Here is a 576,716-nt window from a genome sequence, read left to right as displayed (position 1 = left end):
TAGCAGGTACTCAAAAATATTTGTTGAATGAATGAGTGGATGAATGCAAAAATGAAATGAAAGAAAAATCACAGGGTTGCAGCTTTAGAAAGGAGGACGGGAGTATCTCATTACTTAGGCTTTAATAGTAGGGAGAGTTTTATGCACTGGTTTTATGATTGGGGTTATGAAAACCTCCTTCTTGAGTTGTTGACCAGTTACTCTGTAAAGTTTCAAGGATGGAGCTTGGGAGATTCACCTCAGCCCAGGAATATCCCCATCAATTAGACTTCTCTTTCTTCTCAATATATTCCAGCACCAGACCTAATGGAGAAACCATTCAACTGTAAATTGATTTGCAGTGGGTGAATGATTGGAAAACACGCAAAGCCTACAGAGGCAAGAGGCCTTATATTTTGGACTTTTTGAAGCATTCTACTGCTTTTTCAATATCCTGCACTTGTACCTATTAAAAGGGAAAATACTGAAAGTATTCTTTTAGTATTTTACTAAAAGCTCTACTCCCCAAAGTATACAAGTCATTTTTAATATTTTTCTGGAATAACCTATTGATTTTTAGGCAAGGAAACACAAGTAGGTTTTATTCTTTTACTTCAATTTCCCTAAGGCCTAGATGGTCTGAAACCTATAACATGATCAGAATGTGAACCCTTTCGTTCAAACTCTACTTGTCTCAACCTGTACATGGCTTGCATACCCACGGTCTTATATTAGAAGGAGCAGATATTAGAATATGGAGGAAAGCCCTGGGAAAGCTCACCCAAATGTGCCAGAAACCTCTGAACAGATATGTATTCATGTGGGAACATTTACTTCCTGTCTTGTTGCAAAAAGATTTAAAGCAGTTGATACTATAAGACACAAATAAACCCTCATCTTCCATCAAACTGACAAAATAAAGGATGGCAGGAACACAGAAACACTGTTAGGAAATAGGATTTCTCTGTGTCTGAATGATTTATTCATTTATCCATCCATTTGTTGAGCATCTGTTCTTTAAAGAAATGTTATAAGTATTGGAAATGCAGTTTTTCATCCAAATGCTACTGTGAGAGGAGGAACTGAGACTCGAACATAAGTAATCTGACAACATCATAGTAGACTCCGTGGCAAACGTATTTCTTTAAAATTATAACCAGGTCAGCCCTGTTCCACAGCAGGAAGAGTAGCCAAAAGAGACCCAAAACTCTGAGCCCAAAGTCAGTACTTTTCCAACTCTAATGTGCATAAAGAAGGCTGAGCGCCAAAGAATCCATGCTTTTGAACTGTGGTGTTGGAGAAGACTCTTGAGAGTCCCTTGAACTGCCAAGAGATCAAACAAGGCAATTTTAAAGGAAATCAACCCTGAATATTCTTTGGAAGGACTGATGTCGAAGCTGAAGCTCCAATACGTTGGCCACTTGATGCGAAGAGCTGACTCATTGGAAAAGACTCTGATGCTGGGAAAGACTGAAGGCAGAAGAGGGGGATGACAGAGGAAGAGATGGTTGAATGGCATCACCAATTCGATGGACATGAATTTGAACAAGTTCCAGGAGTTGGTGATGGACAGGGAAGTCTGGCATGCTGCAGCCCATGGGGTTGCAGAGTTGGACACAACAGAGCAACTGAACTGAACTGAATGTGCATAAGAATTAAGTAGGAATCTCATTAGAATGCATATCTGATTCAGTACCCCAGGGATGAGGCCAGAGACACTACCTTTCCAATAAGCTCTCAGGTGATGTTTATGCTGCTGGTCTGTGGACCACACTTTTGAGGAACAAGGGCTTGGGTAAGGAAGACACACTTGACCAAACTGGCTTTACAGCCACTGATCCACTGCCCTCTTGTGGCTCCTGAAGTAATTACCCTGTGTGCTAGCAATTTCTTTAGTCTTGAATTTAAATTATTCTTGCAATCGTTCTCTAGTTACTCCAGGGAAGTGCTTTTCAAGCTTTAGTTTTCTCAAAACACTTTCATATTTTTTCCTTATTCATATACCACTACATATTGCCTCAAAATTTTTAACATCCATGCATAACCCTTTCTCAAAACTAAATACTCTTTGGCTTGATTTTGTTTTCCTTAACTAGATTTGCTTTCAAAGGAAATTTCATATTATTTCCTAATTATCATTATCTCAAATGGAAAGACCAATTTTTAAAAAATCAATTAGTTCATTTTTGGCTGTGCTGGGTCTCCATTGCTGCACAGCCTTTTCTTTAGTTTTTGAAAGCAGGGGTTACTCTCCAGTTTCAGTGAATGGGCTTTTCATTGCAGAGGCTTCTCTTGTTGCAGAGCATAGGCTTTAGGACTTCAGCGATTGCAGCACGTGGGCTCAGTAGTTGCGACTCCCAGACTCGAGAGCACAAGTTCAATAGTTGTGGCGCATGGGTTTAGTCGCTTCATGGCATGGGGGATCTTGAACAAACCCCAGATCAGGAACGAACCCCTGTCTCCTGAATTGACAGGTGGTTTCTTTACCGCTGAGCCACCAGGGAAGCCCCAGGACCAATACTGTTTATCACAAATACAAAGTAACTGAAAAGCTACTTGAAAGGAAGACAAAACAATGTTTAAAAGTCCAGGTGATATCCTTCAAAGCTCTAAGCCTGTCTTTGTTAAAGGGAGATTTACACCTGTTAGAAAGTGTTGCAGACTCAGAGCATTAAACTGGCTTTTGCTCTGATAGTATCAGAAGGATTCAGTTCTCTGTAATTCAATGTTATTTAAGGTGGGAAATGTGTACCACCTAAATCATCTTGTGGGGAACCAGCTATAGATAATGTGTTAAGGATATTGTTTTTCTTCTGTGTGTCTGTGTCATCTGTCCTTGAGAAGTATATTTAGAGATCTAAGTTAATCAGTGTCACAACAGAATTGATCTAAAGCAAAAATGTGTTAAAGGGCTTACTCTTACCACTCCTTTCTGCATAACCAATGGCACGGAGGCATTTTGGGCTCTGAAATCAAATAGACAGTTTATTTCTGTGAAAATTCACCATCTCTTTTCTGGATATTACTAGAGTTTCCACCTGTACTCATAAATAAGCTTGTTCTTTCAATCATTGAGATTTACAGTATAAAACTTTGGGGAGGGTAGTGGACAAATTCTACTTCCCTTCAGATGATGAATCAAATCAATCCTGAAAATTCACCTCCCTTTACCAGTGAATGGTTCTGCAAGGAAAGATTAGCTGATTGACGGCTGTAGAACCATAGTGAGATAGCCTTTCTTTCCTCTCAGATATAAATGAAATGTGATTACTTCTGGGTACTATAGACAACCAGAGGCCTTTTCACCAGGGAGGGTAACAAACCTTAGGGTGAAGCAGATTCTGTCCATCATGGAGCTGAAAGATTCTAGCTCCTAATGACACTGTCAACTGTTGAATCAGCCACCCCTCAAGCCTGCCCTGACCATCCTCCTATGTGAGGTAATTTATTTCCTTCCTGTTTAACTCAGCATAAATTTAGTTTCCAGAACATGTAATCAATAGCATGCTGACACAAGGAGGTTATAAAGGAATATGAGCCATAGATTTTTTTTTCCCCCCCCGTGGGGGAACTAGAACACATATAAAGAATTTTAATACTGGAGAATTTTAGTATAAGTAAAGGATGGTATGGCCATATTCTGATACTTATTAAGCAACTAGTATGAGCCAGACACTGGCCCATGTTTTAAATATATTATCTCATTTAATGGTTTTAACATTAGGGAGGCATTGTCATCCATATTTAAGACCTGAGGAAATTAAAGCCTGGACAGCTGTGTACCATTACCAGTTATACAGTGAATGATTAAAGAATACAGCTCCAAACTTTACACCTTTTCCATAGAATGACTGCAGGTAGGAAGTTAGATAGAAATCAGCATAGCAGATTAGCCAGCCAAACAGTGGAAATAGAGTGGCTTTGAGTTCAACCAGGCCAGACATCCGTTTCTACTGTCTCATAATTTTAGACAAATTACCTAACTTTTATGAGCCTCGGTTTTCTTATTGGAAATATGGGATAATTATACCTACCTCATATGTTTCTAACCAGCATGGGTAAGATAATATTTTTATAATGAGACCATGCTACTCAAATGGTAGCTGTGTGATGATTTGGATATGGGAAGGGTTTGAAAAGGAGGCTGTGGAAATATAACACACATTACTGTATGGGAAGCCACCCTGAGTTTGGGTAGGGCTAATAATCATTTTTAAACTGTTTTTATTTTGCGATACTTTTGATTCACAAGAACTTGCCACGAGTCTCCATTTTAAAAGCTTATAGTGTTAGAATCTTCCTGTATATCCTGCCCACTTCATTATCTTAAAAAGTTTAATTCAGTAGTCTTTGAGAAATACAAAATAAAAAGTTCAAAAAAAGACTGATTTTGAAGCACTGGATATTTGAAGATCAACAGTCAAATCCAGGTGTCCAAAAACTCAGAACTCCCACACACTCATTCTGTTGGTACCCTCCTCTTGCGGTAGGAGCAGAGGTCATCTTCCCATTGAACTGGTGAAAAACTGAAAGAAATGGGCCAGAAAGAAAGGCTAAGAACTCAAGAGAACTCTCTTCAATCCCAGCCCAGGGCTGATGCACTGCCCCCCTGCTGCAGAATAAAGGAATTTTCCACTCATACCTTTTTCATTTATGAAAGATGATCTTCCACAGACTATGTGAAAAGGACTTTGTACCTTTCACCCTGAACGGACTTCTTGCCCACTTTTTGAATTTGCTCACTCTTAAAAGTACCCTTTTAAGTCCTGGGAAACGATTCTGTTTTCTCAGTTGACTACTGCTGCCCACAGAATGTCTCTTCCTCCCTTCAGTGACTCAGCACTTTAGAGGGAAAAATTGTTCTGGAGAGAATGTTAAGACAGGCCACACTGCTGTTTACAGGAAAGAAAGAGATCAAGTGCTGCCTCCAGGGGAAGGTGAAACACCTTACTTAAAGACTGAGTGGAAAAAAACAACAGATGGTGGAAGTCCTGCAAGGACAAGGTGGTGGGGAAAGCAACTGCAGAAGCTCTGTCACATGTGAGCAGGTAAATTTATTGGTACCAGGAGCAAGAGGGCTCTGCTCAAGTGATCAGACTGTTGTTGTGGGGAAGGCAGAGCCTGCATGCCTTTGTTCTCATTTGGGGCTTTGTGTTCACTTTTCTGAAGTTGAAAGTTTGTAAGTTCAGGAGCTTGTGAAACAACTGGATGGAATGTAGAATTTGAGCTTGTAAAATTACAGAGAAACAAGTCACTCCTACCTGCCTTTCTGATTTGTCCGCTTGAGATCAAAGCACTTGGCCTGTTTCCTGAGAAAACAGTTCATGTTAGGGTGTTCCCAGTGTTACAGTGGATCTTGTCAGAGCAGTACATGAACCCGGGACTTGAACTCTGTCATTTTTCTTTAAAACAAATAGCGGTGGGGAAAATCTTCCATTTGCCTTGTCATCATCATGTCACCAACTCTTAAATCTCTGTAAATTGTTCTAGAAAAACAGATCAAGGAAGAACACTCTCATGCTCATTGTGTTGATTTGAAATCATAGCCATAAGTTCCCAACACAAATTTGCTTTTATTCATTTATCTATCCATTTATTTCTTCTCTCCCCTTCCTCATATGCTTTGAAGGAGCACATTAAAATGAAAAAAAAAAAAAAAAAAAAAAAGAGAGAGAGAAAGTCAATGCCAGAAAATCAGAGATCGGTTCAACAAACCTGGACATTTGCTGGAGGACCACCATGTATCTGGCCCAGGGCTTTACAGCAGCTAAGACAGAGGGTTATTTGTGGTCTGTAATTTTTAAGTTGATGATACAAATTCTAGTGTCCATAAGATTAAAACAAATCTATTGCTTAGAAAGATCATGATGACTTTTGACTTGGGAAAAATTCCCTTTTCTAGTCTAATGATATGGTGAACAACTGTTTCAACAGTTCTTCTACATTTAATGTAATAGGGCTCTTACTTATAAGATTCTTCACTGCCAAGCTCATGGTTTTGGGGCTAAACTCAGCTCAGCAAACGTAATTTTGTGAGGAGCTCGGCAAGGTGGTTGTAGGATACAGATGTAAAGATCAATGATAAAATGTTAAGTCCCAGAGAAATAGACAATATGGGCATCTGGGAGTTTTATCTGAATATATAATATATATTCAGATATAATAATACACATGAATATAATATATAAACATATTTAAAGTAATCAAGCTCTCTGTTTGGGACAGCAGAGTTCAAGGTTATCCTCTGTGGAGAGATGCTGGAGTATAGATAATCTATGAGGACAATGAAGGACACATCTGTCAGTGTCAGCTGAGCTGGTGGTAGAATTGACATTTTCTTATGAAAATTAAGGAGTCTAATCCAGACAGAGGTCTGGATAAGAGGCCACATACCTCTGGGTAGAGGTGGACATCACTGTCTCAGACAAAACAGAAACAGACTCCTTTTTCTTCAACGCTAGAAATTAGCAGAAGCAAATTTCAGACATTTTTATGCTTCACTATACCTTAATTTTTGGAATTTAAGGTAATATATGGCCACTTGCACAGGGTTGGGAAGATCCCTCAGAGAAGGGAGCGGCTACCCACTCCAGTTTCTGGTATGGAGAATTCCATGGACTATATAGTCCATGGGGTTGCAAAGAGTCAGACATGACTGAGCTCACTTTCCTGATGATGGCCACTTCCAAAATTTAGAAGATACAGAGAAGCATAAAGAAAAAACTAAAATCACCTTTCATCCAGTTTTTAGAGATAATCAACATTGGCATTCTATTATCTATTTTTCTTAAGTACAAAATTGAGATTTTACTGTGCAGCACTTTTTCATTTAATATTACATTTTAACATTTTCTCATACCATTACATATTCATAAAACTATTATTTTGTTTTATTATTACCTGATATTTCATTGCATGGGTAAACCATAATTTATTCAGTCATCCTACTACTTGGAGCATTTAATTTTTTTCCCAGACATTGTGGTCAGGGGATTATACCTTACTTGACTTTTACAGAGATACAGTTTCTGCAGTTACACTGCTTGGGTTCAAGTCTCAGTTCAACCACTGTGTGACCTTGGGATAGTAACTTAATCTCTCTGATTCTGTTTAATCATCTGTATATAGGGCTAATATTAGTGCCTATCTCCCAGAATTTCTGTGACAGATGATGTCTGTAAAAGAGCTACCACATAGGAAGAGTTCAGCAAATGCTAGTTATTATCATGATCATCTTCCAGAGGAGTCTACCAAGAGTTGCGACATCAAAAATCAAAGTTCAGGTTGCAATGTAACTAATGGAACTACAAATTAAACTGGCTGATCTATTCTGAAAACAGATCGCGTTAAGGATTCAAATGTTTCAGGAATATAAAGAGCTGAGGGTTGAGGGCCATGGAAGTCCAATGGATCAGCAATAACTGACAAATATCCTTGGGAGACTCAACTTTACTGAGTCTATCCTATTCGTAGTCATTCTTCTTAACTACCAAGTAAGAGAGTCATGATTCAGGTTAAATCATCCATGGATTTACAGAACTGCAGAATCTAAAGGGGTGTTCATTAATTGTGGAAAGAGCAAGCAAAGAACTACTGAAAATGCACTAACTCAGAGTTGAGTTCTCGCATCTTTAAAGATGGTTCGAAGTTTCTGATAGGAGTTAGGCACTCAGCCTCTAGTGTTCTTGCTTTAATTCCCAGTCTCAAAGCTCACGGACTCTGGGACAATGACAGACCTAGAAGCTGCTCCTGCGGATCAGATTCCTGACTTCACTTGCAGCCGTTGTGTGCAGGCTAGTGTCTAGGCTCTCCCTGGTCTGGGCAAGAATTCAGCATGGAGCAACAGTCATGGAAGCATTTTCCCTGAAACAGTGGCCAGCAGTCTCCAGGAGCAGACTGAAAAACTGAAGTACTTGCAGAAAGCACAGGAAACTGGAAGCAGGACAGCACTTGAGAGCATGTTTGTCTCAGCGGCTTTTGGTGTGTTGTCAGATGTTGTGGAAATTTCCAGTTTGAGCAGTTTTAATGTTTTCTAGCCTCTTTAGTTGAAATATAGTTTCCTCCTTTTTTAAACATCAAAGGATGAGGTCACCAGCCTTCTAAGCCATTTAGGATCAAGGCTGAGAAGTAGGTTTTCAGTAATGTTTCACCCAGAGTTTGATAGAAATGGATGGCAGCAAATTGTAGTTCTTCCTGAGAAATGTTTGCTTTTGTATTTGGCTTCCAAACTGCCATCAATTCTGATGTATGCAAACATGGAGGCTGTTGGAGAATCATATTACTTCTAAAACAAACTTCTTCTTGGTTTAGTATAAGTCAAGTACACAGATATCATCTCCTAGCCTTTGAAATGATATTTATATACACCTCATGATTTATCTCAAATGAAAAAAAAATTAGTAGATGGGCAATTTAAATTTCCTCTCCAGAAGACTCAAATGCAGAGGGATCTACTCGAATTTTAGTTTCACGTCTGTGACAGAAACACACACAGAAGGCTATATAAACAAATGGGCATGAGTAATTCCATGCCATAAATATTTTATTCTCACACTTATATTTCTCTCTCCATCACATATACTTGTGGTATATGGCTGAAATATGTTCAGATGCATGGACACGACTTAGCAACCGAATAGCAACAAACGCATCTGAACAAACCCTTCTAGCAGGTGCTTGATCTGAGTAGTGAAAATAGCTTGCTGAGTTAGTTTAGTTTTTTTTTTTTTGGTAAGGTATCAAAAAAAACTAATTAAAATAATTAGTTTGAACACAAAAAGATTCAGACTTTGATTACTGAAAAATCGGTCACTGCATTCTTAGTATATTTAAGAAAAAGAATAAGTTAGCTATTGCCTCTTGCTTGAAAATCAACTTTACAATGTCTTTCCCCTAGTAATTTGTATCATCCTATGATGATGTATCATCCTAAATAGTATTTTCTAATAATATTAACAAAGAACTGACCTACTTCCTCTTTTTAACCAAGAGATAAAAGGTAACTGACTTTCCAATTACTGAGTACTGCTCTTGCTATCAGCTTGTCTTGTTTCATAAATATGTAGAAAGAATTTACATTCTAAATCTAGGGGGAAGAACAGGTAGAATTAAAATTCCCTGGCTTTCTTATCAGGATGAGCAGGAAAGTATGCCTACTACTATAACTGGCTCCTTGGCATTATAGCGCCAGAGGAAATATGTGATGTTTTCAATTAAAACCTAACAAAAAATAAATTGTAGCATGAATGACAGAGAAAATCAAATACCAGTTTTATTAGAAGGATCCTATTACAGAGATCCATCAAAACTAGGAACTTCTGGCAACTTATGGTTCTAGGGAGACAGGAAGTATGTCTATTGTCACTCAGAAAATATTTCACAGCCATATAAAATTAATTTGACAAGTACAGATAATGCAATTAGACATCTCAGTTCTTTGGGTTGCTAGTGAAACAAGCTGTATCGATCAGTTTTATCACACTGGGGTTCATACCTTCGTTCTGTGCACTGTGAGCTCCCCAAGGTCAAGAGGCAGATTTCTGAAGTTCCAGAGGAAAGAAATATATCCTTTTTTTGTGAAAATTTAAGAACAGGACAGAAAGCCTAGAAGTAAACCCATACACTCACCATCAATTAATCTATGACAAAGGAGGTGAGACTATACAATGGAAAAAAACAGTCTCTGGTTCAGATGGTAAAGAATCTGCCTGCAATGAACGAGGCCTGGGTTTGATACCTGGGTCAGGAAGACCTTTGGAGAAGGGAATGGCTACCCACTCCAGTATTCTTGCCTGGAGAATTCCATGGACAGAGGAGCCTGGCAGGCAATACAGTCCATAGGGTCAAAAAGAGTCGGATGTGACTGAGCGACTAACACTAATTTTGAATAAGTGGTGCTGGAAAAGCTGGATAACCACATGTAACAGAATGAAGTCTGAACATTCTCTGACACCATACACAAAAATAAACTCAAAATGGATTAAAGGCCTAAATGTAAAACCTGATACTATAAAGCCATTAGAGAAAAACATGGGCAGCATCCTCTTTGACATTAATTGCAGCGATATTTTTTGAATCCGCCTCCTAGAGTAACGAAAATAAAAGCAAAAATAAACAAATGGGACCTAATTAAACTTAGAAGCTTTTACAGGGCAAAGGAAATCATAAACAAAACAAAAGTATAACCCACAGAATGGGAAAAAATATTTGCAAATGAGGCAATTGACAAGGGATTAATCTCTAATATACACAAACAGCTCATGCTGCTCAATATCAAAAAAGCAAACAACTCAATCAACAAATGGATATAAGAGCTAAATAAACATTTCTCCAGAGAAGACATATAGATGCCCAAAAATCACATGAAAAGATGCCTAAGACCTTAATCAATGACTGAGTTGAAAGGTGAACCCTTAAAGTGATTGGCCAAGATGTGATACACAGAGAATAGGGAAGAACTGCTCTGTGTGAGACAAGGAGAGGAGTTCTTTTTTCATTTAAACATTGGCAGAGGGAAGTGTGGAGAAGAAATAATCAGGGGGAAATACAGGGGTGGGGGAGGAGAAAGGAGACTGTGAGAATGTACGAGGAGGAGTTAAGAGAATCCACGGTGCTGAGGTACCAAGAAGCACAGAGACCAGGGTCTCTCTTGGGGGCTTCATGTCATCTGTATGCAGTGGTGATGCCACCTCTTCCATGACCCCCAGTGGTGTAGTAAAGATTGTTAGATCCACAGAATGCTTGGTATGAATCAGCTTTCCTTGTGAGAATAGGTCCTGGGGCTGAGTGTCAAAGCCATGTTGAGGCTGGGTAGAGGGAGTCCAGTGGCAAGCCACTCCAGCATTCTTGCCTAGAAAATCTCATGGATGGAGGAGCCTGGTGGGCTGCAGTCCATGGGGTTGCGAAGAGTCAGACACGATTGAACGACTTCACTCTCACTTTTCACTTTCACGCATTGGAGAAGGACATGGCAACCCACTCCAGTGTTCTTGCCCAGAGAATCCCAGGGACAGGGGAGCCTGGTGGGCTGCCGTCTATGGGGTCGCAGAGTCGGACACGACTGAAGCGACTTAGCAGCAGCAGCAGAGGGAGTCCACACTAGACGGAGCCATGAGTTGTAAGTCCCTTCTTTCCTGCCTTATCCCCTTGAATTCACAGAACCCCTGGGAAAGTTTTGAAATCTACTGGACTTGACATCGAAGCTGGGTGTTGAACCATCTTTAAAGGTCAGAAAGACCCAAGATAATATCTGGATTAAAATTATTCTAATCCAAACCATGATGGTGGGACCTCTCCCCAAGCTTCTCAATGATGAAGAAGAATCCCCTGCAAAGACTGTTTCTCATATGTTTCTAATGGTTTTCGGTACCTGACATCTGCTACGGAACATGTCCCCTTCCCTTCTGGTCCTCTCTTCCTGTTAAACTGCCCCTCTTTGCTCTGGAGATGAAACTCACCATCTTTGCTCCACAGGACATGGGAGCTCTTTGGCAGTTACCACTGTCCACTAGCATGGACACAGCCTCTCCAGTAAGTTTTCTTCAGCCTGCTGACCTTACAGAAGGACAGGGACAAATGGAAGGGAAGTCCGATATGAAAAATAAATTGCTACTACAGCTCTTGTCCAGCCTACTTTGGGTCCTCTATGGGTTGAACCACCTTCCTAAGTGAAGTGAAGTGAAGTTGCTCAGCTGTGTCTGACTCTTTGTGATTCCATGGACAGTATCCTACCAGGCTTCTCTGTCCATGGGATTTTCCAGGCAAGAGTACCGGAGTGGGTTGCCATTTCCTTCTCCAGGGGATCTTCCCGACCCAGGGATCAAACCCGGGTCTCCCACATTGCAGGCAGACGCTTTACCCTCTGAGGCACCAGAGAAGACACCTTCCTAACTTGTCATTAGATTGTCTCCATATGAAAGAGCACAGGGCAGGGCTCCTAGTGTGACAATTCTCAAGCCCAGAGAAAGGAGGAAAATCTTTTCCTTATTTCAGTCTAATTAATTCTTGCTCACTATGTCCCCATTTTCTGTCCCTGGATGAATCAAGATCTTCCTACTATGATTGACAGCAGAGAATATTCATTGCTTACAGGAAACCCAACTCGTAGGTACAAAAGTGAGATCCGACTCTGTATTTCCAAGAAGACAACCACAAAGGTGATTTTTCTATCATATAGGTTAGATAGACGTACCCTTGGTTAACTGGATGTAACATTATTTTTATAAAACAAATATATAAAACAACTATAATGCAATTTCTGCTTCCATTTCTTAATTTCACTTCACAATGCATTTTGTACATCATTCCAAGTATCAACACTCTATGCAGTCAGAAATCCATGTGTAACTTATATTTGGCCCTCCATGTCCAAGTTTCCTCCATATTGTCATTTGACATCCACCGACCACAGATTTAACCAACCGCAGATCATGCAGTACTGCACTATTAACGACTGAAAAAAAATTCATGTATGAATGGACCCAGGCAATTCAAATCTGTGTTGTTCAGGGTCAAACTGTAATATATTTTATTTACCCATTCACAGATGGACACTTGGATTGTTTTTACCTTTGGCAATTGAGAATAATGCTTGAACATGGGTGTACAAGTATCTGAGTCCCTGCTTTCATGTTTTTTTTGGGTATATGCCCAGAAGTGGAATTGCTAGATCATGTGAAGTTACCACGTTATATTAAGTTACTATGTTTATTTATATATTTATCTTTAGGAGGGCATGCCATACTTTCTTCCACAGTGGTATTTGGGTCATTTTTAATAATATAAAGACAGCTTTATACATATATCTCTGAATATTCATGTGAAGTATTTCTGTAGAATAAAGTCCTAAAATTGTAGAAGTGAAATAACTGAGTTAGAAACATTTTAATAAATATTGCCAACTTTACCCCCCAAATATTAATTTACATTCCTACCTACAGTGCTGAAATTCACTACATTAAATTCTGTATTACCAACTCTTTTCATCTTTTCCAAGTTGATCAGATGAGATTTTTAAGCTTATTTAGATTTGTGTTTCTGTATTCATTAGTGAGGTGGTACAAGATTTTTCATTGTTTTCTGTTCATTTATATTTGTTCATCTGTGGTTTTCTGATTTACATACTTTGCCAATTTTTCTATTGGGTTTTCTTTCTCTTAGTGACAAAAGAGAGCTCTCTGTAAATTAGAAAATTAGCACTTTGTCTTCACAAACATGAATGTTTCTCCAGTTTTGGACTTCTGACCATAATTATGAAATATTTTTATGAATAATTCCAACATTTAAAATATATGCAGTCGTATATTTACAGATATTTTTCTTTGTGGTCTCTGGTTTCACATGCTCATAAATGCCTTCCTAACTCCAAGACTTACTAAAATACTAATTCTTATTTATTTCTTGTATTTTGTCTTTCAAAATTTAACTCATAGATCTAACAGGAATATATTTTGATGTGAAAAGGAGGAAGATATTGTAGTTTTTCTCCAAATAGTTGTTTTAATCCTTCTTTGTTCACCAATTCAAAATGTCAGTATTAGCATTTACTAAAATATCACTGTTTGTTTTCCTATTCCACTGATACACGTCTCTTTTAGCAGGCTCATAACATGCTGTTTTTTTATTACAGCTTCATATCATATTCAAACACATTAAATCTAGTCCTTCCTTCTAGTATCCTTATTTTAATTTTGCTCTTCTTGGCTATTTTCATTTGCATATTCTTTCAGATAAACTTTAGAAACATACATAAATACGTTGGTCAAAATATACTTTGATCGAAGTATATTAACCTTCTACTGGGGTTGTCAATGAATATGTGAATTAATCTAGGAAAATTGATATCTCAAAATACTGAGTCTTTTTTATCTGGAAACAAGACATTTTTATCTGTTTATTAAAGTCATTTTAATTTATGGTTATCTCTTGATTACTCTCAGTTGCAGACAACTCTTAATTTCAAGTTTTTGTTGAGAACCACCTGTTCTGCTTGATTGTCTCCTTTATTTTTCTTAACTGTCTTTATTCTGATCATCTATATACAAACTGTAACTGATTAGGAATTTGAAAGCAAGAAGTTTAGAAGAAAATACCTAATTAAATTTTTACCTGAGAAGAATGTAGACAGAGACATAGCAACAATCTTGGCAGATGTTCTTTCAAAATGTGTATTTCTCCTCAATTTAAAAAATGTTCCCTTGTCCTTCTTGGGGTGGAGAAAGCAGAGTGAAAAAGGAAGGAGTGACAAATTCCTATTTCCTGTAGAATCAGAAGTTCCATGGGTGGCTTCCTTATTTTATTTCAAATGTTGTGAATTCTTAGAAAATGAGATGTACTCATGACTAAGTATGAGTAAAGAAGGACTCTAAACCAAAATATAATGACATTTTGGGATATGTAGAAGTCTATGTATACTTCCTCCAGTGGTGTGAATAACTGCTTACTGACAGTATTCCAAATGGAAGAGAAGAAGACATATTTTTAAAACAAATAAAATTGGAGTATATGAAATGTGAGGAAAATGGATCAATCTATAAACCTGTTTTTGATGTATTTATAAACACTAAGTGTAATGCAAATGATTTACATTTTTTGTATTTTGACGAGGGAGCCTGGTGGGCTGCTGTCTATGGGGTTGCACAGAACCGGACACGACTGAAGTGACTTAGCAACAGCAGCAGCATAGACTGATAAATTTCTTTTATACTGTACAATTTACAGTGTAAAGTCAAAGAATGATATACATATATTTTAAAGTAAATGTATAGTAAGTTTGTAGGAAAAGGCCAAAGAATGCAATAAAGATATTGTTAAGATTGTCACAATCACCACTAGAGGGTATAATAAGCAACTTTTCTTCCACATAGAGAGGCAGAAGACTATTACCGAGAAATAAAAGGCAATTTAGAATCTCAGTACTGGAAGCAACCTCCATAGGTCATTTGAAAGAGAAATGGCTTTTAGAAATGTTCATCAGATTTGACATCTAACCAAGGGCAAAAGGTATCAAGTGATTTTCAAGGGCAGTGTTTATCTTAGGTAAAAGTGAAGTCAGTTTATCAAGGCATACAGAACTATTTCTAAGGTAATTAAACAGGAAAAAAAAAAGGCCTTTTATATTTACATGTAATTGAGCATCCATCTCACTTGGCAAGCCTGTTGATTAAAGCTTCTTCTAGAATGATATTACCTTGAAAAAATAGTCTATGAGGACTTAGAAAACAAAACAATTACACAGACTTTCAGAACCTCAGCAAGATCCACGTTGTCAATAAATGAAAGGAGAGGCAGCATTTTCAAACTAGATAGTGATGACTGGCATGAGCCAGATGTAGAGCATGAATTCCTTACTTCAAATAGTTCACCAGGCTAGTGGAGCCTGTGTTGTGAAAGATAATCACATTCCTCCTTGGAACTCCAAGTGCAGTTTTTTAAGTTGGACCATCTCATCCAGTAAGCCACCTAATCTGCTGTAATGGGTCTTTGAAAAAACAATCTCTTCTTTAATATAAGATTTCCCTATCTCCCATTGTAAACATGTCCCCAACCTTAAATGTTTTACAAATTTATTTTTAATTGGAGAATAATTCTTTTACAATATTGTGTTGGCTTCTTGCATACAACAACGAGAATCAGCCATAATACATATATTTCCTCTCTCTTGAACCTCCCCCCACCCCTCACCACAACCCACTCCATCAGGCTGTTACAAACTTCCCACTAGCTATCTATTTTGTTGTTGTTGTTGAGTTGCTAAGTCATGTACAACTCTTTGCAACCCTGTGGACTGCAGCATGCCAGGCTTCTTTGCCCTTCAATATCTCCTGGGGTTTGCTCAAATTCATGTCCATTGAATCGGTGATGCCATCCAACCATCTTATCCTCTGTTGTCCCCTTCTCCTCATGCCCTCAGTCATTCCCAGCAACAGGGTCTTTTCTAATGAGTCAGCTTTTCCCATCAGGTGGCCAAAGTTTTGGAGCTTCAGCATCAGTCATTCCAATAAGTATTCAGGATTGATTTCCTTTAGGACTGACTGTTTTGATTTCCTTGCAGTCCAAGGGACTCTCAAGTCTTTTACAGTAACACAATTCAAAATCATCAATTCCTCAGTGCTTAGCCTTCTTTATGGTCCAACTCTCACATCTATACATGACTACTAGAAAAACCATAGCTTTGACTACATGGACCTTTGTCAGTAAAGTGATGTCTTTGCTTTTCAACGTGTTGTCTAGGTTTGTCATAGTTGTCTTTTCAAGGAGCAACCATCTTTTAATTTCATGGCTGCAGTCACCGCAGTGGTGATTTTGGAAACCAAGTAACTAAAATCTCTGTTTCTACTTTTCCCCCTTCTGCTTTTCCATGACATGATGTCATGGACCAGATGCCATGATCTTAGTTTTTCAAATGCTGAGTTTTAAACCAGCTTTTTCACTCTCCTCTTTCACCCTCATCAAGAGGCTCTTTAGTTCCTCTTTGCTTTCTGCCTCTAGAGTGGTATCATCTGCATATTTGAGGTTGTTGGTATTTTTCCTGGCAATCTTGATTCCAGCCTGTAATTCATCCAGTCTGGCCTTTCATATGATGTACTCTGCATATAAGTTAAATCAACAGGGTGACAATATACAGCCTTGTCTTACTCCTTTCCCAATTTTGAACCAGTCTTCTGTTCCATGTCTGGTTCTGTTGCTTTTTGACCAGCATACAGGTTTCTCAGTTCAGTTCAGTCACTCATTCGTGTCCTACTCTTTGTGACCCCATGGACTGCAGCATGCCAGACTTCCCTGTCTATCACCAACTTCCGGAGCTTACTCAAACTCATGTCCACTGAGTTGGTGATGCCATCCAGCCGTCTCACCCTCTATTGTCCCTTTCTCCTCCTGCGCTCAATCTTTCCCAGCATCAGGGTCTTTTCCAGTGAGTCAGTTCTTCACATCAGGTGGCCAAAGTATTGGAGTTTCAGCTTCAGCACCAGTTCTTCCAATGAATATTCAGGACTAACTTCCTTTAGGATGGACTGGTTGGATTTCCTTGCAGTCCAAGGGACTGTCAAGAGTCTTCTCCATCACCACAGTTCAAAAGCATCAATTCTTTGGCGCTCGGTTTTAGGAGACATGTAAGATGGTGTGGTATTCCCATCACTTTAACAATGTTTCACAGTTTGTTATGATCTACACAGTCAAAAGCTTTTGCTTACTTTACATATGGTAATGTATAAGTTTCAATGCTACTCTCTCCCAACTTTCAAATTTTGAATGCTATCCTGTGTTCCAGAATAATTGCCCTTCTTAAAAGAAATACACCAATAGGAGAAAGTAAGGCAAGTAAAGCTCATTATAAGGAAGAAAATGTAAGCCTTCTTTTAAACTATTTTTCTAAGCATAATGTTGCTTAGCAGGTAGCACATCACAATGTAAAATGGACCTTAACAATAATCTTTTGACCTAAGCATGTAGATATTTTTATTCACGGCTTCTGATACAATGAAATGGAGACTTCGGATGATGAAAGCCTTACCCAAAGACTCTCAAAAGAGGGTGGAACTGGGAGAATAGAACCAGGACTGCTTCTTAATCAGGTCCTATGCCACCATACTCTGGCCCCCATGCATCTCTAAGGATTCAGTGTCAGAAATTCCCTTAATGGCACATTTCAGTCCGAAGGATATTCAGACTTAATATGAGAAGGATATTCTATTTGGCTGAGAATGTTCCTGTGGTTTGTGTTCAGAGTGTTCGGTAACTAACCATTTTGATTTCTTGGTCATTTCAGTTTCCCAGATCCATTTCATCATTTGAGTATGACACACCAGGCATATCACTGAAGGATTATTATATTTCTTTAGAAGTTGAAGTCCCTTACCTTCATTATAACATTACCCTGTCTTATCATTTACCTGGAAACCATTCTCAAAATGTTCAGTTGTTGAGTGTATGTTTAAGTCTTTTTAATATCTGCTAAAACTTTAGAACAGTTTATAGTGTTTGTTTATATTATTACTCAAAAATTTGGATGCACATGTATTTGATGCAGAGAAATATTGTATTTTTATATTTTAATATCTTCAATAGCAATGACACTAGTGAAATTTAGAAAAAAATGCAACAATGCTTTCTATACATGAACCATTTCAACATAATATGGAGACAGACTTCTTTCCTAACATATTTAGTTTACATCCAAATCTGAATTTAATATGGCCACTGGATCACTTTTGAACAGATTTTCAAGATGTTTATAATTTCACAGGAACTTGATATGAACTTGATGAAAGTTTGAAATTTCAATCATCTCTTTGATTTTTGTCATATCTACATGCCATCTGTACTATTATTTACTATATACATGTATATACATATATTCACTAAGATCTGATTCTAATTATTTTTCTAATATATTAAAATAAATGTGTAATTTTATAAACTATTTCTTCATATTTAAAATAATCTTGGATAACATATATTTAATCAACATACTGTATTTTGTGAGTCACTTGTCTAGTTGAAAAAGTTTTGAACTAAGAAATAGAGACATAGATTACATGTAAACATGAACATTTTCTAACGTGGATCATTGCACAAGCCAATGGACCTCCCTGAGTCTGAACCTCACAAAGTCGTGAGGACTAAAGAACTAATGATGCAAAGATCTTTGCGCATGCAATTGTACTTAAATGTTAGTTTCCATTCCTTAAAGGGAGTTCAACTGATTAAAGACAATATTTGCTCAAGTTAAAACAGTGTGATTTGAGTTCAAACACCTTCTTCTCTGTGTAATTCTTATCCACAAGAAAAGCAACAAAATGTGGGTATGTACCCCAATGTTCATTGCAGCACTGTTTATAATAGCCAGGACATGGAAACAACCTAGATGTCCATCAGCAGATGAATGGATAAGAAAGCGGTGGTACATATACACAATGGAGTATTACTCAGCCATTAAAAAGAATACATTTGAATCAGTTCTAATGAGATAGATGAAACTGGAGCTGACTATACAGAGTGAAGTAAGCCAGAAAGAAAAACACCAATACAGTATACTAACACATATATATGGAATTTAGAAAGATGGTAATGATGACACTGTATGCGAGACAGCAAAAGAGACACAGATGTATAGAACGGACTTTTGGACCCTGAGGGGGAGGGAGAGGGTGGAATGATTTGGGAGAATGGCATTGAAACATGTATGCTATCATGTAAGAAACGAAGCGCCAGTGTATGTTCAATACAAGATACAGGATGCTTGGGGCTGGTGCACGGGAATGATCCAGAGAGATGATATGGGGTGGGAGATGGGAGGGGGATTCAGGATTGGGAGCTCGTATACACCTGTGGCAGATTCATGTCAATGTATGGCAAAACCAATACAGTATTGTAAAGTAAAATAAAGTAAAAAAAAAAAAAAAAGGCCCAGGAGATAGGTCAGAGAGGCCAGGCTATTCATGAAACAGAATAAAGTGGCAGATTCCCATTGTAAATAGTTTATAACACAATTATTCACCATATTCTGTAAGGGACCCTAGTTTTCTTTTCCAGGTTGTAAGAACAGAGGCCCAATAAATAGCTCACATCAAAGGAACAAAAGGGGAATGGGGCTCTCAGAGGTCTCATGGAATACAAGAACACCTACCAGCGTTCAGCTGGGCCTCACGTCAACTAGTGCTAGAAAAGCAACCTAAGTTTTCCAGAGGCTTTGCGGCCTCTACTCTGTCTCCATCCCATGTCTGCTCTCTTGGGGCTTTTTCTCATTGCAGTTTCCTCCGCTCACTCATTTTTCTTGTGACCCCAAATTGGCAGTATGTACAATCAAGCTTATGTATATCCATGAAGCCAGAGATTTTTGGCTAACCAATGGATCAACACTTCTGGGAATCCACTTCAGTTTGGGAGGGAAGAGAAATCTACTTCGTTTATTCAGTCATGAATATATAAATTCCTTTCACTACGCACCCCTGCTGCCCAAGGAATTAATAACATCTTGCTAGGAGTCATGGGGCGTGATGAAAGACCTATAGGGGAGCATGACTTTTAAGATTGGTGTTTTTATATGATACCTCACATGTCTGGAAAAATATCCTGTCAGTATATCATACTTTACTCTTTTTATGATGTTACCCCAGGTTGTTTTGGATAAGTTAAATCAAGAGTCCTTTCCTGGGTTAGGATACATTCCTACTTTAAAAGGAAAAAAAATGTTTTCCAGAGGAACCATATTTGTGAATCAGATTTCTCTGTCTAGAGAAACACACCCCCGCCAAACTCTTCTAAAGGGAACTGAGGAAATAGTATTAAAACCCACCATGATGGCTCCTGGCTTTGCCAAATGTTACAATTAAATATTTTATTTCTTAAAGCAAAGAGTCAGTAGTTGTTTCCCTCTGCCAAATGTTGATGTTCCATCATGTAAACGTAGCTAATAACACTCAATACTGTTACCAAACCGAGGTCTGGCTGCTTGTTGCTCGAAAATCAATATCTGAGGGGCAAGCGCTAGTGAAAATGGAAAACACTGCTCTTAATCATAAAGGCTGCTGCTCCTGCTGCTAAGTCGCTTCAGTCGTGTCCGACTCTGTGCGACCCCATAGACGGCAGCCCACCACGCTCCCCCGTCTCTGGGATTCTCCAGGCAAGAATACTGGAGTGGGTTGCCATTTCCTTCTCCAGTGCATGAAAGTGAAAAGTCAAAGTGAAGTCGCTCAGTCATGTCCAACTCTTCGTGACCCCATGGACTACAGCCCACCAGGATCTTCCATCCATAGGATTTTCCAGGCAAGAGTACTGGAGTGGGGTGCCATTGCGTTCTCCAATCATAAAGGCAGAAATCATAAAGGCAGCAGTCTGGAAAGAAGGTGTTTCAGAGAAGGAAGAACTCTGTGTTCCTCAAAACGAACTCCAGATAATCTGTTCAGTCATGAAAATTTTTAAAGAGAAAAGAGAAGCAATCTGCCATCCTTTACCGCATGCAAGCTTGTCAGTCTCTTATGATGTTTCTTTAGCTGCCATCTTCACACAATTTGTGAGGTAACTGAAGGGGAAGATAGGGAAGAGATCCGATTATCTGTTCATTACTTATTCTTCATTTCCACCTCTTTGATCAATGAAAAGTCAGGCAAGGTATTGTATGATCGAAAGATTTGGAAGATGTACTTGGGTCTTGCCTGGAAAATCCCATGGACAGAGGAGCCTGGTAGGCTGCAGTCTATGGTATCGCGAAGAACAAAGGACTGAGCGACTTCACTTTCACTTTTCACTTTCCTGCATTGGAGAAGGAAATGGCAACCCACTCCAGTGTTCTTGCCTGGAGAATCCCGGGACGGGGGAGCCTGGTGGGCTGCTGTCTATGGGGTCGCACAGAGTCGGACATGACTGAAGCGACTTAGCAGCAGCAGCAGCAGCTTGGGTCAGAGATGGGTGAAACATGGGGGTGCTTGTAACGAAGCTGAAGGTTAGTTACAATACAGCATTGCTAAAGTCACAAAACAAATGGTTCTCCTGCAGAGAACTCTTTCCCATAAAGAGCTCTTTCCTGCTAAATGCTGCTTACAAGGGGCTTCCCAGGTGGCGTTAGTGGGTGAAGAATCTGCAAGAGACCTAAGAGACTCAGGTTTGATCTGTGGGTTGAGAAGACCCCTTGGAGTAGGAAATGGAAATCCACTCCTCCAGCATTCTTGCCTGGAAAATCCCATGGACAGAGCAGTCTGTCAGGCTACAGTCCATGGGGTTGCAAACACGACTGAGCATGCACACACACACTGCTTACAAATCCCCACCTGTCAGCACCATTCCATTACTATGGGGCTACAGACAAAGATTCATCTTCCATGATTTCTTCATGCTGACATATGGCGCCATACTCTTAGACTGGAAGATGCTGTGATATGGGTCTGTAGGATCTCTTTGCTGGCAGTTTTAGTTGCCCGTTTACATATACAGGCAGAACAACTTAGAGTTATTTTGATGCTCAACAAAGACAGAAATTATTATGGGCAGTAGTGTTAATCTCATTCTGTAAAACCCAGTTCTTGCAACTGTTCTAGCTGTAGATTCAGTAACGCTCAAGATGGAGCAGCTGATGTCGTGGCTGCAGGCTGGTCATCACGCAGTTATTTTTCTCCCTCTGGTGGCAGTTATAATATCTGTAAAACAACTCAGGAATGTGCATCAGACAGTGAGTCTGTGACTCTATTGTCCTAATTATTAATTGCTTGAGTCTACTCTTTTGTGACTCAGGAGGCCTGGGAGACTTCAGCTTTTCTACAAACAAGAGGCAGGGGACACAAAGGGCCTTCGTACAAGGTGGGGGTTGAGGGGGTGGGAGCAGTGTGCTGCAGGGTTCTAATGCCATTAGTTAAAGAAGCAAATATTCATTTCTTTCAGTATTATTTTATATATATTGAGTAAATTCAATGGAAAATAAGTAACTTTCTTATGCAACTTTTTGCTGGACTTTTGACATTAAGATATGGGTCTTAAACTCCAGCATGCCTAAGAGTCAACTTAAAGATATCTATCCTGAGACAGCACAAAAGAAACTTTTAATAAAGTCTTGCACCCAGATTTTATGGGTGCAAGTGGTCTGAGAACCACACTTTGAGAAACATTTTTGAGGAATCTAGATGAACTCTTTGGCGCATGATCTGGTTTCTGCTTCCTGCAGAGATCATCACATCATGTACTTTGTATTTGGGACACTCATGTACTAGTTTTATTTGTATAAGTCCCACTTACCTACTTTGAAATCATTATATAACAACTGATTTATCAAAAACAGGGTTTCTTGGTGCCTAGGGAGAGATCCTGGATCCTACTAGTTAAGCATAACCAGGCCAACTTCGTGCAGTGGGTTTCTGGTGATGGTTTTGTGTTAGTCCACAATCCTTTATCATATACCACTTCAGTGATATTCCATGCTTTCAGAATATGCTGTGAAGAAAGACGCTTTGTTCCACTTTGAAACAGGTATTTTGCCAAGGGAAATGTGTCTTTTGAAATCAAATACATTTTCTTGGGTGTTAGAATACATCATTGCAGCAAATGATTATAAAAATGTGATGATAGTCTTTGGGCCTATTTAAAAATGTCATACCATATGATTTTTGAATCATAAAAACGTACTAGTGATAGCACTTCAAATTGAATATTGTATGACTAAAGTCCTTAAGATATTCTGAAGTCCACAGGGTTTTTTTGTGTCTCTAAAGGGAAAATGTGAGAAAATTGAAGGCATGTGATAGCATAAGAGATTTTAGGTTGTTTATCATAAAGATCCCCTGGGTTCTAAGTGGAATTTTAAAAATAATTGTTCCAACCTGAAAAAGAATTTAACAACAAAGGCAAACTTATTTTCCAGAGTTAAACCTGTGCTTTTACATCTAATGTTTCCTACATGCTGATTGCAATGCTCTTTTATTCTTCACCCTTACATTTAATGCTGGTTTGGGGTCCTTAAAAAGATTTAAAGCTTTTTAATGTAATGCTTTAAATCTCTTCTTAGCCATATCCAAAATTGTTTTCATGCTTTTTATTTCTCTAGACCATGAAGAAAGTTCGATTCTGAACTTCTTTTCCTTGATTTTCTCCTTGGAGATATATACTGTCAGCCATACTTTTCCCAAACAAAATTTCAGAAGCCTGTAATGACTTTAGATATAAGTCCTAATTGTTCCATATACTATTAAAGGATATCACAGTTTATTTTCCAAAACTAATTAATTTGTACACCAACTATGCTTTCTCATAGTTGCCCCTGCTATGAAGTCTGTTACTCTCCAGCATCCAGTCTCAAATATTTCTACTTAGCCATACAGTTTCATCCCGGAGCTCTTCTCTTTTAAATTCTCTCCTGTGACTGAATTTTAAATTCTTTGCTGACTTTGGTGTTCCTTGTCCTGTTTTCAAGTATCTAGTCCTACAATTATCCTATGGTAATGTGACTGTTGACCAGTTGATCTCCAAGTTAGATAGTAGCTCGGAGAAGGCAGTGAACTTACTCTGAAATCCCTAGTGCCGAAGGCATTGCCTATTGCATATAAAATGCCAAATAAATACATGAAAAAAATGTATCTTAATGAATCAGACTCAAATCCACCCGTTCCAATCGACATAAACGTTTAAACTTTTATTTTGGACAAGAAACATTTCTCTTCAAAGGTCAGTTCAGTAGCTCAGTCATGTCCGACTCTTTGCGACCCCATGAATTGCAGCACGCCAGGCCTCCCTGTCCATCACCATCTCCTGGAGTTCACTCAGACTCACGTCCATCGAGTCCGTGTAAGAAGTTATATTTGCTTGAGAAACGTGTTGCCAACCACTTTTTCAATTGTAATCTCCTGTGGTATCTTAGAACACAGTTCTTGAGCTCTGGGACTATTGACAATTTGGGCTCAAAAATTCTGTTACAGGGGACTGGTTCTGTGCATTTAAGATGTTTAGTACCATCCCTAGCCTCTACCCACTAGAAGCCAATAGCACCCCTAAGCCCAGTTGTGACAATTAAACCTATCTCTAGACATGGCCAAATGTCCTCTGGAGGGCAAAATTGCCCTTAGTTGAGATGTACCACCCTAGAATGATGAGTTTACCAACTTCAGAGACTTCAAATATTATTGGAAATGTAACCCTATAATCCTATTAACTTTGAAAAAGATTCATTTTTAAGTTTTAATTGCCCCTTTAAACTTCCAACTCACAATGTAAACAATGGTTCCTTAGCTTGTATACCTGGTGTATGGGCTGGTATGGAGAAGAAAATGGCAACCCACTCCAGTATTCTTGTCTGGAGAATCCCATGGACAGAAGAGCCTGGCAAGCCCTAATCTATGGGGTTGCAAAGAGTCAGACACAACTGAGCAACTAACACTTCATGGGCTGGTATGGCTGGACATCTGTCTCTACATGAGGCCAGTTTGTGCTTCCTTACAGCATGAGAATCTTGGTGTAGCCAGACTTTTTACATTTTCCCCAGAGCAGGTATTTCAAGAGACCTGAACAGAAGCTGTAACACTTATTATGACCTAGTCTTAGAAGTACTGCAATGGCACTTTTGTGGCATTTTTCTTTTTTTATATTTTTTTAAAACTTCTTATTTTGTATTGGGGTGTAGCTGATTCACAATGTTGTAAAACTTCAAGTGAATAGCAAAGGGACTCAGCCATACATACACAATTATTTATTTATTTGGCTGTGTCAGGTCTTAGGTGAAGCATTTGGGATCTAGTTCCCTGACCTGGGATTAAACTTCATCCCCCTGCTTTGGGAGTCCTGAGTCTTAGCCACTGGAAACCAGGGAGATCCCTGTTGCATTTTTCTATAAAAGAATTCAGTAAGTTCAGCTCAGATTCAAGGGGGAGGGTAGAAAAAAAGGAATAGATACTACTTCTCTTGAGAGCAGTGAAATACATCTACAGGGAGGGAAGAAATTGATGGCAGCCATCTTAGAAACAAGTTTACAAAATCTGCCCAGGTTAAGGCAAAATGCTCTCTCTTCCTTTTCCATCCTTCCAGGATAGGTTTTTCTACTCTTCACAGGTTTGTGGCACTTTGATTTTGTGAAAAGACAAATGCTCCATTTGGATTCCTAGGATATTCCTCCACTTTGGACAACGGTTCATTCTTTTCCCTCTGCCTTTTGATGACACGTAAAATTTGGGGTCCTACTGTAAAGACATCTCACTTAGGGAAGCCATGCTAAATTCATTTATAAAGTTTTGGTTTAGTTCTCCTGAGGTATCTTTCAGGAAATAATGTTTGTCATCTGGGGAACATGGTAAGCTGATAGAAATTTTCCTCTGGAAGAATTCAATCATGATTTTTGGCTTGTCATAAACATTGACAATAAACAGGCATGGGTCCTGGGAGTGGTTTGATGGGGAGAAGGCATGGAAGGAGTCAGGTTTAGGTATAAATTCCAACTGTACCACTGTGGGGCCTCATGTGAATTCCTTCGCTTCTTTGACCCTGATTTTAATTCTCTGGTAAGTGAATGAAATGTGCCCATCTTGAAGGTGTGTTTTTTAGTCGAGTACTGATTATCGGTCCACAGTCTGCTATGGGTTCCATGTTTTATACATCTTTGTACATCTGGGATAGTAAGACAATGTTTATCTCCTGTCCATTATAAAGGATTCAGGTTTCCTAAGCTTGGAAGTGCAGTCAACTACATTGCTGGAGTGAGGTGGCCATTCCTGTCACACTGTGAGCATTCAGGCTTGAGGTGTTTATGCAAATACTGACATTTTGGTTAATGCTATTGCTGTGATTAATACAGCCCTTTTCTTCTAACCTAGGAGTCTGTGAGGCAGGGACCGTGTCAGGCTTGATGCTTCTCTTGCTCCCTCTACTTCTTCCTACTGTCTTCAGTACTTCTGATGAGCCAGGCCTAGAATGGGTTTGTTTTCTCCGTCTTCCTCTCCTTGTGTTGATGGCAACTCCATTATACAAAACACCATGACTAGGATTATCAATCTCGGCTTTCTAAAGGAGATAAAGCAGTGTCAAGACTGTTTGTGCTAAAAAAAAACTTGCTGAATTTTGGTGTCAAAAACTGAATAGTAACACTATTTTTTCCTCTTTCCATTTCTGTTTTAACAATTCTAAATCTCCCCTAGGTGAATTTTTGGCAGAATGGAAGCAAGATTAGGACAAGAAAATGCAAAACAGAAAATCTCATGAATATTTTTTGTAAGTTCCCATTATTACTAGCTCTCAAGAATTGCAATGGAGTGAATCCCATTTCCTAGTAACAGAGTCATTCAGTACATCGTGGTTAAATTTGGTAGCACCCCATATACTTTTTTTTTTTGGCAGTTGGCTATTTCAAATCTTACGTTTCCACCCTTTAAAAAATCTCAGTGTCTTCCATGCCATATAAAGGAACTCAACTTGTAGAAACTTATTGAGCATTACAAAGGCATTCCACATAGGTGCTCTCTCCTGCTATATCTGAGAGCTGGAAGATAAATCTTACCTAAATTCTCAATGCCATGGTAAGTTTCCTTAAGCACAGCTTAGACTGGTTGAAAAGCAGTTGAAAGAGAAAGGAAACTCTCTGGCAAAGTGATAAAGTACATTTTATTTCTATTTTCAGAAAGGTATCACCTCAGATTTTCACCAGGATGAAGTTAGATTCATTCTCCCCATTTAATGTGTATCATTCAAGCTAGAAGTCACATCAATGGGGACTGAAATGTTTTTTATGGGCTCCACACTGCATCCTTTTCCTAGACCTAAAGCAAATAAATTCATTTTTTCACAAGGTGAAAATAAGGGAGGTCAGTCAGTATGTCTACCAATAACATTGAATCACCTTCTCCCTTTTTCTCTCAGGTGCTTACTGAAAGTCATTTGAGTAGTTATTATTGTTCTCAATTTATCTCAGTTCAAAATATTGATCATTTACTAGCCAATTAGCATGGGTCTGAGCATGGTGTAGAATATTAAATAAATACCTGGAGCTTATAACCTTGTTGTGTCAACTTGACACTTGAATGGAACACAATACAAATTAACAATTGTGGTGAAATATATAGTAAACCAAAAGAATGAAATATATATATGTATATCTGGAGGAGGAAAATGGCAACTTACTTCAGTATTCTTGCCCAGATAATCCCGTGGACAGAGGAGCCAGGAGGGCTATAGTTTATGGAGTCACAAAGAGTCACACACGACAGCACAAGCACACATATGTATGTATATACGCACACAAATGCTTCTATACAAATATTCATAGCAGCTTTACTTGCAATAGCCCCAAGGCTGAAACAACTTATATTGGTTTCCTGTTGCTATGTAACAGAGTACCCGTAATTTTAGTGACTTCAAACAACAACCATTCATGGTCTCACAGTTTCTGTGGATCAGGAATTTGGGAGCAGCTTCACCAGGTAGTTCTGGTTCTGGGTCACCTGTGAGGTTGCAGTCAAAGTATCAAGGGGGTTACAGTCATCTGAAGTCTGGGCTGAAATTCAATTAGCTTCCAACATGGCTTACTTATGGCGGTTGTCAGGAGACTACAGCTTCTTATTACATAGGTTTCTCTATAGGGCTGCTTGAGTTGCTTCACAGCATGGCAGCTGGCTTCCCCCAGAGCAGGTGATCCAAGAGAGAGGAAGGTGGAAGTCCAAAATTCTTATAAAACCCAGTTTCAAAAGCTATAGGCCATCACTTCTGCTTTGTTCTAGTAAATAGAAATGAGTCACTAAATTCAGTTCACGTTGGAAAGGAGAGTGAAATTAGGCTCTATGTCTTGAAGACAGCAGTGTCAAAGAATTTGTGGACATATTATAAAACCATCACACAACCTATGTCCATCAAGAGAATCTATAAGTTGTGTGTATATCACACAATGAAATACTGCACAGCAATAAAAATAAGTGGTTTTGATACATGCAACATGGGAAAATGTCAAAGAAGTAAGACACGAAAGAAGACATACTGTAGGATTTCATTTACATAAAATTCTAAAAGCTGCACTGAATTCTAAAAGTTGCTATATATAGAGAAAGTCAGTGGTTGCCTGGGGACTGGGTTTAGGGGGATGGAGTGATGAAGTGGGTGAGGGAGGGATTTCAAAGGAACCAAAGAAACTTTTGGAGGAAATGGGTATATTCATCTTATTTGTGGTGACAATTTTACAGATGTATAAATATCTCTAAACACATCAAATTGTAGATTTTAAAGTTGTGCAATTTATTGTATGCCAATTAGACCTTAATAAAGCTGAAAAAAATCTATTGTAAAGATAAGAAAAAATTTTCATTCATATGCCAGCTATATTTTCCATTACTTTTCAGTTCTGACTCTTTAGTAACCAAATATAATGAATAAGTCTAGAACTTTTATCTACTGTAAGATAGTTCTCAGCAAGGAAGGAACTTTTTAACTTCTTTTAACATACAGTAATACTTTTGGGACTCTGGGTTCTTATTTGGCTAATCAACACACTTCAGGTTATTTTCATTTTAAAAATACTCCTTGAAGAATTTTTATAAAGCCAACAGTAACTATTTTGCTTTGTGCGTTTGTCCAAAATCAAACTAATTTCTTCCTCCAAAAATATGCTCCTTTAGCTCAGTTTATTAAATCACCATTTACCCAACACCATGACCTAGAAGTATCTGCTTCTCCTTCATTGAAATCCTCCCCAACCCATTTCTCACAATTTGTTTATTCACTCAAGTAACATTCATTGAGGAACTACCACATGTCAGATATTGTACTAGTATACAGTGGTGGGTAGTTACACCCGACTCCTTGCCTTATGCATCCTCCATATTTTAGTGGAGGATACAGTCTCTGAGTCTGGTCGTTCTATACTGGACACGTATCTTGTGTCCCTTATGTCTTCCATTCTCATTGCTACTGATTCAGTTTACGCAGTCATCATTTCTTGCTTAAACTGATGTTCTAATTGGTCTCTGTCCTTTTCTTTCCTCAGACTAGTTTGTTCTCCATATGGCTGCCGAAATTTCCCTTTTGAAATTCAGATCTGATTATGGTATTCTCTGACTCAAATAATTTTTGATGGATCCATAGTACCAGCTGGATCAAGTCCAGGTTTCTTCATGACTTGACTGCTACCATCTGACCACCTCAATTCCACCAACTCAGTTCATTCTAGCATACTGCAGTACTCAAAGTTCCCTATCATGTTGTGTGTGCCCACATCTGCCTGCACATTTTGCTTCTGCTTGGAAATGACCTTTGACCTCTCTTTTACCAAGTAAATTCCTCTGCATCCTTCAAGACACTGTTCACATTAACCACTTTTCTCAAGAACATCCATTTGCAAGCAGAATTTGTCAGTCTCTTAAACTCCCACATCTGTATATTCTTCTCAAGTTTAGCACTTATTGAGGCATAGTGTAAGTTAGTAATGAGAAAGAAAAAAGCAGCCTTATCCCCCAGCAGGCCATGGTGTTTTCCTGCTGAACATAACTTTTGCACAGAACACCAAGATCATTTGAGGTTATTTTGTGGCGAATCCACTTAATGGGTTGAAACAAAAACAAGAACCCTCCATAAGCACATCTAAGCACAAACAAAACCACCACCACCATGTTAACCACAAAAATGGCCACATCTCTCTCTTGCCCAGCTACTGTGACTTGCTGCTGCTTCTTAACTAATGATGGGCTTAACCTCATTCCATTCCTCTCTGCTCTTAAAGAGTATTAAGATAACCAACCATAGAATTGGTCCCTATTTTGGCAGCATGCAATCCAGAACAATCACCTGATTCCTTGAGTCTTCCCCGCAATGAACATGGGCAACATCCTATATCGAGTCTCCCTAACATCCTCTAAGACTCCCCTTTGTTACACATGGTATGAGGTTGAGATCTCCCTTGCTGCAGTAAATAATACACCCCATTTTGTTTAAATGTAGGTATATTCCTGGTAGTGTTTTGCATGTAGAGTTGTGATTATGAAATGAAGTAACATATAAAAATCTTTCTAGGCACATAAAATTTTAGCTCAAAAAGTATAGTTGTAAATGTAAAGATCTTTGATTTTTATACTAGACTCTAAAGACTTAAAGATCTGAGACTTTTATCTATGTCTTTCTAGGCATCCTTGTACAAAGTATAGTACCTATCTAGATACTAAGTGGAGAAGGCAATGGCACCCGACTCCAGTACTCTTGCCTGGAAAATCTCATGGATGGAGGAGCCTGGTGGGCTGCAGTCCATGGGGTCGTGAAGAGTCGGACATGACTGAGTGACTTCACTTCACTTTCACTTTCATGCATTGGAGAAGGAAATGGTAACCCATTCCAGTGTTCTTGCCTGGAGAATCCTAGGGATGGGGGATCCTGGTGGGCTGCCGTCTATGGGGTCGAACAGAGTCGGACACGACTGAAGCGACTTAGCAGCAGCAGCAGTAGATACTAAGTACATGTTTATAGGCTAAACAAATGAATGTGTATTTTATGGTTGAAGGCATATATTTTAACAAAAGAAGAAGCTGCTTTAATAAAACATACTATTTCTCATCAAAGTACACTGCTAGTCACTGCTACTGACTGAGTTTGCTTTTACATGTGAAGGCGCTCCTGTGGTTTTGATGTTATTGCCTTTGGTTAGTTCCCACCATCAGCAGACCTGATGTCCTCGTTTTGAAGTGATGATGGCTTGTGTTCTACCTCCAGAGTTTCTCATGATCCTTACTATTCCCAGCATGCACAGCTACACAGCCAACTGGGTGCGAGGATGCTGTTATTCCAACTGTACATTACCAGAAATAAGTCACAGTAGGAAAGCAGATTAGGATACTTTAAAGTATGGGGAAAGAGAAACTATGAAAAACTAGAAAGAAAATTGATTTCTAACTACAGTTAGCCCTCATACTTGTTTTGACTTCATGGATGATTCAAGGTACAGTTTAGTTGTCCTCTCTCTCCAGGATATATTTCTATCTATAGATTTCTAGAACTCTCTCAACCTTAATCTTACAGGTCTTTCTATTTTGTGCTTTGGTAACATATTTTTCAAAATGGAATAAAAAGTACTAGTGCTCGTCAAGGTATTTACCTCATTTTTGTCCCATATAGCACAGTGTTTAAGAACTCAGGTTTTTGCATCAGAAAAATACAGATTGGAATCCAGGGTCACCAGCTTCCTGAATATGTGAACTTCATGTCACTTACCCTTTCTCAACCTTAATTTTCTCATCTATAAAATAGAGATATCAACAGTAAGTAACATACAGTGTTGTGGTGATTATGAAATGAGATAGCATATAAACATCTTTCTGGGAACATAAAATTTTAGCTCAAAAAGTATAGCTGTAAGTATACAGCTTATGACTAAGTAATAATGAGTAAGTAACTCATTATTCTTCATTAGCAGAGTTTGCATTTATAAATTCAAGGTAGAAGTTGGATACTTAACACCATGCAAAGTTAAATTATATAATACACTAGTCTTTTACATATTATTGATATGTAATATATTATGAATATTAAATAACAAACTAAAATAGAGCAGTTTATATTTCAGGGTTTAGTCAAACACATTAATCAGTAAAAAAGAAAACCACCACAAAACTGACCTGTGTATATATCTTGCCGGAAATAAACTTATAAATTTAGAAAAATAAAATAAGCTCTTTATAATACCTATCACAATGGGAATTTTAGTGATTGAACTGGATGACTTTTAAGGTTCCCTGTTGTCAGAGAGAGAACAGTGAATTTGATAAACAGCAGGACAGACTAAACCAAGTAGGAAAAAAAGCAGAAACTAGACTGGCCTTTGGGAAGGATAAGCATTATTATCATATCTAGCTGCAAATGACAAAAGGAAGTTCAATCAAGCTGGAGGTGTTGGTGAGAATGAAGATAGGTAATTGGTTGGTCTAAGTAGGCAGATAGTAGCTAAGAAATCAAGAGAGTTGGAACACAGCAAAGCAACTGGGTGAAATATATAAATAAGATATATTATGTTGTCAGGGAGGAAGAAATTTTCCTCTACCTTTCTAGGTTCTTATAGATGGATGAAGAATTAAATTGACCTGAGACAGATTAACAGGGAAAAAACAGGTTTAATAATATGTATACATGGGAAAGACCCAGGAAAACGGAGAAACTTGCCCTTGCCAACATGGCCAAAGGCCTCACCTTAAAGACCATCTTCAGCTAAATACAAAAAACGCTGGGGTAGTGGTTTACAACTTTAAAGGTGAGGAAGGTAATTCACATGCAGGTGGAAGAGCGAATGTTTGGTAAACAAATGTTCACTATCCCATGTAGAGACAATGGGACACAGAGTGGACCTTGCCAAGTTTTTCTCCCAACCACATCTAGTACTTATCTTTCATAGCTCTCTCTGATGATAGCTCTATTCCTAGAAGAGACTCCTTAAATTCTTTTAGGCAGTTAAGGGGGAGGTAACAAGAAAAACTTCCTGAGTCTTCTGTTTTTAAAAACAATCAGTCTAAATGAATCCTCATGCCAGAGAGAAACACTTTGAGGTGGCAAATTTTGCTCCCCTACACTATTAGTAGCTAATATTAATGAGTTATTTTTAGATGGGAAGGGTTGCTTTGAGTTACATTTATTAGCTCACTTAATTGTTAAAACTCTCAATATAGTGGATACTACTAATGGGCATATTATGAGGAAATGAAGTTAATGTGGATAATGATGGAGGCCAATTCCATATAAAGGTATTATTTGTCACATTACTTTGGGTTGCAATTGCTTTCAGGTATGTTTAATCTCTGACGCTGTACTGTTTATATCTAAAACATCAGTTTGGCTCATTGTAATATCTTTCATGTTTTTCCCTAACATAAAATATGGAAAAATCATATGGATGGTTGTGAGGTTGCAAGAGTTGGACTATAAAGAAAGCTGAGCGCCTAAGAATTGATGCTTTTGAACTGTTGCATTGGAGTCCCTTAGACTGCAAGATCCAACCAGTCCATATGGACTGGACGTTCACTGGAAGGACTGATGTTGAAGCTGAAACTCCAATACTTTGCCACCTGATGCGAAAAGCTGATTCATTTGAAAAGACCCTGATGCTGGGAAAGATTGAGGGCAGGAGGAGAAGGGAATGACAGAGGATGAGATGGTTAGATGGCATCACTAACTCAATGGACACGGGTTTGGGTGGACTCCGGGAGCTGGTGATAGACAGGGAGCCTGGAGTGCTGCAGTTCATGGGGTCGCAAAGAGTCGGAGACAATTGAGCGACTGAACTGAACTACATTTGTGAACAAATGGAATATAGCTGTGATGTGCTCTGCTTAGTCAACAGTTCTGTCTGACTCTATGTGACCCTTTGGACTGTAGCCCACAAGACTCCTCTGTCCGTGGGATTTTCCAGGCAAGAATACTGGTGTGGAAATACTGGCCATTCTCTTCTCCAGGGTGTCTTCCCAACCCAGGAATTGAACCTGTGTCTCTTGTCTCCTGCATTGCAGATGGATTCTTTACCCACTGAGCCATCAGGGAAGCTCAGAGATGTGATAGGCATTTTCATGTTCATGTTTACTAATTCTATCAACTGTGACATTTCTGTTTCCATTTTATTTCTTGATTTTCTATTTATTAAAGCTCCTATTCTTGCTTCCCTGAATAAAATTTTACTTTGCTGGACGCTGAATATTCATATATGTAGTTAAAAATATTCTTGATTTTACTGGGTCAGATAAATTTTTAATAGATGAACTTTGTAACAGTGTCATCTTCAGAGGCTTGCTTTTAAACTCTATTCAGTTTTGTTCAGTGCAGTCGCTCAGTCGTGTCTGACTCTGCGACTCCATGAATTGCAGCACGCCAGGCCTCCCTGTCCATCACCAACTCCCGGAGTTCACTCAGACTCACATCCATTGAGTCAGTGATGCCATCCAGCCATCTCATCCTCTGTCGTCCCCTTCTCCTCCTGTCCACAATCCCTCCCAGGAAAAGAGTCTTTTCCAATGAGTCAGCTCTTCCAATGAGGTGGCCAAAGTACTGGAGTTTCAGCCATCATTCCTTCCAAAGAAATCCCAGGGCTGATATCCTTCAGAATGGATTGGTTGGATCTCCTTGCAGTCCAAGGGACTCTCAAGAGTCTTCTCCAACACCACAGTTCAAAAGCATCAATTCATCAGCACTCAGCTTTCTTCACAGTCCAACTCTCACATCCATACATGATCACAGGAAAAACCATAGCCTTGACTAGACGGACTTTTGTTGGCAAAGTAATGTCTCTGCTTTTAAATACGCTATCTAGATTGGTCATAACTTTTCTTCCAAGGAGAAAGCATCTTTTCATTTCATGGCTGCTGCAGTCACCATCTGCAGTGATTTTGGAGCCCCCCAAAATAAAGTCTGACACTGTTTCCACTGTTTCCCCATCTATTTCCCATGAAGGTCTGGGACCAGATGCCATGATCTTCATTTTCTGATTGTTCAGCTTTAAGCCAACTTTTTCACTCTCCACATTCACTTTCATCAAGAGGCTCTTTAGTTCCTCTTCACTTTCTGCCATAAGGGTGGTGTCATCTGCATATCTGAGGTTATTGATATTTCTCCCGGCAATCTTGATTCCAGCTAGTGCTTCTTCCAATACAGCGTTTCTCAGGATGTACTCTGCATATAAGTTAAATAGGCAGGGTGACAATATACAGACTTGATGTACTCCTTTTCCTATTTGGAACCAGTCTTTTCTTCTATGTCCAGTTCTAACTGTTGCTTCCTGACCTGCATATAGGTTTCTCAAGAGGCAGGTCAGGTATTCCCATCTCTTGAAGAATTTTGCACAGTTTCCTGTGATCCACACAGTCAAAGGCTTTGGCATCGTCAATAAAGCAGAAATAGATGTTTTTCTGGAACTCTCTTGCTTTTTCCATGATCCAGCGGATGTTGCCAATTTGATCTCTGCTTCCTCTGCCTTTTCTAAAACCAGCTTGAACATCAGGAAGTTCACGGTTCACATATTGCTGAAGCCTGGCTTGGAGAATTTTGAGCATTACTTTACTAGCATGTGAGATGAGTGCAATTGTGTCGTAGTTTGAGCATTCTTTGGCATTGCCTTTCTTTGAGATTGGAATGAAAACTGACCTTTTCCAGCCCTGTGGCCACTGCTGAGTTTTCCAAATTCACTGGCACATTGAGTGCAGCACTTTCACAGCATCATCTTCCAGGATTTGAAAGAGCTCAGCTGGAATGCCATCACCTCCACTAGCTTTGTTCGTAGTGATGCTTTCTAAGGCCCACTTGACTTCACATTCCAGGATGTCTGGCTCTAGGTGAGTGATCACACCATCATGATTATCTGGGTCATGAAGATCTTTTTTGTACAGTTCTTCTGTGTATTCTTGCCACCTCTTCTTAATATCTTCTGCTTCTGTTAGGTCCATACCATTTCTGTCCTTTATCGAGCCCATGTTTGCATGAAATGTTCCCTTGGTATCTCTGATTTTCTTGAAGAGATCTCTAGTCTTTCTCATTCTGTTGTTTTCCTCTATTTCTTTGCATTGATAGCTGAGGAAGGCTTTCTTTTCTCTTCTTGCTCTTCTCTGGAACTCTATTCAGATGCTTATATCTTTCCTTTTCTCCTTTGCTTTTCACTTCTCTTCATTTCACAGCTATTTGTAAGGCCTCCTCAGACAGCCATTTTGCTTTTTTGCATTCCTTTTCCATGGGAATGGTCTTGATCCCTGTCTCCTGTACAGTGTCATGAACCTCCGTCCATAGTTCATCAGGCACTCTATCAGATCTAGGCCCTGAAATCTATTTGTCACTTCTACTGTATAATCATAAGGGATTTGATTTAGGTCATACCTGAATGGTCTAGTGGTTTTCCCTATTTTTTTCAATTTAAGTCTGAATTTGGCAATAAGGAGTTCATGATCTGAGCCACAGTCAGCTCCTGGGCTTGTTTTTGTTGACTGTATAGAGCTTCTCCATTTGGCTGCAAAGAATATAATCAATCTGATTTCTGTGTTGACCATCTGGTGATGTCCATGTGTAGAGTCTTCTCTTGTGTTGTTGGAAGAGGGTGTTTGCTATGACCAGCGCATTTTCTTGGCAAAACTCTATTAGTCTTCACCCTGCTTCATTCCACATTCCAGGGCCAAATTTGCCTGTTACTCCAGGTGTTTCTTGACTTCCTACTTTTGCATTCCAGTCCCCTATAATGAAAAGGACATCTTTTTTGGGTGTTAGGTCTAAAAGGTCTTGTAGGTCTTCATAGAACTGTTCAACTTCAGCTTCTTCAGTGTTACTGGTTGGGGCATACACTTGGATTACTGTGATATTGAATGGTTTGCCTTGGAAACGAACAGAGATCATTCTGTCGTTTTTGAGATTGCATCCAAGTACTGCATTTCAGACTCTTCTGTTGACCATGATGGCTACTCCATTTCTTTTAAGGGATTCCTGCCTGCAGTAGTAGACATAATAGTCATGTGAGTTAAATTCACCCATCCCAGTCCATTTTAGTTCGCTGATTCCTACAATGTTGACATTCACTCTTGCCATCTCCTGTTGGACCACTTCCAATTTGCCTTGATTCATGGACCTGACATTCCAGGTTCCTATGCAATATTGCTCTTTACAGCATCTGACCTTGCTTCTATCACCAGTCACATCAACAACTGGGTATTGTTTTCGCTTTGGCTCCATCCCTTCAATTCTTTCTGGAGTTATTTCTCCACTGATCTCCAGTAGCATATTGGGCACCTACTGACCTGGGGAGTTCCTCTTTCAGTATCCTATCGTTTTGCCTTTTCATACTGTTGATGTGGTTCTCAAGGCAAGAATACTGAAGCGGTTTGCCATTCTCATCTCCAGTGGACCACATTCTGTCAGAATGTTAAACTCTATTAGGTAGAAACAAATTAGCATTTAATTTAGGGCTAATTTTTTCCCACTAGTGGGTCAGTGTTTTTTTTGAGTATTATGTCTGATGCCGCATGCATTTTGCCATTTGTCTACTCTGACTGGAGGAGACACCAACTATTCTTGGTGCAAGGTCCTATGACTGGGTCTACTTGCTCCCTTCAGGTATTTTTTTTTTTGTTTCAGGACATTAGGGAATTTCCTCATATACATACAATGATCAGGACCCAGGTGAAGTTTTTGTATCAGGGGGGAGCACTTTTTAAATTGCAGTTCTCTTAATCTCCAATGCTCTGCCAAAACTCTAGCTTCCTTGGCCTCTGTGAACCCTGTTTTGTGCTTCTTACTCAGGAGAATGCTGGGTTCTTCTCCCTCTCCACAGTGCATCCTAGAAACTCTCTCTAGGCAGTATGCCACAGCAGTCTTACATTTTACTTTGTTGAGTTTTTTTTCTTTTGGAATTACTATCCTGTGTTGCCTGGTGTTCCATGTATGAAAAGTATTGCTTCTTTTCTTTTTGTTCTTATTTTTCAGTTATATGAGGCAAGAGGACAATTCTAGTCTATGGTATTTCATTGTGGCCAGAAGCAGAAGTCCCAGGTATCTTTTTCACAAAGGTCCCAGAAGCTACAGCCTGGGTAAGCACATGATTTATATCCCTAAACAAAATGCACACAAGTTTAATCAACTGTTTCACGACCACATATCATTCCACCTGGACTCAGTCAACTCCTCAATTTAAGGCCTATTGCCTGCCACATTCCATTTTCATGTACCAATTTATGTATTAGCCATGGCTGTTTCAGTGAAAGTAAAAGAGATTTCACTCAAACCATAGAAGGAAAAAATTCTTACAGGTTATTTAGCTAAAAGTCCACAGAATAGGAATAACTTTAGGCATGATAAGATAGGAAATTTCAATGATATTATAAAGGTTCTATATTTTTAGTTCTTGGAAATTTTCTCTCAAACTTATATCCTAGCTGTTAAATACTTCACAACACATATCTTATGAGTTTAAAACTTCTCAAAGAAAGACAGTATCTTTTTTTTGGTAGCACTTTTATTAATAGAAAAGCCTTCATGTTGGGTTAGATTAACCAGTCTTGGGTCACTTGATCATTGTTGATCCAATCACTTTTTCCTGGGGCAAGAGTTTTTTTCATTGGCCAGGACAAGTCATGTAGCCTCTGGTTATCATATAAAATGGGTTATCCATAGGAAAGTAGGTTCTATTTTCAGAAGAAAGAGATGAGAACACGTGTAAGACAAGGATGCTGATGAGTTGGGGGATAAAACAGGAGTTTCATTTTGGGAATGATGTAGAAACCCAATACTACATCTAATACACAACATAGAGATTTCCCTCAAGGTGAATGTATCAACCGAACTATTGAATTAAAGCCTAAATCTCTTGGAAAAGATGGAGAAACTCTAGAGAGTCAACAAAAACAAGACCAGGAGCTGACTGTGGCTCAGATCATGAACTCCTTATTACCAAATTCAGACTTAAATTGAAGAAAGTAGGGAAAACCACTAGATCATTCAGGTATGACCTAAATCAAATCCCTTATGATTATACAGTGGAAGTGACAAATAGATTTAAGGGACTAGATCTGATAGATACAGTGCCTGATGTACTATGGACAGAGGTTCATGACACTGTACAGGAGACAGGGATCAAGACCATTCCCATGGAAAAGAAATGCAAAAAAGCAAAATGGCTGTCTGAGGAGGCCTTACAATTAGCTGTGAAACGAAGAGAGGCAAAAAACAAAGGGGAAAAGGAAATATATAAGCATCTGAATGCAGAGTTCCAGAGAAGAGCAAGAAGAGAAAAGAAAGCCTTCCTCAGCTATCAATGCAAAGAAATAGAGGAAAACAACAGAATGAGAAAGACTAGAGATCTCTTCAAGAAAATTAGAGATACCAAGGGAACATTTCATGCAAAGATGGGCTCAATAAAGGACAGAAATGGTATGGACCTAACAGAAGCAGAAGATATTAAGAAGAGGTGGCAAGAAAAGAACTGTACAAAAAAAGATCTTCATGACCCAGATAATCACGATGGTGTGATCATTCATCTAGAGCCAGACATCCTGGAATGTGAAGTCAAGTGGGCCTCAGAAAGCATCACTACGAACAAAGCTAGTGGAGGTGATGGCATTCCAGTTGAGCTATTTCAAATCCTGAAAGATGATGCTGTGAAAGTGCTGCACTCAATATGCCAGTGAATTTGGAAAACTCAGCAGTGGCCACAGGACTGGAAAAGGTCAGTTTTCATTCCAATCCCAAAGAAATGCAATACCAAAGAATGCTCAAAGGTGAAGATGAAGTTGCTCAGTCGTGTCTGACTCTTTGCAACCCCATGGACTGTAGCCTACCAGGCTCCTCTGTCCAGGGCGTTCTCCAGGCAGGAATACTGGAGTGGGTTGCCACTTCCTTCTCCAGGGGATCTTCCTGACCCAGGGATCGAACCCAGGTCTCCCGCATTGGAGGCAGACGCTATGCTCAAAGTACCACACAATTTCACTCATCTCACACGCTAGTAAAGTAACACTCAAAATTCTCCAAGCCAGGCTACAGCAATATGTGAACCGTGAACTTCCTGATGTTCAAGCTGGTTTTAGAAAAGGCAGAAGAACCAGAGATCAAATTGCCAACATCTGCTGGATCATCAAAAAAGCAAGAGAGTTCCAGAAAAACATCTATTTCGGCTTTATTGACTATGCCAAAGCCTTTCACTGTGTGGATCACAAGAAACTGTGGAAAATTCTTCAAGAGATGGGAATACCAGACCACCTGACCTGCCTCTTGAGAAACCTATATGCAGGTCAGGAAGCAACAGTTAGAACTGGACATGGAACAACAGAGTGGTTTCAAATAGGGAAAGGAGTACGTCAAGGCTGTATATTGTCACCCTGCTTATTTAATTTCTATGCAGAGTACATCATGAGAAATGCTGGACTTGAATAAACACAAGCTGGAATCAAGATTGCCAGGAGAAATATCAATAACCTCAGATATGCAGATGACACCACCCTTATGGCAGAAAGTGAAGAGGAACTAAAAAGCCTCTTGATGAAAGTGAAAGTGGAGAGTGAATAATTGGTCTAAAGCTCAACATTCAGAAAACAAAGATCATGGCATCTAGTCCCAGAACTTCATGGGAAATAGACGGGGAAACAGTGGAAACAGTGTCAGACTTTATTTTTTAGGGCTCCAAAATCACTGCAGATGATGATTGCAGCCATGAAATTAAAAGACACTTACTCCTTAGAAGAAAAGTTATGACCAACCTAGATAGCATATTCAAAAGCAGAGACATTACTTTGCCAACAAAAGTCCATCTAGTCAAAGCTATAGTTTTTCCTGTGATCATGTATGGATGTGAAAGTTGGACTGTGAAGAAAGTTGAGTGCTAATGAATTGATGCTTTTGAACTGTGGTGTTGGAGAAGACTCTTGAGAGTCCCTTGGACTGCAAGGAGATCCAACCAATCCATTCTGAAGGAGATCAGCCCTGGGATTTCTTTGGAAGGAACGATGCTAAAGCTGAAACTCCAGTACTTTGGCCACCTCATGCGAACAGCTGATCATTGGAAAAGACTGTGATGCTGGGAGGGATTGGGGGCAGGAGGAGAAGGGGACGACAGAGGATGAGATGGCTGGATGGCATCACTGATTCGATGGACGTGAGTCTGAGTGAACTCTGGGAGATGTGATGGACAGGGAGGCCTGGCATGCTGTGATTCATGGGGTCGCAAAGAGTCGGACACGACTGAGCAACTTAACTGAAGTGAACTCTTGGAATAAGAATAGATCGGTCAAAGAATCTTGGGTGTGGTGAAGTCTACTAATTGAAGTCAGGAAATCTCATCTATGAAAAGAAGATATTATCAGAGCAGGAATAGCATATTTTCACTTTTAATATTGAGACTCTAATTCTGTTACAACAAAATACAGAAATACTACTTTCATTAGCAAACTATGGTATATAAATTCTCATAGGTGAAATGCTATTACTGATTTTCAAATGAAAGAAAGACATCACTCTCATCTTGCAATGAGTTGATTTACATCAAATAAATAGGTTATTAAAAATAATTTTAAATATTAAATTGAGTTAGAAATCTCACTCTTAGGAATGGGGTTAATAATTGTATTCCTTATTATTCAACAGAACTTTCTGATCAAATATTGCTATTTCTTTAAAAACTCTAAGAAATTAATAGTGAACACCTGATGTATTGAGTAAAAGGATTCTGAGGTTGCATTTGGACTAAGCTGGAAAGAATGACTCTTCCACTGTGACTTTTTGTCGCAGTACTAGCTTTTGTGAGTATTAACATGCCATGTTCTGAATTGAATTTCTCTGGTAGCTCAGTGCTAAAGAATCTGCCTGCAATGCAGGAGACACAGGAAACACAGCTTTGATCCCTGGGTCAGGAAGATCCTCTGGAGGAGGGCATGACAAGTCATTCCAATATTCTTGCCTGGAGAATCCCCTATACAGAGGAGCCTGAGGGACTATGGTCCATAGGGTGGCAAAGAGCTGGACATGATTGAAGCGACTGAGCACATGTGTACACATGTTCTGAGTCAAGAAATAGTAACTATATTTGGCTCTGGTTTCAGTTGGTTTTCTTGGCCTTGGGTAAATCATACAGTCATCTAAGTTGCTATTTCTACAAAGGAAAATGGCTTATAACAATCCCACATCCCACAGATATCAACTAAAGATTAAATAATATGTTTAGGGATATATATGTATATTATAAAACTAGTTTTTTAATCAAGGGAAAAATTAAATTTGAGATAGTAATCATCAGTAGGGAAAGGACGAGTCAGGATAATGACAGAGGGGGGATCTCATAGTTATTATAGATGCAAAAATATTAATAACCATATAGTTCTTAAACTGGGTGGAGGACACATGAGTATTTACTTTCTTCATAAATTATAACATATAAATAATACAATTACATATACCTTTTGATTGAATTAAGTATTGAATAAAAACAAAATAATAATGAAATAAATTTGGAAAAAACACTCCAGCACTTTGAATAAAGGACACTCATAAGAGAAACACAATTCCATTCAATTTCCAAATCCTATATATTTGAACTCTAAACAAGACTCTTTTCCATTTTAATATCTACTAAAGAGGTTGCACAAGGTATCATTCCAGATGGCTGGCATAAGCTGACTCTGACTTTCTTGTGGACACAGTTTATTTAAAACACAAAATGTACATATGTCTGTATCTTCAAGTAAAAGGATATGAAAGCCAGAGAAAACATAGAATTTCTATACTTACTGTTTCTGCTTACTGTTCCATTCTAACTTCTTAGACTGAATTCCCTACCACTCCACTGAGTAACTCATATCAAGATCACAATTTCCATCTTGCCAAGTTCAATGGTTGTTTCTCTGAGTTCATGGTATTTGATCTCTCAGTGGCTCTTACCACAGATGAATACCACTTCTTTCTGGAAATACTTTGTTCTTGGAGTTTTTCTTCCACCTTAATTGTTGCTATTTCTGAATGTCTTTTGCTGGCCCAGCTTCTTCTCTTGATTTCTTTTTGTGTGTGTGTTTTTTTAATTTATTTAATTGGAGGCTAATTACTTAACAATATTGTATTGGTTTTGCCATACATCAACATGAATCCACCATGGGTGTACATGTGTTCCCCATCCTGAACCCCCTCCCACCTCCCTCCCTGTACCATCCTTCTGGGTCATCCCAGTGCACCAGCCCCAAGCATCCTGTATCCTGCACTGAACCTGGACTGGTGATTTGTTTCATATATGATATTATACATGTTTCAGTGACATTCTCCCAAATCATCCCACCCTCTCGCTCTCCCACAGAATCCAAAACACTGTTCTATACATCTGTGTCTCTTTTGCTGTCTCGCATACAGGGTTATCATAACCATCTTTCTAAATTCCGTATATATGCATTAGTATACTGTATTGGTATTTTTCTTTCTTGCTTACTTCACTCTGTATAATAGGCTTCAGTTTCATCCACCTCATTAGAACTGATTCAACTGTATTCTTTTTAACGGCTGAGTAATACTCCATTGTGTATATGTACCATTCATCTGCTGATGGGCATCTAGGTTGCTTCCATGTCCTGGCTATTATAAACAGTGCTGCGATGAACACTGGGCTACACATCTCTTTCAATTCTGGTTTCCTTGGTGTGTATGCCCAGCAGTGGGATTGCTGGGTCATATGGCAGTTTTATTTCCAGTTTTTAAAGGAATCTCCACACTGTTCTCCAAAGTGGTTGTACTAGTTTGCATTCCCACCAACAGTGTAAGAGGGTTCCCTTTTCTCCACACCCTCTCCAGCATTTATTACTTTTAGACTTTTGGATAGCAGCCATTCTGACTGGCATGAAATGGTACCTCATTGTGGTTTTGATTTGCATTTCTTTGATAATGAGTGATGTTGAGCATCTTTTCATGTGTTTGTTAGCCATCTGTATGTCTTCCTTGGAGAAATGTCTGTTTAGTTCTTTGGCCCATTTTTTGATTGGGTCATTTATTTTTCTGGAATTGAGCTGCAGGAGTTGCTTGTATATTTTTGAGATTAGTTCTTTGTCAGTTGCCTCATTTGGTATTATTTTCTCCCATTCTGAAGGCTATCTTTTCACCTTGTTATAGTTTCCTTTGTTGTTCAGAAGCTTTTAATTTTACTTAGGTCCCATTTGTTTATTTTTGCTTTTATTTCCAATATTCTGGGAGGTAGGTCATAGAGGATCCTGCTGAGAAAGAAGAAGTAAAACTCTCCCTGTTTGCAGATGACATAATCCTATACATAGAAAACCATAAAGACTCCACCACAAAATTACTAGAGCTAATCAATGAATATAGTAAAGTTGCAGGATATAAAATCAACACACAAAAATCCCTTGCATTCCTATACACTAACAATGAGAAAACAGAAAGAGAAATTAAGGAAACAATTCCATTCACCATTGTAATGAAAAGAATAAAATACTTAGGAATATATCTACCTAAAGAAACTAAAGAAAGATTTAACTTTAAATCTCTAATGCTAAGTGATGGGTCTGGCTTTCTGGAGAAAGACTATAAAGTAATTAGGCTGATTTTAAGAACCCAAGCAAAGCAACCTCTAGAACTGATAGTTTCGGATGACTACCCTTCCTACATAAACAAACACTTCTATATATAAAAGAAAGTATATATTAGAAAATATCTATTTGGAATGATCAATTCATGGGCTACTAAACTCATATCTTCCCTTGACCAAAAGTATAACCCAGTTTCATCATCTAAATTATATTACTTGCCTCAGAATGATACCTGCTTGTGTTTCTCAAAATGAATCTACTTGAGAAGGTAAAGAGATTATTTTAAAAAGTTAGTTAAAGGATAAGAAAACAATTTCAAAAGCAGACACTTTTAACTTTGACAGCCTTGCATATAGTGAACTTTCTGAAGTCACTGCCTTGAGGATTGTTTTTGGATGTATAAACTGGTTTGTGTTTCAGACATGTAGGGTTTTGGAATTGGATCTGGATTTGAATATTAGTTTAGTTGTTTAACAACTAAATAATCTTGAGCAAGTTGTCAAACCTTTTGGAACTTTGGTTTCCTTTTCTGTAAAATTGGGATAATAATGTTCACCTCTTAGAATCTTTGGTGGTAAATTGTCTTACAAAGTAAGTATCCAGGGAGGTTATTTAGGGGAAGTCATATTTTAATCACTGATGCTAGCAGATAACAGAGAAAGCAATGGCATCCCACTCCAGTACTCTTGCCTGGAAAATCCCATGGATGGAGGAGCCTGTAGGCTGCAGTCCATGGGGTCGTGAAGAGTCGGACATGACTAAGCAACTTCACTTTCACTTTTCACTTTCATGCACTGGAGAAGGAAATGGCAACCCACTCCAGTGTTCTTGCCTGGAGAATCCCAGGGACAGGGGAGCATGTTGGGCTGTGGTCTATGGGGTTGCACAGACTCAGACACGACTGAAGTGACCTAGCAGCAAAGAAACTAAAGATCTATATATAGAAAACTATAAAACACTGGTGAAAGAAATCAAAGAGGACACTAATAGATGGAGAAATATACCATGTTCATGGATCAGAAGAATCAATATAGTGAAAATGAGTACATTACCCAAAGCAATCTATAGATTCAGTGCAATCCCTATCAAGCTACCAATGGTATTTTTCACAGAGTTAGAACAAATAATTTCACAATTTGTATGGAAATACAAAAAACTTCAAATAGCCAAAGCAGTCTTGAGAAAGAAGAATGGAACTGGAGGAATCAACCAGCCTGACTTCAGGCTCTACTACAAAGCTACAATCATCATGGTACTGGCACAAAGACAGAAATATAGATCAATGGAACAAAATAGAAAGCCCAGAGATAAATCCACACACCTATGGACACCTTATCTTTGACAAAGGAGGCAAGAATATACAATGGAGAAAAGACAATCTATGGAGAAAAGACAATCTCTTTAACAAGTGGTGTTGGGAAAATTGGTCAACCACTTGTAAAAGAATGAAACTAGAACACTTTCCAACATCATACACAAAAATAAACTCAAAATGAATTAAAGATCTAAACCTAAGACTAGAAACTATAAAACTCCTAGAGGAGAACATAGGCAAAACACTCTCCTCTTGATTTCTAAAAGTGGAGTGACTTAAGCCTTATCCTCAGTTCTCTTCTTTTTATATAGTTTTTCAGCAGGCAATCTCCAAATGTGCTGGTTATCCTAAATCTCTCTCTCTCTAACTGGGGTCTCTCTCATCAGCTCCAAACTTGTGTATCCAACTACTAAACTGATATACTCATTTGGGCATTGGGCAACCTCTAAAAGGATGCTCATCCACCAGATTTTCCCCACTCAGAAAATGCTACCTCCATCATGCCAGTATGTCAGGCCACAAACATTTTTGAATCCTGGTTTTCTTTCATGTCTCACAACCCATCTTTTACCAAGTACTATAAGCTCTATCTGTAGAATATATTCTAAACATGATCACTTCTCATCTATTCAAATGATACAATTGTGGTCTACGCTTCCATCATATCTCACTTTGACCGTGCCGGTCCCATACAGCAGCCAGAGTTGACTTTTAAAAGCATAAATCTGATTATACCACATCTTTCTACTGGCTTCCTGTTGGAATGACAGTAATTTTCAAGTGCCTTGCCATGGCCAAAGAGGCCTCCTTTCTAGCTCTTAGACCTCATCTCATACCACTCTTCCTCTCTTCCCCTGCCACCTACCACACTGGCCTTTTCTATACCCCACAAATGCACATGGCTCTATCCCCTCCTGGGGTTTCTGCATTTGCTCTTCTCTTTGTTTGGAATATCTCCCTTATCTCTAACCCATTCCACACTGTCACATGGTTTTTCCTTTGGCATTTCAAGTCTAAACTCAAATGCCAACTCTTCAGAGGGAACTTCCCCGAGGCGCCAGCCAAAAAAGAACTTCCTCTTGTCCCTACCACCAGTCACTTTGTCTCACTGCACTATTTCATCTTCTTCATGGCACTTAACACTATCTGCAGTGATCTTATTTATTTGTTTCCCTATGTGAGTATTTTCTGCGTATCTCCTCATTATTATGTCAACTACATGAACAGAAAGAATCTGACAGCCTGTTTTCTTCTGCCTTATTCCCAGGACCTTGAGTAGAGCCCAGCATATGTTAGGTGATCAATAAATACTTATTGATTGGATTTTTGGTTGTTGAATGAATACATGAGTAAATAGCTTCAAGTCACATAGGCCTTGACTGTCACCCAGACCCAGATTAGATTATGTATTATATAATCTGATAAAATAAGTCTCAGAGTATGATTATTTTAAATAAACACTGACTGAAAGTTTCTCAGCTGTATCTGACTTTTTGTGACCCCATAGACTATACAGTCCATGGAATTTTCCAGGCCAGAATACTGGAGTGGGTAGCCTTTCCTTTCTCCAAGGGATCTTCCCAACCCAGGGATCAAACCCAGTTTTCCACACTGCGGGCAGATTCTTTACCAGCTGAGCCACCAGGGAAGCCCTGAGTACATGCATAATTTTTATTTCATGTAGAACGGGTAGGTTTCACCAGAAATTTACCAGTCTTTGTCCTTCACTTTTCCATGCTATTTAGTCTTCACTTTGTTGAGATTTCCTACAAGCTATTTAGTGAAGTGAAAGTCACTCAGTCATGTCTGACTCTTTGGACTGCATGGACTGTAGCCTGCCAGGCTCCTCTGTCCATGGGGATTTTCCAGGCAAGAATACTGGAGTGGGTTGCTATGCCCTCTTCCAGGAGCTCTTCCCAACCCAGGGATTGAACCCAGGTCTCTCGCATTGCAGGCAGATTCTTTACCATCTGAGCCACCAGGGAAGCTCAAGAATATTTGAGTGGGTAGCTTATCCCTTCTCCAGGGGATCTTCCTGACCCAGGGATCAAACCAGAGTATCCTGCATTGCAGGTGGATTCTTTACCAGCTGAGCTACCAGGGAAGCCTCAACCAAAAGAAGGAATTCTGCTTCCAGCCAGATTTATTCTCTGTTTGAAACAACTGAAAAAAAAAAGGGGGGGGGGATAAAGAAGGAAGAAAAAACAAATCAAAGAAAAATAGACAATCAATATATAAAAAACAGATTTCAGTTTTCAAGATGTTAGAGATGAGGCACTGAAACTCAGTGATCCCTGAGACAGAAAATAAAAGTTGTCCAGCCCTTTGACCACCCAGTTTCTGCCCTGAGAATTCTAGGCTAGGGCACAGAGAGGCAGAATCTGGTAGATTCCCTGAGTAATGCCAGATTACTCCTTAGAAATATTTTGGTTTATCTGTATAACAACTGGGTTATGCTGAAGATTTAATGGGAATAATCTACTGATTAGATAAAGTGTGTCTTTTTTTTTTTTTTAAGAAGAAGATCCCTTTTTTTGACCTTGGGCAGGGAGGATGAGTACATGGAAGGGTAGGAATGATTTACCCATGAGGAATGTAAAGTGTACCCCATCACTAACACTAGTTAAGCAGGGGTTTATACTTTTAAACTTCGGGCTCTTCCTGAGAGCTGCTGGGTAGGAACAGTTAGAAAGAGCCAAAGAGTTGAAGGTAAAAAGATAACAAGTTTCAATCTCATAACCTTTTTGGCTAAATCTTTTTGGTCTGGTTTTTCTACCCAAGGCAACTGGATATTTCTGCAGAGGCTTTGGAGGAGCCTTGAAAGGGGCCGGGGTAATAGAAAGGAATCAGCAATTTTGTGTTTTCCCAGAGATATAATGTATCATAGATGGACTTGCTCTCCCCAGGAGGGTAGCATCATGGCAGGAATTTGCCAAGCTAATATACTTTTGCCATGTAATTCTCAGATTTAAATACATCACCTCTCTTCAGACCCTCCAAGGAAACCTAAAAGATTTACAGCTTTTTCTGTCTGAGGGATTTGGAGTATTTTCTGACCTAAATTCCTGGTCTATGGGAGATTACTTTGACAATTTCTTAAATTTAGGATTTGTGAGTCTAAAAACCCATAAGACTTCTAGGAGCTAACAAATTCTCAGGGCTTTGTAACTGCGGGGTACCAAGTGCTTTGCTAACAGAGCCAGCAGCTGTACAAATCTTATATTACAATCCTGTCATAGAAACTCAGTAAAGGACCAGAGGAAATTAAGTGAGACATAAAGAGAGTACACTGATGGAATCAACAGAAGCATCTTTGAAAGTGAAAGTGAAAATGAAGTCGCTTAGTTGTGTCCAACTCTTTGCCACCCCATAGACTGTAGCTTACCAGGTTCCTCTGTCCATGGGATTTTCCAGGCAATAGTACTGGAGTGGATTGCCATTTCCTTCTCCAGGGGATCTTCCCAACCCAGGGCTCAAACCCAGGTCTCCCGCATTGTAGACAGACACTTTACTGTCTGAGCCACTGGTTAGCCATAAACCAAAGGAGTCCAACAACATGGCTCATCTTCAGAGCACTAGTAAACAAATGAAGCTCAGGTTAGCAAGATAGGTATCAAAAGATCTGGGCATCATTTTGCTTTAAAACCTTGTTATTTTAAAAATATTTACTGAGAAAGTCAAAATCAATAATATATACAGTCAGTGGAAAAATAAAAAAGCACCATTAAACTTAAAATGAAAAATAAGACCCAGACCAACATTCATTATTTGCTACTTAAATACAATCTTGTGACTTTTTAAGCTGTTTCTTCTATTCTTAAGTCCATATTTCTATATGACACACTTATGCTACTGTTTCTTCAAGTCATTAATTTTAGGCATCCTGTTGTGACAGATGTTATACTACCTTCCTCCTACCCATCTTCTCTTACAAGCTACTATTTTAAATTAAATCAATATTTAGTGTAAAATCATTATAACCTTATAAATACCATTTACTGTAGAGCTAAAACATATGCTGTGATTCATTTTTCCATTTTGCAGCAGTTTTATACCCTGTCAAATTTTTTCACTTGTAGCACTTGCTGCCTATGTATCTGCCCCAAACCAAAATGCTCCATCGTAAAAACTAAGCTATTGAATAGTTTTTTTCCAGAAGACACCTGATTGAAGTCTCTGTTCTCTCACTCCAGTATGTGCTGCAGGGTCAGTTACCTGGGAGTCCTCTTTGATGCTTTATTGATTGTTTCCATTTCCCTGCATATTTCATATATTTTTCTTTTTCATTTTGTCCCCCAACCTCTTTTTTTTTTGGCTGGATGTCGTTCTTCAGTGACTCATTTTTGAGAGAGAGCATGGAAGGTAAAATGCCTTGTCCTCTGTATATCTGAATTTGTCTTTATTCTTATTCTGATCTTTGAATGATAATTTGAGACTGAAAATTATTTTGCTTCATCACTGAAGGTGTTGCTCCATTGTCTTTTAATTTAGGATGCTGTTTATTGAGAAGTCAATGCCACTCTCAGCCCCAGTCTTTTATATGTGACTCAAAGTTTGTACACTGAAAACTTTTACTATCTTCTCTATTCCTGGTGCATTGTTGTGAGTCATTTTCCATTTAATGTGCCATGCATTTGGTGACCTCTTTAAAATGAAGACTCATATCCTTTCACTGCAGGAAATGTTCTTATATTGTTTCTTAGAGTATTTCTTTCACAATTTCCTCTGGTCTCTCAGGAATTCATCTCAGTTGGATATAGGCATTTTTAGCTTGAACCACTATATTTACTTTTTTTTTGACATTTTTAATATAAATTTATTTATTTTAATTGGAGGTTAATTACTTGATAGGGAACACTTATATACCTGTGGCAGATTCATGTTGATGTATGGCAAAACCAATACAATATTTACTTCTTTTTTAAATGTTTTCAATGTTTTTGCTTCTTTAAGGTTCTGAAAGTTTTCAATTACTTGATCTTTCTCTTCCTCAAATTTTGATAATAATATCTATAATTTCCAGTATTTTTGTCTTTGTTCTTATGATTCTTTGTTGTTTTATGTGCATCTTGATTTATTTTTGGAAGATTCTAATTACAGGTTTGTTGTTGTTGTTATTGTTCTCTGCACACTGTTTTCTTAATACAATTTAAAAAAATGTTTTAATTTTTTTTTTTTTTACTTTGGAGATGTCTTAACCATCTTTCAGTTTACATTTCTATTTAAGAGTGAAGCATTACAAAATCTGACTAAAAGATTCTAAAATTGTGGGCATTATCTTTTGGCAGGTTTTTATCAAACAGTCCAATCAAAAATGGGCCAAACACCTACACAGACATGGATCCAAAGAAGGCATATAGAAGAACAAAAGCACATGAAAAGATACTCAACATCACTAATTACTAGAGAAATGCAAGCCAAAACTACAATGATGGTTGCCACACACCAGTGAGAATGGCCATCATCAAAAATTGTACAAGCAGTAAATGCTAGAGAGGGTGTGGAGAAAAGTGAACCCTCTTATGCGGTTGATGGTAATGTAAACTGGTACAATCATAGTAGAGAATATCATGGAGTTTCCTTACAAAACTAAAAATAGAACTACCCTATGATCCAGCAGTCCTACTCTCAGGCATATATTCAGAGAAAACTATAATTCAAAAATATACATGTACCCCAATGTTTATTGCAGCATTATTTACAATAGCCAAGACATGGATGCAACTTAAATATCCATTGACAGAGGAATGGGTAAGGAAGATGTGGTACATATATACAATGGAATATTACCCAGCCATAAAAAGAATGACATAATGTCATTTTCAGCACCATGCCTGGACCTAGAGATATCATACTAAGTGAAACAAGTCATATGGAGAAAGACAAAGATCATGTGATTGGTGGAATCTAAAGAAAATGATATAAATGAACTTATTTACAAAACAGAAAAAGACTGACAGACTTAGGAAACAAATTTATGTTTACCAAAGGGGAGAAGTGAGGAGGAGGGGTAATTTAGGAATTTGGGTTAACACAGACACACTACTATATATAAAATAGATAATTACCAAGGACCTACCATATAGAAGAGTGAACTCCATTCAGTACTCTGTATTAACCTACAAGGGAAAAGACTGAAAAAGAATGTGTGTGTGTGTGTGTGTGGGTGTGTGTGGGTGTGTGTGTGTGTAACTGAGTTACTTTGCTGTACACTTGAAACTAACACAGCACTGTAAATCAACTATGCATGGGTGCCTGCTTAGTCGCTCAGTCGAGTCCAACTCTCCGTGACCCCATGGACTATAGTCCACCAGGCTTCTCTGTCCATGGGATTCTCCAGGCAACGACACTGGACTGGGTTGCCATGCCTTCCTCCCAGGGATCTTCCCAACCCAGGGATCGAAACTGCATCTCCTGTGGCTCCTGCATTGGCAGTTGGATTCTTTTTACCCCTGAGTCACCTTGGAAGCCCTACTTCAATACAAAATAAAAATTAAGCAACAGCAAAAAAGAAAGTGTTGATAAAGTAGTAGAAAGAAAAAAGCAATGGCAAAAAGTAGAAATGCTGGGCCAATGGAACTTTTATGCTGAAAGAAAATGAATTTTGAGTAGAGAATAAAGATAGATCCATTCTTTCTTGGACTTGTGTCTAGGCCATATTTTGAATGTAGACAATGCTTTGTTTAAGGTTAATTTCTTTTATAAGATGCTTCTCTTACCTGCTAAGAAATGAATAGTGAAGGGAATTTTTATTTGCTGGTCTATCCAAGGGGCATACACAAGAATGATGGCTACCCAGGGAATTGAGATCTAAACCACACTTTATTTGTAATAGAGAAAGGAAATATATTCTTTGAAAGAAAAGGGTGAATATTTTCAGTGCTCTGGAAATAGAGTTCTAATAAATTTATAGATTTAAAAGGCCACTCTGACTTAGCCTCATAATTTGAGCAATAAAACTCTTCTAATGGCTTTACAACAGATTTATAAAATAAAAGAGCAAATTTAATCAAGCCACAGTGCTTGCCCAATACAAATGTTTCTGTTGTCAGCAACTTACTCTATCAATAGAGATTTAGCCATGAATTTGGGTGGCTACATGCCTTATATTCCATGAACATGCTTGCTAGATCTTTATAAATGCATTCTCTATAGTAAGTTAAAAGGCATACACTTAGTAATCAGCTGAAGTTTAAAAAATTATTTTTCTATAATATTAAATAATTCATTTGAAATCCATTATATATATATATATATATATATATATATATATAATTATTTAAAAAAGAAACTCTAAGAGGACTTCCCTGGTGGTCCAGTGGTTAAGACTCTATACTCCAATGCAGGGGTTTGATCCCTGGTCATTTTACATGCCACAGTGAAGATCCCATATGCAGCAATGACGATCCCACATGCCACAACTAAGACCTGGGGCAGCAAAACAATAAATTAACTTAAAAAGTCTTTAAAAAAAATCTCCAGAATATTATATTTAAAGGAGTTAATGTTTCACCATTTATAATCATGTCAATTGACTCGAGGAAGCATACAGAAGTGTCCATTTATTAGATACTTTATGTATTTGTGGTTTTTACCAGAAAACTGAAAAAGGCAGACAAGGTTATTGATATATAATTTACATTTAAAATTATAGAGCAGAAATATGTTTCATTTATGTCCTATAGTTGTTCTATAGTGTTTCCTTGAATAAATAGATGCAGACTATGCAAGGGGGCTCTACTGTGAGGGAGAGGTATTAAGGAACCTCTCCAGCCCATCTAGCTCCACTGGAGCTGACCTAATCCATATGCACCTAACATTTATCCCATAAGCAAAAGTTGGTTATACGATTATTAAAGGGTCATGGACTTCTCTGAGAATCTAATGGACATCACAGACAGTCCATCTAGTATAATACACATATGCATAAACACACATCAAGTCAGTTCAGTAGCTCAGTCATGTCTGACTCTTTGCAACCCCATGGACTGCAGCATGCCAGGCTACCCTGTCCATCACAAACTCCCAAAGCTTGCTCAAACTCATGTCTATTGAGTCAGTGATGCCATCATATATACACACATGGCATATATAATTTCCAAAATTCAGCTATGAGGCCCAGAATTTTTGGATTAGACTAAATTTTTTCATGTACAGAACCCAAAAATAGATATTTCCTTTAGAATATGTGTTGAAATGAACATGTAAAATAGACCAAAGAGGACACATAGATTAAGATACCTGTTTTATTTGGGAAGTCACTTATATAAAAATTGAAATAATTTTATTCACAAGAGAATTCCCTTTAATAAAAAGAGCTAGAAAGGAGGGGTGGGGGAAGCCACATTTATTTGGTGGTTGTGACATTTTCCACCACTGAGTCAAGGGAAAATTGGAGGGAGCAGAGCTGACCAAGTACCCCTCCTATGCTAGACGGTTCCAGCCTGGAGAAGTAGAAGACTTAGAGGATGGTGACAAGGCTGTGTGGAGATTTAGGGGTTGGGGGCTTGAGAGTAGGAGAGATTATTTGGGGAAAGTCTGCAGCCCATGTGGAAACTACTGAGAGGGAAGCAAAGGATAGAAAGAAGTGGTGTTTATTGCAAATAAAGGATGCACTATGGGTAAATTTTATATAACTTTGAAAATTTTTTTCAATGTTTAATAATTCTAAAAATGTAAGGATTCTAAGGATTCCTTGGTGGTTCAGCAGTAAAGAATCACTTGCCAATGCAGGAGACACAGGAGACATGGGTTAAGTCCCTGGGTCAGGGAGATCCCCTGGAGAGTCCAATATTCTTGCCTGGAAAATCCCATGGACAGGGGAGCTTGGTGGGCTACAGTCCATGGGGTCACAGAGAGTCCGACAAGACTGAGCGATTGAACAACAAAGGCTCTATAGCTTAGCACAGCTACTCCTATGGAAAGTCTTGTGAACATACACAGAAAATGTTTAGAGCAATATTGTCGATAGCGGCAAAAAAGTGGAAAGATAAATATCCATCAATATCAGTAAGCATAAATCAAATTGTGATGGTCACAGAAAGGAACACTACATACCAGTAAAAATTAATTAAATTGAAATATATATATATATATATATATATAAAAACATGACACAATCTGAAAACAAAGAATTGAGCAAAACAAAGCAACTTAATATACATATACACATATATTAAGTTTAAAATTCACACAACTATGTCATTAGGGATACTTAAGTATGTAGTAAAGGAAAAAACAATGGGAAACAATGGAAACAGTGAGAGACTTTATTTTTCGGGGCTCTAAAATCACTTCATATTCTGAGTGATGCCATGAAATTAAAAGACACTTTCTCCTTGGAAGAAAAGCTATGACCAATCTAGACAGCATATTAAAAAGCAGAGACACTACTTTGCCAACAACTGTCCATCTAGTCAAAGCTATCGTTTTTCCAGTAGTCATGTATGGAGTTGGAACATAAAGAAAGCCAAGCGCCGAAGAATTGATGGTTTTGAACTGTGGTGTTGGAGAAGACTCTTGAGAGTCCCTTGGACATCAAGGAGATCCAACCAGTTCATCCCAAAGGAAATCAGTCCTGAGTGTTCATTGGAAGGACTGATGTTGAAGCTGAAACTCCAATACTTTGGCCACCTGATGCGAAGAACTGACTCACTGGAAAAGACCTCGATGCTAGGAAAGATTGAGGGCAGGAGGAGAAGGGGACGACAGAGGATGAAATGGTTGGATGGCCTCACCGACTTGATGCACATGAGTTTGAGTAAACTCTGGGAGTTGATGATGGACAGGGAAGCCTGGTTTGCTGCAGTCCATGACGTCACAAAGAGTTGGACATGACTGAGCGACTGAACTGAATTTAAGCAAAAAGAGAAAAGCATGTGAACAGTCAGCATAAATTCATGAAAGGGGTTACTTCTGGGAGGGAGGAAGGGTATTCCATCAGTGATAAGTGCTCAGGTAGCTTCAGCTTTATTAGTAGTTTTTTCTTAAGATGAGGAGTGGGTACATTTGGGTTTGTTGTATCAGTCTTTGTCCCTTTATGTACTCATTACTTATTTTGTAAGGAAAACTGAAGATAAAGTAGTAGCACCATAAGATTGAATGAGAATTAAAAAGGAAATAAAGAAAAAAAAAAGGAATTCTTTGGTGATACTTTTAACAACTTTGTGAACTAAGTCAACATAGACAAGTCACCATAATAAAACTCATAAAAAGGTACATTTTAAGAATCAAGCTCAACAAAAAGACAAGGAAGTCTTCAGGGGTGAGACATGAAGGAAAAAAAATAAAATTTAAAGCAGTGAGCAAAGGCTGAAGTGAAACTGGAGCTGTCAGCTGGGCTTCTACTAACTTGTTGGAACACAAGCGGCCTCAGTTCTGAGCACATACAGAAAATGCAACTGACACTACTGGGTAAAGTTTGGATCTTGGATAAACAGATCCACTTGCTAAAAGAAGATCAAACTGCTGCCCACTGATTGAGGTGAAATAGTAAAGATGTTTCTATTTGTCCAGTACCTCAAGTGGAAAAGAAAAGGCATACATGAGAAATTATAATTCTAAGCTTGTACCACATCCAGACATGGAATATAAATTTATAATACTTCATGGTTCAGGAACTCAAAAACAGAAATGCCATAAAATTGTACCTAGGATCTTTGAAACCCATTGTATTTCAGGAGAAACACATACAAAACTATTTTGTAAGATACTTTCATGACAAAAGAAACTCCAAAATAACAATAACAATTTCTCTGGAAATTAATTCACAATAAGAAATGCACATCACACAGAAAATAAGCTGAATAAACATCAACAGATGAGAACTGCAGACAACATAGAACAATCTAAAAAATTAAAATAGAATTATTCAAATTGTATAAAGAGATTTTATAAAAAGGAATTGGAAGTATCATGAATAAGGATATCATGAAAAAGAAAAGAGGTTGTAATTTAAAAAAAGAACCAATTAGGACATCTAGAAATTAAAAATATAGCCATGTAAATGGAAAACTCAAAACATGGAATAAAATATCAGGTTAGACACAAGTGAAGTGATAATGGTAATCTGGAGATGAAACATAAGGAAAATTTTCAAATAGAAGCAGAAAGGGGGAAAAATGTCAAATGGAAAGTAAGGTAAGTAGAGAATAGAATAAAGTACAACTATATTGAATTTTGGGCTTTCTTGTGGCTCAGCTGGTAAAGAATCCGCCTGCAATGTGGGAGACCTGGGTTCGATCCTTGGGTTGGGAAAATCCCCTGGAGAAGGGAAAGGCTACCCACTCCAGTATTCTGGCCATGGGGTTGCAAAGAGTCAGACATGACTGAGCAACTTTCACTTCACTTTCATATTGAATATTAAAAATTATTCTGAAGTGATAAAAAACATGATATCCCAAGATTAAATATACCCAGGTTGTGAGCAGAATAGAACAAATTCATTTAAACACATCTTGAAACTATAGAATATAAAGAGAAAATTCACCTGAGAGAAAACAGATTATTCATAAAGACATAAAAAGTTGACAGCAGGTTCTCATCAACAATAAAAAGTGATAGAAGGTGAAACAATACTTTCAAAGTTCTGAGGAGAACCGTCAGCCTAGAATTCCACACTCAGCTAAACTACCATTCAAGAGAAATAAATACATAGAAAATGTATTTCAAGAGAAAGAAATTAAACTCAAAAAGGAGTGGAATGAAGAAGCAATGGTTAGCAAATACAGTAGTAATTCTAAAACATCTTCAACTAGAAATCAACAATAAAAAGAATAATTTAGACTAAAATACTAGATAACAAAATGGAGGGGCAGTTATCAGTGTGACAGTATTTCTTTTCTTTGCAAGAAAGAAATTTTGAGAGCAAGAAGAAACAAACAAACAAAAATAAACACCAAAAACCAAAAAACATGAGTAACAGAAAAAATAAGATGGCAGAAGTAAATTCAAATGTATCTGTTAATGCAACAACTGTATAGCATAACCTTTAAGAAGCTAGAGCTCTTTATTTAGTTTTAAAATGTATGTTCTTATGAGAGACATATCTGAGGCAAAATAAAACAGGGAAGTTGAAAGTAAACGGATGGAAAAAAATACACCAAATAAATTCAGAAGGAAAGGACACTAGTGATATCAGTATCACACTCTGTTGTCGTCCAGTTGCTAAATCATGGCCGACTCTGTGCCACCCCATGGACTGCAGCACGTCAGGCTTCCCTGTCCTTCACTGTCTCCCAGAGTTTACCCAGACTCATGTCCATTGATTCGGTGATGCCATCCAACCATCTCATCCTCTGTCGTCCCCTTCTCCTCCTGCCCTCAATCTTTCCCAGCATCAGGGTGTTTTCCAATGAGTCAGTTCTTTACATCAGGTGGCCAAAGGATGGGAGTTTCAGCACCAGTCCTTGCAGTGACTATTCAGGGTTGATTTTCTTTAGGATTGCCTGGTTTGATCTCCTTGCAGTGCAAGGGACTCCAAGAGTCTTCTCCAGCACCACAGTTCAAAAGTATCAATTCTTCGGTGCTCAGTCTTCTTTATGGTCCAACTGTCACATCCGTACACGACTACTGGAAAAACCATAGCTTTGACTAGATAGACCTTTATTGGCAAAGTGATGTCTCTGCTTTTTGATTTGCTCTCTAGGTTTGTCATAGCTTTTCATCCAAGGAGCAAGTGTCTTTTAATTTCATATCTGCAGTCACTGTCCACAGTGATTTTGGAGCCTAATAAAATAAAATCTGCCACTGTTTCCACTTTTTTTCCCGTCTCTTTGCTGTGAAGTAATGGGGTCACACTAAATAAACCAAGACCAAAACATTTTTTTAGGGCCAATAGGGTTACTGGTTTTTTAAAAAATAATTTAATCTATGCATTTGGTGTACAATATGATTTTTAAAGGTATAAAATGTGATGATTTAATATGCATATACAATGTGAAGTGATTACCATGAATTAGCACACTTATCACCTCACAGAGTGTCATTTTGTATGTGTGTTTAAGATTCGTAAAGAAAGTTACTCTTTTAAAATAAAAGGAACATTTTCCCAAGAAGTTATAAGATACCTACGAAGACTGTGTGGACCTAGGAATACCACTGCACTTTGGTATACTTTTCACAGATTTAATGATTTAGTATGCTAACTATTACTTGAATGAAACATTGCATCTTGACTGCTTTTCCTTGGGCTCCTTGATTTATTTGTACTACATTTTAAAAGCTCTCATCTGAGACTTTGGACTTAGGCTGTCCTTTGGATTAAAATCACTACTGAATCCCAAACCAAGAATAAAATTTCACTGTGTCTATCTTAATTACCTTTCACATTCAAGTCTTTAATTCATTTTAATGGATTTTTTTGTGCACTGTGAGGCAGAGATAAAATTTCTTTTATTTTAAAGTGGATATCCAGTCATCCCAGTACTATTTACTGAATGGTTTATTCTTTCCCCAGTCATCTGCAGGACTGACTCTGTCACATCGCTTTCAAATATATGTTAGAGGTCTCTTTCTGGGCTCTTCTCTGTTACATTGTCAATCTGCCAATCATTCTTTGGCTTCCTAACAAATTTTGAAATGGCAAGTCTTCTACCACCTCCCTTTCTCCTCCTTTCCTTAGAACATCTAGGTGATCCCTGGCTTTTGACTTATCCTAGAAATTTTAATATTTGAAAATTTTCTAGAAAAATCCTTAGGGAAATTTGATAGTAATTCATGGAATCTATACATTAGTTAGATATTGTTGGGACTCTAGGATTTGAGTTTTCCTATCTACTAAGGTATCTTCTTTACTTAATGTTCTTTAATGATTTGTAATAAAGTTTTATAATTTTCTCCATAAAGTTTTAAACATACTTTATTAGATTAATTACTAGGTACTTAATTGTTTAAAGGTCTAATATGTTTGAAAGACTAATTGCTACAAAAATTAGTCTCTTCTAAAAATGCATGCTTTCTATAATTTTCGTTTTGTTGGCATACAGAAAAACAATTGATTCTATATCCAGTCATTTTGCTATATTCTCATTAATTTGAATGATTTAAGAACTTCTTATATTTTAATATCACCTGTGAATAAATAGGTTTCTTCTTTTGCAGTCCTTATCTTTTAATTTTTATTTTTACCTTTACGTGCTAACTGGGATAAACAAAATACATGTGGGCTAGGATAGGGTATGCCAATGTACAAGAACAGAAGTACCACGTTGAACGTAAGCAGCTATAGTTGTCTTTTTCCCAATGCTGATTTTTCAAGTAAAATCTCTAAAATTTCTCCATTAAGAATGACATTATTGTAGTTTTGGGTAGATACCCTGTATCAGATAGGGGAGAACAATGTTTTAATTAAGAATTTTCTAGTATCTGGTTTATTCTAGTGGTGTAGAGGGTGGGTTTTAGTCAAAACACTTGGATATTCATTTTTTTATTGCCCAAACACCGCCATCTAGTTCTCAAGGGAGTCACTCCCGTAAGGGTTAAGGAGGTCAGCGTCCGCACTGCCCTTGTGACTTGAAGTCTCTGACCAGCCTCACTGCTGGGGACCGGACCCTCTAGACCCTCAGTGGTTGCTGTTGTCCCCAGTAATTGCTGCTCAGAAATTTTGCAAGTAGCTTGCCAGGGACTAGAGAATTGGACTTTCTGTGGGCAATAGAAACATCAATAAAAAACATGGTGGTGGAAAACCCTGATGACTAAGATATATTGACAGCTAAGTGAGAGTCTAAACTGCCCAATTTACAGCAAAATACTTTACTGCTCTAGAGAGAGTATATATGTCAGGGTGGTCATTTACTGGGATTCATGTATCAAATGAATATCCAAGCTCAGAGAAATACTCCACCTAGGTGTTAGCAAGGAGAAACTGTTACATCGTCATCCACCAGGGGGCAATAGTGTGATGTTTGGCGTTCTGAAGTTTCTGAATGCCTATGAGGGAAACTGGAATTGGGATCCAAGCAACAGTGGCACTCTGGAGCACAAATAAGGCTGGTTTTCCTTCCCTCCACTTGACATGACAAGGAAGCCTGGCGTGCTGCGGTGCATGGGGTCGCAAAGAGTCGAACACGATGAGCGACCGAAAAACAACAACACTTGACAAGGGGCTCCCAGAAAATAGTGTCAGCCTTCATCAGGCTGACAGCGGGGCAAGATGGGTCACTGGGGGATCGTAAATTTCCTCACCTCTTCTTACCAGGCATCTTTCAAACCCTCCTAAGGGTGGAACTGATTCATTAATCACTCAGGCTGCCCGAAACTTCGGAGATGGGAAAACAGTTCCACGCTGGTTTAACTGTGAAGAGAAACATGACCTACAACTACAAGTGAAAGTGTTAGTTGCTCAGTCGTGTCCTACTCTTTGTAACCCCATGAACTGTAGCCCGCCAGGCTCCTCTGTCCATGGGGTTCTCCAGGCAAGAATACTGGACTGGGTAGCCATTCCCTTCTCTAGGGGATCTTCCTGACCCAGGGATTGAACCTGGGTCTGCCACATTGCAGGCAGATTCTCCACAGTCTGAGCCACCAGGGAAGCACAACAACTATAAGGAAACAACCAAATAACTTTCTAGACAGGGCTTGTAGGGCACCAGGACTGTCCTGGGAAGTTCCTTTTCTCCCAGATCCAAAGTTTGTGAGTTGGTGGGGTGTACTGGAGAACCCTAAAAGAATTCAAGAAACCTGAGGAAGAAAAAAAGAGAGGAACACAAACATATAGGTTGAATGTCCCTTTCTGAAAAGAACCACAATTTAACTGGGACACAGTATTTAATTCACCAGATGTTAGTTTTAGACTGAGAGTTCTGAAGGTTGTTTCTCTATTAGTCCCCGCACTAGGTGTGAGGCAGGACACACCTGCAGGTGGGATGGAGCACCCCAAAGGGCAGAAACAGAAGCATCCCAAGTATTTTATCTTTCAAGTGTACTATGAGTATGAGATCAAAGGGTCTGTTCATATTCTTCTTAGAATAATCCTAAAATGTAAATGTGAAGTCATTTAACAAACTCATTCTTTAAAACATGTCAATTACTTTACCATTTTGACATTAATTTTGTGTTATAATGTCTACTCCAGTATTCTGGCCTGGAGAATTCCATGGACTGTATAGTCCATGGGGTCGCAAAGAGTGGTACACAACTGAGTGACTTTCACTGTCACTTGGTTGTGAATATTCCTTCCATCTTTTTCAGTTCCTCAGTAACAAGTTGAATCTAGATGATTGTGGAAGGATAAAAAACAGTGGATTAGTAAATAAATAAAGAAAAAAGGTTAGTGCAACATGAAAATCTAGATCCTGTTGTTCATAAAGGAAGAAAAAAGTGTTGTAAGAAAGTACTGATAGAAAAGCTTTCCCTTTTAAAAAGTATTTTATTACTTATTTGACATAATACGGATAATCATTCTAAAAATAGAAATTTTTATTAGCATGAATTTTATCATTCATCATTATATTGTACAGTGCCAATTTTTATGCTTTAAACTCATATGTGGAATCAATATTTTACAGTTCATACTTACATATGTATTTTGTTCTTTCCTGAACAATTGAAATCACAAACTGCTTTATTCATTTCTTATTACCCACACATTATACCAATACTCACTGTCTTTCGTTCACTAATTAGTAAGGAAGAATTGAAAGGAAAAGGGACTCTGGGTTGTCTTAGACTTTCTTTTCTTGTCTGTTGTAGCTTTTAGTTAAGTGGCATGAATAAGAAAGAATGTAATAGGTCTTTAAAAATATATATATATATATATATATATATATATATATATATATATTTGTGTCTCCTAGAATCCCATTACTTTCTTTCTCTGAACCAAGTTCTGGTTCAAATGAAAAGCATGAACTCTTGGGGCTGTCAAGGTACCCACTTATTCAGTCTTGGATGTATGAAGATAAAACAAGCATACAGTTCTGGTGGACTTAGGATGCATGGGAGTTGAGTGAGACCCAAAGTCAGTGCATGTTAAATCTGTTGTGAAAGGTTAATAACAGTTACTAATACTATATGGAAACGGTTGGCAAAGTTCTGTGGACCCATTTGTGTCTATCTCCTTTGCTCCAGTGTCTCTTTGAACTTCACTCGCAAAGTCCAAGTTCAAAGATAAAATTGCTAAAAATTCAGAGCTTTTCAGCAAGTGCAGGACACTTCTGAGAGTGGGGCTTTGTGTAACTGCATTTGTTGCATGTCTGTGAACTGGCCCTGGAAGCTACAGATCCAGGCCCTATGTCATCCTTTCCTTATCTGATGCCTATAGATTCCATCCTGGCTGTTACTACGTATGCATGCCAAGTCATTTCAGTTGAGTCTAACTATTTGCAACTCTATGGACTGTAGCCCTCCAGGCTCCTCTATCCATGAAATTCTCCAGGCTAGAATACTGGAGTGGGTTGCCGTTTCCTGCTCCAGGGCCTCTTCCCAGGTTTCAAACCCACGTCTCTTTGTCTCCTGCATTGGCAGGTGGTTCTTTACCAGTTGCACCACCTGGGAAGTTCCTATGTATATGGGCTACTAAAAGTTAAGCTGCTTTCAGACCTGGCTCTTGGCATTGGTGTCCTTAGGGTGAGCACAGATGAAGAAAGTCAGTAGACCAGATTCTGCCTGGAATTTGGGGGATGCTCCACTTAGGGGTGTCTTGCTTCTCTCAGCCCAGAAAAAGGTCTGAAACATCGAAGAGGTCTTGTAGACGACCCATTGTCCCCTGTGCACAACTGATGTCCTCCTGATAAAGGAACTGCCTGCCAATGAGACAGAGCTGAACTTTTCTGGAATATCATACAAATCTCACCAAAGATTTGGAACTTTCATGACCCTGACTATCATTTTTATGACGACTCCTAATTTTGTATCTCAAGCCCAGGGACTTTCTGTTTGAACTTCAAACCCACAATTCTAACCACATACGTGACTCTCCATTGGCATGCTTCACTGACACCTCAGACTCAAAATATCCACCTCAGTTTGTTGTGTGTGTGTGTGCGTGTTCAGTCACTAAGTCGTGTCTGACTCTTTGTGACCCCATGGACTGTAGCCTGCCAGGCTTCTCTGTCCATGGGATTTCCCAGGCAAGAATATTGGAGTGGTTGTCATTTCCTTCTCTTGAACCAGGAGGGGATCTTTCTGAACCAGGGATCCAACCCACATCTCCTGCACTGGTAGGCAGATTCTTTACCACTGAGCCGCTAGGGAAGTCCCAATTTATTGCACTATTCCCCAAATGTTCTCCTGCTCCTTCTTCAGAAATTCCCATTTTGGTAGCAGCTACACAATCCCAAGCTATGGTGGAGGTAATGAAAATAATGGTGATCTCCCTCAAAAGATCCCATGCATGTACTGCTACAGACCATGCCCCCAACCCTGCAGCAGGCCACCACTAACCCCCACTTTCACCACAGACTCCCAGACACCCACAGGCAAGTCTCCTGTGGGGTCACTGTCCTTGGTCCTAGTGCACGAGGTTCTGTTGTGCCCTCCAAGAGTCTATTTCCCAGGCCTATGTAAGTTCTGGCAGCTCTATGGTGGGGTTAATGGTGACCTCCTCCAAGAGGACTTATGCCATACCCACACTCAGAGCCCCTGTCCCTGCGGCAGACCACTGCCGACCCATACCAGATGGAGAAACAGTGGAAACAGTGGCTGACTTTATTTTTTTTGGCTCCAAAATCACTGCAGATGGTGACTAAAGCCATGAAATTAAAAGATGCTTACTCCTTGGAAGGAAAGTTATGACCAACATAGACAGCATATTAAAAAGCACAGACATTACTTTGCCAACAGTCTAGTCAAGGCTATGGTTTTTCCAGTGGTCATGTATGGATGTGAGAGTTGGACTATAAAGAAAGCCGAGCACTGAAGAACTGATACTTTTGAACTGTGGTGTTGCAGAAGACTGCTGAGAGTCCCTTGGACTGAAAGGAGATCCAACCAGTCCATCCTAAAGGCGATCAGTTCTGAATGTTCACTGGAAGGCCTGATGCTGAAGCTGAAACTCCAATACTTAGGCCACCTGATGTGAAGAGCTAACTCATTTGAAAAGATCCTGATGCTAGGAAAGATTGAGGGCAGGAGGAGAAGGGGATGACAGAGGATGAGATGGCTGGATGGCGTTACTGACTCAATGGACAGGAGTTTGAGTAAACTCTGGGAGTTGGTGATGGTTAGGGAAGCCTGGCATGCTGCAGTCCATGGGGTTACAAAGAGTCAGACACAACTGAGCAACTGAACACAATCCCAGTATCCCCTCTGTCTTTACAATTCTCATATTCAGTTGGTCACCAAGTATATTGTAACCAGCTTAAAAACTTTTTCTTAATTGAAGGATAATTGCTTTACAAAATTTTGTTTTTTGTCAAACCTCAACATGAATCATCCATATATATATATATATATATATATATATATATATATATATATATCCCCTCCCTTTTGAACCTCCCTCCCATTTCCCTCCCCATTCCACCCTTCTAGGTTGATACAAAGCCCCTGTTTGAGTTTCCTGAGCCATATAACAAGTTGCTGTTGGCTATTTTAAATATGATAATATAAGTTTCCATGTTACTCTTTCCATACATCTCACTGTCTCCTCCCCTCTCCCTAGGTCCATAAGTCTATTCTTAATGTCTTTTTCTCCATTGTTGCCCTGTAAATAAATTTTTTAGTACCATTTTTCTAAACTCCATACATACACATTAGAATATGATATTTACCTTTCTCTTTCTGACTTACTTCACTCTGTATAATAGGTTCTAGGTTCATCCACCTCATTAGAACTGACTTGAATGAGTTCCTTTTTATGGCTGAATAATATTCCATTATGTATATGTACCACGAGTTCTTTATCCATTCATCTGTTGATGGTCATCTAGGTTGCTTCTATGTTCTAGCTATTGTAAATAGGGCTGCAATGGACAATTTTGGCGAGACCAGCTTTTAATCGTCTCTTGCATCCAGGATCTGCTCTCCATTTTCAATGCCGTAGCATAATTCAGTTCTTCCTTAGCTTTCTCCCTGCCTCCAGACTCATCCCTTCCCAAATATCCCCTAGACTGCCAGAAGAATTTATCTTAGAAAAATATAAAGTTTATGATTCAGTTCAAACATTGAAGAATTCTAAAGTAGTTTATAGTATGACCTATATACCCATCAAGCTCTGCTAAATCTTGACTTGTCAAATTTGCTATTTTTTAAAAAGAAATAAAGCTTTGCAAATACGGTAGTAGTCACTTGTGTACTTCCTTCTACCCTAGTCCTGTCCATTCCACCCGCTCCCCCCACCCCCGCCAATGATCACTACATTTGGTGCTTATCCTTCCTGTTTCGCTTTTCATATGTTTATTGTAAATGGATTTTATCTATAACACATTATTGTTGTTCAGTTAGTCAGTCGTGTCCACAGTCCATGTGGCCCCATGGACTACATCATGCCAGGCTTCCCTGACCTTCACTATCTCTTGGAGCTTGCTCAAACTTATGTCCGTGGAGTCGATGACCCTAGCCAACCATCTCATCCTGTCACCTCCTTCTCCTGATGCCCTCATTCTTTCCAAGAATCAAGGTCTTTTCCAATGAGTCAACTCTTTGCATCAAGTGGTCAAAACATAAGTTTAAAAAATTATACATAGATGTTACCATACTGTACATATTCAACTTTCATATTTCATTGACTATTGTATTTTTAATTTAATCATGTCAAAGCTTCCCTTTCAGTCATTTATTTCAGCATTTCAATTTCAATTTTTGTCACTTAGTATTTCATTATCTGAATGTACCAAAATTTGGTTATCCAGAATTTATGGTCATATTCAGGTTATTTTTCACTTTTACTAGTGATATGACAGGTCTTATATTCTGACCCATATTTTCTTGTGCAAATTTAAGAATTTTTCTAAAGCATAGTCCTAAAAATGGAACTAAATGTTTCACTTTACCCCATGTTGCCAAATTGCTCTCTAAAGTAATTGCACTCCAAAGTAATTGCACTGATACACATTTTTCTCTAGCTCTTTTCACTCCTTTCCTCAACATTTCTGTTTATAAGCAGAACTGTCGAGTTACATTTCTTTTTGTCAAAGTGTACACTACTGTCATTTTAATTATTTTCTCTGATTATTAAGAAATATCTTTTCTTATGCTTATGGATCATTCAAGTGTTATTTTCTCTAAACTACCTGTTCGGTGGCATTGCTTTTTTTAAACTTATTGGTTTGTAGAAATTTATGAGGTATTTTGGTTAGGTGTATGCAGTGCAAGTATCTTTTTTGTCTTTTCATTTTGTTTGAGGCTTTGAGTTACTCCACATCCTTGTCAATATTTGATATTGTCAGTCTTTTCAATTTTAGCCATTCTAAGGACTGCAATCAAGTGGGTTTTATATTTACTTTGTCTTACTCAGAGCTTGCTGGGCTTTTTCAATCTGAAGACAAACTTTTCATCAATTCTGCAAATTCTGTCCTTGGTTCTTCAAATATTGTTTCTTTCCTATCTCCCACAGCTTTCCTTTGGAACCCTTCTTAGATGTATGTTGACATTTTTCATCCTATTCCACAAGTATAAATGTTTTTTCACATTTTCAAATTCTTTATATCTCTATACTATGTTCTAGGAAATGCCCTGAAGTCTATCTTCTAGTTAACTAGTTTTTCATTCATCTATGTCTAATTTGTTATGTAACTTCTCCATTCAGTTTTCTCCTATTTTCACTCCTTTTCTTCTGTTTTCTGTATTCAAAAAGTCTATCTTTCTAGGGGTGTCTATTTTTAAGTCTCTACCTATCCTTACATTTGTTTACTGAATCTCACTCAGGGTCTGTTGTTACTCCGTTTATAAATTTGGATCGTGATCTATACCACAAAACCTTAACTGCAAGAATTCTATACAACTTGGTTTATTTACTTTTCCTTTTATAGAGGTTTTATAACTTTTAATGCCAGATTCCTCAGGATGTTACTGGGTAGGGACCACTTTTTTTTTCAAACTCCTTTTCTGGGTGTCTGAACATTACAGAGAATATGTGTTTAACCCCAAATTCATATCAGGGCTGGGCTGAAGTTAAAAACTCTTGGGAGAGATTTTACTCCTTGGAGATACTAGGAAGAGACAATAAACCCACTTTGCCATCCTCTTGGATGGGTATCTTCCAGTCTATCCTGAGAGTGAAGCCCTTCAGGAATCACAGCTTTCTGTGGGATCTCACTTGCAACTCCCTACACCTTGATGAAACTCAAACATTATCTCCTATGTTCATGTTGTTGTCAGATCCAAGCTCCATGTTGCTGGGACTAATTATTCCTTTCCCCTACGGCACTAGAATCATTACAGTACTTTTCAGTACCTTCCTTATTTTTGGCCTCTAGGGTTTCAATACTTTGTAGAGAGCTCAGATCATTATTTAATAGATGTTTCTTATATATTACTATGTATTTCTAGGTATTTATAGTAATTAAGAGAGTTTTAAAAATGTTATTGTGGCACACAGCCTCCAAATACAGCAGGCTACAATCCCTCCCATTCTTGTATGCTCATGCTGCCTCTTACATCAAGAAGCTGAGTTTATTTTCCCTCTCTTGAATCTTACCAGTAGGATGTTGTAGGAAGAATATTCTGGGACTTCTGAGCCAAGGTCTTAAGTGTTTGGCAACTTTTACTTTCTTTTTCTTGGAGTCCGGCCACCATGTCACAAGGACATCCAGGCTAGACTAATGAATGACTAGTGACCACAGTCAGAGAAGCCCTGGGGAAGGAGAGCGCATCTCTGGATGTTCCAACTCTGGCCCAGTTTCCAGCTAAATGCAGGTACATTAGTAACCCTAACTGACATCATGTGAAGCAGAACAAAACAGCTAAGCCATGCCAAATTTTTGACTCACAGGATTGTGAAAAATAAATTCTTGCTTTAAGCCATTAAATTTTAAGGTCATTTGTTCCACAACAATGGATAACGAGACAGAGCTACTTACCAGAAAATATGAAGGATCATTCTAACATTTAAATCTAACATATTATGTTTTGATGCATTTCATACCCATAGTATAGTGGAAAAGACAGACATGAGCACATGTAATTTAAATATGAGTCAATAAATACTATAATAAAAGCATGCACAATAATACTATGAGGCTCACCTAAGCCAGCCCTGGCAGAGGGGGAAAAGGGGTCATTTATATATAGAGTTATTAACAATCTCATGTTAGACTAATTTTCCTGTTCTTTTTGGACAAGTTACTATGTTGCATCATTTTTGAATGTCTATAGCCTATTATAGTTTTGGTCACATAGTTGGCATGTAATTGGTGAGTGAACTAAATGTGGTGTAATTTGGAAAAGCATGTAAATCACATTGTTCCTAATCTCAATTTACTAAGGGTATACAATTGATACAGCATTAAAAGAAATTTTCCATGACTCAGAGCCTGACCAGCCATAACTGAATAGTGACATGGTGTGATGTCAAGTGTCTTATGAAATTAAACCCCTTGCACTCATTCTCATCCTCTGGCTGGAGGCTCAGATTACAATATAAGTATGCTATTCCTTTAGCTAAATTCTTTCAGGCTAGCTGAAATCTACCCCTCTATTGCCAGGGGGAGAGTGTCACTCACATTAAGCTATGGTGAGTGATTTTCCCCTACTATGAATGGGTTTTATATCTTTCCAGAGAGGTTCTTTGAATGGAAAAAAGAGGCAAAGGAAATTTTAGGATCTAAAGGGAACTACTAAAATGATCATTGCCCACTTACCATTAAGCTGAGAAAATGGTCTGGTCCTCTTTTTAAAAATAAAACAGAAAAATAATAGAAAGGCAATGTATATTATCACACTGTGTATATACCCACACATTTGTCCAAACAAAGGACAGAATACTCATTTCTCCTAGATGTTAAAATCTACTATTTTGTTAAAAAGTACTCCCTGTACTCTTTCATAGTTCATGGTAGGCTAATTTTTCAAAAAATTATTTAAAATGAATTAATGTTTTAAAGAAATTGTGATAAAATATATAACATAAAATTTACCATTTTAAGTGTACAGTTTGGTGGCATTAAGTGCATTCACGTTACTGTGCAACCATCAACACTGTTCATTTCCAGAACATTTTTCATCTTGCAGAACTGAGACTCTGCACCGTTTATATAATGATTCCTGGTTTTCCCTCTCCTAGCCCCTTCCAACCACCATTCCAATTTCTGTCCCTGAAATTTACTACTCTAAATACCTTATGAGTAGCATCATACAGTATTTGTCCTTTTATGACATATGACAGGTCTGAAAAAGCAGGAAGTCAAGAGACACCTGGAGTTAACAGGCCAAGTTTGGCCTTCGAGTAAAAAATAAAGCAGGGCAAAGGCTAACAGAGTTGTGCCAAGAGAACGCAAGGGTCATAGCAAACATTCTCTTCCAATAACACAAGAGATGACTCTACACATGGACATCACCAGATGGTCAATACTGAAATCAGTATGATTATATATTTTTTGCAGCTGAAGATGGAGAAGCTCTATAGAGTCAGCAAAAACAAGACGGGGAGATGACTGGCTCAGATCATGAACTCGTTATTGCTAAATTCAGACTTAAACTGAAGAAAGTAGGTAAATCCACTAGACAATTAGTTCAGTTCAGTTAGTCGTGTAGTCCGACTCTTTGGGACCCCATGAACTGCAGCACACCAGGCCTCCCTGTCCATCATCTACTCCCAGAGTTTACCCAAACTCATGTCCATTGAGTTGGTGATGTCATCCAACCATCTCATCCTCTGTCATCCCCTTCTCCTCCTGCTCTCAATCTTTCCCAGCATCAGGGTCTTTTCCAATGAGTCAGCTCTTCGCATCAGGTGGCCAAAGTATTGGAGTTTCAGCTTCAACATCAGTCCTTCCCATGAACACCCAGGACTGATCTCCTTTAGGATGGACTGGTTAGATCTCCTTGCAGTCCAAGGGACTCTCAAGAGTCTTCTCCAACACCACAGTTCAAAAGCTTCAATTCTTTGGCGCTCAGCTTTTTTATAGTCCAACTCTCACATCCATACATGACCAGGAAAAACCATAGCCTTGACTAGATGGACCTTTGTTGGCAAAGTAATGTCTCTGCTTTTTAATATGCAGTGTAGGTTGGTCATAACTTTGCTTCCAAGGAGTAAGCGTCTTTTAATTTCATGGCTGCAGTCACCATCTGCAGTGATTTTGGAACCCTCCAAAATAAAGTCAGCCACAGTTTCCACTGTTTCCCCATCTATTTGTCATGAAGTGATGGGACCAGATGCCATAATCTTAGTTTTCTGGATGTTGAGCTTTAAGCCAACTTTTTCACTCTCCTCTTTCACTTTCATCAAGAGGCTCTTTAGTTCTTCTTCACTTTCTGCCATAAGGGTGGGGTCATCTGCATATCTGAGGTTACTGATATTTCTCCTGGCAATCCTGATTCCAGCTTGTGCTTCATCCAGTCCAGCGTTTCTCAAGATGTACTCTGCATAGAAGTTAAATAAGCAGGGTGACAATATACAGCCTTGACGTACTCCTTTTCCTATTTGGAACCAGTCTGTTGTTCCATGTCCAGTTCTAACTGTTCCTTTCTGACCTGCATATAGGTTTCTCAAGAGGTAGGTCAGGTGGTCTGGTATTCCCATCTCTTTCAGAATTTTCCACAGTTTATTGTGATCCACCCAGTCAAATGCTTTGGCATAGTCAATAAAGCAGAAATAGATTTTTTTTTTGAAACTCTCTTGGTTTTTTGATGATCCAGCAGATGTTGGCAATTTGATCTGTGGTTCCTCTGCCTTTTCTAAAACCAGCTTGAACATCTGGAAGTTCATGGTTCACGTATTGCTGAAGTCTGCTTTGGAGAATTTTGAGCATTACTTTACTAGCGTGTGAGAGCATTACTTTACTACTGTGCAATTGTGCGGTAGTTTGAGTATTCTTTGGCATTGCCTTTCTTTGGGATTGGAATGAAAACTGACCTTTACCAGTTCTGTGGCCACTGCTGAGTTTTCCAAATTCACTGGCATATTGAGTGCAGCACTTTTACAGCATCATCTTTCAGGATTTGAAATAGCTCAGCTGGAATTTCATCACCTCCACTAGCTTTGTTTGTAGTGATGCTTCCTAAGGCCCACTTGACTTCAGGTATGAACCTATTCAGGTATGACCTAAATCAAATCCCTTACAATTATACAGTGGAAGTGACAAATAGATTCAAGGGATTAAATCTAATAGACAGAGTGCCTGAAGAACTATGGACAGAGCTTCATGACATTATATAGGAGGCAGTGATCAAGACCATCCCCAAGATAAAGAAATGCAAAAAAGGCAAAATGGTTGTCTGAGGGTGCTAAGTCACTTCAGTCGTGTCCGACTCTGTGCGACCCCATAGACAGTAGCCCACCAGGTGCCCCCGTCCCTGGGATTCTCCAGGCAAGAACACTGGAGTGGGTTGCCATTTCCTTTTCCAATGCATGAAAATGAAAAGTGAAAGTGAAGTCGCTCAGTCGTGTCCTGCTCTTCACGACCTCATGGACTGCAGCCTACCAGGCTCCTCCGCCCATGTGATTTCCCAGGCAGGAGTACTGGAGTGGGGTGCCATTGCCTTCTCTGGGTTGTCTGAGGAGGCTTTGCAAATAGCTGAGAAAAGAAGAGAAGCTAAAGGCAAAGGAGAAAAGAAAAGATGTATCCATCTGAAAGCAGAATTCCAAAGAACAGCAAGGAGACTTAAAGCCTTCCTCAGTGATCAATGCAAGGAAATAGAGGAAAACAATAGAATGGGAAAGACTAGAGATCTCTTCAAGAAACATAGTGATACCAAGGGAACATTTCATGCAGAGATGGGCACAATAAAGGACAGAAAACATACGGATCTAACAGAAGCAGAAGATACTAAGAAGAGGTGACAAGAATACACAGAAAAGAAGAAAGAAAGAAAGTTAAGTCACTTAGTCGTGTCCAACTCTTCGCGACCCCACAGACTTTAGCCTGCCAGGCTCCTCAGTCCATGGAATTTTCCAGGCAAGGATACTGGAGTGGGTTGCCATTTCTTTCTCCAGGGGATCTTCCCAACCCAGGGATCAAACCCAGGTCTCCCACACTGCAAGCTGACTCTTTACCATCAGGGAATACACAGAAGAACTATACAAAAAAGATCATGAGCCAGATAACCAAGATGGTGTGATCACTCACCTAGAGCCAGACAACCTGGAATGTGAAGTCAAGTGGGCCTAAGGAAGCATCACTCTGAACAAAGCTAGTGGAGGTGATGAAATTCCAGTTGAGCTATTGCAAATCCTAAAAGATGATACTGTGAAAGTGCTGCACTCAATATGCCAGTGAATTTGGAAAACTCAGCAGTGACCACAGGACTGGAAAAGGTCAGTTTTCATTCCAATCCCAAAGAAAGGCAATGTCAAAGAATGTTCAAACTACAGCACAATGGCACTCATTTCACATGCTAGCAAAGTAATGCTCAAAATTCTCCAAGCCAGACTTCAACAATCTGTGAACCAAGAACATCAGGATGTGCAAGCTGGATTTAGAAAAGGCAGAGGAATCAGAGATCAAATTTCCAACATCCATGGATTATAGAAAAAGCAAGAGAATTCCAGAAAAATATCTACTTCTACTTTATTAACTACACCAGATTCCCTGACTGTGTGGATCATAACCAACTGTGGAAAATTCTTGAAGAGATGAGAATACCAGACCATCTTACCTGCCTCCTGAGAAATCTGTATGCTGGTCAAGAAAAAACAGAACTAGACATGCAACAACAGACTAGTTCCAAATTGAGAAAGGAGTACGTTAAGTCTGTATAGTGTCAATCTGCTTTTTTAACTTATATGCAGAGTACATCACACAAAATGCCCAGCTGGATGAAGCACAAGCTGGAATCAAGATTGCTGGGAGAATTATCAGTAGCCTCAGATACACAGGTGACACCACCCTTAAGGTAGAAAGTGAAGAAGAACTAAAGAGCCTCTTGATGAAAGTGAAAAAAGAGAATGAAAAAGCTGGCTTAAAATTAAACATTCAAAAAATGAAGGTCATGTCATCCGGTCCTATCACTTCATCGCAAATAGATGGGCAAACAGAAACAGTGACAGACTTTATTTTGGGGGGCTCCAAAATCACTGCAGATGGTGATTGCAGCCATGAAATTAAAAGACGCTTGATACTTGGAAGAAAAGCTATGACCAATCTAGACAGCATATTAAAAAGCAGAGACATTACTTTGCCAACAAAGGTCCGTTAGTCAAAGCCGTTGTTTTTCCAGTAGTCATGTATGGATGTGAGTTGGACTATAAAGAAAGCTGAGTGCTGAAGAATTGGTACTTTTGAACTGTGGAGTTGGAGAAGACTCTTGAGAGTCCCTTGGACAGCAAGGAGATCCAACCAGTCAATCCTAAAGGAAGTTAGTCCTGAATATCCATTGGAAGGACTGATGCTGAAGCTGAAACTCCAATACTTTGGCCACCTGATGCAAAGAGCTAACTCACTGGAAAAGACTGTGATGCTGGGAAAGATTGAAGGCAGGAGGAGAAGGGGACACCAGAGGATGAGATGGCTGGATGGTATCACCAACTTAATGGACATGATTTTGAACAAGCTCCTGGATTTGGTGATGGACAGGGAAGCCTGGCGTGCTGCAGTCCATGGGGTCACAAAGAGTCAGACACGACTGTGACTGAACTGAATGACTGGTTTATTTCACACTTTGCATGTCTCTAAGTTTCTCCATGCTGTAGCATGTGTCAGAATTGCCTATATTTTGGGGGAGAGAACAAGATGGTGAAGGAGCAGGTGGACGTCGAGTACATCTTTCTCCATGGATACGTCAGGAATACACCTTCAGACAAAGAAGTGCATGCAGAACACCAGCTAAGAGTAGACAGGAGTACCTGACCAGTAGAAAAGCATATATAGAATCACTCAAAACTTGTAGGATGAAGGAACTAGGGGGAAAAACAGGAGTGTTAGGACTGGACCTGCCCTCGGAGGGTGGGGGAACTGAATCAGGGGGTACGATCCCCACATCAGGGCAGTTGTCTGAGTCAGAGGAGAAACATTTAAGGCTGCAAGTGAAACAGCTGATCTGTGGCAGTCTAAATGTAATGAGAATCAGGCAGTCCTTGCCACAGCCATACATACCTGGGACAGGAGTGCTGGTCCCCTGGAAGGCACAGTGTCTGGTAGCTGGGGTTTAGGGATAGTGGAGCAATCCCAGAGCGAGGGCTGCTGTTCACTGCAGAGAGGGATCGAGGGGATGTGGGGAGGAGATTCTGGGGGGAAATGCCTGTGGAGGAACACCAGGCAGCCATGGAAGCAAGGCAATACTGCTGAGTCATGCATAGGGGTGGAAGCATCACCATAGCCTCTCTCCCCACATGTCAGCATAGGCAGCTGAACAATAGAGAGGCTGGCCCATCAAATGCCTGACGCACTGAACTACAGAGGAGGACCCCACCCAGGGTTCTCCTTTAAGTGACCGACGCACTGAACTACAGAATAGGGTCCCACCCAGGGTGCCCCTTTAAATGTCTGATGTGCCCCTCTGTGTGCCTGATGCACTGAACAATAGAGAAGGACCCCAGGCAAGAGAACCCTCTAAGTGCCTGAATGGGTGGAGCTAAAGAGAAAGACTGGCCCAAGAGGCCTTCTGCTTGCCAGGCACAAGAGGCTGGAAAAAAGACTCTGATAGGGCCATAATTCCTGCAGCGGAGGCAGTCCATGTCCCTGCACACTTGGTGCTGCCAGGGTCCCCACATGCCAAGCAGCTGTGCTACCTTCATGCTCAATTTTCACTGGGGCAGAGCTGCCACAGGCAAAAAATGTCTTGTGTCCATGTGTACAGGGTCACTTTGGTCGTGTCCAACTCTCTGCGACCCTGTAGACTGTGGCCTGCCAGGCTTCTCTGTTGGGGAAGGGGTTCTCCAGGCAGATATTGGAGCGTATTGGCCAATACTGGTTGCCATACCCTTATAGAGCACTATATTTCCTGCTTCCCCAGCTGCCAACTCCCCTGAGTACCTGGTGCTGTCAGAACCCCTGTGACCCAAGCAGCTGCACCACCTCCACACCTGGCCCTCACACAGGCAAACCCAAGTCCTCCAGGGCAGCCTCAGGGGCAAACCCCAGTGGATGACCCATATGTAGAGATGGAAATAAAACCACAATTGAAACCCAGGGGCAGTGTGGCTAAGAAATAAGACCCAAAACCTTTCCACCAGCTGTATAAGTTGCAGATTAGATCCACAAAATCAACTAGGCAGACTCTGTGTCTGTGGAATATATAAAAAGGTCATTGAGAACTCTCACAAAAGAAAATGCACTAGTTCTGATAGCTGTGGACATTGGGGGTGAGAACATACACGAGTAGGACCAGATTAGAATCTGAGCTGCCTCCACAGCAGGTCCAGAGATCAGCATATTGGAGGGCATCCTAGAGAAGTGAGGTGGACTGTGACTCCCAGCAAGGGAAAGGACTCTGACAGCAGTGACTCCAGAAAAACATTTACTATTCCTATTTTTTGACTTGTCCTGTAGAATCTTTTGGATTTTTCTTTTCTTTCTCCCTTTTCCCCTCCTCTAGTTGTTGATTTTGTTGGCACTATGAAATCCAATTAAGCTTTTGAGCTTTTTTTTTCCCTCAGTCACATTTTTGATTTTTGTTATAAACCTATCTCTACATTGGGCTTTTGCAATTATGTGGAGTTTTCCTTTTTTTCTCTCTTTTAATTTTTAAAACCTATTATTTTTTTCTAGATTTATTCCTTTGTTTGCTTTTCATTTTGTTCTTTCCCCTTGCAGTTAATCTTTAATGTATATAAATCTTTTGTATCTACCTCAAATATTTGACTTTGCATACCTATTTGTTCTTTCTTGTCTTTCTCTCCTTTCCTCTCAACATATTTGTTAGTTTTATTTTCATTGCTTTATTTCCCAATTGACACTTTGCTTTAGTTTTGTTTTCCAGTTTGTGCTTTAGTTTTGTTCTGGTAGATATTAATTTTTGGTTTCCTTTGTTTGCCAGGTCAATCCATTGTACTTTATTTTTGTTGGACTGTTTTGATTTTGCTTATGGGTGTATATGTATATGTGTATATTCCATTATTTTAATTATTTGCCTGATTTTGTAACTGCCACTTGTCTGGGATTCATCGTTGGTTTCTCATTTTTGGATATTTGTTTAAATCTCACTTAATGCCATAACAAACCACTTGTGGAATCTTCGTTCCTGACCAGAGATCAAGCCCCAAGCCTTTGGAGTGGGAGCACTGACTCCAAGACCCTAGAATACCAGAGAACTAACCCTAGGGAGTATCAAATAGTGAGAACTCACACAAACAAAACCATCTGAATATAAGACCAAGCCACATCCAACTACCAGTAGCACCCTGGTGCAACCAAAAAACAAAAATACAAACTCAATCATCAGCAGACAGGTTTACTACCTCATTCAGCCTTGTCCATCAGAGGAAAAACAAACAAACAAAAACTCAGCACAAATCTCACCCTATATGATGCTTAAACAGAACACTTGACCAACCTTAGGAGGACAGAAACCAGAAGGAAGAAATAGTTCAACCTTCTTCACAGAAAGAATTCAATCTTTCCTTGAAGGCCGGGAAAAGGAGAACTCAATCACAATAAGTTAAAAAAAATAATGAAAAGGCAGAGAAATACTACACAAATGAAGGAACAAACTAGAAACACAGAAGTCCAAATAAATGAAGAGGAAATATGCAAACTACCTGAAAAAGAGTTCAGAATAATGATAGTAAAGATGATAAAAAAAAAAAACTTGAAAACATAATGGAGAAAATGTAAGAATCAATTTAAAAAGACCTAAAAAAATTAAAGAATAAACATACAAAGACAGACAACACAATTACTGAAGTTAAAAATACTCTAGAAGGAATCAATAGCTGAATATCTGAAGCAGAGGAATAAATCAGTGAACTGGAAGATAAAATTGTGGAAATAACTTCTGAAGAACAGAATAAAATAAAAAGAATGAAAAGAACTCAGGACAGTCTCAGAGACCTCTGGGACCATATCAAATGTACCAACATTCAAATTATAGGGGTCCCAAAAGAAGAGAAAAAGAAAGGGTATGAAAAAAATTTAAGAGATTGTATGTGAAAATTTTTCCAACATGGAAAAGGAAATAGTCAATCAAGTCCAAGAAGCACAAAGAGTCCCATACAAAATGCAAGACACATACCAATCAAATTGACAAAGACTAAACAGAAAGAATATTAAAAGCAGCAAGGGAGAAGCAACAAGTAACATACAAGGGAAACCCCATATGCTTAACAGCTGATCTTTCAGCAGAAACTCTGCAGGCCAGAAGGGAAGGGCAGGATATATTTAAAGTACTGAAAAGGAAAAATCTACAACCAAGATTACTGTACCTGGCAGGGATCTCATTCAAAATTGATAGAGAAATAAAAAGCTTTTCAGACAAGCAAAAGTTAAGAGAATTCAGTACTACTAAATCAGCTTTACAACAAATGTTAAAGGGACTTATATAGTCAAGAAATACAACAGAAAAAAAAAAAAGATCTACAAAGTCAACCCCAAACAGTTACAAAAATGGCAATAGGAACATATATATCAATAATTACTTTAAATGTAAATAGATTGAATGCTCCAACCAAAAGACAGAGACTGGCTGAATGGATACAAAAACAAGACCCATATATATGCTGTCTACAAGAAACCCACTTCAGACCTCAAGACATATATAGACTGAAAGTGAGAGGATCAAAAAACATATTCCATGCAAATGGGAAGCAAAAGAAAGCTGGAGTAACAATCCTCATTTCAGACAAAAGAGACCTTAAAATAAAGAAAATTACAAGAGATAAGGAAGGACACTACATAATGATCAAGGGATGAATCCAAGAGGAAGACATAACAATTGTAAATACCTATGCACCCAACATAGGAGCACCTCAATACGTAAGACAAACACTAACATACATGAAAGGAGAAACTGACAGTAACACAATAATAGTAGGAAACTTTAACACCCCACTCACACCAATGGACAGATCATCAAAACAGAAAATTAATAAGGAAACACAAGTCTTAAATGATACATTAGATGAGGTAGATCTCATTGATATCTTCAAGAAATTTCATCCAAATGCAGAAGAGTACACTTTCTTCTCAAGTGCACATGCAACATTCTCCTGGAGAGACCCCATTTTGGGTCACAAATCAAACCTCAGTAAATTTAAGAAAACTGAAATTGTATCAAGCATCTTCTTTGACCACAATGCTATGAGACTAGATATCAATTGAAAGGAAAAAACTTTAAGAAACACAAACACATGGAGATTAAATAACACATTTCTAAATAACCAACAGGTTCCTGAAGAAATCAAAAAATTTCTAGAAACAAATGACAATCAAAACCTATGGGATGCAGAAAAAGCAGTTCTAAGAGGGAAGTTTATAGCAATACAATCCTACCTCATGAAACAAGAAAAACATCAAATAGACAACCCAACTTTACACCTAAAATAGCTGGAAAAAGGACAAAAAACCCCCAAAATTAGTAGAAGGAAAGAAAGCATAATGATCCAAGCAGAAATAACTGAAAAAGAAAGAAATAATATAAAGATTAATAAAACTAAAAGCTGGTTCTTTGAGAAGATAAACAAAGTTGACAAACCTTTAGCCAGACTCATCAAGAAAAAAAGAAAGAAGAATCAAATCAACAAAATTAGAAATGAAAAAGGAGATGTTACAACAGTCATGCAGAAATACAAAGGGTTGTAAGAGATTATTATGAACAACTATATGGCAATAAAATAGATAACCTGGAAGAAATGGCCAGATTCTTAGAAAAGTTCAATCTTCCAAGACTGAAACAGGAATAAATAGAAATTATGACCAACCCAATTACAAGCACTGAATGTGAAGCTATGATAAAAATATCTCCCAAAAAACAAAAGCCTGGGACCAGACGGCTTCACAGGAGAATTCTATCAAACATTTAAAGAAGAGCTAATGTCTATCCTTCTAAAATACTTTCAAAAAATTTCAGAGGAGGAACAATCCAAACTCATTCTACGAGGCCACCATCACCCTGATACCAAAACCAGACAAAGACAACACACAAAAAGAAAACTACAGGTCAATATTACTGATGAGTATAGATGCACAAATCCTCAACAAAATTTTAGCAAACAGAATTCAGCAACACATCAAAAAGCTCATACACCATGATCAAGTTGGGTTTATTCCAGTGATGCAAGGATTCTTCAATATATGCAAATCAATCAATGTGATACTCCATATTAACAAATTGATAGATAAAAACCATATGATAATCTTATTAGATGCAGAAAAAGACTGACAAAATTCAGCACCCATTTATGATGAAAACACTTCAAAAAATGGGCATATAAGGAATCTACCTCAACATAGTAAAGGCCAGGTATGATAAGCCTACAGCAAACATTATTCTCAATGGTGAAAAACTGAAAGCATTCCCTCTAAGATCAGGAGCAAGACAAGGGTGTCCATTTTCACCACTATTATGCAACATAGTTCTGGAAATCCTAGCTATAGCAATCAGAGAAGAAAAAGAAATAAAAGGAATCCAGATCAGAAAAGAACTAAAGCTGTTACTGTTTGCAGACAACATGATACTTTACATATAAAACCCTAAAGACAGTATCAAAAAATTACTAGAGCTAATTAGCAAATTTAGCAAAGCTGCAGGATATAAAATCAATACACAGAAATCACTTGCATTTCTATATACTAACAATGAAAAATCAGAAAGAGAAATTAAGGAATCAATCCCATTCACCACTGCAACAAAAAGAATTAGACATCTAGGAATAAACCTACCTAAGGAGACAAAAGAACTGTACACAGAAAACTGTAAGACACTAATGAAAGAACTGATGCTTTTGAACTGTGGTGTTGAAGACTCTTGAGAGTCCTATGGACTGCAAGGAGATCCAACCAGTCCATCCTAAAGGAAATCAGTCCTGGGTGTTCTTTGGAAGGACTGATGTTGAAGCTGAAACTCCAATACTTTGGCCACCTGATGCGAAGAGCTGACTCATTTGAAATGACCCTGATGCTGGGAAAGATTGAAGGCAAGAGGAGAAGAGGATGAGATAGTTAGATGGCATCACCGACTGAATGGACATGAGTTTGAGAAAACTCTGGGAGTTGGTGATGGACAGGGAGGCCTGGAGTGCTGTGGTCCATGGGGTCACAAAGAGTTGGACATGATTGAGCAACTGAACTGAATTGAATCAAAGAAATCAAAGACAACATAAACAGATGGAGAGATATTCCATGTTCCTGGGTAGGAAGAATCAATATTGTAAAAATGACTATACTACCAAAGGCAATCTACAGATTCAATGTGATCCCTATCAAATTACCAATGGCATTTTCCACAGAACTAGATAAAAAATTTAACAATTCATATGGAAACACAGAAGACTCCGAATAGCTAAAGGAGTCTTGAGAAAGAAGAATGGAGCTAGAGGAATCAACCTTCCCGACTTCAGATTATACTACAAAGCTACAGTCATTAAGACCAGATGTAACTGGCAAAAAAACAGAAATATAGACCAATGGAACAAGATAGAAAGCCCAGAAATAAACCCATGCACCTTATTTTTGACAAACGAGGCAAGAATATACAATGAGGCAAAGACAGCCTCTTCAATAAATGGTGCTGTGAAAACTGGACAGTTATATGTAAAAGAATGAAATTAGAACACTAACACCAAACACAAAGATAAACTCAACATGGATTAAAGACCTAAATGTAAGACCAGAAACTATAAAACTTAGAGGAAAACATAGGCAGAACACTCAATGACATAAATCAAAGCAAGATCCACTATGACCCATCTCCTAGAGTAATGGAAATAAAAACAAAAGTAAACAAGTGGGACCTGATTAAACTTAAGAGTTTATGCACAGCAAAGGAAAGTATAAGCAAGTTGAAAAGACAACCCTCAGAACGGGAGAAAATAACAGCAAATGAAACAACTGACAAAGCATTAATTTCCAAAATATACAAGCAGCTCATACAACTCAATACCAGAGAACCAAACAACTTAATCAAAAAGTGGGAGAAAGACCTAAACAGACATTTCTCCAAAGAAGACATACAGATGGCTAACAAACACATGAAAATATGCTCAACACTGCTCATTATTAGAGAAATGCAAATTAAAACTACAATGAGATATCACCTCACACCAGTCAGAACAGGCATCATCGAAAAGTCTACAAACAATAAATGCTGGAAAGGGTGTGGAGAAGAGGGAACATTCTAGCATTGTTGGTGGTAATGTAAATTGATACAGTCATTATGGAAGACGGTATGGAGATTCTTTGAAAAACTAGAAATAAAACCACATCATGACCCAGGAATCCCACTCCTAGGCATATACCCTGAGAAAACCAAAACTGAAAGACACGTGTATCCCATTGTTCATTGCAGCCCTATTTACCATAGCTAGAACATGGAAGCAACCTAGATGACCAACAATGGATGAATGGATAAAGAACTTGTGGTATGTATACATAATGGAATATTACTCAGCCATAAAAAGGAACTCATTCAATTCAGTTCTAATGAGGTGGATGAACCTAGAACCTATTATACAGAGTGAAGTAAGTGAGAAAGATAAAGATAAATATTGTATTCTAACACCTATATACGGAATCTAGAAAAATGGTACTGAAGAATTTATTTACAGGGCAACAGTGGAGAAACAGACATAGAGAATAGACTTATGGACATGGGGTGAGGGGAGGAGAGGGTGAGATGTATGGAAAGAGTAACAAGGAAACCTATATTACCATATGTAAAATAGATAGCCAACGAGAATTTGCTGTATGGCTCAGGAAACTCAAAAAGGGCTCTATATCAAACTAGAGGGCTGGGATGGGGAGGGAGATGGGAGGGAGGTTCAAAAGGAAGGGGTTATATGTATACCTATGGCTGATTCATGTTGAGGATTATATTATATTCTACATTTACTGATTTACTCATTGATGGACACTTGGGTTGTTTCAACCTTTTGGCTATTGTTAATAATGCTGCTATATAAGCATGGGTGTACAGATATTTTTTCAAGTTCCTGCTTTCAGTTCTTTGGGTATATACCCAGAAGTATAATTGCCAGATCACATGATAATGCTACATGCAATTGTTTGAAGAAAAACCATTTTAGATAGTGGCTGCACCCTTTTACATTCTTACCAGCAATGCACTAGGGTTCTAATTTCTCCATATCCTTACCAACACTAGTTATTCTGTGTTTATTTTTTTAAAATATAGTAGCCTGGAAAATGCCATGGACGGAGGAGCCTGGTGGGCTGTAGTCCATGGGGTCACTGGGGGTAGGACACGACTGAGTGACTTTACTTTCACTTTTCACTTTCATGCATTGGAGAAGGAAATGGCAACCCACTCCAGTGTTCTTGCCTCGAGAATCCCAGGGATCGGGGAGCCTGATGGGCTGCCATCTGTGGGGTCGCACAGAGTCAGACACGACTAAAGTGACTTAGCAGCAGCAGTAGCCATCCTAAAGGGCTTCCCTGGTAGCTCAGCTGGTAAAGAATCTGCCTGCAACGCAGGAGACCCCAGTTCAATTCCTGGGTCAGCAAGATCCCTGGAGAAGGGGTAGACTACCCAATTCAGAATTCTTGGGCTTCCCTGGTAGATCAGATGGTAAAGAATCTGCCTGCAATGTGGGAGACCTGGGTTAGATCCCTAGGTTGAGAGGATCCCCTGGAGGAGGGTATGGCAGCCCACTCCCATATTCCTGCCTGGCTAATTTCATGGACAGAGGAGCCTGGTGGGCTACAGTCCACAGAGTTGCAAAGACTTGGACATGCCTGAGTGACTAAGTATGCATATATGCCATCCTAAAAATCTGAAGTGTTAACTTGTGATTCTGATTTGCATTTCCCTGGTAGTTGGTTTTTATGATCTTGTTTCTAATATTTACCATTATTCTTTTAAAGGAGTCAGACATCTCAAGACAGAGAAAGTTAATGAGCATAGGAAGATAATGCCTCTATATAAGAAAAGCAAAATGGATATTGGTGTCTGATGGCGAACACTTGACACACACATATATATATATATATCTAACACAAGTAAGAGCGAGGCTCTGAGTGTCCCTTTAGAGCCCTTCAGAAATTAAAGATCCTTGCATGAAGACGTATGCTACTGGCAGCCTCCAGGGAACACCAGAAGGCTGTGTGTTTGCTTGGCTCAGGCCCTGGTCTGCAATCCTTAGCAGTGGGTTCAGGAATAGTAGGCTATCTGGGTTCTGCTTTTGGTCCCATTGATTCTCATTCCTACATAAAATTCTAAGCTGGGGAATTTGAGTTAAAAAACAGTTTCAGAGAATCCTGTTAATTCTGCTAGGATGTTTGGGGGCGGCAACCAAAATTATAACTCTCATATTATGTGAACTCAGTTTAACCCTCAAGAAAATGACGTGAAAAACTGAGGACTCTTGGATCACATCAAAGTTACTTGATTTTTCACCACAGGGCCATAGGAGAAGAAATATTTAATATGTGCTAGGCATTGGGTGGAGAAGGCAATGGCAACCCACTCCAGTGCTCTTGCCTGGAAAATCTCATGGATGAAGGAGCCTGGTACGCTGCAGTCCATGGAGTCACTAAGAGTCGGGTACAACTGAGCATCTTCACTTTCATGCACTGGAGAAGGAAATAGCAACCCACTCCAGTGTTCTTGCCTGGAGAATCCCAGGGACGGGAGAGCCTCGTGGGCTGCCATCCATGGGGTCATGCAGAGTCGGACATGACTGAAGTGACTTAGCAGCAGCAGCAGCAGCAGCAGCAGGCATTGGGTTAGATTCTTTTCACATAGTAGCTTATAAATTGTATATTACTATATTTTACAAGCAAACAAACAAAAACCAAAAAACAGGTTAGTGATTTGCCAAGGTCACATGCTTAATAAGTGCTAGAAACTAGAACTAAAATCCAGGTGTATTCTAAACCATGCTACCTCTGGAAATATCTATTACAAATTGGGCATAATATGGTTATTTTTATATTTCCTTTAGTGACTAAAAGTAGGTTATCTTTGCAATTCACAGATTAGGTTTGGTATCCTTGGAAGTATTATGGAATTTTGGAAAGTGAAAGTAAAAGTGTTAGTTGCTCAGTCGTGTCTGAGTCTTTGAGACCCCATGGACTTTAGCCCGCCAGGCTCATTTGTCCATGGGATTTTCTAGGCAAGAATACTAGAGTGACTAGCCACTCCTTTCTCTAAAGGACCATCACAACCCAGGGACTGAACTCAGGTCTCCTGTATTGCAGGCAGTTTCTTTACTGTCTGAGCCACCAGGGAAACCCATGGAATTCTGAAATACTCTAAAAATGGCTCAGTTGAGAAAAGATGCTGATTCTAGCTTGATGCTTATTAAAAAGTGAACAGCTGTGAATAGATATTCTATGATTTACTTACAAATGGTTGAGCTTATCCAAGTCACAGAAAAGACTTGGCATGGCCTTGTTTATCAGAGTCAGATTCCAGAAAATGTAAACCCCAGAAAAATTAGGTTTTTTATCTTTCAGACTCTTTGGACAGTGAATTGCATATAAAGAGGTAATGCAAGCCAAGAGGTGATTATACCACTGTTTCTGAGTTTCTGTTCTAACACCACTTTGTTTACCTCACTCCTGTTGACCAAAAAACCATTTAAAATATATTAAAAAGATAAAATCTGCCCTATAATAACACTCAATTGCCTGCCATGTGATAGCAATGCTCAGGGGTACCTTTTATCTAAGGACTTCACAGGGCTTTATAGACTCATCAACTCACAACCCATCTGTTTTACTTCATTTTATAGCAGAGAAACAGAGGCATCATGGAAATCACACAATATGTTGTAAAGCAGCTTAAAAAGGAATTCTTCAGATTCTGCGTCTTTGGCCTGTTCATTCCTGACTTAAGAATTCCCCAGAGATGGAGAGCAAGAAACATCATAGCTAGTATTATTGAGAGTTTATTAAGTTCTCAACTCTGTACTAAATGCTTTGTACGTATCAGTTTGAATGTAAGTTTCACCTTACAAATTCTATGAGGTGGAAGCTGTTATTATCAGGGAGAACAACTGAGGACCAGAGAGGTTGTTATTGCCGTCAATTTATAGTAAATGATGGAAACAGGATTTAAACCAGCCAGAGCCCATGTGCTAGGTCCTTGCATGACATTGCCTCTCAACATAAGAGAAGGTCTTGTGTTTTAAACATATTAAAGCTTAGTGGTTTCAGAGAAAGCAGCCATTTTGCTCTGAAACATACAAAGGTGTGTATCAGTGTATTAATTGATATTCTGCAGAGAAACAGAACCAACAGGATGTGCATGACTATAAATCTATAAATATTAATAACAATTAAAAAATATATAGAGAGATTGGTTTTAAGGAAATTGGCTTACATGACTGTGGAGGCTTTTGGTCTTTGGTAAGTTCCATATCTTTAATCTGGCAGGCTGGAGACCAGGAAAAAGCTGCAATCTGAGTCCAAAGGCAGTGTTTTGGCAGAATTCCTTGGTGAGGGAGGTCAGTCTTTGATCTATTAAAGCCTTCAACTCACCAGATGAGGTTGACCTACTTTAGGGAGAGTAATCTGCTTTAACAAAATCCACCGATTTAAATGTTGCTGTTGTCCAAAAAACACATTCACTGAAACATCCAGAGGTTTGATCAAGTATCTGGGTACCGTGATCTAGCCAAGTCAACATGCAAGACTAATCATGACAACCAGACAGTATCAGGGAAGTTTTTCTGATGATTAATAAGCCATTATCTGATCCTCTAGTCAGAAGGGGACAGAGATTTCAGTTTCAGTATAAATCAGTACCTAGAACCTGCTTTTATAACGTCATGGGCTGTGTGAGATACAGGGCAGGTGCCAGGACACACTGTCTGCTGTTGGCTTTGCTATCTTGAGTGCACTGGGGATCTGACCCTGAAGTCAGGGTCCACCCTCCCTCAACTCCTCTTCTGTCATAGCTCTGGGTTACTGAAGACCTTCATTGTGGACTCTCTTCGTCATCAGAATCATGTATTGATACCCTCCTTCATCTGAACTCCCCTCTGAAACTCACCTGGGTTTGGTTTCCTGATCTCCATAGTTGGTTCTCTGTTCAAGGTAACTAACGCAACACATCTTGAAATTCTAAATGCAATTCCTAACTTCCAAGGAAGCAAAGCTAAACTGTTAGCTCTTTTAAATTTAGGTCTTCTATTTTAAGTCCCTCTGGAGATCATACTGGGTACTTATAGGTTGCTCAGCAAATTGATGGCAAACTTTTTTAGCTTCTCTCTCTGTTTCCACCTTTGTAACATTGTGATAATACTACCATGTTCTTCAAGCTTATTGGGAGATACACATGAAAACATTTATATTAAAATGCCTTGAAAAGTAAACTTACAGTGTGTGTGAGATATTTGTAACTTCCAGAAGCAGTTCTTTTCTTATAGTTCCAAAGAGTGACTTATACCTTGTTCATCAAAACAGCCACAATAGGTATTTCAGACCATGCAGAAGGAAACACTGACTCTGGCAAGAGGATGAGGTGGTTAGAGGTTATAGGTGGTTAGTTATTTTTAGGTAGGACTCTTAGTACCTCTTAAACGTCACTTTATAAGTGCTCAGCAATTTCATTTTCACGGAAGAGTGACTTTGTTCTATGTATATGCTGATCTATTGGCTGGATTCTATTTCTGAGCAAAATAAACTACTTAAGATATTATGGACATTTGAGTGGTACAAATGGGACAAAAGAACAGTTGCAAATGATATCACAGTAAGTATCAGCTTCAAATTATCTCTCAGCCCTTAGTTAAAGATGCAATTAAGCTGGCTATTACAAACTCAAATTTATTAGCCATATTAAATAATTACACAAATGATAAAATAGAGCCCTCAAGAGATGGATAATAAAACAGTAAAGAAATAAAACGAAAAATTAAAAGGAGGCACTTACCTAGTTATGGATTAAATTTAAAAATAAATACAATTAACACTATATTCACTGAGCAGTTATGCTATACCAAACAAATATGGTTTTAAGCTTATTATATGTGACAAGTCATTTAATCATCATAGCCATCATATGAAGAATTATCATTTCCATTTTACAGATGAGGAAAGATGCACAGAGAGGTTACTACTTTGCCCTAGGTCACACAGCTGGTAAAAGGTACAGCGAAAAGTGGAACCCAAGGAGGCAGTCTGATTCCAGAGCCTGTGTTCTTATTGAGCAGGCTAGATTAAATGAAAGTGATTATCAAAGATCTGTACAAAGTGACTATCAAAGATCCATATAAAATTCAAAGTATTATAGTCATGACTATGGTTAGAAGGTTCATTTAAGATAATCTATCAGAGCCCCTCCTCTTGCATCTGAGGGAACAGGACTGGTTAACTACTCTGTTCAAGTTCACAGGTGAACTCAAGCAGAAGCTAAATTTGCTCTATTTCAGACATCAATACTGTCAGCACCCTGCATCACCCTCCCCCAATTATATTGAGAGTGTGGATTCTAGTAATTGGGTTGCAATTCTGGCTTTTGCCAATGCTATCTTAAGACAGTTCAGTGCACTGAAAGAAAAAAAAATGATGGCAAACTGGAGAAGAGAGTTAAATAAATTAAAATAGTAGCAAAAAGACAATAACATCTTAATTACTGAGACTCTTTTTAGGGGCAGATTTATTCTTAAGATTCAGCAAGTCCCCATGACTTCCTGACACTTGAATGAATATCTGCATATTAAGTGATTGCCTCTCCAACGTTCCCCACTTACTCACCTATGTGTTCAGCCCCACACAGAATTCTGGAGTTGAAAACATTCATCTATCTCACCACAGATCTCCTTCCTGAGAGTTGTGTTCAAAGATGTCTCCTTCAAAGACTGCCTTCAATACTTATTTTAATCATTTGGACAGTATTAAATATACAAGTGCTAAAAATAAATTAGTTCAATAAAGTGGAGTTTTGAAAGCTTCCCTTTACTCCAGAAATGTTCCTGTCTTTTAGACTCACATTTTCCAGTAACAAACCCCAAATAATAATTTAAGGAATGTAATTATTAGGTATAACTTGATGGTTCCCAGCCTCACCAGCCTGTGGGAACAAATGAGATCACTGAAGTGTTTATACCCACTTTTCACTGGTGTGGTGCTTGAGTCCCAGCTCCTAAGGCTTTTGGCACCAGAAAAGCCTACTAACAATATTCAAGGAATAAAGATAAAGTCTACCTTTTTTTCCTTTATGCTTAGTCTAGTTTCACTTGCTCCTAGGGTGCTGCGTGCAGAGGCCATGCACACAGCACCACTTCAGACCAGAGTTCTTAGTGGGAAATGATTGTGCCTGACACTTCAGCTTAGTGGACCATGTGGAGAAGGGCTGCACCAACTCAAGATGGCGGTGGCATACTGTGTGTATTCAGCTTAGGGGTTCCCTGGGGATGGCCGGGTTTCTCTGCATCTGGATCTGTAGCTGTGATCTAATAGTTAGGCCTCTATATGAAAAGTTGAAAGGAAAAATGATGATCCTTTTGAATAGAACTCAGAATGCAGAGGAGTCTTTTAAGATTTGAAAAAGCAATTACTTCAGGTCCCTGCCCTGGCTTTCCCAGATTTAGCTAAACCCTTTGACCTTTATATTCAAGAGAGAAGGGTAATCGCCGTTGAGGTATTAGCTCAAAAACTGGGGCTGCTTACTTGAGTGGTGCTTATTTCTTTAAACACTTAGGTCAAACTGCTAAAGGATGGCCTCCTTGCCTATGACAAGTAGCTGCTACTATAGCCCTGATAAAAGAGGCTGAAAAGTTAACATCTGGTTAGCCAGTCACTATATGGACTCCCCACCAGGTTCAGGCTTTAGTGAGTTCTAAGGGAGCAGGATGGCTATTTTCCATAAGGTTGACTCAAGTTCAGGTTATGCTTTTAGACAACCTAGAGGTTACTATAAACACCTGTCACAAGATAAATCTTGCCACCCCACTGCCCACAGAAATGGGGGCCCCAAGAGTGTGACTGTATAGAAACCACTGGCGTGATCTATTCCAATTGCCCCAGCCTAAGAAATGAGCCTCTCCTAAATGCTGAAGAGGAATGATTCACAGATGGGACCAATTTTGTGAGAGCTAAAAAGGCTGGCAGGATATACAGTCACCTCCCAGGCCCAAGTCACTGAAGCACGCAACCTAATCCCAGGGACTTCTGTTCAAAAGGCCAAGCTTCTAGCCCTCAACCAAGCCTTGTCGCTGATTGCAGGGAAGATCCTAAATGTTTATAAAGACTCCTGGTATGCCATTCTACATACACACAGGGCTATTTGAAAGGACAGAGGTATGCTTACTGTGAAAATAAACACATGAAACATGGTTGAGCATACTGAAGTTCTTAGAAGCAGCACAGCTTCCCAAAAAGGTGGCAGTGGTTAATGGTAGGGATTACCAAAAAGGGGATGGCAGAGTTAATAAAGGGAAACAAGGCAGAAGCAACTGCCAAAAAGGACAGCCCTAGAATGACTAACCTGGCAACTACCCCTCATACCCTGAAGGCTAGATCCATCCAGTTGTTCAAAGTCCCCAAAGGGGCTTCAGTAGAGATCTAGGAGGCCACGTGTACTAGTTAGTGAACATGAGCCATGCTTCTTTCCCCAAACTGTGGCTTATCAAGCCATCAGGAAAACTCATCAAGGAACTCACTAAGGGAGTGAAGCCCTACATAATTGGTTAGTTGATGTCATGGTAACTCCTGGCATGAAAAGTATCATCAGTCAGAGAGTTGAGACAGTCCCATCTACACAATGAATAACCCTAACACCAGGCCCCCAGAAGCCCCCAGATAAGGCCCAATGGTACCAGGGGACATATGTTGGGGAAGATAGGCTGATTTCATTGTCACGCCTGGATCATCAGGCAGCTTCAGGTAGAAAGATGCTGCCTTGGCATATGTTTCAGGTTGAAAACATTGGGAGGGAGGCTCAAGAGAGAGGGGATATATGTATACCTATGGCTCATCCATGTTGATATATGGCAGAAACCAACACAATATTGTAATTATCCTTCAATTAAAAATAAATTAAGAAAAAACTATAAAAGCTAAAAGTGTAGGGGGTAACACAGAAGCATTAGGCCTCTAAAAATCACATAAAATACTGCCTTGCTCAATGTGGGATGCAGGTAATAATTCGCATAAAGTTTTGATTCCTAAAAAAAAATATCAAAAGTCAAGTGTATATGAACTTATGTATGGTAGACTCATGCTGCAAGCAGAAAACCAATAAAAGTGTGACCAGGGATATTTAAGGATGGAACTTCACTGATTATTGGATCTATCACTTCCAAGCTGAAACAGGAAAGGACCATTAGAAGAATAGTATTTAAGAGGAACCTCAAAAACTGAAAATAAAGCACTAAATACCACTCTCCTCCTAACAGGCAATCCCAATATAAACCCAACCACGGCAGTGAGCCTCAGCATCAGGGCACTCTTTTGCCTATTAGGCAAAAGACCTAGATACCTTCATTTTTAGGAAAAATTTGGAGGTCTTTAAAGCCACTCAATAATTGTTGCATACCCTGGTGTCAATCCTACCTGATAGGCAACATTTCCCTTACAAACTGGACAGTAAAACTTGCAACCTGCAATGGAAAACCATGTCCGAGTTCCAAATTGTAAATAGACTGATGTCAAAACTGGCCCCAGTTATGACACTTAGACAGTCCAAAAGAGAAAAACACAGCTAAGTAGGATATCTAAATGTCCCAGTAAGACCCCAGATATACCTATGTAGTTAGAATGCCAGGGTACCAGTCCTTCAAGAACTCAAGTTAATGGCACAGGGTTGGTGGGTTTATAAGGTGGGTTCTTAGGTAAGCACCCAAACTCAACAGGAAGCTGGGTATCCCAATGCTTGGACAATATCAAGGAAAGAAGCTATATCACCATTGGAACAGTGGGGCCAGATCCGAGGCTGATTCAAGTTTACAATCAGACCATTAACAAAAAGGGGAAGCCACAATGTTCCAAAGGAGCAGCAGTACTACTACTTTCAGGAAACATTGTACTCATAGGCATGCCAGTGACCCTGGCCCAGGAAAACAAAGAAAACACTTGTCACCATAAAAAGGTAACAGCCCCCATGGAGACAATGGCCAATTAGTCTTGATTTTAATCCGTTATAAAAATCTGTTGACTCACTGTTCAGAATTGTCATGGAAAACAAAATTGCTCTAGATTAGCTGACCAGATAAGGGTCTATACATTAGCCAATACGAAGTGCTGTTTGTACTTCAATGAAACTGGCCTGTCTTGCTGTATCTCACTGTTGGCAGAACCCAGGATAGGCAAGGCAAGAGTGTGGAAGTTGGAGGAAGATGCAAGGAAACATAGAAACTGCAGATACTCTTTATTCACAGCAGCAAGGCAGACATGCCTTACTCTCTAATGGCTGACAAAGAAACAACACTTAAGCAACTGGACTCAAGGCGACTTGCCTAAACTTGATTACAAGAACTTTTCAGGTGGTGCTTATATAGGTTATGCGCAGTGCTACAAATGATCTCAGCTGTTATATAATCATTATTTACAAAACATGGGTCAAGAGCTGAGCGGACAGGGACCCAGAGAGCCTGACCACTGCCATCTTGGCTAATTTGCTATTTCCTTACATGGCCTAATTAAATAAAGTGCAGACAGACTACTGGAAAAAGCCACTTGTCTAACAGAAATCCAGCAGCCTAATCTGGCTGGATAAATCTAGAGCGGGGCAAAACAGGCCCTCCCTAACATCACTTTGTTTCTACTCTTCCTGGGCCCCTTAATGACCATTATTCTCTTGCTAATATTTGGGCCATGCATGCTAAATGGTCTCCAAAAGCTTAGAATCCATAAAACTCCAAATGGTGGTTGCTCAGGGATGTGAACACTTAGGGCTGAGGCCTGATGACAATCAAACACATCTAATGGAAGCTGGGGAGAAGTTCTGCTCCTCTACCAGGGGTTATTCCCCCCAAATCAGCAAGCAGTAGTTACTTAAGAAGGACCTGTGCCCCTCAGCGCCCCTCAAAACTCAGGAGCAGGACAAGATAACCAGTAAAGCAGCATTAACAATTCCCAGGGAACAAAAATAGAATCTGGATAATAAGAGTCCAATCTTTTTTCCCTTTGTGGTTGATTTAGTTTCAGTTGCTCAAGAGGTGCTGCATGCAGAGGCCTTGCCCCAAGAACTTTGTTAAGTTCCCAGTGAGAAAAAGACACCCACTATACCTCAATTCACGATGTCGGTGACAGGCCCTCTGCCGAGACCTGGACTCAGCCGCACAGCCGTGCCTGTCCTTTGAGAACTCTGCTAGCCCCGCGAGAACTCTGCTAGCCCCGCGAGAACTCTGCTAGCCCCCGCGAGAACTCTGCTAGCCCCCGCGAGAACTCTGCTAGCTCTGCGAGAACTCTTCCCACTGCCAGCCCAGATCTCTATAAAGCCGCGTTATCCGTGTCCTGTCAGAAAAACCTGTGCTCTTACCTTTCGATTCTTTGATTAATGAGTAAATCTGTCCTTTGCTTCGGAACCAAACTGCATCTCGTTCTATTGATGCAAGTGACACTGAGGGGGAGGACCCCTTTTAGGCGTGGACTCGGGAGGGCCAATAACCCTTTGGTAGGCACTCTCATGGGTGGCCTGTCTGTGGCATCTATGCTCTGCTGGGCACAGAGTCCAGTGCTTGTGGCTGTCCTTTAAGTGCCTAGGGTGGAGTGGGTGAAACATTTCCCCTTGGAGTGAAATACAGACACAGGAAGTCAAAGCAGGGTCACTTGGTGGCCAGCATGTTACAGAATTGAGGATGGTTAGCCTCCTCTGCCCAAGAGGAGGCCTGCCTCCGGTGTATAGGGTGTTGGGTGCAGTGCCATTCTTGGTCAATTCTCAAGAAGTAGGAATTTTAAGGGATGCCTCCCTGAGTCCATGAAATCATAGATAGGTTTTCAGGACTCTGAGAATGCCTCTGGAATGTTGTAAGAAATTGAGTGTTGTGGGGGCAAATGGAAATTTTTCTATGGAGAGGTTCTAGTACTTTCAGCAGATCCTCAAAGGGGTCCAGAAGCTGAAAGACTGTCTCCCTCGTCCAAACTTTGTTATGAGGTTATATTCCTTATCCCATTGCTCTGTCCTCTTTCCCAGAAGATGTTTTTCTTTTCCTTTATTTTTTTTTATTGAAGGATAATTGCTTTACAGAATTTTGTGGTTTTTTTTCGTCATACATCAGCAAGAATCAGCCATAGGTACACCAATGTCCCCTCCCTTCCGAACCTTCCTCCCATCTCCCTCCCCATCTCACCCTTCTAGATTGTCGTAGAGCCTCCCAGGGAACTCTTTAGGCCCCTCCACTTGAGGCAGGCTTCAGGGAGAGAAGTCTGTTTGCTCTGCTCTGCAAATAGACTTTTCTCATGCCTCACCCCCTGCAAAACTCTCTAAACATGCTCAAATATGAGATATGACTATGTTCAAGACTATGGTTCTGAAAGACATCCTTGCTACATGAGTTTAATTAAATTTAGAAAAGGTAAGTTTGCACATCTTATTGCCAGTCCTCCTGCATTTGTAGTAGAGGTTGTATTAACATTTTAAAACAGCCTTGGGGGTGAAAAAACCTCTTAGAGAGAGTGACAACTTATTCTGGGGAAATAGTAGGAGTGGTAACGGAGAGTGTTGATTTAATTAATTTTACTGCCTATCTGCATTGTTCAGGAAGAGGTAAAATAACCAAATAAAATGGCAACATTTCATTTTCATGATCCCTGCAGTGAAGTTCAGGGGGAACTTACTAAACTGCAGAAGCTGCTGTGGAAGGCACAATTCAAAGAATACGAATGAGATGGGGAGGTCCCAGCGTTCAGAGGCAACTTGAGTCTCCTAAAACTGAGCTCAAGTGGGATTGTGGGCACTGGCTTAAAGCAAGGGTATGGCCCTCACCTAGGAGAGGGTACTCTCAGGTTAAGCATGGTGGCGGGAGGGGACCAGGTAGCCAGTAGGGCATTTGGGAGGAGGTTTTATCTCCAGGGGAGCCTCATACTTCTTTAACTTGTGTTGATTCATACTTTATTCCATACTTTTCCTTTTTTTTTTTTTTTTTTGCTCCAAAATGGTTCAATTAATTAACAAGTGGCCTGTATATCTTTCCTAGAACATTCCATTTTCTTCTAAGCATCTTTGGGGATAGCAGGAAGCTGCTCCGCTTTCTTCTTCCTTTGCATCAGTTTGTTGTCATGGTTCCCCTCTGCTCCCCAGAGAAGGAAACGAAAAACTGCGCTGCACTGGGCACACGGTGGGTCAGAGTTTCCCACTGCACTTGTGAATGGAGCTGAGCATGTCTGCAGTCACTCCAGACTGCTCCCTTTCTTGACAGAACTGTCCTGAAGATGGGGCTGTGTGGACTGGGCAGGCTTCCCAGCCTTGGAGCCCTTGCAGCTGAAGCAGCATTTGCTCCTCAGACTTCACATCTGGCCCCCCTAAATGCCAGATTACTCCTGTCCTTAAGGGTTCTGACTCACTCTAAACTATCAAGTTTCCACATTGCCTAAAATCTTGACTCCACTCGCTCTGTTTGCTTGTAACAAGCAGCATTTTACCTACTTTCTGAGATGCTGAGAATGGGTAAGCAGGCCATGAGAATCGAACTCCAAGTGCGGAGGGCTGTGGGCCACTACTTCAGGCCTCAGAAAGTCAGTCCCAGAGCTGCAGCTCCACCCAGCTGGTCACACCCACTGACCTTATTGTGCAAACCTGGTTCACCTCCTCCACACTCACAGATGGCAGGGCTTAGCTTCCAGGTGTGCAGCAATGAAAACATGTGCAGGAGGCCTTCCATTACCTGCTGGTTTCTCTCTTCAATGGCTAATTGTGACAGAGCTACGCAATGGGAAATTTGGTGAACACGATTGCTTTTCTGCCTGTAATGGAAGTTTTCCAGCTTTGCTCTGTTAAGTGTTGTAAAAGATGCAGAAAAGGGAGCTACGCTTTTCTTCTCTGAGATGTTCATGGTTGGAACACATGCTAGTATTCATCAATGGCAGCCCTAAATAAGAAAGCCACACCACTTGCACTTGGCTAGCAAAGTAGGGCAAAATTCAAAAGGAGGAAAGAGAAATTAGGGAGCGCCTCCCTTCTTTTCTCTCTGTCATGGAATATGATTCTGGTTCTGTTGCCGTCTTCAGCTGTAGCAGGAGCATTTGATTCTTTGAGGATCCCCCTCTGGCTCAGTTTACAGATTCTGATCATAATGGCATATGAGATCTCAGAGGGGAAATTAGATGACAGTACACAGAAGAGCCTGGTGGGCTGCCCTTTATGGGGTCGCACAGAGTCAAATGCTCAAATGCTCCGTAGGTCCATACCTAAGTGGGTTAGATGATGGTTTGATTGAGAAAAAAAAAAAACACATCGCTTAACCAAATATTCTTCCGTTTCCCACTTAGAAAGCTGTTTTTTTGTTTGTTGTTCCTCAGACTTACAAAATACATTTGCCTTCAGTAGTGATCAGGACACTAAATTCCTCTCACAGTCATAGGTGTGGTCCCTCTTTAGCTTTAAATAATTAGTAATCAATTAATGTATCTAATAATAACAAGTAATTAATAATAATGTAGCTCCATCTGGCTTCTCATTCAGGTCACCTAGAGAGTTTGTTTTCCTGTCAATGCCCAGGGCTCATCACCTACATTTTGCTTCAGTTGATGTAATGTTGAAGTCATGGCTTTGCTATTTTTTGAAAGCTCCTCAGGTGATCCTCGGAGAAGGCAATGGCACCCCACTCCAGTACTCGTGCCTGGAAAATCCCATGGATGGAGGAGCCTGGAAGGCTGCAGTCCATGGGGTCACTGAGCGTCGGACACGACTGAGTGACTTCACTTTCACTTTTCACTTTCATGCATTGGAGAAGGAAATGGCAACCAACTCCAGTGTTCTTGCCTGGAGAATCCCAGGGATGGGGGAGCCTGGTGGGCTGCTGTCTATGGGGTCGCACAGAATCGGACACGACTGAAGTGACTTAGCAGCAGCAGCAGGTGATCCTTAGCCTGATTCATTTCAGTATTATCAGAAACAAAACAAATCAAGTTAAAACAAATAGACACACGTGGAAAGGAATCTACTGCCCAATTTTTACTTTCCTTGAAGGTCTTAATAAGCTCCTTTAGGGCCCAGTGAGAGTCTCTTTATTTTAGTATTCTTAGCACTAGTGTCTGGCACCTCATAGCTTGTAGAATGAAGATGATTATTTATTCCTATTGTGCAATAGTGGTTTATATGTTTCAGAAGTCATTTCTTGACAACCTCAACTCATAAACACTATGGAACATCTGAAAGTAAAAAGAAAAAAGAAAAAAATGCCACAGTTGAGCAGCTAAAATATATGTCAAAAAACTAAAAATGGTTCTAATACACTTTATTCCTGGGAGCATCCTTCAGGCTGCTCGGTGAGCTCTGTTCTTATTTTACACACAGTTCTACTGGTCTTGCTTCTCTGGTTTTTCATTCACAGAAACTTAGAGTGACTAAGGAAAATGACACATCACAAAAGTAAACAATGGAATTCAGAGAATGTGATAGTTGGGGGACTATTTAGGATGAAGGCAAATAGCTTTACATATCCAGCAGCCCGTCATTCATGTATTTATTGGGATTCACGAGTACAAGGAACCATGCTGGATGTATGGGGATGACAAAGGTGAGCCCTTTCATTGAGTAGGAGTGAGTGAGTACCTTGGCTGCAGCTTCATTATTCTTGCTCTCGAGTTGCTTAAAACACAGTAGTGTCAAGCTGCCGCTGCTTAGTTTTCACATAGCATTTTTTGCTGTCCAGAGCATTTCATAATTTTTTATTACTGAGGCCCTAGTTCAGGTCATCCTGTGGCTGCATAACTGTCTCTCTGGTCTACATAGCCTTCTCTAACCCGTACTTTATATTTCTACCAAAAAGCTCTCTCTAAATACAAATCTGATCATATGACTCCCAGTTAAAATCCTGTAATGATACCACAGGCCACACGACTTCACTCAGACTTCTGCATGAGGTTCTTCATGACTGATCCACAACTGTTTCCCAGCTGACTACTACCCTGTTTTTAGTATTAGTAGTAGTAGTATTATTACCATGTTTCCCATGTTCAGGTTCTATGACCTGCTCACGATTCCCTCCATACACTGTATTTCCTACTTCTGTGCCTTTGCTCACACCCTTCCTTCTTTTCAGAAAGCTTTTTCTTTCCCCCACTTTAACTCTCCTGTTCTCCAGAAAGTCTTCCTTGACATGTACTCACTGTGCATATGTGCCACCCCCACCCACTGGGCTCATTGTCTTTCATTTGCTTTTATCATACACTGAAATAAGGTTCACGAGTGTTGTCTTCAAAACCAACTCCTCCCTTTACCGTCTCCTGGCTTCCCAGCATTTTAAGTAACCTGAAGTCAGGAACTGTTCTTATAATTTCACTGTCTTTCCAGAGTCTTACATCAACAATAAATGACTGCTACAGGAGAGTAAACTGAAAGCTCTTTCCCATCCATTTTCCCATTTTTATTACTCGGCTATCATGTCTCAGCAGGAACTTCTGTAAGTAGTTCACAAGCCCTGCATTGCTACAAATGATTCCCAGGATTTAGATGAGAAGTCTAAAGCTCTGAAAGTAGTGAGCAATCTTAGAGGCTGTCTGGGATGAATGTGTGAGTTACTTCATCTCTGGAGCTTTGTTTCCTCATCTGTTTCCTGGGTGTGTGCAGTGCTTATCATGCCAACAATATATTAGCTAAAAATTTATTATTTATTGTTTTTATCAGATCTTCACAATATATTTTGATATTTGCAGGGCAAGTAGTATCATCCTCATTGTATAGATGAAGTTATTGAGTCTCACAGTTGCTTAAGATAAAGTGCCAGTAAGGGTAGGCTCTGGGGACTGGAATTTGGAGATTCTGATTTTTGTCCATTTTTCTTTCCATAACTATATGACATCTTCTGCCTATGTGCCACAAATGATGGCTTTAATGATGAGCTTGAATCATCAAGGAAATATTACAGACAATATATCATGTTTAAGAAGGCAGGACAATAGATTATAACTTTTAGAAAAGGTTCTCAGTGCACTAGCCCCAAGCATCCAGTATCATGCATCGAACCTGGACTGATGATTCATTTCATATATGATATTATACATGTTTCAATGCCATTCTCCCAAATCATCCCACCCTCTCCCTCTCCCACAGAGTCCAAAAGACTGTTCTATACATCTGTGTCTCTTTTGCTGTCTCGCATACAGGGTTATCGTTACCATCTTTCTAAATTCCATATATATGTGTTAGTATACTGTATTGGTGTTTTTCTTTCTGGCTTACTTCACTCTGTATAATACGTTCTAGTTTCATCCACCTCATTAGAACTGATTCAAATGTATTCTTTTTAATGGCTGAGTAATACTCCATTGTGTATATGTACCACAGCTTTCTTATCCATTCATCTGCTGATGGACGTTTAGGTTGCTTCCATGTCCTGGCTATTATAAACAGTGCTGCAATGAACATTGGGGTACACGTGTCTCTTTCAATTCTGGTTTCTTCCATGTGTATGCTCAGCAGTGGGATTGCTGGGTCACAGGGGAGTTCTATTTCCAGTTTTTTAAGGAATCTCCACACTGTTCTCCATAGTGGCTGTACTAGTTTGCATTCCCACCAACAGTGTAAGAGATTTCCCTTTTCTCCACACCCTCTCCAGCATTTATTGCTTGTAGACTTTTGGATAGCAGCCATTCTGACTGGCATGAAATGGTACCTCATTGTGGTTTTGATTTGCATTTCTCTGATAATGAGTAATGTTGAGCATCTTTTCATGTGTTTGTTAGCCATCTGTATGTCTTCTTTGGAGAAATGTCTATTTAGTTCTTTGGCCCATTTGTTGATTGGGTCATTTATTTTTCTGGAATTGAGCTGCAGGAGTTGCTTGTATATTTTTGAGATTAGTTCTTTGTCAGTTGCTTCATTTGCTATTATTTTCTCCCATTCTGAAGGCTGTCTTTTCACCTTGCTTATAGTTTCCTTTGTTGTGCAGAAGCTTTTAAGTTTAATTAGGTCCCATTTGTTTATTTTTGCTTTTCTTTCCAATATTCTCGGAGGTGGGTCACAGAGGATCCTGCTGTGATTTATGCCAGAGAGTGTTTTGCCTATGTTCTCTCCTAGGAGTTTTATAGTTTCTGGTCTTACATTTAGATCTTTAATCCATTTTGAGTTTATTTTTGTGTATGGTGTTAGAAAATGTTCTAGTTTCATTCTTTTACAAGTGGTTGACCAGTTTTTCCAGCAACACTTGTTAAAGAGATTGTCTTTTCTCCATTGTATATTCTTGCCTCCTTTGTCAAAGATAAGGTGTCCATAGGTGTGTGGATTTATCTCTGGGCTTTCTATTTTGTTCCATTGATCTATATTACTGTCTTTGTGCCAGTACCATGATGATTGTGGCTTTGTAGTAGAGCCTGAAGTCAGGCAGGTTGATTCTCCAGTTCCATTCTTCTTTCTCAAGATTGCTTTGGCTATTCGAGGTTTTTTGTATTTCCATACAAATTGTGAAATTATTTGTTCTAGCTCTGTGAAAAATACCATTGGTAGGTTGATAGGGATTGCATTGAATCTATAGATTGCTTTGGGTAGTGTACTCATTTTCACTATATTGATTCTTCTGATCCATGAACATGGTATATTTCTCCATTAGTGTCCTCTTTGATTTCTTTCATCAGTGTTTTATAGTTTTCTATATATAGGTCTTTAGTTTCTTTAGGTAGATATATTCCTAAGTATTTTATTCTTTTTGTTGCAACGGTGAATGGAATTGTTTCCTTAATTTCTCTTTCTGTTTTCTCATTGTTATTATACAGGAATGCAAGGGATTTCTGTGTGTTGATTTTATATCCTGCAACTTTACTGTATTCATTGATTAGCTCTAATAATTTTCTGGTGGAGTCTTTAGGGTTTTCTATGTAGAGGATCATGTCATCTGCAAACAGTGAGAGTTTTACTTCTTCTTTTCCAATTTGGATTCCTTTTATTTCTTTTTCTGCTCTGATTGCTGTGGTGCAAATGAATCACCAGTTCAGGTTCGATGCATGATACTGGATGCTTGGGGCTGGTGCACTGAGACGACCTAGAGGATGGTATGGGGAGGGAGAAGGGAAGGGGGTTCAGGATGGGGAACACGTGCATACCTGTGGCAGATACATGTTGATGTATGGCAAAACCAATACAATATTGTAAAGTAATTAACCTCCAATTAAAATAAATAAATTTATATTAAAAATCACTTAAAATTTAGTGAAAATAAGTTTGCAATTTTCTTGCAAAATGTGGTCTATAAAAGATGTTATAGGAAAGAGAATATAAGCCTGATCATGAAGTACTTTAGACTGAAAGAAATTTGAACTTTTGGGTGGGCAATGGGTATCATGCAGGTTTTGACTCAATATTTAAAGTCTGTGTTATTTGTTGTGTTTTTCTCCTAAATTAATAAAGTGTGAGACTGAAAAAAAAAAAAGGTTATATGCAAAAGTTCAAATAAAACCAAGAAAATGTGGTTCTGAAGGGACTAAGATTTGCATGTGTGAAAAATAAACTTATTTGGACATCATATCCCCTGGTTTATAAGTCAAGCATTATATTAGCTAAATTTTAATATCGAGGGATAGAGTTTCCTTGAGATGTATCCTAGAGTATTCCCCTATGTTTGCTTAAAGCCATGCTTTTCCTAGTCCATGACAATAATGGGTAAAATTTAGAGATATTGCTTTAAAAGCCACCTTAAAATATCCTCTTACTTTTCTAGAATTGCCACTGAAGAACTAGGAACAATCTTCCATAAACACCTAAAACCTCTTTTCTCTTATTTCTTTTCTTAAATCAGAAGTAACTTGGTTCCTTTATTTGTCTTGAATCACTAGGTCCTCTTCCATATTACAGATGACTTCTGTTTTGTTTTGCTTTTTTGTTTGCAAGGAGAAAGACAAGTGAATTGATTCCTAGGGCATTTAAAATACTTGTTTCACTAAAAGTATTTGATTGTTTGAAGATGGATCTCTTGGAGTCTTAATCTGAAGTCTGGTCTGAAAAGAAGTGGAAGTGTTAGTCACTCAGTCATGTTCAACTCTTTGTAACCCTATGGGCTGCAGCCCACCAGACTCCTCTGGTCCATGGGATTCTCCAGACAATACTGGAGTGGGTAGCCATTCCCTTCTCTAGGGTATCTACCCAACCTAAGGATCAAATCCAGGTCTCCTGTATTGCAGACAGATTCTTTACCATCCGAGCCACAAGGGAAGCCACAGGTCTGGTCTACTTGGTGTAATCTTTGGAAATATTTATTGCTTTAATCTGGCTCAGATGGTAAAGAATCACCTGTGATGCAGGAGACCCAGGTTCAAACTCTGGGTTGGGAAGATCCCCTGGAGAAGGAAATAGCAACCCACTCCAGTATTCCTTCCATGGACAGAGGAGGCTGGCGAGCTGAAGTCCAAGGAGTTGCAAAGAGCTGGACAGGACCGAGTGACTAACACTCACTTTTCTGGACTTGATATGCAACACTGCCTAGAACCATGAGTCATATACATATCCTGAGGCCAATAATGCTTTTTTCAGTGTTATGAACCTGTCTGTCTTCTATCTTCTCCATGTTACTCGGGAGGGGGGTGGCAGGAGTGCGTACCTGTTAAGATGTAGATTACTGGGCATCACTCCTGCCCTCTGGAATAATAATCTCTAGAGAGAGGGGTGTGGTGCCCAGGAATATGCATTTTAACAAACTTTCCAGGTGATTCTTCTAATATTACCCTTTGAGGATCCATGATCCAGGTTGTCCTTTGCACCTCAGTGAAGACTCAGCAGTCAGTTCAAATTTTTCTCCTACAGACAAAGCAAAATGGCCATGAAATTAAAAGACACTTGCTTTTTGGAAGAAAGGTTTGACAAACCTAGACAGTGTATTAAAAAGTGGAGACATCACTTTGCCAGCAAAGGTCCATCTAGTCAAAGCTATGGTCTTTCCAGTAGTCATGTACAGATGTGACAGCTGGACCATAAAGCTTAGTACTAAAGAATTGATGCTTTTGAATTTTGGTGTTGGCAAAGACTCTTGAGAGTCCCTTGGACTGCAAGGAGATCAAACAAGTCAATCCTAAAGGAAGTCAACCCTGAATAGTCATTGGAAGAACTGATGCTGAAGCTCCAATACTTTGGTCACCTGATGCAAAGAGCTGACTCACTGGAAAAGACCCTGATGCTGGGAAAGATTGAAGGCAGGAGGAGAAGGGGATGACAAAGAATGAGACGGTTGGATGACATCACCGACTCAATGGACATGGGTGTGAGCAAACGCCGGGAGATGGTGAAGAACAGGGAAGCCTGGCGTTCGTGGGGTTGCAAAGAGTCGGACACGACTGAGTGATTGAACAACAAAAGCAAAACAACCACCCTATTACAAAAGCATTGCTTTCTGGCTTGAGACCAGTGCTACTTTCCTACTCTTGCTTGGTGTTCTGTCTTCAAGCCAATTTCAGTGTTTAACTGCTCAATATATTGATTTAAAATGGGCTCAGCCATGTTGTGAATTGTGAGTGAGAATTAAAGCCAGCCTTTTGTTTTAAAGAAGGTGTGAACTTGACTGCGAGCTATCTGTAATGACAATGCACCTCAGGAGAGCCTCCTATTACCTGCAGCTACACAGAGAAGCCTACTGATCTTTATTTTAGAAAGACAGAAATCAAAGTGCAACATGTTTCTTCACTACATGGTCTTCCTATTTATCATGCAAGCTTTGATTTTAATGTTTAGTCCCATACGTTTCATGAGTTTATATGCAGTGGAAAGTGAAATGGTTTTGGCATCCAAATAATGAATTCTCTTAAGGGAAGTACCTGCATGGGATTCCCACTGCCTGACAGGAAGGAGAGTTTGTGTTTTACATTATCCTTTTATCATTTGAAACTTCTGGGTTCTGTAGGTTAAATGCTGTCAGCTGCTCTTCAAAGAAATTTTGCTAGCTCTTTGCTCTTAGTTCTTACATAGTTTGCACATTTCATGCATTTGATTCTTCCCCTCTGCCTAAATTATAGAGGATGCAACATCAGATGATATGCCTAAAATGGCTGTCATCTCAGAGAAGGAAAAAGGGGACTGCCTTTTTTCAGTTGGTGGCCTATTGATTAGATTATGTATTTGATAATAAAAATGCACTTCCAGTCAACAGTGAAAGGTGAATTCATTTTGATCTTATAATAATGTCATGGAGTTGTATGAATCTAGGCATTGGTTATGCAATTGCCATAGAATTGGTGTTTAGTAATAAAAGACAGAATTGGTTGAACAACAGAACTTAGAACATGAGATAGATGAAAAGAATCTATATGAGAGGCATTGAGAATCATAGATCTGAAGAGGCTATTTACATTATTTAAATTATTGAGTGTTTCCTTTTTTAAGTAATCTTATTACAATTTCTCAATATGTCAGCAAAATCGTCTTTCTCAAGGCAGAAAAGAAATCTGAAGTAACGGTAAAACTCCTTTTTTGGTTTTTATCATTATTTTTATTTGACATTTATTATGCATTTATTCTCCAGTTATAATTTCTTGGGGTCTTTTAAAATTGTCCCTCTGTCATTATATAGTGGAGGTCATCTATTTTGGTTGTAACAGGGTAACTGATTATATTGACATGATCCTGAAATAGCACCATGTGTTCCTTGTAAAAAAAAATGCAAAAATTTACCAAAAATTATGAATAAAATATAAATTCACATGAAAATCTACAACTCAGGGGTAACATCTATCAGTCTGGATAACTCTTTTATCAGACATTTCTCCAAGTATATATACAAATGAACAGATAGTTTTAAACTTTAATGCAGATGTGATCAAACTCAACATGTTGTTCTAACCTTTTATTTCCCCCATTAGGACACATATCATCAACATCTTTCCATAATTACAGAATTATGTCATTATGCGGTTTCCCACTCTGTAAGTTCCATAATTTATTTACTCGTCTCTATAAATGAACCTTTTTCCGCTATTTTGAAACATACTTCCAGACTCATAGCACCACTCTCTATATATCAGGTAGCTGAAAAAAGAATTTCAATGCTGTTAAGAACTCTGCATCAGATTTAGATGTAAGCCTTAACCAACAGTTACAATAGCAGTAAGCACTATGACACATGCTATCTCTTCAGCTACTTTTAATAGTCTTCTATTTTCAGCCTTGGTAAATAAGGTTGTAAATTTGTGTTGAACCAGACTTAAACTATCATTATCCCATTATTTTTCATCTGAGTGAAATTATTGAGGCAGATATTTTGAGGAGATGAAGAAGGTTGGTATCTTTCAGAGCTCAAAGTGATTTTGGAATGTAAAGAATTTCCTTGAGTTGAGTTTCACTGAAGTTTGTAACTTACCCATGTTCCTGAACTATGAAACTATGAATATCTGGGCTAAGGAATAGTTTCTCTTGATAAACAAACAATTAAGAAACACTGTAGACACAAATCTTCTTAAATTTACAGGGTTAATGTCCTAAAATAAAGCCTTGGACATGGAATTCCTGGGCCCAAGATTATGGGTAATTGACATAATGATACATATAATTCCAGAAAAGTCAAAGCAATTTTCAGTAACACAAACAGTGCATGAATGTATCTGTTTCCCCACTCTCACTGACATATGGTTTAGAGAATTTATAATTTGTCAATATGCTAGATCAAAAAAATATTGATTTAATTTGTATTTTTTAATGATGATAAACATCTCTTCATATTTAATAAGCATTGGTATATATTTTGCCTTTTCTGGGTTGCCTTGTTGCCTGTTTTGCTATTGAACTTCTTATCTTCCTTCTCTGAAAGAGTTTCCTCACTTCACTTTATGACTTCTCTGTATAATAAATATATGAAATTATATGTCACATTTATTATAAATATTTTCTTAATTTGTCTTGCATGTTTAAATCTTCCTTATAGGGTCTTTTAATTTTCTATATCAGAAAGAAGCTTATTTTTGTAACAGTAGTAATTTTTTAATAACACAAAGAAGATTTTGATTTTCTACAACCTGAAATTCTGTTTTTGTTATACAGAATACAAGATTTATAAACTTCAAACAACTCTGTGATATATAAACACTTTGCATTTATTTTGGCTCTATTATTTTAGTACTATTTCTATTTGCATTATACTCTTGTGAATAAAAGCATCAACTTACAATGAATGGATTTGCTATTCTCCATTACAGACGTATTTTCCTCTGAGTCTAGGTTAACACTAAAATCTCAAAAATTGGCTAATCTGAGAAAATCTTAATTACAATTTAGAAATTTAAAATAAAAAAATTAATTTCATTTATCTACTTACTATGAAACCTTGTTTAGCAAACTGTAATTTACAGAAACATTTTTACATGTTTAATTTTATTTGCTTCTCAGAATTACCCTATGAGTTGGGTATCATTATGTCTGTTTTATATATGTGAAATACTGAGGTGTTGGGAAATTACATAAGATCATTTTCTGACATAAGGTCATAGAACTAACGAGTGTATGAAATGACCAGAGCTTCAGTTCAGGTCTTTTGAGTGCAGAATATGTATTATTCTTTTTAATTCTCCTCTAGTCTAACTTTATTTTTCTACTATAATAAAAATGAAAAACAGGTGCTTAATGACAAACTTGTCCAATCATCTGTAGATAAGTGACTTCTTTAAAATGAATAATGCGACATAAAGATATTTTCATTGCATCCACAGAAGGGATTGATCTGACAACCTGAGGTTTGATATAGTCTGAGCATTTAGTGAAGAGTAGAAGAACACATTATATTGTCATTCTGGCTTTGGAAATTTTAGCCAAAGAAATCAGGGCAGTTCCTGACAGTCCCTTTTCATAGTTGCTGAAAACCTGCATATCCCTGATGAATTCTCCTGGGGAGATAATTACCTGGAGGAAGGAAGGAGGCAAAGATGAGCATCCCCTGTGGACTTTTCTCTTGCAATACTCATTTTCTCCTCAACCCACCAAGGTATCAGAAACTGGCATTTTCTCAGAGAGGTCATGTCACCTGTAATATTAATTGAGGGCCGACAGATTAACGAAACGAATATCTGGTAGAAAGAAAACTATCAGCAGAGACCAGAATCCACACAGCAGACCTAGAGAGGTGAAATAAAGTTCTTCTGCCTGTTACCTGAGGATGCTTGTGCTTATCAAGGGTGTATATCTTTATGTGAGTGTTTTTAGTTGTTGTTTGTTTTTGGGGGCCACGCCATGCACCATGCAGGATCCTAGTTCCCCAACCAGGGATCGAATCCACGTCCCTGCTTTGGAAGCTCAGAAAGTCTCAACTACTGGACGACCAGGAAGTCCCAAACGTGTATGTCTTGATGCTGACTTATCTATCAAGGAGTTCCTGCTCATCTTCCCCCTCTTGCCATGATCCCTGTCTCTGATGGCAGCTCAGGCAGTGGGCACCCATTCCTCAAAACACTCCCAAACTCATTCTCCTCAGTTAATCTCTTTAGACTCCCAAAAGGAGATAGCACAACAGGATGTTCTATCAGTTCTTTCTCCTTTTTTTTCCCCACAACGAGAATCCCTTGGTTCTCTGTCTCAGCTACATTAACTGTAGTGTAATTTGCCTTAAAGCACTTTCTGAGAGACAAATTTACACAACCACAACCGTTTCTGCTCCAGAAAATAGGAATTCTCTTAGGGCAGAGAAGGAACAACTCAAGGGTGATAATATTTTGTGCATAATATAAAAGGATTTTTTTTTTTTTGCTTTCATAATACTTTAATTTTGTTAAACAGGTATCGAAACAGCTTTAAGTTAGAGGCATCTGCAGCTACATATTTCCCTGTCCTGGTCCTATCAATGTCAATCTATCATTGACATTTACTTATCGCAAATTCCTTCCTCTATTTGTGACTGCATTTCAGTGTGCCTTTAAAAATCTCACCATTTAGCTTTTAACACCCAGGAGGTCACTTCTCTCCTGAACAATTACGGTACTTGAGAAGAAGAGGAATACTCCTGAGACAAGTGTTGCCAGATTTAGCAAATAAAAATACAAGCTGTCCACTTAAATATGAATTTCAGATAGACAACAAATATTGTTTGGTATACATATGTTCCAGATACTTATTTATGGAACATACTAATCTATGTGTAATGTTATAATAAAAATAAAAATTTTATGCTAAAAATTATTCATTACCTATCTGAAAATTTAATGAGGTATTTTTATATTTTATCTGGCAATCTATGTGAGACCAGTTTTTAGATTCTATAGAGACCAGAGGTGGACTATGTCAGCGTAAGCAGCACATTTTTTAACTTTCTGAATAAGTAGGGGGTAGAATAGTAGTCTTTTCCCACTAGAACTGGCATAGGAAGGGGTACTAGTTCCAATTAATATGCCCCTCAGGATTGATCCATTCTGCCACCTCAGAATCAGGGTGGATGATAAGATATATCTGCTTGATAGTGTTTTATAAATCATTGCTTGAAGCTATTCTTGGCTTCTTTTGCATTTTAATTAATTATTATTCTTTCATACTTCCTCCCTGAGGTGATTTTTAAAAACTTAGACTCTATAATAATCAGTAAATTCCTAGGTCTATTTGTATGTAGATATTTAAAATTTTTTGAGGATTGGTAAAATTTAATGAGATTTAGAATGATACAAGAGAAATGAAATGTAATTGTCAATGGTGTCTATTAAAAAAAAAGCTTCTCTAGAGTTGAACTAAAACACAGTTCCTTCAAAATATGTCTGAAGGTCCAACAAAGGTTCAATGTAACTACCAGTGGTGAGAATTCGAAAGAGTCATATTGAAAATCCCCCTCAAATTCTGAGGGCTTCCCTTGTGGCTCAGCGGGTAAAGAATCTGCCTGCAATGTGGGAGACCTGGGTTCGATCCCTGGGTTGGATACATTGCCTGGAGAAGGGAAAGGCTACCCACTCCAGTATTCTGAACTGGAGAATTCCAGGGACTGTATAGTCCATGTGATAGAAAAGAGTCCGACATGACTGAGCGACTTTCACTTTCACTTTCAAATTCTGAATATAAAACTGAAATCTTAATAGACACTAACACTGACCTGATTATAAGTCTAGAATATTGGGGTCAACAATGTTCAAACAGTTGGAGTAACTCTTTGATAGAGGAAGTCTGTTGCCACATTTCACAGCTGCACAGACATCCACTGGCCTTAATATTTTAGAAATGAGAATTTAGCTCCTGCTTCAACCCCTATTTTGAAGGGGTTGTGAAAAAAACTGACATAGTCTGGACTTAAGATGGAGGAAAACAGAATCTATAATAGCCACAAGGAGGCATTAGTGGTAAAGAATCCGCCAATGCAGAAGGCACAAGAGATGTGGTTTCAATCCCTGGGTTGGGAAGACCCCTTGGTAGGAAGTGGCAACCCACTCCAGTATTCTTGCCTGGAAAATTTCATGGACAGAGGAGCCTGGTGGGTTACAGTCCATGGGGCCGCAGAGAGTCGGACATGACTGAGCACAATAGCTATAAAGCTACTACCAGTTCAGTTCAGTCGCTCAGTTGTGTCCGACTCTTTGTGACCCCATGAACCTCAGCAGCCAGGCCTCCCTGTCCATCACCAACTCCCGGAGTTTACCCAAACTCATGTCCATTGAGTCAGTGATGCCATCTAACCATTGCATCCTCTGTCGTCCCCTTCTCCTCCTGCCTTCAATCTTTCCCAACATCAGGGTCTTTTCAAATGAGTCAGCTCTTCGCATCAGGTGGCCAAATTATTGGAGTTTCAGCTTCAACATCAGTCCTTCCAATGAACATCCAGGACTGATTTCCTTTAGGATGGACTGGTTGGATCACCATGCTACTACCACTTCCCTCAAAATTCTGTAACAGAATAGTAGATTAAAGATGGCCAAAAATTCTTTTCTCAAAGTGAATAATCTACTTCCCTTTGAATCTAGATTGATCTCAGGGACTTGCTTGATCAATAGAATGCAGCATAAGTGACATGCTGGGAGTTTTGAGACAATTTTATAGGAAGCCTTTTGACTTCCACCTAGAACTTCTTCAAATGCTCTCTCTGGGAGCCCTGAATTACTAGATAACTACCTGAGACCACTTAGCTAGGAAGACCACCCAAAGGCCCTTGAACTGTTCCAGTAGAGTCTAGCTTCCCAGTCCCTCCATCTAGGCAGGCATACGAGCAAAGCTATTTTGGCCTCCATACAGCCCATCTACCAGCCAAATACTACCCAGGGATCTTTTATGGAGGACTCAGGAACAGAACAGCCCAGCCGAGCCTTGATAGAATTACTGACCCCTGAGATTGTGATATGATAAAATGGTTTTATCTTAAGCCACTATGTATTAGAGCAGCTCATTAAGCAGATAACCAGAAAAAAACAAGGATGTATTTCTCTTTACACTTAAAAACAGAATGAAGTGGAAGAAAAGAAGGGTTGGCTGATTAGAGAAGGTCAAAGGGGAGAGTGGAATCAGTTTCTCTAAAAGGAGATCATTATTGTGTTGGACTTGAATAAAAGATGAGTTCGGGATTTAGAAGACTCAGGGAATGTTTAAAAACTATGTCAAAATTTTTGGCAGACTGCTACTGTGATTTTGGGTCACACTTACAACTCTGGTCCAACTTCTTAGAGATTCAGAGGGAAAACAGCGGTAAAGTCTCACTTCATGCAGATGCTGTGAACAGTAATGAATAAACATGACAAATAAATATGCTGAAAATAAGAAGTGAAAATGCTAAATACGTTAGAAGCAATCTTTACACCTACTGAAAATCCTTCATCAGATGAGTTCAAATTGGAGGTGTCTCAGGAGAAAATAACTTTGAAAATACAAACAGATTTTATTTTTTGTACTTTTATTGAAAAGGTACATTTAAAAAAATACACAGACATTTTACCATTTACAGATTGCAGATACAGATGCTCTAAAAGAGTTCATTTTATTTTGCTGTCTTATACCTCTTGCCCCTGATATCACAAACATTCCAGTCTTGTTGATATCAGCTTAGAAACGGGGGCATGGAAGCATGACCTGCAACAGATTCAGTGAACAGAAACACAGATTGTTCAATTATAAATTTTTTTTATCTTCTGTACATTATTGCATTGGGGAGCCACAAAATTATGTAGCATCATTACAAATGAAAACAGGTTAAAAACGAAGATAATGACATAGAAATACATAGATTCATTGTCTTCTTGCAGAGTGCACGAGAGGTGCAAAAATGTGCAATTTAGGAAGCTCTTTTTCTGTTTGTATACATTTGCTTAGCAACTCAAAACTGGTGAGGAAGCTCCAAAATAAGTTAAACAAAAATAGCAGACAGGTAGTAATCAGAGCTATGTTATATGGCTTTCTATTTTGTTTAAATATCACCAAATAAAATGTAAAACAAAGAAAATACATTACTTAATCTTTTGTTCTCTCAAAGAGAAAATTCAAAGCTACTTTGCTTCCTAACATTTACACAGCAACTAAAAGTGTTAATTCAGACAAGAAATACAGATCTAGTACTACACAGGATACACAGCACTTGGGTCTAAAACAGTACACGATCCCTGTCAACAAGAGTACACCAGAAAGAAAACGCGGTGATCCGTTGGTAAGATGGTATCCACAAGCAAGCACTTGTGTTCATCTATTTTTGTTCCACACTAAAATGTGCCCAGTTGGATTCCAGGATTATTTACAGACGTGTGAGGAAGACCCTAGTTTTTCAAGTCTGTCAGGAAAATATTCCATATTGTTTCTAAGCCAGATCACACCCATGGAAAAATTGTCAGAGAATGATATATATGCACATATATATATTTTTTTCTGACAAACACATTTGCAAGAAACGCAGTATTTCAGATACACAAATTGAATGGGTTCGGGCAGGGGGAGGAAAGAGGGAGACAAAGCTTGTGCTGCTCAGATTCCGAAATTACAGGAGCGCCCCCCGAAAAACACTCTTGAATCTCAGTGACTTTCTCTTTGGAGTCAGGGCTCAGGGTGGTATGCTGCATTCTGCAGCTGGGTGCGGCACTGCAACTCAAAATGCTCGAATTGCTGAATCCTTTTTTGGCTTTCCTGCTCTACTTCCCTATCGCCTCAACCGTCTGGGGGCTTGCGGAACATCAGTATGGGGCGAAGAGGATGGAGGCAGGGGTCGCGCGGATGGGGCCGTGGCCCGGCCTCAGCAGAGCGGGAGGGATGGCTGCAGCCTGGAAGAGCGAGGCCGAAGGCCGGGGCGGCAGAGACAGCGCAGAGGACACGGCCGCCGCCGCCGCCAGAGGCGAGGACAGGAAGGCCGGTGCCAGAGGCTTCATCATATCCTTCTGGAATGCAAGTTTTGCCTACGAGAGGGAGAAAACCAGGAGTGGGGTGGGGAGAGAGTTTTAAATGATGGCAGCACTGATATATTTTCGTAAGTAAAAGCCAACATTCAGAAGTCAAAATTTAAAAATCTTGACCCGTCTAGATTATTTTCACAAAGCTGGTTTCAGTCTCTTGGCATATCTTAACTATAATTTGTTTCCATTTCAACTCTTGTCTGGTGGTCCTTGCCCCTGGGCTCTAGGTTCAGGAGAAAGCCTCTATGAATAGATACTGAAGCTATTTTATGCTGCTGCTCACAAGGAAAAACCAAACATGCCCAGAAGGTTTCTGTGTAGATTGTGGAGGAGTTCCATTCAAAATTCTGGCTTGTCTTAACCCACAATGAGGCTTTTAAGAGAATGTGCCTTACCCTTCAGCTCACATTAAAAAAGCTGCACTGGGTTAGGTAACTGGAGTTCAGGACACTGGGGACCCATGAGGAGTCAAGAAGATACAGTCAGATACAGTCAGTTTATACCTCTCTGGCCACTTAAAAACTATTCCCTGAAAATCTGCAGCTAACTCAGAGTTGTCATTGGTAATGATTGTAAGTGGGCTAGAAACTATCTATTTAAAAGGAATCCCAGGTGGAATCTTCCTGTGAAGTAAGAAATCAATCCTTAATCCCTCTCTTTTGCAATCAGGAGGAGCTTTGCAAGCTGGATTTGCTTAATGCTCGTAACACCTGCTTGCAGCATCCATGGAGCTTTGGAAAAGCTGGGGGTAATGTCAGTATCACCTCCAGCTGGCCAATCCCAGCTTTCAGCCTCAGACAGAACACCACATTGGGCTAAGTCCCAGGGAGATTAGGAAATCCTTCCATCTGGGTATTTATATGACATCTATTGGTGGAACCCATTGATATTTTTGCCAAGAAACTGAAAATAGCACATATTGAGAGCAGGTAAGAGGCTGACTCTCAACATGCCTGCTAGACAGGGAAAGAGAGAGGAATATGCACAACCCATGTGCTTTCTGGAAAAAGAGAAAAACATCCCAGAAAGGAGGAGGATATTAAATAGATGCACTTTGTTTTTGGAAAGCAGTCCTTTTCCCCAAGTGTAACATGCTCCAAGATTCCTCAGGCATCACTGCCCTTCTTCCCAAGACTTGACTTTTCTTTATATGCTAAAGAAGGGAATCTTCAGAAAATGTCCTGTGAACAGTAAGGTATTGGCCCTTAAAGAGGTTCAGTTTCTTTCTTGTAAGCAACCTATCTTCAAGGTGTCCTACAGAAGGGACTGAGTTCTTTCTAAATTTCCTCTCTATGAGGGCTATTTAAAGTCAAAACCCTTTCAGGACTAATTAGTGCTTAGACCCTCCTTACCCACAGTCTCTGCCCCAGCCAGCAAGGCTGCCCCACAAGACAGGTGAGCAGGCAAGGTGAACTTACTGCTAAAATGCTTGGGCTCCGCTGCAGTTTGTTGTAAGGGCTGTATTTCGGCTTTAATGGCTTCCCAGCAACTCGATCCTTATGCCTTCGGCTAGAAATGTGCTGAAAAAAGTTTGATGCATTAGCTGAATCGGTGTGTGAGTTTTATGCTATGTAAAATGTATTTCCTAGACAGAAAAATATGTCTGGTTCCTGAAAATAGGACATGCTGAGATCAGGTGAAGAGCTGGTTTCTCCATTCCCAGTTCCAGGTCCCTGGTTCTGTGGTGGTGCGGGTAAGATCACCACACTCTCTGAATTAAGATTTGCTCCCCATTATATTGTAACGCCTCTCTCCCCTTCCTTTCTCTGTGGCACTCCTTGAACTTTGCCTGGTTTTACCACTGTGACTAGGGGTTTCCCAGGTGGCACTAGTGGTAAAGAATACGCCTGCCAATGTAGGAGATGTAAGAGACACAGGTTTGATCCCTGGGTTGGGAAGATCCCCTGGAGGAGGGCATGGCAACCCACTCCAGTGTTCTTGCCTGGAGAATCCCATGGACAGAGGAGCCTGAGGGGCTACAGTCCATGGGGCACAGAGTCGGATGGGACTGAACAGGCATGCGTGCACCACAGTGACTGATGAATCTGTCTCCCTAAGCAGATTTTGGGTCCTTGGAAGACAGACTGAAGCTCTACTATCTTAGAAGTCCCTGTTCAGCTGTAAGCTCCAAGTGACCGCGGTGCTCCTTGGTCTCTAACACCAAGCCTGGAATCTGATATGTAGTAATAGTAAGTGAAAAGTAAAAGCATTAGTTGCTCAGTCGTGTCCGACTCTTTGCGATCCCATGGACTGGAATGGGTTGCCATGCCCTCCTCCAGGGGATCTTCCCAACAGAGAGATCAAACTCGAGTCTCCCTCATTGCAGGCAGATTCTTTAGCATCTGAGCCACCAGGGAAGCCTGTAGTAATAGTAGGTGCACAGATATTTAGTACCAACTTTTTCTTTCACATAGCACTTGCATGTTGTATATCGTAGGCATCCTATAAGGTCAGGAAATTTAACTATGAGCACAGTGAGAACCATTAACGTAGACTAGGGATACGGTCAAAAGGATACCCAAGCAACAGTGACTACTAATTCAGGGTACATTACCTGTTTGAGTTGAATTTCTGAATTAACGTGAACATCACAGATTTCACAATGAAATGTCTTGTTTTGTAGTCCTGACCCCTTACTGCCATTCTGCATCTTTAATCTTGATCCAGGTCTTGGATAGGACTTAATTGGACCAGCCCCATTACGAGCTTCAACCATAGTCTTGTGTTTAGATCCTAAGACAGAAAGAAACATATAGTAAATAGCTATTTAAGAACTATATGAAGCTCTTGAAAAGTTTATCTTTAGGTTGAATTTCCCAAAACTTTTTGAAATGACCTTTTTAATGCTAATCTGGTGCTTCCCAGGTGGTGCTAGTGGTAAAGAAACTGTCTGCCAATGCAGGAGATGCAGGAGACTCAGGTTCCATCCCTGGGTCGGGAAGATCCCCTGGAGGAGGACATGGCAACCCATTCCAGTATTCTTGCCTGGAGAATCCCATGGACAGAGGAGCCTCATGGGCTAGGTCCCCACGGTCGCAAAGAGTTGGACACGACTGAAGAGACTTAGCATGCACATAGATTTAACATATTTTCATTGAGAAAAAAAGAGGAAACCATGAGTATATAATAAAGAAAATATGAAAATATAGAGAAGCATAAGAAAATAAACATTATGTCTATTTTTACCACCCAGAGATAACCACTGGTATCATTTTAGTGCATTTCTTTTCAGTTTCTTTTTTTAGTATACTAAAAAAATATATTTTAAAAATTGGGATCATGCAAATTAAATATCCTGAAAATTTCACACATCAAATCATATTTTCTTGTAATTTTACTGTAATGGCTGATAATATATTCTATCATCCTGGGTTACTATAATTCGTTCAACATTTCCCTGCTGAGGGACTTTTAGGTTGCTTCCATTTTTTTTTTTTCTCTTAGGAGTGTGTGGCAGTGAACGTTGTGTATAGAGAGATATTTGTCTTCATTTCTGTCATTTCATCATAATGAGTTTGGGGAAGTGCTAGATGCTTTTGAGAAAATAAAGAACAGAACAAATTTTATCTCCAAGCTGCTTCTGCCTTGCTGTTTCTAAAGTTGTTATACCATACTTTCTTAAAATCACTCCTTTGAATCAAAAAAGTAGAGAAGACTGAACAAACCTAATGTCTGAACAACAAAGGATAAGATATTCTGATGGGAAAACTCGATCTTGTTATAAACATTATTTAAATTCAAACAGTAGCTGCTAACCTGTGTTGTGTGCCTCTAGCTGTGACAGGGAGTTCACAGCCACTTTGCATAGTGAACAATAAAGCAGTTTTTTGGCTTTTTCTTCTTCTGATTCAGAAACAGTACCAGGCGCTCCATTCATGCTCTTGGAGGGAGAAGTGGCTGCTGCAGGTGGCCGGGCTGTTGTGCCAGGTTTGGGAAGAAATGAACCACCTTCAGAACTTGATACTTGATTGGAAACGCTGCCTTTTACCTTCCCTTTTTCTTCTAAGAGAGACACACAGAGACAATGTTAAGGCCTCATACCATAAAGACAGACAAATTGACATAAAGGAATTAAAAATAGAAATCTGATTTCTACATGTAGTTTTTGAAAAAATTTTATTTTATATCGGAGTATAGTTGATTTACAATGTTGTTTTAGTTTCAAGTATACAGCAAGTGGCACCCCACTCCAGTACTCTTGCCTGGAAAATCCCATGGACGGAGGAGCCTGGTAGGCTGCAGTCCATGGGGTCATGAAGAGCGGATACAACTGAGTGACTTCACTTTCACTTTTCGCTTTCATGCATTGGAGAAGGAAATGGCAACCCACTCCATGTTCTTGCCTGGAGAATCCCAGGGATGGGGGAGCCTGGTGGGCTGCCATTTATGGGGTCGCACAGAGTCGGACACGCCTGAAGTGACTTAGCAGCAGCAGCAGCAGCATACAGCAAAGTGATTCAGTTATACATATACATAAATCCATTCTTTTTCAGGTTCTTATCATATAGGCTATTACAGAATACTGAGTAGAGTTTCCTGTGCTATACAGTAGATCCTTGTATAAAAGAGATATATATGGTATATACATATGGTAGTTTGTGGTTATGTTAATCTCAAACTCCTAAGTTATTCTTCCCTACCCCCTACCTTTCCCTTTGGCAGGCAGAAGTTTGTTTTCTATATGTAGTTTGTGTGTGTGTGTGTGTGGTGCGGATTTTAATTGAGATTGATTGAAGAAAGAACTCCATGGCTTCAGTTCCCAGATCAGATCACTGCAAGGTCATGATGACTCCTGAAACATGACTTTGTTCTCCCACTTGCAGCAGGTAACTTTCTGTCTGATAGCCCTGAGTTATAAATTTTGTCCCTTTAATATATAGGGAAACCAGCTACCTTCCAATCTGATTAAATGCTATGATGGTAACATGAAATAAGGCATGCAATGGCAGTTTCATTTGACTACTCATGTTTTAATTATGACATGGAGAACATAAAGTTAAAATTCAGTTTTTATACCAAGTTAAAATTTTAACCTTGGGGAATAGGGCAGAGGGGAGGGAAGAAACATAGTTAATTTTGGTTATGATTGGTTTAAGTTTTTGCTGCTCTTTGAATAGCCATGCAGTTTACCCAAAATAAAAGACTCAAAGATTCTACTCATGATACTTATTAATTACTGCCAGTCTGAATCATAAGTTTTAAATAATGACATTAACCACAAGCACAGTATGAGGATTAGCCAAATCATTTACAGATGTCTTGGCATTTTGATCATGTAGCTACTAAATGTTTATAATCCTCAAGGCCCATGTGCAGGCTATAAGAGGGGTCAAAGTGACTTTAACAGAGTCTAACACTTTGGAGTTCATTTGCTATTCAAGACAGACTCTGTTCAGTGGCTCCTTTGAGAAAGAAGCTGGAGCTTCTAAGGCAAATACAAAATTCATCACAAGTTTAATCCTAGTAGAGCCTTGTTCTTAGAAAATGTCTGTAGATATGCTGATAAACTCTCATTAAGAGAGAAAGGGAATTAAAACTGAAAATTTATTTAACTGCCCTAACCATGTACCATGGACTTGGATGACCAAGAAGGAAGGAAGGATGAAGGAATGATAAGGTTCTGGGTGTCTCTTCTGTATTTGGGGCAAACCAACACTTCCACACACATCAAAAATGAGGGGAGATGGTATTTCTGCTTAATTGATTTAGGGATCAGCAGTTGATTTCCATCCCTTTTCCTGAGTTGGATTCATCAAGGTCAAGACTAGACACAGCAGGGATACTGTAGATAAATTTCCACACCTGGGTGGTGTTGGAATAAAGGAAAGCTCAGATCCCTTTTGATCCTTGGTTTCCACAATCTCTAGTCCTTTTTAGAACATTTATTAAAACTTCAGGATACCATGAAGTATGATGGAAAACATCTCAGGCTTTTACTACACTGACCTCAAATAGTATGAGTGAAGGAAGTAAATCAGTCTTCCTGAATGGTAATAGTAAGTAAGTTAGATTGAAGATTACTTCAGGCCTGGTATTCTCTTGTCTATAAGGATCCCTCAGATTGAATTTGCAATTTTCTAGAACTCACAAAGCAGTTATGCAGATGATAATGGCAGAAAGTGAAGAGGAACTAAAAAGCCTCTTGATGAAAGTAAAAGAGGAGAATCAAAAAGCTGCCTTAAAATGTAACATTTGAAAAACTAAGATCATGGCATCCAGTCCCATCACTTCATGGCAAATGGATGGGGAAACAGTGACAGACTTTATTTTCCTTTATTTTCCAAAATCACTGTGGATGGTTACTGTAGCCATGAAATGAAAAGATGCTTGCTCTTTGGAAGAAAAGCTATGACAAACCTTGACAGCATATGAAAAAGCAGAGACATTACTTTGCCAACAAAGGTCCATAGCATCCAAGCTATCCTTTTTCCAGTAGTCATGTATTGATGTGAGAGTTGGGGCATAAAGAAGGCTGAGTGCCAAAGAATCAATGCTTTTGAACTGTGGTATTGGAGAAGATTCTTGAGAGTCCCTTGGACAACAAGGAGATCAACCAGTCAATCCTAAAGGAAATCAACACTAAATATTCACTGGAAGGACTGATGCTGAAGCTCCAATACTTTGGTCATCTGATGTGAAGAGCAAAGTCACTGGAAAAAGACACTGATGCTGGGAAAGACTGAAGGCAGAAGGAGAAGGGGACAACAAAGTATGAGATGGTTGGCTGGCTTCATCAACTCAATGGACATGAGCTGGAGCAAACTCCAGGAGATAGTGAAGGACAGGGAAGCCTGGTGTGCTGCAGTCCATGGGGCTGCACAGAGTTAGACATGACTTAGTGACTGAATGATACAAAGCAGTGAAATAATTCAGTAATCTTTTAAGATTTGTTTCTATGGTATTACTCAGTTTCTTGAGATGGGAGCTTAAGTTATTGTGTAGCAAAATCCTTCTTGGCTTCAAGCAATCCATAAAATATTTTATATAAATTCCTAAGGAATCTGACATGTTTTAGTCATTTAGTCATCACTCATTCTGTCTTTTATTTATATTATTTTAATTTCCCTTATGTTGACCTCCCTCCTATACTCTTACATAGAACTTTATAATTTACTAAGTGCTATCACTTACATTATCTTTTAATCTCTTACAACAAACTTGTGAAAAACATAAGGCTGAAGATTATTTCTACCTTAAAAATGTGGAAATGGGGGCTCATTAATATTCAAAAACGCCCCACAGATTAGTAGGTAGCATCAATGAGCATGATCTTTTCTGTAACTATTCACCATGTAATGTATTAATCTTCCTGCACAGAGAGGACTTCACGTGGCATTAACATTATAAGAGGCATACATTAGTCACCTGGAGATGTGAAAAAGCTATTTCTTTGTTTTACAATTATAGCTTAGTTTTAAAGCATATTTACCTTAAAAATATTTATGGTATTCAATAATCATCTGATTCAGGGTACATTGAGAAGATGGACCAAATTATATCTTTTTCCTCTGTGTCCCTATTTCTTTAAGAAAAAGTACACAGATTTCCTTTTTACATCTCATTTTCAAAAGAGGTCATTTACTCATTAACAAGTGCATATTAATAATATGCTAACTGCTGACAATGTGCTAGATACTGAAGAGAATAGTTCTGATAAATAAAGTAGGTATAGAGTTTTAAAAGGGCTTCCCTGGTAGCTCAGCTGGTAAAGAATCTGCCTGCAATTCAGGAGACCCTGGTTTGATTCCTGGGTCAGAAAGATCCACTGGAGAAGGGATAGGCTATCCACTCTAGTATTCTTGGGCTTTCCTGGTGGCTCAGATGGTAAAGAATCTGCCTGCAATGCAGGAGACCTGGGTTCGATCCCTGGGTTGGGAAGATCCCCTGGAGGAGGTCATGGCAACCCACTCTGGTATTCTTGCCTGGAGAATCCCCATGGACAGTGGAGCCTGATGGGCTACAGTCCATGCGGTCACAAAGAGTCAGACCTGACTCAGCCACTGAACTTCAAGCATAGCACGGACTTTAAAAAAGTAATAGCTTAGCAGAAGATATAAGAAATTCACTCAGAGATCTCTAACTTATGACAGAAACTGGCAAGAGGCATGAGAATCTAGAATTGAAAGTAATTATGTTTGGTTAGGAAGGAATTTTTCATTAAGGAAGTGGCATCTGTCTAGGTTTTGAAGATGAGTTTCGAAGGTCAGATTTAGAAAAGCATGGAATGGAGTGGAAAGGAGCAGGAAGTGAATGGTTAGAAGTGGAAATGTGAGGGAATGTTAGGTGTTGGAAAGCCTGGGGTTTCCTGGTGAGTACCTGGTAGGTCAGCACAGAAAAGGGCAACAGGTGTAATCGGAGATGTGAGGGTGGATTGAGTCAGAAGGCAGAGAATAGTTTAAAACTATTAAAGTAGATTCTGCTGCTAAGTTGCTTCAGTCGTGCCTGACTCTGTGCGACCCCACAGACGGCAGCCCCCCAGGCTTCCCTGTCCCTGGGATTCTCCAGGCAAGAACACTGGAGTGGGTTGCCATTTCCTTCTCCAATGCATGAGTGAAAGTGAAGTCGCTCAGTCGTGTCCGACTCTTTGTGACCCCATGGACTGCAGCCCACCAGGCTCCTCCCTCCATGGGATTCTTCAGGCAAGAGTACTGGAGTGGGATGCCATCACCTTCTCTGAAAGTAGATACTAAGGACAGCTGTTTCCCTTTTAAAAAGTTATGGAGTATTTAAGATTTACATGGTTTCACATTTAGATAATTTATGTTTAGTTTGCATGCCCTAGATAGATCAGAGTCTTAAACTTTGAGAATATTAGGAATATATTGACTTTGGAAATGTGTAAATGGTTTCATCATATTCAGGGGATTATGCTGCTGGATTGATACTAGCTAGTCAATAAGACAGATCCTAAAATCGGGAAAGTCTCTGATGCAATAGTTTGTTTAAATTCTGACTTTCTTTCTGGATATGTATACTTATAAGCATCAAAGCCTAATTTTAATTGTTAGATATTTTTATCAAAGTCTGTTATTTCTCTTCCCTTACTGACATTTTTACAGCCTTCTTATTTTGTGTATTTGAAAGTTTAATTAATGAACTGTTTACTTCTGTTTCTTTTAATAAAGATGCATGTCATCTGGAACTTCTGGTTAATATGAATTCCAGTTTCAAGTATTCCCTCACCTAATGTTAATTAGCAGGTTTTCTGACTGTCTTAATTATTTCCTGATTACTCAGACTCCTTTCTTAAGGTTTTATCCTGCAGGATTTTGAAGCAAAATTTGCTAAGCTACATCAGAATTGCCCTTTATAACAAATATCCATAATTTATGCATCCAAATGAATTTAGTTTTTCAAAGTAGCTTTCTTGAAAGGTCCCACTCTGGTTCACTTATTTTCCAAAGCTCAAAACATTTTGAAAACCTCTCTTTTTGGAACATTTTCATTTCCAGTTGATAAACCAGGTGAAAGAAATCAGTTTTCAATATTTGTGTATCACTTTTTTTTTTAACTCCAAAAATTTTACTTGAATTGACCCAGCTTAACACTATTTTACTTATATATAGCCTCAGAGCACAAATACTCTGACATGGAATATGAAAAGAACATGTAAGAAATCTGAAATCAGTTTTTAGAAACTAATACTGTTGGTAATTAGAAGAGTCATGTCCATTTACAGGTCTTGATTTTAAAAACAAAATAATATTCTAACTATATCGTAGATCTTATTTTGAAGTAGAACTTTGGAAGCTATAATCAACTTTTGATTTCACACGAGGTTTACTCTTGAGTTTACTGTTATAAATAGAAGTTTTTTTCTAATCAGGTGTCAATGGCTTCAATAACAGATAACATATCAATAACAGATACATGCAGTATTTTATATGATAAATGGTTGATATAGAAAATAAAGTTAGACAAACATTAAAAAAAAATTAAAATCGCCCATGATTCTATCATCTAAAATAAAAGTCAACAAACTTTTTTCTGTAAAGCACCGGATAATAAACATAGTGGGCTTTTAGGGCACACAGTCTCTGTTTCAACTTGTGCTAAACTTGCTGTAATAGCAGGAGAGTAGCCATCTGTACATGTGATTATGGCAACCCACTCCAGTGTTCTTGCCTGGAGAATCCCAGGGACGGGGGAGCCTGGTGGGCTGCCGTCTATGGGGTCACACAGAGTCAGACACGACTGAAGTGACTTAGCAGCGGCAGCAGCAGCACATGTGATTGAAAAAACTCAGAAAAAGAGGCAGATTTAGCCTGCAGGTATCAGTTTTCTGATCCTTGATTTGGATGGTTATGCTTTGATATGTATTACTCCACATTATTGTATATAATAGTATATATGAATAGACAGAAACATAATGTTCTATTATTAACATTTGTTGCTTAGCAATGTATCAAGAATATCTTTCCGTTTCAATAAATATAGACAGAATTGGATCATGATTTATAACACCAAATGATGTATACTTACATGGGTATACTATATTTAACAAATCTTTTGATATTTAGGTTATTTCTGGTTTGCACTTTTACTATTGTTAAAAAGATACTGAGCAGGAATTCTTTTACCTGGGAATGAAGCTCACAACCCCAAACTGAAAGCAGTTGGTATCAAGTAATTCAGTAGCTTAGAGACAGTCCTCAAAGAACCCCCAGACACATACTGGTAGCATTTAGAAATACGGCAGTAGACTTCTCCTGTTGCCTACACCCTACCACCTACCACTTGGACTGTACAGGGATTGGAGGACTTGCGGGCACTGTACGTTTCTTGTCTGGTTGGAGGCTTCTGAATCCAGACAAATAAGTAAAGCTAGATAAGCATGTAACAAGGGGACAATGGTATTTCATTCCCCCATCATACGACTTTAGGCCTTGGTGGTCTGTCCCTCATGCCAGGTGAGGTAGAGGAAAGGAAGGCTGGACAGAGATGAGGCTGAGAAAAGGTGGCCAGGCTTGAGCCTTGCCACTGCTACAGACACAAGAGGGCTGATCATCAGGACCCCGGCAGTAGGAGCCTGCAGAGTGGACCTTTGGTGGCCAGGACTGAGGAAGAATTGAACCATGTGGAGCCCTTACACATGGTCTTTGAGAAGCATCTGGATACCTGCCATGCAGAAGGCATCAATTATTGTCCTTAAGTACCAAAGCATTTGCCCTCCCTTCCATTCCTTCTCCCATCCCTAAAGATTGGAAAGGGCAAGAATCAGAAATGATATGATGGGGAAGAAGGAAAGGGCAAGCTATGCCTCTTCCCGTGGTCCAATCTGAGCCAGGATGAAGGCAGTGTTCAGCTGGATAAGAGCCTAAAGTTGCAGATAAGACCAGACTTTCTTCTGATATCTGACAATGCCTTTGAGGAATGAGAAAGGAAGATTCAACAGAGTATATAGGCAATCATGTTTGTATGCCACTGAACTCACATATACTCAATAAACAGCACTGTGTACAGACAGCTCTGTATACCTGTATTATAGTTTCCTCAGGAACTAAACTTTGAAGAGAAATTTTGAGACAAAAAGCTTGTGATGCACATTGCCAAATTGCCCTCCAGATGGTTATACAAATTAATACTCTTAGAGCTTTGTAAGAGATTGCTGGCTTCCCTGTACCTTTACCAGCCTAAGCATCCATTGTTTTTTGCCAATATGACAGATGTAATACAGTACCTCATTGTCAATTTGATTCTCATTTCTTTTTATACTAAACAGGTTGAATACGTTTTAATAAAACTAATGATTTGCATTTCAAAGTAATTTTTTAAAAAATTCTTAATTCTAAAAGGGAACAAAACTCTTGAGCTAAATGCATTTTTAGGAGTTAAAGTTTTTACACTAAATATGTAAACTTTACCATAATAACAAGCCTCCTCTTATATACAAGCAATATATATATACATATCTCTGTGCTCAGTTGCTGATTCATGTCCAACTCTTTGCAACGCTATGGACTATAGCCTGCCAGGCTCCACTGTCCTGGAATTTTCCAGGCAAGAATACTGAAGTGGGTTGTCATTTCCTACTCCAGGGGATCTTCCTGACCCAGGGATCAAACCCAGGTCTCCTAGGTCTCCTGCACTGGCAGGTGGATTCTTTTACCTCTGTGCCACCTGGGTAGCCTATATATATATATTAATTTTTTAAATTGAAGCTTGTTGATTTACAAGGTTGTGTTAGTTTCAGGTGTATAGCAAAGTGATTTAGTTATACTTACATATATATCTATTCTTTTTCAGATTCTTTTCCCTTATAGGATATTATAAAATATTGAGCATAGTCCCCTGTGTTAGACAGTAGGTCCTTGTTGGTTGCCTATTTTACATGTAGTAGTGTGTATATGTCAATCTCAAACTCCTCATTTATCCCCCCACCTTTCTTTCCACTTTGGTAACCATTAGTTTGTTTCCTATGTCTGTATACGTAACTAATATTGTTAAGTTGGTTGAAGCAGTGTTCTTAGAAGCTGAGTTCAGAGGCTCAATCCTTATTTCAAGAAGTTTACTTTCATGTAAAACAAACAAAAAATGACCTAGTAGATGTTCCTGGCAGTTATAGCTTAGAGTGATAGCAAAAGCAGCCGTAATAATCACAAATTAAAAGCCAGTCCTAGTTGAATACTCTCTATAGACCAAGCAGTATGGTAAGAACTTATGGTCATTATCTCATTTATTTTTCGTATCCTCTAATGAGGTACTGTTAACTATCTGTACCTTTTTCTTTCTTTTTTATTGAGGTATAACTTATATACTGTAAAGTACACACAGTTTAATGAATTTATACCTATGTATATATTTGTGTCCCCTTCATGGATCACAGCCATGTCATGGTGAAGGGGCTTGCATAACTCAATGAAGCTATGAGCCATGCTGTGCACGGCCACCTAAGACAGATGGGTCATAGTGGAGAGTTCTGAAAAAACGTGGTCCACTGGGGGAGGGAATGGCAAATCACTCCAGTTTTCTTGCCATGAGAACCCCATCAACTGTATAAAAAAGCAAAAAGATATGACACAGAAAGATGAGCCCCTGGGTTGGCAGGTGTCCAATATACTACTGGGGAAGAGCAGAGGACAGCTACTAATCGCTCCAGAAAGAGTAAAAGAAGAGGGTGGCAGAGGATGAGATGGTTGGATAGCACCACCGACTCAGTGGACATGAATCTGGGCAAACTTTGGGAGTTAGTGAAGGACAGGGAGGTCTGGTGTGCTGCAGTCCATGGGGTCACATATTCGGACATGACTTAGTGACTGGCCAACAACAAATACATTTATGTTAACCTCAGGTATACAGAAGATATACGATATTAATATATAAGATATAGAGATACAGAATGTTTCCACCACCCTGGAAAGGTCCACTGGATCCCCAATCAGTTGATACTGCCCTTCCCTCCAAAGATAACCACCATTCTCATCTCTATCAACTTAGATCTGTTTTGCCTAGTTTTGAACTTCATATAAATGGATTTGCCCAATATATATTATTTTATACTTGTCTTCTTTCATACAACATTATGTCTGAGATTCATCCATATTGTTGCACATATTATAGAAGTTTGTACTTTTCCTGATGGTTGGATAGTATTCATTGTATGACTGTGCCATAGTTTATTTATCTACATTAGTATTAATGAGCATTTGAAATGTTTCAATTTTTGGCTATTTTGAGTAATGCTACTATAAACATTATTAGACATGTTTTTGGTAGACAGAAATAATCATTTATGTTTCCTATCTATCTCTACACATATATATTTATCTTTAGTAGATTCTGAAGAGTTTTCCCAAATGGCAGTACTGATTTATATTTCTACCAGCAATGTATGAGAATTCCAATTGTTCTACAGTCTCTCTAATAAACAGTATCACTGTTTTCAGTCCTTTTGACTTTAGCTGTTCTGGTGAGTGACTAATAATATGGAACATCTTTGCATATTATAGGCTAATTGTATATCTTCTTTTGTGAAATAGATATTTCCCTCATTAAAAAAAATAGATTGTAAGCTTCTTTCTTAATGATTTATAGGACCAGGAGTCCTTTTTCAGATACATGTATTATAGATTATCTCCTCAGAGAGTGGTATGCTTTCCTCTCTCTAATGTTGTGTTATAATTACAATTGTTCATAAATAAAAAATAACCAAGTCTTAGACAGACTAAATAACTTCCCACATTCATTCAGTTACTAAAATGGTAGAGCATGGATTCAACTACAGGCTTCTGAATCCTAAGCCAGTGCTTCTTATTGCTCTTCTGTTTTGAGGGAGTAGGGATTAAGAATGTTCAGTCTCAGTAATACTTTTCTGAAGGCCTGACATTGTTGAATAAAGGTAAGTGAGTGGATGGAAATGTCTTTATATATCTTAGTTACATGATGCCATATAAACATAGCACATTATAGGCAAAATTTGCTGAGAACCAGACAAATAAGTCTGTTTTAATAAAGTTTCTTTAAGGTTGCAAATTTGTGTGAAACCTAGGAAACCTTCTTAAAGGCATATCTTTTGCTTCTGTGTTTTCTTCTCTGAGTTCTCACTTCTTGACTAATTTCCTAGAAGGGTTAATGGACTTCCACAAGAAAGTTAACGATGCTCTATGTGAAGTAAAAATGTCCTTGCATTTTTGTTTTTGATAACACATGTGTTGGTTTATCAAGTTATACAAATAACAACTAAAAATATTTTCTGCCACTGAGAAATGGCAAAGATTTAAAGATTATCAGAGAGGGAAAGATAAGATATAGTATCTGCTTGATTGAAATGTGAAGCAGCAGAACCATTCTGAGACATATGTGAAGTTCACACCACTCTACCAAGTAAGTCCCACCTAAGAATACATCATAAGGAAATAACCATCTACCTATCCAACTAATTTAATAATTATTGAGTACCTGTGACATTATCCTAGGCACTAAAGTTAGAGGTGAAAAGACCAGATCTTTGAATCAATGAAATTAATTATCTAGTGGTGGAGCCAGAAAAGTATGTGTGTGTGTGTGTGTGTACATATATATATATATATTTATACAAATACACATATACTTTTATTACATGTGTATACATTTATAAAATGTATGTTAAATACATAGAAGCAGGTATAAAACATGTTTATATTATATATAAGCATATATAAAATGTACATAATATATACATATATGTATATACATGCATATATATGTATAATGTATGTGTGTGTATATATAGTGTATATATATATATATAGTCTCATAGTATTAAGGGCACTAGGAAAAATAAAGCATGGCATGGTAATAGAGTCATTTCAAGCCTGTCTAAAGAGGTAATATTGAAAGACCCTTGAATAAAATAGCAGGAATTCTGGGAAGAAGAGCATTCCAGGAAGAAAGAGTAGCAAGTACAAAAACCTTAAAATGAAATGAGCAAGATCAAGGTGAGTGAGAAGAGCAAATGCAGGCTGTGAGGCAAAGGAGCTGATCAGAGGCCATATAGTCTGACAGAACATGAGAGAAATTTGGATGTGATCAAAGTGTGATATCTGAGTCTCCCGAGGGGTGATCTGAGCCATGTTTTCCTAAGATCATTCTCACTGGTATGTGGAGAACTTGTGAAAGGATAACACAGGGAGGAGTTAGGAGACTACTGTAGTTGTCCAAAAGAGAGCTGATGGTTGCTTGGATCAGGGTGGTAATGGTTGCTTGGATCAGGGTGGTAGTAGAGAATCGAGCAGTATGTTTAGGATATATTTATGGGTAGAAACAACCAGACTTACTGGCTGATTAGATGTAGGGTATCAGAGAAAGGAATCAAGGATTACTACCAAGATTTCAGCATGAACATTTGGTGAATGGTGGGTGGTATCATTCACTGAGATTAGAGATAATGGTATTTAGGAGAATGACCAAACTTCCTGGTCTCTCAGCCAGGAAAACTTCGGTATTCTTAGTTCTGTTTACTGATGAATAAACCTAAAGCAAGTGACTTAAGTGATTGGTGCCTTAATCTGAACATGTGCAAAATACCATCATTTTCTCCTTGGGCTCTAAGAAACAATAAGATTGTAAAGGTAAGGCAAGGACTTCAGGCAGAAGACACAATGAAAAGTTAATAGTTTTGGGGCCTATGCTCAAGTGATTCACAGTTAATGAGATCAAGGTCATGCTCTGTTTCACATTTAAGGGCTGTGGATATCTAAATCTGTGTCTTGTGTTGAGTACCGAAAAAATATGTGAACCAGTCTTTAGAAGTAAATCACCACAAGTGGACGATGCCAGCTCACACCCCAGGCCCCAAAGCAATGAGTTTTTAGGGAGCAATAGTATTCATTCAGTTACATATTATTTTTATCATTATGCCTTCAAAATACTTAAATTTTGGATAGAATTTTAATATATGAATTTTGCTTTCAGTGAAAATGCAATAGGTCCTCTGTTTATTGTGCAGTCATTTACCATTTGTCAGTTTTTGAAAAACTATGAGCCTTGCTCACTCACACCTATCAATGTCTTTCCAAGCCAAGCTTTCCAGAATAGCAAAGGAGTTCCAAATTCAGAAAGGTGCTCAGGAAACAAGACTACAATTTCAATAGAATCGTACTTTGTGCTTTCTGAGGTCACTGAAGGATACTGCTTGTCAGTTTTTGCAATAATTTCCCTTTTTACACTTGATACTGCACAAAAAAGATTAGGCACCAGAAGCATGCAGTGTAAGGATGGCTGGTCATACTCTTTCCTGTTTTCACAAGTGCATTGTCCAACAACTCATTTTTATTTCAAAAAAACAAAAGAAATGCCCGGATTATAGCTTAACACTCATGGAAGCAAATTAGTTCACTTTGAAACAGAATTCTGAAATCATTCTCTTCATTTTATCCATTTCTCAATGATGAGAAATGAATGGGTGTCAGTCAGAGGACCTACTTTCTTCGTGTGGTCTTGTGAGGAATGAAACTGAAAAGCCCAAGGGACTCTGCACCGGACAAAGAAACATGGCGGACCGGTATGTATATCAACTTGTGTGCTGCAGAAGACTTCTTAAGCCTCTGCCTCACTTGTCTACTTCTTATCTATGCTCTGACACAGTACAGATGATAGAAACCACCAACTGATGACACGTTTTAAAGTTTAAGATAGAATTCCATTAAGACAGTTAATGGATGTGTGAGGGAGGTGAGGAAGCAGTAGCATACGAACTGCAAGATGAAGCCAATTTGGTACCTTGGAGTTCTTTGCAAAACAAAATGTAATTAGAGATGTACAGATGCTGGAGCATCATCACTGTATCAGTAGATGCACAAAGAAATGAGGATTCATTTGTAGTCTAACAGGACTGCAGCTGTTAAAAGAGCAGGAAGAGAAGACCTACATTGCAGATAATGTTTGGATATAACAGTTTGCCTCTCTTTATTTATTAGATGTTTTCTTAGAAGGTGATATGCAAAAAGTTCTTGGAAAATCTAGTAATAATTTGAATGCACTATTTAAAAGAATTTTTTTTTTTGGAAAGTAGAGCTCTTTTGGTAATGGAATAACAACATACACATTTTTAAATTCTGTAAATTTACAGATTAGATTTGCTTAATTAGAAATATATATAGTAGCAAAGTTATATACCTGGAGAAAATGTCAATAAATCAGACAAATGGGAAAACAAGTGATTCTATAAAGGAAATATACACAACCAGTCAGCTTGCCCAAGGCAGGTTTACCCTTTTTCTTAAGTCCTCTATTATAAACACTGCAAATCTCTCATGAGCAAATGTCTGGCCTTCCATTCCTGAGAAAAATGGCCCAGCTGGATGAATTTCCCACTGATGTTACAGTTTCTCTTCTCTGCACCTATTTTGTTTGCATCTCTGAGGAAAGGTAAGTGCTTCCACCTGGACTATCTATCTTTTAAATCTCTTCTCTCTTTCCTGTAGCTCTATTTTGTTTCTATTAGGTTCTTTCTGTTTACAAAATGCTAACATTTTCATGTTCCAAAGCCTCTGACTTGGTTCTCTCATGGAGCTTTCCATTTATCTTTTTTTGGCACTGAACTTGCAGTGGTCCTGTGCAGTGGCCCTTTCCCGTTCCTCTCTCCCTGTCTATCCTTACCCATCTGCAGAAGCCAGTGGTCTCTCTTTAGTATTCTCTTGCACTGGGCATACAAGTTCCTTTCTGAAATGCTCTACCCACTTGATGTCCACTACCCTGCCCTTGCCTGGTTCTCCTTCAGCCTCAATAAAAGCTCATCCAGGACTTGTTCATCAGTTCCTATTCTTCTGCCTGCCTCTAGGTGTTGGCATCCCTCAAGGTCATTTGTTGTCCTCTTTGTGCATTATGTGATCTAATTCACTCCAGTGACTTCCTCTACCACACTGACAGAGACTCCTAAAATCACAGGTCAAAGTTCTACAGGTTCATAAACCACCCCCCTCCGTTTCCCTAACAGTCTGTGGACATATATTTCTGGGTATTTCCAACTCAACATGCCAGATACTGAATGAATGAGCTGCTTCACATAGGAACGCTTCCAAGAAGTGCCCGTCAATTGATGACCTTCCAGTTGTATTAGAATTGTCAGCAAACACTCCTGAATTCTTTCCTCTTTTATCCTCTACATTTAATGAATGACCAAAATTTATTGATACTACCTCCTAAATACCTCTTCTGTAGCCTTATTCACCTTTTCATCCCATAGACATTTATTCAGCATCTACCATCTGCCCCTGCCTCATTTCAGGCCCCCATTTTATCCTCCTTGGATCATCATAAAACTTCTTTAGAGATATTGTTACTTCCAGTCTACTCTCCAAGTCTTTCCCTCTCAACTCCTGCTCTACGTTCTCATAATCCTCTTCATATAATTATATTTTGATCTCACACTAACTACAATGTTTCACACTTAAATTTATTACCGGGATAGAGATATTCTTATGCTCTAGAACAATGTTTTAATTCATTTTTGTGTCCAACATTCAGAAAACCATAGGTGGACAATAAGTTTTTTGAAGTAAGGAATATTTAACTCATTGCAGTGTTTTCTAGCCTCACAAGTAAAAATACTAGAAAAATCCACTGTTAACAGCCAAATCATAACTAGTGAAATGAATATAGATAGAATGGATAAATACATTTCAGCCATTGATTATGTACAGTACTTGAATAATTATTTCCAAAGGTTTTATATATATGTTTATATATGCATATCAAATATCAATGCATATATATCTTTAGGAATCCTACACAAACTTACATATAAATAATAAGCGTGTACCTTAGCCAGAAAATTTAAAGTACATGTGAAAACACAAATATCACAAAAATATAGCCAGACCTCTTTGCAATTTAACTGGTGTCTGGGTCTCAGGAAGATTTCTCATGGGCTCTTTGTGTTTGGAAACTCATCAGAGGTTTGTAGCCCAACAACCCACCTGACCAATCAGTAACCATAAGCAGTCGGTAACAAATTACATCATACTATACTCATCTGAGTCTAACTCAATAGAGGAACTAAAAAGCCTTCTGATGAAAGTGAAAGAGGAGAGTGAAAAAGCTGGCCTATAGCTCAACATTCAGAAAATGAAGATCATGGCATCCAGTCCCATCACTTCATGGCAAATATATGGGGAAACAGCGGAAACAGTGTCAGACTTTATTTTTTTGGGTTCCAAAATCACTGCAGATGGTGATTGCATCCATGAAATTAAAAGACGCTTACTCCTTGGAAGCAAAGTTATGACCAACCTAGATAGCATATTGAAAAGCAGAGACATTACTTTGCCAACAAAGGTCTGTCTAGTCAAGGTTATGGTTTTTCCAGTGGTCATGTATGGATATGAGAGTTGGACTGTGAAGAGAGCTGAGCGCTAAAGAATTGATGCTTTTGAACTGTGCTGTTGGAGAAGACTCTTGAGAGTCCCTTGGACTGCAAGCAGATCCAACCAGTCCATCCTGAAGGAATCAGTCCTGGGTGTTCATTGGAAGGACTGATATTGAAGCTGAAACTCCAATACTTCGGCCACCTGATGCGAAGAGCTAACCCACTTGAAAAGACCCTGATGCTGGGAAAGATTGAGGGCAGGAGAAGAAGGGGATGACAAAGGATGAGAGGGCATCACTGACTTGATGGACATGAGTTTGGGTGGACTCCAGGAGTTGGTGATGGACAGGGAGGCCTGGCGTGCTGCGGTTCATGGGGTTGCAAAGAGTCGGACATGACTGAGCGACTGAACTGACCTGATACTCATCTGAGTTATCAACAATTACATGATTGATAAACTTACGCAACAATGCTCTTTAAGAAATTCCAAGTACTATGTCTTGTGGTATTATTTAACTTTCCTCACCCTTTTAGATAACAGATGCAGGTTTTGTATCCTAGTGATGATACCACTCATGACCAACCCAAATCCCTAAGACACATAATCGTTAGCAGGTGGCCTGAGACTGACCCAGTATACTCTGAGTCCTATAGTCACCCATTTAGGCCTCCTCCACCTAGGAGCCTCATTTGGACTTGATCTAATTCCAAATGTCCACAAGGGTTACCCATGTAGTATAGTATTGTTTGACTTATTTCACAACACCTGCTAGTTAGCTCACCTGCTTTGATAGTCACAAGACTTCTCATTGGAAAATGTTGATCTCAGTGCCCCACTTGAGGGTGAATTGTTGGACCAGTTTGAAAGTGGAAAGAATGAGCCATATAGAATTCTCCGTATGGCTTATGATATGTAAAACGAAGCAAAGGACTTGCATGACAAGCTCAAAAACACCAAAAAGCTAAGTACTGACATGGAAATGAAAGCTAGTTTATGAAATTCTCATAGCACTAAAATATTATACATTGGGTCAATATGATGCTTGCGGGCCCTTTTCATCTCATGCCACGTTACCATGGCTCTAGCTAAATTCCAGAAATCCTGTCTCTTCAAGCATGGTTTATCACTGTGAAGCTTGCTAATTCCTAATTAACTATGTTTATGTCTAATTTTCATATCTTGGCCTTTAGACTAATCCTGGAAGCACGGGAAATTATCTATAAATAAAAGTGACTCTACTGAATCGGAATGTGCATGCACTTACGATTTAAAAAAAAAGCGTATTTAAGTAACTTAGGATCCATCAGTCAGGTGGCTAATTTTATAAGTTCAAAACAGGTCCTGTGCTGTAATTTTCTGCCAGGCTCAGTAGTGACTGAGGACATCCCTGCCCTTTCCATTTGAAAGCCTGTGTCAATCAGGTTCTGGCCAATGGGCTACACCCTCCTCAGTGATTTTGTGACCCAATGAAATGATTATCACTGCCCTCCTTGTCTGAGCACCACATGACACCTGCTCCATTGTCCCTTGTGCCACTTTATCGGAGAGTAGAAGCTGCCAGTCTTGCACTCAGATAAAACAGTGGCATCTCCAAATATCTCCATGCTGGAAGTTGGCAGCTTATACTCTGTATCAGTGAGCTGGCACTGATATAGTGAACTTGTCACTTCTAAGTGAGCACAAAAGAGGGCTTATTTGCTAGACCTTGAATCTAATGAACAGCTTTTTCCTATTTTGTATAGTTTTCCAGTCATTTGACTTATACAATAGAGAAATCATATTTCGACTTCTTCAGGTTAAAAAATTGCCCCTTTTCTGATTTGTCATCAAGAGGTGTGACACAGTTATTTCTGAGGCAGCTTTATTATGGAAAACAGAATAAGTAACTCATGTCACTCAAATCAAATCCCCCGGGGAGTAGGTCCAGTAGCGATTCAAAAGCCAGGAAAAAGATTAAAAACCAATTTTCTAGGTGGAATGAGGAACAGGTTCTTTTTCTTCTAAACTAATGGCCCTTCACAGAGGAAACATTCACAAGGTACAAGGGGGACATTTGAATTCTCTTCCTCCCACCTTCTTCCTTTCTTTAGGAATGCAGACTTTAGGCTTAGCTTTGAGGCTCCAGGCAGGGTGAGGAGCACACTGATGATGGAAAGGTCAGCCTGAGAGATACTGAGGAAACTGAGTCCTCACCTACAATGTCTATCTTTACCTAATAATGTATAAAACATTGTCAGCCAACAAGTTTAGTGCCTTAGGCTGTTCCAAGGAGACAGGTACAGGCTTTTATTCTGCATGGACTTAGCTGGGTACTGCCTGCCCTAAGGAGACTGTGTAGACTTTCAGGGGCTGGACTGCCCAGGTTTAAGGAAACTACCAACCCCTCAAAAATATATCACTAAAAGGCAATCATACTTCTCCATTTCAAAACTAGCATTTGTATCTAAATTCAATCTGCTGCTTTATTGCAAAGTTGTCATAACCAGCTTTATATTTAAGACATACAGGTTGCAGGAAAAAGTCTGTCGACCAGAGAAAGTCTCCTTTAAAAAGGTGAGATTGATTTAAGAAGCCTGATCTCTAAAGGGGTTTGTCTAGGGTGTCTCATCATGGTTAGGGGTACTGCAACATGGGGGCTTATGACTGTGACCACGATGAAATTGAGGAGGAAAGAGATATGACATTGTACTGCAGACTGTGAGCTTCCCAACTATAATACAAAACAAATGGCTAAGAGTTTCTTTCCTGCCCACCTGTGCCCCAAGGTATATAAACCTCATTAAGTCATTGGTTGTGGTGGTGGTTTAGCTCTAAGTTGCATCCTACTCTTGCGACCCCATGGACTATAGTCCACCAGGCTCCTCTCTCCATGGGATTTCCCAAGCAAGAATAGTGGAATGGGTTGCCATTTCCTTCTCCAGGGCATCTTCCCCATCCAGGGTTTGAACCAGCATCTTAAACCCACGTCTCCTGCACTGCAGGCAGATTCTTTACTACTGAGCCACCAGTAGGATGCTAGAAAAGACGTCATAGAAAGGACGCTCCATCAACCCATTAGAAGAAGCTCTTTTGCAAGTAATATGGTATGTGGAGAATAGAGAGAAAAAAAACAACAACAACAAACCCACAATCTTCTTAAACACTAAGCAGGAGTTTTTAAAGTGGGGTCTGTGGACTTCCAAGGGGTCCATGAGTTCTCAGGATCCATGAACTTGGATGACAAAAAGATATATTTTCATTTATGTCTAACTGAAATTCACCATATCCTTCAATTATAAATGAAGGCAACAAACTACAGCAGTCTGGGTAATACATTTGCCTTTGTCACTCATACATGTCAGATATTTTTAAATGAGATATCACAGTTGTCATAGAAAGGTTAAATACTGTTTAGCAACACTTCAAAATTATGGCAGATATTAGACCAGCTGTTAGATCTTATTTAATGCATTATTGGTATAATACTGTATCATAACAAACATTGACAATGGTATTTTAATACAATTGGTTTCCTTTGTAAAACTATAAATTTCATTTTATGGGTTTAAAAACACCATTCAGAGAACAGGCTTCACTAGTCAGCCACAGGAATACAGTGGCTAAGACTCCGCACTCCCAGAGCAGGGAGCCCGGGTTCAGTCCCTGATAAGGGAACTAGATCCCACATGCTACAACTAAGAGTCTGCATACTGCAACTAAAGATCCCTCATGCCACAACTGAAAGCAGCCAAATAAATAAGTTAATAACAGAATAAAAAATTAAAAGATTAGAAAAAGAACCATTGTGTTTAGGCCCATCACTTCACTGTGCTCATACTACCTTCATTTCTGTCCCTCGCCATCATTTCAACTACTTTCTCACCAACATCCTGAATTCCTTCTCTTGTCCCCAAGTGTTCTTTCATTGTCTCAGATGTTTAAATAGGGCAGTCTTTCACATCTTCCGTTGTATGCAGTACTGGTCCTTTTTCGGAGAATCCTCTTCCCTCCACCCCTAACCAGAGCCTCTGTGTCTCTCCCAACAGACAGAGATAGCTTCAGTCTCCTGCCTAAGCTCTTCCTTCGTTCTCAGACTAGGTCAGCATCCCTTTCTTTCTGTCAACCTTATCATCATCTGTTCAGTAGTACCCTTCCAGCTGGATGCTCTAATGAGGGCAAAGCCCACACTGGCCCAGTTCACTATCATGTATCCAGTGTGTAGTGTCAGGCTGGATACCTATGGGAACTCAATACATATGTGTAAATACATGCACCAAAAAACCATTCTCTAACTTATGCTTTAATATATTTTGTAACTTTTTGATTTAATGTATTGTTCTCTTGTTTCATGTTGTTACTTTTATTTGCTTTAAAGCAGCATAATATTCTATGGGGTATAAGTACTTTTAAAAAATAATTTCCCTAGCTGATCATCTTGTTTTCAGTTTTTACTAATGCTGTGATGAATGTCTTCATGTATATCATTTTATTTTTCTTGCTTTGTATTTAGGATTATTTCCTTAGTATAAATTACAGGAAGGGGAGTTAATTCATCTATGGGAATGAACATTTTTATGGTTCTTGATTTATTCTATGACATTGCTTTCCAAAAGGAGTCTCTCAATTTAAAATGCCATAAATAACATAAATAGAACATTTGCTAACGATTTTTCAAAGTACTTAAAATGACATTTGCTAGACAGTCATCATTGGATTGGTCAATAATGGGGTAACATTTTTGTTGAAAAGGATAACATAAAAAACTTCTCTTTAACTCAAAATGTAGTACACTAATTTCCACATGGAGGAAAATATTTTATTTGTTAACAGAGAACTAAGGACAAAGATATTGTGCTAGGGAAGACAAATTGTTTTACCTTAGATATAGTCATTTTGTTAGTTAAATGGGCAAAATTCATTGAAGACTCTATCTGAAGTTCAAATATTTGAAAGCAAGGAATAAAATAATCTCTATTATGACATGAATTATGTCATTTCATATTGAAAGGACAAAGAACATACTTTCTAGAGCCTAAGTAATTAATATATTAATAGCATACAAGAAACAAAAATTTAAATACTAAGAATTTTTTGCAAGATGTTAGAAATAAAATGTATGGGGCTGACAGATTTCTCCTTATTTACAGGCATACATGCCAGCAGGGACTTGTCAGGCAGGGCTGTGTTTCTCCTTCTGATTCCACGTTCCCTCCTACTCCTTTCATCTCAGTAGCCAACCTGGGCTTCAGGCTAGGCTGCTTCTTCATGAGTAGTACTCAATTTTCTCCCTCAATACATGAAGTTGTTTTGGGTTGTCCCTTGTTTTAATACCCTAGCTACACATAGAACAGATTATTGACTTAGTTGACTTAGTTCAAATATTTGAACTTCAGATAGAGGCTTCAATGTGTTTTGCCCATTTAACTAACAAAATGACTATATCTAAGGTAAAACAATTTGTCTTCCCTAGCACAATATCTTTGTCCTTAGTTCTCTGTTAACAAATAAAATATTTTCCTCCATGTGGAAATTACTACATTTTGAGTTAAAGAGAAGTTTTTTATGTTATCCTTTTCAACAAAAATGTTACCCTATTATTGACCAATCCAGTGATGACTGTTGGTCATCATTTGGGGCTTCCGTCTTATTGAATATGAAGAAAAAGAGCTAACCAGCTAACCAGTGTTTTGTTGGAGAAGACAATGGCACCCCACTCCAGTACTCTTGCCTGGAAAATCCCATGGATGGAGGAGCCTGGAAGGCTGCAGTCCATGGGGTCGCTGAGTGTCGGACACGACTGAGCGACTTCACTTTCACTTTTCACTTTCACGCACTGGAGAAGGAAATGGCAACCCACTCCAGTGTTCTTGCCTGGAGAATCCCAGGGATGGGGGAGCCTGATGGGCTGCCATCTATGGGGTCGCACAGTCGGACACGACTGAAGCGACTTAGCAGCAGCAGCAGCGTCTTGCTGCCCTGTTCATATTCTGGGGGGGGGGGGGGGGGGGGGGGCGGGTACCAGAGCTTACCCCATTAAATTCTTCTTAATGATAATAGTCTAATATATGCTGACTATGTGACTGCTGTGTGCAGGATGCAATACCAGCATCTGCAGGGGACATAATGGATGATATGTTAACCAGTGGGAGACAGGTAGAAAGACATTTCCTGCATTACACAAATATGCACAGAAGAGCAAGAAGGGTCCTTCCACATCTTTAAATGTCCCACTGGGAGAGTTCAGGTTCATCAGACCCTAATGTCCTGGAATGAAGACAAAAATGCAAATAATTGAACTGAGCTAATAAATCAAGTGCTTCGCTATGGCTTAGTGGTAAAGAATCTGCCTGCAGTGAGACTCGGGTTTGATCCCTGGGTTGGGAAGATACCCTGGAGAAGGAAATGGCAACCCACTCCAGTATTCTTGCTTGGGAAATCCCATGGACAGAGGAGCCTGGTGGGCTATAGTACATGGGGTTGCAAAAGAGTCAGACTAAACAATAACAACAATAAAACAAGCACATAAAGGGATGCAAGTGTAGGTCACTGTTGCATGGCATGAAATGGTCATAAACTCAAAAGGACAGTGTCTTCAGTGAGCCAGGCACATTTATTGACTCATTATTCCTGACAACAATCGTGGGAAGTAGATATCAGCTCCCCCATTTTATGGATGGGGAAAGAGAAGGTCAATGAACATTACTTAGTCAGAGTAAAACATTCAGTGAGAGGTGGAAATAAACAAGCTTATGCTCTTTCTACTACATGCTAGGTAGGTAAAGGTATTCAAGAATCATGCCTTGGTTACTATATCTTTATCCAGAGCTACTCAAAAATTGATTTTTAAAAAACAGTTGTAAAGTAGAATGGGGAAAGAAATAACCCACATTTCTGAGATGTCAGACCCAGTGAAAAAGATCTCAAACAGTCTTCAAAAAGCATGTACAGTAAAGTTCATGAATCTTCATCTAAAGGCAGTGTATCATGGTAGTGAATTTGAGAGATCACCTGGGTGAGACCTTGAAAGTACTTTTCATCTGAATGACTCTGAGCCATTTTCCCCTCTCTGGGTCTCATGTTCTAATATCCCTCAAAGGATTTTTATAATTAAATAAGATAATCTATATAAAATGTTTAGACGTTGGTACTTTGTGCAGATTACAACAAACTGTGGAAAATTCTTAAAGCGATGAAAAAGTTGGCTTAAAACTCAACATTCAGAAAACTGAGATCATGGCATCTGGTCCCATCACTTCATGGCAAATAGATGGGGAAGCAATGGAAACAGTGAGAGACTATTTTTTTTGGCTCCAAAATTACTGCAGATGGTGACTGCAGCCATGAAATTAAAATACACTTGCTCCTTGGAAGAAAAGCTATGACCAACCTAGACAGCATATTAAAAAGCAGAGACACTACTTTGCTGAGCAAGGCCCATCTAGTCAAAGCTATGCTTTTTCCAGTAGTCTTATGTGGATGTGAGAGTTCGACTATAAAGAAGGCTGAGCGCCAAAGAAATGATGCTTTTGAACTGTGGAGTTGGAGAAGACTCTTGAGAGTCCCTTGGACAGCAAGGAGATCCAACCAGTCAATCCTAAAGGAAGTTAGTCCTGAATATTCATTGGAAGGACTGATGCTAAAGCTGAAACTCCAATACTTTGGCCACCTGATGTGAAGAACTGACTCATTGGAAAAAACCCTGATGCTGGGAAAGATTGAGAGTGGGAGAAGTGGACGACAGAGGATGAGATGGTTGAATGGCATCACTGACTCAATGGACATGAGTTTAGCAGGCTCTGGGAGTTGGTGATGGACAGAGAAGCCTGGTGTGCTGTAGTCCATGGGGTTGCAAAGAGTCAGACATGACTGAGTGGCTGAACTGAATTGAACCAGGCATATAATGATACACATTAATTATCAGTTGTACTGCTGTTAAAGTAATTTTTTTGCATATAAGTCTAATAAGCTTGGATCTGTTTTATCTGTTTTCTAGAATATACTATATTAGGTGCAGCATAATAAAAGATAATGATAGCTGACTACCACAAGGGGCAGCTGTCACCTCTCATTGAAAGTAGCTGAAATAAGACCCCACAGGAGGACCAAAAACAACCTCCCTCTCCATAACTGTAAGAACATCAATAATAGTTGTTTTAATTATGCTTTACACTTTGCAAAGTCCTTTTGCAATCATTTCATTTGATTCAAACAACATTACTGTTTTGTAGGGAGGGCATTACTCCCACTTTACCAATGAGAAAAGAGAGTCTCAGAGAAGGGAATGCCTTCTCTAGAATCATAGCTAGTCAAAAGAGCAAAAAGTACCACAGTCTATACACGTGCTGTGCAGTATGGTAGCCATATGTGGCTACCTAAATAAAATTAAACATGCAGCTCCCCAGGAGCACAAACCACATTTCAAGAGCCGAATAGTTCATGGCACTCGTGTTGGACAACCCAGATTACAGATCACTTTCTTCACCATAGAAGGTTTTATTGTTATGCTGGTCTATAGAAATGAGAGCACCAAACCATTACTGCATAAAACTATGCCCAGTGTCCACGACAGTGAGCCTGATTCTCAGAGAGAGATGTCAGGGAAAAGGAAAATACTTTAGAAATGTTTTTATGAAAAACACTAAACTTTTAGATCTAATTATAGAGTTAAATTTGTGTGGCACTAGGCTATAAGCATCATCAGAACTGCCCAGAATCCCCCAAAGTACCTAGAACCAGTGCTCTGCAAACAGAATCTACAAATATTTATTTAGTTGTTCTATTTCATGATTGACTCATTTCAGGAAAATATGTCAGTATAAGAGAATTCTTCCCGAAGCAAATAAATTGAATGTCATAAAAATGTAATAATCTTTGTTAAAATCTCAAGGGAATTTATGTTTGTACATTTATAAAATTTAGTGTACATACAAAGTCTTTTTATATTTCAATATCTATTTGATGCAGAAAAATTGTAAATAAATGTAATCAAAAAGAGATGAATGCCAGTTAAAATAAATATGTTTGAAGATGAGAAATATTTTTAATAATGATATAAGCCTTAAAATAATGGTTTATAGCATATCCCCAGTAAGTCGTAAGTTAACAGATCCTCAGTAAATCATACGTTGGTCTTAACTTTTGGTTCATTTTCTTAGAGCAACACTAGGAAATAACTTTTAGAAGTGGAGAGCCTGACAATAAGTGCTCGGTATTACTTTAAAGCAATACAGAATGCTCAGAAGTTTCAGAAGTTAGTTTCCAGAGGATGACAAATACTTGACTACATAAGAGTCATCAGCCTTGCCTGGCAGGATGGTGCTGTCAAACTCAAGGTGCACGGACATAGATGGAGGCAGTTTCATTTTTTAAATTGACTTTGAAAGTCTTAATGATATATGTACATTTCATGGAAATATGAGCTTTAGTATAATGGTCTGTTCTCTTTAGACAGATGGGACTCAATTTATGTTCTACATGATTGTATCCCAGAATTTCAGCCTTAAGATGTTTGTCATAATATAGTTAATCTATTATTTTATGAGGGCTACTAAATCTTGGCCTCCTGAATTTGGGTAGATGCATGCCGAACTTATGATGGCGCTTGTCTAAAAATGACAGATGCTGCCAAAGCAGAAAACTATCATTTTCTTCTACTCAACAGCACAAGGTCTTGGTGCGAGAGACAGAAATGGGGGAAACAGGCATTTACAAAGGCCTTGCTGGCTAATCAATGGAGTCCTGCAGCAGTCTGTGGAAATGAGAAGCTGTCAGATGGGAAACTTAGCCCCATTTGTAACAACACATAAAAACTGTGAAACACACAGGGGAACCCATAAAAATGACGAGGCGAGGGTTTCCATTTGTATCTTTGGCAGAAAAACTCTTCGACAAAATTGAAAAATGCAGTTTCATAAAGTAATGGGATGACCATAAAAAGCTGAACTGTAGCCTTTCCAGGCAAATCGTACTGATGTACTAGTTGATAACTGCTCTGGGTTCACACCTGAGGAATTCCCACCATGCAAAAGCACATTATGCTGAAAACTAAAACAGGTTTTGAGATGTCCTCACTTCTTTCCTTCCTTCTTAGGTATTTTCTGGGGCTGTCATCTCTATCTCCATGTTATCGTCATGGGTATAGGATAAACAGGGCTTCCCAGGTGGCGCTGGTGGTAAGGAATCTGTCTGCTAATGCAGGAGACACAAGAGACGTGGGTTCAGTCCCTGAGTCGGGAAGATCCCATGGAGGAGGGCATGGCAACCCACTCCAGTATTCTTGCCTGGAGAATCCCATGGACAGAGGAGGCTGGTGGGCTATAGTCCATAGGATCACAAAGAGTCAGACAGGATTGAAGTGACTTGCACACACACATACACATAAGGGATAAACAAAACAGTGTTTCTGAGCCCAGTGGAAATCTTTTAGAGGGGTGGTCCAAATGCTACTGCAATTGTGGACAATATTCAGGAAAATCCACTGGACCCCTGAGGAGGCAGCCAAGGCTCTGCCATATTGGTGATGCTCTTGCCCTCTGCTGACCTCTATCTCAAGGAGTGTGTCTGCCTCCAGTTACATAAAGTCAACAGCTGTCAAGCAGGAGCTTTGAGAACACTTGCCATGTACCTAAAATGAGTGTTTTCATTCAGACTTGTCCTTGAAAAAAATCTCTAACTCCTAAAGCTTTGGTCTCTTGCAGTTAAATGAAACAGACAACATATTGCACAGAAACGAAGGATTATCAATAAAACAAAGGCTTAATGGCCCTTTCACTGCCACCTCTCCTGCCGAAAAATACCAAGAGACAGCAAACAATTTAAAAGTAATACATAGTCCTACTCAATAGTCCTTAAAAAAGTGGGTTAGTGGTTTCTGACTTTGCCCATTGGGACACTTGTATTAATTTTTCCAAGTCAGGAAAGTTTAGAAGTAATGGGAACAGTGGAATCTGCATGGGACAAGAAGCCCCAAGTTCCTACTCTGACTCTACTGGGATATGAGTGGTGCAAGCTCACAAAGCCATTTCATTTTTCTAAGACCCAGGTCCTTCAATGTTGCCATATTTTGGGGAGCAGCTTGAAGATGGCTACTGTATGTTATTTTTCTTTGTAGCCCTAGGAGACAATACGGTAAAATGAACAAAACCCCACTACTTCGGAAGCTCCTTGGGAGCAAGAAAGTGTCTTTCTGTTGATTGTTGTACCCTAGAAATGGCAAATGTTATAGATGCACTACACTACTTATCTGGGAGGGATTGGGGGCAGGAGGAGAAGGGGACGACAGAGGATGAGATGGCTGGATGGCATCACTGACTCGATGGACGTGAGTCTGAGTGAACTCCGGGAGTTGGTGATGTACAGGGAGGCCTGGTGTGCTGGGATTCATGGGGTTGCAAAGAGTCGGACATGACTGAGAGACTGAACTGAACTGAGCTTAGCATAGATAATAAATACTTGCTGAGTGAATAAATGGATATAGAGTTTATTGTGTGCATGTATGAAAGAGGGATACTAGTCTCAGCCTGACCAGTCACCGGGTTGTTGAGAGGGTCATACGAAATAGTTACACGACGGGATTTTATAAACAGAACAAACCCAAGGTATTCCTATTGTTACATTTTAAGCAGAACATGTTGGTTCCATCATCTTTTGCTCTTAATTGCATTTATAAATATATTTATAGCATTTTGAATCATTCCATCTGCTTTCATCTTTTTAGACAGCAACTGATTAAAAGCTGTTTAGTTTTAAATAGCTTTATATACTTTGAGCTAGACGTGTATTTTCCCCATCTTGATACCTAATTAATTAAAAAAATCTTGTGCCAAAGACTAGACATATGGACCATTAGGTTGAATTGTCACAATATTTTATCTCTAGGTTGACTATCAAAATATTTCATTATTTTCACAAAAAAAGGTTTTCCAAAGGCTCTGTTTTTTGAGTCTGCTATGAGTGGTTAAATGCTGTCACAAAGAGCATTCAACTTGATATATGGGGCATATTATCACAGGGAAGTGTACTGTCATATGGCATTATGACACTTGAACTCCAGGAAGAAATTCGGGTAGAGTGTCTGGCCAATATGTTCTAGCCATCTTCCTGAAGCTCCCTAATGCTTGCTGTGTCTTGACCCCAATTTTCTCAAAGCACATTTATCCTCCCTCCTACAAAGTTTTGAACTCCCACTGATACATCGTGAAAAGTGGGGATAAATCCTAGAAGACTAGAAAGCTATTTCTTTGGATTTTATGTTTAATTCTATTCTAACTTCTAAAAAGTGAATAGGACAGCTATCCTTGCCTGAAATAAAACATATTTAGCTTTTCTCAATCATGTGGTCAGAGTTTCTTATAGTAAATGAAATTCCTGTTACTGTAGTTTAAACTCATTTTCTTTACAGATTTGAAAGAAAAAAAGAGAGAAAGCTTCCGATAATACCCTGAACTTTTTTTATCTGATAGTTTCATTATAACAAATCTCAGATCCAGACACAACATGATCAAATTATGTCTCCAAATGCATCATAAAAAATGTTGCCCCAGTTGGTAAAATAGCAGGTAATAAGGCTTTTCTAGCTCTTAGAAGATTGTTAGGTCACTTCTTAGAATAAATAATCTGTGTTCTCAGGGAGTAAAGTGATATCATCTGTCAGTCCCATACTTCTTGTCAGATTCTTTGAGATGATATTTTTTTCTTGACTGATTTTCAGTAAATCCCCAGATGCTGTACTCCCAGAAGCTCCCTCTCTTAAAAGCTGGCTATTTCCTCTTCCTCAGGATTTGCCCTCATTGAACAATACTCTATTACTAAGTTACTGATGCTAAAATGTGAGAAAGGAAATTGAATCACTAAATCCTTTGGATGCTTTGAATGCCTGGATTTTGAAATCTGGTAGCTGAGACATCATGTTACTAGCATATTCCCTTTCTACTCAGATATCTCAGAATCACATAGACACTGCTTAAACTCACTTGACAGGAACTCTTCATTCAAAAGAAAAAAATCAATGCTAGTGAATTTCAGTCTTGTAAGAATTATCAGTCAACCACGACTTCTCACTGTGACTGTTACTCTACTTTTTGGCTGACTCCTTACAGGCAGAGTTGTCTGAAATAAAACACTTCAGTCAATTAAGTACCACACTCCTTCCTATTCCCTCCCCCTTCCCTCTGTGACCCACCTAGACTGTTTATGAAGGTGTGGTCCCTGGGTCTCCTATTCTCCTAAAGTGGGGTTTTAAACAAAATCAAAACCAGTTACCAAAATGTCATGACTGTCTCTCATAATAATGTTATGACAAAGGGAACTTTTTAAGGATTTAGAAATAGGTGGTCAACAATAGGTTTTGTATTACATTATTTAGACCAGATTTCCCATCTGGGCAAACTTTATAATTTTCTAACTTGAAAATTGTACAAGACACATGTGTAAATTCTTGCTTAGAAGCCAACATTTAGTTCAAGGTAAAAAAAAAAACAAAAACCATGTATCTAGCAAATATAACCCACTTTATTTTTAAATAGTGGCATTTTTCAACAGCTTTGGTATTGCTTTTATAGATATAATAGGACAAATTAAATGTTTCACTAGTATTAATATTTAAAACATGGAGAAACAAAAAAGTAATTTGAATGACCTAACCAATGACTTGACTAATAATTTATCAAGATTTTGAGTATGAAAAACATGGAAAAGTGAGGTAACCCTCAAATACATATAGCTTCCATGACTTTTAATCCAAGTCTGGACAATGACATGGTGAGTGAGGTCAATACTGTTGGACAACAGGTATTTTGGGGGATACATAGGGGAGTGGCAGAAGAAGCAGAGGATGTGGGATTAAAGCCCACCACATAGCTACTGGAGAAGAGACTCTGGGCTTAAGATGTTTTTCTCTCCCCACTGTCATCTCCTAGGGTTCTTCTAGATCTCAGTTCTCTTTCCTTGTTTATACCACTACTGTGCTTGATCTTGGTGTATTCCTATTACCTTCTAGGCAAACATGATTATTTGTAAAGTCTTAAATAAGCTGAAGGAATAGAGTGACAATAACCTCCACTGTTTTTATCAGTTTGCTTATAAGGACTACTGTGGATAAATAGCACAATTCAGGTAAGAAAACCTTTCTCAGAATATTATTTCATAGAGGCAACAATATCCTGTAGAAAATGAAATCAGGCAGGAAGTCAGAGATGATGGATCCTGGTCTTCCAAACACTGGGTAGTGGACCTCACCGTGGCTTGCTGTTTTATAAACTGGAGATAATATTTGACTCTAATAACTGATAAGTCTGGGTTAAAGATTAATTTGCTAATATGCAAAAAAAGGTTTTGTTCTTTAGAAGGGGAGAAGTGTGATGTAATAATTTAGTATTTATTATCTGTTCATCAGGTATCATGATTTAGTGATCCTATCACACAGAGAATAAAAGTCTTTTATCACCAAGTTTGAATCAGCTCATTCATTCCAGGCTTCAGAGCTTTGGGCACCAGCATCTATGGGACCTCACCAATAATGGTCCCTTTTTACATAGTCTCTTTGTCCGACGAGGGTTTTCTGAATCCTCCTCTTACAAATGGATTTGTTTTTCTCTCAAGCCCCTAGGAAACCACAGGAAAGCATTCTTAAGTCTCCTCCTGAAATTCTATAATGATTTGGAGAGCAGAAGGAAATCAGAAGGGCAGTGTGCGTCTGAGTGCTTCCAACAACAGAGACGTGCCTAAAGAGAGAGTCAAACATAGGAGAAAAGGACCATTCTCTCAGTTTTCCTTCATAGGCAGTCACTGCAACGACTCCTCCATCTTAGGTGCTGACAGGTGGCTGTTGAAAGGTCAGGGCGAGGTCAGGATGAAGGGTCAGGGCGAGGTCAGGATGACAGGTCAGGGCGAGGTCAGGATGAAAGGTCAGGCATGCTGAGGCATGCCTGGGCATGTTGGGACATGTCCCAGCAGAGGGCGCTGCAGACAAGCCCCGGAGATGGGCCGGCAACCAAGCCGACCAATCAGGAGCCGACACGAAGCCCTCGCCGTCCAATCAGGAGCTGACACGGAGCCCTTGGACACCAATCACCGCTGAGCCCGTGTTTTCTTCCTTATATGGGAGCCCCAGCCCGGGCTATAAAACCCCTTCCCCACCCCTTACACCTCGCAGACTCCGCAGACTCCTTTTCCCCCGCAGACTCCCTTTACTCTGCTGACTCCCTTTGCTTCGCAGACCCCCCTCGCTCCCTTGCTTACCCGCCCCCAGGAGTTCTGCCCAATAAAAGGCCCTGTTCAACGGTCCATAGGGGTGGTTCCTTCTTCCTGTGGCGTTTCTTACAGCTGTGAACGTGTGAAAGCCTATTAAACATCCAATTTCATGGCATACCCACTAGAAATACAATTTTTTTCTCTTCTTCCTGAGTCATTCAGTTTGAACCTACTCAGAAAAACTGCTGATTCACTGGGACTATGAAATAGAGACTCTTCTTAAGTAGGCCATGAGTAGCCCATTTCCGATTATATAAAGTTGTTTTAGTCAGTTCATAACTGTGAAAAGTTCCTTTAAAATCTTTGAGTTCATTTGTAACTCTGAGGGGAAGTCTACAAAGACCTTAAAAAATCAATATCTTTTATTATTGGACACATTTCTAGATTCACTTAATAGTGTTACTCTCTCAAAAAAACTTTACTCTGTTGCCCTTCAACTCCCCTTTACTGGGGTAAGAAAATATAAAAAATGTCTGTTAATAAACAAGTTTAAGAATTTCTTGACTGAAAAAGTCCATTGCAAAAACCAAACATAAAATGAATAGAGGGGAATAATAAACTCAGTATTTTAGACCCATTTCTTGATTTTTGTCTAAACACAATGTGACCAAGAAGCTTCCACTTATTTTCATGCATATATATATTTACACACACACATATATACTTAAAGGTATATATTTAACAACATGGAATGGTAACATATCAAATGCTCAGATTCCGTGCAAACACACAACCTTTCCTGTGAAGGAAATATATTCATATTATAAAAACAAATCATGGAGAGTAACATGCAACAGTGGAGGGGAAGAGAACGGGGTAGGGACAGAGGACCAGGAGGAACACAAAGAATGTAAAGAACAAAAAGTGTCATTGACCTGATTTGTCAGAGTTGTTGCCTGTGATGGGAGTGATGGAGCAGCTGGGATTAGCCTTTGCGCTGTCCTTGGAAGAAACCATTTTGGGTTTATTTTTCGTTGCCTCTAGTGCTTTGACCTTCTTGGCATGTTTACTTCCTTTGTAGTGGGCCTCGGCCTGGCTCTACAAAGGAGAACAAATCAGGCTCATTGTTTTGCTACTTACAAACACCACAATGGATGATCATGCAGGAAAAAATACATTCAGTCATAGGCACCACAGACATTTATAGCTCAGCACTCAACTACGTTTTTGGCATTTAATGAGTAGCAGACCAGTATCTAAGAGATTTGTGCATACTGAGACCTTCTATACAACACAGAGGATCTGTGTCTTTCAAAACCAGACATTATACAAGTGGACAAAAGGGTTAGGGCAAAACCGGGATGAAGGTGAACTTTGTCATTAATGTCTTCCCACCACTGCCCATCGGGGTTGCTTGTCAAATGTTTGGCTGACAACAAGCACCTTGAGTGTCCTACCCGGGTAAGACCTTAAACGACCACTCCATTTAGTTTCCCTTTAGCTACAAATCTGTCTTCCCTGCACCTATATTCCTCTTGGCTCTGCTCTGAGAGCAAGTGATGTAACAAAGCAACCAGCTAGTGAGTGGAAATGGCACTACATTGTGGAGTCATCTCTGCGTGCTTAACGTGTCATTCTGATGACTCCAGTTCTAAGAACAGACAATATAAACCACAAAGGAAATAGGGACAATGCTTGTTTATGACCTCAGATGTGATTCGGAAGTCAAAGCAGTTAGTATTACATTCATGTATACACAAAGCATAGGTGAAACTGTGACTTCAATACTAAATAAAAGAAAAGAAGAAGAGTGATCAAGGCAGGTGAATATTAAAAATTTTCAAAAGACAAAAACAAGTTATGGGAAAACAAGAAAACATTTAGTCAATTTGCTGATTTCTGGAAAATTTTCCTCTACCTAAAGAACAAGGATTTTACCTTTTTGGCATCTAGTATAATGCACATATTAACTGAAGAATTAAGTATATTTGCTCCAATTTCAGAGAAGGCAATGGCACCCCAAATCCAGTACTCTTGCCTGGAAAATCCCATGGATGGAGGAGCCTGGTAGGCTGCAGTCCATGGGGTCCCTAGGAGTTGGACACGACTGAGTGACTTCACTTTCCCTTTTCACTTTCATGCATTGGAGAAGGAAATGGCAACCTACTCTAGTGTTCTTGCCTGGAGAATCCCAGGGACAGGGGAGCCTGGTGGGCTGCTGTATATGGGGTCGCACAGAGTCGAACACGACTGAAGCGACTTAGCAGCAGCAGCAGCAGCTCCAATTTCATTTAAAACAGACCCCAAACATATAAACAAACTAAAACATATATTATATGTAAAAAAACAAACATATATTATATGGTAGATTAGCTTGGTTAGAAAGGTAAAGATGCTGATAAGCCTGTTATATAAAATAAGAAGCAAAAGTGAAAGTTTCTGTTTGAAGATTCCTAAAATAATAACTTTTTAAACTTCAGTTTTCCTTATATACACCTGTGTGTGTTTGAAGACGGTAATATTCATGTTTTCATCCATTTTCCTCAGCAAGCAGAATACAGGTAGTGTGTGTGTGTGTGTGTGTGTGTGTGTGTGTGTGTGTGGCACGTGTGTGTAGGTAGATGTGGCAATGGACAGAAGGAGCAGGTTTTACTTCTACATTTCAATTAAATATGTGATTTTCCTAGCACATAACCTGGATCCCCCAAGGTCAACAGATTTGAATTGACTATACTTAGTCCCTAACTTTCTTAATATGTTTTCATAAATATCATTGTAGACTGTCACTGACTTATCATTGTTCTTAGTTGGTTTGCTCAAGGACTTCTCATGCTGTTCTCTGTCAAGGAAAAAAAAAATCCAATCCTAAGGGAGGAAAAAGTGTAATATTAAGTTTTATTAACATCTGAGAATGGTTAAATCCAGCAAATACTGTTGGGTAGGCATAAATTAAGAAAATACACAAATAAAAATTAAAAATTGATAACATGAAGAAATAACAACAATGACCAATATTATTGAGCCTCTGCCAAGAATGGTTTTAAGTGTATTATATGTGTTCGCTCATATAATTATCATAATACCCTGTAAGGTAGGTACAATTATTGGTAAACACTTTACAAATAGAACAGTGGGCATGAGAAGTTACATACTTTATCAAAAGTCACACAGGTAGGTGTAGAAGCCACTTTGCGGATCTGAAATGCTTCCACGTGTAACCCTATTTAACTACATGTTATTGTTGTTGCTTCAGTCACTAAGTCTTGTAGAACTCCTTTGCACACCAGGCGCCTCTGCCATGGGATTTGCCAGGCAAGAATATTGGAATGGGTTGCCATTTTCTTCTCCAGGGGATCTTCCTGACCCAGGGATCGAACCCACATCTCCTGGTTGGCAGGTAGATTCTTTAACGGTGAGCCACTAAAGGAGCCCATTTAACTATGTATCCTCTCTTTAAACATATACATAGACTAAATTCATAATATAATTTTATTAGAAGTAAAAAATTACATGCAAAGCACACTGTTTTTAATGACTAAGTGAAGGATTATACTTCAGTAGAAGTTTCTGTGAGTAGGGAATATCTTCTTAATTCATGGAAATAAATTTATTGGATTGAAAAAGTTCATTTGGACTTTTATGTATGATGTTATGGAAAAACTCAAACGAACTTTTTGGCCAAACCAACACTAACATAGTACGTTAGGCCTGAACCTTCTGTTGAGTAGCCAAGAAAGGCCCGCTTCTTTGGTATATAACAACTTCTACAAGACATCAGGAGACCGCCTAGTAATTCATCTTACCAAGTACACTAAATAGTGAGATGTTACTTTAGTGTTCTTGGGCTAAAGAAACAAGTTCTCTAAAAAAAAACCCTCCTAGCACAAGATAAGTGGAATGTCACTTCCTCATTATTATTTCCTGGCATCCTTGCAGAAAGCTAACAGCATCAATTAGCCCTTGGGATAAAGAGCCAGATAAGTGACACCTCACTGGATGCCAAGATGGAAAGAGCTCTCTTGAGCCATGATTCACTTTCCTTTTGAGTTCTGGGGCCTTGAGAAAAGCGAAACAAGCCTTCTTCACCTCTGCTTGCTGCTGTTTGTGAAAGATCCCGAGTTAAGACAGTGGCAGACACCACTCACTCATGCTTGGCATCTTCCCAGTTCCCTGTGGTATTCTCGGTAGCAGCACTTTGCTATCCTCAGTACTGTATCTGAGGTGTCAACAGCTTCTAAATCCTGGGCAGATCTTCAAGTGAAACTGAGACATTGTTAAATAGCAACATGATTAACCTGACTTCATTATCTGGGAATCTCCTTAATTGAGGAATGAAAGCAACAAGGACAAGAGCCAGAGAACCTATGAATGAGGCAAGACGATGAAGCCTGATCAGCGATGGTTCTTGTATCATTTCTGAGTGACTTGGCTAACCAAATGGACTTATTTTATACCTCAGCGACTAATCAGCAGACACCTATTTGTCTAGCACTAATGGTTTGTTTTCTGATTCCCTTCCCAAAGTACTTCTATACACCCTAAACTGGCAGTAATCAAATATACCCCTTGCCAAGAACTGTCAAAATCAGAGAGTTACCCAAAGCATCATACTGACTTTCACACAGGAATTCATTCTTACAGAGGTCACTCCAGTAGCTACCTGACCACCCAATGGTAGAGGAATAGCTTGGACAGGAGATGACATCCTGGGATTTTTTTCCTTCCATTCATCTCTATTACTAAGGCCCCTTACTTTCTGAAGTCCTCCACTTCTCTTAGGACCCTACTGGTCCAAAGAAAAAAGATAAATAATGAGATAATGCATTACTTTACAAATAAAAATGCAATAATGAGAAATTCGATAATTCACTGAGCTCCCATATCTGTTTTTTACCTTATTTCTATTTTGGACTGCAGAGAGGTAGATAGGATCTTGAAAGAAGACACTGAACTAAGTTTTCTTTGTGCAGAAAGAACAGCCCAAACATACACTGGCAAGTGGCTGGAGTAGAGTAAAGTCACTGGAGGAAGTCCTCAACTATTTATTTACTAAGAGACCCAATTGTTTTGCATCTTAAAATGTCACTGGAACTGTTCCCTTAATTACAGAAAGTATATCATTAAAACTGTTGGCATCTGATTTTTCTGAGACCTTAGATTTCAACGTGTTAAGCAGTGTTAGATGGGAAGTAGCAGAGTCCAGTTACTTTTCAGAAAAAAAAAAATGTATATACTCTATATACTAAAATGCCAAATCAAACAGATGTCAAACAAACTACCATAAAACAGCCTAAACTAACAAGGGGAAAAAAACCCTGATTATTTCACAGGGAGTTACTTAGCACCTGCCATATGCTAGACATAGTGAAAGATTAAAAACAAAGGCCCCTTGCTCACAAGAATGGTAGTTGGAAGAAAAGATGAACGTATAAATAACTATAACCCAACAGAGAGTGAAACTATAAAATGGAAGATAAACTGGAACAAAGAAGTATGGGAGTCTGAGAAGAGGTAAACCTCTTTGGATTGGAGGAGGACCGCGGAAGCTTCATGGAAAAGGAATATCAGAGCTGTGCCCCACTTCTAGGGTGGAGTTCTGAAGAGGCAGTGTGGAGGCAGAGGCATTTCAGGGAGAGGGACCAGCATGTGCTGGGGGAGTGAAGTCCTGTGAACTGTGCAGCATTTCCTGGGCATAGCTGCTTTTCAGTATCACTACAACACAGACATATAAAAGAAACAATGGGGAAAGGCTGCCGCATCCAGCATTATTATCCAGTGTAAAACAGAAAATATAGCATAGTGCTCCACAAGTAAAAACAATGTTCTACTTGTAGGCATCTTTAATATAGATGGCTATAAGAACGTTGTTGCTTTTACATCACAGATTTTATCCTCTGCTGCACACTATAATCTTATCCTCATAGCACAACTAAATTATTTATATAGAAGATTTAATAATTTGAAATAAAAGCATGACACTTAAAATACCATAGTTAGATATACTAGAGTTTACTTCAGTAGTAGCTAAATAATTCGGAGAAGGCAATGGCACCCCACTCCAGTACTCTTGCCTGGAAAATCCCATGGATGGAGGAGCCTGGTAGGCTGCAGTCCATGGGGTCGCTAAGAGTCGGACATGCTGAGCGACTTCACTTTGACTTTTCACTTTCATGCATTGGAGCAGGAAATGGCAACTCACTCCTGTTCTTGCCTGGAGAATCCCAGGGACAGGGGAGCCTTGTGGGCTTCTGTCTATGGGCTTGCATAGAGTTGGACACAACTGAAGAGACTTAGCAGCAGCAGCTAAATAATTACTTGAATCTTTGCTTTAACATATAGGCTACATTCAACTCTAAAAATACTTTTTTTGGCACATATGTTGCATTGATAAGATCACATACTCTCAGAGACAATGCTACAACATAAGAAACATAAAATACACCCAAGAGAGAGGCTTACTTAATCCAAAGGTAAGTCTTTCTGCTGATAGTTGCAATTTTAAGGCCTGCAATATCAGTAATGACATACTACTGGCTTTGATATTCACTTTGTTTAGTCCTCATCTACTGGGATCTGTTGAAAACAAAGTCCAAACAAAATTATAACCGTTAGGAGATTTTCAGCTTAAAAAGATGCAGTGACTTTGCTAATTCACAATTTACAGCTAAGCGAAACACTCCAGGTGGCTATAGCCTGTCCAGGGTTGCCACGCTATACACTGTGTGTGCTGGTAGGGTGAGGGGGGCTACCAGTCACACAGACTTTAATGTGAATAGGGTCCTCTGGATTCCTTCAAGGCCAGAACTCTGGCTATGGTGTTTCATATTTACTGGCTTTGTAGTATATATGTATAAAGGCCATCAACTCCAAATATTTCCATATTATTAAAGAGAAAAGTGGTTACTCCAGGAAGAAAATAATGTACACTCTAGATTGCTGATTCCCTTTGGGTCTAATTCAGATTTTATCAAAATATCATGAAACAGAAGTAGAGTTGTTGGATTATAGCTGCTTTAAAATGCCACTATGTGAATATATGAGCATTACACATGTATGTGTTTATGTTTTCCAAACTTTTCCATATAGGCAAACTAAGCCATTTCTTGAAATGCTAAGATTTTTGGTGGGCTTCAAGGTAGTTTTTAAAATGCACTCTTAGTCAGCTAAGAGTATTGATGTTCAGGCTTCTGGTGCATAATTCACTGGTGGAATTACTTTACACATTGAAATATGGAGAAGCTATGCGGCAGCTGGCGCACTAAGCACAGGCGGCGGCGGTAGCCGAGAGCTACCCCACGTCCGAGGTCAGGGACAGTGGCCTAGAATGCCAGGCTGCGACGGTGCAGGAACTGCCGAGAGGAGCTACCCTGCATCTGAGGTCAGGGGCGACGGCAGAGAGGAGCCACCCTGCGTCCAAGGAGTGGTGGTTGCCCAGGTGCAGGAGGGCCTAGAGGAGCCATCCCACGCTGAAGGTAAGGAAGGGCGGCGGGAGGAGATACCCCTCATCCAAGGTAAGGAGCAGCAGCTGTGCTCTGCTGGAGCAGCCGTGAAGAGATACCCCACACCCAAGGTAAGAGAAACCCAAGTAAAATGGTAGGTGTTGCAAGAGGGCATCAAATACTCACAGAAATCTAGTCAGTCTAATGACACTAGGACAACAGCCTTTTCTAACTCAATGAAACTAAGCCATGCCCGTGGGGCAACCCAAGACGGGTGGGTCATGGTGGAGAGGTCTGACAGAATGTGGTCCACTGGAGAAGGGAATGGCAAACCACTTCAGTATTCTTGCCTTGAGAACCCCATGAACAGTATGAAAAGGCAAAATGATAGGATACTGAAAGAGGTACTCCCCAGGTCAGTAGGTGCCCAATATGCTACTGGAGATCAGTGGAGAAATAACTCCAGAAAGAATGAAGGGATGGAGCCAAAGCAAACAATACCCAGCTGTGGATGTGACTGGTGATAGAAGCAAGGTCCGATGCTGTAAAGAGCAATATTGCATAGGAACCTAGAATGTCAGGTCTATGAATCAAGGCAAATTGGAAGTGGTCAGACAGGAGATGGCAAGAGTGAACGTCGACATTCTAGGAATCAGAGAACTAAAATGGACTGAATGGGTGAATTTAACTCAGATGACCATTATATCTACTACTGCGGGCAGGAATCCCTCAGATGAAATAGAGTAGCCATCATGGTCAACAAAAGAGTCTGAAATGCAGTACTTGGATGCAGTCTCAAAAATGACAGAATGATCTCTGTTTGTCTCCAAGGCAAACCATTCAATATCACAGTAATCCAAGCCTATGCCCCAACCAGTAATGCTGAAGAAGCTGAAGTTGAATGGTTCTATGAAGACCTACAAGACCTTTTAGAATTAACACCCCCAAAAAGATGTCCTTTTCATTATAGGGGACTGGAATGCAAAAGTAGGAAGTCAAGAAACACCTGGAGTAACAGGCAAATTTGGCCTTGGAATGCGGAATGAAGCAGGGCAAAGACTAATAGAGTTTTGCCAAGAAAATGCACTGGTCATAGCAAACACCCTCTTCCAACAACACAAGAGGAGACTCTACACATGGACATCACCAGTTGGTCAACACTGAAATCAGATTGATTATATTCTCTGCAGCCAAAGATGGAGAAGCTCTATACAGTCAACAAAAACAAGACCAGCAGCTGACTGTGGCTCAGATCATGAACTCCTTATTACCAAATTGAGACTTAAATTGAAGAAAGCAGGGAAAACCACTAGACCATTCAGGTATGACCTCAATCAAATCCCTTATGATTATACAGCGGAAGTGAGAAATAGATTTAAGGGCCTAGATCGGATAGATAGAGCACCTGATGAACTATGGACTGAGGTTCGTGACATTGTACAGGAGACAGGGATCAAGACCATCCCCATGGAAAAGAAATGCAAAAAAGCAAAATGGCTGTCTGGGGAGGCCTTACAAATAGCTGTGAAAAGAAGAGAAGTGAAAAGCCAAGGAGAAAAGGAAAGATATAAGCATCTGAATGCAGAGTTCCAAAGAATAGCAAGAAGAGATAAGAAAGCCTTCCTCAGCAATCAATGCAAAGAAATAGAGGCAAATAACAGAATGGGAAAGACTAGAGATTTCTTCAAGAAAATTAGAGATACCAAGGGAACATTTCATGCAAAGATGGGCTTGATAAAGGACAGAAATGGTATGGACCTAACAGAAGCAGAAGATATTAAGAAGAGATGGCAAGCATACACAGAAGAACTGTACAAAAAGGATCTTCACGACCCAGATAATCACGATGGTGTGATCACTCACCATCAAGGCATCTTGGAATGTAAAGTCAAGTGGGCCTTAGAAAGCATCACTATGAACAAAGCCAGTGGAGGTGATGGAATTCCAGTAGAGCTATTTCAAATCCTGAAAGATGATGCTGTGAAAGTGCTGCACTCAATATGCCAGCAAATTTGGAAAACTCAGCAGTGGCCACAGGACTGGAAAAGGTCAGTTTTCATTCCAATCCCAAAGAAAGGCAATGCCAAAGAATGCTCAAACTACCGCACAATTGCACTCATCTCACATGCTAGTAAAGTAATGCTCAAAATTCTCCAAGCTAGGCTTCAGCAATAAGTGAACTGTGAACTTCCTGATGTTCAAGCTGGTTTTAGAAAAGGCAGAGGAACCAGAGATCAAATTGCCAACATCCGCTGGATCATGGAAAAAGCAAGAGAGTTTCAGAAAAACATCTATTTCTGCTTTATTGACTATGCCAAAGCCTTTGACAGTGTGCATCACAAGAAACTGTGGAAAATTCTTCAAGAGATTGGAATACCAGACCACCTGACCTGCCTCTTGAGAAATCTGTATGCCGGTCAGGAAGCAACAGTTAGAACTGGACATGGAACAGCAGACTGGTTCCAAATAGGAAAAGGAGTATGTCAAGGCTGTATATTGTCACCCAGCTTATTTAACTGCTATGCAGAGTACATCATGAGAAACGCTGGACTGGAAGAAACACAAGCTGGAATCAAGATTACTGGGAGAAAATCAATAACCTCAGATATGCAGATGACACCACCCTTATGGCAGAAAGTGAAGAGGAACTAAAAAGCCTCTTGATGAAAGTGAAAGAGGAGAGTGAAAAAGTTGGCTTAAAGCTCAACATTCAGAACACGAAGATCATGGCATCCAGTCCCATCACTCCATGGGAAATAGATGGGGAAACAGTGGAAACAGTGTCAGACTTTATTTTTCGGGGCTCCAAAATCACTGCAGATGGTGACTGCAGCCATGAAATTAAAAGACGCTTACTCCTTGGAAGAAAAGTTAAGACCAACCTAGAGAGCATATTCAAAAGCAGAGACATTACTTTGCCAACTAAGGTCCGTCTAGTCAAGGCTATGGTTTTTCCAGAAGTCATGTATGGATGTGAGAGTTGGACTGTGAAGAAGGCTGAGTGCCAAAGAATTGATGCTTTTGAACTGTGGTGTTGGAGAAGATTTTTGAGAGTCCCTTGGACTGCAAGTTGATCCAACCAGTCCATTCTGAAGGAGATCAGCCCTGGGATTTCTTTGGAAGGAATGATGCTAAAGCTGAAACTCCAGTACTTCGGCCACCTCATGCGAACAGTTGACTCATTGGAAAAGACTTTGATGCTGGGAGGGATTGGCGGCAGGAGAAGAAGGGGACGACAGAGGATGAGATGGCTGGATGGCATCACTGAATCGATGGATGCGAGTCTGAATTAACTCCGGGAGTTGGTGATGGACAGGGAGGCCTGGCGTGCTGCGATTCATGGGTCGCAAAGATTCGGACACAACTGAGCGACTGAACTGAACTGAACTGATAAATGGACCTAAGGGCCACAACAGAATTTACATGGTGAATTAAAAAAATACTGCTATTTGAGTTTAAAATTACCTAGAATATAGCAAAAAGTGGCTTTTTAAAGAAGGGGCTTTAATCTTTTAAATAAACTTGTTTATGTACAGTTCCAAGTAAACAGAAATTGGCCTCATCTTTCCATTAAGTTTTATATTTCAACTATGTGAATGTAGATTATTAAGTTTAGATGATTCCCAGCAATCCAAAGTTCTGCCCCTGATTATCCAGCTATACTCTATATTTCCAGTTTAGAGTTGAGTAGAATGGGGTATAAAAGAGAGAGTTATTGGAGACTGATTGTGATCTGAGCTCCAAATCCTTTCATTTGCTGAATTCTGCTCTCTCCTCCTGTTATTTACTTTCTTTCAAATTAGGCCAAAATTAAAAATAATCTCCTTTTGAAAACAAATTAATCATATATATGGGTCAAGGTGAAGTTTATCCCAGAAAATTAATTTCTTAAGTGTATCATGAATACTGTAGATTATAGAGGCTATTTTTAAATTTTATTTATTTATTTTAATTGGAGGCTACTTTATTTTTTTTATTTTTGGCTAATTACTTTATAACATTGTGGTGATTTTTGCCATACATTCATACGAATCAGGCATGGGTGTACACATGTTCCCCATCCTGAACCTCCCTCCCACCTCCCTCCCCATCCCATCCCTCTGGGTCATCCCAGTGCACCAGCCCTGAGCACCCTGTCTCATGCATCAAACCTACATTGGCGATCTATTTCACATATGATAATATACATGTTTCAATGCTAGTCTCTCAAATCATCCCACCCTCGCCTTCTCCCATAGAGCCCAAAAGTCTGTTCTTTACATCTGTGTCTCTTTCATTGTCTCGCATATAGGGTCATCATTACCATCTTTCTAAATTCCATATATATGCGTTAATATACTGTATTGTATTTCTTTCTGGCTTACTTCACTCTGTATAATAGGCTCCAGTTTAATCCACCTCATCAGAACTGATTCAAATGCATTCTTTTTAATAGCTGAGTAATATTCCATTATGTATATGTACCACAGCTTTCTTATCCATTTGTCTGCAGATGGACAGCTAGGTTGTTTCCATGTCCTGGCTATTGTAAACAGTGCTGTGATGAACATTGGGATACATGTGTAGAGACTGTATTTTGAAAAAGATTTTTTTCAAAAAAAATAAAAAAGAAAAAAAAAAGAAAAAGATTTTTTTCCCCTCCATCAACCTAACGGAAATAGGTTTTAAGTGAAAATGAAAGTGTTAGTTGCTCAGTCGTGTCTGACTTTTTGTGACCCCAATGGACTGTAGTCTGCCAGGCTCCTCTGTCCATGGGATTCTCCAGGCAAAAATACTGGAGTGGGTTGCCATTTCCTTCTCCTGGAATCTTCCCAACCCAGGGATTGAACCCAGGTCTCCTGCACTGCAGGTGGATTCTTTACTGTCTGAGACACCAGGAAGCCCTGGAAGTAGGTTTAGGTAATTTTTTTTCAATATATATAATGGATAATAAAATGAGTCTTATTTAATGTCAGAATTTCTTTAACATCACCACAATTTAGTTAAGAATTAAGCAAAAAGTATCTGAGATGTTTACCCTAAGAAAATAAGACTGCTTACCTCTCTGACTCATTTACATTACAATTTTTGAAAGGTTTATTTACTTCATATTTTGGGCTGGGGGGGTCAATATTTGAGTCAATTTAATGATAAGGTGTGTGCCAACTCCTAGTATGTGCACTAGGGTTTAACTGAGGCAAGATGGAAGTAAATTAACACAGGCAAAATATGCCTTTAACCTCTCTTCCAAATCGTAAGGGGAGTGAATCATGAACTTCACACAGAATACTGATGAAGCATATTCTCTAAGTTATTATACTCAAATGGGAAAATTAGCTCTCTGTATATGAACATAATCTTGAATATGTAATAATGGGAACATTTATAATTTATGAAAATACCTAATTGTCTCAAAGACTTTTGCATAGGGGACCTCATCTGTTAGAACTTCTAAATCTTAGAGTTTTTATGAAATACATGGATATCATCTTCTATCTTTACAATACAATATAAAGCATTAAGGATTTAATAATAATTATTTAATATTCTTGAGTATCTTATTTTATGATTTACCCCAAAGCTCTCAAAATTATCTGCTTCTCTCAAACTAATTTCAAATTCTATATTAAACTGGCACATTCTAGTTAATAATTTTCTACTACCTTGAAATATAAAGAAGAGTTTCCAGTGATTTCAGAGTCACATCCCAAGTTCCTAAAGGGTTTGAGAGTGCTGCTATCTTTCAGTGGGGAAATGGATTGCCACTGTGTGCTTTCTAAGAGTGATTTTTGTTACTCAATGATAAGTAATGCAATATAATTCAAGTCTCCGCATTAAAGCTGTGACTCTACAGCTAACTAATTCAAGTCTTCTGATGGTCCTTTAAATTAGGCTCCCAGGCTTCCACACATTAATTTTTAATCAGTCTAGAAGGTATTACATTTACTTCCATTTCCATATTAAAGAAATTTACATAAATGATACAAAATAAGTCTAAAATTAGGATTTGCAATGTGTCTCCTTATATTTGGTATATAATATCCTTAATGTAGACAAAAGTGGAAAAATAAGTTTGAAAGTGCTATGCTCAGAAAATTGGCTGAAGAATGGCTTTAGTAATGTTTTATAATATGTTTGATATTTATTTAGCAAGCATTAGTCATTGGAAAACCTCCTTTACAAAATAGGTTTTTGTAAAACTCCTACTCCAAAGCACTAAACCAATTTTTAAAGCCCAGTAGACATTTTATAATTTAAAATTAAGTAAAATATGTAAACAAGAAAATTAATACCATACCCTTTTCAAAACATATAAAGACAAGTAAGAGAAAATAATAAAACTGTACATCTTTAGTAGTCACTTAGCTAACCTGTGTCATGTTAATGCTATTTTTACATTAAAGTATCAGATTGAGCTAGAAGTTTCCACTCCAGATTAAGCTGGTCAACCTTCCTCGCATATAAGAAACTGGTTTGCCAGAGGAAAAACTAAAATAAAAATGCCCATACTTTTGATTCATTGATAAATACCAAAATATTTCAATATAATCAATGAATGCTAAGTGGCCTTTCAATTTCCGATACCATGCAATATTGTTTTAAAAGTTCTGCTCAACAATAAGAATCACAAAAAAAGTCGTTCATATATGATAAGATCAATGTGAATTGTGTCTTAGTCATCTTTGAATCTTCTGAAGCACCTATTACATGGTATCAGTTCAGTTCAATTCAGTCGCTCAGTCATGTCCAACTCTTTGCGACTCCATGAACTGCAGCACACCAGGCCTCCCTGTCCATCACCAACTCCCGGAGTTCACCCAAACCCATGTCCATTGAGTCAGTGATGCCATTCAACCATCTCATCCTCTGTTGTCCCCTTCTCCTCCTGCCCTCAATCTTTCCCTGCATCAGGGTCTTTTCAAATGAGTCAGCTCTTTGCATCAGATAGCCAAAATACTGGAGTTTCAGCTTCAACATCAGTCCTTCCAATGAACACCAAGGACCGATTTCCCTTAGGATGGACTGGTTGGATCTCCTTGCAGTCCAAGGGATTCTCAAGAGTCTTCTCCAACAGCACAGTTCAAAAGCATCATTTCTTCTGCTTTCAGCCTTCTTTATAGTAGTCCAACTCTCACATCCACACATGACCACTGGAAAAACCATAGACTTGACTAGACGTACCTTTGTTGACAAAGCAATGTCTCTGCTTTTTAATATATATTGTATCAGAAAGGCTTTAAAAGGATGAGTTTCTATTCTTTTCAACTAAAGGTTATAATATTTTGGAATATCTGCAGTCTTTGAACTTGAATCAGCCATGATTTCTACTGAATTTCATTTTTGTCCAATTAGCTATTACTTTAGTTTTTAAAATTCAAATTGTATCTATGTTTTAATCCAAGTAATATAATCACACAGTTGAAAAGTATAAAACAAAAGAACATACACAGTGAAAAGTCTACCTTTCAGACTTAGCAATTAATTGCTGTCACTTTGTGTATCCTGCCAGAGATAACTGACATGCCTATCAAGAAAATATATATGTATGTATTTTTCCTTTCTTCCATTTTTAGACAAATGCCTACACACCACATATGTTGTTTTGCATTTTGTTTTTTCTATTTAGCAATAGATCTTAGAGATTTTTTAAAAAGTCATTAATTAGAAAGTTTTCTAATTTTATTTATTTATTATTTATTTATTTTTTTACTTTATTTACTTTATAATACTGTATTGATTTTGCCATACATTGACATGAATCCACCATGGGTGTATGTGTATTTACCCCATTACATGAATGAACCATAATATATCTCAATTGATATTTGACCTTCCCTTTCTTTGGGATTGGGATGAAAACTGACCTTTTCCAGTCCTATGGCCACTGTTGAGTTTTCTAAATTTGCTGGCATATTGAGTGTAGCACTTTCACAGCATCATCTTTTAGGATTTGAAATAGCTCAGCTGGAATTCCATCACCTCCACTAGCTTTGTTCGTAGTGATGCTTCCTAATGCCTACTCGACTTCACATTCCAGGATGTCTGTCTCTGAGTGAGTGATCCCACCATCGTGGTTATCTGGGTCATGAAGATCTTTTTTGTATAGTTCTTCTGTGTATTCTTGCCACCTCTTCTTAATAACCCTGCTTCTGTTAGGTCCATATCATTTCTGTCCTTCATTGTGCCCATCTTTGCATGAAATGTTCCCTTGGCATCATTAATTTTCTCAAAGAGATCTCTAGTCTATCCCATTCTATTGTTTTCTTCTATTTCTTTGCATTGATCACCGAGGAAGTCTTTCTTACATCTCCTGGCTATTCTTTGGAACTCTGCATTCAGATGGGTATATCTTTCCTTTTTTCTTTTGCCTCTCACTTCTCTTCTTTCCACAGCTATTTGTAAGGCCTTCTCAGACAACCATTTTGCCTTTTTGAATTTCTTTATCTTGGGGATGGTCCTGATCACTTCCTCCTGTGCAAAATCAAGAATCTCTGTCCATAATTCTTCAGGCACTCTGTCTATCAGATCTAATCCTTTGAATCTACTTGTCACTTCCACTATATAATCATAGGGGATTTGACTTCGGTCATACAAGAATGGTCTAGTGGTTTTCCCCACTTTCTTCAATTTAAGTCTGAATTTGGCAATAAGGAGTTCATGATCTGAGCCACAGTCATCTTCAGGTCTTGTTTTTGCTGATTGTATACAGCTTCTCCATCTTTGGCTGCAAAGAATATAATCAATCTGATTTCAGTATTGACCATCTGGTGATGACCATGTGTAGAGTCTTCTCTTGTGTTGTTGCAACAGGGTGTTTGCTATGACCAGTGCATTCTCTTTGCAAAACTCTGTTAGGCTTTGCCATGCTTCATTTTGTACTCCAAGGCCAAATTTGCCTGTTACTCCAGGTATCTCTTGATTTCCTACTTTTGCATTCTGGTCCCCTATAATGAAAAGGACATCTTTTTGGGTGTTCTACAAGGTCTTGTAGGTCTTCAAGAACCATTCAACTTCAGCTTCTTTGGCATTAGGGGATGACAGAGTATGAGATGGCTGGGTGGCATCACCGACTTGATGGACATGAGTTTGAGTAAACTCCGGGAGTTGGTGATGGACAGGGAAGCCTGGCATGCTGTGATTTGTGGGGTCACAAAGAGTTGGACATGACTGAGCAACTGAACTGAACTGAACTGTGATACTGAATGGCTTGCCTTGGAAACAAACAGAGATCATTCTGTTGTTTTTGCGACCGCACACAAGTATTGCATTTTGGACTCTCTTGTTGACTATGAGGGCTACTCCATTTCTCTAAGGGATTCCTGCACACAGTAGTAGATATAACGGTCATCTGAGTTAAATCCGCCCATGCTAGTTCATTTTAGTTCACTGATTCCTAAAGAAAGGCAAAGCCAAAGAATGTTTAAACTACCTCACAATTGCATTAATCTCAACTGAATGCATATCAGTTGAATTCATCTCAATGCTAGCGAAGTAATGCTCAAAATTCTCCAAGCCAGGCTTCAACAGTACGTGAATCATGAACTTCCAGATGTTCAAGCTGGATTTAGAAAAGGCAGAGGAACCAGAGATCAAATTGCTAACATCGGATGGATCATCAAAAAAGCAAGAGAGTTCCAATAAAACATCTACTTCTGCTTTATTGACTACACCAAGGCCTTTGACTGTGTAGATCACAACAAACTGTGGGAAGTGATAGGAATACCAGACCACGTTACCTTCCTCCTGAGAAATCTGTATGTGGGTCAAGAAGCAACTGTTAGAACTGGACATAGAACAACAGAGTGGTTCCAAATTGGGAAAGGAGTACGTCAAGCCTGTATATTGTCACCCTGCTTATTTAACTTATATGCAGAGTGTATCATGTGAAATGCTGGGCCAGATGAAGCCCAAGCTGGAATCAAGACTGCCAGAAGAAATATCAATAACCTCAGATATGCAGATGACACCACCCTTACGACAGAAAGCGAAGAGGAACTAAAGTGCCTCTTGATGAAAGTGAAAGAAGAAAGTGAAAAAGCTGGCTTAAAACTCAACATTCAGAAAACTAAAATCACGGCATCTGGTCCTGTCACTTTATGGCAAATGATGGGGACACAATGGAAACAGTGACAAACTTTATGTTTTGGGGTTCCAAAATCACTGCAGATGGTGACTATAGCCATGAAATTAAAAGACTCTTGCTTCTTGGAAGAAAAATTATGATCAACTTAGACAGCATATTAAAGGTCCATCTAGTCAAAGCTATGGTTTTTCCAGTAGTCATGTATGGACGTGATAGTTGGACTATAAAGAAAGCTGAGCACTGAAGAATTGATGCTTTTGAACTGTGGTGTTGGACAAGACTCTTGAGAGTCCCTTGGACTACAAGGAGATCCAATCAGTCCATCCTAAAGGAAATCAGTCCAAATACTGATGCTGAAGCTGAAGCTACAATACTTTGGCTACTGGAAGCGAAGAACTGACTCATTGGTAAAGACCCTGATGCTGGGAAATATTGAAGGTGGGAGGAGAAGGGGACGGCAGAGGGCAAGATGGTTGGATGGCATCACCGAATCAATGGACATGAGTTTAGCAGGCTCTAGGAATTGGTGTTGGACAGAGAGGCCTGGTGTGCTGCCGTCCATGGAGTTGCAAAGAGTTGGACATGACTGAGTGGCTGAACTGAACTGAACTTACTTCAAATTCCTGACTGACTTCTGCCTATGGTGCGAAACCATGGAATGAAGCAGGGGTTACCAGTTGGTATGATTTTGGAGATCTGGCTGCTTGATCCACCTCATTGTGGGATGAACAGATTCCTAACAGACTAATTCCGCAATTATTGGAAAGACAATTCTTATATACAGTGGCTCACTCACTTGTCTATCAAGATTGCCCCAGGTCAGAACACAAAATCAGTGACTTATGGATTATTTAGTCAATTTGATCAGTGCAGGAAACTAAACTGGATAAGTCATCCTTCAAAACAATGCTTGTTTGGTCTGAACTATAAAACCTAGATACCATTTAAGTTCAAACACTTGACTCAAAAGAGTTCCTGGGAAAATACTAACCAAGTCATAGAAATATCATTTGCTTTTTAAAAAAGAGAATGGGATTAGGTATTACTAGATGATTATAATTTCAGAAAAACCTCAACAGTGTGGAATAATCTGGGTAAAGGGCATAATGAATGATAAAAAAAAAAAAATTGAAAAGTTGAACATTTTGGAAGAAATGCTGTTAGCTTCCAGAGATTCTTAGGTGATGTGTTAAAGTATATAAGAATTATTTTAAATTATATCATTGTTTGCATTTTAATCAGTGCCCTTAAAGTACTTACATAATCATGAAAGAATTGGTTCTGTTGGTATTCTAAATCTCTATGCTTCATCCTTCTTTGTAATACTCATTTGCATTATCTTTGAAGAACAAATTTGAACCAAACAAAAGTACAATTTAGCCCATACCTGAATTATCACAAATCCCTAATTAGTGTTGTCCAAATTAATAAGAATTTACTGCATTTATAAAAATGGAAATTCATGCAAAAAACAATTATTCAATGTCTAGATCTTCAGAAAACTAGCTTGAAGAGAATGCCTTTCAGTTATTCAAATTTTGTATTTTTTAATCTATATCTGCACATTCAGTAATTCTTTTTGACATTTTACAAATAGAGACATCCATCATTTCCCCAACATTTACAGATGTTTGTGAATACCCCTTTCTATGACCATCTGTGTAAATGTATAAACTAGATCTTTAAAAGAGATTATTGGTATTTTTAGTTTAAAAGTGCATATAGGGTATTTTTTGGGCTTACATGATTTAATTTACAAAACTAATGAATAACCTAAGTCCCCTTTAATAAATCTATTCTTTCCCATTCCTCTTAAATGGTATAAGAAAAAGCCAAAAATTCATGACATGAACAAATATATCATCACACACAAAAAAGGATTCCATAGGTGTCTCTCAAATAATATAGAATGTTATTTCTTTCCAGAGCAAAAACCAGGTCACTTCAAGTTCACAGGTCAGAGATAATGAAAGCTACATTTCAGAGAATATGCAGTGGGCACTGTTAAAGATAAAAAAGGAAACTATTTGGAGATTACAAGTATAAATCAGCACAACTTTATCTCCATGCTAAGTTTAACTAGAGTCTGTGCTTGCCAGGTGGCGCTAGTGGTAAAGAATCTGCCTGCCAATGCAGGAGACATAAAACACCCTGGTTTGATCCCTGGGTTGGGCATGGCAACCCTCTCCATATTCTCGCCTGGAGAATCCCATGGACAGAGGAGCCTGGTGGCTATGGTCCCTAGGGTGCAAGAAGTCAGACATGACTGAAGCAACTTAGCACACAGGCATGCATGGTATACTGGAGGGAAGAGAGGAGATGTCCACTTCAGCACAGGAAATAAGGAGTTGAACTGTGTGTAGATAATTTGAAAACAGTAATAAAACTAACTGAAAACAGGTCAGCTTTTTATTATCATTACAGGTGGTAATTCTAAACAGTAATAAAATACTATACCCTGAAAAAAAAAAGTGTTGGTCTGTTTTAAACAATTGTTGTGATTATAGCTGAATTATAGTAATATGTATGTAAACTTAAAAGTAGCATATATTTTTACTTGTCTTTTAATTAACTGCATGGAGTTAATATACAGAACTTGTAGTTATGTTATCAAACACCCAATTCACAATGGCTCTGCTATACTTACTCATTTTGAAAGTAAATTCCTAATGCTTAAGAATCAAGTTTGCAAGCTCTGTGCCACTCATATTTTAGCATTTCAATAACTGGTTTGAAATAAACAATGATAGCACAGTGATTACTAAAGACAAAGAAAACAGAACTTGAAATTCTTCAATTCTCTCATTTTCCATGACTGATTAGAATTTTTATTTGTGTTTGAACTTTAAGGATGAGACAGTGCTAACTATGACATGTATTATTTTTGTTTAGTAAATAAAAATTTTTGCTTATATGTGATGGATTTTACTGACTTTTGTTAATATCTTTGAAATAAAAATTTATGCTTCTTTTTAGGTTCTTCTGTGCTTTAAAACTAAGGAATGAAGAAGAAAATATCAGTGGTACAAGTCAGTGGGTACACAAATTGTACTTTTTATATAATTTTGATTTTCTTAAAATTTACTTGTTACTGTATTGTTATGATCATTTCTGTGATAGAATGATATATAGGCTTACGTTTCTCTAATTTAAAAATACATCAATATACTTTAAAAGGATCAATCCTTTACTTTTCTTCCCTTTTTATACTGTTTTATTAGTGGTATAGTAATATATTGAAACTTTAATAAAAAGTCTCTGAGTTTCTTTCCTGGTTTTTCTTACTATTTATGTAATTTCACAATTATTTCTGAAAATGACTTTGTCATATAGATAAGATGTTAAAAATGATCTGCTCTTGGTGTCAGAAATATTAGGTATGCCACTGATAAGAGCTGAAATACATTATACCTAAAGGAAATACACGTTAATAAAAGCTGAATCATATTCTCAGTCCCCCCAAATCAGAACCTAAACAGAATGAAGAATTCTTGGGAGTTCTTGTTCATGAGATCTACTTTTTGAGTAGTGAATACCACATTTGTTTCCCATGTGCCCTAGAAGACAGAACTAAAGTGAGGGGGAAAAAAGACCAAGGTTCCTTTTCTCTTTCTTTTTTTTAAATAAAGATTTAGGTAAGATGAAATACTAAAAATGATTAAATGCTAGAACATGTTGCCAAAGGAAGCTGTGGTACATTTCTCTCAGGAAATGGAAGATTCAATCACTTCAGCATCTTTCTAAGTGATTACGGTTTCAGATACACAGACAGACAAAATTGTGCATAATATTACACAGTTCATGGACCCCCTGCAGCCTGTCCATAGACCACATCCTCAAGAAGCCCCATCTGTTTCAGCTCTAGTACTTAATAATTCTTCAATTCTCTCCTTTTTAAATGCTAACCATCTCTCAAGCCTTTCACAGTTTCATTTCCTCTTTGAACCTCACTCAGTACAAATACAGAAATAATATATGTGGAAAGAATCTATATAGAGCCTGGTGGAAGAAGAGGCATCTGTCAAATGCTAGCTTTCTGCTCATGATACTTCTAGCCTATGTGCTGTCTGCTTTCCTAAATTTATATTAATATCACCTTACAGCAGTTAACACCACACAGTTCAACAAGCTTTCTATTTGTTTTGTTTCCCTAGCTAATCAGGTCTATGAGGGTAGGAAACCTGTATTATATTTCTTGAATTTTCCTTTCTAGGCATGAACTATTTTGACCCTCTTCTGTCTCTGGCTAATTTGACAGCTTCTTTACTCTCCTTGAAGAACTAAATTGAGCAGCAATACTATTTTTTCAACAAAAGTTCCTAGCTTGAAATCTTAGACATTGGCTAGAGCAATACTTCTTCATATGCTATCTTCTCCCCAGGGACTAGCCATGCCTCATTAAGCTCCTTATAGCTGGTCAGGCACTCCTGCCTACCCCACCCCATCACCCTTCAGAAAATTATCTTAATGCTGACCTATTGTATCTAAAGGGCTTCCTTTGTGGCTCAGCTGGTTAAGAATCCGTCTGTGATGTGGAAGACCTGGGTTTGATCCCCGGTTGGGAAGATCCCCTGGAGAAGGGAAAGGCTACCCACTCCAGTAGTCTGGCCTGGAGAATTCCATGGACTGTATAGTCCATGGGGTCACAAAGAGTCAGACACAACTAAGCGACTTTCACTTTCACCATATCTAAAATTCTCTAGCCTCCAGGGCAAATGTTGTCACTTTATTTAAAAAGTTGCTTGAGAAGTAAAAGTAGTTAAAAGTTATCCCTTTCGCACAATGCTTTGAACTGTATTAGTTTATCCACTTGCTTGAAAGCAATAGAGTAGACAAGATTACTTCTTGTTGTATCCAGCTTTTCTGCTTCTGTCTTACATAAGTAACGCTTTTTTCCTTGTTGTAAAGACTATGAAAATTATAGCCAATTGCCCACTCAAGCATACAAACGATAAGCTATGGGAAATCAAACACATACTAAATAACACCTGAATATAAACTTTAAGCCAGGAACTAATCATTCAGGAATCCTACAGGTATTCAGCCAAGAAATTCTATCTGATTTTCAATTGTATGCTGTGTATATTTTTTAGCTTAAGAATCTAAACAACAAAAATTGAGTGAAACATTATCTTATTGTTAAGGATTCCACACCCAATCTTAACTAAAGAAATCTGTACCAAAAAAAGAGAAAAATACACAAGCCTTCAAAGTCTTCCCCAACCCCAAAGTGGGAAGATGACAAAAGTCAGCAATAAAATGCTTTGGAAATTGTTTCAGAAATCTTTTACTTTTGTCAAAATAGTTATTAACACAGGAATTTTACACAGGGAGAAAAGAAGACCCATAGTATTTTTTTAAAAGGTGTTATTAATGTTTGATCAGCAAAGCAACATTTAATGAATCCCTTAGAAAAAATGGAGTAGCCCTCAAAGTCAACAAAAGAGTCCAAAATGCAGCACTGGGTACAATTTCTAAAATGACAGAATGATTTCTGTTCGTTTCCAAGGCAAGCCATTCAGTATCACAGTAACACAAGTCTATGCCCTAACCACTAATGGCAAAGAAGGTAAAGTTGAACAGTTCTATGAAGACCTACAGGGTCTTCTAGAACTAATGCCAAAAAAAGATGTTGTTTTCATCATAGGGGACTGAAATGCAAAAGTAGGAAATCAAGAGATACCTGGAGTCCAGGAAAGTCTGGCCTTGAGTACAAAATGAAGCAGGGCAAAGGCTCACAGAGTTTTGCCAAGAGAACACACTGGTCATAGTAAATACCCTCTTCCAACAACACAAGAGAAGACTCTACACATGGACATCACCAGATGGTCAATACCGAAATCAGACTGATTATATTCTTTGCAGCCAAAGATGGAGAAACTCCACATAGTCAGCAAAAACAAGACCGGGAGCTGACTGTGGCTTAGATCATGAACTTATTGCAAAGTTCAGACTTAAACTGAAGAAAGTAGGGAAAACAACTAGGCCATTCAGGTATAACCTGAATCAAATCCCTTAAAATTATACAGTAGAAGTAATAAATAGATTCAAGGGAAAAGATCTGATAGAGTGACTGAAGAACTATAACAGGTTTGTAATATTGTACAGGAGGTGGTGATCAAAACCATCCCCCCCCCCTCAAAAAAATGCAAAAAGGCAAAATGGTTATCTGAGGAGGGCTAAGAACAGAAGCAAAAGGCAGAGGAGAAAAGGAAAGATATACCCTTCTGAATGCATATTTCCAAAGAATAGCAAAGAGCTAAGAAAGCCTTCCTAAGTGATCAATGCAAAGAAATAGAGGAAACAATAGAATGGGAAAGACAAGAGATCTCTTCAATAAAATCAGAGATACCAAGGGACCATTTCATGCAAAGACAGGCATAATAAAGGATAGAAATGGTATAGACCTAACAGAAGCAGGGTTATTAAGAAGAGGTGGCAAGAATACACAGAAGAACTATACAAAAAAGATCTGAATGACCCAGATAACTATGATGGTGTGATCACTTACCTAGAGACAGACATCCAGAATGTGAAGTCAAGTGGGCCTTAGGAAGCATCACTACGAACAAAGCTAGTGGATGTTTGGAGGTGATGGAATTCCAGTTGAGCTATTTCAAATCTTAAAAGATAATGCTGTGAAAGTGCTGCACTCAATATGCCAGCAAATTTGGAAAACTCAGCAATGGGCCACAGGACTGGAAAAGATCAGTTTTCATTCCAATCCCAGAGAAGGGCAATGCTAAATAATGTGGAAACTACTGCACAATTGTACTCAGTTCGCATGCTAGCAAAGTAATGCTCAAAATTCTCTAAGCTAGGCTTCAGTAGTATGTGAACCAAGAACTTGCAGATGCTCAAACTGGATTTAGAAAAGGCAGAGGAACCAGAGATCAAATTGCCAACATCCATTGGATCATAGAAAAAGAAAAAGAATTCCAGAAAATCTTCTGCTTCACTGACTACGTTAAAGCCTTTGACTGTGTGGATCACAACAAACTGTGGAAAATTCTTAAAGAGATGCGACTACCAGACCACTTTACCTGCCTCCTGAGAAACCCATATGCTGGTCAAGAAGCAACAGTTAGAACCAGACATGGAACAATGAACTGGTTCCAAATTGGGAAAGGAGTACGTCAAGGCTGTATATTGTTGCTCTGCTTATTTAACTTATATACAAAATACATCATGCAAAATGCCAGGCTGGATGAAGAACAAGCTGGAATCAAGATTGTCAGGAGAACTATCAATAACCTCAGATATGCAGATGACACCACCCTTATGGCAGAAAGTGAAGAAGAACTAAAGAGCCTCCTGATGAAAGTGAAAGAGGAGAGTGAAAAACTTGGCTTAAAATTCAACATTCAGAAAACTAAGATCATGACTCTGGTCCCATAACTTCATGGCAAATAGATGGGGAACGATGGAAACAGTGACAGACTTTACTTTCTTGGGCTCCAAAATCACTGCAGATGGTGACTGTAGCCATGAAATTAAAAGATGCTTGCTCCCTGGAAGAAAAACTATGACAAACCTAGACAGTATTCAAAAAATTGAGACATACTTTTCTGGCAAAGGTCTGTATACTCAAAACTGTGGTTTTTCCAGTAGTCATGTATGGATGTGAGAGTTGGACCATGAAAAAGGCTGAGTGCTGAAGAATTGAAGATTTTGAGCTTTGATGCTGGAGAAGACTCATGAGGGTCCCTTGGACAGCATGAGATTAAACTAGTCAATCCTAAAGGAAATCAATCCTGATTTTTCACTGGAAGGTATAATGCTGAAACTGAAGCTATACTTTGGTGCATCTGATGTGAAGAGCCGACTCATGGGAAAAGACCCTGATTCTAGGAATGACTGAAGGCAGGATAAGGGGATGACAGAGGATGACATCACTGACTCAATGGACTTGAGGTTGAGCAATCTCTGGGAGATGGTGAAGGACAGGGAAGGCTGGCATGTTGCAGTCCATGGGGTTGCAAAGAGTTGGACACCATTGAGAGACTGAACAACAAAACCACCAAAGCTTGAAGGAATTAAGCAACAGAAGCTTAATGTTTTTCTGTTGAAAACTTATTCTCATATGGGACAGTGAGTTTTGGTGCTTTCCTTGTCCAAACTTTCATATTTTCTGTTCTTCACGTCATATTAAGTAGGTCATCGGAACTTTGAATATTATTAAACACAACAAATCTCTAAAGTAACAGGTCATACAAGGCACCTATGTGTTCTTAGAGCACCCCAAATGATTATTTGTTATATAATTTCCTATTAGTTAAATATATGTTTTGATGAGTCTTTATAAGTCATAATGCTCACTTAATGGAGTATTACTCAGCCATTAAAAAGAACACATTTGAATCAGTTCTAATGAGGTGGATGAAACTGGAGCCTATCATACAGAGTGAAGTAAGCCAGAAAGAAAAACACCAATAGAGTATACTAATGCATATATATGGAATTTAGAAGGATGGTAACGATAACCCTGTATGTAAGACAGCAAAAGAGACACAGATGTATAGAACAGTCTTTTGAACTCTGTGGGAGAAGGTGAGGGTGGGATGATTTGGGAGAATGGCATTGAAACATGTATAATATCATATGTGAAACGAATCGCCAGTCCAGGTTCGATGCAGGATACAGGATGCTTGGGGCTGGTGCACTGGGATGACCCAGAGGGATGGTATGGGGAGGGAGGAGGGAGTGGGGTTCAGGATGGGGAACACGTGTATACCCGTGGTGGATTCATGTTGATGTATGGTAAAACCAATATAATATTATAAAGTAATTAGCCTCCAATTAAAATAAATAAATTTATAATAAAAAAAGAACCAGAAAAAATATAAAAGATTCTCTTTATCCTGATCTTCCTTTTATTTTCAGTGATGAATTTAAAATAAGTTCTAAATGATCAAATGCCTATTTATAATAAGGTAGTTCTGAGAAAGACTATAACATTTTGGTAATGTTACAGTGCTAATTTAAGGCAATTAAAAAAAAGTAAGTAACTACTATATGCCTTCAAAAGGCTGACCAAATTTCTTAAAGAGCTTTCTTAAGCATCAGCTATTGAAGCAAACTTTTAGTCACTATGTTCCTTCTCCCTGTAACCACACTATATTTCTGTCATGTTGAAGCAAAAAATGTTCATCATTTTGGCAGCTCTGCCTGCAAAGCGAGAATTACCTTCCCAAGCTCCTGAGATTTATGCTTTTAATTACCTACTATCTGCTTCACTACCCTCTGCACCTTAGAATCAATATAAATAGTCTTATTTATGGGAAAAATGTAAAATGTTTGACAAAAGCAGGCTATCATTTTCTAGACTTCCATTTGATGCTATTGATTCTTTGCATCGTCAGTACCTTCCTTCTTGACAGAATCACTTGGTTTTTCAAACTTATAAAATTATCATTTATCTAATAATTTGTACTGTTTAGCAGCAGATATAAACTTTGCAACTAGCTTTCACTTTCCAACTCAGCAATGAGATTATCATTTCCTTATTTAATGACCAACTGCAGAGTTTAGTTTGAGTGTGACTTTCTCCAAATCCCTTCATCATAAACTCACTTTTTATGAGGACCAACTTCCATGGCTTATTTAATTTCTGAATGGAAGGCCACTATTAGCATAGGTGAAACTTAGCAGGCTAAGTTCCAGTATTCTTAAAACTCTGCTGCTCACATTTTATCAGCTCAGTTCTTAAAAAAACACGTTATACATATATACTTATACATAATTGTGTATACTCAGTTTATATGTGACTATATAAATATAGTATAAATTAATAGACTAAAGAAGCTGTTGTCAATCTCAAGGGCTTCAAGAGAAATGGAGTAGGTCTGCATGGGAAACAGGCAGTGACTGTACACGTATGTATGAGAGGGGGGAAGAGTTAAGTTGATCTGTGGACCTAACATATGTAGATATTTGTTGGACATATCTGATAGTGGTGATGTCTGTGTTAGTTGCTCAGTTGTGTCTGACTCTGTGACCTCATGGACTGTAGCCTGCCAGGCTAATCTGTCCATGAAATTCTCCAGGCAAGAATACTGGAGTGGGTAGTCATTCCCTTCTCCAGGGGATCTTTCCAACCCAGGGACTGAACCCAGGTCTCCTGCACTGTAGGCGGATTCTTTACTGTCTGAGCTATCAGGGAAGTCCAGTGATGATGAAGAGGGCCAGATATTAGAAAATGACTGTTCAAGGTTTTCCTTGACATATCAGTTATCAAAGGGCCTGAAAGTTCAGGATATATAGGAAAAATTGTTTTAAACACTAGACTGGTTGGAATTTAAACACTATGTTCAGTTCAGTTCAGTTCAGTCGCTCAGTCATGTCTGACTCTTTGCGACCCCATGAATCACAGCACGCCAGGCCTCCCTGTCCATCACCAACTCCCGGAGTTCACTCAGACTCATGTCCATCGAGTCAGTGATGCCATCCAGCCATCTCATCCTCTGTCGTCCCCTTCTCCTCCTGCCCCCAATCCCTCCCAGCATCAGAGTCTTTTCCAATGAGTCAACTCTTCGCATGAGGTGGCCAAAGTACTGGAGTTTCAACTTAAGCATCATTCCCTCCAAAGAAATCCCAGGGCTGATCTCCTTCAGAATGGACTGGTTGGATCTCCTTGTAGTCCAAAGGACTCGCAAGAGTCTTGTCCAACACCACAGTTCAAAAGCATCAATTCTTCAGTGCTCAGCTTTCTTCACAGTCCAACTTACATTCATATGTGACTACTGGAAAAACCATAGCCTTGACTAGATGGACCTTAGTCGGCAAAGTAATCTCTCTGCTTTTGAATATACTATCTAGGTTGGTCATAACTTTTCTTCCAAGGAGTAACCGTCTTTTAATTTCATGGCTGCAGTCACCATCTGCAGTGATTTTGGAGCCCCCAAAATAAAGTCTGACACTGTTTCCACTGTTTCCCCATCTATTTCCCATGAAGTCATGGGACCAGATGCCATGATCTTCGTTTTCTGAATGTTGAGCTTGAAGCCAACTTTTTCACTCTCCTCTTTCACTTTCATCAAGAGGCTTTTTAGCTCCTCTTCACTTTCTGCCATAAGGGTGGTGTCATCTGCATATCTGAGGTTGTTGATATTTCTCCCGGCAATCTTGATTCCAGCTTGTGCTTTTTCTAGCCCAGCATTTCTCATGATGTACTCTGCATAGAAGTTAAAGAAGCAGGGTGACAATATACAGTCTTGACGTACTCCTTTTCCTATTTGAAACCAGTCTATGGTTCCATGTCCAGTTCTAACTGTTGCTTCCTGACCTGCATATGTTTCTCAAGAGGCAGGTCAGGTGGTCTGGTATTCCCATCTCTTGAAGAATTTTCCACAGTTTCTTGTGATCCACACAGTCAAAGGCTTTGGCATAGTCCATGAAGGAGAAATAGATGTTTTTCTGGAACTCTTTTGCTTTTGCAATGATCCAGCAGATGTTGGCAATTCGATCTCTGGTTCCTCTGCCTTACTATGTTCAACATACTGTAAACAAAACTATCTTCTAGGCAGAAACCAACACAATTCTGTAAAGCAATTATCCTTCAATTAAAAAATAAATTAAAAAAAGTACATTTTAGGGGCTTTCCAAGTGAAAAGTGCCTCAGAATTTAAAGCAATGAATCCAGTTATTAAACTTGAAAAAGCTTAATAAAGACATTATGTCCAGGAGAGAAGGAAAGAATAGTGCATTTGTTGTACCTTTGTGCCAGAGAAGAGCTAGAGGAGAGGGAGAAAGGGATAGAAGAGAGAACACAGGAAGGAGGAATGTGATGTGAAGAGAACATGTTCTGACGGGGAAAGACAAACATGAATGACTGCGCACAGAATTTCTAGAGTTAAAACCAGAGCTAGGCAGCCAAGGGCGAGACGCAAGTTCCCTAGGAGAGTATTTTTCAAACAAAAAGCTTGATCCTTCAGAAAATTTAAGCAGGTGCCCTTGCAGTTGGGTGCTTATTCCGCTTTTGCTTCAAGGAAGGTCTTCCAAGAAGGTGTGTAAGGGGTTCCTATTTCCCTGCTGCTCTGACCTCCCAGGGAAGGAACCACAGCTGCTGTAGGGACTTGCTGCCTCCTGGCAGCTGGTGGAGAGATGCAGTAAGGCCTGGGGGCCAAGGGAGATGGAGGGTCAGCCAAGAGCACATGGAAAGGGCATTTATGTGGGACCCGAAATTGTTGCTTTCTCCCTAATCTCATGACTGCTGAGATCCCTGCTGGATGACAGGGAATGCCAGGGCCTCCAGCAAAAAAATACACTAAAGCCTCTTGAGTGGCAGATGGTGATGGGGGCAGTTTGTTTATACAAGACAGAGAATTTGTACTGTATTACATAAACTGCAAAAGAAATCAGAAAGTGGGCATAAGATTAAAATTACAAAAAGAAATACAGGCAGAAAGGCCCAGAAGAGCATATTTAAATAACCTTGTCCAAATGAAAACTGCTAAACTGACAAAGATGCAAAATGCAGAGCAAAGAAGCACTGCAGATGTATCAATTACACATGAACTGAGGGTGATTGTTGGATGATTGCACTTCCTAAAATCGCAGAGATATTTATAGTAAAGAATAAGAGAGTTAGGTCACTTACAGAAACGTTCACACAAACAGTTGGTCACTTTGCCATTTTAACTTCTGAGCAAATCCTTAATTTTCTGTCCATTTGTACCGTATCAGTCTAATGTAAATCAATGAAATGGCATGAGGTCATCTATCTCCTCATCACTTAAGACATGAGGAAATAGAACATAGCAAGGGAAAAGAACAGTGGGCTAAAATGAGAGCGAGGAGATACTAGATAATCAAAACCCAAAACAAAGACAGAAACAATGCAACAAAAGTAAAACCTTAGAGGAGCCACAAGGTAAAATTTGTATAAAAATGAATGACAGATGATTTGATTTATAATTCTATTCAAAAAGTAATGCTGTAAATTAAAAAAGCCAAATGAGTTAGCTCCAAATGAGTGGGGTTAGCAGTTAGGGACCCTGCGTCTCATGCTTAATCAATTGTGATATTAATGCTGAGTACCAAAATTTCAGGGTCAGTTCCTGAATTACAGTATATAAAACTTGATTAAAAAGATCATTATGCTCTCATTTCTATTTGCCCATGAAGTATAAAGGGCTCAGTCATATGTTTAGGGTATTTATGATTAACTCTGCTCTGAGATAACAACAATAAAAGAAGATCATCTCTATTTTTAAGCATTCAAGAGTATTAAGTTGCCCTGATTTTATGTAAAAATCTCTTTAAGGGTCAGTTTTCTTTATCCTTCTGCTACTATTCTCTAAGAAGTTAAAATTAATATGAAAATTAGAAATTATTTGGGATCTGCCAGCTTTCAACCTAGCCAAGAAAAGAAATGTTGGCCTCAAAAATATTTTAAAAGTTTTTGTTAAAAGTGCTAGTTTCTTGCTTTTCGTATGAAAACCGAAAGTCCAATAATTTTGAGAGTCTTTTTAAAAACTGACTATGGAACATATGGAAGACCTATTTCCCCGGCAAGGCTTAACTCTAGAAACATATTTCCCAGCTAATAGGAATGATTCAGATTTAAGCTTATCAATTTATAGCCACCCTAGAGTTGCAGTGTACTTGTTCACTGGAGAAGAAGGGGGCATTCAAGCCCAGGACAATTTCATTCAGTGCTTAGCCTAAACCATGTTATTCAGGAAAAAGGGTGGTCAAGAAGAAATAGGGATATGGGTGATGTACACATTTGAGCAAATGTCTAGGACTCAGTTGGAAAGACATATTATTCCTGGACTGCAACGCCTGCCCCTTGGCAAAGTTAATGGTGTCAATTTGCAAAGGTTCACTTGGGAAATGTTTGTGATTAATGCTTGTTCATTTGCATAATGCTGTATTGTGTAAATAAAGCTGTAGCATTTTGCTTTCCAACAGTGGAGTTCTACTGAGATGATAAAAGCTGAACAAAGGGGATTACTGGACACTTAAACTAGGTCACATTGAATTTTTATGCCTGAAGTCTGCCCTGGTACAGTTTATATGGGTAATGGAGAATGGCAGAATGCAGTCTGTTTAACTGTGCAAATCTGCCTTCCAGATTTTTCAATAAACATATTTTCTACACTGAAGAGGAAAGCCAATTCAGTCTTAGGCTGATTTAAAAATGTTATTAAAGAAAATAAAGATAAGCATCTTCTTAATTCTTACATTAAAATGTAAATAGGGTAATTATAAAATAATAAACTCTCCCCCAAATAAAGAACGCTCAGTTTCAGAGCTCAGTTATGCAGATTATAGCACCATTACTAAACACTGAGAACATGTATATGTCACACTTGTGAATTTGCCATCCAAACTTTGTGGCTTTCCTGCCCAGAGTCTAAGCATGACTCAGAAATTTACTTTCTTTCTCCATTATCAACAGAGCTTTAACGATGACAAGAAAGCCAGTGGTCACGTGCTCATGGGTACATCTGTCCATGTCTCTGTTAGTAAATTCAAAGAAAATTACTGACACTGAATGAAGCTCATGTTAAAGACGAATCTGCTCCCAGAGCAATTCTAGGCTGTAGCAAGAAGACTGACATACCTCCCCTCACTCAACCCATGATACAAATAACAAATAAAATGCATAGTCATTCTTTCTAGGTCTTAGCTATTCCACCTGTAAGGTGGAAGTGTTTAAATCTCATCCTTCTAAAGAAATACCATGAAATGATTTTTAATCATAATGCTGGAATGATCCTCTCAAAGACCATGTAGTCCATTTTAGGTTATGTTACAGAGGAGGAACCTGAGGTCCACAGTGGTGAAATGGTTTATCAAAGTTCAAAATTAGGGGTTAAATCACATTCAAGGACCCTTAATTCCATGTTTTACACTGTGCAGCATTTCTATGTATAGAATAATGAACATATAGAGCTGAAAACTCAGAATATGTTCTGAGAGGATCCAATAAGGTTAATCCTTGAAAGCTTTCATGCACCCTGTTTACTAGTAAAAGTTGCTGTTGGATTCTGGAGTCTAGTATGTATGCTATGCTGTGCTTAGTCACACATAGCATAGTGTAAGCACTTTGCAACCCCACTGACTGTAGCCCACCAGGCTCCTCTGTCCATGGGGATTCTCCAGGTAAGAATACTGGAGTGGATAGCCATATCCTCCTCCAGGGATTCTTCCCAACCCAGAGATCGAACCCAGGTCTCCTGCATTGCAGGCAATTCTTTACCATCTGAGTCACCAGGGAAGCCCAAGAATATTGGATTGGGTAGCCTATCCCTTATCCAGGGGATCTTCCCAACCCAGGAGTCAAACTGGGGTCTCCTGAATCACAGCCAGATTCTTTACCAGCTGAGCTACCAGGGAAGCCCCTAGTATGTATAGTGCTTGGCATAAAATAAAATAGGAGCACAGTAAGTGCTAAGAAAATGAGTTAATTTTTAAGGCAACATAAGATAATGGGAGAGTTGTGGATCCATAGGCAAGAGACCCAAATTTATGTACTAGCATGCTATGCTAAGTTGCTTCAGTCGTGTCCAACTCTTTGTGTCCCCATGGACTGTAGTCTGCCAGGCTCCTCTGTCCATGAGATTCTCCAGGCAAGAAAACTGGACTGTGTTGCCATTTTCTTCTTCAGGTAGCTTCCTGACCCAGGGATCGAACCCACGTCTCTTTTGAAGATCTGTCATTTATTGGTTATGAAAATCGATGTTAACTCCAAAGATAAGAAAAAATCTGTGTCCACCAATAAGGGACTAGTTAAAGAAACCATGGGACATCTACACATAGACTACTGTATCAGTATTCTATTGCTGTTGTAGAAAATTACCACAAACTCAGTGACTTAAACAACACATATTTATTATCTTACAGTTCTTGAGGCTGGAAGTCCAACATGGGTTTCATTGGGCTGAAACCTAGGTGTCAGCAGGACTGCATTCTCTTTTGAGGGCTCTAAGTCAATTTCCTTGACTTTTCACTTCTAGAAACTTTCCATATTCCTTGGTATGTGGTCCCTTTTTTCACCTTCAAACAAACAATGGCCACTCAATTTGTTCTTATATCCTGTCACTCTAACTTTTCATTTTGCCTCCCTCTTCTACCTTTAAGGGCCTTTGGGCCTGTGGGATAATCCAGGACAGTTATTTTCAGGTCACTGATTAGTGTTCTTAATTCCAATTACTACCTTAATTTCCCTTTGCCTTACAAGGTAATATAGTAAGAGTCCAGAGACTAGGATGTGGACATCTTTGCCTATCACACCTATGAAAAAACAGTGAGGGGGCTTGCTAGGTTCTGATAGGGAAAACTCTCTAGGATATATTGTTATGTTAAAAAAATGCAAGGTAAAAGTAAAGCATAAAGAGTATACTACCTTGTAGGTAGAAAAGGAAGGAGATTGAGTATATATTCATACTTGGTTATATCTGCATAAACAAACCCAGGAAAGATAGGCAAGAAATATTAATGTAGTTATGATAGACAGAGAGAGAAAGGCATGGAGAGTAGGAGGATGGGAATAGGATGAAACAATATTCTTCAATGATTCTTTTAAAATTAATTTTCTTTTTGGACCATGTAAATAAATGTTTTCTTTTTTTTTTAATTCAAGGGATTCATAATTGCAAAAGTTTTTATTATTCACTTGATAGTTAAAACATTTTACTTTGAGCAGCCTGTCTATCATCAACCTTTTAATTTTTCTCTTGTTAAATTAATACTTCTAACAGGCAGATCCTCATTTGTCAGTGACTTGTGTTAAACAGTTCTCCAACATGATAATCATGACTTCATGAAGTCTGCATCTTTTGCAAGATTTTTGCAATTCTACTTTGCAATCTCTTTGCTTTGTATTATGAGATGCTTCAACATCTGGCACCACTGCAGTGGGAATGCTAGAATTAAATATGGAGCATGTCTTCACCTGTGCATTCATTTTGCCAGTGGCCAGTTAGGTAGTGAACATTTTCACTTTACATTCATAAAGTTACAAAGATGTTAATTTCCCTACATGGCTACATAAATTTGGATAATAACTGGGCAAAAATGTTAAATGTACTTGGATCTATTTTCGGTATCTATTATTCCATCTTTTCTTTACAAAATTCCTTTAATTATTATACCTTAAATCTAGTAGTAATATTGTAGCTTAATATATTAGGTAGGTATGTTTCTATAATTAGTCTTCAGTTTACAAAATATTTCATGATTCCTATCACATTGATTTTGTTTTCCTAGTCAGGTTTACTTTACATACAGTAAAATTCCTTTTAGGTATTGAGTTCTATGAGTTTTGAAGGAAAAAACAAAACAAAACAGTTGTGTAACTACCACAGCAACGAAGATTTAGAGTATTTCCATCACCCAAAAAAGTTCTCTCATGCCCCTTGGTGATGACTTTCTCAACTCCAACTTCAGTCCCTATTAATTATGGGTCTGATTTCTGTCCCCACAGTTTTGTCTTCTGCAAAAGTTACATAAGTGTAACCATACAGTGTATAGCTTTTGTGTGCAACTTATTTTATTTAGCACACTGCCTTTGAAATTCATCCATATTGTGACAGGCATTGGTATATCACTTCTTTTACCACTGAGTCCATTGTAGGGCTATATTTCAGTTTATTTCATCATCAGTTGTTAGACATTAGGATTAATTTCAGTTTTGGGCAATTATGAATAAAGCTCCTATAAAGACATGTAAATATGACAAATGTTTTCATTTCTCTTGGATAAATAAATACCTCGAAGTCGGATTGATGGGCTGTATGAGAAATGAATCTACCACTTTATAAAAATTCTTATAAATAGCCATCAAACTGTTTTCTAAAGGCTCTGTACTATCTTTTATTTCCAACAACAGTTAATGAGAGTTCCAGTTGGTCCTCATTTTTGCATTTGGTAATATCAATTGGTTTAATTTTTATCATTTTAATAGATATAGTGGTATCTGATTGTGGTTTGCTTCCTTACCAGCTAATGATGTTGAGAACTGTTTTGCATATTTATCTGTCATGGTAAAGTGCTTATTTAAGTCTTTTGCCCATTTATTATTTATTATTGAATTGTAAGTTATTTAAATATTCTGCATACAAGGCACGTGTCTTATAAATATTGTCTCTCAGTCTGTAGTTTTTCTTTTCAATTTCTTAACAGTTTAATAGTGTCATTTGAAGAGGAGACATTTTTAATTTTGATGAAGTCCAATAATGAACACTTTCATAATTCACATTTTTTATTTCATATTTTTTTAGACAAAGAAATCTTTGTCTAACTCAAGGTCACATAAATTTTCTCTTATGTTTTTTTTTTTCTAGAAGTTTTATAGTTTCAAGTTTATAGTTATGCATATGATCTATTTGAATTAATTTTTGTATTTTGTGGGAAATAGCACACAAAGTTCTTTTTTAAAAATTTACATGTAGATATCCAATTGCACTATTTGTTGCAAAGACTGACCTTTCTCCATTGAACTATCTGCAACTTTGTTGAAGATCAACTGACTGGACAGGTGTGGGTCTATTTTGTCCTACTGATCAATGTGTCTACTACTCTTTCACCAATAATATGGTCTTGATTACTATAGATTTTAGAGTAAGTATTAAAATAAAAAAGTATAAGTACTCAAACTTTGTTCTTTCCTGAAAAACATTTTGACTATCATAGGCCTTTTCTATTACATTTAAGAAATGTCTTGGTATTTTCTATGAAAAAAGCCTTCTAGGATTTTTATCGAAGTTGTGTTAGATGTATGGATCAATTGGGGAAGAAATGACATCTTAACAATACCGAGATTTCTAGTGAATTGGTACTATATATCTCTCAATTTATTTGGGAACATTTTAATTCTTGAATATGGAATTGGAGAAAGATTTTATCAGGTACCAAAAAAATTCATTGGATTTTTGGTTGAAATTGCATTAAATATACTTTTATAAGTCATGATAAGCATATCTTCTCTTTTCCAATGACTATAATTTTCATTATATTTCCTAAATAGAATTATGAAAATATCATTTACTGGTATACACAAAGAAAGGTATTTACTATTTTAGTATTTCTGAAACTCATGAATCTTATAACATACTCTTTGCAAAATGATGTTGATGGTAAAATATCTTGGGAAATACCAAATATACAGTTGCCAGATTCAGATTTGCATTGGTCATTGGCTTTACTTGATAATTGAATATTATAAACATTCTAATATTATTCAATATGATATTGTTATCTTATTTCTATATTCTAAAATTGACTTTCAAAAAATATTAATGTGTATCCTTTTCTTATTATCATTTTTTTTAAACAGGATGGTTATGCTTGCCAGATAAGATAATTTACAAAGCCTTCCCTGTATTTCTATCTTCTGGGAAAATATAAACTGTGCAATAAATTATTCTTCAGGTGTTTAATATGATTTGGCACACACACTTAAATGTGATACTTGCTATCAAGAATAATAACAATGGTTTTCTTCAACATTCATTGCATTTTTTCATATTTTCATTGCATTTTAAACTTTAAAAAATATTTTCTGCTATTCAAGTATTTCTGAAAAGTAAATATAACAGTAGAATTAAGTATAAAATGATACAGATGAGTCTGATTACACAGAGAAATCCTTGATTTTTGCTATTAGCCACTCTGTGGTTCAAGTTTCTAATGTTGAATCTGCAGCCCTTTAAAATCCAGCACACTGAAATCAATGGGCCACCAACAGCCCACAATAAATGTGCTTCTAGAGAATATGTAATATGAAGAGATGTACATGTTCAGAACAATCAGACTCCAAGCTGACAGACTACAGAGAGCAATGGAAAGGTGATACTCACATCCGAGTTAAAGCGAAGCTGACAGACATTACAAGAAATAACTTGTTTCTTCTTTGGGGGAATGGACACTCCAAATGTGTGGTTAATGACTGCTTTTTGCACAGGATCCATCTGAGGAGCAAATGACAAAACAGTCAATTTATAGCTTCAAAGGACAGACAATAGTGTGTACAAGTAAAAGTAGCTGTATTATTCCTTGAAGTTTTTAAGTTTTAGTTCCCAAACAAGGATCATAAAGAATCTCATTCTCATAAAGAATCTCATTCATTAGTAATATACTTATTTCCAAGAATGAAAAGCAAAAGAAAAATCTTTTAAAAATAAAAACACACACAAAACAATCACAGGAGAATCACAACATTTCAAGATATATTTATATAAGAAACCTTGAAAAATCTTAAAAGATTAATAGAACAAGAAAACTTAAGATCCAAATATCAGGGTTAAAATTAACTTGTTAATGTTTTCTCTGTGTGAAGTAATAATACTTAAGATGGTCTGAAATGACCTCAGTGATGACTGTTACAGATATATTTAAATTTCTTAATTTTCTATCTGTGGTAAAGTCATAAATGATAGGCTTATATTACAGTACAGTTAGACAAATATTGATCTTTATTTTAAAATAATTTATTATTGTTTATGGACTGTAGATATTCATTTTATTGGAAATGCATGCTACTCAAATGTCCATAACAGAATGGTTAAGATGCAACACTTGTTTAAATATTCAAGGAAAGTTTTGACATATAGCCTGTGACTTTCCTCTCTTTGGTTTGCATGTACCATACATAGATAGAGAAATATGCAATGATAGTGTAGAAAAAGCATGGCACAAAGCCATGAAAATACTTGGAAAAAGAAAGAACACTATCTGCAGAGCCTATAAAAAGAAATGCAGCAGTGATTCTCCTGTGTACTTCAGATAATAATCCAGCATTAACGTCAGACAACTGGCAGTTCAAAAAACAATGCGGATGATGAACAAAGCATAACTTATCAACAGATGTAACGTGAACAAAGACAGATCTACTGATATCATCGTCTAGGAAATCTCCAGAGGTTAGAGCTTAGGACTGGATTAGTTGATGATATTTGGTAGAAAGGAAAAATGAATGCTATTTCTGATGAGGACATAAATCAACCAAGTGTACAATTAGCAATTAGAAGAACCTAAATTCATTTGAAAGGAGAGTGGAGCACAGATTTATCGAACAGTACAGCAAAGTAGTTTTTTTTTTTTTTTGCTACCAGTTTAGGACAATGTATTCCTACTATAAAGACAAGTTATATGGTTTGGAACACTTAGAAATTCAAAGAAGAGAGTAATAGAATTACTTTATACCTTGACTGAAGCGATGGTTACACAAACTTATACATGTATGGAAATTTACAGGACTGTGGGCATTCTCCAAAAGTCAATTTTATTTATGATAACTTAAAAAGTGAAAGAGGAAAAAAAACTGTTAAAAGTATTACATTTAACTATTTAATATAAAATATCATTACTGGAAAATCTGGGGATTTGTTTTGCTCAAGGTTGTAGCTGATTGTATTAAAATTCATTTAACAAGAATTTAAAAAAAACCTCTATGGGCAAAAATCTCGAAATATCGAAAATTAAACCCTAGTCCACTTCCTTAGTATACTCACAGTGTAAATACTTAAGTCTCATCAATTTGCATAACATGAACCTGTAACTTTCTGATTGTTAATAGAGATGGCAAAACAGTTTAGACAGGCTTAAAAATAAAACAGCCAAACGTTATTGGCAGGATGGGAAACTTCGCACTATTTTACAAAGCTAAAAAAATAAGAGAATTTTATTGAGATATTTTTTGTTCTAAGGTTCTAAAACATACATCTACTGCTGCTGCTGCTGCTGCTGTTGCTGCTGCTGCTGCTAAGTCGCTTCAGTCGTGTCTGACTCTGTGCGACCCCATAGACGGCAGCCCACCAGGCTCCCCTGTCCCTGGGATTCTCCCGGCAAGAACACTGGAGTGGGTTGCCATTTCCTTCTCCAATGCATGAAAGTGAAAAGTGAAAGTAAAGTGGCTCAGTCATGTCCGACTCTTAGCGACCCCATGGACTGCAGCCTACCAGGCTCCTGCGTCCATGGGATTTTCCAGGCAAGAGTACTGGAGTGGGGTGCCATTGTCCTCTAGTGACATGTGAACTAGCTAGAATAAAACAATGTGAATATTTCCTAAACACATTTCCTTTCATCATTTTTGTAATATGCCTATACTATTATATATATTATTATTCTAACATTTTTCTTTAAATCATATTAAAATAGACTTTTTAAGAATGCAGCAATGATATTTATGAAATCACAGTTTCACTTCAAAAAATATATTGAAAGTTAAAGATTAAAACTTCCATCATCTAAAATAAATCTGCACATCCTAGTGGTTCTCATACTTCAATATAGAAACATAGACAAAGATACATCTACAAAAACCTAGTTCCAAATTTTTAGTAAAACAAGATATCTGTTGAGATTTCCAATACAACCTTGAATATAAACATTCCCTTTGAATTTTTGAAACTGTTAGCTGCCTACATAATTTTTCAAGTAACTCCTAATACAAATGCATTCTACTCAAATCTCATATTTATACCCTATAACCTGAAAATACTGTTTATGTTCCCAAGCTGAGTGCTCTCTTCCTGAAAGGTGAGTTGTGGCTAAGCACCCCCATATAAAGGCGGGTGAGTTCCCACCCATCTGTTTCATGAGAAGCAAACTAAAGAGGTTCCTTCAAGAAATTCTTAGCTAGAATCGACTTCTCTACTTTATACATATAATCCTACTTATCCTCATAAAACAGTCCTTTTACTCTATTCCTTTGCATCTGTCATTAACTCTGGCTTCTTTTCATCATTTGAATGGCTTAACTGCTAATCACATGAAAATTTTATCTTTCATATTTCTCACTTGGAACAAATTTTCTCTATTTTCCACTTGATTCTCTATTTTGTTATAGGTATTTCAAGAAAAGGTCCACTTTTTTTTTTTTCTGTCTCAATCTTGTTTCTTTTCCCCTGTTTATCATAGAATTCTATAATTATATTTCTTATTCATATGTCACTTGGGAGGACATAATTTAGTTGAAAGAAGACTTTAAATGGTATAAGAAAGAAACTTGCCAATTCATCCAATATTTTGAAACAGACACTGCCTATCTGATATTTTCAGTATTTGCCATCTGAAGGGCTATCGGTTGTGCTGGTAGTAAAGAATCTGTCTGCCAATGCAGGAGACATAAGAGATGCAGGTTTGATCCCTGAGTAGAGAAGATCCCCTGGAGAAGGAAATGGCAACCCATTCCAGCGTTCTTGCCTGGAAAATCCCACAGAGAGGAGCGTGGTGGGCTATAGTCCATGGGGTTGCAAAGAGTCAGACACAGCTGAAGTGACTTAGCACGCAGTAACTACAAATATCTGGGTCATTTCAGCAGGATCCCAACTTAGCAACAACATAGAAAACACTTTTACATCTTTCTCTTTTTTTAAAGTATACAGTAGTAAAATCCTGAATTTTTTCTTGTAGTATTCCTAAAATACTTGAAAATTTAGATAAAAATAATAACTATAATGTTAATTTATATCAACTTAAATTTTTTCTTCCTCTAATGCAAATTCTTTTCTCTCTAATCATAATGATTTGTTCTTAGTCCCAGTCATGTTCGACTTGTTGTGACCCCATGGACTGTAGCCCAACAGGCTCCTCTGTCCTTGGGGATTCTCCAGGCAAGAATACTGGAGTGGGTTGCCATGCCCTCCTCCAGGGGATCTTCCCAACCCAGGGATAGAACCCAGATCTCCCGCACTGCAGGTGGATTCTTAACTGTCTTAGCCACCAGAGATATTTCATATTTCATAAAGAAATATTACATATTTCATATGTATAACTAAATCAGTGGCAAGTCTTTTATTCAATCACCAATTTTTAAGATGAATAAAACAATCAGGCTGAATAAAAACATTCTCATAAATCATAAAATGTGATAAATGAAAATTATTCAATTTAGTATAGTCAATACTATATATCAATATCATATCATTTTATATGTAGAGTACTCAGGAAAATTATTGAAGGTACTGCAATTATAAAACAAACTCTTGTTTTTAAAGATTCTATTGGATTTCATACACATTTGATTATTAAAAGTGCACAAATGTTTTCAAATATCTTTATTAAAATGTTTACATCACTTTTAAATGAACAAATGCCTTGTTAAATACTCATTAAATTAGCTCATGTTAGTTCACATTGCACAAGAAACCTGTCTGTGAATTGAGAAGACTGATTCACTGGTAAACAGTACTAAAAAGAGCTTTTCTAGAGGAAAAAAAAACAAAAACAAACACTACCACATAGCTCTAGCTACCAATATTCCTTACCTGGCAGAATTTATTGGTCCCAAATAAGCCTCTTCTTTTCTAAAAGAGTAAAAGTCAGAAGTAGTCATCTGGAATTTTGAGGCTAGCAAGCATAGTCACATGAAATTTAAAAAAATCCATTTGCTTTGCTCATCTCTGATTAAGAAGTCTGAAATATGTACTAACTAAAAAGCAGCAAGAGTTAGCACTTGCCTTTTTTTATAATGAAAGTCATGCAGAAATGAAAAGTAAAACCTATTAGTGCAATTAACTGGTAGGCAATAAAAAGGAAAGATGGGGTTGTGGCTGTTGCCAGGAATTGAGGAGATAATTAAGGGTATGTATGGACAAATTAACCATTTTATTACAGTACTTATAAAAGGAATTCATGAAGCTAATGTTATCATACCATCTATTATATTTTCAATATCAAAATAAGAATAAACAGGTATCTTTGGGGGTATTCACAAAGTTTATGGAACTACAAATCTATTTGTATGAATTCTTTTTCACTGATTATTCCAAAAAGTAATTTATATCCACACAGTGTAAGCAATCATATAAAAACACATGCAGTTGCAAATAAAACCTAGCCAAGGGGAAAAAAACACACCGCAACACTTCACTAAAGGCAGGATGACGTCTAGGGGAGGGCAGAGAATCCAGGGGTAGGGAAGACATGAACAAAGAACCTAGTACTAGATGACATTTACATTTGAGATAATTTTCCTGGGTGGAATTTTAGGCAAATAAAATAAAATTACAAACCTTTCACCTATCTCAATAATTTTCAAGGGGATGAAGTTCAAATTGTATGAACTTACAATGAGTCTTACAATGACTTCACTGGCCATCACATGGGGCTGGGTAGAGGAGCAAACCATGCACTACTTAATTAAATAGCAAAAAAGACTGCTCCAGAATTATACCAGGGTTTCTCATATGTGGCTGGGTATCCATACTATTCTGGAAAATGAGGACATTTCATCTTAAACGTAGCTATCTGCTTTAACCGATGTTCTACGAAGCATTTGGCAACCACTTATTATAAGTCTAGCAGGCAGTACTAGCTTTTCTACTAAACAGGAGCAGAAATCAGGTTTTTGACTTTAAAAAGTTAAAGATCAGTCATTCAACAAACATTTCTGGAGGTCTAATATGTTCCAGGTGTTGTCCCAAATTAGATGGGGTAAGATGAGTCAAACAGAAGAAAGGACATTGTAAAAATGAAAAAGGGTGATGATTAAGCAAATCAGTGAGGCAAGAGAAGGCCCATGAAGGTCTGTCCCCTCTTGCCCCACCCTTACTTTGAACTTTTCCCCCCTTTTCTGATTTTCTCACACTTTAAGCATCCAGGATCCTCCCTTTAACAGTGACATCAATGTGTTTGTACTCCTGCTGTATTTGCCTTTTAATTTTTTTCTCTAAGCTGTAATCTTGGAGGAGGGAATGGCAGCCCACTTCATCCCATGGATAGAGGAGCCTGGCGGGCTTCAGTCCATGAGGTCACAAAGAGTGGGACACGACTGCATGGTTAATACTTTAAGCTGTAATAATAAGAATAAACATCTTAATAAGAGCAGCTTAGATTTACAGAACTCTTCGCACGTGCCAGGAACTCTACTAAGGGATTATCTCGTGCAGCCTCCACCATCATGTGAGACAGATACCACTGTTACCCTCCTTTTACAAATGAGGAATCTGAAGCTTTGAGAAGCTTAAGAACTGGTCACCCTTGAGTCTGTAGGTTTGAAGTCAGGATTCAAACTCAGGCAGCAGTCTCTCCCCCCACTCTTCCCCGCTAATGGACCACCAAGTAGGGTTATGGATATTGTGTGTAGCACTGCTGTAGGAGGTAAGAATTGTGAAGAAAGGAGGAGTGTTTCTAGAATATCCTGCAGCCTGAAGGGCAGCTGCCCAGTCAAGCTACGCAGAAGTCCTGCTTGGTGTTTAAGTAAGTTTCCTGGAGAAGTGAGTCTCAGCTTTTTTTTTCTTTCTGACCAATATATGCCTTTCTGAGGATAAACCCATTTCTTCTTGGGCTACTTCAGGAAATCCATAAATAAAAATTGGGGCTGCCCTGTTCTCTTTCCCCATTGTAACTGTTGGGCTTGCATACAGAAAAAAAATAAAGTTCCAGAAATACTTAGAGATTACACAGAGCAGGTGATGGCCATCATTTGCACCTGTCCTTGATTTACTACAAAACAGACCTCAGCTACTAAATCCTTGTGACTTACAGCTTTCCAGAAGTTTGGCAAAGGATCAGTTTTTTAATCACAATATTGTCAAATTACAGGAGTACAAAAAGAATGACTATTTTTCATCCTTTCCTTTTCCATTATTGGATTTATGGAAAAGAACGAGACAATAGGGTCTCATTAGAACTTCAAATATTCAGGAACTGACATGTCTAAAAGTGATAGCTTATGTCACTGAAGAGCAATTTATTTCTATGAAGTTACTACAAAAATGGTGTTGCCTTTTATATTTAAATACTCTGACCATATGCCTTTATTATTACTGTTTTACTTGTTTCAAATCCTTAAAAACTTAAACAGAAACAAAGCAGACACAACTATTGCAAGACAAATTCCTTTTCTCAAAGATCAGGAAATACAAACACATATCACTGGCAGTCTTATTTCAACTACACAACTCAGTACTGCTTTGCAGTTCAGATCAGAAGTCTCAATAAAAATAAGCCACATGGAACGTTACCCTGGCACAGCATGCTGTGAGGCCTGCATTTTTGCATCTGGAATGGGTAGAAGTTGAGACTTGCCGTCCTGTCACTGCTTCTCCTACCCAGAGCATCCTGACAGGGGTCCACCTGAATGCCATCAGTGTCACTGAAAGGAAGACAAATGACACACCGCACTCTCCCCAGACTGTTGATTCAACCAAGTGCCGTATTTAGCTCTTTGCTAAAACCACACACTGTGACTGGCAAACAAAATCAGCTGTGCTCTTGTACCACAGGGATACCATTACTCCACCAGAAAGTCAACCAGAATTGGTACAAAGGCTAAAATAACACACTTAAGAAAATAATAGGTCACACTGATCTACGTCTCAGACCCACTAAAGCTATTACTATGACTACTAGTACTACTACTACTATTTTATCAAAATGTTGCAGAAGTTTACATATTTTGAGACTGGTGACAATTAGCAGTGTTTTGATAGCTGCAGAAATTAAGTGGGAACCCAGGCCCTTTCTAGAGCCTCCCTAGTGGTGGTCAACATTCCTTGCAGAAAACGTAAGTGGAGCCAGTCCAGTGACTGGAAGCATCCAGAGTACAGATCAGAATACATTTTTTTCCTTTTCTTTCTTTTCTTTTTTCCCTTAAAATGAATTGAGAAAGTCTGACATCTTTCACTTAAATTCCATATTGTTAGGCCCTCTTTGAAAATCTCTGCTGCTGCTGCTGCTAAGTCGCTACAGTCGTGTCTGACTCTGTGCAACCCCATAGACGGCAGCCCACAAGGCTCCCCCGTCCCTGGGATTCTCCAGGCAAGAACACTGGAGTGGTTCGGCATTTCTTTCTACAATGCATGCAAGTGAAAAGTGAAAGTGAAGTTGCTCAGTCCTGTCGGACTTTTAGCAACCCCATGGACTGCAGCCTACCAGGCTCCTCCATCCATGGAATTTTCCAGGCAAGAGTACTGGAGTGGGGTGCCATTGCCTTCTCCATTTGAAAAGCTCTGGAATTCATCAAATAAGAATTATCTATTCCATAACACAATTTGCTTTTAAACTGTGGTGCTGGAGAAGACTCTTGAGAGTGCCTTGAACCGCCAGGAGATCAAACCAGTCAATCCTAAAGGAAATCAGTCCTGAATATTCATTAGAAGGACTGATGCTGAAGCTGAAGCTCTAATACTTTGGCCACCTGATGTGAAGAGTTGACTCATTAGAAAAGACCCCCTGATGCTGGGAAAGATTGAGGGCAGGAGGAGAAGGAGGCGCAGAAGATAAGACGGTTGGATGGCATCACTGACTCAGTGGACATGAGTTTGAGCAAGCCCTGGGAGATGGTGGAGGACAGAGAAGCCTGATGTGCTGCAGTTCATGGGATCGCAGAGTCAGGCACAACTGAGTGACTGAACAACAACACATATTTTGGCTAAACTCTAACAGCTTTTTTTGTGAAGGTATTACAAGAAAATGATGTTTTACATTGTTAACACTTTTTTAGAACTTTGGAGTTTCCAAATGGTACAAGTGAAAAAGCTAAAAGGAAAGGAATGGGTAGTTTCACCATCTCCCTCTCTTTAGTGGTAAACCAGCTTAACACTCTGGTGGATAATTTTTAAATGGTTCTAGGCTGAAGGAATAAATTTTGAGTTCTTTTCCAGACAGTAGTTATTTTGTTAATGGGAGATGCCCTAAGGTTAGACCTGTGCACCCTACTGAAGCTGAATGTCTAACTCGGACAGTAGATCCTTGTATGCAATCATATGGTCAGTGCAAATGTACAATGTTCCCTTTTCCTGGCTGGCTCCACAGGCCTGGTGATTTTCCACACTGCCAGGGATCAAGAGAGTTGCAGCAAAGCTGTAGTTATGCTGCTGGGTAATTTAAGAAGCCGCTGCAAAGAGCATTTCAAAAAGTTCAGTTTAACAAATAAGATTTTCAATTTACATCTGTAATGGGTACGAGATTTAATTGAAGGTTTACTCATACATCATTGCATGGACACATACATGCCCAGCAATGCTTCAGGTGCTGACGTTTCTATTCAAACATTAGATGAGTAAACTTAAGAACTGAAATTCAATGGCGTATGTACCCATATTCAGATTAAAAATGCATTTTGGAAATTCTAATTGGCTAATATGATGGATTAAGGAAGCCCAGACCATGCTCAATTCCAATTCAGCTGCTCCTTTCAATGTAGGGAAAAGGCATTTAGGTAACGATCTAAATTATGTCTCTTAAGGACATCCAGTGTTTTTCTTTGTTTGTTTTCATTCTTGAACAAATGAATGCTTAGACATGACTGGAAACCATGAGAAGAGAGAGGTATTTTTCCATCAAGACACAAAGAAAGTTTTGAAAGGCTTTCATTTTATCCGTATTATCTGATGTTCCTATAACTAAAATAATTTTGGCCAATGCATGCATACAGATTTGAAAGTTCAGTAACAACTGTCAAAGACAAGGTAACAAAAAGTTTCCATGAAATTATTAGATGCACTGTTGAGAGAATTTATGAGAAAAGTTATAAAATATTTAAGAAAAAGGAAAAACTACCTTATAGAGTATGAATAAGAATTTAGTTCTATTCTGAATTTTATAATAGCACGGAAGAAGAAATGAAATGATGACAAATGCTATTAATATTTTCTATGGAAAAGTTACTACCTTCAGAATATTATACTTTATATTTCTCAATAAGGTATATTCATATTTCAAACAACAACAGCAAAGAGCCCAAGGTGTACATAGTTGACAATGAACTATCTTATCCAAAGAAAAACACTATTCAGAGTGATGGGAACAGCAACTGGATCCACCAAGAGAAACTGAAATAAATGAGTCACCTGTTACCTGTTTTATTTAGTATTTTGTCTCCTCAGGGTAAAATAAAACAAGAAATAAACTATTTCAGGAATATGGGCTGAAGAATAGGTTTTCAATAGATGCTAAAGTACTAAACAAGATAGGGATTCACTTGAGGATAGCTTATGAGAAGTGATTCTTCTACAGGACATTGAAAGAAGCTACACAGCTTTGTTTGGAAGAACAGGTTAGTATCTGAGATAGAAGATGGTCACCTGCCTTCTGGCCTTTCCTGCTTTTCTTTTTAAAATAGTGGCTTGAGAACACTCCAAACTTGGCTCTAGGATTAAGCTTCTATAACATAAAATTCAGAGCCAAAAATAAGTCTGAGAAATATGCTTTTTTTTAAAAAATAGAACTTTAAAAAACCCAAACAGCAGAACTTTTTATTCTTAGGAAAAAAAGGCATACAAATAACCAAACAGTACTTGCTGATGATTATAAATGCAATTAAAAAAAAATTAGTGGTGTTAAGTCTCTGAATCTAAGTAATAGTGATATATTTGCCTATTTTTCTGGTAAATGGGCTAAAAAAATGTCACAGGGCCTTTCTCAGTGACTAGTGAGGTAATGGGAGAAGGTAATGGCAACCCACTCCAGTACTCTTGCCTGGAAAATCCCATGGACAGAGGAGCCTGGTGGGCTGCAGTCTATGGGGTCGCACAGAGTCAGACATGACTGAGCGACTTCACTTTTACCTTTCACTTTGATGCATTGGAGAAGGAAATGGCAACCCACTCCAGTGTTCTTGCCTGGAGAATCCCAGGGATAGGGGAGCCTGGTGGGCTGCCATCTGTGGGGTCGCACAGAGTCAGACACGACTGAAGCGACTTAGCATCAGCAGCAGTGAGGTAATGAGCTTTCTTGATTTAAAAACCAATATCCCTCCTCAACAGCCAAACACACTGACTGACATCCTTTCAAAACCCTTCTGTCAAAGCTAAGCTTGAAAGGCTGTTCAGTAACTATCAGATACCTCCTGACACTGAGGCAAAACAGGTCCGTGACACAAATTAAGAGGGCTTAAGATGAAAAGGAAAGCACACCAGGCTGGAAGAATTGCAAAATTGGAAATCTGGACCTGTTTGAATGTATTCTTCATTCTGTAAAGCAAAGTGGAAATGAAGTGCTTTCGCTCTCCAAATAGAGGACAACACATTCCTTACTCTTGCACTCAGGAGGCTGACAGGTGAGGACTGCAAGGCTCAATGCAAGGCAGCGTATCTGGAACGTTCCTATCCTAAGCATCATTGTGGGCTGTCCCATGTCACACTCTCACAGGACAGCAGTAAAATGTCAGGGAGCATCTATACTTTCAAACTTTAAATTTGCTTTGAGTTTTAGGACCTTCCCCCAACTCTACCCGCAAACAGAATCCTAACTGGAAACTCAGTCTAATAAAACATTGAAAACAGGTCTGGTTAAAGCATGTAGGTCTAGTCCCAGTCTCACCAGTATTATTTTACTCCAACTTTCTCACTTGAAAATGAGAAAAGATTTGGAGAATTTTAGTAACTTGCTTGAACCTCTACAGCTAAGACCAGAACCCAGATCTCCTGCTCTGGTTACCAAGTTTGAAATAAAAATCCCTTTTAAAAAATATAAATGATGTGCCAAATATTACATAGGATATTCTTATATTAAAAATGCTTTGTTGTTTACCTGGAAATCAACTTTAACTGGGCATCTTGCATTTCATCTGTTCCCTTCTCCCATTCCCTTCCAAGGATGTCATGGCTATAGCAGTGTTGATTCTACTGGTCCTTCTTCTTCATGCAGGCTTACCTGCCACATTTAACATCTTAGGACTTCAGTTAGGAAACTGGCGGCTCAGAGGTTAAAGCGTCTGCCTGCAATGCAGGAGACGTGGGTTTGATCCCTGGGTTGGGAAGATCCCCTGGGGAAGGAAATGGCAACTCACTCTAGTATTCTTGCCTGGAGAATTCCATGGACAGAAGAGCCTGGTGGGCTACAGTCCATGGGATCGCAAAGAGTTGGACACGACTGAGCGTTAGGAAAGTGGTCCCTGAGTGGTTTTGTGGATGGGTAATATAAAAACTATTATATATTATATAGTCATCTTGCTATTACCTTTTTGTATGGATGGATATGTATATACATATTTACTCTTCTCAGCAAAAAAATTTTTGATTCAACTCTGTATTTATATAATACAAAATATACCATACTTGCAAACTAAAATAAAGAATTTTAATAAAGTGCCTTCCTCTGCTCTCTGGGGTGATAATTGCTTTATTAAATAAAGCTTTATTAAATAAGTATAGCTTGATATTAATATTTATTAACTTGATTTATAATTATTTTTATGAGATGCAAGGAGGCTACATTTAACACCAAAAGTAGTTTAAACTGAACTGCCTTCCTTTCTTTTGAATTTGTAAGGAAATGTAGTATTTTGAATTTGTAACAAAGGAACACTTACTTCTAGGTAAAACTATTTTATCCACCAAATTTATTTCAAATATAAACAAAGTCCTTTCTGTCCCCATGTGTTCAGAGTAAGAGCATCATATATAAGAGAAAAATGAATATGCAAATAAAATAAAATCATCCATTTAAAACGTGTCAGTTTCCTTACATTTTGACCATGGACATGGCATCAAGATTTCCTAATAATGCAAAGGAGAAAGACCTATATGAATTACATAGCAAGTTGTCATGAATCACAAAATCCCTTAGTAATGTTCACGAAGAGTCTTAACATCATGAAGCAAAAATCACTGGTATTTTTAATCTATCTCTGAAGACTTTCACAAACATTTCTGAATTATTCTGTTTTCCATTCTGAAATTCGCTCTTTAGAGATGCTGGCTTCAAAATCTTCACAACACTCATTTGAAAATTTTTATTTACCCTTCTGTCTCCCTCAACTTCTAACACTTACTAAAATGGAAAAAAATAATGATATCCAATAGCATGAGAAGTTGATATGTCACTTTATTTAAAAGGATTCTTATAATTAGTCAGGAATCAGTGAATCTCTGCCTCACATCAGAACCATATCACACTAACAATTGTTGGCGGTTATCAAACCACTGCAGTCCAAGTGGCCTCCTGAAGCTGGGGTTAAAAGCTGGCCTCTGGAAATCAACTGTTCTCAGCAGAGAAGAATATTTCAGTGATATGGAAGCCGAAATGGAGACTATAATCTTTTGTGATTACCCTTGAGGCTGAAGCAAATGCGAAAAGGAAAGTCTATGAATTGCTGATAATTTCCTGTGATGATTGATTCCCAGGAAATTCTGATATTACTCTTGCTTGTAACCAAAATGATGGTTCCCCAGAAGGTGTAGCTTCAAAGAACTTCACATCTGGCTATCACAGTTCTTCTTCAGAGGCTACTCATCCATTAAAGGGGCTGGTCTTGTGAAGTGGCAGCTCTCTCAGAAGACAATGGAGGGTCTGATTGCACAAGGAGAGATGAACTATGTGCCACAGGCTCTTTCTAGAAAGTTCTTTTATGAAGGAACTGATTTAAAATGTATCTGTTTTAATCCCTCCCTTCCTGCCCTAGAAGTCTACAGATTGATACATTTCTCTGCTATTCCTGACAGCTATGGAGCTAGAATATCTTGGCTTGTATATTTTTAAAGTTTTAATTAGGCTATTGTTTATATTCTAAGAAAGGACAGTTTTCATACATATGTACATAACTTTAAGGGATAGAGTATAAATCTACTAGTCGTTTTTGAGGAAGCGTTGAGTTTACAGGTAGATGTCACACTGAATTTACAATTAGTTATTACTGCACAGGTTGCATGGGTTTTTCTCATATGGCTGGCAAATTTAATTCAAATTAAATTGGCAAATTAGATAAAAAAAGAAGGCAGTATGGTGAAAAGATTTCTGTAACAGTCAAAGAGCCAAAGAATTTTTAGAATATACCTCCTTTATCAATACAAGAAGGATAAATGAACATGTGGACTATTTTGAGCTTAAAATGCTTTTAATTTCCATTTTAACTAATATCAATTTGATTAATAATGTGAGAATAAAGGTTCTATATTTGAAAGTCAACAGTAGTTTGAAAATATAACAGAAAACATCTTTGTGTCTTTGGTGTCAATGACCGTGTGTCACAGGTGCAAAGCTTTGGGGCTCAAAATATCTTTATACGTGGCCTTTGAAATCTAAATATTACTGAAGATAAATGGAGGAAAAAGGAATCCAGCCAAACTAGTTGTGGTTATTGCCAACCTCCACTCAATATACCTTCTCCCCAGCACTGCTCAAAATTCATTATTCCTCTTCATTGTGTTCAGGCAGTCAGGTGATTCTGGTCTTTAGGTATGCACTACTGTTATATCATTCAAGCTAATGTAAATTGAGCGCCTGCTTAGTGCCAGACATGACTTCTTCAAGCTGACTGTAAATTTAAAACTCACGATGAGGTCTTAGCCATATTCTTAGCATCAACCTTAGTTAGGATTGCTCTAATGCATAATTCTAGCTGCAGGGATAAACATATCTTGATTTATTTAAGGTAACTGGTTAAGAAGATGAGATCAAAGAGATAGAAATATTGATATAAATATTTATATTATTTATAAGAATACAGCTTTTCTGTTTGGGAATCACCTCATAAACATCTCATTTGAAACTGATGGGTATTTTAAATTATTAAAAATAGGATGGTGGTATGTTATATTGTTTCAATTTTTTCACATTCACTAAATTCCAGAAATTTTCTAAATTGTCAGTCATATCCTCAATACTCCATAAATATAATAACTCAAATTTGCATGATATCATGATATAGACTAGGAAGGTATTAATCATCCCCTAGTTTTATATTGAGGAAAAGTAGAACCAAGTTGCTTTTTTCAAGATCACAGAAAACAAGTCCATTGTGGTGTTCTGACTCTTGTCAAGTGCTCCTTCCCTATGTAATGAAATAGACTGCTCTTGCTTTTGCTCCCCTCCACTCTGGTTCCTGCTCCCCAGGGTGGCACGAAGTAGAGTCCAAGGCCAGGTAGGACTGTTAGAAGACTCACTTTGGAACATGTCAAGCAGCCTTATTTCTCAGATCAGAGGGGATGTTCCAAGTGGTTTGGGGGAGGAAGTGGGATATAAATGCTGAATGACTGACTGACTAAATGAATGAATGCTGCTGTCGCCTTTAGAAGGTAAGTATGTCAAAGTTGAAACGTAAGTATGTATCATGTGATGATGGCTATTAGTAATCATTTTAACATCTAATAGCTTCAGCTCATTTTGGAAATGGAAATTTTGTGGACTTGATTATCATGACAACGAACCCTTTTACATATTATGGAAATTTGATGTCTACAAAAGGAAAACAAAGAAATTAGACCCAGATACAAGTTTTGAATTATTGGAGACTTTCTGTATATATCTAATTATTTGTAAATCACCAGCCTGTGAAAGAGAACACATATATTTCCTGCTCTACCTCTCAGATCTTCACTTGGCTCTAGAAATGGTCCCTAATAAGAGAAAACAAGGATGAGACTGACAAGACAAATTCATCTTCTGAATGGAATATACTGCCAAGTCTGATGTTAGGAGCCACGAGGATTTACTGGATACTTTAAATAATATGCCCCACATGAACAACCTGTGAGAAATACACACATTTAAATTCAGGATACTGTAAGGGTGGAGAATCAGCTCTTGCCTGTCTGATAGTTTTTACTGCCCTCTTTTCATTGGCAGAGATGTCTATGGGAAGAAATGAGAAGACTAGATTATATTCTACAACCTTCTGCTCCACAAAAAGGATACCACAAAGACACATGTATGTGTTAAAAAAAATTTCATTGTAGAATGTCTTTAAAATACACTAAAGCCCTCTGATACTAGAATCCATGAAAATAAGGTATTATTCACATAATTTATATTCTTTCACGTTGTCTCAAGCATCAGAATGTAAAAAGGAAGGTAAGAAAACTTAAATTGACAGCTAAACCTGGTGAAAAAAAAGTATTTTTCCAAGATCCCTACTGAGCTCTGCAAAGATGTTGAAACTTCACAGATTGCTAAATAGCACTCCAATTCATCTTTAGCACCCTCAAAAGCCACTATGAAAATACAGGGATTAGAATATTCCAAAACATGTTTTTCCCTTCCCCAAAGAGATTTGAGATCTAATTCTGAACATAAGAATCTAGAGAGAAGAAAAAAAGTCTGTGCTATTGATGGGTTCCCAAGCTTTTGATAAAGGTTTCTCAAAGGAACACCACCATCAGTGATTGTTTATAGAGCAACTGATTTAGAAATACTGTTTCTGGGCTGGAAGCAATGTTTTGTACAATAATATTCTGCCACATTTTATATTTATTAAGTTCTCCTACTTTACCACAGGCATTAAAAAGCCTTGGTCACTGCAAGAACCTAGGAACAAGGTTGTTGTTGGTTTCTTCTTTCAATTAGCTGGAGATTTGTTAAGAATAAGATACATTTTTAAAAAAGAGGGCCTGACACAGACACTTTTGCCAAGTTGACTCTACTCTAAAAAACGCTGACCTGGGACAGCTCCAAGACTGAAGATCTGTCTTGCCAGAAAATCTCATGTGCCCTCCAAGTACACATAATCCTTGAAACTCTAGCACTGAAGATGAGGCTCCAGAGCCATGTGAGGTTGAGGCTAGGATAATGAAAGGGACATGAAAGAGGACACAGCATGGTGGAACTATGGGTTCCTCTTTTCACATGCTCCTGAAACCTTGTGATTCCTGACCCTGTAAAGGTCCACCAGGGTCTTAACCTGATGTTTTTTGGCAGCTTTTATCAACTGACTTCACTATTCATTATAAGCAGAATCCTCTGTTATCTGATGACAAATTAAATAAGAGGAAGAAGTAATATCTATCAGATAGTGAAAGCAGCTTCTGTCTTATTCACTATTAATCCTCCTTAGCACAAAGACTGGCACATGTAGACATTCTACAAGTGGTTGTGAATGCATGTTTTTTCCTGGATGCCTTGAACAAATAATTTCATTAAGGACAGAGCACATATATGGCCACATATTATGTAAGCATACATGCATATATACATACCATATCAATAATATCTATATATTCTAAAAGGATTTCAAGAGTGAAAAGAGAAATGGGATATTTGAACACAATCTAAGGACTTCACTAAATTGATATAGATTTTAAAGGCAGGTAAAAATGGAATGTTCTAGATTACTTCAGGTTTCCTTACAGTAACATCTCATGAGAAGCATGGCATGAATTCACAGCAAAGTGAATGTGAGCTTGATTCCTGATTTCTTTATTTTGGACGTCCTTGATAAATATATGATTATTTCTACTAAAAGAAAGAAAAAATTTAAATAGTCATTGAAATCACAAACTATGAACTATCCAGAATCTCAAAGAATTTAGAACAATAAAATAAATGGTAAACATATTTTCATTCTACAACTTGTTATGGATGATTCAAAGAATCATATAGCAATTGGGGGCTTTATACAATAGAAATAATCTTTATTCTTCTCCACATATTTGTTCATGAGTCAGGAAAAAAATAATTTCAAGGTAGGTAATAAAAATCCTTTTTTTTTTTTTTTTTTTTTTCACAAAAATAAGATCATTGTGCTTCTTGCAATAAAGTATCAGTGATCTTCATTGTGCATATCCTTTCCTGGAGGAGATGCAAAAACATGGCAGGACTCACAAAGACATCTGAAATAAACAGGCATGGAAAATACTGCCAGTCAGCAGAGAAACTGACAGATGACTGTGGTCTTACAGGGGCTCTTGATTATAGCTATAGCTCTGGAGCATCACACAAATATATCTGTGCATTATCTAATACGTGACTGTCAAAAAGAAACTTGAAAAAGTTGGACATGATTTAGCAAATGAATAATAACAAAAACAATATATAGGCTGTACATGTGTCTTAGTCTGCTTGAGCTGCCATAACAAAATACCATGGACTGGGTGGCTGAAATAAGAGAAATAAATTTCTCATAATCTTGGAGCCTAAAAGCCCAAGATCAAGGGCACCGGCACAGTCAGGATATGATAAGAGCTGTCTTTCTGCTTGCAGATGGCTTCCTTTTCACTATGTTCTCACACGGTGGATAAAGAAATAGCTTTCTGGTGTCTCTACTTAAAAGGGCACTAATCACATTATGAGGGCACCACCCTCATGACCTCATCTAACTAAGTATCTCTCAAAGGCCCCATTTCTAAGTATTATCAGGTGTTAGAGCTTCAATACGTGAATTTGGGGAGGAGGACATATTCAGTCGATAGCAGCATGTATGTAGGTATGCCTACAAAATGGACCTGCTTTATCATATTAAGTTGACATGATCCATAAGTATGCAACTTATTTAAAATTTGAAGATGTCTCTTATTAAGGATAACCGTGTATTATCCAGGTATAGAATACCAAGTATTAAATACCAGGTATTATCCAGGTAAGAGAAAGAGAAAAATGGAATCTACAATAAATGATTGGGAGATTCCGATTCTAATAGGAAGAAATAATTATATACATTTGGCAGCTAAAAATAATCATGCACAAAAATTAAAGGATGGCCATGAAGTACTTTGCAAATTGAAGTAAAGTGAATAACAAAATAAAGAAAATAGTTCTATTGGGATGAAAAAATTCATTCTTTCGGGCCTTTCTTGAACACTATGGAGTTCAGTAACTATTTTCACTTTATCTATTTGTGGGGGGGTGGTGGTTATTATATTATCTTGCCTTTTCTTACTTATTAATTCTATTTCTTATAAGTTTCTTGGGCACTATGATACTCTTGTTTTAATTTTTTATTTATTTCCTTCCCCAAACCCAGTACTCTTTAGTTCATATATTATGTTTTCATTTCAAAAATATGGAATTAACATTCCATAACTAATGACCTTGATTTTAAACTAAATGCTCCTAAGACTAGGACCTAGGACAAAGAATGCAGTTGATATTTGTAGAGTTTCCATAACATCCACACAGAGAAAGCCAGAACTATAGCTAGAGAAAAGTTTATATCTAATTACTCCTTTTAAACTAAAAAAGGATGACAATTCTCAGGAAAATAAAAGTAAACACCTACTCTTATCACCTTGTCCTTAGGGCTCAGAAATGCTGAAATTCTCTTTGATAGATGGGGTACCAGGGACATTGAAAACTGAGGAACTAGAGCCCTTTCCTCCATCCTTCCTTCAAAAAAGTTTTATTGAGCAGCTGTGCCAGACACCAAGCATACAAAGATAAACAAAATATAGCCCCTGTACTCAAGAGTCTGACATTCCAGTGAAGATTGATGGTTAATCAGGGAGAATATGGTGCAATTGGGAGTTACTCTGGGAATACAGAGGATGGGCACTTAAGTCAGACTGGAAGAATCATTGCAAGTTTCCTGTGAAGGAGGTGCTATCTATGTTGGGCCCTGAATGACAAATAAATGGAGGCTGGGTAGCATGGTGGAAGTGAGCCTCAGTGACTTGCCTGGCAGGAAAGCCTATCAAATTTTAGATAAAAAGGTCAAGATCTTTAAAAATTTACATTTTGGTTTGCTCAGTCTTTCACCCGTAAGAGGCTCAAATAGTGCCTCTGTGAAGCACAACTCCTTAAGAGCAGAGTTAACATCCTCATTCTCCAGACATGCACCCTTGACATACAGTCCACCACAAAACATCAGTGAGCCAAACCCCATCTTCCCTAGCATGTCTCCTCAGAACTCTCCTTCAAAAGTGTTCTTGAATTTTTTGCTCATTCTCACCTATAAACACCGAGAGAGATTTTGTCAGTTGTAAGGGAAGATGGCCACTGTATGAATCCTGTGAAGCATGTATCTTCTTTGCATACAATTTAGTATAGAATAGCCACCTATTCTGCTTTCAGATATGACAGAATCCCAATTCACTCTTGCTGTGTTTATTGTGTAACAGTATCATACTCCACTATAAAAACAGGAGGAAATCATTACTTCACATATGTATTTTAAATCCACTTAGAGAAAACAGCAACACTTGGAACTTAAAAAGCTTTCAGCTATGGTCTCAGAGTACAGTGTTCATTCTTCTGATAATAGTTATGAGTTAAAATATATTTCTTATATTTACTAATATTATTCTTGATTTAAGAATGAAGTGATTATGGTAGCATTTCATGTTGGTTCTCAAAGAGCACATAGACTACTGAGTAGAATCTACTTTTAAAATTTGCTAATAAGAAATTATAACTTTTAAAAATACATCCTGCTTCATAGATATTGTTTGCAGAGGTATATTTTACACATTCAAAAAATCCTTTCCTCTTTCTGCTTAATGATTCTGCTGAAAATTGTCTACCAAGTTGCCAAAAAGAGCGCAGAAGATTTCTGATTGAGCATTGTTCACACTGAATGAGGTGGGAGGTGACATGGAGCAAAAGAGCCAAGGACACGGAAGAGCCAGAACATCTGTTGTGAAGTTAGAAGATTCTAATTCAAGACTCAGTTCTTCCTTCACTCATGCTTTTGCCTCATGTAGACAATAGGAATAATAATCATGATCGATTAAAATGTTCTAAGGTCTGACTCCTTTGACGAATGTAAAACATCTCAAAATACAATAATCCAGTATAATTATTAGTAGTGATGTAAAACTATTTTCCTAGGAAAGTGTGGACAGTGACTTCTGTGAAATTGCCCTGGGAAGTCTGTTGGGTGAATTAGACATTGGAATGGAAAAGATGCTAGGAAAAGGATTAGAGTAATTGAAACTTCAAATCAGTGAAAAATCATAGGTAACCCAATGATTCCATAAATTCAGGGTTTTTTTTTGCAAGATGATGGAGGATCTCACTTAAAAATTAAATGACTTAACTTTTAATACATTCCCAGAAGAACTCTCTATCCAATAAATGCCTTGGATATAATATATAGAGAATAAAATGATTATATCAGGCAGTTCTTTGCTATATTCTTCACTTTCATGAAAACATATTTTCATTTGAAAGTTACAAGTTTATTTGCCTCTAAGAAGAAAAAACAATGAAATTCTACTAGTAGAATTATTCCTCGGATTTTCTCAAATATTAACATGCTGCTGCTAAGTCACTTCAGTCGTGTCCAACTCTGTACGACCCCATGGACTCCAGCCTACCAGGCTCCTTTGTCCATGGGATTTTCCAGGCAAGAGTACTGGAGTGGGGTGCCATTGCCTCCTCCCAAATATTAATATATCATATGGTTAATTGCTGTGGTGGCTCAGATGGTAAAGAATCTGCCTGCAATGCAGGCGACCTGAATTCGATCCCTGGGTCGGGAAGATTCTCCAGGAGGAGGGCATGGCAATCCACTCAGTATTCTTGCCTGAAGAATCCCATGGACAGAGAAGTCTGGTGGGATCTATGGGGCTGCAAAGAGCTGGGCATGACTGTGACTAACATCAGTGCATCTGTAAGCCCTATACAACATTAACAAGCCACTATAAGGCTGTTTCTTTTCTGAACTTATAAAATATTCTTTCCACTGTTGGTTTACAGCCATTAAAAACAGAGAAGTATATGTAAGACATTTAGAAGTTCTCTAAAAGTGACTTAGAGAACAGCGCTAATCAGATGGTAGGTTCCTGTTATATATGTACACAACATGCTTCTAGAAGGGGCTGGAAGAATGCATGCCAGCTGCTGAGAGCACTTTTCTCTAGTGAAGGGAATGTGTCTACAGCAGTAAGGAATGGTGACTTTGACATTTTGCTTTGAACGTTAATGTTTTATTTGAATTTTTGAAATAAGTACTACTTGTGGTTAAAAAAAAAAAATACAGAGAGGTAAACCACCATAGGAGACATTTATGCTTACTCACATTTTCAGTTCTGTTTTCTGACAGTGACTGGACTTCTGCAGTGGTTATAAATGCTGTCTTTCAAAAGTACATTAATCAAAACACGAATATCTAATAAATGTTTTCAGAAGTATAGCTTAATTATGTCTGGAACGCATCACCCATGTTTAGACAGAGGATAGAACAGGCATGCTTCAGTTCATTCTCTAAAATGGCACAATGTGTTGCTTTGGCATGGCCACTCCTGATGGATTAATGTGAGCAGGGCAGGTGTGATTTATCTTACTGAGCTGCTCCACTTCACTAGAAACAGTGTTCACCATTTTAGGCCTTTAAGAAAAATTGTGTGACTTGTGTCTGAAAAACCCCAAGAAGATGAAAACATTCAACCATTTACTTGCTAAGTCAAGGCCAGTGCTCTTTAAAAAGCTGGCTGACCAATGACCCTTGAATTACCTTACAAGGCCTAAGTTACGACAGAAGGCCTGTCAGCAGATTTTATTTACAATCCTTGAGGAAAAGTCCTGTTGCTGTTTTCACTTCATAGAGAAGATAAATCTGCAGAAGGAAATATTTGGCAGTGCTTCAGATGTCCCCTGTCTGGTGATGCTGATAATGCAGTTCTTTTTCTTGATTATGGTAGCTTCTATTCTATAATGTTGGATCATTCATGTAGACCATCATGCCCCAACCGGCAGTATTCATTGACTGAACAGACATAATTTATGCAATTATCTGAACTGGTTAACCTTTTCTTTTACTGTAAGCTTAGAAGTTGGGTATGGACAGATTTTGGGCGGAATTCTATTGTTGAAGGGTGTCATGTTCCACGTGGCATACCTATAAAAACTGTCTTTCATTCAGATAAAAGGTTAGCTGCCCTGAATAAAGAACATTGGAAATTACAGGTAATTCACTGATATTTATCATGTTTTAAAAGGAATGTCAAAGTATCATGTGGACAACTAACATGTAGATCCGAAGTGAATTTTTTCTTTTTACTAATAGCATCAGATTCACATAATCTACAATAGCTTCCAAATAAAATTTCTGTTTGTGTAAGAGTCTTTATTTAAAAAAATCTTCCAAATAAAAATGTCCCCAGAGAGCTGAAAAATACACTTTTTTTTTTTTCTTTCTAGTAGCAAGAAAAAATCAATGTGACTTGAGATCTCTAAATTGTGCTCCTGAGCATGGGAACAGCATCCCAGAAATAACATAGGTTCTGAAGTCCCTGAAAAGTCTATCAAAATTACACAAAGCAACAGGTGAAAGTTGCCTGCGTAAATATTTGTAAAGTAAATATGCTGGCTTTGTTTGGACTAATTCTCATGGGTGAAGCATTATCTTGCATAATACAGCTGAGTTGCATAACCAATATATGGTATAAAATTACACACTTGGGCACAGGTCACATCTACTGCCTATTCACAACTGCAATGAAAGAGATTGAGGAGGAGATTAATAAAATAAAAATGCATATACTCACTGTGTTAAAATTTGGAAAGAGCCCAACAGCAGAATTACTGTCCACTGGAAAAGACATAAACGGTTTGATATCCAGTGAAGGCTGCATCATCAGGGTAGGTGCACGCACAAGAGCAGGAAGGGTAGTAGTATGGCATGTACTGCCTGCCAAGAACAAAACAAAAATGAATGTAACCTCTTGCTCACATCCATCTCTCTCCCCTACTTGAAGCACAGAAACAAGACTGCTGAGCTGCAACCTGCAAGCAAGGGTTATGCTAAGTCGCTGGACATGACTTCGCAACTAAACCACCACAGAGTTATGCTGGCAGTCAGCAAATGGCACAGGAGGAGAAAATACTGTTAAAAAGGGTCTTCTTGCTCAATGTTTAAGACAGTGATACAGGATGCTTCCCTATGGCAAAGGCCAGGGCTGCTCAGACTCTGCTGAGACACACAGTACACAGACCCTGCTGGCATGTGGGGTAGAATAGCATCCTCTTGTTCAACTCTTGCCTCCAACTGGCCAAAAAATGTAGGAGAGAGGAGGGGAGGAGCCTCTTGAAGCCAGATGCTCTTTATTACTCATAATTATTGACTGGTCAGTGGGAGCATTTTATGCAAATCAGAGATAGGCATAGGGTTTTCACCCAAGGAAGAAACCTTGGACTCATAGTTAGAGTCTACTTTCAAGAAAGTTATCACTTGGACGATTTGTTCTCTAAAAAAAAAAATTAGAAGGTTGTCCTTAGTCTAGACACTGGAGAGTTAGAGAATTCAAACAGAGGGATAATGTGGCAGGGTTTTGGAGGGACACAGAGGAGTTGGAACTAAATTTTTTATTTCACCTTTTATTTCTAATGAGCCTTGCATTATTTTAGTAACTAGCCCTTTAACAAGTCTATTAGTTGTCTTTACATATCCGGTATAAGCTGTCTGTAGGAGATTTAAAACACTGCCATCCACCATAACACATGTTTTTCTTTAGTCTGCAGTCTCCACATACCGCAGATCAGTAACTGCTAGTGCAGCTGGCTCTCTGGGAGACAGGCTCTGATATGCCCTTTTTAAATAAAATATGCCAGGCAGATAAAGATGAAATTCACACACTTAGAGTGTACAACTAAATGATTTTCAGATATTCAGAGTCCTGTGCAACCAGGACCATAATCGATACTCGATTTTCATGATCCCTAAAAGAAACTCCATACTTATTAGCAGTCACTCTCACTTTCTCCCAACACCTCCAGCTCTTGGTAGCCACTGATCTACTTTCTGTCTCTACAGATTTGTCTTTTCTGGACATTGCACATAAATGAAATCACATAATATGAGGTTTTTCGTGACTGTTTTCTTTTACTTGGCATGCTTTTAAGATGCATTCATATTGTAGCATGTATCAGAATGTCAGTCCTTTTAAATGATTAATAATATTCTATTGTAGATGTACCATTTTTTATTACTTATTCATCAGTTAATGGATATTTGGGCTGTTTCCACTTTGGGGCCATTATGAATAATGCTGATATGAACATTTGTTTGTAAATTTTTGTGTGACAATGTTTTTAGTTCACTTAGATATACACCTAAAAGTGGAACTGGGGATTGTTGGGTCATATGATAGTCAAATGGTTTAACCTTTTGAGAACTTTCAGGCTGTCTTGCAAAATGGCTAAACCATTTTATACTACCACTGGCAGTATATGAAGGTTCCAATTTTCTCTGACATGCTGATAATGTGCTGTGCTTAGTCACTCAGTAGTGTCTGACTCTTTGGAACTCCATGGATTGTAGCCCACCAGGCTCCTCTGTCCATGGAGTTTCTCCAGGCAAGAACACTGGGTGGGTTGCCATGCCCTCTTCCAGGGACTCTTCCCAACCCAGGGATTGAACCTAGGTATCTCGCATTGTGGGCAGATTCTTCACCATCTGAGCCACCAGGGAAGCCCAAGAATACTGGACTGGATAGCCTATCCCTTCTCCAGGGCATCTTCCCAACCCAGGCATTGCACTGGGGTCTCCTGCATCGCAGGCAGATTCTTTATCAGCTGAGCTACCAGGGAAGTCCTGCTGCTGCTTCTGCTGCTGCTAAGTCGCTTCAGTCATGTCCGACTCTGTGCAACCCCATAGACGGCAGCCCACCAGGCTGCCCCGTCCCTGGGATTCTCCAGGCAAGAACACTGGAGTGGGTTGCCATTTCCTTCTCCAATGCATGAAAGTGAAAAGTGAAAGTGAAGTCACTCAGTTGTGTCGGACTCTCAGCGACCCCAGGGACTGCAGACTACCAGGCTCCTCCATCCATGGGATTTTCCAGGCAAGATTACTGGAGTGGGGAAGTCCTATAGGACCACAAATAATTACATGCCTAAAATCTGTTGACTTCAAGGAGAAATGAACAACATGGGAAAATGCTCCGACTATTAAAATTTCCATCAGTCTTTTTTCAGAGTGTCTCAGAATAGCTAAAATTTTTATTTCAGTGATTTTTTTTGGTAATGAATTTCCTTAATAAACTCTGCATCATTTTTCAAATCATTTCAGAACATTATTGGCAATAGTGTTAAAAGACTGTCATACCTTATTTACATTGATCCTAAAAACAGGAAAAATGAGAAGAGCATCTAAAGCATTTATCTCTAATGGCAAGTCTTTAGGTCAATCCATGCATTAGGGAATATAGAGTAGGACTCAGCAAAAAGAGACTCAGCTAAAAGTATAGATCAAACAGAGATGTTCTTTTTTTCCCCTAACGTCAAAGTAAATACTCTATATATTTTTTCACTTAAAAAAAAGTTCCTTCTTTATTTGATATATATTTGACTGTCTGTGATGTGTAAGGCCCAAAGTAAATACTTTGATCTCAACCGGGCATTCACATAACCACCTTGCATTTAATTACACATCATTCTTCTGATTAGGTATGTTAGATTCCTTGCTAACTTCAGAGCTTGTAGATCCAAGATGATGTATTATATCAATGTGTCAAATGCTACAGAGGCATTTACTAAAATATTTATCTTAAAAGCTTTGCTTCAAAATCTTAGCTAAGTTGAAAGACAGATATTTCTCATATTAGATCAATGGCCTTTTAAAATTTATAGCTATTATAGTTGTCAAAAGTCTAAAGTATAAAAGTATACAGTATACTATAGCTGCCTGTTAAAAAAGAAAAGACCTAAAATGGAGTCACTTGTGCTAGTACCTAACCTAACTGCAGTTACAACCTAGGAATGTAAACCCAAGAATGTAATCCTAACCAGTTAAGGTGGAATCTTCTGGTGAGCACCAATGAGGCGACTGGTCACGTGGGCCCTCTCCATCAACCAAAGGAAGATGCGGTAATCTTTCACACAGACCCCTTCTGTCCCCCATAGATAGGTTATTAAGGTTTGAAATAATCCCTTTTGTTTATGATTTTCTGGTCATGCCTTTAAAAATCATCAACTACAAATCGTCATTTGCCATTAGCACTTGCCATCCTCCTCTACAAGGATTAAATCAGGTGTTGCTGTCGCTGCTGACTTGCAGCATCCCCCTGAAAGGAGCTCAGAGTAGAGAGTAGAAGTGACATGCTCTGTGCTCTGAGAAAATCTGCCAGAACAGGTCTTCAGACAGATATTTTCAGGATCTGATTTTTTATAAGGACAATTCTTGCATCTCCTCATATCTAGAAAAGAACTAAAATCCTTTATGGTGATGCTGATTCCTCATGACTAGCAGAAACCTTCTGCAAAAAATATTTATTTGACTGCATGTACTCCCCCTTCACCAAAAGGACATACACACTGACTTTCCCCCATATCTCACTGAAGTAGTTTCTCAGAGCTATCTGAATTGCTATCTCCTGGGCTATAGTCTTCATTTTGCCCCCAGTAAAATTTAACTCACAACTCTCATGTTGTGCATTTTTTTTTAGGTTGGCAAAATCTTCCCTTTCTGTAGCCTGTTCACTGCAGGGATGCTGTCTGATGCGTGAATCGTTCAGTAAAACCAATCAGATCTTCAACATTTACTCAGTTGACTTCTGTCTTTTAACATGCCCAATGAACAAATGTATAATTATTTTGCCACTGTGGGTCTCACAAAGGGAAGCAAAATTCTTTCTCTAAGCCCACAATGGTGGCTCTGATAACACAGTAATACATGGCCCCTGAGAGCCTGCAAGAGTCACTTTGTACTAACAAACTCAAATCAAATAGACTGCAGCATGGAACTTGACAAACAGATTGCTCCATCCACAAAGGTCAGAATGCACAATGATCCCCCTTATCCAATCAAATCTCTGTGCTAATAAAGACAGGGCTTGAGAACTACTTAGCTGCCACCATTCATTAGCATAAAAAACTTAGCAGTTGTTTACCATTTCATTAGCATTTTAATGACAGACAATTTGCCATGTTAAACACAGATTGTTTTAAAGTACTGGTAGATCTTCTGAATAAATATTAACTATGCTTTCATCAATTCCCTCACCTCAACCCTGCTGTTTTCACTTTTAAAACCTGCTCCTTAATACCACTTTACCAAAACTGATTGCTTCAAAGGATGTTTCTGCAAGTGGAAAATGAGTAGAATAAACTGCACATTTTGCACAAGTTAGTTTGAGCTTTGACCCCTCTGTCATCTTATTCCAGATTCTGCTGCTGCTGCTGCTATTGCTGGGGAACATTTCTCCTCACCTCAGGATGCCCAAAAGTCAGTGGGAGACACAAGCAGCAGTTGGGCCAAAAGGCATTGCACCCTGCAAGAAAATGTTTAATTTTTCTAAAACTCAAGGACTCACGGAGGAACAAAAAGACTGAAAATATAATGAGCAGGTATTTCAACACAAAGGGTGGTACAATGTTCCTATTATGATGCTATTCTCATGGGACAGAGCCAATACTGTCTTTTATAGCAAGGATTTGGCAATATTATGTAAAATACTTCCCGTGTGTATTTCTGTCTCAAAGCTTAGGATATTATCTTATATACATCATAATAAATCGAGTCATAATAGGGATCCACCTTATTTTATATCACTATAAATATACACTCATTTATTTATATAAAATTCCTTTGAACAACTCAAAGATCTAACAGTCACCCCTCTCACTGTAGAAATTCTGCACATCCATATATTCTCCCATAAGAATGCAATTAGCTCCCTCTCATAAGTTTCATTTTCATGGCAAAAGCCAAGTTGTATTCATCATACTGTGAAACCAATAATACGTGAAAATCAACTCACTTACTGCCTCTGTAACATAATAGGTGCCTTATTATGTCAATGGATTATGCTATAATCCAGCACAATAAAACCTCAGTTGAGGACCAGGTAATACTGGAAATGACTGCTGTAGTCTCTGACCTTTAGAAACAGACCACTGAAGGTCTATTTAGGTTTTAGCTAGAGGTTCTTCGTTATATAACAAAATACAAACAAACAACACACCTCATTAAGAGGGTATGCCACAGTCAAAGAAAATCTGCATGGAGAAGCATTTACAGAATGAAATCAAATCTACATCTGTAGCCTGTAGCAGGAGTTCCTTCTGATGCCATTGTTATCAATATGTATGTTTGCTTTAGTGAGTACTGAAATAAAAGAGTTCACATACTATAAAAATCTATTAGGTAGAGACAATGTTGATTATAGAATTCACAAAGATTTCTTTAAAGAAATTAAAATGAGTGGCATTTCAGATTTTCCACTAAACTCAGATTTTTCTTTTCATTTCCTTTCTAGTTTTGTTGCCCGTTATGTTGAGTAATTTTCCCTTTTGCCTAGACAATCACCAATCAACAGCTCCTCCTCTCCTTCCCTCATCATTTCCATTCTTTTATCAGTCTGTTATGTGAGAAAAACAAGAAACAAAGGGTGGAAGAGGGAACAATGTGAACAGTGTATGTGACTGATAAATGATTATGCTTCTGAAAAGGCCACACAGCATAGTAACAGAGATCACATTTTTACAGTGTATATACTAGGCACTATCCTTAACACATTACATATGTGTGTATACATGTCTACACACATATAAGTATATACCATATCCATATATACTCATTTACATATAAAATTATGTACTTATATAATTTTATCACATATCACTTGTATATTAATATTATTATTAAATATATACTTAACGTATATTAAATGAATATGTGCACAACTATGTACACAAAGGTACTTACAATAATCCAATGAACAAACTATTACTAAGCCCTATTTTATAGATGAGAAGCTGAGGCTCAAAGAGGTTAAGACAAATTTCACATAGTTTGTATAAAAAGGAGCCAGGATTCAGACCCAGGAAATCTGACTACTTAATTCTGTTTTTACTTCTATGCTATGGTAACAGAATTGAATATCTGAGGATATCTCAGTTGTACAGACACATTCTCTAGCTGTAGATAGAAACATCTTATCAGCAAACTATGAGATTTAAAATCTAGGATTTCCTTTGCATCTAGGAATGATTTAAAACTTTTATTTGAGCTCAATGTAGTATTAATACTGAAATAATGAAAATATATAAGATTTTTTAATGCTTTATCAGTTCAGTTCAGTCACTCAATAGTGTCCAATTCTTTGCAACCCCATGGATTGCAGCATGCTAGGCTTCCCTGTCCATCACACATTTATCTAAAAATAATTTTCCCCAAATAACAGCATTATTTAATTCAGTAAATACTTATAGAAGATCAACTGTACAGGCATAGTGCTGATAGGGAGTATAAATTGAGTCAGACAGAATTTATTTTACTTGCTAAGAGATAATAAAAAAATAATAACTACCATTTAATGAGATTCTACTCTATGCTGGGCACTGTGCTAGGGATTTGTGGCCCTTATTTTATGAAATTATAACACAACTCTATGAGGTTGGCATTATTATCTCCATTATACAGTTGAGAAAGGTAAGGCTTAGAGCGATTAAGATCATTTAATATGTGGTAGGGCCAGAGTCTAAACTCTTTGTTTAACTCTAAAGCCCATGCCGTTATTCCAAACAGTAGGCTATTTATAAAGTTATGTGGAAAAGATTCTTGTCATCAAATATTTAGAGAAGATGCTGGTTTCAACAAAGTCTGAATAGGTACTATGAATGTCTAGGGAGATATAGCTTCTCCCCTCAATTTGAGAATGAATCAATCCTTTTTATTTTCACAGGGGTCTGGGATAACCATGATACTATGGCAAATCCTTTAGGCAACGCTGTTTTGTAAACATTAAAAGCACCTATTCAGGAGAACACTGATGACTTTCAGGTCTACCATTTTCTTGCTGTATGACCGTAGACAAGTGATTTTACTTCTGTATACCTCTATACCTGCACTGAAGGACTGGTAGGAGAACTAATGGAGATTATTCTATGCAAGGTACTTAACCCTGTGCCTAACACCTGTCAAGGGTTCACTAAGCTTCAGTTACTGTAGTTAGGAACCATTCCTATTCCTCTGCTGCTGCTGCTGCTGCTAAGTTGCTTCAGTCGTGCCCGACTCTGTGCGACCCCTTAGACGGCAGCCCACCAGGCTCCCCCGTCCCTGAAATTCTCCAGGCAAGAACAATGGAGTGGGTTGCCATTTCCTTCTCCAATGCATGAGAGTGAAAAGTGAAAGTGAAGTCGCTCAGTCGTGTCCGACTTTTTGCGACCCCATAGACTGCAGCCTACCAGGCTCCTCCGTCCATGGGATTTTCCAGCCAAGAGTACTGGAGTGGGGTGCCATCGCCTTCTCCCCTATTCCTCTGACACTATGCCATATCTCTGGAGAGCATAAATAGTTAAATCCATCAGTACTTATAAAAGGCAAGATATGTCAGTGGTCATATATTATTAACAAAATTTTAAGGAGGCTCCAGTGAGAAAGAAATTATATCTGGTTAGGAGCTGGGATCATAAATATTTCCATAGATGAACTATCTCTTAAGACAAACCTGAGGAATGGTTAATATTTTGAGAGGTGGGTATGGGAGAATGGTGAAAGGGACTGCATAAACAAAAAGCATAGAAATATGTGTTAAAATTTAAAACTTGCTTAGGCACTCAGGAATTCTTACTGTTTCTGGATCAGAAGGTCAACAGTAAAGAGAAAAGCAGAACATCTTTGTGACCTCGGAGTAAGCAAAAGTTTCTTAAACAGTAAACAAAAAAGTGATAATTATAAAAGAAAAAAGTGATAAATATACTTTATTAAGAATAAGAATGTAAGGATAAGACACAATCAAGGGAATGGGAAGACTATTCAGAGAGTGTGAGATAATATTGACAATATACACATTTTGACAAAGGACTTGAATCTAGAATAAAGAACTCCTACAGATCAGTAAGAAAAAGAACACAGGAGGAAAGCTGGGCATAAGACTTGAATGGACACTTCACAAAAGTAGACACTAAAACGTCCTATAAACATATGAAAGGCACCTGACTTTATTAGTTATTAGGGATATTCATTAAACTATGAGATATTTCTTCATACCTCATTGTAACCATGGTTACAACAACAAGCAATGCTTGTTGTAACCATTGTTTCAATGGTTACAATGAAGAAAGAAGATTGTCAAGTTCTGACGAGGATATGGTACAACTAGAACTCTTATCTGATATGTAAGTTGTTATAATTATGTTGAAAATGATTTAGCAATGTCTACTAAAACTGAATACACACTTACGCTATGACTCAGCAATTCTAAGTATATACCTAATAGAAATGATCTGTACAAGAATATTCATAGCAATACTGTATATAATAGTCCCAAACTGAAAGTTCACCAATTAACCCATTAACAATAAAAAGAATGATTCTGGTATGTTCACATAACCTAACATTCACATAATGAAATATAGCAATAGGAAAAAATGGTATATGGTGATATGAAACAACAAATAAACCTTGTAAATGTCATGCTGAGAAAAAGAACTAAAATAAAGAAGCATATCAACAAGCTGTATGGTAGCGTTTATTTAAAGTGCACAATCAGGCAACACTAATCTATGCTGTTTGTTCGAGTCCTGGCTATTCTTGCAGGAAGAGTAGGATGAGGTTAGGGAAAGAGCATGAAAGGGACTTCTGGGGTGCTGGAGATGTTCAGTTTGTAGTTCTGTTTCTCAGCTGTGCCTGTCTGTATACATTCATTCAACTGTGCATTTACAGTACGTGCACTTTTCTATATGTTACATTTCAATAGAAATTTTTAAAAAGTGATGTGTTCGATGTTATTAATTTTAGTAAACTACTTTGATACATATAGGAAAAATTCCTCAATAAGAACATCTTCAAATACTGTCAAAATACTTTATACTTTTAGGATAAATAAGTTTTTTAGTTATTTTTTCTACCACCAGCTTGATTTTACTCAAAATGATTTGTAAGAAAATAAAAGTTCCCTTTAATATCAATGCTTCCTTGATGAATTTCATAAGTGGATAGAGGAGACTGACATAGAATCCAGTGATGCCAAAGAGAAAAAAATGTGTTTCTTAGAACTCTGGGTCTTTAAAATCCTGACAATTGGCAGTTTTACGCCTGAATTTCCCTTGGGGCAGCTCAGGGTTCCCTCCAAAGTGCTTCAATAGTAGCAGCATCCTGGCAGAATGGTGAGTTTAAAAATAAATCCTTCTGAGTACCACCTTGAAGTTTATAAGCAATAATGAAGTGCTGCATCACAAAATAGCAGTGAAGCCACATCATGATAGATTTTAAGCCACAATGTCCTTTGGGTTTAGTAGTAATGCGCCAGCTTCTACACAAGATGATGAATCTTGTACTAAGAAGCAATGGATGACTTTTTGGATGTGTAGCAAAACAATACATACAGCTCAGGGGTGGTTCATTTATATCTGAGTATTTTGTCCATGCACTTAACATCTTATATTTAAACACTGAAAAAAAATCAGTAAGATTTATGTACTACACAGTACAAAATATAATTTGATTAAATGTGTGACGTACTTCATTAGCTGCAATCCTTTTTTAAAGCAGCATCAAAAAATCTGAGAATTACAGAATTTAAGAAAAGACGACAACTAATTCACAAAAAAGTCTTAAAAACCAATTGCCTTCTTTAAGTTAATTTAAACAGTTTTTGCCCAGGTTATAGTGCTCTTCCATTGTAACCCACTATTATTAGCATGACCACGCAAAAAAGGAAACTCAAAGGATAACAGAGTCCTGACAGGTGCTTTGTCAAGGTTTTTGAAATAGTTTTTAATACACCTGACTTATCAAAAGGGAATGTCATATGCTTCATTCCTAAATTACTAAGTCTTTAGAGAAGCCAAAATTATCTCCAGACAGGGCTTTACTAAAATTGTCTGAGGTCGAGACTGGATTGGGAGGTCAGTAGCCTGACGAAATTTTCTGGCAAAAAAAGACGTAGGGAGATGGTCCTGAGCTCCGTTTGCCCAGTGACTACTGTCTATGGTGTCAAGATGCTTTCATGAGGTCTGACGCCTTTTTTGGTTACAGGATACCAAGGAACTCCTTGCTCTCCCTTTATGGCATGCTAGGGACCTACTGGCAGTATGACTTATTTTAGAAACTTTCCTAAAAATACAAACTTTCCTAGGAAAGACCACTTACGTTTCTCAAACTGCTGAATATTTCTAGAGGAACTTTATTTCATAAATTCTTAGCAGGAAACATAATTTAGGAGTCTATCCTTCATTTTACATGAGGAAAATGGGATTAGGAGAAATTAATCCAGCACAGTAACTGTCTAATGGTAGAATTTAGAGTGCATTGCCCAGAGACGTTGTTTCAAATATTTGTCTGTACAAAGATGTACAGGAATCATATACTGAAGTCTTTACATTTTTTTACAAATTAAAATAGATTAGTATTCAGGCTGTTTTGTTTTTGTATATAGACGGAAACGTAGAAGCACTCATTTTTAAATGAGATTTTAATTTTAATGGCTTTATGAGTATGAATAATGGAAGAAATTAAATGAAAGAGAAAAGCCAGTGTGGCCAAGAGCCAACATTTCTTCCCCTTTTAAAGAGCAGCAGAAGATTGGTTACAACACCTAATTTTAAATAATTATTTTAATATTCCCAATGAGGGGGAAAGAAGCGAACAACAAAACCCATTCAAACTATGCTTTAAATCATACTGCTTGGATCAATATAACTAATTAAAATAGCTTCATATAGGAGGTACACACATTTCTGCTGGTGGTTTTTATACTGAATTTCTAGCAGAATTGCAACAAAGATTCTCTCTGAAAAGACACATTTTTCCAAACAGTGGTGGCAACTAACCTCTATTGGAACAGATCAAAGCAGCAGGGCCTTGTGGCCTCTGGCTCTATCTTTAGGCCTCTCCTCTGCAGCTCACAGGATGGGCCCACCTGAAGGGGCTGCAAACAGCAACTCAGGAGGTCAACACACCGGGCTGCTGCTTCAAATTCTATACCTCCAGGACACAAAATGTTTTGCCCTCCAGGTTCAGAGAATTTCAGTTCTTGCATTCAGTGTTTAGGCTATCAACAGGTAAGAACCAAAGAGGCGAAAAGAAAAGAATAATGGTTTACTTAATTGCCCTTTTTAAAAGATATTTTTCTCCCAGAATCTTGCTCGATTTAAAGAAACAGAGTTAATATTTGCTCTGCCGGTATTCTCTACACACACCTTGGTAGAAAAAAAAAAGGTTTCCTTAGCTTAACTATTAACCAAACATTTCAAAGCTATTCAAAACCCGGTGTCCATATTAAAAAAAAAAAGTTAACAGGCTCCTAGAAAACACAATTTGGGAATAAAGGGAACAGTAAAAACTGCACTAAAATCTTGTTCCGTTTTTGCATGTATATATCATGGCTGCCATAATTATAACGCACTGAAGAGAATTCAGAAAAAAAATTCTAGCGGAGTATTATAATCATGGTGACCATCATGGACGAGGCCACTCTTGGTCCTCTATCAGCCGGAAGCCATTTTTATCCAGGCGCAGAAGAGATGGCTTCCACTTGGCAGTATAAATATTCCACCTGTGTAAGCAGTTATGAAAGCCACCGTTCTATCCCTGTGGGAACCGGTATGGGGTGACTAAACCTGGCCGTGCAAGGGATAGGATGAGCAGACACTGGGTAATGGGGCAACAGTGAGGTTAGCATAGGGAAAAGGATGAGGGGGATTTGGACAGGGAAGGAAGAGTGGTAAGTCTGGCTGAATTTTGCCAAGTGGACTAGAATTGACATCAATGCCTTATTTGGAATTTCCCAACATCTCACTCCTAAAATGATTTGCTTCTTTGTTATCTTCAATTATTTGGCAGAAATCTGTAAAGAATGAAGGAGAGTGAGGCAAAAACTGTGCGAGCAGGAACAACCTAATTAAGCAAGGCATCTAAGTCCTTCAAACAAAGGAGCTGGGCAACTGGGAGACACCCTTATCCTGAGAAACATAGGGAATCCTCTGACCCAGGGGATGCTTGCTCTCCAAAGCATCTCTAGTACTGAACAGAATGGCAAACCCCTGGCCTGATTTCTTGAAACTGTGCCACTGTCCGGACATCCTAGAGATTGATGCTACTTGCTTCAGTCATGCAGGCAGCTTCTGGGGCCCAAGTGATATGCAAAACAGCATCAGATAAGGTCCTCTGGTGAGAGCCCAAGGGGTTTCTGCACTGGCAGTGATTCATCATAAATGACTGACTGTCCCTGGGTGTTATGTTTATCCTTGTACCTTTATACTGCTTTCATTCTTTGGAATTTCTTTCTGGCTTCCGAAATGACTCCTCACTCCCCCAGTGAACACCGAAAGTCAAAGACATAATGCTCTGTTAATAAGGAGCCACACGGAAAGTAGGGAATTTAATCACAGGGCTCATCATTTTCCTTTTCGATGATTTGCTTTCTAAGGCAACAAAGGAATGGAAATATTTTCTTTTAGAAGAATATTTGTTTTGACTCCTGGTCTCTTTAGAACTTCAAACAGCCTTTTAAAGCTCCCTTTGCTCTAAAGGACACAAATGGAAAGTAAACCTTCCTAACAATGGATCTGGCGCCCTATGCATTTAATATGACAAAGCATGTTGAAATTTTAGTTAAAGAAAATGCAAAAGAATCCAAAGTTCCCGAACTGCACAATCTCTATTTCCAAACCTTGATTGACTTGAGTCTTTTTTCTCTAACACCCACTTCCTCTGTTGTTCTCTTATCTGACTTTGCTCTGTCTCTCTCTTCACCCCCAGCCCATCTGTTTCTCTTTTCTGCCTCTCACGTCTCTCTTAGCTCTCTAATGTCTCTGAAATTTTCTGTCTCTGTCTCTGTGTATGTATGTATGTGCCTATCTCTCTCTTTCATATGTCTCTCTCTCTCTCACTGCAATACTGCTAGAAAACTAGAAAGAGCTCATAAAATTTGTCATTTGCCTTATTTTGTAGCTGAAGCATATTAATTTCATTTTCAATATTTGCTTCTATAAATCAAAAGATTAATAGCAAGATTTTGCCAATATCAGGATGACTTTGCCCCCATGACAAGACAAAATAATTAAGGCTGTATCTCCAACTATGTCAAAAGCCGTCGTGTCAGTTGCAACAACTGAGGATTTTTTTTATATGTGCGCACATGATGTTATCTGCCACCCACATGACAGAATGGGGCAAGTTAAGAACTTAAATCTAACACAGAATTTAATGATACATTTTTATAGAAATTTACCATGTGCCTTGGGTTATACAAATACTATAACTTTTCATTGAGAGGGACAAAGTACTTTTAAGTATATTAAGTAGACTTATAAACTGTTACATGGATTAAAGTATCCCATGTTTTCCTGATGAAAAAATGATCCTCAAGGATAAATAATTCCATGACAAAGCAAATAAACAAAACAAAGCCAATTATGGACCCAGAGCTAGAAAAAATTTTCTTCCCAAATCAGGTACTAACATATTAGTAAAAGGGACACTGAGCAATAGAATCTACTAAGAGTTCCCATAACACAGGGTCTCTAGGACCTTGGAAAGATTAATGCACATTGGTCTTAATCTACTCATTTTTTAGCAAGAGTCTATCAAGCCCTCAGTGTTTATCCCCTTAGTCTACCAGTGAGGTAGAACAGAAGAAGCTGATGCTCTTTCACTATTTCCCAAACCACTTGAAATCCCACTGGGGACAATGAGATAAAAACACCTTCCTCCCACCAAATTCATGTTTAAAAAATGACGAAATTGAAAGAAAAAGGATTTTTTAGGTGAGGCGGAGTGAAGTGATAATATTAAAATAAAAAAGAGAATTTCACAAATGTCTACTGTATCCATACAAAATACATTTATTCTCATGACAGACAATAGTGCCTCTTGAGGAGTTAAACTTACCTGGCTTCCAGAGAGATTTCTATGCCCAATGGTCTAAATAAGCATGAAGCCATTGAGTTTATACTTAAACGAGATGGAACATTAAAAGTTTGAAATGTGCCTATCATAAAAATCATGTGACAACTGTACAAATCACTCACGTTACTCAATGTTATTACAGGCTACTAGACACTATTCTAGCAATCTCAATGTGAATTCTTGAGCATGCACAATCATCTGCTTAAATATACTTCTTGAAGATAATAGGAAAGAGAGAGAGAAAGGGTTCTAACATACTTATAATATGAATCATATTTTTACCTAGTAAAAATGTGAAACCAACATCAAAAGAAAAAGAAAGCATAGTTCATCAGCACAAAGGAAGTGTGGGAAGTCTGTCACATCTTTATTTTACTTATCAAAGTGACCCTGCACAACAATTTAAATACAACAAGTTAGATATGCCAGGGTGATGTTGGTTGGAGGAGTAACAAAATTAGCACATTACTCTAATTCGGATACATTTTTTCCTTTTCTAAAGCTGGTTTTAACTGTTTTACATTTTTTGGTCATACTTTTCATGAGAAAGTTCCCAGAGGTATAAAGGCAGATCAGTCGGCAATGCTTACCTTAGTTTTTAAGATTACAATTCACGTTCACTTCTGCACTCGAGCACTGTACGAGGTAGTAGACTGAGAGATAAATAATTCCATCATTTCAACCTGTGCTCCCATGAAATATGGTGCTAGGAAACAGCCAACACACAGTGCGTCTGAACAAATCATACGTCCTGTAATTGCCGCTTAGCTCTAATTACTATTGAGGGTAGTGTTTGCAACTTGATTCCAGGGAGAGGGCAGACTATCTTCTGACGACACTGAACCAAATATATCCTAAAAGACTGACACTTACTTTCTTTCCTGTAATTTTTCTGAGTATCTCCCAGCTACTCAGTAACTACCACTTTGCTATGGTAAAAATTAAACCAAATAATCTGACACCCACCTATCCTTTCAAACAAAGCAATTTAATTCTCTTAGAATATGTACTTATTGTAACAATTTGGAATTTTTAGTATCAGTCTGACTTGAAAGGACTGTTTTTTATTTTTCTTTTCTAGGTGGGCAACTAAATCTTTATTTTGAAATTGCTTTTTATTTAAAAAAGGAAAGTGTTCTCAAAATATGAACCTTATTTATATTCTGCCAGTCCTGAATAATTTATTTGCATACCATTAGACCTAGAAAATTTGTTTTCTTTTCTGTGGAATTTTAAGTTTAAACTAAATATTCACAATGTATAATTTAAAAAGACTAAAGCAGATAATTTGATGTGGATGTCATTAATAGGGATATTTATGCATTTCAACTAAAAAATCTAATTTCACTTATATGGGAGAATTATCATAATGAAATTAACAGTTGTGTAGGCTTGGAAATAAAATGATATATTTATTCATATATCTAACTAATTCTATTCTCCCTCTAGTGACCTCTGACCACATGATCAGAAGAATAAGGCCTCTGATATGTCTAGGTTACACACTTTGGCTATGACCAAATGGTTGTTTTGCCTCAGCACCCCACTCCAGTACTCTTGTCTGGAAAATCCCATGGACAAAGGAACCTGGTAGGCTGCAGTCCATGGGGTCGCTAAGAGTCGGACATGACTGAGTGACTTCACTTTGGCTTTTCACTTTCATGCATTGGAGAAGGAACTGGCAACCCACTCCAGTGTTCTTGCCTAGAGAATCCCAGGGATGGGGGAGCCTGGTAGGCTGCCGTCTATGGGGTCACACAGAGTCAGACACGACCGAAGCAACTTAGCAGCAGCAGCAAGGTGATGGTCATTGATACTGTTTCGTTAGCTTAGTGAGCATTCGGCTGAATGAAAGAAACTAACAATGACTGATGTTTGCAAACGTCAGGAAGGATTTTGCACCTTTCATTGTGCAACTTGTAGCACGTTTGCCAACCATGGTGAACACTTTAGTAATGATGTACAGAACAAATTACACCTACCCAAATTCAGAGATTTGGTGTATCTACTTAAGTCGGATTTGCACGGTAACTATCAGGGATAGGTAAACCCAAGGGAATAATTAGACACGGCAATCAAGTTGGTAATTATAAAGCCAGCTCTTAGAAATGGCACATATCTCTCGGCCTCAGTTGTTATGAATAACAACAACATAGGACTCTAAATGGAACTCAGTATGCTAGCTCTATACTTACTTTCCCCTAAATAATAATTGTGGACTTCTTACTCATATAATACTTAGTTCTTCATGATTAAAATAAAATTATAGTCACCTCTGTGGTTTTCACTTTATTTTTTATTTTATGACATACTTCTCCTAAGAAAACTCTTTACTTGTAGCAATTATGTTGATGCTTCATTTAAATTATTTTTCTTTCATGAAGCTAGACAAAGTATTTCAGTCTTTTTCTGCCTAATCTTAAATCCTGCCTGACAGTGTATTCAAAAGTGGAGACATCGCTTTGCCAACAAAGGTCCCTATAGCCAAAGCTAGGGTTTTTCCAGTCAGGTACGGATGTGAGGGTTGGACCATGAAGAAGGCTGAGCATTGAAGAACTGATGCTTTTGAACTGTGGTGTTGGAGAAGACTCTTGAGAGTCCCTTGGACTGCAAGGAGATCAAACCAGTCAATCCTAAAGGAAATCAACCCTGAATATTCATTGGAAAGACTGATGCTGAAGCTGAAGCTCCAACACTTTGGCCACCTGATGAGAAGAGCTGACTCACTGGAAAAGACTGATGCTGGGAAAGATTGAGGGCAGGAGGAGAAGGGGGTGACAGAGGATGAGATGGTTGGATGGCATTATTGACTCAGTGGACATGAGTTTGAGCAAACTCCAGGAGATAGTGAAGAACAGGGAAGCCTGGCGTGCTACAGTCCATGGGGGTCACAAAGAGTTAGACACGACTGACTGAGTGAACAACAACAAATCATACCTGATTCGTAAGAGTATTTTTCTAGAACGTTTCCAGATCTTGCACATTAGTCCACTGTAAGGTTCCCCAAATTCTTTATGTGTACCTCTCACAGGTCCTTAATTTAGTTCAGTCATAATACAAAAAGTGGTCCCTAGATCAGCAACATCAGTATCATCTGAGAATTTGTAAACAGAGCAAATCCTGACTTCATCCCAGACCTGCAGAGTCACAAACTCTTGGTGTGGGATCCAGCAATCTGTGTTCTAACCAGCCCTCCAAGTGATCTGGAAGCACTCTGATGTTTGAGATCCGCTGATCCATGCAAGTAGGTACCAAAAGCAATAGGAGAAAGAGATAAGTAACATCTAAGCCTCTGTAGGGAAAACTATAGGAGAGATTGCTGTTTAGTCACTGAGTAGTGTCCAACTCTTTTGTGACCCCTTGGACTGTGCCTTCCAGGCTCCTCTGTCCATGGAAATTTCCCAGGTGAGAATACTTCGAGAGGCTGCCGTTTCCTTCTCCAGGGGATTGCCTCGGCCCAGGGATCACACACACATCTCATGCTTGGCAGGCGGATTCTTTACCACTGAGCCACCAGGAAAGCCCATGGGAGACATACAGACTTATTTTTTAACACAGAGATAGAGTTTCAGTGGTGATCTAAAGGATTGGAAGAGTCTGGGTGAATGTGAAGGAGGAACCAAGGATCCCTCATCTGCTAATCCATTGTTTGTGCCCTTGAGTTAATGCAGCCTCAGAGATTCCAAGATCTTAGTTCGTCATCGCCATTTTTCTTTAGTCATTCCATTCTTAAGGAATTCCTCGTTTCTTGTTAGCTGCTTAGTGTACCAACTACTCTCGTTCCCCTTAATTTTTAACTTCTTTTAGAGCAGCCTACACACTTTCATTTTCACTTATTCTTTTTCTTTTCCTTTTTTTTTACTATTCCTTCACTTCACAAATCCCCACTACCTCCCCAAGAGATTTCTCTCCTTTGCTGGTCTTTATTTCACTGCCTGGCACTATGAGTCTTCCAGGTACCACAGATGCTAAAATTTGAGGCTGTATTTGACTTTTTCCTCTTCACTGCTCCTGAATTAAGTAGTTATCTTTATGACCTCTCTCACTTCCTTCCCCTTTTTATACCTATTACTTAACACCTCCATTTAGGTTCTTATAAGCTATTCACTAGTACAATCCTTTAATCATTGTGGTCCCACTGAGTCAACTGAATTCTTAAGAAGGGTAGTTCAAATCAATCATTTTTCTATTCAAATATCTTCCATGACTCAATTCAGTGAGTTATGGGCTTTGAAATCCAATACACCTGTTCAAATCCCTACTCTGCTACTTACCAGCTGGCAACATTAAAGGAATTAATTAACTGGCTAAGCCCCAGTTTTCTCAGTGGCCAAGTAGGAATAAAATAGTAATCATATCTCATGAGGAGAGCAGAAGGAACTAATGCATGTAAATTCTTAAAGTGCAAAGAACCCTGAAGGACTTAGTGAATAATAAGCATTATTATCATCACCCCTAAAGCCATTGCTGCAGAATACAGTCCCAGCACCTCAGTTCAGCATTCATCGGCATCCGCAAGCTTAACTGAAAACCAATTCCTTACTCACACTTTTAATGTTGAACTGAACTATTCTTTAAGGACAAACACTAAGTCTTAGTTTTCTTTCTATCTCTGGCTCCTCAGGCGGTGTCTTATACCTGGTAATTGCTCCAGAAGTATTCACTGTATGAAACACTGACCTGTTCTTGTACAAACACACTTTCTTAGTTCTGTTGTTTTGTTTATGCTGCCACGCTTCCCCAGATGCCCTTTCTTCACTGTCCCCTTTCAAATTCTCTCCATTTTCAAGTGGCGTTTTAAATACTCTCTCTTTCAGGAAGTCTTCCCACTTCCATATGAAGGAAATATCTTGCTCTCCTCTGAACCAGCAATACATTTCATCTACACTTTCCTAACGGTATTTAAGACATTCTATTGTACCTGCGTCTTCTTCCCCAAGGAGCTATAAGCTCTTCTTGGTTAGAGAGCAGACTTGACTCACTGCTGTTTGCCTATAGTTCCTTGTCCACAGAAGCACTCAATAAATGTGTTAAATGAATGAATGAGGTAAAAGGAATATCTGCTGCTGCTGCTGCTAAGTCACTTCAGTCGTGTCCGACTCTGTGCGACCCCACAGATGGCAGCCCATGAGGCTCCCCCGTCCCTGGGATTCTCCAGGCAAGAACACTGGAGTGGGTTGCCATTTCCTCCTCCAATGCATGAAAGTGAAAAGTGAAAGTGAAGTCGCTCAGTCGTGTCCGACTCTTAGCGACCCCATGGACTGCGACCCACCAGGCTCCTCCATCTATGGGATTTTCCAGGCAAGAGTGCTGGAGTGGGGTCCCATTGCCTTCTACATTCTCATTATAAGAACTGTGCTACTGTATACCACCTGATTAAAAGTTTTCTTTCTCATTGCTAATTATTATGGTCTCCAAAGAGTAAATGGATTATGAAAATTACAGAATTAAGAGGATTCCTAATAACTGGGGTGTGTTCCTGACCTTGGGTTTAGTTAGTATTCTAGAATGCAGAAGCATTTTTCATAGAAACAAAATGATAAATGGTCACTGGATTCCTGGGATAGTCCTCAAAAGGTTGATTAACCCACAGAGGTGTTAGAATATTACACCAGCAATAGCAACTCAATGCCCTCAATATTATAAGGAGTTTTGAAAAACAGTCACTATCCTGTGTTTATGAAAATGCTCATTCTTCCATGCAAAATAGAAAACCATGAATTTTGTTTCATTCTTTTACTCAGAAAGCTGTAACCAAAAGCCGGTTTTCTTGTGTATTCAAATGATTAACCTTCATTGCTAGAATGAATGTGATCTGGTTAGAGATAATTTTTAACTGTCAATTATAAACTGTAAATTTAGAAAATGGAAGTCCTCTCTATAAATCCGTCTATACATTTGAAGTTTTAGAAATCAGAACTTATTTTCTTTTTTACTTACAGCTCTGAATTTCAGCTCCTTTGTCTTCATTTCACATAATTTAAAATTGACTGTGGCCCCTGATACTCTAGCCTCAGTTCCTTTACCACATCTCCTAACAAATACATAATGACCTGTTAACAAACTTTTAATTACATTCATTAGGGGAGTCAGTTATTTTAAATTAACTCTTGAGTGAGTAAATAATTCCTTTTTAATGGAAAAATGATTGCTTTTCCAATTGTCTGAATGGCAATTTTGGATTTCCACAAATTTATTTAAAGTAGGCAGCTTATAAACAAGAAGTTGCCTATGAAAAAAGACACATTTTCAGTCTTCCTTTTTGCTCCCTCCAGCACTGAGCTAGATGTTCTTGGGATCCCTGGTCCTTAAGAAGTTGACTGTCTATTTGGAAAGCAAAAATAATGTATCTGAAATAATTAGACTAATGCAAAGACACAAAAAAATTTAGTGTTAATTACAGGCGCTGATAGAGACGTAGTACAGAAGAGATACAGGGCACAGGTCTTTGTTCTGTTTACAAGGGGATCAAACTGGTCCATCCTAAAGGAAGTCAACCCTGAATATTCATTGGAAGGACTGATGCTGAAGGTGAAGTTCCAACATTTTGGTCACCTGATGTGAAGAGCTGACTCATTGGGAAGGACACTGATGCTGGGAAAAACTGAAGGTAAAAGGAGAAGAGGCGGCAGAAGAAGAGATGGTTAGATAGCGTCACCGACTCAATAGACGAGTTTGAGCAAACTCCAGGGGACAGTGAAGGACAGGGAAGACTGGTGTGCTGCAGTCCATGGGATTGCAAAGAGTTGGACAGGACTTAGTGACTGAACAACAATGTATCCTAAGCACCTGGAGCTGATTCTGAGCTCAAAAAAACAACTCTGATACAGAAAGGAGAGACAAACAGGGATTAGAATGGCTGCAGACAGTTTCATTGTGAAGACAGGCCACTAGCAAGATCTTAAAATATAACTGTCTCTTGGTACCTGCTCTGCTTGATACCAAAATCCATGGGTACTCTTTATAAAATGCTGTACTATTCTCATATAACCTGTGTGTACACCCTCCTGTAAACTGTGAATCATCTCTAGATTACTTATAAAATCTAATACAATGTAAATGCTATGTAAATAGTTGACAGCCTACAACAAATTCAAATTCTGCTTTTTGGAACTTTCTGTAATTTGTCTTTTTTTAAGAATATTTCTGATCAGTGGTTGGTTGAATCCACAGATGTGGAACCCAGGGATATGGAGGGCTGACTGCATTTGATTTCTTGGTTCTTCCTTTTACTCACTAACTTCATCCAAACTATTAACAAGTTTTGTTATTCCTACCTCCAGCATGTACTGCAAATCTTTCTACATGTCACTGCCTCATTCTAGTCCAAGTCATCAACATCTATCTGGACTGCAACTAAGGGCTCTTAACAGATCTTTCTGAGACAACTTAGGTATGCCTGTACTTGGCTCTCTACGCAACAGCCACACAAACATTTAAAACTACGAACTGTGTTACTCTGGTGCATAATGGTTCCTCACTGCACTTTGAATAAAATAAACACCTTACCATGGCCTGTAGTTACTGTACGATTAAGCCCCAATTTATTTCTAAAACCAACCTGTATCACCTCTCTTTATCACCCCTCTCCCCTATCTCTAAACTTCCGTTCTCCTTCCCAAACATGGCAAACTCATTCTTATCTCAGGCTTCTACCTCTTCTGTTCTCTCAGTGTGGAGCTCTCTTCTCCCAACTCAGTTATGTCTCAATGCAGCAGACACACAACTGAGGACTTCAGCAAGGCCTTCCCTCTATTACGCTGTTCTATTGACTCCACTCACTTATGTCTCTAAGACTATCTCATCCTATTTGTGTGCCGGTTCAGTGTCTCCTTTCACTAGAATATAGTCTCCATGAGAGCAACAGCTGTATTCTGGGTGCTCTATTCCCGGCTTCTAGAGCAGTGCCAGGCCTGCGGTAGGCATTCAATACATATCTTAAATGAATGAGTGGCTATATTTCTCTAGCCTTTTCAAGTATGATCACACTTTTCAAGAACCAAATGATTTGAAGAACTCCTCACATATTATTACCACATTTTCCCCTTAGTATTCATTGATTATATGCAATACTATCATGAAGTCAGTAACATTTAAATAAAGGCACAGACGTTCTTCAGAGATACAGCAGGTTGAACTCCAGGCTACCACAATAAAGCAAATTTCTCAATAAAGTGAGCCACATGATTTTTTTTTGGTTCCCCAATGCATATACAAGTTATGTTTACACTATATGTAGTCTATTAAGCATGAAAGTCTTATGTCTAAAGGAGCAAATGTATATACCATAATTAAAAATACTTTATTCCTAAAAAATGCAAACCATCACCTGGGCCTTCAGTGAGTCATAGTGGTGACATCGAAGATCACTGATCACAGGTCATCATAATAAATTGTAATAATAATTTAAGAAGATTGACATATTGTGAGAAGTACCAAAATGTGGCACAGAGACACAAAGTAAGCAAATGCTATTGGGGAAATGGCATGGACAGACTTGCTTGACACAGGGTTGCCACAAACCTTCAATCTGTGAAAACAATATTATGTTTGAAGCACAATAAAGTCAAGTGCAATAAAACAAGGTCTGCCCATATTTCATTATCACCACAGGGCTGACACACATTTGGCAAGAATATGTTGGATATGTGTGAGACATGGCATTTATTTAATCTACCAAATAGTTGGTACACATTCCATTTATTGGTACACAAGGATCCTCAGTCCACAAATATTAGGGGACCCACTGATTGATATGGAGACTATGTAAGAGAGACGAATGGTAGCCATCCTAGTTAGTGTCTCGCTTAAGGTCACAAAGCAGGTGAGCAGCATAGCTGGGACTCAGACCCTCTGAGTCTGATTCCAGAGTTGGTATTTTAACCACTAAGCTATGCAGCCTCACTGATGTAAAGAGGAGGCACCTTCTTTACACTAGTAGAAAATCTCTTGTACCATACATGCCAAGTCAGAAAAATAACATATTAGATGTCAGCTACTTCTAACTATGCCCATTTCACTCCCAAACATTTTAAAGTACAGTTTTTTTTTCTCATTACTGCCAAATAAAGTTCTGAAATGCTTAGCAGCAAGTGATTTCATGAAGCAATTCCATATCATGTGGAAAATCATAAGGAAAATCTAAATCAAATACCAAATCGCACTGTGCTTCTAGTATCACTGTGAAAACAGCATGATTTTCTAGGACATACTGTGAAGTCAGAGGTGATAAGACAGCCTATCTTAAAATGACTTGAAACCAAAAATGGATTTGCCAGTGTACTTTTTACCTTACTGAGAATGTTCTATTTTGACAGGTTAGAAATGAGGCTATAGATCTCACCCTGATACATGAAGATTTTAAGTGTACAAATCTCAGTGATTTCTCCACAGTATAGGGTCAGGCTGCTTATGAAGAAAGTTCAACACCAGGTTACAGAAACAAGGCAGGATTCCAATAAGCCTCAGGTAGTTTTGGCATTCATATAAGGCCTGTCATTTATTCTGCCATCTCTGCTCTCTGCTTTAAAGAGATTAATTAGCTATCTTGTGAAATGTGAATGAATCAAGGAGGAGTTGAGTCTACTGAGCATTGCACATGTTTTGCAACATGACCCTTATGTAATAAATCTCTTGGAAAGCAGCTCTTCTTTTCCAAATGGGGCCTGTCTTCACTTTTCTCATGTGAGACTTGGCAAGTGGGACATTTTGAGTCTGACAGGCCACTTCTCTGCTCTTGGGCTGACAACTCTTTTACAGGATGTCAGCTGAAACCTTTGCTGGGGCACGTAGGGGATCAGAACTTTTGAGTCACATCCAGTCAAGAGAATGCTCAGCTCTTCACAGGCCCCACCCCTTCTCAATAGCAGCTCAGCACTCCTGCAAGTCAGCCTAGCTCCAATGAGCCAGCACAGAAGCATGGGAGAGGGAAGAATTGGCTGTCAACATGGAGCTGTTTTAGGGAGTTCCCTTCTAACAAGTTCACCAAGGAAGACAAATCTCTGCATTTTTGTGATCTTCTCTTTCACAAAGATTTAGGAGCTTGGGGAGAGATGTGAAGGAACTTAGGGCCTTATCATGGTGCTGGGCTTCCCTGATAGCTCAGTGGGTCAAGAATCCACATGCAATGCACTGACACAGGAGACGCAGGTTCAGTCTCTGGGTTGGGAAGATCCCCTGGAGGACCGCATAGCAATCCACTCCAGTATTCTTGTCAGGAAAACCCCATGGACAGCGGAGCCTGGCAGGCTACAGTCCATGGAGTTGCAAAGAGTCAGACATGACTGAAGTGAATGAGCATACACAGTAGCTTTAGAGTCAGACTCCAGTCCAGGTTTTGCTTCTGCTACTTACTAGCAATGTGACTTTGGAGAACTGCATATTATCTGAACCTCAATTTTCTCATCAGAAATAATACCTATCTTTTTTACATTTGGAAAGGGAAGAACAACATAACACACATAAAATGCTTAGGACAATGTCTGTCATGGAGGATGCCTTCAATAAATGTTAGTCCTCTCTTGCCCTCATCCTGGAAAGGGCCAGGTGTCTTTAGGTCCAATTTCAAAAGTTCTTCCAATGTCCTTAGCACATTCCATTTTGTTCTTATTTTGGCTTTATGCCAGAGATTCTTAAACTAGGATCCATGGACCCCCCTCTCCAAAAATTACATGCAAATATTTGCAACCATGCTCCTTTTTGGGAGAATGGAATCAGAGCTAATCAATTCTCAAAGGCTTCTGTGATTCGAAGAAATTTAAAATATCTGCATATGGTTCCTGAAAAGTTACAGGGAAACTCAATGTCTTTTGTAAATCAAATGTGATTTTTAAAGAAGAGCCAGTGAATAAAGGAATGCTACAATGAGTCACAAGTATTTGTTTCACAACTATACACTGAACCCAGGGTTTTGCAGATTTTACAAAAGATTCACATTTTCAATATCAGGTTATTTAAAATAGCTTATATCGCGATATTATATGCAGAATAGATAGCATCCGTTAACAATTTACAATGTAGCCTGGAGGTCAAGTTCAGGTTTAATGTAAACTGAAGAAGACAGAACTCCAAAAAGTCCCTTGTCTTAACTGGACAGAACCTTAGGTATCCTCTGCTCCAAAGACCTCATTTTATGTATGAAGAAATTGAAGTTCTGAGAGGTTACATGACTTGCCCAAGGTCATCTCAATAGTTATACACTGTAAGAAATAACAGCTGTAAAAATAATGACAGTGATTATGACGATGATGACAGCACTGTGATCTATTGAGCACTTACTTGATCTAAGCCTTTTAAAGACTTTAACCTTCTGTACTTTCACTACAATCCTAGAGGAAGATTTTATTACCTCTACTCAGCAGATGAAGCATTCTGCCCAGGGCTCCACACCAGGAAAGGGACAACACAGGATTCAAACCAACGCACAACTCAGAGCCTTGTTTTAGCTTGAAAGACTATGTTCTTAGGCACTAAACTGCTCCCCAGAATATAACAGAACAGAGAGTCACGTGGTCTTATATAGACAATTAAAAGGTTACATAGGAAATATATATCTATGACCTTTAAAAGTATGTTTATATACTTGAACGGAGTTTTAAGAATACAGGATTAGATAGTCCTTGCCAATGCTACCCTCTCACAGATGTATACAGCAGGAGTGTATACGTACTGGAATAAAGCCAGGTCATCTCCTGCTTACGTCAGCCTCAGACACAACCTCTCCGGCCATGCTTCTCCCAAGTCTGTGGGGCAAGGAGACGAGCCCAGATGGAGCCTATGCTCGCCCACTGCCTCTTCTAGGCCACACACTGGGCACCTGGGATTCCATATGTCCACGCTCTGGCCTTGGGGAGGCCACCCCAAGAGGTGGCCTCTGGATGGCTGCTTTCAGGACATGGAGATTCATTTTCAGGAAATGTAGATGGAGCTTGGGAACTGTAGTGTGAACACTCCAGAGCCACTTCACGCTCCCATGTTCTGGTAAAGAACTTTGGCACGTCGAGAATTCTAAAATAATACCTGGTCTTCTCAGGTTTTTATGCATATACATTTGTGAAGGTAGGAGGACAGAATATACTTCATTTAGCAGCTCAGTGGCTTGATCTTTAACTTTATGATAGACATAGGTGGGCCTCAATCTATATTCTTATCTGAGGCCTCACGAATGGGAGGCCAGGGCAGGCTTGCCTGATTCCCTCCTTGCCGCTGCTGCTCTCTCTCAGCTTTCCTGGTCCTTCTTTCCCCTTTGTGTGATTCCATACCTGCTTTCCTTCCTATTTTCCCTTGCCTGTCTTTACTGGTGATCTGGTATGACCTATGTGAACATCGTCTGGTATCCAATTATGGCATGAGAAAGGAGATTCGTCAATGAGGCTCTCATTTATATTTCCTCTGTCAAAGATAATCATTTGTCTAAAACAGCCATCATAAAGGTTCCCAGGACAGCTCAGTAAATGACAGTGTGTCTGAATTTCTAAAATCATATTTGACTTGGGGTTGTCTCAAATATTATAGCAAGGATTTAGATTTAGTCAATATTTCAAGGATTTGCCCTCAAACATTGATGTTAACCCAGTAAGTGTTGATCCTTTATAGACAAAGAAAATGAGACTGGGACTAATTCATATTCTTTTCTAATATATCTTCTCAGACTTTACACATGCAACTTATAGTATATCTATACCAGAAATTAACACTTATCACTATATTTGAGTTAAAGTCTTTTATCAATCTTCAAGTTTTTACATGGGCTATAAATACCAGGAGTAAAAATTTTAAACAATAGCACTCAGATAAAAAATATAATTTTTATTTTTTATTTTTGCAAGGATAAATGTCAAATTGATATGCCAACCTTTGTAAAGGTAGCAGCTACCAGGAAAAATATAAACAAAAACAAACAACCTCTAAAGGATGGATTCAGTTCTTAAAAAAAAAAGAAAACTTAAAAGTAAATTATATCAGTTTTCTCAGTATTAATGGATATCACTCTTCATTACTCATTAGCTATATCATATGCTATATAGCTGGGTCTTTTTTAAAAATCCAAAATTTAGGTTTAAAGCCAAATTTAAGAAAGCTAATTTTGAACTTTTTCACAACTGTGCTGTGTGAATATTTGAAGTTACAAAAATAGAACTCAATACTATGTAAGGAAAAAAAGAAAAACAAATGAGAAAGCTTTCAAGGGCTCCATCAATATTTTAAATAAGCTTGGAGGAAAACCAAGTTGTGTCAGCAGTACCAAGGTCACTCAGAGCTAATGTCTATATGACTTTGAATAAAATATTTAATTTCTTTATGTTTCAGTTTCTTCAGACAGAAAAGAAACAGTCAAAACAAACTCACCAAATGCCATAGAAAAGAAAGTTTATAATGAAATCTAACATTCACATGATAAAAAGTATAGCATTGTTATCAGATCCATCTTACCTACTTTTTACTTATATTTGTGTCCTTATAAACCCAAAGGAATGGTTTTAAAAATCACTTCTTTACTTTAATGATCTTTAAGATTGATAACAAAGCCTTTCCCCAGGATAAATGTGCAAATTTGTTGTTTAGTTGCTCAGTCGTGTCCGACTCTTTTGTGACCTCAAGGACTGAGCCCGCCAGGCTCCTCTGTCCGTGGGATTCTCCCTTCAAGAATACTGAAGTGGGTTGCCATTTTCTTCTCCAGGGGATCTTCCTGACCCAGGGATTGAACCTGCCTCTCCTGCACTGGCAGGCAGATTCTTTACCACTGTACCACGAGGGAAGCCCCAAATGCACAAAATACAAATGAATAAAATGAAGGTCCTTTATAGAAATACTACCCTTGCCTAGGTTAAGGGGTTTGAATCTTACATATAAACTGTATTAGGCAGTGGATGGAACACAGCTACACCACAATCTACTCAGGGAAAAAAGCACTGCACCTTTTTGTGGATTAAATATAGACCAAAGCTGATACAAATTGGACACGCAGCATTGTCCTTGCTCAGAATGCGGTACAATAAAAATGAACTTCTCTGTTTATCCTTCTAAAATTGTTAGGAGTTCTCTTAGTGCAAACAACAAAGCAGAAAGTTCATAGAAGCAGAATCTAAACTATTTCTATTTGTCTCTGAGCAAGGTATTTATCTGTTTCATCCTGCACAAGGAGCAGAGTGGACTGAAAAATATCCCTTAGTAAACAATGGTAAAATCTGCTGGATAACCACAAAACTAAGAACCATTGCAACACTCGCATTAGAGTCAAATTAATTATATAGCTACTTACAGGAAAATACCATTAAAAGCCACAAAACCTATAAACAAAATAGATGGAAGTGATACTAAAAGGAGCTAATATAGAGTTATACTTGCACATAGTGGAAATTTTCTTTTTGAATGGCAGAAATCATTAACACTTCTATGCACAGAAACAAAGAACCATCATCTTCTCTTATGGTGCAGAAGAGCTGGGTAAGAATGGAGGATGGTGCAGGAAGCAGGTTAAGGAGGCAGGTTGATAAGAGAGACAAACGCGTTTTGCCCAGGAGCTCTTTGCTTTCTTGCTCTCTCCCTCTTTCCCTCTTTAACTTCTCTTTAGCTCTGCCTTCTGGGACATGACGCTCCTGGCCTCCGCTGGTCTCTCGATTCGAGCTGCCCTTTCTCTGAGGCTCCCTCTTCCTCTTCCGATTCTGCGGGTGTGGCTGTTTGTGTTCTACCATTGGTTTTCCGCTGGTGGCCCTCTACACCCTCTCACTGGGTCACCCTCGCCTCTCAGGGCACTGCCTCTGCCAATAACTGCTACTCAGAGCCCCACCTCTGCCCAAGCCTCAGCTCTTCAGAGCCAGATACCCACTGGCTATTGCAAACTGGATACCGCTTAACCATGTCTAGAACCAAACTTATTTGGGCTGAGAGATATTACTCTGAAATAGGAGAGGATGCAGTTACTCACCCTAAAGGAATGTGCGAGTGTATGCTCAGTCCAGTCCAACTCCTGACGACCCCATGGACGGCAGCCCACCAAGCTCCTCTGTCCATGGGATTTCCCAGGCAAGAATACTGGAGTGGATTGCCATTTCCTCCTCCAGGGGATCTTCCCGACCCAGGGATTGAACCTGCGTCTCTTATGTCTTCTGCATTCACAGGCAAGTTCTTTAACACTAGTGCCACCTGGGAAGCCCCCTGAAGGAATATCCTGAGATAATAAAAGACCTGTTTAGAAGAGGAAGAGAGCTAGTGCCAAAGAGTAAGAAAAAAAATTAATATTTCTTACAAACCTTCACTGAACAAGAATTATACATTTTAACAATACCTTTAACCATATGAGTTCAAGTTAAACTTAACGTTATTTGAACTTTAAGTTCAAATGAAGGATGGTTCTTTGTTCTGGTGAGTTTGTTTTGCTCCTCATCAAATGTTAAAATCCGATTGAGAAACAGAAGTAGAAATACTGTTCATTTGGAATTTTCCCTGGCCTCCAAGCATTGCTCCTTTTCTATGCAAAGTGAAGAAGTTTTCAAAGGCTACTTGTCTGGGAGTGAGGCTCCAAGGTGGCAGCTGATTCCACCCCCAACTTCAATGGGGTCAGCCCAGGGGAATAATGCCAAACAAACAAACAAAAAAAGAGGACAGAATTAACATATTTCTCTACCAGAATTTCTGTATGAAAAATAAGTAGAAATTAGTTATGTCAAAATACTTTGATGTCATTAAAATAAAAAAGAAAATTTTAAAGGTGAAGTGTTCATGTTTTCAGATTATGTTTTCCATGTAATGCTAATGTAATGTCCACAGGATATTTAAAAATGTTTAAGTGCTATAATATTGTCATTGAAAACATGTAAGAATTTCATCCTGGGTTCATTTTTAAAGTAAAAGTTGAAACAACCGAATTATGATAGGTTAGCAGAAAAACTTGAACTTGATTCCTCCCCTAGACAACTCCTCTCCTTATATTCTTCAAGTTAAATGATGGCATCTCTATGGTAACACTTGCCTCTTATCTCTCCTTTTCTCACAGCCACACAACCACCAGCTCCTAGATGTTCAGCCCTCCAATACGAATCCACCAAATTCATCTCTGACTCTAGTTCAGACTCTCACCTCTTCCCATCATTACTAGTCACCTTCATTCCACTTTTATTCTTCTTAGATCCATCTCCAAGGCTGCTGCCAGAACAATATAAACTGAAACACACAACTCTTCTGCTTAAAATCTTTTTACGTTCATGTATTTAACAAATACTTGCTGAGGACCAGGACCTGTGTGTCAGATCAATGCACAATGTTGGGACTGTGGCATGAACAATACCATCCAGTCTCTATGCCCATAGACCTTTGCCTTTGCATGTGATTTACACTAGTAGGGCTTAAATGGTCCTCCATAGTGAGACTTCTATCATCTGAGCTTCATTTTGTACCATGCCTGTCTCAAATGTTACATCAGCAACACACATCTGTTTCTCGTCCTTTGTATCCATCATGCTAAATATTTCTCACCGGTGTGACTGTCTCCTGCTGACACTTGGCTCTCTTTCTCCACTTTAATCTGCATATTTCTATCCATTTTTAAGAAAGGAAATCCCTCTTTGAACAAGAAAGGCTGGGTGAAGTATCCTTCCACTGTGTTCCTGTAACACTTCATTCCACATCACCATACCTACCACATCGTGTTGAACGTGCCTCTATCTATCTGTCCATCCACAATTGTGGTAGGTACACCTAGCTCTGTACAAATATTTATTTAACAACCACCAAACTCAAATATAATGATTTCAGAGAAAATCAGTGGCAAAGAAATGTTAGTAATACATAGAGTTATAATTTGGAGAAGAGGGCAGAAGGTGTTTGGATCTCAGCTCCAATCCCGTATCCATGATGGGTTAAAAAATTCTGGCAGTTCAACAAATACAGATTAAATCCCACTGACTGGATCCAGTAATCTCTGCTATACTAGCATGTTTGCCTTCCTGATGAAGGTATTAAGACTTAAGCTTGTGGTAATAAAGACTTGTCCTTTTGCCAGAGAAAAAGAAATTGAGGAAGAACTCTGTTAAAGATGACTTCAAGCATTCTTCATATGGGATATAAGAAGTCCATATGAAAATATATTGAGGCAGTAGAAACTAATCATTACCTATAAACGCACAAATATGACATGAAGAAGTCTTATACCATTGGGCTACTAAAATAAAATTAAGACTTTGTTTGAGGCCTTCAGAACATTCCATGAGACAATGAGCAGGCTATTCACTCCCTGTTGGATCAAAGGGATCCTGTTTTTTAAGGTCAGGATTAGTAAGCCAAAGCTCTCTCCTCAAATGAGATTTTAGAATATTTTTTTTTTCCATTTAAGCTACTTCTAGTTCTAATTTGGGGAGAAGGCAATGGCACCCCACTCCAGTACTCTTGCCTGGAAAATCCCATGGACGGAGGAGCCTCGTAGGCTGCAGTCCATGGGGTCGAGAAGAGTCGGCCACGACTGAGCGACTTCACTTTCACTTTTCACTTTCATGCATTGGAGAAGGAAATGGCAACCCACTCCAGTGTTCTTGCCTGGAGAATCCCAGGGACGGGGGGGCCTGGTGGGCTGCCATCTATGGGGTCTCACAGAGTCAGACACAACTGAAGCGACTTAGCAGCAGCAGCACCAGTTCTAATTTGAGTAGATAATATAAAGTTAATTCTATATAAGACACACAATTTCACAGTGAAACACAGAGTTTTTCTAATAATATACCACAAAGTATACATGAATATAGCTCTTTTTCCATCTGTAAGACCTACAACTATGATTGTCTAATTACACAGAGCTGGTGTCTACCTTAAATAGTCTCTGTCCATGCTATGTCAGTATATTTCTAGTATAAAATGTGGCAACTAGACCTGTACTCTTTTATAATACTAAACGTGAGGGGTGGGAATCAGGCTAATTTAAGAGTTTATTAAATCCTTATAAGTTGTATAACTTCATATTAGAAAAAAGCCATAATTGATTTTTAACAAATGTTTGGATAATTAGATTTCAGTATTTCTCATAAATTACTAAAATGAATAGTATTTCTGTCCACAGTAAGGGAAACAAGTAACAAAATAATTGCTTCGTGGTTTGAACTAAGTCTGTCTGTGTGCCAAAAACACCCCCAAAACTTGTGCCGTGAATAAATATGTCAGTGGGCTTGAATTTCTGTCAACTTTCTTGGGATGATATATTTAACATTCATAATGTTTTGGAACTGACATATGTCTATTGTTATCACATTAAGAAACTAGAAAGTTCAAATTTTTGTCCTGCTTCATTATTTAATTACATATTGATAAGTTGTAATTGCTGGCTAAAGTTAATTGCTTAACTAGTGACAGTACTTTGAATATGGTATAAGTTTACATATGTATACACATCCATACACACTAATACATTCTTCATTTTATGTTTTTATTTATGTATGTTGCAAATTTAAGGACCATAACTTCCATTCACAAGCTCAAAGCCATTTATACATTCACTCAAACATTCTTTAAGCATCTACTATGAACCAGGCTGTGTGTTCATCCTGAGTAAGACATGGTCTCTGCTCTCAAGAAGCTAGTAGGGAAAATACAATGAGCGTATGTTACAAGGGCAATGAATGAGTTACATACATCCTTTCTGGGTACATACCACAGATTAAACCATATCTTAAAACTATGACAATTGAACACAAAAACAAGCTGATGTCATAGGTTTATCTATCTTGCTTTCTCAAATCAAAACCATGGGGGAGTGTGTGGCTGTCTGTGTGTGTACAGTCACCCTGAGGTCATCTATGAGGCAAAGAAAGAAAATAATTTTATGCTCTCATCCACCTTACTCATCCATGTATTCATAGTTGCCCTGACCAGAACTGAGACCCATTTAGGAACAACTCAAGCATCAGTATTATTAATTCTCAATCAAGATGATTCAGAACTGACTAACCTCTGTACCCAAGTCGAACCAGTTCTTTTACATTTCAAAGTCATTTATTCTGTTCCTGAAGCCTGAAAGTCACACTGGCCCTTCACTGTTTGTTCAGCTGATCACAAATCAGAGGTAATGACATTTACATTGCTAATTGACTTTGCTCCGTTAACTGTGTTAACTCCTGGTTTGTTGTAGTTTCTTCTACTTGAGAAAAGCTTATTTGACCTGCTGCATGAAACTTTAACTAGAATTATCTGAATAAGAACATTCCCATACTCATACAACCACAAACATGTATACATATTAAATAGAGAAATGTATGAAATTCTCTAATTACCTATTCTGTATTCCTAGTCCATGAGAAACAGAACTAATGGGCAAAACAAATTAAAGTTTGTGTTATTAATTTACCCATATATATACATTAAATTACTTGAAAAATCGGGACATATTAGAGGAGTATCTTTCAGTCAATATGGTTGACCTAAGTCTATGTGATGATGACCTCTTACCTTAGGCTTGTAGAATCAAGACAAATAGAAAAAAGTGTATATTTCAATGGATGAAATCCTGGATAATGTGGAAAATAGTCACAAATAATCTGACTTTCCTGTACAGCAAATTTCAAGCAACTAAATCTTTGCTTCTTGAATGTTTCTCTGATCTCAGTTATTAGACTATATTGACTATTACTGGTGTGAAATGCAAAATGAGAATTCCAAACTCAGTTTCCTTTATTAATGAGCACTAAATGACCTGAAACCAAAGTCAGATAACTAAAAACACCCCACTGGTTTGCTTAAAGTATAACTGGTAGAGTTTAAAATATCTGCTAATTGTTAACTGTTTTAATCTGTTGCTTGACCAGTCAAGAATAAGGATCAGTTCAGGTCAGTTGCTCAGTCGTGTCCGACTCTTTGTGACCCCATGGACTGCAGCATGCCAGGTTTCCCTGTCCATCACCAGCTCCTGGAGCTTGCTCAAACTCATGTCCATCCAGTTGTCCCCTTACACACAGATATTGAGGTCAGATTCAGATGCTCAAATCTCAATAAAATCCTTATTATGAATTTTAACACTTATAAGTTTGTAAAGTGTTTTGAGATTAGTCAATAGCCTACATAGTTTGAATAACATTTTATTCTAAAGTCTAGTAAAATGTATAAATCTGGTTTGAGTTAAATTCAATGCAACAGGATTTAATATGTGCTTAAAAATAATAACCAACAATTTGGAACAATTTTCTATGCAGCAGGTGCTATGCTAAGTGATTTCTGGGCATTACATAATTTAATTTTCATTAGAACCCTATGAGATGGACTCTCTTATTTCCATGTCACAGAGAAGATTGAGGTATTTTAGTGAGTTAAGTAACTTGCCAACTTACAGTTATTAAGTGACAAATCTTGGATTGAAACCAAATCTAAGTGATTCTAGAGCCAAATTCAAACTTTTATTTGGCCTACTGTGGACTATAAATGAGAAGGCCTGGAATAAAGTCTCAGTGTCAATTAATTATTAGCTCTGAGACCTTAGGAAAATCACTGAACTTCCCCAAACTTCTATTTTCTAGTATATAAGACAGAGTCAATAAAATGTTCCAAGCATTCTCACAGAGTTACTATGACAATTCAAGAACTAATGTAAGCAAGAAATTTGTGCCTTGTAGAGTGCTTTGTAAATATTTTATTACATTGCAATATCTTAGCATTTTATAACTCCTAAAGCATTTTGTGGTGCCAAAAAATTTCCTCAAGATGCAGTCCCACATCATTAAGTATAAATTATTCTGAAAAGTTTAAAAGTGAACCCATGCTAAAACTTTCTTATAATCACATATCTAGTAAGTGCTGAGGCCAGGATTTTAATTAAGTGCCTTACCCATTAGATATTTTTTATAGTAATAGAGATAAAATGACTAATCTATAGAAAATTAGTACTGTGCCACTTTCTAATACCTGATCTGTTAATCTCATAGGATTATAAAAAGGCTTCAGTTTCCTTGAATTAGAATCCGTGGCACAAACCTCTATTTTTCTGATAAAGAACCTGACAGTTACCAATTACTGGTTATCTCATTAGAGAGAGAGACTTAAGGAAGCCCCTGGAACAATCTTTATTCTGCTGTAGGAAATTTTAGGTAGATTACCTAGGATGACACAAGACAAGTATTTGAAAAAACATTCACCCTTTGTATGTGTCATGATAAATGAAAGAGAGGTCAATGTTATGGACTGATACTTGTATTCTCCCAAAATTCATATGTTGAAGCCTTAATTCTCAATGTGACTATAGTTGGAGACAGGGCCTATGGAGAGGTGATAGTTAAATGAGGGCATAAAGGTGGGGCCATAATACGATAGGGCTGATGCCCTTACGTGTGCTGTGCTAAGTTGCTTCAATTGTGTCCAACTCTTTGTGACCCCATGGACTGTAGCCTACCGGGCTCCTCTGTCCATGGGGATTCTCCAGGCAAGAATATTGGAGTGTGTTGCCATGCCCTCCTCCCGGGAGGGAGGGTTGCCATGCCCTCCTCCCAAGCAGGGATTGAACCCAAGTGTCTCTGGGTCTCCTGCACTGGCAGGCAGGTTCTTTCCCACCAGTGCCATCTAGGAAGCCCCGATCCCCTTCTAACAAAAGATAAACACCAGAGCACTATCTATCTGCCTTGTAAGGACACACAGAGAAGGCAACTACTTACAAGCCAGGAAGAGTTCTCACCAGAAAAAGAATCTGTGGGAACCTTGACCTTGGACTTTCTAGTCTGCAGAACTGTGGGAAATAAATGGCTGTTGTTTAAGTGGCTATAGCATTTTCTCATAGCAAGCCAAGCTCATTAACACCGTCAGTATCATCTTCATCCTTCATACTGCTGATGTCAACTCAAGGGCAGGGCCAACCAAGCCGCGTCCAGCTACCAACTGGAGAGCAGTGTGGTCTGAGAGATCACATGAGGGTCTGACAACATACACTTGGAACCCATGAATGTAAGAATGTCCTAGGTAAGCTTAGCATGAATGGGGCTCTGTATAAACTGCTTTGTCTGGAACAAAACTGTCCAAGTTCAGCATGTTAAAGTAAATATCCTCAGGAAACCAATCAAACTAAATCAATAGAAAAATGGAAAAAAATTTCCTAAAGATGCAGTCCCACATCTTTAAGTATAAATTATTCTGAAAAGTTTAAAAGTGAACCCATGCTAAAAGTAGAAAGTAGAATTCCAATTAACAAAGTTACAACTGAATAAATAAAAGAATTTCTATATAAAAATAAGTAACATAATTGTACTTTGCATCTTTATTTTTCTACCAGGACACTGTTCCTAAATGAATCTATCAGTTTCCTAAGCTAGAGGAAAAGCTAGCTGAGGCCATTACATATAAAACAAGGACACTCTGAAATAATTCTGCAGCTTATTTTCCTTAGGATGAATATAAATCATTCCTTGGGAGCTGTGTCTTAATTTGAAGACGATAAACAAGTTTTCAAATGCAAACATAGCTTCCCAGAAAGGTCCATCCTAAATTCTGACTAACGGCAAAAGTCATAGTTGATAAAATGTTGCCACCTACCTTATCCTTTTACTCTCATCCTCTTTCAGATGAGTTAAATAGAATGTCATTTGGAGACATTCATTCCATGTAAGGCACTACTCCAAGTGCTTATGGCAGGCTCTGCTAATTTTCTTGTCAGTCTCCACAATATAAAAATACTAGTTTGGCCAAATATCTTCCCAGCTAAAGAAAACACTTCCCAGCTTTCATTGCAGTTAGCTGGGGCCACATGACTAGGTTCTGCCCAATGAGACGTAAGTGGAAGTGATAACTTCCGGGTCATACCCTCGGAAGGAAAGATGTGTTTCCTTCAGAGTTTCTCCTTCCTGTGACCTGGAATGTGGAAGTGAGGGTGAGTTGAGCATGTGGGGAGAAAAAAAATGGAATGCAGATCAGAGGTGGCTAAGCAACAAGATGGAGTAGCCTGAGTTTCCAAAAAACTGTTATTCCATTCATGGGTTGTTAGCTAAGAAGAAACAAGCCTTTAGTTTGTGAGAGTCACTGTATTCTTGAGCATTTGTTATAGTAATCTATCTTGTATTTTCATTAGTAAAGGATTGTACATATACTTTGTGAGGTACACTACCTCACTTTTATTAGAGATTGAGGGTTAGAGAGATTTAAAAACTTTCTTATAATCACATTCCTAGTAAGTGGTAAGGCCAGGATTTTAATCAAGTGCCTTACCCATTAGATATTTTTTTCTGGTAATAGAGATAAAATGACTAATCTATAGAAAATTAGTACTGTGCCACTTTCTAATACCCCTCATCTGTTAATCTCATAGGATTATGAAAAGGCTTCAGTTTCCTTGAATTAGAATCCGTGGCACAAACCTGTATTTTTCTGATAAAGAACCTGACAGTTACCAACTCCTCCAGGTTCTTTCTCTCTTGTTCTCCTAATGGAACAAACTATTCCTGGACTGTCCAGTAGAGGGCTAATCAGAATGCCCTAATAATTTACAAAATAATACATTGGGAAATCACAATGACTCAGAAACAGATGAGAGGGGTTTTTCATGTGCATTTTCTTCCCTAGTGTTATCCTTAGGTTAACATATAAATTTTTTCTCAGAAGGTAATATGCATGTATTCATTCAACATTTAACAAGCCTACTCTATGTCAGGTATTTTAGATATTGGGAAGACATCAGAAAACAAACTAGACAAAGTCTATGCAAGCTTGGAAAATATACTCAATCAAATATACTGGGAACAATGTCCTATACAAGTGACTATAACAGCCTTTCAGTATGTGTCAGAAATTCGTATTTTTAAAATAAACTACATTTTGGAATAAATTTGACTTTATAGAAAAATTATGAAGTTAATACAGAGAGTTCCTGTATATTCCTCACCCAGTTTCATCTAATATGAACACCTTATATTAGCATGGTACATTTGTCAAAACTGAGAAATAAATATTGGTACATTTCTATTAACAGAAGTCCAGACTTCATTTATAATATTGCACTAATATTTTTTCTGCATCCAGAATACAATCCCCAAATACCATATTATATTTACTTATCAAGCTTCCTTAGTCTCCTCTAGTCCCTGACAGTTTTCTCAGTTGTTCCTTTTTTTTTTATCTTGAACTTGAAAAGTTTGAGAAGTACTGGTATTTTGTACATTTCCCTCAATTTGGGTTTGTTTACATGTTTCTTTCATGGTTGATCTGGAATTATGAGTTTCTTGAAAGAATCCCACAGAGGTAAAGTGTCCTTTTTACCACTTCATATCAAGGAATAGATGATGGTGATGACTTATTACTGGTGATGTTAGCCCTGATCTCCAAGGATGCCTACTTCTGTTTACTGCTGCTACGTCGCGTCAGTCGTGTCCGACTCTGTGCGACCGCATAGACGGCAGTCCACCAGGCTCCCCTGTCCCTGGGATTCTCCAGGCAAGAACACTGGAGTGGGTTGCCATTTCCTTCTCCAATGCATGAAAGTGAAAAGTGAAAGTGAAGTCGCTCAGTCGTGTCCGACTCTTAGCGACCCCATGGACTGCAGCCCACCAGGCTCTTCTGTCCATGGTATTTTCCAGGCAAGAGTACTGGAGGGGGGTGCCACTGCCTTCTTCTTCTTCTGTTTACTAGAGAAGGTATTTAGAAATTCAGATCTGGACACTAGGTGTGCTCAGTGCTACTGAGGTATCACTGTTTCTACCCTTTTCTTAGTGAACAATATGATTGTAAAAAATTAAATAAGTTTTGAATGTCAGAACTAATGATCTCATTTATATATGCCTGCATCAAAAATAGTAAACTTATTTGGGAATATATACATATGTATGTACACGCATTACTTTGGAGGTGGTAAAATAATGTTATAGAATCATAAATGCATTCTTTAAATGATACATTTCTGTCCTTTAAATTCTAAGATACCAAGTCTTAAGGAATTTACACAAGAACACACTTACTGTTAGCAGAAATGTGTTTTGGAAGGCTCCTTAAAAGAAAGAGGGCGTGACTTTCTGCAACCTACCCTTTAGACTGCTGCCTGGCGAACAGAAGTGGTAAGTGGGGCTCTAGTAGACATTCTAAGTACCAGGGCCATATTTAGGACTGGCAAAATGTTGAGCTAAAAAGAGCCTGGTTTCCTTAATGAATTTTTGCAGGCATAATACAAATGTTGGATTGTAGACCTCCAGACTTCTTTTGTGTGGGCGAAAAATAAACTACCTTCATAAGCCATTACTATCAGAGTCAAGTGTAATCCCTAACTAATATAGGCAGTTTTTAGAAGAGGCAGAAGGAAATGTTTTCCATAACAAGGACTTTAGTCCATGTAATTATCAAAACAACACTATGCTTATAACTGAGAAAATGCCACTATTACACTTGCTTAGGTATATAAAACTCAGTATTGAAACTAAGCCATAATTTAAACCAAACCCTATTCTCCCATCACAACATGCTAAAACGTCTTGCTTACAGTAGGTACCTAGAACTATGTCAGTTACTAGTAATGGGTACAAACATTTTTTATATCTCACTCAACAAGTAATATAGCACAATATTTAAATAAGTAAAGTCAAATATATTTAAATATGCAACAAGACAGAAACATGAATCCATAGTTTGAGCCCTCCTACTGCTCTCCATGATCAGATTTCAAACAGTAGAAGTGGCATCAAGGCTATTTTTTTTAAAATTTTAATTTTTACTTTATTTTACTTTATAATACTGAATTGGTTTTGCCATACTATTTTTGAAGTATAACCTCAGAACCTATTGCCTCTGTCCACATATGTAGTTTTTCTCTCTGAGTCTGAATGTGACACCATTCAAACCATCCATCAATCTATCCCACCTGCTTATGCACTTATGTTTACTGAGCATTTACCATTTGCCAAGCAGCTTTTACTTCCTGCATATAGCTTTTAGCTATTGTATGTACAATGTCGAATAAGACACAATTCCTCTTCTCCAAACCTTATAGTTTAGTGAGAGAAATCGAAAAAGAAATAGTATTCAGTTACAATACAATGGGTTTTCTCATCCTCAGCACTAGTGACATTTAGTAGTGAATGATTCTTTGTTGTAGGGGCTTTACATTGTAGGCTATTTAGCAGCATCCTGGCTTCTACTCACCAGGTGCAGGGAGCACCCCAAGTCTTTATTACAACCAAGTATCTCTAGACATTGTCAAATGTCCCCTAAGGACAAAAATTACCCTCCTACCTCCCACTCCCACCCTTCTCCCTCCCACCCTAACTGAGAACTGCTCTAATAGAGTATAATCCACCATAAAACTACAAAAGATGGGTATTTAATAATGGAGGCCTGAGGTCAAAAATTTTTCTGGAGGAAGTCAGTCTTGCACAGAGGTTTGAATGTTCAGTAAAACTCAGACAGGTAAAGTAAATGATTGTATGTATATGTTTATTGTTATGTGTAACAAGAAGGTCTTCTAAGCATGTGCAAAGACTCAGAATTTATAGAGTACAATATATCTGCGAGAAAAAAATGAGGTTTCACCTGCTTAGCGTGGCAAGCAGGTTAAATGCCAGCAGATGAATGCAGAGATGTAGTCATGACAAGATGAGAGATTGTAATCAGAAAAAGCAAACATTTGAGGAAGAAGGAGTTCACTTTGGGATGTGTTAAATTTGAGTTGCCTGAGGGACAAACAGGTGAAGATGTTTAGTAGAAAGTTAGATTTTTGTTTTTGGAACATAAGGACGTGACTCAGGCCCTAGAAGAGACACTAGCTACACACAGAAGTTGTATGTGTGGATGAATGGCCCAGGGAGAGTAGAGTTCCAGGAAGGAGGAGCCCATGAGCCAACAGTGGCAAAGTGGAGAGAGGTGAGTGACAACAAGGGTAGTCATGATGTCACAGAGGGAAAATGAGAGAATTTCATAATCACGACATAAAGATCCAGTAGGCTGAGGAGGGAGACACGCGACTGGAGCTGGCAACGGAGAAGACACGGTAGCCTTTGTGAGAACCAAGTTATTGGTGTGTTCTTACAGTGGGCTGGAGTGAATGGGGTGGGATCAAGGAGAGATACCCTCAAGAAATTTGCTAAGTGACAAACACAGCCAGAGTGAAAAAACAAAAGCAAATGGAAGGTAGGTGGGGATGGGTAGGAGGGATTTTTAGCATGAATTTTGACCTCAGGTTAGCTGTGGCTGCTGCTTACAGGCTCTGCTGTTGTTTCTGGCTTTCTGAGTCTCCTGGGTATTCATATTAAGCTATCTCATAGAATTTCTGAATGTGAGCACTTAACCGGACTGTTTTTGCCTCTTCACAATATGCCACATGATTCAGGGTGACTTAACAGTGCCCATTTACTTGTCTATGGTATGTCTTTTGAATAAACAATCGATTTTTTATACCCTACTTATTCGGCGCCAATATTAAGTTCCCTTCAAAGACACAATGATTCTAATAGTTTAAAAGCAAGACAATAAGCCATTTTATCAAGCTCTAAAATATATTTACATCAAGTATGTTTATGAAAATCTTCTCTTGAATCAAGAGGTTTTGACCTAGCAGTCTTGAATAACTGAATCATAGAAGGCAAAAGCTAACAGGGATTATAGAGACCTTCCTCTTCTTTCTTCATCCTCATCCATTCGGTGATTTTAGACAAATCCCTTTCCTCACGTCTTACAGTTTTTTCCCTTCCGCTCCATAGCCACTACTCTCACTTCCATCACCTCTTCCCTGTGCCTCTGTGATAACCTTCTAGGTGGGTTTCTTGCATCTAATCTTTGTCATATTTGAATAGAGTGGTCTTCCTAGAACACATTTATGAACAGCTGACAAACTCTACTTGAAACTGTCATGGCTTCCCATAAAAATCCAAACTTCTCTGTCAAGTAAAGCCTTTTCCACTGGTTCTAGCTATCCGTTGCATGTTTTATCTCATGCTTGCATTCTACCCACACAGGCTCTCTGTAGGTCTTGAGGCTTTATGCTGACTTAGCCCTATAGTCCTGTGCTCTTATACCTTCTGTATCTTGTTCATCTGGTGAATAACATCCAAATTCAGTTCAAATTTATATTGTGTATTATTCAGTTCAAATAATATTCAAATTCAAGTTCAGTTCAGTTCTCCTCTATAGAGTCTTTGTCAATCTCCTTTCTTTCCCCTAAACCCAGACAGAACTAACTCTTCTTTTTGTGGTAACCCACCCCAGGAATAAAACTTGTACCTTACATAAATATCTGTTATTACTATCAAAACCACTTTACTGCAAGATACAGAAAAAGTATTTGGTAAAATTCAACATCCATTCATGATAAAAATTCCTGTCAAAGTAGGCATAGTGGGAACATATTTTAACTTTATGACAAACCTATGGCCTACATAATACTCAATGATGAAAAGCTGTAAGCCTTCAAACTAAAATCTGGAATAAGACAAGGATGTTCACTCTCACCATGTCTATCAATATAGTATTGGAAGTCCTAGCCACAGCAGTCAGACAAGAAACAGAATTAAAAGGTATTCAAATTGGAAGGGAAGAGGTGGAACTTCTACCATATAGAGATGACATGGTACTACATACAGAAAACCTTAAAGAATTCAACAAAACTGCTAAAACTGATTAACATTCAGCAAGTTAGCAGGATACAAGATTAACATGCAGAAATCTGTTGCATTTCTTTACTTTAAAAGTGAAATATAAAAAAGGAAAGTAAAAAAAAATCCCTTAAAAGTTACATTAAAATACTTAGGAATAAATCTGACCAAGGAGGTGAAAGACTTCTATGCTGAGAACTATGAAACACTAATAAAGGAAATTGAAAATGATTCAAAGATATGGAAAGATATCCCATGCTCTTGGATCGGAAGAATCAATGTTATTAAAATGGCCATACTATGCAAAGCACTTCCAGATGTACAAGCTGGATTTAGAAACGCCAGAGGAGCCAGAGATCAAATTGCCAACATCCTCTGGATCATAGAAAAAGCAATAGAATTCCAGAAAAACATTTACTTCTTCCTTGACTATGCTAAAGCCTTTGACCGTGTGGATCAAAGAATTTCCAGAAATTGTTAGAGATAGGAATTTCAGACCACTTTACCTGCCTCCTGAGAAATCTGTATGCAGGTCAAGAAGCAACAGTTAGAACAGGACATGGAACAACAGACGGGTTCCAAATTGGGAAAAGGGTACGTCAAGGCTGTATATTGTCACCCTGCTTATTTAACCTATATGCAGAGCACATCATGCAAAATGCCAGGCTGGATGAAGCACAAGCTGGAATAAAGACTGCCAGGAGAAATATTAACAACTTCAGCTATGCAGATGATGCCACCCTTATGGTAGAAAGCAAAGAAGAATAAAGGAGCCTCTTGATGAAGGTGAAAGAGGAGAGTGAAAAAGTTAGCTTAAAACTCAACATTCAAAAAACGAAGATCATGGCATCTGGTCCTATCACTTCATGGCAAATAGATGGGGAAGCAATGGAAAGAGCAACAGACTTCCTTGGGCTCCAAAATCACTGTGGACAGTGACTGCAGCCATGAAATTAAAAGACACTTACTCCTTGGAAGAAAAGCAATGTCAAACCTTGACAGCATATTAAAAAGCAGAGATATAACTTTGCCAACAAAAGTCCATCTACAAGGCTATGGTTTTTCCAGTCGTCATGTATGGATGTGAGAGTTGGACTGTGAAGAAAGCTGAGCGCCAAAGAACTGATGCTTTTGAACTGTGGTGTTGGAGAAGACTCTTGAGAGTCCCTTGGACTGGAAGGAGATCCAACCAGTCCATCCTAGAGGAGATCAGTCCTAGGTGTTCATTGGAAGGACTGATGCTGAGGCTGAAACTGCAATACTTTGGCCACTTCATGTGAAGAGTTGACTCATTGGGAAAGACTCTGATGCTGGGAGGGATTGAGGGCAGGAGGAGAAGGGGACGACAGAGGATGAGATGGCTGAATGGCATCACTGACTCAATGCGCATGAGTTTGAGTGAACTCCAGGAGTTGGTGATGGACAGGGAGGCCTGGTGTGCTGCAATTCATGGGGTCGCAAGGAGTTAGATATGAGTGAGCGACTGAACTGAACTGAACTGAACTGAAACTAGAGCTCTCAGCATTATACCAGGACACCACCTCATCTGTTTAAAAAGTAGGTACCCAGGGCCCAACTTTATAGGTTGCTACCTTGATTGAACAAAGTTTTAACACCAAATATTTGAGTAAATATTTGATGAGAAAATGGTACTCCTTTCAGATTGAGAGAGGAAAGTGAGATGAACAATATTAAAGTGATGTATTTTTTCTCATCTTTCCTACTCTCTGCCCCTTCTACCTGGTTGATCAGTTAACATCATTTACATATTTTTAAAGTGTTCAGAATCCCTAAGTACATATCCGCTGAAGAAAAATTAAGGATTACTCCCATTCTTCTTGTTGACAGAAGAAAAATCTGTCTTAGATTAAGAATTTTCTGTAAGTACTTCATGCTAAAATAATCAAGTAGTTTGAAATTGTTTTTGTTTGTATTCATTATTTAAAGGTATGCATCAAAAGGAGAGAGTAATAATTTCTGGACTTTCTTGGAATTATATGATTACATTGCCTTATCTGAGGAAACTAAGTTTGTATTAGATGACAACTTCTTTTTTCTAAATGGCCATGAAAATAACTAGCTTGTCCTTTTCATTCATGATCACAAACAAAACAGAACATTTAACTGGTGAATATGTCTTTTTGGAATGCTTTAATAGTTCTTAGTATATAACATTAATATGTAAAGGCCCTAAAGAGTCCATTAAAACTCTGCACAACAAGCTGCATTTTAATAATGCAGAGATGATGTGAGATGAAAGCCAATTTCTGCCATTTAGGTAACATAAACAAAAAACAATTTCCTGAAAGAGCTGAAGCTTATAAGTAAGACACTTAAAATGAACATGTTCTACAGATGGCAGAATTTAACATTGGCCCCAAAAGCACAGGAAAAAGAGAAGATTAAAAAAGATTCCTTCCAAACCCAGCTTTTCTTTCAAGTCTTCTGCTCAAAAGAGGATCAAGGGTACTAATGAATATTCAACTTCTAGTTTCTTCTAATAATAAATTCCATTTCTAAATCTATTAATATGAAGTAAAACAAACTTGCCCTATATTTAGTTTCTCTCAAAAGATAAAGTGGTCTTTCATATCCCTTTGGGAGCTGATGGGGCTTGAACACGATAAGACTTGACTTTCTGGTGGTGGCGGTTTAGTTGCTAAGTCGTGTCCAACTCTTGCCACCCCATGGACAGTAGCCTGCCAGGCTCCTCTGTCCTTGGGATTCTCCAGGCAAGAATGCTGGAGTAGGTTGCCATTTCCTTCTCCAGGGGATCTTCCTGACCCAAGAATCGAACCTGGGTCTCCTGCATTGCAGGCAGATTCTTCACCAACTGAGCTATGAGGGAAGCCCTGACTTTCTGCAGTGAGGTCAAAAGCTGGGTGCCATTTTCTCAATGCCCATCTCTAACCACCATTGGAAAGGTAAGCACTTTGCAGGCCCTTTTCTTTGGTTCCACAATGCTTCTGATTTAAATCAGAAATCTTGTTCTGTTTGAGCAAATTTTCATTTCAAAGAGGCAGAATGAATAAGGAAGATGGTTTTTCTCATCTCTGTATTGAACATCCCACAAGTCCAGACCCAGTCCTGCCAACGTAAGAAGACGGATCTGAGTTCTGTCAGACTTACCCACCATGATTGCTAAAATCATCTTCCAATTCAGTCTCTCTCTCTCAGGAAGGAGCCTGAGGGCATGAACACCACTCATTCATCACCTGCCACACCACAGTGATTCTTTGAGCAGACATCCTGGGCTGGCATTATTTGCTTGACAGCTCTGAGTTCAGCATGCCTAGTGACTGAAGCCTCTTTTCTTTTCCATATAAATGTTATAGCGCACTGTCCTTTCTGTACATGGATGATGTTCCTGACCCACCATCAATGGTGGTGAATCTGAACAGCAAAATGTGATGATACAGTGGGGTTGAGCTTGAGGGGTAGACGAAGAAGGAAAACTGTCACAAAATGACAGAAACTCTTGAAGAACCCTACCTAGCATCTCAGAGAAAGCTCTGCATTAGTCTGCACTTCAGGATTTTAGAACTCCCTACTTTCAGCCACTCTGGTATATTTTTCGTATTTTGGTCTTAGCTTTCAGGCAAACTTCTATTATCTAAAACAATTTTATATGTTGACTGGGACACCCTATATTTAAGGGACAAAGTAGCATTAAATAATAAGCATACTCAAACACTTTGGGGAAAATGAAGGAAGACATGTCAGCTTTAATTTTGAATTTTCTTGTTACTTGTTAGTTTGCTCTTCAGTCTTAATGCCAGGAGGAAATAAAAAAACCATCATTACTCTCGAGTTGCTCAATGGCTTACATGAAGTGAACAGGGGGCTTGCCTCTGCTCTAACTGTTTTAATTTCTACTTGTATTAGCAGACAGCCCAGCACTGAATGACCCAGCTTCCAGTTCATTCTCCCATCAAATCCAAACAAGTCAGAGCTGCCCAAATACACACATTCCACAGGGAAAAGAGACCAGTAAAGAAGAAAAGATTGAGGAAAGAGAGAGCATGTGTACATTTCTAAAGTGGGCTAAATGGGAGGCTGTATTGGCACTTCTTTAATCCATAGCAATTTCCTGCACTCCAGAAAAGGGGAGAGAAATAGCAGTTTTCTCCCACCCCAATTAAAGTCCAGATTATATGTCTATTTCCTATTTGTTTATTTCCATTGAAACTGAATCTTGATACATGAAGAATGTTTTCTATAGGGTCCAAGAATTTAGAAATAATTGACCAAGCCTTACTCTACCTTAGCAGCTCCATGAACAAAAAGGAAAATGTCACTGAGACACCATCAATCAGTTTAATCACTGGAATGTAAATAAGTTTAGAATTATGAGACTGTCCTGTGTCAGTGATAGGAATTGATTCCTATAGAAACCTATGTAGCAGGCCAATTTGGAAAACAACAACAACAAAAAAAAAAACCAGATGTTACTGTGATATAAATATTTATTGCTAGTGTTGGTCTGCTGATTTTTCTTTTGGGAGGCAGATAAAATATAGTCAGATGTCTAACTCAAGATTCATTAAACTTTCACCATAAAGACAAAAGTTCTAAAAAGGGGAAATGTAGACTAGTACAGCAGAAAGCACATGTTTAAAAAGGACTGGTTAACTTCCTTGCTGTAGAATCTGTGTGTGACCCTAGAGAAGTCACCTAAACTTCCCCTAAACAGGGAAACGAATATCTACATCAGTAGATGATGCCCTATTCCAAGGTTGTCAGAACTGAGTGAGAGAGGGAACAGACTCTGAGGACAGACAGCTGGGGTTTCAACACAAGCTTCACAGCCGCAGTAGAGTCTGGCAAATGAATGGATCTGTGTTTTAGGTCTCTCATTTGTAAGATGGGGATCATGTTAGGATTTATTAATATTTCATGGTAGGATATGAGACAATGTATCCATGGGTGTTTAATGCAAAGCCTGTCATCTGAGACTTTTACCTGCATCCATTTACTTGTTTTATCTGTGACTGTTGTTACTGTTGTTGCTATTATTATTACAATTGTTTTTCCATCCAGAATGTGGTAGTGCTCAATAAATAGTAGCTTTTATTTCTCCTTTTAAAATCCTCTTTCTGTCCCCTTTGAAGAATTTTACATGGTTACAATTACATAAATATCATTTGATGGTTTCAGCTTTCACTTTAGATACATGCTTTACCTGACACACTTCTGATGACTGATGGTAACCACAAACCTAGAAAGTAAAGGTTTACTGAGACTTTGGAGAGTTTCTAATTATCCATCTACTTATCACAAAGATAAAACATCTCAATCCCAAAGTGGCTCATTCCTCACAAGAAACAATATATGAATATATACTTTATATATTTAATATTTCAATATAAATTATACCTATATATAGACACATATATATCTATATATATTCAAACTCTTAGAAACTCTTTTTATAATATATGAATTTTTTATGCTAGTATTTTTTATTCTTTTCACTGTATATTTCCTATTTGTTCCATATAATTAAAAATGCTCACTCAGTCCTCTCTGTATTATCTGTATACTATAGCTCCAAAATGAAATTTCTTCAGCTTCCCTGTGGTTCTTGGATTAAGGAAAAATGAGAACATTTCTATTAGAAGATGTTTTACTTTGAGTAGAACATACTTTTGTTGACTAGGAAAATACAGACTGCAATTAAAGTGCTTAGAGGGACATGACTCTCGAGCAAGCAGATAGAACTCGGTGGGATACAGGGGATTGGGCTGGCTAATGCTTTTCCAACAAACCTTCTTAAAAGACTTTGTATAATGATCATCCTTAGAAAGTTGCTCCCCCAGTGAACCTTTAACTTAATCCCTTCTAAGCTGGGTTAATTTCTTAGAAGTACCTCAAGACTGTTCTACCCAATGGTGACCTCAGCACCTGCTATGGCTTCAGAGTAGAGAATAAAAGCAATTGGCCCTTCTCCTTCTGCTGTGACTTGTCCGTTGTTCTCCATACTTTACACTAGGAACATGCTCTCCTTGGGGTTCACATAGATTCTCTCTCTTGTCTTTGTAAATTGGACATGATGGAATGCGTAGATTGTCCTTAATAGGTAAACTGAGGCACAGGCAGAGCCTTTCAGTGATTTATCAAGCATCAGAGCTGTTAGGCTGAAGCTGAGGGTCTTCCTCCAGGTCTATTCCATAAGGCCACTTGGACCCCAAGGTCCCGTCCGCTCCAGCGACTCTAAGAGTCATACAGCTTCTTTCCTTTATCCTCAGTGGAAAACAAATCCAAGAGCCTATCTCATGCTTCATAATGAGAAAATGTAGTCATGTTAGCCACAGTGTGGTTAGTTATTTTGAGATTACCAATTGTGTAGGAACAGGATCTTTTCAAAAATTAAATCACTGAAATCTGAGCATACTCCATTTATGAAGAATAAAAAGTTATGAACGCTCTCAAAACTGAGGCAAACCTGAGGCTGGCGGATCTCTCTTTCTTTACCTGCTCTTCCTCCCTTTTTCTTTTCTTTTTTTCTGGAAAACACTTGGACCTTCCAGCAGTGATGTAGTTAAGAGGGCTCTACATTCTCTAGTTGTTCACACAGGCAAACATAATGTCTACTTAGGAAAAAAAAAAACAACTGTTTCCTTAAATAACTGCCATTTTATTAACTCATGAGTATAGTACTGGCCACTGTAATTTAATAGTCTCAGTAACTTGGATGGCTAAAACACACAATTCAATCACAACAGTCATTACACCATCTCCACATTTTTTATAGAATGCTTTACTTTGGCAATAAGTATACCTCATTAAACAGCTGAGAATGAAAGTATGACATTGTGATTAACTCCCTGTTACGCTTACAACAGCAGAACCCCACAGCAAATTTCATCCTGTAAAAGTGCTACTATTCGGTAACTGGGGAAAAAAATACTGAATGAAAGTACACTGTAAGATTGTTGGACAATTTTTTTACATAAAAATATATTATAAAGTTCTTTGGAATTATGTCTTATTATTTCATGGTCCAGTTGGGGTTGCTGCATTACATTAATTATTAACAAGGTAACAAAATGTTAAACTGAAAGTATGTTGGTTCTAGCTGAAAGTTGTATGTCTAAACTACTTATGGAAGGGTTTTGGCAGTTTAATCACCAGATATTTTACTCTGCTATGTCTTCATTTTTATTGGTAGCAGACTCTAATGCCCTCTCAAAACTCCCCAAAACCTTATACTAAGTATATTGTAAGTAAACATTGTGAATCTTCAAATGGGAATACTGTCTATTGCAACCTACATGGGGATCCTAAAATCAGTTCTTTGCAGTAAGCTTTATTTATTCAACTCACCATAAATAGATATTATTAGAAGGAGAGACAAAGGAAATAACTTGTCAGGGTTCAATTAAATTTCTCTAAAATGTTACTATTAATTATGATAAAAAATGAGTTATTTGCTATTAGCAGGAATGAAAACCCTGTCTGGGATAAGAAACATTTTCTTTAAACTATAATAAACACTGAAACATAATAAAAATAGCCTTCAAATATTATATATGACAAAGAATATTAAACTATCTGAAAAAGACAGCACTCTATTAATTTTATTCTGTTTGCTATAGCATTTTAAATATTTTGCATTTAAACACTTTTTCTTCATTCCAAATTATCAGCAACAATAGTGTCCTCTAAATTTTTTTTCAAATCCATGATTTCATTTTATTAAAACTCCATTTATATTTCTGAAATATAATTTCAATAAGAATTTTTGTTAGGAATATTTTTTAAATTATTGAATGGAAAAATATCCTCTCATTTATTATAATTCTATAAGTACCTGGGTAGTTCAATTTTCTTGCATATAAACAAGAAAAAAATGCTTAAATACTTGAAAATACTCCTAAAAGATGACAAAGTTCTGTAGAGTACACAGAGACCCCAGTGACAAGAAAGGCAACTCTGTCCTCGCTGTTATTAAATTTTGGTTCTACCAAAATTTCAACTATTAAGTTCAAACATTTTTATATACCATCATTTAGCCCAGCTTAGTTACAGCTAAGGTGACTATATAATTTACCATTTAAACCAGGAGAGTTTTGAGAATGAAAGGAGAGGCTATTAATAGGCATAGACTGGGACTGTCCTAAGCAAACTGGCATAAATGATCACCTTAGTTATAGCAATCTTACTTCAAGCTCTTTCTAATATCATTAAGTTAAAGAGCACAAGTGTAGTTGTCATATTCTCCAAACATAATTTCCACTACCAGGTCATATAAGTGATGATGGGAAAGGGAGGCGTGCAAGTAAAACAACCAGATGTATTTCTTTCAACTTTGAAAAGAAAAAGCTGGCAAAAAAGGACAAAAACACCAAAGAAAATAAGACCATTTACTAGAAGAAAGTAAAAGTTAAAAAAAAAGTCACTTTGCTGCTTGAGTGACTTACTTATTTTGTTTTGAGCCCTTTGCCTACTAGTATAGGTTAGTAGTTTGCTTAATTTATTATTGTTGTTAAGCAATTCTAATTTCAACTTCATTTGGCAGTAACACAAATAAATCTGAATAAATATTAGAATAAGAGGTGGTTAATTCTGACAGGTTTCATTAATGAACAGAGCTCAAAGCTGTAAAGGGTCCACTGCTCTGCAATGGCAGCTATGCTCATTTAGTCATTGTCATCTCATCAACATACACTTTTTCATACCTACTTTTTTGTGTATGGTACAGCAGGGAAGAGATGGTTCACCACCACTGGCTTCTAGTCTTCTTTGTGACTGCCTACATCTAAGCCCCAATGTCCCAAGTGTAAGTCACAGAAGATAATATCCTAAAATATGACTTGAGCCAGCTACTGGCACTTGGCCTACGGTTGATTCAGTTACTAAAACTACCATCATTGCTGCAAGCCCATTGTAAGCTGATGTTATTTTTGACATTAGTATTTTTTGATGTTATTTTTGACATTAGTATTTTGACATTATTTTGAGCTAGTTCAGATAAAGAGGAGGTGCGATGCCAAAACATGCTTGTTAAGTAGCGCTCTCATCTCAGGACAATATCTTCTTCAAACTGTGATACAAAGCCCTTGTCTCAAGTGATAAAGGTGAACTCTTACTATAAGTTAGAAATGACTCACAGACTGCAGATTTATGATATCACAATAAAACAAATTTTATACAAGCATAAAATAAATGTCAATGAAAAATAATAACCTGATTTTTATCTTTATTTAGTGTTAATCACTAAACAGAGAACTTATATTGTAAAAAGTAAAAACTATCATTTAAAAAATTATAAATCTGAAATTAGGACAATTCAAAGGAAAAATCATCCTTTAACTATCTGATCTTTGTTACTACTTTCAAAACAAAGAATTTGGCTTTTTTTAAGTAAAAAAGCTTTCCTCGGCCTTTTTAGTTTAAATAGTTAGGCCTCTGTGTGGGAAACTGTGGGCTGTTTAACAGCTGTGTAAACTTCCTTTATTCTTTCCTGGAAAGCTTAAAAACTGCATTTCTATAGAAACCATATAGATGTATAGCATTTCAAAGACATTTCTGGAGCAAATCTTTTGTAAACAGTTTAGGAGTATACATAAAATCTCTAGGAACCATTTTTTCCTCTCTTTTGAACTATATGAGCTAAACTCTTTAGCGTATTTTAGAGAATCTAGTGATTAATATCTGTATTAGGTTTCTATTGCTACATACCAAATTATCAACAAACTTATGGGCTTAGAACAACACTTATTTATTATCTCATTGTTCCACAGGTAAGAAGTTTGAGTGAGCTTGGCTGGATTCTGTGCTTGGGATCTGACAAGGCCAGAATCAAGATGTAGTTTCTTATCTAGAAGCTCTCAGTTCTGGTACCTGGATTACTGGTTCTGCCCTCTGAGTCATCCTCCCTTTTTCATGAACAGTAGCATATGTGTGCAACTGTAGTCTTATCAACCTACTTCCTATAGGTAGAATTTTGGAGTCCAATAGCCTCTTTTCATTTTGTACTCTCTTGTTTCTTTCCATGCAAATTGGTAGTGTCTCTGCTGATTAGACTTCCCTGGTGGCTCAGACGGTAAAGCGTCTGTCTACAATGTAAGAGACCTGGGTTCGATCCCTGGGTTGGGAAGATTCCATGGAGAAGAAGTGGCAACCCACTCCAGTACCCGTGCCTTGAAAATCCCATGGATGGAGGAGGTTGGTGCAGGGTACTATCCACGGGGTTGCAAAAAGTCGGGCATGACTGAGAGACTTCACTTCACTGCTGATATAATTTTCTTAAGAACGTTGTGGATTTCTTGTGGATGGCACAGCAATACTCTCCATTACAAAGAAGCTACATCCACAACATTTTTTGAGATAATCCTTTCTCTATCTTTGGCTCTTGTTGAGATGACTGAGAGCCAAACAGATTTCTAGAAGATCTCTAATTTAATTGATGTATAACATTAATCTGTTATGACTGAACACTCATCTTTTAATCTTTCAAAGGTTACAGCAAAGATGGTTGTATATGGTGATATAGCCATACCTTTGGCCTTTTTTTAATATATGCCATACTTTCAGAGGTAATCTCTTAATTTTAGCATTTTTTTTTCATCGAATAGGATGAGAATATCCCAAATATCAGGCCCTGGTTCCTCTTTGTTTAAGTTCTTCTTTCAACTTATATCTCTCTTCTTGCATTTTGCTTTAATCAGCAAGAAGCAGGGCACATCTTCAACATTTTGCTTGGAATTCTCCTTAATAAGATATACCCACTCACCTTTTACCAGTTTTTAATGTAACTGAAGGGCACAATTCCATTGAGCTTTGCCATTTTATAACAAAGATCTCCTGTCTTCTAGTTCCCAATAATATGTTCTCACTTCCTACTGTACCCCCACTAGCAACATCTTCAAAGTCCATATTTCTAAGGGTCTGTTCAAGGCAATCTAAGATTTTTCTACCATGTTCCTCAAAATTCTTCCAACCTCCAGCCACTTCCTTATTCCAATTCCATTACATTTTCATTTAATTGTAATGGCAGTACCCCATTTCCAGGTATCTAATCTATCCCTTTGTACTAAGTTGCTTCAGTCGTGTCCGACTCTTTGCAGCCCCTATGGACTGTAGCCTGCCAGGTTCCTCTGTCCATGGGATTCTCCAGGCAAGAACACTGGAGTGGATGGTTATACCCTCCTCCAGGGGATATTCCTGACCCAGGAGCTGAACTCGTATCTCTTAGGTCTCCTGCATTGGCAGGCAGGTTCTTTATCACTAGCGCCACCCGGGAAACGCTAATCTATCCTTTCAGAAAGATCCTATTTCCCTTGGTTTTTGTTCTTGACTTTTCTTGGTTCTTGTGTTTTTAACCACATCTGGTGCTTAGTATTTTTATTGTGGGTTCAGTGCATCATCTTATCTTAAATGGCACAGCAACACTAACATAGTTCAGTAGTAGTATCTATAAAGTATGTGCTACTATGCTTGTATTTTACAGATAAAATGTATACATTAGCACCTACGTTGGATATGGGCATGGCTTAATATGATGCTGATGACAGAAAATGCAGAGTCGATCTGTATCCTTCACAGTTATCTTGCAAAAGTCAGTACTACACTCCTGAAAATAAGCTTCTATTAGCCTTTCATGTTTCCTCCGTTACTTTTCCTGTGGCCACTTCATCTCAGCTTATCACACAATTAATATAAAGCTATTTTCGTGCCAGTCTTTCATGGGTTCTCTTGATAAAAACTAAATCCAAACAGCTTGGGCACACTGAAATTTTTCATTAAAAAAACATGTTTATGATGTTTTTTAAAAATAAAATTTAAAAAATATTATGTTTGTGTCTTACAGTTAGGGGAAAAACTAGATAACTATTGCTTCATAAGCCTTTTAAAAATATTTATATATTTATTTGGCTGTGCTAGGTGTTAGCTGCGGCACTAAGGATCTTCATTGCAGCATGCGGGAGCTGTAGTTGTGGCGTGCGAACTCCAACTTGCAGCATGTACGACCCAGTTCCCGGACCAGGGATGGAACCTGGGCCTCCTGCATTGGGAGCCTGGAATCTTAGCCACTAGACTATCAGGGAAATCCCCCATGAGCCTTTTTCTCTTGGTTTGACCAGCAAGTTCTAAATTTAACTATCCTGATACAAAAAATTCAACATGTACAAAACCCTTTAAAAAATTAATTCAACTTTTCACAGTGTGAAAAGGTAAAAATCATCTTCACTAGAGCTCAAGCATTGAAAATGTCAGTATGAAGAGAGAATCTTAAAAGATCCAAGTTAGTAAAAGAAAGAGTTATAATGTAGTTGCTATGGTAACTGCAGTATCACCCTGTTACAAACTAGTATGTGGTTAGTAAAGTGCCTCTGTATTAGACTGTATTAGATTCTTTGGGATGGAAGGTATTCTATAAATCTAAATTATAAGAACTCAAAATAATATCGGTAAATCTTAAAATGTTTTCAAGAAGATATCTTAAAAATACAACAAAATCTAAAACCCATTACAATGAGCTTGTTTTCTTGACATGCCTGCAACTAACTCAACCGCCTCCTCTACCGTGTCTGACTCACCTGTTCCAATGTGGTGATGCCACCTTGGGTGCAGTATTGGCTGATTTTTTTCATGAGAGATGTCAATAGTTGTTATACTATGGAGCTCATGATATTACACATTACCAAAGTTTTGAATTTGGATTGTAAAAAAAGCATCAAGTTGAAATAAATGCCATAATGAATTCCACGTACTTAAAGCTCTGTCTGCATAACAACTGGTATCTTCTAATACTGAGCTGTTTGGCACTTTGAAAAATTAGGCTTAGAATTAGTGTTCATCCTTCTAAAAAGAGTTTATTAATTCTTATGGTTCACAATCTTTATTTTTGGGGAAAAAAAGACATATAGATATAAGCAGGGCTTCCCTGATGGCTCAGCAATAAAGAATCTGCTAGCAATGCAGGAGACATAAGAGATACGGGTTCGATCCCTGGGTCGTGAAGATCCCCTGGAGGAGGAAATGGCAACCCCTCCGATATTCTTGCCTGGAAAATTCCATGGACAGAGAAACCTGCAGGGCTATAGTCCAAAGGGTTGCAAAGAGTCAGACAAGAATGAGTGAGTGAGAACACATTGCTATACAAAACAGATTTTTATGTTAAATGCCTTTAGTATTTAGAGTGTAAAGAAGGAAATGATTCCTGAGGATACTGTTGTGAAGAATTCTAAAAGACATGAAGAATCATTGTTTATCTGGATTATCGGGAAGCACATTATTTGACAAAAGGTAGAAAGTACATGAGTAAAAGAATGTTTTAATAATTGTATTAGCAACTACTGTGTATGTGTGTATTGACAGATAACAAAACACCTCCATAGGAATGAACAGGTATTTAGACCTTTTGAGTAACAGATGGTATTTGAATTTTCCAACCAACCGCCTTGCTATTATATGTCTATCTTCTATAGAATCTCTTGAGTGATCTAATTACTGGTAAACTGATTTGCAGTTCAAAAATACCCACTTTATAAATTGAGAAACTGAGCTCCAGGAAGGTTAAGGGACTTGCTCAAAACTATGCTATTTCAAAGCTGAGACTAAACTCAGATTTTCTGATTTTAAAAAACCTAAGGTATTCACTCCTTTATATATCTTAGTGCCAAGTACATGTGGATGGAAAGTATTTAAAATAACAAAAATTAAAAAAATAAAAATAAAAAAATAAAATAAAGTAAAATAACAAAAATTAATAGCAGTGAAATGAGAATTTCTGATAAGCTTATATTACATGCTGTCACATCAAAGACAGAACATCCAAATGTTTGATTTCAACTAATAGCTAAAATTTCTTAGTCACAGCTAAAGTAATGGGCAGAACTTAGAGCAATTCTTTTTAAACTTCTCTACCTAGTATTTTCCCCAAATAATTAAAAAATAGGAATATTTTTATTCCTATTTTTTATGGAATGTATAGAACTCTTTTCTACATAAACTTTCTTTTCTGTTAAAATACCTCCATTAAAGGAGACTCTATATTATTTAAATATTATGGCATTATATGTCAGTATAGTATTTTCTCCAGACTGGGTATCCAATAACTACTTTGGATGACAAAATCAACTCAGTTATTAAACCACAAACAACTATCCAGGTAGTGATTAAATCAACCACAGGATTCAGCAAAGTGGCCTCTTTGGAAATTTAAATACCATTTTGAAGACTGATTTCAGCTGTTTGATGACTCAGTAAAAAAAAAAAGAGTAAATGATGGTGATTCAGGAAGAAATTTCTGCTATCATGACAGATAAACACCCTTCTTCTAGCCTCACAGCCTATGAGAGAAGTTCTGACCTGGTCTGTCTAAGCAGATTCCTCATGGTGTGTGGACTGCCCTGACCACTTTGAATAAGGGGAAGCATCAGAAAATGTCTCCACTGACCTGTATCTCAGTCTCACATGTGTTGTTCTGTTTGCTGGTTCATTAGAAACCTTAAGTGAAAACAATTCTAAACAGAATCTGTCTTCATTTCTGCCAATCTTCCAGCCTAGACCAGATTTATTGCGAGACCCAGCCACTGTCACTAATGAATTCCTTCCAACCTAAGGGTCAAGGAATAACAGATCCAATCTGAACTGTAATACTGATCTCAAGAAAGAAACTAACTCCACATATCAGAAACCAAACACAGCACTTGAAAACTATGTGGCATTTCTTTAAAATACTGTTTTAATATGAAATTAAAGAAAAGTCAACCAGAGGACATTTTAAAATGTTCTAATCAAAGAAGTATTGCATAACTTCCTTAGGTAGCTACTCTGAGAAAAATATTATCTGAATATTGGAGTCTGGTGAATTATGTATCTATTTCTACATCTTTTAGATCAAACATTTTCTCTCTCAAATCTTTGCCCAGGAATACTCATTTAAATTGAAAGCATCAATAACATAATTTTTTATGTTGGTTCAACAATGGGGCTGCTGCTGCTGCTGCTAAGTCACTTCAGTCGTGTCCGACTCTGTGCGACCCCATAGACGGCAGCCCACTAGGCTCCCCCATCCCTGGGATTCTCCAGGCAAGAACACTGGAGTGGGTTGCAATTTCCTTCTCCAGTGCATGAAAGTGAAAAGTGAAAGTGAAGTTGCTCAGTTGTGTCCAACTCTTAGCGACCCCATGGACTGCGGCCCACCAGGTTCCTCCATCCATGGGATTTTCCAGGCAAGAGTACTGGAGTGGGGTGCCATTGCTTTCTCCTACCAACGGGCAGAGCCATTTAAATTGCTTAACTAAAGTGACTATCTTGCATTTCTTGTTTTGTAGGATGCTGCTTGTTTTTATAGCAGTCTTGATGACTACACCAGGAGGTACCTGAAGGCAAGAACCAATCTTGTATTATTTCTTTTTCTTCCTCCATCACTGAAACCAGCATGTGGAGAATGCCCAACAAAAGTTTTCAGAATTATACCACTCTCACAGAAAAGACCCACATTCCATTTAGGGAAAATGTTTCCAACTTTCACTTTCCCTACATAATAACAGCATTTAAACTCCCACTGGAGAAGAAAATGGTGAACTGCAGCTAAGTTTCTCAAAAGATTCATGACTGTATGTGGATAGAAAGAAAAAAAATAAATGACAAGGTGAAGGTAAATTATAAACATGGACATTCTTGGATGAATGAAGGCACATAACCCACTTGGGTATTCCAGTCAGCACCATTTTCTTTGAATACACACGATAAAACGGCACAGTGTTACGGTCCTTTGAGAGCATTAGAGATTCTGGGTATAATCCTTTGGCAACATTTAGAAACTACATTTAGGTTTGGGGATGCTGCCAGCTCATTTGATAACTTTGTGCTGAGGAAGCATTAGGTTTTAGTCTGGATAAAGCAAGAAAAAGATTCTGAAGTTCACTAAGTAAATTCTGAAACTATCCCAAAGCAATAATAAAATATTCATTTCATATATAAAATTCTTGGTTATTATCTAGGATTGCCATTTTCAAGCCTTTATGAAACTAGATAACAGGTATGGAATAAACAATTTTCTGACTTCCAACATAAGTTGTACATAAAGTTTCTAACTCCATGTATGATAACAGTTTTATATTGCTGATTCTGTTTTTTTTTTTAAAGCTCTGGCATTATGTAAAAAAAAAAAAAGAATCTGATGTAGAAATGTAATTTTGCCTTGTGTCTAAGTGATCTGAAGAATCTTGTTTCAAACTTGCATTTACCACTTGAATTTATGACACAGTTATGATAGATGCGAATAATTCTGAGTTACTTGAAATGTTGTATTAATTGAAATACATCCATTACAAATGTTTCTTGGGATCAATTGCTACAAGGTCCCTTAAAATCAACAGAGCCATCAATATTTTTATACTAAAATGTCATAATCAAAAGAAAAAAGTTTTTAAACATCTTTTCTCCCAAATATGCTATTAGGACTATTTGCTTTTTTATTATCTATTTCTCCATTTAAAGCTGTGAACTGCTATACATGACAAGGTCCAAGGAGTCAATGAGAAACAGATTGCAGGGCAGGATCAAAATGGTTCCCATTTTTACCACTTTTTTTTTTAACCTGAAATTCTCATCACATTGATGAGAGGTATACATAAAGTCTATAGCAACAAATAAAACTAAATGTCTCTTTACAGTAAGTTCTAAAACAAAAAAGAAATATAACACAAGTATTGTACATAAGGATTTATAGGATTGCTCACCACTGACATACTGCTTAGGCTCACTAGTAGTAGTCGTCATTTTATTTTGTAAACTGTCTGAGACTTCATTAGGAAACATCCTGAGAAGATGTTTGAGCAATACTTAAAATAAAACGAGCAATTAGGATCACACCATTTTTTATGTGCTTATTTTTAAGACATTGAACAGTTATGTATTCAGTCTCATTAGCCAAAATAAAACATGAAAGCTTTTTAATATTTTTTAAAAGTGTTACAATAATTATAAATATTCTACTTAGCAAATCACCTGGCTACCAACTTGGACTTGCAATTTTAAATGTTAGAATACATTTCTCTTTTAGCCCACCTAGTTGCAAATTAAATTTTTTGCCTTCTCTATAATGATAACTACTCTGCAATTTTTCAAGAGAAAATATCATACATATTGCCAATATATGAGAGTCTGGAAAACCAGAATGATTTTTCAACTGGAGTATTATTATTTTCTTAATGGAAGTTATCATAATTCAAATGTTACATTAGAGAATGAAATCCTGATATTATGACATAAATCACATATTTGGAAAATTCATGTATTGCTAACAGGCATGTCTTAAGCAATAACTCATTAAATAAGTTTATTTTGCTATTTAATTTTCCTCATTATTATTTTAAAAACTCTTTAAAGATGCCAAAATTTTCCTTAACTACCTCTAAAGATACATGTGATTCCATAGATATCTTCAAATTAATTTGATATTAAATAATATAATTCTTACTATTTAATTTACTTCCTCATGGATTTGGATTGCTAGAAAATTGATTGGGCTTTAGCTAATAGCATTGCCAGGCCCAAAAAGAGCAAATGAGCATTGGTTCAGGAGTAAAACAATTGTGGATTCAGGTTTGGTTCTGCACCTTTTGATCTGTATAGCCTTAAACAAATTAGTCTATCTAAGCTACAATTTCCTCACCTACACATTGAATTCAATAATATTGCCCACCTTTATAGGGCGGTATTGAGGATTAAATGAGACAATGTGCCCTAAACTGTCAACCCAGGGCTTAACAGAGTGCACATACTCTGTATGTGTTAGCTGATGTTCGTACAATCTTCCAAAGCAACCTCCTAAAACAATCTGGGTATGCTGCAGCCTAGTTCAAAGTTTGTTGTTCTTTAGTAGCTAAGTCAGAGAAGGCAATGGCAACCCACTCCAGTATTCTTGCCTAGAGAATCCCGTGGATAGAGGAGCCTGGTGGGCTGCTGTCTATGGGGTCACACAGAGTCAGACACGACTGAAGCGACTTAGCATGCATGCATTGGAGAAGGAAATGGCAACCCACTCCAGTATTCTTGCTTGGAGAATCCTAGGGACAGAGGAGCCTTAGCGGGCTGCTGTCTATGGGGTCGCACAGAGTCGGACATGACTGAAGTGACGCAGCAGCAGCAGCAGCAGCAGCTAAGTCATGTCCAACTCTTTTGCAACCCCATGGACTGCAGCTCACTAGGCTCCTCTGTCCATGGGATTTCCCAGGCAAGAATACTGGAGTGGGTTGCCTTTTCCTTCTTCAAGAGAGCTTCCTGACCCAAGGATCAAACCTGTGTCTCCTACATTGGCAGGTGAATTCTTTACCACTGAGCCACCAGGGAAGCCCACAGATCAAAGTTTAAACATTGGTGAATCCTAGATCATTTACTTAAAAAAATTTTTTTTCTAGGGTCTCAATTTTTCTAAAGAAAAAAAATTTTCCATTCCAACATAATGCAATGGCCAAGGACCTTAGAACGACAATATTATTTTATAATGTTCAGTGTGCCACGGTTAAGACATAGTGTAATCATACTGCCTATTTTTATGGTACTTTTTTAGTACTCAACGTGTTAGCTCATACATTATCTCATGCGACTGTAAGCAACAGTCCCATGAAGCAGGCCAAGTAAAGGCAGGGAGATAGCAGTTGGTTACTTGGGAAAGCTCACAGGACTATTTTCTGATGGAGCCTACTGGAGTTCAGTTCTTCTTAGCCCAGTACTTCTTCCTTACTCCTTCCCTATCTGAACCACAACAACTCTCTTTTAAACATTCTACAATATACACTACTATTTATCAGAAGTTAAATGCGAGTCTTTCTTCAGAAAATGCCTCTTTGGTAATTTGTGATCCATTTTAAAGCTGAATCCATTCAGAACTCTTTTACTGAAAGCTTTCTCTAAGGATTGGCACCGTGGGAGATATCAATGTGAGCTCACAGAGACTTTCAAGTTTAAAAATCAACTGGAAAAACTGCCAAAAGACACACACAAAAAAAATCCTAAAGGTGTAGGGCAGATTATAAAAATGTAAATTAAAAAAGTGGATTTCTAAGAAGGGGTTAATTATGACTAGGAAACAGATGTAATCTAAATAAAAGGTGGAACTGAAAGAAATAATAAAAGTGATTCTATTCCAATAAAAGAACTGCCCTATAAGCTAGAAATTTTGAATTAATTGACAAGAAATAACTAGTTAGAATCTGCTTCCATCAACTCCTCCTATAACTAAAAAGTATTTCTGTTGGTAATAATTTTTGAATTCTGTTCATCATATAAATTCAAATGCAAATAATAAAGCAGCTGTTGTTGTTGTTCATTCGCTCAGTTGGTCCAATTCTTTGTGACCCCAGGGACTGCAGTACACCAGGCTTCCTTGTCCTTCACTATCTCCCAGAGTTTGCTCAAACTCATGTCCACTGAGTCAGTGATGACATCCAATCATCTAATCCTCTGTTGCCCGCTTCTCCTCCAGTAAGTCATAGCATCCACAGAGTTTTTACAAAGTAAACATTATTATATGTGAAAATTATAGTAAAAAAATTATTACAGTAAAAATTTATTACTATAACTATTCTATATATGAAAAATATATAATTATTCTATAGGGTTTATTCTATACATATTTTAATTTGTTGCAAAGTAAAACAGCAAGATTGTTTCTGAGGAAACTTTTCTTGTCTGCTCTCCTTGTCAGAGTGGTTACTGGAGGGAATGTCTCAAAATTTCCAAAGAGTATTCTAACATTTAAAATTGTAAAATGTCACTGAGCCCGCACACATTTTGAAACTCAATCCAAAGCAGTTTATATTCTGCAGCAAAAGGGAAATAATATTTTCTTCTTGGACATGGTACATAATTGTGAGGTGATTTGTTTTCTACATTGCATATTTTAAGAAGTAATCATATTCTGTTTCCAACTCTGTATCTGTTGAAACAGTGTTCTTTATATCTTTTATATAACAAAGCCCCTTCCCAATGACAAGTGCCTGATATGTTTAAAGCACACAGTACGATTTTTTAAAAAAATACAATCTATTTTGACATGTTAGACATAGTTATTTCAAATACGTAAATCTTTTAATTCCAGCATGTACCATTTTACTTACCACTCTCAGGCAGGCTAGAAATACTTTATGATTCTTAATTCTGCAGTGTCTACTTTCCTTTTGTTTCTCTTTTTAATTCTGATTAAAATAGGACATCAAGACAGACTCTTCCTGTGCTTTTTCATCTGTCATAGTGCTTTGGTTTATAAACAACTCAAGTTAACTATCTATTGAAGAGATATTTTCGAAACATGAAACAACCGAAAATTTCATTAGAATCACCAATTGTTAGTGCTGTTCAGTTGCTAAGTAGTGTCTGACTCTTTATGACCTCATGGACTGCAGTGTACCAGGCTTCCCAGTCCTTCAGATCTCCTAGAGCTTGCTCAAACTCATGTGCACTGAGTCAGTGATGCCAACCAACCATCTCATCTTCTGTCATCCCCTTCTCCTGCCTTCAATCTTTCCCAGTATCAGGGTCTTTTCCAATGAGTCGGCTCTTTGCATCAACTGGCAAAAGTATTGGAGCTTCAGCTTCAGCATCAGTCCTTTCAATGAATATTCAGGGTTGATTTCCTTTAGGATTAACTCGTCTGATCTCCTTGCAGTTCAAGGGGCTCTCAAGAGTCTTCTCCAGCACTACAGTTCAAAAGCATCAATTCTTCAGCCCTCAACCATCTTTATGATCCAACTTTCACATCCATACATGACTATTAGAAAAACCATAGCTCTAACTAGATGGACCTCTGTTGGCAAAAAATGTCTGCTTTTTAATATGCTGTCTAGGTTTGACATTCCTTTTCTTCCAAGGAGCAAGCATCTTTTAATTTCATGGCTGCAGTCACCAACTACAGTGATTTTGGAGCCCAAGAAAATAAAATCTGTCACTGTTTCCATTGTTTCCCCATCTATTTGCCATGAAGTGATGGGACTGGATGCCATGATCTAAGTTTTCTGAATGTTGAGTTTTAAGCCAACTTTCTCACTTTCCTCTTTCCCCTTCATCCAGAGGCTCTTTAGCTTTTTAGTTCCGCTTCACTTTCTGCCATTAGGGTGGTATCATCTGCATATCTGAAGTTACTGATATTTCTCCCAGTACTCTTTATTCCAGCTTGAGCTTCATCCAGCCTGGCATTTCACATGATGTACTCTGCATATAAGTTAAATAAGCAGGGTGACAATAAACAGCCTTGATGTACTCCTTTACCAATTTGGAAGCAGTCTGTTGTTCTATGTCCGGTTCTAACTATTGCTTCTTGACCTGGATACAGATTTCTCAGGAGGCAGGTCAGGTGGTCTGGTATTCCCATCTCTCAGAATTTTCCACAGTTTGTTGTGATCTACACAGTCAAAGGCTTTAGCATAGTCAATGAAGCAGATGTTTTTCTGGAATTCCATTGCTTTTTCTATGATCCAGAGGATGTTGGCAATTTGATCTCTGGTTCCTCTGACTTTTCTAAATCCAGCTTGTACATTGGAAGTTCTTGGTTCATGTATTGTTAAGGCCTACCTTGAAAAATTTTGAGCATTTCCTTGCTAGCATGTGAAATGAGTGCAATTGCATGGTGGTTTGAATATTCTTTGGTGTTGCCTTTCTTTAGAATTGAAATGAAAACTGACCTTTTCCAGTCCTGTGACCAGTGCTGAGTTTTCCAAATGTGCTGGCATATTGAGTGCAGCACTTTCACAGCATCATCTTTTAGGATTTGAAATAGCTCAGCTAGAATTCCATCTTCTCTGCTAGCTTTGTTCGTAGTGATGCTTCTTAAGGCCCACTTGACTTCAGATTCCAGGATGTTTGGCACTAGGTAAGTGATCACACCATTGTGGTTAGCCGGGTCATTAAGATCTTTTTTGCATAGTTCTTCTGTGTATTCTTGCCACCTCTTCTTAATATCTTCTGCTTCTGTTAGGTCCCTACCATTTCTGTCCTTTATTGTGCTCATCTTTGCATGAAATGTTCCCTTGTTATCTCTAATTTTCTTGAAGAGATCTCTAGTCCTTCCCATTCTATTGTTGTCCTGTTTCTTTGCATTGTTCACTTAGGAGATCTCTCCTTGCTATTCTTTGGAACTCTGCATTCAGATGAGTATATCTCTCCTTTTCTCCTTTGTATTCACTTCTCAGCTATTTGTAAGGCCTCCTCAGACAACCTATTGTTAGTAAGTAGCTATTTTTTCTCCCTCAAATGGAAGAGACCAAGGGAAGTCAGGCATGAAGGTGGGATATCATACTCCATTGTTTAACCAGGGTGACAGCTGGTCCCAATGCTTAAAAAATGTGTGCACTGGCAAGTACCTATATAAATACTTATCGAATGATTTGGTTCAATGTGAAAAATTGGGAATCTACTCCTTATCCCTTAAGATGCATTTATTTTCATACATTATTAAATAAGCTTAATTATTACAGGGAGTACAAATGGCCGTTACAAATTTATGTCCTTAAGTATAGTATTCTCAAGAGGAATAACTGTTTATACCTAGTAAACATCAACAGCATTAGAGGCCTGAAGCCTCTAGTGTCCCAGTAAACAAGGCCAGGAAAACAGTGAGAAAGTCAACTTTTCCTTCTTCTCCACAGGAATTTCAGCTCAAGATCTGTGAAATCTAAAGAGAACATTGATATTTGGGTCAGGAGGCTTTTTAGTACCAATGAATTTTGAACTGATTTGTAAATCCCCTTTACAAAATAAGGATGTATTATTTTGTTAAGTCTGAGTAGAGATGATAGTTTTTTTTGTAATAGCATAAGAAGTATAGGTAGTAGCTGAGAGTCAATAAATTCTTAGAAATAAACTAATATATCTGTTAAGGGCTTCGCTGATGACATAGTTGGCAAAGAATTTGCCTGCATTGTGGGAGACATGGGTTTGTTTGATCCTCAGGTTGGGAACAGCCCCTGGAGAAGGAAATGGCAACTCACTCCAGTAGACTTGCCTGGAAAATCCCATGAACAGAGGAGCCTGGTGGACTGCAGTCCATGGGGTTTCAAAGAGTTAGATACAGCTGAGTAATTAAGCACAATCATATTTGTTTACATTTATACAAAATTACTTCTGATGTGCTGATCAAAACTGATCAAATTTTCAACTAGTAGAAAGCATATTTCAGCTAATTGTGGAGCCTATAAGTTGAAGTTAGAGCGTGAAGCAGAAATTTGATAAGGACTCTTCTTGCTCAAACAAAAACAAAAACAAAAACAAAAACCAGAACAAATAAAACGGTTAAGAGTATCCTGGCAAATAGATGGGGAAACAGTGGAAACAGTGTCAGACTTTATTTTGGGGGGCTCCAAAATCACTACAGATGGTGACTGCAGCCATACAATTAAAAGATGCTTACTCCTTGGAAGAAAAGTTATGACCAACCTAGATTAGCATATTCAAAAGCGGAGACATTACTTTGCCAACAAAGGTCCATCCAGTCAAGGCTATGGTTTTTCTAGAGGTCATGTATGGATGTGAGAGTTGGACTGTGAAGAAAGCTGAGCGCCGAAGAATTGATGCTTTTGAAGTGTGGTGTTGGAGAAGACTCTTGAGAGTCCCTTGGACTGCAAGGAGATCCAACCAGTCCATTCTGAGGGAGATCAGCCCTGGCTGTTCTTTGGAGGGAATGATGCTAAAGCTGAAACTCCAGTACTTTGGCCACCCCATGCGAAGAGCTGACTCATTGGAAAAGACTCTGATGTTGGGAGGGATTGGGGGCAGGAGGAGAAGGGGACGACAGAGGATGAGATGGCTAGATGGCATCACTGACTCGATGGATGTGAATTTGAGTGAACTCCAGGAGTTGGTGATGGACAGGGAGGCCTGGTGTGCTGCGATTCATGGGGTTGCAAAGAGTCGGATATGACTGAGCGACTGAACTGAACTGAACTGAAGAGTATCCTGTGACACTGGCACGTCCTTAAAAGGTGTTTGGACTTTAGTGCTGACCACCATCACACCCTGACTTTTTTTTAAGGCTCTTCTCCTTACTGCAGGACTGGGAAGTATTTTCACCAGTACATGAGAGTCACAGATATTTAAGAAATGCTTCATTCATCATTTAGCATTTCAGCATTGCCTTCAGAAAGGATAATTTCTGCTCTCTGAGTCTTCATCTATTTCTTCTTTTTTTGTGGTGAGAAAAAAACATTCCTCCTTTGGATTTTGAGAGCTGTGGAATCTAGATTGCTTTAAACTCTAGACTGGAGTTTAGGAGATTTACTGAATGTCTATAAAATATGCAAATAATTTAAAATTTAATAGCTGCTGTGTCATTCTGGTTTTTCGTTAATGTGTTCTTAAAAGAGTTGCCTTGACAAAATAGATTAATTTATAAAAATAATTGAAAGGTTTCTTTCTTATTATAACAGCAATACAACTTTATCAGAGAAAATTTGAAAAGCAGAAGAAATGATAAAAATGAAAACTTGTATTTCCATTATTTGGGGATAACTACCTATGGCATTTAGGTATTGGCCATGTTTTCACAGTTTCCATAGGTTCCAGACGGAGTAGAATCTGGTTGACCTGGATGAAAGCTTCCCATACTGGAAGCACTCATAGAAGGCACACACCTATCAGAGCATGTACACCAGGCTCCCGGGTGTCTTATGGGTCTTGGGTCTGTCTTACTTTGGGGTCTGTGGTTTCTCCTTTGATACCTATTCTAGATTTACTGGCCCAGATTATTTGGTTCTATTTGGACTTGGTTTATATAGCTTGTTCAAGGATGAGGATATGGGCACAATGATATCAAACAGACATGTTTGTGGTGTGGGCCAATATGCCAGATGAGAACCAATAGTCTTGAATATTTGAGACCCAGAAGGTATTGATAAACAAACCACAAGGATCAAAAAAAGTGGAGAAGAATGACCAAAAATCCAGGGAGAGGAAGGAACTAATAAAATGACAGGTATGTGGAGATCCTGAGTGCCGGCAGAGCAATAGAAGGTCATAAAACAGGGAAGCAGAGCGTGACTAGTAAACGTTAAAAAAGACTTCAGTAACTGTTACTCATGATGACAAAATCTGACATTCAGACTTCCAACATTCAAGTTTCTGAGATTCTCCTGACTGACAATGTCACTTCTATTCTCTTCTATTACTGAATTTTCCAAATGCATTGTCTTAAGACACCAACCTCATGTCTTATTAAAACTCAACAGCTCCTTTCCTTTTTCTCTTTCTGGGTCTGTGCCCATGCCTTCACTTTCAGGCTTGTACACTGTAACCAAGAAGTACAGGTGTGGCACCTGTCAGGGGTGCATGCCTGCTAAATCACTTCAGTCGTGTCTGACTCTTTGGGACCCTATGGACCATAGCCCACCAAGCTCCTCTGTCCATGGGATTCTCCAGGCAAGAATACTGGAGTGGGTTGTGATGCCCTCCTCTAGGGGATCTTCCCATTGCTGGCAGGTGGGTCCTTTACCACTAGCACCACCTGGGAAACCCAGTAGCGTGAACCTCAATCAGAAGAAAGCAAGACTCATGAGGGATCCTGGTGTGAATCTTTCTGGAGAAGAAATTCCAAATGCACATGCCCAGTAAACCTAGAATACCTGCTGCCTGGGCTGCTGTGCCCCTTCCAGACTCAGCAGCCAGCCCAGCATCCCATAGCTTTGCAGCCACCCTTGCCTGTCTTCCCTTTCCCCTGGGCTTGAACTCTCAAATAAAATCAGAACTTTAATGCTTGCCTCAGTCTCTGTTTTCTAAAGCAGCGATTCTCAAATTTTAATGTGGATACAAATCACCTGTGGATCTTGTAAAATACAATACAGATTCCGTGTTGGGAGATTTGGGGTGTAGACTGAGAAGCAGCGCTTCCCAGCACTTCTCGAGTGACCCCTGCACTGTTGGTCCTTGACACAGCAAGGTTCTAGAGGATGCAGAGTAAGACAAAACTCATCACAACAATAAAGGACACTCCTTGATGGTCAAAGCTGTGTCTCTCTGTCTCTTTCTTTTCATTGTTTTATCCCCTGAACCTATGATAATGCCTGGGATATAGGAAGTGCTCAATCGGTATCTATTGACTGAGTAATAAATGAATGAATTCTCCCAGGTGACTTTAGTAATTCCCAGTTATGGTAAAAATTTCTAATTTTAACATGCAAAATTCTAGGGTAGTTTACATTGTCTGTCAGTGGTTTTCTGCATTTCTTGTTACTGACAAATGAATTTTTATATACTCTCGAATCCAGGTAATAGTATTAGGAGATGGGGCCTTTGGGAGGTGAATAGGTCATGAGGGTAAAGCCCTCATAAATGGACTTAGTACCCTTATCAAAGGGACCCCAGGGACATTCCTTGCTCCTTCAACCATGTGAGATTATAGCAAAAAGACAGCCATGTAGGACACGGCTCTTACCAAACACCAAATCTGCAAGCACCTTGATCCTGAACTTCCTGGCTTCTAGAACTATGAGAAATAAATTTGTCTTACTGCTAAAAGTTACATGGTGTTCTAACAGCTCAAATGGACCAAGACAATGTTGAATGCCAAATATATACACTTTTACTGCCCCAGCATCAAGGGGTTAAAGCTAAAAGCCATGAAATCTACGAGGTACGTGTCAGAAACTGGTTTCTGATTTGGAAGCCTGGATGGACAGCGCTGAGGCATCCAGTTCAGGAAAGCTGCTCTTGCCTTCCTTTTAAAGCTTCATTGTCTTCTGTCAGGTGCTAGAGTGCAAAGAGAAGTGTGCTTAAGATCCATTATATTGGTTGCCTCTCATGGTTACTCACCCAGCACTTCACTTTCATACAATGCTTTCTATTAGAGAGGGTAAATGGCAGTTTTCCACCGAATTTTAAAATGGTGCATCATGTATAATTCATAAAAACTGCCAGTAGCATCGACATCCTCCTCTGGTATCTGTCCTACTTAAGAAATGTCAGACATTAGCCTTCAGTGATAGGTGTGATGCCTATTATTGGATGTAACTGTCCTTGTCTGACTGTCCTTTCTGTGGCTACCAACGGTCATTTAGACATTTAAGATTTTTTAGCTGACAACCTCCGCAATTATTATTTTCATGTTACACTCATACTGTTGTCATAGAGGCACAGAAACAGCTGAATACTTTTCATATATGGAATTCCTGATGGAGTGATACTAAGCAGACTACTATATGTCACTCAGTTTGTTTCTAAACAGGCAAGGTCAGATGTTTGCCCTTGAATTTTAAAGAATTTCCAGAGACCACGAGAGTTTTGCTTTTTTTTTTTTTTAACCAGGAACTCTTGTTTGGAAGTACTCTCTATTACAGTAGTTCTCAAAGTGTGGTCCTGAACCAGTGGCATTTGCCTCACGCTTGAATTTGTTAGAAAATTTTGGAGCCCTGTAATGTTTCACCAGCCCAGTCAGCTGGCAAAACATTATTTTGAGGTGTATCTGTGAGCGTATTTCCGCAAGAGATTAGCATTTGAATCAGCAGACTGAGTAAAGAAAATCTGCCTTCACCAATATGGGCAGGCATCATCCAATCTGTTGAGAGCCTACACAGAACGAAAGCTGGAGGGAGGGAGCATTCTCTCTTCCTGAGCTGGGACATTCATCCTCTCCTACCCTCGGACACTAGAGCTCCTGGTTCTCAGGTTTTCAGACGTGGACTGAATTATATCACCAGCTGTCCTGGTTTTCCAGCTTGAAGATGGCAGATTGTGGGACTTCTTAGTCTCCATAACTCTGTGAGCCAATTCCTATAATAAATCTCCTCAAATAGATCCATATATATCCTATTGGTTCTATTTTGAGGGGAGAACCCTGACTAATAGAAGCCCCATCCCAGGCCCATTACATCGGAAACTGTGTTTTAACAAACACTTCAGATGTTTACAATGCATGCTGAGGTTTGAGAACCATTTCTCTACTAGCTATCTTCCTGTCTCTAAAAGATAGTTTTGATGAGAAATACAAAGTTACTCAAGAATTCAGAGGTAAACAGAATAACTGATGTTCTACTTAGGGGTATTTTAAAATGGAAGGTATAGAATAGTATTTTTAGTAGTGAGATTATACTACATACAATACCTTGGGAGAAGATTTCTTAAAAATAGGCACGTCTTAACCCTACCCAGATCTTTAGCTCACTGCCTTTTACAGGGCCCTTGAGATAGTTCTTTGGCTCCAGGTATGATAAACACAAGAACCAAGTGTAGCTTATGCTAACGTCAGTAATCTCTAGGTGATGGGACCAAAACTAATATATTTTTTCAAATACTTTTTAAAGCTTTTGAGTTGGATGCAATGATTATATTTTACTTTTATAATCATAAAATTGCAAGACAATTATTTAAAAAGGATGGACGCAAGCAGAATAGCACTGAGTCATCTTGAAGACCCAAGAACTTGGGGAATGTATGTATTTTCCTTGCATTACACACATCAGAGTAGTGAAGAGCTCAGATTCTGAATTAGAACTTTCCGAGTTCAAATCCTAGAGGCTTAGTTATTAGCTGTGCAACCTTGGCCCAAAGCCTTAGCTTCCTCATCTCTTGTGCTGAGATAGTAATAGCAGTGTCTCTTTCCTAGGATTGTTGTGAAAATCAAATGAGAATACTTAGTACAGTGCTTAGCACATAATGAAAACTCCAACTGTTAGCTATTAGTAATGCAAGGATGTCTATGTTTCATAGTTATTCTTAGCTCTATTTTCTCTAAGAGTCACATGTTAACCAATCAATCAATCAATCAATTAATCAATTTTTATCATAATGCTTAAATTAAAAAACTGACCATGACTTCAAGTGGAAGATGTCCCTCTTCTGCCTCACCCTGGACTCCCCCTCCTCTCATCCGACTCTTGTCCATTGCCATGACTCTCATCTCTCACGCTCCATCCTCTTGACAAAAAGCTGTATCTTAGTTCTTCTCACATCCACTGCCAAACATCTTCATTCTCTATTTTTCCCTTTTCAGCATGGTGTCTGTTACCTTGACTGTCAAATTTATTTGACCCCTAAAGGTTGTAATTGCCAGTTATCTCCATGCATTTAATAAATGTTTACTAAATTTTATTTAAGTTCAGCATCACTATTTTTTTTTTTTTTTCATTCTGGACATAACGATTTGGGTGTTTGAAACTCTGTCAAATAGAACATTTCTGAGCCTTGGATTAAGAATTGATTTTTTAAAAATCATTTCTGAGTTTGTACGTCCAGGGCAGGGGCTGATGTGGTGCCGACGCAGCCCAGCTGGGCACTCCTGCGGCTGCTGTTCCGTAAGGCCAAAGCCACACTTCTCTTTTTCAAACAGAGATTCGTATGTGTCAAAGGCATAGCACCTGATTGGGACATTTTCTCCCAGAGTTCATCAGAGAATTGTAAATCATTGAGAAAGGGGGTTTAGGAGAGAGATCTACCAACCTTCTCCTTTCTGGAGTTCTTTTCATATTCAAAACAAATACTTTAAGGCAGTAGTTTCCAAACTTTGGGGAATCACCTGGAAGGTTGCTATATATTAGATGCTGTGTCCTCCCTTTCCCCAAATTCATCTTTTGAAATCTTAGCCTCTAAGGTGAGGGTGGCCTTTGGGTGGTTAGGTCATGAAGACAGAGCCCTCCTGGCTGGGATTAGTGCCCTTATAAGAGGGACCCCCCACTCCCGAAGCTCCCCAGTCCTTTCTGCCTTGTGAGGCTCCAGTCTGTGAGGAAGTGAACCCTCACCAGCAACTGAGTCTACCAGGGATCCTAGACTTCTCAGCCTCCAGAATTATGAGAAATACATTCCTCTTGTTTAAAAGCCACCTAACTAATGGTACTTTTGTTACAGTGGACCTAATGGACTAAGACAAGGACTTAATAAAACATTATTCTGTTTCTCTTTTTCTTTTCTTCCTCCCGTTGTTTGTGTAAGTCACTTGGTCATGTCTGACCCTTCATGACCCCACGGACTGTAGCCTGCTAGGCTCCTCTGTCCATGGGATTCTCCAGGCAAGAATATTAGAGTAGGTTGCCATTCCCTTCTCCAGGGGGATCTTCCTGACCCAAGGATCAAACCCAGGTCTCCTGCATTGCAGGCAGATTATTGTCTGAGCCACCAGAAATAGCCACCGTATTTCTTCCTCTTGCTTACTGAATATTCCTCAGATTTAGCCACTCCAACCTACAAAAGTGAACAGTCCTATCGATATGCAGTAAACTCCAGAGGACCTTACCAAAGAGGAATCACAGAAACTTTTACCCTTTGCCTTAGAAAGTTGATGCCAGTTTCAGTAAGTGTAAATGTTGGTTGCTCAGTTGAGTCCAGCTCTCTGCCACGCCATGCACTGTAGTCTCTGTCCACGGAATCCTCCAGGTAAGCATACTGGGGTGGGTAGCCATTTCTGTCTCCAGGGGATCTTTCTGACCCAGGGATCAAACCCAGTTCTGCTGCATCGAAGTCAAGTTCTTTATTGTCTGAGCCACCAGGGAAGCCAAGTGATTTTTTGTTTCAGGTGTGTGCGTGCTTACTTATATCTGATTTTTTTGTGTTCCTTTGAACTGTAACCCACCAAGCTCCTCTGTCTATGGGATTTTTCAGGCAAGAATACTGGAGTGGGTTGCTATTTTCCTCCTCCAGAGGATCTTCCCAACCCAGGGGTCAAGCCTGAATCTCCTATGTCTCCTGGATCACACATAAATTCTTTACCAGCTGAGCCATCTGGGAAGCCTGATACCAGCTTACCAATGATTATAATTTTAATAGCAAAATGTAAAATTTAGCTCTCCTGATGCCAGCCTCTGTACCTTTGCCTACATATTTATCATCTGAGCATTCCTTTCTATAGTCAATATCTGTGGTTCATTCCTACCTTAAGCTTTTGTACATGGAGCTTCCACTGACCTGAGTGTCATGTCATTTCCTGTCTCTCCATGTCCACAACTTCTTTTAAACCAGTTCCCTAAGATTCAATGCTGCCAAAATACCTTTCTTTAGAAATTTTGACTCACACAAATAATTCACTTGCTTTCCAGGGGATAAATACAGTTCATAGCTCCTATATGCATATTCTATTATTTTCCAGTATCTTCTGGCCAATTTGTCTCCTTATTTTTTATTTTGCTGTCTTCCTCTGACCATGGCACTCTTCCCCGAAACCCAGGAGATGACAGGGAATCAAAACTAATGATAGTAGCTCCTTTCATTGCCTGAGCTGCTCTGCAAATGGCTCAGGGGGCAGGGGACAGCCAGGTTATGCTGGAATGGGAGAGGGGTGGGTGGGGCACAGGAAAGCACTAGGCTTGGGTTTCTTGCCTCTAAGTCACAAAGTCCACACTCTCACTGCCAGCCATGGCAAGCCCCCTAAATATGCTGGCTTCATTGGTCCCCAGACCCTAAAAGTAACCTGCTCATTCTTCACTTCCACTTAGAGTGGTCACAATAACCATGCTCATGAAGGCCGGGCAGCCAGAAGGGCAGTGGCTTTTGTTTTATGCTTAATTTTTGCTTCGCTGTTCAGAGAATATATCATGCAGCTACTGGGAAACAGCACCTGGTCTGTTTATTAACAAGATATTATGAAAGTAAAACATCATTTAAAAAAGAAAAAAAAAAAAAAAGAAGAAGAACTGAATGGCTGGGCCCCAGGACAAAACTCAACCACAAATTATCACATCACACTCATAATTACTACAATGATCTGAGTGTGGAATAGATGCCAAATGATTCAAGCCAGCTAGGTTAGATTCCCCTGCTGCACCCGCAGTGTTTCAGGTGCATCTTAACATTGCATTGCTGTGGGTCTGAAAAGCACAGCGAGGGTCCCAGAAAGCTGGCAACAGCCAGTAAACTCAGAGACCCATAGGTTTCCAGCAACAGCATATACTTAGCATTTGTTTTAGGGAAGTAATTTATTCTATTAGATCAGTTGGTTTTCACATTTTAACTACATTCTTTAGTGACCTTTATTCTGATGTTCAATGTGTGTAACCCAAAGGGAACTCTGGCAGAAGCTGGGTAACCAAGCTTTACCTCATTTCTGTCCTGACTGTCAAGAACACTGTGAGGCTCTTGAAGCACCTCCTTCAAACTGTTCAGTTCAGTTCAGTCGCTCAGTTGTGTCTGACGCTTTGTGACCCCATGAATCGCAGCACGCCAGGCCTCCCTGTCCATTACTGACTCCAGGAGTTCACTCAGATTCACGTCCAGCGAGTCAGTGCTGCTATCCAGCCATCTCATCCTGTGTCATCCCCTTCTCCTCCTGCCCCCAACCCCTCCCAGCATCACAGTCTTTTCCAATGAGTCAACTCTTCACATGAGGTGGCCAAAGTACTGGAGTTTCAGCTTTAGCATCATTCCTTCCAAAGAAGTCTCAGGGCTGATCTCCTTCAGAATGGACTGGTTGAATCTCCTTGCAGTCCAAGGGACTCTCAAGAGTCTTCTCCAACACCACAGTTCAAAAGCATCAATTCTTCGGCACTCTGCCTTCTTCACAGTCCAACTCTCACATCCATACATGACCACAGGAGAAACCATAGCCTTGACTAGATGGACCTTAGTCGGCAAAGTAATCTCTCTGCTTTTCAATATGCTATCTAGGTTGGTCATAACTTTTCTTCCAAAGAGTAAGCGTCTTTTAATTTCATGGCTGCAGTCACCATCCGCAGTGATTTTGGAGCCCAATGGCCCCACAAAGCAGAAGTGAAAAAACAACAATGATAACCTTATTGATTCACAGCAAGTGAAAGTGTCTGTCACTCAGTCATGTCTGACTCTTTGAGGCCCCATGGACTATAGTCCACCAGGCTCCTCTGTCCATGGGATTTTCAAGGCAAGAATCCTACAGTAGGTTGCCATTTCCTTCTCCAGGGGATCTCTCCAACCCAAGGATCAAAACTGGGTCTCCTGCACTGCAGGCAGATTCTTTACCATCTGAGCCACCAGATATAATCTCAAATTTTTCTCTACTCATTCACCTGAAAGGTAGATTTATTTATAGGGAAGGAGTCACACTCTTATTATGAATCACTTTGAACAGATTTTTTAATCAATTCTAAACATTTAGACCTGGTTCTTTGAAGGCTATTCTCTACAAATTTTAAATAGTACATATGAAAATATAGAAAAAAAGTGAAAGTTCCATTAACCTTAGAAATCACTGTTAAAGCATTTATTGAGTACAATGTGTGTTGAAGCATAATAAAAGGAAAGTAAAAATAAAGCTATGGAATGAAATTCTGGTTCTTTATTTACCAGATATGTAGCCTTGGCAAGTCACTCAATCTCTCTGAATGTCAGTTTTGATTTTTTTAAGAAGAATTTTAAAAATGCTGATAATAGTGTATTTCAGAGTAGTAAACTATGAGGTTTTGGCTAGTCAATTTCTTGTTCTACATCTTATGAATGATAAGCTAAGATTAGAGTTGCTTTCCCCTAGACTCTGGCTAGACACAGAGAAAAACATTCCTCTGACTAAGATTCTGAGATTTTCCCTGGCTGCAGATCCCAATGGTCTGCCCCTGCCCCCATCTCTCACTCGTCTGTTCCTTCCTATAAAGACTAAGTGAAAACCCCTCTGCAGAAACATATTCTGATCTGGAGTCCTCTCCCTACTGCAATAGCGTGAATAAAATCAGTTTTCTTACTTTTCTGGTTTTTGTCTTTGGTGATATCATACATGTTAAAGTGCCAGACATGTAACTGGTCCTCGTAATTGGCAGTTTTTATTAAGGACCTTCTATAAACAGTGCTCTGCATATAACCTATGGAGGGCACACAGATAACCAGAATGCATCTTCTGTATTGGCACTGGCTAAATCTAGTAACAATTCCATACATCTATGTCATTAAAATCTTATTTTTAAGTTTTCCTGACTCCCATGACAGTAAGCTAATTTTGGCAGATTGGTAAACAACATGAACTAACTTACAAATTACTTTTGTCTGAACGTTGTAGTCATCTGCTCATAAAAGCTATAAATAGAGCTGAGCTTTAAAATGCATATCAGTTCTTTAAGACATGGTTTAAAAAGTCTCTGTCTCCATGAAGCCTTCTCTAATTTCTGCAGTCAGAAATAATCTCTAGTCTCTGTGGTCTGGCTTGCATTCTTTGCTTTTTCTAATATCATCTTTACCATTATTCTCTACAGTAGTCTAAACTGTATATATATACATATATATATATATCTGATTTTCTCCCTAGATTTTATATGTTTAAAACTAGGTACTGTGCCTTATTTTCTCTGATAATGTCTAAGACATCTGTGATGTCTTAGGCAAAGGAGATATTCAATTAGTGATTGCTAATTGAGTCTATAATACTCTTTGCTTGGATCATACTAACTAGGCACTGTGCATCTGAATACTTCATAAAATTTCTATGCTGAGAAGACTAAATAATCAAGGCAGGATAATAGAAAATAGAGTAAAAAAAGACGAGTAGGTGTGCAGAGATAACTTACAACATATTGAGACATTCAATGAGGTAACAACATAGGAAACAGATCCATCCTAACTAATTTTAAATGGAACACTTTATTCCAGTCCTACATATCTCTAGTGCCCAAAGGTCTGGGTAAGACAGACTATAGTCAAGGTTGTTAGAAATATCAGGTACACAGATAAGTCAGAATCAGGAAGTGATCATAATTATAAGGTTGAGATGAATAATGTTCCCTTCAACAGCAGGTCCCCAGAGGAAAGCTAGTAAATGTTAACAAGCTCTTCCTGGGGGAGACGGAGCCCTGATTGGCAGCATTGCCAGTTTCTCTGGCTTAAATATCCCCACCATGGCTGATTTTAAGCTATCAACATATTACTTTAATGTAAGTTTGGGAAGAGATGCACACAATTGGCTCTTCCAAGCGAGTCATCACACTACTGCCAGCTCCCTTTCTCTTCCCCTTCCTTCTTTCACTTCCTTCTAATGATGAGGAAAAGAAGCTACAACAGATGTAGCGGGAAGGACAGCCAAGGAACAGAGCTCCACATGGAGTTTTGCTCCTTGGTTTCCTCTTTGGGATTCTGTTTTGCATCACCTCCAGTTCATACCCTCTATCTCACTTATCAGTGGAACCTGGAATTCCAAGAATCTCTTCAGAAATAAAATGAAAAGCTAACATCTTATTTTAGGCCATAGATGAAAATGTTAGAAAGACTTGCTTCATGACAAATGTTACTCTCAATTTGACAAAGTGTGTATTTAGTTTCTCTGTCTCTTACAGAAGCTATAAAATTATACATGAAAAAGATTTAAATCACTGAATTATCAGATTTTTTGCTTCTCCACTTACACTAAGCTGTAACTTTCTAGCTACAAGCTACAGCTCATCAGTTGAGCCAACATTTGCTTATCAAAAATATATGTGCTTGTTTTCTCTTAACACACACACACACAATGCTGAAATAAAATTAGCATGGTTCTGAGCACATATGCAAATAAGTAGAAGCTCAAAGACCCACAGATAGGAATGAATCAGATCTCAAGATGTGCAACTACTAATAAAAATGTAATATACAAACCCTTTGTGGAACTTATTCAGGGTCATCACTATCAGATGTATCATCACCCGGACGGACATCTTTCAGCCTAGCTTGGGATGATTGAAAAAATAAGCCCACAGAGTTTCCTGGATTTATCATCAAGGATATGCAGAGGAAATCCAGCTTTTTGCAGCACATACTTTGTGGCATTAATGATGCTGAAACATCCCTTAAAAAAAAAATCCTGGAATAACTTAGAGAGGCACCAAAGTCAAATATAAGTCTTACTTTCTAAATTTAGGCTAGAAAGACTTGGGAGGGCATGCTCCTAAGAAGGAATAAAGAAGTTATTTTGGCCCCAATCCCATATTATAGAATTTTACAGGAGTTATTTATGTTCCTATTCTGCATTTTCAGAACCTTGTATCATTTTAAACTACATATACAGGAATAAGAATTTTTGAAAACAACTGGTTGGATAACCTTTCCATGCCCTTGCTTGTATAACTGTCACACCAGAGTGTGGCCTGGCATGACTGTCTGTAACTAGCATGTCAACTAACAGGAGACAGAAGGAAGTCTGGTCTAGAAGAGCAGCAGCAGTACAAAGGACTGGGTGGCTGGCGAGCACCCATGAAGAGGGATCTGCCTATGCAGTTGGCGCCTGCAAGGGCCAGTTTACGTGCTAGCATCACTGTCGAGGCTGCCCTGGGAGTCCACTGATGGGCATACACATGGGAAACCCCCAAACATCTAGATTTATTTTCAACTATTCCATTTAAAATACAGTCACCAGCAACAGAATGAATTTGATGTCAAAATTTAAAACATTGGCACTCAACACCAAGAAGTTGTGATGCATGAGGCTTAACTACATCCTCAAATTGGCAACAGTTCTGGGAAGGTCTGAATCTCATTTTTTAAATTGGACCAGAAAATCAAGACTCATTGGGTTGTCTTTTCTAGGGTGACCTGAAGAATTTAGCTTTAAAAACCATTCCAGAACTCAATAATATATGAGGGTTTGAAAGATTTAGTACAGTCGTCTTCTCTAGGGGGATAAGGGAGCCCAGAATCTAAACCTTATGTCTCTTTGAGGAGTTCGCACCTTACTAGTCTTGGCTGGAGGCAAAGTTTGCTCCTCCCTATAAGCACTTGCTATGGATTCAATGTTTATGTCACTCCAAAAGTCATATGTTGAAACTGTACCATTTAATGCAATGGTATCAGTAGGTATCATATAGTCAAATGTCGGTATAGTCAAAGCTATAGTTTTTCTAGTAGTCATGTATGGATGTGAGAGCTGGATCATAAAGAAAGCTGAGCACTAAAGAATTGATGCTTTTGAACTCTGGTGTTGGAGAAGACTTTTGAGAGTCCCTTGGACTGTGAGGAGATCAAACCAGTCAAACCTAAAGGAAATCAGTCCTGAATATTCATTGGAAGGACTGATGGTAAAGTGGAAGCTTCAATACTTTGGCCACCTGATGCAAAGAATTGACTCATTGGAAAAGACCCTGATGCTGGGAAAGATTGAAGGCAGGAGGAGAAGAGGACAATAGAGGAGAGATGGTTGGATGGCCTCATCAACTTAATGAACATGAGTTTGAGCAAGCTCCAAGAATTCTGATGGACTTGGAAGCCTGGTGTGCTGCAGTCCATGGGGTCACAAAGAGTCAGACATGACTGAGCAACTGAACTGAACTGAACTGATCAGTAGGTAAGATCTTTGGGAAGTAATTAGGATTAGATGCAGTCATGGCAGTAGAGTCCTCATGAACAGGTCTGGAGGTTTTATAAGGGTCACAGGAGAGCTTGCTTCCTCTCTCTGGTCTCTGCCATGTGAAGATACAGGGAGAAATCTACCATCTGCAGCCCAGAAGAGGTCTCTCACCAGAGTCTTACTAAGCTTGCACTCTGAGCTCAGACTTCCAGCCTCTAACTATGAGAAAGGAGTGTCTGCAGTATTTCTGTTATAGTAGCCCAAATGGACTAAGAGCCCCAAAGGCCAGATTTTCATTTTCTTAGCCTTCCTTGAGGCTAAGACCATGCAGATTCCATGGCATGAAACTAAGCTCTGTTTCTAGCTTCTTCCATTTGTCCTGAACCTGGTTCTGCAGAATTTGTGGCAAGCCTGTGAGCTCCACGATGCTTTTCCAATAGGTTTCTTTTCCACTGTAAACAGTCAGTTTCATGACTAGCAACTAAGCCCCCTATTATAAAACAAATTAGAGTCAAAAACTTAATTTTTCAAAACAGTTGTCTGTTAGACTTCCCCTCCCCCATACACAATTAAACAACTTTTATTTCCTTCCAAATGATTCACATGCACCAATATTTAAAAAATAAAATGGCAGTCTGGTAGCTGTTTCAGGTTTTCCTGAAAATGACCTTTCCTTAGGTTCAGCAGAACCAGCCCAAAGATATTCTGTTTCATCATCTCTTCCTTACTCTTCCCAACTCTCATTTTTAAGAGTCTACTTTCCCTCCAAGTAAATGAGGAGTAACATTTACCTTATCATTCCTAGATATCTTCTTTCATTCCTATTTGCCATTCTTTTGCTTCCCCAAACTGCTCTGAAGCCCCAGTCCAGCTTCCTCTATTCCATCCCCTGTGTTTAATCACAGGTTTCATATGAGTCCTCCCAGAGCTGCCTGAACTCTTCCTTGTTAGTCCCATGTTGTGGCCTACCTCTACTTGAGATAATGTTTATTATGGACTTTAAGTTGTAGAAATGATTCTTCTACCACTGTATGAAGCAGATGACTCATAAATATCTGAACATTCTAACAATCCTATTTGGTGCCCCCAAACACTAGGTCCTTGGTGTTTCAAATTCACTTCCAGATGTCTTGTCCACTTTAGTATGAAAACTAATAGCACTCCGTGACATACACAAAGCCTAACAAAATAATATTACTACTAGATTGAACAAAAGCTGGTGATTAGCAGTGCCATAAAGAAACAACAAGCAAAGCACAGACAAAAACTATTCCCACACATTTTGAAACTGCTTTGGAATGATACTGTGGATTTCAGCCTTGAAAACGTTGCACAGAACAGCCCATTATTGTGTGGAGATGAAGTGCGTGACTTGAGATAAGAACCTTGGTAAAGTTGCCAATTTCCATCAAAGAATATTGATTTGATCTCTTAATCATAACTTTTTCTAAAGCAGATGGATTTTTTTCGGCCAACAACCCTAACTGCCTATGAGCTCCATGTTTGCCAGAAAATGTAATTGTGCACTCTCTACGATCCCATCTAGTTAAAAAAATGTTTGGGGTAAATGATATTCAGGGAGACTCCTTAAATAATCTTCTTATAAATAAATATTCTAAATATGTTTAGAACAGAAAAAAGATTACCTTATTGGACCACACTTTCCTGTCTTGTTACAGATTTAACTTTTGCTGGGTTTTATCACTGAGCCCTCCATCTTTATGGTGGAGCAAAAGTAACAGAAATAAAATCTATTGCCACAATTTCTTTAGGAGTGGTGGTATGGATATTTTCTAGCCTGCACTTATTGTCTCCTATATGCAACTTCATGTGAGGAATGCCTTCTAGTCATGTTCTTGTGTATACAAAGAGACCTTTGTCTCCTCTGAGGGTGTCTCTTTTTCTTTAATAATAAAAATTGAGTAACTGACATAGTGCTTCCCAGGTTGCACAGAGGTAAAGAATCTGCCTGACAATGCAGGAGATGTGGGTTTGATACCTGGGTTGAAAAGATCCCCTGGAGGGGGAAATGGCAACCCACTCCAGTACTCTCACCTGGAGAACCCCATGGACAGAGGAGCCTGGCAGGCTGCAGTCCATGGGGTCACAAAGAGTCAGACAGGACTGAGCATGCATGCAACTGACATACATTCTTTTTCACTTCACCAACTGGGTAGTTCAGATGCAAGAATGAGGCTCAAAGAGAGAATTATGAAGGAACTCAGAGAGTCTGATTATTTACATTTTTCTTCTGACTTTACTTTTATTTTTGATAATAAAAATGTATATGTATGTGTGTGTATAAATATGTATTTACAAATGTGTATATGGTATATAATTTTTAATTTATAATTCAGCCACTATTTTTCTGTTCATGCCATAAACTGCAGTAAATTTTGTGGAAGATACAACATGAATAAATATATAAACATATAAATAAATATGGTCAAATACCATGTTAGGATGAACTTTAGCCATTTCCACTATTAACAGTAATTACTTAGGAAGCATCTGCTACTGTGTATGCAAGACACATGCTGGGTGAGAAGATAAAGAAAGCTTAAGGCAAAACTCCTGACCTTTTAAGTCTTGAAATCTAATTGAGATAATAGGGCTGGTACACAAGACTATAATATAATAAATGTACTCTACTATAGTAAATTACATATACACATATACATGCGTGTGTGTATATATGGACAGGCCAGGTAATAGTATCCTTCCTGCTTAAGAGAGAAAGAAATGAAAGCAGACAGAAGGTTCATCTCCATAAGCACTTCCCCCACAAGAGCACAACTTCCCTCTCCTTACTGATCTGTGTTGTTCCCAGTAAGACCAGGGCAGAACTGGGAGACTCACAACTGCCCCAGACCCCACTAAATCCAGGGTGATTCTATTTAAAGCAACATCAACATTCCAAGATGATCTGTTAATCTAGATACAGTTTGATATGTACTATAAGAGGAAGAGTTATTTTGTTTTCAGGATTTTTTTATTGTACATTTTAAAACATTTAAAAATGTTCTCTTTTTTACCACAGCTCACTGAAAAAGAAATTTTACTTCATGGCTTAGAATGTACGCACACATACATACACAATGGAATCCTCAGTTTCAGAAAATACTATTCACACTCTATTTTCTACTCTATTTTGTTTCATTTTATTTCTAAAAGCATTCTTATTATGATCTATTAAATTAAATTTAGTATAAATAGCATTATTTTAAACAAAGAGGAAGTTCAAATTTCCAAGGGGCAAAGGTTTTCATTTACTGGAAGAAAACTATTCTTTTAAAGATCAAAGGAGATTGAGTCCATTTCAGATGGATAATACAACATACTGCTTCTTATCTCATAAGTATTTGCTCAGAAATCTGAAAAATGTAAAGTTATGATTCATGCAACTCTCCTTCAGAGGGGAAAACATACCCTCAAGTTGTATTCCCATTAGAAACACATCACCCTACCCACATAAATCTCATTTCAAATGCCTTTGGTATTCTTGTCTCCACATTCTAAATGTGGTCTTGATTCATAATTCAGCTTCTCTCTAGCCTTTGTTATAATGAACTCAAAAAAGATTTTTACATATGCACATAATTCACGAATTCTGACAACTGCATCATTGCTGTCTAACCAGTGATGACCTTAACCTTAGGTTTCTACACACAAAAAAATGAGGATTTCATGAAACAATGGAAAAATTCCTCTTTCAGTAACTGATACCATGGTTAATCACCAATTTAAATGAAGATTTTAGAAAGTAAAATGCTACTATTATTAATAACAAACAGTCATCAAAATTGTGAATGGAAACATTTCCAATTTGCCAACATAACCCTTATGCGTATTCATGCCAAAACATCTCAGGATGTCTTAACGTTCCCTAAGAGAAGATTAAGCAGGTTATAGACTTTTTACCATGCCAGTTCTAAGATAATACTTAATTCTTCCCATGCGTCTGCAGTGCCAGATTACAGTGGACAGAACTACCTATAACGGATGGTTCTATTCTAGTCACGATCATCTCACATCAGCTTGCCAGCCTACCTAATAATATTCAACCAAATTAGAGCTTGGTGAACTTCTGGCAGTTTGTGACACTGCACCTGAAATCTGCAATTTTGACTAATTATAGAAATTCTGGGCAGGAAGCCCTCTGAAAAGATGATCCGCTTCATTCCTTTCTTTGGAAACTTTGAAACTACCCCAAGTCAGGAGTCCTCTGTTCTATTTTAGCTTGAAGAGAAGAAAGGATAATAACATGAAGGATTTCTCACTGTGTAACTGGAACTGCACCAGGTCCATTACATGTGTGATCTCTTTTCTGAATGCAGCAGGAATTACCATCTTCATTTAACAAACGGGAAACCAAGGCTCAGATAGACTAGTAAGATACCCACAGACAGCGCATGTTCATGTTGGCATCTGACCGAGAGCCTGACTCCAGAAACTAATGCTTTTCTGGCACCTGTCCTAATAGTGGGCTGCATGCAGCTGGCCACAGAGACAACTTATCTCTTTCAAAGTCCACATTCAGTGATGTTACACAATAGCTTGAAATCAGCCACGGTGGGCAGATTTACACTGTGCAAACTGGCAAACACTACAAATCAGGGTTTTCTTCTTCAGAAGAAAGCCATTTACCAGCACACCACTACCTGCAACACATTTAATATTTCACAAATGTCATTCTATTGGTCAGTTTTTTCATTTTCTGAAACAGTTAATAAAAGTATAGGTATAATATCTTCCAGTATGTACCTCCCACATTTGTTTCCTGTGTACATTTTCCTATCATTAAGGAAAAACTTCAGGGAAAGGTTTAAAAAATATAATAAATCCCCAAATCTCCACATCCAGATTTAACAACAATCAACATATATCAACTTTATATCATTTATACTCTCCACTTTTTCCTCCCCAGCTATATTATTTTTAAAGAAATCTCAGATATGATATACTTTTAAAATTTTATTTATTTTAATTGGAGGCTAATTACTTTACAATATTGTAGTGGTTTTTGCTATACGTTGACATGAATCAGCCATGGGTGTACATGTGTTCTGCATCCTGAACCCCCTCCCACCTCCTTCCCCATCCCATGCCTCTGGGTCATCCCAGAGCACCAGCCCTGAGCACCCTGTCTCATGCATGGAACCTGGACTGGCGATCTGTTTCACATATGATAATATACATGTTTCAATGTTATTCCCTCAAATCATCCCACTCTCACTTTCTCCCAGAGTCTAAAAGTCTGTTCTTTACATCTGTGTCTCTTTTGCTGTCTCATATATAGGGCTGTCATTACCATTTTTCTAAATTCCATATATATGCATTAATGTACTATATTGGTGTTTTTCTTTCTGACTTATTTTACTCTGTGTAATAGGCTTCAGTGTCATCCACCTCATTAGAACTGATTCAAATGCATTCTTTTTAATAGCTGGGAAATATTCCATTGTGTATATGTACCACAGCTTTCTTATCCAATTGTCTGCCGATAGACATCTAGGTTGCGTCTATGTCCTGGCTATTGTAAACAGTGCTGCGATGAACATTGGGGTACACGTGTCTCTTTCAGTTCTGGTTTCCTCAGTGTGTATGCCCAGCAGTGGGATTGCTGGGCCGTATATTTATAAACACATCATTTGTATCTCTGAGAAACAAGCTCATTTTAATAACGCCATGCTCATACATTAAAATTGTCTGTAATTCCTTAATATCATCTAATACTCTTGTCCACGTTCAAGATTCTCCAATTGCCTCAAAGCTGTATTTTACAAAGTTGCTTTGTTCAAATCAAGAACCAATGTTGACATATTACATATGGATAAAATGTCTCCCCAAAATTAATTGATCACCATATGTTAAATAATTTAATTTTTACAGTTTCATCTGCCTTTTTTCTCTTGATGTTTGTTTATAATAAAAATTGAGTCATTTGTTCTATAGAATATCTTACATTTTGGAATTTGCTTATTGATTCCATGGTTTCATATAACATGTTCCTCTTTTATTTCTTAAAAATTGGTAGTTAGGTTTAAAGGCTTGAACAGATTCATTCTCTACATTTTGGCAAGTATATTTCATGGGTAGGATAGTGTACTTCCTATGTACCATTAGCAGGTACATAATGTCTACTATCTCTATTTTTATAATCAGTGGGTTTTGGTGTTCCCAGTCTAATCCATCTCTTAGGAAGATCCTCTAGCAATCCTTCACCAAATGTTTTAGGCAGTGTTGATGATAATTCCCTAGATTCATTATTTCAGTAGGGGTTGCCAAACAGTGATGGCTTAGTTCTTTATTTCTTTCTGCATTTATTGACTGAAATGCATCTATAAAGCAGACATTTTTCTCATCAGCTATTCAGTTCAGTTCAGTTACTCAGTCATGTCCAACTCTTTGTGACCCCATGAACTGCAGCATGCCAGGCCTCCCTGTCCATCACCAGTTCCTGGAGTCCACCCAAACCCATGTCCATTGAGTTGGTGATGCCATCCAGCCATCTCATCCTCTGTCATCCCCTATCCTCCTGCCCTCAGTCTTTCCCAGCATCAGGGTCTTTTCAAATGAGTCAGCTCTTCGCATGAGGTGGCCAAAGTATTGGAGTTTCAGCCTCAACATTAGTCCTTCCAATGAACACCCAGGACTGATCTCCTTTAGGATGGACTGGTTGGATCTCCTTGCAGTCCAAGGGACTCTCAAGAGTCTTCTCCAACGCCACAGTTCAAAAGCATCAATTCTTCGGCACTCCGCTTTCTTTATATTCCAACTCTCACATCCATACGTGACCACTGGAAAAACCATAGCCTTGACTAGATGGACCTTTTATGGCAAAGTAATGTCTTTGCTTTTTAATATGCTTTTAGGTTGGTCATGGAGAAGGCAATGGTGACCCACTCCAGTACTCTTGTCTGGAAAATCCTATGGGTGGAGGAGCCTGATAGGCTGCAGTCCATGGGTTGCTAAGAGTCGGACACGACTGAGCGTCTTCACTTTTACTCTTCACTTTCATGCACTGGAGAAGCACATGGCAACCCACTCCCGTGTTCTTGACTGGAGAATCCCAGGGATGGAGGAGCCTGGTGGGCTGCCATCTGTGGGGTCGCACAGAGTTGGACACGACTGAAGTGACTTAGCAGCAGTAGCAGCAGGTTGGTCATAACTTTCCTTCCAAGGAGTAAGCGTCTTTTAATTTCATGGCTGCAATCACCATCTGCAGTGATTTTGGAGCCCAGAAAAATAAAGTCAACCACTGTTTCCACTCTTTACCCATCTATTTCCCATGAAGTGATGGGACTAGATGCCATGATCTGTTTTCTGAATGTTGAGCTTTCAGCCAACTTTTTCACTCTCCTCTTTCACTTTCATCAAGAGGCTCTTTAGTCCTTCTTCACTTTCTGCCATAAGGGTGGTGTCATCTATATATCTGAGGTTATTGATATTTCTCCCGGCAATCTTGATTCCAGCTTGTGGTTCTACCAGCCCAGCGTTTCTCATGATGTACTCTGCATAGAAGTTAAATAAGCAGGGTGACAATGTACATCCTTGATGTACTCCTTTTCCTATTTGGAACCAGTCTGGTGTTCCATGTCCAGTTCTAACTGTTGCTTCCTGACCTGCATATAGGTTTCTCAAGAGGCAGGTCAGGTGGTCTGGTATTCCCATCTCTTTCAGAATTTTCCACAGTTCATTGTGATCCACACAGTCAAAGGCTTTGGCATAGTCAATAAAGCAGAAATAGATATTTTTCTGGAACTCTCTTGCTTTTTCAAGGATCCAGTGAAAGTTCACGGTTTGATCTCTGGTTCCTCTGCCTTTTCTAAAACCAGCTTAAACATCTGGAAGTTCACAGTTCATGTATTGTTGAAGCCCGGCTTGGAGAATTTTGAGCATTACTTTACTAGCAAGTGAGATGAGTGCAATTATGCGGTAGTTTGAGCATTTTTGGCATTGCCTTTCTTTGGGATTGGAATGAAAACTGACCTTTTCCAGTCCTGTGGCCACTGCTGAGTTTTCCAAATTTGCTGGCATATTGAGTGCAGCACTTTAAAGCATCATCTTTCAGGATTTGAGATAGCTCAAATGGAAATCCATCACTATGGATTTCCTAAGTCTGCTAGCTTTGTTCATAGTGATGCTAGTCTGAATTACAGTTTGTCAGGAAAGGCAGGATAGTTTGTTTCTTTCTCTTTATCAATTAATGTTTAGAATGAGTTTATGCCCTCATATCCTTCAAAAGTGACCAAGCTTTTTGGATTTTACTTTTTCCTATTGTTAATGCACTCATGGTTTTAATATATTTTACGTGTTATAATAATTTCAGTCGACTTTAAAAAATCCATCCAAATTAGCTATTAAATCTTTTTTTAAAATATAACCCCATAGATTTTTGATTGCTTCCTTGCTTTCTGGTGTATTCCAGGCTCTTGTACATTTCCTGCACCAGTCATAGAAACAGACAGTTTTCTGAGGGGCTTGATTATTTATTGTGGGAAATGGTTCTGCCTGCCATATAAACTGATTCTGTCTCATTCAATAGAGATTCTGAACCGGAATTCTGAGCACTCATGGGATACAGAAGAAGTACAAAACAACTGGCAGACAGCATAAAAAAATTTTACTTCTTAGAGAAAAAGTTGCCATGTTATTATAGGATCTATTAGGTTCAATGTATACAATTTTATCTTTACCATAACCTAATCATTGATTGAAAAATGAGTTAAGAATGTGAATGAGAATATTTATAAGCCCTTTATTTAGGGCTTCCCTGTTGGCTCAGTCGGTAAAGAATCTGCTTGCAGTGCAGGAGGCCCGGGTTCAATTTTTGGGTCAGGAAGATCTCTTGGAGAAGGGAATGGCAACCCACTCTAATATTCTTGCCTGGAGAATTTCATGGACAGAGGAGCCTGGCAGGCTACAGTCCATGGAATCACAAGAGTCAGACATCACTTAGTAACTAAACTACCACCATCACACTATATATTAGTAGAGATTATATATTATCAGCTTTTCTAGAACCTGAAGTCTAAACAATTGGGAGGGATCTCTCTTTTAGAAGATGAGTATATAATTACAGAAACAAAATTAGATGAGAACATGAACATTTATCATTTTCTGTTATCCAAACTTCACTGGTGGAATCAGTAGTTTATACAAATCTTTAGTTTATAAGAAGCTGTTTACAGATTAAAAATACAGGTCATTTACAGAAATATATCTAGCCACTGTTGGCAGTAACCAAGAGTACTACAAGTAAAACGTAAGAAGTCGTAACAAATGATTTCTAGTTATTATTTTCATTCCTACTACAGTGTATCTACTAGCAAGAGTAGAAACAATACACTTGCTTTAGTTACAGTATGTGGCACTTCTCAAGCCAGGGAGTTGCCTGCAGGCATTTCATAAAAATTTCCAGAGCTATTATTAGATATAATACAGAAGACTTTCCTCCTAGTTTTTAGCCCTGAGTTCTCTGGCAGATGCTTTGGTGATTATAGTGGCAGTAATGCTTGGCATCCCGACAGACATTCTGCCCCAGGACTAGCAGCAGCAACTGACCAGGGTTTTGCAGGAGGAATTTTTATTTTTATTTTTCAGATACTTCAAAACAAGGACAAGGTCATTCCCAATGCCAGAACTTCTAGCTAAGTCATAACTTTTCCTTGTGTGTCAAAAGTACTGAGAGAAAGGAATAAAATTAAAAAAACAAAAAAACAAAAAGAAAGAAAGAAAGAAAAAGAAAAACTCACAAAAACCCATTACCAAGAACATAAGCCTTTAAATTTAGTATTAGGAACTCTGGATATCCAGAATGCACTGTTTCAAATTCAACACCAGCATCACCATCAGCATCAGAAAAATCATAGGTAATATTCATTTTTGCACTATTCATCAGGCACTGAGCTAAGTACCTTGTATTACACTTGGCAGAATCCTGATTTTACACAAAACAGGGAAAGAACCTGGTTATAACCCATAAGTGTGGGGTGGGGACCAGGATTTGTCCCCAGACAATCTAATTCCGGAGACAATTTCTTAATCCTGCTCAATACTGCCTTGCAGTTTCCTCTACTTGAAAAAAACTTCTCTTGATCCTGAACTTTTAGATGTAATAAAAATTTAAATCTTATTATTACAAGAAAGAAAAATATTAATGCTTTTCCTCTTTTAGTTTCTAAACTGATCTTATATATGATGACCAAATCCCAGGGATGGGGGAGCCTGGTGGGCTGCCGTTTATGGGGTCACACAGAGTCAGACACGACTGAAGCGACTTAGCAGCAGCAGTAACATTTGGGTTTAATGTTTAAAACACCAGCTGCTGTATATTCAAAAATGCATTAACAAGACTGGAAAATAAATTCTTAAATCTATTATAGTAACAAAAAGAAGTAAACCTAAACTTCTATTGACTTTATTTCTCCAAAGAAGACATACGGATGGCTAACAAACACATGAAAAGATGCTCAACATCACTCACTATCAGAGAAATGCCAATCAAAACCACAATGAGGTACCACTTCACACCAGTCAGAATGTCTGCGATCCAAAAATCTGCAAGCAATAAATGCTAGAGAGGGTGTGGAGAAAAGGGAACCCTCCTACACTGTTGGTGGGAATGCAAACTAGTACAACCACTATGGAAAACAGTGTGGAGATTCCTTGAAAAATTGCAAATAGAACTGCCATATGACCCAGAAATCCCACTGCTGGGCATACACACTGAGGAAACCAGAGTTGAAAGAGACACATGTACCCCAATGTTCATCACAGCACTGTTTCTAATAGCCAGGACATGGAAACAACCTAGATGTCCATCAGCAGATGAATGGATAAGAAAGCGGTGGTACATATACACAATGGAGTATTACTCGGCCGTTAAAAAGAATACATTTGAATCAGTTCTGATGAGATGGATGAAACTGGAGCCGATTATACAGAGTGAAGTAAGCCAGAGAGAAAAACACCAATACAGTATACTAACACATATATATGGAATTTAGACAGATGGCAATGATGACCCTGTACGCAAGACAGCAAAAAAGACACAGATGTGTATAGCAGATTTTTGTACTCAGAGGGAGAGGGAGAGGGTGGGATGATTTGGGAGAATGGCATTGAAACAGGGATACTATCATGTAAAAATCGAATCACCAGTCTATGTCCAATGCAGGATACAGCATGCTTGGGGCTGGTGCACGGGGATGACCCAGAGGGATGTTGTGGGGAGAGAGGTGGGAGGGGGGTTCATGTTTGGGAACGCATGTACACCCGTGGTGGATTCATGTCAATGTTTGGCAAAACCAATACAGTACTGTAAAGTAAAATAAAGTAAAAATAAAAATTAAAAAAAAAAGTTTTATCAACTTTTACCAAGTTGATAAGAAAAAATAAAACTAATCTACATAAAAGCTGACTTGTAAAAATATTCTGACTATATAGAGAGACATATATTATAAGGACAAAAAGAGCTGTAGGGAAGTTTGAACATGCCACAGGAAGTGTATTGTTGGTTAGAGGTGCTGATGCAGCAGATCTGAAACAATTTTGGGCATTGTGGGGCTGAAGAAAGAAGCACACAAATACACAGGTATTGCAGGGTGCGAGGATTCTCACTTGGGAAAAGAGAAACAGAAACATACAATGGGGGAAGGAGAGGAAGAACCCAATGATGTTGGAATGGAATTAATGGTAGTAGTAGTAGTATAGCAGTATTATACTGCATAGCTATGGCAATACCATATACATATAAGGGTGTGTGTGTGTGTGCGCGCACGCATGAGCATGGATGTGAATGTTGGTAAACATTCTAGCATCTACTGAAAAGGCCTAGAAGTAAAGATACTCCTGTACTGATGAGAAAACCTAATAACCAGATCTAGGGTTTAGAACTAGATCGAGTTCTAAAAAGAAATAAAACTCTCAGAACAGGAAAATACAAGCCTGAAGTGTCCAGATGTGCCATTGAGAATGAGTTCATAGTGATGAGGACCCATCAAAAAGAAACAGCACCCAACCCTGAAGAGGTCCCATTAGTCGAATTTGGAACAATTTGAGTATCAAAGGAATGGTAAGAAGAATAGATGATAATAATACTGAACTGAAAGAATATGTTCATAAGTACATAGTGATACTTAAAGTTTTTTTAACACAAAGGAGAAGAAAAAGAAAATCAACTTCTAAATGTAAAAGTTTTGATAGAAATGGAAAACCAGAATTTCACAACCATATAGCAATAATGAATTCAGGTAACAATCATCAGTGGATACTAAAACCACTAGGTTAAAAAGTCAGTAGTGAAGTATTCATGCAATCTCAAAGTATCCCCATGCAGACTGTATTTGGATTAAAAAGGGGAAAGGTTGCTTTATAATAGAAAAATCATGCAGACACTACCTTTACCTTAACACAGGCAGTAATAGCAGAGAAGGCAATGGCACCCCACTCCAGTACTCTTGCCTGGAAAATCCCATGGATGGAAAAGCCTGGTGGGCTACAGTCCATGGGGTCATGAAGAGTCGGACACAACTGAGCGACTTCACTTTCACTTTTCACTTTCATGCATTGGAGAAGGAAATGGCAACCCACTCCAGTGTTCTTGCCTGGAGAATCCCAGGGACAGGGGAGCCTGGTGGGCTGCCGTCTATGGGGTCGCACAGAGTTGGACACGACTGAAGCGACTTAGCAGCAGCAGCAGCAGCAGGCAGTAATAGAGTAGACTGAGATCCTAGTTCTCCTGAGGACACTGGGAAGGACACCTAGGAAGACAGTCTTCCAAAATTCTTAATCTGAATCTAATCACAAGGAAACAATCAAATCCAAAATGAAGGGCATTCTGTAAAACATAGAGACTGATGAACTTTTCCAAAACATCAGCACGATGTAGAATAGCAAACACCACCAAATAAAGTCGGATATCTGTTTCATTTAAAGAAGAATAAGGAGATAGGAACACTAACACAGTGTATAATCCTGGATTGGATCTTGGATTGAAAAAAAGAAGAAAATGGCTATAAGTGATATTAGCAGGACAACTGAGGAAATGTGAATGGACTGTGTGTGATCTAATAGTACCCTATCAATACTGCTCTGCTAGCCCTCTCAGGTATTTTGCAAGGAATGTTCTGGTTCTTCACAGTTGGTGAGCCAAATGAAGGCCAAGACTTTCATCCCAGGAGCCACAAGTAGAATGGATAGTGATCAGAGGCCATCCTTGCCTTAGATGCTTTTAACATAGGTGAGAAAAGGCATAACTGTCAATGACTACTGGTCTCCATTCATCCTGGGCATGAGCAACATCTGGCTCCCTTAGCAGCACTGACAGTCTTAAAGAATTTGATTCAATTCTAACCTGCAAGTTACTAAGAACAGCATCTTGCAAGAAGCTCTCTAAAAAACCACATAAAACTGAAGACTGATTTAGAATGAACTTGAGTTTTCAGAGGTATGAAAAACTTTAGTCTGAAAAAAGCTACACATTCTTTGGGACCACAAAATCATAACATTTAATTTGGAGGAACATCAAGAAATCATTTGATCTGGCCATCCACCTTCAGATATGTGAAATCAGAGACGTTTTAAGAGAGAAAATAGGATCTGTTTTGAAGATCTCTAGGGCACATGAGACCCATTATCCTCCCTTCCAAAGGTCAGTAAGTTTCTTCCCTTTCACCCAGGTCTTTTTGTGCCTAAGCCAATGCTATCCCTCTTTTTTTCTCCTCATAGAAACTATATTCCATAATGACCTCAGTTATTCTTCTTTGAATCAATATGAAGTATAATTTAACTGGCAACTCTCCAAGTGTAGTCTATAGACAGTATGGGTCCCAAGATACATTTAGGAGGTCTGTGAGGTCAGAACTATTTTCATAATAACATTAAGACTTCTCTTTTTCCTGCCTTTTTCACTTCATTGACATTTGTACTGATGGTACTAAAGCAAATAGTGTGTAAATTTGCTGATGAGTAAAGACAGCGACACTAAACTCTACCAGGGGTTCTTAACTTCACCAGCATACATTCAAGGTTTAATAAAATGAAAGAAAGAAAAAGAAAAAAATTATCTTGAGAATGTCTTTGATAAAGCAGTAAAAATTGGTTAATTTCATTAAATCTCAACCCTTTGGTTGAGATTTTGAATAGCTTGCGTGACAAAATGAAAAGTATGCATAAAATCACCCATGGGTGATTGAGTTGCAAGCTGGACTGGCCACTTTTTTCATGCAATATCATTTGCATTTGAAAGAATGACTGGCAGATAAACTATAGTTATTCACACTTGGCCATCTAGCAGACATTTTCTTAATAACAAATGAAGTGAACTTATTACTTCAAGGAAAATTGATAGAATTTTTTTTGCCAATTATAAAATTCAAGATTTCAAGTAAAAAAGTAAGATGTTTTTGAAAACTAGTGTTTACTAATGTCAGCTTGACAGCTTTTGAATACTTAGACTTCTGACGGAATTTATAATGATATTAACAAATGTGATTTTTAAAGTATTATATAAAGACATGTATCAACATTTGAAGGATCTACACATCTCAGGAAACCAATATTCTTCAAATGACCAATGCAGACGTTACTGAAACCATTCATAGTTAAAAGACCCACTGAAATTACAGATGAATCAATGTATTTCTCACAACAGCATGAAAATCAAAACTACAATAGTACAGTTTATTAGAAAAATGCAAATCAAAAATACAATGATGCAGTTTTGATTTGCACTTCTCTAATAATTGGCAATGATGAGCTTCTTTTCATGTGCCTGTTGACCTTCTGTATATCTTCTTGGGAAAATTATCTATGTAGGTCTTCTGCCCATTTTTTGACTGGGTTGTTTGGTATTTTTGTTATGGAGTTGTATGAGCTGTTTGCATATTTTGGAAATTAAATCCTTGTTAGTCTCATCATTTGCATATTTTCTCCCAGACTTTGTTTTGTTTATGGTTTCCTCTACTGTACAGAAACTTGTAGGCTGATAATTAGGGAGTTTGGGATGGACAAGTACACACTGCTATGTTTAAAATGGATAACCAACAAGGAGCTACCGTATAGTGTAGGGAACTCTGCTCAGTGTTATGTGACTGCCTGGATGGGCGGGGGAGAATGGATATATGTATATATGTATGGCTAAGCCCCTTTGCTGTTCATCTGAAACTGTCACATCATTGTTAATCAGCTATACCCCAATACAAAATAAAAAGTAAATTAAAAAAAAAAACTACAATGAGGAATGACCTCACACTTGTCAGAATGGCCATCATTAAACAGTCTATAAATAATCAATGTTGGAAAGGGTATGGAGAAAAGGGAACCCTCTTACACTGTTGATGGGAATGTAAACTGGTGCAGCCATTATGAAAAACAGTATAGAGTGTCTTCAAAAAATCTAAAAATAGAGTTGCCATATGATCTATCAATCCTACTCTTGGGCAGATATAATAAACTATAATTTGAAAAGATACATGCACCCCTATGTTCAGCGCAGAGCTATTTACATGAGCCAAGACATGGAAACAACCTAAATGTCCTTGACAGGTGAACAGATAAAGATGTGGTTTGGAATCACAGTGGAATATCACTCAGCCATAAAAAGAATAAAATAATGCCAGCTGCAGCAACATGGATGGGCCTAGAGATTATCATACTAAATGAAGGAAGTCAGAAAGAGAAAGGCAAATACTGTATGATATCACTTATACATGGAATCTAAAACACAAATAAACATATCTAAAAAACAGAACCAGACTCACGGACATAGAGATATTCCTGTGACTGCCAAGGGGAAAAGGGGATGGAAAAAGAATGAACTGGGAGTTTGGATTAACATATCCAAATCAGTATACATAGGATGAATAAACAATATCCTACTGTACAGCACAGGGGGCTATATTCAGTATTATGTGATAAACCATAGTGGAAAATAATATGAAAAATAACATATATATGTATGACAATGTCGCTTTTCTATATAGCAGAAATTAAATACAACATTATAAATCAACTCTACATAAATAAAAGAAAAAAGTGCAATACTCAAAAAAATGAAGGAAAAAAATCTTACAGCACAAGCAATGTTAGTTCCCAGAAGACAATAAATGTTAGCCTTATGTATTTATAAAACTCAGAATCCTGAAACCACTTTCAACCTGCTTATATAATTTGATTCTTTGAAAAGATTCTACAAACTCCCAAATATTTCTCCTGACGATACTCATGCTCCTATGAAAATAATATGAAAGCCAAAATCCTGGAGCTTGCTCCCAGTTCTCCTTCTAATTATAGATCTTCCTGGACTTACAATGAAGCTATGTCCCAATAAACCCTTTATAAGTTGAATTTATTGTATGTTGAAATGCATTTAATTCACCGTACCTACTGAATATCATAGCTTGGCCTCGCCTAGCTTAAACGTGTTCAGAACACTTATACTAGCCTAAGGTTGGGCAAAATCATCTAACACAAAGCCTGTTTTATAATAAAGAATTGAATATCTCATGTAATCTGTGGACTGATGAACTGAAAGTGAAGAACAGAATGGTTGTATGGGTACAGAGTGGCAGTAAGTGAATTGGCAGTGTACCCTTGGGATTGTGTAGCTGACGGGGAGCTGGGGCTTGCTGCTGCTGCCCAGCATCACAAGAGAACCCTGTGTCACATATCACTGGCCTGGGAAAAGATCAAAATTCCAAGTACAGTTTCTACTGAATGCCTATTGCTTTTGCACCCCCATAAAGTCAAAATCATAAATTGAACCATAGTAAGTCAGGGACCGTCTGTATAGGAAAGGAGACATAATCCATTCTTTCACCACTGCCCTAGATACTGTGAAGATCTATTTGCTAGTGTTGCCAACATTGGATGAAGGTAACAATAACTGTTAACTTTTATTGAGTGATTGCTATCTTTAGGACCTGTGTAGAGATTTATACTCAGTCCTCTCACTTAAATCTCAGAACAGTCCTACCAGTTAGGTGGTATCGTTGCATGGTCATGGAGCTCACAGTCAGATCACAAAATGTAGACATGTAGCCACTGTGCAGAGGAACCTCTACATCTCAGTTATCAAGGCCCAATATTTACCAAACAGGGATGTAACAGGAAAACTGACATTTGTCCTATATCCTAAAAGTCATAAATGTTTCAAAACTTAAAAGAGATTTCTATTCCAAATAATTTCGGGAGAAAGATTTGCTTCCATTATGAAAATTCAAATCAAGATGCCAAATTATCCAAAGATAATTTTGATAACTTTGTATTCCTATCATTTCCTGGATTATGAGTGATAGGGTTGGAACACTGGACTAAAATAAAACATGAAGAAAGTCCAAGCCCATCATCTGCTCAAACAAATTCACTCGTGACCAATGGACTCAATCATCCTCTACATCTCTTGTCTTATTTTTCTAAAAGTTACGCATTTTGGCAACTTTCTCATAGTGTGTTTGAAATGGTAATTTAGAACCTCACTATCTAAACTTCCTGACTTAAAGTCTCAGTTTGTATATATTTCTACAGCTTATATAGACCATAGATTTTTTTAAACTGCAATTTTTAAAAAATGTAATAAATATAGCATGACTTCCCATGATTATATACTGTCAAGAGAATGGTTTCATCTGAAACAATGTCATTTTTCTGTATAACTATGGTCAGAGAACGTGATGTCATAATTTTAATGATGTAATTGAGTAGTTTGTGAAAAATGTTACAACACTATGGATTGCATTCAACATTATCACTTTATTAAATCTACAAAAAGCAAAGGAGAAAAGGAAAGATATATGTATTTGAATGCAGAGTTCCAAAGAATAGCAAGGAGAGATAAGAAAGCCTTCCTCAGTGATCAATGCAAAGAAATAGAGGAAAACAATAGAATGGGAAAGACCAGAGATCTCCTCAAGAATATCAGAGACACCAAGGGAACATTTCATGCAAAGATGGGCTCAGAAAAGGACAGAAATGGTATGGACCTAACAGAAGCAGAAGATATTAAGAAGAAGTGGCAAGAATACACAGAAGAGCTGTACAAAAAAGATCTTCATGACCCAGATAACCATGATGGCATGATCACCAACCTAGAGCCAGACATCCTGGAATGTGAAGTCAAGTGGGCCTTAGGAAGCATCACTTCACACAAGGCTAGTGGAGGTGATGGAATTCCAATTGAGCTATTTCAAATCCTGAAAGATGATGCTGTGAAAGTGCTGCACTCAGTATGCCAGCAAATTTGGAAAACTCAGCACTGGCCATGGGACTGGAAAAGATCAGTTTTCATTCCAATCCCAAAGGCAATGCCAGTGATTGATCAAACCACCACACAATTGCACTCATCTCACACGCTAGTAAAGTAATGCTCAAAATTTTCCAAGCCAGGCTTCAACAGTACGTGAACCGTGAAATTCTAGATGTTCAAGCTGGTTTTAGAAAAGGCAGAGGAACCAGAGATCAAATTGTTAACATCCGCTGGATCATTGAAAAAGCAGAGTTCCAGAAAAGCATCTACTTCTGCTTTACTGACTATGCCAAAGCCTTTGACTCTGGGTATCACCACAAACTGTGGAAAATTCTTAAAGAGATGGGAATACCAGACCACCTGACCTGTCTCCTGAGAAATCTGTATACAGGTTAGGAAGCAACAGTTAGAACTGGACATGGAACAACAGACTGGTTCCAAATCGGGAAAGGAGGATGTCAAAGCTCTATACTATCACCCTGCTTATTTAACTTATATGCAGAGTTCAGCATGAGGAATGCTGGGCTGGATGAAGCACAAGCTAGAATCAAGATTGCCAGGAGAAATATCAATAACCTCAGATATGCAGATGACCTCACCCTTATGGCAGAAAGTGAAGAAGAACTAAAGAAGCTCTTGATGAATGTGAAAGAGGAGAGTGCAAAAGTAGGCTTAAAGCTCAACATTCAGAAAACGAAGATCATGGCATCTGGTCCCATTACTTCATGGCAAATAGATGGAGAAACAGTGGAAACAGTATCAGACTTCATTTTTGGGGGCTCCATAATCACGGCAGATAGTGACTGCAGCCATAAAATTAAAAGACGCTTACTCCTTGGAAGAAAAGTTATGACCAAACTAGACAACATATTAAAAAGCAGAGATATTACTTTGCCATAAAAGGTCCATCTAGTCAAAGCTATGGTTTTTCCAGCAGTCATGTATGGATGTGAGCGTTGGACTATAAAGAAAGCTGAGTGCCAAAGAATTGGTTCTTTTGAACTGTGGTATTGGAGAAGACTCTTGAGAGTCCCTTGGACTGCAAGGAGATCCAACCAGTCCATCCTAAAGGAAATCAGTCCTGAATATTCACTGGAAGGACTGATGCTGAAACCGAAACTCCAATATGGCCATCTGATGTGAAGGGCTGACTCATCTGAAAAGACCCTGATACTGGCAAAGATTGAAGGTGGGAGAAGATGGGGATGACAGAGGATAAGATGGTCGGATGGCATCACCGACTCAATGGGAATGAGTTTGAGTATACTCTGGGAGTTGGTGATGGACGGGGAGGATTGGTATCCTGCAGTACATGGGCTTGCAAAGAATCGGACACAACTGAGTTTCTGAACTGAACTGAAATCTACAAAATAAGTGGGAGGACTCTCCAATTTTATTGTGGCTCAGCATGGCAGCCGAAATGATTTCTGCTACTTCTAGGAGATGTGTACTGTGACACCAAATCTTTCTATGGAATAACTGACTGTAAGAAATGCTACTTTTAAAGGCTGGCTCTTAAACAGATTTTAGTCCTGAATCTTACACTGGTAATACCAGTAAGCTATACTACCAAATGACCATCTAACAATCTGGGGAAATATTAACACTTCTCATTGCCTTTTATATATTTTGTTGTACTTAATAATAGTAACAACTTATATTGACTGAGGTCTAGGTATCAAACAGGCAAAATGCTAAGGGTTTCATATGCACCATCTGTTGTGTATTTGTTTGCTGTGAGCTGTGATTTCAAATCCACTTTTTTTTTCACTTTGACCTAAGAATGAGACTGTTTTAAGAGTGAAGTTGTTTACCTTGAGGAAGCTGTGTCAGGACGCTGTCATTAGCATCTGTTGTTGTAGAAAAGGATTCAGAGGCTCAATAGAGTGGGGATAGATAAATATATATATATATATATAAAATTATGGCTGATCTGAGTTGCTGTATAGCAGAAACCAACACAACATTGTAAAGCAATTACTCTCCAAGTAAAAATAAATTTTAAAAAAGCTCAGCTATTGGCAAGTACTGCTGGGGGCTTATCGATAAGAATGAGTGGAGGAAGGACCCTAGCTAGGGGTCAGGGGACTTTTAAGCTTTCAACACCAAGAGGTTTGACCTGCAACTCAAGAGTGTTTGGTCTGGGCAAGGTGGCTCTTAGCCCAGCAGTTGTAGAAACCATATGGTAGCTCCAAGAAGGAAATACTTTGCCTGCCAGTGTCTTCATTCCCCAGTAATGTGCTCTAGCAACCAGAGACTTTCATTTTCTTGCTAGGCTGCTGGACATTAGCTCAGGGTTGGCTAAGCCCACTCTTCTGAAAATGAACTTGTAGAAATATGTACCTCCAGTAAGTCTGGATTTTATTCTGTTAAAGAGAAAAACACCACAGGCCCAAAACGGTGTCACTGTGCTAAAGCCCGTGACATCAAACCTAGATTTAATACCTAACCTACTTGCAGTTTCAACCTTCACCAGAAATGTAATCTTAATGAACCAGTCTGAAATTTTCTGGTCAACACCAATGAGTTGCCACGTGAGTCCCCTCTATCCCCCAGGAAGAAGAGGCAGTCTGCATGATAAAACCCTTGCTGCACCCAGTCCTCCCAAGAGAAAATGTCCTGACCTGAAAGTAATCCTTTCTTTTCTTGGATAATAGTTCACTCGCCCAGTTTTCTTCCTATAAAAACCTTCCATTTTGCACAACCCCTCAAAGCATCCTTCTAGTTGCTAGATGGATATGGCCCAATTCATGAATCACCTGGTATAGGCAATTAGATCTTCACATTTACTTGACTTAATTTTCTTTTTCTCACTATTCCTTTCATCTTCCCCTTGCCTGGAACAATAGAGTGATTAATCTCTTACTGTTTTGGAGTATGTTAATTCTTTGTTGGTTTCTTAAGAGACATTATCCTGCATGTTATTGGCTTGTGAAATTACAATTCCCACAGTGAACCTGTGCTAAATAAATTATTGGCAAAGACAATCTGAATCTCTGAGCATAATTTGCCCCCAAACAGAACATCATTACATAAGAGGAAGAGTTTTAAGATAGCTCCTGAGTACTAGTCACTTTTGAGACTCAAGTCTTAATAGTTCCCCAAACACAGTTCATGAAGACCCATTAAGTGCTAAAAGCCTGGAGACTGTTTATGCCATCTGCTTATTCCACACCCTCACCTGTCGAAACTCCCTCTTCCTTTCAGATCATAACAAATCACAATATAATGTGACTATATTGATCATTCAGATGACCAAAACATATTTCTCACATATTAGGTTGGCCAAAAAGTTTGATCAATTTTTTCCATAACATTCTACAAACTTTTTGGCTAACCCAATATTTGGTCTTCATCCACTGTTTCTGATTCACAGCTCTCAAATCCCATGGAATTTCCTGAGCTATGAGAACAAGATGAGCATCTTTGCATAACAATGATTTGAGAGAAACGTGTATATTATCATATGTGAAATGAATCGTTAGTCCAGGTTCGATGCATGAGACAGGGTGCTCAGGGCTGGTGCACTGGGATGACCCTGAGGGATGGGAATGGGGAGGGAGGTGGGAGAGGGGTTCAGGATGGGGAACACATGTACACCCGTGGTGGATTCATGTCAATGTATGGCAAAACCACTACAATACTGTAAAGTAATTAACCTCCAATTAAAATAAATAAATTTATATTTTTAAAAAGTTGATTGCATGCAGTACCAAGAGCATTATATGTCCAGTTATCTATTGGGAAGAGCAAACCTGTATTGACACCATGCATGAATTGATACTATCAAATTAATACAGCTCCATAAATTAAAAAAAGAAAATTGCTCTCTTGTCCTTTGAAAATACTTCTGAGCCCATAAAGGTGAAATGGGTGTCTGTGATTAATTCCCAATAAGCTCCTTTCCAGTGCAACTGGGTCATTGTTAAGAAGGTGACCTTTGAAAAGCACCCATAGGTGGGGGCTGGGTGCCAGGGGATTCAATCACGTGGTTCAGTTCAGTTGCTCAGTCGTGTCTGACTCTTTGTGACCCCATGGACTGCAGCACACCAGGCCTCCCTGTCCATCACCAACTCCCAGAGTTACTCAGACTCATTGAGTCAGTGATGCCATCCAACCATCTCATCCTCTGTCCCATTCTCCTTCTACCTTAAATCTTTTCCAGCATCAAAGTCTTTTCAGATGAGTCAATTCTTCACATCAGGTGGCCAAAGTATTGCAGTTTCAGCTTCAGCATCAGTCCTTCCAATGAATATTCAGCACTGATTTTCTTTAGGATGGACTGGTTGGATCGCCTTGCAGTCCAAGGGACTCTCAAGAGTCTTCTCCAACACCACAGTTCAAAAGAATCAATTCTTTGGTGCTCAACTTTCTTTATAGTCCAACACTCACATCCATATATGACTAGTGGAAAAATCATAGCCTTGACTAGATGGACCTTAGTTGGCAAAGTAATGTCTCTGCTTTTTAATGCATCATCTAAGTTGGTCATAACTTTTCTTCCAAGGAGCAAGTGCCTTTTAATTTCATGGCTACAGCCACCATCTGCAGTGATTTTGGAGCCCCTCAAAATAAATCTGTTACCGTTTTCACTTTTTCCATCTATTTGCCATGAACTCATGGGACCAGATGCCATGATCTTAGTTTTCTGAATGTTGAGTTTTAAGCCAACATTTTCACTCTCCTCTTTCACTTTCATCAAGAGCCACTTTAGTTCTTCTTTGCTTTCTGCCATAAGGGTGGTGTCATCGGTATATCTGGTTATTGATATTTCTTCTGGCAATCTTGATTCCAGCTTGTGCTTCATCCAGCCCAGCATTTCTCGTGATGTACTCTGCATATAAGTTAAATAAGCACGATGACAATATACAGCCTTCACGTCCTCCTTTTCTGATTTGGAACCAGGTCTGTTGTTCCATGTCCAGTGATAGATTCAAACTTTAGACCCTTTCCCTTCTCCAAAAATCAAGGAGTGGGACTGAAAGTTCCAAACCTCTAACCACATGATTGAAGAAAGTAGGGAAAACCACTAGACTATTCAGGTATGACCTAAGTCAAACCCATAAGATTATAAAGTGGAAGTGAGAAATACATTCAAGGGATTAGATCTGATAGACAGAGCGCCTGAAGAACTATGGACAGAGGTTCATGACCTTGTACAGGAGAAGGTATCAAGACCATCCCCAAGAAAAAGAAATGCAAAAAAAGCAAAATGGCTGTCTGAGGAGGGCTTACAAATAGCTGTGAAAAGAAGAGAAGCAAAAAGCAAAGGAGAAAAAGAAAGATATACCCATTTGAATGCAGAGTTCCAAAGAATAGCAAGGAGAGATAAGAAAGCCTTTCTCAGTGATCAATGCAAAGAAACAGAGGAAAACAATAGAATGGGAAAGAAAAAAGATCTCTTCAAGAAAATTAGAGGTACTGAGGAAACATTTCATGCAAAGATGGGCTCAGAAAAGGACAGAAATGGCATGGACCTAACAAAAGCAGAAGATATTAAAAAGAGGTGGCAAGAATACACAGAAGAGCTATACAAAAAAAGATCTTCATGACCAAGATAATCACAATGGTATGATCACTCACCTAGAGTCAGATGTCCTGGAATGTGAAGTCAAGTGGGCCTTAGGAAGACTCACTATGAACAAAACTAGTGGAGGTGATGGAATTCCAGTTGAGCTGTTTCAAATCCTGAAAGATGATGCTGTGAAAGTGCTGCACTCAATATTCCAGCAAATTTGGAAAACTCAGCAGTGGCCACAGGACTGGAAAAGGGCATTTTTCATTCCAATCCCAAAGAAAAGCAATGCCAAAGAATGATCAAACTATGGCACAATTGCACTCATCTCACACGCTAGTAAAGTAATGCTCAAAATTCTCCAGGCCAAGCTTCAACAGTACGTGAACTGTGAACTTCCATATGTTCAATCTGGTTCTATAAAAGGCAGAGGAACCACAGATCAAATCACCAACATCAATTGGATCATCGAAAAAGCAAGAGATTTCCAGAAAAGCATCTACTTCTGCTTAACTGACTATGCCAAAGCCTTTGACTCTGGGTATCACCAAAAACTGTGGAAAATTCTTAAAAAGATGGGAATACCAGACAACCTGACCTATTCCTTGAGAAATCTGTATGCAGGCCAGGAAGCAACAGTTAGAACTGGACATGGAACAACAGACCTGGTTCCAAATTGGGAAAGGAGGACGTGAAGGCTGTATATTGTCATCGTGCTTATTTGACTTATATGCAGAGTACATCACGAGAAATGCTGGGCTGGATGAAGCACAAGCTGGAATCAAGATTGCCAGGAGAAATATCAATAACCAGATATACCGATGACACCACCCTTATGGCAGAAAGCAAAGAAGAACTAAAGTGGCTCTTGATGAAAGTGAAAGAGGAGAGTGAAAATGTTGGCTTAAAACTCAACATTCAGAAAACTAAGATCATGGCATCTGGTCCCATGAGTTCATGGCAAATAGATGGGGAAAAAGTGAAAACAGTGACAGAATTTATTTTGAGGGGCTCCAAAATCATTGCAGATGGTGGCTGTAGCCATGAAATTAAGAGACACTTGCTCCTTGGAAGGAAAGTTATGACCAACCTTGACAGCATATTGAAAAGCAGAGACGTTACTTTGCCAAAAAATGTCTGTCTAGTCAAAGCTATGGTTTTCTAGTAGTCATGTATAGATGTGAGCATTGGAATATAGAGAAAGCTGAGTGCAAAAGAATTGATTCTTCTGAACTATGGCATTGGAGAAGACTTTGAGATTCTCTTGGACTGCAAGGAGATCAAACCAGTCAATCCTAAAGGAAATCAGTGCTGAATATTCATTGGAAGGACTGATGCTGAAGCTGAAACTGCAATACTTTGGCCACCTGATGCGAAGAACTGACTCATTTGAAAAGACCCTGATCCTGGGAAAGACTGAAGGTGGGAGGAGAAGGGTATGACAGAAGATGAGATGGATGGATGGCATCAAGACTCAATGGACATGAGTTTGAATAAGCTCTGGGAGTTGGTGATGGACAGGGAGGCCTGGCATGCTGCACCTCATGGGGTCGCAAAGAGTCACCACTGAGCGACTGAACAGAACAGAACTGAACTTGTCCTATGTATCTCTTCACGTGGATTTTGATTTACATCCTTTAATTTTTGTGTGTGTGTAATACATTGGTAATTTAGTGCATAAATGAGTTTTCTGAGTTATGTCAGCCATTCTACCAAATTAATCGTACTCAAAGAGGGGACTGTGGGAACCTCCAGTTTATAGCGAGCTGGTCAGAAGTACAGGTAACAACCTAGGTTTGTGATTAGTATCTGAAGTGGGGGGTGGTCTTGTGGGACTGAGCCCGTAACCAGTGGGATCTGATGCTCTCTCTGGGTAGACAGTGTCAGAATGAGGTGTCCTGAATTAAGTTGCAGGACATTCTGCTGGTGTCTTTGAATTGTTTGTGAGGGATGCCTCCATGCACACACTTTGGAATTGGGTGCAGGAGCCCAGAAGGCATACGTTTTCCCTTGCTGAAGATCCTTTTAGCAGGAGTGCTGCACAAGTATCTCCTGAGAACTCTAAGGCCCCAGGCCTGCAGCCCGCCTTCCTGAAGACCATGTGACAGCCCTTGTGAAACTGTTTGTATTCACGCCCATGTACATTCCTCTCTCTATGAAGAAGAGCAAAGGTTTTCATTTCTTGATAAAGGGATCACAGTTCTGATATTTAAGAACTACATTGGGTCTCATCCATCCCTCTTTCCACGCCACTGCCTCCACCCCATGTCAGCACCTTCCCACTGATTACTGTGGTTTTCTCTGGTCTGCTTTCTTGCCTGTTTCTCCCTGTCCTGTATTCCATCTCCCACAAAGCTGCCAGCAATCTAAAAACATAAACTTGATGTCATATTCAACTTTGTATCTGTTGGGGAAACACACTGACTGAAACTGCCTGCTCTGGCTAGGCACCATAGTAACTACTTGCACGACTAATTTTACAACAGGAGGTCATAGTAAGGAACATAGAACTAACACGCCACCAACAACCAGAAGAATTGGGGAAAGGTCAAAAAGAGATACTGTGTGTCCTACTACCTCCCAGAATCCTTCTCACCTACTACCTCCCAGAATCCTTCTCGCTGTCATTCATCTTGGCTGAGCAATGCATGAGCCACCAGGAAGGACTCTGAGTCAGAATGATTGGCCAAAGACAGCCTGAAAACTAATCCCATCACCATAAAATCTGAGACTGCAAGCCATGTGGCAGAACAGTTCCCCTGGGTCCCCTTACCCTACTGCTCTCTGCCCGGGTGCCCCTTCCAATAAAGTCTCTCGCTTTGTCAGCTCATGTGTCTCCTCACACAATTCATTTCCAAGTGTTAGACAAAAGCCCAGACCCTGGAAAAGGGGTTCCACTTCCTGTAACATATCCTTTTAAACATACTTAACAGTAGGTTGAATACAGGAGGTGTTCAATAAATATCCATTGAATAAATGCATTGATAAATGAGCTCCTGCTGACAGCCCACATCCTCATCCTAGGACCCCAAAATAAACCCTGACTTGCTTCATGCAACACCCTAGGATCTTTGAGCCTAAGGGTCTGGCACTGTATTAGGTATAATAAAACATACTCTAACATGCACAATTAAAATTACAATCTCCAATTTGTGAAATGAGTACATTACAAAAATATGCTCTTAATGCACAGTCAGGTGAGTAGATATGTGTATGTGTATGATCTCGAAATCAACAAGAGGTGATCAAAGAGGACTACAATCTACTTTAGTGGCTGTGGTACTGAAGTGAGGTTTCCTTCAATATACCAGAGACAAGAAAGGACCTGTCATTGAGGAGATGCCAGGGATGGAGGAAACCAGAAGAAGATATTCAGGTATATGAATGTTTATATAAAGCTTGTACGTTAAGGACTACCTACATTAAAGAGACAAAATAAGGGATAAGAGCATCAGTAATCACAGATGTGGTGGGGGAGGAGCAAGGATAGACTCAGAGAAGAGAGGTGACATACTCTATAATATTAACTAAAATATTTAGTGATCACATTTTTTTTTCCTCCTTTATAGTCAATTAAGTTTAAATATTGGCAGATAATTTTTTTTAAATTTACTTTTCCACCTTCTTGAATATTTTTTTTGAACTTTATTAGATGGGGCAGGGCAAGGTAGAGTCTGCATCAGAGGGGGACTGGGAGAAATTTGGCAACTCAGAACAGGGTGTCAGAACAGAACAGGTGAGCAAAGCTCCTGTGGCTGGGGATTATCCAGTATGGGAAGTCAAGCCCCAGTAGAGTAATGAAGGCCCCCATATGGCCGCATCCCAGCACCAAGTGTTGTAGCCTGAGTGGGCGAGGATGGTATCTATACTGGTGCATGAACCCCAGCCTGCTGGGAGGAGGGGGCGGGTCATGGGGAGTGACTGGGGTGAGGAGGGCTTTCACATGGGCAGGAAGAGTAGGGGTGGGATGATTGGCAGCCCCTTGTGGTAGGCCAGAGCCCAGGTGGGTTGAGGAAGGCATCTGCATGAGGGAAAGGTGGGCACAGCGATGGGAGAGGGATTACACACAGAGGAAGTGATCAGATATGTAAATACAGCAAGAATGATGACAGTCAATTTCTCACTGGAGAAGTGAGCTACAAATAGGGAAGGGGAGATAAAAACATAAATGGAAATGTACGTGTGTGTGTGTGTGTGTGTGTGTGTGTGTACATTTATATGGTCCTTAGAACTGTCCACTGAGAGGGCCTGATAGCAGAAACATCCCCAAAGGCAGTGCTCATTTAGTACCCAGATCTTGGTTTCTAATACCATTCTCCACTGGAAAGGAACAGAATTCCTTGAGAAAAGACTAACATAAGGGATAGAGTAAGGAATATATGAAGAGCCCAAAATATTTTACTGTACCAGGGAGCAAGGAGGTGTTAAAAAAATGACAAGTCTCCTAAGTCAAAAGGACATAGGAGTCAGCTTGAAAGAGCACCTCTGGCCTGATTTGGGATAATCTGAGCATCAAAATAAATGATTGAAGGGCTGTAACTCATTAGATAAAATAGGAAACCATGACTTATATGGATACCTAAGAATACCTGGTGAATCTGATAAGAAATGAACTTTTTATGGTTTTTAAGCACCTCCCCCACAAAAGGTTTGTTAGTTGGAAAGGGTACAAGAGTACTTTATGGAAGGAAAGTCTAGACAGTACCAATTTTATCAAGAGCATCATCGCTGATGCAAGAAATTAAAATTATCTGAGACTTGTCAGGACATGATTAGAGGAAGATAGCATTGATTTCATGATAATCCTATACAAGACCTAGAACCTGAAGTTAATCAAGAGGAAGCATCAGAAAATCCAAAGTGGCCAGTACTCTTCAAAAGAATCAGATCTTGAAAATTAAAAAAACAAAAAAACAAAAAAACACCAAGCAACTATTTCAGACAGGAGACCAAATCTACATGGCAACTAAATCAAGTGAAAAAAGTTGAAATAAGCACAATATTAGGACAACTGCCAAAACCTGAATGGTATATAAGGAGGAGACACAGGAATACATCTATTTGAGTTTCCCAGTCACTCAGTCATGCCTGGCTATTTGTGACCCTATGGACTGTATGTGGCTTGCCAAGCTTCTCTGTCCCTGGAATTCTCTAGGCAAGAATACTGGAGTCGGTAGACATTCCCTTCTCCAGGGGATCTTCCAGAAACAGCGACTGAACCTGGGTCTCATCCACTGCAGGTGGATTCTTTACCATCTGAGCACCAGAGAAGCCAAGATAGTAGCAGTATTTCACAGTAAATAAACAGTAAGATATTCTAGGGAAATCGGATAAAAAATGTTCTTGGTACCACATTGGAAATTTTTGTAAATTTGATTTTGTTTAAAAATTTTTAAATGTCTTTAAAGAAAGAAAGAGGTAAATATATAAATTCTTCTATGGAAAAACCACAAGACATACTAGATATAATACTAAGTAAAAGTATTAAGGTATAGAAAGTATCATATGATACTATTTGTGTTCATGCAGACATAAATATATATGTGTTTGTGTGTATGTATGCTTAATTTTATTTTTTTGCTTTGTTTTACTCTGAAACAAAGCACAAAATCCCTTAGCAAAGTTTGTTTGAAGGAATAAGGATTAGGGATTTGGGGATTTTTTTTGTAACTTTTTATTGGATACTTTTCTATATTCTTGTTTTGCCATGTTTTGCTTTAAAAAATCTCAATGTTCAGCTTAATTAAGTAAAATCAGTACCAAATAAATTTAAAAACATAATTCTTATCATAATACCTGTTTGCATTTCTGGATACCGTTATCCTTTCTTTCCATTTTGCAAGGCTAAGAGAAAAGAAATGGCACCACTGGAGACTTAGTATGTAGCACAAATCCTGGTACACAGCAGACAATTATTAGCATGTGTGTGTGTGTGTCAGTCACTCGGTCATGTCTGACTCTGCGACCCCATGAACTGTAGCCCACCAGGCTCCTCTGTCCAAGGGATTCTCCTTGGACAAGAGTACTGGAGTGGGTTGCCTTTCCTTCTCCAAATTATTAGCATATTGTTGAATAAATGCATGAGGCAGAAACTCAAATACATAGGCATTTCACTAATAGACGATCTCATCATTTTTTGAGGTATAGGTCTGTGTTTACTGTTATGTCTGTAATGTGTAGACTACACTTAGAGTAACAATGTTCCTCTTTATGAAGGCTTCAGAAAACCAAAGAAGTAGCAGAGAAATCTTACTCAGAGAGATTATGTGTATGTAATATGTTTGGGGGAAAAGGGGTGTGTTTTATTATTAGAAAAGAATTAAATTCTGATTCACATTGTGCTCCATTAATCCAAAGCTCCAAGTTCAGGACACTTGTCTTTAGAAAAGTTTTGCTTGACAAAGAGCAAAACATACTCGGGGCACTCACAAAGAATAACATATATGAGAGAAGGTGACATGCACTATTCAAAATAAGGGATGCTTGAAGACAAATGAAAGCCCAACTAATAGATACTGCTAGGAGATCCAACCAGTCCGTTCTAAAGGAGATCAGTCCTGGGATTTCTCTGGAAGGAATGATGCTAAAGCTGAAACTCTAGTACTTTGGCCACCTCATGTGAAGAGTTGACTCATTGGAAAAGACTCTGATGCTGGGAGGGATTGGGGGCAGGAGGAGAAGGGGATGACAGAGGATGAAATGGCTGGATGGCATTACCAACTCGATGGACGCGAGTTTGAGTGAACTCTGGGAGTTGGTGATGGACAGGGAGGCCTGGCGTGCTGCAATTCATGGGGTCGCAAAGAGTCGGACACGACTGAGAGACTGAACTGAACTGAACCGAAATGCTGAAAGCATAACATGATAATCTTCCTGCTTGAGCTTGGTGCAAAGGCTTTGGGGTTTTGCTGTTGAAAGAGGAATCCTGTAACAAGCTGTCATTCTGAGAGTGACATTGTGCTTCTTTCAGTCTTTTGGCTCTATCAGTAACTCACATTTATTCCACACACGGTAGCTATTTCATTGCCTTTATCAGAAGTAGAAGAAAAACAAATCAATAAGGTAGAGAGGTGAGAAATCAAGACACAAAAAACTCTGTGGTTATCTATATAACGTTACGAATTTTCTTTGACTTGATGAGTCATCGCAGCACAAGACTTGGCTGACTGATAGTTAAACCTTTCCCTGTCTTACTAGAGAGTTAAGAGGCATTAAATCCACTAGACAACTGATAAAGTCATACCTAGAAACAAGTAAGAATTGATTAAAGCAAAATAGCAGCGTAACAGTTATCTTCAGCATCAAAATGGCAAACATTTGGAAACAATGCCTATTGATTCCCCTTTGCCACTGACATTACTGAAGGATGAAAACACAAATATACACACAGTGATTTAGCTGCATAATATACAACAAATACATAGACTTGCTTAAATTATTTTGACTTTAATATTTTCAGAGTACATGTTTTATTCTACGATTTTTTTTTTTTTTTTAACCATTTGAGGAAAATCTGGCAAAAGGGTCAAATTATACAGCTTTCCTGCAGTTAGGTAACTAACACAGGATAAAATTATTTACTATTATTATTAATTTATTGCAATATAATTGACATCTATCATCATTTTAATTTTCAGTATACAACATAATGATTCAATATTTGTAAGTATCAACTTAAAAAAATTTATGTAAGTTATATTTCAAAACACTATGTTCACTAACGTGTTTTTAGGTGAAGGAGACCTCCATCTATTAATAAATGGAAAGCAATGCAATAGTTAATCTTTAAAAAAAAAAAGCTACTCAACAAACACACTAACAAAAGTCCAAAATAGTTTATAAACATAGAGAAAATAAAATATTTGTACTTTTTTAGATTAATAATTGGGCATATTGTTTTCCATTATAGGTACATTGCCTTAAATGTGGCTGAAGAAAAGTGCACGGAGTGTAATATTTTAAAATGTAGCTAATGTATACTATAAAAATAAGTTTATACTCTTTCCTAAACTCATGGACACACTATATTATACAGTCCACATACACCACTCAACCCCTTTCGTCACACATGAGTACAAAAACAAAACTAAAATCCCAATGAGACAGCCCTTGAGACTGCTCTTTATAAGAACTTCAAATATGGTCTTTAAATCTATAGGCTAATAAAGGAAGATGTGAATGCCGCTCTGTAGGGGCCTCCTAGGTCTTCGAGTGCGAAAGTATCAGCAGGGTACCTCCTGGATAGGCTGGTGTTAGAGCAGGAACTGAGATATGAACCCACCCCGTGAATACTGTGGGGAACCTGAAGACTGTCCTCTTCGTGGGAAGTGGCTAACATTGGTTTCTCTTCTCTTTATCAGGGACATTTAAAAAAATATATGGGAAAAGAGAGTTAGGAAGCAACAAAAACCATGTTTCACAGGAGTGTTTCTTTCAATCATTCAGAAAAAAAGGAAGTGACTCACTGGGCATGCCAAACTGTACTGCCAGGAAAAACTTTCAGTCTTAGATTAAAACTAGAATTTTGAGCTTCTTTCTTTCAACATGTTAGAGTATCAGCTAACTTTGGCTTAGACCGAGCATTTTAAGGCATAGATTTGGAAACAGGACAAAGGCTATGACCAATATTGCTAGAGAGTCCAAGGTTAAACTGGTAAAATATAAAAATAAAGCCAACCATTATTAGGGCATTAAAAAAAATTATGTGGTTTCATTTTTCAATTTCAATGAGTATTTTTCCAGAGTGCAGGTATATGCTATTCATATAAAATACATGTTCAGTGATCTCTAAAACTGTACTTTCTACTGAGCCTCCTAATTCAGAGTCATGTGGTTTATCCTAAAACAGAGTTAACACTGTGCCTGGACCTGTTTCATGTGTGTTTCAAAGAGTTGAACAGTTTGTGCCCATGGATTCTGGGAAATGCTGCTTTTACAAGTGAGTGCTATGGGACTTCTATTAAATAAAAGCACAAGTTACTAACAGAGAGGCTTTAGAGGACTTGCCTGAGTAGTCAGGAAACTAGACGTTATGGTTATTATGGCAACTCTCACAGACACTCTCTTCCAAAACAGTGCAACTGTTTGCTAGGCCCACAGCCCTTGACACCGTACCATTTGCAGGTATTTGCATATTTGCTCCCCACTAGATGAGCAGTACTCTGAACACTAAGATATTTTCTTAATTTCTCAGTTTCTACATATACTAGCATATAGTAGATACACAGAAATTATTTTTTAAATGTATGAACAACACCACTAAATAGTGTACCATAAACACTTCACTTATTTATTTGGTAAACTCAACAGTTCAGAGTTCAGCAAAGTACCAGAAACTGTCTCCCATCACCATCTCCAAAAGTATCAGAAGATTAACAATTCTTAAGAGAATTCCTAAGGTCTCAAATAGTTAGTTTAGAAAAATAACTGAGGTATACACTCCTTTAGGGCAGGAACCTTTTTTCCTTTGCTTACCCTGATATCCTCAGGGCCTTTAAGGAGCATAATAAATGCTCAATAAAAATGTGTTGGGTGAATGACTACAGTAATGGTTATCTCTTTCCTAAATGCACAGAAGAATGAAAATAATAGAATTCAGAACAAGGATCTGGAGCTGCTATTAACATGCACTGCTGTGATACATGCCTCCTGACACTGAAGAATACCAGTAGGCCATAAAAAAGCATGATCAGGAATGCAAAAGCATGACAAGTCGGGATTATTTCTTTTTAGCGGCAAACAGATCTCAGTCCCTCACCAGCCCTGTGTACCACTGCTGCACAGCACAATAATCTACATGTGCATTAAGGATCCCAAGTTAACATAAAATTTTAAAAGCCAATCAATGTCTAGAACATCAAAGAAAGCACAGAGGAATATGACACATTAAAGGAAAATTCCCATAAATTGCTGTTTAAATTAAATACTGGGTGGGGAAGATGTTCCGAAATGAGTTCAGAAGACCATATGTACCGCTTGTTCTGTGCTTGCAGATCTTTTTTCTATTTGTTGCCCATTCTGTGTGGGAAAAAGAGAGTCAGACACTGGAGACACTGCAGTATGCCTTCCTTGCATGCCTTCTAGCAGCAGCTTCCTTCTATGCTAACCACTCTAACTGAGCAGTCTCCGTTTCTCTCTCCAACTTAGCCCACCAAATTTAGACACCTCCATTAACTCCCCTTCCTCTTCAAGAATGCAGACACTTACAGTTGGTCAGCAGGAACCCTGACATCTACTGTTGACTCCTTGAACCTTTACCACTCCTATGCAAACAGGTCCTTGCTCAATTCTTTTTGAAAATACCAATTGATTACACTTTCAGTGTTCAATCAGAATTTCTTGATACACTATGGTCCATCTTCCTTTGCATGAGACTTGGATCAAATATATTAGGCACAAGTCAATTATCAAAGCAAATTGTCTCTATTTCCACCTACCACATGAAAGTACCCCAAAAGGCTCAAGAGAGAACATGTGATCAGCAAGGCAAGCATTATGTCATTTCAACAATATCCCTGCTAGTGAACAAATCCAGACTGGCCTGTGTGACTTCCCCACATTGGCCAAGGCCACTTTAACCTTCCTGAAGGGATGGAAAATAATTGATGATGATTCTCCAAGTTATTTTGAAATATTTCCATGGAAAGAAACAGAGAAATGAACATGAGTAAGAGGAAACAAAGACAGTTTTAACAAAGAAATATAATGGATCTGGTTCAGCTAAATTTCAAGCAGATTACAGAGGAAGACCTTGGATTTGGTGATGTAAGGGATGAAGTAAGGGGCATTTCATGACCTCGCACCATAGGTGGACTGAAGCCTTGGGTGAGGGCTCATACCTGCCCTACCTGGAACATAGTTAATAGTAAGCATAGAAAGTGGATGGGAAGAAGAACTGGATTGAGCTCTAGTTGCAACTTTCTTGGATGAAACATCTTGGTTAAGTCACTTTGGCTGTCTTATCTGAAACAGAGATCATGAAAAAGCCTTATTAATTCCTCATGTGGTTTCAAATATGTGAAGATTTTTCTAACTTCTTGGGGATGACACTTTTAGAAGACTAGGTTTGGGGAAATTTCACTAGTCACTCCTCAAAAGGGCTATATTAAGATCTCACCATTTCTGCCAAAATATTTGCCTCCTACTGTCTTGATATCCCTCAGACTCTTCCAATGGAATGGCAGTAGGTAGACTTAAGATAATTCTCCATGGATTAGAGAATATCTGTTGGGCACCAGAACTTCCATGCTGTTACATATGTATTCTTAAATCAACTTTGAAGCCTAATGGCTTTTTAAAATCAAAGCTTCTTCCAAAATCCTCCTGGGAATATGATTTTTAAAGCATCAGATTCTGACCCAAGATATTTTAAATAAGGCTCTTTGATTTGTCATATGCTTTTGAAACATGGTGTTTGCCTACCTGTTCTCTCTAGCTCCCTGGAAAGCTAGGAAGACTCTTAAATAGTTGTATCCTCAGTCTTCTCTGAATTCTACTGCTAGTGGACTCTCTGTCAGATAAACATGATGTCCACCTAAAGCATTCTCTGATCCTCACATTTGTGTTTTCTGTTGTCAAAGCCAAGAATTACAAAGCCACTCTGGAATGGAAAACATTGCTACATGACTGCTTTGTATCAGAGGACTTCTCTCACAGAAAAGTGGAAACATGCGTGACAAGATCAATCACCTTAAAAGAAAGTGAAAGCGAAAGTTGCTCAGTCGGGTCTGACTTTTTGCGACCCCATGGGCTATACATTCATGGAATTCTTCAGGCCAGAATACTGGTGTGGGTAGCTTTTCCCTTCTCCAGGGCATCTTCCCAACCCAGGGATCGAACCCAGGTCTCCCACACTGCAGGCAGATTCTTTACCAGCTGAGCCATAGGGAAGCCCAAGAATACTGGAGTGTGTAGCATACCCCTTCTCCAGGGGATCTTTGATCCAGCCCCACCTGAAAAGAAGTTAACCTGAAAGGCAAGGGGGACTGTACATGCATTTCCAAATTGCTCATATAGCCTATTTCACCATATCACAATCTGTACAATGATAGCCTTCTTCCTTCTCCATCAGCTGTCCATCTGTAGAGGTGAGTATTAGTCTTGCAACATAAAAGCAAGGTAACCTGGGAATAAGGTCAGCAGGTGAAATTTTAACAGATCACAAAAGCAGGGCAACTCCACTTTGGAAAGAGAGAACAGAGAGAAGAGAGAAAGGACAGAGAATGGATTGTAGGTCCTCCTTCAAAAGAAACAAAAATCTTCCACGGAGACATCAATGCAGAAATTCTCCCAACACTGCATGAATTCTCAACTTGATTCTCACTGGCTGATTCTATATCCTTTCAACTAACTACTCTATCCTAGAATTCCATACATGTTAATGAATACTTAAAAGCAAATACCACACAGAGAAAGGGAATGATGATATTCCACGTAAAAATGAAATCACAAACAGACCTGAATTCCAAATATACTGAGTTCTACAACAATGGCTGTACATCTGAGTAAGTCCAATGTAGTATTTAAAAAGAAAACATATTTCAACAGAACTGACAGAGCAGTGAATCATTCTACATTTAATAGACTATATTAGTATCTAGAAATGTTAACGTTTAGTTTAGCAAAGGACTGCCTCTGAGTAAAACAGAAAAACAGTTTAATTTAGATTTTATTTCATTTGGATTTATGTCAATGGGTGTGGTCACTGGTTTAAAGGAAAACCAGAAGTTTAGTTTTTTGGGATTTTTTTTGCTTGAAGAATTCTTCATCTCATAGATTTTACTTTTTTTTAAATTTAAATTTATTTATTTTAATTGGAGGCTAATTACTTTACAATATTGTATTGGTTTTGCCATACATCAACATGAATCTGCCACGGGTGTACGCGTGTTCCCCTGAACCCCCCTCCCACCTCCCTCCCCATACCATCCCTCTGGGTCATCCCAGTGCACCAGCCCCAAGCATCCTGTATCCTGCATCGAACCTGGAGTGGCAATTCGTTTCTTATATGATATTATACATGTTTCAATGCCATTCCCAAATCATCCCACCCTCTCCCTCTCCCACAGAGTCCAAAAGACTGTTCTATACATCTGTGTCTCTTTTGCTGTCTCGCATACAGGGTTATTGTTACCATCTTTCTAAATTCCATATATATAGATAGTGTTAACATTTGTCCCAGAAAGACAAATGTTAAAAGACAAATGATAAAAATATCATTTTATGGATGATGATACTTCTATCTCCCAAATTTAAAAATTGCTTTCTATAATAATTTTAAAAGACAGTCATTGACATAAAAAGGCACAACACATGAAGTTATAGCTACTAATTGGCATGCATTTATTCCCTAGGCAATGTGCTGAAGGTTTTATGTACATTAATTTGATTAATTCTTATGATACTGGAATTCCACAAGGTGGGCATTGTACTTCAAGTTAGCTAAAGACAAAGGAAGTGAGAGTGTCAGTCGCTCAGTCATGTCTGACTCATTGCGACCCCATGGACTGGAGCCCACCAGGCTCCTCTGTCCATGGGATTCTCCAGGCAAGAGTACTAGAGTGGGTAGCCATTCCCTTCTCCAGGGGATCTTCCCAAACCAGGGATCTTTTCAATCCAGGAATTGAACCCAGGTCTCTCGCATTCCAGGCAGGTTCTTTCCAGTTTGAGCCACCAGGGAAGCTCAAAGACAAGGAAACTGAGGCTTAAGAGGGTATGCGATTTGCCAAGGATCACAGAACAAAGAAGAGATGGAGCTGGAATTCAAATCCAAGCAAATTTTGTTCTTTTCTTTTCCTCTTCATTTTTTTGGTCATAATTAAAACGAATAAAAGCTACAATAAATAACCATATTTGACTTACTAGAACATAAATACTAGTTTCAAATATAAGTACTAAGCCAGACTTTGCCAACAAAGGTCCGTATAGTCAAAGCTATGATTTTTCCAGTAGTCATGTATGGATGTGAGAGCTGGACCATAAAGAAAGCTGGTCACTGAAGAACTGATGCTTTTGAACTGCGGTGTTGGAAAAGACTCTTGAGAGTCCCTTGAACTTCAAGGAGATCCAACCAGTTAATTTTAAAAAAATCAATCCTGAATATTCATTGGAAGGCCTGATGCTGAAGCTGAAGCTCCAATACTATGACCACTTTACACAAACAGCTGAGTCATTAGAAAATACTCTGATGCTGGAAAAGATTGAAGGCGGGAAGAGAAATGGACGACAGAGGATGAGATGATTGGATGGCATCACTGATGCCATGGCATGAGTTTGAGCAAGCTCTGGGAGTTGGTGATGGACAGGGAGGCCTGGAGTGCGGTAGTCCATGGGGTTGCAAAGAGTGGAATACGACTGAGCAACTAAACTGAACTAAGCCAGACGTAAGTTACATTATACTAAAAAAAAAAAAGAAAGAAAGAAAAAAAAAACAACACAGTAAAATTCACACTCTACAGGCTTATGGAGTCCTTTGAGATCTTCACCTAGAGCACTGTTTCTCAAGACTTTTTTTTTTTTCATTTTTCCCCTATTTAATGAGTTTTCTTTACAATGTTGTCTTTAATGGGGTGCTTCATGAAATTTTAATGCCACAGATATACTGCATGTCTGTTTATGTACTATATTAATACTTCATAAATATAGCACAATTTTTTTTTTTAACTTTTTTGCTTCTGAGAATGAATTTTTGCCCCTTGGCGAGCAATGAGAATGCTTAATCTAGAGGTTATATCTGTTTATCCCAAATCTTTCAACCCACTAGCTATTACTTAGCATTGGATGGGATTAGGGTTTTAAATTTTTAGCTTGAAGTTTTTCAGTGAGTTAAAATGCAAACTCATAGACTATGTTGAGCCATTTGTACCTTAATGTGAATAGAGGAACAGAAAGCCAAAATATACAATGGAGAAAAGACAATCCCTTAAACAAGTGTTGCTGGTCAACCACCTGGAAAAGAATGAAACTAGAAAACTTTCTAACACCATACACAAAAACAAACTCAAAATGGATTAAAGGTCTAAATGTAAGACCAGAAACTATAAAATTTAGAGGAAAACATAGGCAGAACACTCTCTGACATAAATAACAGCAAGATCCTCTATGACTCACCTCCCAGAGTAATGTTGAACTGAACACAAAAATAAACAAATGGGACCTAATTAAACTTAAAACCTTTTGCACAATGAAGGAAGGTGTAAAGCAAGGTGTAAAGGCAGCCTTCAGAATGGGAGAAAATAATAGCAAATGAAACAACTGACAAAGAATTAATCTCCAAAATACACAAGCAGCAGCTTAATACAAGAAAAATAAATGACCCAATCAAAGAATGGGCCAAAGAACTAAACAGACATTTCTCCAAAGAACACATACAGATGGCCAACAAACATGAAAAGATGCTCATCGTCACTCATTAACAAAGAAATGCAAATCAAAATTACAATGAGGTACCATCTCAGGCAGGTCAGAATGGCTACCTTCAAAGTCTACAAACAATAAATGCTGGAGAGGGTGTGGAGAAAAGGGAACCCTCCTACACTGTTGGTGGGAATGCAAACTAATAGAGCCACTATGGAGAACAGTGTGGAGATTCCTTAAAAAACTGGAAATAGAACTGCCATACAACTCAGTAAATTCCACTGCTGGGCATACACACTGAGAAAACCAGAATTGAAAGAGACACATGTACCTCAATGTTCATTGCAGCACTGTTTACAATAGCTAGAACATGGAGGCAACCTAGATGTCCACCGGCAGACAAATGGATAAAGAAGTTGTGGTAAATATACACAATGAAATATTACTTAGCTATAAAAAAGAACACATTTGAGTCAGTTCCAACGAGGTGGATGAAACTGAAGCCTATTATACAGAGTGAAGTAAGTCAGAAAGAGAAACACCAATGCAGTATACTAACACATATATATGGAATTTAGAAAGATGGTAATGACGACTGTATACGCAAGACAGCACAAGAGACACAGATGTAAAGAATAGACTCTTTGACTATGTGGGAAAAGGCAAGGGTGTGACGATATGAGAGAATAGCACTGAAACGTGTATATTACCATATGCAAAATGGATGACCAGTCAGGTTTGATGCATGAAGCAGGGCACTCAAAGCTGATGGCTCTGGGACAACCCAGAGGGACGGGGTAGGGAGGGTTGTGGGTGGGGGGTTCAGGATGGGGGAACACCTGTACACCCATGGCTGATTCATGTCGATGCATGGGGGAAACCTCCACCATACTGTAAAGTAATTAGCCTCCAACTAAAAAAAATTAAAAAAAAAGAAAAGAAAAGCAGAAAGCCAGTCTGATAGGGGAAAGGTGAATGTAAGGGTCCTCCCTACTGGAGCAGGGGGGTGGGGGTGGGAAGTTGGGGAGAGGAGGGGAGATAGAGAGCCTCTGGTGCCAGAGTGCCTGTGTCACCACTGAGCTTCAGTGTAGTCCTGTTGGACATGTTAACATGAAGTAAGGACCTTAAGCAGAGATGCGAGCTTCCATTCATGATGAATAAGAAATCTTAGTCATAGCCACCTTAGTGACCGTCACCTTATTGATTAATGTGTAAACATTAGGTTTCCTGCCTGACAAGAATCTTCTCTTTGGTCCCATTCAGGCCTGTTTGCATATTCCCAACTGCTACGTGTCCAGGAACAAGAAAGTTTGTGTAACGTTCCAAAGAAACCACTCGACACCATGGCTCATTTTAACCCAGGTATGAATAGAAGACAGAGATGAATTCACAAATACTTCTTTCACATGCACTGTCAAATATAACTTTTCACTCCCAGAGGCCAAAATGGTCTTAACCATTGAAGTAATTATAGCTCACAACTATAATTTAGAGTGAGTTCTGGTTGACTCTACATTCACACAGGAAAATAATTCACTCGTCTTGTTGGAACACTGCAGTAAATAACTATATAAAACCTATATAGTCAGCAACCCTAGACAGTATGGTGAATCTAAATAGAAATCAATGGTTGATAATCTAATAAGACAATAATAATTATTATCTACCATTTACTGGTTGCCAAATTAAATGCTTAAATGTTATACTCGATCTTTTATAAATACTACCGATTTAATTCTTCCAGCAATCCTATGAGATAAACATTTGTATTGTCATTTACAGAGGAAATGAGTTCAGAAAGGATGGGTGATTTTCCTTGAACTACTTACCAAGTGAGGGAAGAAGTCAAACTTCTGCCATCTGAAGCTCATGCTTTGCTACTTTAGCCACAGTGAAATTATCTCAGTGAAATGACAGAAAGATTCATGTCTGCAAACTTAATTCCAATCAAAAGGAGGAGTCTTGGGCACGTGAAGAGGTAATAAATATGCTGTATAATATGTTTTGAGATTTTGCATGTGAGAAGCTACTCATGCAGATGATTTCAAATGACGTATCATTTTTCAAAAACATAAAAGTCTTTAAGATAGGTATTGGTTAGAATTTTCTGACTTTGAGGGTCATAAAATATATATTTGTGTATGTGTTTACCCTTGCAAATGACAAACAAAATGGCAGCTATTTCACAGAAGCACAGGTACACTTCCCAGAGGCTGGGACTATTGTCCTAAATTGTCTGTATCACCCATTCCCTATTCATGGCATGGGACCTTATGATTCGAAAGAACTGGCCATGTGAAAGGATGGTCCTTGTTTAAATTTTTCAGCATACTTTACATTTTGTATTAGAGTCTCTGAAAAGACAGGATAATGAAAACTAGGAAGGCAAAAGTGGAATTGCAAAAAAACAGTCAGGCTCTAAGAAATTATTTTATGGAGGAGGATGCACAGTGATTAGGAGCCATGTTAATGAACCAGAACTCAAACTCAGGTCTCCTAATTCCTAGACCAGTAATTTTTTATAACAGTACACTGTTACCAAGTAGAATAATAAATAGGCTTGCAATTATAGCAAAAACTGACCTAAATATACATCATCAATTATAAGCTTCTCCATGCAGACTGATCTAATTAAATTATTTAAACACATGGACAACAAAGGAGAAATATAATTTATCTTTTAAACTACTAACATGATTATGCTTACTATGTACCAAATGGATAATCAAACATCCCTATATAGTGATAATATGAGTAGCTCCAAAACAAAGGCTGAAATTGTTCTCACATGTGAAGTAATGTGTGCAACTGGTCAAAGTATAACCACTGCAATAAAAGATGTTTTTGCTTAATTTCCTGGAGATTTCAGATGTTTGTTTAGCCTTTATTAACTGGAAAATTCCTCTACTCATTGTACACTTACTGACATATTCTATTAGGAAAATGTTTGTTTTCCAAAGAAATAATCCAAGCCACAAAATTCGGCCAGTATTTCACAATATTAACTTGACAATAAAGTATTTTATCAATAAAACATTTTTTAAATGTTTATGTAGCCACCAATGAAATTCTTACTAATTTAGAGGTTAGAAATTCTTACTAACTTAATTATGCTCCTCTGAGAAAGCTTCCTATATCAGATCTTTGAAAGATTTTACTAGATTTCTCTTAAACTAATGCATGCAAATGCTATATTTTAAAATATATTATATAAGATATAATTATGAACACTACTAAAGAGATACAGCAAACTAACTTTATCTTTTCAATGTTCTATTACTTAAAACTAATTCTATAGCAGAGAATCTAGGCATTTTCCATATTTTAAACATTAATAAAATAATCATGTAGAATCATCCCTTTCTAGAAGACTCATCATAGCATTTTAACAACATATGGAAGTCCAGTATATTTTTAAACCAGAAGTCATGTTAGCACTTAGTTCATGAAGACTCTGTTGTCTATAACAACTACTGATTAAACCCCCAAATGTTGTGCTTATCTTAATAGAAGGAAAAACATACAGTTACGTGAGTCACGCTGCTTCCTTAACTTAGACACACATTTACAACAGTATTCTAAATTGCCAAACCTCATCATCCCAAACCCTAGGATGACAGATAATACTAATCATGGCATTGCTCAGCATTATATGAAACCTGTACAAATCTGGAAAATTACAGCTAAAACCAAGTATACCTCCATATATATTTCCTATCACTTTCAAACAAAAACACCATTTGTAAGTCTTGTTACTTACCTAGAAGCATGTTTCTTAGCAGTAGTCAATTCAGCCAGCCTGAAAACTTTGTATAATAAAGGTATCAAGAGCTGAGAAGGATGTTAATCTGCCACAGGTTTTATTACAGTGAGAGTGGGAGCCCTCACAAACTCTTCCTTGTATCCTAAGCCTCCTGGAGTACTGGACTGACTCCACTCACTCGCTGTGGACCTTGGTTGAAACTAACAAACAATACAGAGACTGTCAGTAGATGCTGCCTCCTCAGCCCACAGAGCCAAAAAAAATTATGGAAAAGTAGGTTATTTCACTGGAGTTGGAGATATAAATTTTGAATTGATCATGCTGTTTCTTTAAAATTCTGAGTAGCATTTTCTACTAAATTAACAAATAAAACAAGTGAAACTCATGCAAACAAGCTTATAAAATCATATTTAAAAAATCTAACTACCTAATTTTCCCCCAATGCTTTTTAAAAAATTTAAAATACATTTAACTCTAAACTAAAAAGAAATCCTGCAAAATAAGCTCTGCATAATATACATGTTTTTAGGGAAGACTGTATACTAAAATTATATCACTCATCAAGAATCAGAGAATGCAGATATTTTTATTATTTGGTGTTATGAGCTTGAGCCTCCAATGAGATTTCAGTTTCACAAAGGATTGTTTGTTTGATTCCAATACAAAGATAATTATTTCTGAAATAGGTTTCTCTTGAGAGAACAAACCTTACAGTTTTGAAAGCAATAAGGATATTGCAGTGCATATTTAACAAAGGAATATCTCATTTCTTTGTATGTTTCTACTGGCTGTGAATTAACAATTTAAAAGGAGAAAAATCTATCTGACCTCAAAGGAAGAATACATAGCATGCCAACTAACACTAAAGCCGGTAAGTTGAATGTGATTTCTGAGCCTATGTATTTTGAAGTAGAAAATAAAATGATAAATCCAAATATTACATATTTTAGCAATTGTTTTTAAATTATGTGCAGCAAATATTTCTTTTTACATATTATAATGACAGTGGACAGAAATTAAAGTATGTATACCTCCCTGGGATCCAGATCCTTGAGCAGTAAAGTTTTCCTGGTATTCATTCATGTTTCTTTATTTCCCTATTAAAGATAATTTTGGGATTCAACTTTTACATGATCAGCTACTTTTATTTTTATTAAAAATAGGCTGAAAAGTTTAAGAAAAAGGAGAATCTGAGAAAGAGGTAAATGGGAAACAAATCTAGGAACAAAGAGAACAAAAGGAGAGGTGGTCAAGGATGATGATGACACAACAGACCAACATCTGGGGTTCTTCGGTGATTGTAAAATGTAGGCCTTGCATATATCAAATATATATATTTGGATGTAGTGACCTGAAGGATTATGCATATAAATTCTCATGGGATAAACCAAGTTTCAAGAGGGACAGGTGTATGCATGTGTGTATGTTTATACTAATAAACATTTTTCTATAAATGTGGAAGGAAGCCTCTCTCCCTGCCCTTGACACCCCATTCACTTTTACCTAGTGGCTGTCACGCTTGAGCGGCATCAGAATCTCCTGAAGGGCTTGTTAAAACAGATTGCTGGGCCCAAGCCCTAGAGTTTCTGATTTAGTCTGTCTAGGGTGGGGCCTGAGAATTTATATTATAGCAAATTCTCAGGCGATGCTGAAGCTTCTGGTCCTGGGACCACTTTGAGAACCACTGCTTTAACTCATTATGCTATCCTATAATCTAGCATGAAGACATTTCCAGTGTAAATTGTTTATTACTATATTACCTAGATTCTAAAGGCTTCTTCACCCGCACATTTTCACAGCTCTGAATCAGGATGTGCCTATAATTAATCACCACTTACAGAAGCTATGCAGAGGGCAGCGCCCACAACATGCATGTCAATGTCTGCATGGACTTGGTCACAGCTGTTCATATTGTCTCTTCAGTTGAGTGATATCATTTTTGAATGATATCAAATGTTGTTTGCCATTTAAAAATAATTTTTTAAACCAATGCTTTAAAAAGCACACTATGATTTTAAAAATAAGTCATTGCATACAAAGATGAATACAAACAGGTGTGGTGTGTGTACTTGTTGTTGGTGAATCAGATGTTAATTACTGGAGAAATGACAGCAACTTAAGATTTTCTTGGAAAGTAGCATTCCATTCCATTAGAGGATATAAGAATAGTAATCACTAGCAGAAGAAACTATGGTACATGTAAAGTTTTGCCTATCACAGGCCCAGAAATGCAGCTGAAGCTAGACAGAATCACCAGATCCCTCTGAACAGAAATTTAAATGTGATTTGCTGGTGTGAATAATTCACAGGTCCCTAGGGAATCTCTTTAAAGCTCTGCATCATAGTTTATTGACAGTTGCTGTTGCTGGGGGCCTACTCTTCAGACATGCACATTTCCACTCAGCCACACTCCTGTGGGACCAAGCTACGGAAGCTGATCCTCTCAGATGAGCTGAAGCATGCTCACCAAAAGAGGGAGCTGCCCTCCTTCAGCCCAGTCTCTGATACGGGGCTGTCTCCCTCTAAAAGGACCCACCAGCACTCTAAGTCAGATGCCACCACCAGCATAAGTCTCAGCAGCAACCTGAAACGAACAGCCAGCCACCCTAAAGTGGAGAATGAGGATGAGGCGCTCTCCTCCAGCACCGAGAGTATTGATAATTCATTCAGTTCCCCCATCAGACTGGCTCCTGAGCGAGAATTCATCAAGTCGCTAATGGCGATTGGCAAGCAGCTGGCCAGCTCCCCACCAAGGAGCAGAAGACACAGCGGCGGATCTCAGAGCTCTCCCTGCTCAACCACTAACTCCCTGCCCGAGTCTGGCTGCCCCCTGCCGGCTTTGACCACCACATGGTCCGCGTGCCCCACACCCAGGCTGTCGTCCTCAACTCTAAGGACAAGGCTCCCTACCTGATCTATGCAGAGGTCCTTGAATGTGAAAACTTTGACACCACTAGGGTCCCCGCCCGGTTCCCCGAGAACCGAATTGGGAGCACCCAGTCCGTAGAGAACCTGCCTGAATGCAGCATCACCCACAAGCAGCGGGCAGGCGGCTTCAGCACTGTGCCCAACTATGACAACGATGATGAGGCCTGGCTGGTGGATGACATAGGTGAGCTGCAGGTGGAGCTCCCTGAAGTGCACAGCAATAGCTGTGACAACATCTCCCAGCTCTCTGTGGACAGCATCTCCAGCCAGAAAAGCAGGGAGTCTGTGTTCATTGCAGCAGGTGACATCCAACAGCGCCTTTTGGAGCAGCTGGCTCACACCCCCACAGCCTTCAAATGAGACCCAGAAGACTCTTCTGCAGTTGCTCTCAAAGAGCCCTGGCAGGAGTAAGTGTGGTGCATTGGAGAGGGATCCCCGTATGGCCATCTCCCCAACTGGAGGCTCCCGTCAGTCATTGTCAAGTGTGGGGACGACCTTCGGCAGGAGCTGTTGGCCTTCCAGGTGTTAGAAGCAACTGCAGTCCATTTGGGAACAGGAGCGAGTACCCCTGTGGATCAAGCCATGTAAGATTCTCGTGATTTCGGCCGACAGCAGCTTGACTGAACCAGTGGTCAACGCTGTACCCATACACCAGCTGAAGAAGCAGTCACAGCTCTCCCTGCTCGATTTCTTCCTACAGGAGCGTGGCAGCTACACCACAGAGGCATTCCTCAGATCCCAGCCCAACTGTGTGCAGAGCTGAACTGGCTACTGCGCGGTCTGCTACCTGTTGCAGGTCAAGGACAGACACCATGGGAACATCCTGTTGGACGCAGAAGGCCACATCATCCACGGCGACTTTGGCTTCATCCTATCCAGCTCACTCTGAAACCTGGGCTTTGAGACATCGGCCTTTAAGCTGACCACAGAGCTTGTGGATGTGACGGGCGGCCTGGATGGTGACGTGTTCAACTGTTACAGGATGTTGATGCTGCAGGGGCTGATCGCGGCTCGGAAACACAGGGCTAAGGTGGTGCAGATCTCAGAGACCATGCAGCAAGGCTCTCAGCTTCCTTGCTTCCATGGCTCCAGGACCATCCAGCCTCAAGGAGAGTTTCCACGTGAGCATGACCGAGGAGCAGCTGCAGCTGCTGGTGGAGCAGATGCTGGACGGTGGCATGCGGTCCATCACCGCCAAACTCTATGACGGCTTCCAGTGCCTCACCAACGGCATCATGTGACACCCTCCTCCTCAGGCCCCAGCGCGATGGGGGGGCTCAGGGGACCCTCCCTGGGAAGGCCCTTGGAGAAACTCTAAGCCAGGAATGCCCACCCACACGGCCATCCACCAAGGGAAACGAAAGGCAAGACATACAAAGGCTCATGTGGTAACCGTAGAGCTTGCCAGGGCGGGTGGGGAGAGCCAGCTGCAGGGTCCAGACTGACTGAGGCTTCCTTGCCGCCACCCCAGCTGTGTCAGTATTACCACCTGATGGACTCCAGGACTCATTGCCCTCAAGGGGACAGAAGTGATAAATGCGAGGGATGCTGGGGCCTCGCTTCTCCCCACCAGGGTCCGAGAGGATCTTTCCACAGGCCATCTCTGCATGTATTCTGGGTCCCAGGAAGAAGACAGTAGGTTCTTGGTACTTAGGACTTGATCCTGTGGCTGGCCTTTGGCCGTGCTGCTGCCTGACTGTCCCCTCCCTGGGACTGAGCCCTAGCCCGAGTTCCCCTGGGTAGGTGGGCTCTGGCATAGGGTCCTGCACTTGCTGAGGTCCCCCATCCCGGAAGTGAGGAAGGGAATGATCATGGTCCCTCCAGTCTGAGGGTACTGACCTAGCCTCGGGAATTCCTTGCCCTGATCCCTTCCCCACACCCAGAGAGATAGCTCTCAATTTTTTATTTTTGTTTGAAATAAAGCCCTTAGTTATAAATTTTTTTTTCCTTTCCTAGTGATATGTAAAGCAATGATGTGAATGGACAATCTAGACTTCCATGGTGGTCCGGTAGGTAAGACTCCATGCTCCCACTGCAGGAGACACAGGTTCCATTTGCGGTTGGGGAAATTCCACATGCCAAGAGGTACTGTCAAAAAAAATTAGGAAAATCTGAGGTTTGATAAAATGTGATATTATCTGGAAATAAAGCAATCACTCTTGGGAGAAGCTATTTACAAATTAATGAATAATAAGTTGATTTAAAGCAGGTTTTTGTTGTTGTTATTAAAAATGTGGTGTGGAAAAACCTAAAGAACCACCCAGGATGTCTGCTAAAAACACATATATCTGGGACTACCAGAAATCCACTGACTCAAGTATCTTTGGTCTAAAGACTGACCATTTCACATCTAAGTAAATGGCAATTTAATAAGAATAGCAATACTGGAGGACTCTTAAATGTTTGTGGTAATAATGTATTTCTGTAAAGCCAGCAAGCTACCTCTGATTCTAAATCAATTACAATAAACCTTGGGTTACTGCCTAAATGAGTAAAGCTACGTATGGATGCCTCTGTGATAGTTTATCCCCACAGGAACTTTTAAAAACTGAAACACCAAATTGCATACATATCTCAATGGCCCTTTGTGAAGGCAGAAGAGAAAAAGCCAGAAGCAAAGGTGCGTGCTCATCTGACCAGACGCAAAGCAAGTAATGCTTGATAGGAGGGCATGATACTAAGAAGGATAAATACACAGCAGCACCACATCTCCAATAAGACTCCAACCTCTAGCCCAGGACTGAGTGGGGTCTCTATAAGCCTCCAGTGGTGTGAAGGATTTGAAAGATATGATAAAATAACCAGGATGAAACTGACCAGCTGTTAAGTTGCCAGTTGTAAAGCTGGTCACTAGTTGTAAAACTAGTCACTGTAAAGTGACCAATTGTAAAAGTAATGGAGGTGATGGAATCCCAGTTGAGCTATATCAAATTCTAAAAGATGATGCTGTGAAAGTGCTGCACTCAATACGCCATCAAATTTGGAAAACTCAGCAATGGTCTCAGGACTGGAAAAGGTCAGTTTTCATTTCAATCTCAAAAAAAAGGCAATGCCAAAGAATGTTCAAACTACTGCACAATTGCACTCATCTCACATGCTAGCAAAGTAAAGCTCAAAATTCTCCAAGTCAGGCTTCAACAGTACATGAACAGAGAACCTCCAGATGTTTAAGCTGGATTAAGAAAAGACAGAGGAGCCAGAGATCAATTTAACATCGGTTGGATCATTGAAAAAGCAAGAGAGTTCAGAAAAATGTCTATTTCTGACTTATTGATTAGGCCAAAGCCTTCATGTGGATCACAGAAAACTGTGGAAAATTCTTAAAGAGATGGGAATACCAGACCACCTTACCTGCCTCCTGAGAAATTTGTATGCAGGTCAAGAAGCAACAGTTAGAGCCGGACATGGAAGAACAGACTGGTTCCAAATTGGGAAAGGATACATCAAGGCTGTATGTTGTCACCCTGCTTATTTAACTTATATGCAGAGTATATCATGCGAAATGCCAGGCTGGATGAAGCACAAGCTGGCATTAAGATTGCCGGGAGAAATATCAACAACCTCCGATATTCAGATGACACCACCTTTATAGCAGAAAGTAAAGAGGAACTAAAGAGCCTCTTGATGGTGAAAGAGGAGAGTGAAAAAGTTGGCTTAAAACTCAACATTCAGAAAACTAAGGTCATGGTATCTGGTCCCATCACTTCATGGGAAATAGATGGGAAAACAATGGAAATGGTGAGAGACTTTATTTTGGGGGGCTCCAAAATCACTTCAGACGGTGACGATAGCCATGAAATTAGAAGACGCTTGCTCCTTGGAAGAAAAGCTAGGACAAACCTAGACAGCATATTCAAAAAGCAGAGACATTACTTTGCTGACAAAGGTCCATCTAGTCAAAGCTATGGTTTTTCCAGTAGTCATGTATGGATGTGAGAATTGGACTATAAAGAAAGCTGAGCACTGAAAAGTTGCTTTTGAACTGTGTTGTTGGAGAAGACTCTTGAGAGTCCCTTGGACAGCAAGAAGATCCAACCAGTCCATCCTAAAGGAAATCAGTCCTGAATATTCATTGGAAGGACTGATGCTGAGGCTGAAAGTCCAATATTTTGGCCACCTGATACAAAGAACTAACTCATTGGAAAAGACCCTGATGCTGGGAAAGATTTAAGACAGGAGGAGAAGGGGACAACAGAAGATGAGATGGTTGGATGGCATCACCGACTTGAGGGACATGAGTTTGAGCAAGCTCCAGGAGTTGGTGATGGACAGGGTAGCCTGTCATGCTGCAGTCCATGGAGTCACAATGAGTTGGACATGACTGAGCAACTGAACTGAACTGAATTAAAAGTTGCCCAATATCAGTGCATCTGTTTCCTTAATAAAAGAATAAAGGTATGGTTAGAGTAGATTTCTATTGTCCATCCTAGCTCTAAAACTACATAACGTTTAAAAGCATTTAAAAGGCTGTGGCTCTTTCATAGTTTTATTAGGAAAAAACCTTATAAAAGTGAATGACTGATGAATCCAAGATAAAAGACATTTGTGATGGTTTGAATTATGTCTCTTCCCAGTCCTCCATTCATATTTTGAAGATACTAATGCCCAGTTTCTCAAAATGAGATCTTATTTGGAGGCAGATTCTTTCCAGAGGTAATCAAGGTAAGATGAGGTTGCTAGGGTGGACGTTTATCCAATATGTCAGGTGTCTTTATAAAAACTGAGAAATTTGGATGCAGACCGGTACAGAGGGAGATTTTGTAGAGACACAGGGAAAAGGCATCTGTCTGCTAGCCAAGGAGAGGTGCCTGAAACAGATTCTTTCCTCTGAGCTCTCAGAAGGTAACCCGCTCTTCTGACACCTTGAATTCAGAATTCTAGCCTCCAAGACTGTGACAGGATACATTTTTGTTGTTTAAGCCATCTAGTTTGTAGTACTTTACTCACCAGACCTAGCAAAACAAATTGGCACTGTTACTAGGTCCTTGTTACTAGGTACTTAGCATGCTAAGTACATGCTAACTTTTCAGAAGTTGAGTAGTAGTTGGGGTGCTATTTTTGAAAGTTAGAACTCAGATGTTCTATATTTGTTCTTGTTTAATGTTTCTTTAATCAGGTTGGCTGTGCACTTGTCTATTTAAGTAGATTTTAAGTAGCTGCTTCGTCTTTTTTTATATATACTTGCTTTACTCTATTCCACTAATATTTGCTTCTGTCTTTATTAATGTCTGCTTCCTAACATCTTTTGACTAATTTTGATATTTTCTAGTTTTTAAGATGTATAATGCCTCATTTATTTTCAGTTTTTGTTTTTTAATATGAAATCCCATTTAGGAGTACAATTTTTAATATTTTCCCTTCCATTAACTTTTAGATAATCTATCACTTTTAGTTTAGATTTTTCTCTTCTCACTTTACCTGATGGTTAATAGGACTGAGAGATAGAAATAACATGTTATCTTTATTCTAGCTTTATTATTAATTAATTTAGCTTGGCCTTGGGCCAGTCACTCACCTTCCATGGGCTTCTGTGATATTGCCTGCGTGAGAATCAAACCAACCAAATATGATAATATTTGAGACCATAAATTGCTATACAAATTAAAGTCATTTAAGTCAATGTTTTAATTATTTTTGACCAACTCACTATTCACAAAGAAATTAGGATAACCCCGGGGATATCAGAATTGCTTAACTTTATAGTTTTAACTTCATTTCTGCTTGTTGTATTAGTAATCATCTCTCAAATTGCCTGTAAGTTTATAATTTTATGGAAAAATAGCAATAATTCACCTATTAGCTCTGTTTTATTTTTTATATGTTAGTTGATGAATTTATTTAAAGGAGAGAAATCATTTTAAAAACTCACCTCCTGAAATAATCTGTCATTATCATTTAAGAGTGGGAACAAAACGAACTAGCATTATCTAAATTTAGTTATGTGTCAAGCACTTTTTTAGGTGTTTTGCATTCAATTCTTTTAACAACCATTGCACAGATGAAGATACTAAGAAAGCATAAGCACACTGCCGAAAGTTATAAATCTTCTGATCCAGTCCTTCCCAGCTCCCTCCCTATAAAATGAGTCAATAAAGACAGCAGGGTTAAACTAAAGTTTTTATCTAACAATTTTCAGAGAATGTAAATTAGTTCTTTTTTAAGAAATTGAAAATATAAACCATAATTAAGTAAAAGTAAATGTGGTTTTAAAAAGCAATGGTCCTTTTGTTTCTCTTTGAGTCTTTTTTTTCTTCAGAAGAGACTTTTATTTTTCCTTTTTGTTTCTTTTAGGGGAGAATGAAAGTATCTGAGAGCAATCATTTACTTTGAACTACACCATTGCTTCAGAATTTTCTATCATGCTAAATATTAAGTTCATCTTAGGTATTAATTCAAGAGTTTTTATATGTAGTATCTAAAATACATGTAAAATTCTTCAGTAGCATTCATTTGTAATATTTAGTTTTTTGCTTAAAACTACCTAAAGGCATTAACTACAATTATTTCTGATGAGATTATGCTTAACCAAGGAAAAATTGTAGCCTAATCAGCTTTGCAATTTTCTACAAGTACAGCTCTCTGTAGATGAAAGATCATTACTACTAACTAGACTGGCACTTATTTGAAAAGAGTGAACATTTACAGAATTATGAGAGTTCTGAGTATCAGAATCCAGAATGTTCCCAGAAAAGAGAAATAGAGAGTAAGAAGAAATGATTAAAACTGCTATATTAATGAAGATGCTCATTACATTATATATAATCACAAACATATAGAAACAGTCTTAAAGCTCAATAGCAGAGGAATGGTTGTATTGATAGTGTGAACTATTACAAAATATATTCAGTGACACAGGAAAATGTTCACTATATAACAAGTGGGAGAAAATACGCAGAACTGGATGTACAGTAGATGTCACACATGTAAATAAAAAGGCATATTGCATATGCATGTGAACGCATATGTGCATATCTACAGGAACACATCTAGAAGAAAATACCCCCAAATATGTTAACTACTGCAGGTTTACTGAAAATTCTACTTTTTTTTTTTCTGTATTGTTACGTTTTTGTACTAAACTGAAAGAAAAAAAAAAACCTTCATCTTAAACATTATAGTGGGAGGGATTTCACTACAAAAAAGAAAATTTATATCATTTCTAAAAATAGGGAGGCAGAACTAGCTAACTTAGATAATCTCTCTTTAAAAATTTATAGTAAGTTAATGTCAAGAACTAGTTACGTTCTCAAGTTCCTTTCGGGTCTTAAGGAGCCTCCGATTCAACTGGAGTAAGGGCAAGCATAGGACTAAACACGTGCAGGAGGCTCACCTTGATCACTGTTATAGTGCAAATGCATAGTAATTGGAGTGAAATAAATAAGAGAAAAGGGAATGAGGGTAATGGTAATACAATATTTATAAGAGGCTTGAGCCATCAATTCCCAGAACTCCCCAGTGATTTAATCTCTTGGTCTGTAGTATCTGCATCCATATAGATGAGTGTCAAGAGCCTGCAGAGAGGTGATGGCAGGAATCCAGCCCATGGATAGTGTGTAAGAATCTCTTACATACATGATTTTTTCCAAAGCATTAAATCTTTTTAACTACTATAGTAGCATTGCTATTTTTACTCCAGTGTTTAACTTATATGAAAGGAATGATTTATATGCCCTTAGATAACATGGCTCTCATTGCACTATTTATTCTCTATCAATGTCAACAGAAGACTTCCATGACAAAATAGTGACATATAATAATTAACATGGTTCAGACATATCAGATCTCTGCACAACTGGACACATCAAAAGAATTATGATATCATCAATGATGCTACCAGACAGAGCGCCTGCTCCCCTCTCACATTAGACAGCAGATGTTCAAATAATACCACAGAGATTTTCTTAAGCTGTATCCTGAAATCTGTCAAGGTTTTCAACCATGGTTAAATCAGAAATGTCACAACTTTTTCTTTTTGTTAAAAAAAATTCCCTACCTCTCTAATAGGTGCCCACCCTACATAGCTTATTTTTGTGTAAAGGCAGCTTGTCCTCTTAGAGGTGGGGTTTGCCTGCTGCTGCTGCTGCTAAGTTGCTTCAGTCGTGTCTGACTCTGTGCAGCCCCATAGACGACAGCCCACCTGGCTCCGCCTTCCCTGGGATTCTCCAGGCAAGAACACTGGAGTGGGTTGCCATTTCCTTCTCCAATGCATGAAAGTGAAAAGTGAAAGTGAAGTCGCTCAGTCCTGTCCGACTCTTCGCGACCCCATGGACTTCAGCCTACCAGGTTCCTCCGTAACATGGGGTTTGCCTAGGGCAACAAAATGCTCTGTGACTGTTGAGCACATGTGAGCGATCACCAGCTGGGAACAATGAACTTTCTCTAGTGTGCCTACAGCATATATTTGGAAAGAGATGGACAAGACCATAAAACTTTGGACAAGTTGGACAATTTTGAAATGAGATGATTGTTCAGCAAACAAAAAATGTTTGGGTACATCTAACTTCAGGAGATGAAACCCAAAGGGATTTTAAGGTCTGTTCTCTGTGAACATAGGATATAAATAAATAAATATCACCAATGTGCTTTGCTCTCTTTCAAGAGTTGCTTATAGTGTTTGGAAGAAAGTGAAGTCACTCAGTGAAAGAAAGTGAGGTCACTCAGTCATGTCCGACTCTTTGCAACCCCATAGACCTTAGCCTACCAGGCTCCTCAGTCTATGGAATTTTCCAGGCAAGAGTACTGGAGTAGGTTGCCATTTCCTTCTCCAAGGGATCTTCCCAACTCAGGGACTGAACCCAGGTCTCCTACCGTCTGAGCCTCCAGAGAAGCCCTTGGAAACAAAATTGAAAACCATTTAGAACATTCTGTAAAATGTGAATTCACTGAAATCAAAATGGCCAAAATATAGTTTTAGAGACAAATGAGTATGGCTTCCCCACATCTGATCTGTTATTAGCTGTAGAAATACACTCTTCCAATGTAATTTACATATATAAACTCTAAACCATTTTAATGAGAAAAAGATAAAGGATTCTGCTTTGTCCAGGGGCTGAGTCACTTGCTTTAAAATATAAAACAGTATGGAGGTTCCTCAGATCAACTACCGTATGATCCAGTAATCTCATTCCTGAGCATATATCCAGGCAAAACTATAATTCAAAAACCTACATGCACCTCTGCGTTCAAAGCAGCACTAGGTCACAATAGCCAAGACATGGAGACAACCTAAACATCCATCAACAGATGAACTGATAAGAAGATGTGGTGCATAAATACACTGGAATACTACTCAGCAGTGAAAGAGAAAGAGATACGGCCATTTGCAGCAACATGGATGAAACTAGATATTATCACACTTAATGAGTTAAGTCAAAAAGAGAAAGACAAATATTACATCATATCTCTTACATGTGGAATCTGAAAAATGACACAAATGAATCTATCTGTGAGGCAAAAACAGACTCAAAGACACAGAAAAGAGGCTTCCCCTGGTTGTCAAAGGGGAAGGAGGATGAGAGAGGGAACGGACTGGGAATTTGGGGTTAGAAATGGCAACCCACTCCAGTGTTCTTGCCTGGAAAATCCCAGGGACGGCAGAGCCTGGTGGGCTGCTGTCTATGGGGTCGCACAGAGTCGGACACGACTGAAGCGACTTAGCAGCAGCAGCAGCAGCAGCAGCAGACGCAAACTATTACCTATAGAATGGATGGACAATAAGGTCCTACTGCATAGCACAGGGAATTATATTCATTGTCCTGGGATAAACCATAATGGAAAAGAATATAAAAAAGAATGTATGTATGTGTATAACCGAGTCACTTTGCTATACAATAGAAATCAACACAACATTGTAAATCAACTATACTTCAACTTTAAAAAGTAAAAAAAATATAAAAGCAGTTTTAGGAGAAAAAATAAAATGAAGTTTTAAGGAAAGATTTAACAAATGTTTTGAAATTTTGAATACAGGTCAGATAGCTTGTGGAGAGAAAAATCATAAGAATATGTATTAATCCTCCAAACCTTTGTTGAGTTCCCTTCTGCCCAAAGCACTGTTCTGAGTGCACACTATAGGAGCCCTGCTCTCAGAGAACTTACGTTAGACTAATGTTCCTGATCCTGATCTCAAAGCTCTTTTTCATTTGATCACATATTTCTCTCATCAAACAGGCTAATCTGTACAATTTGCAAAGAGATTCTCATGTCTGATAAAAATGCCTGTTTTTACCCCCACCTAAATTCATCTATCATCTATAATCTTTCTTAAAGATTTATCCATATTAAAACTTTGTTCATATTACAAAGAAAACCAGCAGATCTTTATGTGTCTTTCAGTGGGCAACTTGCATAATAAGATTTGTTTTATGTTTTTTATTGTATAAATGTAACACATTTGCGATATAATTGTATAACTGGCAGTATTTCAATTTTTTTCCTTGGGTCCTCCAGAAAGAGAAAAATTCTGAGATTCAGAGATGACACGCTAGTTCTTTTTCAATTTAATTTTAGGCATTTCTATTAACATTCAGCATTTATCATAGTATGATTCAAGTGAATGATTTAGAAAAATACCTATATAATATCGAACAAGCTTATATTAGTCTACAACTACAGGGTAAAACAGGAAGAATTCTAACTTCTCATTTTATCCACTAGGATTCTGCGGAAATTATGTGCTGCACATGTACTGCAACCTTTAGCAGGAAAAGCCTTAGATAACCCATTTCGTAATTAAGGCTGAATACAAAACATGTTTCCATGTTTCCAAAGCATGCTTGCCAGAGTCCAGCCTCTTCTGCCTAATATGAACCCTCTTAGTGTCACATGACTGTATCCTATTCCAGACACAGCTGACAAACCAGGACCAGATAACTGATTTAGGGGCAGCTAATCATCAAAGACATTCTTGGAGGTCTGGTTCAAAACATGACAATCCATCGTTCAGGAGTTGGGAAGATGAGAAACTAACGACATCAGTGTGGGAGACCAGGTTTGCTGGGGTCATACTCAAGCCTAAGTTTGTGATGAAGGACAGATCACTAAAGAGAAAAAAAAAGACAGCACAAAGGGCTGAAAAGGCAGAAGCCACTGGGACGTAAAGATTGCCTCTGAGAGAAAAGATGGTTCCCTATCTTTTCCAATTGACACCCGTTTTCATGAGCTCCAGCTTGTTCCAATGATTGGCTTTGTGTTTCCTGAGACTGGCTGCTGTACCCTCACAACAAATTTCCTCTTTCCTAAGTTAGCCTGAGTCTCGCTTGCAACCAAATAAATCCTGACCAAGAGAAATAGCCTTTCGTGGATCTGCACTTAGTTTTTACCACAACAGAAAAGAGCAAAAGTCAGTCACAGGTGACAGACTCAATTCCACTTGCATCTCTGAAGGATCATCCTAACCGTAAGTCAATTTGGGGTAGTGGTTCCTATGTCATTAATTTTTAATGGCATGGTGGTATTTAGCAATTTCTATGACTTTCTAAATATAAAATCATATGAGGGTTAACATAGTACTGAACTGATCTTTTCCAATTTTCAACTTCCAAATAGTTTTTGATGATGCTCATAATATCTACTTACCTCACCTCTTCCCTGTTCTCTATCAAAGACATTGGAAAAAAGCACCCAAGGAAACCACAGTAAGAGGAGTCTGGTTTGCCATGGTCCTGATTCTCTTCTGTATGAAAATGTTGCTTTCTGGCTGTTTTTCCTAGTGCATTTTGCTCCTAAAGTAGCATATTCAGGAGGACTTTTTCCTTTATTCTCCATCTAATCAGTCATTTATTCTCCTTAAACTGAATGGATGAGAAAACATATTTTGTCCTGTGTTTTACTTTTAAAGATTTGATCAAAGCATTTTTCACTGCTTGTTCATCTTTATCACACAGGTCCTATAGCAAATACAAGACTTCTCTTCTGTATTTGTTCTGTTCTTGCTGGGAATGGGGTCTATAAAAATTATTGTTACCACCTCAAAGCTTTATTCTTTATAATGTAAAGAAAACATGATTTTCAGCCAACGCAAACGCTTTAATTCAAAAGATTTATTAAAATGACAGAGCAGCTATTGTTCAGCTATGGCTTTGAGCCATCTAAAGCACTTTACTTGGTCTGGGATTTGCCAATTTCAGGAAAAATGAAAAATTTTGGACAGTTAGAAGGGGAAATATCGATACGATTAAAAGCTAGAGAAGAATAGAAAAGACAAAAAGTATAGGAGAAAGAACATACAGCCTTCAAGTACTGGGTTGGTCAATAAGGTCATTCGGGTTTTTCCATAGGTTGTAACTTCCCAGGTGGCTCAGAATGCAACCTTCCCAGTGGGTAAAGAATCCACTTGCAATGCAGGAGACATAGGTGATATGGGTTTAATCCCTGGGTCAGGAAGATCCCCTGGAGGAGGAAATGGCAACCCACTCCAGTATTTTTGCCTGGAGAATCCCACAGACAGAGGAGCCTGCCCAGCTAGGGCCTATGGGGTCGCAAACAGTTGGACACAGCTGAAGCAACTGAACATGCATGCGTGTAATGGAAAAACCCAAATGAGCTTTTTGGTCAACCCAATATATAAATGGCTATACATTATCAAGCATGGAAATGACAAACAGAACTACTAAGAAAGTGTTCTTTGTAGGAACAATACCAGCAACAAACATTTCAGTGCCAAATCCTTTTCTAAATGTTTACCTGCATTTACTAATGTAATATTACTCTAATTTCATACAAGATGGAATTGAGGCATGGAGACAGAAAGTCACTTATTTGAGGTTACACAGCTGGGACATTGAAGAGACGGAATTTGAAAGTGACTCTGGCCCTGCAACCAGAATGCATGATCACAGGCAGTTTGCCCTCTCTGTAAATATTCTGACCAGCTTTTAAATCAGTTGTACATTACAACCATCTCAAGAGCATCTCAGAGCATACTAACACCTAGGCTTCACCCCTAAAGATTTTCACACGATAGTTCTGTGTGGTAGACATTTTAAAAATGTATTTTTTAAAGTGCCTGGCTAGTCAAGGCTATGGTTTTCCCTGTGGTCATGCATGGATGTGAGAGTTGGACTATGAAGAAGGCTGAATGCCGAAGAATTGATGCTTTTGAACTGTGGTGTTGGAGAAGACTCTTGAGAGTCCCTTGAACTGCAAGGAGATCCAACCAGTCCATTCTAAAGGAGATCAGCCCTGGGTGTTCTTTGGAAGGAATGATGCTAAAGCTGAAACTCCAGTACTTTGGCCACCTCATGAGAAGAGTTGACTCATTGGAAAAGACTCTGATGCTGGGAGGGATTGAGGACAGGAGGAGAAGGGGATGACAGAGGATGAGATGGCTGGATGGCATCACTGATTCGATGGACACAAGTAGTGAACTCCGGCAGTTGGTGATGGACAGGGAGGCCTGGCGTGCTGTGATTCACGGGGTCGCAAAGAGTCGGACACGACTGAGCAACTGAACTGAGCTGAACTGAGGTGACTTCAGATGCAGAGAGGCAAGACCACTAAGCCCCGGTCACCTTTTTAGTGGTTGAGACAGGAGCGGAATCCGAGTGTCCTGACTTTTTCCTGTATGTTACAGTAGCTCCTATCTTCAGCAAATTGAGAGAGAAAATAGGTTTTTACTCTGGAGTGACAAATTTGAATTTGATAAACCAAAAATCGCTGGTTCAGTGGAGATCATGAAACACAAGGATGGTATTTCTTTTAGTGGTTATTAAAATGAAGATGGATTCTCAAATTTCTGAAATAATAAATATGTTAATGAGAAACTGATGAACATTTTCAAAGTTCCTTTATTAGGCATTGCAACACTAACATAATTTAGACACCAGAGATCTTTGCTATACAATTTAAACTCTCAATATAATACAGAGTCTTCCTCAGAATCAACTCAAGGCAAAAAAGTTTTTAAAGAAACAATAAAGGGGATGGTGTAGTAAATGCTAAATAACTAGATCTCAGGGGAAGAAAGCTTTATTTGTAGTGTTTACCAAATCATGATGCCAACGACCCACCATTGCTAGTTTCAAGCTACCAATGTAATGGGCATTACTGAACGTAGAACTGGAAAGAATACTCAGCAGCATACCGTTATATAGCACTTCCTTCATATACACACATAGATGTAAAAACCCTCAAGGGCACAGGTCATAGGAAAATGTAGTTAAAGAAATTATAAAGCAGTGAATTTTGAGTATTTACTAACTTTGTCTTAAATAGAATTCATTTGGTGTATGTTTCTATAATTTAAATTTTAGCGATGCTATATTTAATAACTGGCTTGCCAAATTCCTGAAAATGTAACAACCACCTCTTGCAAGCACACCACCGAAAAGGCATCCATTCAATCACACACATTTTTCTTGGAGAAAGGCAATATTTGATTTGAAAAATTGAATAAAGGGGAGGAAAAAAGCATTCTTAATTTATTCAGCTTTCTCAGGAATGAAAACTTCTGATTACTCCTCCAGCATAAATCCAACCTTCATTTTGAGCAACAGAACTCAGGGGTTAAGAATGTGGGCCCTCCTGGAGAAGGGAAGGGCAACCTACTCCAGTATTCTCACCTGGGAAATCCCAAGCAGAGAAGAAGCCAGTCCATGTGGACTAATTAGTTGCTATACTCATTGAAAAATTCAAAGTTTAGGAAAAGAATAGCCTTGGTGTCTGCTGTTAGTTGAATATTGTTTGTAAAATGAAGGAAGCTACGTGACTATAAAGATTCTTTTTCTTCTAAGAGTAGATGTGCAATTTTATTTAAATTACCAATTATCTTATATAGACAAATGGAATGATGAAGGAAGAAATGAAGAAAGAAAGGGACAGAGGGAGTGCAGAAGAGAAAAGGAAAAAAGGAAAGGAGGGAGGGGTGGGAAATTCTTTCCTTGTTTTAGGGAAGCATCTCTTTAAATATAGAATTATAATTGACATTGGTCTTAGCTCTGTGTTTGTGGATGTGCTCCAAAGGCAAGGGAAACAAAAGGAAAATTAAACAAATGGGCATTTACCAAACTAATACAACAAAGGAAAACATCATCAAAAGAAAAAAGCAACCTGCTGAATGGGAGACCATATTTGCAAATCGTATATCCAATAAGGGGTTATCTCCCTGGTGGCTCAGACGGTAGAGCGTCTGCCTGCTGTGCGGGAGACCCGGGTTTGATCCCTGGGTTGGAAGATCCGCTGGAGAAGGAAATGGCCACCCACTCCAGTAATCTTGCCTGGAGAATTCCATGGACGAGGAGCCTGGTGGGCTACAGTCCATAGGGTCGCAAAGAGTCGGACACGACTGAGCAACTTCACTTCACATCCAAAATATACAAAGCGCTCATACAAATCAACAATAACGCAAGCAACCCACTTAGAAAAGAGGTAGAGGGTTTTCCAGCAGTGCAGGAGATGAAGAGCGGTGGCCTCAACTGGGCATGATTTTGCTCCTCAGAGGCTATTTAGCTATATCTAGACACTTTTAGATGTTAAGCTGGTTTTAGAAAAGGCAGAGGAACCAGAGATCAAATTGCCAACATCCGCCTGGATCATCGAAAAAGCAAGAGAGTTCCAGAAAAACATCGATTTCTGCTTTATTGATTATGCCAAAGCCTTTGACTGTGTGGATCACAAGAAACTGTGGAAAATTCTGAAAGAGATGGGAATCCCAGACCACCTGACCTCCCTCCTGCAAAACCTGTATGCAGGTCAGGAAGCAACAGTTAGAACTGGACATGGAACAACAGACTGGTTCCAAATCGGGAAAGGAGTACGTCAAGGCTGTATATGGTCACCCTGCTTATTTAACTTACATGCAGAGTACATCATGAGAAACGCTGGGCTGGATGAAGCACAGGCTGGAATCAAGATTGCTGGGAGAAATATCAATAACCTCAGATATGCAGATGACACCACCCTTATGGCAGAGAGTGAAGAGGAAGTAAAAAGCCGCTTGATGAAAGATGACAGTGAAAAAGTTGGCTTCAAGCTCAACATTCAGAAAACGAAGATCATGGCATCTGGTCCCATCACTTCATGGGAAATAGAGGGGAAACAGAGGAAACAGTGTCAGACCTTATGTTTTTGGGCTCCAAAATCACTGCAGATGGTGACTGCAGCCATGAAATTAAAAGACGCTTACTCCTTGGAAGGAAAGTTATGACCAAACTAAATAGCATATTCAAAAGCAGAGACATTACTTTGCCAACAAAGGTCCATCTAGTCAAGGCTATAGTTTTTCCTGTGGTCATGTATGGATGCGAGAGTTGGACTGTGAAGAAAGCTGAGTACCGGAGAATTGATGCTCTTGAACTGTGGTGTTGGAGAAGACTCTTGAGAGTCCCTTGGACTGCAAGGAGATTCAACCCATTCATCCCAAAGGAGATCAGCCCTGGGATTTCTTTGGAAGGAATGATGCTAAAGCTGAAACTCCAGTACTTTGGCCACCTCATGCGAAGAGTTGACTCATTGGAAAAGACTCTGATGCTGGGAGGCATTGGGGGCGGGAGGAGAAGGGGACGACAGAGGATGAGATGGCTGGATGGCATCACCAACTCAATGGACATGAGTTTGGGTGAACTCCAGGAGTTGGTGATGGACAGGGAGGCCTGGAGTGCTGCGATTCATGGGTTCGCAAAGAGTTGGACATGACTGAGCGACTGAACTGAACTGAGACATTTTTAGTTGTCACAGCTGGGATGGAGGAAAGAACTACCAGCATGTAATATGTACATGTCAGAGACACTGTTAAACATCCTAGGATATACAGGATAGTCCCCCATAAGAGAATTATCTGACTCAAAATGCCAATGGTGCCCAGGCTGAGAAACTATAGACTACAGAAATATTTAGGAAGCAACATGGATTTCACTTTAGATATTAACTTTAAGTTCAATGCCAGATTTATTCAAATAAAATGACATGACCACCAGAAAAACAACGTAAGTGTCAGTAACTGCTTTAGAGATCACAAAATTGAAATAAACAGGTGCAAATCAAAGCAGTCATTAAATATTTATGTATATTTACTAAAGTGTTTAGAAGGGATGAGAGCTATAAACTACATTCTCAGCTTCACAGAAATACACAGTGACTAAATCGAGCATTGTCTGCAAAAGAGGTATGCACTTCACTCCGGTAATAGTCAGCAGGATCTAAATTTAGGTTATATTCTTAGTGCATTAAAATAGCATCAAGAAGCTCAGGAAGTCTAAAATCATCACACTCCAAGTTTCTGTCTATACAGTTAATAGCTACTTGCCAGAGATCCCTGTTGCCTGTTTGATTACTGTCTATTAAAAACATATTCCTTGCAAACTTCTCCCATAAGTCAGGAAATGGAGTTAAAGGACTGATTCTACAGAAAATAATTGGAACACAAACATCATGATGTAAAGCATTCATAGAGAATATACCTTAATTTTCAAAGTTTTGTGAGAAACTTCGTGAGGCTTTTTTACTGGTTACCATGAAAGTAAAAATGCTTTCCTTCAGAGTTCCAGTGTCACAACGGGAAATGAGTAAAGCAAACGAACATTTTTAGTTGAACAGAAGGTCTATAATATTAATTGCCTATAATCGGATTTGGATAAAATTTGAACTGGGAAAAGGCTGAGACAAGCCTACTATTGAAAATGGGAAGTGATTAAGATTGTGTCTTGGTACCTTAATTTATCTGTTTACTCTCTCTTCAATTGAAACAAACAAAAACCAGATGGACTAACTCAAAGATATTTCTTTTTTTTTTTCACTCCACTTTAGAGGACCTTCTAAAATGTAGTTTGCTATTTTTAAAAAATTGCTTCATTTTCTGAAATTGTAGCTCAAAATATATTCCTTGTAGTAAAGTACTCTCAACTGTTGCAATCTAGAATCACCTAAGCAGATGCATACCACTAGAAGAACAAACCTAGAAAGTGTTCAGAATTAATGTCCTACAGCAAGGAAGGTGAAGATTTTTTTTCTTCTAAGGGGCTATGAGTCAAGAATAAAAAGAAATCAGCTGTTTCACAAAGTAAAATTAAATAATGCTAGATTTCTCTTTTAAGCAAAGTATATATAATGCCCCCTCTTGTGGCAGGTTCTTTCCCCATGTTAGATACATGAGATACAAAAAGTACCTGCTTGAATCACTCTCCTCACACTTACGCTACCCTCTTCATGCTTACACACTCATCCCTATGACTATGTAAACTTTTTCAGCTAAGTACATGGCTACCTGGAAAAAAGTCTACCTTCCCTAGCCTCTCTTGCAGCTAGGTGTGGCCATGGTACAAAAGTCCAGACCAAGTGAGATTTCTGGGTATTTCCATAATGGGAGAGGAAGTCACTCTGCTTCTCTCCTCCTGCTGTCTGGGATATAGATATACCGACTGATGCCCCAGTGGCCACAGAGGACATCAAAGTGAAAGCTGTTTGTTGGGGATGTCAGAGTAAAAGAAAGGAGGAGCCTGGTTCCTTGACACCATGGATACTGTACCAGATATGGATGACCTACAAGCTACGTTTAAGGTAACAAGAAATATATTTCTATTTTTCTTTAACCACTGCTATTTTGTCAAAAACATGATTTTAATTCAAACTAATACAGTATTTTCAAAACCTTTCTTTTCTGACCAGCTGTATTCTCTCTCTTAAAGTAGTTTAGGGTATGTGTTTTTAAGAAACACTTTCAATTGCACATTCTTATAGAAACTACTCGCTACATTAAACTAAGACTTGTTGTGTACACATTTCCATGTGATCTTGAGCTTTAATAATATTGCATATAAAAAGTTACTAATTTGAATATACCCTACACCCCCACAACTGTATGATAAATTATTTAAGGTTAGAAATTGTTCTTTCTATCTCTTTTTAGTTTCAGTACATTGAAAGATTTAATAGATGCTCACATATTGATCTTCCATAGTTAAATATATAGGACGTGGAAGAAACGGAACAAAAAGAACAGGAAAGGAAGCAGAGACAGAAAAGGAGAAAGGGAGAGAAAGGATCAAAATCAGAGAAGGTATTTTCTTTCACCAAAACAATATGAAACTAGAAATCAGTCACAGACGGAAAAACAGGAAAAGAACAAACACATGGAGACTAAGCAACAATCTACTAAAAACCCAATAAGCAACAATGAAACCAAACAAAGATATCAGAAAATAACTCGAGGTAAATTAAAATGAAAAGACAACCTTTCAAAATCTATGGTATGCAGCAAAAGTGATTCTAAAAGGGAAATTCACAGTGATGAAGTCCTTGTACAAGAAACAAGAAAATCTCACAGAATCTAAACTACCATCTGAAAGAATTAGAAAAAGAAGAAGGATGGAAACAATAAAGACCAGAGAGAAGATAATTAAAATAGAGATAGAAAACAATAGAAAGGATCAATAAAACCAAGAGCTGCTTTTTTGAAAAGATAAGCAAAAGTGAGCCAAGCCTCACCAAGAAGTTTAGAGGAGGGCCCAAATAAACAAAACAAGAAATGAAAGAGGAGAAATAATCACTGATATCACAGAAATACAAAAAATTACAAGAGAATACTATGAACAGATATACGCCAACAAACTGGACAACCTAGAAGATATGGACAAGTTTCTAGAAACATTCAGGCTGCCAAAACTGAATCAAGAAGAAACAGAAAATTTGAACAGACTGATTTACTAGAAGTGAAATAGAATCTGTAAAAAACCTCCCTGCAAACAAAAGTTCATGACTGATTGACTAACAGCTTCACTGGTGAATTCTATCAAAGATACAAATAACTTATATTTATTCCAAAAAACCTGAAGAGGAAGGAACACTCTCAAATTCATTCTATGAAGCTACCATCACCTTGATACTGAAATCAAAGACACTACCAAGATAAATTATATGTCAAAATCTTTGATAAATGTAGATGCAAAAATCCTCAACAAAACCTTAGCGAACTGAATCCAACAATACATAAAAAGGATCATATACCATGATCAAGTTGGGAGTCATTCCAGGGTCACAGAAGGATGGTTCAACATACGGAAATCAATCATTGTGATACATCACATTAATGAAAGACAAAACTGCATGAACATCTCAAGAGATGCAGAAAAGAACATCTGACAAAATTCAATGTCCATTCATGATAAAAACTCTCATCAAAGTGGATATATAGAGGGAACATATCTCAACATAATAAAAGTCATGTACAACAAGTCCATAGCCAATATAATATTCATATAAGCATCTGAAAAAATAAAACATCCATTCTTGACAGAAATCTTAGTAAACTATAGATAGATGAAAGTTCCTTAACCTGAAAAAAGATTATAATTAAAACAGTATGGTACTAGCATAAAAAGACACACACAGACCAATAAACCAGAGTAGAAAGGACAGAAATAAAACCACACATATAAAGGCAAATAATCTATGACAAAGGTACCAAGAATACACAATGGGAAAAGAAGTTTCTTTAATAAACAGTATTGAGAAAACTAAATATCCACATTTGCAAAAAATGAAGTTGGACCTTTACACTGTATATAAAAATCAACTCAAAAAGAATTAAAGATTTAAACATAAGACTTGAAACCATAAAACTCCAAGAAGAAAATGAAAAGCTACTTGATATAGGCCTTGACAATAATTTTTCTGGATGACAGCAAAAGCATAGGCACCAACAGCTAAAATAAGTACGTGGGACTATATCAAAATGAAAAGCTTCTGCACAGCAAAGAAAATAACAAAATGGAAAAGATAACCTACAGAATGGAAGAAAATATTTGCAAACCATATATCTGATAAGAGGTTAATATTAAAAATATATAAGGAATTTCTATAACTCAATAGCAAAGAAACAAATAACCTGAATTAAACATGAGTAAAGAGTTGAATAGATATTTAAAAAAAAAAACATACAAATACTCCAACAGGTACATGAAAAGGAGCTCAACAGCATTAACCATCATGGAAATGCAAATTAAAACCACAACGATATTAGCTAATATCTGTTAGAATGGTTATTTTCAAAAAGATAAGAAGTAAATATTGGTGAGGATGTGGAGAAAAGGGAACCCTTGTACACTGGTGATGGGAAGGCAAACTGGTATAACCATTATGGAAATTAATATAGAGATTTCTCAAAAAGTTAAAAATAAAATATGATTCAGCAGTCCCATTTCTGGGTATATAACCAAAGGAAATTAAACCAGTAAAGTGAGTATGTTAAAGAGACATTTGCACTCCCATTTTATTTCAGCATTATTCACAAAAGCCAAGATATAGAAACTACTTAAGTGCCCATCAATAGCTGGATGGATAAAGAAAATGTGGTATGTGTGTGCGCTAAGTCGCGTCAGTCGTGTCTGACTCTTTGCGACCTGATGGACTGTAGCCCACCAGGCTCCCTTGTCCATGGGATTCTCCAGGCAAGAATACTGGAGTGGGTTGCCATGCCCTCCTCCAGGGGATCTTCCTGACCCAGGGATCGAACCCACATTTCTTAAGTTTCCTGCATTAGCAGGTGGGTTCTTTACCACCAGCAGCACCTAGGAAACCCCATATGTGTGTATATATATATACATATACACAATGGAAAATCATTCGACAAAAAAAGAAGGAAATCCTGCTCTTTGTGACAACATGGATGAACCTGGAGGACATGTTCCGAAGTGAAATAAACAGAGAATGCAAATACTGCATGGTCTCACTTATACATGGAATCTAAAAAAGTCTATCTCATGGAACCAGAGAATAGAATCGTGATTACCAAGGGCTGGGCAGTGGGAAAAACAGGGATACATTGGTCAAAATATACAAACTTTCAGTGATAAGATGAATAAGTTCTGGGAATCTAATATATAATGTGGTGACCAGCATGCTCTATAAAAGTCTAGCAGTACCAAATGTTGGTAAGGATGTAGAAAAACTAGGATTCTCAAACACTAAATTGTTTGATTTGGGAACTTTTGAGGAAATCTTCTATTGCGGAACTATGCATACCTTTTGATCAAGTAATTCTACTCTGAGGGTATGTGCATGTATTAAGATATAAGTCTGTGCGTACATATGCATGTGTATATATCAATCTAATAGAGACTTTTTTTCTTTATAGTAGTATTATTTCTAATAGTTTCAACCTGGAAACAACTCAAATATTTCTAAATAGATAAATTTTGGTATGTATGGAATGTGGAATACTCTTCAGAAACAAAGATGACTATATAACTATATACAACATCAATTATAACTATATACAACATCTCAAAAAAGTCTGATATTAAAAATATGATTCTATTTATAAAATTAAAAAACAGGCATCACTGAACTATATTATTAGACGTCATATGGCAGTTATCTTTGGGAAGGAGGGGGTGGTGATTGGTTCAAGATGAGCACAAGGAGGCCTTCTGGGTGCTGATAACGTTCTATTTCTTGGTCTGGGGAACAGTTACTTAAGTGTATTAACTGTTGTAATTCATTAACATAAACATTTTTTGAACTCCTCTGAGCTATGTGATACCTCAATAATTTTTATTTTAAATAGTCATCTTTTGTTAATATTCTTCCTTTGTTTCCCTTCATCTATCCTGCTTTTTATTTTAGAGTGTTAAATATTAAAACCTTAGGTCTTGAGGTCCTGAGAGAAGACCAACTGCTATAATTATTAAAAGTAGTAAGTAATGTTACAAGTATGTAGCAGTGCAGACATTTTCATATCTAGTAGCTCAACAATAATCACAACCCTATGAGAGATAAGAAGCAATAAATGCTTTTTTTTAATTGATGGATAAACTGTGACTCAGAGGTGGTTAAATTTTGTTCCCTAGTTCACATATTTAGAAGGTGGCAGAGTTCAGTGTAAGACTTCGGTTCCTAATCACAAGATTGTTGCTCTTTCTACTCCACATGTAGTCATTTAAAACAATATATAACATGAATAAATAATCTATGATTCAAATAACTGTATTTTTTATTTGAATCTCACTAGACTCATTTTAAGTCTTCAAAACTACCATTGCTATTCTCTCCCATCCCTCTTTTTTTTTAAATGCATTTATTGAGGTCAATAACAGAAGGATAACATCTTCTACTTATCTATATTTTTCCACATCAATTAATGTACATGAAATATGTCATATCTTCTTAAACATAGATATTTCAAATGTGGATAGGTTTGTTTCAGATACTCTTTTAAAACTCAACTGTAGTTATATGTCTGATCTGTTCAGGGGCTTCACGTTCTAAAGTTCTCCACTTGATTTTTCTAGTCTTCAGGAAAGGAAGAGCTACTCGTCTCCTATCTAGTGGTTATGCAAACAGAAGAGTGAAAGACAAAGAAATATTTTCAATTATGGCTAGATAAGTAGATTAGAATATTTTGCTAATACAACAATGAATATGATCACTCTGTACAGTTTAAATATTCTTTGATCACCAAATAATACTGCTCTAACTTCCAGCAGGTATTTTAAAATTGCATACCTTTGATCAAAATGAGTATCAGGGAAACGAGTTCAGATGACTTAATTGAATTCACATACACTATTGGAAAAAACATAATCAGGAGGTTTATAAAACTGATGATGTGTTAAGAGTCTCACCCTTGAATGTGGGAAATGGTTGCTGTTCCATTTTTGCTGGTAGTGTACAGTGCTACAAACTTTATGGAAGAAAGTTTGGCAAGTGTTATTAACAGCCTAACATGGACATTCCCTAAGGCCTTAACTCAATTTACAGCAGTTATACAAGGAAAGTAACTAGTGACACACAAAGCTTTACCTACGAGGATATTTGCTGTAGCATAATTTATAATGGTGAAAAATTTACTGTAACATAAATGCCAAATAATAAAAGAATATTAAATCACTCATAGTATATTAACAAAATGGCACACTCTGGAGCCGTTAAAAATAACATTGTAAATGAAGAATTGCTTTGAAATGATACTTGGCTGAGCAAATTTAGTAACATTCAAATGTCAACCTCAACCAGTCACCTTTCACCTGTGATGCTATCAAAGGACATAGATGCATACGTGACAAGGTCAAACAAATGCATCATGGTAAAGTTCCTGGAACTTTTAGAACTTCAATGACAGCAGCAAGGGTTCTGACATATTTTTCCTGCACTAGCAGGAGCTGACTTGACACCCCTCTCTTCCCACTTGTGACCCCACTCCCTATAAGCAGATTCAGAACAGAATTTCTCAATGTCTGCCCCACTTTATTGGATGATTTTTTCCCTCTATTTCCACATACAGGGCTAATATGATTTGTTAGATCTTTGTGTCCTTCTCCTAGTTTCTTTCTATTTCCTACTATTCTTGTAACTACAAAGAAAACATCCTTTACTTTTTAAAAACTGGATCTCTTTTATCCCTTACTTCTGATTCCTTGTATTCTGACTCCAAATCCAAGCAATAGTTTTCATGTTCCTTTACCACATTCTGAAGCATTCCTGTTTTCTCACTGTGGTTTAACTCTATGTCTGAACAAGCCTATTTATTAGAATTTAGATGGATTACAGAACAGACCTGTATAGTCTCTTTTTTAGCCCTTAATATTAGTGATAATTTCACTGAGTTTTTATTCCTCCTCAACTCAAGAAGAAAATATACCCACATTTGGAAGAGGTCCCCAGTCCCATTACCTACTTTTTTCATATCATTAACTCCACGGCCCCCATGAGGTTGAATCAATGCTTTGGGTCTCTGAAGTTCATCGCCAAGGTCAGAGCTCATGTGCTGGAGGCTATGGGCCTGTGATCAGGAAGGAAAGTCCTCCCTACAGTGGTAGACAGCAACCAGCTGCTGGAGAAGCAGGCTTCAGTGCAGAATCTCAGCTGCCTTCTCTCACATTCTCTCTTTGGAATGTCTTTCAATGACTTAAAATGCAAAACAAAAAATGACAAATAACTGAGACTAAAGGTACCTTCCAAATAGTAAGTGCAAAAATATCCAATTTTCGTCTTAAAAAAAAAAGTCACCCACAGCGCACACAGAATGAGATGGGAAGCACCAGTGGCTAATGGCAGCCACCTGTGAGTGGCAGAAGCCACATGGCTGGAGTAGTTGCTTCAGTTTAATTTTTCTTATCTTTTCATTTCTCTATTTCTCACATGGTTTGTTTAAAAAAAAACACAAATATTTATTACTTTACCATTAAAGAACAGTAATGTTCATTTCTTTTTTCAATGCCCTTATCTTGAATGCCCTGAATAAACCATGTTAAGGGTCTAAGTGCTTTATTGGTTTCCAGTTTTCCCCGATTCCCCAACTTCTTCATCTTCTACTACCATTCTCATATGACATTTCTTATTTTTAATTTTAAAACAAGAAATGTTATAGATTTTAGAGTAGCATTGAAATACACACACACACACACACACACACACACATACATATATACATGCTACTGTGTGTAAAATAGATGGCTAGCAGAAGCTGCTGTATAGCACAGGGAATACACGTCAGGGCTCTGTGGTGAACTAGAAGGGTGGGATGGGGGGTGGGGGGAGGCTCAGGAGGGAGGGGATATATGTATACTTATAGCTGAGTCACACTGTTGTACAGCAGAAACCAACACAATATTGTAAAGCAGTTATCCACCACTTCAGTTCAGTTCAGTCGCTCAGTCGTGTTCAACTCTTTGCGAGCCCATGAATCGCAGCACGCCAACGCCAGACCTCCCTGTCCATCACCATCTCCCGGAGTTCATTCAGACTCAAGTCCATTGAGTCCGTGATGCCATCCACCCATCTCATCCTCTGTCGTCCCCTTCTGCTCCTGCCCCCAATCCCTCCCAGCATCAGAGTCTTTTCCAATGAGTCAACTCTTCTCATGAGGTGGCCAAAGTACTGGAGTTTCAGCTTTAGCATCATTCCTTCCAAAGAAATCCCAGGGCTGATCTCCTTCAGAATGGACTGGTTGGATCTCCTTGCAGTCCAAAGGACTCTCAAGAGTCTTCTCCAACATCACAGTTCAAAAGCATCAATTCTTTGACGCTCAGCCTTCTTCACAGTCCAACTCTCACATCCATACATGACCACAGGAAAAACCATAGCCTTGACTAGACAGAGCTTAGTCGGCAAAGTAATGTCTCTGCTTTTGAATATACTATCTAGGTTGGTCATAACTTTTCTTCCAAGGAGTAAGTATCCACCACTTACAAATAAAAATAAATAAATGTTCGAGATTTTGGAGAGAATAGTTTTTTATGTTTCATGAGGCAGGACCTTATGACCTTCTAATAATGATAAGGCACATATACTCTGGTTTTCAGGCCATTCACTTTCACTGTCTTCTAACAGGAGTCCCCATTAGCAGATTGAAACCATGCACAGGGCCAGGGACTATTTCTAACCATCCCAATTGCTCTGTATCACCTTTGTGCTCAGACTAGAAATAAGTCCTGGACAGATACATACTCAGAGTTCAGCAAGCTGGTGGACCATGGTTGTAGAGCTGCTTCCATTTACCCTGTTGAGGTAAACAGTTACATCTTCACTCTCTGCTTAGCAGAAAATCACAAGTACTATGCCACAAACAAATGAGAGTCTGAGGTCACTTCAATTCACCTTCTAAGCTTCTCCCACTTTAAAATGGTAAAATAAAATATTCATGTGTTACCATTATGTGGTTGAACAAAGAAGGAGGCATTTCCTCTTACTTAAATTAATCCATGCCTACCTACAATCGTTTATACCTACATCCATCCACCCCATACATGAATGAGGAAGGCAGAAAAAAATAACGGCCATGAAAACAATGCTTGTCAAATCACATTAGAATCGACAAGTGAGACAACTAATCGATCTTCCTAACAACATGGACAAATAGACTGAATCACATTTTAAAGATTCAATGGCACTTTGAACAAAAAACACACTACCTACTTCAACACAGAATGACCTATTTTTCCAAAGGATGCCCAAGGATGCCCAGGGCAACCTATCCTATCTTCCCTGAGAATTTAGAAAACATAAATGAATACTGGATGCAAGTTTATTTTCTGAAGTAAAATTTCAAGCACTATAAATGGAATGGTAATACTGAAAGTAATTTAACATCTTTTAAGACAATTCAAACTGCTTAACTCATTTAATATAATTATCTCTTAACATTGTGATATAGTCTCTATTTTCCTAGTGCTCTTTAGAAAGGATAAAATACCCTCCCTTTTACCATAATTTCCCCCTTGTCTATATCTAATTGAAGAGCTTTCTATCAGAAAACTTGAAAAATGGATAATTACTGCTCTGGGGCCTCTCATCAACTATGAACTTGGGAATTAGAGTTTTTGGCCTTGCTTAATGAAAAGTGGCTGAATTAAATTTTCTTCATCTAACAAGTATCTTTCTTTTTCCTTTTGGTAAAAAGTTTCCCAGAGAATCTCTCTTAATAGCTACTGGCCAAGCCCATAATTCTACAATTGAAACAATGAGATCTATTTTCCAGATCATCAATCTTCATTCTCCAGACAGATACAATTGTTTGAAGAGTTGCAATTACATTATCCCTCCTTGCTTCTTCAGCCTCCACATTTGACTGATTCCACAGTTAACAATTAAAAGGCCAAAGGAATTCAGGATTAATTTTTATCTCTAATAATAAAACGTTCATTGTATTGAATTTCTTGGTATCAGCATCATTGCCTTCCTAATTAAAAGTGCAATGGTTATATAATCCTGCAAAAGGAGAAATGGAAGTCAATACCCATTCATGGAAGATATACTTCAAGTGAAGTAACTGCAATCATCCTGACTCTGTGGACAGCACAATCTTTCCCTACCTACAAATGAGTCAATTTACAGTGCTAGGCTTAGCCTATATTGCTTAAATTTCACCTACCCTCTGATGTTAAACATAACACGTTTTTGAACAGCAATCCGTATTTATCAAGAAATAGGTCTGGTAGGTAACAAACCAAATGTAGATAACCAGTACGAACTGCACACAGCACCATCATGTGTATTGCTAAGCTACTTGTCATCAGAGGCCAACAGGATGCTGCGCCTAGTCGCCTTCTAATAATCCGAAGGGAGCAGAGAGTTCTTCCTCTTCACATTGCCTTCTCCTCCTCTTCAGCACTACTGTTCCCACATCTCACTGTGTCACCATCGGTTCTGTTCACGTTGGCGTTTCCTTCAATGGCTCCAGTGAGAGACGCCTCTCCTCCCCCACCAGCCTCTGAGGTTTCCGATCCCGCAGGCCCCCTCTGGGACCAAGGAAGCTGAACTTTTCACCCGTAGCCAGAGCACCAATAAGGTATGGTCTTAGGGTGAAACACTGCCCCACGCTGTGAGCTTCTAGGGAACTTCATGGTCTCTGGGTTCTGAGCGGTTGGCATGGAACCTCAGATGTGATAAAAATTCATGATAACACTGAAGAAACTTTAGCCTGGAAAAAGCAGGATTTACATTAGGAACTATCTCAGGGAAAGGAAGGCTCAAGATTTGGTTCCTGTTAAGTTCCCTTTTACACACACCTACCCCTGAGTCTCAGTTTTTTCACCTGTAGAGTCTGGCTGTAGGAGAAGAGGTGGTTGGTACACAGGACATTAAGCTGAATGTATAATGTAGGACAACTTTCTTTGATCTCAAAAGCACAATCTCCTCAACTTGCCCTCCCCTAAAGACAGGAAAGAAAAAAATACTCCACTAAATCATATCAGAATTCACCCAACAGATAGAACATTTATATTCTAACATTAAAACTCATCTAAATTTGCTAAAAACTGGATGGCTTTCACCCAACACAATTGATGGATATTTTGTTTGAAAACATACAACACAAAAATTTACCTGAAGCCTGTAGAACAGTTAATCTGTGGGCTTCTGAGAATTACTTCACAACTATTTTTTGCCAATTTTCATGAGACAACTAACTAGTCATGCCAAAATTTGTTTAATTTTATCAAAACATCTCCACATTTTTATTCGTTTCAGATGAATCAACACAAAAACTAGCAAAGCCCTATTTTAAACTAGTTCCAGTACACACTTCCTTCATTTCCCATTCCAATATAATGTGGCATAATTAAGAGCTATCAAGAGTATCCATGATTGCTTGAGTTGAGTCCTACAATAAGTGGGAACCAATCACAAAGGAAAGAATCCAAACCATTGGGAGTCCCTTCAGGAAAGATGACTATTACAGGATTACCTTTTAAGGGCTAACTAATAAACATTAATTTAAGGCATCTGAATATTGTAATCTGTCCCTTGGTTCCTGTTTCATAGGATCAGTCGCTATTTGTATTCTCCAGACTCACCTCATGAACTCTAAACTTCTCTGTTTCAAGATGGCCGGCAATGCTGTTCTACCCCAGCATTGAGTGACTGCCCTGCACGGCTTCAAGCCATATCCCAGCAGGTCCTGCCAAGTTGATTCTTTCTCGCCTCTTAAAAATATTGCCCCGTCTTTCCACCTAACTCTCCAGAAATTTACTAAGAAGCTATTAATATAGAATATGTTCCTGCCATACAATGTTATAAAACAGGCATCATGGGACTATAGACCAGTGATAAAAAGAACACATCTGGAGTCTGATGGACCTGGATTCAAATCGTGACTCTGATGAATACTAGCTGTGAAGACAATAAGGTGCCTTAGACTCTCTGACCCTCATTCATTGTTTCTGTTTAGTCACTAAGTCGTGTCCGACTCTCTCGTGACTCCACGGACTGTAGCCTGCTGGGCTCCTCTGTCCATGGGATTTCCCAGGTGAGAATACTGGAGCAGGTTGCCGTTTCCTTCTCCAGGGGATCTTCCCAACACAGGGATCAAACCCATGTCTCCTGCATTGCAGGTGGATTCTTCACCACTGAGCTAGCGGGGAAGCCCGTCCTCATCCATAGAGTGGTGCTAACAACACTACTGCTCATCAGGTGTATGTGAAGATTGAAAATGCTGCGTGTATCATAGTACAGGACTGGTCGAAGCATCCATCCAACTGCTGGGTGCTTAGTACGATTATTAATGGAAAGGATACATGCTTTAGAGTCATCATTAGTTCAAACCATGGCTCTGCATTTCAGCTTCATTTGTAAAGTGCGGCTGATACCGACTCGCATACAGATTTGGTGTGAACATTACAGATGAATATATTAAAATCCTTGGTAAAATGCCTGGTGAAGAGTAAGTGTTCCACGGATGGCAGCCATTGCAAAAATTACACGTAGAGAGTGACTTTGGTTGTGAGACATATGCCGCAAGTATCAAGTTGTTAAAAGTTTTAAAGACTTTTGACACCTTTCCGTGCTTCTGTCCTCACTCCGACATGATCTGAGAGCTGTGGAGGAGAATTTAGTCAAGAGTGCACGCAGCCTCTCTCATCCTCCATCTTCTAACAAGGCTCTGCCTCTATCAGCTCAGTTCTTTTCCCTTCTCTGTCTCAGAGCAGGGTTCTGTTGCCAGGCAAGTTCTCGGGGACTTTTGTAGTCCAGAAAAGAAAGAAAGAAGGAAGATGCATGAGGTACAGTTGGGGGAGGGGTCTGGGGAAGACTTCAGAGCAAACATACTCGAGGAGCTGAGGGATGGTGGGGAAGGAGATGAAGTGGGGAGAGAATTTCCTGAAATAATGTTTTATGTATCATCTTCTGAATACTCAGGGAAAGTAACCACCTCAAATGAAAAAGAAGAACGGGAAGAAAAAGAAGGAGAAAAGAAGACTCTCCTATTGTTGGACCATGCCCTTTGAGTGCCAGTGCTCTGAGGCTGGGCCAAATGAGTTGTGGCTTCTGTGTGCATGCAGGCTAGGCCCCTCCAGTCGTGTCTAACCCTTTGTGTCCCCCTGGACTGTAGCCCACCAGGCTCCTCTGTCCATGGGATTCTCCAGGCAAGAACACTGGAGTGGGCTGCCATGCTCTCCTCCATGGGATCTTCCAGACCCAGAGATGGAACCCGTGTCTCCTGCAGCTCCTGCACTGCAGGCGAATTCTTTACTGCTGAGTCATGGGCTTCTACTGGGCAATAAATACTAGGGGCTGAAAACTTCCCCTGCTCCTAAGGGCAGAAATGCCAGAGGAAATCAGGCTCAGCATAGAGACTACTTGATCTCCTAAGTGGGTGGCCATCTGAGGGAAATAACTTTAGAACTCAACACTCTGGAGCAACCAGAGGCAGACAACTAGTTTGCCAATGGGTGTGACAAGGAAGAAAGGCCTCACAAGTAAAATCAGAAAACCAAGGAATCAGGTAACCAGGAAGGGACCTTTTAGTGGGTTGGGCCTCAGAATACATGTTCCTTGGTGCACCTGGAGAGACTTGGGAAGCACCAGGAGCTTCATGGCTACTGGACCCAGTGCCAGGATAACATGAGCTGAATACAGGAAGTAGCACTAGCCGCCCCAGTGCAGAGCAGTGCACGGAGCGAATGACTGCAGGAGACAAAACTTGGGAGAGCAAACGAAGCAATGTGGAAGAGGGCAGGAGAAGGGAAGTCAGCTTACTGAGCTGTGTCACCAAGGCAGGAGAAGGCTGTGCAATGGATATTTTTCATCTGCCCTTCCAGAGCCAACATGCTCCATTCTCCACCCTGTTCTGTGTCCTGGGAGTCTATGGGCTACATCGGTGGCTCTCTTGTCCCCAGGCTTCTGGTTGAGTTGAGTTAATGCTGGCTACCAGCAAGAGCTTGGGCTGCAAGGAGAGAGGGAGGGCAGCAGTTTGCTCCTTTGTCTATTCTGACCTTAGACTATGTTTGGTTTTGCTCCCCTCTGGTGACAACAGGTTGGCTGTGTCCTTCCTGGAAGACAGCAGCACCTTACCTGTTGGCTGTCCCCTTCCTGCAGCTGCTTCTGGTACCTGCTGCCTTCCCTGCTGCTTCAGGGCCCAGGGACAGTAAGAGACGCTAGTTGTTGCTGTTTCCTGGTCCTTCATGCTCTCCCGTTTGTTTTCTTAAGCCTGCCCATACGTTTGAAGATACACTGTTAATTAAACTCTCTTCAATTACTTGGCTAGAGTATACCATCTGCTCCCTTCCCGAACTCCATCTGACAGACCCAGGTAAGATAATAATAAGATAACTGCACAGTGAGAAAATGCAGAGGGAGTGTATCAACCTCCTGCAGAAGGCAGAGCAGGAGAGAAAATAAGAAAGAAGAGAAACACTGGACCAATGACCTTGGGTTAGAGGGTGTTTATTAACTTCATGTTAATACAATTAGATTCATGCTAATATGATCTATTTGTAATTATTGTCAGTGATGAATTTTTCTTTTGTAAAATAAGCCAGTATTATAGTTCACAGGATTCTTCATTCTTCAAATGAGTTGATATGCATGATCACACCAAAGAGAGAGACTTAGGTTCAAACCCCTTTTCACCACTTATTATGCTAAGTTACTTTACTTTTTTATGCCTCAATTTTCACCTCTGAAAAATGGGGGTCATAGTATCTTCTTCACAGTAAATTATTTTTATTTTAGATTAATTAATTTTAATTGGAGAATAATTACTTTACAGTAGTTTGATGGTTTTGCCATATAGCAACATGAATCGACCACAGGTATACATGTGCCCCTCCATCCTGAACCCTCCTCCTAACACCCTCCCCACCCTGTTCCTCTGGGTTGTCACCGAGCACCAGCTTTGGGTCCCCTGCGTCATGCACTGAACTTGCACTGGTCATATTTTAGATATGGTAATGTACATGTTTCAGGGGTGTTCTCTCAAACCATCCCACCCTCGCCTTCTCCTGCTGAGTCCAAAGTCTGTTCTTTACATCTGTGTCTCCTTTGCTGCCCTGGATGTAGGATGATCACTAGCATTTTTCTAAATTCTATATATATGTATTAATATATAGTATCTGTCTTTCTCTTTCTGACTTCACTCTGTATAATAGGTTCCAAGAAATGACAGTTGTTCTTCTTATTCTTATATGTCATCAGTTCCTTTTCTACTGCAAGTCTCAGTTGAAGAAATCTAACAAGATTGTGGTTTGATCAAAGGTGCTTAAATCTGGGCAAACCTGATCCGTCCCTTCCGCTCTGATTTAGACCGAGATGAAGATGATTCTGTTCAACTCCACCTATACGCACATTGCTGGCACAGATGCCGTGGCAGAGACCCAGCAATCAGTGCCTCCGTCACACTGCTCTTTGGAGGAAGTATTTATTTTTTTCAGAAATACATTCCAAATCAGATCTGTTTATGTCACACCCCACACTTGAAATCTTTAAATTAGCCAAAGTCCTGGGAATTACTCTTGAAAATTCTAATGAACTAGTGATACAGAAATTTCAAACCCTAATATGACTCAAAAATTCAGTTTCACAAGCTTATCTTTCTTTCATACCATGTTCTCCATAGTGAACATTCTTGAGACATTTGCTCAAGATCTGCTCTGCTAGAAAAGTGAAATATTGGCCATAGAGAATATCCTAATCTGAGTTCTGTTCTTTTGTGAAGCATCCTACAAGCCATAATATTTGGAACATTCCCATACTTGTATTCACTCATTCAATAAATATTTGCTGCGCGCCATGCACTGACCTAGTCTCTCGGGGATCTCCAGGAAATAAAACACACAGAAACTCACACTCTGATGAAGTTTATGCTCTAAACACAAGACTAATATATTTTCCTCATCTTTCTTATATCTCGGTTTACCAAAATGTACTGAATTTTCAATGAATCTAGTGTTTCCAGATAAAATATAGGATATCCAGTTAACTTTGGATATCAGATCAACAACAATTTTTTTTTAATTGTAAGAATGTCACAAATATTATACCTGACCTAAGGTACTCCGTGGACATATTTATATGAAAAATTATTTTTGTTGATCTGAAATCTAAATTTAGCTAAGTCTGGCAGCCCCCAAAGGGCCTCTGCTCTGCTTACTAAGTGACTTTTGTGCACTTTTGTTTCTAGACCTAGGTTTGCTTGTATATTAAATGAAGGAGCTGATCCAAGGGACATTTAAGGTCCCTTTCAACTCCCTGACTCCAGTTCTTCTTTAAGCAAGAGATACTGTTGTCACATACAAACACCCCCTCTCCACCATTCATCCACTTTAAAATTGGCTGTCCAGTTTCTGGCACTACCACAACAATCTCTTCTTTCCTCAGTACCCCTTGAAATCCCTAGCTCCATGCTGGTTGACTCAACTAAGAATTAATGCCAAATGCCCTAATATTTTACATTCCACAAAGTATTTTTACACATAGTACTGTATTTTTGATAAACCAATTTCTCTCCTACATCCCATCCAAAAAGTTTTGCTGAAGTTGTCTTTCATGCCGCTGTATAAATAATCTTTCTTATCCACCTCTGCAGGCATTAGCAACCTTCTGAGAGACTTTCTCTCAAATAAGTCTGCTTCACCTTTAAAGATCTTTCCAGGGTTCCTGGCTGTATCAATGCTGTATGTTCAGTGCCTCTCCCTCGGTGGTCACTGGAGCTTCCTCTTTAGCTCTTTCTGTTCACAGGAGGGACTTCTTGCCTCCTCCCATGACAGGCCCTGTTCTTTCTCCTTCAACTCCAGTCCCCTGAGGGGCCCCCTGTAAGCCTTGACCACTGAGGCCCTGGCCACTCAGAGGGGTTCCTGCATCAGCAGCATCCCACTTCTCGTGAGCTTGTTAGTAAACACACTCTTGGACCCTGCCTGAGAGTGCTGAAGCAGTATTTGCCTTTTTAGGTTTGAGAAGCACTGGATCAGAACACCTCTACTCAGGCGTGATGTTTCCATATCTTCCCGGGAGATCTGAAGAAGATTATTTGGTCTCTATTTATTAGACTAAACCAAGAGCAATGGTTCCTAACCTTGTTTCTGCCAAGGTATATCCACAGAATGACACAAACTGCCGGAAAGAAGAGAGGCTCACCTCTGCAGTGATTCCCGTCCTGCCCACCGCACACATGTCTTTTGCAAGTCACTCTTTAGCATCAGCTACTATGTACACGGAATGACTGCTGTGGGGTGGCAGGAAGAAACAACCCCTCCCGTCTGAGTAACTGTAACACTGTCGCCTATGTACACGCGCAATAGGAACATATGAATTATTATCTTCCATCCTTTACAGGCTGCTGATATGACCAAATAAATTGACTCATTTTGAAAATGGGAGAGTAATGCAGTAATGAATTATTTCTGATACAGAGATGCTTAATGAATAATTTAAAAGCACTTTACAACTTCAGAGTCCTCAGAGCTTGATAACTAATAAAAATGATCCAGAGTTCCAATGGCATTTTTTTTACATTCGTGTTCTGTTCTGCAGAGCTATTCTTGGAACTGATAAACATATAACATCATTCCAAATACTTTTTATGAAATAATCACAAGGTACAGAAAGATTGACAGGACCAACAAAGCAATAACTGCTTGTCTTGGTAAACAGACATTTGGTCATTATAGCTTCTTCTACTACAAGGGACAAAGCAAAACAAATGTAGAGAAACCAGGTTTTTATCTGACTGTAGTATTAGTCTTGGGGTAATAAGATACCAAAAGGCAGAAAAAGAATTCTTCTATATGCTGAATTCTCAAATAACTCAATTTTATGGAATCAAAAGTTAAAATACATTCTATTTTTTCCCTATAAGAGCAATGTCAAGAAAAGAAGTATCAGTGGCCCAAGTATATATGGAGGCTTAAAAATCAGGATAATGATTAATAGACACATTTACATTAAAATATAGAAGTTTACTTTAGTGTTACACTCAAGGATTGAAACTCAAAGAAATAGACAATTGTTAAGAGAGATACAAGAGAAAATAATTTCTTAAGGTTCAAATTCAGTATTATTATTATTAAATTTTACAGAAGAGTTTACTATGAATCTTTGTGAACTCATAGCCATGCAGATCTTTATCAGGTTTAAAGTTCATTACTCTCAGGATAATTAAACTGGTATCCTTAAAATGACAAACCTATGACAAACCTGGACAGCATATTAAAAAGCAAAGCCATCACTTTGCTGCCAGAGGTGCATATAGTCAAAGCTCTTGCCTTTCCAGTAGTCATGTAGACAGTTGGACCATAAAGATGCAGAGCACCGAAGAACTGATGCTTTCAAGCTGTGGTGCTGGAGAAGACTCTTGAGAGTCCCTTTGGACAGCAAGATCAAATCAGTCCATCCCAAAGGAAATCAACCCTGAATACTCAATGGAAGAAGTGATGCTCAAGATGAAGCACCAATAGTTTGGCCACCTGATGCTAAGAGCCGGCTCACTGAAAAAGACCCTGATGCTGGGCAAGATTGAAGGTAAAAGTAGAAGAGGACGAAAGAGCATGAGATGGTTGGATGGTATCACCGATTCAATGAACATAAACTTGGGCAGATTCTAGGAGATGGTAAGGGACAGGGAGGCCTGGCATGCTGCAGTCCTTGGGGTTGCAAAGAGTGAGATATGATTTAGCGACTGAACAACAACAACAACAACCCCTTAAAACTGGTAAAGAGATGACAGATTCATTGCTGGACTATAAAGAGAGTGGAACAGCCCTCAGCTTAGTTTCAGTAACGCTTTTTTTAAAACCCTGGATTTATATCACTGAAGTGGCTGTGCAAATACTAGTCACCAATTCCAGTAAGTTATAAAATTCACTTGTAAAATATGTATTTAATTTGAGAGAAAATACAAAATCGAATTGATATTTTAAAGTTAAGAGACACCCTACTGAGCATGTTGGCATATAGCCACAGTGTTTCCACAGCAGGAATTGAATAAAATATTTTAGGAATGGAAAAGAAATTGGAGTTCAGAGCTTTAAAGTACAGTAGTTATAGACTTTTGAAAGAAGACATTTGTGAGCTTTTAGCTTATCTTCTTAGCCCTTGACTCATTCTACCTTTTTTTAAAAATTGCTTTTTTCTGTATTTCTTGAAGGCCATATGGTTCTTGCTTTTGTATGTGGACAATCTGGGTTGGCTGACTGTGCTAGGGAATGATGAGATCACAGCTAGAGTGACAACAGTCTCATAGGACAGGGAGCTTTACCCTGTTTCATTGACTGCACCTCTGACTAGGGTGACCATATAATTTATCATCCAACTAGGGACATTTTGAGAGTGGAAGGAAGTGCAATTAGTAGTTGAATTGGCAAAACTTAAAAAAAAACTATTAAAAGAAAACAGGCGTAAGTCTTCATGATTTTGAGATAATTTCCAGATAATTAGAAAAAACTGACCCATTTAGAAATATTATGCACAATGGTTTCTGTACTACTTTTCAATAAGCCTTAATCAGCAGCACTGTGTTTTATAGTAGGTTAAGCATGTGCTTAGGGCACACACAAATCCAAGGCCCTCCCTTCAAATAAGTTCAGCTACAATGAACCTTTCAAGAACTTTCAATTTAGAAACTATAGAAAGAAGCTGTTTTCATTACAGCATACAAACGATGCATATAATGCCTGAAATCCAATGGAATTCAATATCCACATACAGGCTTTGAAAGTTTAGTGTGACTTTTATTGGTAATGATAATATCAGTGCTGGAACTATCTACAGGTCCTAATATAACCTCAGAGAGACGAAACTGTGGCCAGCAATAGTCAAAGAACAATGTGAAGTTCCATTGATCTACATACAGATGACCAAGAGGCACATGAAAAAATGCTCATCATTAATTATTAGAGAAATGCAAATCAAAACTACAATGAGACATCACCAGACACCAGTCAGAACTGCCATCATTAAAAACTCTACGATAGATGCTGGAGAAGGTGTAGAGAAAAGGGAACCTGGAAATGCAAATTGGTTAAAACCACTATGGAGAACAATATAAAGGTTAATTAAAAAAACTAAAAACACAGTTACCATATGATCCAGCAGTTCCACACTTGGGCATGTATCTGGAGAAAACTTAGTTCAAAAGGATACATACACCCCAGTGTTCATTACAGCAGTATTTACAATAGTTAAGACAAGGATCAACCTAAATGTCCATCAACAGATAAATGGATAAAGAAAATGTGGTACATGTATAATGGACTATGACTCAGCCATTAAAAAGAATGAAAGAATGCCATGTGTAGCACCATGTATGGACTGGATATTGTCATAATAAGTGAAGGGAAGTCAGACAGAGAGAGACAAATATAATATGATATTGTTTATATGGGGAATCTAAAAGAAATGAAACAGATGAACTTATTTACAAAAGGAAAAGGCTCCTAGTCTTAGAGAATCAACCATAAGGTTACCAGAGGGAAAGAGGGAGAGGGAGGGATACAGAGGGAGTTTGGGGTTGACATGCATACACTGCTATATTTAAAGTAGATAACCAACAAGGACCCACTGTATAATGCAGGGAACTCTGCTCAATATTCTGTAATAACCTAAATGGGAAAAGAATTTGGAAAAAGAGTAAGTATATGTATAACTGAATCACTTTGCTATCCACTTGAAACTAACATAACATTGTTAATCAACTATGCTCCAATATAAAAAAAAAAATTGTTTTTTTTAAAGAACAACATCCAAGCTTAACATAGCCACAGACAGGAGGGCTACAGCAAGGACCAGTGGAAACCAAAGACCAAAGCAGCACCCCCATCCCTCACTGTTCTGGTCATGAAAGAACTTCGTATTGTCAGATGACCCTTGGGGTGGAGGGTGCCCAATTAACTGAGATTAAATGTGCCACTATCTTGGAATGAGATTTAATTTTGCTTACAAAAATAAACATATATGCCTTTTTTTTTTTTTTTTTTTGCACAACTGATTTTGTAGGGTAAAAGTCATGCTCACCTCACTACCTATGTCCATTAACAACTGTGAGTTAAGCCTTTGGTTTCTCTACAGTTCAGCTGGCAATTACAATGCAAGACCTCTACCAGTGCTAAGGTTTTAAGATGATGCTAATCACAAAAATTGATGTGCTCTTTTCCTTTTTCAGTAAATTGAAACAATATTTGTGTGTAGTCAAATATGTGTATAGCTGAATTCTGCAAGAAATTAAATCATTAAAAAGAACTTGCTAACTAGAAACCATTTATATATGTGAAGAGAGCTTTCTGTTAATATTTTAATAAGGAAACAGAGTTATTAGGAGACATAGATATCTTTTAATAAATCATGGCTATAGCAATAGGTACAGTAAAAATTATTTATGTCACAAAGATTTTAAACTGGATATTAAAATAACCATAATATGTATTAAAAATTCTTGAAGGCAATGATTATTTATTCAACTTTGGCATCACAGAAAAGCAATTCACCATCTGAGAGGACAGGATAACTTAGAGTAACACATAACTTCCAGGATCATTTATTCAAATCAAATATCCATTTTTACATCAAGGGCAACTACCTCTTCATAAAATAATAGTGTCATATATTACCTAGAAATGAATGTTACATATTTATAACTCTGGCTGGTAAGTCCCAGTCATACTATTATTATGCCATTAAACTGGAAATATAGAGTTGAAAAGAGGAGTGATCATAATAAACACACTTTATTCTGCACATAATACCTGAAATTCAATCTACTACAATTTCCAAAAACCAGAAGTTTAATGTTTATGGTCTTCACTGAATAATCTTCTTTTCCTTTGACTAAAGTCAATAAAAAGTCATCTTTAAACTTTTCATTGAAGCTAGAAACCATTTCACTAAACTACAAGGTCATAAAGATTAGAATAAAATCAAGATCATCCTTATGCTCTCTGCAAGCTAATGCTTTAATGTGCTTCTTCTCCACTCCAAAACCAGTTTATTTAAATAATTTTACCATATTGAAGTTGATAAATGTCCCATGTTCATGCATTTTTACTTGCATGTTCATATTCATTTTAGAGTTATTTTAAGGAAAATAATGCTATCAAGCAACATTATAAATATGCTGGAAAGCCCTTCAGTTTTGGAAAAGACACCTTTAAAAACTTTTAATGTGGTTGCTGCTGCTAAGTCGCTTCAGTCGTGTCTGACTCTGTGTGACCCCGTGGACTGCAGCCTACCAGGATCCTCCATCCATGGGATTTTCCAGGCAAGAGTACTGGAGTGGGGTGCCATTAATGTGGTGAGTATATATAAAAGTGACCATTTTAAAATGTACAGTTCAGTGGCATTGAGTACATTCACACTGTTGTACAGTCGTCACTACCATCACTCTTTAGAACTTGTTTATCTTCCCAAACAGAAACTCAATATCCATTAAACTTCTATTTCCCCTACCCCTCTATGGAGCAAACAATTTTAAATAATATGTTTTTCAAAAATATACATTTGTAAGTTGGACTTACGCTCTTAAGCAGAGACTTCAATTAAAAAGCTCTAGATTATGTCCCACTCTTTAGAAACAATGGAACACTGTCATCTGTTGGAATATGGCTGGCATTAGTACCTATGCCTTTACAGACACATTTGCTGATGTTACGTAAGAGTCATATATTTTGGATTTGGGCTATGCAATTATTTTAAAACATCAGTGGAAAGACCACAAATGTTATAGAATAGTAAGTTCTTACATGATTGAATAATTCCTGCTTTTAACAGAAGATTCAGAATACATATGGGAAACATGAATATCAAACAGCATGTCGCATTTATATACCCACATGATAATCCTGATCTGCTTAACAGGGAAGTGTTTTCCGTAATTGTCCTAAGGATGGCTATGGACTTATAAGGATCCATCTGTGCTTTCATATACTATGTCCTCTATGGGCAGGTGATGACACACATTTTTGAACAGGGAAATACATAAAATGGTGTGTAAGTTGGGAAATTCTAGAATTAGCATTGAAATTAACTTAAAAATCAATGAGGTAGAAAGAATTGCTTTTAAAATTCAGTAAGTCCTAGGCATATACCCTGAGGAAACCAAAATAGAAAAAGACACGTGCATCCCATTGCTCATTGCAGCACTATTTCCAATAGCTAGAACATGGAAGCAACCTAGATGTCCATTGATAGATGAATGGATAAAGAAGTGTGGTACATATACACAATGGAATATTACTCAGCCCTATAAAGGAACACATTTGAGTCAGTTCTGATGAGGTGGATGAACCTAGAGCCTATTATACTGAGTGAAGTAAGTCAGAAAAATAAATATTGTATTCTAACACACATATATATAGAATCTAGAAGAATGGCACTGAAGAATTTATTTGCAGGGCAGCAGTGGAGAAACAGACATAGACAACAGACTTACGGACATGGGGAGAGGGGAGGAGAGGGTGAGATGTATGGGGAAAGCAACATGGAAACTTACATCACCATATGTAAAATCGAGAGCCAGTGGGAATAGACAGCCAATGGGAATTTGCTGTATGTCTCAGGAAACCCTAACAGGGGCTCTGAATCAACCTAGAGGGGTGGCATGGGGAGGAAGATGGGAGGGAGGTTCAGAAGGGAGGGGATATATGTATACCTATAGCTGATTCATGTTGAGGTTTGACAGAACACAACAAAATTCTGTAAAGCAATTATGCTTCAATTAAAAAATAAATTTAATTTTTAAAAATGAAAAAAAAAGTCAATGAGTAGAAAATAAACTAGATCTCACACACACAAAAAGTTACCAGTTTAGGCAAAGAAACTTTGAAAAGGCCCCTGATTCTGATGACCTGACCTAACTGGAAGGAAGCATATAACTGTCTGCTGTAAGCGACCCTTCTGCTTTCACTTACTCTTCAAGTTCTACAGCCCATGACTATAAAATGCAGCTTTGTGTAATAAACAAATATTGGCTGACTGCATCCTTACAGGCCATATTTGTTCCACCCAGTCCACATCCCATTGCTGGCATGTTACAGATTCCTTTCCACCAAAACTTTTCTATGCCTGAGGTTACTATACTCATTCACCCTGGCTTTTTCATCTTTACTTTCAAATTCAAACTGCCCATCAATATGCCACAGGCCACAAACTCCCTGTCCCCATGCAAATTCTGCCCTTTTCTAGTGTGAGCTCTTGACCTTCAGGTTATATTTATATATCTGTGCCTACAAAATTCAGAAACCCTCAGTGATAATGGTAAATAGCAATCAGTTTTCATCAGATGCTGAATAAATTCAGTTTGAAGGATGGTGGAGCTGGGAAAGCAGACAGTGTGGCCTGGGTGGGTTTTCATTTCATGGTGATCATGAATTATTTCTCTTGGCATCATCTGATAGTATATCATGTTTATCTCATTTATCGTAACTAGAAATAATTGCAACACTGGCCACTTTTTACCTTTTGAATATGTTACTAATACTGACAAGATTGTATGGCTCAAACCCTTTGAAAATCTCACATGCAGTTTAGAAATTCTCCCCATTTGACTTCTGACAAGAATTTTACTCACTCATTGATGAAAATAACAGTACACCAATAAGAGCCAGAGTAAAGGTTCCCTTGGAATTATTTTTTATTTCATCTCTTCATATGCAATTCATATGTAAACTCAAGAGTTCCATTACATGTTTAGAAATAATAACAGTTAACATTTTTTGAAAGTTTATAATATGCTAGGAGCTGTCCTAAGAATGAATAAACTATTCATTTAACAGTTGGAAAATTCTGAAAGACATGGGAATACCACACCACCTGACCCGCCTCTTGAGAAACTTATATGCAGGTCAGGAAGCAAAAGTTAGAACTGGACATGGAACAACAGACTGGTTCCAAAAGGAAAAGGAGGCTGTATATTGTCACCCTGCTTATTTAACTTATATGCAGAGTACATCATGAGAAATGCTGGACTGGAAGAAACACAAGCTGGAATCAAGATTGCCAGGAGAAATATCAATATGCAGATAACACCACCCTTATGGCAGAAAGTGAAGAGGAACTAACGAGTCTCTTGATGAAAGTGAAAGAGGAGAGTGAAAAAGTTGGCTTAAAGCTCAACATTCAGAAAACGAAGATCATGGCATCCAGTCCCATCACTTCATGGGAAATAGATGGGGAAACAGTGAAAACAGTGTCAGACTTTACTTTGGGGGGCTGCAAAATCACTGCAGATGGTTATTGCAGCCATGAAATTAAAAGACGCTTACTTCTTGGAAGGAAAGTTATGACCAACCTAGGTAGCATATTGAAAAGCAGAGATATTACTTTGCCAACAAAGGTCCGTCTAGTCAAGGCTATGGTTCTTCCAGTCATGTATGGATGTGAGAGTTGGACTGTGAAGAAAGCTGAGCACCGAAGAATTGATGCTTTTGAACTGTGGTGTTGGAGAAGACTCTTGAGAGTCCCTTGGACTACAGGGAGATCCAACCAGTCCATTCTAAAGGAGATCACTCCTGGGTGTTCTTTGGAAGGAGTGATGCTAAAGTTGAAACTCCAGAACTTTGGCCACCTCATGCGAAGAGTTGACTCATTGGAAAAGACTGTGATGCTGGGAGGGATTGGGGGCAGGAGGAGAAGGGGACGACTGAGGATGAGATGGCTGGATGGCATCACTGACTCGATGGACATGAGTTTGAGTGAACTCCGGGAGTTGGTGATGGACAGGGAGGCCTGGCGTGCTGTGATTCATGGGTTTGCAAAGAATCGGACTTGACTGAGCGACTGAACTGAACTGAACTGATTCATTTAATCCTCATAGCAATTGTATCAGGTAGCAACAAATTATATTCCCATTTGATACACTGTGCAAAGAAAGTAAAACAGTAATTAAGAAATTTGGCCAAAGTCACGCTGATCTCACACAAGGTCACTAGGGATGCCAGATCATACTTAACTACCAGTTTTAGATGCCAATATTGGCATCTACTATTTTTCCACATGTAACTCATTTTCATTTTCTAGTTTTATCTATTCATAAAAAGATTTTAGAGGTAAAAAGCAGTGTACATTGCTACTCTCCAAGCTCTGGCATTTGTTAGACATGTCTGAGATTTCTGCCATCTTAGGGCAATGGGCACTGTGGACATTTCCACTGAGTCACTAGCAACTTAATAATTTTTTAGCATACATTTTTATAAGAAATTTACTGCTGAATTTCATATAAGTGTTTCTTAATTTGAATAGTTGCTAAGTCACAGTCCTACCTAAATGACTTCTCAAGGTTGAAAGCCAAAACTGAGAACAACCTGGAAAAATACAAGGTAGGTATTCTATCACCTAGAAAATGGGTGTATGTTTTACTCCTCCGTGTATTGTTATAAAAGTGTCCCACGGAAAGGAACAGGCACTGCTCCAGATAAAAACAGATTCTTTGGACAACTAGTTGTTGTACATCCATTGACAGGAGGATGCTGGAACCTACCAAAAAAAAGGTACCCCATGTCCAAAGACAAAGAATAAACTACAGCAAGACAGTAGGAGGGGCATAATCATGATACCTACTGGGTGGGTGACCCACAGGCTGGAGAATAATACCAAAGCAGTCTTGCACTGTTCTGAAGGTTCTGAATCCCTCATCAGGCTTCCCAGACTGGGGATCTGACGAAGGGACTAGGAATCCCCAAGGAATCTGACCTTGAAGGCCAGTGGGATTTGATGATAAGACTTCCACAAGACTGGGGGAAACAGAGACTCCAGTCTTGGAGGGCACAAACAAAACTTTGCATGCACCAAGACTCAGAGGAAAGGTGCAGTGACTCCACAGGAAACTTGGGGTAAACCCTCTTGGAGGTCACCCTTAACTAGACCATAGAGCCCACAGACCCCAGGGCTGGTCGCCTCAGGCCAAACAACTACCAGGGAGTGCAACCCCACCCACGAGCAGTTAATTAAAGCTTTACTGAGCAAGGCCCTGCCCACCATAGTAAAACCCAGGTTTTCCCATTGCTAGTCCCTCCCATCGGAGAAGGCAAAGGCAACCCACTCCAGTACTCTTGCCTGGAAAATCCCATGGAAGGAGGCACCTGGTAGGCTGCAGTTCATGGGGTCGCTAAGAGTCGGGCACAACTGAGCGACTTCACTTTCACTTTTCACTTTCATGCAATGGAGAAGGAAATGGCAACCCACTCCAGTATTCTTGCCTGGAGAATTCCAGGGACAGCGGAGCCTGGTGGGCTACCGTCTATGGGGTCGCACAGAGTCGGACGCGACTGAAGTGACTTAGCAGCAGCAGCAGCAATCCCTCCCATCAGGAAGCTTATACAAGCCTCTTAGCTTCCTCCATCAGAGGGCAGACAGAAGCAGCAAGATGAACCACAATCCAACGCAAGTAAAACAAAACTTTCATTACAGAAAGTTAATCAGCATGAAAAAGCAGAAAGTTACATACCAGATAAAGGGATAAGATAAAACCCCAAGAAAACAACTAAATGAAGTGGAGATAGGGAATCTCCAGAAAAAGAATTCAGAATAATGATAGTGAATATGATTCAGGAAAAAGAATGGAGACAGGATTGAGAAGATGTAGGAAATGTTTACGAAAGACCTACAAGGACTAAAGAAAAAACAAACAGAGATGAATAATACACTAGAAGGAACCCATAGCAGAATAACTGAGGCAGAAGCATTGATAAATGACCTGGAGGACAGAATGGTGGAAATGACTGCCACAGAACAGAATATAGAAAAAAGAAAATATATATGAAATATATAATATTTAATGAATATAGAAATATATATAATGACTATAAAAAAAAGAAATACATATGAAAAGAAATGACAGCCTAAGAGACCTCTGTGACAACATTAAACGCATGAACATGCACATTATAGGGGTCCCAGAAGGAGAAGAGAGAGAGAAAGGACCTGAGAAAATATTTGAAGAGATAATAAATGAAAACTTCCCTAACAAGGGAAAGGAAATTATCAACCAAGTCCAGGAAGCACATAGTACCAGGCAGGATAAATTCAAGGAGGAAAACACTCAGACACATAGTAATCAAACAGGCAAAAATTAAAGACAGATAAAATATTAAAAGCAACAAAGGAAAAATGACAAATAACATACAAGGGAACTCCCATCAGGCTATCGGCTGCTTTCTCAAGAGAACCTCTACAAGCCAGAAGGGAACGCCATGATATATTTAAAGTGATGAAAGGGAAGAACCCATAACAAAGAATACTCTACCCAGCAAGACTCTCCTTCAGATTTTATGGAGAATCAAAAGCTTTCCAGACAAGCAAAAGTTAAGAGAATTCAGCACTGCCAAAGCAGCCCTACAACAAATGCTAAAGGAACTTCTCAAGGCAGGAAACACAAAAGAAAAAGAACTACACAAAGTAAACTCAAAACAATTAAGAAAACAGTAATAGTATCATGTGCTGTGTTTAGTTGCTTAGTCATGTCCGACTCTGCAACTCCATAGCCTGTAGCCCACCAGGCTCCTCAGTCCATGGGGATTCTCCAGGCAACAATACTGGAGTAGGTTGCCATGCCCTCCTCCAGGGAATCTTCCCAACCCAGGAATTAAGCCCAGATCCCTGCACTGTAGGCGGATTCTTTACCATCTGAGCCACCAGGGAAGCCCAATAGGATCATCAGTTCAGTTCAGTCGCTCAGTTGTGTCCAACTCTTTGCGACCCCATGAATTGCAGCATGCCAGGCCTCCCTGTCCATCACCAATTCCCAGAGTTCACTCAGATTCACGTCCATAGAGTCAGTGATGCCATCCAGTCATCTCATCCTCTGTCGTTCCCTTCTCCTCCCGCCCCCAATGCCTCCCAGCATCAGAGTCTTCCAATGAGTCAACTCTTCGCATGAGGTGGCCAAAGTTTTGCAGTTTCAGCTTTAGCACCAGTCCTTCCAAAGAACACCCAGGGCTGATCTCCTTTAGAATGGACTGGTTGGATCTCCTTGCAGTCCAAAGGACTCTCAAGAGTCTTCTCCAATACCACAGTTCAAAAGCATCAATTCTTTGGCGCTCAGCTTTCTTCACAGTCCAACTTTCACATCCATACATGACCGCTGGAAAAACCATAGCCTTGACTAGACAGACCTTTGTTGGCAAAGTAATGTCTCTGCTTTTGAATATGCTATGTAGGTTGGTCATAACTTTTCTTCCAAGGAGTAAGCAACTTTTAATTTCATGGCTGCAATCACCATCTGCAGTGATTTTGGAGCCCCAAAAGATAGTCTGACACTGTCTCTGCTGTTTCCCCATCTATTTCCCATGAAGTGATGAGACCAGATGCCATGATCTTCGTTTTCTGAATGTTGAGATGTAAGCCAACTTTTTCACTCTCCTCTTTCACTTTCATCAAGAGGCTTTTTAGTTCCTCTTCACTTTCTGCCTTAAGGGTGGTGTCATCTATATATCTGAAGTTATTGATATTTCTCTTGGCAATCGTGATTTCAGCTTGTGCTTTTTCGAGCCCACCATTTCTCATGATGTACTCTGCATAGAAGTTAAATAAGCAGGGTGACAATATACAGCCTTGATGTACTCCTTTTCCTATTTGGAACCAGTCTGTTGTTCCATGTCCAGTTCTAACTGTTGCTTCCTGACCTGTATACAGATTTCTCAAGAGGCAGGTCAGGTGGTCTGGTATTCCCATCTCTTTCAGAATTTTCTACAGTTTATTGTGATCCACACAATAAAGGCTTTGGCATAGTCAATAAAGCAGAATTAGATGTTTTTCTGGAACTCTCTTGCTTTCTCCATGATCCAGCAGATGTTGGCAATTTGATCTCTTCTTCCTCTGCCTTTTCTAAAACCAGTTTGAACATCAGGAAATTCACGCTTCACATGTTGCTGAAGCCTGGCTTGGAGAATTTTGAGCATTACTTTACTAGCATGTCAGATGAGTGCAATTGTGCGGTAGTTTGAGCATTCTTTGGCATTGCCTTTCTTTGGTTTTGGAATGAAAACTGACCTTTTCCAGTCCTGTGGCCACTGCTGAGTTTTCCAAATTTGCTGGCATATTGAGTGCAGCACTTTCACAGCATCATCTTTCAGGATTTGAAAGAGCTCAGCTGGAATTCCATCACCTCCACTAGCTTTGTTTGTAGTGATGCTTTCTAAGGCCCACTTGACTTCACAGTCCAGGATGTCTGGCTCTAGATGAGTGATCACACCATCGTGATTATCCGGGTCATGATGATCTTTTTTGTACAGTTCTTCCATGTATTCTTGCCACCTCTTCTTAATATCTTCTGCTTCTGTTAGGTCCATACCATTTCTGTCCTTTATTGCACCCATCTTTGCATGAAATGTTCCCTTGGTATCTCTAATTTTCTTGAAGAGATCTCTAGTCTTTCCCATTCTGTTGTTTTCCTCTATTTCTTTGCATTGATCACTGAAGAAGGCTATCTTATCTCTTCTTCCTATTCTCTGGAACTCTGCATTCAGATGCTTATATCTTTCCTTTTCTCCTTTGCTTTTTGCTTCTCTTCTTTTCACAGCTATTTGTAAGGCCTCCCCAGACAGCCATTTTGCTTTTTTGCATTTCTTTTCCATGGGGATGGTCTTGATCCCTGTCTCCTGTACAATGTCACGAACCTCCATCCATAGTTCATCAGGCACTCTATCTATCAGATCTAGTCCCTTAAATCTATTTCTCACTTCCACTGTATAATCATAAGGGATTTGATTGAGGTCATACCTGAATAATCTAGCGGTTTTCCCTACTTTCTTCAATTTAATTCTGAATTTGGTAAGAAGGAGTTCATGATCTGAGCCACAGTCAGCTCCTGGTCTTGTTTTTGTTGACTGTATAGAGCATCTCCATCTTTGGCTGCAAAGAATATAATCAATCTGATATCGGTGTTGACCATCTGGTGATGTCCATGTGTAGAGTCTTCTCTTGTGTTGTTGGAAGAGGGTGTTTGCTATGATCAGTGCATTTTCTTGGCAAAACTCTATTAGTCTTTGCCCTGCTTCATTCCGCATTCCAAGGCCAAATTTGCCTGTTACTCCAGGTGTTTCTTGACTTCCTACTTTTGCATTCCAGTCCCCTATAATGAAAGGGACATCTTTTTTGGGTGTTAGTTCTAAAAGGTCTTGTAGGTCTTCATAGAACCGTTGAACTTCAGCTTTTTCAGTGTTTCTGGTTGGGGCATAGACTTGGATTACCGTGATATTGAATGGTTTGCCTTAGAGACGAACAGAGATCATTCTGTTGTTTTTGAGACTGCATCCAAGTACTGCATTTCGGACTCTTTTGTTGACCATGATGGCTACTCCATTTCTTCTGAGGGATTCCTGCCTGCAGTAGTAGATATAATGGTCATCCAAGTTAAATTCACCCATTCCAGTCCATTTTAGTTCACTGATTCCTAGAATGTCGACGTTCACTCTTGCCATCTCCTGTTTGACCACTTCCAATTTGCCTTGATTCATGGACCTGACATTCCAGGTTCCTATGCAATATTGCTCTTTACAGCATTGGACCTTGCTTCTATCACCAGTTACATCCACAGCTGGGTATTGTTTTTGCTTTGGCTCCATCCCTTCAGTCTTTCTAGAATTATTTCTCCACTGATCTCCAGTAGCATATTGGGCATCTACTGACCTAGGGAGTTCCTCTTTCAGTATCCTATCATTTTGCCTTTTCATACTGATCATGGGGTCCTCAAGGCAAGAATACTGAAGTGGTTTGCCATTCCCTTCTCCAGTGGACCACATTTTGTCAGACCTCTCCCCCATGACCCGCCTGTCTTTGGTTACCCCACAGGCATGGCTTAGTTTCATTGAGTTAGACAAGGCTATGGTCCTAGTGTGATTAGTTTGACTAGTTTTCTGTGAGTATGGTTTCAGTGTGTCTGCCCTCTGATGCCCTCTTGCAACACCTACCATCTTACTTGGGTTTCTCTTACCTTGGATGTGGGGTATCTCTTCACAGCTGCTCCAGCAAAGCACAGCCGCTACTCCTTACCTTGGATGAGGGGTGTCTCCTCACCGCCAACCTTCCTGACCTTCAATGTGGGATGGCTCCTCTAGGCCCTCCTGTGCCCAGGGAGCCACCGCTCCTTGGGCATGGGGTTGATCCTCCCGGCTGCCGCCCTTGACCTCGGATGCAGGGTAGCTCCTCTCGGCCATTCCTGTGCCATCACAGGTTGGCACTCTCAGCTTCTGCCCCTGACCTCGGACGTGGGGTAGCTCCTCTCGGCCACACTTGGTATGCTGGCCAGTAGCAGCCACCTGTGCTTACAACCATAATCACAGAAAACTAGTCAATCTAATCACAGGGACCACAGCCTTGTCTAACTCAATGAAACTAAGCCATGCCCTGTGGGGCCACCCAAGATGGGTGGGTCACAGTGGAGAGGTCTGACAGAATGTGGTCCGCTGGAGAAGGGAATGGCAAACTTCAGTATTCTTGCCTTGAGAACCCAATGAACAGTATGAAAAGGCAAAATGATAGGATATTGAAAGAGGATCTCCCCAGGTTGGTAGGTACCCAATATGCTACTGGAGATCAGTGGAGAAATAACTCCAGAAAGAATGAAGGGATGGAGCTAAAGCAAAAACAACAGGATCATCAGTTCAGTTCAGTTCAGTTGCTCAGTCATGTCCGAATATTTGCGACCCCAAGAATCACAGCACGCCAGGCCTCCCTGTCCATCACCAACTCCCGGAGTTCACTCAAACTCATGTCCATAGAGTCGGTGATGCCATCCAGCCATCTCATCCTCTATCGTCCCCTTTTCCTCCTGCCCCCAATCCCTCCCAGCATCAAAGTCTTTTCCAATGAGTCAACTCTTCGGATGAGGTGGCCAAAGTACTGGAGTTTCAGCTTTAGCATCATTCCTTCCAAAGAACACCCAGGACTGACCTCCTTTAGAATGGACTGATTGGATCTCCTTGCAATCCAAGGGACTCTCAAGAGTCTTCTCCAACACCACAGTTCAAAAGCATCAATTCTTCAGTGCTCAGCTTTCTTCACAGTCCAACTCTCACATCCATACATGACCACTGGAAAAACCATAGCCTTGACTAGATGGACCTTTGTTGGCAAAGTAATGTCTCTGCTTTTGAATATGCTATCTAGGTTGGTCATAACTCTTCTTCCAAGGAGTAAGCATCTTTTAATATCATGGCTGTAGTCACCATCTGCAGTGATTTTGGAGCCCAAAAAAACAGGATCATACATACTGATAATTATCATAATTTTAATGGATTAAATGCACCAACCAAAAGACAACTGGCTGAGCAGATGAAAACATGTGCATGTATACACTTCTAGTTACCACATCAGTCTGCTTGACCCCCCAAATTGTATGTAATTATTTGAAATTCTTAGGTTAATCATATTCCCATTATTGCTTGTAATTGTAATTATCATTTTTTTGTGGTCTGGCTATTGATTTTGAAAAGTGATCAACATCTTTCACTACCACGATGATGTAATTATTACTCAATATCATTGTATAATGATCAGTCAACAGAAAAATTACAGAATTCTGTATCACCAAAACTACCATTTAATAGATAAATCTGTAATCACTTTTTAAAATCCATTAAGCATATCAAAATTATCTTGGAATTTTTTGAAAAACACAGATGCCCTGGTATTGCTTTTTAATTTTTTTTTGCCAGAGCTCCCGCTATATTTCTTGGAGAAGGAAATGGCAACCCACTCCAGTATTCTTGTCTGGAGAATCCCATGGACAGAGGAGCCTGTCAGGCTGCAGTACAGAGTGTCGTAAAATAGTCGGACATGACTTAGCGACCAACACACACACCAGATGTATTTCTAATGAGCAGCTATGTTTAAAAACAACTGGACTATATGAGGATATTTTACTTTTATCTAGTTTGTTTCACTCTTTCTATTTCATATTCAGTGCTCCCATCTCATTTAGTTTATGCTTTCCAATTTCTCCATCTCTTCTTTTTTTCTTTTTGATGTTCTTTCTCAAGCCTTTATCAAGCATAGTAGAAAAGCTTTTGTATACGTATATATACATAATATATATACTTTAGAAAACTTATGAATTTTTGCCTAACTAAAAAACTCATGACAGTTTGATTCCACTTGTTTGACTTAGTATGAATAGAATGCTAGATTTCTAATTTAAAAAATAGATATGCAACAAGCAACAAAGGTTTACTGTATAGCACAGAGAATGATAGTCAGTATCTTATAATAACCTATAATGGAAAATAATTTTAAAAATAATATGTGTATTTGTATAATCACTCACACCTTCAAAAAAGAATTCTACTTTTTGAAATTTAGTAATGTTTATCTTTTTGTCAGTTTTTCTAAATGTCCTATGGACATCTACTAACAATGTATGGATACAAAATTTTAAAAATATCTGTGTAGGATATGATTAATATAAATGAATTATATATAAAATCTATTATAAATTATTAATGACATCATTCAAGATGCTCCTATCCTTATTTTTTCTGCACTTGATAAAATATTCTCAGAGAAGTATTAATATGTCTCACTATGATTATGTATTTTTTCTTTTCCCTTTTATTTCTTCTGATTTTTGCTTTATGAATATTTGCTTCTTTGTTGTTAATGTGTCTAGTGGTTTATGATGTCTATCTCCTTTGTGAAATTGTACCTTTTATCATTAAAAATATTCATCTTTGTTTCATTTAAAATAAATAAATAAATAAAAAGAAGTTAGGCAGATTTAAAAAAAAATAGATTCTTTCATCAGCCTCCTAGAGATGCATTCTTAGTTTATAAACGAGAGCAGAAAGGATCAAATTCCAGGTGTATTTAACAGTCTCAAAGAGACCAGTCTTCTGCTTTATGAGACGTTTTACATTTTTCACATTTTTATGAAAAAAGTGATATCCCCTGTATTAATAGACTTTTGTCATTATTTTGTACATATATCATATTCAACTATTTAAAAATTCATGCTAGTGCAAATCAACTGATAATAATATTTTAAGATTTGTAACTCTGTGACTGCTTTGAATAATTAAATCAAAATAGAAAACAATTGATTTATTTTAAGTACTTACTGCTGTTTATAACTATTAACAAGGTCACTAGAAAATCTGTGAGTAAAAGACAAGATTGCTTTATTTATTAATTCATTTAGAGTCATCTGGACTCATTTACTGAAGAGTGATCCAGGTGCTAAGAAAATGCATTTGCAAAATTCAGGGAAATTTTATTACCAGAGCACCATGCTCCAAGAAATTTTATGACCGATATTACAGCTGGATTTGGGTATTGTATGTGATGTGCTTATTAAATTATGAGACTGGTTCCTGTAAGGCACACATATACAAATGGGTCTCCTTAATTTATAGTGGCATCATGTAAATAAACACAAAAAAGTTCACATACAGAGAACTCTCTGAGACAATTTCAGTTAAACATAGCTAGGATGAGTTAAGTGTGAGTCTGAAATTAGGCCAATGGGACAAAATCAAATTTACTGGGTCAACAGAACAGAATTTTTATTGGTTTCATGTTTTGAGAGATTGAAAATCTTGGTGTTATCTGTGACTGTGCTCTTTCTTTCATATTCCATATCCTGTCTGTGAGCAAACCACATTCAAAAGAAATCCACAATTTAATCATTTACTGTTACACTCACTGCCACCATTCTGTCTAAACAATAATTTGTCTGAATTATTGCAGTAGCCACCTAACTGTTCACCTTCAGCCTGTTTTCAACACAGTAGGCAGAAAGTAAAACAAATCATATCACAAGGCCCTCCCACTCCCCCCACCCCATGGCTGCTTTTCTTTTCATTCAGGGCAAATTCCAAAGTTCAGACAATGCCATGACCATCTGCTTTGCTATTCCCACTCTTACCTCATCTATTTCCCTGTAGTTCTTCCTGACAGAATCACTGGCCTCCTTACTCTTCCTCAAATATGTCTGGTGTGTTCTTGCCTCAAGGCCTTTGCACTTGCTCCTTCCTTGGCTTAGAAGGCTCCTTCTCCCAGAAACAGTGTGACTAGCTCCCTCCCTTCTTAAGGAGACAGGTTCTCCCTCCCATCTGCTGCTGCTGCTAAGTCACTTCAGTCGTGTCTGACTCTGTGCGACCCCATAGACAGCAGCCCGCCAGGCTCCCCCGTCCCTGGGATTCTCCAGGCAAGAACACTGGAGTGGGTTACCATTTCCTTCTCCAATGCATGAAAGTGAAAAGTGAAAGTGAAGTCGCTCAGTCATGTCTGACTCTTAGCGACCCCATGGACTGCAGCCCACCAGGCTCCTCCGTCCATGGGAGTTTCCAGGCAAGAGTACTGGAGTGGGGTGCCATTGCATTCTCCGCCCTCCCATCTAACCAATATCAGTACTCATCCTCACCACCCACAACATCCACAGACTTCAAAAACCCCTCCCCTAGGTTATTTTTCCTTCTTAGCGCTTATCACTCTAACACAGCATAGAACTGACTTATTTACCCTATTTTTTGTGTGTTTCCTCATTGGAATGTAAATTCCAGGAGGTTTTGTTTACTACTTCCCATCACCTATAAAAGTAACTGGCATACAGCAGGCATTCAATCAGCTTTTGTGAAATGGAATGGATGAATCAATGTTATTCAAGATCAATAGAAATATAAACTGTGGCAAAGAAACGAGGATACGCATGAAAATACTTACGGTGAAGAGGAATGAAAAGGAAGAAAGGAAATACACAAGCATGTGTGCTAGTCATTTAGTCTTTCAGGCAAATAAACAAGTATTGACTGCATACATTAACTCTACCCAGAAGGCAAAGCACACAGTGCCTCATGGAGCTTACGCAACAACTGGGAAGATGAACAAGTCAACAACACACTAATAACACACCCAGGCAGGGCCGCATTGAAAAACCAGGATGGAGGGCAAGTTGGCTTAAACCGGCTTAAAAATGACCCTCTTTTGTCATGCTAAACATTTGGATTTAATCCTAAATTAGGTCATAGGATGGAGAACTTCAAGCACAAAATTATGACATGATCAGATTTTTGTTTTATGAAAGCCACTCTTGTAAGGATGTTCATTACACTGTTATACATAGTAACAAACAAATAGAAACCCTATCCAACAATATGGAATTGGATAATAAATCAGAGTAAATCCATATAACAGAATACTAGGTCTGTACTAAAAAATGACTTAGATAAGAATTTGACAGAAAAGTTCCAAGGTAAATTGTTAGAAACTAATAGATTTTAAGAGAACACATGTTACATGGCCCCGCTAAATTAAAAGTGTATCTGTGTAGAGAAAGTCTGTGAAGACATATAGCAAAATGTTAATAGTAGTAATTTTTAGGTTGTAGATTTAAGATAATTTTACATTCTTTATTATGCCTTCTAGGTTATCTGAATTAATGTTACAGTAAGTAGGTAAAGCTTTAAAAAATTTAAAAAATTTTGGAGGAATGAAAAAGGAGGGGGACCAGATTGGAGAGAGCATACCAGACTGGATGGCAGACATCCAGGGGAATGCTAGAAAGGAATGGAGAGAAGAGAAGAAGATGGAATGCAGGTGACCTCCAGGTTCTGGCTTCTTGAGCAGCCAAGAAGCCTTGACTTGGTAGAGTCATTGACTAATAAGCAGATGCCAGCGTCCAAAGGTACTCTGAGGAAGCTTGAAATCTCTTATCCACCAGTGCCTATAGTCAATTTGTAACACTTGGTTGAAATGCTGGGCATTAACTAACACCATGGCCTGTGAGCTCATCTGGCTGGAATTTCAACATGGGGCCATCATTCCAGGTATTGAATATGGTATTTTCAGAGGAGCATTCTGTTCCTCTCTAACCACCAGATGACACTTGGTGCCAATTATTTAAATTACTGATGGCCACCTAACCCCTGTTCACTCTAGAAAGGAAATGCACCCTGCCACCTGTTCTCTCCTTCACTCTCATTCCTGTACTACTGCGTTCCCCTTTTCTCTGACCTAAATCTACAGAGTTTATTTGCCTTGCTCTTTAATCGTTTTATTATTCTATTTTTCGTTCCAGAATATCCATTCTATAGTTAGGAAGGGGGGCTGGCGGGGGAGAGAGAGAGAGAAGGGGAGGGAGGGAGGGAGGGAGGGAGGAAAGAAGGAAGTGTGCTGACCCCTGAACTGGATCATCATTCTCTTGTCTTTCTCATTTCCTTTTCTTCCCTCTCTTTTTGTTGGTGCCCAATCCTCCTTTTAGTCCCTAATGTCACCATTCTTCCACTGGGGCTTCCCTGACAGCTCGGTTGGTAAAGAATCTACCTGCAATGCAGGAGACCCTAGTTTGATTCCTGGGTCAGGAAGATCTGCTGGAGAAGGGGTAGGCTTACCCACTCCAGTATTCTTCACTTCCCTCGTAGCTCAGCTAGTAAATAATCTGCCCGCAATGTGGGAGACCTGGGTTCAATCCCTGGGTTAGGAAGATCCCCTGGAGAAGGGAAATGCTACCCACTTCAATATCCCAGCCTGGAGAATTCCATGGACTCTATAGTTCATGGGGTTGCAGAGTCGAACACGACTGAGTGACCTTGACTTCACTTCATTAACGTTGACACTTACATTGATATACTGTTTCAGTTGTCTTTGCCAGAAAAACTCTAATCTTAGATTAATTCAACTATCTACATTCCCTACTCCTGGGTTGCTAAATGATTATAGAGAAAATCATTCTTCCTCCTGCTGATAATTAAAACCATAATTCTAAGTCTTCAATCCCCAACTTTCACACTTCCTAGTAAACTTTTACATTTGCTTAATAAGTGTTCTCTTTTATTCTCTCCATTACTACCCCACTAGCATCCTAGTTTCCAGCATATATCATTTATTTTACTTCATAAAGAAAAGAGAACATGTCAAAAGAAAACTTAGACATTTCCCTCTCCGACCTGCACATGTTCAGTTCAGTTCAGTTACTTGGTCATGTCCGACTCTTTGAGACACTATGGTCTGCAGGATGCGAGGCTTCCCTGTCCATCACCAACTCCCGGAGGTTGCTCAAACTCACGTCCATCAGGCTGATGATGCCATCCAACAATCTCATCTGCTGCCATCCTTTTTGCCTCCTGCCTTCAATCTTGCCGAGCCTCAGAGTCTGTTCCAATGAGTCAGTTCTTCACATCAGGTGGCCAGAGTATTGGAGTTGTAGCATCAGTTTTCCTAATGAATATTCAGGGTTGATTTCCTTTAGGATTGACTGGTTTGATCTCCTCACAGTCCAAGGGATTTGCAAGAGTCTTGTCCAACACCACAGTTCAAGCATCAATTCTTCAGTGCTCAACTTTCTTTATGGCCTAATTCTCACATCCATACATGACTACTGAAAAAACCATAGCTCTAACTAGACAGACTTTTCTTGGCAAAGTAATGTCTCTGCTTTTTAATATGCTATCTAGGTTGGTCATAGCTTTTCTTCCAAGGAGCAAGTATCTTTTAATTTCATGGCTACAGTCACCATCTGCAGTGATTTTGGAGCTCAAAAAAATAAAGTCTGTTACTGTTTCCATTATTTCCCTTTCTATTTGCCATGAAGTGATGGGACCAGATGCCATGATCTTAGTTTTCTGAATGTTGAATTTTAAGGCAGGTTTTTCATTCTCCTCTTACACTTTTATCAAGAGGCTCTTCAGTTCCTCTTCACTTTCTGCTGTAAGGGTGGTATCATCTGTGTATCTGAGGTTATTGATATTTCTCCCAGCAATCTTGATTCCAACTTGTGCTTCATCCAGCCCAGCATTTTGCATGATGTAATCTGCATATAAATAAAATAAGCAACGTGACAATATACAGCCTTGATGCACTCCTTTCGCAATTTGGAACCAGTCTGTAGTTCCATGTCGCGTTTTAACTGTTGTATGCTTCTTGACCTGCATACAGGTTTCTCAGCAGGCAGGTAAGGTGTCTGGTATTCCCATCTCTTTCAGAATTTTCCAGATTGTTGTGATCTACACAGTCAAAGGCTTTAGCCTAGTCAATGAAGCAGAACTAGATGTTTTTCTGGAACTCTCTTGCTTTTCCTCTGATCCAATGGATGTTGTCAATTTGATCTCTGGCTCCTCTGCCTTTTCTAAACCCAGCTTGAACATCTGGAAGTCCACAGCTCACATACTGTTGAAGCCTTGCTTGGAGAATTTTGAGCATTTCTTTGCTAGTGTGTGAGATGAGCAATTGTGCAGAAGTTTGAGCATTCTTTGGCATTGCCTTTCTTTGAGATTGGAATGAAAACTGACCTTTTTCAGTCCTGAAGCCACTGCTAAGCTTTCGAAATTTGCTGGCATCTTGAGTGCAGCATTTTCATAGCATCATCTTTTAGGATTTGAAATAGCTCAGCTGGAATTCTATCACCTCCATTAGCTTTGCTTGTAGTGACTTTTCCTAAGGCCCACTTGACTTCACACTCCAGGATGTCTGGCTCTAGCTGAGTGATCACACCACTGTGGTTATCTGGGTCATTAAGATATTTTTGTACAGTTCTTCTGTGTATTCTTGCCACCTCTTAATATCTTTTGTTTCTGTTAGCTCCATATCATTTCTGTCCTTCATTGTGCCATCTTTGCATGAAATATTCCCTTGGTATCTCTAATTTTCTTGAAGAGGTCTCTAGTCTTTCCCATTTTATTGTCTTTCTCTATGTCTTTGCATTGATCACTGAGGAAGGCTTTCTTATCTCTTCTATTTTTTCGAACTCTGCATTCTATACGGTGTATCTTTCCTTTTCCCCTTTGCCTTTAGCCTCTCTTCTTTTCTCAGCTATTTGTAAGGCCTCCTCAGACAACCATTTTCTTTTTCTTTTTTTTTGCATTTCTTTTCCTTGGGGATGGTCTTGATCACTGTCTCCTGTTCTTCAGGCACTCTGTCTATCAGATCTAATCCCTTGAATCTATTTGTCACTTCCACTGTATAATCGTAAGGGATTTGACTTAGGTCATACCTGTATGGTCTAGTGGTTTTCCCTACTTTCTTCAATTTAAGTACAAATGTACTGCCATCCAAACCTATATTTCCTCCCTTCCTGTTTTACTGGAAGATGTTTGTTTCCTTCTACTTCCACCCCAGCTCCCTCCCATGCATCTGCTTTCTTCTTTGTCTGTTATGGCTGCTTCCACCAGCATTTTAATGCTTAATGTTAATCAGATTTCTCAGAAAAGAAAAGATCGTGATAGGTGGGTGAACCAGAGTTTCATGAAACAGTATTATATCATATTAATACATTTATTATACTTGGTATCACCTATTCTATAATATTTCATTTTTTTCTATATGTTGGCCAAGACTCCCTTTATTGATTTCACACTTAATTAATGCAACTATCTGAAAAAAAAAAAGTTCATATGGGCAAAAGGAGACATGCATAAGAATTCATCTTGCCAGATTCGCTGCAGTAGCAAAAAGGAGAATAAATTGTCAAGACAAGAATGGATATATAAATTATTGTATGCACCTCATATGAAATACTACATAGCAAATAATAACTGCTGTTACCTGTATCAAGTGTGATTACACCTCAAAGACAAAATACTGGTTGATTTTAAAAAATTACAGAAGTAAAACTATAATATTGTGTTCAGTTCAGTTCAGTTCAGTCACTCAGTCGTGTCCGACTCTTTACAACCCCATGAATCACAGCACGCCAGGCCTCCTTGTCCATCACCATCTCCCGGAGTTCACCCAAACCCATGTCCATCGAGTCGCTGATGCCATCCAGCCATCTCATTCTCTGTCATCCCCTTCTCCTCCTGTCCCCAATCCCTTCTAGCATCAGGGTCTTTTCCAATGAGTCAACTCTTTGCATGAGGTGGCCAAAGTATTGGAGTTTCAGCTTTAGCATCAGTCCTTCCAATGAACACCCAGGACTGATCTCCTTCAGGATGTACTGGTTGGATCAACTTGCAGTCCAAGAGACTCTCAGGAGTCTTCTCCAACACCACAGTTCAAAAGCATCAATTCTTCGGTGCTCAGCTTTCTTCACAGTCCAACTCTCACATCCATACATGACCACTGGAAAAACCATAGCCTTGACTAGACGGACCTTTGTTGGCAAAGTAATGTCTCTGCTTTTGAATATGCTGTCTAGGTTGGTCATAACTTTCCTTCCAAGGAGTAAGTGTCTTTTAATTTCATGGCTGCAACCACCATCTGCAGTGATTTTGGAGCCCCCCAAAATAAAGGCTGACACTCTTTCCACTGTTTCCCCATCTATTTCCCATGAAGATATGGGACCAGATGCCATGATATTAGTTTTCTGAATGTTGAGCTTTAAGCCAACTTTTTCACTCTCCTCTTTCACTTTCATCAAGAGGCTTTTTAGCTCCTCTTCACTTTCTGCCATAAGGGGGTGTCATCTGCATATCTGAGGTTATTTATTGATATTTCTCCTGGCAATCTTGATTCCAGCTTATGCTTTTTCCAGCCCAGTGTTTCTCATGATGTACCCTGCATAGAAGTTAAATAAGCAGGGTGACAATATACAGCCTTGATGTACTCCTTTTCCTATTTGGAACCAGTCTGTTGTGTTAATACCTCCCAAAGGCCCTACTTCCAAATACCATCACATTAGGAGTTAAGGGCTTCAGTATATTAATTTTGAGGGTACACATTCAATCTATAACATTTTCCCCTGGTATCCTTCAGATACATGTCCTTCTTGCATGTGAAATACAGTCATTCCACCCCAATAGAACTAAGAGTTTTCACTAGTTTCAGCATCAATGCTGAAGCCTAAGTCTAAAGTCTCATCTAAATACCATTGAAATCAGATATGGGTGAGACTGGAGGGATGATTCAGCCCCTTGGAAATTTCCTCTCCAGCTCTGAACCTGTGAAACTAGACAAGTAAAGTGTTTCCTAAATATAATGATGGGACAGGCCTATAATAGGTATTCACATTCCAAGTGTGAGAAACAGGAAAGAAAGAAGTGGTGATGGACCACAAGTAAGTCTAAAACTGCTCAAGGTAAAAGCTGTCAGATCTTAACACTCAAGAATAATCCCCTTGGGTTTGATCCTCTGCCTTTTAGGCTTAATGGGGCAGCAGCTCTGCCTTCAGCACCCACCACAGTGAGAGCTGCACTGCACTCACGGCTCCCGCTGGCGGGGACTGCGCTCCCTGGGGGCTTGGCCAAGTGGCCCCTGCCTGGCCTGTTGTAACCAACGCGACATTTGAAACTGAAGAGGGAGCTCTGATGATCTCCAAATTGCCTTTGGCATCATTTTCCCCTTGTTTTGAAGAACAGTGAATGTTCACAACCAAGAGTTCTGTGATTTGGTCCTATAGCATCTAAACTGACAGGCTTCCTTATGTTCATCCTGCTTTCTCTGCCCCTTTTAGTTCAAACTGGCAGTGTCTTTGCTGGTGATTTATTTTCTACTCCTGGTCACTGTGGAAATGACTGATTTAGGCCATGTTTCACACCCCTGCTAATATCCTTATAAAGGGGTCACTCAGCCACAGCCTTGGTGTTTTCTTTCAAACACACTTTCTCATTTTTTGCAATATGGGCAGGGTAAGAATTTTCCAGATCTTTAAATTCTGATTCCTTTTTGCTTAGCAATTTCTTCTTCAGTACATTTCTCTCTTCCCCCAGCAGTTAGGAGGAAGCAAGCTGCTCCTTCAATACTTTTCTTAGGAATCTTCTCAGCTAAATAACCAATTTCATCACTTGTCTGTTCTCTGTACACAGACATGTGTACACCTGCATGTTCTCTGTAGGCTACTAACGCAATTCAGACAAGTTCTCTGCCAGTTTATAGCAAGTGTCACCTTTTCTCCACTGTCCAACAACATGTTCCTGGTTACCATCTGAGACTTCATCAGAAGAAGTCAGACTTCATCACTGAATTTTCTAACAACATTCTGTTCATGGTTATTTAGGTATTTTCTAAGAAAATCTCTTCAGTTCTCCTTTCTTTCTGAGCTCTTATTCTGAGCTCTTACCAGAACTGCCTTTTGCAGTCCCTTCATGGCAACTTACGTTTTTCCTAGCATGCACCTGAAAACTCTTCCAGCCTCTATCCATTACCCAGTTTCAAAGCTGTTTCCACATTTTTTGGTATTTGTTACAGCAGTACCTCACTTCTTAGTGTCTCAGACAACTCAGCCTGACTATACATAATACCATAGAGTGTGAGGCTTAAACAACATTTATTTCTCACAGTTCTGGAGGCAAGAAAGACCAAGATCAAGGTGTTACAGATGGAATTCTTGACTGTGCCATTCCTGGCTTGTAGCTGGCTGCCATCTTGCTGTGTACATGCCCTCTTCTTTGCATGTGCGTTGAGGGAGAACTCTGCTGTCTCTCAGTCTTCTTTTAAGGATACTAATTCCGTTATAGCAGCTCTACCCTCATGATCTCATATAAAAATAAATGCCTTTCCCAGAGCCCCACCTCCTGTTACTATCACATTAGGGGTTAGAGCTTCAACATAAATTTGGGGTGGGAGGTGGGGGGCACACAAATATTCAATCCATGATGAATAACATTTAAAAAATTTGACAACATGCAAAGCAATGCTATATATTTCATGGTTGCATGGATAGATGGAGATACATGCTGTATCTGAAGTATAAAATACACATAAGATATCTGAAGTATAAAAATATACATAAAAGTAACAAACAACAAATTCAAGATAGCGTCTGCCTCCAGGATGAGGTCTACAAGTGGTGTCTTATTTCTTGAATATATGAATAAATATGGTGAATATTAACATACAAAAAAAGCTGTGTGGTAGGTACATGGGGTTATTATATTATCCTATGTTATTTTAAGCATTTAAACTATTTCATGAAGAATATGCTAATGGTATAGAAGAGAAACATATTAACCTAGTTAGTAAATGCTCATGCTCTTAAAAGCTCACATCCATGGCTCCTAATTTTTTTTCCACTCCATATCCCCTTTCTAGGGTAGCTTCATACTGGGCTTAATTTATCATCTATGTGTTGGTGACTCAATTTTTTATTTCCAGTCCAGATCTCTTCACTGAGCTCTAGAATCACTTCTAGGTGACTTTTCCATGAGAAAGTTTCTAAAGCACTCCAGCTTCAAAGTGCCAAAGCAAAACTCCAACTTGATACTCCTCCAAGGTCTTTGTAGTTATTAACTAAATGGCTACCCACTCCAGTACTCCAGTATTCCTGCCTGGAGAATCCCATGGACAGAGGAGCCTGGCAGGTTACAGTGCATGGGGTCACAAAGAGTTGGACACAACTGAAGCAACTTAGCATGCACGCATATATATATGTGTGTGTGTGTATATATATATATATATATATATATATATATATATATGTAGTGATTAGCAATATATGTGCATATATATATACACATATGTATATATATTTTTATCTAGGTCCTTACTACTCAAAGGTTTCTGAACAAGAAGCACCAGCATCACTGGGAGTTTATTAGAAATGCATTCTGAACCCCAACCGGAAATAATGCATCAGATTGCATTTTAAGAAGACCTTTCCAAGGGTTTACATGAACGTTAACATTTGGGAAACACTGGATTCCTAATGATCTCCCTATAAACACTTCTTGCCCTCCTTCTAATCCATTATATTTTCAGAAGTGGGAAACAGAATGACAGGGTTGGAAGAAAGAGAAGTAGTTCTTCAACTGTATCTCCCTCCCAACACACTTTCTAATTCCTGTAACGCTTCCTCTTGGCTCCAGCATCAGTGGGTTTCTTTTAGCTCTTCAAATGCATCATTACACTCTCTGCCTTTGCTTAAATGCTCATTTCCTTCTTTAACCAGTTAACTCCTATTTAATTTTCCATCTCAGCCAACTTCTCTGATCACCATAACGTCTCCCCAACCCCCAATTACAACCATTCTTCCTGCTATTTACTCTTATTTTTCCTTAAGCATTTCCTCCACAGTGAAAAAGTAAATGTTATTATTTAATTAATATTGATCTTACCCATTTCACTGTAAGCTCTATGAGGACAGAGTCCAAATTTGCTTTACTTATCAGGTAATTCAGTGCTTAACACAGAGAGCTTGACACACAATAGGTGCTTGATAAATAATAATTAGTTTCTAACCAAATAAATAAATATTATAAAAGAAATGCCTCCATTTGGGTGAGAGATGGGACTGGATGAGCTCTGCTGCTGCTGTTGCTTAGTTGCTTCAGTCGTGTCATCCCTGTGTGACTCTATGGACTGCAGCCCACCAGGTTCCTCTGTCCTTGGGATTATCTAGGCAAGAATACTGGAGAGGGTTGCCATGCCCTTTCTAAGGATTACTAAAATCCTGAGTTGTGTGGCTCTGTTTCTTATTTGATTCACAAATGTTCACGTTGGCCCACTCAACGTGTAAGAATCTTTAAAATTCTAGTTGTTCTTACCTACATTAGGTAAGATTAAAATGTATTAATTTTCTTGACAATCTAACCTCCAGATAGACATCATAAAAATAACACACTTTGAAAAATATTTGTAATGTCAGGAAAGGTTCTACGTCACAGGAATAGAGTGATAAATACATTGATTGGTTGGTTGGTTAGGTTTAGTCGCTAAGTCGTGTCTGACTCTTGCAACCTCATGGACTGTTTCTGCCAAGCTCCTCTGTCCATGGAATTCTTCAGGGAAGAATACTGAAGTGCGTTGCCATTTCCTTCTCCAGGGGATCTTCCCAACCTAGGAACTGAACCTGGGTCTCCTGCATTGCAGGCAGATGATTTACTGACTGAGCTAAACATGGAAAATCAAGTGAAATGGCAAGTCAGTTTACTCTGGCCTGCATGGAGCCACGGCTAGTCAAGCATACCTGCTGAGGTTTAAACATAGACAGAACAAGGAAAAGGAGAGGCTGGAGGCATCAGGGAGGAGGTGAGTGGCTAAAGTAACAATAATAACAGTGATCATAATTAACATTTATTAAGCACATGTGCCAATGCGTGTTACTTTAGCAACATTATCTCAGCTGATTCCATGACAAGGTCATAAAGTAAAGACTATTTTACATTTTCCATATTAGCTACATATAAAAAGTGTTCCAATTTTATGTATAAGGAAACTGAAGCAAAGACCTTTTATGTCACTTACTCAAGGATGTCCAATAAGTAGATGATGGATCAGGGCTTTGAACACAGCAATCTATTTTATTCTCAACCATGCAATAATGCCTCTTTAACAAAGGAAGTAAGTTAGGTAGAGAAGATACAGGGTAAACCTTGTGCTATGCTACAAGGTACAGCTGTGAGGGTCAAAATTTGTGGCTACTAAAGGGTTAGGGCAACAGCCAGAAGTATTACCCCTAGGAAGACTGAAGTGTAGAACAATATCCATGGTCCCCACGAATCTTAAAGCTTTTTGCACTTAGAAAAAAATAGAATCTGAATGTACAAAATCTAATACTGATAGTTCTCTTAATTTGCAACATTCGTTATAAGGTTCCTGCTTATCCCTACTGCCTTAAACCATGCACACCCAAGTTACCAGTTATCACTGTTGATGTAATCAATGCAAACACATGTGCGAACCACTGAGACAAATAACCTCACTCAAAAGAACAAGGATGACTGAGATGATAATACTTCATACCAACTCTCTGTACTTCTGTGCACCAACTGATCCCCTCCACAGCCTGGCCATGTCCCACCACTGTGGCTGATAACTTCTGAATTCATATTTCACTTCTAGTCACTGATAATACCAGAATCCCTACTCCACCTCTGATGCCCAGGTCTGCCCTTCCAGATTTACTCTTCTTTAGTCTAATATTTCATTCTTAGATGTCATATACAGAGTAAAGAACCACAAACATATAGATTTCTTCTCAATTGTAAGATTTAGAAAAGTGTTTGCAGGGGGACTGTAGATGGCTCTAAACAGAGGGAATTTCTTAAGAACACATTAGGACCAAAATCACATTTATAGCTGGTTCCTTGAGTTAAGAATGAAAACTAATGTATTCCTGGCACCTAGAACTCTCTGAAATAATTTAGTTCAGAGTCTATCACAGTTGCACATCATAAAAGCTAGAACACAGAAACAAAATTTCTCTGTTCTGCATGATAATGTACTAAATTGATGTTGATATATGCAAAATCTTTTAGTTTATGATGAGTAAATAATGAGTTAATTATTACTGTTCTGCTTTTGTCTTGCCTTCACTAAAAATGTTGCAGTGGTGTGCGCATTTAAATAATTTATGCCCATATTTTGTCTGGGTTTCCCAGGTGGCACTAGTGGTAAAGAACCCATCTGCCAATGCAGATAGATATAAGAGACTTGGGTTCGATCTCTAGGTGGGGACGATCCCCTGGAGGAGGGCACAACCACCCACTCCGGTATTCTTGCCTCAGAATCCCATGGACGGAGAAGCCTGGGGGGCTGCAGTCCATAGGGTTGCCCTACTCCGGTATTCTTGCCTGGAGAATCCCATGGATGGAGAAGCCTGGCGGGCTGCAGTCCATAGGGTTGCCCTACTCTGGTATTCTTGCCTGGAGAATCCCATGGACGGAGAAGTCTGGGGGGCTGCAGTCCACCGGGTTGCACAGAGTTGACGCAACTGAAGTGACTGGCACACACACATTATGTCTGCTTTCCAATACTGGTGAATTCTGTGCCCCATACTTTATGATGCAATGCAAGGCCTAAGAATCAACTCGGAAACTTTGTCTGACACACTGCTCCATAAATCCTAATTACCTATGATTTTGCTAAGTTCAGTGGGTAATGTTTGTGAATGTATAGTTTAGTTCAGTTCAGTTGCTCAGACGTATCCAACTCTTTGTGACCCCATGGACTGCATTACACCAGGCTTTCCTGTCCATCACCAATTCCCAGAGCTTACTCAAACTCATGTCCATTGAGTCGGTGATGTCATCCAACCACCCCAACCTCTGTCGCCCCGTTCTCCTCCTGCCTTCAATCTTTCCCAGGATCAGGGTCTTTACTAATGAGTCAGTTCTTCGCATCAGGTGGCCAAAATATTGGAGTTTCAGCTTCAGGACCAGTCCTTCCAATGAATATTTAGGACTGATTTCCTTTAGGATGGACTGGTTGGATCTTCCTGCAGTTCAAGGGACTCTCAAGAGTCTTCTCCAACACCACCGTTCAAAAGCATCAATTCTTTGATGCTCAGCTTTCTTTATAGTCATTTGGAGAGAACAATCACAATGTTATCTCTACAGAATTAATATAAAGAACTGCCCAGTCAGTGTTCTAGTGGCAACATACAAATAGGGAAGGTTTAGGTTTGGGGACAGGAATTCTGAAAGTATCGTTTGGGCTTGAATAATGGTCTTAATAATTAAATAGGTCATATGTTTCCATTTGTAAAGTCTCAGTTATGAAGAAATATGCCTTCAATAAATCTCACATGCTTATAAAGCTACATGTAATCCTTGATTGTTTTTCCATTTTTTGTCATAATATAGTTCTATTGCAAGGTCATCTGGACAGTCTCCATATTTTGTTGAGAAAATGGGAGCATTAAGAATCTTTGAGTTAGACTATGCTTAAAATACTGCCACAAATTATATATCTGGTTTATATAAAAATGCATAGCAAATCACATATTCCAAAGATGTCTTTACTTCCATATGCTCTTCTAGGAACTTCCCATCCCCCCATCAAAAGCTAGAGCCTAATTCCCTTCCTTCTGATTCTAGGTGAGTTTGTGACTTGCTTTTAACCAATAGAACATAACAACATAACAATTGATGAATACCTAAGTCATAAAAGGTGATACAGCTGAGATAAAAACTAAAACACTTAGACTTGGCCCCCTAAACCACAACATGAAGAGTGAGATTCCCCTAAGGCTGCCATGCAGTGAGGAAGCCCAAACTAGCCCTCCTGAAGAGGCCATGCAGAGAATCCTTGAGACTACACTGATGGACACGAAAGGATGCTCAGCCCATGTCCAGTTGCTCCAGTTCCAGTTACTGCCTAATTGCAACCACATGAGCGTCTACGAGGCCAAACTGCCCAGCCAAGCTTTTCCCAAATTACTGAACCATAAAAATTCTGTGAGGTGAAAGTCACTCAGTTGTGTCCTACTCTTTGCAACCCCATGGACTATACAGTCCATGGAATTCTCCAGGCCAGAATACTGGAGTGGGTAGGCTTTCCCTTCTCCAGGGGATCTTCCCAACCAAGGGATCGAACTGAGGTTTCCCACATTGCAGGTGGATTGTTTACCAGCTGAGCCACAAGGGAAGCCCAAGAATACTGGAGTGGGTAGCCTGCCCCTTCTCCAGCAGATCTTCCCGACTCAGGAATCGAAATGGGGTCTCCTGAGTTGCAGGCAGACTCTTTACCAACTGAGCTATAAGGGAAGCCCTTAAAAGCTCTAAGACAGAACTAAAATGACTACTGTATATTAAGCTACTAAGTATTGGGGTAGTAGCAGCAGTAGTAATAGGTACAAACTGTTAAAAATTTTTAGGCTCTCAATATTTAAAAAAATAGACTAAAAGAATTAATATTTATATACAATTAGAAAAGATTACTTCCAAGTGATCTTTCACCTATTTCCTCAAAGCAAAGAAGTTCCCATTTTTGTCTCCATGAACGTGAATGGAGTTAAAGAAATATTTACAAAATTTAAAACTTTTGAGGGGATAATTACCAATTTTCTTTAAATTTTCCTTAAATATTATCCTTTGCCTAAGAACATCATTTTTATCTTATTCTGCCAAGACAAAGAAATAGATGAATTAGATGGATGGGAAGGGGTGGGTATTGAGAGAGGTGGGGAGAATAGGTAGGGAAATGACATAATTGATACAAACTTGAAAGGAATTGCATTATCTACCATGTCATGAAAAGGTTGTCTGCTTCACTTTTCCTGAATCATTTCTTAATTCTCATTATGCTTACAAAAATAATTTTGAGAGTAGGAAAGAGATGAGCATGGGACATTATGTATCTGTTGTTGTTTTTTAACACTTTATAATTTCAAATCTGGTAGAGTGCTGTAGCTATTATTGCAATCCAAGTTTTATGGAGACAGAAATTTATACAAAGTTGGAGATTCTCTTTAAGAAAAGGAATATAAAATTAAAAATATAAAATTAACTATGGAAATAAGTATTAGACTGAGAAGAGAAATTACAACAAAAACCAAATTTTGAAAAGCTAACAAATTCTACCATCACCAATATCCAGAAAAAGTGTATTTATATTAATAACTGCCTGACACATATCTGTAATACTTCTAAACTGTATTTGGGGGCTGTATTTATTCACTGATTACTTCAAATGACAATGATTATTTTTTACAAATTAAAAAAATGTCATTCCTCTAGCATGATTCGTTGAAATGAGTATTTTAATTATCAATAGCTTATAAGTTGTATGATACAGTTAAAATCATATAGGCTGCACTACTGAATATATACATATATGTTATGTTTGTGTATGTATGTATACAGTAAGAACCAAATTCTCCATTTGAAAGCTGCACTTCAGATGACTAAAGATTGTTCTACCAACCAGCTTCTACCTTTATATATTTAAAACTTAACCTTATATTTTACATATAATGTGTTGCTTTAAGAGATATTCATAGTGTAATATCACTCCACCAAACAATTTGGCCCAGTATGCAATATGAGTATTTTTAGAAGTCACTGCTATACCACGATAGCTAATTTATTTAAATCAATAATTTATTTATGCAAGGAGGTGACTAAGAAACACATAAATATATCCCCCTAAACTATAACGTATCCCCAACTCAATTTCTCCTTACCTAGATCCCAAACATGCTGTGTGGCCACTCCTGGGCCACCTATCATAAGGGAAGATGGAAGGGGAGTTAAGAGATGAAGAAGACAGTGTTCCTAACTGACTGTGGTTAAGATAGCCATAAAATATATGCTCATGTGACCATACTGAAAGGCTGTCCCAGAGTTTTGGAAGGAGTCCATGCACATAAAAGGCTTTAAAGCCGAGGTTTCACTGGGTTCATAGTGAATCTACCTTACCTATGAGTCTATATATTTTTCTACCACCACTGGAGTATCTTAAGGTCACTTACGGGATTTCCCCATTCTAGGTCAAGTCAGAGGGGCTGTCATTCACGCCTGGCTATCCCTAAGAGAAGATCTAATCAATGTTGCTACTCAGAGTTACTGATTCTCAGATCTTATGTAACCCATGAAAGGCGAATGGAACCCAGTAAAGATCACATAATTCAAGAGAGGCCAATGAGAATTTCCTAGGATTGATATATGGCTGTTAAGGGAAAGAAATCTTCTTTCTACTGGGGATGCTAAACAGAAAAGGAGTTTGAGGCTGCTGCGATCAGCTTTTTCCTACATGAAAAGACCTTGTTTGAGAATCAAACCAGCATTTAAAAACATTCCTGGGAGACAGAGGCTAAAAACATTATTTGATCCTCTTGAGCCAGCTGTGCACCCTGCCTAACTCCTCCCTGTTGTTAGATAATAAATTCCCTTCTTACTTACTGAATTGAATCTTTAGCATTTAGGGACTCAAACAGACTTGAGTAATACATTCTTTCTTTTGCTACATTAGAGCGTTTTGCTTCAGATTTTATGTAGCAACTATACAAAATGTGAATTTTAATAACAATGAATTCATAAACATCTCCATCATTTTGACAATTTCTCAGATCTGACAACATAATCAATATGAAAATACCATGCACTCAGGAGAGGGGGAAACACACACACACAAAAACTAGTAATTGTGTTAAACTAATAAGTTTTAAATAAGACAAAATACAAAGAATAATTCATACTAAAATAGGCCTGCCAGAATTAAAATATAAATCTTATTAACTGCAAATCATTTCTATAGGGTATCTGTATTCTCTAATCTAACAAAAAATATCATAATTTTTTGTGATTTGTGAAATTCTGTGAAATATCATATGTGAATTATGTGAAAATATCATAATTTTCAAATGCATAATACCACCTATCAGACAAGAGATCAAAGAAAAATAGTTGGAAGTCCCCCAAATAGAATCAAAAATATAAAATTAGAGGTAGAGGAAATATTTAAGATCAATGAGAAAACCAAAGATTACTTGAACAATTGTGCTGGGTGATTAAGTAAGAGTAAAAAAAGAAACCAAACTCATAGCCAAAGTAAAATTAAATTCCATGTGATTTAAAGCTTTACATGTAGAAAATAATGACTAGAAGAAAATATATAGAGAGATTTATGTGGTCATTGAGTGGTAAAATATAACACCAGATATAGAATTTCATAAATGAAAAAATGGAATTCAATTTCATATGTCTTATATCAAATTGAAATATCAAAGCATAAATTTAAAATAAAATACATAAGACAGAAATATAAAATCAGAATGCAAATGACAAGCTGAAAGGTTATATTTTATATATGCTTGACAGAGTAAAGATAATATATAAAGAACTCTTGCAAATCAATAAGGAAAAAAAGTAAGTCCTCAAGTACAGATGTAGATAAAGGTCTTGAGATCGCCGCTCCAATACTAGAGAAGACACATGATATGCATCAACGTGTTGACAATAGCTAGATCTGAACAGTATAATTACAGGAAATTTTTATTTACTATTTTGTGTTTTTCAAGATGGAGCATGTGTTCCTTCTGTAATTAGAAAAGCCCGAAGAATTGATGCTTTTGAACTGTGTTGTTGGAGAAGACTCTTGAGAGTCCCTTGGACTGCAAGGAGGTCCAACCAGTCCATCCTAAAGGAGATCAGTCCTGGGTGTTCTTTGGAAGGAGTGGTGCTAAAGCTGAAACTCCAGTACTTTGGCCACCTCATGTGAAAAGATGACTCATTGGAAAAGACTCTGATGCTGGGAGGGATTGGGGGCAAAAGGAAAAGGGGACAACAGAGGATGAGATGGCTGGATGGCATCACCGACTCGATGGACATGAGTTTGAGTGAACTCCGGAAGTCGGTAACGGACAGGGAGGCCTGGCGTGCTGCAGTTCATAGGGTCACAAAAGGTCGGACACAACTGAGCAACTGAACTGAACTGAACTGAAGCAATGTCTATGTAACCTAAAACATTAAACTTTGGAGGAAAAATAATCTATAGAAAATTTACTGCAGAGGGTGAGGCCCAATCCTAACCAGGATGTCACTTTCCATGAAACCTTAGGCATTTGTTATTTGTTTCTGACTCACATTGTGCTTTAGAAACAAAACTAATCAAACATAAAAACCTTTATAATCTTAACTATTTCATTACATGCACCTAAGTCCTTTATCTGTGGTGTCATGGACTCCAGTCTGGACCATCATCTTAGCACTCCACATTGGGTTCAGATTATCAGTGTTGCCAACTATCAATGTTCCCCCCTATGAAGGTCGGTTGGTGCCTCAAGAGGGCATATTTTATCTCTGTAGGCCCAGGCCCTAGATCAGGGCCCAATCACAGAAGTGCTCAATAGTTAATTAGTCCAACAGAATTGAACTATGCTGTTCTGACTGTGAACCCTGATCCAGCAAGGGGACGGTAAATCAGAGTCAATTAGTCACTGTGTGGCCCTTTACATGGTTAGGTATTTCATGAAAGTTCATTTATTAATTTACTTTGAGTCACTTATGTTTCCTCATTAATTTTCATTTGGTTCACATACCCCAAAAAGAAACAAGCGCACTGTGAGATTTTAGTCATTTAATATATGACTGCAGCCTACCAGGCTCCTCTGTCCATGGGATTCTCCAGGCAAGAATATTGGAGTGGGTTGCCATTTCCTACTTCAGGGGATCTTCCTGATCTAGGGATCAAACCTTCATCTCTATGTCCCCTGCACTGGCAGGCTGGTTCTTTACCACCAGCGCCACCTGGGAAGCCCAATGTATGGAAACATATGATGTTTATGAAAAAATTAGAAATTTTCTCAGATGGTTAATACAAAACCATGGTCAAGACTAATTTGTGCATGCTAAGTCACTTCAGTCATGTCTGACTCTGCAATTCCATGGACTGTAGCCCACTAGGCTCCTCTGTCCATGGACTTCTCCAGGCAAGAATACTAGGGTGGGTTGCCATTTCCACGACTAATTCAGACTAAAGGAATGTCCAAGTGAAACCAGTACTATCAAGAGAGGTTTGCAGGCATGCTCAGTCATGTCCAACTCATTGCAACTCCATAGACTGTTGCCCCCCAGTCTCCTCTGTCCATGGGACTCTCCAGGCAAGAACATTGGAGTAGGTTGCCATTTCCTACTCCAGAGGATCTTCCTGACCCAGGAATCGAACACACATCTTCTGTGTCTCCTGCATTGGCAGGTAGATTCTTTGCCACTGAGCCTGGGAAGGAGTACTATCAAATCTTTGATTATATTAAATTAGAAACTTTCACAACTATTCAGAACTTCCAGTTAAAGCAGTGTTCCTAAAAGGACGTTTACTGAATATGCTTTTAAATGTCTAATTTATCATAAGTTATTATTTGCATACATGTATCAAAATCCTTGAAAGCAACTTTTCATCACACAGATTAATACTGTCATCTGAAGACTTATTTTTGCTATTAAATTACTTGGCAAATAGGTTTCTTGATAGGTAGCCTAATGTTTATGCTATGTTAAGCCAGTGACATTCATAATGTCTTAATTAGTAAAGGCTGAATTAATGAGACTTCATTATTATAGCAATATTTTAAGTATAATATGATAGTAAGTGCAAGCATTTCTAAAAAACAATCTTTACTAACACAAAAGGTATTGTTTTTTAATGCAGAATTCATCTATCTAAATTTTTATTTATCCACAGCATGTTAACTCAAATAATAAGACTTTTAGCTTCACTTGTTTTGAACAGTAGGTTTTAAAAGTGTGTCCCTGACATTATGATCAAAAAATATATGTTTCTTACATTATAGAACAATTCTAACATCTGTACTTTGAGTTATACTTAAGTATACTTTTACATTTAATTACACACTAAATCATCAAAATAAACACTGAGGGTTATGACTTTCTAACTCTTAAATAACTGTTTTGGTATATTGCTTCTTTATAAATCCCTGTTTTCATTTTAAAGATAATCAATCATAGAATCATACAATGGCACCCCACTCCAGGACTCCTGCCTGGAAAATACCATGGATGGAGGATCCTGGTAGGCTGCAGTCCACGGGGTCGCTAAGAGTCGAACACGACTGGGCGACTTCCCTTTCACTTTTCACTTTCCTGCATTGGAGAAGGAAATGGCAACCCACTCCAGTGTTCTTGCCTGGAGAATCCCAGGGACGGGGGAGCCTGGTGGGCTGCCGTCTATGGGGTCGCACAGAGTCGGACACGACTGAAGCGACTTAGCAGTAGCAGCAGCAGAATCATACAGTAACAGAACCAGGAGATGATGTAGGAAGGTTACAAATTTACTTACACTTTGCAACTGAATGTGTTTTAAAAACTGTACCTTTTAAAAAACTGGTCTAATGTTCTTCAGACATCGTCGTCACTAAGCAGCTTACCATGAACTTCCAGGAACTCCTGCCTGCACTCTCACACGTAACCACGCGGTCCGTCACTTCCGCTTTCTTGGGCTTCTACATGTTGCCCACATGTAGAGGAGTCCAGTGGGTCTCCTCTTCCTGTTTCCATCCATGATCTGACCCCACATTTCACAGGAAATCAAGATACAGGACCCTTGTTTTGACTTTGCCATTTACATATTTGAACACTATGACTCTGATTCCATGAGTCAACCAAGATGAGAAGGAGGCAACCATTATGTTCACAAACCCCTGACCTCCTCTAACTCTGCCTGCCTCTTCCAGGCCTTGTGTGCATGTGCTACTCTTTGGATTGTAGCTCGCCAGGCTCTTCAGTCCATGGGATTCTCCAGGCAAGAATACTGGAGTGGGTTACCATGCCATTCTCCAGGGGATCTTCCCCACCAGGAACTGAACCCAGGTCTCTGTCTTCTGCATTGCAGGCAGATTCTTTACCCACAGACCCATCAGGGAAGCCTGTTGGCAACCCTTACTGTACTCAAATAAAAGCGGCAGTCTTTCCTCCTCCTTTTTCATTATATATCCATTATAAATGCATCACATCCTTTTCCTTAAGGTGGCATGTTGTACTGCCTTTTCTCCAGAGGTCATAATGGCAGATGAAGTACAATATTATCTTACTGTCATCTGAGCTTCAAGAAGAAGGGATGACCTAAGCTACTGATAAATGAGTCGCAATGCCAACTCTGTATCATCAGCTTGGGTTTAGACTGATGTTCACACTTACAGAACATAAAAGTCTTTAATACCACCAGGTTTACTTAGAAAGATACAGCAGAGGAAATACAGCATGTCCACATGATAGCATCAAATACATCTCCAGCAGAAGTTCTTAAAGCTGTCCAGGCACTCCTTCCCAGATCCCATTAAGATTATGCTTAACAGTTGTACAGAAGGCCAAATGGCCAAGACAGATATAATTCCTGAAGAAGAAAAGTAAGGAGGGATTTTTGGCAGCTGTAAATACATTTTAGAAGTCTGTAGATTTTAAGACAGTGTAGGATAGGGGTAAGGACAGACAAATAAACTAACTTGATTTTTAACACAATTGATATTAAAAACTAGTAGGGAAAAGGAAATATTCACTGAGAATTCTGGAACAATTGGTCATCTATATAGAAGAAAGAAAACTGCATAAAGTTGATTGTGTAAAAAACAATTCCAGGTAGATAAAAGATTTAAAGCTAAATGTACATTTGCAGAAGATTAATATGTTTACAACCTATATGACCTTGGCATAGGGAAAGATTTAAAAAGCACAAATCATACAGGCAAAGAAACACATGATTATATTAAAGTTAAGGATTAATTTTTTCAAGAGATAAAACCAGTGAAAACTCAAGCTATAAGCTGAAACTAGATCTGCAGCATACAAAAATGAAAAGGAGTTAGTATCCATGTGTGTATGTTAGTCGCTCAGTTGTGTCCAACTCTTTGTGACCCCACAGACTGTAGCCCACCAGACTCCTCTGTCCATGGAATTCTCCAGGCAAGAATACTTGAGTGGACTGCCATTCCCTCCTCCAGAAGAACTTCCCAACCAAGGGATTGAATCCTGGTCTCCTGCATCGCAGACAGATTCTTTACTGTTGAGCTACATGGAGTCCTAGTATCTACACCCCATGAATAACTATAACAAATAATTATTTAAATAACTCAAATGGTCATTGAATATTAATAGGCATTTCACAAAAGAGTAAACATAAATGGTCAATAAACATGAATAGATGTTCAACCTCATTAGTTATCAGGGATATGCAAATTAAATCCCCAATGAGAGAGCATCTCATAACCACCAGATTGTAAACAGTTTTAAAAAGTCAGTCTCAAGTGTTGCCAAGGATGTGACACAATAGAATGCTCATTTTCTCTTGACTAGAGTGGAAACTAATGTCTCAACTTAGGGAATTACTTTGGCATTCATTCATTCATTTAATGTATAGTAACTGACTACTATGCATGTGGTACTATTCTTGTGCTTCAGCATGAAAAAAAAATAGATAAAAATGATCATTTTAAGTTGAGCATGCAAACCTCATATAACCTAAATTCCACTTCCTGGAGAGAATATTCCCTACAGAAGATAAATATATAACCCAGACAAACCTGTATATTTGTATATATGTAAATGTTCAAGACAGTACTGCTTCTAAGCGAACTGAGAAAGATGGTAAGCAAACGTGCATCATCAGTTGAATGGATAAACAAATTGGAGTGTTGAATATAAAAGAAGACAAAAAAAAAGCACTGAAGGTGAACTAACTATGGACACATATCAAAACAATATGAAATTCAAAAACTATGTTAGTGGAAGATTGTGTAACAATAGATTAAAAAATAATCATTTTCTGAAGTCATATACATATTTAGTTGTAAATTATAAAGAAAAGCAAGGTAATAGCTAATACACAGTTCCAGAGAAGAATTACCTTTGGGAAGTAAGAAAAAAGTAGGGGGCTTCTGAGGTAGGGTTTTATTTTTGAAATAGGTGATAGGTATATGGGAGTTTATTTTTTTTAAACTACATCTATGTTTTACACATATTTTGAACATATTTTATAAATAATCTATGTCCTTAATTTATTAATTAAGCTAAGTTTCTTTGCTTGGTTATCAATTTAGACCAAAACAATAAAGTAGTAAAATCAAGGACTCACAAATGTCATTGCTTATACATTATGTGAAAAATCAGTATACTCTATGACCATTAGTATAATCTTGTCTCAGTGAAAATTAAAAATGCAACTTTAAGTCATGAGAAAACTGAACAAAGGATATACATTAATTTAGTTATCATGAGATAAATTCTATAATATTATAAAGTTTTTTGAAGGTTCAATTGAATTAGCACTCAAAAATATTTATATATCTAGATTACTTCATAGAAACACCTACCACAGTAGAATCACTCTATAATTTTCTCCATTAAGTAATAAGCCTTGAAAATAGTTAACAAATGTAGAAAATAATGTGTAAGACTTTGTAAAATAGAAACACATTCATATAAATTGACTCATCATAATATTTATAATATTAGAGATCATACTTAGTGAACATTATTCAAACATATTTCAGCTTAAGACTAGCAGATGAGGCTAAGGCAATGCTTTTCCAAACAGAAATATTAAAGTGAAGGCTGTTTTTTAAAGGCCAATAATTATTTTGATCCTTTAAGCCAAATTCTAATAAATAACTAACTCTTCTCAAACGTAACTAGGATGTTAAGGGAGGAAGGGATGGTATCTATTATCCTTAACACACAGAACAGTACTTGTGCATAAAAATGTATTATTTTTACGGAAAATTCTTAACCTGAGATTTTTGTACTCTAAATCATTAAAAAATTTAATATCTTTAACGGCCAACATATATCTTAAAAATGAATTCAAAATTTATGTCACTATTAGTAGGCATATATACCTATATAATTTGAGGAAATTTTTACAATATATGTAAGCAAATGAATATTACAATGAATTAACATTAATTATTTTAATCATTTTAAATTTAATAATTAATTTAATGATATTAATATTAATTAATGAATTAATATCACTACTGTATACAGTAAACTATGAAACATTAATCAAACTTAAACAATGAGTATTTAATTTTACCTATCATCACAAACTATACAAACATATTTTTCAAAATTTTGGTATGGTAAGGAAAAGAAGTTTCTGTGACTAAAGGTTCAGTGCATACTGTTCAATCAAATAATCTAATTTCTAAACACCTAAGTATTTAGAAATGTCAAATGAAATTACTCTAGAGTTGTCAATTTTCAGTGAAAAGGTTACTCATAAATGAAAGACTGCTTTAACTACATTTTCCTAGGACATACTTTAGATAGTCCATATCAAAAGATTCAGTTACCTTAAAATTACCCACCATATATGTGAATGTCTGTGTGTATGTGTGCTTATGTATATGTGCACATATATGTATGCAAGCATATATATGTTTCCATTTTCCTTTGATACACATACATAAGAAGATGGTTTTAAACATTTTTCCTCCCTGGTTGCTATAAATCAAGGTGCTGGCTTTTTACACAGTGTATTTTGGGTATGTAGTCATAATGTTCTCCATTTCTTTAGCTCTGTCAGTTTCACACTGCTCTACAGTGTGAAATTGACAAGAAATGGTGCAAAACAGACAACTGGGAGCACAGAAATTTAACACGCAATTACTGTGAACATTCTTTGAAAAAGGCTAAAACAAAATTTGATAGCAAGAACTATAATATGTTTCAATTTAACCAGATGTTTCAGATAAAGAACTCTAGATTTTTCTAGATGTATAAGTTTTTATCTATGTACAAATATTTGAAAATGAAAGAATAATCTAGACAGTAGCATACTACCTATAGGAAAAGACGTATCATGTTCTTAAAATGAAATCTTATAGTCATAATGCCTGCTTGTCTCCCTAGAATTAAATTAAATTCCCACTTTTGTATTCTTGTGGATAAGGCTATGGTCATTTCAAACTCTCTCTCCACAGCAATCTTTTCAACATTTTTTACAACAAGCATGAAATAAGTTAAAGAAATGGTATTGAAAGTCAGCTTAAAATAATATTCTGTATCTTTCCTTTATTAAAATCTTTTGTCTGTTCATTGACCCAATGTTAGTTACCATCATTTGGGTTCTAAGAAGTAGAACAATATCTCTTTCCACCTTCTTAAAACATGCATTACACTCCTTCATATCAGAAAATTATGGGCTATTTCTATTTAATAATTGACTTGCAATTATGATTAGAAGGAAGAACAAATAATATTAGTAAAATATTGTTCTATGCTTTATAAATATCTTTTACAGACATAAATTTATGTAATAAACATAGCATCTCTAGGAGCTTTGTAAAGCAGATATCATTTTTATCACTTTAAGGGTGAAAAAATTAAACCACAGAGAGGTTGAATAAGTCAACTGAACACTGAACACTGAGATAGTTAATACAAAATAAAGACCAGAACATGCCCATGTAGCCCACAATGTGTGATTTAAATAAGCATGCCATTCTACTTTGGAATATTAATCTTAGGTGGCCATAAAGTTTCATGTGTATGTTTCATGGAACACTCAGGCTATAATGATCAGTGCAAGTGAAATGAACAAATGTTCAACATTAAAAATAGATCACAGCTGTAAGATGGTGAGTATAGAACAAAATAAATTTTTCAGGTAATCCTTCAATTTCTATGACTTTATTTTTATAAATTTAAAATATATTAAAATAAACTCTAACTTGAATTATCCTAATATGTTCATCACTATTATCCTTCCAAAATTAACATTCCAAACAATGTAAAACACAAATGATTTGCTTTCTGGTCCACAGAACTTTCAAGGAAAGTTGTGTTAGCTAAGCAATATTAGGATCCTACAGAATGAATCATTTTATAATACAACTCTTGGGAAAGGTCCTATATAATTGAGAAAATAATATCTGAAAATATATGACTGCTACAGTTTTAAATAGTTTTTTCTGGCCTTTTAAGGATTAATCATTTGTTGTTCAGTTGCTCAGTTGTGTCCAATCTTTGCAGCCCCATGGACTGCAGCATGCCAGGCTTTCATGCCCTTTCCCATCTCCCGGAGTTTGCTCAGATTCATGTCCACTGAGTGATGTCATCCAACCATCTCATCCTCTATCATACCCTTCTGCTTTTGCCTTCAATCTTCCCCAACATCACGGTCTTCTCTAATGAGTCAGCTTTTTGCATCAAGTGGCCAAAGGATTGGAGTTTCAGCTTCAGCATCAGTCCTTCCAATGAATATTCAGGACTGATTTCCTTTAGGATGGACTGGTTGGATCTCCTTGCAGTCCAAGGGGCTCTCAAGAGCCTTCTCCAACACCACAATTCAAGAGCATCAATTCTTTGATGCTCAGCTTTCTTTATAGTCCAACTCTCACATCTGTTCATGACTACTGGAAAAACCATAGCTTTGACTAGATCGACGTTTGTCAGCAGAGTAATGTTTACGAATGATCTCAGTTTGTTTCCAAGGCAAATCATTCAGTATCATGGTAATCCAAGTCTAAGCCCCAATACTAAGGCTGAAGAAGCTGAAGTTGAATGGTTCTATGATTACCTACAAGACCTTCTAGAACTAACACAAAAAATAGATGTCCTTTTCATCATAAAAGGGGACTGAAATGCAAAAATAGGAAGTCAAGAAATATCTGAAGTAACAGGCAAGTTTGGCCTTGCAGTACAAAATGAAGCAGGGCAAAGGCTAACAAAGTTTTGCCAAGGGAACACACTGGTCATAGCAAGCACCCTCTTCCAACAACACAGGAGATGACTCTACACATGGACATTACCAAATGGTCTATAACGAAATTAGACTGATTATATTCTTTGTAAATGAACATGGAGAAGCTCTATACAGTCAACAAAAACAAGACTGGGAGCTGACTGTGGCTCAGATCAAGAACTTTTTATTGCAAAATTCAGATTTAAATTAAAGAAAGTAGGGAAAACCACTCGGCCATTCAGGTGTGACCCAAATCAAATCACTTACGATTTTACAGTGGAAGTGACAGATTCAAGGGATTATATCTGATAGACAGAGTGCCTGAAGAACTATGGATGGAGGTTCTTAACACTGTACAGGAGGTGGTGGTCAAAACCACCCCCAAGAGAAAGGAATGGGAAAAGAGAAAATGATTGTCTGGGGAGGCCTTACAAATAGCTGAGAAAAGAAGAAAAGTGAGAGGTCAAGGAGAAAAGGAAAGATATACTCATCTGAAAGCAGAGTTCCAAAGAATAACAAGGAGAGATGAGAAAGCCTTTATAAGGGAACAATACAAAGAAATAAAGGAAAACAATAGAAAGGGGAAGACTAGAGATCTCTTCAAGAAAATTAGCAATACCAAGGGAACATTTCATGCAAAGATGGGCTCAATAAAGGACAGAAACAATATGGACCTAACAGAGGCAGAAGGATTAGTCATATCCACCACTCAAAAATATTTATACCCTACCTAAGTAGACTATCATCATGTAGTCTTTCTGCATAGATATATTGTTTACATAAATTTATAATTACATCCAGAACAAGGATAAATTGGAATTATATGATTAAAAATGTAACCAATGAACACATCTAAATAAAAATTTCTTTGAATAACCACCATGGAAAAACATCATGTCACACCTAAATGTACGTATTTAAGCCATATGGAACATATCAGAGCTACCATAAAGTGACTAAAAAGATTTATTTTGAACACTGAGAAAATCTTACTTGTGAGCAGATGCTTAGTCTAGCTTAGAGGCAGCAGGTTTTCACTGGGTGACTGATCACATCACTGGGGCATTTTTTATGAAGTCTAGAATAGGATATTTAGTAGTAAAATGCCTGCATATTGATGACAACATACAACACAGGCACTTCAAGATATTTCTGAAGGACATCACAATCACAATGCTCTAGATCTTAAAACAAAGACTGTTTATCCCCATTTCTCAGAGAGCAAATGTTCTTTTGTCATGTTTAACTCTTTCAGAAAAAAATCAATGAGATATCTGCCTGAGCAAAATGCACGTGATTAAACTCTTGCAGCTTAGCTCCCTCACTAATAATCTTTCACTTAATTATTCATATTTTTAGAGCAGCTAGACATATTGTGCAGAGAAGGCAATGGCAACGCACTCCAGTACTCTTGCCTGGAAAATCCCATAGACGGAGGAGCCTGGGAGGCTGCAGTCCATGGGGTTGCACAGAGTAGGACACGACTGAGCGACTTCACTTTCACTTTCCACTTTCATGCATTGGAGAAGGAAATGGTAATCCACTCCAGGGTTCTTGCCTGGAGAATCCCAGGGACAGAGGAGCCTAGTGGGCTGCCGTCTATAGGATCGCACAGAATCGGACACGACTGACGCTACTTAGCAGCAGCAGCAGACATATTGTGTGTATGTGTGTGAGTCGTTCAGTCGTGTCAGACTCTGTGATCCCACAGACTATAGCTCACCAGACTCCTCTGTCCATGGAATTCTCCAGGCAAGAATACTGGAGTGGGTTGCCGTTTCCTTCTCCAGGGAATCTTCCCAACCCAGGGATTGAATCCTGGTCTCCTGCATTGCAGGCGGATGCTTTACCATCTGAGCTATTAAGAGAAGCCCATTAGAGAAACTGAAAACACATTACACATTTTCTTCTCTTTTTTAAAACTACGATGCAGTCAATCTTTAGAAATCAATGTGAAGTGTAAAAAAATTGGCAATGAAATGTCACATGAAACATATCCTTAGGCTGTTCCAGCTTAAGTTCTTGTGTGTGTGTGTGTATGTGTGTGCGCTCCATCACGCCTGACTCTTTGCCACCCCATGGATTATATAGCACACCAGGCTCCCCTGTCCATGGAATTTTCCAGGCAAGAATACTGGAGTGGGCTGTCATTTCCTCCTGCAGGGGATCTTATCAAACCAGGGATCAAACCCACATCTCCTCTGTCTCCTGCATTGGCAGGAGGATTCTTTACCACTGAGCCAAAGGATATTAAAAATGTAGCCTGAACTTTTCATTGTTGAGAGAAAAACTTTGGAGCCCAGAGAGTTATACGACTTACCCAAGGTCTCACAGACAAGTGGTAGCAGCCTCAAGATAAGATTCCAAAAAACTCAACACTCATCTGTTTTCTTCTCACCACATGATGACCTCCTTCATACAGAAGGGAGCAATCAGTGTGAAAGAGCCACATTTATGAATTTTTCTTAAGACCAAAAATTTATCTTTATTATAGTCAATCATTTTTTTGCCCAAAACAAAATGGCATTATTGTATGTATAAATATTTTTAAAAATAACTTTTGTTTTAAGTCTACTGTTACCTGGTCTCAAAATGTCATACTTTCTTCACCCAAACTGATGTCATCAGAAATCCATATTACTGGTTAGCAAATTGCAAAAGACAACATCTGTAAACTCAGTTGGAAAGACTTTGGGACAACAACAACAACAACAAAATCAACAATAATTTATTGCAAGACTGAAAGAAATCAATTGATATGGGCTTGCCATATAAATGGGCTTCCCTCATGGCTCAGCAAGCAAAGAATTCGCCTCCAGTGCAGAAGACACAGGAGATGTGGGTTAGATCCCTGAGTCAGGAAGATGCTCTGGAGAAGGAAATGGCAACCCACTCTAGTATTCTTGCCTGGAAAATTCCATGGACAAAGGAGCCTGGTAGTCTACAGTCCATGGGGTTGCAAAGAGACAGACACACTGAGCAACTAAACACGCATGCTTCAAAAACAGTCATATCATTTTATGTATTTATATCTTTAAAACCCACTTACAAATTCCTGATAAAAGATCAAGTTAGAAAATTATTGAAGATCATTAAAACAAGGGTAGCACAAATAGTTTTCAAATTTTTCTTAAATCTAACCCTCAATGTCTTCTGAAAAGATTCAAATAGTTAACACTTTCAAGTATCAGACAGAGAATAGACTAAATCCTAAAAAACACAGTGGAGTTAAAACATGTCTTCAAAAAGTGTAGTTCATATAAAATATATACACTGGGGTTAAAATTAGGTTCAAGAAAACTAATGATAATATTCTTCTCTACTCAAAAAAAAAAAAAAAAAAAAAAAAAGGAAAATAACCTTCTTTTCAGTTCAAATTCACTGACAATCCCAAAGGAAACATTTAATTTTCTAGGACATGCTGAAAGACATAGGTAAAAAGGCAACACAGCTAGAACTGAATTAATCAAGCAGACATCATTGACAATCAATAGAACTTTCCTGGTGATTAAACTCAGTTTGAGAAAGCTGGAGGTAGACCCAATCTAGTTGGAAATTCCATGGGAAAAGCATCTTAAAAGTGAAAAATGTGTGTGTTCCCAAACATGTAAGAATTAAAGATTTTAAAATTAAAAAAAAAAAATAAAAAAGAAAAAAGAAAAAAAAAAAGTGAAAAATGGTCTTAAAAGTGAAAAATGGTCTTAAAAAATGAAATGTGTAAACAGTTGTAAACTTTTCAGCATTTTTCAAGACTATAGGGACAACATCTGAATAAAAACCAAGAGGATAAGCCTTGTGTTTTCAAGTTAAGAGATATTAACCAGTACAGATCCTTACCCAACTTCATTCTTATTTTTCAAGTTGCATTGTGTTTATATGAAAACTTGTTTTCCCTAATTTCCCAAATATTTTAAAGGGTCACATAACTATTAGCAACCAGGAAGGCAGGAGACTGAATACTGAAGTGTTCCAAGGTTAAGACTGCTTATAATGTTAATTCTAAACTGTTAAATCTAACTACATCCAGATTCTTGTTTCATCTATTTAAAATCATACTGGGAAAATTCTAAGTTGGCCACACTCTTATGAGAATGACCACACATCCCAGTATGAGGCAACCCAAGTTTATGCCTGGGTTCTGGCTTAATCATTAATAACTCTTAAAAGGGTTCCATTTTGATTATGTATCATATAAATATCACCTATAAAGAATTTTAAACAGCTTCTTCTCTTAGTTTCCTAGGCTCCAAGAGGACTTTCTTCCATGCAAACTCAATGTTGGAAAAGCAGTTAATACTGGTCTTGCTATAACAGAAACCTTGCAGTATACACCTTGACTTTTGGGACCCTACCTTCTGTCCCTCTTCCTTACTACTTTCTATTACTAGTTTAAATTTGACTTCTTCCTGTGGACATCCTGTGTTATTCTTCTGGTAATCTCCTCTCCCCTCTTACTCCCTTAGTGCTTAGCTGACTTGCAAGCATAGACCTAATTTGAAATATTAAATCTAATAAAAAAAAAAAACTTCAAAGCTACTAATTAATTTACAAATCAATTATTGCAACCCAGTTCATTTGTCAGTTGGATACACCCCTTATGCTGATAAAAGAATTTAGGTCAAAATTTATGCTTAAAAAATACTATTGAATAAATACTTGAATGAGTAAATGAATGTTTAGGAAAGTCATTTATAGACAAGATATTTGGTATAAAGTAATAGAAACAATTTTATGCCACAAAAGAAAGAGAATGATAACAAGATAAAAGGGAAGCAAATAAGTTCAAATGTGTAATTATGTTTGAAAGAATCCCTGCCACTCCATGGTTTCCCACAACAATCAGCATGTCCTAAGGCACCAATATTTATAACTCAGTCTACTGGATCATTTCTCTTCTTTTTACTGTAAAAATGTAACTTGGACTTCAGGATGGAAATCATTACTATTTAAAATAAATTTTTAGAAATACATTTAGGAAAGCAAAATACATCCATTTCTTCAAGAAAACATGCATACATTTGCTTTCAACCTATAATGTTCAGGCCTGGCTAATGCTGTTCCCATTTTGTACAAAAGAGGCAGTCAAGAGTAAAAATTTAGAAAGCTGTATCCCTGCTTTTATTTGTTTCACAATTACCACGTTTTCAAGCATTGTGCCAGGCTCTGAAGCATTTGTGACTTCATTTGACCATTAACTCCTGCCCGATGAGCTACACTTAACAGATACAAAAACTGACTTTATATAGGTTATAGAACATTCCCACATAACTGATGAGAGTCAAGAGTCGGGCTTTGAACCTGTGACAGCCTGATGCCAAATCACAAACTCTAAATATTCCCTTCACATTTAACTCATTTGTGGTCATTGTTTAAAGACAGTCGAGCACAAACCCCATTAACGATTGATTCTTAAAGCTTTAGAAAAACAAACTGAAGAGCTTTTAAAAACACCCCCATACCAGCGATTCTGATTTAATCAAGGCAGAGCCTGGGGACTGGTACTATTTAAAAGCTCCCCAACTGATTCTTAGGGGTGCCTGGAGACCTGGACACCTGGCCCTCTGCAAATAGCTCGCTTGATTTCCAAAATGCTATTTCCTAAAAGTTATTCACAGCCACCCTAACCTCCAGATACCATAAGCAGGCCACCATTAGGCACTAATATTTACATAAGGAGATAATGTCTATTGAGGAATGAAACTTACTTATTTGGATTAAGATCTCTCTTTCCTTGTAAAAATGCTCAGCTTTTGTGGTTTGGGTATTATCATCCCCGTGCTGATTCTTGGATATGTCTTTAAATTTCTTAAAACTGTCTAATGTGGAGTTTGGAACTCATCTTTCCCTGCTCTGTATCTGCTGTAATTTTTATGAGGCAGAGAAAGATGAAAATTCATAGAATATTAGCATAGGTCAACCAGGATTGTGTCCAGCTAGTTCAGCCAATTAGAGCATGGACTAATGAGACTAATATCACGGCCTTCCTGTTGTCTAACTGGCTCTAATATAGATTCACAAACACAAACTTTACCCTTAATCTTGGGTAGGTAATGCATAAATGCCAGTCATTCTCTGTGGATCATTATATATATATATATATATATATATATATATATATATATATGATCAACATATTACAGCTCTGTGAAAATCCAGTAGTATTATCTTCAAATGATAACAAGAGTATATTTTATTTTTTTAAGAGTATATTTTAGCAAGCAGCAGTACAGCCAGATTTAGGCCAATTAGAAGACAGAAAGGAAAATGTCTAGTTAATCAATAGTCAGCTGATCACAATATTAATCAAGTCATGCCACATTTCTGCAAGCTGACATTGAATATAAGATAAAATCACTCCCACTTTAGCTCAGCTGGGATTTTGAAAATGTGTTAAATTAACATTCAAATTCAGCATTAAACCCCTAGAAGCAAGGGAATTCATAATAAACTGCCCATCATTTTATCACAACTTTGTATTCAACCCCAAAGGTAAGATCACCCAGAGTTATGAGTTTCTCAGAGAACAAAACGTATAACATTTAAAAACCAACCCATTACAAAACAGGGTTAGCTCAATGCAGCACTGAATACTGTTATTTGTGGATCTAAGGGTCTTTCTCTCTCTTCCAATCCTTTTAATACGGTAGTGTGACTTGCATTGGGATATTTTTGAAGTTTTCATTTCACAAAGCTGAAATCCCCTAAGGCCCTGGTGTTGTAAATGAACACTCAGGAATAAGATGAGTGGAAGGAACTTATGAGAGGGACACTCAAGTGATTTGTGTTCAAGGGATGAATACTTGAGAAGTGTATTCTAACAAGTTCTGGAAGGAAAAACAAACTGTCAGTCAGGTACTAGGAATAATCATAGAGAGTCAGTGCAATACCTGCTCAGAACTTGACCAAATACCAATTTTTTACCTTGACTAGGGGGTAGGGGGAAGGGCAACATACTGGATCATCATCCAATTACTTGGTGAAATGGCTTCTGCTTTACATCTTTTCCCACACAATAACTGTAGCTAGAAACCATGAAGTCATCATCTTGCAACCCTATAAGATTTTACTGTGATAATTTCTGATCACATCATATTCCTTCCATTTCCCCTTCACTTCTACCATCTTTTATTTTTGTATGACTAGATCTCTCATTCTCAGAAGTAAACTATGTATATGTTAAACAGTTCAAATGTACAAAAGGGTATAATACAGTCTACTTCAAACCATACAAAAGGGACTATTGGTAAAAGTAATCCCACTTTGAATTCAGTCTGCAGTCTCTCCATCCAATCATTTATCTCATCTTTCTTTTCTCTCTTCCTCTCCTTTTCCTCCTTTTCTCCCTCCCTCCTCCTTGCTCTGTCCTCCCACTCTCTGCAAGTATATGTATGTAGGTGTGTGCTCATTCAGTCACGCCTGACTCTCTGTGATCCCATGAACAATAGCTCACCAGACTCCTCTCTCCATGGAATTTTCCAGGCAAGAATACTGGAGTGGGTCTGCCATTTCATTCTTCCTGACTCAGGGATCAAACTGGTGCCTCTTGCATCTCCTTCCCTGGCAGGCAGATTCTTTACCACTAGTGTCATCTGGGAAGCACACATGTATCTTTGACACATATTGTTTGTTTTACTTATACTTGTACAATATTCCATATCAATGATTATTTTACTTTACTATGTACTTTATTCATTTAATTTTTAAAAATTGAAGTGTAGTTGGTTTACAATGTTGTGCTAATGTCTGCTGTATAGCAAAGTGACTCTGTTATGCACATATATACATTCTTTTCCTTTATGTTTTATCCCAGGAGATTAGATATAGTTCCCTAGGCTATACAGTAGGTAGAGATGCCTTATTTTAAATTACTACATAATATCTGCTAAGCTTTGAATGTTTGTGTGATTCCAAAATTCATATGCTGAATCCTAACACCTAGTGTGATGGTATTCAAAGGTGAAACCTTTGGGAGGTGCTTAGGTCATGAGGGTAGAGTCCTCATGAATGGGATTCATGTTCTTATAAAAGAAACGGGGATCTCACCTTCTGGTCATATGAAGACACAATGAGAAATCTGGGATCTGGAAGAGGGCCCTCACTCAATCTTGTTGGCACACTTTTCTCAGACTTTGGGACTCTAAAACTGAGAAATAAATTTCTGTTCTTTATAAGCTAGCCAGTCTATATGGTACCCAGGCTAAGACAATATCAAACAACATGGATGAACCATAATTATCATCACCTACTACTGTTTTTTTTCCTAGATTTTATTATAAATAATGTTACAATAAAATCTGGTACTTGTATACAGATACATGCAAAAAATGTATTGCTCTATGTATCTTTGTATGCATATGCAAGCATATGTGCTGAACAAATCTGGGGTAGTAGAACTGATAGGCCAAAGATACGCATGTTTTATGTTTCAGTAGTTATGCCCTGCAAATATAGGAACCAACTTACACCTCAATCACCAATGCATGAGAATGCTCCCATGCCCTCATACTTGCTAATTCACTGTGATATTATAAGGTTTGATTTTGCCCATCTGAGAGGTAAGAAAAATAGTATCTCACTGTAATTTTAATTCAAGAATGAATATTTTTATAAGTAGCAATATCAAGTAATTTAGAGTTCACTGTGGGGCCCTAGTGGCAAACTTTAAAAAAAAGGGGGCTAGCTTTTGCGGTTGGAAGCCAAGATGGCATCCCGCAGAAGAGACAGGGGCGTGGCCTATGTTAGAGTTTTTGATTGGCTCTCTTGACTTCCATATACGTGGACAATATGTGATTACCATAGACTCCTGTTAAGCTCATGACGACTTGACCTTATATGCATATTATAATTTGACCTTTAATGTGATTGGTGCAACTATGGCCTATTATAATTTGACCTGTAACGTGATTGGTGCAACTATGGGAGGCCCCTCGCAGAACCCCCTTGCTTGCCTATATAAACCAAGAGTTTGTGGCAATAAAGCGGAACTGCTCAGATGGAACCCCTGTCGCGTCTGATTGTCTCTCACTCGCCGAGGGGCTGGGTTGGCGGACAGCAGGCTCACCTCTCCTCGGGGCCCCTCGGCTTTGCTGAGGGAAGTTCCATTGCCTCTCTCTTTCTGCGGAGCGCCCCCCTCAGTTCGCCACAAGAATTCACAGATTCTGTATTCAATTATCCTATCCTTTATAGTCAGTGTTGAAAGGATATTATTTACTATGTGCGAAGTGTTGCTCTGAGAGTCACTACTTAAATTAGGACATAGTTCCTATCCCCAAGGCAGTCCAGCAGAGGAGGAAGACATTAAAATAATAATTAATATATACTGGGGTAAGTACAACAATAGAACACGTATACTGTTTGTATTAAAATAATAATATACATTGTGGTAAGTACAACAATAGAACATGTTTACTGTTTGGATTAAAATAACAATTAATACACATTGTGGTAAGTACATTAATAGAACATGTATACTGTTTGGATATAGAAATGTTTAACTCTGGGTAAAGAGCTTGTTTCTGAGATGTACCTTAACTATTTTTGCATTTTATAAACATATTCAATTGTGATAAGAATAATAAACATAACACCTTAGTCAGCAAGAAGCATAACTGTGGCAATTACAGCTAATAATTAAAGGTTCTGATTAGTTGAAAAATTATTTTAACTGGCACATCTATGCTTATAATCTACATGCTGAAATAAGAGTATGCAGAATAATTTATAAAATTTTGTCCTGCTTGATACAACAATGTTTTGGGGACTTACAACACTGTCTAAAAAATAAGTCAGCATATTTTCTCTCTGTCCATTTTGCAGATATTGTTTAGCTCTTTTGGAATCAAAGCACAAACTTTAGTCTGCTACCTTTTCTCTCTCGACTCATTGAACTATTAAACGTTTAATACATGGTGATTTCTATTAACTGTTGGATTTGTTATACCATGCTAAAGATGCTCACCTTTTAGTATGAGGTGTGTTAAGGACAGTTAATTATATTACACAGAAAGTCCTTTAAGTATTCAGATCCCATAAAATGTGATAATAATGTTAACATCATTGACTGGTAAAGCTACTACTTGAGTTTTTAATTATCATTCTAACCTTTAGAAGCTGTCTTCCAATCAACAGGAAAGCTTTAAAACTTTTTCTCTGGACTAAATTCAGTTCACTGATCACATTCCCTTAATTTCCAAACCTCAACACATTGGTTATAGTCAACTGGTAAGTTCTCACTGAAATGTAAACGTTCAAGCTGGGCTGCACACAGAACTAGATAGAAGGAGTTGGTGTGGTGCACAGCAGCTGTGGAGTGAAGGTCAATGTTTGACTTTCAATTCTGTTCTCTTTAGCAAGCTACTTATCCTTTTGTTGATTCTGATTTATTATTAGTACGATGAGAAAATACTACTTCTACTACTTCCCAGAGTTATGGCAATGATCAAATGAAATAATGGATGGAAACAGATGAGGCGTCATAAACAATAAGGTTCTCTGATTCCCTTTTACAATAACCCTTTCTTTTCCACTCAACCCCAATTCTTCATGTAGCATCTACCTGCCCAAAACCTTCTATGCTGTGCTATTTCATTTGGGTCTCCTCTACTCTCATCACTGTCTCCCACCAATATTCACCTTCTTTAGGCTTTATCTCTCAGACCTAATTTTTACTAGAAGACAGCTATAACACAGGAAAGAATAATTTGTATATAATAATGGACTACATTTATTAAAGCACTTGCCACAGGCCAATCATAAAGTCATCACTAGGCAACCTTTCAGCTTTTCCTACAATAACTTCTAATTCTCTCATATTTCTCCTATTTTCCTTCAACTTGTCATACAAAGAACTTTATATACATTATTCTCACTCAATCTGTACTACAAATCCATGTAGTGGAGTTTATTATTATTCTTGTTTTAATGATCAGGAAACTGAGGCTTGGAAAGTGAAGTAATTTACCCATAGTCATGCAGCTAAGCTGTGGTGAAACTGGGCTTTGAACCTCACAGGGATTCCTTCCATTATCACTGTGCTCTGCTGCTCTGCTTAGATGCAGAATTAATGCAATCAACAAATGGTCTCTCATATATATTAATTTAAACATGGTCACTGAACTATACTGTCTGAATTTGGAAGCTCATCTAAATTAACCATCCATCCAATCCTTATCCTCATTTGTCACACACCTGAGTCACATTCTGTGTTTCTTGCTTCAATATCACCAATGAGGAATGTATTCTATATACCCAAAAGGAATCCCTTCATATTCAGATAGGTCTATTGTACAGTTCTTTATATCAAGTGAAAATCTTCCTTCCTGAAAAGTCCATTTCACTGATCTTAATTTTATCTGAAAGCTTAATTTAAAAATTATAATTCATATGTTGTAATACAGTAAATCCTCTAATGCTCTCTTCTCCCTGATAAAGTATTCAGTGCACCTTGGCCATGGTGGTCCCTCTCAAATGAAAGCACCTAAACTCTTTGCATTTCTCTCAAACTCCAGGCACGCTCTGGCCAGTTGAGCAAACTTCATAGTTATAGATTCTCTAGTTCTTCTAGTCCCGCCAAAGACACCATTAAGACTGGGGTGGGGGTAATCACATCATGGTTAAGACTGGGGTGGGAGTAATCACATCATGGTTAAGATTGGGGTTGGGTAATCATATCATGGTTTTGACTTTTAAATGAGTTTGCATCTCCTACATCTTTTTTCACTCCCTTTTCCATGTACTGTAGCTGAAATTGATCATGTTGGAGTTGGTTCATCTTTCTAAAACAATGGTTCTAAGTAGGTCTGCACATTGTTAGAGTCACCTTGGGAGCTTTAAAAATACTGATTTCTGGGTTGCGGTCAGAGATTCTAATGTATATGGTATGGGACATGGCCTCGATATCAAGACTTATATTAACTGTATTTTCCTATGTTTTTATTATTATCAGTTTTATATCATCCATAAATTTAAAGACATGGTAACCAATGTTCTCACCAAGTCATTGCAGAGTCCTGGAGCTTTACTTTAAGTTAATATTGGCCAGGTACACAGACAGAGGTGCCTGACAGGCTACAGTCCATAGCGTCTCAAAGAGTCAGACATGACTGAGCAACTAAGCATGGCACAGTTTGGTACAGGCATTCAAGCAGTTATAAATCCACTAAAGTACACTATCATTCAGAAAACAGCTTTCTATTTTGTTCACAAAATGACATCAAGAAAGATTTTGCTAAATTTCTTATAGAAAAGCTAGTCTAGGACATGGTTAAAAGCATGGATTCTGGAGTCCAGCTTCCAGGGTTCAAATCCCAGCTGAGTTATTTGCATGACTTTGGGCAGGTAACCTAAGCTCTCCATACTTCAGTTTCTGTAGTTGTAAATAGGTATAATAGTACTTACTTAGAGGGTTGTTCGGAGAAGGCAATGGCACCCCACTCCAGTCCTCTTGCCTGGAAAATCCCTTGGATGGAGGAGCCTGGTAGGCTGCAGTCCATGGGATCTCAAAGAGTGGGACACGACTGAGCGACTTCACTTTCACTTTTCACTTTCATGCGTTGGAGAAGGAAATGGCAACCCACTCCAGTGTTCTTGCCTGGAGAATCCCAGGGACGGGGGAGCCTGGTGGGCTGCCGTCTATGGGGTTGCACAGAGTTGGACACAACCGAAGCGACTTAGCAGCAGCAGAGGGTTGTTATACGGATTAAAAGAGTATAAACATGTAAAGGTTCTAAAGCAAGAAATACGTATTAGAGATCATTTTCAAGCCATTCATGTTTCTCCTTACCCCGATTAAAGCATGATTCACAACCCAGTACAAGGTTTCTAACAATTGGGTACATAGAATGCCATCCACTGCTTGTTCTCCTTATTTGCATAAAGATGATTGTGTACCTCATACCAAGGAAATAATTTTAATGAGCCCTGACTCTCCCATCTTCCTATTCATAGAAAAGCACTAAATTCCTTGAGATGCTTCCTCCTAGGTTTGAGGTCCAATATTTCTAAGTCTACAGATGTAAAGTAGACACTTTCCAAATAGGAACAAAGGAAGAGAAATCTCACCATTTGGAAAACTGGCACCAATAGAAGGCACTCGCAGAGAGATTCATCTGATGAACCAGGTAGAGGAACCAGCTGTCACCACAAGACTATGGATTAGACACTGACAGCGGGGAACTGCTGCGTCACTGGTGCACAAGTGTGCTCTGTCCTGTGTGGCTCTTGTACTCCGCGGGCTTCTCCAGGGGATCTTCCTGACCGGGATTGAACTTCTACTGAACTGCAGGTGGGTTCTTTACTGACCGCACCACCAGGGAAGCCCAAGTGGAAAACATTAGCTTGCAAATATCTCCTGGAATGACCAACCTCGGGGAGGGAATGTGTTAATCTCTTCAGGCAGAGGGGCAAGGTTCCCCGAGGCAGGTCACCATGCATCACTGTAATAACAAAAGTGAAGTGAAGTGAAGTCTCTCAGTCGTGTCCAACTCTTTGCAACCCCATGGACTGTAGCCTACCAGGCTCCTCCGTCCATGGGATTTTCCAGGTGAGAATACTGGAGTGGGGTGCCATTTTCTTCTCCAGGGGAAAACAAAGGTTAAAGTCAAAGAAACAAATCGATGAGTCAGAATTGGCTCATTCCTGCAACAATTCCACGACAGTGGCGCTGGCCGTGCAATGGTAAAGAATCTGCCTGCCAGTGCAGGAGACACAGAGGTGCACTTTGTATCCCTGTGTTGGGAGGATCCCCTATAGGAAATGGCACCTCACTCTACTCTTCTTGCCTAGAAAATTCCATGCACAGAGGAGCCTGGTGGGCTGCAGCCAATAGGGTCACAAGAGTCAGACACCAGACACGATACTTCCTCAACTCCTCTCCTTCTCTATAAAAGAACCTGACATCCTGACCCCAATAAGATAGGTTTTTTGGACATATTAGTCTGCCATCTTCTTGGCCAATTGGCTTTCTGAATAAAGTAATATTCCTTGCCTAAAAAAAAAAAAAAAAAAAGGTGTACCTAAAGTGTACAAAATCCAAAAGCTCCAGTTAAGCAAGAGTTAACTAATTTATTACGGATGCAGTATTAGCCATTGTACAATAATAAAAGTACATAAAATGCACACAGATATCAGAAAAAGAAGACCCTGTGGATTCATTTCTGAATTTGCTACCTCCTGAATATTTTGAAATTACTCAAAACCTCAGGCTCCCTTTCCCAGTGTCGCCCCCACCAAGAAAAAACTTGAGTGAAGAAACACCACTTTAACTTACTGAAATAAAGACAACATTTCTAGATATAAAGCTATTTCCTCTATCATCTTATAAAAAATCAACACTACCAAAGAATGAATCAGAGAAAAAAATAGAACTAGAATTACCATAGATCTCCAAGTGAAATTCACACACCAGTTCTGAAATGTCAGCAAAAAGATGTTCAGCTAAAGGCCCCAGTGGTATTGCAGAGTCCCTGGATGAAATGAGACAGAAGTCTCCTCACTCTGACAGAATAGGCATTCCCTGTGGGAGGCATGTATTTATTATGCAACTGCCATGTGCCAAGAAAATATAGCTATTGGATAATATCATCTTTTAGGAATTTAATAGATATGGAGTCTGCCAAACTACTGGCAACTTTTATTTAACCACCAGTGCCTTTTCAAATAATTTGAGAACAATTTCATAGAAAAAAAAAGTTTTTTGAAGGTATTTAGTGATAGAAATTTAGATTACTGATTCACATTTGCATTTTGGCAACAAAAATACCACACAGCCAAATAGGATTGACGTAAGTAGGAGCACATTGGAGCTGATATGGAGAAGAGAATAGAATGATATTTAAGGTAAGGAGGAATCAGAATCTTTTCCCAAATGGTACAGTTTAGATGCCAGAAAAGGTCACCAATATTATTTTAAACAATTAGAAGTAATGTGTAACATTACAGTAACATTTGCGACTAGGCAAAAGTAGAAAAGAGATTGATGATGGAAGGCCAAAGATACTATCTTTTGATGTCCAAAATAACACAATTTTATAGTAGTATACCATTAATAGGCATGAAAAATTGGAAGTCAATTATAATTTGTCCTAGGACAGCAGACACTGAGAAATTAACTAGATCATGGGGCAAAGAAGTTACCATTTAACTGAAAGAAGATATGATTTACTAAGCAGTTCTTTATTGGGCTGGTAGTGTTAATCCATTTCTAAACTTGCATTAATTGCTCTCACACTCAATTGATCCATCTGGGCTCAAAATAGGCTTCCTGGTCTGACATGCCACATGACTACAAAACTGAGGTGGCATCTTAGACTGGGTATAAAAAGTGTAGCTTGAAGAAATTACTCTGAACATTTGCCTCTACATTACTGACTAAGCAACTGGAAGATATTCTAACACAAAATTCTGTTACAGTATATAGGATTCAGTTCTCCACATATTTTCTCTCATTTTGAAAATCAAATTAGATACTGATGTCTAGTCACTCCTGTTGGGGATATTTACAAAAATAGTGGTAGGGGGAGGAAGAGATTAAGAAGTGAAAAGAGAGAAGAAAAGTAATGGAAAAGGCTAAGTGAACAAAGAGAATTTTGCAATACAGTCTTAGATGAGATATAAGAAGATGAGCCTTTATTCTCCTCTAGGGAGGTTGCCCAGCTGTGTAAGAGTGAGATTCAGAGCTGAGATAGAGTAACTCTAGGCTGGGAGTAGGATTTTTGATAAATAGTTCAGCGTCTATACAATGGATAGTGCTCTAATATAAAGTTGTAATAAGAATTCAATAAAACCTGCCTATAAATACTTTGATATTGTATAAGGCATATAGTAGGTAGACAATAAATATTATATTTATTCTATTTTACTCAGATTTGGTACATCAAATAATCCAAGGATCCTTCTAAGTCGAGTTTTCAAGATTCACTGCCTCTCTGAGAAACCTAGGAAATAGCAGTCCAAAATATGAGCCTTAAAATCAAAAGGACAATTAATACAGACTAAAATTCAGATGGAGGGTAGAAGGGCCTTGAAGGAGGAACCTCTCATTATGCAACAAAATAAAATTAATTTGTAAGTATCTCAAACCTGTTGAGTGAGAAAAATCCTGAAAATGTCCTACTTGGCAAAGGATTTCAACAATCAGAAATTAATGGTACAATTCTTGTGATTTATTTAAAATCTAACTGACAGCTATTATTCAATGTGCTGTCTTTATTATTTTATCTCAGTAATGACAAGGAAGCTTTCATAGCCTTACTCATGATTTCTGCTCCAACAATCCTATTTTTTATACCATTTAAAGTTTCTCAAACAGAAACTTTATCATAGGAGTTTCCTGGCATAAACTCTAACTATAGAAACTGATTGCTTTTACAGAAAAGAGAAACCTCCACTTGAGCTTTGGTAGACCCAGTTTTCTAGGTAATAATTAGAAAGTCAACTTCTTAAATAGAAGGGTTCCCATATTAAATACAGGGCTGCTGCTGCTGCTGTTAAGTCCCTTCAGTCGTGTCCAACTCCGTGCGGCCTCATAGACGGCAGCCCACCAGGCTCCGCCATCCCTGGGATTCTCCAGGCAAGAATACTGGAGCAGGTTGCCATTTCCATCTCCAATAAATACAGGGCAGTAACTCAAATTTGCATTTCAGCAAAACAACAAATAATTTGTAGCACATGTATGTCCTAAACATTTTATGGGACATATTTATATTAAAAGTGATTCATCACCACAGCAACATACCTCAGAATAAACAACAGAGTATATAGATTGGTTGTTTAGTTGCTAAGTCATGTCTAACTCTTTTGTGACCCCATGGACCGTGGCCCACCAGGCTCCTCCTCCATCTATGGGATTTCCCTAGCAAGAATACTGGGGTAGGTTGCCATTTCCTCCTCCAGGGCTCTTCCCTGACCCAGGGATTGGACCCACATCTCCTGCACTGGCAGGTGGATTCTTTACCACTGAGCCACCAGGCAAATCAGAGTATACAGATGGGCCAAACTAATTACTGAATGTATACAACAGGAAAACTCAATGAACTTGAAGAGCACTTTGATTCTGTTTCTCAACTAACACAGGCTTCCTCTGCTGTATTTCGTAACTAATCATTTTTAAAATCTGCTAAAGGAAATTCCAGATTGCTATCTCTTGATAGAAAAGTGAAAAGATGCAGGTACATCACTGAGATTCATCATAACTCATCATAACTTTCTAAATCCTTCTTGTGAAGAGAAATTGCTGCTACGACTCCAGGCAGATATGCTAAATTATCCTTCACTTCCTCTAATGAATTTTCCATGATCTGTGTAATACGACAAGTTTCACTATTCTAAGAGAATTCTGATGTTCTAAAACTTCTTTAAAGGTTTCGTGTACTAAACACATTACATCATCAGGAATTTCAGAGAAAAAAATCTCAGTGCCCTTTTAACCTTCTTAATCTCAACTCACAAACCCAATTTGTTTCATGGGCTTTGGGGAAGTGAGAAATATAAGACACTTATTTGTAAGTCAAAATCTAAAATGAAATACCCTTGACTATCTGATGATGACTTGTGACATGACATTCCCAGAAGGACAAAAGAAAAATAGTTTAAAATTAGGCTTCATCTAAAAACAGAAAATCTTCTAATTGTAATGGCACATAATACGTCCCTGCATTTCAATAAATAACATTTTATCTTGAATGCTTAATCATGTGAGATCGCTTAACCTAGGCAATGATCCAAGGATTAACAAGAAAAAAAATCAGGAAGTGCAAGATTTTAAAAGCATTTGCAGTTCCACGGTCAAAATCAAATGAAAGAAGAAGTATAATAGCACCATTTCAATGTATCTGAATTCACCTGTTTAGCTTTATTTCTACCATGCAAAGAATAAACCCAAGAATAAACATTTTATTAAATGTCTTAGTAGTTAATTTTGGTCACCTCTATTTCTAAATGCATTGTTACCAGCAAAACTTTCAACAAGGGTTATTTTCTGATGGAAATAAAATGCTAAGGAAATCATTCTCACAACATTTGCTTATACATTTCATCTTTTATCCCTCTGTGAGAACAAAACCTATTTTTAATATTTCTATAATTTTAGCATCTGAAAACTTTTGCTTTTTAAGATGAGGCAGTTGTATGAAAGAAGATATTTTTTTAACATTTTAATGTATCTTCAGACAAGGTAATTTTGTTCCTTAACTAAACCTCTTCATAGCACATATATGTATAATGAAGTATGGGTAGTTTATATCAACTATAAAATATATAAAAGCCTTACCCTCTCCCACAGTGCTCTAGAATGTGTTAACAAACAAGCAGATAAGCCTAATGATGAATGACACAATATAGTCAGCACTAATAGACTGGTTTTCTACAACTGCATTGCGAAAAGATGAACAAATACTTTACATTTCAGAACATGGCCATTTTGATGTCACATGTCAAGTAAGGTACAAAGTGGTAAATGTTGGCAGCTTAACATCTGTAGGTCCTGGATCAAATAGCATAAAGGAACTTTGGAGGAATGACAATGCATTCTGGAAGGTAGACTGGGTTGAAGGTAAGCGTCTCTTCTTGAGAGTCTAATGAGGTCTTCCCCTCCCTCTGCTTCACAAAAATTTATCTCCTAGAGACACCTTAGCAGAAGCTATCAGCTTTGACAGAACACCGAAATCCTGGCAGTGAACCATAAATTGACCATTACCATAAAAAGAGCTGCTAAATGAGAAACCATGTGCTCAGTATAAAACTAATTTCATGCTTTCAAAAGCACACAGTGGCTTCAAGCAAGATAGTGGCCCTGGGACTTGCTGAGACAGATTGGCGAACACAAACGGTTTGCTCCTGATGTGTGTGCTTAGCCAAGCTTTACATGTACTGGCAGTAAATGGGGTTCTCGAATCTTCCGTCAAACAAATACACACTTATCTATAACTTTAGAGCTGAGAGCTGTAAAACAGCTGCCTTGAATAAATTTAGCAGGAACACACACAGAGACACACACATATACATACCCCATGGGCCACGCTAGCTTCCAATCAAATAAAAATAGATTTCTCTGCAGACCTAACATATTAAACAGGCACTTAATAAGCATACTGCTACTGAATACATCATAACTGTCACAGTCCTTTCTTCTTTAGAAACAGCTTCTCATCACGTAGGAATTAGAGTTTAGAAGAGCCTAAGCAAGAGGACTGCATCTACTTGGAAGCTAACTTTGAGTTTGCCCTTATCAGGCTGGTGTTTAAATACTCTATACTGATAAAGCCACATCAGACTTGTCTCAGCGTGATTATCTACTCATTTAACTCCTCACATGAGTGTCAGTCCTTTATTTACATTTAAATGATAAAATCTGCTACATTTAAAATGTCGCATCTAATTAAAACATGCTTTATGAAGAAATGCTGCTAATTTTCTCCTCCTCTCATTTAATATAAGATCTCTGAAAATCAATTACTTTAGATTGTCCAGTGCATGACAGGTCATAACTTTTAATTATTAATAATGTCAAGCTTAACAAGGTGTCAACTCCAGTATGCAATCTATTTCACTTACTTTTTTAGTTATCTCCTAAATATCCGTTGTTTCCTGCTATACATTTTTCACATCAAAGATTCTACGAAGAACATTTAGTTCATAGCCTTTATTATATATACCTGAAGTACATAATAACACTGCTAATTGCCTACTTTTAGTAATGACAGCAAATAACATAATATTACTGACTTGTTCCGAATGTTTAAAATGCAAAGGAAGTCACCTACTGGTAAGATGTCCTCGGCAAACAGCTAGCACAGAATAAAAAGAACACTGTTACATCCATTTAAGGAGTTACTTCCCCCAAAATTATAGAATCATGTATATGGCTCTTCACTGCTACCCCTTCAGATTTGTCAGCGCGACGTGATAAACAACAATTGACAACTCCACAGGATTCAATGTAGCATTCAAAAGAATCTGCTACTGACACCCCAGAGCCCAATGTCCAAGTTTTAGAATAAAAATGCTCACCTCTGCTAGGAAGTCCACTCCACATCTTGGCAGGGCTTTCACCAGCTTCAAGAACAACCGAGTTGGATAAACAAAACTTCCAGGATGTGACCAGTGTAACACACGGGGCTACGGAGACTTGGCTCCAGCCCTGATTATCTGTGTGACAGCACCACGCTATATCAGTGCAGCTCCAAACCTTCCCAGATGCTGGCTTATTGCACTGCTCATTGAAAATCCTTTACACGCTGGCAACATTTTAGGGAAGGACAAGCACACTCTGAGTCATTTGTAAAGAAAACAGAGCAATTTCAATTTTATATCTCCATGCGTGCTGAAACCAGAAGCACTGTCAACCTACAAGTCTGAGGTGGGTTTATGCCGAGAAACAGGCAACCTAAGCCTTCATTATCAATGCATGAAATCAGCCACTGTGATCAAATTCAAGCAAACCACGAAAAGGATATGATTATGAAAGGCTCCACAGATTTAGCACCAAACCTTGTGGAATGAAGAAATCGTCTATTGAAATTGTGTAAATGTTAAAAATAGCTCTGGCTTTTCAACAATGAGCAAAATACAGAGAAGAAATCAGTAGTCTATATTATAAGGACCTATCATAAAAGCTACAAAAAAACAAAATAGCTGTAGATCCCTGGGACTTTTCTACAGACAAATGAAATCACTAGAGGCTATTACAACTGTAACAAAAAAATTTTTTCATATATTTGACACAGATGTCGTTAAAAAGCAAGTGAAATATCCATTAACCCCCGAGTGCCTGTCCCTAAATTAAAATAATAATAGTAAAAATGTGCAAGGTTATGCCAGGGCAAAATACTACCAATTTTACTCTAAGATGAATTTTTAAACAATAAACATTTAAATATATTTGGTCTATGTAATGAGAAAATATACATACAAGGTAGAGAATATTTTTAACCCCATAGTCTCTCATTGCTTATTATGTTTTTTAAATCTACAGCTCATTAAATCCATACAGCCCTAACCCAGCCACCCTCAAATTTATACCTTTACCTTTCACCAGCCTTCCTCTTTTATTAGTAAAATATAAGATGCAAGAGCCAGTTGACATAGTTTTAAAAAGGCACAAGGTGGCTAAATCCCAGAAAATAGCAGCGATGATTTGAGATAACAAAATATAGAGCTTTGACATGTGCATGCAAAGTGCAAAGTAAAAGGGACAGAAAACATTTATCAAAAAAATCATAAAAATAACTGGGAAAAATTCCTAGTAGGCAGCACTGACAAAGCACGTATTTAAGGTTCTATTCAAATTTTTAAAAATGAGTTTTAGGTTCTCATTGAGACTCTAAGGCAGAGCAAATCAGGATCTGGTAAGTGCAATTCCTGATTTGCAGATCTTCTATAGATCACTGTATTCAACTGTTATAATTCTCACAGCTTTTAGGTGTAGATATATTTAGTAGTATCTAATCTAAAATATCTGTATAAAAATAAAAACTACACCACAACACAAATTTACAGAACAGAGCATACTGGAGCAACATTAAACATTGGCCTCGCATGAGTAGTCTCATGGCCCTGGGTGTGGAACTGACTCCTTACAGGACGCCAGTTGCATGTTCTTCCTTGAAGATAGTTACAGACATGAATGAGTGGAGGTGCACGTATGTGTGCTGAAGGGGGAAGTGGTTACACACACTCAAGTCATAAGAGAATGGACTAAATCTTTACGATCACTTTTGCCGCCTGAATTCCATTCATTTAGTGCCTCATGAATCCCCCAGGACAACAGCTGAACGGACTATGAGAAATGGCATTGGGTATCACTGATTCAGAAATTATTTCATGTCATCTCTCTCTGGTCTTCTGTACTTTTCTTGTCTTAGAAGATAGTCTATGAGACATTGTGTCCCTAAAACTCATATTATTATTATAATACATGCAACTCCCTGGTAATAAGAAAATTGCTTAAAATAAAAACCAAAATATTTAATTATAGGTCCTCAGTCCCTTATCTAAAACCCCTAGTGCCAGATGCATTTCAGAATTCAAATGCTTTCAGATTTTATAAAGATAACACTCTGCTTTACTGTGAATTATATAATACTTCCAGTAGAGTAGAGGGCAACAGTCTATAATCAGACATAGTAACAATTCTGCAGCAAAATATGTACATATTAATACTAGACAGGATAAATAAAGACTACTGTTAACCTCACATCAGTTCAGGTCAGGATTTACCATCAGTATAAATTAAAAAACCTTCTAATTTTCAGAGTTTCTTAGTTTTGGGGAACTGCAGGTAAGAGATTATGGATGTGTACAAATGTTCACCTAAACTATTATAAGGTTATGGGTTGGAAAGTGATACCTCAGCAGTGTTCTCTGGCTTAGGCAAGAGATTTGGATATGAGTACTGCTTTAACAGGATAAGGAAAAAATACGAGAAGGTGCTATTAAGACTGAGACACAAAGGAGAGCAGAAATGTCACTATAATGCAAGACAACAAAACTAGAATGTGGGAACAGAAGGCAAGAAGAAGCCACTCAGTATTACTGTGCCAAGAAATTACGAAATAAAACAATGATAACCAACCACTCATTGATTACCTACTCTTTACTCAGTAATGTGAAAGGGACTTGACATAAATACTTTTTTTAGCAACCTATACTTTATAATTTTCAAAAGGAAATTTTAAAAGGAAAATGTGTTTTCAGAATGAGGCATAAAACGTTGGTTTATCTCACCCTTTTCTCATTGTACCCCAAAACAAAACATCCACAATATTAAACATCACATGTGAGAATGTCAGAAAAAAAAAACAAACAAAAAAAAATAAGCTTTATCTTCTGAAGTAAAGGTCCATATTTTATTTTATACACTATTTGGGATAGGAGTTCTTTAAAATCCCTTACAGAAAAGAAGTAACACTCTACAATCTATATTCAAATTGCATAACATTAAAGCCCATTTAAAAAGTATATTCTTAAGACACATGAATATTATGTTGTGTTTACTTGGAGTTTTCCTATGAATCCATTTCCCAAATAGATACTTTTTTATACTAAGTAAACTGAAGAATATTAATGCAGCAAAGCATTGACTCTAGACCTAAGACTTCAGACCTACAGAATATTCACCATCGTCTATGAGGTCTTTTCAAAAAATAAAAAGTTGCAGTTATAACACATACGAAGGACAAGTCTAGAGCTCTAATGTACAGCATGATGATGAAAATAATACTGTATTGAACTCAACTGACCCTTGAACATTGCCAGGGAGAGGGGTCTGACCCTCCTCACAGTGGAAAACCTGAACATAATTTATATAGTCGGTCTCCCTTATCCGAAGCTCCTCCATATTCGAGACTCCATATACACAGTTTCTCTGTATCCACAGACTCAACTAATTGCAGATTGTCTAGTACTATAGGGTTTACTAGCGAAAAGAACCTGCGTATAAGTGGACTGCCAGGAGATCAAACCAGTCAATCCCAAAGGAAATCAATCCTGAATATTCACTGGAAGGCCTAAGGCTAAAGCTGAAGCTCCAATAATTTGGCCACCTGATGCAAAGAGCTGACTCACTGGAAAAGACCCTGATGCTAAGATCAAAAGCAGGAGAAGGGGACGACAGAGGATGAGATGGTTGGATGGCATCACCGACTCAATGGACGTGAGTTTGAGCAAGCTCTGGGAGTCGGTGATGGACAGGGAAGCCTGGCGTGCTGCAGTCCATGGGGTCAAAGTCAGACACGACTGGGCAACTGAGCAACAAAAGTTCAGTTGCCTATGAACATAAGTTCATAATGCCTATGAAGTTCAGACCTATAGTGTTCAAGGGTCAAATGAACTGGAAATTTGCTGAAAATGAGATTTCAGGTGCTCTCACTACACACAAAAGAAGTGATAAATGAAGAGACAAATATGTTTAATTAGCTTGACTGTAGTAATCACTTCACTATGTGTTTATCCAATCATTATGTTGAAATACCTTAAATATATACAACTTTTATTTTTAAAAATTTAACAACTATAGGTGTGTGCTGCTAAGTCTCTTCAGTCGTGTCTTGACTCTTTGTGACAATATGGACTGTGGCCCTCCAGGTTCCTCTGTCCATAGGAGTCTCAAGGCAAGAATAATGGAGTGGGTCGCCATACCCTCCTCCAGGGGATCTTCCTGACCCAGGGATCAAACCCGTATCTCTTATGTCTCCTGCATTGTTAGGCAGGGTTTTTTTTTTTTTTTTTTTTTTTTTTTTACCACTAGCACCACCTGGGAAGTCCTCCAAAACTATAGTTACCCTCTCAAATAAAGGCCTTTCCTGAGTGCCTTTTGGGAACCAGACTTGCAGTGGGGAGGAATCCTAAGGATGTTTGGGAGAAAAATGGTCTTCCTATCCACTGTACAAAGTATAATGGAATATGTGGCTCTAATGTTAGTATCTAGAATACGACCCAAGTCATGTTTCTGTGAAAAAAGGCAATAGCATTTGTCCATTTCTGACAGTACAGCATAATTTGACCAAATCTTTCTTTAGCAACAAAAATAGTGCCCTGGTGGTATGATGAAATCCTTGCAATTTCTAAAAGTAACTGATTATTTGGAGCCAGTAACTGCCCAGGAATAAAATCAACATCTCTTTACATCATGTCCACATAAGAAAAGATAAACTTTAAGAATCTGTGGGCCAACATCTCTGAGCTTGCAGGACAGGCTCACCAGAGACAATCTCTTGAAATGAAGGGGGCCAACGTGATGGAAAATGCCATCATATGCAGCCCCTAAAAAATACTATACCCAGACCATGCAGTTCCTCCAGACTCCTCATGTGATCAGGAAGAGTGCAAACATGTTTCTCACCTTGCCTTAAGAACCGGATCCAGAAAACCTGTGATGACCGAGGAGGAACAGCACCCCCATGGTCAGCGGTACCATTGCACAAGGTTGTCTAACTTTGCAACAATGTCCAACAGCCTCCTTGGCTGTGATGCCAAAAGGCATGAAAGGAGAACATCTGTGTGAAGAAAGGCGGTCAGTCAGGGTGACCACACACTCACCCCCCAGTGAGAATCTGAACTCAATAATTTTAGTTCCTATTGAGCCAGCTACTGAAAGCCTTTCTCCTTAGATAAGCTTAAAATAGATCATAAATGTATTCTATTGAAAGACACCATATTTAGGGTGCCTTTGATGATCCAGATCACTCAGCCACCCAGACTTAGCATGACAGTCTTTAAATTTCAAAATCTAAAAATTTTAAATCTTAATTATTTAAAGACTGAAACCCAAGATGATGTGAAACAAGCTGTCTGCTAATAAATATGATACATGTGAAAGTTCATAGTCCAAAGTATTCTTAAAGCGAAAGACTATCTGTCCTTCACTAAAATAGACCCAATCACTCCTATTAATTCTTTTTTTTTAAGAAGTTCCACTCAAACTCCTTTACATGTCAATTCCTTAGGGCTCTGTACTTATATAATCGACATCCTTCCTTAACGTTTTTATACCACGTGTACAGAATATAGAACTGTTCTAACTGTTCTATAAGGACTTTTAAAGGTGACCTGAGGTATAGTTCTAGATTTCTGACACAATCTGTAATGGCTAGGCTCTATCTCAAAACATTTTGGAGGTCTGGAATTATACCTTGAGCCTTCATCCTATTCCAAATTGCCGTACTCTCATTCATAAGCAATTTCTACCTTAATAAGTCCTGCAATAGAAAACTCAACTGAATTTACCTGAGGAGTACAGATACGGGTCACTAACTCTATTCTTGTTTGGAAGAATTAAATTACAATTTTGCAAAATGCTTAGAAACTTATAGTGATCAATACTTGATAAGACAAAGAGTCAGGAAAATGGATAAATATTCTCTCTAGTGTGTCATCATTGGGTCTGAATTATTCCAAGAGATAATTCCTGTACTCTCTCATAAGGATCTGGGATTTATACCAAAGAAATCATATGCTCTATTTTCAATGATCTCATTTGTGATATTTTGACCAAGACTTTTTCCCCTTCCAAGTCTGTCCCTTCCTGCAAAACTACAGAAATCACATGGGCTCTATCTAATAAATGAGTTACACAGTAATTCCTCCATGAAAAGATTTTATGGAGTTATAACTAAGAGGTCTAAGGAAATAGGTGCATTGAAAATAATTAACCCACCTACCTACACACCAAAATGCTTTATCTACCTAGTGCATTTCCTGACAGAAACTCACTGATACTCACTGACACACTGATAATTTGATATACATTCACTACGGCGCTTAACATTTTGCAAAAGATTTCATAGTTAAGTTATAAATGGCACATTGATTCATCAAAAATGAAGAAAAGGAATGTATTCAAAACCATATGTTTCTACTGCAAAAGTAAAAGATATTATCATATTGATGAATCTAGGCCTATCTCTGCATCTATCACACAACACTTTATGTTTGTAGTTAATATCTTTTAAAACAGACTAATTTTTTTACAGATGAAGAGAGAGATTAAGATATTTAAGTAGTCTGTTTAATTTCTGAAAATTGGAGAAAAATCTCCCCTACCCCTTCTTCCATTTCTCTTTCTCTTTCTCAAACACACATACCCTGATTCCTCCTCCAGATTCTACCTAAAGCACAGAAGATGCTCAAAAAAAAGTCTGTCAAATGAGCATGTCCCGACCCACATACATTCTCATCTCTTTGTACTTTGCTTTCCATATTCATTGATAAGTTCCAGCCAATGTGGTGGGATGAGGAATAAGGTAAATATCTTATTTTCAGTATACCTGTGGCACCATCTTGTGGTAATTCTAGAGTGTTACAGTTTTGAGTTTAATTTCCAAAGTTCAACAATGTTTGAGAAAATGCTTTTGAGGATAAATTTCACATTTTAAATACATATGAGCTTCAGTGTAAGAAATGTGACTTATGTACTTTAAAAACCCACAAACACGTAGCAACAGTCATAATATCTATCTCAGTGCTCTGACCCTAGGAGCTGTTTCTTTAATGTAGATAGGAACGAGAGTAAGGGGATCATCAATAACAAGCACACAGGGCCTGTTTTACACATTCTTTGTTTAGTCATTCTTATATTTTATGGCTAAAATAACTTCCTCTTAGATTAAAAATAAATTCTCTTTGACTGGAAAAAAGAAGGAAAGAAAAAAAAAAACAACTGAAGCTCCTGGCAGCATCAAAGAGAAGCACAGAATATGGAGCAAAGAAAAGAAGACAGTATAAAATGCTCCAGCTGACAACCCATTTTCAGATCTTGCCCTCCATTTCCACCTCCAAACCATTACCTCCACTTCCTGTTATAAAATCCATCCTTACTTTCTCCCCTCGGCCCCCACAGCGTCCTCAACTTAAAATCTCAGTTCAGCCAGACGAAAGACGCCACGTCTCACACCAAGAGGCAGAGTCTCCCTTTCTACCCGTTGAATCTGCTGTGGTCTTGTGACTGGTTTTGACCAAAAGAGCCCTGTGGTTGCAGCTTCCACTCCAGCTATATGGCAGTGTGACTCTGTGACCCACGTGTGATGAAGCCTAGCCTAACCTCCAAGAGAAGAGTCTGCTGATAAGAGGGACCCAGCCTGCAGCCAGCATCAACTGCTAGACATTTGCCTGAGGTTGAGACCACCAAACCCAGGTGATATGTCAGCTGCCTGCAGCTGAGTCTCAGATGAGAACCACCTGGCCAAAACCAGCCCCGGTCTCTGGCCCACAGAATCATGATTAAAATTATTATTTTTTTATTTTTATTTTTACTTTATTTTACTTTACAATACTGTATTGGTTTTGCCATACATTGACATGAATCCACCACGGGTGTACATGAGTTCCCAAACATGAACCCCCCTCCCACCTCCCACCCCATATCATCTCTCTGGATCCTCCCGGTGCACCAGCCCCGAGCATCCTGTATCCTGCATCAAACATAGACTGGCGATTCATTTCTTACATGATAGTATACATGTTTCAATGCCATTCTCCCAAATCATTCCACCTCTCCCTCTCCCTCAGAGTCCAAAAGTCTGCTCTACACATCTGTGTCTCTTTTGCTGTCTCACATACAGGGTCATCATTACCATCTTTCTAAATTCTATATATATATGTGTTAGTATACTGTTTTGGTGTTTTTCTTTCTGGCTTACTTCACTTTGTATAATCGGCTCCAGTTTCATCCATCTTATTAGAACTGATTCAAATGTATTCTTTTTAATGGATGAGTAATACTCCATTGTGTATATGTACCACAGCTTTCTTATCCATTCATCTGCTGATGGACATCTAGGTTGTTTCCATGTCCTGGCTATTATAAACAGTGCTGCGATGAACATTGGGGTACACGTGTCTCTTTCTATTCTGGTTTCCTCGGTGTGTATGCCCAGCAGTTGGATTGCTGGGTCATAAGGCAGTTCTATTTGCAAAAAAAAAAAAAAAAAAATATATATATATATATATATATATATATATATATATATATATATATAAAGCCTTCTGCCAATCTTCTCCAAATCTCTGATTTTCTTTCTAGTCCTCTCACTCAATTTCAGGCACTGCTGCTGCTGCTAAGTCGCTACAGTCATGTCCGACTCTGCGCGACCCCATAGATGGCAGCCCACCAGGCTCCCCAGTCTCTGGGATTCTCCAGGCAAGAACACTGGAGTGGGTTGCCATTTCCTTCTCCAATGTATGAAAGTGAAAAGTCAAAGTGAAGTCCCTCAGTCATGTCCGACTCTTAGCGACCCCATTTCAGGCACATCTCAGCTTTTTACACATGTCAAGTTTTTTCTCAATTTATGATTCTAAACATTCTCTTTACTCCCTTTGAATCACTTCTCCCCACTCTCTTTGCTTGACTAACTCCTGTCTAGTCTTAAAAGCTTAACCTTAAATGAGAATATAAATTATTTGGGACTTAATTGAAGGTGAGAGAGAAAATGGGCATTTTAGTTAGTAAACAATGGGGAAAAGGGAAACACTGATGATAAGAAAATAGTCCTGAATTCTTTTAACTTTTACTTTGTAAAAAATTTGTTGTAAAAAATTATGAGAAGTAATGTAGAGAGAGAGATGGATCTTAGAGTTTGAAACTTTTTGTGTGGCCTTAGGAAAAGGCTTCAGATCTCTCTCCCTCTGGATTTGCTTATCTGTAACATGAGGATGTGGTCTGACAGAATGAGGTCCACTGGAGAAGGGAATGGCAAACCACTTCAGTATTCTTGCCTTGAGAACCCCATGAACAGTATGAAAAGGCAAAATGATAAGATACTGAAAGAGGAACTCCCCAGGTCAGTAGGTGCCCAATATGCTACTGGAGATCAGAGGGAAATAACTCCAAAAAGAATGAAGGGATGGAGCCAAAGCAAAAACAACACCCAGCTGTGGATGTGACTGGTGATAGAACCAAGATCCAATGCTGTAAAGAGCAATATTGCATAGGAACCTGGAATGTCAGGTCCATGAATAAAGGCAAATTGGAAGTTCTCAAACAGGAGATGGGAAGAGTGAACATCGACATTCTAGGAATCAGAGAACTAAAATGGACTGGAATGGGTGAATTTAACTCAGATGGCCATTATATCTACTACTACGGGCAGGAATCCCTCAGAAGAAATGGAGTAGCCATCACAGTCAACAAAAGAGTCAGAAATGAAGAACTTGGATGCAATCTCAAAAACGGCAGCATGATCTCTGTTCATTTCCAAGGCAAACTATTCAATATCACAGTAATCCAAGTCTATGCCCCAACCAGTAACACTGAAGAAGCTGAAGTTGAATGGTTCTATGAAGACCTACAAGACCTTTTAGAACGAACATCTAAAAAAGATGTCCTTTTCTTTATAGGGGACTGGAATGCAAAAGTAGGAAGTCAAGAAACACCTGGGGTAACAGGTAAATTTCGCCTTGGAGTACAGAATGAAGCAGGGCAAAGGCTCATAGAGTTTTGCCAAGAGAACGCATTGGTCATAGCAAACACCCGCTTCAACAACACAAGAGATGACTCTACACATGGACATCACCAGATGGTCAACACCTGCTGGGGTCCAGCCCCGGTGGATCCAGGGTGATTCGAAGGGGAGACGGAGTAGGCGAGGAAAAAACTTATTTATTTATTAATATAAGATTAGATTAGGAAGAAATAGTGTAGTAGGAAAATTAAGAAGAGAAAAGAGGCTGAATAACTTGGTTTACGTGGAAAGCCAATAAAGTTCCAGACAAGGAGCTTGCACCATCTACGTTAGGCCACCTGTGTCCTCTTGAATAGTGGGGGGTGCCCCACCTTGGGCTCCCTCTCTCGTGGATCTTAGAAGCCAGGGCAAGTAAGTAGACATGGTGAGCCTCCATGACCCAGATGGGAATTCAGCCAGAAAATAGAGTAAAGAGGAGACACGGGGGAAACCAGTCCTTCCAATGACTTGCCTGGCCTCTATTGTCTAGAAAGGCCTTTTATACCTTTTTGATTGTACATAGAGATCAATGGGTAATACAAAATTATGCAGCATTAGCAGCCTAGTCTTTTATCAAAACCAGGCTTTTCTCTCTGCATACCTAGTTGTATACGCAAGTCTTAGCTGATTTATATCATCTTCCGGCCAAAAGGGCCAATTAATATTTTACAGTCCTTTTCTGATAAGGTTTGTCAACCAGAAGACTTATTTGTGTTGTTCTTCTCAAAGTCTGGTGCCACTCTCAGAAAGCACTAAATAAAGTCACATTCTTACATAGCAAAGATACAGCAATTTATAACAAGTAAAAGGAGTACAGTGATTTATAACAAAGGTAATTAATTCAAAAGTCTAGTGTTGCTAACATCAAAACTATTATATATCTTTTTCCATATCCTGTTTACATTGATTAACATCCTCCCAGCTGCCTAAAAGATAAAGAATATGGAGGCCTGGCAGCAATCATTGAGTCAACAGTGAAATCCCATCACAAATATGATTTTTAGCTCTTTAGAAAAGGCTCTGTATCTTTAAGATGCTTTTAAGCTTTGTGCCTCCGCAGTTGGGGGGCTGTGAGCAATTCACAAGCTGTAAGAGGTCCGGGGAACCTGTTAGGCAAGCTAGAGAGTTACCAGAGGGGGTTTAACTGAAACATCCCTTTCAAATGCAGAAGACTAAAGCCCTGGGTTGACTTTTTCCAGAGTGTGTCAAGAAGAGTGGAAAAGCAGAGTACAAAGGCCAGCAGATTTTTGGTTTTGGGGGTACATGCTCAGGAAATACCAGGGGGACACCCTGAGATCTGACTCGCCTTGCCCATCAGGCCTCTGCCGCATGACCTTGTCACGGGTGGGAGTCCTCATGCTGGCTCCCGGCAAACACTGAAATCAGATTGATTATATTCTTTGCAGCCAAAGATGGAGAAGCTCTATACAGTCAGCAAAAACAAGACTGGGATCATGAGCTCCTTATTGCCAAATTCAGACTCAAATTGAAGAAAGTAGAGAAAACTGCTAGACCATTCAGGTATGACCTAAATCAAGTCCCTTATGATTATACAGTGGAAGTGAGAAATAGATTTAACAGACTAGATCTGATAGATAGAGTGTCTGATGAACTATGGAATGAGGTTCGTGACATTGTACAGGAGACAGGGATCAAGACCATCCCCATGGAAAAGAAATGCAAAAAAGCAAAATGGCTGTCTGGGGAGGCCTTAGATAGCTGTGAAAAGAAGGGAAGTGAAAAGCGAAGGAGAAAAGGAAAGGTATAAGCATCTGAATGCAGAGTTCCAAAGACTAGCAAGGAGAGATAAGAAAGCCTTCCTCAGGGATCAATGCAAAGAAATAGAGGAAAACAACAGAATGGGAAGACTAGAGATCTCTTCAAGAAAATTAGAGACACCAAGGGAACATTTCATGCAGACATGGGCTCAATAAAGGACAGAAATGGTCTGGACCTAACAGAAGCAGAAGATATTAAGAAGAGGTGGCAAGAATACATGGAAGAACTGTACAAAAAAGATCTTCACGACCCAGATAATCATGATGATGTGATCACTCACCTAGAGCCAGACATCCTGGAATGTGAAGTCAAGTGGGCCTTAGAAAGCATCACTATGAACAAAGCTAGTGGAGGTGATGGAATTCCAGTTGAGCTGTTTCAAATCCTGAGAGATGATGCTGTGAAAGTGCTGCACTCTATATGTCAGCAAATTTGGAAACCTCAGCAGTGGCCACAGGACTGGAAAAGGTCAGTTTTCATTCCAATTCCAAAGAAAGGCAATGCCAAAGAATGCTCAAACTACTGCACAACTGCACTCATCTCACATGCTAGTAGAGTAATGCTCAAAGTTCTCCAAGCCAGGCTTCAGCAATACGTGAACCATGAGCTTCCAGGTGTTCCAGCTGGTTTTAGAAAAGGCAGAGGAACCAGAGATCAAATTGTCAACATCTACTGAATCACCAAAAAGCAAGAGAGTTCCAGAAAAACATCTATTTCTGCTTTATTGACTACACCAAAGCCTTTGACTGTGTGGATCACAATAAACTGTGGAAACTTCTGAGAGAGACAGGAATACCAGACCACCTGACCTGCCTCTTGAGAAACCTATATGCAGGTTGGGAAGCAACAGTTAGAACTGGACATGGAACAACAGACTGGTTCCAAACAGGAAAAGGAGTACACCAAGGCTGTATATTGTCATCCTGCTTATTTAACTTCTATGCAGGGTACATCATGAGAAATGCTGGGCTGGAAGAAGCACAAGCTGGAATCAAGATTGCCCGGAGAAATATCAACAACCTCAGATATGCAGATGACACCATCCTTATGGCAGAAAGTGAAGAGGAACTAAAAAGCTTTTTGATGAAAGTGAAAGAGGAGAGTGAAAAAGTTGGCTTAAAGCTCAACATTCAGAAAACGAAGATCATGGCATCTGGTCCCATCACTTCATGGGAAATAGATGGGGAAACAGTGTCAGACTTTATTTTTTGGGGCTTCAAAGTCACTGCACATGGTGATTGCAGCCATGAAATTAAAAGACATTTGCTTTTTGGAAGGAAAGTTATAACCAACCTAGATAGCATATTCAAAAGCAAAGACATTACTTTGCCAGCAAAGGTCCGTCTAGTCAAGGCTATGGTTTTTCTAGTGGTCATGTATGGATGCGAGAGTTGGACTGTGAAGAAAGCTGAGCACCAAAGAATTGATGCTTTTGAACTGTGGTGTTGGAGAAGACTCTTGAGAGTCCCTTGGACTGCAAGGAGATCCAACCAGTCCATCCTAAAGGAGATCAGTCCTGGGTGTTCATTGGAAGGACTGATGCTGAAGCTGAAACTCCAGTACTTTGGCCACCTCCTGCGAAGAGCAGACTCATTTGAAAAGACCCTGATGCTGGGAGGGATTGGGGGCAGGAGGAGAGGGGGACCACAGAGAATGAGATGGTTAAATGGCATCACCAACTTGATGGACGTAAGTTTAAGTGAACTCCGGGAGTTGGTGATGGACAGGGAGGCCTGGTGTGCTGCGATTCATGGGGTCACAAAGAGTCGGACATGACTGAGCGACTGAACTGACTGACTGAACATGAGGATGTTCATATTTGTCTTGTTGGTTGTGAGGCCTAAAGCCATTATTTCAATCTTTTCATGATAACTCTATCTTCAGTGCACCTCAGATCAAGCACTGGTGTGTCTCTGTTCCCACAATTCAGCAGAACCTCCGTGCTCTTGGTCTGATCTCACAGGTACCATCCATTGTCAAAAGCAGGATCACAGGTCACCCCCTAAGAGAGAATCCCTTGCCATTCTGAGGAAATATGGATCCTTAAAGCCCCAGAATGAAATCAATCCTCCCCAACGTAATCCTTGGGGCAACTGGATTCTCCATGATAGACACACACCCTCCCCAAGGACACAAGGAGAATAGAATGTGAACTTAACATTTATTACTCTATCTGGTGATTTACTTGCTTCTAATCTGACTGAACTCCAGGAGTTGGTGATGGACAGGGAGGCCTGGCGTGCTGCGATTAATGGGGTCGCAAAGAGTCGGGCAGGACTGAGCGACTGAACTGAACTGAACTGAATTTGCAAATGGAGATGAGATGGTTGGATTGTATCACCAACTCAGTGGACATGAATTTGCGGAAACTCCAGGAGATGGTGACAGAAAGCCTGGCATGCTGCAGTCCATAAGGTCGCCAAGAGTCGGACACAACTTAGTGACTAAACAGCAACTGGAAAGGGGAGAGTGTCAGAGTCTCATGTATCAGTGAATGAGAAGTAGGGAAGTCCTCTGAACAGTGAGACCCTTACCACACAGACAGGATACAGCCAGACAGAACTTAGGGCCCCTATTTTCTGACTGAACTTGCACATCAGGTAAATTCTCTGAGCACGAGTAACCTAAGCACACACTAGGCTAATTCTGCCCAGTTCAGCTGATCTCCATAGATGAGAGGCAGTAACACCATGGTGAAGAATCAGGCTGCAGAATCAGGCTGCCTTGTTCTAAGTTCCAGCCTTGCCTCTTTTGGCTACTACCCAACCTCTTTATTCCTCGTTTGCTTTGTCCATTATAATAATAGTGTCTTCCTTGAAAATCTGTTGAGAGGCTTCAACTGACATAACCTCCTTAGCACAGTATCTGGCATAAGTATCTGACATAGATGCATTCACCCACCTAACTGCAGTCTTTCAGGCTGCTGTCACTGTTTTTATGATACTGGAGGAGGCACAGAGTTACTCAGACAACTCCCAGTGAAGGGTGGAGATTGGTTAAGGGGTTGGTGGGGCTACATCACTCTATTTCCATGACATCATCCCTCTTTTTCCAATGGGTCAGTGGATGCCCCAGAGACAGACAAGGAATGAAGAGGCCACCTTTCTCTTTCCTGACCATTTCCCAATTACAAATTTATTTAAAGTAAGAAGCTGTGTTTCTGGGTATAAATCCTCCTTGTTGGGTTAGTGTTCTCAGAGCGTGATTTTGGACTGGTAGCTTCCATATCATCTGGGAACTTGTTAGAAATGCAAGTTCTCAGGCTCCATCCCCAGCCTACTGAATCAGGAACTCTAAAGATGGAGCCCAGCATCCCGCATTAGAACACATTGTCCAGGTGATGCTGATGCATGCTAAAATTCAAGAATCACTGGGTTAAACGATCAGCTATCAATGCATCAACTTACTAATATTTCTTAAGTTCAGATTCACCTCAAAGGACGAGAATGGTGACTGGAATAGAGATGGTAGAAGAAGGATTACAGCGATGGGCACTCAGGATGAAGAACAGGTCTCCGTCTTTGACAGTAGAGGGCAAGATGAGGGTCACTAGCTACTCTGGACAGGAAATAAAGGTGGTCGATTTTGTCTGCCATTGGGAAGGTGTCTGTGCATTCAGCAGGGCCTGGGGACATGACACCTAAGCTAGGATATCTGCACTTGTTGGGAAAGCTTCCGGTTGATGTAAACCAGAGTGGGATAAAAAGAGAACTTCGAAGAGCTCTGAATTCTAGCAGTTGTCCCTGATTTCTGTACATGTGTGTTTGGGTAACTGTGTTTTCCCTATGCCTCTGACCCCACGGGACAAGGATGACTCTTCTCCCTGTTTCATCTCCTTCATACTTTGCCAGAGGGATGTTCCTTCCTTCCCCCTACACATACTTCATTCCAATAATAATAAACTATTTATAGTTCACCCAACATGCACTCACATGGCTGCCCTCTCTACCTGGAATGTTGTTTTTCCTTCAATAACCTGAAACTCATTTTATAAAATTTACTGCAAATATCACATCCTCTAGGAAGCCTTCTCTGATTGTTACAAAGCTGACCATTCCTTTCTCTGCACCACACTCACATTATCTGTAGATCGTCATTGTTCTTAGCATATCACATTGTCATTCCCTTATCTGACCTCTCTTGACATTTCAGAAAAGGGATTGTATTTTATTAATCTCTGTAGCTACTTGATAATTTTTAAAAATCAAAACCCCCAAATCTGTGTTCATTATTAAATCTGATGATACTACTAGAATTGTAATATCTTTATTACAATTTTTAACTGAAATTTTTACTGAGATAATTAAAGACTCATATGTGGTTATATGAAATAATGCAATTATATGAAATAATACAGGGAATTCCTTTGAGCACTTTGTCTCACTACCACTGAACGTAACATTTTATAAAACTATAGAATAACATCACAATCAGGATGCTGACATGGATACAATCTACCAATCCTAGGCAGATTTCCCTAGTTTTACTTCAAGTAAAAGTGGTTCCAAATTGGGAAAAGAGTACATCAAGGCTGTATATTGTCACCCTGCTTATTTAACTTACATGCAGACATGTGAAAGGCCAGGCTGGATGAAGCACAAGCTGGAATCAAGATTGCTGGGAGAAATATCAATAACCTCAGATATGCAGAAGACACAACCCTCATGGCAGAAAGCGAAGAGGAACTAAAGAGCCTCTTGATGACAGTGAAAGAGGAGAATGAAAAAGCTGGCTTAAAACTCAACATTCAAAAAATGAAGATCATGGCATCCAGTCCCATCACTTCATGGCAAATAGATGGGGAAACAATGGAAAGAGTGAGAGTCTTTATTTTGGGGGGCTCCAAAATCACTGCACATGGTGACTACAGCCATGAAATTAAAAGACGCGTGCTCCTTGGAAGAAAAGCTATGACCAACCTAGACAGCATATTAAAAAGAAGAGACATTACTTTGCCCACAAAGGTCTGTCTAATCAAAGCTATTATTTTTCTAGTAGTCATGTATGGATATGAGAATTGGACCATTAAGAAGGCTGAATGCTGAAGAATTAACTCTTTTGAACTGTGGTGTTGGAGAAGACTCTTGAGATCTGCAAGGAGATTCAACCAGTCCATCCTGAAGGAGATCAGTCCTGGGTGTTGGAAGGACTGATGCTAAAGCTGAAACTCCAATACTTTGGCCACCTCATGCGAAGAGTTGACTCATTGGAAAAGATTCTGATGCTGGGAGGGATTGGGGGCAGGAGGAGAAGGGGACGATAGAGGATGAGATGGCTGGATGGTATCACTGACTCGATGGACATGAGTTTGAGTAAACTACGGGAGTTGGTGATAGACAGGGAGGCCTAGCGTGCTGCGATTCATGGGGTCACAAAGAGTCAGACATGACTGAGCAACTGGACTGAACTGAACTGAAAGGAAATCAACCCTGAATATTCACTGGAAGGACTGATGTTGAAGCTGAAGCTCCAATACTTTGACCAACTGATACAGAGAGCTGACTCATTGGAAAAGACCCTGATGCTGGGAAAGATGGAAGGCAGAAGGGGACGACAGAGGGCAAGAGAGTTGGAAGGCATCACCGACTCAATAGACACGAGTCTGAGCAAGCTCCGGGAGATGGTAAAGGACAAGGAGGCCAGGCGTGCTGCAAAGAGTCAGACATGGCTGAGGGACTAAGCAACAACAATGTGTATTCATGTGTATGTGTGTGTCTGTCACCTGGGTAGATTCCTGAATCCACCACCACAGGATCCCTCATGTTGACCTTTTATAATCATACCCATTTCCCTCCATCAGGGAAGGGAAGCCATAACACTCAGGAAGCATTAATTATCCTTTAAACTTTTGTCATGTCAAGAATGTTATACAAATAAACGCATTCATTGTATGTATTGATAAATGTGTGCGATTGATTTTTTTCACTAGTGTAATTCCCTAGAGATTCATCCAAGTTGTTACAAGTATCAATAGTTTATTATTCATCTACTAGTTTTATTTTCACACTTCCCTTGATGACGAACGCTGTTGAACAGCTTTTCATGCTCTTATTTCTATCTGTTAATCTTCAGTGAAATTTGTCTTCCTGTCTTTTGCCCATTTTCATACTGGATTGCCCTTTTTCTCCCCCCACTGTTGTGTTTTGAGAGTTCCTCATGTGACTCGATCCTTTGTTGGATACGCAGTTTGCGAATATTTTCTACCATCTGTAGCTTATATTTTCACTATCTTCCCATGGTATTTTACCAAGCAAAAGTTCTTAATTCTGAATGAAGTCTAATTTATCAATTTCCCTTTTTTGGATCTTGCTTTTGGTGTCAAGTCACAACTCTTTGACTAACCCTAGGTCCCAGAGAATTTCTTCCATTTTTTTTCTCTAAAAGTTTTGACATTTTTATGCTTTGCTTTAAATCTAGGATCCATTTTGGTTAATTTTTATATATGGTGTAAACGTCTGTCTCAGGAGTTGTTTTTGTTTTGCTTATAGCTGGGCTATTGCTCCAGCATCCATTTGTTGAAAAGACTATTTTTCCTTCACTGAATTGATTTTGAACTGTCAAGAGTCAATTGAGCATATCTGTGTGGATCTACAGTTCTGGGTTCTGTAGTTTGTTTGTTTTTTCCATTGATCTACATGTCTATAACTCCACAGTACGTGTATGTCTTAGTTGCTCAGTTCTGTCCGACTCTCTGCAACCGCCTGGACTGCAGCCCACCAGGCTCCTCTGTCCTGGGAATTCTCCAGGCAAGAATACTGGCGTGCACTGTCACCTTCTTCTCCAGGGGAACTTCCCGACCCAGGGATCGAACCTGGGTCTCCTGCATCATAGGCATATTCTTTACCATCTGAGCCGCCAGGAAAGACCCTATTCCTCCACAAAACAAAGCAAACAACCAAAAAACTCCACCACTCTTTTGATGACTTCAGCTATATAGTAAGCCTTGATACTGGACAGAGATTTTTTCCTACTTTATTTCTTTGTCAAGATGGTTTTAGCTGTACAGCTGTGCTTTGCTATATTATTTTAGGTTAAGCTCTCCTGTGTCTACAATAAATCCTGCTGGGTTCTGATAGAAATTGCATGAAACATATAGAACAACTTAGGGAGAACTGCCATTTTAACTATGGTGAGTTTTCCAATTCATGAATATGGTATATTTCTCTACTCATTTAGGTCTTTGATTTCTTTTCCTAATATTTTGTGATTTCCAGCACATGGATTCTGTACATGTTTTTTTAAAGTATCTATCTAAGTACTGATATTTTATTTGGGGGTGATCATAAATGATACTGTACTTTTAAGTTTTTATATGTTCATTTTTAGTGATATACAAAGACATGCAACTGGTTTTTACTAGTTGTCTATCATGTAAACTTTCATAGAATCTTTGGGATTTATATATAGACCATCATGTCATCTGCAAAGAGAGAAAATTTTATTTCTTCCTTTCCAATCTGTATGCCTTTTATTTATTTATTTATTTATTTTCAACCAAGAACTGACTTTTATATTGGCATTCTATAGATTGGGGAACATACGTATCAGTTAAATAATACAAAGAAATACATAATACAAAATACAAAAATACATAATACACACAAAAAAATTGCTTTCTTATACTGAACATGTCAGGATGGCACCAGACACTATTCATGGATAGTCAAAAATCTCTTTCATTTCTGTGTAAGAGGACAGTCCTGTCAAGCAGTGAATGTTTCATAACCTTAATTTATTAGGAAATGACCAAGCTATTCAATACACTGTCGTCACTTAGTTTAGCACAACGATAGAAAGTCAGGTTTTTCTTGCCTTACTCTGGTGCCCAGAATTTCAGGTACTATGCTGAATAAGAAAAGGGTAATTGGACATCATTACCTTGCTCTTGATCTCAGGGAAAAAAGACATCTTTCACCATAAAAATGATGTTAGCTGAGACTTTTTGTAAATGTTCTTTATTAAATTGAGGCAATTCCCCTCTGTTCTTAACTTGCTGAGAGTTTTTATCAAAAATGAGTGTTGGGTTTTCTCAAATGCTTTTACTGCAACAATCAATATAACCACATGGTTTTCTTATTTAGCTGTTGATATGGCATTTCATATTTGTTGAGTTTCGAATGTTGAACCAGTCATGCATATCTAGAATAAATCTCACTTGGTTATGGTAAACAGTTATATTTCTGCATTGACAGATTCAGTCTGTTTATATTTTGTTGAGAATTTTTTAGTCTAAGTTCATGAGAGATACTAGTCTGTAGTTTTCTTTTTTTATATTTTATTTGTCTGGTTTTGATATCAGGGTAATTCTGCTCATAAAATAAATTGGAAAGTGTTTATTCCTCTTCTATTTTCTGAAAGAAACTGTGCATAATTGGTGTTTATTTAGAGGTATGATTTTGGTATGATTTTCCAGTAAAACCATGTGTATCTAGAACTTTCCTTTGAGGAGCTTTGTAATTATGAATCCTACAGCTGCAGATTTTGTAGTAATATCATCTATTCTGTGTCTTCTTTTTCATTTTTGTCAGTCTTAGTAGAGGCTTGTAAACCTCATTGATCTTTTTCAAAGAGCCAATTTTTTGTTTTATTGATTTTTCTCTGATGCTTTCTTATTTTCACTTCAGAGGTTTCTGCTCTTGATTTTTATCATTTCTTTCTACTTGCTTTGGGATATCATTTCTCTTCTTTTCTAGTTCCTTACAATAGGGGCTTACTTATTGGAGACCTTCTCTCATTTTCTAAAATAAGCATTGAGTGCTATAAATTTCCCTCTCAATGCTATTTTATTAACATCCTAATATTTTTGATATTTAAAAATGTTTTTCATTTTCAAAAATTTTTATTATTTTAAAATTATTTTAAAATATTTTAAATAATTTTATTTCCTTTGGATCTTATTCTTTCACTCATGAATTACTTAAGAAATATGTTGTTTAATTTTCCTGTTGGTTTTCTATTATAGATTTCCAGTTTAATTTCATTATCGTCAGGGAACATACTGTTCATAATTACAATTCTTTTCAATATGTTAAGGTTTGTCTTATGGCCCAGAATATGGTGTCTCTTGGTGAATATTCCCTGGGCATTTGAGATAAAAAAATGTATTCTACTATTGTTGGGTAAAGTGCTATATAAATTAAATGCTGTTGGTTGGTCGAGTTGTTCAGATCTTGTATACCCTTGATGATTTTCTCTCTAGTAATTCTATCAGTTGTTGAGAGCGAGGTGTTAAAGTCTTCAATTGAGGATATATGTATTTCTTCTTTCAGCTCTATAAGTTTTTGTTTCAAGTATCTTTGAAACTTTTGTTTGGTATATGAACATTTAGAATCATTATATCTTCCTAGCAGATTGAGCCTTTTATCACCATGTAATGTCTACCTTTGTGGCTAGTAATCTTCTTTGCTCTAAAGTCTACCTTATCACATATTAATATAGGTAATTCTGCCTTTTAAAATTACTCTTTGCATGGCATATTCTTCTCCATTCTTTTACTTTCAGCCTACTTACATCATTGGCTGTAAAATGAGTTTCTTGTAGCAGCATATAGCTGGGTAACTTTTTTATTTTAATTTGTTCTGAAGCTCTCTGTCTTTTGACTGGTATATTTGGGCCACTTACATTTAAAGTTATTATTCATATGTTAGTGCAAAGTCTGATATTTTATTATTTGTTTTCTATTTATGTCCTCTGGTTCTCATTTATGGTTTTTTTTTTTTTTTTTGGTCATACTATGGGTTATTTGAACATTTTTAGAACTCTACCTTAATTTATTTATATTCTGACTGTATTGCTTTCTAAAATTTTCATAGTGCTTGATTATTTTACAACCCATCTCAAGTATAAAGTGAAAGTGAAAGTGAAGACGCTCAGTCGTGTCTGACTCTTTGCAATCCCATGGGCTGTAGCCTACCAGGCTCTTCCCTCCATGGGACTCTCCAGGCAAGAGTACTGGAGTGGGTTACCATTTCCTTTATGGGTATTTTAATACCTGTAATTAATACCTGACAATCTACCAGTATCACCATTTAACTAATCAAATGAAAGTATAGAAACTTTACTTCCATTAGGCTCCTTTAACTTACCCACTTTTAATTATTAATTTATTGAGCATCATAAGTTTTGTTTCAGTCATCAAACATGATTTAAGAAGCTTGTAAAGTAAAAACAAAAATTAAAAAAAAAAAGAAGCTTATGAGGAAAACAATAATGTGAGGATTAATTTTATGTGACTGGGTCACAGTATGCCCAGATATTTGGTCAAACATTATTCTGGGTGTTTCTGTGAGTTTGTCTTTGGATGAATTTCACATTGTGTGTTAGCTAAGATGTAGACTTTATTCTGAAAGCAATGAAGGACATTGAAACTTTCTGAACAAGAATTACATGAACGAACTTGCGTAACAGATTGTACTCCCTTGCATTGTGCAGTTAGTGTTTACCATGATGACAGAGGAATCACAGTTAAAGTAGTAAAGAGGGCTTAGGAAATATGTTGGAAAAAGCTAACAAGTAAGAAATTTTCATTATAGGAATGTCTTTAGTTAGGATGAACATATATAGACTCATATGTGTATGCATATGTAACTGTATAAATTCTTATTGATTTGTTATATAAATGATTTTATAATCCTATATCTAACCAACTCCATCATGATTCCATCAGTAAAATATACTACCCACAAATCTATTGATTGATGAATTCTGAAGGATTATTAAACAAGCCCACATTTGCATTAATTTTAAGCAGAGAAAAGAGAACATAGGGAGTAGCTTAGAAAAAAATAATTCCCCAAATTAAAAAAAAAAACAAACCATGGAATTAGACAGATTTATCCAATGGATTCCTTTTGGGAACTTATGGAAAGACCTAGAAGTATGAAAAAAATGTGAAAGTAGTTCTCTAGGACTTCCTTTTGTCTAAAAAAGTTAAGGTGATCTCAAAATATTGAAGAAATAAACACAAGAAGCTTGAAGCTAACTATATATTTTTTAAAGAATCAGTTACTTTAAAATTAAGGCTGTACTGAATATAATCTTTAAATTTTAATAAAGTATAGCTGATTATAATATCATGTAATCATGATAAAACATTACATGTTTAATATTATGTAAATTTCAGGTATCATGTAACAGCACAATTACCTGAAACTTTTAGATTGCTTCCATGTCTTGGCTGCTATAAACAATGCTGCAATGAACACTGAGGTGCATGTATCTTTTCAAATTATGGTTTTCTCCAGATATATGTCCATGAGTGAGACTGCAGTATCATACGGTAGCTTTGTTTTTAGTTTTTTTAAAGAACCTCCATAATGTTCTCCATCATAGTTGTACTAATTCACATTTCCACTAACAGTATAAGAGGGTTCCTTTCTCTCCACATCTTCTCCGGTATTTATTATTTGCAAACTTTTTGATGATGGCCATCCTGACTGGTGTGAGGTAGCTTTGATTGACATTTCTCTAATAATCAGTGAGGTTTAGCATCTCTTCATGTGTCTTTTGGTCATCTGTATGTTTTCTTTAAGAAATGTCTATTTAGGTCTTCTGCCCATGTTTTGACTGGGTTATTTGTTTTTGTTTTGTTTTTTTAATTGAGCTGTATGAGCTATTTACATATTTTGGAAATTAATCCCTTATCAGTCACATCATTTGCAACCCATTCTGTAGGTTGTCTTTTCATTTTATTTATGGTTTTATTTGCTATGCAAAAGTTTAATTAGGTCCCATTTGTTTATTTTTGTTTTTATTTCCATTACTCTAGGAGACAGATCTAAAATAATATTACTACAATTCATGTTGAATTTCACATTTGAATTTACAGACTGAGTAAAACAAATTCCTCCTTCTTTATGCATGGGTCTCATCCAGTCAGTTGTAGGCCTGAATAGGACAAAAGGCTGACCGTCCCCTGAGTAAGAGGGAATCCTCCTGCCTGACTGCCTTCAACCTGGGCTATCAATTTTTTCTTGTCTTCCAATTTAAACTGAAACAGCAGTTTTTTCTGATCTCAAGCCTGCCAGTTTTGGGACTGGAACTACACCATCAGACCTCTTGGGTCTCTTGCTTTTTGATTGCGGATCTTGGGACTTGTCAGCCTCCATGATCACTTGAGCCAATTCTTTTAATAAGTATTCTTACACAGACACACACACATCCTATTGATTCTGCTTCTCTGGAGAACCCTTGCTGCTGCTGCTGCTGCTAAGTCTCTTCAGTCGTGTCCGATTCTGTGCGACCCCATAGACGGCAGCCCACTGGGCTCCCCCGTCCCTGGGATTCTCCAGGCAAGAACACTGGAGTGTGTTGCCATTTCCTTCTCCAATGCATGAAAGTGAAAAGTGAAAGTGAAGTCGCTCAGTCGTGTCCGACTCTTAGCGACCTCATGGACTCCAGCCTACCAGGCTCCTCTGCCCATGGGATTTTCCAGGCAAGTGTACTGGAGTGGGGTGCCAAGTGCCTTCTCCGCTGGAGAACCCTTACTGACACAGTTATTGTATGCACCTATATTTTTGCTTTTTCTCTGTTTAATTTTTATTGAAGTATAATTGCTTTACAATGTTTATTTCTGCTTTTTCAATCATTTCTTCCTTCCTGAAGCTCTAAGGTGTATTCTTTTACCATGTCCTTTCTATTTGAAAAACTTCCTTTGGTCAACCTTTAAAGGTAAACCTGCTAATGATAAATTCCCTGGTGGCTCAGATGGTAAAGCGTCTGCCTACAATGCAGGAGACCCAGGTTCGATCCCTGGGTTGGGAAGATCCTTGGAGAAGGAAATGGCACCCCACTCCATTACTCTTGCCTGGACAATCCCATGGACGGAGGAGCCTGGTAGGCTACAGTCCATGGTGTTTTCACTTTCTTACAAAACTTATCACATGTGGTAACAAAAACTGACTCTCAGGCAGTATGGGGTACCTCTTTCCTGGGAGTTCCATCTAGATTTGGAGTCAGGAACAGAGGGTGCTTATAGGATTACGTAGTGCCAAGGCTCAGATAGGAGAGTTTATGGCCTGGTTGTCACTTCTGCACACAGGCATCTGCTGAGAGATTTTGCTTTCTGTCTGGTATTTATCTTCTGGCACTGTGAGGGTGTTCCCTGGTTAACAACTATGAGGGACCTTCAGGTAGGCCTGCACTTTGCTCATGGCACACGGGAAACATTGCACGGCCACTGCTCCAATCCCAGACACTGGAAAAGCTGCTTCCTTGCTCCTCCCAGGAGCTCCTCTATGGTTCCCAGGCTCATCCAGCAGCCTCTGGGCTCACTAAGCTCACAGGCAGTCAGAAGACTGCTTCAGGTCCATCTGCTCACCTTGCTAGGGACCAGGAACACGAGTCTTTGTGGACGACTGGAGGGATAGAAGCCTGCAACTATTTTGTCCAAAACCAAGAGTTATCTGTGGTTCTCTGTTATTTCCACCTCTCCTTGGTTCTGGAAGGGGAAAGGCGTAGGGATCCTTCTCACACAGACAAAGTTATTTAAGCTCTTTTTGCTTCCCCTCTAATTCTTCCTTCTGTAGCCCAGAGTATTCTAAAATAGTTTTAGGTACACTCTAAGCATCTTCCTATTCTTCCAAAAGGAACATACTAAATTCTAAATTTAGTGAAAGAACTGCCAGTGGTGGAGGATCAGTCACCTCTTATTCAGAAAAATGGCTCAAGTCCCAACTAGCCACCCTGTGCACCCCACACCTAACCTGCCAACCCCAAAAGCATAACAAGACTGACAGAGAGAAGGGGAAGTTCCCTCTGAAGTTACCAGTTGTTGGAAGGCTATGTCTACAACTCTCCTCTGGGGAGGAGACATGCTTCTGTTTTCCTCCCCGTGTTAATCTGCTCAGGCTGTTTAAACAAAGTACCACAGACTGGGTGGCTTACCAATACAGATTTATCATCTCACAGTTCTGGAGGCCAGGAGTCCAAAATGAAGGTACTGAGGGATGGGTTCTTGCTGACGGAAGGGCTGGTTCCAGGCCTCTCTCCTCAGTGTGAAGATGATTCCCTTCCCCCTGTGTTTTCACATCATCTTCCCTATGTATGCACCTGTCGTTCAACCCAGATTTCCCCTTTTTATAAGGACACCGATCATACTAGATTAGAGTCAACACTAATGACCTTGTTTTAATTTAATTTCCTTTGTAAAGATTTCTATCTCCAGATAAGGTCACATCCTGAAGTACTGGGGATTAGGACTCCTGTATATCTTTTCTTTTTGAGGGATAAGTGTAAGTCCCTAAAGCCAAGTGATGAGCACAAAGGGGAGCCTGGCATTTTGTTCCCTGATGAAGTACCTGATTTGTCAGTGGACTTGCCAGCCTCCCCTGTGCTACCTGAGCAGGTAAGAGAAAGGTGGAGGGAAGCCCCCCAGCTCCAGCTACTCCACCTCTACCTGCCTGGGCCCCAGTAGCTCTAGGTTTTCAAGAAGAATGTTAGTTGTCAGGTGGATTCTGCACATGACCTCAAGCCCTAAGAACTGGCACACAGATGAGAGAGGAGGACACAACCTTGCCAGGGATAACTCTGTGGGAAAAAGAGGCACATACAGTGGGGGGATAGAGTCTTGCTACCAACTTAAGGTAAGCTGGAAGATACAGCTAAATCTCAGGGACTCCCCGTGTCTATGGGACCGAAGGGAACTCTTCATCCACAGGCTCTGTTAGGAGTAACTGTGACCCACAACCAGAATAGCAATTACCTAGATGAGTAGCCTGGAGGGCTGCAGTCCAGGTGGTCACAAAGAGTCAGACACGACTGAGCAACTACGTATGCATGCACGCATCCACCAAGAATGGCCCACAACTTTGTCAAGGCTGTAGGGCAAGGCCACCTCCCCCACACCTCCATAATTCCAGGGGGGAATAGATAGGCAATTGGTCAAAACTGAGGAAAGGGCCTGGAAATAAATCAAACCATGCCAGGCTTGCTCTTCACTGAGTTTAGACTCAACGATAACGTGCACATGCCCACACAGTGGCACTAAGATATATTCCCCTCTAGGGCCTGTTGTTTCCCTTGGCATGAGACCATGGGCAGTCTCCCCTTTCACTGGGTTATATTAAATATGACTTTTAATGACTATGGCTTCTATCAATCATCTTACAATGTAATAATATGTATTTAACCTTTCTTCTATTGGACATTCAGGATACAGTTTGTATTTTCAAATTATAGATCGTCATAATCATCTTTGTACATACATCTATGTCCAATTTCTATTTCAAAGAGAAGACATTATTATCCTCAGTTTTTTTCAGATGGGAGGATTAATGCTAACCAATTTCAGATGTTAAGTGACTTGCCTTCATCACATGCTAAACCCAAGTCTTCTGAATCACTGACTATGTTATCAGTAAATGAAAACGCTCCTTTCTGCCTAATGTAAAACTTGAAAAGCTATCTCATTTTCTCACCCATTTTACTATATATTAATATACTGTGTTATACTAGATAATGAGCTATGCTTTATTTATAGAATATTATCCATAATATTCTGTATATGTCTTAACTAAATGTATTTTATATCAGCTGGATAATTTCATTAGCATGAGAGAAAGATGGAAAAATTCATGAATTGGAGCTTTAAATATCTGTTTTCAAAGCCCATTAGAGAGAGGTAGTTTACCATGATAGTAACCATTTGTGACCACATATATATTACAGCACATGGGTCTGAATTTAATCTGAGTTTATCACACAGTAAAAGACAGCAGCAAAGTAGTGCTGAAGAATTATGGCCTCACTATTTCTTAAATATGGTTGGAACTCTGATCTGCCATTTCCATGCTGTAAAAACCTGAATAAACTTTATCTCTGCACCTCTGTTCCTATTCTATAAATTAGGAATAATCTTAGTACCTACCTCAGGGTTCATGAGAAGATTAAATGAGAAAATTCCTATAAGGTTCTTATTTTAGGGACAAAATATACTCCACAGAAAATGTTCCATGAATGTTACTTACTAATAGTACTTCTTTTAGAAACCACAGGTTAACATAGATATTGGATTCAGGGTTATTTACCCTCTGATTTAGATACAAGAGACTCATCAGTATTCACCCTCAGTTCAGCTCAGTTCAGTTGCTCAGTCATGTCCAACTCTTTGCCCCATGAACCGCAGCACGCCAGGCCTCCTTGTCCATCACCAACTCCTGGAGTTTACTCAAACTCATGTCTGTTGAGTCGGTGATGCCATCCAACCATCTCATCCTCTGTCGTCCCCTTCTCCTCCTGCCCCCAATCTTTCCCAGCATCAGGGTCTTTTCAAATGAGTCAGCTCTTCTCATCAGGTGGCCAAAGTATTGGAGTTTCAGCTTCAACAATACCAACTATTATTTTTAATATGTAAATACAGACACACTAATGCATCTGCAAATATTTATAAAAATTATCATCATAATAAGTAAATAGAAAACAGAAAAGTAATCTTTCTCAATTATAACAAAGGGCTTCCCTGGTGGCTCAGATGGTAAAGGTTCCACCTGCAGTACGGGAGACCTGGGTTTGATCCCTGGGTTGAAAAGATCCCCTGGAGGAGGGCATGGCAACCCACTCTAATATTCTTGCCTGGAGAATCCCCATGGACAGAGGAGCCTGGTGGGCTACAGTCCATGGGGGTCACAAAGAGTCAGACATGACTGAGCAACTAAGCACAGCACATTATAATAAATGTGTAATCCTGTAAGTTCCTATAAGTAAATCCTGTAAGTTCCTATAAGTTCTTTCACAATATGATAAATATTGGCTGAGGAAAATAATGAAATTAAATCATATACTGGGTAGACAGAAGTTAGGTTTAGCTAGAAATACAAAACTGATTACAGCAAACACACACAAGCCCTTTTTGCTGGAGCTCAATATGGATCATGATATAACTTCATGAAATCAAGCAGTATGTAACAGCACCAAGTGAAATTCCAACAAAGGGCTGTACCCCAACACATCTCTTCAAGTTGAAGCCTCATTACCAAAGCAAACACTTGCTGGAGAAGAATTTGGAGTTTTCTCCCACTCTTAGGAGGAGGATTATTCTGGCCTCCCAGGTAAACCTGTGGAAGATACCTACTTTCTGTAGAAATCTTCACCATGGAAAATAGTACACTTCACATTTTCTTTAGGTATGTCACAGATGAGGTTACCCAAAGACCAGCAATGGGGAAGAGGCAGCCTTGCCCGAGGATAAAGGATTTGTAAGATTGTGAAGAAATCTGGGCCGTTTCAGGAATGAGAAAATCCCTAAGCCTCCACTTCTGCCCAGCCCACAGGAAAGGGTGAGAGGCAAGAGGCAGGGAAAGAGCTTGCCGCGGCGCTGGACCTCAGAGGTAAGCCTTGTTGGTTTTGGCAATGCCTGTTCCCGTTGTTAGAACACGGCCGGCATGCTGCTGCCAACTCCCAAAAAGAATATAAGGCTTGTAGCACACAAGAGGAATGCTCCTTTCCTGCATCACAGGGTGTTATAAATAAAGCTGGAGCTTTTTATATACAATCTAATAGTATGCTACTCAATGGGAAGCAGAGGAAGGAGATGAAAAAAAGCCTCATTTTGCAGAAAGGAGAAAAAATGGACATCACCATTCATCTGAAACACATTTCAAAATAAGTCAAGGAATGATTGCATGCTATGGAGATATAGAATTAAGCCTACAATCCAACATACAAATTGTGTGTACGTGTGTATATGTGTGTGTGTGTGTGAAGTAACAAACAGCTCTTGCATTTTACCTGTAGGAAGAAGAATATACACTGTGGCAGTAGTTTTAAGGTGAAAGATAAGCCATGCTCTAAATCCTTCGTTTTCTAGAGCGGAAGCATTTCTCCCAGCAGGAAATGGAGCCCCAGGCCCCTACCTACCTGTGCTGGTGTGGGTACTGGGGCTGGCTGGGGGTGGTGGCCCGGAGCCCTGGGCTGGGGATGAGGGCTGTCCATCACTCAGCTGCTTGACTCGCTTGCGGTGAGATTTGCCATTGTAATGGACCTGGGCCTGGGCTGCAGAGTTTAGCTGGATGTTGCACACCTCACAGAAGGAGAAGAGAATTTTCTTTTTCTCTTTACTCAGCTGGTCCTCAGGCCTGTCGTTCTTTATCCCTTTTTCTTCAAAGCCCCTTAGAAAAGTTGCCATATTCATAATTCCATCTTCAGAGTAGTTGTCAGGGCTTAAGGAATACTTCATACCTTAAAAAAAAGTACAAATGCTTGTAAAATATATGCCTTCTTATTTTCTAGTATGATTATGATTAGTTTTCATGGTATGGTTTAAGCTAAAGTCTCCCAGCTACTCAGTAGTCATGCTTGGAAAAAATCACCCAAAGTACTTACCTGAGCAGACATGATCTTTGCACATGTGCTCCCTCTGTCTGGAGCATTTTCCACTCCTTCCTGTCGCCTTCTCCCATCACCTCTCAATTCTTTTGCCCTTTTAACTCCTGCCTACCCCGAGACCTTAGCTGGTGCATTACTCTCTCCAGGAAAGCTGTCTGACCCTGGAAATAAGCAGATTCCTGTCTACATGTGCTGTGACCTCCCTTCAGAACACCTCTCAGCCTGTGCACTTCCTATGTATGTGTGCACTTATTTGGTTTAAGTTTGTTTCCCCAACAGAGTGTGCACTCTGGGGGCAGCGGGGCATAAACCTCATTTCTGGATCTGTTTAAGGAAAGGTGCTTAATGAAGGGTGCTATGAATCCATACTGTGAGAAAGGATATGTGTAGACACAGAGGTATATATGATACACACACACCTCCACACCTGCCAACAAATATACGCTCTACCTAGGGGAGGAGGCGAGCAACAAAGACTAAAACACATTATGTCTGCAACTTACATTGGGTTGTATTCCAAAAGCCCCTTTATAAGTCAGCCAGTGAGAATTTGAACATATTTTCTTATAGATGAAGTGAAACAAATTGTTTTTAGGTGTCCACATTAGCCCATAAACATCAATTCAGTCTTTGATGAGGCTGAAAAGCAGAACATCTGAAATACAAAATAACAGAAATACGATATATGGTAATCCAACAATTGAAAAATAGAAAAAAGTAAAACAGACTAAGATAACATTTGGTTTAAGTGCTGATTTTCATTTATCTAGACAAGGATAAAATGATAAATTATAATCTAAGTAAAGATTTTAAAGGAGTACCTTTAAAAGTACCTTCCAGTACCTGAAGATCCCTGAGTAACGAAGATAGCCTCAGCTTTTTATTTTGTTCAGTTCCACTTTAACATATACATTTTTTTTCATTTTAGTTAATACCAATATTACCTGTGTTTTATACATATCAGTGTGACTATTACAATGTTTTCGGTTCTCAACTAGAATAAAGAAAAAGATACTCTCATAGAGGAAAGAGGAGAACGATATTCAAGAATATTTGGGCAAAAACTAAGGGAAAGGGGGTATCCATGAAAAAGATTTGGCTGAGGTGGACCTTAGCGTGCTATGAGGGATGAAGTGTTCAGACAAAGGGAGGATCGTAGCTTGTGAGGGATTCTGCCTGTGGGAAAAACTCCAAGATCTTGGTCTGAGAAGTTGATTGATCCAATTTGGCTTGCAGCTCTAGAGAGAAGCAACAAAAGAATAGTCCGTATTTGGAGCAGTCACCAGTTAAATGTTTAAAATTCAGAAAATAAATTATAGTACAAGGTATGACCATAGAGATATTGATTCCATGTATACAGTATGCCAAGAACTTCTTCACACTCACACACCTTTTTGCAAACTGCCATATGCATCATACCATATGCCAAACCATAACCTTCAGAGAACTGTTAGAATGTTACTAATTTTGATGTGTCAAACCTCTTTGGTTCGTAAATACTTTACCCTGATGCCACCAATTTAAGGAACTCTTTATTTCACAAAACTTTCCAAATGAATCTATTCCTTTCAGCTCTCCAAATAGACAATATTCTTCCTTAAAATCTATTCAGACTACACAAAAATCAGGTTTAAGCAATTCCTATAACTGAGTTACAAAAAATAATTCCGTTATAATTGAAATGTGATTTGAACTGCCCATATATCAATATTTTTTGCTTTAGTCCCTAAATCAAAAATGCTATGGTGTCACAAAGCCCTTTTCCACATAAAACTTGAGAAAATATTAGTGCCATATAAAAGTTATGTTCAAACGTATTACTTTGTACCCTGTCCTAAAATATTAAAATTTATCATAAGAATTACTGAACTAAATAATAAAAAAAATAATTTTGAAAATAAACTTGTCATTAAAATATTATGCCTTGCTTAGAAAACTAATCTATTGTAAAACATAAGGAAAACCAATAACTTTTTAACTTTGCAAAGTGAGGTCAGGCATCATCTCACTGAATCATTGAAATCTAAGTGTTAAATTTCACCTCAAGCAATGAATATCCTTGACTCAGCTGGGTAATGATGATACTTCCATCTGAAAGTTCAACTTATCTGGAGGTCGGTGGACTTGCCCATGTTCCTAATTAACCCATGGTATTTCACAGAAATAGGACATACATCATATGCTCCCTTTTAAATCTGAAATCTAAAAAATGACTTCTTTGTATTATAAAAGATACAGTCAGCTTACCAATGCTTTCTGACTGTCATTTGTCCAAGAAATAAGTGGCTTTAAAATGAAATAAATGGCTATTCTAGAATTCCCTTGTAATCTCTGCATAATGCCAGAACCCTTCATAACTTTGATTCCTATTTTCTCATTTACAGATGATCTCCCAAGCCTCCAACACCGGGTCTGTGGGCCACTTTAGGGAGGACACAATGCCTGGGGGTAGGGTGTACATTCTGTCCATCAAGTCCCGGTTGATTAGTCCTGTGCTGGCTTCACTACACTTCTTCCGTCTTAGGAGAAAAATAAGTTCAGCCCCTGTTAATAGCCACTTGCAAGCAGAATATATTTAATTCCAGAGGTTTGGGGAAAAGGACCTAGAGGTAGTATTGCAGCAAGATATCAGAGTCTCAGCATCTACTTTTGGTCTGAGATGATATAATTTCTAAGTTACGTGTGGTGAAAACATTTATAATGTTATCCTTTGGGCTAAGCTAAATCACTTCAGTCGTGTCCGACTCTGTGCGACCGCATAGACGGTAGCCCACCAGGCTCCCCCGTCCCTGGGATTCTCCAGGCAAGAACACTGGAGTGTGTTGCCATTTCCTTCTCCAATGCATGAAAGTGAAAAGTGAAAGTGAAGTCACTCAGTCGTGTCTGACCCTCAGCGACCCCATGGACTGCAGCCTACCAGGCTCCTCCATCCATGGGATTTTCCAGGCAAGAGTACTGGAGTAGGGTGCCATTGGGTAATAGTTTAAGTAAAAGAAAAGAAAAGAAAAATCCCACTTTCTATTTTAAAGTGTTTTTATCAGACTATCTTAAATTACATGTTTCACTTGCACAGGGGAGAAGGACCTTGAGAGGCATCGAATTTTAAACAGAGCTGTGGGCAGTGCTCTGCTCTGGATAGTTTGGTGGGCTTACATGGAAGGTAAGAGAGGTCAAGATAATCAGACCAAGTATTCTATGTCTTTTTTGTACTATTTTATCAGGTTATATGGCCAAGCATTTAACATCTATGACAGAATACGATATTTTGGTACCGGTCAAGGAATAAGAAAGTTGTTCCTTGAGTTACTGCTTTGGGGGAAAAGACAGGATGGGATAGTCTTATGTGCATCATCAGTCGCTTTGGTCGTGTCCGACTCTTTGCAACCTTGTGGACTGTAGCCCACCAGGCTCCTCTGTCCATGGAATTTCCAAGCAAGAATACTGGAGTGGGTTGTAATTTCTTCCTCCAGGGGATCTTCTCAACCCAGGGATCAAACCCATGCCTCCTGCGTCTCCTGCACGGCAGGCAGGTTCTTTGCTGCTCAGCCATCATGGAAGCCCTGGTGGGGTAGTCAGTAACGACCTAAAAGTGAAGTGAAGTGAAGGCGCTCAGTCGTGTCCGACTCTCTGCGACCCCATGGACTGTAGCCCACCAGGCTCCTCAGTCCATGGGATTTTCTAGGCAAGAATACTGGAGTGCGTTGCCATTAAAGAGTGATTTTTAAATAACCAAGATGCAATGTGTCAGGAAATTTTATATTTAACAACTTTCTCTAAAACTGGCCTTGACCTGTGTAGCTATCCAATTGTCTTTTGTAATAAATTTAAACAAAAAGCAGCTGATTCAGAGGTAAAGACTGGAAGCCACAGGAAGAATGTAAATACATCTTACCTTAGAAACAAGAATGGTCTGAGATCGCTGAATTTCAAATTGTACTATACTGTTACACTATACTGAATTGGGGATCATTTCAGGTTCATAAACTCATCTTTAGGGAAAATACTACTCTTGTCGTGAAGATTTTATGGAGAGACCACACTTATTTGGAAGGGTAGGGTTACCACAAAAGGAAAATACTGTTCCACTGTGAGTCTTACTACAAGATTGATGGGAGCAGGAAGTAGATACAGGCTGTGACTGCCTCTGGGCCTGGGGAACAGGGGACCTGTATGCAGGTATGAGAAACTTGTTCCAGATATTCCATTTGTGGGGAGGTAAACTGATCCCTGAGACAGAGACAAGCCTGAGACTGGGCAGAGAAGGCTGAACAAGAGAGAATGCCTATGGAGGGCTTTGGTCTGTGAACTCAGAGAATTTTAATATCCAGGAATAACTGTCAAATTCTCTCTGTGTTGCCTTTTTAAAAAAAAATTCTGAAGTCATAAGTGAAGTGATGCAAACATTACAGCTGATGAGGAAACTGTGTGAGAGTCTGGAATGACACCTGGGGTTAAAGACATCCATGGGAGAATAGCAGCAAGGGGCTTAAGGATGTCAGTGACTAGCAAAAAAATGATGCGTAGTCTAGAACCAGACAGCTAGTTAAGATGTATATTAACCACTAGCTTGGGATATCTCAGGGAGTCAAAAAAAAAAATCATGCAAGAAGGGCAAGCTGGTAAAATACTGGAATTCTTACCCCAAGTAGAGTAGAAATTTGAACTATTTTGGATAAGCTAATGTGAAGGGTAAACAGACTGGGGCATTAGAGTTACCCAAAGATAAGTAAAACAAGGTTAGTTTATGCTCATTCATTATTTCTGTATCTTAAACCAGCTAGAAGCCTAGCACTTAGAAGATGCTCCATAAACCTTTAGTAAAACGAAATAGTTGCTATAATTAATTCAGCTGAAGTACAGCTTCAAACAAGACCTGCTAGTTAAACTGCTCTTGGCTTTCAGAAGACCCAGTAGTTGTATGTGTATGTAAATCAATGTCTTTGCTGACACCTTTAATCTTCTGAGTTGTTCAAGTTACCATTATGCACAAATAGTATCACAATGTCAATAATGAGAACAAGGAATGTATATCACTCTTAGTGCCAGAAGATCAATTCCAAATATATATATTTGCATTTCAAATGAAACTAGAATCGAAAATATCCTTATATGCCTAGTACACTGAGATTCTATCAGAAATAAAAAATGCATGTTTCTTATTGCAAGAATAAAACGTTACAATAATTACTGTTAATTATGAAACTATTAATTTTATACAAAAATAATTACTGAAATATTTCAATCAGTCAAATAGAGAAACTGACAACTAAATCCAGCACTAGTTCTACAACAATAGACAGAATAGGTACTTATTTTGACATATAAATATTTATTATCTGATAAATCAAATTATGAAGATACTAGATTATATCATGATTCTGAACTATGTAGAATTATGTGCTATATTTGCTTCGACAATGTTAAACTAATCATCATTAAGCACAATATTTAGTTTGTATTTATTTACTTCCATTAGGGAATGAATCATTTTGGGAAAAGATCCTACTTTGGATTTTTCTCACTTTCTGAGAATAAAGCAAAAGGCCAGCATTGTTACCTCAAACTTATGACCTCAAGGAGATAATAATTAAATAATATTTAAATTTATTATATGATGGGCTTCCCTGATAGCTCAGTTGGGAAAGAATCCACCTGCAATGCAGGAGAACGTGGTTCAATTCCTGGGTTGGGAAGATTCCCTGGAGAAGGGATAGGCTACCTACTCCAGTATTCTTGCGCTTCCCTTGTGGCTCGGCTGGAAAAGACCTGCCTGCAATGCAGGAGACTTGAGTTCGAACTCTAGGCTGGAGAGATCAAAATTATTACCTCAAAGAGACAGTAGTTCAATAATACTTCAATTTATTATATGATACAATTTTCTGCTTCCATATCTCAAAAGTCATTTGAATGATGGTACTGGGCTTTAACCTTAGGCAAATACTGATTTTAACATTTGGTTTTTGGTGATGCACCAACACAAGAGAAGACTCTACATGTGGACATCACCAGATAGCCAACACCAAAATCAGATTGATTATATTCTTTGCAGCCAAAGATGGAGAAGCTCTATACAGTCAGCAAAAACAAGACCGGGAGCTGACTGTGGTTCAGATCATGAACTCTTTATTGCCAAATTCAGACTTAAATTGAATAAAGTGGGGAAAACCACTAGAACATCCAGATATGACCTAAATCAAATCCCTTATGATTATACAGTAGAAGTGAAAAATAGATTTAAGGGACTAGATCTGATAGACAGAGTGCCTGATGAACTACAGATGGAGGTTCATGACACTGTACAGGAGACAGGGATCAAGACCATCCTCAAGAAAGAGAAATGAAAAAAGGCAAAATGGCTGTCTGGGGAAGCCTTACAAATAGCTGTGAAAAGAAGAGAAGTGAAAAGCAAAAGAGAAAAGGAAAGATATAAGCATCTGAATGCAGAGTTCCAAAGAATAGCAAGGAGAGATGAGAAAGCCTTACTCAGTGATCAATGCAAAGAAATAGAAGAAAAGAACAGAATAGGAAAGACTAGAGATCTGTTCAAGAAAATCAGAGACACCAAGGGAACATTTTATGCAACGATGGGCTCGATAAAGGACAGAAATGGTATGGACCTAACAGAAGCAGAAGATATTAAGAAGAGGTGGCAAGAATACACAGAAAAACTGTACAAAAAAGATCTTCACAACCCAGACAATCACGATGGTGTGGTCACTCACCTAGAACCAGACATCCTGGAATGTGACGTCAAATGGGCCTTAAGAAACATCACTACAAACAAAGCTAGTGGAGGTGATGGAATTCAGTGGAGCTATTTCAAATCCTGAAAGATGATGCTGCGAAAGTGCTGCACTCTATATGTCAGCAAAATTAGAAAACTCAGCAGTGGCCACAGGACTGGAAAAGGTCAGTTTTCACTCCAATTCCAAAGAAAGGCAATGCCAAAGAATGCTCAAACTACCGCACAATTGCACTCATCTCACACGCTAGTAAAGGAATGCTCAAAATTCTCCAAGCCAGGCTTCAGCAATACATGAACCGTGAATTTCCAGATGTTCAAGCTGGTTTTAGAAAAGGCAGAGGAACCAGAGATCAAATTGCAAACTTTCACTGGATCATTGAAAAAGCAAGAGTTCCAGAAAAACCTCTATTTCTGCTTTATTGATTATGCCAAAGACTTTGACTGTGTGGATCACAATAAACTGTGGAAAATTCTGAAAGAGATGGGAATACCAGACCACCTGACCTGCCTCCTGAGAAACCTGTATGCAGGTCAGGAAGCAACAGTTAGAACTGGACATGGAACAACAGATGGGTTCCAAATAGGAAAAGGAGTACATGAAGGCTGTATATTGTTACCCTGCTATTTAACATATGCAGAGTACATCATGAGAAACACTGGGCTGGATGAAGCACAAGCTGGAATCAAAATTGCCACGAGAAATATCAATAACCTCAGATATGTAGATGACACCACCCTTATGGCAGAAAGTGAAGAAGTATAGAGCCTTTGATGAAAGTGAAAGAGGAGAGTGGAAAAAGTTGGCTTAAAGCTCAACATTCAGAAAACTAAGATCATGGCATCTGGTCCCATCACTATATGACAAATAGATGGGGAAACATTGGCTCACTTTAGTTTTTTGGACTCCAAATCAATGCAGATGGTGACTGCAGCCATGAAATTAAAAGATGCCTACTCCTTGGAAGGAAAGTTATGACCAACCTAGATAGCATATTCAAAAGCAGAGACGTTACTTTGCCAACAAAGGTCTGTCTAGTCAAGGCTATGGTTTTTCCAGTAGTCATGTATGGATGTGAGAGCTGGACTATAAAGCAAGCTGAGGGCCAAAGAATTGATGCTCTTGAACTGTGGTGTTGGAGAAGACTCTCAAGAGTCCCTTGGACTGCAAGGAGATCCAACCAGTCCATTCAAAAAGAGATCAGTCCTGGGTGTTCACTGGAAGGACTGATGTTGAAGCTGAAACTGCAATAATTTAGCCACCTAAGGCAAAAAGCTGACTCATTTGAAAACACTGATGCTGGGAAAGATTGAGGGCAGGAGGAGAAGGGGATGACAGAAGATGAGATGGTTGGATGGCATCACCAACTCAATGGACATGAGTTTGGGTAAACTCCGGGAGTTGGTGATGGACAGGGAGACCTGGCAGGCTGCAGTTCATGGGGTCACAGGGAGTTGGACACAACTGAGTGACTGAACTGAACTGATGCACCAAAATGTATACATATCAAGCCCTAGAGAGAGCAATACTTATTGACTTGGCTACACAGTCTTTACAGTGAGAAATCCTGGATTTCTTTCTCCCTCTGCTTGGCCTGAGACAGCAACAGAACTCAGGAGAGGGAACTTCAAATCACGATGACCTGGGCAAAAGCAGACATTGCAGCCCCATTCCTCCCCTGGCATTGCCAGGGCAGGAATGCTACCTTAAGCATTTTCCTGAGCAGTCCTTGGAATCATTCCAGCAGCTCAACATCTGAGTCTGTGCATGAAGCTGGAAGCAGCTCTCCTGGCTCCTTGAGATTCTTGCCAACATGCCATCCAGGCATGGAAGGGAACATAAGCAATTCAAGAGATGACCCCACATGGGTCCGACCTGCCCATCATGAGAGAAATATCTCCATTCATTGAACTCTCAGGTCATCTTAAAAAGCTTACAAGCAAGAATGGTCTTCTCTGGCTTTTGCCACATGGGAGGGTATAGAGTAAAACTAAAGGGATCACATAACACGCATATGCACACAGTCATAATCTCTGTATGTACTATCTAGACAGTTTTAAACTTATTGCACTTTTCACCCATTAAAAGTAAGTTACATCAATTCTAAAACTTTTGGAAAATACAAAGATCAGAAAAGACTGGGAGAAAGTCTTCCACATTCCTATCATTCAAAGTGAACTACCATTGTTGTTTATTTCTAGCCTTTTAAAATGCATATATTGGTTTCAAAGAGCTATGGTTGGATAACAGACACTTATTAAGAGTTCAAATATGTAAACATGTTGGAAGCTGAGCTCTTAGATTGATTATATTTATGTACATATTGATTAACAAAGAGTTAAAATTTCCCCCTCTGGTACAGAGAAGAAAAACAGTGCAGTTAACATCTTTAATAGGGAGATGCCCTGGTCCGTGCAGTCTGAGAGGTAATGTCTGAGGTAAGAACTAAAGGACAAACAGGAGTAAATGGAAGAACATTCCAGATAAAGGAGAAGCAAGAGCAAAGGTTCAGAAGGAGGAGGAAATACGGCAGGTGTGACAAACTGAAGCAGCCCAGTCCATCTAGAGCAGAAAGAGCTAAAGAAATGAGCTAAGCTGGGGCCAGGTAATGAGAATCCTTGCACAGCAAACAGAGGTGCTGGTCTAGGGAAGGGGCAGAGCACTTTAAACTAGAGGACTGGGATGAACAGATTTGCCTTGTGAAAAGACCACCTGGCTTTCAGAGCAGATAAAAGATGTGGTGCTAAGTAAGGACGTGGTTACATGAATATGGATACATTTAGAAATCATTCAAGCAGGAGAAAATGGTTGGTGGATACTGATGGTGGCCCCAGAGAGGAAGAGTGGATAGATTCAAAAGCCTTGAGAAAAAAAGTCAAGAGGACCTGGGGATTGCTTGGATGGGGCTGAGGAACGAGAGACGGATTGGTGCCAAGGATAACTCCGTGGTTCTAAACCCTGATCTGTATTAAAAATAGCTGGTTCAAAATAGCATTCTGTATTTAAAAATATCTGGTTCAAAATAGCCTTCAGTTTACTTCAGTCACTCACTTGTGTCCAACTCTTTGAGACCCCATGGACTACAGCACACTGGCTTCCTTGTCCATCACCAACTCCCAGAGCTTGCTCAGACTCATGTCCATCAAGTCAGTGATTCCATCCAAACATCTCATCCTCTATCGTCCCATTCTCCTCCTGCCTTCAATCTTTCCCAGCATCAGGGTCTTTTCCAATGAGTCAGTACTTTGCATCAGGAAGCCAAAGTATTAGTTTCAGCATCAGTCCTTCTAATGAATATTCAAGACTGATTTCCTTTAGAATTGACTGGCTGGATGTCCAAGGGACTCTCAAGAGTTTTCTCCAACACCACAGTTCAAAAGCATCAATTCTTTGGTGCTCAGCTTTCTTTATAGTCCAACTCTCACATCCATACATGACTACTGGAAAGACCATACCTTCGACTAGACGGACATTTGTTGGCAAAGTAATGTCTCTGCTTTTTGATATGCTGTCTAGGTTGGTCATAACTTTTCTTCCAAGGAGCAAGTGTCTTTTAATTTCAGGGCTGCAGTCACCATCTGCAGTGATTTTGGAGCCCTAGAAAATAAAGTTTCTCACTGTTTCTGTTATTTCCCCATCTATTTCCCATGAAGTGATGGGACCAGATGCCATGATCTTCGTTTTCTGAATGTTGAATTTTAAGCCAACATTTTTCACTCTCCTCTTTCACTTTCATCAAGAGGATCTTTAGTTCTTCTTCACTTTCTGCCATACGGGTGGTGTCATCTGCATATCTGAGGTTATTGTTATTTCTCCTGGCAATGCTGATTCCAGCTTGTGCTTCATCCAGCCCATCATTCTGCATGATGTACTCTGCATATAAGCTAAATAAGCAGGGTGACAATATACAGCCTTGACGAATTCCTTTCCCTATTTGGAACCAGTCCATTGCTCCATGTCCAGTTCGAACTGTTGCTTATTGACCTGCATACAGATTTCTCAGGAGACAGGTCAGGTGGCCTGGTATTCACATCTCTTGAAGAATTTTCCACAGTTTATTGTGATCCACACAGTCAAAGGCTTTGGCATAGTCAATAAAGCAGAAGTAGATATTTTTTTGGAACGCTCTTGCTTTTTCTATGATCCAATAGATGTTGGCAATTTGATATCTGGTTCCTCTGCCTTTTCTAAATCCAGCTTGACCATCTGGAAGTTGATGGTTCATGTACTGTTGAAGCCTGGCTTGGAGAATTTTGAGCATTCCTTTGCTATTGCTAGCATGCGAGATGAGTGCAACTGTGTGGTAGTTTGAACATTCTTTGGCATTGCCTTTCTTTGGGATTGGAGTGAAAACTGACCTTTTTCAGTCCTGTGGCCATGGCTGAGTCTTCCAAATTTGCTGGCATACTGAGTGCAGCTTTTAATAGCATCATCTTTTAGGGAGATCCTTAACTTACTTCTCCTATGGACAAACTGAATCTATAGCTACATATGGGACAATTCCCTCTGAAAATAATCTTATCAGCAGAGCAACCTCTTCACATTGGGCAAACAAGAGGAAAAGGACAACAAATCAAGTAGAAACGGTAGAGATTCGTCACAGGCAGGTACAGCAACGTACGATGAAGAATAAACTCAAAACCCAGGGCTCAGAGTGAAACATTCATACTCCATATCAGGCACTCCAACTTTTAGGATCAGCATTTGATAGGAAAGCCTCCAAAACATCTGGCTTTGAAGACCAAAGGAGCTCACACCCAAGAGATCTGAGGAGCTATGGCAAACTGAGGAACTTCTCCTAAAGGGCTCCCACAAAGGCTGGTACAATTACTTTGGAAAACTGCTAGTATCTACTAAAGCTGGGCATAAGCATAGTCTAAGATCCAGCAATTCTACTTGTAGGTATATACCCAACAGAAATATACAGATATGTTCACCAAATGTACAATATTCATTAAAATGTTCCTAGAAGCACTATTCATAATAGGCCCAAACTTAAAAAGTATACAAATGCTCATCAAGAGTAAAATGAGTAAAGACATTGTATTACATCAATTCCCATGAAGGAATGTGCTGTGCTTAGTCGCTCAGTCACGTCTGACTCTTTGCAACCCCATGGATTGTAGCCCATCAGCCACCTCCACCCATGGGGATTCTCCAGGCAAGAATACTGGAGGGGGTTTCCATGCCCTCCTCCTCCAAGAGATCTTCCCAACCCAGGGATGGGACCCATGTCTCCCTCATTGCAGGTGGATTCTTTACCATCTGAGCCACCAGGGAAGCTTGGGGAATATATTAATTCCCACAAAGGAATAACATATGGCAATGAGAATTAATGATTTACAACTATATGCAACAAGAAGGATGTATCTCAATATGATAATAAGCAAAGGAAGCCAGATCAAAAGTCTAACTAGTATGATTTCATCTCTCTATACGAAGTACAAAACTATGTAGAACTAATCTATGCTGTCAGAAGCCAAGGTAGTCATCACTTTGGAGGTGTTAGTGCTGCTGAGGAAGGACGTGAATACAAAATGGAACAACGGTGTTCTATGTCTTTAGCTCAGCACTGGTTACACAGGTGTGTAACCAGCTGTATATATAAATTCATCAAGCTGTGCATTTATAATATGCTCTGAGTTGTATATCTATTTCAATTAATGCTTTTAAAGGTAATGTGATCAACACAGAATTTTTGACAAATATCATAAAAAGAAGGAAAATTAAAGTTCCCTCACATCCACCACCAGAGATTTGCATTTTAGAGCACACTACCACAGATTTTTTAAAATGTAACTATATATTTAGAAAAACCTGATTACTGTACACAATTTATAACTTGCTTCTCCACTTAATACATCAAGAACATTTTTCTCTGCATTAAATATTTATCTTTATATTCAGTCCTAATGACAGCAAAATATTCCCCCTACAGAGATAATTTAGCCAAACTGGAGTCTCATTCCTGAGATATGAGGACAAGAGTATGATCAGGGAATCTAAAGTACCCCTAAGACCTTTGTAGCCATTTCTTGCAAACACTTTCAAATTCTAGGGAATTAAGGATCTCTGGAACCATTTCATTTCCCCTGGAACCTATGGATGGTGGTATGACAGTGTTTTTTTCACTTTTTTCTTTTTTACATTAAACATGCCTAGAAAGGATTTTTTTTTTAATATGTGTCTTTATGCATATCCATGGTTATTTCCTTAGGATAAATTCTAGGAAGCAGAGTTCCCAAGTCCATTTTTGATTCAGTTCAGTTTAGTTCAGTCCCTCAGTCAAGTCCGACTCTTTGAGACCCCATGAATTGCAGCACGCCAGGCCTCCCTGTCCATCACCAATTCCCAGAGTTCACTCAAACTCATGTCCATCGAGTCAGTGATGCCATCCAGGCATCTCATCCTCTGTCGTCCCCTTCTCCTCCTGCCCCCAATCCCTCCCAGCAACAGAGTCTTTTCCAATGAGTCAGCTCTTCATATTAGGTGGCCAAAGTATTGGAGTTTCAGCTTTAGCATCAGTCCTTCCAAAGAACACTCAGGACTGATCTCCTTTAGAATGGACTGGTTGGATCAACTTGCAGTCCAAGGCACTCTCAGGAGTCTTCTCCAACACCACAGTTCAAAAGCATCAATTCTTTGGCGCTCAGCTTTCTTCACAGTCCGACTCTCACATCCATACATGACCACTAGAAAAACCATAGCCTTGACTAGACAGACCTTTGTTGGCAAAGCAATCTCTGCTTTTGAATATGCTATCTAGGTTGGTCATAACTTTCCTTCCAAGGAGTGTCTTTTAATTTCAAGGCTGCAGTCACCATCTGCAGTGATTTTGGAGTCCAAAAAAATAAAGTCTGCCACTGTTTCCACTGTTTCCCCATCTATTTCCCATGAAGTGATGGGACCAGATGCCATGATCTTCGTTTTCTGAATGTTGAGCTTTAAGCCAACATTTTCACTTTCCCTCTTTCACTTGCATCAAGAGGCTTTTTAGTTCCTCTTCACTTTCTGCCACAAGGGTGATGTCATCTGCATATCTGAGGTTATTGAGATTTCTCCCAGCAATCTTGATTCCAGCCTGTGCTTCTTCTAGCCCAGCATTTCTCATGATGTACTCTGCATAGAAGTTAAATAAGCAGGGTGACAATATACAGCCTTAACGTACTCCTTTTCCTATTTGGAACCAGTCTGTTGTTCCATGTCCAGTTCTAACTGTTGCTTCCTGACCTGCATACAGGTTTCTCAAGAAGCAGGTCAGGTGGTCTGGTAGTCCCACCTCTTGAAGAATTTTCCACAGTTTATTGTGATCTACACAGTCAAAGTCTTTGGCATAGTCAATAAAGCAGAAATAGATGTTTTATGGAACTCTCTTGCTTTTTCAGTGATCCAGTGGATGTTGACAATTTGATCTCTGGTTCCTCTGCCTTTTCTAAAACAAGCTTGAAAATCTGGAAGTTCATGGTTCATGTATTGCTGAAGCCTGGCTTGGAGAATTTTGAGCATTACTTTACTAGTGTCTAAGATGAGTGCTATTGTGCAGTAGTTTGAGCATTCTTTGGCATTGCCTTTCTTTGGGATTGGAATGAAAACTAACATTTTCCAGTCCTGTGGCCACTGCTGAGTTTTCCAAATTTGCTGGCATATTGAGTACAGCACTTTCACAGCATCATCTTTCAGGATTTGAAAGATGATCCATCACCTCCACTAGCTTTGTTCGTAGTGATGCTTTCTAAGGTCCACTTGACTTCACAGTCCAGGATGTCTGGCTCTAGGTGAGCAATCACACCATCATGATTATTTTGGTTGTGAAGATCTTCTTTGTACGTTTCTTCTGTGTATTCTTGCCACCTCTTCTTAGTATCTTCTGCTTCTGTTAGGTCCAGACCATTTCTGTCCTTTATCGAGCCCATCCATCTTTGCATGAAATATTACCGTGGTATCTCTAATTTTCTTGAAGAGATCTCTAGTCTTTCCTATTCTGTTGTTTTCCTCTATTTCTTTCCATTGATTGCTGAGGAAGGCTTTCTTATCTCTCCTTGCTATTCTTTGGAACTCTGCATTCAGATGCCTATATCTTTGCTTTTCGCCTCTCTTCTTTTCACAGCTATTTGTAAGGCCTCCCCAGACAGCCATTTTGCTTTTTTGCATTTCTTTTCCATGGGGATGGTCTTGATCCCTGTCTCCTGTACAATGTCATGAACCTCCATCCATAGTTCATCAGGCACTCTATCTATCAGATCTAGGCCCTTAAATCTATTTCTCACTTCCACTGTATAATCATAAGGGATTTGATTTAGGTCAAATCCACTACCTGAATGGTCTAGAGGTTTTCCCTACTTCCTTCAATTTAAGTCTGAATTTGGCAATAAGGATTCATGATCTGAGCCACAGTCAGCACCTGGTCTTGTTTTTTCTGACTGTATAGAGCTTCTCCATCTTTGGCTGCAAAGAATATAATCAATCTGACTTCAGTGTTGACCATCTGGTGATATCCATGTGTAGAGTCTTCTCTTGTGTTGTTGGAAGAGGGTGTTTGCTATGACCAGTGTGTTCTCTTGGCAAAACTCTATTAGGCTTTGCCCTGCTTCATTTTGTACTGCAAGGCCAAATTTGCCCGTTACTCTAGGTGTTTCTTGACTTTCTACTTTTGCATTCCAGTCCCCTATAATGAAAAGGACATCTTTTTTGGGTGTTAGTTCTAAAAGGTCCTGTAGGTCTTCATAGAACCATTCACCTTCAGCTTCTTCAGTGTTACTTGTTGGGGCATAGACTTGGATTACTCTAATATTGAATGGTTTGCCTTGGAAACAAACAGAGATCATTCTGTTGTTTTTGAGATTGCATCCAAGTACTTCATTTCAGACTCTTTTGTTGACCATGATGACTACTCCATTTCTTCTAAGGGATTCCTGCTCACAGTGGTAGATATAATGGTCATCTGAGTTAAATTCACCCATTCCAGTCCATTTTAGTTTGCTGATTCCTAGAATGTCGACGTTCACTCTTGCCATCTCCTGTTTGACCACTTCCAATTTGCCTTGATTCATGGAACTGACATTCCAGGTTCCTATGCAATATTGCTCTTTACAGCATTGGATCTTGCTGCTATCACCAGTCACATCCACAACTGGGTATTGTTTTTGCTTTTGCTCCATCCCTTCATTCTTTCTGGAGTTATTTCTCCACTGATCTCCAGTAGCATATTGGGCACCTACTGACCTGGGGAGTTCCTCTTTCAGTATCCTATCATTTTGCCTTTTCATACTGTTCATGGGGTTCTCAAGGCAAGAATACTGAAGTGGTTTGCCATTCCCTTCTCCAGTGGACCACATTCTGTCAGACCTCTCCACCATGACCCGTCCGTGTTGTATGGCCCCACAGGGCATGGCCTAGTTTCAGTGAGTTAGACAAGGCTGTGGTCCCAGTGTGATTAGATTGACTAGTTTTCCGTGAGTATGGTTTCAGTGTGTCTGCCCTCTGATGCTCTCTTGCAACACCTACTGTCCTACTTGGGTTTCTCTTACCTTGGATGTGGGGTATCTCTTCACAGCTGCTCCAGCAAAGTGCAGCCGCTGCTCCTTACCTTGAATGAGGAGTATCTCCTTGCTGGCCCCCCTCCTGACCTTGAACATGGAGGAGCTCCTCTCGGCCGTCCTGCCCCTCGTAGCCGCCGCTCCTTGGCCATGGGGTTGCTCCTCTTTGCCACCGCCCCTGACCTCGGGCATGGGGTAGCTCCTCTGTGCCGCAGCCCTTGACTTTGTGCAAGGGGTAGCTCCTCTCGGCCACACTTTTGCGTGGTCCATTGCAGTGGGTGCGCTTCTATGTATTGCCAATTTGACTTCTAAATAAGCTTTACCAATTCAAACTTCTCTCAGTATTGCATGACAATGTCTATTTCCATGCACCCTCAACAGCACTGAGAAAGCTGTTTAAACAACTCTTAGTCCATTTGATAAGCACAGCATGTTCTCAAATGCACTTATGTGATTACTAGCATAATTGGGCAGTTTTTCATATACATATTAACCTTGTATTATAGCTTTTATTTGTAAATTTCCTATTCATGATCTTTCCTTTTTTCTTTTTCAGTGGAAGTTCACTGATTTAAAAGATAGTCTTGTATATTAAACAAACTAACTCTCTGTCTCTCTCATATATTGCCAATACTTTTCCATTTAACTTATCTTTTCATTTGGTCTATGATGATTTTCCAATGTGCTTAAGTTTTTATTTTTCATGTCATCAAATCTACTCATCTTTTCATTTATGATCACTGTCTTTTGCTTAGAAAAATCCTTCCCAGGCCAATGTTACAGAAGTTCTTAATTTTTAAAAATGATTTTGTATGTGTCATCATTTTAAGCAGGATACATAAAAGAGGAAAGAATAAAAGAAGCCTAAAAACCAGTACAATTTCTCTTACTATAGGTAAGGGCATATGTGACAATTGTGTTAATGGCTGTGGCCACTATTAGGTGGTCACATTGAAAGTCAAGGAAGAGGAGGAGGTAAAGCAAGAAAGGTTCTTGCTAAACATCAGTAACATTTGTTCCTAAAGACCTTGGTGATGAACCATCCTTCTCTTCAACTTGTTGAGAGGGACTGGGCTCTGTTTTGGAGGCTGCTTCAGTGTAATCTTACCAGAGGCAGGAGGGCAGAGCTGTCCAGCTTCTCTTTCTGGCTCTGCCTCTAGAGAATTAGAACACACATCCAGTAAACAATCTCCATCCAGCTTTACCAAACAATTCTCTTTTCAACTACAAAATCTGGATACTAGAGATGTGTTCCAATGACTGTTCTGAAAGCCAAAAGATGAAACCCTGAACAACTGTCAGATAAAGGAATGGTGCTATAATTAATGCACTGAGTAAAGCTTAGGTATCATTTTTAATTTCAAAAAGTCAAAGAAGTTGTATAAATTGTGTAGCAGATGCAGCTTTCACATCTGTGAGTTAGAGAGAATATAAACTTTAAGATTCCAACCCTGATGATTGCTTTTCAACATCAGAAAGTATAACTTTTGACAATAATGTGATTTTCATTTTTGTCTTCTGATACAATATTTTAAAATTTAGTCTGGAATATTTGAAAATTCAATTCTCTATGTGTGTATATATATACACACACACATACACATAAGTAATAATTAATATGGAGACATTGGTGAGTTTGAAGCTAGTACTTTCCCTCAGTAATTGTATCTGGTCTTTTGACAGGTTCTTATCTTGCCCTTGTAGCTAACCTATTACAAGCTACTGCCACTAATAGGGAACAAAGAAAGATTTAGACAAGGGATTGTGTTGTATCGGGACAAAGCACACAGCAAACATAACAGACTTCAGAGTAACATGAAAAGAAAATAGCAATCCCAAAGCTCCATTAAGAACCTAGAGCACCAGATCAAGATCCAAAGCTGATAGCTTCGGTGGGGGTGATATGGCCGCCAGGAAATGACCTTGCAAGCCCTGCTGGAGAAATTAATCCCAAAGGTACCAAAGGAAGAAGATGACCCAATTACTGAGAAGAAAGTCAGGTTTATAACAGACCATGATGAGAAGAACAGGCCACGAAGACTCAATACCAGAGCAATCAAGATCGTCAGATTTTGATTGCGAGAGCCTAAGCCAGAAACTGCTCGTAAATGAAAAGGAAAAAACGTCTTGTTCAAAAATCAGCATCCTGATGCTGCTGGGAGCAAGACCAACTCTTCAGGTTTTTTTTTTTAAATTTAAATTTATTTATTTTAATTGGAGGCTAATTACTTTACAATATTGTATTGGTTTTGCCATACATCAACAAGAATCCGCCACGGGTGTACACCTGTTCCCCATCCTGAACCCCCCGGTTCATAACGTTATCACCCCACTGCTAGTTGGAATTGATATAAAACAGAGAAGGCAGTTAAAGATGACCTAGAAAAGAAATGTGCAGAATAAGAGTCTGATGGCAAGAAAGTTGATTTTGCTTGAACTTTTATTGTCACTTCTGACTACCTGTTCTTTCCATATTGATTTTCTTTTAAATGGTCTTTTGCCCTTTTAAAATTGATTTTTTACAGTGTTTCTTTGCCAAATATCTCCACTGCTTCTTATGTTACATTTGATGACATTTAAAATCTTTATATTCTCCCTTTCCCCCGAAAGAAAGGGTAGCTTTGACTTAATTCTATTCTACGAAAAAACTAGAAAAATAGTGAAAACCAAATTTATTAGTTGCCCCCAAGAGTAACTGCTAATTTTACTCTATAAAATCTTCATGCAGTACATTCCCCAAACTATTTTTAGATGGAGTTTTTAAATTGAAGGATAACTGCTTTACAATATTGTGTTGGTTTCCACCATACATCAACATGAATCAGCCAAAGGTATACACTTGTTCCCTCCCTCTTGACCCTCCCTCCCATCTCCCACCCCGTCCCACCCCTCTAGGTTGTCACAGAGTACTGGTTTGAGCTTCCTAAGTCATATAACAAATTCCCACTGGGTATCTATTTTACATATGGTAGTGTGTTTATTTCCATGCTACTCTCTCCATTCACCCCACCCTCTTCTTCCCCTTTCCGTGTCCACAAGCCTGTTCGCTATGTCTGTGTCTCCATTGCTGCTGCTGCTAAGTTGCTCCAGCCGTGTCCGACTCTGTGCGACCCCATAGACGGCAGCTCACCGGGCTCCCCCGTCCCTGGGATTCTCCAGGCAAGAACACTGGAGTGGGTTGCCATTTCCTTCTCCAGTGCATGACAGTGAAAAGTTAAAGTGAAGTCGCCCAGTCATGTCCGACTTTCAGCGACCCCATGGACTGCAGCCTCCCAGGCTCCTCTGCCCATGGGATTCTCCAGGCAAGAACCCTGGAGTGGGGTGCCATTGCCTTCTCCATCTGTCTCCATTGCTGTCCTCCAAATAGGCTCATTAGTACCATCTTTCTAGATTACGTACATATGTTTCAAATACAATGCTTGTTTTTCTTTTCCTGACTTACTTCACTCTGAATAATAGGTTCTAGGTTCATCCACCTCATCAAGTGCATTGCTTTTTTATGGTTGAGTAATATTCCATTGTATATATGTACCAAAGCTTCTTTTTCCATTCATCTCTCAATGGACATCTAGGTTGCTTCCATGTCCTAGCTATTGTAAATAGTTCTGCGGTGGACACTGGGGTACATGTGTCTTTTTCAATTATAGTTTCCCTCAGGTTATATGCCCAATAGTGGGAATGTGGGGCCACACGGTAGATTTATTCCTAGATTTTTAAGGAATCTCCATACAGTTCTCCACAGTGGCTGTATCAATTTACATTCCCACCAACAGTGCAAGAGTGTTCCCTTTTCTCCACACCCTCTCCAGCATTTATTGTCTGTAGATTTTTAATGATGGTCATCCTGACTGGTGTGAGGTGGGATCTCATCCTAGTTTTGATTTGCATTTCTCTAATAATGAACGATGTTAAAGCATCTTTTCATGTGTTTGTTAGCCATCGGTACGTCGTCTTTGGAGAAATGTCTGTTTAGGTCTTCTGCCCACTTTTTGATTGGATTGTTTGTTTTTCTGGTATTGAGTTGCATGAGCTGCTTGCATATTTTGGAAATTATTCCTTTGTCAGTTGTTCCATTTGATATTATTTTCTCTCATTCTGAGGACTGCCTTTTCACCTTGTTTATGGTTTCCCTGGCTGTGCAAAACCTTTAAGTTTAATTAGGTCCCACTTGTTTGTTTTTGCTTCATCTCCATTACTCTAGGAGGTGGGTCATAGAGGACCTTGCTGTGATTTATGTCATGAAGTGTTCTGCTTATGTTTTCCTCTGAGAGTTCTACAGTTCTGGTCTTGCATTTAGGTCTTTAATCCATTTTGAGTTTACCTTTGTGTATGGTGTTAGGAAGCATTCTGATTTTATTCTTTCGCCTGTAGCTGTCTAGTTTTCCCAGCACCCCTTATTTAAGAGAATATCTTTTCTTCATTGTATATTCTTGTCTCCTTTGTCAAAGATAAGATGCCCATAGGTGTGTGGATTTATCTCTGGGCTGTATTTCTTGTTTCATTGATCTATATTTTTGTTTCTGTGCTAGTATGATACTGTCTTGATGACTGTAGCAGGATGGATTCTTAATTTCAAAGTTACGAAGTTGTTAAAATCACTCTGATTGACAACCAGAAAAGACTCAAAAAATAACAGCCAGCATACAATTTGTATAGCCACTCAAATACACTTTTATTTAGTGGTGACTACATAAGGCTGTAGACCAACTTCATGTTTTCAAATTACATACATGAGTACAAAGTATTTTTGATTCATCAGTATCTGGCAATCTGGGGCAATGCAGGGTAGGAACTAACCACCTGGGCTAGATGCGAATTGCTCATCTGAATTCTTGGAGCACTATGTTCACATCAACAAGTGAAATCCATATGGTATTACACAGAGAAGTCGCATTAAGGGAGGAGTGTAAATATTTTGAAAGGCAGCATCCAACAATCCTCATAAATGTCTGTCTGTTGAAAGATGTATTGGAGCATCTAATAAGCTCTTTCTTCTTTCTTTCTTCTCTCACCTCAATGACCCAGTTGAGGAATGTAAGATATACTAAAACAGAAAGCATATTCATCGTATGGTGGAACAGTTTTAAAAGGACGCAGGCCAAACACACAAGAATGTATGCCTTTTTGGTGCTAGGAAGAAGGGAAATGGAAACAAAAGAAATAAATACAAGAAAGGAGCCTCTCAGGATCCAGAGATAAATATTATATGCTGTGATCTGAGGGTGATTAATTCAATTCTCTACATCTGAGTTTGGAATAAAAATAAAAACTAATTTTTTTTCTTAAAACCACTCCATGATGATAAAGTAGTATTATGCTTCATGACAATAAGATCATATAAATAAGATTCTCAAGTAGCTCAAAGTGGGGCATTCAAAAGCTTAGTCTGATTATGAACAGAGAAAGAAAATTCCTTGTAGGACTGCTAATTATGGATCTAAGCTCCTCCCATTCTTACACTGACTGAACAAAATTGAAAAGTCAATATTGCTTTTGAAGAATTCCCCTCTTTTGCCTTCTATAAACTATTTTTCTAGGACTCTTATGCTTCATTTTGCATCCTCATTCAAGCCTTCCCTTGAATTAATTCTAAGTTGCTATTGGATGATAAAGATATATTTGTCAAAAAGAAATGAATCTCTAATGCCACTATGTTTAATGCGGCCTAACATCAAAAACACCTGGGGAGTGTGTTTCAAAATCCCTGTGTCCAAGCTCTATCCCTGTAGACTCTAATTCAATAAATTTGCCATTTGTATAATTGGCAGAATGGGGAAGAAAGAAATAAAGTATTTTTTGGAATACTAAGAAACTTACATGTTCAGCAGTTCCCGAGCATTTATACAAGGATGTCTCCCCCACTTCAGAGTCCCATGAGATCAGGTGTAAAGTCTTCTTTTTTTATAACTGTCTCTGTTTCTTGGGTGGGGAGGGGGGTTGGCTTTTTACTTTTTCTAATTTATTTTTTAATTGGAGTATAATTGCTTTACAAGGTTGTGTTAATTTCTGCTGTACAGTAATGTGAATCAGCTATCCGTTCAGTTCAGTCACTCAGTCATGTCCGACTATTTGCGACCCCATAAATTGCAGCACGCCAGGCCTCCCTGTCCATCATCAACTCCCAGAGTTTACACAAACTCATGTCCATCAAGTCAGTGATGCCATCCAACCATATCATCCTCTGTCATCCCCTTTTTATCCTTCCCCCAATCCCTCCCAGCATCAGGGTCTTTTCCTATGAGTCAACTCTTTGGATGACGTGGCCAAAGTACTGGAGTTTCAGCTTTAGCATCATTCCTTCCAAAGAAATCCCAGAGCTGATCTCCTTTAGAAAGGACTGGTTGGATCTCCCTGCAGTCCAAGGGACTCTCAAGAGTCTTCTCCAATACCACAGTTCAAAAGCATCAATTCTTCAGCACTCAGCTTTCTTCACAGTCCAACTCTCACGTCCATACATGACCACAGGAAAAACCATAGCCTTAACTAGATGGGCTTTTGTTGGCAAAGTAAGTCTCTGCTTTTGAATATGCTATGTAGGTTGGTCATAACTTTCCTTCCAAGGAGTAAGCGTCTTTTAATTTCATGGCTGCAATCACCATCTGGAGTGATTTTGGAGCCAAAAAATGTCTGACACTGCTTCCACTGTTTCCCCATCTATTTCCCATGAAGTGATGGGACCAGATGCCATGATCTTCGTTTTCTGAATGTTGAGCTTTAAGCCAACTTTTTCGCTCTCCTCTTTCACTTTCATCAAGAGGCTTTTTAGTTCCTCTTCGCTTTCTGCCATAAGGGTGGTGTCATCTGCACATCTGAGGTTATTGATGTTTCTCCTGGCAATCTTGATTCCAGCTTGTGCTTCTTCCAGCCCAGCGTTTCTCATGATGTCCTCTGCATAGAAGTTAAATAAGCAGGGTGACAATATGCAGCCTTGACGCACTCCTTTTCCTATTTGGAACCAGTCTGTGGTTCCATGTCCAGTTCTGTTGCTTCCTGACCTGCTATAAGTATACATATGTCCCCTCCGTCTTGAGCCTTGCTCCCACTCCACCCCACATCCTACCCGTGTAGGTCATCACAGAACACGGAGCTGAACTCCCTGTGTTTCAGCAGCTTCCCACTAGCTGTCTATCTCACACATGGTCATGCTACTCTCTTAATTCGTCGCACTCTCTCCTTCCACTCGTCCCCCATCGATTTCTAAGCCACTACTGCAAAAGGAACAGGAGACCAGTACCACTTTCTGTTGCACCATTCCCCTGTTTCCCAGCCTAACAATTGCTCCCAGCATCGTGTGGAAGAAAGTGACAGCTCCATCAGTCACTTGATACTTGAGTGACCTTGAGAAACCACTCATCTGCCTAGGCATTAAATTCCTTTTCTATAAAGGGAGGAGGATGAACTAGATGACCTCTAAAATTTCTCCCTCCTCTAAAATCCAGAACTTTACACAACTTCATCGTGGCTACTGCTATTTACTCTTCTTAAAATGGGAAATCATAATGTTCAACTGAATTTACTGGTAATACTGTACTGCCTTGGGGAAAATGATGTGCTCTGACCCTTCCAACCTGCAGCTCACCCTTCATGGAGAAGCCAAGTGCGGCTCTCAGTTCTGGGTTTCACAGAGAGATTATTCCTGCTCTTCTCACTTGGTGATTGAGTGTGAGGCAGCCGGCAATATTTCAAAATGCAAACTGACATTTAATTATACAAAAATCCCTTTTCACAATCCCTTGTTTGGCCAGGCCAACTCTGATATATTTGAACATTTTTCCTTTTTTCGTTGAATCCTAGTTTTCTAGTGTTCATGTGAAGAACAAATGAGCCTCAAACACTAGATTTATAGTCTTGTTAATTCTTCTTCTACCTCTTAGAATCTTTAGGTGACACTGTTATTTACAAAATGAAGTTTCTTTCTGAGATTTACTTGAATCCCTGACATCTATAATGACATTTTCAAAATTTGGACATTTCCCAATATTTGTATCAACAAGAGAGTATTTGTAAAAATGTCACTTAAAAGTTTAAATGGAGATTCGTGCAGAAAGTAGATAAAAATGGACTTTTCTGTTTTAATTAATTAAACATTGAAATGACTCCGCTTAGAGATAAGCCAGGGCCAAGACTACAGTGAGGTGGAATGAGGCACTTGCCTCAGATGTTGAATTTAAGGAGGCATAAAAAAACTGAGTAATCAACATAAACAGTGTTTTAATACAATACTTTAGGTCAGTAACACTGCCATGGCAAGCCATATTAGACCCAGATGCAAAAGGAAATATCATGATACTCATCTTTATTTAAAATTTTGGTATTTTGTTAACTGTGTATTTTTTTTAATTAACTTTGATTTTTTGGAAATGTTGAAATAAAATATTTATCTTGATTGCTGAACTTCTGGGTCCCCTTAAAACTTAAAGTCTCCATCCAAGGCAAGTGTCTTCACTTTACCCTTAGTCTTGCCCTAGAATAACTTACCTTCTGTTACAAGCCATACACCAACATTACTGCATCTTGATCTTAATAAAGAGGGAGTCCTACCACTCTAATTATTTCTATCATAGTTACTATTTGTGTGTCTGCCTTTACCAAGTGGTTAATGCCATTTTGATAATTTATTCTAAGCAGCGAATGGAGAAGTAGGCAACTTTCTTTTTACATAAGAGAAAAATGAAACCCTGAAAGGTGCAAATAACCTGACAAGGGATATAATGCAATTAATAGCTGAAAAATTTTACACCATATGCACACTGTCTTGTTAAATGAGATGGTGGGGGGAGGTAAAAATAATAAAAGAGGAAAAAATATAGGAAAGAAGATAGGAAGATGAAAACATATCCCAGAAAGTTTCAAATTTCAGTTTCTGTAAGACTCATCTGGTATATTTGCTTAAAATGTAGATTATCTGGCTGATTCTCATTGACATAAATCAAATAAGGCCTGGGGCATGTCCCAGAATCTGCATTTTTAAGTGATTCTGATGCAGGTGTTCTAAGCACCACGTGTTGAGACACACTGATTGGGAGCTCCCATTTTAGCAGAAACTAGGCTATGTATCCCAAGAAGGCAATGGCAACCCACTTCAGTACTCTTGCCTGGCAAATCCCATGGATGGAGCAGCCTGGGAAGCTGCAGTCCATGGGGTCGCTAGAGTCAGACACGACTGAGCGACTTCACTTTCACTTTTCACTGTCATGCACTGGAGAAGGAAATGGCAACCCACTCCAGTGTTCTTGCCTGGAAAATCCCAGGGACAGGGAAACCTGGTGGGCTGCCATCTATGGGGTTGCACAGAGTTGGACACGACTGAAGCAACTTAGCAGCAGCAGCAGCAGGCTATGTATCTGGAACACATTTTCTCAACTCCAACCCTCCTCCTCCACCAATAATGAACAACCCAGGGACACTGAACTGTACCAAGGAATCCAGCTACAGAGTAAGAGTTGGTGGTTCTGCACAACAAAGGAAACTATAAGCAAGGTGAAAAGACAGCCTTCTGAATGGGAGAAAATAATAGCAAATGGAGCAACTGACAACTAATCTCAAAATATACAAGCAACTCCTGCAGCCCAATTCCAGAAAAATAAACGACCCAATCAAAAAATGGGCCAAAGAACTAAACAGACATTTCTCTAAAGAAGACATACAGATAGTTAACAAACACATGAAAAGATGCTCAACATCACTCATTATCAGAGAAATGCAAATCAAAACCACAATGAGGTACCATTTCACGCCAGTCAGAATGGCTGCGATCCAAAAGTCTATAAGCAATAAATGCTGGAGAGGGTGTGGAGGAAAGGGAACCCTCTTACACTGTTGGTGGGAATGCAAACTAGTACAGCCACTATGGAGAACAGTGTAGAGATTCCTTAAAAAACTGGAAATAGAACTGCCTTATGACCCAGCAATCCAAGTGCTGGGCATACACACCAAGGAAACCAGAATTGAAAGAGACACATGTACCCCAATGTTCATTGCAGCACTGTTTATAATAGCCAGGACATGGAAGCAACCTAGATGTCCATCAGCAGATGAATGGATAAGAAAGCGGTGGTACATATACACAATGGAGTATTACTCAGCCATTAAAAAGAATACATTTGAATCAGTTCTAATGAGGTAGATGAAACTGGAGCCAGAAAGAAAAACACCAATACAGTATACTAACGCATGTATATGGAATTTAGAAAGATGGTAACAATAACCCTGTATGCGAGACAGCAAAAGAGACACAGAGATATAGAACAGTCTTTTGGACTCTGTGGGAGAGGGAGAGGGTGGGATGATTTGGGAGAATGGCATTGAAACATGTATAATATCATATATGAAACAAATCGCCAGTCCAGGTTTGATGTAGGATACAGGATGCTTGGGGCTGGTGCACTGGGATGACCCAGAGGGATGTTATAGGGAGGGAGGAGGGAGGGGGGTTCAGGATGGGGAACATGTGTATACCCATGGTGGATTCATGTTGATGTATGGCAAAACCAATACAATATTGTGAAGTAATTAGCCTCCAATTAAATAAATTTAAATTTAAAAAACAAAGTTAATAGCTGCAATGGCAGGCAACTAGGGTGGATGATAAGATGAAAAGAAAGGGTGGTGGAAATGTTGGGGATGGGGAGTGAGGGAGAGCAATTGAGTAAATAGGAAGAAAGCAGTGTTTTGCACATGTGATGGTTTTACTTTCTATTTTAAAACTCAAAATGAGAAGTGTAACCATTATGTCAATGCTAGCTATCATACAAGCAAATCACATAATATATTTATAGATACAACAATAACTTAGTTTGATGAGGGAAGAACCAAATCTTGGATTTAACCTGTTTCCTAGTTTAAGCCTGCATCTCTGGATTTATCTTCACTCTGCCTTTCTGTGCCTTCTGTCTCTGATCCTGAGCTCAAGCTGTTCTTACTGGGCCAGGCTTCAGTTTGTATAATTGTAAGTCAGAAGAAACTTGAAATCATCTCCCCAGAGAAATCACTCTGGTTAACTCAATTATTGTTGTCAGTCGCTCAGTCGTGTCTGACTCTTTGTCATCCCATGGACAGCAGCAAGCCAGGCTTCCCTGATCTTCATCATTTTCTGGAGCTGCTCAACTCTATACCATCCTGTAAGTGACATCTCACTATCATGCCCACCCAATCTTCACTTGTGTTTACACAGTTAACTAGATGATACCTACTATTTATGCACCCATGCAGGTGTTGTTAGGTCTAAAAATGTATCTAGGCCATGGCTCAATTTGTAAACAGATTTTCAATTTCTGGAGGTGTCTAAAATTTATAAAACCTTATTACAAAAACTGTATTACCTAATAAAATTCTGTATACCATGAAAAGGGTCAATGAGCATATAATGAAGAGAATGCTAATAAAATAGTTGCATATTCATAAGTCAATAGCTCTGAAATGCTGTCATTCACCTGCCACTGAAGTGAGTTTTTCTCCCCCAAAGAATACAGCTCTAATATTTAATAACTATTAGACTCTCAGTATGTCTCTAGATCTGTTGGGTGTAGGGGTGGAGGAGAGAAGTATAAGTCATAGTCTTAAGAAACTTAAAATTGTATGGAGGGGAAAAATACAACACATTTTGTCTACAATTTTAGGCCAAGATATTAATATTTTGAATCTGAAACCAGAATAGAGGAAAGAAGGATCAAGCTGACTTCAAGTTTTCTTGGATGACATGGAAATGCCACTAGTCAGGATCTGATCAGATGTAAAGGAGAAAAAAATGGCATAAAATGCAGAGAGAAGTGAAAAGTAAAGATATAGCCAAGATAAGAGTCATGAAAGCATGTAATGGGAAGATTACATGTGGAGAGGGCTTTTAAAAAGAAAATGAATGAGAGAATAAAGAATAAGAGGGAATGGTTATAGATCTCACATCAAAAGATTCTAAGAGAGGAGGAGGCCATTAGGGGCCATTCAAATCTGTTTTGTAGAAAGAAGAGACTTGAATGACTTTTAAGATAGAATACAAAGAACCTATAGTTAACAAAGAGAACGGTAACTATGGCAGTGAGTTCCTAGAGGAAGGAGGTAGAGGCGGGATGTAGACTATAGTGGATGAGAAAGGTACACGTGCATGCTCAGTTGCTCAGTCATGTCCGACTCTTGGCGACCCCATGGACTGTAGGCCACCAGGCTCCTCTGTCCATGGGATTCTCAGGCAAGAGTACTGGAGGGTTGCCATGCCCTTCTCCAGAGAAAGCTATAGAGAGAAGAAAAGGCCTTTGAAGGAAGATGTGGTTACAGAGAACGTGTGGAAAATGTTGGAGGCACAGGAGGGACTTCACCCCGGATGGTTTCCATCATTTTTCAATGTGTGGAAGGTAAGATCCAGTTCCTACAGGCAAAAAGGGAGTGGGGGTAGATGAGAACATTGTGATTAACTGTGGTGGTGAGTTTTATCATGTGTTGGTGTATTTTCACTATCTATGATTGCACTATGGTGTGTGTGCTAAAACTTTTGTAGAGTATTCATACATAGGGAAAGTATAAATCTTGTATAAAGCTACAGCTTCTCTCTCAAGATTATAAAGTGCAACTAATTTTAAAAGTTTAGATATGTTTAAATATCTAGAAGAAAATTCCAGTTTTCCTTCTTTCATCATTTTTTATATCCTATGAGTCAACCAATTTCAATTTCTTTCTCATTTGTATTGTTATTACATAATGTTTTGAAATGAAAGAGCAGTGGTGATAGCAACTTGGATTGACAGAGTGATACACAAATTTTGTAAATAATATCAAAAGAGCTAACATTAACTCCCCATTAAAAATAACCATAAAATGTGGGGCAATTCCTAATTTAACTGAAAATATCTATGACCTTCCATATATGAGGAAGCTATTCAACAGCTATATAGTAAAGTCAGTAGTGTCTCCAGGCGTAAAGGTAAATTTTAGATTTGAATCAGATAACAGACTACTATAGACCATGCAGACTAATTTCCCTGTTTTCCCCATGAAACTGAAGCTATGAAGGGTCTAACTTAGCTATCCTTCCTGGTGGCATAAGGAAATCCACTCACAAAAAAAGGGGCGAAAACTAATTATAAGTTTTGAAGGGCATGCACTCTTATACCAACCTTAAGGTAATTTGTAGTAAATTTCTAAATATTTATTGGTCAACTAGGAATTGAACTTCCTGGTATCTCTTTTACCATCCTTAAAGGATTGCTTTACTACATATTTCATATGTATTTTTCAGGAATAACGTCCAAGCTGCCTCCATTTCAGTGAAGTAAGAGATAAAAGATGCCTTGCTCATTATGTTTGGAATTAGTCATTGATCTGCTTGAAGCATAAAAACTTATTTTGTCATCGTGCTGGGCTGCTACTTTACCAATAAAGCTTCAATGATCACAAATTTTATAACTGCTCCAAGAAATGGAGAGGATTTTACTCACTTGAGGTTTTTAATTTACTCATCAAGAGATAACTTACGCAAAACCTTCGGACAATCTAGAGATGACCTGAGCATTCACCTTTTACAAAGATTTTAAAAGCTCCCCTGGATCCTAGATGAGGGAGCCACTGCCCCGGTGAACATCAGAGTTTTATCCGGGGGCTATTTCCATTTCTTAGTACTGAAAATGCCACGTCTTCTCTGCCATTGGTCCCCTCTCCTTGGCATACATGCATGATAATGAGGTCTCACCTTTGGGCGCACGGTACCATCCTTCCCTTTCCTAACAGCAGCACACCTTTCATACCCCTAACCAGGGAAAACTGCCTTGGAGCAACTGACTAAGAACATTAAGCCAAAATTGTGCTTGTTCCCATCTTGTGGGGAAGGGGAACAGCTTGCCTCAATAATTGAATTACTTGAAGGTTAATTAACTGAAGACTAATTAATTGAAGATTCATTTATTAATTAAAGATCCAAATAGTGGCTAGTATTGCCTTTGAGCAGGCTGACTAGCTTTTGGGTCTCTTATTTAGCCAAAATGCAAAAGATTTGAAATTGGGTAAAAAAAAAAAAAAAAATGCTGATCTAGAAAATGGAAAAAAAGGTAACAGCAGACACTGTCATTCAAAATCTCCATTCCTGTTATCTGCTCAGAATGAACAGAGTAGGGGGAGCATGCCGATACAGAAAGCCAAGAGATGCATTGCAAGCCTGGCTCTTTCCTCTACTAGCTGTGTCTTGGTTTAAAATGTGTGATCTCTTAGCATGATCTGAAAAATGAAGACAGCAAAATTTCCTCATAAAATTCTGGTAAATATGGAGAAAAAAAAAAAAACATGGAAACTGACTGGAACAGCTATCTGCCACATAATTTGGTATTTAGGTTCATGGGGTTGCAAAGTGTCAGACACAACTAACTGAAGCAACTTAGCAGAGCACAGCGTAAGAACATCCTATCATGTGAATGTATGTACATTTTGGAGAATGGGGTAAAAAAATATCCCTAACCTGAGGCCCTTCTTAATGATCATTTCACAGGAATGACTGCTTATTACGACAGTATGATTTCTGAGATTGATCTTAAGTGACATTCCTTTTTTACCTTATTGTTAAAAAACTTTAAGCATACACAAAAATAGAGAGAATGTTATAGTTCATCCTCAGTTTTGACAATTATCATCTTGCATTTCATCTGTACCCACTGCCATTTCTCCCCCTCCCAGATTATTTTGAAGCAAATCTCTAAAGTAACATCATTTCATCTGTAAATATTTCAGTATGTCTCTAAAAAATGTGGATTAAAAAATATAACCACAATACTGTTATCACACTTTTAAAATTAATAATTCCCTAAATATCATCAAATATCCAGCCAACATTTAGAGTTCCCCAATTGCCATATGCATATTTTTTTTCCCCTAACAGGTTTTTGCTGTTGTTGTTGAATCTGTATCTGAATAAGGTCCATACACGGCAACTGATTCTGAATTAAATTTGCCCATTCCAGTCCATTTTAGTTCACACATTCTAGTTCACTGATTCCTAAAATGTTGATGTTTGCTCTCTCCATCTCCTGTTTAACCACCTTCCAATTTACCTTGAATCATGGACCTAACCTGGTTCCTATGAAATATTGTTCTTTAAAGCATCAAACTTTACTTCCACCACCAGTCATGTCCACAACTGGGCATTGTTTTTGCTTTGGCTCCATCACTTCATTCTTTCTGGAGTTATTTCTCCACTCTCCTCCAGTAGCATATTGGGAACCTACCAAACTGGGGAGTTCATCTTTCAGTGTCATATCTTTTCGCCTTTTGATAATGTTCATGAGGTTCTCAAGGCGAGACTGCTGAAGTGGTTTGCCATTTCCTTCTCCAGTGGACCACGTTCTATCAGAACTCTCCACCATGACCCGTCCTTCTTGGGTGGCCCTACACGGCATGGTTCATAGTTTCATTGAGTTAAACAAAGCTGTGGTCCATGTGATTAGTTTGATTCATTTTTTGTGATTGTGGTTTTCATTCTGTCTGCCCTCTGCTGAATAAGAATAAAAGGCTTATGGAAGCTCCCAAATAGAAGACACTGACTGTGGGGCAAACTGGGTCTTGTTCTGATGGGCAGGGCTGTGCTCACTAAATCTTTAATCCAATTTTCTGTTGATGGGCGGGGCTGTGCTCCCTCCCTATTGTTTGACCTGAGACCAAACTATGATGGAGATAATGAAGATAATGGCAACCACCTTCAAAAGCTCCCGTGCACACACTGCATCACTCAGTGCCCCCGACCCTGCAGCAGGCCACTACCAACCCACACCTCCACAGGAGAATCATGAACACTCACAGGCCAGCCTGGGCCAGTCTCTCATGGGGTCACTGCTCCTTTCTCCTGGGTCCTTGTGTACACAAAGTTTTGTTTGTGCCCTCCAAGAGTCTGTTTTACCAGTCCTGTGTAAGTTATATAATCAAAACCCACTGGCCTCCAAAGTTAAATTCCCTGGGGGTTCTCAGTCCCTTGGCTAGATCTCCAGGTGGGGAACTCTGTTTTGGGTCCTAGAACTTTCTTAACAGTACAAGAATTTATTTATTGTAATTGTTCTGCAGTTTGTGGGTCATCTGTTCAGTGGATCCATGGTAGGGTTAATGGTAGAGTTAAGACTGCCTCCCAGAGGGCTCATGCCACACGCTGTGTAACGCAGGTCTGCTGAACACAGAGTCCCTGCCCCTGTGGAAGGCCACTGCTGACCTGCATGTCCACAGGAGACACTCAAACACTCAAAGGCAGATATGGCACAGTCTCTGTGGGGTCTCTGGGTCCTGGTGAGCACGAGTTTTGTTTGAGGCCTCTGAGCATCTCTGGCAGGTATTGGGTTTGATTCTACACGTGATTTCACCCCTTCTAATCAATGCACGCAACTCTGAGTGAACTCCGGGAGTTGGTGATGGACAGGGAGGCCTGGCGTGCTACGATTCATGGGGTCACAAAGAGTTGGACACGACTGAGCGACTGAACTGAACTGAAATCAGAAAAACATCTATTTCTGTTTTATTGACTATGCCAAAGCCTTTGACTGTGTGCATCACAACAAACTGTGGAAAATTCTTCAAGAGATGGGAATACCAGACCACCTGACCTGCCTCCTGAGAAATCTGTATACAGGTCAAGAAGCAACAGTTAGAACTGGACATGGAACAACAGACTGGTTCCAAATTGGAAAAGGAGTATGTCAAAGGTGTATACTGTCACCCTGCTTATTTAACTTATATGCAGAGTACATTATGTGAAATGTTGAGCTGGATGAAGTACAAGCTGGAATTAAGATTGCCGAGAGAAAGATCAATAACCTCAGATATGCAGATGACACCATCCTTAAGGCAGAAAGCAAAGAAGAATGAAAGAGCCTCTTGACGAAATTGAAAGAGGCGTGTGAAAAAGTTGGCTTAAAACTCAACATACAGAAAAGTAAAATTATGGCATTTGTTCCCATCACTTCGTGGCATATAGATAGGGAAACAATGGAAACAATGAGAGACTTACTTTTTTTGACCTCCAAAATCACTGCAGATGGTGACTGCAGCCATGAAATTAAAAGATGCTTATTCCTTGGAAGAAAAGCTATGACCAACCTAGATAGCATATTAAAAAGCAGAGATATCACTTTGCCAACAAAGGTCCATCTAGTCAAAGCTATGGTTTTTCCAGTAGTCAGGTATGGATGTGAGTTTTGGACTATAAAGAAAGCTGAGTGCCGAAGAATTGATGCTTTTGAACTGTGGTGTTGGAGAAGACTCTTGAGAGTCTCTTGGGCTGCAAGGAGATCCAACCAGTCCATCCTAAAGGAGATCAGTCCTGGGTGTTCATTGGAAGGACTGATGTTGAAGCTGAAACTCCAGTAGTTTGGCTACCTGATGTGAAGAACTGACTCATTTGAAAAGACCCTGATGCTGGGAAAGATTGAGGCAGGAGAAGGGGACAACAGAGGATAATAAGGTTGGATGGCATCACCGACTCAACGGACATGAGTTTGATCAGGCTTTGGGAGTTGGTGATGATCAGGGAAGCCTGGCATGCTGCAGTTCATGGGGTTGCAAAGAGTCAGACACAACTGAGCAATTGAACTGAACTGAGCAATATATTCACAATAAATAATTTCTGCATGTATTTTGTTATTAGAATATATATATATATATATATATATAGGTATATATAGTGAAATTACTATGGTTTAAAGTTTTAGGAAGTTCTTCTATATGGCTATGCCACAAATTTGTTACAATTAGGGTATTTCACTTTGCTTTTGACTTCTAGGGATTGTTTCTTACATTTAATTGTGTTTTATAATTATTGAAAATACTTATATTGTTCCAAAATCATATCTATAAAAATGTATATTCAGAAAATTTTAACCTATATACTTGTTACCTGCTTCCTTCACAGTAATATTTTATATTTAATAATGTTTCCATTCTATTTTTAATATAAGCAAATACTGTTGTTGTGTTAGTTACTCCGTCGTGTCCAACTCTCTGCGACCCCATGGACTGCAAACTGCCAGGCTCTCCTGTCCATGGAATTCTCCAGGCAAGAATACTGGAGTGGGTTATCATTTCCTTCTCCAATAAGCAAATGTACCTCTTTCTTAGAAGAATGATAATGGTACTCTACTCTGTGTGCGTGTGTGTTTGTGTGTGTGTACTCCGTCGTGTCCAACTCTTTGTGACCCCCTTGGACTGCAGCCCACCAGACTCCTCTCTCCATGAAATTTTCCAGGCAAGAATACTGGAGTGGGTTGTCATTTCCTACTCCAGATACTGTGTATACATCTATCCATCTTTATTTCACTCAACAGCTCCTGCATCTAATCATTTTCCTAATTTATGAGATTTAAACAACTGCATATGCTGCCTAAAAATAATGTAATGATTATTAGACGTTACTGTCACACACAAGATTCAGCATGGTAGTCTTGTGAAAAGGCATCCTGTTTCATGTTTAAAAGTTTATAAGCATACATTATACCCTCACTTAAGGTGTCAATATTAAAAAGGAATAATTATAAAGCTATTTCTCTTAAAAGCTGGCTGTTTCTGTTTGAGCCAGTGTTGTATTTCTTTGTATAAAAATCTGCTGAAAATTAGTACATGAATTCACTTCAGTCCTCTTGGCATTTGCAAGAAGATATATCCCATTAGTAAAATCTTGAAATATTTATAAGGAGCTCTAGAATCATGTAAGTGATTTTTTTAACCAGATTCTTGTTTGTAGACATTTTGAACAGGAATTTTATAATGGAAAAATTTGGAACCAGAAAAAAATGCATAGAAGTTTTATTTAAGCTGCTAACTAGCTAGATGACTTAGGACAAGTCATTTTACCACTTAGAATTTCAATAGTATTATCAGTCAAGTGAATCAGTCAAGCGGAAATAGTAGTACCAGTGTGGTAATGTTGTTGTGAGAAATAATTATTTGAATGCAATATATAAACCACACAGCACTCTGCAAATGTAAAAGCATAATAAAACAGGAAATTAAATGGCTGGTTTACTAAAATTCAATCTTAAAGCTTTAATTTGTTTGTTTAAAATGATTGCAAAATCCAATTGTGAATAAGAGCCTTATAATCATCCATGTTGCAGCCTGAAAACTGACTTTTTGCCTAAACAGAACACTGTTATAAATATCTGTCTTTGGATTTGACATTCAATTCTGAGAGGAATCAAACATGATTCAGAATTTTAATCTGACACCCAAGAGCTAAAATTCTGAAAGTAGATAAAATATTTTTTAAAAAGGCAATCTGTTAATATCAAGTGACTGTTAATTCCAACTCTGATTATTCAATACAGGAAATACATCTTCAGATAGAAATTAACTTCTGAAAATTTTCATCTTCAAAGCTTTTACATTATCTAAGTTGGAAAGGAAATATATGTACATTTTTGTGTTAAGGGAAAATAAAACACGACAATGAATTAGTTTTTGTCTTAAACTTTTAAAACTTTTTTCATCAAATAAAGAAAATTATATGGTTTAACCTTTTGAATGTTATTCAACAAGTGATAAGCAACGGGAATAAATAGGAGATCTGTGATACTGTATTAAAAATCAACTATGTTTGTAGTTGCCTTTTTTGGTCATTTCAAATCATACTCACTGAAATCATTCATTTCTGTCAATGAACTCTGAGGATGGTTCCTATTTATAATCAAAGTGGAAGAAATCTGCCTCTCTGCTTTCAAACAGCAATCTACCTTATGGGGTGCTCATTGAAGGGTTATGCCTAAGTTAATATGTTCACATTTTTAAAAAACAATATTGTATATAATTTTTTTTTAGCTCTAAACTTCCTGGTTAGACATTATTTTCCTCTTTTCACTTAAATCCTGCATGCTGCCGATCATGTCTAAACAATCAAGAGCTGATTAAGGAGGACAGTGGAATTAGTTATGAAATTTCCAAACACACACAACAGCAGTGGTAATAGGTCAATGAGCCTCCACATTTCCATCAACCAGATTTAACAACATCAAGAACCTGCTTTATTTATTGACTTCCCTGGTAGCTTAGTTCGATCCCTGGGTCAGGAAGATCCTCTGGAGAAGGAAATGGCAACCCACTCCAGTACTCTTGCCTAGAAAATCCCATGGACGGAGGAGTGTAGTAGGCTACAGTCCATGGGGTCGCTATATTTATAGCACTTCCCCTTCAGTTCTTTGTGGAATCTATTTAAAGCAAATCTCACTTCAGCATACATCTCTAAAAAGCATGGACATCTTCGCACATAACCACAGTAGCACTTCCACCCCAGCAAAACTGCCAGTAGGCATTTTGATTTTTTATGCTACCTGGTTCTTAATCAACATTTTTCCCATTGCTTCATAACATTATTTTAGAGTTGCTATGTTAAAATTGGGGTTGAGTAAAATCTACAGATTACATCTGGTTGTTATAGCTCCAAAGCCTATATTAATTGAGAAATGTGCTCCCTCTACTTTTCCCGCATACCACTGACAACGGGTTTCTCTTGTTGAAGAAACTCACTAAATATACATTTCTTAAGTGCCTATTTTTTGCTAGAAGCTTTTGCATTTATCACCTAATTTAATCTCAAAATATCTTGGGGAAGTAAAGTGACAGACACAGGTACTAGTCTCCCCAAATTTGGACTTTCTCCTGCATGGTTGATAACTAGGAAGCAGCTGCCAACAGAGGAATGATCATATATCAAAGGAGTGGCCATTTGATCCCTGCAGATCAGGGCTGGTCTGACAATTTCCCAGTGACACACGCCCCAGGAACTTCCCCTCAAGATGCTCCCTGCAAGGTGCCTTACAGGTATATCTGTTGATAGACACATCTTCCCAAGGCAGAGCTCTTAACTCCTTTCTCTGTGTCATGTTTCTATTACATCACTTCTTACATTTTAATTGGAGTTATGTCTGTCTTCAACCCCCTACACAGTAAATCCCAACAGGATAGAAATTATGCCTCATTCAACTTTGAACCTCCAGGATTCATACATAACAATTTGTGGAATAAAAAAAAAATGAGCATCGGTTACACATCCCACTCTCAGAAGCTATTTAGGAGGCAGGTATATTATTTATTCGAGAGGAAGTCATCTAACTCAGTCACAACAAAATCATAGAACTGTATAGAAACTAAGGCATGGAAATGGTGGTACACAAAATTATAGAGCATGTGAATAATACAAAAGGTAAGAGTGGTGGGGGAAAAGAGTCCAAAAGAAGATTGCATACTTGAAATAAGAAACTTCTCTGAAATGCTAAAACAAACAAAGTTGCAGCTAATAAGAAGTCCTGGATCCACACTTTGTCTTTGCATGGGAACATCTCTGGATGATTAGCAGTTAAGCCACTTTTCAGTATTAGCAGGATTGAGATAACACAATTCAGATCAACATTTAACAATCTGTATTGTTTAGAAAGTCAAACCAAAATCCCTTACATTTCAGCTTAAGCACATTTCTTCTTTTCTTTCATGAGAGGTGAGCAGCTGGCTGCCATGCTAAGCAGATCTCTTTATATACTCCAAGACCCTCCAAATATGTACCGCTTATTCCAGTCTCTAAAATATGCAGCTCTCTTCACACCCTTCCTTATGCATCCTGTTGGGAATGTTTCTTTATGTAATTCATCCTTTTAAATCAGCCGTTTTTTCTTTCATGCTACATTCCTCAACTTCACCTCTCCCTAAGCTCTTCTGTTAATGGCTCTAGTTCAATTTACTACATTAATTCCCTCCCCTCTCAAATTGGCATTCTGCTTTCTACATCTTAACAGAAGGACTTATTTTAGTTAATTTACCTTGCATTTCTCTCGTTCTTTTGAAGTGGCCAATGATAAAATTAAAACAGTCCCAATCAGAATCATGAAACCAATCTTAAAACAGTCTCCATATGTCTTGGGAGGATTTGCCTTCCTGGAGATGTGTTGATGAATTTTTAGCACAAATTAAATCTCACAAAATCAGTCCTCAAGTATTTCCACAAGCGTTCCATAGCGTGTTTTGCCATCATGTCACCTCTGACACTTTGGAGAGTAGAGCCGTTGTGAAGCGGAATCATATGGATTCAAACTACCCTGCTTACAACTTACAAATCTGACAAACATTTCTGGGAGGTGAAATGACCGGTCCCAGGCAAAGAGGCCAGAAAGAGTGCTCTCTACGATACAACACTGCTTATCAGAAGGTTTGTGATTCTGCTTTTATTACTGCCACCCAAAAGTTCTGACAGATCAATCTACTGTAAAAGAGAGCTAAAATAAAAATGCCTTTTTTTAGCCTTAAAAACTAAGAGTAAATAATAAAACAACAGCAACACAGTATCTAAGTCTTGTGATTATGTGCTGGTACTGATATAAGTACTTCACATATATTAACTTATTCAATTTTTAGAATACTCTTGTGAAAGAGATACTTTTATCATCCTCATATTAAGATGAAGAAACTGTGGTCACAAGAGTTTAAATAACTTTCCCAAAGCCATGCATGATTTTCCTAGGATTTAAATTCAGGTTATCTGGCCCCAGAGTTTGTGTTATTAATCAGGATCTATGATGTCAATGGTTCAGAATATCCATCTTTGTGACACAGGACATTTGTCAGCTAAGGTAATACATAGTTAGTAAGAATGAACATTTTTGAAATAATGTTTTATCTTACTTAACAAAAAATAGAAAAAATAATCAACATGCTATTAATGTACTTTCAAAGTGGCTAGTCTTTCCACCTACAGTGGTGATAAGGTGTCAAGAACATTCTACCAGTACATATATGTGTCTGCCTGATACTTAAATAAAGATCTCCCTAAATATAAAAAAAAAAGATTTCTTAATAAAAACATCAGCTGTTCATATGAAATTATTTTTAAAACTCAAATCGTGTTTAGACAAATGCTTTGTTCTAATGAATGGAACAGTTCAGAGAGGGAAGCATAAATCTCGCAAGTTTTATAAACTAAATATGAAAATTTAGAGATCATCATGACCCCATGAACAACAAACATATTCAAAATCCCAATGGACAGAAAAAAGGATCAAGTATCAACTTTTTAGCATTTAATGTGTGCAAAGCTTTGGGCTGCAGCTGCTGCTAAGTCGTCTCAGTCGTGTCTGACTCTGCTGCTACTGCCGCTAAGTCACTTCAGTCGTGTCTGACTCTGTGCGACCCCATAGACGGCAGCCCACCAGGCTCCCCCGTCCCTGGGATTCTCCAGGCAATAATACTGGAGTGGGCTGCCATTTCCTTCTCCAATGCATGAAAGTGAAAAGTGAAAGGGAAGTCGCTCAGTCGTATCCGACTCTTAGCGACCCCATGGACTGCAGCCTACCAGGCTCCTCCATAGGAGTCCATAGGATTTTCTAGGCAAGAGTACTGGAGTGGGGTGCCATTGCCTTCTCCGTCCGACTCTGCTAGATACTGTATAAAGGACAGTCCTGATGTAAACAGAGTCAGTCTCTATCCTCAAAATAAATAAATAAATAAATAAATAACCAGTAACAGAGCATCTGATAAAAACTAAATATCCATGTTAGTTGGGCTCTTTTGATTATAAGAATAGAGTTTCACTTGGGTTGTGTCACACAATAGGGATTGACTATAGGCGGTATTTAGAAATTAGGAAGATAGGTGTTTTCCCACTTTTCAGTTGAATGGTACAGAAACCTAGGAACCATTCAGCTCAAGCTTCATTTCAGTTCAGTCACTCAGTCGTGTCCAACTCTTTGTGACCCCACAGACTGCAGCACGCCAGGCCTTCCTGTCCGTCACCAACACCCAGAGCCTGCCCAAACTCATGTCCATTGAGTCAGTGATGCCATCCAGCCATCTCATCCTCTGTCATCCCCTTCTCCTCCTGCCTCAATCTTTCCCAGCTTCAGGGTCTTTTCCAATGAGTCAGTTCTTCATGTCAGGTGGTCAAAATATTAGAGTTTCACTTCAGCATCAGTCCTTCCAGTGAATATTCAGGAATGATGTCCAAGCTCAAGCTTGGAGGGACAAAAATGAGTTCAAAACTGGAAAGTCATTTGGGATTCAAAAGAGCAATGAAAACGAGATAATCACCCTGAGTCTGCTAATCCTTACTCCACTTGTTGCCATCTCTGCTTCTCTGCCACTGGGTCTCTTTCTGTTTCCAACTTCTTCCTTCTCTCTGTGAATTTCATTCAAAGACTTCAAGGCTCTGACGACCATCGAGTGTGTCACCACTGCTTTGCTGGGCTCAGCTTTCCCACCAAGATCACCTTTGGTATTACCAAAAGATGCACCTAAGATGAGAGAAGGCCTCTCTGCTTGACCTAGATCTCCTGAAACCATGGTACCACTATCAACATCTGAGGGACTCCTAGACTCAACTGCTTCTGAGACACCTGGACCAGTGTTGGAAATGCAGCAATTTGAATACCGGTGGGATCACACTCCAGTTTCTTACTTATAACCCAATTCTCTTACTATGATGTATACAATCTATGGGAGACAATATATAACATGTCACACGCATTTTAAAAAATAATTTACAGGTATAGTGGTTGAGAGGGTAATCTCTAATGACACCACCTGTGTTCAAATTTAGCTGTAATGTTTACAGGATATATGACAACGTGCCAGCTATCGTAAAATTAAGGTAGTAGTACTCCTGACTTCATAGGGTTGTCATGAGGATAAATAAGTCATTCAGAGATCCTTGAGATGTGCCTGGCACACCATAACCTCTTCATGAATTTTAGTTATTATTTTCTTATTTCTAACACACCTTACCAATTTTATCCCTTATAGCTCCACAGCACAAAAATTCCATCCATACTTATTATACTCTTTCATGTCTGTACTCTGACTTTCTGTGGATCTTCTTCCTCTAACCCTCCCTGGTACGGGCTCCCTCCTCCCTCAAAATTCAGCATACATTTCCTTTGCTGAGCAAGGTCTCTCTGGTTGATAGTCTCCAGAGGGGGCCTCTGACAATTCCTCTGGCTTTATATGCTTATGCAACTTCTCACATTAAGGGTGGGCAATTCAATGCCCTACTTTTGAATCTGTGTTTACTCTAGGACTGGCTTGGAATCTAGAATACGGTAGAAGAACATACTGGAGCTCTCAGACCCAGGCCTTTTCCTCCTGCTCTGGGAACGCTGCCACCATGCGATGAGAAGCCCGTGCCACACGGGATGTTACAGAAGGGTACCAGGGCACACTGTTTAGTATCCCAGCTTAGCTCCCAGCTGATGCCAGGTGAACCCTCAGCCATGTGACTGAGCCATGTTAGATGGTCCAGCCCAGTCAAGCCCCAGAAGACTGCAGGCCTAGGCATCACCATGTTCCCAGCTGAGCTTAGTAAGCCCGGGGAAATATAAGAAATAATAAAATAACAAATTGTAGTGGCTTGAAATGATAATAAAATGGTTTTAAGCCACTGTGTTTTTGTTTTATTATATCAATAATACAGGTTGTTTATCATCGCAATATCAAAACATCATTCATTAAATTCCTAGACTGGGTCTGGGTTTTGATTTCAGCTTCAGTGGGTTTGAATTCCACCTACACATTTTTGTGTCAAGTCACTTAAGTTGTCTGTGCCTCAGTTTCCTTAAAGATAAAATGGAGATCATGAGAGTCACTCACTGCATGGGGCTCTGTTAAGGATTAAATGAGTCAATACATGTAAAGCACATAGAATGGTAAGACTGGTTAACTGATGCTGCTGTTACTTCTGCTTTTTTTCCTGCTCCCCCTCCTCTTATTTCTACTATTATAAATACATAGTAACCAAGAGACTATCATTGTAGGTCATGGCCAGACAGAGAGGCCACTGAAACTAGACATAGATAGTGACTGACAATTAGCTTTCCAACTTTCACTAGACACAGAAATAAATTCCAGAGAGAATTTTGTTCTGAAGGACAAAACCTCCATAACAGAAGAAAATACAGAGAATGTCCTTAACAATTGTTTATGGAGGAAAAATCCTTAAACTAGCTATAAAAATACAAATCATTATGGAAATAATTGCTCCATTTAATCACACCGAATCTTTAAAATTCTGTGTAAACAAACAAAAAATATATCATAAAGTTGACAGACAAATCAGAGATTGGGAAAAGAAATCTGTCAGAATTAGTGTTCAAAATATAAAGAACTACTAATTAATGAGAAAAAGCAAATAACCCAATACAACATGGGAAAAATGATAAGCAGCTTGCATAAGGGAAACACAAATGGTCAACAACATAATTCAATAAAACTCCAAGATAACACACCCATCACTTTTTTTAAAAAATTGGATGTTATATGCTTGGTAATTGGCTCCTCATCCTCCATCTGGACTCTGAGCTAAAGTTATCTTCTGAAGAGGAAGAGGATAATGTGAGTGAATCAAGAAGATCAGGAGAAGGGGATGTTCCCCAAGCTCCAGAATTTTTCCATTCCAATCTTTCCATCATCAGGCTGATTAGAGCCATTAACCTTTCAATTATGCAACCTGACATTTAATGTAATCAAATTATTTGAATTACACTTATCACGTCTCTGTGATGTTTTATTTCAACATCATCATCCTTATTTAGGCTGGACACATCTGTGAGAGATTCTCACATATCAATTCAGAACAACCCCATGATGTGGGTATGATTATTATCCCAACTGTACCAATAAGACACAAAATGGTAATGATCCCAAGGTCACCCAGACGAGTTAGGACCCAAATCCAAGTCATCTGAACCTAACTTCCAGCTCTTAACCATGTTATTATTGCCCCTAAACATGTGATATATGAAAAGCTGCTCAATCCATCTTGCTAGTCATCAGGGCCAAACAAACTTGCAACATATCATTTCATACTATATGCAGAATAGCAACTATTTAAAAGTCTGACAACAATAAGCATTATGAGGATATGGAGCAGTAGTGACTTAATCTCTGCTGCTGCTGCTGCTGCTAAGTCACTTCAGTCATGTCCAACTCTATGCGACCCCACAGACAGCAGCCCACCAGGCTCCCCCATCTCTGGGATTCTCCAGGCAAGAACATTGGAGTGGGTTGCCATTTCCTTCTCCAGACTTAATCTCTAGAGGGCTTATAAATTGGTGCAAACACTTTCAGGGCATATGCCAATATCTACTAAAATGGAAGATGTGCATTTTCTACGATATAGCAGTTTCACTTCTAGATATATATGGCAGAGAAAATATTTGCCAAGGAAATAAGTAGAGAAATGTCCATTTCAATCATGTTTGTAATAGCAAATATATACACAGAGATAGATTTATCTCCATCCATAAAATTTGGGATGGTCATAAAATGGAATACTGTTCAGCAGTTGAGAGGAATAAATTAGAAGTACTAGCTTCATAAGAGAAAATCTGAAAATAATATTAAATTTAAAACTAAGTTGAAGAATGATGTGGTGAACTGCTTTTGTATAAATCACGGTGGAGAGTTCTGACAAAACGTGGTCCACTGGAGAAGGGAAAGGCAAACCACTTCAGTATTACTGCCTTGAGAATCCCATGAACTATATGAAAAGGCAAAAAGATAGGACACTGAAAGATGAACTCCCCAGGTTGGTAGGCGCCCAATATGCTACTGGAGAAGAGTGGAGAAACAGCTCCAGAAAGAATGAAGAGGCTAAGCCAAAGTGAAAACAACATCCAATTGTGGATGTGACTGGTGACAGAAGTAAAGCTCGATGCTGTAAAGAACAATACTGCCTAGGAACATGGAATGTTAGGTCCATGAATAAAGGTAAAATGGAAGTGGTCAAACAGGAAATGGCAAGGGTGAATATCGACATTTTAGGAACTGGTGAATTAAAATGGACTGCAACGGATGAATTTAATTCAGATGACCATTATATCTACTACTGTAGGCAAGAATCCCTTAAAAGAAATGGAGTAGCCCCCATAGTCAACAAGAGAGTCTGAAATGTAGTACTTGGGTGCAATCCCAAAAATGACAGAATGATCTCTGTTTGTTTCCAAGGCAAACTATTCAATATCACAGTAATCCAAGTCATTGCCTCAACCACTAATGCTGATGAAGCTGAAGTTGAATGGTTCTATGAAGACCCTCAAGACCTTCTAAAGCTAACACCAAAAAAGATATCCTTTTCATCATAGGGAACTGAAATGCGAAAGTAGGTAGTTAAGAGATACCTGGAGTAACAAGCAAGTTTGACCTTGGAGTACAAAATGAAGCAGGGCAAAGGCTTAACAGAGTTTTGCCAGGAGAATGCACCGGTCATAGCAAACATCCTCTTCCAACAACACAAGAGATGACTCTATACATGGACATGACCAGATGGTCAATAGTGAAATCAGACTGATTATATGCTTTGCAGCTGAAGATGAAGAAGCTCTATATGGTCAGCAAAAACAAGACCAGGAGCTGACTATGACTCAAATCATGAACTTCTTATTGCATAATTCAGACTAAATTGAAGAAAGCAGGGAAAACCATTAGACCATTCAGGTATGACCTAAATCAAATTGGAAAATTGAGCAGTGGCCACAGGACTGGAAGAGGTCAGTTTTCATTCCAATCCCAAAGAAAGCCAATGCCAAAGAATCTCAGACTACCACACAATTGCATTCATCTTACATGCTAGCAAAGTAATGCTCAAAATTCTCCCAGCTATGATTCAACAGTATGTGAACCAAGAAATTCCAGATGTTCAAGCTGGATTTAGAAAAGGGAGAAGAATCAGGGAACAAATTGCAAACATCTGCGGAATCAGAGAAAAAGCAAAGGAATTTCAGAAAAACATCTGCTTCATTGACTACACTAAAGCCTTTGACTGTGTGGATCACAAGAAACTGTGGAAACTTCTTCAAGAAATGAGAACACTAGACTACCTTACCTGCCTCCTGAGAAACCTGAATGCAGGTCAAGAAGCAACAGTTAAAACTGGACATGGAACAATGGACTGGTTCCAAATTGGGAAAGGAGTGCATCAAGGCTGTATATTGTCATGTTGCTTATTTAACTTATATGCAGAGTACATCATGAAAAATGCCAGACTGGATGAAGCAGAAGGTAGAATCAAGATTCCACCTGGGAGAAATATCAATAACATCAGATATGTAGTGACACCACCCTTATGGCAGAAAGCAAGAGGAACTAAAGAGCCTCTTGATGAAAGTGAAAGAGGAGAGTGAAAAACTCAACATCCAAAAAACTAAGATCATGGCATCCGGTCCCATCACTTCATGAAAAATAGATGGGAAAACAATGGGAACAGTGACAGACTTTATTTTCTTGGGCTCCAAAATCACTGCCGACGGTGATTGCAGCATGAAATTAAACGAAGCTTGCTCCTTGAAGAAAAGCTACAACAAATCTAGACAGCATATTAAAAAGCAGAGACATTACTTTGCCAACAAAGGTCCATCTAGTCAAAGCTATGGTTTTTCCAGTAGTCATGTGTGGATGTGAAAGTTGGACCATAAAGAAAGCTGAGCACTGAGGACTTGGTGCTTTTGAACTGTAGTTTCAGAGAAGACTCTTGACAGTCCCTTTTACTACAAGGAGATGAAACCAGTCCGTCCTAAAGGAAATCAATCCTGAATATTCATTGGAAGGACTGACTCTGCAGCTGAAGCTCCAATACTTTGGCCACCTTATGGGACGAGCTGACTCATTGGAAAAGATCCTGATGCTGGGAAAGATTGAAGGCAGGTGGAGAAGGGGGTGACAGTGGATGAGATGGTTGGATGGCATCACTGACTCGATGCACACGAGTATGAGCAAGTTCTGGGAGTTGGTGATGAACAGGAAAGCCTGGCATGGTGCAGTCTATGGGGTCACAAGGAGTCAGACACAACTGAGAGACTGAATTGAACTGAACATGAAGAATATCATATATATTCTTGAATGAGGTATGAGTATTTAGTAAAATACACAATGATGAATGGAGATGACCAATGCTAAATTCCAAGGCATGGTTACCTCTGGGGAGAAAGGGATGAGTCAAGGGCACAGAGTAATTTCAACTATATCTGTAATGTAATGCTGGCTTTGAAACTAAGGCAAATGTGTTGAGGTTTAATAAAATTGGTGGCAGGTGCAGGGTGGTAAACTAGTTTGTATACTTGTTTCTACATTTAAAGTATCTCATAATAAAAATACAAAAACAAATGAAATGTGGAATAACAGAGACCATTCCAAAAATAAATAACAAAACAGGTGATTCACATATATTTCATCAAAGTCTTTTTCTGAGAAATGCATTGCTTTACAGGAGCAACTGTTGCTCTGAATCTAGGTCCTTAAACTTTCCTGGATTCTGCGTCCCTTTAGACATTTAACAAAATCAAGTGTTTCTACTATAGTAATAACATAATTTTCCACAAAACAACAAAGTAAGATATGTATTATAATTAACAGGAAAATAAAATGAGTGGCAAAATGTTTATGAAAATATCAGCAATGTCTTTGTCCTCACCTGGCAAAATATGACAGGACAGATAATAGCTGGTGAAATATTTACAAGAATAAAATATGTTTCACCATCTTTTTATGGTGTTGGTAGTTTTTCTTCCACACATAAGAGAAAACATTTAGGGTTAATAATTTTGAATCAAGTAGATCAACTGTCAAACTATGTACTAAGGCCTCTGGAACACCAAAAGAAAAGAGCTCAGGGGTTTAAAAAAAAAAAAAAGGCACTTGTGTTCAGCTATGAGTTTACTGGCCTGTTACTCTGCACATTTCATTCCTACCATCTAAATTCCAGAATACACAGTGATCTAGTTACAAATTCTGAGACTGGGGTATAGGGAACAACAGATTTAAAAATATGACACACAAACAGATTCGTCTCAGGAAGATAACTCGAGATTTCAGAAAAACTCTTTTCTATCTTTGTATTTCTTGTCACTGAGGTATCCCCATGCAAACACTGTAATACCACACTTACCAGCCATTAAAATAGCAATTTAAATTGCATGAAAACACGGTCAAGAAAGGAAACATACATTAAAAAGTCCAAGAGTAAAAAAATATAAAGCAAAGAGGTCATTTAGTCTTATTATACTCAAGAGTGCTAAAAAAATTAATCATATGAAACCCCAGACTGCTACAGATGGGAGCTGTTTAAAAAGGCATAGATATAACATCTGGAAGTTTTATTAAAATGCAGGGGGAAACACAAATTTGTCATAGAAATTTTAGGAAACCTAATAATCAAGAGTTACTTACAACATGAGCAAAGAATCAGTCATGAAGGCTACAGTATTTATGATGATTCAGAGTCATGGCTCTGAATTTTTAAGAAAAAGAAGTCATTTATTAAGTATGCATTTGATTAAAAAGCATGTGGAAATGAATTTTAAGCTCCTAATATGTACAGAATAAACTTATAGTTCCTAAGGGAGGGAGTGGGACATGGGCTGGGGTAGGAGATTGGGATTGATATAAATATACTATTGACACCACATATAAAATAGACAACTAATGAGAACCTACTGTAGAGCACAGCGAACTCTACTCAGTGCTCCGTGGTGACCTAAATGGGAAGGAAACCTAAAAAAGAGTGGACTGATGTATATTTATAACTGATCCACTTTGCGGTACAGCAGAAAACAACATTGGAAAGCAACTATACTTCAACAAAAAAAAATTAAGATATAAAATACTAAGGGAAAAGAAAACAAAATAAAATAATCTGGTAAAACACACATGTAAAAATGTTCTAGAAAAAAGTAGTAAGATGTGTCCTATCTGTATTAAGACACAGTGAATGTAATAATAATTAAAAGAGTGAGATAATATCACAAGGACAGACAGCCAGATTAATGGATCAGAACTATCTCCAAATAGATAACACAGAATAGAAGTTAGTGATCTTTGATTAGGGGAGCATCAGCAAAATCAACAATTACCTAATACATGGTACTAAAACAGTTACTCAGCTATTTAGAACACTGGCTGCTTAGAAGGATTTATAGTGTCACCCCAATATATTAAATAAATTTCAGACAGCAAAAGTTAAAAAAAAATACTTCAAAGAAAGGTCTCTATTTATTTAAATTAAAAACAAGGTATAGAGAAAAATGACTAAAAACAGAAGGGCAGGTTTTTTCCAAAATGTAAATATCTTTATTTTATAATCATAAAAGTAATATGTGGGGAAATTCAGAAATACAAAAATGCATGAAAAACAAAGAAAGCTTGCTGATTCTCCTCACCATCCAGGGAAAATGCTGCTACATTTTAGAGAATGTTTTTTATATTTTTAGTGAGATTCTATATTTTTATGTGAGATTTTCTTTTTTACTACTGTACAAGTGGGATCACAGCTGTTTTGTAATTTAAAGTTTTTCATTTTTGTATTGAACAGAACTTTCTGTGCCAATATTGATGCTTATTGTCATCATCAACATTTGAAATGGTTTTAATATATCTTATTCCATTAAAAGGAAACTTTTGGAATTAAAAACAAACAAAATTTTCCTCTTTCAACTATCTGGCTTCAAAAGCCAACTTTGGAAATCTTTTTTCTTCTACTGTTTTTAATGATGTAAAAATTCTTTCGATTAATAGATGACTCTGGCTCAGAAGGTAACTCATATTCTGAAAGTACTAGAAAGCAAACTAAATTTATATATTTTCAAATATTATATCTATGCATTTATTTTACTTTCCTTGAAAATTAGTGAAGTTGGATTTTTTTTTAGTATATCAGTCATGGTTTATCAGTATTTCTTCTTTTCTAAGTTATCCCTTTATGCTCTTTGATCAAGGCCCTACCTGGAATCTTTCTATCGATTTATTAACAGAGCACTCCAAAAATATTTTAAAAATTAATAGTTTCAATATATGATATATATAATTTTGCCTGTTTGTCATTTGTGTTTTATCTTTGTTAATTTTTTTTTGCCAAGTCCCAGGTTTCAAATTAGTCACATTTTAAAATGTTTACCCTAGTGGTTTCTACCTTTATTGTCATGCTTACATGGATCATCACTACTTCCTGATTATATAAATTTCAACTTTCACATGATCCTATGTGTTTTTAATTTTTGAATCTGTAGGTCACATGAAATTTATGAAGTATGAGAAAAATTCCAACAATGTTTGCCACCAAATTTAGATATTTATTCCCTATGAATTATCTACCTTGAACATAAACCAAATTCTTAAATCTACTTGGGTCTGTTTGGCTCTTATCTTCTGCCATTTATTTAACTAAATTAATTATTCAATTTAATTACGGTTTTGCATTAAATCATAAATTATGATTTAATTTATGCATTTGAATAAATTCATACAAGTAAAAGGCAACAAATTAGAAAAAATACTGTAGCAAATATGACAGGTAATTATAGCATCAATATGATATATCATACAAATCAACAAAAAACTACCAAAATTCCAAGGTTGGGAATGGAAATTAAGCAAAGAATATGAAAGAAAATGTCATAGAAGAAAAAAAATTACTAATGTAAACATTAAAAAGTGATTTTCACATTACTAGTATTCAAAGTTTAAGAAATGAGATAACATTTATTAAGCTACTCAATTAGCAGATTGTTTCACAAATCAGTTGTTCAAATGTCCTGAAAGTTGAAAAGAATCTGAGGACACAGGCACTTAAACTTCCTAGTAGGCATATAAATGGACAGAATCATTTTTAAAAAACAATTTGGCAATATCTAACAAGAGTCATAAAACAGTATAGCCTTTGATGCCGCAGTTTCTTTTACACTCTAGCCTAGAATATAATTTGAAATGCAGTAAAAAATTTATGTACAAAGATATTCACCTTTATTTTATTTTTATCAAAAATAGAAACTAGGTAAAAAATCCAAGAAAATATTGAATACATAAATCACAACATAACCATAGTATTGAATACTCTAGCTACTTAAAGTAGTTATCTCTCAAACTGGTTTAATGGTATATAGAAAGTCTTAAAATACATCACTGGGCAAATAAAAAGGAAGATTTTATATATTTTTTGGATTCTGATCAGCAAAAACACATATAGAAAAACACAGAATGTAAACACACATGATGATCACCTCTGAGAAGTCAGATTACCAGTGATTATTATTTTCTTCATTTCCTTATTTCCAAAACACTTTATAACACATCTCCTGTTTTTATCAAGCTAGGTGGAACCATAAACTTGACAATGCCTGGTATTTTTGAGATGGAAAAACTATGAACAAAGATTTATGAGCTGTAAGAAGTAGTAGAGAGAAGGAGAGAATGAAGGTCTAAAAGAAGGGGATGGGTGCTATAAGGATCCATATAGGGAGGGACATATAGGTGAAGAGAACTACCCAAGAGGAGCATCTTCGTACTGATGCTTGTGAGGAAGCAGTACCCGATTGGAGCAAAGACAAATGGATTGATAAGCAGAGAACGGGGACAGAACATTCAGGGCCTGTGACCACCTAAGTCAAGCACAAGACAAGCTCATAAACTGAAACTGAAATGGATGGAAGGTGGCTAGGGAACTTGAGATGGATGATGCATGCATGTGTGCGTGCTAAGTCACTTCAGTCATGTCCAACTCTTTTCAGCCCAATGGACCAGGCTTCTCTGTCTATGGGATTCTCCAGACAAGAATACTGCCATGGGTTGCCATGCCCTCCTTGAGAAGAATGACAAAGGTTATGAAAGCACAAGGGGAGAGGGAGCTAATTAAAAATAGTGAAAAGAACTGCCCTGGTGTTTCTGTGAATACCTAAAAACATGCTGTGATCCTCGAATTATTTAGTTTCATTTATTCATCAGAAAAAAAAAATCTATTAACATATCTATGCTATGTCTTCACTGATTGATTCTGATTTTGTTATCCATTTAATATCACTCAAAACTTAACATTCAAAAAACTAAGATTATGGCATCTGGTCCCATCACTTCATGGCAAACAGAGGGGAAGAAGTAGAAATAGATAGATAGTGATAGATTTTCTTTTCTTGGGCTCCAAAATCACTGCAGACAGTGACTGCAGTCATGAAATTAAAAGGCACTTGCTCCTTGGAAGGAAAGCTGTGAAAAACTTAGATTGTGTATTAAAAAGCAGAGACATCACTTTTCCAACAAAGGTCCATATAGTCAAAGCAATCATTTTTCCAGTAGTCAGGTACAGATGTGAGAGCTTGACCATAAAGAAGGCTGAGCACTGAAGAAGGGATGCTTTCAAACTGTGGTGCTGGAGAAGACTCGAAAGTCCCTTGAACAGCAAGGAAATCATCCCTGAATATTCACCAGAAGGACTGATGCTGAAGCTGAAGCTCCAATACTTTGGCCACCTGATGTAGATGGAGGGCAGGAGGAGAAGGGGGCAACAGAAGATGAGATGGTTAGGTAGCATCACCAACTCAATGGACAGAAGTTTGAGAAAACTCCAGGAAATAGTGAAGGACAGGGAAGCCTGGTGTGCTGCAGTCCATAGGGTCATAAAGAGTCAGACATGACTGAGCAACTGAACAACAATAAGCCCTTAACCAACCAAATCACGAATGCCCTACACATTTGCAAATTCAGTGATCAATTCACAGTCCTCAGGTTATTTGACATTTTATCAGTTTACAACACATTCAGGGGCTTCCCTAGTAGCTCAGCTGGTAAATAACCCACCTGCAATGCAGGAGACCCTGGTTTGATTCCTGGGTCAGGAAGATCTGCTGATGAAGGGATAGGCTACCCACTCCAGTATTCTTAGGCTTTCCAGGCAGCTCAGACCTTAAAGAATCCACCTGTAATGTAGGAGACCTGGGTTCAATCCCTGGGTTGGAAAGATCCCCTGGAGAAGGGAACGGCTTCTCACTCCAGTATTCTGGCCTGGAGAATTCCATGGACAGAGGAGCCTGGGAGGCTACAGTCCATGGGGTTGCAAAGTGTTAGTCACTCAGTCATTTCTGACTCTTTGTGATGCTATGAACTATACAGCCCACGAGGCTCCTCTGTCCAAGTAATTCTCCAGGCAAAAATACTGGAGTGGGTAGCCATTCTCTTCTCCAGGGGATCTTCCCAACCCAGGGATTAAAACCAGGTCTCCCACATTGCAGGCAGATTCTTTCCCATCTGAGCACCAGGGAAGCCTATGACACATTTAGGAAATCCTCATTCTTAAAAATTATAATTCATTGGCTTGTAGGACACCACATTCCTTTATTTCTACTGTAAGGGTTAACCTTTCATAGACTTCTTTGAAAATATTCAAAGTCTCCAAGGCTCAAACTTTGTGCCACTTCCCTTTATTCATTCATTTGCAGGATGATCTCATGGAGGTTCTTGGCTTTAAGCACTTTTCATACACCAACAACTTACCTATATATAAAATTATACACACACACACAGTTCAGTTCAGTTCAGTTCAGTCGCTCAGTCGTGTCCGACTCTTTGCGACCCCATGAATCGCAGCACGCCAGGCCTCCCTGTCCATCACCAACTCCCGAAGTTCACTCAGACTCATGTCCATTGAGTTCGTGATGTCATCCAGCCATCTCATCCTCGGTCATCCCCTTCTCCTCCTGCCCCCAGTCCCTCCCAGCATCAGAGTCTTTTCCAATGAGTCAACTCTTCGCATGAGGTGGCCAAAGTACTGGAGCTTCAGCTTTAGCATCACTCCTTCCAAAGAAATCCCAGGGTTGATCTCCTTCAGAATGGACTGGTTGGATCTCCTTGCAGTCCAAGGGACTCTCAGGAGTCTTCTCCAACACCACAGTTCAAACGCATCAATTCTTCGGTGCTCAGCCTTCTTCACAGTCCAACTCTCACATCATACATGACCACAGGAAAAACCATAGCCTTAACTAGACAGACCTTAGTCGGCAAAGTAACATCTCTGCTTTTGAATATACTATCTAGGTTGGTCATAAACCCACACACACACACACATACACACTCACAAGCCGTTTCAATCTTTTACCTGAACTTCAAACTCATGCAGAACTGCTTATTCTACATAAACCTCTATCAAACTGTCCACAAGCAAATTCCAAATTACTCTTTATCCCCAATTACTTGCCCATTTAACTAAATGTAAATTCCATTCATCTAGCTGTACAAGCTAAAAACTTAGGAGTCATCATTAGGGTCTCCATCTCTTTTTGCCTTCTACTAATAGACCTATAAATCCTATTTACTCTATTTTCAAATCATTCCAGGATCTGATCATATCTCACCACCTTCATTCTAGTTCAAGCAAGTCTCTCACCTGGAATGCCTTGGTTTCCCAAGGAACATTCTCTCTCATATCCTAACCCCCTCTGTCTGTTCTCCCCATAGTAACCAGAGTGATTCTTTGAAACATGAAAATCAGATCATACTTCTCCTCTGCTCACAATTCTCTGATGATTCCCCATGTCTTTCAAAGTAAAAACTAAAATCCTTATGACTAAGGCCATAAAGTCCAAGGTCTACCAAACCCCTGCAATGTCTACAGACCTTGAATCTTCCACATTTCTCCCCTTCACTCAACATGCCAAGCATCCTTCTGCTATTCAGCCTCTGAGTATTTGCATCTGCTATTCCTTCTATTTGGAGCACTCTTTTCCCAGGTTTTCCCAGGGGTCCCCACATCAGCCTCTGAGAAGGAAAGCCTCCTCAGAGAGGTCTTCCATGACTGCTATAGGAAAGCCTAGCAACCCATCCCCCATCCTGCTCTATTTACTTTAATGTATTTTTTCCATAGCACACAAACCCACCTAATATGCATTTGAGTATTTGTCCATTTTCACACTTAAATAAAAGCCTCAGAGCCAGATATATTTATTTACTATGATAATCTCAAGGCCTATCATGTAGTAGGTGTTCATAAATATCTGAATATTTAGATGAAGCAGTGAATAAAGTATTTTTAAATACCAACTATGTGCCAGGTTACTGTACTGGGTGCTGAAATAGGAAATTAAGTATTTCACTCTGAAATTTTCTATGCAGCTCAGGGTTCTTAATTGTAAATAACAGGAACCAAACTGCTGTATCTTTTTTTAAAAGGAAGTTATTAGCATGGTCAAGGAGAGTTTGCCAGTCTGAATGGGGAAAGAGAGGCAGAGAGCAAGAGGCACTTCCCTCTGCTTAGGTTTCTATATGGGAGATGAATAATTTCTCAAAAGACCATACTAAGTAAGAGCGTCCCCAAGTACAAGTTCAATGTCTGTCCAAGGCACATTTTCCCAAATGTTTCTTATCTAACTAGCAATACCAAGAAAGTGACCAAACAAAATATTAATATGTATCTAAATAAAAGTTCGTATTTTTTAAATATGAAATTTCAGAAATACTGATACCTTCCAGATACATGTGCTGTGCTGTACTTAGTCACTTAGTCACGTCCAACTCTTTGTGACCCCATGGACTGCAGCCTGCCAGGCTCCTCTGTCCATGAGGATTCTCCAGGCCAGAATACTGGAGTGGGTTGCCATGCCTTCCTTCACGGGATCTTCCAAACCGAGGGATGAACCCAGGTCTCCTGCACTGCACGCAGATTCTTTACCAACTTTGCCACCAGAGAAGCCCAGATATAATATATTACACTCTATTTGTCATTTTCGCATTTCAATTTTTACAAGAAATGGACCAGGTATAATTTATGGAAGATTTTCTTCTCCTTTCTCTTCTTCATTAGTAACGAAATCTCAGAAGCATAATTTCCAGATTCTCTTGGAGAAACGTGAACATATGATGTGTCCCAGATGGCACCTTCCAATCTTTTACACACAAAAATGAAGCTTTCAGTGTGAAGAACAGTGGGCATTTCCAACTCTACTGAAAGCAGAATGACACACATCTGTCCTTCTAGATTCACAAACAGAAAGCTCTCAATTTCAAAATGACAAATCCACTGCCCACCTTTCCATTCAGTTTTCCATCAAAATACTAATTTTTTTTTCCTATTTGGTTGCACATTATTTCATAATTGGTCAACTACCATGATCGCTGAAAGTAATAAAAAGTAGCACAAAGTGCACAGAACATTTCCCTTCAACCCAGCAAAATAAAAAGTTGTTTCTTGAATTTCATGATATATTCTTTGCCCACTTCTCATCTGACCCGGTCAACTCAAGAAATATGTAAAAAAAAAAAAGAAATATGTATGAAAGGCAATTTTCTCATCACTTACATAATCTCCTCAATATTCACTTTTGCATGTGAAATCACAGTAAGTTCATAAAGTGCCTTCTCTTAAACTTACATGCAAATAATAAAAATGAGCCCATATCAAAGTCATCAGTCTCACTCCAAATGCAATTATGTGAAGTAATTGGTCTGAGTCACCTACATCCAAGTCAAAGATCAAGAGAATATAAACTGAATGCAGAAAAGTTAGACGGTAGCAGTGGAGAAGTAGACAATGAGAGCTTAACTATATATATACAAGCATTACCCTGTATTTGTGTATGTATCTATGTGCATGTGAATTTGAATGGGTCCATTTGTCAGATGGTGACTGCAGCCATAAAATTAAAAGTCGCTTACTCCTTAGAAGGAAAGTTATGACCAACCTAGACAGCATATTGGAAAGCAGAGACATTACTGTGTCAACAAAGGCCCATCTAGTCAAGGCTATGGTTTTTCCAGTAGGCATGTATGGATATGAGAGTTGGACTATAAAGAAAGCTGAGCACAGAAGAATTGATGCTTTTGGACTGTGGTGTTGGAGAAGACTCTTGAGAGTCCCTTGGACTGCAAGGAGATCCAACCCGTCCATCCTAACTAAGTGAGATCAGTCCTGGTGTTCATTGGAAGAACTGATGTTGAAGCTGAAACTCCAATACTTTGGCCACCAGATGCAAAGAGCTGACTCATTTGAAAAGAGCCTAATGCTTGGAAAGATTGAGGGCAGGAGGAGAAGGGGACGACAGAGGATGAGATGGTTGGATGGCATCACTGACTCAATGGACATGAGTGTGAGTAAACTCTGGGAGTTGGTGATGGACAGGGAGGCCTGGCGTGCTGTGGTTCATGGGGTCACAAGGAGTCGGACGCGACTGAGTGACTGAACTGAACTGATATGTCTATGTGTCTTCTGGCCTGAGCAAAAAAAAGGAGACTATGTATACATCTATCCACCAAGCAAAAGAAAGAAAAAATATGTGTTTAACTGCCTGAGCACGAATGTCGGTTTGTGCCCGAGGAAGCAAATGTATACGGGAAGCAGGTAGAAAATGGTATACAGGTGCGGCAGAATAAATGAATATGTGTGAGTATGTCAGTGTGTGTGATAGGCAGGAAGAACTAGAATCTTTTTATTTCCTTATACTGTGTAATAGAAATGTTTTCCCAAAATCATGAAAGCACAGATAGTTTTATTAAAACTTTTTTACGTAAGGGCAGGTACCTTCAAATGTCTAAATTAAACTCAATAGATATTAGATATGAAAAATATCCTAAAACAATCTAGCAGAATGACATGAAAAATTCAGTCATTTTAAACATTACCACTTTATAAGCTAACAGAATGCTATTTTTCTTTCAGTTTAAAATAACCCGATATAATGAACTAATTTTTCCTTCACTTAATGGCTCTTTAAATCTGTATTACAATTGATTAATGTCTCTTGATTAAACATCACTTTATTTTAAATTAGGGTTTAACAGATAAATTATTTCTGAATGGTCACAATTAAATCCCTTGGTAGTATGTTAGCATTTTATACATAAACATAAAATACACCCTTGCCAGAAATATTTCAACGTTGAAAACTGGGTACCATGTAGCACTGACACAGTATGCTGGATTATAACTGAATTTTGAGTACCACAGCACACTTCAGGTCAGTTCACTCTGCCTTGCTCCCCAGGGCTGACTGGAAGAGGACATACACACACAGGCCAATGGAAAAGACAGAAATATTTCATCTTCAATTCTGGCCTAATGTTTGTCAAGTCTTAAACATCCCGAGATGAACCTGGAAGACCATCAGACTCATCCAGGTGAACTGCTCGTCCCCAAAATTTCAGTTCTGCATTAAATGGAAGGTAACAAAAGTAGGTTTCCTTTTTAGAACTCAGCTACTATTTCAGTGCGTTTTCTGCCAGCATCTCATAGACACATGTACATAAATATATGCACATTTATAAATACACGCACACACATGTAAAAACTGTCTCCATGATCTAATGTCATCTAATCCCACATTGTTTTATTTTTCTCAATCAAATAAAGCCTAGTTCCAAGTAGGTGTTTACTAACAATATTTGTTATTTCATACTTCATCCTGCCCTGGTCTTATAAGAGCACCAAGAAATTCAGCAAACTTAAGGATAGGCTTACTCCTTGGAAGAAAAGTTATGACCAACCTAGACAGCATATTAAAAAGCAGAGACATTACTTTGCCAACAAAGGTCCTTCTAGTCAAGGCTATGGTTTTTCCAGTGGTCATGTATGGATGTGAGAATTGGACCATAAAGAAAGCTGAGCACTGAAGAATTGATGCTTTTGAACTGTGGTGTTGGAGAAGACTCTTGAGAGTCCCTTGGACTGCAAGGATATCCAACCAGTCCATCCTAAAGATCAGTCCTAAGCGTTCATTGGAAGGACTGATGTTGAACTGAAACTCCAATACTTTGGCCACCTGATACGAAGAGCTGACTCATTTGAAAAGACCCTGGTTCTGGGAAAGAGTGAAGGCAGGAGGAGGAGGGGATGACAGAGGATGAGATGGTTGGATGGCATCACCGACTCGATGGACATGAGTTTGAGTGAACTCCGGGAGTTGGTGATGGACAGGGAGGCCTAGTGTGCTGTGGTTCATGGGGTTGCAAAGAGTCGGACACGACTGAGTGACTGAACTGAACTGAAATGAAGGATAGGCTGTGGCTTTCAGTCTACGTGCACACCATTGAGATGCTGGTGTCTACACTACAGACTCTCCTGTAGCTCTGTAGGTAAAGAATCTGCCTGTGATGCAGGAGACCATGGTTCGATCCCTGGGTTGGGAAGATCCTCTGGAGAAGGGAATGGCAACCCACTCTAGTATTCTTGCCTGGAGAATTCCATGGACAGAGAAGCCTCGTGGGCTTCAGTCCATGGGGTTGCAGAGTTGGCCACGACTGAGCGAATAACACACACACACACATAAATCTCAAAGACAGGTCAAAGGTAGGTGAGCTGCACTCCCTCCATGCCAGTGTAGATCCTGGCATCTCTAAGTGCCTAAAACACAATGGCCTCCCTCGTGATACCGCTTCCCCCTCCACCACATCATCTAGCCATCACCCAGAGAGGTCTTATCACCTCCGAGGATTTCCCCCGTGGGAGCAAGAGTGGACCCCTGTCACTTTCCTTTCTGCTTCATAACCCATAACTCTAAGGTGGGACCCTGCAGATTCTCTCAAGTCTCAAAACCTCATTCTCTCTTGGGCAACCTAACTTAATGCTCTCTCTGAGGGTAAAATCCAAAGGTTCTTTAGTAGTCCCACTGGAAAGGAGAAATATGAGATGCTCAGACGCTTTTCAAAAAATAATTTTGGCCTCTCCTTCCTGGGAAAAAATGGAAAACAGGAATGTTTTGTCAACAGCAGCCAAAATTTCTGAGATTCTATTAATATACTATTCTTGCCTGTGTTTACAGATGTATGGATACCCTGTAGTATACTAATTGTACTGTTTTCAAATTAACAATTAGACATATTGCTTCAAGTACTTACCCTGAAAATGTATCTAGAAGTTAAGGAAAAATGTACTGAAAATATTTTTTTTAATGTAACTAGCATATTGTTGAAAACAAGTTTACTTCATGTCTGTAGACTTTTCAAACATCCTGGGAGAATAAATACCTGTGTATGTATGTGAATTATATGTATGTGAATGTGTGTTAGTATGTTTATATATCAATCAAAATTTTCCACTAATGTGTTTTCCTGAAGTGCAAGAGCTATGTTATAAAACTTTGATATTTGTCTATATTATGTACTTAGAGTATCTTTTCCACTTTACTATGTACCTTTGATTTTGTTAATGAGAATTAACATGCAGAAAGCTTCACCGAGATTTTTAAGTATATCTGCATAAAGTTACACAGGGTATTGGCATAACTCTTAATCTCTTCGGACTGTAGTCACTGTCTTTTCATTATTCTTAAATGTATTTATTTGTGTTTTTCTCACTCACTCCTTTTTACTCCATTGACTAAACATTTATTTCATTAAGTCTTAGATTCACCAATGCTACTATTTCCCTGTTTTCTAACATTAAATTCTATGTTTGTCCTTATTATTAACTTATTTTTATTGATTAATTTCAGTTTATTGTTGTCTCTGTTTCAGGACTTTTTTCCCTCCCAAATATCTAGAGTTAAATATTTCACTCATTTATTTTCAAAATCTCTTAGGTTTTATGAAATTATCTATAAATATGTTTTGGCTCACAGCATAACTGATACACAGTTTTCTTTTTTAATTACTTTCTTAAAAGTCTGAGGTGGTATTTTTAATTTTTTCTTTGATACAGGGGAATGTTTTCCTATTCTGTGAATATTTTAAGTTTGGAAAGGAGTTTTGTAAATTGAGGGGGTGCTCCATCTAAAATATTAAAATCTTAATGATATGATTAGCCATTGATAAGTCTCAATTTATTACTCCATGTCTCTTTTCCATATTTCTAACCTAGAAATTGGGCTTCCCACATGGTGTTAGTGGTAAAGAACCTCCTGTCAATGCAGGAGATATGAGACTTGGGTTTGATCACTGGGTCAGGAAGATTCCCCTGGAGGAGGGATTGGCAACCCACTCCAGTCTTCTTGCCTGAAGAATCCCATGGACAGAGGAGCCTGGCCTAGCAGGCGCCTCTGGGTGGCAAAGAGTCCACAGGGTGGCAAAGATTCAGACACGACTGAAGCAACTTAGCAGGCACGCAACTTAGAAATAAATACAAAATTTCCTATTTGTGCACTTCAGTCCAATCTATCAAAACAAATAAAAGATCTTAAACAGAACTTTTAGCACAAGATTTCTACATTTTTTTTTTCTTTTTCACTCAAAGTACTTATTGAATGAAAGACTGTTCACCTTTGCTGGAAGCTCCTGCATGGTACCATAACTGGCAAGTAGATCCAGCTCCAGCCGTCACAGCATAGCATTCTCTCTCCCTCTGGAACACCCCCCTTCTCTTTCCATCTATTGCTTAAAGCAATGACCACAAGCTGAGTCATTTGGGATAATTAATAAGATCCTCATGGGATAATTGGGATAATTGATAAGATTAATACAATTTGGGGTGATTTAATGCCATTTAATATTAGAAATCTTCATGTTAATCATTTAAAATATCCTGTTAGGTTTTTGGGTTTCCTCCACCAAAAGAAGAGTGGGGAGTTTAGGAGAGTGAACAGGGTCAGGACCACTGAGAAAACAAGCAAAGTCTCCAACTCAGTGGCCAGTTATTTTTACATCTTATACCCCTTGACTTAAAAACCACTCTAAAAACAATACTCTTGTCAAATGACTTCTACTTTTTGTGAGAACATGTCACAGCTTCACACGTGATTCTTCAGTCCCCTGACAGAGAGAGAAATAAAGAGCAATTTTAAGATGTCATTCCTTAACCAGCAATTTTATTAAGATATACTTTAGCTGAGACAGACTAAATGACAACTTGTTTTCCCCCTGGGTATGTGTCAGAGAAGCTAGCCTTCTCAGCTCAGCTCTAACTATAGTTCTTATAGAATATGATTAATGATATATTCCAAGCAGAAGTCCCCAAGGGAAACATCTTCTCTTAATTCTTACTATCCTAATGAAATGGCATAGTTCATAATTCATTAATCTGACTGGAGTGGCAAAACAGACTGCAAGGAAAAAACAGTGCCTCTGTTGTGTCAAAGAGATGAAGCTAATTCATCACTGATAACATATGCTCAAAATTCACTATGTTCTGCTGAATAATACAGGTTTCCTGTAGAAAAATAACAGCAGTACACATATTAAATTCCTCTTTTTGAGGAAAATGGTCTCCTCCAAAGAAGTATATATGATTTTTTAAGTAATTAATATTCTGGACTTCCATGAAAGAAAATTTCCCAAACAATGGACTTATGAAATGCATATTATATGCTTTCCCAATGACTAGGCAGTAGAGAATTCGCCTGCAATGCAAGAAATGTGGGTTCCATCCTTGACTCGAGAAGATCCCCTGTAAAAAGGAAGTGGCAACCCACTCCAATATTCTTGCCTGGATAATCCCACGGACAGAGGAGCCTGAGGGCTATAATCCATGGGGTAGCAAAAGAGTTGGATATGACTGACTAAACAACAACAAATGAGTTAAATGAAACCTGACCAAGCACAGTGATTCACTAAGGACAGTGTAGAAGGGTGGATCAATATGATTTTGTCTTTTTCCATCTTTCTTATGTCCCTTCTTCAAAGAGGATTGCTTGTCACTATTAACCATATATCTTCCAAGTGTGAGGCCATTGCATGATTTATAGTTATTAAATTAATGGAGATTTGGATACCAGTGTATTCAAAACTAGCTTTTCAATAAAGGCAACAGACTAACATGTAAAACCATTTTCTTTTGGCAACATACTTTATGCTGTCCCAAAACAGCATAAAGATATTGATGGAAATCAAAATATTCTATCTCATTCAGGCAGACATATAGAACAGACTGACAGACATGGTGGGGAGCAGGGAGGAAGGAGAGGGAGGAACAAATGGAGAGAGTGACATGGAAACATAAGCACTACCATATGGAAATGGGTAGCCAATGGGAATCTACTGTATGGCTCAGGGAACTCATACCAGGGCTTCATGACAACCTAGAAGGGTAGGAGGAGGTGGGAGGTGGAAGGAGGGTTTTAAGAGAGAGAGGACATATATATACCTATGGGCGATTCATGCTGATGGATGACAACACAGTATTGCAAAGCAATTATCCTTCAATTAAAAATAATTTTTTAAAAATTCTGTCTCATTAGTGTAATCCTAATTAGCAGCAGCAGCAACGTGGACATTGGTGGAGTCCTATACTCATGGAAGGCACCCTTCTTAAGCCACGAAGGATATTTGTGTTCTGAATGTCATTTCTACCTACTGAACCCAACTTTCGTAGATTTTTTAACTTTAATCAATAACTGAAGCTCACAAGTGAATACCACATGGCTGTAAAAATAGAACAGAGTGCTAGACACCTTCTCTTGAAGTAAAAGGCCAAAGATCCCAAATCATTAATCCTTAAAAAGATCAGGTCATTGGAATACCTTTTCCATTCTAAAGAGTTATTCTCTTGCACACAAAAATGAACACATCAAAACAGGAATTCTAGACTTCTAGGAGCAAACCATCTATTATTTATAAAGCATGACACCTATCATAGACTTTTGGTAAAAATTTTCTGAGAAAAGGACCGGGAAGTTTTGTGGTTACATAATGTTAGAAGTTGTAAGAGGGAAAAGCAAGTTCTAGCCTGTATATGGAAATTTGCCTCTACAGATGGGTTCTCTCCATTTGGGAAGGGGAAAAAAAAAGACAATGAAAGTAATCTAGTGTTCAAGAGCTCAAAATTCACAGTGAATCAAAAGATAACCATGCACTGGTCATAAAGCCCTAGCCAAAGAAGTATTTCAATTTACTAACCTTGACTCCATAAGAGAGATAAAGTAGTTGAGGTAACGAGAATAAAACCCATTCTTCTGCCTGGATCTTGTCCCCACAAATCAAATTCTTCAGCTACCACAGAATCCTGGATACAACTGCAATGCCCCACTGCACAGCTGCAGTGCAAGCCTCGCAAATAGGTGAATTGTAATTACAGATAAAAGGGGCTTCTCTGCCTAGCTCCAGCTGTAAAGAATCTGCCTGCAGTGCAGGAGACCCAGGTTAGAGCCCTTGGTTGGGGGGATCCCCTGGAGAAGGAAATGGCAAACCATTCCAGCATCCTTGCATGGAAAATCCCATGAACAGAGGAGCGTGGTGGGCTGCAGTCCATGGGGTCCCAAAGCATCAGGCATGACTGAGCGACTAACACTTCACAATTACAGATAAAAAGATGAGGGTACTTGCTATGACTAGGCCTTTTATATCTGGCTATCTTATCTAGGCCACCCAAAGACACAAAGGTGAGTTCAATTTTTAACTACTTCTTAGCTTTTTGTCAAAATTGGTTCACTATCAATATGTCTGTAATATTTTCTTACTCCTTTCTCCATGTAACACACCTTTCTCTTTGTTCCCATTGTTTCTCTTTGTACTGAATTATCCTGACTAGGGCAATTTTTCTTGCATTTTTGACTCTTCATCTTATCTCTTCTTCCCTAAACCAATATGCAGACTCAAAGACCTTCCTGTATCTATCACAGAAAAAGCCTTCCAGTCCTCTTCTCAAATAATGGTCCCAAATATTTGCAAATTAAATAATTTTCAATTATCTTTAAATCTAGTATTAGTTAGGAAGTCTTTGGTTGCAAGTAACTGAAACTCCAACTCAAATCTTAAGCAACAGAAGTTATTAATAAAAGTTACTGCACCAAGAATTATTTTCTAAAAAGGAAAGTTATTGCCTTCTGGAACCAAAAACCCCAGTGACAGAGTTTGGCTTTATCCAGAAGCTGAACAATATCACTAATACTATGTTTGCACCAGCACTTTAGGGTGTTGTACTCTAAGGCTTGATCTGATATTCAGAGGATCTGCAGTACTTCCTAAAGCTACAGCTTCAATTATTTCCAGTAAGAAAGTCAGAGTCTGTTTCCAGTAGCTCAATTAAAATGCCAGTACCCAGTCCAGTTGTTCATGCCTGCACCATAAGAGTATCACTAATAAAAATAATGAGAATAATGTGGCTAATGGGATGGGAAACACTGATTGTTTAAGGTAATCAAGGCCCTTTGGAAGCTGAAGTAGAGCTCTACTTTGGTCTATGTTAATCAAACTTTATGGTTAGGGAACTGGGGGCACTGTTTGGAAGAGAGAAGAGTCAGCCAACAAATGTTGACTCTAAAATTAAATCTTTCATAGTTATCAAGTTTTTATTATCCTACGCAGAACAGCATGACAGTCTCTGTCAGTTCAGTTCAGTTGCTCAGTCGTGTCCGACTCTGCGACACTATGGACTGCAGCACATCAGGCCTCTCTGTCCATCACCAATTCCCGGAGCTTACTCAAACTCATGTCCATTGAGTTGGTGATACCATCCAACCATCTCATCCTCTGTCATCCCCTTCTCCTCCTGCCCTCAATCTTTCCAAGCATCAGGGTCTTTTCAAATGAGTCAGCTCTTTGCATCAGGTGGCCAAAGTATTGGGGTTTCAGCTTCAGCATCATTTCTTCCAATGACTATTCAGGACTGATTTCCTTTAGGATGGACTGGCTGGATATCCTTGTAGTCCAAGATACTCTCGAAGCCTTCTCCAACACCACAGTGCAAAAGCATCAATTCTTCGGCACTCGGCTTTCTTTATAGTTCAACTCTGACATCTATACATGACTACTGGCAAAACCATAGCCTTGACTAGACGGACCTTTGTTGGCAAAGCAACGTCTCTGCTTTTTAATATTCTGTCTAGGTTGGTCATAACTTTCCTTCCAAGGAGCAAACACTGTTTAATTTCATGGCTGCAGTCACCATCTGCAGTGATTTTGGAGCCCAAAAAAATAAAGTCTGTCACTGTTTCCACTGTTTCCCCATCTATTTGCCATGAAGTGATGGGACCAGATGCCATGATCTTAGTTTTCTGAATGTTGAGCTTTAAGCCAACTATTTCACTCCCCTCTTTCACTTTCATTAAGAGGCTCTTTAGTTCTTCTTCACTTTCTGCCATAAGGGTGGTGTCATCTGTATATCTGAGGTTATTGATAGTTCTCCTTGATTCCAGCTTGTGCTTCTTCCAGCCCAGCATTTCTCATGATGTACTCTGCATATAAGTTAAATAAGCCGGGTGACAATATACAGTCTTGACGTATTCCTTTCCCTATTTGGAACCAGTCTGTTGTACCATAGACAGTCTCTGTACCATACGTGAACTATGAGTAATGATATCAGTGAAACACTAACATAGTATAAACGATGAGTACATGCTTGCTAAACAGTACACTTGAGAATCACAAGATGAGAAGAAAATAGTTTATGCATCAGATTTAAGCAAGTTTCACATTTAGAGAGCTGATTGTGACCATAGACCCATATTTTGCTGTTTGTTATTGTTTTTATACTCTTTTTTTTCACTACTAAAGAACCATACATTTTGAATGACATTTGGAAAGGACATTTGGTTCTCTAATACCCTAATTGTGATTTTACAATTTTATTGGAGGATATAAAATAAAAGTTAAAAATATGAGTTTTAAGTAGGGTGGTCATCCATGCCGGTTTACCCAGAAGAATCCTGGTTTATGCCTTTTCCCTGGGTAACTACTAATAATACCCACTTTTATCCTCCATGTGTCCTACTCTGGATAATAAATTATGTAGTCAGTTTAATTTTAAATAAATGTCAAACATCTATATTATATTCTAAAGAAATCTGGGACAAGAAAACTACCTAATTAAATAATGCTGCTGCTGTTGCTAAGTTGCTTCAGTCATGTCCGACTCTGTGCGACCCCATAGATAATAGTAAAGTTAAATAGGCATTCTTTGTGGGAGTTAAAAAAAAAAAAAGACTTGAATTTATCATGTTGTTAGAAATATAGCATCACGTCTAAAGTCTGAAAGGAAACTCATTTTCAGCCACAACTGCTGTGCTTTAGGGATCTGGATTAAAACTCATCATTATCTATTAATACCCTTCCCCAGACCAATCAGTGGTCATATGGTGTTTACAGACGCTGGACACTGAGCTGTCTTGAATGGCCTTTGTATTGCAATACAATCAGATTATGCTTAATCTAAATGCTGTGTGTCCTTTATAGAACAGACAAATCCTAATCCCCCATTTACAAAAGCAGAGCCAGTCCAGTCTCTGATGGTTAGCTATTCATTTTTTCCTCTTTAAAAAAAAAAACAAAAAAACTTGAAGTGACAGAAGTTAAAATAAATTTTAAATTCACTAGTTTAAATTAGTCCAAAAATAAGTATTTGGAAGTTTTGAGCATTAGTTCAAGCGCTGTTTTGCTAGCCTAACATAGGTTATTACAAAAACACAATTCTTTTCCTTTAAAGAATATAGATTAAAAAAAATAAACCACCCCTACTATTCTAAAACAAAAAAGAAACCTTAAAAAGCATCTCATTTCCTCTTCTAAACCACTTGAGAGTTAATCTTGAAGCTCAGATTAGTTAGGCATACTTTATCACTTAAGCGGTAATGATGTTTTAAAGCAGAAGTCCCACAAGATGACTCACCAAACCATTCTGAAATGAGCCCTTTGCCATTTTATTACACTGTAGTCAAGTCCTGCCTTCCCATGAGCCTTTTGAGATTGCTGTCATTTTCAAGGAAGTGCAGGGGAGTGGGGGACGAAGTGTAATTGAAGGCAACATTCCGTCCCTTCCTTAACTCACGGCTATCACCATCTGCCAGCCCAACTTTCTTCTCTTTCACTGTCTTCCCCTTCCTCCCAGGATCCCAGAATTCACTGGCAAAATCCTGATGCCATCTCCTCTCACAGCTTTGCGAGACTTCAGTGAGACTAAACTTGGGGGAATGTTCCTTTCTAAATTGTACCTTGTTGCTGGGAGTCAGTCACATGACCTGGAAATAAGAGCCTAAATTTAGTAAAGGATAGGGAGATAAAGAAGTAACTGAAGTACAAAAACCAGCTATCCAAAAGGTAGCTACCACCCTCACCTATGTCACAGTTTGGAGTTTGGAACTGTCTCACAGGAATAGAGTTCAATGTTTAAATTAATATGGGAATAATTTTTTCTAAAGGCATTAGGAAGGGAAAGAGTGTTTCCACCAAGGCTGATAGCACACTATTTCTTAACGCAACTCTGTGAAGCCACAAATAAAACAACAAAACAGGCAAAGGCTTTGATGTACTCATGGGTTTTCTTCAGGGTTGGATGTGAAAGACAGGCTTGTTAACAACAACAAAAGATGGCATTTCAACTCTAACTTGATGACTTGATTTCACTCCTGCTAAAATACTCAGACATCCATTCCTCAGCCCCATCCATCTCTATCTATGAAGCAAAGGTTCTATGGAGAGCTCTGCTGAAAAGCAAAAATATTCTTGCAAAGTGCCTTTAAAATATGCAGCACCCTTCCTTAAAACAGAGGGTCAGCTGCAAAATATCTCTCCAATGCAAACAAGAGATCCATATTTAAATAAGCTGATGGCTAGTTTTGTTTTGTTTTAATCCACTTTAAAAGTTATCGAGAATAAAATCTCTGCCTTGATTCCTCTCACTGCCTAGCACCTACCCAAAAATTGTATACCAAAAATAAATATCAACTGCTCTTGGATCTATAAATAATGCAATAAGAAAGGTAAATTTTGAAGCTAGAAATTCATAAGATATACATCAAAGAAAATTTTAGTTGACTTCTGGTTTATGGATCAATTCAAAATGTTCAAATCCTTCATCCATTCAACACTTATTATGCTGCCATCATGTTCTAAGTACTACAGTGGACAAGACAAATTGGAAACTCACCCTACCTTTATTGATATTAAAACCTAATAGAGAGACATCTAATTAAGGTGATAAAATGATACAGCATGAGGAACTCCGCCCATGGCAAAGGTCATGAGGAAGGAAGCTTTGGCAATAAATGGGGCTTCCCAGGTGGCTCAGTGGTAAAGAACCCACCGGCCAATGCAGGAAATGCAGTTTGACACTAGTGTTGGGAAGATGCTCTGGGAAGGAAATGGCAACCTATTCCAGGATTCTTGCCTGGAAAACTCCATGGATAGAGGAGTCTAGAGGACTGGAGTCCATGGGGTCGCAGAGTCGAACACAGCCAAGCATGCATGCATACTGTGAGAGCCTGATAAATGCTTCAAGCCGTCCTTAATTTATTAACAGCCTGTTAGATGTGCCTGTTTTTAAGCTTCCTAAAAGTGAAATTATGCAGTATTTATTCTTTTGTGAGTTTTGTTGATTTTGTTGTGTGTATTTATAAATCATTCATTTCCATTGATCTATGGGATTCTATAAATACATGACAGCTTATTTATCTAGTCTACTATAAAGTGACATTTGAGTACTTTTCAGTTCACTCTACTACAAATGATGCTACAATGAGGAGACAAAGGTACATACACTTGTGGAATTGCCAGGTCTGACTTATATATACTTATTGTTTGTAACATAGATACTTTCAAACAAAGCAGATTTAAGATAGGAATAGGTAGGAAATCACAAAAGAACAAAGCGAGTAAAAATACATCCTATAAAGAACAGCTGGACCAGATGCAAACATTACTTATTAAATTGATTATTAATTCTTTCACTGTGAGTGCATCATGCCATCATACAACATACCATTTAGGAACAAAGGCCCTCTCACTTTAAACTCTTTATTCAAAGTACAACATAAACCTATTTCTACTTTGCAGTTTGATTAAGTAAAATTTTAAAAAGAATAAACCCTTTTTTTAATTTTATCTTTCAGATGATTTGCTTTAACATTAAGCAAACCATCATACTGTGAGTGGCTACAGTAATGCTAAAAAGAAGGCAGAATAAAACCTAAGAGGAAACATTTGGAGAAGAAATGGCTCTTAGTTTTCATGAAGTCTGAGAGTTTGAAAAACACAAATCGCTTCAAGTACTTGAAAACCTATCCTTTAAATGGGCCTACATAACCAAATCACTGACAACTGTATTTCTGAAAATGTTTCACAAAGCTTGCATGATTTGAAATATATGGGTTTTATGGATTGTCTGGACTCTGCACCTGGAATTTTTCCCAGTGATCATCTCACGTTTTTATTCCTAGGATCAGTAATGTCAGACGATGCTAAGGCTTGTTAGCCAAGTACAGTGACTTAGAAGGAAAGAAAGAGAAAGGAGGGGGAAGAGGGAGAAAGGGAAGGTGAGAGACAGGAAGGAAAGAAGAAAAGGGAGGGAGGGAGGAAAGTAGGAAGGAAGGGAAGGAGAAAGGGAGGGAGGGAGGGAGGCAAGCATTTCAACAATCCCCTAAACCAGTAACTCAAAGGATAAATAGATTTAAGAAAAAAAAAGAAGTTGCAAAAGAGTGAAAGCACTTGAACAATAACTATACAAAACATTCTATTGAATAACTAGGTTTTAGTTAAGAAATACGAACAGCTTTAAAACACATGCACCATTCCATTGTCTTTCCAAAGCATCCTAAAATATAATAAAAGACCAAGTACCAAAACACTTCGCTGATAAACAATTCTGTATTGTTGATAATATTTCTCCAGATAGGTTAAGGAGACTGTTTGCTGAAAAGGAATGAAATATTCTTCCTGGTTTTCAGTGATTAAAATATCTTTCTTAGGAATAATGGTAATTCACTTACTAGAGAAAAATTAAATGAACTAGCAACTGGAAATCCACATTAAAAAAATAAATCTAGATAATACCACTCACAAAAATTAACCCAAAAGCTATCATAGATGTAACTATAAATCACAGAACAATGAGACTTCTAGAAGATCAGAGAAAATCTCAGTGATCATGGATTTGATGGGAGTTTTTAGATGCAGCACCAAAAGCATGATTCACGAGGAAAAAACCTGATAAGTGGAACTTCACTGCACTGAAAAAAAGGTCTTCTCTGTGAAAATACTGTTAAGGGAATAAAAAGCAAGTCACAGACTGGGAGAAAATATTTGCAAAACACTTATAAAGAATTTGTATCTAAAATGTACTAAAAACTCTTAAAACTCAACAATAAGAAACAACACAATTTTAAAAAGGGTAAAAGATCTGAATAGACACTCTCAACCAAGAAGATATACAGATGGTAAATAAGAATATGAAATGATGCTCCACAGCATACATAATCAGGGAATTGCAAATTAAAACTACAAGATACCTATTAGAATGGCCAAATCTGGAACACTGGCAATACCAAATGCTGGTGAGGATGGGGAACGATAGGAACTCTCATTCATTGCCAGTAGGCATATAAAATGGTAAGCTGCTTAAAAACACAGACAGTTCTCACAAAGTTAAACATAGTCTTAGCATATGATGTGGTATTTGTGCTTCTGGGTATTTGCCCAAAGAAGTTGAAAACTTATGTTCACCCCAAAACCTGTATATAGATGATTATAGCAGCTTTATGCATAATTGCCAAAACTTGGAAGCAACTAAGATGTCTTTCAATTAGTGAATGGATAAAGAAACTGTGGCATATCCATACAATGGAGTATTATTTGGCAATAAAAAGAAATGAGCTACTAAGCCACAAAAAGACATGCAGGGATTTTAAATGAATACTGTTAAGTGAAAAAATAAATAAATAAACAGTCTGAAAAGGCCACATACTCTATGATTCCAACTATAAGATATTCTAGAAAAGGCAAAACTATGGAGACAGTAAAAAATCAGTGGTTTTCAGTGGTTGGGAAGGGGAGAGAGAGATGAATTGGTAGAACTCAGAAGATTTTTAGGTCAGTTACTTTGCCGACTAAGGTCCGTCTAGTCAAGACTATGGTTTTTCCTGTGGTCACATATGGATGTGAGAGTTGGACTGTGAAGAAGGCTGAGCACCGAAGAATTGATGCTTTTGAACTGTGGTGTTGGAGAAGACTCTTGACAGTCCCTTGGACTGCAAGGAGATCCAACCAGTCCATCCTAAAGATCAGCCCTGGGATTTCTTTGGAAGGAATGATGCTAAAGCTGAAACTCCAGTACTTTGGCCACCTCATGCCAAGAGTTGACTCACTGGAAAAGACTCTGATGCTGGGAGGGATTGCGGGCAGGAGGAGAAGGGGATGACAGAGGATGAGATGGCTGGATGGCATCACAGACTCGGTGGACGTGAGTCTGAGTGAACTCCGGGAGTTGGTGATGGACAGGGAGGCCTGGCGTGCTGCGATTCATGGGGTCGCAAAGAGTTGGACACGACTGAGCGACTGAACTGAACTGAACTGAACTATTATATTTGATATGGCAAAGGTGGATAACAATATGCATTTGACAAAACCCATAGAACAGTACAGTACAAACTGTCAACCCTAATGTATACTATGAACCTTAGTTAATAGTAATGTACCAATACTGGTTTATCAATTGTAAGAAATATACCATACAAATGCAAGGTGATAAGAATGGGGAAACTGAGGAGCGAAAGAGTATATGTAGGGAACTCTAATTTCTCCTTGATTTTTCTATAAGCCTAAAACTTAAAAAAGAAATAGTCTGTTGATAGAAAAAAACTAAATGAACGGATTTAAGCTTTAATGCAGTTAAAATATCTGAAAATACAGTATGACATGATGAAATAGAAAACAAGAGAAATAGCACTTGAGTCCTGAATTTAAGAGGCCTGGTCTGTACAGACTTTCTTTTCCAGGCAGTGTCAATAATAATAATATTAATGACAATGATGACGATGATGGTGGCGGTAGTTAACCATACTTGCATAAAATGAAACTATGATCTCTAATTTTCTACAAGCAGTCTTTCTTGAAAGCAGACACCAATGCTTTCATGGCCCAGAAATTTGCTCAAATGTTCCTTTCAAGAGAAAAAGAGAGGTCAGTTCAGTTACAGTAAATCATAGGTGTGTGGGCAAAGGAGTAAGCCCTGGGCTGAGAGGGGAGAGACCTGAATTGCAGTCCAAGCCCTATCACTCCTGTCTTTGACAGACATGTCAACCATGTCTGCCTCTTGGGAACTGGACTTAGAGAGACTAATAATGAAAATCTCTGGGTACCTTCTAGTGCTCTGATTCATGTATATGTGACCTTGAAGATTATCAATTCTGATGGAAAAACTCAGCCATAAGGCATGAAGAAGTTATGATAGAGTATAGAGTTTCATCTCAATTTAGGCAAGCCTGCCTTAGTGTAGCAGCATCCAGAGGTGGATCTGAGGTTCAGTGGAATAGCCTCTTTCCATAGACAAATCTCAAAGGAGCAGAATAGTCAGATTAATTACACTGTGTTAGTATTAGGAAGATCAGTTCCTGCTAGATTCTGGATAACCAGGGCCCTGTGCAAAACTGAAAACTAGGAAAAAAAATTCTGGCCTGTGCTATGTTTACAAAGGAATCTCCCTCCTCCTAACACTGCACTCTACCCCTCCACTGCCAAATCCCTGCCCCTCTTCACTTCCACACCTCACGGGGCATTAAGGATGGTCCTTGAAGTTCCCTAGGTGCTACAAGACATTCCCCTCTTCTTTTAAAAATGCAGTCTTGCTGCAGCTCCTCTAGGATTTAGAAGGAAAGTAAACATTAAAATGAATCAGACTACAGTATAAATGGCTGAAAGGAGCTTAACCCCTCCAGAGTCAGTATTTGAATCTTTTAATATACGTAAACCTTTCAAAAGTGAAATTTGGATAAGTAAGAGGAATTTTTGTGGGCTCTTAAAATTGATTAATTTTTAGGAGAGGAAATCATGCTATTCTGGGACCACCTGTCTTTATTACCCATTCGACTTTAGATTAGCAAATCAGAAAAACAAAAGGAGACCCCAAGCAACCCAGCACTCCACTTCTGAAAGATTGCTAATTCAAACGCCATCAGCTTTGCAAGACGCCAGGAGGTACATGTTCTGTCGGCTAACACTGAAATTGCTCGCCTAAACTGTCAAATACACATTTTATGATACATCACACTCGACACTAATAATCAAGGCATCCAAGAATTACAGAGATGCTGAGAGAAAATATTCAAGACATAACTGCAATTAACTTTTGTTTCATGAGTAAACAAACCAGGCCAAGAGTAGAAGTGATTTGCTGCCATTACCTTCAACAAGAAACTTTTTATTCATTTGAAATTTCTCTGGCTTGGGTTCCAAATAATTTTTTATATAATGTTATATAAAAAGTTTTTCAAAGTTACTATATGGCTTCTCTAAAGTCTGTATGATCCATTATTTCACATTTCTCTAAGTATATCACGCTGGACCAAAAAAACCCTGAAATATACATGTATATTTACATGTATGTACAAAAATATTAAACAACCACTTTGTGTAATTTTAACTAATTTAGACCCAATTGAACATACCCTTTTCACTTTTTCACCCTTTTGTGTCCCCAAATGTGCCCATATTTTAACTATCTCAGGAGAACACAAACGAAAATCATATAAATAAAATGATCTTTTTCTTTTTCCTTGAAATTGTTTTAGACCTCACAAATAAGACACATGAAAACCACTGCTCTATAGAAGATGACTACCTAAAAAAAACAATGAAAACACACACAGCAATATTCTCTCTCTCTCACACACAGACACACACACACACAGACACACACACAGTATCCTGCTAAAAAATATATATATATATATATATAATTCTTAGGTATAAAGTTAGAAGATTAACAAGAGGGGAAAGTACTAATGCTAGGATCAAAGCAAGAAGAATTATTATTGCATGGTCCTTTAAAGTTCTATGAGTGTATCGATACCCATTATGTCACATTGATGAAGCTGCCCTGTTTACTAATGGTAAGTACCTACCCTGCTGTCTCATTAGAGCTTAAAGTTAAAGATGACTAATGGTGTTTTTAAAGCTTGGAAGTAATGAATACATCTTTCTGTACAGTTCTGACTTTTAAACCATGTTAATGCTTTATATATTAATAATTTAAATTTAAATAAGGATGGAAGAAACTGAATTTGGTTTGAAACACAAACAAATAAATCTAACTGTATGTCCGACAGACAAGATAACCATACAGAAGAATGGAGGTAACTTCTGAATGCAGTATATGACTTATATCTTCAATGAAATATTTTCTACAGGCAGAAAGAAGAGTGGTGTGATCTTGGACTTAATGAGTTTATTACTGGTACTGGGATTGACATTACAATTTTAAAATTTGGGGGAGGGGGTTAATGTAACTACAAATTAGCAAATATTAATATATTGATATTGTTGGGAACCAGGAATTTCTCTGTGGGAGAAAGTAGATACAGAAATAGAATGGGAGAAGGAGAAAATATGCCGTCATGTTGGATTGGAATTCAAGGTATTAGTAAGAACTTATGATTCTCTTCATGTACCTACTAGCTCTGTCCACTGAATACTTCCAGAAGCAAAAACACCCTCCCTCTGAAAACAATGATACGCTGGTAGCAATAAACAGGTCTAGTTCCAAGATACTGGTTTCTAAATATCATTCTCCACTAAAATAAACCAGGACATTTGGGAGAAATCACTGATTCTTAGTCTAGGGAAGAAAAAGCACAAAATATTGCCTAAAACCTGTTTCTATACTGGAGAAAAAAGAAAGTATTCAAAAATGGATCAAAATTGTTAGCTTGAAGCGGCTATCACTAGTTAAATTTGGGACAATTATGGAGAAGGCAATGGCGACCCACTCCAGTACTCTTGCCTGGAAAATCCCATGGGTGGAGGAGCCTGGTTGGGCTGCAGTCCATGGGGTCGCTAAGAGTCAGACACGACTGAGCGACTTCACTTTCACTCTTCACTTTCATGCATTGGAGAAGGACATGGCAACCCACTCCAGTGTTCTTGCCTGAAGAATCCCAGGGACAGAGGAGCCTGGTGGGCTGCCGTCTCTGGGGTCACACAGAGTCGGACATGACTGAAGCGACTTAGCAGCAGCAGCAGCAGCATAGATGTCAAGATGTCTAATGACATGACTGGATTGTAACATGACTTTAAAAAAAAAAATCCTGGAATCCATACTGATTTTTTTTTAATGGGGATAGGAGGAAGAAAAGTTTTCTTTACAGAAGTAAGCCAACTAATGACTATAGAATGAACAAGAGAAAGTCATTATTTTCACAATCACCATAGTAACAATCAGTTGGAGAAAGATGCATCTGAAGATGCTAATATCATTAAGTGAAAGGCAATTAGGAAACAAGATAGTCATGGAGTCTCAAAGTATCTTGCCAAAGATTACTTATTGATTGCAAAGAGAAAAGATACCTTTACAGTGGAGAAATCTGGCAGAGACACCTTTACCAGTGATAGAGTTTAATGTCATCAACATTAGGACAAACCACCATCATGAGCCACTTGATACACAACTATGGAGCATTCTTCACAAATATATTTAACGTGAATCTAATCATGAGGAAACACCAAACAAATCCAATTTAGAGAGATTCTGAAGAACTGGCTAATACTATTCAAAAAGATCAATACTCTTCTAAAAAATCAGCTACAAAGGCCATGATTGGAACAATCTGAAAATTTTCAATATAGGCTATATAGTAGGTAAAAGTATTATATTGTTAAATTTCTTGACATGATCAGATAGATGCTGAAGTATTTAAGTTCATGGTGAAAAGTTATAATGTCTGCAACAAACATTGAAATGCTTCAGCAAAACCAAACAAAACCCAAGTGTGCACACGAAGAGAAAGGGATAAAGCAAAGGTGACAAATTATTGCCAACTGGTGAGTCTACATGAGTGGTTTTGCAACTCTTCTGTATATTTGCAATTTTTCAAAATAAACAATTGTTGGGAGAGGGTGGGAAACCTTAATGTATTTAATGGGACACTTTCATACATGCTTGGACCCCAGAACTCTATACTCTCTGTTATTCAAGTAGGACCACATCTTCTTGGGGTATGCAGAAATAACAGGGGCACAAGAGTGCCTGTGGGGTGCTGGTGAGCACAGAGGCTGGGAGAAGCTCAGAAAAAGCCTTCGGAGTGTGACACCTGCTGGAACACAGGGCCTTCCTTGCTGGGCCCTGCCGTGCCCTGCACCACCTGCCCCTTCGGTTCTCAGCTCCTACCTCTCCTGCTCGCGTCCATAGTCCTCATCCCTACTTCCCTTCTTCTGTTCCTCATGACCACCGAGCTCCCTCCTCCGTGGACTTGTGTTCTCTGTGGCCCCCGCTCAGGAGCGCTGCCTCCAGACCCTCATGCTCTGTAAGCGTCATACCAGGAGGTCTTGGCCGGAGCATCCTTCCCGCCACCACCAGCTCTAGAGTGACCCTGCACCCCCTGCATGCACTCTGAGAGCATCTTCTTAAAGTTGCTCTGCACGCACTCACCCCACGGCACAAGTTAGAAATGATCATATTTATGCATTTATTTCTTGGTTTGTCAGCCATCCTCCCATGAAGCAGCCTCATCTCTCTTGGCCACTGCTGTAACCCAGGGCCTCGATCAGTACCTAGCGTACTCCATAAACACTTAGGGACTTAATGGACCGGTGGTGCTAACACACTGCACAGCCCTGTGGATTAAACACTGTATTGCCTTCCCCACAGTATCTGCATTTAGAGCAATAAAATAAAAATGCAAAATGAAGAGAATTTGAGTCGATAGCCTCTCTTGTATTTCTCTTAAGACTAATTCAAGATCCCTGAATCAATGCTCTTGTTTTCTATGAAACAAAAGAATATTTGCGAACAATCACATATCATAGCAAAAATGAATCTTGCGGTCCTTGCAAGGATAAATGAATGAGGTGATGTAACTGCTGCTTCGTCTGCCCACAGCACTCTAGTCACCAGCCAGAGGAGATCATTAAACAATTGAAGGTGGGAATCTATTCTGCCTTTTCACTTCACTAAATCATACATCATTTTTATATGTGAGCCACCAGGCTATAAATCATGTAAGACAGAATGAGAGCTAATTAAAGGGTCAGCTGAGCATATAATTTTGAATTCCTAGGTACCCAAAAACTGAGATTGACAATAAATATGATGAAACCCTGAATCATTTGTTAAGTAATAAAGCAAGGATTTTCAAGCTGCCAACTTCCTATAACAAATTTTCATATTTAAAAAACTCCATATCGAATGTAAGTCTTATATGGTAATGAACTTTCATTTATCTGGAATACTTCATTAAAATATACTTAGATTTTGTTTATTTATTTTTTTGGTAAGGATTACAAGGTCAAAAAATACCGGTGAATTGCATTCTCATTTCAGATTGAAGTTCACTCTTGAGATAAGCAAAATTATTGTTAACTGGTATTTATACAACATCTTTCCTCCAAAGTATGTTCAGGGAAAGCAGGTTAGTATAAAGAAATTCCATGTGTCAAGAGGAAAAATGAAAATGGAGTTAGACCACGATGGCCAAGGTCACGAAACAAGTCAGAAGCCATTCTGAGAGTAGAACCTAAAGGGACACGTGACTTACAGTGGTTTTCCCTCCTCCAAATACACTGCTTCACCTAAACAGTGAGGGTGTTCAAGTTTTATGCATTTTACATTTGCATTCCTTGCAACAGAGAACTTTCACATTAGAAAAAATCTCACTATCTTACTTAAACACTGTGATAAACATCAAGACTATTTTCCTACTTTTAAAGATCTTCATGGTTCTAAAATAGAGCTTGAGATCTAACACACTGAGACAGCACAGTCAGGTATAAATACCAGGCTACGGTTTTTAAAAGAAGAAAGGTACTAACCTTCTATCAGCACTATAATTTAAAACCTAAAAAAAATAGGGTATTTTTGACAGTCTTGCATTATGATTAGGACTTTGCCAACTTTTAAGTCTACTTCAGAATTACAGCTAAAAGAAACTAAAATGTTAAACAGACCAACAGTTTATTTACTAATTCTTTAAAAATATAAATCTCCAATATTTCCTATTCAAGTCCCAGAGTAGAAAAAAAGTTTCCCTCTGTGAATACAGAGGCAAACAAGGTGGGAACTGATGAGGTATACAGTTTGAGGTTTCACAGCTGTATCTGTTTTTCAATCCTCTTTCCAAATAACATGATACACATTTCTCTCTGTGATCAAATAAGCACCAAAAAGAAAGAAAGAAAAACATAGCTTGGACAACATATTTAAAAGATTGCTTGGATCTTTTCTAATCTTATGCTCCACCATGAACCACTAATTACAACAATATTGGCATTTCACTATGTACAAAACAAGAAAAACTTCACAGCAAACCCTGCTTGCACAATAGTGTGTCTTTTTTACCTCAGTCTTCAAGTATTTGGAGTACCTCACTTCTGATCACATGGAAAGTGTGGCAATTATTTTTTGCTACACCTCATCCCAGCATCACTGTTATAATTCATAGGGTCCCATCCCCTCCACAACTACAAAGGAAATGCTTATTGCTCTGCCATTTCCAAAAGAAGATTCCTCAGGAAAAGAAAAGCACATGTTTCCATGGGATGTAAAGTTATATATAGACAGATGTATAAATATCTATATGGCTAGATCTACAAGCAAAAAATAGCAAACAAGAATACTGGGAGCTTCATGATATCTCTAGTCTATCACATTTGAGCACTAGTCACTCTTTCCTAACAAAGAATCAGCAATTTGATTTTTTTTTATGGCTATATTATGGAAGCTAAAATTAACTTATATAAACCTACCTTTAAAGTATATATATATATAAACACACACATATTTATGTATACATGTTTTTGCTTCAAAGAATATTAACCAGAAAGAAACAGACTGAGCTAAATATCACTATTATTGTAAATAGAAAAAAAATAGCATTTTGCTGTTCTTTGCAAAATTCACACTGAAGTCCTTTTTAGCTTCAGTGCAACATATTCTGCCCTCATTTAAAGAACACAGTATACTATAAACCAACTGGAGGAGAAAGGCTATCTAGAAATGACATTTCTACCTGGATTCTTCATGGAGAATTCCTCTGCTAGAGAAGATTCTCCCCTGACTCTAGAAGAGAACTGCTTACCTTGCAGTCAGTTAAAAGATTCTTTTACTTGAAAATTTGGGGGGTGGGGGGGGCAGCACATTAAAGACCAGCTGCAAAAGCTATAGTCACTGAGCCATCTAAAGATTCTTACCTCTGTTGCCACCATTAACCTTTCAACACACCTAACCCCGTGGACCTCACCAGAGAGAACTGTGTGTAGATGGAGTGTTTCCCACCGCCCAAACCAACTCAAAGCTCTTGTCCATTAACTTTCATGGAAAATCATTAGCCAATGAAATGGAAATTTTTCCAGACAATGAGTCACAAAAGAAATGGCCTTTCTTGAGGAAGTCTGAAGATGGGAGGTTCAAAAAGGAATGACACAATAACAGCTTCAGAAAAATCGCTGTCTTTGAGGAGAGCAGAGAATGAGTCAGGAAAAGTCTTCAACTAGATCAAGCCCTGAGCCTTTGGAGTGGGCGCACTGACTCCAAGAGCCTAGACTACCAGAGAACTAACCCGAGGGAGTATCACATATGAGAACCCTCACAAAAGAAACCACTGGAATACAAGACCAGCATCACCCAACCACCAGGAGCACCCTGTGCAGGACGCCTCATCTAAACAACAAACAAAACAAAAATACAGCCCCAACCATCAGGGTTTGTAGACAGGATGACCACCTCATTCAGCCTTGCCCATCAGAGGAAAAACAAACAAACGAAAACTCAGCACAAATCTCACCCTATAGGAAGCTCACACAAACCACTGGACCAACCTTAGGAAGGCAGAAACCAAATGGAAGAAAGAATTCAACCTTCTTCAAGGAAAGAATTTAACTTTCCTTGAAGCCTGGGAAAAGGAGACATCAAACAATAAGCTAAAAAAAAAAAGAAAAGAAAAGCCAGAGAAATACTGCACAAATGAAGGAACAAATGAGAAACACAGAAGTCCAAATAAATGAAGAGGAAATAGGCAAACTACCTGCAAAAGAATTCACAATAATGATAGTAAAGATGATCAAAACCATTGAAAACAAATTGGAGGGAATGCAAGAATCAATTAACAAAGACCAAGAAGAGTTAAAGAATAAACATACAGAAACAAAAAACACAATTACTGAAATTAAAAGTACTCTAGAAGGAATCAATAGCAGAATATCGGAAGCAGAAGAAAGAATCAGTGAGCTGGAAGATAAAATGGTGGAAATAACTTCTGAAGAGCAGAAGTACTTTTTACGTTTTGTAAAAGGAATGAAAAGAACTGAGGACAGTCTCAGAGACCTCTGGAACAATATCAAACGCATCAACATTTGAATTATAGGGGTCTCTGAAGAATAAGAGAAAAAGAAAGGGTATGAGAAAATTTTTGAAGAGATTATAGGTAAAAATTTCCCCAACATGAAAAAGGAAATAGTCAATCAAGTCCAAGAGGCACAAAGAGTCCCATACAGAATAAACCCAAGGAGAAACACACCAAGACACATACTAATCAAACTAACAAAGACTAACCAGTCCATCCTAAAGGAAGTCAGTTCTGAATGTTCACTGGAAGAACTGATGCTGAAGCTGAAACTCCAATACTTTGACCACCTGATGTGAAGAACTGACTCATTTAAAAAGACCCTTATGCGGGGAAAGATTTAAGGCAGGAGGAGAAGGGGACAACAGAGGATGAGATGGTTGGATGGCATCACCGACTCAATGGACATGAGTTTGAGTAAACTCTAGGAGTTGGTGATGGACAGGGAAGCCTGGCGTGCTGCAGTCCATGTGGTCACAAAGAGTCAGACACAACTGAGTGACTGACCTGAAATGAACTGAAACACAAAGAAAGATTGTTAAAAGCAGCAAGGGAGAAACAACAAGTGACATACAAGGAAAACCCCATACACTTAACAGCTGATCTTTCAGCAGAAACTCTGCAGGCCAGAAGGGAATTGTAGGATATATTTAAAGTAGGGAAAGGGAAAAATCTACAACCAAGATTACTGTACCCTGGAAGGATCTCATTCAACACACAAGCAAAAGTTAAGAGAATTCAGTACAACCAAATCAGCTTTACAACAAATGTTAAAGGGACTTATATAGTCAAGAAATACAAGAGAAGAAAACAGATCTACAAAATCAATCCCAAACAATTAAGAAAATGGCAATAGGAATACATATATCAATAATTACTTTAAATGTCAATAAATTAAATGCTCCAACCAAAAGACACAGACTGGCTGAATGGATACAAAAACAAAACCCGTATATATGCTGTCTACAAGAAACCCACTTCATAAGCCAGAAAGAAAAACACCAATACAGTATACTAACACATATATATGGAATTTAGAAAGATGGTAACGATAACCCTGTATGTGAGACAGCAAAAGAGACGCAGATGTACAGAACAGACTTTTGGACTCTGTGGGAGAGGGAGAGGGTGGGATGATTTGGGAAAATGGCATTGAAACATGTATAATATCATATAAGAAATGAATCGCCAGTCTAGGTTCAATGCAGCATACAGGATGCTTGGGGCTGGTGCACTGGGATAACCCAGAGGGATGGTATGGGGAGGGAGGTGGGAGGGGGGTTCAGGAGTGGGAACTTATGTACACCCGTGGTGGATTCATGTTGATGTATGGCAAAACCAATACAGTATTGTAAAGTAATAAATAAATAAATAAATAAAAGAGAAAGAAAAAAGAGATATCCACTTCAGACCTCAAGAAACATACAAACTGAAAGTGAGATGGAAAAATATATTCCATGCAAATGGGAAGCAAAAGAAAGCTGGAGTAGCAATCCTCATATCAGACAAAATAGACCTTAAAGATTATAAGAGATAAGAAGGACATTCCATAATGATTAAGGGATCAACCCAAGAGGAAGACATAACAGCTGTAAACATATATGCACCCAACATAGGAGCACCTCAATACACAAGACAAACACTGCTGCTGCTGCTGCTGCTGCTAAGTCGCTTCACTCGTGTCCGACTCTGTGCAACCCCAGAGATGGCAGCCCACCAGGCTCCCCTGTCCCTGGAATTCTCCAGGCAAGAACACTGGAGTGGGTTGCCATTTCCTTCTCCAATGCATGAACATGAAAAATGAAAGTGAATTTGCTCAGTCGTGTCTGACTCCTAGCGACCCCATGGACTGCAGCCTACCAGGCTCCTCCGTCCATGGGGTTTTCCAGGCAAGAGTACTGGAGTGGGTTGCCATTGCCTTCTCCAGAACAAACACTGACAGACATAAAAGGAGAAATTGACAGCAACACAATAATAGCAGGAGACTTTAACACCCCAGTCACACCAATGGACAGATCATCAAAACAGAAAAGTAATAAGGAAACACAAGTCTTAAATGATACATGAGATGAGATCGATTTCATTGATATCTTCAGAACATTCCATCCAAATGCAGAAGAATACACCTTCTACATGGAACATTCTCCAGGATAGACCACACCTTGGGTCACAAATCAAACCTCAGTAAATTTAAGAAAACTGAAATCATATCAAGCATCTTCTCTGACCATAATGCTATGAAAGGAGATATCAATTATAAGAAAAAAAGTGCAAGAAACACAATTACATGGAGACTGAACAACACATTTCTAAATAACCAACAGGTGACTGAAGAAATCAAAAGGGAAATCAAAACATCTCTAGAAACAAATGACAGTGAAAAAAATGACAACTCAAAACCTATGGGGTGCAGCAAAAGCAGTCCTAAGAGGGAATCTATAGCAATACAATCCTACCTCAAGAAACAAGAGAAACATAGAATAGACAACCTAACTTTACACCCAAAACAACCAGAAAAAGAAGAACAGAAAGAATCCAAAATCAGTAGAAGGAAAGAAATCATAAAGATCCGAGTAGAAAGAAATGAAGGAAACAATAGTAAAGATTAATAAAACTAAAAGCTGGTTCTTGGAGAAGATAAACAAAATTGACAAGCCTTTAGTGAGACTCATCAAGAAAACAGAGAAAAGACAAATCAACAAAATTAGAAATGAAAAAGGAAAGGTTACAACAGACAATGCAGAAATACAAAGGATTATAAGAGACTATTATGAACAACTATATGGCAATAAAAGGGATAGCCTGGAAGAAATGGACAGATTCTTAGAAAAGTTCACTCTTTCAAGATTGAACCAGGAAGAAATAAAAATTATGAACAACCCAATTACAAGCACTGAAACTGAAGCTGTGATCAAAAATCTCCAAAAAAAGAAAAGCCCAGGGCCAGATGGTCTCACAGGAGAATTCTATCAAACATTTACAGAGGAGCTAATGCCTATCCTTCTGAAACACTTTCAAAAAATTTCAGATGAAGGAGCACTTCCAAACTCATTCTATGAGGTCACCATCACCCTGTCACCAAAACCAGACAAAGACCACACACAAAATAGAAAACTACAGGCCAATATCACTGATGAACATAGATGCAAAAGTCCTCAACAAAATTTTAGCAAACAGAATTCAACAACACATCAAAAAGCACACACACCATGATCAAGTTGGCTTTAATCCACAGATGCAAGGATTCTTCAATATACAGAAATCAATCAATGTAATACACCATATTAACAAATCAAAAGATAAAAACCATATGATAATCTCAATAGATGCAGAAAAAGCCTTTGACAAAATTCAGTACCCATTTATGATTAAAACTTCAAAAAATGGGCATAAAAGGAACCTACCTCAACATAGTAAAGACCATATATGATAAGCCTACAGCAAACATTTGGAGAAGGAAATGGCAACCCACTCCAGTATTCTTGCCTGGAGAATTCCATGGACAGAGGAGCCTAGCAGACTATACAGTCCATGGGGTCACAAAGAGTCAAACACAACTGAGTGACTATCACACACACACACACACACACACAGCAAACATTATTCTCAAATGTGAAAAATTGAAAGCATTCCCTCTAAGATCAGAAATAAGATAAGGGTGTCCGTTTTCACCACTATTATTCAACATAGTTCTGGAAGTCCTAGCTGCAGCAATCAGAGAAGAAAAAAGAAATAAAAGGAATCTAGACTGGAAAAGAAGAAGTAAAGCTCTCACTGTTTACAGATGACATGATACTGTACACAGAAAACCCTAAAGATAGTATCGGAAAATTACTAGAGCTAATCAGTGAATTTCACAAAGTTGCAGGATACAAAATCAATACACAGAAATCACTTGCATTTCTATATACTAACAATGAAAAATTAGAAAGGGAAATTAAGGAATCAATCCCATTCGACATTGTAACAAAAAAGAATTAAATATCTAGGAATAAACTTACCTAAGGAGACAAAAGAACTGTACACTGAAAAGTATAAGACGCTAATGAAAGAAATCAAAGATGTAAACAGATAGGAGAGATATTCCATGTTCCTGGGTAGGAAGAATCAACATTGTGAAAATGACTATACTACCAAATGCAATCTACAGATTCAATGTGATCCCTATCAAATTACCCATAGCCTTTTTCACAGAACTAGAACAAAAAAATTCACAATTCATATGGAAACACAAAAGACCCCGAATAACCAAAGCAGTCTTGAAAAAGAAGAATGGAGCTGGAGGAATCAACCTTCCTGACTCCAGATTATACTACAAATCTACAGTCATCAAGACAGTATGGTACTGGCACAAAAACAGAAATATAGACCAATGGAACAAGATAGAAAGCCCAGAAATAAACCCATGCACCTATGAGTACCTTATTTTTGACAAAGGAGGCAAGAATATATGATGGGGCAAAGACAGTCTCTTCAATAAATGGTGCTGGGAAAACTGGACAGCTACATGTAAAAGAATGAAATTAGAACAGCTCCTAACACCATACACAAAGATAAACTCAAAATGGATTAAAAACCTAAATGGAAGACCAGAAACTATAAAACTCTTAGAGGAAAACATAGGCAGAACACTCGATGACATAAATCAAAGCCAAGATCCTGTATAACCCACCTCCTAGAGTAACGGAAATAAAAACAGAAGTAAATTTCAAGTGGGACCTGATTAAACCTAAAAGCTTTTGCACAGCAAAGGAAACTAGAAGCAAGGTGAAAAGACAACCCTCAGAATGGGAGAAAATAATAGCAACTGAAAACTGACAAAGCATTAATTTTCAAAATATACAAGCATCTCAACAACTCAATACCAGAAGGAAAAAAACAACCCAATCAAAAAGTGGGAAAAAGACCTAAACAGACATTTTTCCAAAGAAGACATACAGATGGCTAACAAACACATGAAAGATGCTCAACATCACTCATTATCAGAGAAATGCAAATCAAAACCACAATGAGATATCGCCTCGCACTGGTCAGAATGGTCAAAAAGTCTACAACAATAAATGCTGGGGAGGGTGTGGAGAAAAGGGAATGCTCCTGCACTGCTAGTGGGAATGTAAATTGGTACAGCCACTATGGAAGACAGTATGGAGATTCCTGTAAAAACTAAGAATAAAACCACCATATGACCCAGCAATCCCACTCCTAGGCATATACCCTGAGGAAACCAAAATTGAAAAAGACACATGCATCCCATTGTTCACTGCAGCACTATTTACAACAGCTAGAACATGGAAGCAACCTAGATGACCATCGACAGATGAATGGATAAAGAAGTTGTGTACATATACACAATGGAATATTACTCAGCCATAAAAAGGAATGCATTTGAGTCAGAGGTGGATGAATCTAGAACCTATTAAACACAGTGAAGTGAGTCAGAATGAGAAAGATAAACACTGTATTCTAATGCATATATACGGAATCTAGAAAAACGGAACTGAAGAATTTACTTACAGGGCAATAACGGAGAAACAGACATAGAAAATAGACTCATGGACACGGGGAGAGAGTAAGATGTATGGAGAGAGTAACATGGAAACTTACATTACCATGTGTAAAATAGATAGCCAACGGGAATTTGCTGTATGGCTCAGGAAACTCAAACAGTGGCTCTGTATCAACGGAGAGGGGTGGGATGGGGAGGGAGACGGGAGGGAGGTTCAAAAGGGAGGGGATATATGTATACCTATGGCTGAGTCACGTTGAGGTTTGACAGAAAACAGCAAAATTCTGTAAAGCAATTATCCTTCAATAAAAAATAAATAAATTTTAAAAAAAGAAATGGCCTTCCTTGACCAGAAAAAGAATATTATCCTTATTCAAAGTTACTTTTAAATTTAATATTGCATTTTATAATTTATGGTACCATTTGAAATGATGAGGTAAAATACAAAAAAAATGGACATTTTATGATGTGCCTTTGTATAATTCTTTACCATGTAAATCCTTACCATTCACATACACTCAAAAATCTAAGTGTTTCAGATGCTCAACTGCATCAGTTAGGGTCCCAGTAGGAAAGAAATGCACCTTTCAGCTTGGGGAAATATTTGAAGAAGATTTATTTTTAAGGGACTATTTATAAGTATACAATCTGGGCATAGTGGAACCATAAGGATATACCGGAAGCAGGAGTTAAAGCAGAAGGGATGTTACCCCGACCAGAGAGAGAGCAGTTACCCCAGCCTGGAGAGGAAGACCATGGGGGAGACTGCCTGGAGGGAAGCACTGGCCGGCACAGGACATAGCCAGACTGTGGGGCCCTTGCAGAGAGGGATCCAGGGGACATGCACTCTGATGTCACTCTACTCCCTCTCTCCTATCTCCTGTTGGTATTTTCCACTAACCACACCCAACTGTAAGACAGAGGCCAAGGGATACCATAGGTTCAGTCCACTCAAGTCAGCCCCTCAGTATAGAGAAACAAGTGGACACGGGTGAAAGTGGATGTGGAGGGACAAAGAGAAGATCTCTACATGCGCAGAGACAGAAACACACATGCTCCCACTCTGAGATTACAGTAAATTATGATGTGTTTATAGGGCTTCCCTGAGAGCACGGTTGGTAAAGAATGCGCCTGCAATGCAGGAGACCTGGGTACAATCTCTGGGTTGGGAAGATCCCCTGGAAAAGGAAAGGCTACCCACTCCTGTATTCTGGCCTGCCTGGAGAATTCCATGGACTGTAGAGTCCACGGGGTCGCAAAGAGTCAGACACAACTGAACGACTCTCACTTTCACTTTTCATGATATATTTATAAAGTGAGGCATCCGCATGAGGCAGGAGCAGCTGCAAGGGCCCCAGGACAGCCTGTCTTGTCCCCCAGAGTCGCTAAAGCACACAGCACATAGGTACTGGCTGTGCAAGGCAAGATCTGCTTAATAGGAGCCGCTGCTCATTTCTCACCACCCCATGGTAAATCCATATTCAAGAAGATTTTAACAAGAGCCTCTGGACACTATGAAAAGGAATCTGGGTTGTCTCTGTGCAAAACTGAGTCATAGAGGTTTTTTGATCAGAGCAATGCCATGATTGCATCTGTGTTTAGAAAGGTTCCTTTGGTCACTTTGTGATGTTGAGATTAGAAGACGCACTGAAGGAACTGTAGGCGACCATTTAGAAAGCCATTACAGTAATTCAGGAGGGAGATAAGTCCAGGACTGTCATTTTGTGTTTTGCACTTTTTAAAATCTCTGGTGCCTAGTACTTGGCGATATAGAAAGAATGATACAAAGAGATGGTATGGGGAGGGAAGTGGGTAGGAGGTTCAGGATTGGGAACACGTGTACACCTGTGGCAGATTCATGTTGATGTATGGCAAAACCAATACAGTATTGTAAAGTAAAATTAGAAAAAAAAAAAAAGAATGACACAAAATTTGTTCCTTCAATCTTGAAACTTCTATCATTCTCTCAATGATTTCTCCTGCTTCTTTACCTCCCAGGACCATTCATTCATCAAGTCTTGTTGAGTCTAACTTCTAACATCTCTAGGACTGTCCTCTTTTCTCCACCAATGCTTTGAGATAAAGGTCACACTTATCACACAGACTAGCATGTCTCAAAATTATGTACAAGCCATTCTTGGGGACTTCATGAAAAAGAAAAGCTTTCTGGTCAAATGCTTTGTGGAAGTCGTGGAATAAACAAATGTAAATGGTTTGTTTATACCCACGTGTGGATTCTTAGAGAGGAGGGAACACATGCATTAGCTCTTCCTTTTCATAGAAAATCTAGTGACTTCTCCAGGGACAGTGGGATACCTCAGAACAGAGACTGCAAAATGCTGACATGGACAAACGAAGGTTTTCCCTGCATTTCTGTAAAACTTTGTTCAGTGTGCTGACTTTTCTGTATTTATTGCCCCCAGGACAGAGATTATACAGCATAAAGCAGAGGAAAAGGTAATCAATTCTTACAGTTTGTTTCAAATGTTAGGGGAACTCATGGGCAACAGATTTGGAAAAATATGATGAATAAGAGCAAAACTTCTTACATTCAGACTAGATAAAAGGAAGGGAGAGGGAAACAGCCAAAAGGTAAGCAGACTGCTTCAACTTAAGTGGGTACCTGAAAAGGGGACCAGGTCCCAGCCCACTTAATAGCCCAAAACTGACACATGATGGAGAGGAAAGTCACAACAAACACAGAAGGTCTGGTGGACCTAAGAACCAAGGGAACCTATGCCTTCCTGGGAAGATGCAAGGCTGGGAATAAAGCAAGACTTTGTAAATGAAATGGCTGAAATGTAATTTCACGTCTATGCTGGAGTTTCCCAACCTTGGCACTATGAACATTTTGTCAACAATAATTCTTTGTTGTGGGGACTGTCCTGTGTATGGTAGGGTGTTTATTAGCATGCCTGGCCTCTACCCACTAGATTCCACTAATGTAATCCCCACCCTCAGTTTGGGCAACCAACATTTCCAGGCCCTGCCAAATGTCCCTGGGGGCAAAACTGCAGTTGAGACCACTGCTCTAGGTCCTAGACAGCCTCAACAAGTTTCTTCCAAGTGTGGTATAGATTGTGAATAGCTGAATGAATCCGTCTGGAAGATTCAGAGCAACCTGCATGAATGATGTCCGAGAACCATATGGAATGAAGAAAAAAAATGCAATGGCAAGAGCTGCCAGAGAGGACTGATCATACCCAAGGATGAAATGGCACCCTCCCCATGGATGCTTCCACATCATAACTTCACTAGTTAAGAACAAAGATACTGGCACATACTAGGAGGTATGCTATCTGGGTTCCAATCCCAGCTCTAATCATTAAGAGCTATTTGACTCTGGCAAAAGTACTCAATGTAATAGACCTAATACATAAGATCACTGAGCTACATGGATCACTCTAGTGGCTCAGACGGTAAAGCATCTGTCTGCTATGCATAAGACCCAGGTTCGATCCCTGGGATGGGAAGATCCCCTGGAGAAAGAAATGGCAGCCCACTCCAGTATTCTTGCCTGGAAAATCCTATGGATCTCGCAGCCTGGTAGGCTACCGTACATGGGTCGCAAACAGTCGGACACGGCTGAGCAACTTCACTTTCACTTTCCATACATAAGATAGAGATAATAATAGTACAGGTTATACAGGATTACTACAGTAATTAAATGTGTGAAATGATTAAAAGTCTTGCTCTCTCCATAATTAAGCATTGAGTAAGAAGCGGTTTTTATTATGTATAAAAACACTCCCCTGAAATTTGATCTAATTCAGAGTAGGAGAGTAACCATGAATTAAAACTAAATTTCAACCAGCAAATCAAATAAGGTTCACAATAAAAACTGAAATTCATAAGTAGATGAAGTTATTTTTACATTTCCAATTTGTTTTTTTTTTTCTTTTATTGTACTTCAGTTGATTTTATTTATTTTATTTTTTGTGTGCTCTTTTTTTTTTTTTTTTTACTTTACAATACTGTATTGGTTTTGCCATACATTGACATGATTTCATTTTTATTTATTTATTTGGCTGTGCCAGGTCTCAGTTGCAGCATGTGGGATCTAATTCCTCAACAAAGGATCAAACCCTGGCCCCCTGCTTCAAGAGCACAGAGTCTTAACCACAGGACCTACCGATTTGTATTCACAAATTTCTTCTTACTACCTTGGTCTGTTTGCATCCAGTCTGACATTCTCCATCTCTGCCCCTCAATGTATATTCATACCACCATTATGGTCATCATTTTAAATCCCAAATCTGATCAAATACTGGGTTCCCTATTATCCATAGTCACAGTCACATACAGACACCTCAAGAGTTGAAGGCTATGTAGGGGAGGGCATGGCATGAGAGTTCACGGTTTATGGGCAAGATTGTTATTATTTTAAAAATTATGTATGCTCCTAAGAAAACATTTGAAAATATTGGCCTAAGGAGACTCCACCAGATGGCAGTCAAGGCCACCCATGAAGGCCCTTGCCCATCCTTCCAGCTGCTCATCAACAACCTTGCCATCCAGATGAAGAAAGTCCCTTGTGCAGAGTACATATACCATGAACTCCATAGTTTTACACAGGCAATTCTGACTGCCTGGAATACTTTTCTACGTCTCCTCAGATAGGAAGTCACTGAAGGAACTTTTTTCTGGGAAACATGCTTAGATTTGCATTTTTGAAAGAAGTCTCATGGATTCTGGTGCTGGGGGACCTGCTTCACATACTGCAAGATTTCTTATAAGGCTGGTAAGGAAAATACCTTGGGCTTCCCTGGTGGCTCAGGCAGTAAAGAATTTGCCTGCAGTGCAAAAGACCTGGGTTCAATCCCCGGGTTGGGAAGATCCCTTGGAGGAGGGCATGGCAACCCACTCCAGTATTCTTGCCTGGAGAATCCCCATGGACAAAGAAGCCTGGCAGGCTACAGTCCAAGGGGTCTCAAAGAGTTGGACATGACTGAGCAACTAAACACAGCACACAGCAAGGAAAATACCTAGCTTTCCAATGATCAAATTCCACTACAAAGTCCTGGAGTGCTCAAAAAAAAAAAAAAAAAAACAAAAAACAGAGCACTGAATCCACTAACCTCAGAAATCAACCTCTCGTTTTCTGTTCTTTTACACTGTCCTGCTTATCCTTCCCCAAGGTCCCTATGCTCTTCCCTTAGAGGATCGAGTCCCTTCTAAGAGCTTTTAGAACACCAGAGCCAGTCTCTCCTCTAGTTTGGGGAACTTCTGCTTTCATCTCTACTGTACAACTGTGCCCTGAGGCAAAGACAGCACAGAGGCCTGGAAAGGGAAGCGAAATGCATGTCCAGAGTAAAACACAGCTGTATCAAGTGAACCACCATTCCATCTACAAGTGTGTCTCAGTGAATCGCAGCTTCTTTCCTCATACTTTCCTTGAACCAGTTTAGTTTTGTGGTCAGAAAAATATACTATTAAAAACAAGTCCAATTGGGACACCCATCTATGCTGAAGATCCTGCTACAAGTTAAATCATGATCTATAAAGCAATACCTTACCCAGTAGCTGTCTTTTCCCTTTTCCAAACCTTCAAGATGGTTCCTTCAGTAGTGAAAAAAAAAATCACCCTTTCCTCAGGAGGGTCACCATTCACTGCCTTCATTTGTGCATCGATGTTCTACACTTTCAGTTTAATGCCACAACCCATCAGATCACTGCCTCCTCTGTCCCATTTGGCAGCCAGTCTCAGGACTGCTGCTGGTTTTCCATCTGTCAAACTCAATCTACCTTCAGCCTAGAGGCAGGGCATGGAGAGTAGGCTGAGCAAAGAACAACGAAGGCAGATTGGTTTCCTCCTGGACCTGATCTGCTTTGAATGGAGAAGCACGCGTGCTAAGTCACTTCAGTCATGTCCGACTGCTCGCGACCCCATGGACGGTAACCTGCCAGGCTCCTCTGTCCATGTGATTCTCCAGGCAAGAATTCTAGAGTGGGTTGCCATTTCCTCCTCCAGGGGATCTTTCCAACCCAAGGATCAAATTAGTGTCCCATTATGTCTCTTGTATTGGCAGGAAGGTTCTTTAGCACTAGCACCACCTAGGAAGCCCAGAATAGAGAATGAGGGGTCCTAATAACATAGAATATTCCTTAGTAGGGACTTGCTTTGGAGAAAGCAATGGCACCCCACTCCAGTACACTTGCCTGGAAAATCCCATGGATGGAGGAGCCTAGTGGGCTGCAGTCCATAGGGTCGCTAAGAGTCGGACACGACTGAAGCAGCTTAGCAGCAGCAGCAACAAGGACTTGCTTCCTGACTTTAAGAGAATCTGGCTAGAAACAGGCTTACTTACAGCCTAGAAGACAATATAAACAGGTATACTAGTTATGTATCTTCCCAGCTATAAGGACTCCTCTTAAGCCCCAGCAAGAGCAGCATGAGTGAGCAACCACAGTGAACCATTCTGTACAGTGAGCCCATACTCCTTGCTACCATGCATTGGTCCAGAGCGGACGTGGTCCAAGCTATGCTATCAGACAGAGTGGAATATGCTTACATAACTTCCTTGAAAATGAACACCAGTTGAAGTTGCCTCTTTCACTTGCTAGCTGTATGACCTAGCGTGGGGCATGAAACCTCTCTTGACCTATTTCTTCATCTGCGAAAATAATAATTTTCTAGAACTAGATGATGTTTTGATTTCCTTTCTGCTCTTGCATTATGGTTGTCATAAAGAAGGTAGATTCTAGAGTCATTGAGGCCTGGATTCAAGACCATGTTCTATCAGTCATGAGCCTTATGACCTAGAAAAGTTCCTGGAATTCTAAGCATGAGCTTCATCATCTGCAAAATGGGGATGATGCTAGTGCCTTCCTGGTGTTAAGCAAAATAGTGCATGTAAAGCGCTTAAACGCTATCACACAAAGTAAAGCAGACTATGGCCTTTGGTTGCTATGGCTATTGTTATTCCTACATGTAATTATAGAGTGAATTTCTTAAAAAAAAAAAAAGGAGGGAAAGAAGAAAAAGAAAGCAAATCAAGGTGAAAACATCATAATTATTCAGTTAAAGGAATGGTTTGAATAAGAAGATCAAACTATATGGCTTAATATCAGTGCAAAGAGGAGAAGGAAACAGCAACCCACTCCAGTATTCGTGCCTGGAGAATCCCATAGACAGAAGAGCCTGGCAGGCTACGGTCCATAGGGTTGCAAAGAGTCAGACATCACTGAAGCAACTTAGCATGCAAACATGTACAGGATGTTCAATTATGGTCTTAAAAAAAATGTAACACTATTTATATCAAGCCCTATCACTCTCAGAATTTAAATAAAAATGTGATAACAAAGAATACTCCAAATATAAACAGCATCGGGTAAAATTATAACTCTCATGAATGACAGTCTGTAAACTATTCAACTTGAAGAACCATATTGAAGACATATATCCCATAGTCTTTCTTTATAACCTTGTTTTAGTGACATGTACAATATCTACACATCTGAGATATTCCTTTCTTATGTCAAAAGTATACTGACTACTCCAACACCACACAAGATTGATTATCTCCACTCTGATTATCTCAATCTAGAAACCACCCTAACACCCTTAAAAGTGGTAATATTTTGAAACTCTCAAGGAATAAACAAGGACGTCTATTATAGAATATTTTTGTCTACATAAATGGTATGCTCTGGCAGCCACTGACTGACATAGAGTCTATTTCTTTGGGGAGTCACATTATCTGACTGGGTACCATGCAATCTAAAGAATGGTGAGAGAGAATATAAGACAGGTAACCAGGGCTGCACACTGTGGCATAATATAATACCAGCCTCAAGAGATGGGAAATCTCAGCAGGGGAGGGGCTCCAGTCAGTGAAGGCTGTCAACCCAGCGTACTCCAGCCAAAACAATAATGTCATTCTACCTGTAAAGCTGAGAGCAAGTGCCACAAAAAATGATGGGGACAGGAATCAAAGAGAAAGCCATCACACAAAGGGCATGTCACATCTGCCTCTCACATGAAAGAACTATATAGATCACACACACCGTATATTTCACATCAGATTTGTAAAGATTTAGAGCCTCTGTCCCATTTCCTAGGCTTCCATGAATGATGTAACATGTGCACAAGTGACCCTTTCAGATGGTCACACTAGGGAACTGGCAAGAGTTTCCCTGTGGGGGGGATCCTAGAGACTTCCTGAGGAGCACAAGAACTAAAGCATCCATTATCCCATATTTACGATGGTGCCCTAGAATTCAAATAATGTTTAAGGTGGTTGGTCCTGGATATCTCAGAACAAATGACTCATTCTCATCTGTCCCATTCAATTGTCTTGGCACTATCAAGAGTTGTCATGTCGTGCGCCTGGCAGGACTTTTTCAAAGTCAGCGGTTCTTTTCCAAGATGGTGAAAGACAAAGAGAACAGCTCAAAGATTTTCCTCTTAGACAGTATCTTTTCCATTGACATGGAACTAATACATTCTTTTACTTGACTATGGAAAGTCATCTTCTTGAATGAGTTAATGACTTGCTGACTACCAAAACAGTAATGAGAACATGTTTATTTCCCAAATTTAGTGTTAATCAACTACTCTGATGTTTGCATTTTAAAGCCATATTCTTGTAAAACATCTAGAATGGCTATTTCCAGAATTTGGAAATTAGGCAGTCTAACAGCTTTAGAATCCTATAGTCATTTTAGAGACAGAGATACAAGATTTAACTTAAATCACTCTAATCACTCAGATGTCTAACCAGGTATGTTGCTTACTTGTCCTGTTCTATTTACATACTTTCACATGGGACTCTGCAGATATAAGGTATTAGAAGGGAGTTTGCTCAGGAGCCAACTTAGAAAGCCTTAAACTGAAATATAAGTATTTCATATCCTGCTTATCTATTTATATTTGTCTAAATAAGCCCTCAAAATGATGGTGAGGGCTAAATACCTCTACCTTATTTCACGTATAAAATCCAGGAAGCCATCCCATGGTACTTTGGCACGCTTCTCCCTTTATCTATTGGCTTCTCCATGAACCCAGAGGGCCTGCGCCAGGTTCAGAAGCGTGGAGCTAAAAAGGAACTTTCGGTAGATGGGGAGATTACACTTCATGACTGTCCTTCTCCGACTTTAATGTGCAAATGCAGCAAACCAGAGGTTTAAGATGGAGATTCAGGTTCAGCAGATCTGAGTGATGCTGCTGGTCCACGGCCCAACCTGAAGCCGCTGGGAGCCCTGTCCTTGCTGAGTGCCCTGTGCTGCTACTCCTCTACAGGGATGGACCACTTTGTGCTTTTCTCAGGGCGTCAGCTTCCGCCCCTGTAAAACTAGACGAGAAATAAATAAACAACAGAATTTACTGCATAACACAAGGAACAGTGTTCAATATCTTATAATAACCTATAATGGAAAATAACCTGGAAATATATATATATATATGTTTGTAACTGAAAAAAAGAAAGAAATAGAGGCTATTAGCAAATTCAGGAGTTGAAGAGAAGGTGAATGAATACATTAGGGTGAAAGCATTCTGCAAAAAAGTTTAAGGAGTTCCTTGATGAACTGTCTTTAAAAATCACTGAAGGACATGAAGATAACTCTTCCCCTAAAACTAACAAACTGGATGCCATTGACGTTGCCACTTTCCTGTCCCGCTGAGCATTCGCTTTTTGTATTCTGCATCAAACTGCTGCTCTAGATCCCTGCTCCTTGTCCGGGCTGTTACAACTGTTAATCAGCCTTCTATACAACCTCACTTCTGAGTGATGCTTGACCTACATCCTGCGGGGTGGCATAATGCCCTTGATAACTCTTCTTCCAAAGTCCCAGGTCCATTAACATAATCTTGTCACAATAAGTTGTTAAATTGTAGGGAGCGAGCGAAGACAATTTTCCATGTCTGTATAATTTATAATTCATAGAATTTTCTCTCCTAAAAGGTGCCATTGCTACTGCTTGTTTTATACATGTCAAAAGTGAGGCCCAATGAAAATAAATCCCTTGGTCAATATCACAAAAATAATTAAGAGTGGAATCGGGACTGGAAATGATGCGTTTAATCCGCAGTTCAGTCTGATAACCTCGACTCTACCTTGGAGGAAGTGTTCCTACACTTTCCCCCACCCCCAAGCTCCTTAAAAGTTACCTGCAGCCACTCCTGGTTTTGCGGCAGCATTTGATGGCGGTGCCACTAAACCAATACAATGCTGAAGTAAAGGGAAGAGAGACACCCTGGGAGTGATGGAGAGGCATTCCTCATAGATGAAGTGGAAGGGACCGCAATAAAGAAACCAGCTGTGTTCGCGGCAGCTCCTCCGTCCCCTCGGAGAAGACTCAGGAAAGCCCAACTGAAATACTCACTGGACCCACGGGACCCATCTCTGAGGTGACCTCAGAGATGCTGTTATCTATTTTAATCTATTTTAAACAGAATACCTTTTTGAAAGTGAATTGCAGCAGGGCTTCCCGGGTGGCTCAGTGGGAAAGAATCGGCCTGACAATGCAGGAGACACAGGTTTGATCCCCGATCTGGGAAGATCCCACACACTACGGAGCAACTAAGCCCATGTGCCCCAACTACTGAGCCTGTAGGAACCCAGGAGCCACACCACTGAAGCCCTCGCACCCTAGAGCTCACGCTTGGCAACAAGAAAAGTTGCTCTCCTGAGAACCCCACATAGAGCAACCAGATAGTAGCCCCTGCTTGCGACAACTCGATAAAAGTCCAACAGCGATGCAGACCCAGCACAGCCAAAAATGCTAGAAGAAACAATTAAAAAGTACACTGTGAACAAACAGGCCACCATAGAGCCAGAGTATGATTAGGAACATCTTGGGCCCCTGATGGCACACGGCTGTCAAAAAACACGCAGAAGGGGTACAGCTTGCCGAGAGAGATGCAGTCTGGATCGAGGAGGAGGTACTGGACTTGAGGTGGCGCTAGTGGGAAAGAACCCACCTCCCAGTGCAGGAGATGTAAGAGATACGGGTTTGATCCCCGAGTCGGAAAGATCCCCTAGGAGGACACGGCAACCCGCGCCAGTTTCTTGCCTGGAGAACCCCATGGACAGCGGAGCCTGGCGGGCTACAGTCCACGGAGCCGCAAAGAATCGGACACGACTGAAGCGACAGCATGCACGCACCTTGCACTTGAGAGAAGCCAGCCTGAATACAGACTGATTAGCCGTGAAAAAGTCGTCATGGGTACCAAGCAGAGAATGAATTACGGGGCTGTGTGGAGAGAAATGGGCTCAGGGCAGATTTATTACACTCCATTTCCACTCTGCTAGCAGGCTGCAAAGTCTCTGAGGTACAGATTTACTCAGGATTGAAATTTTACATCCTGGGACACTATCTCAAATAATCTAATTTGGTGAGATGAGAAAATCATATCTCATAAAACTATCATCCCTTTTCAAAAGCCCATATAAAAGTTTACAGGCTGTTGAGGTATCTAGCCATGCCACAAGCTTCTATTACAGGCGACATGAAGACACGAACTCAAAATTATTTTAATAAGAAATGCTACTACTCGCTGTGTGTGGTTTGTTTTTTACAACCTGAACTTCATAAATTTTTATAAGGTGTCTCTTTATTGTCAGACTTGGGAGCTGCTGTGTCACTGTTGCTCAGTCAAAGCTTTTTAAAATAAAAGACTCTCAATCTGAGTGTGATATTATACATGATATTAAGATAGCTGACCCCACACCTACTTCCAGCAACATTCCTGTCTTTTATGCAAATGTTAAAATAAAATATATCCCCCATCACTGTGAAATGGGTTATTCATTTGGCCATTATACACGTAGGAGCAGGCTGCCCCAGCAGGAAGGGACCTTGACTGTCCTCTACTAATTCTAGATGGAAGAGAAATGATGCTCAGGAACACACACACACACACACACACACACACACACACACACACACACACAACCTATGCCCAGTAAGGTCTTTAGGACTTGTGTGTGGGTATCTTTCAGGGGTTGGACAGAAGAGGAAGAAAGAGAGGGGGCTACTTCCGAATAAGAACTACTATCATCTTCCAAGAGCTCATTATGTTTGTGGTATAGAATCAGCACTCCATATCCATTACTTCACTGAGTCTTGCAATCCCAGGAAATGTAGAATAGCATGCCTGTTTTACAGGTCACGAATCTTCGGCTTGGAGATGATTATAATTTGCCCAAAGCCATACAGCAGGGACTCAATTTAGATGTGTTAGATCACAAACACAGTTTTATTCCACTGTCACCTCTCAATATTGTTTCTCATCAATATCATTCTGCATTCCTGATTATTCAGGAGAATACTACGAAGAGGAAAAGAACTGTAGAAAACCTTGGAAGGGAAAAGATATTATGATTTACAGTGTACTGGAGTGGAATAGCAGCTTCCCCGGTGGCACTAGTGGTCGAGAACCACCTGCAATGCAGGAGACAGGGGTTCAAGCCCTGGGTAGGGAAGATCCCTGGAGGACAGCATGGCACCCCACTCCAGCATTCTTGCCTGGAGAATCCCATGGACAGCAGAGCCTGGCGGGCTACAGGCCACTGGTCTCAGAGTCAGACCACAACTGAAGCAACTCTGCATGCACGCATGGACCAGAATGAGCCCCTGAAAACTGCCTGGGCAAACTCTTCATTTTACTGAGAAGAACTAGCAAGGTGGTCACAGGACTAGTGCTGGGTCAACAGCTAGTTAACATCGGGAGCAGGATTTTCTCCTCATTCTACTAGTGCTGCTGAAGGCAATACATCTAATTAAGTTGATAAAGGAGTTACACAAAAACTGATTTTCCCCTTCTCTAATATTGGGCATTTTTTTCTACCTCATTCTCTTTAGTACCTTCTGCTTTTCCCCTGGAACAGAATGAATGGGATAGGCAGTTAGGATGTGATTAGAACGGGAAAGGCAGGGCCAGGAGAATAAAGTGTATTCTGGTATTTTTCCTCTTAGGGCCTTAACTTGAGGATAAAATTCCTCCTAGATATTTCTTTTGGGAACAGGATGAAATAAGAGGAGTAATCAAATACTCAGACAACAGATACTAGAATTCACTATTTCTAGATATTCAGTCATTAATTGGATAACCAAGGATCTGCTTTCAAAGAGCTTACTGTCTAGTAAGGAAAAAATCAATACAATCAGTACAAACTGACTGTTAGAATCTAATGTTGCAAGCACCACGAGAGAAACAGAAAATACGATATGAGAACATGAAAAGATCATCAAGGAGTTTAGCTCAGATATGATGAGTACTCAGGACAGCCTATGGAAAGTCACTGAGGATGACCACAGGGCTTGACCTTCATGTGAGGCACAGAAAAACAATTGCAGAATTCTGGCTAAGAGGGGACACACAGGGATCTTGTGCCTTTTGGCTCTTAAATGATATAATGTTCTGCCACATAGTGAAAGTCTCTCAGTAGAGTTCGACTCTTTGTGACCCCATGGACTACACAGTTCATGGAATTCTCCAAGCCAGAAAACCGAAGTAGGTAGCTGTTCCCTTCTCCAGGCGATCTTTCCAACCCAGGAGTCGAATGAAGGTCTCCAGCATTGCAGGTGGATTCTTTACCAGCTGAGCCACCAGGGAAGCCCTGGCACATAGTAGATGCTCAATAAAAGCAATGTGCTTAATAATCTGGGGCAAAAAGACATCATAACTATTCTTTCACGTCTCTTCCACCTTTTTTCTTATATGTCCTGCTCCACTGCCTATAGTTACATGCTTTATCAATAGCGCCAAGAAGGGCACTGATTGCCGTGATCAACCCAGTCAAGTTTCCGTGCAGAGCCAGATCTCCTTATTGTTGTTTCTTTTCTTTTTTTTTAATGATAGTTGCAGCTACCCTTAGGTGTGTTTTTTTATTTACTTATTTGGCTGTGCTGGGTCTTAGCTGCAGCACATGAAATCTTCAATGTTCATAATGGCAAGTGGGATCCTTAGTGGCAGCATGTGGGATCTTTTTACTTGCTACATATGAACTCTTAGTTGAGGCATGTGAGACCTAGTTCCTTGACTAGGAATCGAACCCATGCCCCCTGCACTGGGGGCACAGAGTCTTAGCCACTGGACCACCAGAGAAATTCCCACTTTTTTTGGTGTTGTTTCTAGTGGCTGGTCTTCTCATCCACTGCACACTGACAGCTGGAGCGAGCTTGAAACTTCAAGGCTATTACGGGACAGTTTGAATCATTAGAAAGTTCTTCCCGTGATGATTTCAAATCTGCCTCCTTACCATCCTGCCCACTGAATCTGGTCGGGGCTGCTGGAACCTTGGAAAAATGAATCTACTTTGTGCACATGTCATTCCTTCAGGTGTTTGTAGACAGCTGCATGTCTGTTCAAAGCCACCTATTCTGGCAGCAGCCGGCATGCCTCGTCCTGTCGCTAAAGGAGGTTGGGAGACAGCAGTCATAGGGGTGGGGTGAGGGGCTCACAGAGATTCTGCTCTGGACCTTTCTTCATGCTGGGCTGCTGAGAGTGGCTTCAACCGGTGCTGAAATCATGCATCCAGTGTCATCAGAAACAAAGATCTGGGCTAGTCTGAGAGGCCTCAGGTATGGCACCACCTTCCAACTAAGCACGCGCCCCAGAGACAGTTACAACTCCATCCTCTGGAGGGAGGGCCTCTCCAACAACCACCATTATTAGCCAGACGGGACAGTTCAGAGGTTGCCTTTTAATTGTTTTCCCCTTGTGTTAGAAAATGAACTGCCACAAGACCAATAATTACCTCTGGAGAAGACCTGTAACACGGCGCTCTCCCAAACGCATAATTCCCTTTCTCATCTAATTTGATTGGTGATATCATTTGCCAGGTAGGTATATCTTTTTGCCAATCACTCACCTTCAGCAAACCTTGCTCCCTTAAGTTGCCGGTGAGCTTTTCCTATCACTGAGGAGAGAAGTGGTCATCTAGGAGGGCTGCGTCAGGCTGGATGCAGAGCTCCATCATAACATGATCTTGCAATGAGAAGATGTTAACCCCAACCCTCAATCACTCCCTGGGGCTTTATAGATTTTGTTTTTCTAAAAAAAAAAAAAGAAAGGTTATTTGGGACTTCCCTGGGGGTCCAGCCATTAAGAATCTGCCTGCCAATGCAGAGGAGGTGGGTTTGATCCAGGAAGACCCCACAGGCTGAGTAGCAACTATGCCTGTGTGCTGCCCCTACAGAGCCCATGGGTCACAACCCCCGAAGCCCCAGAGCCCAGAGCCCATGTTCTGCAGTAAGAGAACTTGCGTGGAACTCCAATGAGAAGCCCAGCCTGCACAAGGAGGAGCCCCTGCTCGCTGCAAACAGAGAAAGTCTGAAGCGACAAAGACCCGGCACAGCCAAAAATTAAATAAATAAAATTAAAATTAAAAATCTATTTAACCAGACAGAACACTATTGCTGGCTTTTCAAATAATCAGCAAGAGAGTTGTTCATCATCTTCAATGTCACTTTCTAAAAATTTATTTATTTTTAATTAGAGGATAGTTGCTTTACAACATGGTGCTGGTTTCTGTCATACAGCAATATGAATTAGCCATAGGTATACATATGCCCCCTCCCTCCTTTCACTATTTTATACAGTTTCTTTATTATTTTATACAGCAACACTAAAACATTCTATAATTTGCATTTTGAATTATTTGTACTATTGAAGTACCCACACTGAAGACTCAAAACTATTACCCAAACACAGTAAACATTTTTCTTGCTTTAATTCTTGATAATTCAGAAACATTTCAAGAAATCAGATATTTGTAAAGACCAGATTGCCTATCCCCCTGCCAGCCAAGGGTATGTTATACTGTTCCTTTGCCAATGCAGTGTAAGAAGACAGTAGATCGAAGAGCCTGTGAAATTCTCAACAAATTTAAACCTTGCTTAGGTAAGGTCTGTACAAGGAGGCAAGAAAGACTTCAAGGGTATGAAGGGCTTACAGGGGTCCTTCTGCCAAGACAGTGGTAGTTTGAACATGTGCCATCACGTCCGCATACTTGGCAAAGTCATCTGGCCTCTACTTGGCAGTTGTGGAAGAGGGTGGTGGACAAGAAGAGACCAGAGAGAAGGAGCCTCTGTTTCCCACCAGAAAACCACAAGGACGGGGAAGTGGCATTCCCAGGAGGCAAAGAAGGGAGAGGCCTGGAGCCATGCAAGGGGAGAGACACTGCTGACATTCAGCAGTCGTGGTGGTCTCTGTATCGACTACATGTCACTACACTCCAGGTGGTTACCACAGCCCCTGGGGTTGTCTGGAGCGCCATAGAGACCGGGCTAGAGAACTCCACCAAAGCACGACTGTCATCTGCGGAACAGGGGAAAAATTCTGGCTCCAAGACCTTACCTCCCATCATTTCTTTTTAGACTTCGGAGGGTTACGTTTGGACCCTGAAATCTGAGTATTACAAGTGAGCTCACAGGGATACTGAGGTCGTGGCCAGTGGTCCATATCACCATGGAGAATCACAGTGGATGAAAACCTGTGGGTAAAGGCCAGTGGGTAGCCGATGAGAGAACACAACCTGGTTCTCTAGAATTCACACATGACAGAGGCCACACGGATGGCTCACAGCAGTGGTTCATGCAGCGTGGAGGGACAGAGCTGAGCATATTTCACTGGACTTCACTTAGAGCAACAGTAATTCTGATATGCATCCCAGGTTGAAACTAGTGCTCCTCTAGAAAATTAATACTGATTTCCAAGTGTGGTCTGTGAATCAACTGTGATTCTTATAAAATATTTGGATAAAAAGTTTAGATTCCAGAGTTTGGGATTAATATATACACACTACTATATGTAAAACAGGTAAACAATTAAGGATCTACTGTATAGCATAGGGAACTATACTCAATATCTTATATAAGAATCTGAAAAAAAATACGTATATATATATATGTATATAAACTGAATCGCTTTGATGTATACTTGAAATTAATATAACATTGTAAATTAACTGCACTTCAATTTAAAAAAATATTTGTATTCCTAGATCCTACCCTCAGACTTCTGAGTCAGAAACTTCAGGGGTGAATCCCAGGAATCTGCATTTTTTGCAAGTTCTCCAGGCTTTCTTTCATGCTAAAAGTCCAGGAGTCACTGCAATAGAGGTCTTAGGACCAGCCTGGTGGCCACATGTTGGGGACCCAAGAAGAAGGCTATGCGAAAGAGAAACAAAACTAAGATTTTACCTTCCACACTCTGAGTGTTGACATTTTATTTCTGTGGAAGTGAGGGTGAGCACGAAGAATCATACATGTAGTAATTCGGTATATACAGACTTAAACTCTTTGGTAAGGCTGTATGTAGTTCACCAATTATGTCTTTTTCTTGATAATTATTTTGTTATCTAAATTCCAATACAGAAAATCCAATTCAGGAGTTGAAATAAATGTCTGTGAACCCAGGAGGATCCAGGTGACTATTCAACTACAACTCGGGTGCCTGAGAAGAGACTGTCCTTGAAAGAGTCCGCCCTGGTTACACAGACACTGGTTACATAACCTGGCTCCCATACCTGGATCTTGCTCTGATTTGGGTCACTTCCAAACATTCCAGGTTTACACGTGCGTACAGGGTTCACAAAGCACATTCATGCAGAAGCAACGTTTTAAGTCACTTGGTCTTTCCAAAAATCTAAAACCCAAGTTATATATTTTGCTGTTAAAAATCTGCCTGCGTTTCACACGGTTACATGTTTTCAAGAGTTCCTGTAGTGCTTACAATTCTACCTCTGTTCTCCTTTCCATTTCATTGTTCTCCTAAAGTCAACAAGGAAAAATAGACAAGTGAACAAAGACATATATAATTTTAAAAATAAGAAGTCAGTTTCAAACAGAAGGCTCAAAAATCAGAGTTGCAAAAATTCTCTTGGCAAAGAAATTAGTCTATCTATGAAGTGGTTGATATTAATTACTAAACTGTATAATTTACAATAATGGCTAGCTTTGTGAGTGCTGTAGAACTTCATGTAGTTCTGTAGCAAAGACCTTTGCTAAGTGTGTTATGTGTATTATCTCATTTTTGCCTGACAATAATCCCTTTAAAGTTTCCTTTATTGTCTCCTAGACTTGGGAAACTCAAGCACAGATAGGTGATTAACTTGGTCAAAAATCACACAGCTAATGACCAGAGAAGCTGGAATTTGCATTCACAAAGTCTGACTCCAGAAGCTGAACTTAACCATTAGGTTATCCTACTTCCCACCTTCAATAGAGTAACAAGGGTGGGAAGTTTTGTTTAATCATCAGCATCTCCAAATATTATTAAAGACCATGCATAACAACCAGCTGCTTAAGGTGAGATCATCTCATACATATATAATCAAAATATACTGGTGCTTATATACAGGTATATTTATGTGTATACAACCAATAGCATTTTATGCTATTCCTATTCTCAGCATCATAATTTTCATGACATACAAGGTAATACCTCTCTCTAAGATTGTGAGGGAGCTTTCCCACCTCTAAAGTATCAAATCACATTCTATTCTGCCCTCCAAGAGGAGGAACAGGTAAGAATTATCCTACCTGATGCTTATTTAACTTATATTCTACGATGCTTATTTAACTTATATGCAGAGTACATTATGAGAAATGCTGGGCTGGATAAAGCACAAGCTGGAATCAAGATTGCTGGGAAAAATTTCAATAACCTCAGATATGCAGATGACACCATCCTTCTGGCAGAAAGTGAAGAATTAAAGAGGAGAGTGAAAAAGTTGGCTTAAAGCTCAACATTCAGAAAACTAAGATCATGGCATCTGGTCCCATCACTTCATGCCAAATAGATAGGGAAACAATGGAAACAGCGAGAGAGACTTTTTTTCCTTGGGCTCCAAAATTACTGCGGCTGGTGACTGCAGCCCTGAAATTAAAAAGACGCTTGCTCCTTGGAAGAAAAGCTACGACCAACATAGACAGCATATTAAAAAGCAGAGACAGAGACGTTACTTTGCCAATAAAGGTCTGTCTAGTCAAAGCTATTTAAGTAAAGTCACTCAGTCATGTCCGACTCATTTTGCGACCCCATGGACTGTAGCCTATCAGGCTCCTCCGTCCATGGGATTTTCCAGGCAAGAGTGCTGGAGTGGATCGCCATTTCCTTCTCCAGGGGATCTTCCCGACCTAGGAATCCAACCCTGGTCTCCCGCAATGCAGGCAGACGCTTTACCATCTGAGCCACCAGGGAAGCTATGGTTTTTCCAGTAGTCATGTATGGATGTGAGAGTTGGACTATAAACAAAGCTGAGTGCCAAATAATCGATGCTTTTGAACTGTGGTGTTGGAGAAGACTCTTGAGAGTCCCCTGGACTGCAAGGAGATCCAACCTGTCCATCCTAAAGGAAATCAGTCCCGAATATTCATTGGAAAGACTGATGCTAAAGCTGAAACTCCAATACTTTGACCACCTGATGTGAAGAACTGACTCGTTAGAAAAGACCTTGATGCTGGGAAAGATCGAAGGCAGGAGGAGAAGGGGATGACAAAGGATGAGATGGTTGGATGGCATCACCAACTCGATGGACATGAGTTTAAGTAAGCTCCAGGAGTTGGTGATGAACAGAGAAGCCTGGTGTGCTGCAGTCCATAGGGTCACTCAGGGTTGGACACGACTAAGCAACTGAACTGAACTGAAAGTATCAAATTGAAGGACAGTATAGAGTCCACACAATTTCTGGGTGAAATTTAAATTCTAGCGTTAATATCAGCAGAAGTTTTCTACTTTCATTTGTAACCTTTACCTTTCCTAGGCTCAGATTTTAAATTTCCTAGATTCTATACAGGTCTCACTTCTCTAATTTATGAAGGATAAATATTGCAAAAAAATTCCTTTTAACCCAACACACACAATAATTTTCTCTGACTGAATAGTAGTCATTTCCACATCCCTAACTAATATTTCACAGAAATAGCAATGTATTAAGCCTGAGGTGAATCTGAACTAGAATCTGAACTCTAATGATTAGTGAACAGTTTAAGTTGATCAAGAGTCCAGGTCTGTAGATTCTGAATACCATACGTAATAGACCAAATACTTTAACTAACACACATCAAAAATCACAACTCTATGTAGAATTTTATACAATTTTAACATGAGTATATTAAAACAAAGATTTAAAAGAATTAGCTAATTATTTCTCACAATGGTCCTTTCCCTAGCATGACTCAAAAGTTCTTTTAAAAATTTCATAGTATCTTCTAACTTGTGTTATTTTCTAAAGTACAATGACAATATGGAGAATAAACATTAGTGAAGATTTCATTGAAAAATACTCTTACTGATCAAAAGCAAATAATGCAGAGATAAAACATTCTATTCTAAGAGAAAAAGATGAAAAATAGTACCCATCTGCATTTCTTTCAAACCCAAAGTTCATTAGCCTAACAACTCCTGATATTCATGATGGAGTCCTTATGCCAGGCCCACTGGAACTAGTGAATACCCCTTTTATTTATTTTCAGATGTGTCCAGAAACAAAGGGGGGATATAGGTTCTCAATTAATATTGGTTATGTCCAATTTTGACTGGCTAATGACATCACAGTATAATGGCTATTTCAGAATCTCAGCCAAAAAGAGAAGAAAAAGTTGACTAGCTTTAGCTTGCATAAGATAGGCTCTCTCTGTGTGTGCTTTTCTTATTTTTAAATTTCATTTCGCATTATAAACTTAGACATGTAAATGTTTAGCACATTCATATTTATTTCTAAAATAAAATGCTCTCTAAGATTCATGATATTCAGTCCTTTCTATTTGTTGATGATAGAACTGTCTTTATTAAAGGGCTAAGTCATTTTTCAGGAAGTATGTATGAAAGCCTGGTCATCTTTTTGTATCAGTGTGCATGTATTTTAATTCATCTGTACTGTTTATGAGATCATACAGTTGATGTGGCATACCAAATGCATCAAATACAAAAAAGTGATTGGTTTTATTAATATGTACGCCTTCTGCTGTATTTTTTCCACTTCTGAAAAATATGCTCATAAATTTCCTTTCAAAGTGATTATACTGTGCTGAATATGTTAAAGTTGAGCAGAGGGTGAAAGTATTAACTGTTAAGGCAAGATGACTGACCCTTTAGTGATTCAACAGATACAAAATGTAACAGAATAGTTGTCATGATAAACCACAATGCACACAGTACTGCACCTCTGGCTCTCACATATTCCTCACAACAAGCAAGTCAACCCACTTCACAGATCAAGAAATCAAGGCCCTAAGTTTAAGTAACATCCCCAAGCTCTCAAAGCTGGTGAGGAACAAAGCCAGGGTTTGACTCAGCACGACGCTATGTTCTTGAGCGCCACTCCTCACTACCCTCAGATCCTGTAGTTCTCCACCCAGGCTGCAGATTAGAATCACTTGGGGAGACTTAAAAAAATACTGATAAATTAAATCATTCCCTTTCGGTAGGCTAAGAATGCCAGTATTTTTTTTTTTTTTTCAAGGACTCCTCAGTTTAGTGTGAAGCCACAGTTGAAAACAACTGGATTAGCAAAGGCCAAAGAATAGTTATTTTCTTAATATGAGTCTTTCTCTGAGTAGTAAGAGAACAACAGAAGTTCAGATTGTTTACCTGGAACAGAAACACTGGCTGGGAGCAGGCACCAACACCAGCGTCATCAGAATATCCTTATTTCCTCCCTCAACCTGCGCTTCTGCCCCACGTGAGGATCCCACATGGCGTCTGGTGCTGAAGCAGACCCAGGAAGCCGTGTAACCCACACAGTCCATCCACAGGGTGGAGTCCAGAAAAGAAAGAGCTTTGCCAACATCTCATGTGAGCAGTAAAGGCAGACCGAGAGCTGGAATCTGCGCCCCCCCCACCCCACCCCCCCCCGCCGGTGTCAGTGCTCCTTCCATAGGAAAAAAAAAAAAAAAATTGGAAGCAGTTGGAAAACAGTTGGGGCGGGGAGTCAGGCAAGGCATCCAAAGAGAATTTCAAGAACCACAGAGAGCAAACGAACAACAACAAAAATCATAGCAGAATGAGAAAGGAGAACAGGCATAATCTGAAAACAATGGGAAAGGAGAAGAAATATATAACAAAGCAAAGGAACTGGCCGGAAAAAATAAAATAGGGAGAACTAGCCATCGTGATACTTTATCAACACAATAAGGGGGAAATACAAGGGAATAGTGGCACCTTCCATTCAGCTATGGGGAGCATGGCGAGACCTGAAGTATCTTCAAAATCATCTAACATCAAAGCAAACAGTAGCTGTAGCAAAATCCCTTGGCAGGGAGGAAGGGCCAGAAACCCTCAAGCCGAGGAAGCATGAACTACCACCTTGCTACTCAAAGTGTGGTTTGAGGATCAGCTCTTTCAATATCATCGAGAAACGTGTCGATATGCAGCCTCTCGGCCCTGCCAGATCTGCTGAACCAAAAGCTGCATTTTAATTAGATCCTCTCATAATTTAGATGCATGTTCAAGTTTGCAAAGCACTGGCTCTACTGTAAGAAGCAAACTAACGCATAAAAAACAAACAACTGTTACAGGCAGAAGGTGGACTAAAGAACTAAGTGGCCAAGTAGACATCAATCTGACTAAATTATTTGTTGTGGCCCCATGAGAAGCCAGGCCCTGAGCTGGGTTTTTCTGGAAATGAAGGACTGAGGCCAGGCATGGTTAGCCTGATGCCCTTAGGGCAGAAAATAAAAAGGGCACACACCTAAGGAAGACCTGGACTTGTGCTCCAAGGGGAGACCAAGCAAAGTGTAACCAGGTTTGGAAGAGCAGAAGCTGAAGTTGAGAGGGAGATCAGGAACCGTGTAGCAATTGCACGGACTCTCAGACAGACGGAAGTGGTAATGGGGAAGCGGAAAGGTCTGCTCCAGGCAGAAAAATGGCACAAGCGGAAGACTGCTGTGTACAGAGGGAACACTGCCTTCATCAAGGGCAGTGATTCTCCAGTCACTTCACAGAGACTCATGAGTCTGTGATGATGCCTCAGAGACTAAGGGAAGGGAGGCCAGTGGGATTACCCGGGCCCCTTATCAACCACATAACATATTCTTACAGTGGACCCCACCAGTGAAAAAGAAAATTTGAAGCATATCACTGAGCAATATACAAGGTATATTGTATTGCATCTAGAATTATTACCTATAGCTCTGCCTGGCATGTAGTCAGTACTCAAATATCTACTGAATAAATTAAATATTGAATGAATCTATGAGATCAAAGTAAAAAATGTGGAGCTACTCTGGGGCTGGATTGCAAATGACCTGAAATGTCAGACAAAAGAGAGGTTTATATATCACTTGGTAGAGCACTGAGAAGAAGTTTATCAGCCAGTGACTGAGCTTGGCTCTGCTTTAAGGAGCTTATTCTGCAAACCGAGTGTAAAATGGATTGAAAATGAGAGAGGCTGGAGATGGGAAACTAGTCAGGAAGACATCCTGGTAGTCTCTAGAAGGAGATAAGTGGAGTCTGAACAAAGAGAGTCACAGTGGCAATAAAAAGGTAGAGAAGTTGGCATTGTGAGGCATCGTGGAGACAGCATTTGTCTGTGAATTATGTGTGGGAAGAAAATAAATTGGAAAGGTTCTAGGTGACTGAGAAGTATAGAAATTGACAGAGAGTCACCCTTGTTCATGTAAGGAGAACGATATTGATTAGAGCTACACCTGTTAGATTTGAAGCACCTGAAAATAATATAAAGGCCCCTCATGGGTGGTTCAAATGTCAAAATGAAATTTAGGAGAGAAAGTGGAAATAACCTAGCACCAATAAGAGGACACCACTGAATAAAAAGTCACGTGCAAAAGAGTAAAAAGAGGTCATCTATACGGAAAAGAAGATCAAGAAAAATCTGCAGAAGAAAAAAACAGAAAAAGGAGGATAAAAAGTCTGTATGAGACGCTCAGGAACAGAGACGGAGTCGGGAAGGTGGTAAAATATAGTGAAATAGTGAGGTGGTGGTGGGGTCACAATAAAAACCCAAAAGCAAATAAAAAGCAGTGGGACAAACTCTCCTCACTCTTCAGCTCTTCGAAGACATGGGATTTTATACGCACAGCAGAAAGCCAATTTTGCTGTTTGTTTCTGTGAACAAAGATTTTCACAAATAAAGCAGTCACTCCAGTGAGAAGTAAACTCATTGGTCGTTTTTTTAAAATATAAATTGTTCCTGTTTAAAACTGAGCAATGATATCTTCAAACTCAGCTGGAAGAAAAAAAAAAAAAATCTACAGCTGGGGAGGTAGTCCATGGATTTTCGATTCTTCCATGGTAGGAGCTCTACAAAGCATTATCTATGTAGACATTTCACCTTTTGGAATTGTGTTTGTTTTGGAGGATTTTTTTGGTTTTCTTGTCTCTGAGCCAGGTCACCAGCCTGAGGAAAAAAATGCTGAGAACACTTTAATGAATCCTCACATAACAGTTGCACTTTATAAAGTTACCCTCCAACTGCTGACAGGTCTCACTAATTGGCCATGTCTGGGTGACAAGTACTAATGACAGTTCCTGCTCTCGTTTGACTGTAGAGGAGACCCCTCCCTTGATTGCCTCAATCCAAGAAGAACACATAAAATTCACTTTTTTTTTTTTTTTTGCTATGTGAATCTATATATTGGTAAAATACTGCAAAATATCAACATTATTTTAATATAGATGCTATTTAATGGTTATTAAATTTCTTTAAAGAGATCATCACTTACATAATGTAAAACAATACAATGTAAATGGAATACTTAACGAATTATACTGCAAAACATTGATATCACAAGGATGACTCCAGAAAGAACAGTAATTTTTCCTTTATTAGGAGAATTCACCTGCTCAAACGCATTTTTACTACAAATGTATCCAAGGGAGGTCAAGCAGATCTATAAGGACAGCTTTTTGATTTGTGGTTTTCATTCCAAGCTTCCTCAAATCACTTCTGGAAACAAGTAGGAGTGTAAATTATAAATCTATAAATACTTGATTTTATAAGAATATAAAATTTGAACTACAACCAACACTTTAGTCAAATATTTTTTCCACCTTAAGAACCTAAGGTAACAACGTAACTTTCAATGCGTATTTGCATTCAAAGGGCATTTATCTGTTACAGGGAAGAGAAGAGATAGCACATACACTCATTGCACATATGGCATCAAAATAAGATGAAAAGACTCTGAAAACCCGAGAAATTGGGCCCTGAAATACTTAAGGGAGTTCTTTCCAGCCAAATCCTTTATTTAACACATAGTTTACTTTGTGAAAAACCCTTCTTTTTAATTTGACAAATGCCTTTTTTTTTTTTTTTACAGCTTCATGCACTATTCTGTAGCTGCCAGTTTCTAAGCTTTAAGCTGGGCCCTGCAACACAAATGTTTTATTTCTTCTGTTTGAGCATCTTTTGCCACATCTTAACTAAGTTTGCGTTCACCTTGGTGAGATGCTCTTGAGCAAAGCAAAACCAAAGAGAACTGCAAATCACATTTCTGCATGAAAATGAGGAAAACGAAGACGCGTTCCCTAATCCAAGAACTTTTGAGGGCATTCCAAAACTGTTTATTTTTTACTTATGGCTGTAGGGGCATGAAGGCAATTTATTTTCCCTGAAGGACCACAGCATCCCCCCCACGCCCAGGTTCCTCCAGAGCCTGTGGAAGGATCCAGGGAATCAGCGTCCTGCCAGCTCTCCTTCTCCCCACGGGCCCCCGCAAACAACCGTGGCAAAGCAGATGGTCCTCCCCCTCCCCTTCTCCTTGTCCCTTCCGCAGTCCCACAGTGTCCTCCCATCCCGTGCTGACACCTTCACCTGCAGCTTGGTAACCGAACCTCCCCACCCCCACTCTTCCTAGGGCTCCCAGCAAGTACAAACTTTGGAGACCTTCTTTCTGCTTCGCCGCCCCCATTTCACCTTCAATCATCTGGAGAACTCTTTCTGGATCCCAAGCTACAGTTGCTATCTTCCTCCCACACCTCTGTCCCCAAACTACCCATTTCCCTGTACTAAAGGGAGAGGCGTCCAGCCCAGGTGGCGGAGGCACTGCGGCTAACCACAGACGGGTGCTCTGCTCTGCCCTGCTCCATCCTCCCTCGGTCTGGGTGCACTGGAGCGCAAGAGCCCACACTGGGGACGCCTCCACTCCTCCGGCTTCCACGACCCAGTCCTAACTCCAGAAGCTCACTGGAGCCTCAGCCCACAGCCCGGGCAAGCGGCGGCCGGGCATCCTCCTCTACAAGTGGGACCGCGGGACAAAGTGCAAACTCCATCGGGAGGGGGGCTCGCGGCCCTTCCCCCGGGCGGCGCGCCCAGGTGCCGGCTCGCCCAGTGGAGGCGGGCGGGGGCCCGTGGGAAGGCGGCGCCCGCTCGGGGGGCGGCCGGCCCGGCCGGGCTGGGCGCCCGGAGCTTACCTTCGCGCGCGGGCCGCTGGTGCGTGGGGGCAGTGGCTCTTCCAGCCCAGAAGCTGTTGCTCGCTCTCGGGCGGCGGCGGCGGCGGTCCCGCCGGGGCTGCGCTGGGGCTTCGCGCAGACGCTCTCCCGCGGTCTGCGGCAGCCCAGGCGGCGGCGGCGACAGCTCGGCCGGGTGCGGCCCCGGAACTGTCCAACTCGGGCGGGCGCGGGGCTCAGGCTCCCACCGCGGCCCGCGCGCTGAGCGCCTGCGCGCCCTGCCTCGCCCAGGTGAGGGGCGTGTGCCCGGAGCCCGCGGGACGCGCCGGGCCGGGGCTGGGCTCGGGCCTGGCTCGGCAGACGCCCGGCGTCCGGCCTGGCCGCGGACCCCCGGGGTCGGACCCGCCAACGCCTCTCCCGCGCACGGGAGCTGGAGACGGTTCACCAGGCGGGGACTTGCGAGGCACACACCCTGGGGCGAATAAGGCGGGACCATTCGGGGCTTCGTTGACACTGCAGAGTCTCCCGCAGCATCGCCGCCTTTAAATCCCGCCTTTCCAGGCGTGCGCGCACCGCGAGGGAGCGGAGTCCCGGTCCCAATGAGGGGGTCCTCGCGGTCTTCGGCCTCGGGGCCCTGGTCCCTGAAAAAAATTTCTTGACAACTACAGAGGTCCCAAAACCGGGGTATCCAGCGGCGCGGGGGGAGTAGGGGGCGGGATCTTTCAAATACTACCAGAGTGAAACTCTCTTTTTGGAGATCATTAGAACAACTATTTGTTTTTCCTCTTTGACCTGCTCTCGGCTCTAAGACACACCAAGCAGCCTCCGCGTTTTTGGAGGAGCCGGGAAGGCCCGCAGCGCTAAAGGCATCGCAGGCTCGCCGCGGATCTAAAGGGCTCTTTTCTTAAAAGGGGGGCTCTTGCTCCTCTGTA

The 576,716-nt window shown here is 38.8% G+C and overlaps 1 protein-coding gene, 2 non-coding genes and 1 pseudogene across 10 annotated transcripts; 2 read left to right on the top strand and 2 right to left on the bottom strand.

The window, feature by feature from the left end:
* Nucleotides 1-110,783: 110,783 nt before the first annotated feature.
* ZNF385B (zinc finger protein 385B) lies at nt 110,784-463,706 on the bottom strand. Of its 8 annotated transcripts, none has more exons than XM_052655509.1 (10): nt 259,220-259,251; nt 215,737-215,790; nt 207,715-207,857; nt 188,899-188,937; nt 184,489-184,599; nt 148,114-148,276; nt 115,980-116,225; nt 114,778-114,956; nt 113,642-113,743; nt 110,784-112,226 (listed from the first exon to the last, which is right to left on the bottom strand). In XM_052655509.1, exons 3-10 carry the CDS (start codon nt 207,802-207,804, stop codon nt 112,008-112,010), a joined length of 1,149 nt encoding a protein of 382 aa, XP_052511469.1. In that variant the 5' UTR covers nt 207,805-207,857; nt 215,737-215,790; nt 259,220-259,251; the 3' UTR covers nt 110,784-112,007. The 8 variants fall into 8 exon arrangements, with proteins under 8 accessions (XP_052511469.1, XP_052511493.1, XP_052511485.1 ...); XM_052655533.1 differs by lacking the exon at nt 215,737-215,790 and adding an exon at nt 243,655-243,705 and having other exon boundaries at nt 259,220-259,225; XM_052655525.1 differs by lacking the exon at nt 259,220-259,251 and adding an exon at nt 222,608-222,654.
* LOC128063011 (phosphatidylinositol 4-kinase beta-like) lies at nt 332,920-334,723 on the top strand (annotated as a pseudogene).
* Nucleotides 458,225-458,296, top strand: TRNAC-ACA (transfer RNA cysteine (anticodon ACA)). Its single transcript has one exon. It is a non-coding gene; the product is annotated as a tRNA-Cys (tRNA).
* A 104,176-nt stretch (nt 463,707-567,882) lies between the features above and the next one.
* On the bottom strand, nt 567,883-567,981 carry LOC128044035 (U8 small nucleolar RNA). The gene has a single exon (XR_008199019.1). It is a non-coding gene; the product is annotated as a U8 small nucleolar RNA (small nucleolar RNA).
* Between the last annotated feature and the right edge of the window lie 8,735 nt (nt 567,982-576,716).

Source organism: Budorcas taxicolor, chromosome 2 (genome assembly GCF_023091745.1).
Source record: "Budorcas taxicolor isolate Tak-1 chromosome 2, Takin1.1, whole genome shotgun sequence".
NCBI classification, from domain to species: Eukaryota; Metazoa; Chordata; class Mammalia; order Artiodactyla; family Bovidae; genus Budorcas; species Budorcas taxicolor.
This window is presented reverse-complemented; position numbering and strand designations above follow the sequence as displayed.

Coding starts and splice junctions, on each gene's coding strand:
- ZNF385B (XM_052655478.1), bottom strand. CDS start 463,706: ATGAAGTATTCCTTAAGCCCTGACAACTACTCTGAAGATGGAATTATG. Junction 116,226..148,113: donor CAACAACTCTGACAAATCAG/GTCAATGACACT, acceptor TGTCTCTCTTAG/AAGAAAAAGGGAAGGTAAAA. Junction 113,744..114,777: donor CAGAAATTCAACTCAAACAG/GTAATGTACCCT, acceptor AACTTTTTTCAG/CACATTTCTAGCCGAAGGCA.